Source organism: Erinaceus europaeus, chromosome 7 (assembly GCF_950295315.1).
Source record: "Erinaceus europaeus chromosome 7, mEriEur2.1, whole genome shotgun sequence".
Classification (NCBI taxonomy): domain Eukaryota; kingdom Metazoa; phylum Chordata; class Mammalia; order Eulipotyphla; family Erinaceidae; genus Erinaceus; species Erinaceus europaeus.
The window spans coordinates 89,292,486-89,869,201 of record NC_080168.1 but is presented as its reverse complement, the minus strand read 5'-3'; the positions used below and the strand labels follow the sequence as shown (position 1 = coordinate 89,869,201).

The window sequence follows — 576,716 nt, the reverse complement described above, 5'->3', positions numbered from 1 at the left end:
AGACAGAGAGAAGGAGAGAAAGATAAACACCTACAGACCTGCTTCACTGCTTGTAAAGCGATCTCCCTGCAGGTGATGAACTGGGGGCTCAAACAGGGATACTTATGCCAGTCCTTGCACTTGGCGCCATGTACGCTTAACTGGCTGAGCTATTGCTGGCCCCCTACTTTATATATTTTATATGAGACAGAGTCTCGTGAGATAAAGGGACTGGGTGAGAACCAAAATAGCACTGTGGTATGTTATGCTTTGGGAATCCAACATGAAATTTCAGGCATGCAAGACCCAGTTGAACTATTTTCTTGACCACTGATAAAAACTTCAATGCAATTCATTCTATTAGTAGATATGATTTGGCTATAATGAGCAAATCAAGTAAATGTCAATATAAACAATATTTAATGAACTAAATAATACAACTTTTACTGTCTCATATATATCCCCCTTTCAATGTGTTAAAAGGAAAATACCCAAAAAGCAGCTTACCACTAAAAGCTTAACCATATATGTATTCAAATATTCAAGCCATATCATTAGTTTCAAAAGCAAAACAAAATTTACCAGTTTTATTTCTTTGATTACTGTGGCAATATATGTTATCAGAGTCATAACTGAATTGGGAATTTTGCTTCTGTCCCTTCTGTCGCATAAAAATGTTCAACTTTCAATGTTTGATTATTTAATTGCCATAAAATTTCACTCACTTTAAGCAAGTATAATAAATTAAAATTAACATTTTTTACCTAAAGTAGATGGACAAAATCAGAAGTTAAAAGGGGCCCTTCAGTCATTAAACCCAATATTTCCCTAAATATGCTTATCATCAGAATTTCTTGGAAGAAAGGATTAATTAACAAAACCATAGGGTAGGAAGGTTACAACTCCACACAATTCCCACCACCCAATCTCCATATCCCACCCCCTCCCCTGATAGCTTTCCCATTCTCTGGGAGCATGGACCCAGGGTCATTGAGGGTTGCAGAATTCAATTAACTTTTTAAAAAAGGAGTTCCAGGTAGTAGGTACAGAGAAAGATAAATCAAGTATGTAAAATAGATAAGTAGAATAACTCCCCTCCCCCTCCCCTCCCCTCCTCCTCCCCCTCCCCTCCCCCTCCCCTCCCCCTCCTCCTCCTCCTCCCCCTCCCCTCCCCCTCCCCCTCCTCCTCCTCCTCTTTCTTCTCCTTTCTTCTTCAGCATTTTGCACCAGAAACTTTTTGGTTTTTTTGTTTTGCTCTAGAAACTATTTGGAATTGTGGAACAAAAATAAAATTAGTTCCAAGAGTTTCAGGTATTTTGAAACTTAAATCACATTTGTAAAACATCAGTGTTGTGCAACATGATAGAAATACTAGGAATTATCAGTGCTGTATATGTTGTAGGTTTCCAGGTATTTCAGAATTGGCCTGGAAGTCGGGCAATGGCGCAGTGGGTTAAGTGCAGGTGGCGCAAAGCAAAAGGGCGGCTTAAGGATCCCGGTTCGAGCCCCCGGAGTCGCTTCACAGATAGTTAAGCGGGTCTGCAGGTGTCTGTCTTTCTCTCTCCCTCTTTGTCTTCCCCTCCTCTCTCCATTTCTCTCTGTCCTATCCAACAACATCAATAACCACAACAATGTTAAACAACAAGGACAACAAAAAAGGGAAAATAAATAAATAAATATTTTAAAAAGTAAAACATTAAAAAAAATTGGCCTTAGATTGTTTTATTTGTTGTTTTACTTGAGGAGCTCATGAGAGAAAGAACACTTTAAAAATACCTGGACTGGGGAGATAGCATAATGATTATGCAAAAATACTTTTATGCCTGAGGCTTTAAGTTCTCATTCAATCCCTACCACACTGAACCAGAGCTAAGCAGGGTTCTGGTCTCTCTCTCTCTCTCTTTCTTTCTCTCTAAAACTACTATTAAAAGGAGAAAGGAAATGGCTAGATAACCTTTGAGTTCCCAGGGTTATATGGAAAATATTTAGACTAGCTTGGTAAATAATCACAGATACATCCTTGTGAGTATACATACAACCCTAAGACTGAGTGGACTGTGTCTGTTGCTAGTAGTGCTTGGTTTCTGCTCTGTTTTTATTCACAAGGGTAGATCTTCAAATCTTAAAATACAAATACATTCCTGAAGTGCACCACAAGTATCTTAATGGATCAGAGAAGCAGAGCATAAGATATAGATGCTTATTACTATGTGGCAATTATATGTTATTTAATTAGTTGAAATAGTTATTAATTTAAATAACAATTCAATGATATTTAGTTAACCACTTGTGAAGCTTTCCCCCAGCAGGTAGAGACTGGGGACTTGAACCTGGGCCCTTGTGCATTGTAATGTGTGCCCTCAACCAGATGCACCACCACCTGCCCTCTCCCCAAAGAATCATTTTTATTTATTTTATTTATTTTTTAAAGTAGTTTTATTTATTTATTATTGGACAGAGATAGAAAGAAATTGATAGGGGAAGGGGAGATAGGAAAAGAGATGGAGAGAGACACCTGCAGCCCTGCTTCACCACTCACGAAGCTTTCCCCTTGCAGGTGGGGACCAGAGGCTTGAACCTGGGTCCTTGTGCACTGTAATGTATGCACTTAACCAGGTGCACCACCACCTGGTCCCGAAGAATCCTTTTTAAAATTATCTTTACTTATTGAATAGAGATAGCCAGAAACTGAGCAGGGAGGGGGAGGTAGAGGAGCAAGACAGATACCTGCATCACTGCTTCCCCACTTACAAACCTTTCCTTCTGCAGGTGGGGACTGGTGGCTCCAACCTGGGTCCTTGCATAGTGTAATATGTGCACTCAACCAGGTGCACCACCACCTGGTCCCCTGAATCAATAAATATTTACAGTTCTAGAGCAGAAAACTGTCATGAATTCCAAGAGATGGTTCTCAATTTCTCTCTTTCCTATCAAATAAAACAAAATGACCACCAGGGGCAGTGGATTTGTTGTGCAGACACCAAGACCTATGGATAACTCTGGTGGCAAGAAAGAGAAATAGAGGGATAAGAAATAGGAGGGGGGAAGAAAGAAAGGGAGAGAAGGAAGGAAGGAAGGAAGGAAGGAAGGAAGGAAGGAAGGAAGGAAGGAAGGGAGGGAGGGAGGGAGGGAGGGAGGAAGGAAGGAAGGAAGGAAGGGTGAAAAATACACTGAACACTGGACTTGCTACAATGTAAGCTCCAAGTGAGAAAAATCTCATATTTATAGCAGTGATAGTTGTAGACGAAGTTACAAAACATTCCCCAATTCTCACCATGATGTTGGACATTATATAAAGGAGAAGAAAACTGGAGTTGCAAACAAAAAGCTGTTTCAATTTCTTATATTTAATTCTAATAAAATTATACAGTTGATCTTGTTTTATTAGTGGTCGGTGTTTAAAACTGCTTCCCAGTAGATGAGATTAATTTATACATTTGTTATTACATTAGTTTGAGCCAATCAATACTCATATATTTCACTTCTCAGCTCTAATGCACCTTTAGTTAACTCAGATAATGACTTGCTTAAAAGATCATTTGGCTCCAAGATTATGTGAGGATGGAGTCATTTAATCAAAAGCATGTTTCTGTCAAAATTAGCTAAGTTATATAAGTAAATTAAGCACATTTAAAGTGTATACTATATTAAGCTGAAATGAAGATTTATTTTTGTGCATGGCCACACATTTTTACTTTCTGTAATAAAAAAAGGAAACTGGTGATTTTTTTTATTAAGGTACTATGGAGATTCAAGGTTTCACTGTGTTTGCACAGTTATATAATTTGAAATAAGTTTAGAATCAAAATGATTTTGACTCAAGAATTCCAATTAACTTTTTTTTCTTTTTTTTTTTATTTAAGAAAGGATTAATTAACAAAACCATAGGGTAGGAAGGTTACAACTCCACACAATTCCCACCACCCAATCTCCATATCCCACCCCCTCCCCTGATAGCTTTCCCATTCTCTGGGAGCATGGACCCAGGGTCATTGAGGGTTGCAGAATCCAATTAACTTTTTAAAAAAGGAGTTCCAGGTAGTAGGTACAGAGAAAGATAAATCAAGTATGTAAAATAGATAAGTAGAATTTTTCCTAGAGGAAAATTAATGATAATAGCATATAAAGGATATATGGAGAACATTATTTTTAATAGAATATCAAATATTGAAAATATTCAGCTTGTATGACATAGTAGCTGTAATTATTTCATTGATTAATAAAAATAGTAAAAATGAAAATATTGAAATAAAATTAAAGCTAATTTCTTTTAAGTTATGTTTTTGAAGATTGACGGCTAATATTTTAGGCTTTATGTTACAATTAATTAGAAAAAAAGTCAACAAAATATTAAGAGTATTTAGAAAACATTAACCCATGACTATGGAGAGAGAGGAGAAAGCATAAGTAAGCAGGGTATTTTTGAACATAAAACAAAAATTAGAATATTATATGGGAAAATTAATCAAACATCCTCCTTACCTAGCTAACATAAGTGAACATTATTTAACCAATGACAACTTAAACTCAGAATTTTCCTCCCAGCTCCTAGGAAAATATCTTTAAATTTCTCCTATATGCTAAGAGAACTCACAGTAGAACTAAACAGATTCTAAACATCTGAAAAGATGTAATGTCCCTGTAACAGGTGGAGAGGATGCTAAAGTTTTTTTTAACTCTAAGAATGCTCAGAGACCAGAGGGAAAACATTTGGAGGGGGGACCCTATAAGTTTGAGCCTCTTGGGAAGAATCTTTCAGGTAGGAGACTAGAAAGATCCTCAGACATTCAAATAAGTTTGCTAGACATGCATGCAAGTGTAAATTCCCACTGAAATTTGGCCGGAGAAGTGGTTCCATGGATAAATCTTTTGATGCTCTAAGGTCCTGAGTTCAATCCCCAGCATCGCATATGCCAGGGAGATGTTCTGGTTCTCTGTCTATTTTAAATAAATCAAGAAATCTGTGGTGTGGGGAGGTGGTAATTCTATCTCTGTGTCTTCCACAGCACACAAGTTAGTAACTGACTTTTTCATTATTTGACTGAGGGAATGTGAATATATAGGATAGTTGCCATCACAAGAGTACGTTTCTGCTTTTTTCCAAGCAGGTGCATCTACCAAACTGTTACACTGCTCCACCATAGGTATGTAGCATCATCATAAAATAGAACTAAGCAGTGTTTTTGTAAAAAAAAAAAAAAAAAAAAAAAAAGAAAGAAAAGAAAAAGAAATCTTTACACAAAATTTGAGAAGCTGAGATGAAGCCTGGTGAAGTTTTCCACTGAAAGGCCTGAAATTGTCCCTTAAGCCCTCTCTCAAAGGTGACTTTTCTCCCAGTACATACCTGATGGGGATTCTCTTCCAAAGGTTCTACAGGTCACTCATTGCCCACAGAAGTTCTGATTTTAGGGCCAGGTGATGGCACACTTGGTTGAGTGCACATATTACACAACACAAGGACTCAGTTTAAAGCCCCCAGTCCTCACTTGCAGGGGGAAAGCTTCACGAGTGGTGAAGTAGTGTTGCAGGTCTCTCTCTCTCTCTCTCTTTCACTTTATATCACCCCCTCCCCTCTCAATTTCTATCTGTCTCTATTTGATAAATAAATAAATAAATAAATAAAAGTAATAGATAATTAATTAAAAAAATTGCAATGGACCAGCTAGATGCTAAAAAATAGATACTTGAGGATAGAACAGTAAACAGGATAGACCCTTTACTCAGAAAAATAAGCCACAAGTTATAATATAATGTAATGCTTGTTATGATAAGAAAGTCATTACACATTTTCTTTTTTATATTTATTTTATTTATTTATAAAAAAGAAATATTGGCAAAACCATAGGATAAGAGTGGTACAACTCCACACAATTCCCACCACCAGAACTCCATATTCCATCCCCTTCTCTGATAGCTTTCCTATTCTTTAACCCTCTGGGAGTATGCACCCAAGGTCATTGTGGGATGCAGAAGGTGGAAGGTCTAGCTTCTGTAATTGCTTCCCCGTTGAACATGGGCGTTGACAGGTCCATCCATACTCATAGCTTGCCTCTCTCTTTTCCTAGTAGGAAGGGCTCTGGGGAAGCAGAGCTCCAGGACACATTGGTGGAATTGTCTGTCCAGGGAAGTCTGGTCAGCATCCTGCTATCATCTGGAGCTTGGTGGCTGAAAAGAAAGTTAACATACAAGAACAAACAAATTGTTGCTCAATCATGAAATTAAAGGCTGGAATAGTGCAGATGAAGAGTTGGGGGGTCCTCCATTTTGTAGATAGCTACTGGGAATATTTTAGTTATATTCCAAAGGGCCTGTGGCTATACTAGTTTTTTTTTCCCCTGAAAATCTGATATACAGGTGGATCCAAGTTATTGTCATTACACTTTTTCAATCTTGAGAAGGACAAGGGACTCTCAGTCCCTTTTGCCTCAGAAGAGAAAGAAAGCATTAGGTGAAGTGGAGGTATTTTTTGAAGGTACAGTGATAAACATTTCCTATCTCCTGGTTCTAATTTCTCTTGTAAAGTTGCTGTCCGGTCCTTGTTTTGAGTGGGTGTGGTGGATTGCGTTGTATTTGTTGAAAGTCACGAAAGTTACAACACTTCTGAACAGAAAGAGAATATTGATTTAAAAAAAAAAAAGAGTGATGGTGGCACATCTGGGAAAGCATATATGTTACTGTGCTCAAGGACCCAGGTTCAAGCCCCTGGTCCCCACTTGTAACAGGGAAGCTTCACAAGCAGTAAAGCAATGCCATAGATACCTCTCTCTCCCTCTCTATCTTCCCCATGCTTCTCAATTTCTCTCTCTTCCTATCAAAAACAAAGTAAATCAAAACAAAGGTTGCCTGGAGAGGTGGATTCATCTTGCAGGCACCACTGTTGGCAATAAAAAAAAAAGCAAAATGAAAGTTTTGTGAATAAAGCTTTTACTATTTTATTCACTTAGATGCCCCACATGCCGGTATTGTGCCCAATATATTAGGAATCTTACCTAAAAAAATACATGTAGAATCATTAACAAGTAATGAATAAAGCATTTGCAGGTGGTTTTTCATCTTATAATCAATTGTACTTCATGGGTTTGTGGTGGTATCAAGATAGTCCAATATTTTATATATTTATTTATTAGAAAGATAAAGAGAGAATTTGAACTCAGGACCTCATACTTGTATGTTCTGTACTCTACCACCAAACCACTTCCTGGGGCACTACTTAATTTAGTAGGGGTCAGCCACTTGTTAGAAAGCACACATAGGGACTCCTATGTCAATATGGTCGCTGTAGTAAAATAGAAAACAGAACAGGACTAAAATAACAGCTGACTGTCTGGGCTTAGTGTTTTCTTTTCAGAATGATTTGTTCTCTACCTTGCAGATGGAAATTTCTTTAAAAATTACTTGTTCCAGCTAATAGAGTACAGATGAAGGAACTGCAATGCACATAAGAGTAGAAAAAGGGATACACATCTCTTTGGTTCTCAAGCCAAATGATTTTTCCTCAGACCAGACAGAACAAGTTCTCTGAGCAAGCTAGGTAGTGACTACTATGAATTCAGAAGAAACCTACCATATTATAAAGCCTCGCCGTGGTGTATCATGTTGATTCAGTCTCTGTCAGATCTACTCAGGACCTGACCAAATATGGGAGGGAGAGGAGGATATGACCAAACGTGGAAGGAAAAATGGTAATCATATATGGCAGGAGATATGCCCATGTCAGCTTTACATAAGCCATCCTACTTCTCCATCCAAACTCACTTCACATAAATATTCCCCCTTCCCATCTTTTAGGGGTGTATGTGCTATAACTGAAATCCCCTCTCTACTGTGATCAGAAGTAACTATCTGGTGTCTGCTTTCTTTAACTCAGTTCTGATTAGACAAGAACTTGAAGGGTCCCTTTGACTTAGCTGGCAACAAGTTGATGCTGAGAACAGTGGGTAAGTTATTTCTTATTTCACCTTGACCTGCATAGCAGACATATATTAAAGAGACCTATAATTTCCTCCATTCTTGTATCTATTCTGTCTACACTGACTATTTTTAAATTTAATTTAATTTAATTTAACTAAATTTTAATTAAATGTTCATCAAGGGAGGTATTCTTGATATTTTTCAGCAACTGAATATTCTATTACAGACTAAACACTGGGCAAGGAGCTAGCATAATGGTTATGTAAAAGACTTATTCCTGAGGCGCTGAAGTCCCACCCCTCCACACCTCCATACAAACAAATCACCACCATAAACACAAGCTGAATAGTGCTCTGTAACAAAAAAAAACAAACAAGCAAAAAAGTCTAAGGACTATGGTTAGAAATCACTTCATAGATGTTTTTGATATTTTACCTTGTAGTTTCACTCAAGGACTACCCCTGCACTAAAAAACTTAGGTTAGATTTTGCTTGTTAGTATCCTGCAAATCAGTCAGGTTTGTGAAACATGTAAAGAAGTAGTTATATTTAGTCATATTTGTTCATAAAGAATGCATGCACAGGGAACCAGGCTGTGCACACCTGGTTAAGCACACGCATTCAGTGTGCAAGGACCCAGGTTCAAGCATCTGGTCCCCACCTGCAAGGGAAAAAGCTTCTCAAGTGTTGACGTACAGCTGCAGGTATGTCTCTCTCTCCCTTACCTCTCAATTTGTCTCTGTCTCTATCCAATAATAAATAAATAAAATATTTTTTATATTTATTTAATTTATTTATTCCCTTTTGTTGCCCTTGTTGTTTTATTGTTGTAGTTATTATTGTTGTTGTCGTTGTTGGATAGGACAGAGAGAAATGGAGAGAGGGAGGGGAAGACAGAGAGGAGGAGAGAAAGACAGACACCTGCAGACCTGCTTCACCGCCTGTGAAGTGACTCCCCTGCAGGTGGGCAGCCGGGGTTCGAACCGGGATCCTTATGCTGGTCCTTGTGCTTTGCGCCACCTGTGCTTAGCCCGCTGCACTACAGCCCGACTCCCAATAAATAAAATATTTTTTAAAAAAAGAATGCATGCACAACGGGTTTGAGTAGATGACTCAGTGGTAAACTCCTAACCTTACATATGTGAGACCCTGGTTTTGATCCCAGGTTTAGTATAAAATGGTAGAGCTGGCTAAGGAGATAGCATGATGGTTATGTACAAGACTTTCATGCCTGAGAGTCTGAGCTCCCAGGTTTAATCTAAGCAGCACTCCAATTTCTTTCTATCTCTTTATCTTTCTCTATATATCTCTTACTAAAAATAAATACAATGTTTTTAAAAGAGCTCTGTTCTTCAAAAATTAAAAAAAAATACAAATATACAAAATAAAATGGCAAAATGAGGGTTGGGGAGATAGCATAATAGATATGTAAATAAATTTCATGCCTGAGGCTCTGAGTTCCCAGGTTCAATCCTAGCCCTACCAAAAGCCAAAGTTGAGCAGTGCTCTAGAAAAGAGAGAGACAGAGAAGAAAAGAGTGGCGCTCTGTCCTCTTGCTGTCAATATGGAGAAAAAATATTTTACAGGAGAAATTTGATAATTATTTTGAAAAGACTTACAGACTAAATCATCTTCATATTGAATCATTTTAAACTGGGATATATTTTTATCTCAGTGTTTTCCAATCAATAAACATAGAAAGTCACTGTGAGGATATCTATCAAAACTCCAAAGATTTATTGGGTTGTGTTGGCTCCCTATCCATAGCCTTTTATTACTGATAGGTACTCATCAATTTAATTATAACCACTGATTTAATTCACGTTTTAATATTTTATTTTATTGTTTATTTATTTTCAATGAGAGAAAGATAAGACCACTCCTCAGCTCTGGCCTTTGGTGTTACATAGCCATTATGCTATCTCCAGAGCACTGTAACCACTCAATTTAAAATCACTTTAACCACTCAATTTAAAATCTCTTTGTCTGCTATATTTTCTTTAAGTGAATCCTATTAATTTCAGAGAGGATAATAATTTGTTTCTAGAGTGACTGTAAGACAAAGAGGCATTGGAAGATCCTATATTCAACCACCTCATAAAGGTGAATTGGTCTAGACTTTTGAGAGAGTCCACATATCAAATATACAGCCTATATATTAAAAAGATTCAGTTTGTGTTTTGAAAAACTTTGAGACATACAATTGATTTTCCCCCTCTCAAATTAATTAACTAGTGATTTATATGTCTACATTTTGCTAGGAGTGTACATAAACACCATTCCCACCACCAAAAGACTGTGACCCATCCCTCCCACCCACTCCCACCCCCCACTGGCCCAGGAAGCTGCATGTCTACCCCTCACCACAGGGTTTTTACTTTGATGCCCTACTTACAATTTGGTCAGGTCCTGCTTTTAGTTTGCCTTTCAGATCTTCTTCCTCAACTTCTGTTGATGAGTGGGATCATCCCATACTCATCTTTATCTTTCTGACTTAGCTCACTTAACATAATTCCTTCTAGCTCTGTCCAAGATGGGTCAGAGAGGGTGGGTTTATTGTTCTTGATAGCGGCATAGTATTCCATTGTGTATATATACCACAGCTTTCTCAGCCACTCCTCTGTTGTTGGGCACCTGGGTTGCTTCCAGGTTTTAGCTATTATGAATTGTGCTGCTATGAACATAGGAGTACACACCTCTTTTTGGTTGGGTGTTATGGAGTCCTTGGGGTATAACCCCAGGAGAGGAATTACTGGATCATATGGAAGGTCCATGTCTAGCCTTCTGAGAGTTTTCCAGAGAAGCATCCAATAGCACAGCTATATACAAGATACTGGGTACTGTACAGCAAACCCTAACAAAAGGACTTTTCAAAGTTAACCCAATTACCAAATAATGTGATGATAACATTAACTATCGATTGACTTTTTGAACCCTAAGACAGCAGGAACCTCACATCTCCACTATAGAGCCCCTACTTCCCCCAGTCCTGGAACCCTTGGACAGGGCCCACTTTCCAGTATGCCTCTCCCAATCCATATCAAATAATATTGCATCCACCAATCACAACCTAATGAATGCAACGATTGCCACCTCAACATGCTTCACTTCAGACTGTGTCCAGAGACTTCACATGTGAAATGACAACCCTTCAGCTTCATTACTCGGGTGAGTCCTTTCCTTTCATAGTATACTCTAATTTCATCTCAGGTGGTTCACTTTGTAACAAAGTCCCAAAACCTAGATATACACCAGTTTCTGTGAGAGAGAGCATATGTTCACACGTATCTATAAACTAGTGCAAAATATATACCTGAAAGCAGAAGTACACTAGAGTTTGCAGTGAGTACCTCCCTAACACTTCCTCTCCACTAGCTTTGGGTCCATGATTGCTCAACAATTTGTTTGGCTTCGTATGTTAACTCTCTTTTCAGTCACCAGGTTCCAGATGCCATCAGGATGCTGGCCAGGCTTCCCTGGATTGAAGACCCCACCAATGTGTCCTGAGCACAGCTTCCCCAGAGACACACCCTACTAGGCAAAGAGAGAGGCAGACTGGGAGTATGGACCGACCAGTCAACGCCCATGTTCAGCGGGGAAGCAATTACAGAAGCCAGACCTTCTACCTTCTGCAACCCACAATGACCCTAGGTCCATGCTCCCAGAGGGATGGGAAAGCTATCAGGGGAGGGGGTAGGATATGGAGATTGGGTGGTGGAAATTGTGTGGAGTTGTACCCCTCCTACCCTATGGTTTTGTTAATTAATCCTTTCTTAAATAAAAAATAAATAAATAAATAAAAGGTGAATTGGTTTTGGAGTGAGTGAGGAAAGTGTAATAGGAAGTAGGTGAGGAGGGTATTTAAGTCTAAGTAGACACTATTTCATTATGCACTTTATACTGACTCACTGCAGACTGTTGTGTACTATTGATTTCAGATATATATTTTGCCCTAACTTATGGATACATGTGAACATATGCTCTGTGTCATGGTAACTGGTCTATATCTAGGTTTTGGGACTTTGTTAGGAAGTGAACCGTCTGAAATGGAATTAGAGAATCCTATGAAAGGAAAGGTCTCACCCAAGTAATAAGGTTGAAGGGTAAATATTACACTTCCCTCACTCACTCCAAAGATAATCTTATCAAAACAAGGACTGCAAAAGCTGAATATGAGCAAGAGACTGACGTACTTTAACAATGACTCTTTAGTCACTATCAGGCCACCCCATCAGCTGGGGCCATAGTCAGGGAGTCCTGAGATTCCCAGACAGACATGATGGGCCTAGACCTCGAATAAATCCCTCTCTCCATTGTTACTAGTCAACTTTATCATTAACAACACAATAGACCCCTTTGTGGACCCTCATAGGACCTTGCCCTCAACTTGGAGCAACAACAGTAGATAATGTTCCATCCTCCAAAGGGAGGCTGGACAACATACTCTATCTTCCACCTGAGGAAAATGGGTCCTGAAATTGGGGCAGCTTGGAATATTCCTACTCGTGACCATAGAATGTGAGGTCAGAGCAGTGCTCACATAGGCTCCAAAGCTGAATATGGGCCTGAGATCAGAACAAATCAATGGGGTTTACAGTCAAGAATATTTATACACCTTTCCCATATTTTGGAGCTACTCTCTTTTCTGATTCAGCTTTCTGGTCCTTTTTTCCAGTCATGACATCATCTCTTCAGACAATATGGATACACCTGCATATCAGATTTCATGATCAGGAAAAAAAAAAAACAAACAAACAACAACAACAAAAAAAGCCCTTTGGAATATAACTAAAATTTGCCTACTAGCTATCTACGAAACAGAACCCCACCACCCAACTCTTCATTTGCACTATTCCAGCCTTTAGGTTCATGATTACTCAACAATTTGTTTGGCTTTATATAACTCTCTTTTCAGCCACCAGGCTACAGATGTTACCATGATGCCAACGAGACTTCCCTGGACAGACAGTTCCATCAATGTGTCCTGGAGTTCCAATTCCCCAAAACCCCACCCCACTATGGAAAGAGAGAGGCAGGCTGGGAGTATGGATTGACCTGCCAAAGCCCATGTTCAGCAATTACAGAAGCCAGACCTTTAACCTTCTGCATCCCACAATGACCTTGGGTCCATATTCCCAGAGGGTTAAAGAATAGAAAAGATATCATGGGAGGGGATGGGATACAGAGTTCTAGTGGTGGGAATTGTGTGAAATTGTACCCCTCTTGTCCTATGGTTTTGTCAGTGTTTCCTTTTTATAAATAAAATAAATTTTTAAAAATGGTGAATTCGTTACAACAGTTGCACAAGTGAAGTAAATTCTGTCCTTAGGGAGAATAAAGAACCCAAAATTATTTAGTAGATCAAAAAACAAGTATGAAGGGGATCAGGAGATGGCACACGAGTCTCAAACTTGGATCGTGTACATGGCAGACCATGCACATTATTCAAATTTCCTGACCCTTTTTATTTATTTTGTTATAGAAATAAACTATTTATAAAGTATTTCTGTTGAATATCCTTGATTTCTTCTTTCTCTCCCTCTCTCTTTCTTTTATTGCCACCAGATTTCTCTGGGTCTTGGTACCAGCACTACAAATCCACCACTACCAGTAGTTATTTTTTCCTTTTATTTGTTTTCCCTTTCTATGTTATTGTATAGGACATAAAGAATTTGAGAAAGGGTGGGGTGAAATAGGGAGAGAGAAAGACAACTACAGACCTGTTTCACCACTCTTGAAGCATCCCCCTCTGAAGGTGGAGAGTAGGGGCTCGAACCAGGAATCTTGTGTGTGGTACTATGTCCACTTAACTGAGTACACCACCACCCAGCCCTGGCCTTTGATTTCTTAATGCATATTACTTGATGTTGTAGAGCCCTGAATTATAATGCCTGTTACTTATTGGCTTGAGCTTCTTTTCTGCTGTACTAGTACTGAGAGCTATACATAGGACAAAGGAATGCTGGCCACCTTTAATCATGAATGTTCCCTTCTGGCTATAATTCCTGCTCACTAATGGGCCCCTGATGAATTACACAACAGCTGGACCAACAGACCCTCTGAGGCATAAAAGGCCTACAGCTGCATACTATAACAAACACTGCTTTGTCTCATAGACTATGGAATGCATAGGGCATAAGTATTTACTGCATAGCCAGAGGGCTATGCGAGTGTACTTTGGTGGTCTATCATTAACCATCATAATTTGTGTACTTCTGTAGAATTGCTTTTGATGTTTCTCATTCCATGCTCTGATGTAAAGCAGACTTTTGTTTAAAAATATCATTAGAGATATCTGTTCAGGGTCATAGTCAGTAATCATCATATTGGTGTATCCATACTCTAGATCACTCTTACAGTTTAGAGTAAGTCTCTCCAATCCTGGACACTTTGGAAATCCAGATCCCACTAGACACCATAATTTTTTATAAAGAATCTAAGTGTAGTTGTGATATCAAGATACCTGAATTTTTATAGCCATCAGGAACTAAAATACAGGCTATGCTAACTATGTCAAATTTACAAACTCACCAACATATCTGATGCTTATCCCCCAAACATAGGCTAATTCAATCTACATAACATTTGAAACACTTTTGTTTAATAACTTCTAGTCCGCTGTGCTCCAACAATTCTACCCATGTGGAATGCTTAACGTGTTTTGTGTTATTTTTTAAACTGTTTATGTTTTTTAAGTTTTGCAAGTACATAGTGTGGTTATTGTGTAAATTGATAATGTAAAACATCTTATAGCTACAAAGGCTTTTCTATGAAATTTAATTGCATTTCTTTGGAAACGCTTGACAAAGATGCATTACAACCTTACAATTAGAGTGTGAAACTACAAAAGATGGGAGATATTTGTTAAAAAAAAAAAAAAAAAAGAAAGGAAGTAGAAAATTCTTGACTAGGTATGCCTCACAAAGGTTTCTAAGTTATTGCTCCAATGCAAAATAAATAAATAAACAAATAAATAAATAAAACTAGAAACGACATATTATATATTATTTTTAGTTCATGAAAAAAAATCATAATAAGCTCCAATTAGCAGGCATGTGTTTGTAGAAAAAGCCTTAATGCTCCATGTAAAAAATATGGAGACTGAGGGGAGTCGGTCTGTAGCACGGCAGGTTAAGCGCAGGTGGTGCAAAGCTCAAGGACCAACATAAGGATCCCCACGTGCAGGGGAGTCACTTCACAGGCAGTGAAGCAGGTCTGCAGGTGTCTCTGAGTCTCTTTTCTTCTCTATCTCCCCCTTCTCGTTCAATTTCTCTCTGTCTCTACCCAATAACAAAAAAATATTTTTAAATGATTTAAAAAGAAGATATGCAGAATAATAACACAATTATAGCAGTAAAATCCCAATATTTAGATTAAGTATATATTCATTGCTTTAACCAGTTTTAACTGATGATCTTCAGTGTTTGAAATAAATCTACCATCCTAGTTTCTACATCCCTGTGGCAACAAATGGTCAGTTACTTTTGCTTCAGCTTCTTTAACCATCTATGTCACTCCGACCTGTATTTAGAGTGAGCTGAACATACTTGGTGCAAGTGAAAAATAATTGAATGAAAAAATCACATTTAATCTTTAATCAGTTGTGTAGGCTTTTGATTACCTTTTTATTGTAATTGAATATTTAGAAAACCATTTTTTAAAATTCTTTAAAGTTTTTTTAAATTTATTTTCCCTTTTGTTGCCCTTTGTTATTGTTGTTGTTGTTATTACTGTTATTATTATTGATGTCGTCATTGTTAGGACAGAGAGAAATGGAGAGAGGTGGGAAAGACAGAGAAGGGGTGAGAAAGATATACAGCTGCAGACCTGCTTCACCTGTGAAGTGACTCTCCTGCAGGTGGAGAACCAGGGGCTCAACCGGGACCCTTACTCTAGTCCTTGCGCTTTGTGGCACATGCACTTAACCCGCTGCGCTACCACTCGACTCCAAAGTAAAAATTTTTTTAAAAATCTTCTCTAGGATTTATTTATTATTAAGGGAAAACATTTTTCTTCTATAATAAATGCCCAGTTCAGTGTCACAATTACAAAAATCTATGCTCTCACTCACTTCAAAAAATAGTTCTTATCCAGCTCAGAACTGTTTTCTCCAACTAACTTTCTCTCTAGTGTTAGCTACTTAATGCATATTTTCACCCATATATTCTTCAGAACTAAATGTACAGCAAATGACCATTAGACCTTGTTTCTCTCATGATAGGATATACTGATACAATCTTATACTGCAGTTAATTTCTTTATTGAGATAATGTTGGCTTACATGACTGAATTTTGTTCTAGGTGAAGTATTTAAAGATTTGTTTCTTTAAATTGTGTGTAACCATACCATACCCACACATTGTTTCCAGTATTTCACCCATTTTTGGGTTTTTGTGCACACCAGGTACTTAAACAAGGGCCTTAATACAAGTGGAGCATACTACCTGCCACTGAGCTACAGACCTGGTTCCACTATTTTTCAGTTTTTTGCATAGCAGTGTGAAAAATGTTCAAGCATGTATATTTTCTCCATATTTTATGCCTTTAATTTGATTAGCATCCAAGAAGAAGCAGAAGCAAAAGAGGCAGTCATGGGATATGTGTGTTCACATCTCAGTGAGTATTGTCCAAATGTCTAAATAATGATTAATAAATTATACCAAATTTATTGAAATAGAATTTACATGTAACACTATTACTTTCAGGTCTGTAGAATAATCTTTTAACATTTGTACGTCTGGCTAAATAATCACCCCAGTGTGACTAAATTATCACCATAGTCTGCCTAAATAATCAGGTCTAGTTAATATCTATCACTGCAGTTTCACTTCTTGAAAACTTTCAAGATCTACTCTTATGAACACTTGAATATATAAAACAATTAGCTGGAATTACATATATATATATACATATATATATATATATGTAGTTAAATTTGAAGAGAGAAAGAGATACCACCATAGTAAAGCTTCCTTCCATGTGGTAGGTTCCAAGTTAGAAACTGAGTTGTGTACAAGACAAAATAACATGAGCTGTTTCTCTGCTCCCATGTTTTTAACTTAGGTTTTGTTTATTTGTTTGTTTGCTTTTAGATAGAGACAGAAGGTAGAGAGTCAGATAGAGAATGAAAGACGCTGCAGAGAAAGCTTTCTTCAATACGATAGGGGGCCAGACTTGAACTTGTGTTACAAATATTTCAAAGCAACACAGTATCCAAGTTAGCTACTTCACCAGCCCCCACCAACTTTTTTTTTTAAAACCAGAACTTTGCTCAGTTTTTGTTTAGGGTGGTGGTGAGAACTGAACCTGGGATCTGAGAGATTCAGACCTGAGAGTTGTTTTGGCTAATCATTAGGTAATGAAAGAAAGAAAAGGAAAATACAGTGTTCTCTGTTCATTATACTCAAAGTATGATTTTTACTTGTTGGGATATCTTGTTTTTATTTATGATGAGCAAAATGGATTAAGGGACATAGGCATAATTAACATAATGCTGACATTAAAAGCATATGACAGGGAGTCGGGCTGTAGTGCAGAGGGTTAAGCGCAGGTGGTGCAAAGCACAAGGACCGGCATAAGGATCCCGGTTCGAACCCCGGCTCCCCACCTGCAGGGGAGTCGCTTCACAGGCGGTGAAGCAGGTCTGCAGGTGTCTATCTTTCCTCCTCTCTGTCTTCCCCTCCTCTCTCCATTTCTCTCTGTCCTATCCAACAATGACAACAACAATAATAACTACAACAATATAACAACAAGGGCAACAAAGGGGAATAAATAAATAAAATAAAATATTTTTTTAAAAAGCCTATGACAGACACACATAACTCACAAGGAATTGTCGGTATGAGAGACTATTTACACAAGCCTCTGGCTGGAGTGCCCTATTTTTTGGCTTTTCTCCTCTTCGCTTTCTGCTGTGCAGATGTCCCCTCAGACTAGTGCCAGTTCCCGCAAGAGTTAATATGATATTCTCAAAGTACCCTTCCCAACCGTTTTTGCCCTATAAAGCCCTTCTTCATCCACCCCTCTCTCTCTTGCCCGGTTTTCGCCTCAGTGGTTAGATGCAGAAAAGGGTGTTGCACGAGGTGGCCATTTTGGCTAGCTCCACATGGCCTGAACCACTGCGCTCTAACCCAACTCTGAGGTGCGAATAAACAATTGTCTTCCCTTTCTGCTCCAGATCTCTTCTCTCTCTCTCTCCTCCACGTCACAGCATGACAGCTTTCTTCTGTTATTGTTTTGCTGTTGCTATTCCTGTTGATTTTCTCCCCTGACCCAAGGAGAGTCCCTCCCTGCAGGACCTGTATGTGTTGAATTTGAACTCTGGTGAAGTAAGTTTAAAACACTTGGCATATTTCTTTTTCTTTCTTTCTTTTTTACTTTTTTATTAGTGATTTAATAATGATTAACAAGATTATAAGATAACAGGGATACAATTCCATAGAGTTCCCACCACCAGATTTCCATGTCCCAAACCCTCCTCTGGGAGTATGGACCAAAATCATTTTTGGAGTGTAGAAGGTAAAAGGTCTGGCTTCTGTAATTTCTTCTCTGCTGAACCTGAACATTGGCAGGTCGATCCATACCTCCAGCCTCTTTCTATACTTCTCTAGTGGGAGAGAGCTCCAGGGAGGTGAATTTTCAGAACACACTGCTGATGTTTTCTGCCCAAAAATGTCAGGATTGTGTCATGGTAGTGTCTTCAACTTCATGGCTGAAAGGTAGTAAGATATAAAGCAGGACAAACAGTTTAATAAATAAATAGGAACCCAAAAGTAAGAATGGAGCAGGTGTTTTTGTGTGGAAAGAAGCTAGGAAGTTGGGGAGGAGCCCAAACCCAGTGTGATCCCCGGAAAAAAGTAGCTTTCAGCCTGGGAATCTCGGGAGAGGGAAGAATTCCTGATCATCACTGGTAAGGGAGAGCAAGGGGTGGTCAGGGTGACACCAAGAAAGAGTCCTATACCCCACTCTTGGGCTGGCAAACAGAAGCCAAAAGGACAAAGGAAAGGAAAATCCTTGGCTTGACTATTTCTGAGTTCACCCTGTCCCCTAACCCCAAAACAAGCCCCCATGGGGCTGGCCAGCTGCCCTAGCAGCCTTCTTGTATAGCTACATTCTTAGCCAAGATTCCAGAAACTACCAAATACTGAGAGGAAAATATTGGTGGAATACTTTCCCACTAAACCTCAAAGACATCTTTGATGATTCAAACTCAATTGCAAGGAAGACTAAAACAAAAACAAACCAATGGGGCTACATCAAATTGAAAAATTCTGCACAAAGAAACCATCACACAAACAAAGAGACCCCTCACAGAATGGGAGAAGATCTTCACATGCCATACATCAGACAAGAGTCTAATAACCAAAATATATAAGGAGCTCAGCAAATTTAACAACAAAAAAGCAAATGACCCCATTGAAAAATGGGCAGAGGATATAAATAGAACACTCACTACAGAAAAGATCCAAAAGGCTAACAAACATATGAAAAATTGTTCCAGGTCACTGATTATCAGAGAAATGCAAATAAAGACAACACTGAGATACCACCTCACCCCTGTGACAATAGAATACATCAAAAAGGACAGCAGCAACAAATGCTGGAGAGGTTGTGGGGACAAAGGAACCCTTTTGTACTGCTGGTAGGAATGTAAATTGGTCCAACCTCTGTGGAGAGCATGGAGAACTCTTACAAGGCTAGATATGGACCTTCCAAATGACCCAGTAATTCCTCTCCTAGGAATATACTCCCAGGACTCCATAACATGTAACCAAAAAGATATGTGTACACCTATGTTCATAGCAGCAAATTTCGTAATAGCTAAAACCTGGAAGCAACCCAGGTGCCCAACAACAGATGACTGGCTGAAAAAACTGTGGTATACACAATGGAATACTATGCAGCTATTAAGAACAATGAACCCACCTTCTCTGACCCATCTTGGATGGAGATAGAAGGAATTATGTTAAGTGAGCTAAGTCAGAAAGATAAGGATGAGTATGGGAAGATCCCACTCATCAACCTTCTCATGCAACTTCTCATGAGTGAGAAGTTGAGAAAGAAGAACAGAAAGGGAAACTAAAAGCAGGATTTGACTGAATTTGGAATAGGGCACCACAGTGTTTCCTTTTTATAAATAAAAATTATTTTAAAAATATATAAAAAGAAGCTAGGAAGTCTTTTCTAGGTGTTTCATGTGGCCAATGAGTTTATTAATTTTTGCCTGAGCCCAATAGCTAACATACAGGTTGACTAAAAGTACTGTGTGAGATCCTGCCATATTTCTAGCTAGCCTTTTCCTCCTTCTATATGGTTTTTTGTACCTAAATGAATATGTGTTTTCATAAACCCAGGCAAAAGCCTCCAGAATTTCTTTTTTACTATTATTGCTGCGAAAGACTAATATCTATCCAATTATTAAAAGTTTACTATACATCAGACTCAAGTGAGGGCACAAGCATCAATGAATATATAGCATTTCTGGCAATTTTCCCTATTTCATGAAGCTTTCAGGACTTGTTTATTTATGTTGATTTTTTTCAGAAAAAAAAGTTACTTTAATATTTGTTCCACAGATCTATACATACATTTATTTTAATCTAAATGTATATATAGTCCTATAATAGTATAGCTTTGTAGATCAGTCATTTAGATTTCTCTTTAAATGTCTTTTTAACTAATTCCTAATGTGAGTGTCCTTTTAGAAAAGCCTAAACATTTTTATATCGATGAAAATAGACAACAGTAATGAGAAAAATAAATGTTATCACAGCAGTCTCCAAAGACCTATTTTTCTCTCATGTCGAAAAACAAAATCCATACCACTTTTAAAGACTATAGAGAGAATGCAAATCACCACCATGTATTAAAAGCCACTACAATTAATTAACAGGGATCAGTGATGTTGGCCTCCTCCCAAACATCACTATGGATAAGAAAAAAATGCATAGGCTACTGTACTTTCTGCATACATTAAGAGTTTGATATTTATAGCAGTAAATAGAAAAGTTAATAGGAATGAGAGAATTTAGGAAACGCAGAGTGATTATATTGATTATGATCATTTCACAGATATATTTGTATATATACTCCAGTGATATGGCCTAAAATGGCATTCACCTTTGAGGAGGTCTTAATGACCCTCTCTTTAGACATAAAACATGGGTATAAACTGAAGGAACCCACATGAAGTGCTTCTTGACATGTGATTTGTGGTTGAGAAGTAAGAGAAATCTAAAAGGCAACTGGGCATCTGAGAGAAGAAAAGGCAGCTTCTGGACTCTCAAGAGAAGACTCATTCCCTTCCAAGTTATTTTTTCAGCTAATCTCATTCTATCTATTATGCATGAGTTTGTGGTCAGTGAAGTCAGTCATCCATACATTTTGCTCTCCACTAATCAGAGAAAGGAGGTCTCGAAACTTTACATCAGGCTCAACCTGACGCTGTTGACTGGCTACGGAAGAAGGGCAAACGCTAGAAGAAGAAGAAGAGAAAGGAACAAAAGCTGCTGTCAAGATGTATTTGACCTAGCAGCTTGCCAACCAGAAGGACAGCTTTCAGCATCTGACCACACATGGAACCTCAATATTGTAGACCCTTGCTTTCTTGTATTCTTAGTTTATTTTGATTAAGGAATGTACTTTTTACCAGTGGTACCGTATGGCACATAGATTCTTAAATTTCTAGAAAAGCTTGCTAAGTATTGAATAATTGGTTTGCTGTTTGGTATGTCACTACTAGAAAGATTACACTTGATAGGCATTTTAGCTAACGGCAAGGAAAAAGAACGAGAGGGAAAGTCTTGAAAGAGCAGCTGTTAAAATGAAAAGTGCACTTAATTTGTCATGAATAGAAGATTAACAGAAGTCAATTTCTATTCCTAAATTTAATCTCTATATACAATTATTTGGTGCATTTATTATATCTTTTCTATCCCTCTTCCCTAAAGGCAAGGAAAAAGGAAACACTTTTGCAAAGGAAGCTATTTAAATAAAAATGTATTTAATTTGTTATGAATAGGAAATTAATAGAAGTGTTTTCTATCCCTGAATTTCATTGGCAAATAAAACTCCTCAATGCATTTGTGTTATCATTTCTTCTTCTCTTTTAAGATTAATCTTTATTTATCGGGTAGAAACAGAAAAAAATCAAGAGGGAAAGGGAAGATAGAGTGGGAGGGAAACAGAAAGACACCTGTAGCATTGCTTCACCACTTGCAAAGCTTTCCTCATACAGGTGGGGACAGTGGGTTAAAATCTGGATCCTTGCTCATTGTAACATGTGCTCTCAACCAGGTGTGCTACCACCTGGCCTCCACTTGTGTTATCTTTTCCACAGTTTCATAAATGAAAAGATTATATGATTGGTGATTTTTTCCCTTTCTTCTGCCCACTTGATTCACCAGTGCAATATGTGTGTGTGTGTGTGTGTGTGTGTGTGTGTGTATGTGTGTGTGTATGTTTTCTCTAGTTGAGTGGCACTCCATGTGCATCCTTTCTGAAGATGTATAGTGGATGGAAGAGGATGATCATCCCCAACAGAGGAAACTATTTTCAGCCAAGGATACACAATTAGCTATACCGCCCCCCCCCCCCGACACACCAGGACCTCTCAACAAATTAGCTATGTCCAAATAGCATTCCCAAATCTCATTGTCAACATGACTAAACAGAACTCATTATGTTTATATAATATATGCTTATCCTTTGGGAGCAGGGCGGTGGTGCAGCAGGTTTAGCGCACACGGTGTGGTGTGGAGCGCCTAAGAATCCCGGTTCCATCCCCAACTCCCCACCTGTAGGGGGGGACGCTTCACAGGTGGTGAAGCAGGTCTACAGGTGTCTATCTTTCTCTCTCTCTCTGTCTTCCCCTCCTCTCTCCATTTCTCTCTGTCCTATCCAACAATGACGACAGCAATAACAATAATAGCAATAACTATGATAAACAAGGGCAACTAAAGGAAAAAAACAATAAATAAATAAATAAATAAATATGTTTATCCTCTCTTGTGCTGAAGCCCAATGAATGATTCTATCATATAGCAAGTTGTTGGCAACACTGTGAATTCTTCATTCATCCACATCCAGTTAGTTGCTAATTCCTGTCAATTCTTCATAACTACCTTTCTTTCTCTCCCTCTCCCCCTCCCCCTCTCCCTCTCCCTCTCCCTCTCCCCCTCCCCCTCTCCCTCTCCCTCTCCCTCTTCCTCTCCCTCTTCCTCTACCCTCTCCCCCCCTCTCTTTTAACATTTTATGTTTATTTTAGATAGCAATAGAGAGGAATTGAGAGAGAAGGTGAAAATGAAAGTGGGACAAAGAGAGAGAGAATCTACAGCGCTGCTTCACCACTTGGGAAGTTTCCTCTCTTTAAGTTTCCTCTCAAGTAACTTGAACCTGGGCCTTTGCACACTGTTATGTATACACTCAACCAAATGCACCACCACCCCACCAATTATCTCTTGATCCTCCTCTTATTCCCCTAACTCAGACTACCATTATCCATCCTGTTGAATTCTTAGTAGTGCTTACCTTTTTGAGCGCTGTCTCCCACCTTCATCTTTTTCCATTTCAACAGTGAACTCATCTCAGTAGCCACATAAATATTACAAAAATCTCACAATTAAGCCAAAGCATTATTCTAATTAAACCACTGTAAAACTTCTTGTTGTACTTAGGGAATATTATGCATTTTCCAGTAATCCTGTTTTTCTGTCTTGTTTTCACAATGTATGTTATTTATTCTCATATGCTGTTTTTACAATATTTATCTAAATATATATCTAACCAAGCAGAACAAATGTTCAAACTTGAGCAAAAGAAAGTAAAGTTATGGGCAGGTGAAATAGCTCACTTGGATAGTGTGCTGTTCTGCCAAGTTCAAGGCTGGCCTCTACTGCATTGAAAGAGATTTTTTTCTGTGGTCTCATTTTATCTCCTATTCCTTTCTCAGTATCTATTTATAACAAAAGAAACAAACAAACAAACAAGTAGATTTAATTATCATAGTTCTGTTTATTCTACTTTGGTCCTCAACGGATTGGGGGTATACACTATATTGGTGAGAGTGAACTTTGCTACTCATTCTGTCAATTGAAACCTAAACACCTTTTGAGAAACACCATCACAGACACACCAAAAATGACATCTTCTAGCTTTCCAGACATCTCTTACTCCAGTCAAGGTGACACATATAAATCACCATGATGATAAGCAAATGTATTTTCTTGTCTATTAATGCATTTGTATTATTTTTCCTAGTGTCTGGTGACTGAAATTTATAAATACATCATAACTGATTAAATAGAAGGTCTTAAAGTTCTGGTCCACCCCTTCTTTTCATTTATTTTTTTTTCCTGATTTAAAATGCCACTGTTTTTAATAATGTTCTATGTCTTAAGTCTAGAGTATACCATACTTAAGTACGTATACTAGAGTATACTACTATTTAAGTACATATTCATGTGCAACATTCCAAGAAGATATAAAGCATTTTAAATCATTCAATAAAAGAATGATATAACATGTGTGACATTCAAATGGCTATTTTTTCACAATTGTAAGAGAATTTCTGGCAAATTTATTTTCATGGCCATTGTGCAAGAAGATGTTCCCACATGTATGAATATGTGTAAACATAGGCAAGTAAAAAATTATATTACTAAAAATACTAAAAATGATCATTTCTACTTCTTTTCAGTGTCAGAAAACAGAAAAAATTAAATAAGAGAAATTAATAATTCTGACAATACACTCCAAAGTCATCTAATATTATTACAAAATATATTTGTCTGGTACTTCTATGTCACTCATTATGAATAATTTTGACACAATAACCAATGAAAAAATGTCAAGATTTATTTTACATGAAATCAGACATCACTAATATGTTACTAAAACTGTTTTACTTATTTTAAAAAGTACTTACTTGAGATGTGATCAGAAGGCAAAAATCTTTTGCTTATAGTTCAGTCTATTTATTACTCTGAACATGTAGAATGATGTAAATGGCACTGCCAGATGTGACCAATTATCATTAAAACACTTCCATAATTCAGGATCTGGAAAAAATCTATAGCTAGATAATTCTTAGATTTGATAACTCTATTTTACACTGAATACTGTGATCAACAAAAAATAACACAACTGGGAACATTGGGCTCCAAAATCTTAAAGAAGAAAAGCACTTGATGGAGGAAATAAAATATGTTAGTGTCCTATAAGCCAATACTAATTGAAATTCAAATTGGAACTAAGATTAAAAAATTTAGAAGATAAACAATTTTGTTAGTGTTTTAATAATGATTAACAAGATTGTAAGATAACATGGGTGCAATTTCAAAGTTCCCACCACCAGAGTTCTATATCCCATCCCCTCCATTGGAAGCTTCCCTATTCTTTATCCCTCTGGGAGTATGGACCAAAATTCTTTTTGGAGTGCAGAAGGTGGAAGGTCTGGCTTCTATAATTTCTTCTCTGCTGAACATGGACATTGGCAGGTCTATCCATACCCTCAGCCTGTGTCTATATTTCCCTAGTGGGGGAAGGCTCTGGAGAGGTGAGGTTTTAGAACACATTGGAGAGGTTGTCTGCCCAAGAAAGTCAGGTTGGCATCATGGTAGCATCTGAAATTTGGTGACTGAAAGGTGGTAAGATATAAAACAGGACAAATTGTTCAATAAACAAGAGCCCAAAGTTAAGAATAGAGCAGATGTCTTTGTGTAGGAAGAAGCTAGGAAGTCTTTTTTTAGGTATGTTTCATGTGGCCTATGACTTTAGTAAGTTTTGCCTGAGCCCAATAGCTAATAAGCAAGGGGGTTAAAAGTATATGGGACTAAAAGCAAGGGGAAAATAGTGTCAGAGTTGAGAATAGGCCTAGAAAGCTGGGTTAGGACAGAGAATAGCTCCCATATATGAGGAAAGATATAAATACCATTAAGTATAAACCCATCAATCTGACAATAGGGCCTATATCTATTCATATTTACCATAGAAGCCTGTGTTACCTCTGTGTCCACGTCAGCCTGAGCTTGAGACAACGATAGGTCAATAGGAAAAGCTTCAGGATATATATAATTTTACCATATTTACCATTACCAAATCTAAATCAATACTTCTGACTTCAGTCATCGAATATTCAATGAAGACAGTTTTAGACACAAAAATAAGCATTATAAAAGTAATAGTTACGACCCACAGAACTTGTTCTTGGACTTTACCTGTTGTACTCTATGTTGGTTAGTCCTCAGCTCGCTTCTTATCATCTTCTCTTCTCAACTACAAACCTAGAGAACTGTGTTTTCCAAACTACTTGTATAGCCCTATGGGAGACTCTTAACTGAGATTAGAAGAGGAAGGTGTGTGTGTGTGTGTGTGTGTGTGTGTGAGCGCCTTTACGTGTGTGCTCTGAGGAAAGGGGATGGGTCTAATGATGACTCCCTTGGCACTGCTACTGTTGGGAAGCCTAAACTTTACTAGTCTACACTGTAGTTTTAGATGCAGCTGCCTGAGGACAGCTCTTGGGCTACTGTGGAGTCTCTGCTTGTTTCTCAGATGCAACTATGGCAGTTGTAGCAACGGTGCTCCAGTGGAGTTATGGGAGGATATAATCATACTTGTCAGTCCCAAGATCAGAAGCAGCCTTTTGAGTGAGGATCCTATTATTCTTAGAGCTCTTCCAAGATATTTGCAATTCATTGCATTGCTTTTCCTTTCATTTTTGATATCTAGAACGATTTCTAGTTTCTTAATTGGATACAAAATGTGTGTGTGTGTGTGTATGTGTGTGTGTGTATCCATCTAATGTCCACATGAACATCTATAATAGTTATTATATTTGTTATATCTTTTAATATTTTACTGGATAGGACAGAGAGAAATTGAGAGGGAAGAGGGTGATAGAAAAGGCAGAGTGAAAGATAGACATCTGAAGTCTGCTTGAGCATTTATTTTTTTACCAGAGCACTACTCAACTTTAGCTTCTGGTAGTGCAGGTTATTGAACCTAGGACTTTGGAGCCTCAAGCATGAGAGTCTTTTTGCGTAACCATTAAGCTGTGTCCCTGGCCCATCAATCCATCTTTATCAGAACAATATACTGAAAATATGTGTTGTCATATTATGTATTAAATCGCTTTTAAATCACAATCTTGAATCTGTAGAGACAGTTTAGCTAGTTTAATTTGTGGAAAGTTTTCTCCATATAGACTAAAGATAGTTCTCATCATCTGTACTTATCAGCTAAATCATACTGTTTCTCATATGACAGCATTATTATATCAAAGGCCTTAAATACTTGACTTTTTAAACCTCTCCTTTCTTAAAACATGTAATACATTTTTAATATGTTATTTGTAATGAAAGAGAGTTACAGAAGAAAGAGCATATATGTGGGGGGAGGGAGAGAGAGGTGGATCAGAGCACTGCTCAGCTCTGGTTTATAGTGGTGCTGGGGATTAAATTTGGGGCATTTGATGCTTCAGTCATGAAAGCCTTTTGCATAACCATTATGCTACCTTGCCATCCCTTAAAACTCTGATCTTGGGAGCTGGGCGGTAGCACAGCAGGTTAAGCACACATGGCACAAAATGCAAGGACATGCATAAGGATCCCTGTTTGAGCCCCCGGTTCCCCCACCTGCAGGGGAGTTGCTTTACAGGTGGTGAAGCAGGTCTGCAGGTGTCTGTCTTTCTCTCCCCCTCTCTGTCTTCTCCTCTCTCCATTTCTCTCTGTCCTATCCAACAACAACAACATAAATAACAACAGCAATAATAACCACAACAATGATAAAACAAGGACAACAAAATGAAAAAAAAAAATGGCCTCCAGGAGCAGTGGATTTGTAGTGCAGGCACTGAGCCCCAGCAATAACCCTGGAGGCATAAAAAAAAGAAACAATCAAAAAAACTCTGCTCTTTTCCCCTTCCCCACTAGGGAAAGTTAGAAAAGCTCAGGTATGGATTGACATGTCAACACCCATGTCCAGTGGAGAAGCAATTACAGACACCAGACCTTCCATCTTCTGCAATCCATAAAGACCTTTGGTACATACTCCCAGAGGGACAAAGAATAGGGAAACTTGTATGCAACTGTATTTTTCTTATACCATAATCTTGCCAATCATCATTAAATAACTAATAAAAATTATTTTTTAAAAAACTCTGCTGGGAGTTGGCGGTAGCACAGAGGGTTAAGCACAGGTGGCGCGAAGCACAAGGACCTGTGTAAGGATCCTAGTTCGAGCCCTGGACTCCCCACCTGCAGGGGCGTCGATTCACAAGCGGTGAAGTAGGTCTGCAGGTGTCTTTCTCTTCCCCTCTCTGTCTTCCCCTCCTCTCTCCATTTCTCTCTGTCCTATCCAACAATGATGACATCAATAACAACAACAATCATAACTACAATAATAAAACAAGGGCAACAAATGAGAAAATAAATAAATATTAAAAAAATAACTCTGCTATTTCCATATGGCATATGCATTTCTTTTGTCAACAAAACAGGAGCTGATTTTCCTAAATATTTCTTTTTCCTAAATGTTTTTTTAGACAAGATTATTAACCTATGTCAGATACCTATACCAACACTAAATATTACTGAAACACCTATAGGGCAGATATTTGTTTATTCTTGTTGTTCCTGGAGTTTAACAAATAATAGAAAGCAGAAATAAAATCTGCCTCCATTATCTACAGGCCAAAGTCTATTTATACCTTGATGGGCAAGCATGGGGATGCTTCTTCCCAGGCAGTACTCTCTGAGTTGGAGGGAACTCAACCGGTGCGAGCCAGTCTGGGCTGCTACTCACTCAGCGAGGCAGGAGATAGATGACTCAGGAACCAAACATGTGGTGCTAGGTAATGCATCTTTATTGATCAGAGACAATGCTTTTATAGGATAGAACTGAAAGTGGCAAGTTGAAAACGGAGATGGCTAAGAAAGGGGGTGGAGAAAGGCAAAAGTGTGCTGGGAAGGTAGAAACTTCCTTAGCAACTATTGCGAGGGTTTTAACTGGTGGGATTAATGTTACCCTGCAGACAGGGCAGGTCTCGAAGAAGAAAGATCAAATGAATGGAATGGGTGGGTATCCTTCAGGCAAAACAATGATTGTGTAAATAGGCCATACTATCAGCAATGCAGGGTGGAGCAGAAGGAGCTGGCTTAATGTCCAACATTACCTGTTCTTCATGATCTAATTATTTTCTTCAGAATCCTCAGATTGCTCCTATGTCTTTCTCCATCTCTTCACATACACTGTGTATAAACCACCTGATCCTTTTTTAATTTTTTTTATTTATAAAATAGAAATATTGACAAGACTACAGAGTAAGAGGGGCACACTTCCACAAAATGCCCACCCCCAGAGCTCCATATCCACTCCCCTTCCTTGATAGCTTCCTTATTCTTTATCCCTCTGGGAGTATGGGCCCAGGATCATTGTGGGATGCAGAAAGTGGAAGGTCTGGCTTCTGTAATTACTTCTCTGCTGAAAATGGGCATTGGCAGGTCTATTCATACTCCCAGGCTTTCTCTCTCTTTCCCTGGTCGGTCAGGGATATGGAGAGGTAGGGCTCTAAGACACTTGGTGGGGTCCTCTGCCCAAGGAAGCCTGGTTGCCATCATGGTATCATCTGGATCCTCCACCTGATATTTTATAATGCATCATGGCTTTTCATATTTCTAGAAATTGATATGTACTTTACATTACTTGAAGGCTTTTATTTTTCTCTATTTCAACATACTTCATGCATCTAAATAATAACCAACCATTGTTTGAGGTTTTTGAAATCCAATGTCATTACACTTAAAACTTCAAGAGAAAGAAAATTACTTCCTATTCTAATCAAGTTCAGAATACAATTTATTTTTAAAATATTTTACTTATTTACTGAATAGAGAGACAGAAATTGACAGAGAATGGGTAGATAGAGAAGGAGAGAAAGAGAGACACATGCAGCACTGTCCTACCACTCCTAAAGTTTTTGCTCCTGTAGATAGGGACCAGGGGTTTGAACCTGGATTGTTGTGCATTGTAACAGGTATAGTTACAAAGTTCACAACCACCTAGTACCTAGAATAGAATTATAATTCTGAAACATAGAGTAGTTTAATGGGTAAATTTTTTTGTTTTATTACACACAAATGAATCATAAACATTTGTTTTCTACTAACTATATAGAATATTACAGTTTTTGTATTAAGTGATTACTCCTTTTATTTATTTATTTTTGCCTCCAGGATTATTGCTGGGGCTCAGTTCCTACATGATGGATCCACTGCTCCTGGCAGCTATTTTTTTTCCATTGTTGTTGTTGTTGTTGGATAGGGAAGAGAGAAGTTGAGAAGGCAAGGGTGGATAGAGAGAAAAACACCTGTAGACCTGCTTCATGGCTTGTGAAGCCACCACCCTGAAAGTGGGGATCCAGGGCTGGAACTGGGATTCTTGAGCAGGTCCTTATGCTTCACACAGCACACACTATGTGCACTTAACCCAGTGTGCTCCCCACCAGTGCCCTCTATTTTTTAGTTTAGATAGAGACAGAGAGGAAGAGAGTAAGCAGTGAAAGAGACCACAGCACCAAATCTTCCTTCAGTACAGTAGGGGCCAGGATCAGACTTGGTTCATGTGGTTATTCTTTATACTAATGGGGAATTCCTGGTTTCTCAGGGAGTTGCCTTCCAACAAATGCTTTCAAATTCTAACAAACTAACAACAAAAGATCAAGAAAGTAAGAAAATAAAATTCATTGTTGAAATATTAGTGATTTCACTATGTAGATGGTTTCACACTCACTTTTACTTGTCAATTTTAAGAAAAATTTTTTAAACTTCTTTATTGGGGGATTAATGTTTTACAGTTGACAGTAAATGCAATAGTTTATACATGCATAACATTTCCCAATTTTCCACATAACAATACAACCCCCACTAGGTCCTCTGACATCATGTTCCAGGACCTGAATGCTCCCCCTCCCACCCACCCCAGAGTTTTTTACTTTGGTGCAATACATCAATAAGAAACTCTTAATAACATGATGATGTCCTACATATTTTTTTTAGAATGAGTACATTTTGTTTCAAAGTGAGAATAATTACCACATACACAGCAGGAATACAACTGGAAAAAAATCAAGCAGGGAGGGAAATTAGCATAAACACAATGCTCCTTTTTACTTGAGAATTTTATTGATTGAAGGAAAGTGAAATGAAAGAAAAACAGAAGGAAATGACATTGTTGCCTTAGTTACACCTCTCATTTTACATGACTACCTGTCTCGCCTGCCTCCTACATTTAATAACTGAAGGGCAATGAGGAAAGAAGTAACAAAGAGTATAATATTATTAATGCAAACAACCTGCTCCAGAATTTTTTACTTTTACAACTAATTAACTTCATTAAAATGCTAATCTGAGATTTAGTAATAATAGTATATTAGTCTATAACACATTTTTGCTTTAAAATTAATTTTCCAATGTCAGATGAGCACTTGAGAATACCTAGTCATCCCTTATTCACTAATTCAATAATGTGTGCTTGCTTACATTATACCATCTATTTAGCTAGGTTGTAAACATAGCATCAAAAACCATGAATCCTTTACATTGAAAGAAATCAGGGGGGCAGGTGGTAGCTCACCTGGTTGAGTACACACATTACAGTGCACCAGGATCTGGTTTCTGCCCCTAGATCCACTTGCAGGAGGAAAGACTTCATAAGTGGTAAGACAGGGCTGCAGGTCTCTCTCTCTCCCTCTCTCTCTCTCTCTCTTTCTCTCTCTCTGTTTATCTCATTCTCTCTCTCCCTATCTACCCCTTGTTTTCTCTCTATATCATCCCTCTTGTTTTCTCTCTATATCTATCCAGAAATAACTTTTAAAAATTGACATAAAAATGAATCAAAGCCCTGCTTTGCTATTAGGACTTTAAATTGGGAATGTCATAAAGTGGTATACATATATATATATATATATATATATAGAGAGAGAGAGAGAGAGAGAGGGAACTAATTGTAAAAGATCTCATAGGCTAGTTTAGCTATTCCAGCATCTTGATTATTATATCTTATGTTTACACTCACACATATGTCACTTATATCATAATTTATGAACCATGTCATATTTAATCATATGATATAACTTTTCTTTTCCAAAACACCTAATGTCTTGCCACCTACATAGAAAATCACAATTTTTTCTTGATGCCTGCAATTAAGTTTAAGTTTGTGGTCACTTTTCCAAATGGCAATTATTAATTAGATATTATAGTCTAGTTTTGGATATTAATTTTACAAGATTATATCCATTATATTGTGGGACTACATTAAAGCTTGGTAGAACTTAGGGGAGTTCTCCCATCCTTGGATGGAGGTCTGGAAAGACATCCCACTTGTTAGCCTCTCTCCTTATAGAGACAAGCCAAGAGGAAAAAGTCTTCCATGACTCAGTTTCCCATTGTTAGTCTCTCAAGCTCACAGAATGCCTACTGCCTCTCATATTTACTTCATTCTCCTGTTAGCAGACTAAGTGGCTGCTTCCTTCAGGGTTCACTCAAAGTTCACTATAGTCATTCAAAGTTCACACATTCACTATAACTTCACCTTTGATCATATATGAGAGCACACTCTGTCATACACCCCTGCCAGTACCCTGGCAGTGAGACCCCACATTCTATTATTTCCTTGTGCGTTTTGATATCTGTGATTTACATCAAGTTTTGTTTTTCTTCTTCTCTACCTCACCTTACTGGTTTAACCCCTATGCTTTTTTCAAATACCTTTGGATAATTAACTGGCCTACATCATGGAAACTAATTGTCTTGATCTTTATGTATCTCATCAATTCTTATCATACCAACCCCCTACCATGGGGGCAAGCTGACCTTTAAGAAATGTGTAATTTCTGACATATGTGAAAAATGTTCTCTTTTTAACTCAATATAAAATTCTGTACCCATCTCCAAATAAACGGATGTTCGTACCAGAATATCTCCCGATGCCTCTTCCTATATCACACAGTCACTAGAACTGGTGAAGGAGGGTCGAAGGCTTACCCCCCACCCCCCATTGGAGCCACCTCACATGAACATCAGCAATTATATAATCAAAATGTAAATGTAATATTTTCACTTCTCATGAAAAGGTAATTTGTTCATGATTCTTCACAAAGAAAATAGAGGCATTCTCTTTTGGTAGAAATAATTTCTAGGAGTCAGGCGGTAGCACAACAGTTTAAGTGCAGGTGGCTTGAAGATCCCGGTTCAAGTCCCTGGCTCCCCAGCTGTAGGGGAGTCGCTACACAGGTGGTGAAGCAGGTCTGCAAGTGTCTATCTTTCTCTCCCCCTCTCTGTCTTCCCATCCTCTCTCAATTTCTCTTTGTCCGATCCAATAACAGTGACAGCAACAACAATAACAATAGGCCACAAGGGCAACAAAAAGGAAAAAAATATTCTCCAGAAGCTGTGGATTTGTAGTGCAGGCACTGAGCCCCAGCAATAACGGTGGAGGCAAAAAATAAAATAAAAAATAAAGAAAGAAACAATTTCTGTCCTGAAATGAGTTCTTAGCTATGTCCATGGAATGTGAGTTCAAACTCACAGGGATGTAGAGGTTACACAGACTCCTCTGCTAAATATGAATAGACATGGGCCCTAGGTGTGATAGATGGGGTTTACAGTAAATGGTATTTATATACACTTCCCATATTTGAGAACCACTCTCTGCACTAATCCAGCTTTCGAATCCAATTCCCAACTCTGACACCATCTTCCCAGACAATACTTTCAGCCCACCTGAATGTAAGCTATCCGGCTTGGGGAAAAAAAAAAAAGTAAAGCCATGGGAGGCTTGGAATACACCTAAAATAACTTCTTACCTTCCAATATGAAGACCCCAAACTTCATCTGCTATATTCTTGCCTTTAGTTTTTTGATTATTAAACAGTTTGTTATGTTTTCTATCTTAATGTTTTTCAGCCACCAAGTTGCTGATACTACCATGATGCCAACTTGAATTCCCTGGGCAGAAAACCTTACCAACAAGTCCTGGAACCCCACCTCCCCAGAGCCCTACCCTACTAGGGGAAGATAGAGACAGGCTGGAGGTATAGATTGACCTGTGAATGCCATGTCCAGTGGAGTAGCAATTACAGAAGCCAGACCTCCCACATTCTGCACCCCACAAAGATCTTTGGTCCATACTCCTCCCAGAGAAATAAAGAATAGGGAAGCCATCAGTGGAGGGGATCGGATATGGAGTTGTCTGGTGGTTGGAATTGTATGGAATCATAGCCCTCTTATCTCATAATCTTATTGATTATTATTAAATCACATAAAAAAGAAATAATTTCTGCATGGTTTTAGTAAGCAAATATGTAAAAAACCTAAACAGATTTATCTAAAAATGAAAAAAATAGAGCCCTCAAAATAGTTTACAGCTTTGCCATATGAGGGCCCCACCACTTTAGAGTTTCTATCCTTCTTCCTCTCTGTGTGTCTGTCTCTCTTATCTCTATCTGAAGTAAACCCTGAGCAGTGACGTTCCAGAGCAGACAAAAAAACATATAATATTTTCAAATATAAATAAAGTTAAATATTTTAAGCACAGTGCCTTGCTAACTTTCTTAAAATATCATAAGTTTTAAGCAGAATTAAACAGTTTAATGTTGTTTAAATACCAAATTCATATCTTACTTGTAGTTTTTAATCTTTATTTATCCATGGCTATCTAGTTTTGTTTTGTCTTAAGATCTGAGTCTACAGTAACAGTAATAGCTTTCAGAATAGTCATGTTAATTTTTATATTTTTCCTTCTGCCACTTGATAGCTAAAATAGTTTATAGAACTCGTATTACAAGGAACTTTAGAGAAAATTTTTATGACATCATGATGTATAAATTGGGAAACTCTATTTTGAACCTGAAGCTTGAGCTATTCCCACAATGTACCATTACTCTAGATTTCTGTTCATTGCTCAGATATTTTTTCTGAACTCCAAACTTTGCTTTTCACTCAATTTCTTTCCTTGGATGCCTAAGAGACATCTCATCTAGTCCAAATTAATTTCTCCTTCTGTGTCCTGTCTGTCCACATTCTTCCCCAACTCTGCTAGGCACAACTTCATCTCACAGGTTAAAAGTCTTGGAATTAACTAAAGTCCTGTCTCTAAAGTTTTTGGACTAACCCATCACATAATGCTGTTGGCTATCATCTTGAAATCCTTTCATAACCCAACTACTTCTCCATATCTCTATAACACATATTATAGATAATCCCATTCATGTCTTTCTGGGATTACTGGAATAAATATCATAAGTAATATCCTATTTTTCCTGTGCATCCCACCAAATCTATTCTCAATTCCACAATAATCATGTTTAAAAATATGTGTCACCATTCTTTTCTTCAACAGCTTTACAGCGATTCTTCATTTCACTAGAATAAGATCCCATGTTTACAAGTCTAACTCATCTTGTCTGACTTCTCATCCCTTCTCAGTTGTCTCTCTGGCCATTTTACCTGTTACTATCGTCCACCAAGCTTCTCCATTTTTATTCAGGGATGTTCCTAATGACGACTTTTACATTCGTGCTTCCTTTATCTAGAAATCCTACCTCACCAAAATTTATACAACTGCTTCCACTAACGCCTTTGTTCTTCACTAAAAGTAACACCACTCAGGGGTCGGGCAATAGTGCATCAGGTTAAGCGCAGGGCGTGAAGCCCAAGGACCAACAGAAGGATCTCGGTTGGAGCCCCCGGCTCCCCACCTGCAGGGAAGTTGCTTCACAGGCGGTGAAGCAGGTCTGCAGGTGTCTATGTTTCTCTTCCCCCCCCTTTGTCTCCCCGCTTCTCTCCATTTCTCTCTGTCCTATCTAACAATGATGACATCAATAACAACAATAATAATAACTACAACAATAAAACAAGGGCAATAAAAGGGAATAAATAAATATTTTTAAAAAGTAACACGACTAAACAAGGTAGGCCCTGAATAACTCATACAAAATTGCATTTAACTTCCCTCCATCCTCTCAAATCTCACTCTACTTTTTATGTAGCTCATATTGTCTTTTTATAAACATATTTTCCCAAATGAGTTTTTTTTTGTTATTCTGCTTTATTTTATTTGACAGGAAAGAGAAACTGAGGGGCAGGGAGAGATAGAGTGGGAGAGAGACAGAGAGAGACACCTGCAGCCCTGTTTCACCACTCATGAAGCTTACCCCCTGCAGGTGTGATCTGGGGGCTTGAACTTAGGTCCCTGCACAGGGTGACATTTGCACTTATCCAGGTATGCCACTGATCAGTCCCCATTTTATCATTTAATATATTTTATCATTTTCTTGTGATGCTCAGTTTATTTTCTAAAGTATAAGCATCAAAGGAAAAAAAACAACCTTTTGAAACCCCTGATGTAATACAGGCATATTGAACCATACCTTACATATATTTATCATATTTTTATTTTAGTCTATGAAGTTGATAAAAATCAATGTTTTAGCTTTAATAAAAGTATGTTCTTTATGAGACAAGGGGTATTTTAAACATACCATACCAATCACAAGTTTGCTAGTCTGAAATAAAAGTCTAAAATGCTTGTCTTATATTTATTTTTTCCTACTTTAATTCTACTTCTCTATTCACAGTGACAAGTGAGTTTATATCAGCCATATGAGTCAGTTAAGAGACAACATTAATATTTTAGAGGGATGATTTCACCATTACGGTGGAAAAAAATATCTGAGCCAAATTACACAAAGGAGACAAAAATAGAAAAGATCACTCTACCACCAGCAAAGAAAAATGACAAAATAGAAATCCCAGACTGACAGAGTTGAGGAAAAACAAAATCTTCCAGAATTCAGATAGTTACTGTATAGGTTATCAAAAATTTCAGAAATTCACTTATTCAGAAAGATTACATTAAAAATCACTATTTAATATTGATAATAAGAGAACATAGCACACATACTCACGGACAAAAATTAAAAAAAAATAAACTCGTGTGAACTGTTTGACTCAAACTTTGAAATTTCTCCATTACTTACAAATGAGATGCTTTAAACTTTCCATGGAAGCACACATCAGTGAGTACAGTGAAAATCCAGAACCCAGAAGGTCAATTGTTACTGTGTACAGTGTGACCTCAAAAATGAATTGCCTGTTCACTGACAGGGATTAATTAGTCAAATTGTCAGTGTTCCTTAGCAATTTCCATACATATTTCACAGTCCATGTGCGCACAATACAAAGAAATTACACAGCAGTAGAAATTTGACAAGGCAGTAAAACAAGATAAAATTCAATAAACCCTACCTTTTGCTACCAAAAATAGTATAGCTTTGACTCAGGTACATACTCTTGCATCCATTAAATTACTGCATATTGAAAAAGAAACGATGAGAAGGGCAAAGAGAAAAAGGCGACATAGGAGCAAAACTCATGATTAGATGGATGCAGAATGGTATTAACTGCAGAAGGTTGTTGCCTCAAAGCTTGTAAACAATGAAGCAGTAGCAAAGGAATATTAAATCAGTTAAGTGGGGAAACAAAGTTAAGTTGGGAAATAATTGGCTTGTGTTTCTTTTCTATGCCTTGAGACAAGCTCTCCCTTAATAATCCTGCTGTATTTTATTTATATCAACTATTTTTTTTATTGAAGGAATACTAGTTTAAAAGATGACCTAGGTTTCAGGGATACAGCATTCTCATTTGACATCTGTATATATACTATCATGACCACCACCAAATCTAATTTTCATCTTCCTCCATACAATTTATCCATTTTCACTTTTTGTCTTTCCCTTTCCCTTCTGGTAATCACCATTATATTATTATTTAGAGTCTTATTTGTTTTTTTGGTTCATTTTCTTCCACTTAGCAGTGAAATCATATACTAGCTACCTTCCTCCATCTGACTTATTTCACTTAGCATATGCCTTCTAGGTCCGTCAATATTATTCCAGTTCATCCATTTTAATCTTTTTTTTTAGAGGATTTTTTAAAATATTTATTTTATTTATTTATTCCCTTTTGTTGCCCTTATTGTTTTATTGTTGTAGTTATTATTGTTGTTGTCGTTGTTGGATAAGACAGAGAGAAATGGAGAGAGGAGGGGAAGACAGAGAGGAGGAGAGAAAGATAGACACCTGCAGACCTGCTTCACCACCTGTGAAGCGACTCCCCTGCAGGTGGGGAGCCGGGGTTCGAACCGGGATCCTTATGCCGGTCCTTGTGCTTTGCGCCACCTGCGCTTTAACCCGCTGCGCTACAGCCCGACTCCCTTAATCTTTTTTTTTCAATAGCTAAGTCAGTTCATTGTTTTTAAATTTTTTCTCCTATATTTGGAGACCCACTGGTCTAGATCATTCTATATGAAGGGATAACACAATTTCACAATAATGTATGTCTTTATCACTGTTTTTGCTTTCACTTTTTTTTTTTCAAATACCTTTTTTCCTGATTGCTTGCCAATGTTGGCACACTTTTCCATAGGGGAAAGCCCCCATACAGATAAGTTATGGGAAAATATACACCTCAAAGAAAAAGTGCACAGTAGTCAACAGTGACTCAATAAGTGCAGCAAGCAAATAGAAAGACCCAAAAAAAGACACCATAAAGTACTTAATCAAATCATTTCTATGGGTGATAGCGCAGTGGGTTAAGCTCAGGTGGCACAGAGCAAAAGGACCAGGGTAAGGATTCCAGTTTGAGCCGCCGGCTCCCCATCTATAGGGGAGTCACTTCACAGGTGGTGAAGGAGGTCTGCAAGTGTCTATCTTTCTCTCCCCCTCTCTGTCTTCCCTTACTCTTTCCATTTCCCTCTGTCCTATCCAACAGTGAAGACATCGATAACAACAACAATAATAACTAACAATAAACAACAAGGGTAACAAAAGGGAATAAATAAATAAATTAATTAATTAAAAACAAATAATTTCTACTTAGACTTAGATATCTTCCTCATCCATTTCCTAGTTCACTTCCTTCAATAACTCTAAGGCTAACCTTGTTAGGTAAAGGAAGAACTACAAAAGCTGGATAAGGGCAATAGATCAGCATATTTCAATCTTCTTCTTCTTCCGTAGCCAGTCAACAGCGTCAGGTTGAAAGCTGTCAGGAGCTGCTTGTTGCTGGCTTTGAAAGTGACTGGGATCCATGTGGATTCAGTCGGCTAGGAAGGATCTTCAGTTTCCCCAATGAATGGGTACTCACGGGATGCACCACGAGAAGGTTGATCCAATGCATCCCAGCATACTTCAATGATGGCTCTTTTCGTCATTCCGAGGCCACCTCATCTTCCAGGGATCTATTCAGGAACCCTGGGATTCCCACATAAATATGATGGGCCTTGACTTCTAACCGATTCCTCTCTTCACCGTTACTGGTCATCTCTATCAGGAACAGCATCGTGAACCCACTCATGGGCCTCTCCAGGACCCTTGCCCTCAATGTGGAACAACAACAGTATGAATTGCCTCACTCTCTGAAGGAAGACTGGGTCAACATACTCTGCCACTCGAGGAAGATTAGTACTGCAATAAATGCAGCCTAGAATGTTCTTAGCTATGACCACAGAATGTGAGCTCAGACCTATAGGGACGTAGAGATTACACAGACTCTTTTGTTGAATATGGACCCCACATCAGATTGATGGGGTTTACAATTAATGGTATTTACTTACTTCCCCCGTATTTGAGAGCTACTCTCTTCCCTGATTCAGCTTTCTAGACTTACTCCCAGCTTTGTCATCTTCTCCCCAGAAAATACCTTTAGCCCACCTGCATGTTCTTAGTTGGTTTAAGCAAGAATTACTGAAGTTGTGGGCCTCTTGGAATATACCTAAAATAGACTTCTTAACTTTTCCCAAAATGGAGAAAGCGAATCTCGTCGTCATCTATATTTTTACCTTTAGGTTCTTGGTTATTTAACAATTTGTTCTGCTTTGTATCTTAATGCTTTTCAGCCACCAAGCTGCAGTTGCTACCATGCTCTTTTGTCTTACTCGGATCAGTACATTGTATAGCAAATAGAATGCATTGGGGTAAATTTACATCTCTCTGGAAATACAACAACTGTATAAGGAGAGGACACATCATGAAAGACAGTACAAAAATTCTGATAATAACCGTATTACTTTCAAATGGGGTAAATTCAAGTCATTAATACTATTGCTCTTCCATGATTCACACATCTTTTCCAACCTTGGGATAATAAATATTACTGAAAAATGTGCTCAAGTATATCCATTTTAAATCCCTCATGTATGTTATGCTTATGAGCAAATGACATAATGTCTGTGTGGTATTACACTCACCAACTGTCCTGAGTCTACCCTAGATATAGTGGTCTCTTAACCAAGCAATGTCATTCAATTCAATTTAAAATGCATTAACATTTGCAAATGAAAACACCTTTGTGTAATTAAATGATTTATTTGTTAACAGCAGCTGGATCTTCACTCCTTTTCCCGTGGAGCACTTTCACTACATACATTTCTAAAGAAAATTCTAGGGCAGGCAAAATAAATCACCTGGATAATGGATTTACTTTGCATGAGCACCACCCTCCGCACTGAGGGTTACTTTGGAGCTGTGGTGTTTTCCCCCCTTTATCCCTCTGTTTTTGTCTCTGTCTCAGTCTGAAAAAGTCAACCCAGAGCAGTGAGACCTTGGTGATGACCAAAACAAATAAAACATACTGAAAAGATAGTATAGAGTTGTTTCTCTTAATGTGTTGGGAGGAGCAAAAGCCGAGATCATCCCCCACACAGTTCATCACATATGCGCCCAGCAAAGAATTGAGGAGAAAATGTGATTTTCAGGAATTTTAAACTTTATCCAGGAAAATAACTCTCATGATGGAGTACATATGGAGTACATATGAGAACACTCTCATGATGGAGTACATATGGGCAGTGTGAGAGAGAGAGAAAATGGGAGAAACATTTACACACATGTGGAAGACTCAGCCTGTCAGAGAGAGAGAAACTGCACCACTAACAGCTCCTTATAAACTCCCAAGCCCACCTTCTGTTCCTTTCTAAGCCACACTCAAACCTGCTACAACCAGTATTTCCCTGTGCAACATCTATTTCCTTCCCCCAATAGCATGGGAAATATGTGTACCTGGAGAACAAGTGTTCTGGTGTGGTGCAGCACTGTCTGTGTCCCCAGGTTCTTGCTGTTTATTTCTGACCTCAACATTGCCACTTCCTTGATAAACAGAACTAGATATGGCAATCATACAACAGTCTACAGAACAAAAACATTATAAAGTTAGAAAAGGATGGAAGCAGACAAGTTAGAGTCTCTGGGCCAAGAGGCACAGTATAATAGCAGATAATTTGCAGAACTCTATTTAATAGAGGAAAAGTGGCCAGCAACAAAACTTTGACCTAGGTAGTCTTATTTATCCCATTTACTCTAAGATAGACCTGATAGCAACACCAGGAAAGCCCAGTAATCTATACAAGGGGAGCAACAAGGAACCATAAACCTCAGAGTAGAACAAGTTGTAAATGAGGGATCGGGTGGTGATGCACCTGGTTGAGCATACACATTACAGTGTACAAGGATACAGGTTCAAGCCCCTGGTCCCCACCTGCAGGGGGAAAGCATCTTGAGTGGTGAAGCAGCGCTGCAGGTGCCTCTCTGTCTCTCTCCTTCTATCCCACCCCTCTCAATTTCTCTCTGTCCTACCCAATAATGAATAAACAAATAAATACAAATATATGTTAAAATTTGTAAATAAATATAACCTATCAACTTGCAGCTTGGTTGTTCATATTTATAAGGAACTTGTTATATTCTTCCTTTTCTCATTTATTTCATTTTGCTAAATATGTTTTATAAGTTGCTTTGAAGACAAATCCATTGTTAGAAATAAAATAAATAAAAATAAGCATAATAAATTATATCATTTTATTTAGATTAATTTTTTTCTGATAAACATAAAACTAATCTGTGTGCTGTTTATTAGTCTTTCCTCCCAAGATAGTACTTGACTTTTGTAACCTGAAATATCATATAGTTGAGAAAATTTTTCCTTTGAGGTCAACTATACTAAAATGTTGGGCAATTAGGCACCAGTCTTTTACATCAAAAACCCCAAATGAGCTTAAGACAGCTAATACCTGGTAAGGACAAGACCAGCTGAATTTAAAAACAAAAGTTCAGAGTCAGGATGCATGGTTCGTTTTCACTCTCTTTCATTACCCCACCAGTGTTAAGAAAGTTCACAAAATACGTTTGAAATTCAAATTGTTTGGGCCTCTGGGTTAGAATCCTTTTGTTCTTCTCCCCATAGTACACTGAAACCATTTTCCACTTGTAAATTTAAGTCTTCAACTCTGAAACTTTTTTTCATTATCATACTGGTTTTTTAAAAAAAATTATTTATTTATGCCCTTTTGTTGTCCTTGTTGTTTTACTGTTGCAGTTATTATTGTCGTCATTGTTGCATAGGACAGAGAGACATAGAGAGAGGAGGATAAGACAGAGAGGGGGAGAGAAAGACACCTGCAGATCTGCTTCACCACTTGTGAAGTGACCCTCCCCTGCAAGTGGGGAGCCAGGGGCCAGAACCCGGATGCTTACGCTGGTCCTTGAGCTTTGCACCACCGGCGCTTAACCCGCTGTGCTACCGCCAGACTCCCCACAGTGGTCTTATATAATCAGAGGTTGGGAAGACAGACTACTGGTTCTACAAAAGACATTCATGCCTGAGGCTCTGAGATTCCAGGCTCTATCACAACCAACCCTTAGTTAGGATGCAGACTCATTTAATGAGAGCGAGATAGAGGGAAACCAAATCACTATTTATTCAATATCAGGGTAAAAATAATTTGGATATGTCCAAATTTGTAAAGTTTATAAAGTTCCTAGATTTCAGTTCTGAGTATATACTCCTTTTGTCTAAATACTTAATGTTTCAAATTTATAAACTGATTGAATTCTGACACTGGGCATTTCTAAAAATACCTTTTTTTTTCCCAAATACTATGTTACCCACAACCTTAGACCAGATAGATCAGAATAGCTGTACCATACTAGAACACGTCCCCTGGGGGAAATGGGATTGGTTAACCCCACTTCTCTGTTATTTTCAAGTTAGCCACACCTACCTTGATAGGGAAAGAATGCTTTGGATTTATGAAACTCTCTATTGAGGTGCATTCTGCTGAATTTCCACAAGGTGGCAACAAAACACCACACAACAGGCTATTTCCAGGTATTTTGTGGAAGATTTGAGAATGCAGGTTTTGTAGTGGGTTATTACTTGCAGATCACATAAACCGATCAAGAAAAGGTTTGTTTTCTTATGGTTTACTGAAAGAATTGACGTTGACAATTGTTATTATTTATTTACTTAGCCATTACTGTGTCTCTGGAATTAAGTGCCAACAGAAACCTCTAATACCATTGACTCCTATTTCTTTTTAATTAGGTAGAAGCTGTGGTTCATAGAAAGATGAGCAGTCTGAGCTAGTTAGATAGATCCAAAGAAGTGAGAAAGAAATAGAGACAGGGATCCCACAGCATTGTCCCACTCCATTTTGAAACTTTCTCTGGATAGGTGTTTTCCTTTTGACCTGGTGCTGAATGGTATCTGGTGCTCACACAGGGTTATGCAAGTGCTTTACAAGTTGATCTCTCTTCTGTCACCATGATTATAGGAATCTGTAAGACGTCCTTTCTTTATGAGCCAGAGAGCAGAAACAGCTGCGTTGAATTTGCAGCCTGAAGGGCTGGAATGTCCTGAGGCTCCACAGGTGCTGCACTGAAGTCTCTGGTTCCAATTTCCTTATGTAACCATCTTAAATGCAAAGACAGAGGAGAGAGCAAAGTGTAGAAAAGTGCCTGGGGCTGTGCTTGGGTCCAAACTGGGAAGCCTTGTTGCAAAGACCAGAGCTCTCCCTTCCTCAGAGCAGCCCCTGCATCTGATTCAGTTTCAAAAAAGACAACAGTGATTGGCTGGCTGAGCTTTGCCCTGAGGAAGAGAGCACACACCTGTTCTGAGTAATTTGCCTCCTAGACCCATTCCCAGCCTTGGTAGCATCTTTTGTCTTTTCTCAATAAATTTTGAATTTCGAGTTAATTTTCCAAAACAAGAAACAGATGCTAGCCTGAGACATCTGAGTGGCAGTGCAAGAGAACTTGCTTTCTGGAAGCCAAGAAGTAAGTCTACCCCCCAAAAAAATCCCATAGAAATTGGAGTGGTACTGACTCATAAAATGCTTCAGGAGGCTGGGAAGGAGCACATTTGGTTGAGCACAGCCATTACCATGTAGAAGGACCTCGGTTCAAGCCCCTAATCTCCACCTATAGGGGAGCTGAAACCTAGGACCTTGGACATAAAAGATTTGATCTCAACTGCTGAGTCTGCTCCTCAGTTACTCTATTATGTTTTTAAAAATCTGCTACAGGTGTGGTTATTAACATTTACCCAACGCAAAGGGGGCATCCCAAATTTCTTTCTTTAGATGTATTCTGCTATGTGTCCACAAGGCGGCAGTAAAACACCATTATCCTATGGTTTATAGCTAACTTCGAAGTTTGAAGCAGAAGTATACAGTGGATGTCAATGAGTGGAATGGAAAAAATAATTCAAGGGACGGTTCTTCTTTAGTGGTGTATTTTGAGAACTGACTTTAAGAATTTGTATTGCGTTTATTTAGTCATCACTGCACTATAGAATTAGGTCCATGCAGGACTCCACAAAGGTTCTCATTTAGATTCAGGGTGTGAGTCAGAAAGGGAGGGATTTGGAGACCAAGATGAGGTAGAAGGATAGAGAAAGATAGGATGAATGCGAAAGAAAGAGAAAAGGGACAGAAAGAGAGAGAGAGACCCCAACAGTGCTCTCTTTTGTGATGTTTCCCTGTGTAGGTGCTCTCAATGGTGACTAAATTCTCAAATCTGGGACCTCAGACATTTATTAGCTGTCCTCTACCACTGAGCCACGTCTCGCGTCCCTCTACAGTTTTTTTTTTTAATTAGTTACATTACAACTGTTAATATGTAGAGAGAATACCTTGGGATTTCGTGAATCTCTCTATTCAGTTGCATTCTGCAGCATGTCCACAAGGCGGAAGCAAAACACCACATTCCCTGCAGAGTCTAAGCACAGGTTTTGTATACATGGCGAGTGAGCAAGTAAGTCACACAAGTGAATCAAGTAAAATCTCCCCATTTCTTCTAATGAGCAAATAGATTTTAAGAATCATTTATTTATCTAACCATTACATCTGAGTAATAACTTACTGCAAAATTCCACTGACCATGACTCTTTCCTGTCTTCTTCCCCCCCCACCCCAGTGTTTTCGCTGGGGTGGGGCTGGGGGTCTATGACTGCACTAGGAATCCGCTGCTCCTGCGGCTCTTTTTTTTTTTAATAGGACAGAAAGAAATTGAGAGAGAAGGCGGATAGAGAAAGAAAGAGAAACACTTGCAGACTATTTCACCGCTTGTGAAGCGATCCTCCTGCAGGTGGGAAGCCAGGAAGCCAGGGGCTCGAACCAGAATCCTTGTGCCCAACACTCCCCACCCCCGCTGCCCTGTTTCCTTTTAATTTAGATAGCTTGAAATTCACAGAGGACGAAAACAAATGGAGTTATAAAAATGGAGGGAGGGAAGGAGAGAGAGAGAGAGACAGAGAGAAGGAACTCCACAGCACTGGTAGTGAAACTTCAGTTTTGCAGTTATTTCCCTTTTGACCAGGTGCTGGAACTTGGTTCACACAGAGGGTTAAATGCTTTGCGATTGATCTATATTCCAGCACCATGACTTTAGATCGTTTAATAATTTCTTTATTTTTAATTGTTTTTAGTGATTTATATTGATTTATGAAATTATGAGACAGCAAGGGTATAATTCCACACCTTTCCCACCATCAGAGTTCTGTGTCCCCATTTCCTCTATTGGAATCTGTAGTAGTTCTCCCAAGGTCACAGATATGGGTTGACTACTATATATATATATCCATTTTTCCCTGTGGTCCTGCCTTCTCTCTTTTGTAAGTCACACCTACTACTACTTTTGAAAGGCCTTCCTTTTTTCTTCTTCTCTCACTGGGTTCTCATGGAATTGGAGTTCAATGCCTTCTATTCATCTTCCCCTATCATTTCTCCCCTTCTGGGAGTTTAAAATCAAAATTCTTGCAGAATGTAGGTCTGGCTTCTATAATTGTGTCTCTACAGGGACACGTAAGTTGACAGGTGGATCCATACACCGCCCCAGCCAGTTTCTATCTTTCCCTAGTAGGGGAGGGCTCTGGAGAGGTGAGGCTTCCTGACAGACACATTGGTGAGGTCCTCTGCCCAGGGAAGTCAAAATGGAATCATATAACAGCAGCTGTAACTTGATGGCTTAGGTTTTTTTTTTGTTTTGTTTTCTTTTGTTTTGTTTTCCTGAGTTAGAAACAGTGGGGGACAGTGTTGGGCTTGCAGATGCAGGGTTGGGATTCCTGAGGCTCCACAGGTGCTGGTCTGAATCTCTAGCTCTTCTGGTCTGCAAGCATTTCTGAAATACATAGACAGAGAAGAGTAAAGTGGAGGAAAGTGCATGGAAGCTACCTGGAAACAGACTGGGAACAAACTTTGCCCCAAGGGTGAGAACTCGCTCAGAACAGGGAAACATTGGGGATTCAAAGTTAAAAATAAACAAAAAAAAAAAAAAAAAAAACAATAGTGAGCTGGCTGGGCTTTGTCCAAATCATAGCTGGCCTATATAAAGTCTCTTTCAGCTGGTTTTCTTGGGTTTGTCAAACAGCTATGCAACTTGATAGCTTTTTCTCTTCTCTTAGGAATTCTGAATTTGAGCTAACTTTGCAAAACTAGAAACTGACACTATTGTGTAAACTGCTGGGTCCTAGAGCATGGGACTTCCTTTCCTGAGGCCAAAGTATGCTCCTCTGCAGAGCTACAGCCTTGGGTGGCTTTCTACTGTTTCTCTCGGTCTGGATCATTCAATCAATGATTGCATAATCTATTTCAACAGTATCATGAATAATACCTTGAAGCCACCAGTTAGCGAAGCAACATGAAATGAATAGTCATTTGTAAAAATTAAACATGACCTATGCTAGAGACAGAAAGCACAAACCGAATTCCAGGGCAGCATTCAGAGCAGTGGGAAGCTGTCCCTCCTGTTTGCTAGACACAGCAGGTGACAGATCTCTGAGAAGCAGACAAAGAGTTCTCCAGAGACAGCAAATTATGGACTACTGATAAGGTACCCCGGGCCTCTGAGCCCTGTTTTAAATGTTCTTTAAGGCAATGAGCAAAGTAGTAAGATACTTTTCATAATAATTGAGGTCATCGGCTTGATATTGAAGTAAAACCACATAGGCTCCTTGCTGTGTATGGGTTTCAGATGTAGTCCTTGAAATGGCATTGAAGGTTCTCCCCCAGGAAGTAGGAATGCTGCCTGTTTCCTGGAAATTCAGCTTTCCACATGTCCATGATGTCAGAATCATTCTCATTTCCTGACCAGTCAATCTATGCTGTCTTTATAGGGCAAATATCCATTCATTCAAAATACCACAGACTATGTGTCTTTTGAATGGTGGGAGAGTGGGCTCAGAGTAACACAAGGTGGGCTGGGTTGTGACCTGGGACCTCTGGCCTTCAAGATCTGCTCTCCACTATTAAGCCACAGCCCTGATTGTTCTGTTGACATCAGGAATGCATACAGAGAACCTGGCAGAGCACAGACACTTCCATGCAGCACGTTCACACACAGTGGACATGGGGGTTGGGGCACAAACACATGGAAAGTAGCAAGTGGGGACTTGAGCACACGAGATGCACGTTGTGGAAGGAGTTTTGGAAAGGTAATCACACCTGGAGTTTCCAGCAGGCCAACAGGAAGTTGGCGCAGGTGTGAATGAAGAAGTGACAAGTGTGAAGTTTAAGAAGAAAGGGATTTCACATAGAAAAGCCTTTTGGAGTCCTTCCAGGGACCTCGAGGACTCTTATTCCCTGAGTGTTTTTCTTCACTCTAACTTCACTTCTGTACAATGTCTACCTCGTAACTTAATAAAAAATAGTTTGGGAACTGCACAGCCATCATTAGTGCTAACTTGCAATTCTTTCAAGAGGTAATGCAAGGAACCCACAGGGGAGAGAGTTGGGAAAAGTCCCAGTCTCACATCCCCTCAACAGTTCTATGATTCTTTAAATGAAGTTACATGAATCATTATTAGTATCTGAAAATGCAATTTCTCTCTAATTAGGTGCATTCTGTGGCATCTCCCCAAAGTGGCCGCAAAGCATGCTGATCCCAGCTCATCCTAAGCATTTTGGGGAGACAGATCTTCAAAATTGTACATGGCAGATTAGAATATGTGCATTTGGGGGCCAGGTAGTGGCGCACCCTGTTAAATGCACATAGTACCAAGTGTAAGGACCAGGATTTGAGCCCCCCATTCCCTGCCTGCTGGGGGTTCGCTTCAGGAGCTGTGAAGCAGGTCTGCAAGTATCTTTCTCCATTCTCTCCCTCTCTCTGACTCCATCATCCTCTCTTAATTCCTCTCTGGCCTATCTAATAAATGGAAGTGGGGGTAAAGAACATTGAGTTTCACCATTTTTTTTTTTCTTATGAGGTATAGTGATATTTGTTTTTAAGTCACTTATTTATTTAGATTTTAATGTGTCTCTGGAATAGGTGTCTGCAATTTCCCACAGATAAGGTTTGGTTTCCTTTTACTTTAGATAAAAGGTGGAAAACAGAGAGAGATCGTGTGGGATAAAGGTAGATAGAGTATAAGGGCAGAAAAACAGTGATCAGAGGAGAGACACCACAGCACTGCTCCATTCCTGTGGCGTTTCCCCCCTTGTGGCTGTGTGCTAGAACCTGGGAACTCAGACATTCGAGAGCTAATCTCTGTCAATGAGCCACATCCCCAGTTACTCTACTTTTTTTTTTAAAAAAAAATTCCATATATCTACAGAGTACATTCAGGTTTTCACCAATTTTCTCTATTCATCTGCATTCTGTGTCTTGTCCACAAGGTGGCAGAAAAATGCCTTGGTCCAGTCTGATTTATGATGATGCTGGGGATTGAGCCCTGGGACTCAGAGCCTTAGGCATGAAACTTGTTTGTGCAGTCATCATGTTGTCTCCCCAGCTTGAGTTTTGCATGATTTATTTTTAATTTTTGATGAATTTCCAGGGATCAAACTGTGAATTTCACACATTGATAATGTACTTTACTGCTGAATGAACTCCCTAGCCCACTTTTTAGTTTTGCTTTCTCTAAGACTCCCTGTCTATGGAGTTTTACTTCTTGATTTACTGCTGCTTTTTCATATAGGGATGGTGCCCAGCCTCAGGTATGTAAGGTATTCTTCTCATTTTAACTCCTCGTCGCAGGCATAACCCCGGAAACCCAATCAATGACTTATCTGTAAGTGAGAGGCTAAGTGTTGCTAGAAAATTAGATCTGGGACTCAGGTGGTAGGTAGCACAGCGGGTTAAGCACATGTGGCGCAAACCACAAGGACTGGTGTAAGGATCACAGTTCAAGCCCCTGGCTCCCCACCTCCCCGCTTTACAAGAGGTGAAGCAGGTCTGCAGGTGTCTATCTTTCTCTCCCCCTCTCTGTCTTCCTCTCCTCTCTCCATTTCTCTCTGTCCTATCTAATAATGACAACAACAATAACTACAACAATAAAAAACAACAAAGGCAACAAAAGGGAATACACATAAGAAATGAAAAAGAAAAAGTAAAGTTAGATCTCTCTCTCTATATACCTCCTTCCCTCTCTCCCCCTCTCCTTCTTCCTCTCTCCTTCCCTCTTTCTCTCACTCACAAAATGCACATTCATGGGCATAGCTAATGTTCATTATCATTCACAATAAATGACCTTTTAACATTATAGACTGCCAAGCAAAATATTTTTCAACTTGCAATGTATTATGAAAATTTATGTAAGCTAATAAGTTAAGTATACAGATCTATGCAGCAACATAAAATAGTGAACGCACAGCAGCAGCAACAACAATGGAAAAAAAAAAAAAGAGTTCTGTATCCATCCCCTCCACTGGAATTTTCCCTATTCTTCATCCCATGGGAGTATGAACCAAAACTCTTTATAGGGTGAGAGGTCTGGCTTTTGTAACTGCTCCTCTGCTGGACATGAGTATTGACAGGTCAGTCTATACCCCACCCTGTTTCTGTCTTTCCCTAGGGCACTAGTGCTCTGGAGAGGTGAAGTTCCAGGACACATTGGTGAGGTCTTCTGCCCAGGAAAGTCAGGTAGAACTAAGATATAAAGCAGAATAAATTGTTTGATAATCAGGAGCTTTAGGGTAAGAATATAGCAGATGAGATTTGAGGCTTTCATAGTGGAAGAAGGTAGGAAGTCTATTTTAGCTATATTCCAAGGGGCCCATGATTTTACTAATTTTTGCCTTACCCCAATGGTTAGCATGCAGGTGGGCTAAAACCATTGTCTGGAAAGATGATGTCACAGTTGGGAATAGGACTAGAAAGCTGAATTAGGCAGCGAGTAGCTCCCAAATATGGGGAGAAAAATATATAATAATATGTAAATATTATTATCTGTAAACCCCATCAATCTGCCCCAGGGCCACGTCTATTCATATTTAGCAGAGGCGCTAATTAGGTGTAACCTCTGTATCCCTGTCAGTCTAGGCTCACATTCCATGCTCACAGCTGGGAACATTCTAGGCTGCACTCATTTCAGGACCAGTCTTCCTTGAGTGGCAGAGTACGTCGGCCCAGCCTCCCTTAGGAAAGTGGGGTAGTTTCTACCATTGCTGTTCTACATTGAGGGCAAGGTCCTATAGAGGCCCACAAGAGGGTTTATGATGTTGTTCCTGATGGAGATGACCAGTGATGGTGGAAAGAGGGATCTGTTAGATGTGTAGGCCCCTCATATCTGTGTGGGAATCTCAGGATTCCCTAACTAGGAGGCTGCCAGATTTCTATGACACAGCCAGGTAATTGCAAACACCATGAGAAAGATGATGCAGTCTAACATTTTTTTTTTACAAAAGTTCTTTTACCATCTTTATTATTGTATAGAGACAGAGAGAAATGGAGAGGGAAGGGGGTGATAGAGAGGGAGGAAGAGAGAGACACCTGCAGCACTGCTTTACCACTCGCAAAGCTTTCCCCCTGCAGGTGGGGACTGGGGGCTTGAACACCCTTTCTTTGTGCACTGTAACATATAACCAGATGTGCATATAACCAGATGCACCACCACCTGGCCCCAAGATGATGTATTTATTCTATAGTAGAGTTCTGAAAGGAACACACAGCAGAGTTCTGACATAGGAACCCAAATTAATGAGCTCCAATCAAATTAAGTAAAGAGCAAGGCTCCAGCACTACTTCATGTTCAGGCTGTCTATTCTCAAACAGGGAGGGTGTAGAAGGGAAACAGAAAGAAGAAAAAAGCAGTAGGACAGAGCTGGAGCACCGTCTTCTCTAAGTACATGTCTTGTTGGGGAGCAGTTTAGAACAGAATTTTCAAACGTAGAGTTTAAACTGGAAGGGACAATTTTAAAAGCAGAAAGTACTGTGAATTTATGTAATCTGCCCAGCTGGAAGGAAGAAGTGGATTTAACCTATTTTAGTTCAGGGAACTAACTGTGAGAAATAAAATTTTTTCCCTCACATTCAGACTTCCTTTTAATTGACATCACTCCCCCAAACAGGTGGTTTCCTTGTTCAAAAACCACAGGTATAAAAAGAACATGGCCGGGGCTAGGAAATGGCTTATCTCAAAAGAGAGTACATTTATCACACTTGAGGACAAGGGTCTGGATCCCTGACTCCTACATAGTAGGATCTACATAAGGGAAACTTCCTGAGCAGTAGAGTGATGTTGCCTTATCTCTCCTTCTCTCTGTCTCACTCTTCCTCTCTCTCACCCTCTATCTTAAAAAAAAAAAAAGTCTGCTAAGAGCAAGGGAATTTTGTGGGTAGGGAGCTCCAGAAATAACTATGAAGAGGGAAGAAAAAAGGATAGCAGAGAGTTTGGAATGACTAGGTATCAGAGAGTATGCTGGAGAAATGCTGAGCGTTGTAGCTAAAAAAAAACTAGAGGCGGGGGCTGGGGAGTTATGAGTTTTGTGAGAGGTAGACATTCAATTCTTGGACTTTTTCTCTTTGCATAGATAAAAGTGAGGTAGTTGGGCAAAGCTTTGAATTCTACTTTAAAATTTTAATGAATTAATTAGCTAATTAATTAAGTCCCCAGGGTTACTGCTGAGGCTCAGTGCCTGCAATACAAATCCACTTCTGCTGGAGGTCATTTTTCCATTGAGTTGCCCTTGTTGATGTTGTTATTGTTGCAAGTGAAGTTGTTGTTGTTGTTGTTGTTGGATAAGACAGAGAGAAATGGAGAGAGGAGGGGAAGACAGAGAGGGAGAGAGAAAGACATCTGCAAACCTGTTTCATTGCTTGTGAAGCGACCCCCTTGCAGGTAGGGTGCCAGGGGCTCAAACTGGTATCCTTAATCCGGTCCTTGTGCTTCTCACCATGTGTGCTTAACCCACTGCACTGCCACCCTGTCCAACATTTTAATTATTTTATAAAGAAGACTCTCCTGAGAGGTTTTAGGCATGGAAGTGGTGTGATCAGCTTTCCATTTTGAAAATACCATATACCCAACAATTTGAGTTTAACTGGCCAGCAGCTAGAATTCACCTTAAATTTTAATAGATGTATTATGATAGATATAATCCCACAAGTACAAACAGGGAAAATGAAGAGGTTACTGTCCAAAATAGTTCCTTTTTGTTACTGAAGATGAAGATAAAGAAATATGCTAAAGAAACTGGTGTAAACCAGATATGCCCCCACCCTAGGTGCCGAATGTAAGGTCTCCTAAAGTTAGGAAACAAGTGAAGATTATGAAAGAATGACAATAAAGAATCATGGGAGGGAGCACTACCCTACTCAGGAAAGATAGAAACAGGCTGTGGGTATGGACTGACCTGCCAATGCCCATGTCCAGTGGAGAAGCAATTACAGAAGCCAGACCTTCCACCATCTGCATCCCAAAAAGAATTTTAGTCCATACTTCTGAAAGGAAATAAATCAAAGGGTCTGATACCCTCATTCCACCGGGACCCAAAATGTTTGTCATCAGGAATCTTGTTTTTATTTATTTATTTTTACAGTCTACAGTATATACAATAGTTATGTTCCAGGACCTGAACCTTCCGCCGCTCCCCCCCCTCCAACCCCAGAGTCTTTTACTTTAGTGAAAACAGTAAACAACACCAACTCCAGTGCAAGTCCTGCTTAGTGTTTTCTTTTCTGGTCTTGTTTTCAACTTCTCCCTATGAGTGAGATCATCCCATATGCATCCTTATGTTTCTGACTCATCTCACTTAACATGAGGAATCTTGTTTCTATACCATAGTGAAAGATAAGTGATTCTGGAAAACACCAGAGGGAACCAAGCAAAATTTTTCATATCTGAGAGAGAAGATGAAAAAAGAAAAGACACTTGGAAATAGTAAGTGTGAGGATGAACTAGAAAGGAAATGAAGGCAGGACCATTGAAAAAATAGGGATATATGTGTGTGTGTGTGTGCGTGCGTGTGCGTGTGTGTGTTCAGCCCATATCAGTGACCTTGGGAGAACTACTGCTGTTTCTTTTTTTAATTTTTAAAATTTATTTATAAAAATAAAAAAATAGAAATTATCAACAAAAATCATAGGATAAGGGGGCTAAAATTCCACACATTTCCCACCACCAGGGTTCTGTTTCCCATCCCCTCCACTGGAAGCCTTCCTATTTTTTTTTAATTTTTATTTATAAAATAGAAATATGAAGATGGGACACAGAACTCTGGTGGTTGGAACTATATGGAATTCCACCCATATTATCTGACAAGTGTGTAAATCAATATTAAATTACTAATAAAAAAATCACTGGAGGACAGTTGGTTTTGTCCTTCAAGCTACTGTGAAGCATTGAAGAGTTTTCTGTCAAATTGTACTTCATTAACATCAACGGAACTTAAGTGTACAAGAAAATCAGGTAGGTCTTGTCCATTGTATGGCAGTAGTACAAGGCACCATGTACAATGAGATATGGCATGCAAGGGTCTATGTCAATTAGAGGTTAAGAAGAATGTTATGTTATGTTATGTTATGTTATGTTATGTTATGTTATGTTATGTTATGTTATGTTATGTTATGTTATGTTATGTTATGTTATGTTATACCCAGAAGTTATGCCCAGAAGTTCGAGTCCCGAACTCACACAAAGAAGACCAGAATCACATGCAATAGCAAGAGCCTTTATTGGGAAGCTTAAGCTTAGGCCGCCAACAACCTTCCAAGAAAGGGGAGAGTCTGTAAGTCTGTGACCCCAATCATTTCTTTTTTTTTTGTCAATTTTCTTTTTTTTTAATTTATTTTTTATTTAAGAAAGGATAAATTAACAAAACCATAGGGTAGGAGGGGTACAACTCCACACAATTCCTACCACCCAATCTCCATATCCCACCCCTTCCCCTGATAGCTTTCCCACTCTCTATCCCTCTGGGAGCATGGACCCAGGGTCATTGTGGGTTGCAGAAGGTGGAAGGTCTGGCTTCTGTAAGTGCTTCCCCGCTGAACATGGATGTTGACTGGTCAGTCCATACTCCCAGTCTGCCTCTCTCTTTCCCTACTAGGGTGGGTCTCTGGGGAAGCAGAGCTCCAGGACATATTGGTGGGGTCTTCAGTCCAGGGAAGCCTGGTCGGCATCCTGATGGCATCTGGAACCTGGTGGCTGAAAAGAGAGTTAACATAAAAAGCCAAACAAATTGTTGAGCAATCATGGACCCAAAGCTTGGAATAGTGGAGAGGAAGTGTTAGGGGGGTACTCACTGCAAACTCTAGTGTACTTCTGCTTCCAAGTATATATTTTGCAGTAGTTTATAGATACGTGTGAACATATGCTCTCTCTCACAGAAACTGGTGTATATCTAGGTTTTGGGACTTTGTTAGAAAGTGAACCACCGGAGATGGAATTAGAGAATACTATGAAAGGAAAGGTTTCAATCATTTCTTATCCCACTGTTTTATAGTTATCACAGGGTGGGTACAGGTGGAAATATTTACACAGAACAAAGAACAGTTGGTTTCGGGTTAATGGCTGTTCTCAATATTCAGGGCTTTTCTTTAACCTCACATCCCCTCTTGTCTTTTTGCAACTTCTAGGGCCCAATTTAGGGGCCAATCCCTGCTTCTGACTACTGTCCCGGTATCAATGGGGCATGAAGAGCAGTAGCAGTAGGAACGAAGATTAGGGTCACCAGGAGAGAAAGAGTCTACAGAGTCACGAGCAGACCAACCAGAGCTTGAGCGGGTGTTTGGGAACAGACTTGATTTGCCATCTGGTCTTGAACTCTTCCGTCTCTGCTGCAAGGATGTGGGAGTTGCAACAACCATAAAGAAGACAAACAAAAGAAACGGGTAGACTATTCTGTGTGACTATTCAGCTGTGAGTGGATTTAAATAAAACTTTTAAATTGGCATAGTTTACACAAAAAAAAAATTTTCATTGGATGTGAACATAAAAAATTAGATGGGCTTGACTGCTTTATTAGTGCAGGGTTATTTAATACTAAGTCTTTTGGAATATCTGACTTAAATAACATGGAGTTTCCTTTTTTCTTCTTTTCTTTCCCTTGAGTCACAAGGCTTTTTAAAAGTCTTTACTCACTAATGAACATTGTGAATCACTAATGTGGAAAATTATGCTCTGTGAGGCACAAATAAGGAGAATGACAATTCCAAAGTAACAAATTAGTTTGTGCCAAAGGAGAATGAATTCTCAGGTCTACTGTTTTATCAGTTTGTTAGCTTTGTTTGTCTCTACACAGTTGAAGTGACAGAAGAGAGAACATCAAGGAAAGAGTGTTGGAAAGGTAGAAAAGATTAGCATCTGGATGGGTCTTTAGGAATAGTACACATACACAGAGAATGAAAGCAATGGCCCAACACAAGGATCAATAAAATCTAAGCAATGTTTCAAGGAGAGTTGTTCAGAAAGCAGGTTGTAGCTCACTTGGTTGAACACACATGTTACAGTGCACAATTTCCCAGTCCCCACCTGCAGGGAGAAAGCTTTGCAAGTGGTGAAGCAGGGCTGCAGGTGTTTCTCTGTCTCTCTTCCTCTCTATCTCCACCTTCTTTCTCTTTGCATAACCATTATGCTATCTACCCTCTGCCCTCCACCTTCCTTCTCTATTCGTGACTGTTTCCATCCAATAAATAAAAATGATGATGATGATAATAATGGAGGATTGTGCTTGTTCATCCAGACTACCTTGAACTGGATGGCTTATAACAAAAGGGATTTCTTTTTCTTTTATAAATATTTGTTTGTTTATTTATTCCCTCTTGTTGCCCTTTTTTATTGCCGTAGGTATTACTGTTGTTTTTGATGTCATCCTTGTTGGATAGGACAGAGGGAAATGGAGAAAGAAGGGGAAGATAGAGAGGGGGAGAGAAAGATAGACACCTGCAGACTCTCTTCACCACTTGTGAAGCGACCCCCCCACCCCCGCAGGTGGGGAGCCTGGGGCTCAAACCAGGATCCTTAAGCCGGTACTTGTCCTTTTTGCCATGTTAGCTTAACCTGCTGCACTACAGGGATTGATTTTTCATGGTATCAGAGCCTAGGTCAGGGTGCCAGCACAGTTAAGTTTGCTGAAGGCTGTGTTCTAGGTTTCTAACTGCCAGCTTCTCAACAAAGACACTCATGGTGGAAGAGCTGAGAGGTTTTTTTTTTTAATATTTTATTTTTTTATTCCCTTTTGTTGCCCTTGTTGTTTTATTGTTGTAGTTATTATTGTTGTTGTCATCGTTGTTGGATAGGACAGAGAGAAATGGAGAGAGGAGGGGAAGACAGAGAGGAGGAGAGAAAGATAGACACCTGCAGACCTGCTTCTCCCCTGCAGGTGGGGAGCCGGGGTTCGAACCGGGATCCTTATGACGGTCCTTGTGCTTTGTGCCACCTGCGCTTAACCCGCTGCGCTACAGCCCAACTCCCGAGCTGAGAGGTTTTGAAACCTCTATTATACTGGCATTAATTCCATTTCTGAGAGTTATGCCATCATGTGCTTATCAACATCCAAAGGCTCTATTTCTTTTTCCCCCTTTTGTTGCCCTTGTAATTTATTGTTGTTGTTATTAGTATTGTTGTTATTGTTTTCATTGTTGTTGGATAGGAAAGAGACAAATGAAGAGACGAGGGAAAGACAGAGCAGGGGAAAGAAAGATAGACACCTGCAGACCTGCTTCGCCATTTGTGAAGCAACCCCCCTGCAGGTGGGGAGCCAGGAGCTCCAAGAGGGTTTCATTCTTAGGCCGCTCCTTGCGCTTGGTGTCATGTGCGCTTAACCCGCGTTACCGCCGGCCCCCCAAAGGCTCTACTTCTAATACCTTAGACTGAGTGTTAAGGTTTCAAGGTAGAAATTTTGGAAGGATATAACTATTCGCATGTAAAATATTTTAGAAAACTAACATAGAAGGAAAACATGAAATGCTATAAGATATAGTATTAGGAAAATTGTATAGTCTCTTTAGGGGAATGGATAGCATGGCAAAGAAATAGTTCAGCAAAAGATGGAGAAATGTTCAAACCTCACACTCCAATGAGGTCATAAACAGTAACATTGAATACCATAATTAGGGTACAATAAGTTACCCAATGACTCTAGGAGGGATGATGAAGCAAAAACATTGGAAAATTATGTCTATGTAACTCAAATACATGTCTAGAAAAACATTTTTATTTATTTATTTATTTTCCCTTTTTGCTGCCCTTGTTGTTTAACATTGTTGTGGTTATTGATGTCGTTGTTGTTGGATAGGACAGAGAGAAATGGAGAGAGGTGGGGAAGACAGATGGGGAGTGAAAAGTAGACACCTGCAGACCTGTGAAGCGACTCCCCTGCAGGTGGGGAGCCAGGGCTCGAACCTTGTGCTGGTCCTTGCACTTTGTACCACATGCACTTAACCTGTTGCACCACCGCCCGGCTCCCTAGAAAAACGTTCTTATTTAATCTCCTGTCAGATATCTATGGCATAATATCAGATAAGGAATGTGGTAATTTCATCATTATCCTTCTTTTTAAAAAATATTTTAAAACTGTATTTATTTGACAAGATAGAGCGAAACGGAGAAGGAAGGGGGATTAAAAAAAAAAAAAGGACAGAGAAAAAGAGAAGTCTGTAGTGCTTCATTGTTTTTGAAGCTTTCCTGTGTTGGTAAGGTCCAGTACTTGAAGCCAGTTCCTTGCACTTGATAATAAGTACACTTAACCAAGTGTGCCACTATCCAACTTTATCATTTCATACTTCCTATAGTGTTAATGATCATGTATATAAGGTAATTTATCTATGCCTGTATAAAGAGATACTTTCTTTTTAGGGATGTGTAGAATAAGAGGTATTATGTTTATATATGCAGGCAAAGGTAAGAGGGAGGAATAGAGATGCAAGCATGAGGAGTTAATTGTCAGTGTGAAAGCAAAGGGGAATTGAGTCAAGAACATAGGAAATGTTAACAAAGAAAGTATGGAGTCTAGCAGGGGATAATGAGTAAGACTACGAAGAGAAGAACACAATGACTGATGCAAATTTAATAGCAGAACGTAGAAAATTGATCATTAAAAGTCTTGTTGTTATTGTTGTCATTGTTGTTGGCTAGGACAGAGAGAAATGGAAAGATGAGAGGAAGACAGAGCAAACCCTTGTGAAGCCTTCTCTCTGCAGGTGGAGATCTGAGCTTAAAGCTGGTCCTTAAATAGACTTCCTAGCTTTTCTACACCCTAAAATTTGTATTATCATCTCTATTCCTACTTCTGAGGTTCCTGTTTATTAAGCATTTTGTCCTATTTTATCTTATCAACTTTCAGTCACCAAGTTACAGATGTTACTATGATTCTATCCTGATTTCTCTGGGCAGATGACCTTCATACCATGTTCCAGAGTCTCATCTCTCCAGAGCCCTACCTCACTAGGGAAAGATAGAAACAGGCTGGGTGTGTGGACTCACCTGCTAAAGCCCATGTCAAGTGGAGAAGCAATTACAAAAGCCAGAACTTTCACCTTCTGCACCCCATAAAGAATTTTGGTCCGTACTCCCAAGGGGGTAAATAATAGGGAAAGGTAACCAAAGGGCTCTGTAACCCAATTTCACTAGGACCTGACATTTTCAGAGCAATGCCATATGCTCTCCAATGTACCTTGTGACCAGGATTGTGATGTATCAAGCTGTGAATAATGTGCTTGCCTCTGCATCATGGTCCCTAATCCACCCTCCCTAATAGAAACATTTTCAGTGAATTACTTCCCCTAATACTTCTCCCTCTCTGGGAGTATGGACCAAAATTCTTTTTTAGGTTTGAATGGGATTATGAATACAGACTGTAATTATTCCAGTTGTTCTCCAACTTGACGACTGTGACTCTTAGAAATTCCCATCCCTTAGAGAATGGGAAAGCTACCATGGGAGGGAGTGGGTTATGGGGATTGGGTGATGGGAATTGTGTGGAGTTGTACCCCCCCCCCACCTTATGCTTTTGTTCACTAATCCTTTCTTAAATAAAAAATTAAAAAAGAAAAAAAAAAGAAATTCCCATCCCTTGGGAGTCCGGGGGTAGCACAGTGGGTAAAGCGCACATGGCACGAAGTGCAAGGACCAGTGTAAAGATCCCGGTTCGAGCCCCCGGCTCCCCACCTGCAGGGGAATAACTTCACAGTCGGTGAAGCAGGTCTGCAGGTGTCTATCTTTCTCTCCCCCTCTCTGTCTTCCCCTCCTCTTTCCATTTTTCTCTGTCCTATCCAACAACAACGACATCAATAATAACTACAACAATAAAACAACAAGGGCAACAAAAGGGAATAAATAAATAAAAATTTTTAAAAAAGAAATTCCCATCGCAGCCTAGACCTCAAATAAATCCCTCTCTCCATTGTTACAGCTCATCTCTATCAGGAACAACAAAAAATACCCCTTTGTGGAGCCCCCATAGGACCTTGCACTCAACTTGGATCAACCTTCCACCTTTTGCATCCCACAATGACCTTGGGTCCATACTCCCAGAGGGTTAAAGAATAGAAAAACTATCAAGGGAGGGGATGGGATACGGAGAGCTGGTAGTGGGAATTGTGTGGAGTTGTACCCCTTTTATCCTATGGTTTTGTTAGTGTCTCCCTTTTTAAATAAATAAATAATAAAATAAAATGCAAAAATAAAAAAATGAAATCCCCATCCCATGCTCCATAGCACATAAGCCAGTTTCTTATCAATATCAGTCCTTATAAATGCACACAGACACACACACACAGAGAGAGAGAGAGAGAGAGAGAGATCTATTTCTCTGGGACACCTACACTAATGAAATTTTTGGTTCAATGAAAAGTTGGTTCTAAAAGAACAACATTGGGATATTTTATTTTATTTTAGTTTATTTTCTGAATTTGTTCTGGCATTTCAGGAAATGGTTCTCTAATTCAACCAGATTTAAAGATGCAATGACTCTTTTCAGTAGCAAAGAGAGGACTGAGAGTCTGTGGGCCTGAACTGAAACTAGAGAATCATGAAGTATCTTCGGTGAACATTCCTAATCAATCACTTACAAGAAGCAAGGAGCTAGGTGACTTGTGTATAACACAAATTTAGACATTTAGAGGAAACATAACACACATGGTGAATCAATGGGTTGTTAGTAATGTTCCTGGGCAAAGTTGTAAACAAAAAGTATGAGTTTAGGGATTGCAATTCCCAGTTTATTGTGTGCTTTCAAAGAAAGACCCATATCTCCTGTAGCCACTGAGTTGAAATTGCTGAAAATAAAGCACAGGATCTCACTTCCACCACTGGTTGAATTACAATGCAAGTTATATCTCCTGCCTTGCAAGGTGTCTGCTGTTAAACTGGGGACATTGATTGGGAGAAAATGTAATCCTAGGAATAGAAAAAAAAATTTGTGAGATGACACTGATGAAGCTTGAGACACTGAACCTCTAAGCTGATGTTTCTTCTTTACCAACAGCAAAGATCTCTATCCCAGCGGTTGTTGTTACTCTGCCTCCAAGGTCTGTCTACCTGGCTTGATGAGATTATCTCTGCATTGCCTGAGGAGTTTGTAATGCCCTTTCCAGAGGAAATTGTCCTGCAAAGCATTCCTTGATTCTAGGCTAATATACCTAGAGTTAAGTCCCAGCAAACCTCTTGTAGGTAGGGTAAAATATATATCATGAGAATTTGTTATACTTCAAATAACTACTTGATTATTCTAACTCATCTGGAGAACATGCAAGTAAATGGAAACTAACAGTGGATGGTTTGGGTAACAACAGACAGATGGATCAGACAGAATTTATTGACATAGGAACACTAAGCAGCGATTCTGTACTTAATGTTGCTGCTCAGGAAGTTAGAAAGGGCTGTCATGGTTTGTTGTTTATCTGATTTTTCTTTCATTCCAATCGTGTCATTTAAGGTCTGCTAATCTAGGTGAAGACATACCAAGAAGCATATCTCTTACCATTACTATAAGAAATAAATCTGTGAAGGGATTTCTAGCTCCTGGAAGAGTTTTATGACTTTTTTTTTTAAGTAGGCCAGAACTTAACAGTGGAAAATGCAGTCACTAAAGGGACAAACTGAAATTCATGAAGATTAGTTGGATTTTAGGAGGCAATAGCTAAACTATGTATTCAACTGCCAAAGGTAAGGTGAACTTGACTACCTTAATGAACAACACCTACTCAAAGTGGCGATCAAAACGTCTGATTCAGGACCTCCAGAGGAGTGGCTTTAGAGTAGCAGCTGCTGCTCTCTGCCTGATCAACTAGGAATAGCAAAGAGGATCACCTGAGAACACAACAGGGCGTGACTAGGATTACTGTGGGAACTCTCCAAGCCAGGACCACCAAGTTGCAAATGCTACCATGACGCCATCCTGACCTTCCCGAGCAGATGGCCTCACATCAATGCATCCTCTCCAGAGCTCTACTTCACTAGGGAAAGATTGAAACAGGCTGGGGGTATGAATCAGCCTGCCAACATCCATGTTCACTGGAGAAGCAATTACAGAAGCCAGACCTTCCACCTTCTGCACCCCATAAAGAATTTTGGTCCATACTCCCAGAGGGATAAAGAATAGGGATACTTCCAGTGGAGGGGAGAGAACACGGAACTCTGATGGTGGGAAACTTATGGAATTATACCCACGTTTTCATATACTCTTGTTAATCATTATTAAATCACTAATAAAACAAAAAACTAGAACTAAGGTATTGGCTAGTTTTCCTAGTACTATCAATAGAATAGATAGGACATCTATACTTCTTATCTGACTTGCATAAGCAGAATAGTTCTAGGTCAAATGAACCAATTCACAGATTTAAAATCCCTTGACTAAAAAGAGAGTGTTGCTTCCCTTGTGAATGAAACTGCCTAACTTGCCAAACATTTAAACAGTGGATATTTATCCCAGTCTTTCTCAAAAGAAATTAAGCATGAGCCTTTGCCAGGGTAAATGCACCAAGGAAATAATCATAACCATTGGGAACAATAATACTAGCTCTGAATTAGCACTAGTTCCAAGAGACCCCAAATGTCACCAGAGTCCACAGATCAGAAGAGGTTTATGGTCAAGGGAATTCAAGTTCAAATTTATCTCACAGTGCAGTAAATGCATCTCTGAATCCAATTGTTATGTTCCCAATTTCAGAGTATATAACAGCAAAAGTTATATTCATTAATATTATGTTCTCAGTTATATTTATTATTTGGTAGAATCCCTACATCAGACCTTTGACTTCCAGAGTTAAAGACTTTTATGGAGAAAGTCACATGGGAGACACTAGAGTTGCATCTGCTTAGGGAAACTGCAAACCAAAACCAAAAGCAAATCCCTTAAGGGATTTCAGTCATTAGTGCAACCAGCAGGGATCTGAATGATACAGTGATGGTTCCTACCATGCGTCATTCAAATTTCCTACTTGGCCTGCTCAGAAGACAGTTGGATCTTGGAGAATGACAGGGCATTATCATAAATCTAAGCAGGTGGTAACTATAATTGCAGTGGTGATATCATTGTTTGAGCAAATAAACATATCCCCTGGTACCTGGGTGTGTGTCAAACTGATTAAGAAATGACTTCTCTCTCTCTCTCTCTCTCTCTCTCTCTCTCTCTCTCTCTCTCTCTCTCTTTCTCTGTAAGGAAGACCCAGAAACAGTTTGTTTTTGGTCAACAAGGCCAGCAATACATTTTGTTCACTTTTTTATGCAGTAATATGTACACCTTCCAGCCTTAAATGAGACATTAGTTCAAATATATCTCTATCACCTTTCTCTTGGACAACTTATAGACTGTTGTATTCATTATATTGGTAGTGAATCTGATAAGGTAAAAAGTACCAACTACTCTAGCCTAGTTGGTAAAACATTTGCTGCCAGAGAGTATAAAATAAATCTGACCAAAAAACAGGGACATTTTATTTCATTACAGTTACTAGGTGTCCAGTGAATGGGGTATTTCAAGAAATGCCTTCCAAGATAAATGATTAATTATTAGGCATCTGGACCATTTTTATTTTTTTATTTATTTAAAAATGGAGACATTCTCAGTAGTTAATTAATATGAGAGGGGGAAATCAATTGTATGTCTCAAAGTTTCTCAAAAGACAAACTGAATCTTTTTAATATATAGGCTATGTATTTGATATGCGGACTCTCTCAAAAGCCTAGACCAAGTAGATTAGAAGCATCCAATAGCACAGCTATATACAAGTTACTGGGTACTGTACAGCAAACCATAACAAAGGGACTTTTCAAAGTTAACCCAATTAACAAATAATGTGATGATAATATTAACTATCAATTGTCTTTTTGAACCCTAAGACAGCAGGAACCTCACATCTTCACTAGAGAGCCCCTACTTCCCCCAGTCCTGGAACCCTTGGATAGGGCCCACTTTCCCGTATGCATCTCCCAATCCAAACCAAATAATATTGCATCCGCCGATCACAACCTAACCAAAGCAACTATTGCCACCTCAACATGCTTCACCTCAGACTGTATCCAGAGACTTCACGTGTGGAATGACAACCCTTCAACTTCATTACTCGGGTGAGACTTTTCCTTTTATAGTACACTCTAATTTCATCTCAGGTAGTTCACTTTCTAACAAAGTCCCATAATCTAGATATACACCAGTTTCTGTGAGAGAGAGCTTATGTGCACACGTATCCATAAACTACTGCAAAATATATACCTGAAAGCAGAAGTACACTAGAGTTTGCAGTGAGTACCTCCCTAACACTTCCTCTCCACTATTCCAAGCTTGGGATCCATGATTGCTCAACAAATTGTTTGGCTTCATATGTTAACTCTCTTTTCAATCACCAGGTTCCAGATGCCACCAGGATGCTGGCTAGGCTTCCCTGGATTGAAGACCCCACCAATGTGTCCTGGAGCTCAGCTTCCCCAGAGACACAACCTACTAGGGAAAGAGAGAGGCAGACTGGGAGTATGGACCGACCAGTCAACGCCTATGTTCAGCGGGGAAGCAACTACAGAAGCCAGACCTTCTACCTTCTGCAACCCTCAACGACCCTGGGTCCATGCTCCCAGAGGGCTAGAGAATGGGAAAGCTACCATGGGAGGGGGTGGGTTATGGGGATTGGGTGGTGGGAATTGTGTGGAGTTGTACCCCTCCTACCTTATGTTTTTGTTCACTAATCCTTTCTTAAATAAAAAATTAAAAAAAAAATGGAGACATTCACAAAACCATAGGATAAGAGGGGTACAACTCCATAAAATTCCCACCACCAGAACTCCGTATCCTATCCCCTCCCCTGATAGCTTTCCTTTTCTTTTTTTTTTATCTTCACCCTCCCACCTACTAAAGATACACACTATAGTTCTTGCAATTCTTTTAATTTTTAATATTTATTTATTTATTCCCTTTTGTTGCCCTTGTTTTATTGTTGCAGTTATTATTGTTGTTCTTGATGTCATCATTGTTGGATAGGACAGAGAGAAATGGAGAGAGGAGGGGAAGACAGAGAGGGAGAGAGAAAGAGAGACACCTGCAGACCTGTTTCACCGCCTGTGAAGTGACTCCCCTACAGGTGGGGAGCCGAGGGCTCGAACCGGTCCTTGTGCTTGGTGCCACCTGCGCCAAAAAAAAAAAAGTAAAGAGATAAAAGACAAATACTAGATACACATGTACTTAAAAATAAAAGCAAACAAACAAAAACCAGAAGCAAGCAAACTGTAAGAATTGCGAGAACTAGGAGTCAGGTGGTAGCGCAGCGGATTAAGTTTTCCTTTTCTTTATCACTCTAGGAGTAAGGACCTGAGGTCCTTGTGGGACACAGAAGGTGGAAGGTCTGACTTCTGTAATTGCTTCCCCACAGAACATTGGCGTTGACTGGTCGGTCGATACTCCCAGCCTGCCTCTCTCTTTCCCTAGTAGGGTGGGGCTCTAGGGAAGCAGAGTACCAGGACTCATTGGTGGTGGTGTCTGTCCAGGGAAGTCTGGTCGGCATCATGCTAGTATCTGGAACCTGGTGGCTGAAAAGAGAGTTAACATACAAAGCCATACAAATTGTTGAACAATCATGGACCTAAAGGCTGGAATAGTGCAGATGAAGAGTTTGAGGGGTCCTCCATTTTGTAGATAGCTAGTAGGCATATTTTAGTTATGTTTCAAAGGGCCTGTAGCTATACTAGTTTTTTTTTTTTCCTCTGAGCCTGAAATCTGATATGCAGGTGGATCCCATTAGGTGCTTTATACTGACTCACTGCAGACTATTGTGCACTTTTGTGTTCAGGTATATATTTTGCCCTAATTTATGGATAGATGTAAACATATGTTTTATCTCAGGGGACCTGGTCTATATCTAGGTTTTGGGACTGTTAGGAAGTAAACTGCCTGGAATGGAATTAGAGAATACTATGAAAGGAAAGGTCTCACCCAAGGAATGAAACTGAAGGATTGTCTTTGCACACCTGAAGTCTCTGGACACAGTCTGAAGTGAAGCATGCTGAGGTGGTACTCCTTGCTTTGATTAGGTTGGGATCAGTGGATGCAATATTATTCGGTATGAATTGAGAGATGCATGCAGGAAAATATGTCCCACCCTAAGTTTCCAGGACTCGGGGAAATATAGGCTCTATAGTGGAAATGTGAGGTTCCTGCTGTCTTAGGGTTCAGGAAGACAATAGTTTTTGTTATAGTCACATTATTTGGTAATTGGGTTAACTTTGAAAAACACCTCTGTTAGGATTTGCTGTATCATAGCCAAAATCACCATAATTTATGTCCTTTTACATTTTTTGTATATAGCTATGCTACTGGTTTACTTCTGTTCTCCCTGGTCTAGGCTTTTGAGAGAGTCAACATATCAAAGACTCAGCCTATGTCTTAAAAAGATTCAATCTGTGCTTTAAAAATATTTAGACATACAATCAATTTTACCCCTCTCATATTAATTAAATAGTGATTTATATGAATACAAATTAATAGGAGTGTACATAAACACCATTCCCACCACCAAAAGACTGTGTCCCATCCCACCCCCCAAGCCCCTCACCCCACACCCCGCAGCCCCAGGAAGCTGAATATCTACCCTCACCTTCACCCTGGGTTTTTACTTTGGTGCCCTACTCCAGATTTAGTCAAATCCTGCTTTTAGTTCCCTTTCATTATTCTTTCTCAACTTCTGTTGATGAGTGGGATCATCCCATACTCATCTTTATCTTTCTGACTTAGCTCACTTAACATAATTCCTTCTAGCTCCATCCAAGATGGGTCAGAGAAGGTTTGTTCATTGTTCTTAATAACTGCACGGTATTCAATTCTGTATATATATAAAGCTTTCTCAGCCACTCATCTGCTGTTGGGCACCTGGGTTGCTTCCAGATTTTAGCTATTACAATCTGTGCTGCTATGAACTTAGGTGTACAAATATCTTTTTGGTTGGGTGTTATGGAGTCCTTCGTGTATAGCCCCAAGAGAGGAATTACTGGGTCATATGGAAGGTCATGTCTAGCCTTTTGAGAGTTCTCCAGACTGCTCTCCACAGAGGTTGGACCAATTTACATTCCCACCAGCAGTAAAGAAGGGTTCCTCTGTCCCAACAGCCTCTCCAACATTTGTTGCTGCTGTCCTTTTTGATGTATGCCATTCTCACAGGGGTGAGGTGGTATCTCAATGTTGTCTTTATTTGCATTTCTCCGACAATCGGTGACCTGGAACAATTTTTCATGAGTTTGTCAGTCTTTTGGATCTCTTCTGTAGTGAATTTTCTGTTCATATCCTATGCCCATTTTTGGATGGGGTCATTTGCTTTTTTGTTGCTATGTTTGCTGAGCTCTTTGTATATTTTGGTGATTAGTCTCTTGTCTGATGTATGGCATGTGAATATAATCTCCCATTCTGTGAGGGGTCTCTGTTTCTGTGATAATTTCTTTGGCTGTGCAGAAACTTTCCAATTTGATTTAGTCCCATTGATTCGTCTCTGCTTTAGTCTTCCTTGCAATTGGGTTTGTTTTATCAAAGATGTCCTTGAGATTTAGGTGGGAAAGTATTCCCCCAATGTTTTCCTCTAAGTATTTGATAGTTTCTGGTCTAACATCCATGTCCTTGAACCATTTGGAATTGATTTTTGTTTCTGGTGAGATAAGGTGGTTCAGTTTCATTCTTCTGCATGCTTCAACCCATTTTTCCCAGCACCATTTATTGAAGAGAGCCTTCTACCTCCATTTAATACTTTGGACCCCCTTATCAAAGATTAGATGTGCATAGATGTGGGGGTTTAGTTCTGGGCTTTCAATTCTGTTCCACTGGTCTGTGTGCCTATTTTTGTTCCTGTACTAGATTGTTTTGATGATAATTGGCCCCTTTTTCATTCAAATAAAAGATCTCTCCTTTGGGCTTTGGTTATAACATTTTTTGCATTTGGGTGTATGACAAAAGTATATTCATTGAGCTGAAGTTTATTTTTCAGTGGAGCTTCGAACAAGAACAAGTTCTGCTGTTGGTCCAATCTACTGTGTAATCTGCTGAGACTTGGACCCTGTGACTTACTATATCCCTGGTGTTTGAAATGTTAGTCGTAGATGGATTTATTTGTAAGCTCTGGCAGGCCATTATAGGTATTGATGAATTGCAGTTATAAGGCTAGGGTTTTAGAGTAAAGCTTTGCCATACACTACAGGTAAATAGTCTCCTCTTTAAAAATAGCTTTTGGCCTGCTACTGGACTAGCAGAGACTGAACCACAGATTAGCAAGCAGCCCTGTGATCTCAGCTTCCCATTGTGATCTGAGTATTATCTGACCACTGCAACCTAATGTTGGGCAGACACCATAATCAAATTGAAATGATATATATTTCTTTTTCTGGGCCCAAATGAATTTTGAAGACATAAGTGAATTAATTAAAAGTGGTCCAAACGCCTACAGGCCCCACTCATTCTCTATTGCCTTCCATCTCCCAGCCTGAAGTTCTGTGATATATGAAAGTAGATGTATGCAAAATATATGCAAAGTATATTATATGTGCTTAACCCAGGCAGTAATGCACTGGGTTAAGCACATATAATATGAAGCACAAGGACCAGTTCAAGGATTCTGGTTTGAGGCCCTGGCTCCTCACCTGTGAGGGATTGGGGTTGGAGCTAGAGTAATGGGATTGGAGCTAGAGTAAAAGTCATAGCAACAAATAATTGTCCATATGGTTTTGTCTAAAACTGTAATATTCTTACCCTATTTTTACTCTGATTTGTGCAGATTAGGTAAGACATGTACTCTAATCTGAGCCACCTCCACAGCCTCTTATTATTTAATAAATGTTTAACTTAATATCATCCCTTTCAGATTTTTTTTTATTTATGTTGCTAGAATAAGTAAATGGTATATAGTAAGGAAAACAACTGTTTGTTAATTTATTTATTTATTTTTTAATTTTTTTTAATTTAATTATTTATTTATTTATTCCCTTTTGTTGCCCTTGTTGTTTTTATTGTTGTAGTTATTATTGTTGTTGTCGTTGTTGGATAAGACAGAGAGAAATGGAGAGAGGAGGGGAAGACAGAGAGGGGGAGAGAAAGACAGACACCTGCAGACCTGCTTCACCGCCTGTGAAGCGACTCCCCTGCAGGTGGGGAGCCGGGGTTCAAACCGAGATCCTTATGTTGGTCCTTGTGCTTTGCGCCACCTGCGCTTAACCCGCTGCGCTACAGCCCGACTCCCCAACTGTTTGTTAATTTAAAACAAATTCCTATTATTATAAAAGCTTAATTTTTTTTCATGATAAGGACATGAACCTCTGCCATATATTTATATGTTGCAATATTTCTTCCCAGCTGCTCACTTTATATTTTGACTTGGATTATCATTTTTTTAATTCAAAATTTGTTTCTCCTACTACCTGAATGTAGAGACTATCTACAAACACATTCAAAAGCCAAAATGGCATGAAGAAGGAATTCCCACTGTTTTTTTAATATTTATTTTATTTATTCCCTTTTGTTGCCCTTGTTGTTGTTATTGTTATTGGATAGGACAGAGAGAAATGGAGAGAGGAGGGGAAGACAGAGGGGAAGAGAAAGATAGACACCTGCAGACCTGCTTTACCACCTGTGAAGTGACTCCCCTGCAGGTGGGGAGCCAGGGGCTGGAACCGGTATCCTTACGCCAGTCCTTGTGCTTCACGCCACCTGTGTTTAACCCACTGCACTACCGCCCGACTCCCAGGAATTCCCACTCTCAAATATGGAATTAAAAAAAAAATCCCAACGCACAAAAAATAACCTACAAAATCATAACAGCTAACCTACAAAACCTAAAATATAATTCACTCTATAGTAAAGGCAGGACTGACATGATAAATGTGCCATCTCCATAACGTAGAACTAGTGCATATCCAGTGTAGTTTTACTTACCAGAAACACGAAGACAGTGAATGAAAGACTGAGAGGTAGTGAAACAGCTGTATTAAGTTGAGGCCTTTGAGGTAGGGGTATAGGGAGGAACTGAAGATCAGGGTGTAGGCAGGAGAGGAAAAAGGTCATTAATATCTCATCATCCTTTGAATCTGTCAGAATAAATAGGTTAGTATAGACTAAACCTTCTTCTCTGTCTACATTATTCAATGTCAATGAGTAAATGCTTCTTCCAACATGAAGACCGACTTCTTTTCTTCTTCTTCATCATCATCATCATCATCATCATATTATTATTATTATTATTATTATTATTATACTTAGCTCTGGCTTATGGTGGTGTGGGGGATTGAAGCTGGAACTTTGGAGGCTCAGGCATGAGAGTCACTTTGCATAACTATTAAGCTATACCCCCGCTGAAGACCCCAAATTATATCTGCTGTATTCTTACCTTTAGGTTCTTGATTCTTAAACAATTTGTTCTGTTTTATATCTTAATGCTCTTCAGCCACCAAGTTACAGATGCTAGTATGATGCCAGCCTGATTTCCTGGGCAGACAACCTCACCAATGTGTTCTGGAACCTCACCTCCCCAGAGAAAGACAGAAACAGGCTGGCGGCATGGATCAACCTGCCAACATGCATGTTCAGCGGAGAAGCCAGAGCTCCCATATCCTGCACCCCAGAAAGTTCTTTGGTCCATACTTCCAGAGGGATAAAGAATAGGGAAAACTTCCAATGGAGAGGATGGGATACAAAAATTTGGTGCCAGAAATTGTATGGAATTGTACCCCTCTCATCCCACAATCTTGTCAATTATTATTAAATAAATAATATAAACAAACAAATAAAAATATTGTTCTCTGCTGTGGTTAAAGTGGGAGCTTCTTCATACCAGAAGACTTTAATTTTATCTGCTCTGTTCCTACCTTTGGGTTCCTGTTCACTAAACAATTTGTCCTGCTTTATATTTTACCACCTTTTAGCCACCAAATTGCAGACACTACTATGATTGCATCCTGTCTTCTCTGGACCTTATCAATGTGTCTCAAAGACTCACCTCTCCAGAGCCCTACCCCATTAGGGAAAGAGAAAGGCCAGGAGTATGAATTGACCTGCAATATGCATGTCCAGCAGAGAATCAGTTAAAGAAGGCAGAACTCCATGTTCTGCACTCTACATAAAGAATGTTTGTCCATAATCACAGAGGAATAAAGAATAGGGGAGATCCCAGTAGGGGTTCAGACATAGAACTCTGGTCATGGGAACTGTATGGAATTATACCCTTGTTATTTTACAATCTTGTAAATCATTATTAAACTTCTAGTAAAAATTTAAGAGTACATATATCTGATTGCCTACCCTCACACATTTTTCTAGCATGTAATTCTTCCTAGGCACTCAAAACATTCTGCAAACTGCCCTTTCAAAATTAAAGTCATATTTTTTGCTGAAATCACTGCAGAGTTATTAATCATAGTGAAAACCTCACACAGGTGTTTCATCTTCAATTCCTAGATATTTTCACTTTTGAACTTACATTATTGCATTTGATTTTGATTTATATCCATTCCTCCTGTAATTTCATCAGCTCTTTATCTGTTCAGTTCTGTTCTTGAGAAGCCAACATTGCTTCTATGTCATCTTCAACTTCTTGGTGCTTAAATGGTGACTATTTTAAGGAAGTGGCTTGGAGTGTCACTCTTACTACTCAGTATGCCTCCTGTCTCTGTATTATCTGCTGCAGAAACAACATGCTGAATGCTATTTTTACCTTTCATCTTCTATCTTAAAAGTGAAAATCTGGGCCTAGGTGGTAGCACACCTGGTTGACAGCACATGTTACAGTGCACAAGGACCCAGGTTCGAGCCCCAGGACCCAACCTACACAGGGAAAACTTTGTATAAGTGGTAAAGCAGGACTGAAGGAGTCTCTCTGTCTCTCTTCCTCTCTATCCCCCCTTCCCTCTCAATTTCTGACTGTCTCTATCCAATAAATAAATAAAGATAAAAACAATAAAAATAAAATATAAATTATTTTTTTAAAGTGAAAATCTAGGGTCCAGGTGATGGCACACCTTGGTTAGGCACACACATTACAGTGTGCAAGGACCCAGTTCAAGTCCCTGGTCCCCACCTGTAGGGGGAAAGCTTCACAAATGAAACAGGACTGCAGGTGTCTCTCTGTCTCTTTCCGTCTCTGTCTCCCCCTCCTCTCTTGATTTCTCTGGTCTATCCAACAACAAATGCAGTAATAATAACAGCAGGACAACAAAATGGAGAAAATGGCCTCTAGGAGTAGTGGATTCATAGTACAGGAACAGAGCCCCAGCTATAAGCCTGAAGTCAAAAAAGAAAAAGAAAAAGAAAAAAGAAAAAGAAAATGAAAAGAAAGAAAGAAGGAAAAAGAGAAAAAAGAAAATCCCCTTCAGATCTCTTTACACAAAGTAGCTAAAGCAAACTTTCAAAATCAAGGGATACCCGTAGGTATAAACATGTATTGAGGATATACTGCAGGCCTGACAATTGTTCTCATGATTAACATCACTCAGACTCAAGCAAATTGTTTATACAGATATGAAAACAAAAAGGCACAATATCCAAATCCCATGAAGGTTATAGGTCAGTCACTGCTGTCAAGATTTGAGCAGAAGTCCTTATGTATATAAAAAGTACACGAGGGTGTCGGGTGATAGTGCAGTGGGTTAAGCACACTTGGCGCGAAACGCGCAAGGATCAGCATAAGGATCCCAGATAGAACCCCTGGCTGGCTCCCCACCTGCAGGAGAGTCACTTCACAGGCAGTGAAGTAGGTCTGCAGATGTCTTTATCTCCCTCTCTCTGTCTTCCCTTCCTCTGCCCATTTCTCTCTGTCCTATCTAACAACGATGACATCAATAACAACAACAATAATAACTACAACAACAATAAAAAACAAAAGGGAGAATAAATAAATATAACAAAATTTTAAAATTAAAAAAGATAAAAGACACATGAATAAACATATAAAACATTCTAAATGACATGAATGAAATATTTTCTTATACAGCAAAATACTGCTAATATCTATGAACTTTCTATTGCAATTTGTGAAGTGATTTATTTTATGAAGAAACTTAGACATCTGTAGCCTTTTATCCTTGTTAACTGTTGGGTGTTTAGTCACACTTCGTCCTTGAGTGAAATCAACTGAGCCTACTTACATACGTCTAAAGAAAATGAACTTTTCTTTAAAAAAAAATTAAAATATTTACTTATTTATTCTCTTTTGTTGTCCTTGTAGTTTTATTGTTGTAGTTATTACTGTTGTCGTCGTTATCATTGTTGGATAGGACAGAGAGAATTGGAGATAGGAAGGGAAGACAGAGAGAGGAAGAGTAAGATAGAAATTTGCAGACCTACTTCACCGCCTGTGAAGCGATTCCCCTGCAGGTGAAGAGCCAGGAGCTCAAACACTGGTCCTTGTGCTTTGTGCCATCTGCACTTAACCTGTTGTGCTACCGCCCAACTCCCCCATTCTTTTTTTAAGCAACTGGTCAAAACATTTAAATACCTATAAAGTATAAGAATCTGGAAAAATCTGGTCTTCAAGCTGACCTTGGTTCATACTATGAGCAAGATGAGATCCCAGGATGAAGATTTGTTTATAGCCTTTGCCTCTAAGTTTTCATTTTTAAATTCACATCTCAGCTTCCTTAAGAGGCTGCAACAAAAATCAAGAGGTATGGGGAAAATGGTTTTGAAATGTTTTGACAAATCTCTCCCCTGACTGCACTGTTGCAACTTGCACTTATAATTAATGACTGTTATTTAGCTCCTTTTAAAATATTTAAAGATTTTTTGAGTCATTATGTGACAATGCTATTAAAACACTTTCTACATAGTATGGCAGGGAACTTGGTAAAAAATTAATGAGCTGGTTGAATAGACCACAGAGACAAACTTGAGCAAAAATCTCACTTTACTGATGTTTTAACTGGGCAAGTTTGCAATCTTTTTGAAATTACGTTCTTCATATTGAAAGCCCCAATATGCTTAAAACATGTGAACCGAGTAAAGTAATAATTCGTACTCTTAAACTCAAGTGGGGCTTGGGCAGTAGTGCAGCGGTTTAAGCGCAGGTGGCGCAAAGTACAAGGACCAGTGTAAGAATGCGGGTTCAAGTCCCAGGCTCCCCACCTGCGGGGGAGTCGCTTCACAGGCGGTGAAGCAGGTCTGCAGGTGTTTATCATTCTCTCTCCCTCTATGTCTTCTCCTCCTCTCTCCATTTCTCTCTGTCCTATCCAAAAATGACGACATTAACAACAACAATAATAATAACTACTACAACAAAACAAGGGCAATAAAAGGGAAAATAAATAATTTTTGAAAAAAATTTTAAAAGGATAAACTCAAGTTCTAGCTATGTTCAATTTTAAATTGGCTATAGCTCTTGAAATCTAGACCTTAACTTTATGGTATTCTGAAAATGCTTAGGAGAGGAGAACAAGAGGCGTAAGGGACCAGACCGACCGCTACAAACAAATCGGAAACTAAATAAACTACAAAGGCAAAGAAGAAGAGAATAAAGAAGATACAAATTACAAGAACATTCAGAATCCATATAGAAAAATGACAATGAATTTTTGCCCATTATGTCACTGTCAAAGGCCTGACAATACAGTGCATGAAACTTCAATTGACTATAGTCTATTATCTCTTTATAGTTTTAAAATTAAAAAAATATATATATTTTAAAAAGGCACTAGGGATAATAGTGGAGTGTTTTCAGAGGAAAGCTATATATATTAACTGAGATATAATTTGTAAGATATGTACACTTGCTTTTGGTTCATAATCAACATTCAGCTATTTACTATTAGTATATTTGTCTCAATTATTTACTATATGATTTCTCTGATTCATTATATATATATATATATATTGGATGGGTTCTTAATTTTAAGTCAGTAAATCATTTTTAATTATCTTATTATCTTTACACCACTTAAAACCTTACAGTTAAATCTACACAAGTCAGTCTAGTTTAGATATTTTGGGGGGAATAGATATATTATAAAAATTTAAAACTTAAAGTTTCTTACAAAGCATCATTCAGTAATAAGGAAACCCATTTATGGTATACATAATATACTTTCATATAATAACTACACTATTTTAACATTAATCTTTTAAAAAATTTTATTTATAAAATGCAAATATTGACAATATCATGGGTTAAGAGGGGTACAATTCTACACAAGTCTCACCACCACAACTCTGTATCCCACCCCCTCCCTTGAAACTTTCCTATTTTTTATCCCTCTGTGAGCATGGACCCAGGGTCATTATGGGGTGTAGAAGGTGGAAGGCCTGGCTTCTATAATTGCTTCCCTGCTGAATATGGGCCTTGGCAGGTTGATCCATCCTCCCAGCCTGTATCTATATTTCCCTAGTGGGGCAAATTATCAAGCAATATATTCAGGTTTCAGGGTAAATAATTATTAATAGTGGGTAGGTAACATTATTTTGCTATGTTTCTATTTGTGAATAGAGTTCCCTTTTGACTGGTAAAATAACATTAGTGTAAGTTAGGGTAATGAATTACAAAAACTGGGTATGCTTTCTTGTTGATATTACAAACCTTTTTCTTCTTAAAACTTTATAGCAGGTAAAGCATTTACTAAAATGATCTCTGAAATTTTTAATTACCAAAAAATATTAAATCTTCTCAACTCGTAATTTTGTGGATGAGCACAAGAACATTGCATAGATAAAAATGATAACAGCAGATTCACAGAGACTGTTGTGTAGAATATTGGCCATTAGTGCATTCATTTATAACAAAACAGGGATCATTACTGATAACATAACACAAATAACTTTCCCATTTTTCATATTTCTTTGAATTAGATACCCCTTTCCTTAAACTTCATTTTTAATGATAGCTTTTGAACTGGGGCCATCTGTAAGTTGCACTGAATTGCTATTACATGGCTCTGCAGACACTTTTAATATTTTTTTGTAGGGCACCGAGTATGAAATTTCTATTTGTTCCTCTGGAAACAAAATGACTCATTTGTTGCTATGCTCTAAATTATTTTTTCTGTTTACATTATTATTTTTGCTCAAATAGTTATAGCACATTGTGTTGAAAATATATTTTCAGTGAATGAACATATATATTCACATCATTCATAATAGCAACTTATTTTTTTTATTTAAAAAAGGGGACATTAACAAAACCATAGGATTAGAGGGGTACAACTCCACATAGTTCCCACAACCAGCTCTCCATATCCCATCCCCTCCCCTGATAGCTTTCCTTTTCTTTATCCCTCTGGGAGTATGGACCCAACGTTATTGTGGGATGCAGAAGGTGGAAGGTCTGGCTTCTGTAATTGCTTCCCTGCTGAACATGGGCTTTGGCAGGTCGATCCATACTCCCAGCCTGCCTCTCTCTTTCCCTAGTATGGTGGGGCTTACCCAGGGTAAGTGGAGCTCCAGGACACATTGGTGGGGTCCTCTGTCCAGGGAAGTCAGCATCATGCTAGTATCTGGAACCTGGTGGCTGAAAAGAGAGTTAACATACAAAGCCATACAAATTGTTGAACAATCATGGACCTAAAGGCTGGAATAGTGCAGATGAAGAGTTTTGGGGGGTCCTCCATTTTGTAGATAGCTAGTAGGCATATTTTAGTTATATTTCAAAGGGCCTGTAGCTATACTAGGGTTTTTTATTTGTTTGTTTCCTCTGAGGCTGAAATATGATATGCAGGTGGATCTAAATTACTGTCTGGGGAGGTGAAGTCATGGCTGGAAAAGGGACAGAAAGCTGGATCAGGGAAGAGAGTAGCTCCCTAATATGGGGGAAGGGTATAAATATTGTTGACTGTTAACCCCATTGATTTGATTTAGTCTGGGGCCCATATTCAGCTTAGTAACCTATGTGACCTCTGTATCCCTGTAGATCTGAGCTCACATTCTGTGGTCATGTGTAGGAACATTCCAAGCTGCCCCAATATCTACCCATCTTCCTCAGGTATAGCATAGAGTATGTTGTCCAGCCTCCTTTCGGAGGATGGAACCTTCTCTACTGTTGTTGATCCAAGATGAGGGCAAGGTCCTATGTGGGGCCCACAAAGGGATCTATTTTGTTGTTCCTGATAGAGATGACCTGTAACAATGGAGAGATGGGTTTATTTGAGGTCTGGGCCCATCATGTCTGTTTGGGAATCTCAGGACTCACCAAATAGGGCCTCAGCTGATGGGGTGTCCTGATAATGACTATAGAGTCATCATTAAAGTATGCCAGTCTCTTGCTCTTACTCAGCTTTTTTAAAAATTATTATTCTCTTTTGTTGCCTTTGCTGTTTTATCATTGTTGTGGTTATCATTGTCATCGTTGTTGGATAGGACAGAGAGAAATGAAGAGAGGAGAGGAAGACAGAGATGGAGAGAGAAAGATAGACACCTGCTGACCTGCTGACCTGCCTGTGAAGGGACTCCCCTGCAGGTGGGGAGCCCGGGGCTGGAACCAGGATCCTTTAGCTGGTCCTTACGCTTTGTGCTATGTGCGCTTAACTGGCTGTGCTACTACAGGACTCCCCTTATTCAACTTTTTTTTTTTTTGCCTGGGATTGAACTCAGGACCTCATACTTGAGAGTCCAAAGTCCTTTTTTAAATTTTTTATTTATAAAAAGGAAACATTGACAAAACCATAGGATAAGAGGGGTACATTTTGCACAGTTCCCACCACCAGACCTCCATATACCAACCTCTCCCCTGATAGCTTTCCTACTTTTTAATCCTCTGGGAGTATGGACTCAAGATCATTGTGGGATCCAGAAGGTTGACCATTCAGTGACCATTCAGCTTTTTAATAATAGCAACTTCTTACTATCACCATAAAGTAAAAAGATAGGTGAGTTTCTTCTTTTCTACATCAAAATTAATTCTTCGGTGTATTTTATAAATTCTACTGGGAAATATGAGTGAGATATAAATTACTATTTTCAAATTTAAGAATTGTCAGAGTTTTCAAATGACTATGCCTGCATTTTGCTTGATTGCTTTTTCAATAAAATACAATAGCAGTCAGGATGGAATAATGAAATGCCACTTAGTTTCAATACTGTCTTCTACAACTTCTGTTTCCTCATTCCACTAATCATAATAGACTATGAGAAAATTCCTGATGGTAACCATTCATGTATAATTACCATGTATATAATAACTACTAAGTTTATTTTTCCAAAGTGGGATCTCTCTCTCTCTCTCACTCTTTCTCTCTCTCTCTCTCCTTGCCTCCTTTCCTCCTCTTCTTTATTGCTTCCTTTTCTTTTCTTTTCTTTCTTTATTGTCCTTGCTAGATTTTTTTTTTCTCACTCATGCAGGCCAACTTTATCAGACAGGAAGAGAGAGCCACACAGACAGGGAAGACTTACCTCACACCTCAGCCTGTTCCATTGCAGTAGGGAATTATACATAAATGTGGATCATGGGTATGACAAAGTAAGTACATTATCCAGGTAAGATATTTTGCCTTTTTTTTTTTGTCAGTAATGGTAAGTCTAGCAAATAAAAATGATTTTTTCAGTTATTATATTTTTAGTTTCTAGAGTTTCTATGTATGTAGTTCTCTACCCTTTTAATCATACACTTGTTTGCTTATCAATTGATGTGCATTTTGAACCATGGCTTTTTGAAATTTTTGTGTACTGGTGATATCCCTACGCCATTCCTAAAGCTACTTTTATTACTGAGTCTTCACCTGATTACGTGCCACGTGCTGCTACTTCATGACAAGTGTAGTGGTTTTTCATTGAATACTACACATTGTACATATACTTTTGAATGCTTGGGATTATCATATTTCAGTGAGCATTGATGCTTATTTTAGACAAATTATTTCATTTCTTAAAGTTAAATGATGACTTAAGAAACACAGAAATGGGGAGTCAGGCAATAGCACAGCGGGCTAAGTGCAGGCAGTGCAAAGCGCAAGGACTAGTGCAAGGTCATGGTTCGAGCCCCGCGCTCCCCATCTGCAGGGGGGTTTGCTTCACAGGCAGTGAAGCAGGTCTGCAGGTGTCTATCCTTCTCTCCCTCTCTCTGTCTTCCCCTCCTCTCTCCATTTCTCTCTGTCCTATCCAACAACGACATTAATAACTACAACAATAAAACACACGGGCAACAGAAGAGAATAAATAATTAAAAAAAAAAAACAGGAGGCGGGCTGTAGCGCAGCTGGTTAAGTTAAGCGCTGCAGGCGGCACTAAGCGCTAGGAACAGCATAAGGATCCTGGTTTGAGACACCGGCACCTGGACTCCCCTCCAGGTGCCGGTGTCTCAAACCAGGATCCTTATGATGTTCCCGTCTGTCTTCCCCTTCTCTCTCCATTTCTCTCTGTCCTATCCAACAACGATGACATCAACAATAATAATAACTATAATAATAAAACAACAAGGGCAACAAAAGGGAATAAATAAATATTTTTAAAAAGAAAAAAGAAAAAAACACTATTAAAAATAAAAGAAACAGAAATAGCTCACCTGGTAGGGCACCTGGTATGCATGAAAGTAATTGAGATTTGAACCCCAGCATTCACATAGGAATGCCACAGCCCTGGGGAAGACTCCACTACTGGAGTGTCTCTTGCTCTCTCTCTCTCTCATACTCTCTTTGCCTTTGAGCATGATAGTGTGTATATCTAACAAGAGTACCACCACCAAGCCCCATGATCCCATGCAATGTTAAACTTCTTACAGAGCTTAAACACACTCATGTCAAAGTAGATCTATGCAAACAAAAATATGTGATGATATACACTGTTCAGGTAGTATTTCATTAGACTTTGATCACTATTCTTTTTAAATCAAAACAATCATTGATGACTAAAGAATGGTCCATGAGTACAAGCCAGATTCAGGCCAATGGGGCATGGGAAAGTTCAGTGTAGTGATGGATTTTTTTTACATTTTTCACCATGTTATCCAAATAATTTATTTTAAAGTATTTATTTATTTATGAGCAACTAGAACATCTCTTATTTCTGCTATGTAGTGCTAAGTATTGAACTCAGGTCACAGGCATGCAAGTCTTGTGTTCTACAACTGAAATATGGCCCCTAGATACTTTAACCTCAAGATTTCTTGCCCACTTGTAATAGAATGAACCATTTGCGGAAAGGATGAGAAAAGTAACAGTGAACACTCATGTAAACACTAATTAAAATACAGGACGGAAGGAAGTGAGTGCATTGATAAAAACATAAGTAATCTGGAGATGTCAGAGAATGTATAGTCAATTGAAGTAGAGAGATTGGGGATTTCAGGGTAACAAAGCTTTAGTAAGACAGTATTTAAGAGTGCAGATAACATTATTTTTACCATATGTATATGCATATGTATATATTAATCACTGTTACACTTAAATGGTTTGATAGGACAAAATTAAACATCAATAAAAATGTTTGAGATAGCATAAAAAGAGAGCTAAAGTAAAAACAATAAAGAGGCTATAATATTGCTAGAAGAGAATGTAACATTTTTAGAAAGCAAGTTAAAAAGATAGCACTTACTCTGAGTAATGTCAAATTAAGAACATTACAGATGAATGAAAATAAATACTCCAAATGAGAATTATTATGTACTGCTACTCATTTTAATTGATCAGCATAAAATATGCAGAGATTGAGGTTAGCCCAATAGCAGTGAAGACAAGAACTTAAAACCATAGTGAAGTCAATTGTTGACACTGTAAAAAATATTTATTTTATTTATTTCATGTGATGGGGGAGGAAAGAAACGAAGAGAGATAGAAATATTTAGATAGGGGAGCTGGGCAGTAGTATAGCGGGCTAAGCCCACATGGAGCCAAGCACAAAGGCCATAAGGATCCAGGTTCAAGCCCCCAGTTCCACACCTGCAGGGGGGGTCGCTTCACAGGAAGTGAAGCAGGTCTGCAGGTGTCTATCCTTCTCTCCCCCCTCTGTCTTCCCCTCCATTCTCCATTGCTTTCTGTCCTATCCAACAATGATGACATCAATAACAACAACAAAAAACAATAAGGGCAACACAAGGGAAAATAAATAAATATAAAAAAATTTGGCAGGGGTAGAGAGCTTAATGGTTATGCAAAGAGACTCTCAAGCCTGAGGATCCAAGGTCCCAGGTTCAATCCCCTGCACCACTATAAGCCAGAGTTGAACAGTGCTCTGGTAAAAAATAAAAAATATAAAAAAATTTAAAAAATTAAGAAATATTTAGACAGATAGGTGATGATAGATAGACAGATAGAAACAGAGCAGAACAGCAATTTGTCATATACAGTGCTATGGATCAAACTCAGGATCTCAAGCTTACAGGTCCAAAGCTCTACCACTGTGAAACCTCTCACATACGCATAGTGAATGCATAGTGCTCACTTTTTTTTTTAGTTATTTAAGAAAGGATAAATTAACAAAACCATAGGGTAGGAGGGGTACAACTCCACACAATTCCCACCACCCAATCTCCATAACCCACCCCCTCCCCTGATAGCTTTCCCATTCTCTATCCCTCTGAGAGCATGAACCCAGGGTTGTTGAGGGTTGCAGAAGGTAGAAGGTCTGGCTTCTGTAATTGCTTTCCCGCTGAACATGGGCGTTGACTGGTCGGTCCATACTCCCAGTCTGCTTCTCTCTTTCCCTAGTAGGGTGGGTATCTGGGACCCACCCCACTACGGAAAGCAGAGCTCCAGGCCACATTGGTGGGGTCTTCAATCCAGGGAAGCCTGGCCGGCATCCTGATGACATCTGGCACCTGGTGACTGAAAAGAGAGTTAACATATAAAGCCAAACAAATTGTTAATCAATCATGAACTCAAAGCTTGGAATAGTGGAGAGGAAGTGTTAGGGGGATACTCACTAAAAACTCTAGTGTACTTCTGCTTTCAGGTATATATTTTGCAGTAGTTTATGGATATGTGTGAACATATGCTCTCTCTCACAGAAACTGGTGTATATCTAGGTTTTGGTACTTTGTTAGAAAGTGAACCACCTGAGATGGAATTAGAGTATACTATGAAAGGAAAGGTCTCATTTGAGTAATGAAGCTGAAGGGTTGTCATACCACACTTGAAGTCTCTGGACACAGTCTGAAGTGAAGCATGTTGAGGTGGCCATTAGGTTGTGATTGGCAGATGCAGTACTATTTGATATGGATTGGGAGAGGCATACAGGAAAGTGGGCCCTATCCAAGGGTTCCAGGACTGAGGGAAGTAGAGGCTCTATAGTGGGGATGTGAGGTTCCTGCTGTCTTAGGGTTCAAAAAGACAATCGACAGTTAATGTTATCATCACATTATTTGGTAATTGGGTTAACTTTGAAAAGTCCTTGTGTTAGGGTTTGCCGTACAGTACCCAGTATCTTGTATATAGCTGTGCCATTGGTTGCTTCTGATCTACTTGGTCTAGGCTTTTGAGAGAGTCTGCCTATCAAATAAACAGCATATATATTAAAAAGATTCAGTCTGTGTTTTAAAAAACTTCGAGACAAACAATTAATTTCCCCCCTCTCATATTAATTAGTGATTTATATGACTACATTTTACTAGTAGTGTACATAAACACCATTCCCACCACCAAAAGACTGTGACCCACCCCTCCCACCCACTCCCACCCCTCACTGGCCCAGGAAGCTGCATGTCTACCCCTCACCACAGGGCTTTTACTTTGGTGCCCTACTTACAATTTGGTCAGGTCCTCCTTTTAGTTTCCCTTTCAGATCTTCTTACTCAACTTCTGTTGATGAGTGGGATCATCCCATACTCATCTTTATCTTTCTGACTTAGCTCACTTAACATAATTCCTTCTAGCTCTGACCAAGATGGATCAGAGAAGGTGGGTTCATTGTTCTTGATAGCTGCATAGTATTCCATTGTGTATATATACCACAGCTTTCTCAGCCACTCATCTGTTGTTGGGCACCTGGGTTGCTTCCAGGTTTTAGCTATTATGAATTGTGCTGCTATGAACATAGGAGTACACACCTCTTTTTGGTTGGGTGTTATGGAGTCCTTGGGGTATAACCCCAGGAGAGGAATTACTGGGTCATATGGAAGGTCCATGTCTAGCCTTGTGAGAGTTTTCCAGACTGCTCTCCACAGAGGCTGTACCAATTTACATTCCCACTAACAATGTAAAAGGGTTCCTCTGTCCCCACATCCTCTCCAGCATTTGTTGCTGCTGTCCTTTTTCATGTATGCCATTCTTACAGGAGTGAGGTGGTATCTTAGTGTTGTCTTCATTTGCATTTTTCTGACAATCAGTGACGTAGAGCAGTTTTTCATATGTTTGTTAGCCTTTTGGATCTCCTCTGTAGTGAATGTTTTGTTCATATCCTCTGCCCATTTTTGGATGGGGTCATTTACTTTTTTGGTGCTAAGTTTGCTGAGCTTTTTATATATTTTTGTGATTAGTTTCTTGTCTGATGTATGGCATGTGAAGATCTTCTCCCATTCTGTGAGAGGTCTCTTTGTTTGTTTAATAGTTTCTTTGGATGTGCAGAAGCTTTTCAATTTGATGTAGTCCCATTGGTTTGTTTCTGCTTTAGTCTTCCTTGCAGTTGGGTTTGATTCATCAAAGATGTCCTTGAGGTGTAGGTAGGAAACTGTTTTACCAATGTTTTCCTCTAAGTATTTGATTGTTTCTGGTCTGACATCTAGGTTTTTGATCCATTTGGAGTTGATTTTTGTTTCTGGTGAGATAAAGTGGTTCAATTTCATTCTTCTGCATGTTACAACCCAGTTTTCCCAGCACCATTCATTGAAGAGAGCCTCCTTTTTCCATTTAATCCTTTGGGCCCCCTTATCAAAGATTAGATGTTCATATGTGTGGGGATTTATTTCTGGGCTTTCAATTCTGTTCCACTGGTCTGTGTGCCTATTTTTGTTCCAGTACCATGCTGTTTTGATGATGATGGCTTTATAATATAGTTTAAGGTCTGGGAGGGTGATGCCTCCATTTCTGTTTCTTTTCCTCAAGATGGTTTTGGCAATTCTAGGTGTTTTCAGATTCCAGATAAATGATTGTAGTGTTTGTTCTATTCTCTTAAAGAAGCTTAGTGGAACTTTGATGGGTATTGCATTAAATTTGTATATGGCTCTGGGGAGAATATTCATTTTGATGATATTTATTCTTCCAATCCATGAGCATGGGATATCTTTCCATTTCTTGGTATCAGTCTCTATTTCCTTGAGTAGTGACTCATAGTTTTCAGTATATAAGTCTTTCACTTCTTTGGTCAACTTTATTCCTAGGTATTTGATTGATTTTGCTGAAACAGTAAAGGGGAGTGATTTCTGGATATCTTCTTCTTCAGATTTAGTGTTTGCATAAAGAAATGCCACTGATTTTTGTACACTGATTTTGTAGCCTGATACCTTGCTATATTGCCTAATAACTTCCAGTAGTTTTCTGCTGGACTCTTTAGGTTTTTCTATGTATACTGTCATATCATCTGCAAATAGGAGAGCTTGACTTTTTCCCTTCCAATCTGTATTCCTTTGATTTCTTTCTCTTGCCTGAGTGTATGGCAAGAACTTCCAATACTATGTTGAAGAGTAACTAATGGTGACAGTGGACAGCCCTGTCTAGTCCCCGATTTGAGGGGGAATGCTTTCAGCTTCTGTCCATTGAGTATGATGTTGGCTGTAGGTTTGCTATATATACACTCCACTATCTTGAGGAATTTCCCATCTATTCCCATTTTTTTGTAGAGTTTTGAGCATGAATGGGTGTTGGATTTTTGTCGAAGGCTTTCTCTGCATCTATTAAGATAATCATGTGGTTTTGGCTTTGCTTTTATTGATGTGGTGAATGACATTGATTGACTTACAGATGTTGAACCAGCCTTGCATTCCTGGGATGAATCCCACTTGGTCGTGATGAACAATCTTTTTGATATGTTGCTGTATCCGGTTGGCCAAGATCTTGTTTAATATTTTGGCATCTATGTTCATCAGAGATATTGATCTGTAGTTTTCCTTTTTTGTTCTTTCCCTATCAGCTTTTGGTATCAGGATGATGTTAGCTTCATAGAAGGTGGAAGGGAGTATTCCTGTTTCTTCAGCCTTATGGAAAGGCTTAAGAAGGATGGGTACTAACTGTTTCCTGAAAGTTTTGTAGAATTTGTTTGTGAAGCCATCTGGTCCAGGACTTTTGTTGTTGGGGAGATTCTTTTTTAAATTTTTTTTTTATTTAAGAAAGGATTAATTAACAAAACCATAAGGTAGGAGGGGTACAACTCCACACAATTCCCACCACCCAATCTCCATAACCCACCCCCTCCCCTGATAGCTTTCCCATTCTCTATCCCTCTGGGAGCATGGACCCAGGGTCATTGAGGGTTACAGAAGGTAGAAGGTCTGGCTTCTGTAGTTGCTTCCCCGCTGAACATGGGCATTGAGTGGTCAGTCCATACTCCCAGTCTGCCTCTCTCTTTCCCTAGTAGGTTGTGTCTCTGGGGAAGCTGAGCTCCAGGACACTTTGGTGGGGTCTTCAATCCAGGGAAGCCTGGCCAGCATCCTGATGGCATCTGGAACCTGGTGATTGAAAAGTGAATTAACATACAAAGCCAAACAAATTGTTGAGCAATCATGGGCCCAAAGCTTGGAATAGTGGAGAGGAAGTGTTAGGGGGATACTCACTGCAAACTCTAGTCTTCTTTCAGGTATATATTTTGCAGTAGTTTATAGATACGTGTGAACATATGCTCTCTCTCACAGAAACCGGTGTATATCTAGGTTATGGGACTTTGTTAGAAAGTGAACCACCTGAGATGAAATTAGAGTGTACTGTAAAAGGAAAGGTCTCACCCGAGTAATGAAGCTGAAGGGTTGTCATTGCACTCATGAAGTCTTGGACACAGTCTGAGGTGAAGTATGTTGAGGTGGCAATCGTTGCGTTGGTTAGGTTGTGACCGGCGGATGCAATATTATTTGGTATGGATTGGGAGAGGCATACAGGAAAGTGGGCCCTATCCAAGGGTTCCAGGACTGGGGGAAGTATGGGGCTCTATAGTGGAGATGTGAGTTTCCTGCTGTCTTAGAGTTCAAAAAGATAATCGATAGTTAATTTTATCATCACATTATTTGGTAATTGGGTTAACTTTGAAAAGTCCTTTTGTTATGGTTTGCTGTACAGTACCCAGTATCTTGTATATAGCTGTGCTATTGGATGCTTCTGATCTACTTGGTCTAGGCTTTTGAGAGAGTCCACATATCAAATGCACAGCCTATATATTAAAAAGATTCAGTTTGTGTTTTGAAAAACTTTGAGACATACAATTGATTTCCCCCTCTCATATTAATCAACTACTGATTTATATGTCTACATTTTGCTAGGGGAGATTCTTAATAACAGTTTCAATTTCTTTGTCTGTGATTGGTGCATTTAGATTTTGTACTTCTTCTTGGTTCAGTTTTGGAAGGGCATATGCTTCTAGGAATTGTTCCATTTCTTCCAGATTCTCTAGCTTGGTGGCGTATAGTTCTTTATAGAAATTTCGCAGGATTCTCTGGATTTCTGTGGTGTAGTGCTCACTTTTTAAACACAAAAGTCTATGCTTTGTTATCTTTGCTCATCATATAATGAATAAAATATTTATGAGACTTTATTAAGCATATATGCTGCAGGGATATGTGAATTAATAAAGCCAAATTAATCTAAATAATAAGTGATGGCAGGTTTTACCAATTTGAAATATGAAATGAGTATTTATTACCAGAATAACTGGTATCATTAATGTATAATATCTCTAAACTAGAAAGATAGAGGAAAAGCTAATCATCATTTAGTTCAAAAGGAAAAAAAAACCACTAATTAATCCCCTGAGAATCACTAACTGTCAAATCAGGGTAAGTATGGGTTATTTATGTAGTTGTTATCTCCAAAAAAAAAAAAGAGAGAGAGAAAAAGTGAAATCTTGACAATTTCCTCAATAAACATATAAAATAATACTGTTTTTTCTTGATAAGGTTTTATTACTAGTGATATCACCATACTAATGTAGGGATATGCAAGACCATTGATTCAAATCACTTTATTGAGGGAATGTTGATTTATATGTATGTTGTCACACGGGGTACAGTTACAGTCTCCCCAAGATTGGTATCACCACCATGAACATAGGCTTAAAGAAAACATCTTGCAAATGACTGTTATAAATGTTACTGCTCATTTGATGTCAAGCTTACTTGAATCTGAGCCATTTTATCTTGCTAACCACAAATTGTGGCAATTTTCCAAGTTGTTATTTGTTTCTATCGTTTTTAATTAGTTTATTTCATTGTTGGTAACTGCTTAATCCAGCTGTGAAAAGAATAATGGGTGCTGCTACAGTTCCTATGTACCTTCTATCTATGGGAGGCTTTGTAGTTATGATCAAAGGAGTACTAAATGGCTCCCTGATGGCTACTGGTTGATTCCCAGTCAGTTTACAGTCAGATGCAATGGAAAGACTTGAGAATTTCCAACATTGAAGGGACATGAATTTCTGAGTCATCACATGGAATCAGTTTGCCAACATTGAGTTTTACAGACATATAAAAAAGGAATAGATCTTTCAAACTGAAGGCATAAAGATTTTGGAGTTATCTTGGAAGTGCAACACTATGAAAAGAGCTCTAATATTTTTCATGATTTTAGATTTTACATATGATGAATGCTTGTGAAAATATAGCAAAGGAGCATTTAATGTAAAAATTCAACTTTAGGGAGTTGGGCAGTAGAACAGCGGGTTAAGCGCATGTGGCGAAAAGCGCAAGAACCAGCCTAAGGATCCCAGTTCAAGTCCTCAGCTCCCCATCTACAGAGGAGTCATTTCACATGCGGTGAAGCAAGTCTGCAAGTGTCTATCTTTCTCTCCCCCTCTCTGTCTTCCCCTCCTCTCTCCATTTCTCTCTGTCCTATCCAACAATGACAACAACAATAATAACTACAAATAAAACAACTAGGGCAACAAAAGGGAATAAATAAATAAATATTTTTTAAAATTCAACTTTCATCAGTTAATGATTATTTTATAAGATGCCTAAAATCCTAGAGTATGGAAAAGACAGTATCAATAAAGAATGAAATAAAATAAATTTTTAAAGAAAATTCAGAATAGTGGGATGATTACATTTACTAAAAGATAATTTTGTATCATCAGACATTATTACAGTGGCCTAGGCAGTGGCATAGTGGATAGAGCATTGAACATACATGTGTGAGTTCCTAAGTTCACAGCACCGCATATGTCAACACAGTGATTCTCTCTCCTTCATTAATATATGAATAAATATTTATAAAAGGAGAATATTTTAGACAAAGCACCAGGATCATCAATCTACATGAAAACAATTAAAATTAGTAGAGTCTATAAAAAGGACAAATTATTTAGCACAACAGATATAATAAAATATTTTTCCAGCTAAGGAACTAACAGTCTATGATTTAGCCAAAATATAACACATGTAGAAATTCAAAAATATTATACAAAAATATTATACATGTAGAAATTCAGAATTAAGTCAGGAAATATTACACCCTACACTTTGAACAATGTTGAGAAGTGGGGAATCTAAACTGTGATTTAAGAGCTAGAAATAAAATGTTCAGAGTATGCGTATAGTATATATATATATATATATGAATGAGGAAAATAGGAGAAAAGTCAACACAAACAGTAGATGCCTGGATACATTATGTATAACAAGTAAAATTAATGAACTAGAAAAGATCTAAGAAAGTTCAAAGTTGGTGCATGACAGATACTAAGATAAAATTGATCAATCTATGTTGATGTTTAGTAAGTGAGTAGGGGATATAATAAACTTTATATTAAGAAACCTGAAATATAAAATAGAGAAAAAACCTTTAGAAGATCTAAATTATATACTGACAAAAGAACTGTAAATTATAGTGACCCTATAATTGATCTAAATGAATGGTCAATGATTTTTGAAGGAACTTCTTAAAAAAAAAGATTGTATTTATTTACTTATTTATTTTATTTTATTTTATTTATGAAAAGGAAACACTGACAAAACCATAGGATAAGAGGGGTACCACTCCACACAATTCCCACCACCAGAACTCCGTATCCCATCCCCTCCCCTGATAGCTTTCCTATTCTTTTTAACCCTCTGGGAGTATGGACCCAGGGTCATTGCAGGATGCAGAAGGTGGAAGGTCTGGGTTCTATAAGTGCTTCCCCTCTGAACATGGGCGTTGACAAGTCTATCCATACTCCCATCCTGCCTCTCTCCCTAGTGGGGCAGGGTTCTGGGGAATCGGATCTCCAGGACACATTGATGGGGTTTTCTATCCAGGGAAGTCTGGTGGAACCTGGTGGCTGAAAAGAGAGTTAACAAACAAATTGTTGACTAGTCATGGACCTAAAGGCTGGAGTAGTGCAGATGAAAACTTGGAGAGGCGTCTCCCTTTTGTAGATAACTAACTAGTAAGCATATTTTACTTATATTCCAAAGGGCTTGTGGCTGTACTAGTTTTTTGTTTGTTTGTTTGTTTGTTTGTTTCCCCCTGAGCTTCAAATCTGATATGCAGGTGGATCCACGTTATTGTCTGGGGAGATGATACCATGGCTGGAAAAAGGACCAGAAAGCTGGATCAGGGAAGAGAGTATTATTAATGTAAGAAATAGGTAGAAAGAAAGAGAAGTTAAGCACCACTGGCACATGTACTGATGGTGACTGAACTCTGGACCTCATGGTTGAGAGTACAATGTTTTATCCACTGTAACACTTCCTGGATCACTGAAGAAACTTCTTATTCTACATGACACCAGTATTAACTTTTAATTTCCTAAGGACATATGATTTTAATCCTACACTAACTGCAACAAATAAGAAGGAAGGAACATATGGGCATTAATTGTATTTATAAGATAAGCATATTCTTGATGTAAACAAAAAAGGGCCACATGTGAAAATAAATGTACACACAATTTTCACCCTTGAATACAGATGCAAAATTATAAGCACAAATGTTAGCAAATAAAACTCAACAATGTATATTATCTGTTTATTCCATTGAGTAAACAGATAATATACATCTTTTCAAGTTTTCTTCAGGAATTTACAGTAAGTTGATAAATAAAGATACCATGTTAAAATGAACAAAATAAAACATAAGATAAAATATAGAACACAATTATTATCTATTTTCCTTGTACATGACTTTGGGTGCATTGTGTTTGCTGTTGGTACTCAACATTGGAATTTCTGGATCATGCAGTAAAAATGACATCCACTGTAGGAGATGCAATTGAATTGCAATAAATATGCATATATCCCAGTCAGGACACCATCTTAAGAATACTGTTTGTGGGAGCTGGGCTGTAGGGCAGCAAGTTAAGCGCACATAGCACGAAGTGCAAGGACCTGTGCAAGGACCTGCATAAGGATCCCGGTTCGAGCCCCCAGCTCTTCACCTGCAGGGGAGTCACTTTACAAGTGGTGAAGCAGGTCTGTTGGTGTTTATCTTTCTCTCCCCTTCTCTGCCTTTCCCTTCTCTCTCTATTTCTCTCTGTCCTATCCAAAAACAATAATAACTACAAAAATAAAACAACAAGGGCAACAAAAGGGAATAAATAAGTAAAAGTTTTAAAAATAATATTGTTTGTAAAAATATCAATTTGGGGAGTTGGGCAGTAGCGCAGCAGGTTAAGCACATGTGGTGCAAAGCACAAGGACCTGCATAAGGATCCTGGTTTGAGCCCCCGGCTCCCCACCTGCAGGGGAGTCCCTTCACAGGCGGTGAAGTAGGTCTGCAGGTGTCTATCTTTCTCTCCCCCTCTCTGTCTTCCCTTCCTCTCTCCATTTCTCTCTGTCCTATCCAACAATGACGACATCAATAATAACTACAACAATTTAAAAAAAAACCTAGGACAACAGAAGGTAATAAATAAATATTTTTTAAAAAAACATCTATTTAAAAATATCTATGCACACATATGTGTTCATAGCAGCACAGTTTGTAATAATCCAAAGCTGGAAGAAATTCAATAGCTCAATGACAGATGAATAGCTAAGGAAGTTATGGTACATAGACACTATGCAGCTGTTAACAATGATGAAGTAAGGGGAGTGGGACAGCTGTTAAAAATGATGAAGGGGATCTGGGCAGCTGGTAAAAATGATGAAGTAAGGGGAGTAGCGCAGTGAGTTAAGCGCAGGTGACACTAAGCACATGGACGAACTAAGGATCCCATTCAAGCCCCCGGCTCGGCTCCCCACCTGCAGGGGAGTCACTTCACAGGCGGTGAAGCAGGTCTGCAGGTGTCTGTCTTTCTCTCCCCTTTCTGTCTTCCCCTCCTCTCTCCATTTCTCTCTGTCCTATACAACAATGACAACATCCATAACAACAACAATAATAAAAAACAACAAGGGCAACAAAAGGGAAAATAAATAAATAAATAAATATAAAAAAGAAAAATGAAGTCGTCTCTTTTGCAATATCATGGTCAGAACTCAAAGACATCATATTGAATGAGATAGCCAGAATGAGAAAGATCTCACTTATAGGTGGAACTTAACAAAGAATAGTAAGGGAAAACATAAGATAAAACTTGGACTGGGTGTAGCACAGTGCACCAAAGCAAAGGATTCAGGGGATCGAGGGGAAGGGACAGGATAAAGGGACATTGGGATCCTGTTGTGTTTCTTAGACCCCAATCAAGGTTGTGCCTATGTGTTGAGACTATGCTATAAACCATTAACCCCCCAATAAAAAATTTTAAAAATTATCAAAAAAGCATTTGAATCTAGATAAAAATATAATTTTATTAAAATAGTTCTGTAATTTTCTGGGCCGGTGAAATAGCTCACTTGGATGGTATGCTGATTTGCCATATGTGTGACCCAGGTTCAAACCCAACCCCTACAGCGTTGAAGGAAGCTTTGTTGCTGTAGTCTCTCTCTCTGCCTCTCTGTTTTGACCTATAAAATAGCATTGCAACTTTCAGATTCAGTATAATTTCCATGAATGATTCAGAATTTTTCCTAAATGTAATTAATCAATTAAAAATATAATGTCCTATAGTAGGAAAAAGTAGTATTTTCTGAGAAACAAAAGTAATTCTAATGTAAGATAAATTTATCAATATTCTTTGTGACTACTTTATTTCCTACATTTTTTTTTCTTTCTTCTCCCCTTCCTCCAACACTTCTTCCTCTCTGTTTTTTTGTGTGGCAAAACATATTAATTGCTCTTACAAAATGACTTAAGGAAAATATATATTTTAAACTTCATTTCAAACATCTTCAGATTTCTCATTATCATCAATTCACTGGATTCCACAACACTAGCTAACTTTTTAGTTTACTCCATTATATGTGGAGTTAGAATATTTTCTTTGTACTTAAAATATTTCCCACTTTTTGATAATTAATTTCCACACCAATTCTTCAGGACTACTTTTTCAACAAATCCAGTCTTATTTCAATCTATTTTCTTTGTGCTGTTGTATATTATTTGTAGTGAATTATTGCTTACACTTTTACCAGGCATTATTATGTATTTAGTCACCCTGACTGTACTTATACTTTCCTTACTATAAACACACACACACACCACATAGTATTCTTGGAAACCTCACAACAGTAATAATAGTAATATTATGAAGTAAAGCATGAATCTGTCTGTTATGCCTGACCCCTCAGTGTGATAACAAGATTTCTACATATTCAAGGTAAAATTGTGTTTTGAAATATTGTACAATATGGAGAAACAAACATTCCCTCCTACCCTGTCTTACACCTTGTATTTAAAATTTTCCCATGAGGGGGTCTGGAGGTAGCACAGTGGATTAAGCGCACATGACAGGAAGCATAATGACAGGCCCAAGGAACCCAATTCAAGCCTCAGGCTCCCCACCTGCAGAGGGGTTGCTTCACAAGCAGGTCTGCAGGTGTCTTTCTCTACCCTTCTCTATCTTCCCTTCCTCTCCAGATTTCTCTCTGTCCTATCCAACAATAATGACAGAAATAACAACAACAACAACAACAACAATAATAACAACAAGGGTAACAAAAGGGAAAGTAACCTCCAGGAGCAGGCACTGATAACCCCAGGGATAACCCTTGTTTTTTTTTTGTTTTGTTTTGTTTTTCCTGTGAAAGATAAAGACAGGCTGAGTGGGGGAGGGGGTATGGATTAAGCTTCCAAAATCATGTTTACTGGAGAAGAAATTACAGAAGTCAGAACTCTTTCCTTCTACACCCTAAAAATATGTTTGAACCATACTCTCAGAGAAGGAAGTGTTTGGGGAAGATGACCAGAGGACTCTGAACTCCAGTTCTAGGACCCAGAACTTTTGTGACAAGGAAACTTCATTTCTGTAACATGTCTGAGAGGGAAAATATACTGGAGACTATCTGTGGAAATCAGGCACTGTTTTGCCCATCTGAAAGGGAAGAGGAAAAGTGCTAGGACAACAACTATAGGATGATTTCACTCATAAATGGAATATAGAGAATTGAACCACATGAACTTGAAAAAATATAGTCAACTCATCACTATGAATTTCTGAGAACTATGGTGATTACCACTAGGCAAAAGGGCAGACACAGAACTTTGGTGATGGGTGTAACAATCTTAGAAATCACTATGAAATCACTAGTAAAAATAAAATAAAATAAAATAAAATAAAATAAAATAAAAATTCTGATATTCACCAGACTCTACTCCTATACAACTCCATCATCACAAAGGCTTTCATTCAAGAACCTTTATGAACATTTGTAGGAGTTTTTCCCCAAAGTTATCTACTCAGGAATAAAAGTTCTGCACCATGGGATATGCTTTTATTTATTTTGATGAATCACAGGCATTCGAGAATGATTTGACTCTATGGTACTCAAGGTTCATTTATAAGGGCCTGGGAGGTGGTTTACGTGGTTTAACAAACATGTTACAATGTGTAAGGACTGGGGTTTAAGCTTTCAGTTCCCACAGGCAGGCAGAAAGCTTTATGAATGGTGATGTGCTGCTTGTCCCCCCTCCAATAAATAATAATTTCACTTATATAAATATTCACATCAGAAAAGCTCTTTTCAACTTTCAGGTCTTACTCCTTTGATTACTGAGGCATTTGGAGATTATATATCTATTAGCATTTTAGTTTTTTTTTCCTTTCTGGAAATTGTTTCATCTTACCCTTGGTATGGTTTATAATAATTGAAAAGGGAAAACAACCTTTATAAGTTTCCTGGGCTACTGAAGTCAAGGACCACAAACTAGGTGGTTTAAAATAACATTACTTTGCTCTCTGTTCCTGAGTCTGGAAGTTGGTATCTGCTGGATGATGTTCTCTCTCTAAAGCAATAATTATTTGCATATACTAATTTCTGGTATTTTTTTTCTTCTGTGCACTCATTGGCTTAAAAATCTAGTATCTACCTCCATCTTCACATAACCTTGCCATTTATTTTATTTTATTTTTTTTATATTTATTTTATTTATTTATTCCCTTTTGTTGCCCTTGTTGTTTTATTGTTGTAGTTATTATTGTTGTTGTTGTTGTTGGATAGGACAGAGAGAAATGGAGAGAGGAGGGGAAGACAGAGAGGAGGAGAGAAAGATAGACACTTGCAGACCTGCTTCACCGCCTGTGAAGCGACTCCCCTGCAGGTGGGGAGCCAGGGTTCGAACCGGGATCCTTATGCAGGTCCTTGTGCTTTGCGCCACTTGCGCTTAACCCACTGCGCTACAGCCCGACTCCCAACCTTGCCATTTTTTTTGTGTGTGTCTGAGTACCTTTTCTTCTTACAAAAACACCAGTCTGGATTTAAGTTCTATTTGAATCTAGTATAACCTCATCTTAATTGATTTTAACTGTAAAGAACCTATTTCAAATTTTTAAAAAATGAATTTCTGGCTGGAAGTCAATTTGGGCTTATATCTACTAAACCGCTGTAACTTTTAACAACTGATGGAAGTCAATGGCAAAATACTTTATAATTATGAAATAAACCCCATGTTTAAGAATGTCTAGAATAGATAACTGTAGATAGAAAAATAGTTTTTGTTAATTAATCCTTTCTTAAATAAAAAAAAATTAAAAAAAAAGAAAAATAGATTATCAGTTGCTTAGAACTAATGGGGGACAGATGGAGTTACTGCTAATGTTATGAGATTCTTGTTGGGGTGATAAAAATTTCTAAAATTAGATTATGATGACAGCTACAGAACTCTGTAATTTTCCTAAAAGCAAATGAGCTGAATGTACACTTCATTTTATATTTTATGATCTGTGAATCCTATACCAGTGAAATTGTTAAATTAAATATTATATCTGGATTTGTGTATAGGGTTATTCCAAAGTCATAGAATACATTTTGAAACTGGGTTTCCATCTTTCTGTTGTGGATTTAAAATCATTAGTGAAATCACTCTCTGTATATACCTTTACATATGTGCTTGAATCTGTTTTTGCATATACAATCTGTCATGGATTAATTTGAAAACTACAAGTTTTGTCAGATAAACTTAATTTTTGCATAGATAATTTCATTGATAGTTTTCTAAGTATGCTTTTGAATTTTTTAAATTCTTATTTTTAAGATTGACAAGATCATGGGATAAGAGGGGTACAATTCGACACAGTCCCCATCACCAGAAATCAGTATCCAATATCCTCCTTTGAAAACTTTCCTATTCTTTATCCCTCTGGAAGTATGGACACAGGGTCATTATGAGGTGCAGAAGGTGAATGGTCTGGCTTCTGTAATTTCTTCCCCCGCTGAATATGCGGATTGGCAGGTCAATCCATACTCCCAGCATCTCTCTCTCTTTCCCTAGTGTGGCAGGGGTCTTGAGAGGTGGTGCTCCAAGACACATTAATGGGAGTGTCTACTCAAGGAAGTCAGGCTGGCATCATGGTATTATCTGGAAGCTGGTGGTTGAAAAAGAGCTAAGATATAAAGCAGAACAAATTTTTGAATAATCATGAACCTAAAGGCAAGAATATTGCAGATGAAGACTTGGGGTCTCCAATTTGAAAAAAAAAAAAAAAAAAAAAAGGTCTATTACGTCTATTTTCGGTATATCCCAAGAGGCCCATGACTTTACTAGTTTTTGCCTTCGCCTGACATCTAATATGCAGATGGACCCAAGTTGTTGTCTGTGGAGATGGTGTCATAGTTAGCAAAAGAACTAGCAAGCTGGATCAGGGAAGAGAGTAGCTCCCAAATAGGGTAAAAGTATATAAATATTGTTAACTGTAAACCCCAAAATTTGATCTGGGGCCCATATTCAGCATAGGAGCCTATGTAACCTCTGCTACAAAGCTGGAGGGAATGTAAATTGGCTCAACCTCTGTGGAGAGCAATCTGGAGAATCCTCACAAGACCTCACATACGAACCAGAAATTCCTCTCCTAAGGATACAGCCTAAGGACTCCATAACACCCAACCAAAAATATATGTGTATACGTATGTTCATAGCAGCACAATCCATAATAGCTAAAACCTGGAAGCAAACCAGGTGCCCAACAACAGATGAATGGGTGAGAAAGCTATGGTATATTTACACAATGGAATACTATGCAGCTTTTAAGAACAATGAACCCACCTTCTCTGACCCATCTTCGATGGAGCTAGAAGATATTATGTTGAGTCAGATAAATCAGAAAGACAAAGATGAGTATGGCATGATCCCAATCACAAACAGAAATTAAGAAAGAATAACAGAAAGGGAAACTCAAAGCAGAATCTGACTGAGTATGGCACCAAAGTAAAAATCTCTAGGTGGAGGGTAAGTGTAGAGGTTCAGCTTCATTGGGGGTGGGGTGAGATGGGGGTGGGGCAGGACACACACCTTTGGTAGTGGGAATGAAATATACACTCCTATTAACTTATAGTCTCACAAATTACTATTTAATACATCTGAGAGGGGGAAATAGATCGAATGCCTCAAATTTTTGATTCATAGACCATAGCTCCGAGTATATGTTTCTTCAATCTAAGCACTTAAGACTTCAAAATTGGTAATCAGATTGAATTTTAACAGTGAGATCAAATTGTTAATATATTTCTAATAATGACAGGCTTTTTGAAACATTAAATCTCCTATAAGCTTAGACCAGCAAGACAGAAGCAACTGGTGGCATTACTTTATAAGATACAGCTATATGTAAATAGCATAAGAGGACATAAATTATGGTGAGGTATTGGATGATACAGTTAGTCCTAGCAATGGGATTTCAAAATTAACCCAATTGCCAAATAATTTGGTTATAGCAATAACATCTCTTTCTTAAACCCTAAGACAGCAGGAGCTTTCCCCTTTCATTATGAAGTCCATATTTCTCCCAGTCCTGGAACCTCTAGGGTGGGGCTCACTTTCCTGCATGCTTCTGTCAATTCATATCAACTGATACTGTGTCTGCTGATCCCAACTTAAGCAATGCAACCAGTAGCACCGCATCATGTTTCACTTCTGACGGTGTCCAGAGACATCAGGCATGGAATGTCAACCCTTCAGCTTCATGACTCTGGAGAGACTATTCCTAGCTCATAGGACTCCTTAATTCCTTTTCAGTGGTGCACTTCTTATCAAAGTCCCAAAACCTAGATATAGACCAGGGTCCATGAGATAGGGCATATGTACATGTATCCATAATTTAGGGGAAGACATATACCTTAAAGCCACAGTGCACAATAATAGTTCAGTGAGCCAATAAATGCAGCAAACAAGTAGACCTAAAGAGACACCATAAAGTGTCTAGTGAAGTAATTTCTACTTAGACATAGGTACCCTCCTCACCTACCTCCTATTACAAGTTCCTCAGTCACTCTAAAGCTTTTGAATTTTTAATGTTCTTTTTAGACATTATTGGTAAATTCCTCTGTTTTTATTCATACAACTACTTTATTCATTATATTTCTATATCTATGTCTTAAACTTGCCCATTCTATTTCTATATCTATGTCTTAAACTTTGGGGGAAAGGAAAGGGCTACAGGAAGACCATGACTTTCCAGAAAATGGCCAGAGCACTGAGGAATTATGGAAATACTGGGGAAATCACCAAAATTCACAAAAAACTTACCAATTCAGTGAGTCCATTATCCAAAGACTGTCTACATCTTGTTTCTTGGACATTCTGCTCACAGTATGCTCAACTCAATCAATACTATCTCAGTTTAAATAATTGGAATGCAAATTAAAATTGTGCAGCTGTCAGTTACCATGAGTCAGTTTGTCCCCATTGCTAAATATTTGCATACCTGTTAGGATTTCCTGATATCAGAAATCCCTAAAAATTCCAAGATATTTCTCTTAAGGCAAATACTGAACAACAAAAACAAAGCAAAACTAACTCCATTATTGCTAATTTTTATTGAATAGCATAAATTCTACCAGTGAACAAAAAAAAAAGTCTATGCAACATTTTCTTCTAGATTAACAATGCTTGCTGAGGTAATTATATGTAGATATATAGATATAAACATTATTTTCCATCATAGGCAAAAAAATGACTCTAACATGTATCTTATTTTAGTGAAGACAAAAAAAGACCAAGTGCAAGATGTGCATTCTAAAAGGCAGTCATAGTTTAAAAACCTTCTCTGGCTACGTATGTTTTTCAGTACTTAGGACCTCATAGTCTATAAACTTGTGGCACCACAGAAACAATATTAGAAGGAAAATGCTTACATTTCTCTCTTTCCTAAGGTACATGCAGGAGCTAACGTTTCTTGTTAACCTGCCATAGGCTATGGGGTAGTAGTTTTGCCCTGCTAACTTGCTTACCCAATTTTGGAATAGTCTTCCTACCTTGAACTAGCCAACTGAGACTAGGCTTGCAGAGTTGGAGGGCAAAATACAAAGCAAACAATATATCCAAAGAGAACCAGGATTTAGGAAATCCTAATTGAAAGCTTCACATTTTACAAAGACTCCTGAGAGTCCTTGTTTTTCACTGCTTAGAAGGATACACACATATGCCATCTTTATTATGATGTAGGGAAATTTCTTAGACTGATAGAACCATCTTAACTCCTGGCCAGCAGACCAAGAGCTTCCTGGTAGGTGCCATATTGTATTGATTGCATTCACATTGTGACCTGTGAGTGCTTTTCCTTCTTCAGGGTCTTTAGGAAGGAAATTAGACCCAGAGTAACTGAATGAAGGCAAACCTGACATTCGCTCTTTCGACAGTAGTTGGATTTCAGTTAAGACTGAATGTTGTTGAAGCCTAATCCCCAGTGTACTAGGAGGTGAGGTTTTAGGAAAGCAATAGAACTACAGAGACTTTTCTCACCTCAATGCATGGAAGGTCATCTCTGTTGTTTGATTTACTGAAATTTGAATCCTGTAGGGCCAGACCAAATGATTTTTTTTTTTTTTTAACCAGAACACTGCTTAGCTCTGATTTATGGTGGGAATTTATGGTTGAACCTGGGAATTCATAGCCCCAAGCATGAGAATCTCTTTGCATAACCATTATGCTATCTAACCCCACCCCAGAAGGTCTTCTCTGAACCAGAGAGCAGACACCAAAATTGCTTGTACTTTGATCTTAAACTTCCTAACCTCAGAACTCTGAGAAATTCTTTTTTTTTTTTTGCCTCCAGGGTTACTGCTGGGGCTTTCTTCTTCTTCTAGCATTTGCCCTTCTTCCGTAGCCAGTCAACAGCGTCAGGTTGAGCCTGATGTAAAGTTTCGAGACCTCCTTTGAATCTGGAGAGGTGGCAGTTGTTGACTATGTGGGTCATAGTCTGTCTGGAGCCGCAGGGGCAGTTCGGGTCGTCTCTGGCTCCCCAGCGATGGAACATAGCGGCGCACCGGCCATGGCCTGTTCGATAGCGATAGCGATTGAGGAGGGCCCAATCATAACGTGCTAGGTCAAAGCCGGGTTGACGCTTGCAGGGGTCTGTGATGAGGTGTTTGTTCTTTACCTCAGCTGACTGCCAACTCTGTTTCCAAGAGTCTGGAACAGAGAAGTTCAGTGTAGGCGTAGGGGACCAGATTGGGTGACGAGACGTCAAGCATTGGACAGGGTGGGCGAAGATATCCGCGTATATTGGCAGGTCCGGTCGAGTGTAGACGTGGGAAATGAACTTAGATGATGCCGCATCCCGACGAATATCTGGCTATCTGGCGGGGCGATGTTGCTAAGAACTGGCAGCCATGGAACCGGGGTGGAACGGATGGTTCCAGAAATTATCCTCATGGAGGAATATAATTTGGAATCGACCAAGTGGACATGGGGGCTACGGAACCATACTGGGGCACAGTATTCTGCAGTGGAATAGCATAATGCCAGAGATGATGATCATAGTGTGGAAGCGCTCACACCCCATGAGGAGCTGGCCAGTCTTGCAATGTTGTTATTCCTCGCGCCCACCTTTGCTGCAAAAATCTCTCCCTTTACACTGTCTGAACTGGAAGACGCTTTGAAGAGGGTTAAACCGGGAACAGCTGCTGGCTATGATGACATCACCCCAGAACTCATTCTTAACCTGGGTCCCGCGGCAAAGAAGTGGCTCGCTTCATTCCTGTCCCACATCTTGGAATCTGAGTCTATGCCCAAAGTTTGGCGTCGTGCGAAGATTATAGCGGTTTTGAAACCAAAGAAAGACCCAACACTGGCCACCAGCTATAGACCAATTTCTCTCCTCTCCATGTGTTACAAACTCCTTGAGAGGCTGCTTCTGTCACGTATTTCTCCTCTTACAGAGAAATTCCTATCACCCGCCCAGGCTGGTTTCCGCCCAGGAAGATCTACCTGCGAACAAGCCCTGGCCCTCTCAACTTACATTGAAAATGGATTCCAGAAGAATTTAAAGACGGGTGCTGTCTTTGTTGATCTCATAGCAGCCTATGACACGGTCTGGCACCGTGGTCTCCTGGTTAAGATCTCAAGATGCCTGCCTCCATGGGTGGCCAACACTATATCGTTTCTTCTCCAAAACAGAAGATTCCAGGTACATCTGGGTGACAAGTCTAGCAGATGGAGACTTGTCTCAAGTGGCCTCCCCCAGGGCTCTGTTCTGGCTCCTACGCTATTTAATATTTACATCAATGACCTCCAGAAACTTCTTCAAGGAAGTTCATCTACGCCGATGACATCTGCTGTGCAACTCGGGCATCCAAGTTTGACATCCTCGAGGAAACACTCACGAAAGACATGTCTCTGATATCTGATTACTGTAAAAAATGGCGACTAATCCCTAGCACTGCAAAAACAGTATCATCTGTTTTCCATCTACACCAGGCCTCGGCCTCGCGTGAGCTTACTGTGCAGCTTGACAATACGAGAATCCGGCATGAAGCCCAGCCAGTCTATCTTCGCATTACTCTCGATCGCACTCTGTCATTTCACAAACATCTCATAAAAACTGCTGGGGCTCAGTGCCTGCACCATGAATCCACTGCTCCTGGAGGCCATTTTCCACCCCTTTTGTTGCCCTTGTTGTTGTAGCCTCGTTGTAGGTTGTGGTTATTATTGTTATTATTGTTGATGTTGTTCGTTGTTGGATAGGACAGAGAGAAATGGAGAGAGGAGGGGGAGACAGAGAGAGGGAGAGATAGATACATGCAAACCTGCTTTACCGCCTGTGAAGTGACTCCCCTACAGGTGGGGAGCCTGGGGCTTGAACCGGAATCCTTACACAGGTCCTTGTGCTTCGCACCACGTGCGCTTAACCGGCTCTGCTACTGCCAAGCTCCCGAGAAATTCGTTATGAGCCAATCAGTTTATGGTATGGAAATATCTCATTCTATTATGCTTTGTTTTATTTGCATTTTGCAAATAACACACTTACAGGGTTGCAGGATCCCTACTGAGTAAATCAGCTGGAGAAATTTTTTTGACAGCTATAATGATGGTTAGCATTATTTTTTTTTTGTAATAATTTTTTTTCATTATGCCACTACTGAATGACTCACCCCACCCCTGGGGCCATTTTTAAAATTCTTTTCTTTTATAGAAAATAGGGACTATCACAACATTGCTCCACCATCTATAGTCTCTCCAAGTGCTGTCCATGATGCTCCCATGTGTGTTGGGAGTTGTTTGGAAGTCTTCATCCAGGCATGACAGTCTTCTCTCAAGAGCCTTTCTTGCTTTTCCTTTGCACCTAGCACCTTTATCAGACCTTATCAGACATACATGTCACTGGTGAAAATATACCTTCCTAATCATTATAACTAAGTAGAAAGAACACACAAAAACTCAAAGTAAAGGCCATGGAGAAAGTCATTAGGACAAAGTAGGGTGGAGGGTAGATAGCATAATGGTTATGCAAACAGACTCATGCCTGAGGCTCCAAAGTCTCAGGTTCAATCCCCCACACCACCATAAGACAGAGCTGAACAGTGCTCTGGTTAAAAAATAAAAAATTAAAAAAAAAAAAAGGTTAAGTCACCATTAGGACAAAGTAGATAGTTGAGCAAATCCAAAGTGAAGGCTGTGGAGAAAGTTGCTGTATAAAATTAAAATGTAGCCTTCCTATCTATTACAGATGTGCCATAATATCCAGCTACTTCACTTCTGGCTATTTATGTGGAATATATGAAGACACTGATCAAAAAGATATCCACTCCTGTGTCCTTTGCAGCCTTCTTTACAATAGGCAAAATATGGAAACAATCTAAGTGTTCATGAATGATTAATAACATTTAGTCAATGATGGACTTCACATATTATGGTATATCCCATAGGCTACAAGACACAGCACAGGTGTGTAGTTCATACCAGTTAGGTTTGTGTAATTACATTGTGACAATTGCACAACTATGAAATTGCCTAACAATGCATTTCACAGGCAGGAATCCTCATTATTGTATAGCTGTATACACACAATAGAATAGAATCTTTTAAATTCACACAACAGATTGGTGGTTATCAGTGGAGGTAGGTTTTGCTGAAGTCTGAAGATTCCTACAGGCGCTTCCGCCAAGCCATCTTCAAAGCAGCTTCCCAAGCCACTCCTCGTGGGAGACGTGCTAACTATACGCCTTGTCTTGATGCTGAATGCGAGCAACTACTAAAGCAGTATGATGAGTCGGGCGACCCAGATGTGGCTGACCATCTCATTGCCTCCCTGGATGCAGCACGCCAAGCCCGCTGGCAACAACTCACGGAAAGTGTGAACTTCACCCACTCAAGTAGGAAGGCCTGGAAGCTTCTTCACAGACTGGGTGCTGGTAGCCAACCCCCTCCCATCTCCCATCCTCCCGTATCTCCAAACTCAGTGGCCAGTCACCTAACTCAAGTTGGACGTGCTAAGATTGACCCAGTCTGGAAAAGAGAAATTTCCCATGAGTGGTCATTCCACTTCTGGTTATCTTGTCCATCTCCAAAACTCTCTCCCTTTACACTGTCTGAACTAAAGACGCTTTGAAGAGGGTTAAACCGGGAACAGCTGCTGGCTATGATGACATCACCCCAGAACTCATTCTTAACCTGGGTCCCGTGGCAAAGAAGTGGCTCGCTTCATTCCTGTCCCACATCTTGGAATCTGAGTCTATGCCCAAAGTTTGGCGTCGTGCGAAGATTATAGCGGTTTTGAAACCAAAGAAAGACCCAACACTGGCTGCCAGCTATAGACCAATTTCTCTCCTCTCCGTGTGTTACAAACTCCTTGAGAGGCTGCTTCTGTCACGTATTTCTCCTCTTACAGAGAAATTCCTATCACCCGCCCAAGCTGGCCCTCTCAACTTACATTGAAAATGGATTCCAGAAGAATTTAAAGACGGGTGCTGTCTTTGTTGATCTCACAGCAGCCTATGACACGGTCTGGCACCGTGGTCTCCTAGTCAAGATCTCAAGATGCCTGCCTCCATGGGTGGCCAACACTATATCGTTTCTTCTCCAAAACAGAAGATTCCGGGTGCATCTGGGTGACAAGTCTAGCAGATGGAGACTTGTCTCAAGTGGCCTCCCCCAGGGCTCTGTTCTGGCTCCTACGCTATTTAATATTTACATCAATGACCTCCCAGAAACTTCTTCAAGGAAGTTCATTTACGCCGAAGACATGTCTCTGATATCTGATTACTGTAAAAAATGACAACTAATCCCTAGCACTGCAAAAACAGTATCATCTGTTTTCCATCTACACCATGCCTCGGCCTCGCATGAGCTTAATGTGCAGCTTGGCTGGCAATACAAGAATCCGGCATGAAGCCCAGCCAGTCTATCTTGGCATTACTCTCGATCGCACTCTGTCATTTCACGAACATCTCATAAAAACTGCAGCAAAGGTGGGCGCGAGGAATAAAATCATTGCAAGACTGGCCAGCTCCTCATGGGGCGCGAGCGCTTCCACACTACGATCATCATCTCTGCTATTCCACTGCAGAATACTGTGCCCCAGTATGGTTCCGTAGCCCCCATGTCCACTTGGTCAATTCCAAATTATATTCCTCCATGAGGATAATTTCTGGAACCATCCGTTCCACCCCGGTTCCATGGCTGCCAGTTCTTAGCAACATCGCCCCGCCAGATAGCCAGATATTCGTCGGGATGCGGCATCATCTAAGTTCATTTCCCACGTCTACACTCGACCGGACCTGCCAATATACGCGGATATCTTCGCCCACCCTGTCCAATGCTTGATGTCTCGTCACCCAATCTGGTCCCCTACGCCTACACTGAACTTCTCTGTTCCAGTCTCTTGGAAACAGAGTTGGCAGTCAGCTGAGGTAAAGAACAAACACCTCATCACAGACCCCTGCAAGCGTCAACCCGGCTTTGACCTAGCACGTTATGATTGGGCCCTCCTCAATCGCTATCGCTATCGAACAGGCCATGGCCGGTGCGCCGCTATGTTCCATCGCTGGGGAGCCAGAGACGACCCGAACTGCCCCTGCGGCTCCAGACAGACTATGACCCACATAGTCAACAACTGCCACCTCTCCAGATTCAAAGGAGGTCTCGAAACTTTACATCAGGCTCAACCTGATGCTGTTGACTGGCTAAGGAAGAAGGGCAAACGCTAGAAGAAGAAGTGGAGGTAGGTTTTGTTGAAGTCAGTGAAAGATAATGGGGGTCAGTTATATGGTGGTGGATGGAAACTAGACTTCGGTAATGGTTATAATGTATAATATATTTATATAGAGAGATGTTGAAATATATTGCTGTATACATAAAACATATCATGTTACAAATCAATGTTAATCCAATGAAAAATGTTTAAATTTTTTTTAAAAGAAAAGGGCATGTAAAGAACAAGGATGATGTACATACCTTACATTTCTTCTAAAGGAACAAGCCATATCTCAAATTGATATTTTTAAATAAAATTTTTGACTTAATGTAGAAATATCCAACTTAGTATGCTCTTGTTTTTGAGTTATTACTCCATTGTATCAACATGATCATTTTCATTACAACCCGAGCATTGCTGATTTTGAGAGTGAAGATTAAAATTAAATATTATAAGAAATATCTGCTTTTAATGTGGAGATTTAAAGTCTTACTGCACTAATAAAACTTTCAGGATAGTCCAACAGTGATTGCTTATTAAACATTGTTTGCAGGTGCAAAATATTAAAAAATTTCATAAAATTGTAAACACACCATATGATACCTGTACTTTATAAAAAGAGTAAGATTTTAATAGATTCACAATTTAATTATTTTTAATAATTTAAATAGTCAAAATTGTAATTTTAATTATTTGAATAATAAATGAAATACTATACTTTTATTTCTTTTTTTTTTTTTCCGCTTAACTTGGTGTTCTACCTACCGCCCAGCCCCTTAGATGTGCTAGTAAATGTGATAGTGGACAGTAAATGTGGACAGTAAATGTGATAGTGTGTACATGCATACTATTTCTTAATTTTTCACATGACAATACAACCCCTACTAGGTCCTCTACCATCCTGTTCCAAGACCTGAACTCTTCCTACCCCCAACCCCACCCAAAGTCTTTTACTTTGGTGCATTACACCAACTCCAGCCCAAGTTCTGCTTACTGTATTTCTAAAACATTTAGGTTTTCCTTGAATTGTTTCTTGTCTAGCCTTACCTCCTTCTACATCAAGAGCCTAGTATTACATTAGCACCTGTACTTTTATCAAATACCATTTACTCTGTTTATAATTTGTTCACCCACTTTTTCCTAATGAAGCTATTTTTTTTAGAGTTGTATGAGTACCAACAATGACCAAGATGGCCAGAACATAAGGAGACAACTGAGTTTCATGATATTCCACACATTGAGTTTACAGAAAAAACTAGAGAGATATGCAAAAATTCTTCTGAGTTCTGTGCAGACTATGAAATTGTGAGTTTTTTGCATTTAGAAAAGAGGATGGTGGTTTTTCTGGCCTTTCACTTTAAGCCTATTTTTATTAGATAAAACTCCTGCAGAATGAATATAGTTATGTTTTCTGACCCTGACCCATATTGCTACTGGCTACTTAAATGACATGTTATATATTTCCCCCATTCAAGTGTTACAGTTTCTAAATGAGAAAACTGGAAATCAGCATCAACACCTGTATGAGGTTCCAATCCCTGACCATGGAAACCCAACTTCAAACCCAGCCTGTCTGTGTTTCATCAACATATTCCAACTGCAGCAAGAAATTCAAGACTAGGTACAGATAAATTCTTAGGGGTGAAATCATTATATGCATAAATACTGCATGATCATATTTCATTATTTCTGTGACATCTATCCACTAGTTGTATTATTTAGTCACTACATATTGGTGGATGTATATTGTATGAACTTGCAAATACAAACATAAAATTTTCTAGATTTCATGTAATCAGTTTAAAATTAAAACGTATGGTTTCATTAAGAAACAGTAGGTGTCTTGGGAGATGACACAGTGGATAAAGTGTTGGACTTTCAAGCATAAGGTTTTAAGCTTGATCTCCAGCAGCACATATGCTAGAGTGGTTTGTGTATTCTCTCTCTCTCTCCTCATTTAAAGGAAAATAACAAAACCAAAATACTAGTTTATCAAAGTAGTAGGTCAAGCCATGTGCTTGAATTCTTGGTTTCCAGAGGAAAATTTGTTTGTAATAAGCTACTGTAAAAGGTTGCCTGGCAGGAGGAAGACATTTCATTATTAAATTATATTCATACTTGGGAGTGAGGCAGTAGTGCAGCGGGTTAAGCACACATGGCGCAAAGCGCAAGGGCTAGTGTAAGGATCCTGGTAGGAGCTCTGGCTCCCCACCTGCAGGAGGTTGCTTCGCAAGCGGTGAAGCAGGTCTGCAGGTGTCTATCTTTTTCTTCTCCTCTCTGTATTCCCTTCTCTCTCTAATTCTCTCTGTCCTATCCAACAACAACAACAGCTATGACAACAATAACAACTACAACAAGTACAACAACAAGGGCAGCAAAATGGGGAAAATAGCCTCCAGGAGCAGTGGATTCTTAGTGCAGGCATCGAGCCCCAGCAATAGCCCTGGAGGCAAAAAAAATTTATCTTCATACTTTGTGTGGGTGTTTTTGTAGTGTAACAACAAATTGGGAAAGGATTTTTAAGTTCATGTTATTATAAGCTAGGCGATTATAATTGGAAAAAATGCAGTACTTTTCTAACATTTCCTAATATGTATTTGGATAGAAAATTAATATCAGGTCCTATACATATAAGGTTGTTATCTAGACTCAAGATATAAAACTAAGTGAAGAATGGAGAATGGGTTGATCAACTGTTGAACTGCAAGAAAGCCCATGGGAGTGGAGGGGAGTCAACAAAATAGCTCACCTGAATAGTGTGTACTCTTATGCCATGTGTACAACACAGATTCAAGCATGGACTCCACTTTACTGAAGGAAGTTTTAGTGCTGTGGTATCTTTCATTCTCTCTCTTTGCCTTCCTATGTACCTCTCTTTTAAAAAAATGCTATTATTTTAAGATATAAAGACATCTCAATCATAAGATAATAACATTAAAATAAGAGAATTAGTGATGTACTTCTATTCTTGGTATGTGAAATAATTTTACTAAAATGACATCTTCATGAACTCAATAGCCCTCTGGTGTCCTTTTTTACTTCTCAAACCTAATTTTCTCCCTTGAAGAGAGAAGCAATATTTTCTTTCCCACTCACTTCACAGAGTTCTTATGAGGATTAAATAAGGTAATGATGTGAAAATTCTTTTTAAAAAGTGTAAACTTTGAACATGCTTATCAGGATTTTATTTGCAGTGAGTCATAAATCACTTTTGAAATTCATGCACTGGAGATCCGGGCTCTACTCCCTACTTATTTACTCGTTAAATAATTGAAAAGAGTTTGGTGAATATTTAAATTATTAAAATTGGACTAAGAAAATAATTAGATTTTGGTGTAATGCTGAGACCACATAATTGTAACAAGTCTTCACTTTGATTATCCTGAGAGAAAGAATTCACTGAAGCAAGAACTTGTTCCACATTGGCTGGGACAAGGCAAGAAAGAGCTAATATAGTTCCCATGTCTCTGTCTGCAGATCTGGGGTTACTTGTTGGGCAGCTGTTTGGGGGCACACCACACGATCCTCTGTACTGGAGGAAACAGGAACTTTGGTGGTGGGTAGGTGGGCTAGTACCTATTTTGAAAAATATAAACTTATATCCCTGAAAAAACACACACTCAATAAAAATCACCTGGGTCATATGGAAGGTCCATGTCTAGCCTTGTGAGAGTTCTCCAGACTGCTCTCCAGAGAGGCTGGACCAATTTACATTCCCACCAGCAGTGCAGAAGGATTCCTCTGTCTCCACAGCCTCTCCAGCATTTGTTACTGCTGTCCTTTTTGATGTATGCCATTCTCACAGGGGTGAGGTGGTATCTCAATGTTGTCTTTATTTGCATTTCTCTGACAATCAGTGACCTGGAGCAGTTTTTCATGTGTTTGGTAGCCTTTTGGATCTCTTCTGTAGTGAATGTTCTGTTCATATCTTCTGCCCATTTTTGGATGGGGTCATTTGCTTGTTTGTTGCTAAGTTTGCTGAGCTCTTTGTATATTTTGGTGATTAGTCTCTTGTCTGATGTATGGCATATGAAGATCTTCTCCCATTCTGTAAGGGGTCTCTTTGTTTGTGTAACGATTTCTTTGGCTGTGCAGAAGCTTTTCAATGAAATACAACTAAAATATGCTTACTAGCTACCTAAAAAACAAAGAACACCCAACTCTTCATCTGCACTTCTCCAGCCTTTAGGTTCATGATTAGTCAACAACTTGTTCAGCTTTATATGTTAACTCTCTTTTCAGCCACCAGGTTCCAGATTCTACCATGATGCATGACAGACTTCCCTGGACAGACAACCCCAACAATGTGTTCTGGAGCTCTGATTCCCCAGAACCCCACCCCACTAGGGAAAGAGAGAGGCAGGCTGGGAGTATGGATTGATCAGTCAACAACCATGTTCAGCAGATAAGCACTTACAGAAGCCAGACCTTCCACCTTCTGCATCCCACAATGACCTTGAGTCTATACTCCCAGAGGGTTAAAGAATAGGAAAGTTATCAGGGGAGCAATGGGATAAGTAGTTCTGGTGGTGGGTATTGTGTGGAGTTGTATCCCTCTTATCCTATGGTTTTTGTCAGTGTTTCATTTTTAATAAATAAAATAAAATAAAAAGAAATCACCTGAAAATTAGAGAATGTAAAATAATTGAAGTTTCACCTACATTTGCTTCTGGTGCTGCCACGTGGTCCCAAAGAGCAAATCCAGGGTCATTCATGGAAAGCGAGTGTTCTTCATGCTGACTCATCTCCCTCATCCAGACCATGTTTTAACCCAACTAAAGAAGCATATTTATCTAGTCCTAAATTCTGTGTTTCAAAGTAGAAAGGAAGGGCTATACATTTTACCATGTCTGTGGACCCAGGTTCAAGTCCCTGAACGCCTGCAGGGAAGAAGTTTGTAGAGTTGTGGAGAGGTCCTGTGGTATCTGTTCCTGCTCTGTCTCTCTTTCCTCTTCTCTATTTCTCTAGAAAAATGGCAGCTGGGAGCCATGGAGTTGGTCTAACACTGCGTTTGCAAAAGCCCTTGTGGCGAAAAAAAAAAAGTAGGAAGAGTATATTCTTTAAAAATATTTTTGGGTTGATCGATGTGACCCTGTCACCTTGAATTCTAGTACTTGGAAGAGATCTGAGATTTGAGTACTTGGAAGGGATGCATTGGATCGACCTTCTCGTGCATCCCGTGAGTACCCATTCATTGGGGAAACTGACGATCCTTCCTAGCCGACTGAATCCACATGGATCCCAGTCACTTTCAAAGCCAGCAACAAGCAGCTCCTGACAGCTTTCAACCTGACGCTGTTGACTGGCTACGGAAGAAGGGCAAATGCTAGAAGAAGAAGAAGAAGAAGAAGAAGAAGAAGAAGAAGAAGAAGAAGAAGAAGAAGAAGAAGAAGAAGAAGAAGAAGAAGAAGAAGAAGAAGAAGAAGAAGAAGAAGAAGAACTTGGAAGAGATAAATTATGGGACCAGACAGAGGTGCACCTGGTTAAGTGCACACACTACAGTGTGCAAGAGCCCAGGTTCAAGCCCCTGGTCCCCTCCTGCCAGGGGAAAGCTTCAGGAGTGGTGAGGTAGGGCTGCAGATCTCTCTCTCTCTCTCTCTCTCTCTCTCTCTCCATCTCTACCTCCCGTTCCCCTCTCATTTTCTCTCTTATCCAATAATGAATAAAATTAAATTAAAAAAATAAATTAGTAAAAATACATTCTGATAAATATAAATTTAAGAACAGCAGGTCATTCAGCTTCTTGGGGAAGAAATCAGTATAAGAAAGTCTCTAAGTTCAATTGTTATTTTTGAGGAGATTATAGAGTAACTATATAGTATATCACATAGATAAGGAAATTTCAGGGCATAAAAAAGCATATTCAGAGTTGTGCTGTGGAACTCCTGCTTGAGCACACATGTTACAGTGTACAGGAAGCTGGGTCAATCCCCCAACCCCCACCTGTAGGGGAGGAAGTTTCAGGAGTGATGAAGTGGTGCTGCAGGTTATCACTTCCTCTCTCTGCCTCACTCCTCCCTCTCACTTCTGTCTATACCCATCCTAAATATACAAATTAATTAAATAAATTATTAAAAAGGAGGAATTTTCAGTAAGTTATGCTATTATCTCCAACCTAAACTTAGGGTGTCCATGAATAACTAATGCATATTGTCACTTTCAGAAAGGAAATTTTACAGTGAGTCTTAGAAGAACTTAAAAAAAAATCTCCCTGTAATTACACTGTCTAGTTGCCACAGGGTGCCTGAAGAGCATTGCATGAACATGAGGGTGATATTGAGACTCAAATTATCCAACACCCTTCACATTTTTTTTGCTATAAAAATTAAAATTCTATACCTAGGACTGTGAACAGAGCAGGTGGGTCTTGTGAACACTTCACTGATCCAGAATATAAGCACCTGGGCTCCAGGTGATATAAAAGCCAATTGGGCAGTCTCACCAGCAGAAGATGAGCCATGGAGCCAGATGGGCAACTTGACAATTAGAATCCATAAAGTAAACTGGTAAGGGCCTCTATCACAGGTCCTTGAGAGGGGTCCAATATCCTTCAGAAACTGGAGCATCTTTTCACCTGCATGAACTGCTGAGGTGGCATTTAATTTGCCTTAACTCTTATGTCAGATTGTGATAGCTATTAACAAAACTGTTTTTTTGTTTTGCATTTTAATTCTTTTTCATCCTACTCTATTTTTATTATTTATTTTATTAGTGATTAAATAATTATGGACAAGACTGTGGGATAATAGGGGTACAATCCCAAACAATTTCCACCAACAGAGTTCTGTATGCCATCCCTTCCATTGGAAGCTTCCCTACTCTTTATCCCCCTGAGAGTATAGACCAAAGATCTTTATGGGGTGCAGAAAGTGGGAGGTCTGCCTTTTGTAATTGCTTCTCCACTGGACATGGGCATTGGCAGGTTGATCCATAGCCCCAACCTGTCTCTATCTTTCCCTAGTGGTTCAGGGCTCTGGGGAGGTAGTGTTCCAGGTCACACTGTTCATGTCATCTTCCAAGGGAAGTCAAGTTCGCATCATGGTAGCATCTGCAGTTTGGTGGCTGAAAAACATAAAGCTATAAAGCAAAAAAAAATTATATATATATATATATCAGAACAAATTGTTTGATAATCAGGAACCTAAAGGTAAGAGACAGAAGATGAGATTTGGAGTCTTAATATTGGAAAAAGCTAGGAAGTCTATTTTAGGTATACTCCAAGGGTCCTTCCTAATTCTTGTCAGATGTCTTTTGGTCTGCTATGTGGTACACCTGCCATAGCAGGTTTCAGAGTGGAGCAACTGATTCTGAAAAGTATACCATTTCATTTTATCTGCATGATTTGTCTGCCAAAAGCTTACACAGCATAGATTCAGGGGTGAATTCCCTCTGGATGAAGATTCTAGAATTTGTCTCAGTTATTTCCAGTCCTAGTGACTGAAAAGTAGAGCCTAGAGTCGAGGGAACGAGGAAGAAATCTATCTGACAAAACTGATATTCTCAGTGCAGCTGCTGCTTCAATTTCAGTGAAGATGATTTGAATTTGCTTAGCCAAAGTATAAGTTCTGCATCTTAAATGTCACTCTGTGCCCATAATCTCAAATCTCTTCCAAGTACTAGAATTCAAGGTGACAGGGTCACATGATATAAATAGTTCTACTCATTCATGTATATTCATGAAACTTTGATACAATTGCAAAAATGCAGATATAAAATTCCTTTACCCCTATTAGCAATGCACAATCATTTTACTTCATCTAAATTAATTTGAACAAAGACACCATAAAAATGTATTACTCTGTTCTGGTAAACCTATTAATGAAAAAGGCGTAAAATGTTAAAGGGGGGCAGTGAGAGCAAAATACATTTAAAAAATGTGGCTCTGTCTCTAAAACACTTACTATGTGTGGGACCTGTGAGAGATCTCTGATGTAAAGTTTTTTTCTTTTTTAATCCTTAACATAAACACAAAGGGCAAGGGATGTGGTTCAGATTTGTAAAGTACCTGTCTTGAATACATAAAACGTTCCATTTATCCCTGGAATCACATAAAATGACTGAATGATGTCCTGGTCTTTTCCTCACATCAAACACTGCACCATATATACACATTGGGATACTACTCAGCTATTAAGAATAATGAACTCACCTTCACCAACCCATTTTCAATGAGCTAGAAGGAAGTACGGCAAGTGAGATAAGCCAGAAAGAGTAAGATGGGTATGGGATGATCCCACCCATAAACAGAAGTTGAGAACAGAAAGGGAAACAGAAAACAGAAAAAGCAGAATTTGACTGAGTTAGTAGTATTGTACCAAAGTGAGAACTCTGATGAGAGGGGAAGATGGATTTTCAACTTTACTATAGGGAAGTGGGGGGAGGGACAGATCTTTGGTGATGGGAATGGTGTTTATACTCCTATTAACTTATAACCTCAATTTTTTTGATACATAGACTTAGGTTCTAAGTATATATACCTTCAATGTAAGCGCTTCATGTAAACTGATTGAATTTCAACACTGGGCTTAAGTTGTTAATTCATTTCTAATAAAAGGGTTTTTTTTAAGTTTATTTCTTTATTGGGGAATTAATGTTTTACATTCAACAGTAAATACAATAGTTTGTACATGCATAACATTCCCCAGTTTACCATTTAACAATAAACCCCCCACTATGTCATTTATCATCCTTCATGGACCTGTATTCTCCCCACCCACCCACCCCAGAGTCTTTTACTTTGGTGCAATACACCAATTCCATTTCAGGTTCTACTTGTGTTTTCTTTTCTAATCTTGTTTTTCAACTTCTGCCTGAGAGTGAGATCATCCCATATTCATCCTTCTGTTTCTGACTTATTTTCACTCAACATGATTTTTTCAAGGTCCATCAAAGATCGGCTGAAAACGGTGAAGTCACCATTTTTTACAGCTGAGTAGTATTCCATTGTGTATCTAGACCACAACTTGCTCAGCCACTCATCTGTTGTTGGACACCTGGGTTGCTTCCAGGTTTTGGATATTACAAATTGTGCTGCCAAAAACATATGTGTACACAGATCTTTTTGGATGGATGTGTTGGGTTCCTTAGGATATATCCCCAGGAGAGTAATTGCAGGGTCATAGGTTAGGTCCATTTCTAGCCTTCTGAGAGTTCTCCAGACTGTTCTCCACAGAGGTTGGACCAATTTACATTCCCACCAGCAGTGCAGGAGGGTTCCTTTGACCCCACACTCTCTCCAGCATTTGCTGCTGTTCCCTTTTCTGATGTATGACATTCTCACAGGAGTGAAGTGATATCTCATTGTTGTCTTTATTTGCATTTCTCTGACAATCAGAGACTTGGAGCATTTTTTCATGTGTTTCTTGGCCTTTTGGATCTCATCTGTGGTGAATATTCTGTCCAAGTCCTCCCCCCATGTTTGGATGGGTTATTTGTTGTCTTGTTGTTGAGTCTGGCAATCTCTTTATATATGTTGCTTATTAAACTCTTATCTGATGTATGGCATGTAAAGATCTTCTCCCATTCTTTGAGGGGTCTCTTGGTTTGGGTAGTGGTTTCTTTTGCTGTGAAGAAGCTTTTTAATTTGATGTGGTCCCATAGGTTTATACTTGCCTTAGTCTTCTTTGTTATTGGATTCGTTTCGTTGAAAATGTCTTTAAAATTTATGCAGAAAAGAGTTCTACAAATATTTTCCTCTAAGTATTTGATAGTTTGTAGTCTAACATCCAAGTCCTTGATCCACTTGGAATTTACTTTTGTATTTGGTGAAATACATTGATTCAGTTTCATTCTTCTGCATGTTTCAACCCATTGTTTCCAACACCATTTGTTGAAGAGCCTCTGCTTTCCCCATGTAATAGTCTGGATCCCTTTGTCAAAGATTAGATGTCCATAGGTGTGGGGACTCATTTCTGGACTCTCAATTCTATTCCACTGGTCAGTGTGTCTATTCATGTTCCAGTACCAAGCAGTTTTGATGACAGTGGCCCTATAATACAGTTTGAGATCTGGGAGTGTGATGCCTCCAGTTCTGTTCTTTTTTCTCAAGATTGTTTTGGCAATTCTAGGTCTTTTCTGGTTCCAGATAAACATTTGTAGCATTTTTTCTATTCTCCTAAAAAATGTGCTTGGGATCTTGATGGGGATAGCATTAAATTTGTAGATGGCTCTGGGTAATATATTCATTTTGATGATGTTAATTCTTCCAACCCATGAACATGGAATATCTTTCCACTTCTTGGTGTCTTTTTCAATTTCTTTGAGTAGTGACTCATAATTTGCAGTATACAAGTCTTTCACTTCTTCGGTTAGGTTTACTCCTAGATATTTTATTGTTTTTGTTGCTATAGTAAAAGGAATTGATTTCTGGATTTCAATTTCTTCTAACTTAGTGTTTGCATAGAGGAATGCCACTGACTTTTGAATGTTAATTTTGTAGCCTGACACCTTACTGTACTGCCTGATGATTTCCAAAAGCTTCTTGCTGGATTCCTTAGGTTTTTCCATGTATACTATCATGTCATCTGCAATTAGGGAGAGTCTGATTTCTTTTCTTCCAATCTGTATCCCTTTCATTCCTTGCTCCTGCCTGATTGCTATGGCAAGAACTTCCAACACTATGTTGAATAGTAATGGTGATAGTGGGCAGCCCTGTCTAGTACCTGATCTGAGTGGAAATGCTTCCAGTTTTTCACCATTGAGTATGATGCTGGCTGTAGGTTTGCTATATATAGACTCCACTATCTTCAGGAATTTTCCATCTATTCCCATTTTTTGTAGTGTTTTGATCATAAAGGGATGTTGTATTTTGTCAAAGGCTTTCTCTGCATCTGTTGATATGACCATGTGGTTTTTGGTCTTGCTTTTGTTGATGTAGTGGATTACATTGATTGATTTACGTATATTAAACCAACCTTGCAAGCCTGGGATAAACCCCACTTGGTCATGATGAACAATCTTTTTGATATACTGCTGTATCCGGTTGGCTAGAATTTTGTTCAATATTTTTGAATCTATGTTCATCAGAGATATTGGTCTGTAGTTCTCTTTTTTGGTTGTGTCCCTGTCTGCTTTTGGTATCAGGGTGATGTTGGCTTCATAGAAGCTGGCAGGGAGTATTCCAGTGTCTTCAATCTTCTGGAAGACTTTTAAAAGTCGAGGTATTAGTTCTTCTTTGAAGGTTTTATAGAATTCATTTGTAAAACCATCTGGTCCAGGACTTTTATTTTTGGGGAGATTTTTGATAACTGTTTCAATTTCATTATCTGATGGGCCTGCTCATGTTATCCACTTCCTCTTTACTTAGTTTTGGAAGTTGGTAGGTATCTAGGAAATCGTCCATTTCTTCCAGGTTCTCTAGCTTGGTGGCATATAGTTGTTCATAGAAGCCTCGCATGATATGTTGAATTTCTGCAGTGTCTGTTGTGATATCTCCTCTTTCATTTACTATCTGATTTATTTGGGTCTTCTCCCCCCTTTTTTTTTTTTTTTTTTGTGAATCTGGCTAAAGGTTTGTCAATTTTGCTTACCTTTTCAAAGAACCAACATTTACTTTCATTGATCTTTTGTATTTTTTTCCTATTCTCAATGTTATTTATTTCTGCCCTAACTTTAGTGATTTCTGTCCTTCTGGTTGTTTTAGGGTTCCTTTGTTCTTCTTCTTCTAGGTCTTTAAGATGTGTAATCAGGCTGTTTATTTGTGCTTTTTCTTGTTTCCTAATGTGTGCTTGTATAGCTATGAACTTCCCTCTTAGGACTGCTTTAGCTGTGTCCCAAATATTTTGATAGCTTGTGTCTTCATTTTTATTGAAGTCTCGAAACATTTTTGATTTCATCCTTGATTTCCTCTTTGACCCAGAAGTTGTTAAGAAGTGTACTGTAGGGAGTCGGGCTGTAGCACAGCGGGTTAAGCACAGGTGGCACAAAGTACAAGGACCGGCATAAGGATCCCGGTTCGAACCCCAGCTCCCCACCTGCAGGGGAGTGAGTCGCTTCACAAGCGGTGAAGCAGGTCTGCAGGTGTCTATCTTTTTCTCCTCCTCTCTGTCTTCCCCTCCTCTCTCCATTTCTCTCTGTCCTATTCAACAACGACAACAACAATAATAACTACAACAATAAAATAACAAGGGCAACAAAAAGGGAATAAATAAATAAAATTAAAATTTAAAAAAATAAGAAGTGTACTATTGAGCTTCCACATTTTGGTACTGTTACTAATCTTTTGTTGATTATTAAGTGTTAGTTTAATTCCACTGTGGTCTGAGAAGATGCTTGGGATGATTTCAATGCTCTTGAATTGGCTGATGCTGTCTTTGTGGCCTAACATATGGTCTATCCTTGAGAATGACCCATGTGGATTTGAGTAAAATGTGTTTGAGTAAAATCCAGTTTCTTGGGATGAACGACTCTGAAAATGCCCAATAGTTCTAGTTTATCTATCTCTTCATTTAGCTCCCTTATGTATTTATTGATTTTCTGCCTGGATGATCTGTCAAGTTGACAGAGTGGGGTGTTGAAGTCCCCTACTATGATTGTGTTACTGTTAATATATTGCTGTAGCTCTTTCAGTAGAAGTTTGATGTATTTAGATGGTTTCTCATTGGGTGCATAGATGTTAATAATTGTTATGTCCTCTTGATTGACTGATCCTCTGAGCATTAAGTAGTGTCCATTCCTATCTTTTTAAATCTTATCTATTTTAAAGTCTATCATGTCAGATATGAGAATAGCTGTTCCTGCCCTTTTTTGTGGGCCATTGGCTTGTATGATAGTTTTCCATCCTTTCACTTTAAGTCAGTGTTTGTCTTGTTGAGTTAGGTGGGTTTCCTGTAGACAGCATATTGTTGGGTTGTGTTTTCTGATCCATCTTCCTACTCTGTGTCTTTTAATAGGTGAATTCAGGGCCATTGACATTTATTGATATCAAAGATTGAAGATATTTTAATGCCATTCTTGTAGAGTTTTCGAGTGTCTTGATATATATATATCTATGTACTATTTGTGGTGGTCTGGTTGTTTATAGGAGACCTTTCAGAACTTCTTTCAGGGCATGCTTGGTGATGGTTGATTCCTTCAACTGTTGCTTGTCTGAGAAGGTTTTGATGCCTCCATCTAGTCTGAATGACAGTCTAGCAGGATATAGTATTCTTGGCTGAAAGCCTTTCTCATTGAGCACTCGATAGATATTTTGCCATTCTCTTCTGGCCTATAGTGTTTGTATGGAGAAGTCTGCTGCTAATCTTATGGGTTTTCTTTTGTAGGTGACTCTTTGTTTTTCTCTTGCAGCCTTCAGGATCCTTTCTTTATCCTTATTCCTTTCCATTCTAAGTATGATATGTCTTGGTGTCTTTAGGTCTGGGTTAATTCTGTTTGGGACCCTCTGGGCTTCTTGAATCTTTCTGTCTTTGATGTTGTCTAGACTAGAGAAGTTTTCAGCTATTATGGCCTGGAGAATGCTTTCTTCCTCTCCTTCTCTTTCTTCCTCTGGTATGCCAATAATGCGTATATTGTTTCTTTTGAAGTCATCCCATAGGACTCTGTTGTTGTTTACAGCATCTCTTAATCTCTTTTTGAGATCTCTTACTTCTTTTTTAGTTGTCTCTAATTCATCCTCAATCTTGCTAATTCTGTCTTCAGCCTCATAGATTCTATTCTCTCTGCCCTCTACAGTTTTCTGGAGTTCATCTATTTTGTTGCCCTGCTCTGATACTGTTTGAGCTTGTTCAGCTAGTTGCATTCTTAGCTCAGCGATTTCAGCTTTCAGCTCTCTAATAACCATGAGATAATTAGTATTTTCTTCCATATTCTCATTTGTTGTTCCTGCATTTCTGATTACAATTTTTTCAAATTCTTTACTCACTCCTGTTATTATTTCCTTAGCTAATGTTTGGATGTTATTTCCTTAGCTAATGTTTGGAGGACTTTTAGCTGGACTCTTGTCCTATTCGATTCTCCAATATTTTTCTTGTTGTTTTAACCATTTTATATATTATGTTATGAGTTCCCTTTATCAGTACCTTTCAAATTATTGATCACTATTGCCTGGATTGACTTGTGTCTAAGTAAGTTAATTAAAGGGTTCACAGTGGTAGAAGTTAACAGTTGTTTCAATCCCTGAGTTGGAGCTCAGTGGTTTAAAAGCCTTTTTTTTTCTTCCCTGTAGGCTATGGGAGCCTGAGGCCTTTTAAACTATCAATAGGCTTCTTAGCTTAATCACTGACTCCTGACCAAGATATAAAGCAGGGTGTGGCAGAGATAATCCAGTAGTTATGCAAAGAGACTTTCACAGCCCCTCAGCTATGCCACCGAGGTATAGGTCTTCTCCTGAGTTTCCCTGTTAGATCTCTGTCCCCTGGTGTCCCTCTGTTGCTGCTCCAGATTCTGAGGGTAGTAGCAATAGAGACTCAGAGTTGCACTTGGTGAGTCTCTGGGGAGTCCTCTCCTCCCTTAAGCTGTCCCCTTGTTGGTGGAGCCAACTGGAGGTGATGTCTCAACTGATAAACTGCTGAAATGTTAGCAGTCACTTAATCTCTCCTTAGGCTGCTCTCTCCTCTCTGTCACCAGCCACACATGTTTGTACTCACCGGTGATTTACTGGGTTTCTGTGGTTATTCTAGTCCTGTCTTGTTTTGGTCCCGGGTGGTCTCCTTTGGTATTCCTAGTTGATCCAGGAGAGGAGAGGAGAGGAGAGAAAGCGATCTGCTGCTCATAGCTCCGCCTCCGGAAGTCGAATCCCTAAAAGGGTTTTTTTAAAAAAAATATTAAATCACCTATAATCTTAGATCAGGGAGACCAGAAGTAACTGGGCTTGTAAGTATATAAAATATGGTTATTTGTAAATATTATTAAGTGTCATAAATCGTAGTAAAGTTTTTATATTTATTTTTATTTATTTATTCCCTTTTGTTGCCCTTGTCTCTTATTGTAGATATTATTGTTGTTATTGATGTCATTGTTGTTGGGTAGGACAGAGAGAAATGGAGAGAGGAGGAGAAGACAGAGAGGGGGAAAGAAAGATAGACACCTGCAGACCTGCTTCACCACCTGTGAAGCGACTCCCCTGCAGGTGGGGAGCGGGGAGCTAGAATCGGGATCTTTGCACTGGTCCTTGTGCTTTGTGCCACGTGAGCTTAACCTGCTGCACTACTTCCCATTTCCCCATGGTAAGGTTTTGTATGGAACCTCAGGGGCTTTGCTCATTTTGCTCCATGTTCCTTTTGATCCATACCATTTGATATTACATCCGATGATCTCAAACAAATCAATGCGACCAGTGCCATTTCAACATTTTTCACTTTGGACTATGTCCAAAGACTCCAGTCCTTCGATGTCAACCCTCCAGCTTTAATACTCGAGTGAGACCTTTCCTCACTCATAGGACTACTTAATTCCATTTCAGTGGCACACCTCCTAACAAAATTTTACAATCTAGGGCCCATTAAATAGGTTACATGTGCACATGTACCCATGTTAGAAAATATATATCTTAAAGTTAAAGGGTGCAAGAGTCTACAGTGACTCAATATGTACAGCAAGCAAGTAGAAAGACCTAAAAAAGGGCAACATAAAGTACTTAATAACTATTCTCTACTTAGACCTAGATACCCTCCTCACTTCCTTCTTATTTCACTTCTTTCAATCACTTTAAGGCTAACCTTGTCAGATAAAGTAAAGACTACAAAATCTGGATCAGAGCAAGAGACTGGCATACTCTAATGATGGACCTTTTGATCACTACCAGACCACCCCATCATCTGGGGCCCCAGCCAGGGAATTCTGGAACTCCCACACAGACATGATGGGCCTAGACCTCTAACAGATTCCTCTATACACAATCATTGGTCATATCCAACAGGAACATCTTAAACCCTCTTGTGGGTCTCTACAGGACCTTGCTCTCAATGTAGAACAACAGTGGTAGAATTTGCCACACTCTCTGTAGTGAAGCTGGGACAACATACTCTGCCACTGGAAGAAGACTGGTCCTGAAATGGCTGCAACTTAGAAAGCTCCTACATATGATTATGGAATGTGAGCTCAGATCAACAGGGATGCAGAGGTTTCACAGGTTTCTGTGCCAATACTAGTGGACATCAGCTGGAAATCGTATTTATATTTTAAATTGGAATTATACCAATCTTATCCCACAGTCTTTTTGATCATTATTGAATCACTGATAGAATAAATTAAAAAAAAAAACCTGCACCATGGAGGCAGAAAATAACTTACCTGGCAGGGCACAATGCCAAGCAATCCAAGTGGCCCAGATATGAGCCATAATATCACATAGGGGTGCCATGGCACTAGAGTAACTGGGTGCTGAGAATACCTGAACACACACACACACACACACACACACACACACACAATAACATAATCATAGCCTATTCATTTTTTAAACTTTCTCCTTACACTAATTCTTTTGTTGATTACACATTCATAAATCCATTATGTCATAACTTTAGAAATTATTATAGTGTTTGTGCTCAGGTGATGATGACTCAGTAGAGCTTGGGACTTCTATGGCAACTCTTATTAAAATACCACATTTCTGGTCTTACCTAATATGCTAATATTAAATACAATAAAGGTTTTTAAATATAGTTTCTGAATTTCTCATTAGATACCTAAACAAATAGCTTCTTTAGTCCTGATAATTTCTGTAAACTGTACATAGGATAAATTTCATCCTTGCTGCTATTGTTACTCTTTAATATTGATGCATATTAGAATCCTTGATTGCTTCATTTCACTTTTTTTTAATGCTAAATATTAAATTGGCTTGGTCATGTAGGAAATGAACTTGCATCATTTCAAGCTCTACTTCACTGATATTTTCACAGCAAACAAGCTAATAAAACTCTCAAAATAGTAATCACAGAACAAAGTGCCCTAAAATCCAGTTTTGTAGGGAATGAAGCAAAGGTCAAATAAAAAATTTAAAAAAGGAGGGGAAGGGACTAAGCCATCTAATCAAGTTGCTGGATCCAAGATCTCTAGCCCTTTTTTTCTAGATACTTCTCATTGGAATTTAGCTACAAATCCGAGATTCCTTGCAATTCTGAAGAACAGTCATAAATTTCAGTGTTATACTTTGTGAAAGTTCAGTGCCAGTCACAATCTCATTTTAAAAGCAATTATAATCCTGGTTGCAATATTGAAAGGTTATGGTCCTCCGGGCCTCTGAATGAGTATCTGTTGAGATGACATCTAAAACATATCTTTAGCTATTGCTTTATTCTCAGTCCTTGAAATAGCTTAGCAGGTCAAAAGAAAAAAAAATCTATTGATCATTCTAAAGTGAAAGGACCCCAGTGTTATAACTCCTATTGTGCAAGACTAAAATCAAAGTACTTATTCACAACCTCTAGAAATCTTACCACCTGGGAGCAAAGTATATATGTTGAGAAATAATTGTGGTAATCATAACACTCTATCTTGTGTAAGTGTCAATGTTTTACACAATTTCCCAAGAAAGAATTCAATTAAAAATGCAGTATTTAATCTGTGATATTAAAGTACAATTATTAGACATTTTCCCTTTGCTAATGTGCAAGTTGCAATGAGCTAGTAATTATCAAACTCCAGTAGCTTATACTGATAAAATGCTAGATCCTGACATTCCTATTATTCACACTATCATCAATTGACTAGTCTGAGGCACTTTTTCTTGTATTTCAGAGTAAATAGTTTAACATATACATTTCTGATTCTTTCTATAATTTTAGGGCACTGCTTTGTACCTGAAAAGAAATTGAAATTATTCAACAACATAAGGATTTATAAAAATAAATTATTGTAGGTGACTGTAATCACTTAAATCAGAACACTTACTGAGTAAGTGGATAGCTCAACCCCAACTTAGTCCCCAGAACCCTACAATATCTGCTGAAATCTTGGTTATAAATACATCAGAGGCTGTGAGGCACTATCCCTGGCTAAAACTCCCTCCATTTTTGTTCCACGGAATCTTCAAAGTAGTGCAATTTTGATTGTTCTAAGGTTCCTTAATTAGTATAACTTAATACATTTATCAGAGATAATACCATTATATCATTTAATAGATTTACACAATGCAATAGGTAATTGTGATTATGCAAATTAGCACATTATGACTAAAATTCCTATACAGCTAACTCTTGGGCAGTGTGGAAGTTAGGAGCCACTACCCTTATTTTACTGAAAATCTCTGCTTAACTACAGCCTGCCTTTTAAATAGGAAAATTCCACATCTATGGATTCAAACTAGTCAACCTCTACATTTGGTTCACTATGAGAAAAAAATTTTTTTGGAAAGAAGACCCTTAAGGAGCTAATTAACAATAAATGGGATTATAAAGTTAGGTCCCCAAGCCAATACATGTACTTGTAGGGAGAAAAGATATTATCTTTTGTCCAGTCTCTCTCTCTCTTAGTAATTCCTTCTCTCACTCATGCACAGAGAAAAGACCATGTCATGGCCGATGATTTTGAACTTCAAACCTCCACTGTTATGAGAAAATAAATGGTTTATTTATATTATGTAACAGAGAGACTAGAGTAGTAGGTACCTGTGTAAATGCACATTTACTGAGCTCCCTTGTTTAAGTATCCTAGACTATGGCATCTTGCTACTGAAATCCAAGAAAAAAACTATTAAAGCAGTTTAACATTTAAGTTTTGAGTAATTTGTAACTAAGTCCAGTGACATATTAGTCTCAGATGCCAATAGAACTGACACTTGTAAATTATAAGGGTTCTTGACATTCTCTTCCACCATATACAATTTTTCCATATTTCTACCTAGATGTTATGCCTGATAAAATGTCAATCTTATATATAGAGATAGAAGGAAGAAAATAAATTTGCCTTAGTCTTGAGCAAGTATTGAGATCCATTCTTCTTTCTTTTATTTTATTTCTTTTTGTCTGTTTTTCCTTATATTCCTCTACCCTAACCCTACCACTACTGGAGCACTGCTCAGCTCTGGCTTATGGTGGTAATAATAATATGGCGGCACTCATAATTTGAATTTTCAGAAGTCAATTGTAAATTCAATTAATCCATCCATTTGCTTTCTCAATATACCACAGAGAGTGAAACTACAAGTGCTAGTAAGGATGAGGAGATTAAGGAATTCTTCTACATTGTTGATGGAAATGCAAACTGGAGGGAAGTTGCTTCATAGGCAGTGAAGCAGGTCTGCAGGTATCTTTCTCTCCCCCTCTCTGTCTTCCCCTCCTCTCTCCATTTCTCTCTGTCCTATCCAACGACGACACCAACAACAACTACAACAATAAACAACAAGGGCAACAAAAGGGAAAATAAATAAATATTTTTTAAAAATTTTAAAAAGAGTAGTAAAGAAATAAGAAATTATATACAGGTAGCAATAACAAATCAATAAAACTATATTTTCCACAATTAACTTACTAAATTTATAAAATATTGAATGTCTATTTCAAAGATGTATGTTTCATTTTGCATTTATTATGCACTTAGTATATGTAAAACATTTATTCAATTAATTAGGAATTTGATGAAAGTGTTTTAAGAGAAACAGAAATAGAATTTTGATTAGCTGTGGGAGCACTGATCTTATGAGGTAAGTCATGCAGTACCATCATCATCCTATTAAGAATAATTCATCAGATTATCATTATACTTGCAATGATTTATAAACTCCTCAGTCTGGTTTATATATGCCCATGTGACCTAACCCCTGTCTCTCTTGCTTGGATTTTTTTTCAAACCACTCTCATCATGATCTTTAAAATGTCTTATCAGCTTTTTTCATTCCCTCTGTTAAGTCATGCTGCATCCTGAATTTATGTGTCCTCATCATCTTTCTTCTTCTGTCATTTAGTTCTAAGACTAAATGTCATCTCTTAAATATCTACAGAGTATAATTTCATAGAATCCTCACCCCCTTCACACAATCCCACTGCCTCTACCATTAATAATTCATATTTTTATCAAGTGTTTTCTCCATTTGTTTACTGCTCATCTTTCCCTACTGAAATGACAGACTCAGATCAGCAGGACATTTAAATGTTGTACTGAAAACAGTATCTCTAGGAAAGAGCAATAGACCCCACAGTTACTGCTCAATAATTACTTGTCTAATAAATGAATAAATACAAAAATGAACTTATGGCTGGATGATAAGGAACAGACCAAATTCAGTGATGATGCCTACATTATTTTCCTTGGGTTAATAGATGGGAACATGTTATTATTTAGGGATACTGCAGAATAAAAGAGAAAAAAAAAGGGGATGGGTTTTTAAGAAATCAAGAATTTGCTAAACTCATATTAAAGTTTTACATTGGTAATACATTGATTGACATATCAACTTGTCAGATAGTGACCATATCTGAACTTCATTAGTAAGCTTATGAAATCATAGAAACAAAGTTTAGTCTTTTTAAAATTTTTTTCCGTTTTGTTGCCCCCCCTTTTTAATTTTTTTTATTTATAAAAAGGAAACTTTGACTAAACCATAGGATAATAGGGGTACAACCCCACACAATTCCACCACCAGAACTCCGTATCCCATCTCCTCCCCTGATAGCTTTCCTATTCTTTAACCCTCTAGGACTATGGACCCAAGGTCAGTGTGGGTTGCAGAAGGTGGAAGGTCTGCTTCTGTAATTGCTTCCCTGCTGAACATAGGCAAGCGTTGACAGGTTGATCCATACTCCCAGCCTGCCTCTCTCTTTCCCTAGTGGGGCAGCGTTCTGGGGAATTGGAGCTCCAGGACACATTGATGAGGTTGTCTGTCCAGAGAAGTCTGTTGGCATTATGTTAGCATCTGGAACCTAGTGGCTGAAAAGAGAGTTACCATACAAAGCAAAATACATTGTTGACCAATCATGGATCTAAAGGCAGGAATAGTGCAGATGAAGAGTAGGAGGGGTCTTCCATTTTATAGATAGCTAGTAGGCATATTTTAGTTATATTTCAAAGGGCCTGTGGCTATACTAGTTTTTTTTTTTTCAGCTGTATATCAAATTTAAGGCTCAGGCAAAAAAAAAAAAACTAGTATAGCCCTTGTTTTTTATAATTATTTTTTTAATTGTTGTTGTAGTTATTATTGAGCTTAACTCGCTGCACTACTGCCCGACTCTCCAGTGTTCAGTGTCTACATGGGCTATTATACTAATAACAGTCACAACTAACATATGTAGCATGTATGTATATATGACTAAGATAATATGTAGTATATGTATGCTTTAGTGACCCAGCCACTCTTTCATTACTTTAGATGGATATATATATATATGGATATATATACACATATACACATATGTATGTGTGTATGTATATTCCTTATAATTTTAATTTAAAACATACATTTTCCTCTCTCATTTTATAATTTAAGGAGCCAAACCACCAAGAAGGAGGAAGGTGCATAGGACTATTGTGACTACTGTACTCATTACAAATAGCATGTATGGGTGTGATGCCATATAATTTTGTGAAACACTGTTAAATCCCTAACATATTTTAAAAGAAATTGAAGAAGCAACATGATACATAAAATGCATAAAGCATATTACACAATATTTGGTGAAGCTGGCAATGGAATTCTAAGTCTGCTTTCATAACCTACATTTTAACATGAAAGTGAATAAAGAGAAGTGAGGTTAAGAGAATCTGGAGGTATTCCATTCTTAGAGTATAATGGTAGAAAAAATATAAAGAAAGAGCTAAGAGCTGAGAGGAAAAAATAGGCAAAACAAAACCAGAAAATATATTACCTCAGAAACTCAGAGACATTCTTCAGAAGGAAGAACTTATTTGTGTTAGATGTTTCTGAGAGCTATAAGAAAGAGTAGAATAAGGAAATCCCCACTAAATTTTCAAATAGAAATAAGTGAGCTGTGGATCCCTTAAAAGCAAGGCTATCAGGGGAGGGGATGGGATATGGAGATCGGGTTATGGGAATTGTACCCCTCTTATTCTTTGGTTTTGTTAATGTCTCCTTTCTTAAGTAACAAAAATAAATAAATAAAAATATATATAAAAGCAATACTCTGGCACAGAGTACATGAAAATCAGAAAGAGAGCATTAAGAAAGAGAGAAGAGTGGTCCGGGAGGTGGTGCAGTAGATAAAGTATTGGATTCTCAACAACGAGGTTCTGAGTTCAATCCCAGGCAGCACATGTACCAGAGTGATGTCTGGTTCTTTCTCTTCCTCTCTCTCTCTGGATGTCTTTCTCATGAATAAATAAATACATTCCAAAAAAAGAGAAAGAGAAAATGGAGAAGGTGAGAGCAAGTCTCCCCACCACTGCACCATTGCCCAAGGTTTTATCCTATTTCCAGTGTAGTTTGTGGAATAAAAATAAGTGAGTCAGGGGACTTTAAAAATAAGAAATGTAGTAGAACTTCCACCTTCTGGACACAATAAATAATTTTGGTCCATAATCCCAGAGATGGGGAAAGAACAGGGAAGCTACCAATAGAGGAAATGGGACACAGAACTCTGATGTTGTCACTGTGTGGAATTATACCTGTGTTATCTTACAATCTTGTTAATCATTATTAAATCACTACTAAAAAATTTAAAAAATAAGAAATGTATTGCTTTTTCAGTCTAAAAAAATTATACTGTTGAAGTCATAATACCTGAAATCCTGCGAGATCAACCTACAAACGGAATATCAGAATACTAATACGGCTTTATTTATTTATATTTTTCATTTTTTGAGAAACCACAGAAACCAAGAATGAAACCCATGTCCTCACACGTGCAAGGCATAAGCCTCCTCAGTCCTTGCAAGCTCAACTTGATTATGCTGCCCTTTGCTATCCACACCCCAGTAGATAAAAAAAGGTTTGTTTGTTTATTCTTTTTTTCCCTGTTTGAAAGGTCAGATAGAAATTGAGAGGGGAAAGGAAGAGAGGGAAAGAGAGGGAAACACCTGCAGTGCTGCTTCATTGCTGCTGAAGCTTTCTTCCTGCAGGTGGGACAGGGTCTTTGAGTCTGGTTTCTAGCACATGATAATATGTGCACTCAACCAGGTACACCAACACTAGACCCCAAAATGTGAGATATTTAATGAAGAAAAATCCATAACCAAAGTCCAAGGAAAATACTGTACCAGTAAAACTACTGAAAGCAAACAGGACATATTAAAAATTTAATGTTACCCCTTTATCCTGTGGTCTTATCGATATTTTTTATTTTATAAATAAATAAATCAAAAAGTTAATGTTTTTAAATTTAAAAAGTTTTCTGAATTTAGATTCAGTGAACGGATGAATGCATGAATGAGTGAATGAATGCAATTTTCAAAAGCAGGATGAGGAAAGAGAAATAATCTGAAATAAAGGAAAAAGTATTCAACCCCACTGAGGATTTAAAATGTAAACTAAGTCAGGAGTTGGGTGGTAGTGCAGTGGGTTAAGCACACATGGCACAAAGTGCAAGGACTGGTATAAGAATCCCAGTACAAGCCCCCGGCTCGGCTCCCCACCTGCATGGGGTTCACTTCACAGGTGGTGAAGCAGGTCTGCAAGTGTCTATCTTTCTCTCCCCCTCTGTCTTCCCCTCCTCTCTCCATCTCTCTCTGTCCTATATAATAACGATGACATCAGTAACAACAATAATAACTATGATAACAATAAAAAACAACAACAAGGGCAACAAAAGGGAAAATAAATAAATATAAAAAATTTCAAAAGTAAACCAAATCAACAAAAAATTCTCATTATGTAGAACAAGCAAACACTAAAAATTACTTGGGCAGTGCGACCAGCTGATAGGTAGTACAAAATCTTTTACTTTTCTTTTTACATGTTTCTATACAACTTCTTTCTTCTCTGTGGCTGAATTCTTATTTCAATGAAATGAATGAAAAAGTTAAAAGCTAGTACTATTGTATAGTAATGGAAGGTAGTGAGTGGTGTGGCACACAGGCTAGAGTTTTATATTCAGAAAGCAAAAGACATGTCAAAAAAATCTTCCTGGCGTAATTATTTATACAAAAACAGGACCTTTTATCCATGTGATTTGACATCTCCAAGTGGCTTTTTCATTCAGATAGAGAAACAGAAAGATAAGGAGAGATACCACAGCTTCTTTGGGTGCCATAGAACCTCCCATTTGTTGTTGGGCCTCCAACCCGGGCTGCACACAACACAAGACATATATGTGTCTGGTGAGCTACGTCCTACCCAGTCTTTTACTTGACCTACATGATGGAACTTATCCTAGATAATCTGGGTAGATCTGATTTCATTGATTTCAAGGGCTTAAAAGAAGGACTGAGAATTTCCTGAAGAAGAGATTCTGTCAGTGGATGACTTAATTCCAATACACACACGCACACACACACAGACACACACATGTATAACAACTACAAAAAGAATAATAACTGCTATTGATCTTATTCCATTTTTTGATTTGACTGCAGCAAGTTGTAGTGGTTAAATACTAACAATGATAGTACAAAAATGAAAGTGAGAGTCATATTTTCACCAAGGGTTCCACAGAAAATTAAAGATCTACTTCTCAAGCTAGAGATTATTTATTTCTTTTCTAGTGTAAATTTATATAGTGATTTGACTTAGCAAAATTGCCAAAGAGGATAGTATTGCAATTATGAAGAAGAAGAGACTCTACTCCCTTTAGCATTTGTTAGTGTTAAAATCCTAAATCCCTGGGGCCAGGTGGTGGCACACCTGGTTAAGTGAGCACATTACATTTGCACAAGGACTGTTCAAGTGTTCAAGCCCCTGGCCCCCACCTGTAGGGGGAAAGTTTCATGAATGTTGAAGCAATGCTGCAAGTGTATCTCTGCCTCTCTCCCTCTTTCTCCCCTCCCCTCTCAATTTTTCTCTGTCTCTATCCAGTAACAAATAAATAAAAATTAAAAGAAAAATACTGAATCCTTTGAAAATCTAAGAATGAGACCTGTTTTTTTTTTTTTTTTTTTTCGTTTCAAACAATATCAAGCTATTGGAAAAAGGCTTTTGGTGGATAGGAGAAGGTGTGGTAAATTATAAGGTGTCTTCTGACAGTGTCAAAACATTCTTCCCCCAAATCTCAGATTATCTGGCACTTGAAAGTAGTAAGCTGTTTACTATATTCCTTGCAGAAAACCTGAAATACATGCCAGAAAATGCATTTTAAATATATTTTCTTATTGGTATCCATGTACAAAGTTTTATGTAGAAAAAAATGCTTTGTCTACATAGTCATGAGTACATTAGAAGGTACTTTTCTGACTCAAAGAGTCTGGTGTATCAGGCATCATATAGAAAACAGTCTGAAATAGTAGGGTACTCATGATGCATTATTATATATCTTAATGCAGCCTACCAAATCTGAAACAGGTAGTTAAAAATAAAAACTAGTTGGGGCTGAGTGATGGTGCAGCTGGTTGAGCACATTTGTTACAATCATCAAGGATCTGAGTTCAAGCACCCAGTCCCCACCAGAAAGGGGAAAGCTATGTGAGCTTTTCTTTCTCCCTCTTTATCCCCACTTCCCTCTCAATTGTTGGCTGTTTTTATCCAATACATAAATAAATAAAGATAATAAATAAATAAATACTACTTTTTCTCTTTTTCTTTTTCTTTTTTTCTTTATTTAAGAAAGGATAAATTAACAAAACCATTGGGTTGGAGGGGTACAACTCCACACAATTCCCACCACCCAATCTCCATATCCCACCCCCTCCCCTGATAGCTTTCCCACTCTCTATCCCTCTGGGAGCATGAACCCAGGGTCATTGTGGGTTGTAGAAGGTGGAAGGTCTGGCTTCTGTAATTGTTTTCCCGCTGAACATGGGCATTGACTGGTCAGTCCATACTCCCAGTCTGCCTCTCTCTTTCCCTAGCAGGGTGTGTCTCTGGGGAAGCGGAGCTCCAGGACACATTGGTAGGGTCTTCAGTCCAGGGAAGCCTGGCCGGCATCCTGATGACATCTGGAACCTGGTGACTGAAAAGAGAGTTAACATACAAAGCCAAACAAATTGTTGAGAAATCATGGGCCCAAAGCTTGGAATAGTGGAGAGGAAGTGTTAGGGGGGTACTCACTGCAAACTCTAGTGTACTTCTGCTTTCAGGTATATATTTTGTAGTAGTTTATGGATACGTGTGAACATATGCTCTCTCTCACAGAAACTGGTGTATATCTAGGTTTTGGGACTTTGTTAGAAAGTGAACCACCTGAGATGGAATTAGAGTATACTATGAAAGGAAAGATCTCACCTGAGTAATGAAGCTGAAGGGTTGTCATTCTACACGTGAAGTCTCTGGACACAGTCTGAAGTGAAGCATGTTGAGGTGGCAATCGTTGTGTTGATTAGGTTGTGATCGGCAGATGCAATATTATTTGATATGGATTGGGACAGGCATACGGGAATGTGGGCCCTATCCAAAGGTTCCAGGACTGGGGGAAGCAGAGGCTCTATAGTGGAGATGTGAGGTTCCTGCTGTCTTAGGGTTCAAAAAGATAATCAATAGTCAAAGTTATCATCACATTATTTGGTAATTGGGTTAACTTTGAAAAGTCCTTTTGTTAGGGTTTGCTGTACAGTACCCTGTATCTTGTATATAGCTGTGCTATTGGTTGCTTCTGAACTACTTGGTCTAGGCTTTTGAGAGAGTCTGCATATCAAATACACAGCCTATATATTAAAAAGATTCAGTCTGTGTTTTAAAAAAACTTCGAGACATACAATTAATTTTCCCCCTCATATTAATTAGCTAGTGATTTATATGACTACATTTTACTAGAAGTGTACATAAATACCATTCCCACCACCAAAAGACTGTGACCCATCCCTCCCACCCACTCCCACCCCCCACTGGCCCAGGAAGCTGCATGTCTACCCCTCACCACAGGGTTTTTACTTTGGTGCCCTACTTACAATTTTGTCAGGTCCTGCTTTTAGTCTCCCTTTCAGATCTTCTTTCTCAACTTCTGTTGATGAGTGGGATCATCCCATACTCATCTTTATCTTTCTGACTTAGCTTACTTAACATAATTCCTTCTAGCTCTGTCCAAGATGGGTCAGAGAAGGTGGGTTCATTGTTCTTGATAGCTGCATAGTATTCCATTGTGTATATGCACCACAGCTTTCTCAGCCACTCATCTATTGTTGGGCAGCTGGGTTGCTTCCAGGTTTTAGCTATTATGAATTGTGCTGCTACGAACATAGGAGTACACACCTTTTTTTGGTTGGGTGTTATGGAGTCCTTGGGGTATAATCTCAGGAGAGGAATTACTGGATCATATGGAAGGTCCATGTCTAGCCTTGTGAGAGTTTTCCAGACTGCTCTCCACAGAGGCTATACCAATTTACATTCCCACCAGCAATGCAAAAGTGTTCTTCTGTCCCCACAACCTCTCCAGCATTTGTTGCTGCTGACCTTTTTGATGTATGCCATTCTTACAGGAGTGAGGTGGTATCTTAGTGTTGTCTTAATTTGCATTTCTCTGACAATCTTCTTAAGACACACCAAGAACAGTAATGTAGATAGCCTTAGTTGTAGTCCAATGGCAAGATGATGGCAAATTCTGTTGCCAGTACTTAATCTGACTGTATTGATGTCATTGCCACCTGCATATGTCCATTTAGGTCACTGTGCTCATGTGCCCACGTGTCTGTCCTGTGCTTTTTGGAACAAATTTCTCAATTTCCTGAAGCAACCATTACACAGCAAATGATTCTTGATTCTTCAATATATCACGAAGGCCCAAAGAAATAACATGCATTGGAATAACTGAGAGAAGTGTAATAGGAGACACTTGAAAAAAAAAAAAAAGAAGTGTAATAGGAAGTGAGGAGAGTATCTAAGTCTAAGTAGAAACTATTTCATTGGGCACTTTATGGTCTTTCTACTTGCTTGCTACATATATTGACTCACTGCAGACTGTTATGCATATTTGCTTTCAGGTATATATTTGGCTCTAATTTATGGATACATGTGAACATATTCCGTATCTCATGGGACCTGGTCTATATTTAGGTTTGGGGACCTTATTAGGAAGTGAACCAGCTGAAATGGAATTAGAGAATCCGATGAGAAAGGAAAATGCTCACCCAAGTAATGAGGCTGAAGGGTTGATATTCCATGACTGACATCTCTGGACACAGTCATAAGTCAAGAATGTCAGGGTGGTACTCCTTGCATTGATTAGGTTGGGATCAGCAGATGCAGTATCATTTCGTATGAACTGAGAGAAGCATTCAGGAAAGTGAGCCCCACCCTAGAGGTTCCAGGACTGGGGGAAATATAGGCTTTATAGAGGAAGCAGGAAGTTCCTGCTGTTTTAGGATTTAAGAAGGCAATGGTACAGAATGTTCTGTCCTCCGAAGGAAGGCTGGACAACATACTCTATCTTCCACCTGAGGAAAATGGGTCCTGAAATTGAGGCAGCTTGGAATGTTCCTACTCATGATCACAGAATGTGAGCTCAGATCTACAGGATGCAGAGGTCCCATAGGCTCCTAAGCTGAATATGGGCCCTAGATCAGAACAAATCTATAAGGTTTACAGTCAAGAATATTTGTATGCTTTTCCCATATTTGGGAGCTACTCTCTTCCTTGATCCAGCTTTCTGGTCCTTTTTCCAGCTATGACATCATCTCCCCAGACAATAACTTGGACCCACCTGCATATCAGATGTCAGGATCAGGAAAAAAAAAAACTAGTATAGTCATGGGCTCTTTGAAATATAACTAAAATAGGCCTACTATCTAGCTACAAAATGGAGACCCATTTAACTCTTCATCTGAACTATTCCAGCTTTTAGATTCATGATTAGTAAACAATTTGTTTGGCTCTATATTTTAACTCTTTTTTCAGCCACCAGGTTCCAGATGCTAACATTATGCCAACCAGACTTCCCTGGACAGAGGACCCCACCAATGTGATCTGAAGCCCTGCTTCCTCAGAACCCCATCCCACTAGACAGGCTGGGAGTATGGTTAGGGTTAGGGTTACCCTGCCAATGCCCATGTTAGGTGGGGAAACAATTGCAGAGGCCAGACCTTTCGCCTTCTGCACCCCATAATGACCCTGGGTTCATACTCTCAGAGGGATAAAGAATAGGAAAGCTATCAGGGGACGAGATGGGATACGCTGCTGGTGGGAACTGTGTGGAGTTGTACCCCTCTTATACTATGGTTTTTGTGTTTCCTTTTTATAAATAAAAATTTAAAAAAGAAAAGTAAGATTAATAACAATGAAGAAAAATGTACAGAGAAGGCAATAGATATTGCTATAATCAAATTATTTGGCAATTGGATTAACTTTGAAAATCCTATAGTTAGGATTTGCTGTTTCATAGATGACATCACCATAATTTATGTCCTTTGACATTATTTATATATAGCTGTGTCTTACAAAGTTAAGCCACCAGTTGCTTCTGATATTTTTGGTCTAAACTTTTAGAAAAGTCAACATTTAAAAGAACAAGTCATTATTAGAAATGCATAAAGAATTTGAGACCACTGTTAAAACTCATTCTGATTACACATTTGATATCTCAAGTGCTTAGATTCAAAGTAAGGACTGTAAAAGCTGAATAAGAGCAAGAGACTGGCATATTTTATTTTATTTTAAATATTTATTTCCTTTATTGTTGCCCTTGTTTCCATCGTTGTTGTAGTTATTATTGTTGTTGATGTCATCATTGTTGGATAGGACAGAGAGAAATGGAGAGGGGAGGGGAAGACAGAGAGGGGGAGAGAAAGATAGACACCTGCAGAACTGCTTAACTGCCCGTGAAGTTACTACCCTATAGGTGGGGAGCCAGGGGCTCGAACCCGGATCCTTATGCAGATCCTTCCGCTTTGCGCCACATTTACTTAACCCACTGAGCTACCACTTGAGCTACTGTCACACTTTAATGATGATTCTTTAGTCACTATCAGGCCACCCCATCAGCTGAGGTCCTAGTTGAGGAGTCCTGAGATTCTCAAACAGACATAATGGGCCTAGACCTCAAAGAAATAAATCCCTCTCTCCATTATTATGGGCCATCTCTATCAGGGACAACACAATAGACACCTTGTGGGACCCCATTGGACCTTGCCCTCAACATGGATCAACAGTGGTAAAGAATGTTCCATCCTCTGAAGGGATGCTGGACAACATACTCTATATTCCACCTGAGGAAGATGCGTCCTGAAATTGGGGCAGCTTGCAATTTTCCTACTCATGACCACAGAATGTAAGCTCAGATCTACAGGGATGCAGAGATCACATAGGCTCCTAAGCTGAATATGGGCCCCAGATCAGATCAAATCGATGGGTTTATAGTTAACAATATTTATACACCTTTCCCATATTTGGGAGCTACTCTCCTCTCTGACCCAGATTTCTTTTTCCAGCCATGATGTCATCTCCCCAGACAATAACTTGGACCCACCTGCATATCAGATATCAGGCTCAGAAAAAAACTAGTATAGTCATGGGTCCTTTGGAATATAACGAAAATAGGCCTACTATCTATCTACAAAATGGAGACCCCCAAATCTTCATCTGTAATATTCTAACCTTTAGGTTCATGATTAGTCAACAATTTGGCCTATATGTTAAATCATTTTTCAGCCACCAGGTTCCAGATGCTACCGTAATGCCAACCAGACTTCTATGAGCAGACGACCCCACCAAAGTGTCCTGGAGCCCACTTCCCCACAGCCCTGCCCTAAGGAAAGAGAGAGAGAGGCTGGAGTAGGGATCGAACTGCCAGTGCCCATGTTCAGCAGGGAAGCAATTACAGAAGCCAGACCTTCCACCTTCTGCACCTCATAATGACCCCAAAGGGATAAAGAATAGGGAAGCTATCAGGGGAGAGGATGGAATACAGAGTTCTGGTGGTGGGAATTGTGTGGAGTTGTACCCCTCTTATTCTATGGTTGTTGTCAGTGTTTCCTTTTTATAAATAAAAATTTTTTAAAAAGAAATAACATACATACATCATAAAGCCATGTAGTATTCCACATGCTGCTTGTTATTTATGTTTGTAGTTATTTAATCTATGGAAGCTTATTTTGTTTTATTTTTAATTATCTTTTTAAATTTTTAAACATTTATTTATTTATTCCCTTTTGTTGACCTTGTTGTTTTATTGTTGTAGTTATTATTGTTGTTGTTATCGATGTCCTTGTTGGATAGAACATAGAGAAATGGAGAGAGGAGGGGAAGACAGAGAAACACCTGCAGACCTACTTCACCACCTGTGATGAGACTCCCCTGCAGGTGAGGAGCCGAGGCTCAAACTGGGATCCTTATACTGGTTCTTGAGCTTTGTGCCCCCTGAGCTTAACCCGCTGTGCTACCACCCGACTCACATTTTTAATTATCTTTATTTATTTGTTAGATAGAGACAGAAATCAAGAGGGGAGGGGGAAACAGAGAGGGAGAGAGAGAGAGAGAGTGTGTGTATGTCACCTGCAGCACTGCTTCACCACATGCAAAGCTTTCTCCCTGCAGGTGGGAACTAGGGGCTTAAACCTGGGTCCAGGTGAACCACTACCCGGCCCATTAACCATGGACATTCATAAGCTGATCAGGCAAAAAAAAAAAGCAATGCTAAGGTTGAGGATTAAATTTTATTAAATTGTTATGGATTATTCATTAATTGGTTAAAAACCACACAATTTTTGAAGTTATGCCTTAATCATCATTTCATGTATTGTGCACTGATCGATAGACATTGATTATAAGACATACGTAAGAGATAATATTTTCATATAAAGCACCAAGTCTGAATGGTGCTCAAGATAAATGCAAAAGAAAAATCACTATTTACTGAGGGTTTAGATGCCATACTAAGAAAAGTAATATTACTTTGTTTAACCTTCAAAGTAGTAATTGGAAGAGGACTTTATTATGACCCTCATTTTTTAAAGATGATAATTAGTGGGTTTGAGTAATTTATCAAAAAAAGTAGCAATTATTACAGAAAATAATAGTGAGTAAAATATGTGCTACTAACCATTAGAATCAAGCATGGGCTCTCCTCACTAAAGTTTCTTGGACAAGACAGAGAGTTAAAATTTATTAGTAGGGATCATGTGGGGTTTTTGTTTGGTTTCATTTTTATTTTTAAGGAGAAGGGAAGCAAGTGAGAACACATATTTTGGTAACTCACTCACCACTGATAAATATTCTATTCAATTTTTAGTGATACTATCCATGTATCTTAGATTTGTCTTTATTGTTTCTTGGAAGGAAAGGCCCAGAAAGATAAGGAAACCACAAAGAAAATAAATAGGGCAGACTCTATCAGAGAGAAGAGGGAAAAAAAAGCAGGGCACTCAGAAGTAGTAATAGGTGCAAGTGTGACATACAAAGGAGGGGAAGGCAGGAACATAGACAAAAGTAAATACAGAAAAAATTAGATACAGATAGTTATATATTCAATCCATATCTGTGACCTTGGGAGAACTACTGCAATTTCCAATGGAGAGGGTGAGGACATAAAACTCTGCTAGTGGAACATTATGGAATTTTACTGTTATTACCTTATAAGTCTATAAATCAATATTAAATCACCAAAATAGAGAGTTAACAAAGAAAGGTATGTGAGACATTGAAATGCAATACTTTAATGTATATTTTAAACAATTCTTAGACCCTAAAACTACTGCAACAAGAGATATAGTTCTGTATTATTACTTCAGATATGACTAAGGACAACAATCAATAAAGTTCACATCCAGAGGTCTGATCAAGGAGAGTATGGGGGAGTTCTTCCCACATTGCTAACTTACATTCTAGTTCAATAACTTCTCCAGCCCAGAAAAGGGGCATGGTATAGTCTGACCTGCAGAATTTTAAATTACGACACTGATATTTTTGTGTTGCTCTTTTACTTCCTAAATATGAATGTTTCGTGCTTGTTTTCTTTTTGTTTTACCACTGAATATCTAAATAGTTGCTGGGAGAAGGATGTGAAAAACAAAGTCTTTTTTTTTTTACAATAAGTTTCCAGACTGGAAGGAAAAGAAGGAATATTACACAAATATTTTAAATTTTGAACTGGGTGCTATGGCCATTGGAATTTTTTTAATTTACAGATTTGGGAAAGACCGAATATATTCTATATAGAAGGTACAATGGAAGATATTGCCAAGAAGAAGAAAATGGCTGTAAATCAATCCTGTTAACCTGTGCAGGGACACACATTAAGACGTACTAGCTCCAAAATGAGGACCCCAAACCCTCACCTGCAATATTCATACCTTAGGCTCATGATTAGTCAACAATTTTTTTCTGCTTTATATCTTAACTATTTTTCAGCCACCAGCTTCCAGAATATAACATAATGCCAATTTGACTTCTCTGGGAAGACAACCCCACCAATGTATCCAGGAGCCTCCTTTCCCCAGAGCTCTGCCCCACTAAGGAAAGAGAGAGGCAGGCTGGGAGGATGGATCAACCTGTCAAAGCCCATGTTCAGCTGTGAAGCAATTGGAGAAGCCAGACTTTCCACCTCTGCACCCAGTGATGATCCTGGGTTCATGCTCCCAGTGAGATCAAGACTAGGAAAGCTTTCGCGTTGGTGGTATAGTGGTAATCATAGCTGCATTCCAAGATAGGAAAGCTTTCAAGGGAGGGGATTCGATATGGAGCTCTGGTGGTAGAACTTGTCGGGAATTGTACCCCTCTTATCCTATGGCCTTGTCAATATTTTCATCTTATCAATATTTTTTTTTTAAAAAAAACATACGCTTAGGAGTCAGGCGGTAGCAGCGTGTTAAGCGCAGGTGGTACAAAGCACAAGGGCCAGCGTAAGGATCCCTGTTAGAGTCCCCAGCTCCCCACCTGCAGGGGAGTCACTTCCAAGCAGTGAAACAGGTCTGCAGGTGTCTGTCTTTCTCTCCCCCTCTGTCTTCCCCTCCTCTCTCCATTTCTCTCTGTCTTATCCAACAACGGCATCAATAACAACAACAATAATAACTACAACAATAGAAAACAACAAGGACAATAAAAGGGAATAAATATTTTTTTAAAAGATATACGCCAATCTTATTTACAGTGAGGTTGTAACTTTATGATTATATTTGACCGGTAAAATAAGTAAGGACTCCTACTTCCAATAATAAGCACTAAATTTTCAGTTTCTTCTTACATCCTCTTTATTTCATCATTGTCTCTTTCCACCCACTTCCGTAGTCAGAAGAGTGAAGCCACAATATAGAACCCCAGACCCACCCACAAGTAATTCTTCAAAAAGATGCTCCTACTACAACAGTAAAACAAGGGCAACAAAAGAGAAAACAAATACATATTAAAAAAAAAAAAAGACGCTCCTAGCTGACCCATACTACTCACAACGTACTATGGCGTGAAGAAAAATATTTAATAAAATACTTGAATACTTGTATTTGAGGGAGGTTTGTTATGGTAGCTTGTTGTATCACCCTACCTAATATATGACTCATATACATTATATATCTTTCCCAAATCTTGCTTATTTGTCCATATTTGCTGAACAATTCAAACTTCTATATGTTTCACAGGGGAAGATTTTCCAACCTGTACTAAGCAGGTGGCAGGTAAAATCAAGTTACCTCCTCCTAGAATCAGCAGTAACAGGATACTGGCATTTTCATTCGTGTGCTAGAAAATTCTTACGAATTAAATCTATTCTCTCTTCTCTCTTGTCATACACACACACACACACACACACACACACACACACACACACACACACACCATGTATATACAGAGAGGCAGGGTTAGCTATTCATTTTCCTAGGTTTTCTCCTTTAAGGGAGTAGAATGCCACTATTTCTGCTTGACAAGTTGCTCACACAGCAAAACCATATCTCACAAATTCACCCACCCAGAAATTACAAAATTATCACACCTTTATTTAGTAGTAAAAAACAGCCGAGAAAAAAAAAAGACCAGTAAGTTGTCTATTTTATATGAATATAAAAATTTTGAGCCATAAAGCAATGCACTTCCCTGAGTGAGCTGGAGGCACTGGGGCTGAGCCCTGATAAGAGTCTAATGATGACTCAATGGCCAAGCTATTTATAACAGAGTCAGTCTCAGCAAGAGATAGGAGCCTGTGTAAAGGTTCATTAAAACTGGCATTTCTGCTGGTTGCTACCATACAAAAAAAAAAAAAAACACTTGTGATATCATCAGCTCAGTAGACCTCTGTAATAAACCAACATTTTTTCACATTCTTCCAGAGTCAGCCTATAGTATGAGAAGCATAAACGGTAACATAAACTTCTAATTTTGAAAACTACCAAGGGCAAGGATTATCAAAGATTATTGATTGGCTTTGGTTAAAAATGAATACAATAAACAGATCTGTTAAGGAAATGCAAGAAAACAGACTCCTTTAATATAACACAATGTAAATGTGAAATTAACTAGATACATCAACATAACATTTTAAGTGCAAGTACCTCATAAGAAATATACTAATAAAGAATATTTAATGCTCACTGTAGACTGTTATAGTCACACTGCAAAAAAAATATTGATAATTTGAAAACTATATATTTTTAGGATTGGGTAAATTGATTTTCACAAACCTTTTATGGTCTTTAATCACAATATAAACAATAGACCTTAATTTTGCATATACAGAAAGGTTAATACCTTTTTTTAAAAACAATTTCTTTACAGTAGAAAACTACAGAGATGTCTTAGACTAGTCTCCATGTGATGATGCGGGGTGTAGTCTGAATCAGAATCACTGTGTGTTGAGGGTTTTTAGAGTCTTCATCATTACAACGCTGCATTTTAGTTTGCTTTTTTTCTTTTCTTTTTTTGTCACCAACGTTTTATTGGGGCCTTATGCCAGCATGATCCCACTATTCTTGGAGGACTCTTTTACCCTCCTTTTGTCAGATAGCAGGTGAAGAAGAAGTGAAGGAGCAGAGACTCTAAAGCATCATTCTACCATTTGGGCAACTTCCCCTTTGTGTGCGACTTCCACTGGGTAGCCAGGAGCTCAAACCTGGTAAAATTTGGGAATATAGCAATTTACACTCCACCAGGTAAGCTATTTCTTGTTCCATTACACAGTGTTTTAAAGGTACTAAAATTAATTAATAAACTACTACAAGATCACTTATTTTCTAAAACAGGAGTTCTCAAATTTCAGGATGCAAAAAGAGTGCTTGATAAACCCACTGCTGGACTTGATCTTTAGAGTTTCTTATTCCATTCATTTAGGGTAAGTTTTGAAAAATTTCATTTCTAGCAATTTCCCTGGATGCTAATACTTTTGGTTCATAGATCACATTCTGAGAATATTCCACTGCCTGAAAATATTGAATTAGGAATGAGAACATGTGACATCACAACTAGTTTTTTTTTTTTTTCTAATAACTCAGTTTTCTTGTCTAAAGATAATGGGGGCAAGTTCCTTTGTATGTAGATATATTAGAAACCTTTCACAAATTATAAAATTATAAAGTAGGGAGTCGGGCGGTAGAGCAGCGGGTTGAGCGCACGTGGCGTGAAGCCAAGGACCAGCATCAGGATCCTGGGTCGAGCCCCCGGCTCCCAACCTGCAGAGGAGTCACTTCACAGACCTGTGAAGCAGGTCTGCAGGTGTCTTTCTCTCCCCCTCTCTGTCTTCCTCTCCTCTCTCCATTTCTCTCTGTCCTATCTAACAATGACACAAATAACAACAATAATAATAACTGCAACAATAAAACAAGGGCAATAAAAGGGAAAATAAATAAATAAAATATAAAGTGTTTTAAAAATTACAAAGTGGATATCACAGAGGGTTTATTTGGCACAGAAAGTTTTTAGCCTCACATACAACTGGTATATATTAGATTTAAAAAATGTTGGGGCCAGGAGATGACACATCTGGTTGAGCACACAAGTGACAATGCACAAGGACCTGAGTTCAAGCCTTCAGTCCCACCTGCATGGAGAAGCATCACAAGTGGTGAAGCAGTGCTGCAGGTGTCTCTCTTATCTCTCCATTTCTATCTCTCCTCCCCTCACAATTTCTGTTTTGTCAACTATGTAAATAAAATTAAAATATGTTTAGATGACATGGAAAATAAACAGTTATACACATGCAATATTAACTCAGTCACACTAAACTATCTCATTCATGTTACGTCAACACAGTTCTGCAGATGGGGAACAGGTGCTAACATTCTTTTAAATAATAAGTGAAAGAGGGAGTCAGGCAGTAGTGCAGCGGGTTAAGCACATGTGGTGCAAAGTGCAAGGGCCAGAGTAAAAAACCCGGTTCGAGTTCACCTGCAGGGGAGTTGCTTTACAAGCGGTGAAGCAGCTCTGCAGGTGTCTCTCTTTCTCTTCCCCTCTCTGTCTTCCCCTCCTCTCTCCATTTCTCTCTGTCCTATCCAACAACAATGACATCAACAATGATAATAACTACAACAAGGGCAACAAAAAGGGAATAAATAATAAATATTAATTTTTGAAAAAATACTGTAAAAAATAATAATAAGTGAAGAAGACACTTCCTTCCCCCACTCAAACCCCCAGAAAGTAAGTCATTTTAATAATAGTTTCATGCCTCCCTTATTCTTCATCATCTTGATAAAATGTGGAGTATAGAAAATTTTACAACTCGGGACAGGGTGGTGGTGCATTTAGTCGATCATGTATGTTATGATTTGCAAAGACCTGTGTTGGAGCTCCCAGTCTCCACCTGCAGGACCAAAGCTTTATGAGTGGTGAAGCTGTGTTTCAGGTGTTTCTCTGTCTCTATTTCTCTCTATCACCCCCTTTCCTCTTGATATCTGGCTGTCTCTACCCAATAAATAAATAAAGATTAAAAATTAAGAAAATGTACAACTCTCAAAGGGCCTATCTTTCTTTAACAAGGTCTGTGTCTCTAGCTTGAAAAACTCATAATTTATATTTATGGCATCCCTATGTTTCCTTAGTCAGCTATCAAGTATTTTAAAGATGAACCTCAGTGTTCTCAAATAAACAAAGATACTGAAAGTGTGCATAAGATATAGATATTTTTGCCTTATAATTTCTCCTGTAATCTTTTGAGAGACGATTGTCTCTCAAAGAGAATTAGACGATCTTGTCTTTCAGCTGCTGACAAAGACACATAATTAGTGATCAACTCCTGTGCATGCTCACTCCTCCTATAACATATTTTAAAACAAAAATGTTAATTAAAATGAAGGATGCTTTTCTAAAGATGTTTATAGTATGTCATCAGTTTTTTAAATGACTATTTTAAATCTTTTTTGTTTAGCTTCCAGATGGAATAAAAAATTAATGGGTACATTGATAAAGCTAGGAGATGAACAATAAAGAGCATGAAAGATTTTGATTTTAAAAAATGTCTTTATGCCAAGAAAAAGCTGAGCTAGGAAAAGTAACAGATGGCTGCAATACTGGCCTTCCTAAACATAATTTGCAAATCCAGTTACAGAACTTGAATGAGGTGGATGACTTCACCACAGGGTTTACCAAAACAAGAATACAACCATTGAAGGGAACACAGTTCAGTAAAAGCATTTCTGGAAAGCATTTTTTTTGTCACTATTGAGAATTAAAAAGTGCACCTGGTCTCTGACTGCTGAGATATATATTTTGTATCATTATGAGAAGCTTTTTAAGATTAAAGGAAATCATCTAAGGTTTTATCTGTAGGAAGGTAGAGGAGGAAGTAGGGCACAAAGAAGTATAGCAAGTGAGCAAAAATAGTAACACTGAATAAAACCAGATGAAATCAGAAGTATGAAAATATTACTTATTCATTTGAAAGTCTCTGGAATCAAACAAGAATTACATGTTCTGAATACATCAAGTATTAGAATTTGCTAGGGGTTGCAAAAAGAAAAATGAAGGAAAGCAGAAGCAATGATTATTTCCTAAAGTAAAATGTAAGGAATCCAGTTATTCTTGTCTTTGTGGACACAATTAATTATTCTCATTAACATCTTCCAAATTCTACTCCCTCAATTTTTTTTGTAAGAAATCTCATGTATTTCAGTGACTAGCATTGGTCTTTAGGTAACCCAGGAAATAGTATTAATTTTCTCAAAGCAATGATGACTTTACATAGATCAACTTTTTTTTAAGGCCTTACCAGTTTTTGAGATGGTTGTAGATTGCCCCTCATTAATTTTTTCAGATATAGAAATGCAAGTTAACCAGGTGCTAGAGCAGAAATTTGAATTCTTTAAAAAATATTTATTTATTTATTCCCTTTTGTTGCCCTTGTTGTTTTATTGTTGTAGTTATTATTGATGCTGTCATTGTTGGATAGGACAGAGAGAAATGGAGAGAGGAGGGGGAAGACAGAGAGGGGGAGAGAAAGAAACCTGCAGATCTGCTTCACTGCCTGTGAAGAAAATCCCCTGCAGGTGAGAGCCAGAGGCTCCAACCTGGATCATTAAGCCTGTCCTTGCACCAGTCCTTGCACTTTGCTCCACCTGTGCTTAACCCGCTGCGCTACCACAGGACTCCCCGAAATTTGAATTCTTGAATCAAGAACACATGCTGACAATGGTGAGCTAAACAGCAAGATTATGAAGATTTCAAGAAGTAAAACAGGGAGAGTTGGGTGGTAGTGCAGCGGGTTAAGCGCACGTGGCGCAAAGCTCAAGGGCTGGCTTAAGGATCCCGGTTGGAGACCCGGCTCCCCACCTGCAGGGGAGTCACTTCACAAGAGGTGAAGCAAGTCTGCAGGTGTCTTTCTCTTTCCCTCTCTGTCTTCCCCTCCTCTCTCCATTTCTCTCTGCCCTATCCAGCAACAACGATATCAATAACCACAACAATGTTGGGCAACAAAGAGGAAAATAAATAAATGTAAAAAATTAAAAAAAAATAAGTAAAATAGGGATGGTAGCCACAAAGTTAGCTAAACTAAGAACTAGATGGATTTTTGACATTTACGTTAATTTCTAGATTGTGTTATAGAAGATGTGGAAAGTAAAGAGAAGATATGAGATTTGATGTGACAATATATATCTCCATCTTAAACTGAAAAAAAATAAAGAAATAATATATTCTGCTCTTATCAGAAAGAGGAAACACAAAGTAGAACTTGGACTGGATTTGATGTATTGCACCAAAGAACTGGGGAGTGGGTGGGAGAGTGGGGAGGGCACCTAGTGCATATGTGGTAGAGGAAGACCTAGTCGGGGGTGAGAGTATGTTTTCAGAAAACTGAGAAATGTTACACATGTAACATCAACTCAATTTACTGCAAACCATTACTTCCCCCTCATACAATTTTAAAAAATAATAATAAAATTAAATTTAAATACTTATATACTCTTCTATTTTGTTGTTAAAATTCGGAGGCTCTTGCCGGGCTGGCTTGCTTCACGGCGGGTAACAGAGACGCGGAGACAACGGCTGGGCAGGGAAGCTGTATTTCTTTATTCAGGAACAACGATTCACAAACTAAGACAAACTAATCACCAAACAGAACTCTGCTATCTCTTTGTGGTGGCACAAGCACTCTCTCTCTTACTCTGGAACTCAGGAACCCTCCAACTCTGGCACTCTGAAACTCTTTCACTGTGGAACTCTCTCTTACTCTGTAACCCTGAAACTCTCGAACTCAGGAACTCTGACTCAGGAACCCTCTCTCGGTTTCCTTGGGGCGGGGCCAAGCAGGCCCGCGAAATTAACAGGACTGATCCAATTCCTTGGCAGGGGAGGGCTAGAACAAACCAATGTAAAGCATACGACAATTCCCCCTTTTCTTTTTAACTAAATGGCTACAGTATCAAGGGTGTGGGGTGAACAGAAACCTATATCATACAGGCATTTTTTAAAAAAGAAACTGGCACAAACTAAACTTTATCAGCTTAAAAAAAACATTTCTTGCCTCTGGGGGGCGTACTTTCTTCGACGGGCATTTGCATGGGGGCGGGGAACGGCCTAGAGTCCCACAGGCAGCTGGCTGCAACTTACTTACTATGAAACAAAACTTGTTATTAGCATATCTACAGCACGATCCAACGTTTCTAATAGAGAAGGAATTTGAGACTTTTACATATCAACAACGTCTTTTAACCTTTTGTTACACCCATTTAAGATGGAGACACACACTAGGTGTGGGCCGGAGAGGAAACCTCAGGCATGAGAATAATTAGCATAGCCATTGTGTGATCTACCATTTCTAATAGAGAAGGTAATGGAGAGTTTTACATATCAACAAGTCTATTTAACCTTTTGTTTAGACTAACTTAGTTAAAATATATTGATTGTTAACTAATTTTTACCTTAGACTTTAAATGTAAGTTAATTTTATCTTTATGAGAATTACATTGAAAACCTTTTTCATTTAACTTTGACTAGTAAGAATTTAGCCTTAAAGCTACTGTTTACCAAACTTTAAACATACACATAAACATGGTCATTAATACACAAGGAGAGAAACCTTTGTTATGAAGACATGTCATTTTAAACACGAATTTAAATCTGTTCTGTCTTAGTGGTTGGGGGGGGTCACCATTCGGAGGTGGCTTCCCGCGCAGCTTCACTTTTAGGAATTGCAGGTTGCGATCTCTGCACAAATCTCTGCGTACTCCAGCTTGTCTGCCTTCAGACCGGACCGGCGGCTGGAGATCTCATGTGCCCAGTTTCGGCAGGGAGCCCGGGGGTCCGGGAGGCCTGGGAGGCCCGGGATGGTTCCAGAATTCATAGAAAGAGGGCAGGCAGGCCAGTTTTGTAGAAGGCGTGGGCCTAGGTGCCCAGGGGTGGCGGCAATGATAGGCCGCCGCGGCCCTGCCCTATGGCCCTGCCATGTCTGCTGCCCTGTTTGCAGTGGCTGAGCAGTGTGGAGGGATCACGCGTCCAGTGCCCTGCGCCACGCGGTGGAGAGCCGGCTCCTGTGGGCTGGCCTCGGGCTCTTGCGTGTTGGACTCGGGCTCTTGCGTGTTGGCCCTGGGCTCCAGGAGCTCTTGTGTGCTGGTGTAGGCCTCCTGTGGGCTGCGGGGCTGCGGGGCTGCGGGCGCGGTGCATGGGGTTGTCTGGGCGCAGCCAGCTGGCTGGCTGTTTAACCAGGTGGAAATGGCAGCTCCGTGCCTTGCCTCCCGCCCGCTGGCTCTTCCTGCTGGCTGTTCTGAGTTCGCCAGAGCAAGTGGAAACCACAGAGTGGTCCAGAGATAAATGTTCCAGAAACAGCAAAACAGTCTAGTGAAGAAAGAGCAGAGGCCTTTGGAGATCTCTTCACAAGCAGAAGAGAAGGCCATAGTGCATAGGTAGCCAAATTGTCTTTACTTATCTGAGAGATGCGCAGGTCAGGTCCACGTGGGCGCCATTTGTTGTTAAAATTCGGAGGCTCTGGCCGGCCGGTTTAGCTTCACGGGCGGGTAACAGAGACACGGAGACAACGGTCTCGAACTCTGGAACTCTCGTACTGGGGAACCCTCTGAAACTCTGGCACTCTCGAACTCTCAAACTCTCGACCTCAGGAACTCAGGAACCCTCCAACTCTGGAACTCCAGAACTCTTTCACTGTGGAACTCTCTCTTACTCTGTAACCCTGAAACTCTCGAACTCAGGAACTCTGACTCAGGAACCCTCTCTCGGGGTTCCTTGGGGCGGGGCCAAGCAGGCCCGCGAAATTAACAGGACTGATCCAATTCTCTTGGCGGGGGAGGGCTAGAACAAACCAATGTAAAGCATACGACACTATTTCACATGTCCACATGCTTCAAATAAGGCGACAGTTAAGTGAGCCCACTTCCTCAGCTCAAAGGGAGACTATGACAGAGATATCTTGTGTGAATACATACTGTCCTTTGGAAATAGTTCAGGAACAAGGACATGAATCAGGATGGAGCTATTGGGCTATTTTAGGGAACTACTGGGAGAAAAAGGGATAGGCTTTCTCATTCACTAAAGACTCAAACTGAAAAGACTGTGCAGTCTTAAAGGAGTTAGCTGAGGAGACTTGTTTGAAGTCAATTGAAGAGAAAGAAAAATTATGAGAAAAACAGAGAAAGGACTGAAATAAAGTGATGATACCTTTGAACCTGTGAACTTCTGAATCCTGAACTCAGTTGTGTTTGGCCATTTGGGGGAATAAACAATTACAGGAACAACCTATTGGGTTAATTAACATAACTTCCAGACAAAATTGTCTTGATTACAACAGAGCCCTTTATTTTCTGAACAGAAAAGTAGTGATTCTTATTTATTTATTTATTTTTAAAAAGCAACATTACCTAAGGGGTATGAGAAAATTCCGTTTATTAAGTCAGAAATGTTTTTACCATAAAACTGGCACTATGTCTTAGCATTGGTTAGAGCATTTAAAAATAAAGAGAATTTTATTCTCATGATTGTGTTGTCATAGTCCTCATTTACAGATTAATTTAAACCTGAGAATCCCACCCTAACAACCTTTCTAGATCTTATTATATTCATAGACCTTACCTTTTAATACCACCAAACAGGACTTGAAGAAAATGGAATTTTTAGAAGGCATAGAAACACCAATTCTAATTTTCTTTTATTATTATTATTATTATATTTATTTGATAGAGACAGCCAGAAATTGAGAGGGAAGAGGGAGAAAGACAGAGAGACACCTGCAGCACTGCTTCACCACTTGTGAAGCTTCCCCCATGCAGGTGGGGACTGGGGGCATGAACCCCGGCCCTTGCTCATTGTAACATGTGTGCCCAACCAGGTGTGCCACCGCCCAGCCCCCTCTAGTTTTCTATGGTAGCACAGGTGATGAAATGCCTTTGCATCAGCATGGATTTCATGTTCCTAAACTTTTTCATTATATGGGCAACATACTATTCATATTCCATGTTCTAGCATTAATGGTAAACTCTTAAGTGAAATGCATAGTGAATATCTACAAACAGAAACAAAAGGATGAATTCCAGCCATATCCATATTCCAGCCAAATAATCTATTTGTTTTAACTTAATGTAATTTCTATTAGATTTGATAAGACATAGAGAAATTGAGATAGGAGGGGGAGACAGCTCGGAGAAAGACAGACACTTGCAGACCTGCTCCACTGTTCTTGAAGCATCCCCACCCCCAGCCCTGCAGTCACTTGATTTTTTTTTAATTTTTAAAAATTGTTGGTTGTTTGTTTAATGGGAATACAAATAATAATAGCACCAAGACTCTAGCATGATTCATGGTTAATGCTTTGTGATTGACAATGTAACAGTGCATTGGAAGAGGCACAGATTGGAAACCTTTCATTCCTCATCTATGATTACAGGGGTGCAGGGTCTGGAACCCATCTCTTTGCACATTGTAATGTGTGTTTTCAACTGGATGTGCTACCGCCAGGCCCCTATAGAATAATTTTTTTAAATAAGCAGAATGTAAAGTAAAATTTAAAAAAATCTAGAGTCTACTAAATCAGTTCCAATAATTGCAGACAGAAACTGTCCTATTTGCAAATACACATCTGATACAAATGGGCCAATCAGAACTGCCTCAAATTTAGGCCAGTTGTTGCATGTACTATAAGTATGCACTATATTAAGCCATAAAACAAGAGATACTTAAGGGACTTTCCACTCTAGAACTTTAAAAATAATTCATGAGAAAAACCATTACATATTTAATGAGAACTAGCTCTGGTTTTAAAAGTGGAAAACTATGGCCATGCATTGGATAATTCAGAGGAAGATATTTTGTTGTAGTCTTAATGCAAATTAAAGTTAAAATCAAGGTGATGATGATGAACTATATATATTAAAGAAAATAAAAGCAAACATTGGTTGATATCTCCAACAATAAATTCTTCATAAACTTTTAGCAGATTTCTCTCTGTGTTGGGTATTGTTTTAACTCTCCTGAAAAAATCATAAAATGTCTATCGGTACTATAAAACACGCCTGCAAACAGTAAATATTGATCTTCATTTTCCAAGTGTTTTATTGTCATTTTTATTAAAGAAAGTATCAAAATATTTGGTAATATTAAATGATAACTATGTCATAAAAATCACAGAATCTACAAAAAAACACTGAAATTTTAGCTCAGGGAAGTATGTCTCTTTCAACTGACAAAATGTGATTTATATTTATGATACATATAAAAGCAGGAACTTTGATTTTTCTCAATCTAAATTACAGAAAGATTCCATGGGAATCTGTAAGTATATAAGAACTTTACAGAATGGCTTTCACAGTGATGGTAAAGTGAAGACTAAAGTTTGTTCCATAGTCTCTAATCAGTAGTCTCATTATGACTGGTAAGATATATGGAAAGTAGGCTATATTATGAGATCAGTTTATATACATAAATATATATGTATTTTAAGAAATATGATTATATTTGAATCTAATAACTAAACAAAGTGCCAACAGGCATAGAGACAGATATCTATTAGGTACATGGAAATCCTGTGCCATAGCAATCATCATGGCCATCAGAGTCACTTGTTTTTTTTTAATTTTTGAAAATTTTTGGTTGTTTGTTTAATGGGAATACAAATAATAGTAGCACCAAGTCTCTAGCATGATTCATGGTTAATGCTTTATGATTGACAATGCAACAGTGCCCTGGAAGAGGCACAGACTGGAAACCTTTCATTCATCATATATGATTACAGTAAAGTAATTTTTTTTCCAGTTTCATCAACTATAAAAAAGTTCTTTTTACTAGATATCCTTCTTGTTTATGAGGTAAAAAGCTATAGTTCAAACTAGCTCTATAACCTGGAAAACACTAGCTTTAATGTGAAGAGTTCCAGAAAGTAAAAACATTGTTTCAAGTCTCTTTAGCTAACCCTATTTGCTTCCCTGAGTGTTTTTTTCCCTTTTTTAAAAAATATTTATTTTATTTATTTATTCCCTTTTGTTGCCCTTGTTGTTTTATTGTTGTAGTTATTATTGTTGTTGTCGTTGTTGGATAGGACAGAGAGAAATGGAGAGAGGAGGGGAAGACAGAGAGGAGGAGAGAAAGATAGACACCTGCAGACCTGCTTCACCGCCTGTGAAGTGACTCTCCTGCAGGTGGGGAGCCGGGGTTCGAACCGGGATCCTTATACCGGTCCTTGTACTTTGCGCCACCTGCGCTTAACCCGCTGCGCTACAGCCTGACTCCCTTCCCTGGATGTTTGTATCATTATGCAGCATATCCTTTCTGTGCCTACTAACAGCTCTAAGTTTAACCAGCAGAGGAAGATAAATGTCTGTCTTGAAGTCTCAACAGCAAATATTAACTAAAGCTCTGAAATGCCCATTCCTGAATCAAACACCAGAGAAAGGATATGTGTGTGTGTGTGTGTGTGTGTGTGTGTGTGTGTGTGTGTGTGTGTGTTAGTGATTCAATAGTAATTTAGAAGGTTACAAGATATTATGGATATCACCACTCCCACTGCCAAAGTTTTACCCACTCTGCCAATTATAATCATGTCTCCTAAAGTCTTAAAGTCAATTTGACTACTTTTTCTTTTTCCAGAGAAGGTTATTATAGGTAATGGAAAATATGCCTACCTGTAAGAACCATTCATACTACCACTGTTTCAAATGGAGACTGTTCATAAAAATTCATCGTTCATGGCAAATAAGAATAATTTTGAATGCCAAGTTATGGATTCCAATTTGTATTTCCTTTAACTATATGTCCCAGTCATATTTGTGAAATATTTCAAAAATGAATCAAGAGAGATGATAAAATACTAAGTTTAAATAATAATTCAAAGTGTTAAAGTACAGATTACTGATAGAAAATGAAAATCATGATCCCCAATTAAGATTTAATAAAGAAATTTTTATTATATGGATGTTGTTTTCACACAAGCTTGGGAATGAATGACAAAGAGATAAAGAAAAAGATTATGAAGCTAATAGGAAGAACAATATGGTAAAAAATAAATAAACATGAAAGCTGAGCAGTAGTACACCTGGTTAAGTGCACACATAAAATTGTGCAGAGATGTGGATTCAAGCCCCTGGCCTCTAGCTTCAGGGGTGGGGGAGTGCTGAAGGTGTCTCATTTCTCTCCATCTACTACCCCTTTAAATTTCTTTCTGTCTAATAAATAATAAATATTAAAATAAATTACTATGACTTTGTCAGTCTAAATAAAAAAAATTATGAGAAACTAAGTTTGTTAGTAGTAGAGGAATTACAACTTGGAATACATGCTGCATCAAGTCACAGAGATGAGTCTGTTGGATTGAACTGAATTGGGTTCAATAAAAAAGTGGAAAGTCAGGCCAGAATCCTAGCAGTAAGGAAATTCCTTAGCTCGAAGATAGGAAGAGATTTTTGGCTGGCAAATCCCCAGTTGAAATAATTCTTGATCTTCCGCAAATTAGGAATTAATAGGAGAGTTCTTCTCACAGATTTTGCTGTGCTACTATATCATCATTGTGTCAAAGTCATGTTTGACTAAAATTATTAGATACTTTCAAAGTTAGCACAGAGATAAGTCAGTCAGTATAACCTGCAGAGATGAGAGCAGTCAGCACCATGACTATGTAGAAGTGAAGAGAGGAAACCACCAGCACCAGAGGAATAAAGAGTACCTTACTGATGTGATGAAAATATTATCGGAACTTGGAAACCCCAGTAAGAGAAAGGACAGACATGGAGGTGGGTTAATAATATGATTCTAATAAGAAAGTGTAGAAAACTGAGTTTGGAGGTTGAAAAATCTCTAAACCAGAATCTGCTATCAATTAGTTGTACTGTATCTATATCTGTAGTTTTTTTTTTTTTCCATAGTTGGGTCACATTGGGAAATGCATATGACACTTTTATTAAAGAAATATGTCAGATATATCAGATACATGATTTATAGAAATATATTTTTATCTGTATAGCTATAGTTTTATCTGGGGATGTAAAAATGTACCTTGTTTATAAAGTTGGTCTATAAAAGGCATTACTCTCTTTTTAGCTAAGCTTTTGTCTATATATCTATGATAAAACTTAATGGTTGTCCAGTATTGTTCATGAAGCAAAATAATTTCAAAACGCTCCAGGACTAAGGGCTTCATAATTTGTTTATAATTCATCAGTAGAATCATTAATAAGGGAATTATTAGACACCAATGATTATCAGTATTAAATAAATAAAATTAAGAGAGATTGGGGATTCCAGAAGATGGCAGACTGAGAAGCTACTAGTGGTTTGAGCTCTGACAACATCTACTGGAAATGGTAGGATTTTTTTTGCCTTTAGCAGGACAGTCAATAAGGGGTCCTAGCGGTGACAACAAGAAGGTGACTATAACTCAATTTGAGTTAGAAAATAGAGTAAAAAGAAAGGAAAAAAAAATTTTTGATTATTAATCCCGAAGCTCACCCGTGATCCCCTCCCCCCATAACCAGTCCATGGAGGCAAGAGATCTGCTCCTAGCAGGCTCCCCTGCTGAGCTTCTTTCTTTACCAAGATCTCTTTCCCACCAGGGGGTGTCATTCCAAATCTATTCCTTTCTGAAACCCTTGGCCTTTCTTTCTAAGTGGCCAATTCCAGCTACAAATGTTCCACCAAGCAGAGACTTACTCAGACAGGGAAGGACTGCCAAAGGTTTTTTTTGTTTTTTTTTTTCTTTATTTTCTCAACAATCAGTTGCATCTGCTCAGGGGGCCTGAGGCAATCTGGAGCCATCCAAGCTGAAGACAGGATAGGTTTTTAACTCTGTTCTATTTTATTACCAATACTAGATAAACATGTATTCCTTTCCCCCTCTCCTTCAGATTGACAAGAATTAACTCTTAGTGTATTTTCCATTGATAGGGGACTGGATGTCTTATCCACTGATAAAGTAACTTGTTTCACTCTTCCTATCTCCCATACTCACTCTCCCACCCCCCCCCCACCTAGCTAAATAAATAAATAAATAAATAAATAATTCTTTCCTTTCACTTCTCTTTTATTACTGTTCTATTTCTAATCTTTTTAATTTTTCTCTCTCTTTTTTTTTCTTTTTCTCATTCTTGTCATTCTTCCTTCCTCCTTTGGCTTTCTGAATTCACTGATACACGTTTGGGAATTATTTTGGGGAAGAAATCTGACTCAGAGTGGACTCTCTCTGCATGTATCTCTGCTCTACTTACCTTTCTCTCTAGCTACCACTAGAATATACAGTGGATAGTAGATTTGCATAACTGTCTATTCTTGCTATTCTTGTCTATTCTTGAGGTATTTTATTATTTTTTTTCCATTTTTTTTGTTTGTTTTATTTTCTTAATAATAAGCTGCCTCTGCTCAAGAGGCTTGAGGAAATCTGGAACAGTTTTTTTACCCTGCTCTATTTTATTATTAATATTGTATAAAGGTGTATCTCTTATCCCCCCCTCCTTTAGGTTGACCAGAATTAACTCTTAGGGTATCTTCCATTGCTAGGGGATTGGGCGTCTTATCCATTGTGAGAGGAACTTGTCTTACTACTCCTACCTCCTCTACCCATTCTCCCCTTCTCCCTCCTCCTAGCTAATTAAAAAAATAAAATAAAATAAAAAATAAATTAATCAATTAAAAAACTTTCCTTTGACTGCTCTTTTATTACAGATCTTTTTCTTATCTTTTTTCTTTTCTCTCTCTTGTTTCTCTTTCTTTATATCTTGTCTTCCTTCCTTCCTTCTTATTTGGCTTTTTGAATTCACTGATATTCATTTGTGAATTATCTTGGGGAAGAAATCTGACTCAGAGTGGACTCTCTATGTGTGTATCTCTGCTCTACTTCCCTTTCTCCTCTTGCTACCCCTAGAATATACAGTGGATAGTAGATTTGCGTAATTGTCTATTCTTGCTATCCCTTTTTTCCTTTTTCTTTCTTCTTCATTTGGACTTGGTTGCTATTTTTTCAGACTGGAGACATTGTTTGGCTAACTGGTAGTGATTAAACTGCTTCAATCCTTGCTTCAGTTCCTATTGTAATTTCTGAGGTTGGTGATTGCATTTGTCATAAATGTATTTAGTACAGTGTTGCTTGTACTCAAAACACAACAACTGAGGAACAACAGAACATAAAAAAAAAAGAAACACATAAATCAAAAAAATGGGTAGATCAAAAGCAAATAAAACTGCTACTACAATGAATGAAGACAAGAGCCCAGAAGAAACTACAAATCAGCCAGGAGTAGCCATAGATAAGAAAAGTATGCAAGCAATAATAAACTTATTAATCACAAAAATGAAAATAACTTTGGAGGAAAGTAATGGCGGTATTAGAGAAACAACAGTTGAGACCCCCAAGGAAAATATTGATTATCTTGAGGCAATTAGAGAACTGAAAGCTGAAATAGCTGAACTGAGGAAAGAAGCTGAGGGAAGGGAAAGCAGACTAACAGAAGCAGAAAACAGAATTAGTCAGACAGAGAGTGAGTTAAAGAAAACTAAGAAAGAGGTGAAAGAGCTCAAAAAGAGATTGAGAGACACTGAAAACAACAACAGAGACATATGGGATGATCTCAAAAGAAGTAACATTCGTATAATTGGCCTTCCAGAAGAAGAAAGAGAGGAAGGGAAAGGAAACATTCTAGAGGAAATTATGGGAGAAAACATCCCATACCTGAATAACAGAAAGGACATTAAGATTCAAGAGGCCCAGAGAGTCCCAAACAGAATCACCCCAGACCTGAAGAGAAAAACAAAAAGTCACATACAAGGGAAAACCCATAAGACTATCAGCAGACTTCTCCACTCAAACTCTCAAAGCCAGAAGAGAATGGCAAGATATCTACAGAGCCCTGAATGAAAAAGGGTTTCAACCAAGGATAATAGATCCTGCTAGACTTTCATTCAAACTAGGTGGAGGGATCAAAACCTTCTTAGACAAACAACAGTTAAAGGAGGCAACCATCACCAAACCGGCCCTGAAAGAGGTTCTAAAAGACCTCTTATAAACAAGACCATCACTATAATACTTTCAATATATCAGAGCAAATAAAAATTTGTTGAACAATGGCACTACAACACATTAAATCCATAATATCAATAAATGTCAATGGCTTAAACTCATCCCTCAAATAGCACAGAGTGGGGGGATGAATCAGAAAACATAACCCAACCATATGCTGCTTGCAAGAATCCCATCTGACATAACAAGATAAACACAGACTTAAAGTGAAAGGATGGAAAACTATCATACAGGCTAACACACCACAAAAAAGGGCAGGAACAGCCATTCTCATCTCAGACACAATAAATTTTAAATTAAATAAAGTAATAAAATTAAAAGTGACCAGTGGTATCTCAACTGTGGAGTGGATTACATGTTTTCACACACATGTACTCAAGTTCAAATCCCAGTCACTAAGATTGTCTTCAGAGGGGAAGCTTCATAAGTGGTGTATCAGAACTCCAATGTGTCTTATCTTTCTGTCTCTCTCCCTCTCTTTCTCTGAATCCCCTTCTATAAAAATGGAAAACAAAACTCATCACCAGGAGTGGTGGAATTATGCAGGCACTGTGCCCCAGTATGGTTCCGTAGCCCTCATGTCCACTTGGTCGATTCCAAATTATATTCCTCCATGAGGATAATTTCTGGAACCATCCGTTCCACCCCGGTTCCATGGCTGCCAGTTCTTAGCAACATCGCCCCGCCAGATATTTGTTGGGATGCAGCATCATCTAAGTTCATTTCCCACGTCTACGCTCGACCGGACCTGCCAATATACGCGGATATCTTCGCCCACCCTGTCCAACGCTTGACGTCTCGTCACCCACTCTGGTCCCCTATGCCTACACTGAACTTCTCTGCTCCAGTCTCTTGGAAACAGAGTTGGCAGTCAGCTGAGGTAAAGAACAAACACCTCATCACGGACCCCTGCAAGCATCAACCCAGCTTTGACCTAGCACGTTATGATTGGGCCCTCCTCAATCGCTATCGCTATCGAACAGGCCATGGCCGGTGCGCCGCTATGTTCCATCGCTGGGGAGCCAGAGACGACCCGAACTGCCCCTGCGGCTCCAGACAGACTATGACCCACATAGTCAACGACTGCCACCTCTCCAGATTAAAAGGAGGTCTCGAAACTTTACATCAGGCTCAACCTGACGCTGTTGACTGGCTACGGAAGAAGGGCAAACGCTAAAAGAAGAAGAAGAAGCAGGCACTGAACCAAGCAGTAACTTTGGCAGTAAATACAAAAATAAGTAAGTTGAACAAAAACTATAATTGGAAAAGTAGAGCATTTAAAATCATATTAAAATTATAAGAATTTTAAGTAAGAATCTGACATTGGACATTACTTAGATACACAGGATGCACAGATGTTGTAATGTAGTGGGCTATATGTTGTGTTTCCAAAAACTTCTAATTTTGAACTCTTAGTCCCCTGAAATAAGATATTATTTGAAGATGGAGTTTCTGTAAAGTAACTAAGTGATGATGAAAATAATGCACAGATTAGTGCCTTCATAAAAGAGACCTTAGAGAGGGGATTCAACCCCTCTCAGTCATGAGAGGGCATAGTGAAAAAGTGACAATCTACAAACTCAAGGCTGCTACTCTGCTTTCACCATGTTTTGAAATTTCTCAGCCTCCAAAACCAAGAAATAAATGTCTGCTGTTTACAAATCTATGTATTTGGTCATAACAACCTAATGAAATAAGACTAGAGAAATTAGGAGTCAGAAGGTAGTGCAGCAGGTTTAGCGCATGTGGCAGGAAGCGCAAGGACTGGCATAAGTATCCTAGTTCGAGACCCAGGCTCCCACCTGCAGGGGAGTCGCTTCACAAGCAGTGAGGCAGGTCTGCAGTTGTCTGTTGTTTTTCTCTCCCCCTCTCTGTCTTCCTCTCCTCTCTCCATTTCTCTCTGTCCTACATAACAATGACATCAATAACAACAATAATAATAACTACAACAATAAAAACAAGGGCAACAAAGAGAAGATAAATAATATAATTTTAAAATTTTTTTAAAGAGTAGAGAAATTGAATATTAACATAACCTCAGAATTATATTTATTTTGTTTCAAAAAAGTTATCTATGTGTTTGTGTGTGTGTGTGTGTCTGTGTATGTGTGTGTGTGTGTAATGTTGTCAATGCTATGGACTCGTTATCTTCCATTCACGCCATTTCTGATAAGTAATGCTGTATATTCAGTGAAAGAGCTGACAGTGCTGCATAGTGGCTTCAAATTTTCAGTGCACCACAGTGTAAAGCTTTAAAGTTAAGCTCTGTTTCCACAGCAACTACAATTTAGATTCTCAAGCATAGTTAGATTTGTGTGTGTTTGTGTGTGTGTGTGTGTGTGTGTGTGTGTGTGTGTGTGGTCTTAACCTACACGTTAATCTTTGATGTAACATAAGTTTCATTGGTTACGTAAGCTTATGAATGGTTTATTTTTTGCATTTGAAAATTCAGTGACTATTTTCCATAGGGATAATTTTTGAAGAACTGATTAGGAAAAAATGAAAGCATAATTGTGAGCAATTGGCTATTCATCTATACTTTATATAAAACTGATGACTGATTCTTTCAATAAAAATGTGGGTTTGACAATTCATTTATGAAAATAACACCTGACCCAAGTTTTGAGAGCCCTTTTCTTCACACACAAATCCATAGACGTACCTTGGAGTAATTAAGCTTTCTTCTAAATCTCTGATGCTCTACTGTCATTGGCTGATTCCAGTTATTGCTGTCTCATGAATCTACAAGACTAAATGGTTTGTGTATAAGGCATATCACACTGTTTTAATGATTCTTCTCTCACCATCTAAATCTCCTTGCTTCCTAGGAGCTGAATCAACATGTGTCTTTCCAAGTAAGTATTCTGTATAGGTCCACTTTATTCTCTGTAGAAAACATGCCCAAACTTTCCAACACTCACTCAGACAGACACACACACACACACACACACACACACACACATACACACACGTTTCACACTCATAATAAACATAAACAGGAATAAAAAATACAACTGAATCAATCTTTGACAAAGATTTACACAAATATGGAAACACAAGGGAACAAAAAGAAAAAAATGACTCAAATTTTTTGGAAAAAAATCCATAAACTTAAGAAATAAACATTATATTTCTACCAAAAAAAATCTCACTAGTTGTTTACTGTATTTTGATACAGTGTTAAGATCTTAAAGACACAGTCTTCATTAAAATTATGATCTGTGTGGTGGTGCAACCAGTTAAACACACATATTATTATGAGCAAGGACCCAGGTTCCAGACCCTGCTCTCCACCTGCAGCAGGACAACGTCTTGAGCAGTGAAGCAGGTCTGCAGGTGGCATTCTCTCTCTTTTTCTCCTATTCCACTCTTAATTTCACTGTCATAACAAAGAAAATATAAAGGAAATACTTAAAAATGCCACTGGGGTGATAGATTTGCAGAGCTGGCACTAAATTCCAGTGATAACTCTGGTGGCAAAAAAGGAAAAAAAGTATGTTCATTGCAGGATTTCAGTACTCAATACTTCATGTTCAGGACTTTTAATTTCATCATTATATCAGTTATAGTTAGATCAAAAAATTTCCTCTCGGGGATTGGGTGGTAGCACAGAGGGCTGAGCGCACGTGGTGCAAAGCACAAGAACTGGCATAAGGATCCTAGTTTGAGCCCCACCCCTGCTCCCCAACTGCAAGGAAGTCCCTTCACAGGCAGTGAGGCAGGTCTGCAGGTGTCTGTTGTCTTTCTCTCCCCCTCTCTGTCTTCCCCTCCTCTCTCTATTTCTCTCTGTCCTATTCAACAACGAAAGACACCAGCAATTACAATAATAACCACAACATGGGTACAACAAGGGCAACAAAAAGGGGGAAAACATGACCTCCAGGAGCAGTGAATTCATGGTGCAGGAACTGAGCCCCAGCAATAACCCTGAAGGCAAAAAAAAAAATTCCTCTGAATGAGTTATATTGTCTCCCATGGTTATAGATACTACTCAATATTTGGACTTTGTGTTTTGTATATCAGCATATATATACATTCATGCACATAATGAAGCTTCCCCAAACTATCCAAAGTAATGGTAAAATGAGTATTTTTCAACCAACATTTGACCCATATATTATTTTCTCTGTGTCCTTTTATTTATTTATTTATTTAAATTTATTTCTTTATTGGGGAATTAATGTTTTACATTCAACAGTAAATACAATAGTTTGTACATGCATAACATTCCCCAGTTTACCATTTAACAATAAAACCCCCATTATGTCATTTATCATTCTTCATGGACCTGTATTCTCCCCACCAGTTAGTCCAGCACTGCAGAATGCAAACTGACAGAGTTCTTTTAAAATTGTAAATCTTATTCTTTTAAATAATGCTCTGAGTAAGGGTAGATAGAATAATGGCTATGCAAAGAGATCCTCATATCTGAGGTTCCAAAGTAACAGGTTCAATCCTCTGCACCACAATAAGACAGAGCTGACCAGTGCTCTGATAATAAATAAATAAATAAAGTTCCAGACTTTCTTTGATACAACCAGAATGTTGAAATATTCTGTGATCCAAAGTTGAGTCATTGGCCTGCATGAACTTCACACTAAAAAAGAAAAATTTGCCGAGTTACATAACTACAAATGATTGTGGTCTTTCCAGGAAGACAGAAAACAGAACAGAAAAAGAAAGCCTGTAAATAAACCCACGCATACACAGTCAACTTATCTTTGACAAGCATGCTAGGTATCCATAGTGGGACAAGGATTGTCTCCTAAACAAATGTAAACAAAAATAAATGAGTAGGATTAATTCAACCAAAATGCTTTTATATTGATATAACAAGAAAGTAACTTTGGTGAGATACGCCAATTCCATTACAGGTTCTACTTGTGTTTTCTTTTCTGATCTTGTTTTTCAACTTCTGCCTGAGAGTGAGATCATCCCATATTCATCCTTCTGTTTCTGACTTATTTCACTCAACATGATTTTTTTCAAGGTCCATCCAAGATCGGCTGAAAACGGTGAAGCCACCATTTCTTACAGCTGAGTAGTATTCCATTGTGTATATATACCACAACTTGCTCAGCCACTCATCTGTTGTTGGACACCTGGGTTGCTTCCAGGTTTTGGCTATTACAAATTGTGCTGCCAAAAACATATGTGTACACAGATCTTTTTGGATGGATGTGTTGAGTTCCTTAGGATATATCCCCAGGAGAGTAATTGCAGGGTCATAGGTTAGGTCCATTTCTAGCCTTCTGAGAGTTCTCCAGACTGTTCTCCACAGAGGTTGGACCAATTTACATTCCCACCAGCAGTGTAGGAGGGTTCCTTTGACCCCACACCTTTTGTGTCACCCCCCACTTTAGTTATTTTTCTAGGAAAAGAAAAAAAATACTACTGTTTTAGGCTTGGTTTTAAACTTCTTTTTTCAGTAAATGAGTAATATGGTCAGTGAGAGTATTTTAATTAGTTGAAAGTCACATTAAATTTAACCTTTTCCTTTTGTTATTTAACATTGTTTTACAAAATTTTCAGATGTCAGAGTATTTTCAAATCTATATATGAATTCTGTGCCATTCAACTTGCCTCTAAAGCCCTCACCCCCGTATTTGGAAAGCAATATGGTAAAAAAAAAAAAATAGTAACCAAACTCTTTTTGACCAATTGAGAACTATGAGGGTTGTCAAGGTTTGGAGAACAACTTTGGTGGAAGGTATGGTGACTTACATTATGTGTGGGTGTGAAATGCCCCTTTCCCAGCCATGATATCATCTCCCCAAATAATAACTTGGGCCCACCTGCATATCAGATATCAGACTCAGGAAAAAACTAGTAAAGCCATGGGCCCCTTGGAATATACCTAAAATAGACCTACTAGCTATCTACAAAAAGGAATCACCCCACCCAACTCTTCATCTGCACTATTCCAGCCTTTAGGTCCATGATTGGTCAACAATTTGTTTGGCTTTGTATGTTAACTCTCTTTTCAGCCACCAGGTGCCAGATGCTAGCATGATTCCGACCAGACTTCCCTGGACAGACAACCCCACCAATATGTCCTGGATCTCTGCTTCCCCAGAGCCCCACCCTACTAGGGAAAGAGAGAGGCAGGCTGGGAGTATGGATCCAGCAGTCAAAGCCCATGATCAACAGGGAAGCAATTACAGAAGACACACCTTCCACCTTCTGCACCCTATAATGATCCTGAGTCCATACTCCCAGAGGGATAAAGAATAGGAAAGCTATCAGGGGAGGGGTGGAGATACGGAGTTCTGATGGTGGGAATTGTGTGGAAGTGTATCCCTCTTATCCAATGGTCTTTTCAGTGTTTCCATTTTATAAATAAAATAAAAAAAAATACATCACAGATGTCTAATAACTTTGTGAAAGACTCAAGCCATTGGGTGGGGGTAGATAACATAATGGTTATGCAAACAGACTCTCAAGCCTGAGGCTCAGTCAAATCCCAGATTTAATCCCCCACCACTATAAACCAGAGTTGAGCAGTGCTCTGGTTAAAAAAAAAAAAAAAAAAAAAAAGACTCGAGTCCCTAATGACAAAGAAAAAAATCCTTAGCCCCTTTCAGATGAGAAGATAACTTATTATTATGTTTTAAATGTTTTTCTTTTTTTCTATTTATTTATTCCCTTTTGCTACCCTTGTTTTATTGTTGTAGTTCTTACTGTTGTCATTGATTTCGTTGTTGTTGCACAGGACAGAGAGAAATGTAGAGAGGAGGGGAAATGTAGAGAAATGTAGAGAGGAGGGGAAGACAGAGAGGGGGAGAGAAAGACACCTACAGATCTGCTTCACCGCCTGTGAAGTGACTCCCCTGCAGGTGGGATGCCTGGGGCTCAAACCAGGATCCTTACATAGGTCCTTGCGCTTTGTGTCATCTGCTCTTAACCCGCTGTGCTACCATCCAACTCCTTGAGAAGATAATTTAAACCAGTGATAGATAAACAATCTTTTTTTTTTAAGAAATGAACTGGAAATTTATTTTTGTCAAGACCTACAACTCTCACAATTTAACAAATCTTTAAGTTCATATTTATGAAAGATAAATAAAAATGTGTTATTCTTAGTTATAAAGTCTTTTTTTTTCTTTTAAAAATTACGTATTTTACTAATGTCATGAGACAGAGATAGAAAAACCAGAGGATCATTCTGGTATATACAGTGCGGTGTATTGAACTCAGGACCTCAAGCTTTTTTTAAAAAATATTTTATTTATTATTGGATAGAGACAGAGAAATTGAGAGGGTAGGGGGAGATAGAGAAACAGACAACTGTGGACCTATTTCAGAGCTTGCAAAGCTCCCCCCTCTGGAGGTGGAGACCAGACACTTGAACCTGGGTCCTTGCTCACTGTAATGTGAGTACTTAACCAGGTGTGCCACCGCCTGGCGGCAACCTTCAGACTTTTAAGTTCAGAAGTCTACAGCAATGCTTCCTCCTGGGCCATGTTTTTTTTTTTTTTTTTTAATAAAGATATTTAAAGGTAGCAGATAAATTCAAACATATTTCTTTCTCCAGGTTTAGTCCAATTCATTAATATCTATTTGAAAAATATGAAATTACTTTGACTCTTTTCCAGTTCTACTAACCTTCTGATCTGTGAAATTTAAAATGTTTTAGGATGTATTTTATTTTGTGGCTTTGCACCAATTATTGTATCATTTCTGACCACCCAGGTCAAGTTTTCTGAGTGTTTTGCTAGTGAATGTCTTCTAGCACTTTACAGTCACATTTAGTTTGGCACAAAAACATAATATTATACAGTGCTATAAATGAAGAATAAATAGAATTGATGATCCTGGCCTAGCCTAATTAACCTGAAAATGAATCCACTAGCCATCATAACTAGAGGCAAACTGATACATTCAATGAAGTTAGAGAATAAAAAAATAGAAAATCATTTATAAAGTATTGGCACTAATTTCTTTTTTAAATATTATTTATTTTCTCTTTTGTTGCCCTTGTTGTTGTATTGTTGTAGTTATTATTGTTGTCGTCCTTGTTGGACAGGACATAGAGAAATGGAGAGAGGAAGGGAAGACAGAGTGGGGGAGAGAAAGATAGACACCTGCAGACCTGCTTCACTGCTTGTGAAGCGACTCCCATGCAGGTGGGGAGCCGGGGGCTCGAACCTGGATCCTTACACCTGTCCTTGTGCTTTGCGTCACCTGCGCTTAACCCGCTGTGCTACCGCCTGACTCCCCAGCACTGATATCTTTACCTCTTTTCTTCTCTGCAATGAATCCATTTGGAGAATGAATGAGAATCTGTGAAATTAAATGAAAATGTAAACTGAAAGAAATTGGGATAAAATTCAAGATGTATTTGGTAGAGGGGAACAAATGATGCAAAGTTCACCAATGGAATAAGAAGGATAATAAAACAATATGCATGAGAATTTTGGATAAAAATTGATAAAAGAAAACACAACATAGTGATTGGAATAATTACAAGAAAGGAGAAATTTGACAAGAAACCAGTATTTTGCAAAGTTCTTTCTTCATTTTTCATCTCTTTTATTAACTTAAAACAAAATGAGCAAAGTCAGTGTCTACAGTTTCCATTCCAAGAAAAGTTTACTCTCATTTATTTGCCTAAATGACCCATACATATTCATGTTTCTGAGAAATCATGGAGGTGTTTTCTAAGTTATATATCCACCTACTTGTTACTTCACATACTGCAGCTATTTGACATTGTAAAAATTCTTGAATTTTTACTATATCTATTTAAAAAAAATTGAACTTAAGAGTAATATACTATATGCAAGAGACCTTGAATTCATTCATTGACTCTGGTCCTTTTATGTTTTGTTTTCCTCCTCCACCTCCTCATCTTCCTCTTCCTTCTCCTTTCACCTTTCTTTCTTTCCTCCTTTCTTTATTCCTTCTTTTTCTGTCTTTCAGTCTTTCTTTCTTTCTATTGGTTTTCTTTTCTCTGGTTATTAATGGTGCCTGGGACTGAACCTGATACCCTAGAGCCTGGAACATTAAAGTATTTTGCAAATGATTGTGTTATCTCCCAACTTCTAGCTATGCATTTTTTTTTAATTTTTTATTTAAGAAAGGATTAGTGAACAAAAACATAAGGTAGAAGGGATACAACTCCACACAATTCCCACCACCCAATCCCCATAATCCCCCCCCCCCCATGGTAGCTTTCCCATTCTCTAGCCCTCTGGGAGCATGGACCCAGGGTCATTGAGGGTTGCTGAAGGTAGAAGGTCTGGCTTCTGTAATTGCTTCCCCGCTGAACATGGGCGTTGACTGGTCGGTCCATACCCCCAGTCTGCCTCTCTCTTTCCCTAGTAGGGTGTGTCTCTGGGGAAGCTGAGCTCCAGGACACATTGGTGGGGTCTTCAATCCAGGGAAGCCTCATATGTTAGGCTATGCATTTTTTTAATGTAGAGGAGGGTATAGAAGGTAAAGTTAACAAGGTTTTTCTTTTTCCTTTCAGTTCTTTTGTTCTGTGTGTGTCCAAGGATTCTTACTGCTATAGTTTATATCAGTTACCAACTGACCTGCATTTCCCTGAAAAACAACCAGATGCTTCCACTCATAAATGCAGTAAAAAACCTGAAACTCGTGAAACTGTGAAGGAGGAGGAGGAGGAGGAGGAGAAGGAGGAGGAGAAGGAAGAGGAAGAGGAGGAGAAGGAGAGGAAGGGGAAGAAAAGAAGGAGGAGGAAAAGAAGGAGGAGTAGAAAGAGATGGAGAAGAAGAGAAGGAGAAAGAGAAGAAGAAGAGAAGATGAAGAAGAAGAAGGAGGAGAAGGAGTTGTTAAACTGCCTTTAAGACTTGGCAAGAGATGCACTGGTTATTCTTGGGAGGAAGGTCTAGAACTGTAGTAGTGAGTATAGTGTAGAAATATATATATATATTACCAGAGCACTGCTCAGCTCTAGCTTATGGCGGTGCAGGGGATTGAACCTGGGACTTGACAGAGCCTCCAGCATGAGAGTCTGTTTGAATAACCATTGTGCTATCTACCCCTTCCCTGCCCATAAAATCTTATGATGTTGTAAACCACCATTAAATAACTAATAAAGGGCTGGGGAGACATCATAATGATTCTGCAAAATGATTTTCACACTTGAGGCTCCAACACCCGAGGTTCAGTCCTCACCACCATAAGACAGAGTTGAGTAATGTTCGGGTGTCTGATTTTGAGTCTTTCTCGATGCATCTCTCTGATTAAAATAAAATTCCTATGAAATCTTCTGTCTGAAAGGTTTTGCAGGTAACACACCAAGGCCAATGATACTCCCTATATATATAATCAAGTAATTTTGGAGTCGATCTTAGATTTTGACTTAATGATTGTGTACGATAGCTACTGTTGTATTATAATGAACAAGACTCAGTGACTTAAAACAAAAATTCATTATCTGTATTCCTAATTCACAACTAAAGTGTCATTCTGTGCTACAATAACCTAAAGGTTTGAATGGGAATGAATACTCTTCCAAGATCATATGCATAGACCCTGACAGAATTCATGCACTTGTGGGCCAAAGAGAAAGAGGTCTATGTTCTTGACTGGTTAGCAACTAGATAGCACCCTTACTATTTTGTCATTCAGCTTTTTCCAAAGGGAAAATCACAACATCAGAGCTCACTTAATCAAAATTTACAAATAAAAGGCAAACAATTATAAACTCAAAGTATGAGTTCCTTTTAAAGGCTAATAATAGAAAGTAGCATTCAATTTATCATATTTTTAAAACTTTATTGTATTTAATAGAGACATCAAGAGGGAAAAGGAGATAATGCAGATTAAAGTGGGAGAGAGAGAGACAGAGAGAGACCTGTAGCACTGAATCACCACTCATGAAGCTTCCCCCGGCAAGTGTGAACAAGGGGCTTGAATCTGGGTAATTGTGTATGATAGTATGTGCACTTAACCAGGTGTGTCACCACCCAGCCCCTCAACTATATATTTTTTGAGGTTTATTTATTATTGGATAGAGACAGAAAGAAACTGATAGGGGAGGGGAGATAAAGACAGAAACAAATACCTGTATCTGCTTCACCACTCATGAAGCTTTCCCTCTGCACATGAGGACCACGAGCTTGCATCTGGGTTCTTGTACACTGTAATGTGTGCACTGAACCATGTGTGTCAGTGTCTCCCCACCCCTGTCGTCCAACTGCCTGACACCTACTACGAACTTTAGTAACTAGTAATTAACTGAATTGATCTCCTAAAATTACGTTGAGAGGGGTGCTGGGAGGTAGCATGTCCAGTTGAGTGCAAATGTTCAAGTCCCAGATATTATATTTTGCCATGTTCTATTTTTTAGAGGAATGTCATCTGATTCAGTCCAGACAAGAGTTGGAATACAAGAATGTAGCAGTGTGGGCTAGGTGGTAAAACATTCAGCTAAGTGCAAAAGTTATCATGAAAGCCATCACACAAAAGGAACAGTGTTCAAGCCCCTACTCCCTACCTACAGGAAGGAAGCAATGAGTAGTAAAGCAATGCTTCAGGTGACTCTCTTTCTCTCTCCCTCCCTATGCTCACTCACCTCTCAATTTCTATCTTCTAAATTAAAAAAAATAAATAAAGCACATTTTTAAAAGAAGGTAGCAGCCATTGGAAGCTATTTTAAAATATCCATATAATAATAAGTACTAGTATCTTGATGTGATTATGATTTTTTAAGCTTTTTACTCCTACTGGGGCTATTTCTGTGGCTTGGTGCCTACACAATTAACCCACCTCTCCTTGTCAAATAAAAAAAATTTCTCAGGAAATTTTTTTTATTTGACAAGACAAGACATGTAAAATTGAGGTGGACATACAGAGGGAGAGGGGAAAGAGAGACACCTGCAGGACTGCTTCACCACTTGTGAAACTTCCCCTCTGCAGAGGGGACCTGAGACGTGAACATTTGCACTCAACTGGGTATGCCACCTCCCAATACCCTTCTTAATGTAATTTTAGGAGGTCAATTCATTTGGGTACTAGTTACTAAAGTTCATAGTAAGTGTCAGGCAGTTGGACTGAATAAAATGATCAATAATGCATTGTCTTTTAAAAGCTAAGGGTGTCTGATTCTTTTGTACACAAATCTTATGGGGAAATAAAGATATTCTTTTTTTATTTATTTTTATTTTTTTATTTAAGAAAGGATTAATTAACAAAACCATAGGGTAGGAGGGGAACAACTCCACACAATTCCCACCACCCAATCTCCATATCCCCTCCCCTCCCCTGATAGCTTTCCCATTTTCCATCCCTCTGGGAGCATGGACCCAGGGTCATTGTGGGTTGCAGAAGGTAGAAGATCTGGCTTCTGTAATTGCTTCCCCACTGAATATGGGCTTGACTGGTTGGTCCATACTCCCAGTCTGCCTCTCTCTTTCCCTAGCAGGGTGTGTCTCTGGGGAAGCTGAGCTCCAGGACACATTGGTGGGGTCTTCAATCCAGGGAAGCCTGGCCAGCATCCTGATGGCATCTGGAACCTGGTGATTGAAAAGAGAGTTAACATACGAAGCCAAAAAAAAAAAAAAAACATACGAAGCCAAACAAATTGTTGAGCAATCATGGACCCAAAGCTTGGACTAGTGGAGAGGAAGTGTTAGGGAGGTAATCACTGCAAACTCTAGTGTACTTCTGCTTTCAGGTATGTATTTTGCAGTAGTTTATAGATACCTGTGAAGATATGCTCTCTTTCACAGAAACTGGTGTATATCTAGGTTTTGGAACTTTGTTAGAAAGTGAACCACCTGAGATGAAATTAGAGTATACTATGAAAGGAAAGGTCTCACCCGAGTAATGAAGCTGAAGGGTTGTCATTCCACATGTGAAGTCTCTGGACACAGTCTGAAGTGAAGCATGTTGAGGTGGCAATCGTTGCATTGGTTAGGTAGTGATTGGCAGATGCAATATTATTTGATATGGATTGGGAGAGGCATACGGGAAAGTGGGCCCTATCCAAGGGTTCCAGGACTGGGGGAAGTAGAGGCTCTATAGTGAAGATGTGAGGTTCCTGCTGTCTTAGGGTTCAAAAAGACAATGGATAGTTAATGTTATCATCACATTATTTGGTAATTGGGTTAACTTTGAAAAGTCCTCTTGTTATGGTTTGCTGTACAGTACCCAGTATCTTGTATATAGCTGTGCTATTGGATGCTTCTGATCTACTTGGTCTAGGCTTTTGAGAGAGTCCGCATATCAAATACACAGCCTATATATTAAAAAGATTCAGTTTGTGTTTTGAGAAACTTTGAGATAATAAAGATATTATAAACCCATTCTATGATCAGAAAAAGTCTCCCAGTGGGGAAAAATTGTTTTAACTTCTGACATATGAAAGACAGGAAGGAAAGAATATGTCAAGCTGAGAACCATGATTATGCAGAGGTAACAGAGCATAGCACAGCACAGTACATCACATTGCATGTGCATATGATAAGGTCCATGCAGAGTCCTTTACAATATGACATATATGGCAGTAAAACAGTATAGTGTATTATTAATTCTGTTCTGCTCAGTCTCCCTGGGCTCATTCTGATCTTGTCTGCTCTTTAAGAGGCATTTCTAGCAGGTTATTCTGGAGAAACGTTGCTCAAAACTGACTGACAATATCCAAATGCATACCCAAACTCAGTCTACAAGGAGAATCGACAAATAGTTATACATTACCTCCCTGCAAAACCCCCAAAGTATTTGCAGAGATGAAATGTGACTGGCATTCCTAACACTGCTGCTTAATTTCACTAGCAAATATCCAAATTAAAATATAATCATGTTAGACAATTTTCCTACAAATAATTTTTTTAATTTGTAGAATTTCAAAATCTGCCAATGGTACAAAAATTTTTAATGAAAGAAAAATATAGCGATTAAAAAATCACAAAATAATAGTATTAAATCAAGTGGGTGATTTTAAGTCTTTTCTTTATTTCCAAGAAATATAAAAAGCCATTGCTTATCTCTCCATAAAACATTATCTTTCCTTGATTATAATGTCATGATTCTGATTGATGTCTTTAATTTTAATTTATTTATGTGCATATAGTTCCAGGTCATTTATAAATCAATAACTGCTAGTACCAGATATCACATGTTCATCTAATATTTGAACATAAAACGTAAATTCAGGTTATATTTGACTCACTACAGTGGGAAAAGGAGACTCCTGCTTCCTCAGAAACCAGGGTTTTCATCATGTATGTGACTATTTCCTGTCCACAAAACTTCTACTATAGAAAGCTTTATTTATTTTGTATATGCTAATTCTAACTTGTGTATAGTTCAAGAATTCCACTGTATACGTTATTTCTGTAAGCCACCCTAGACACCTAGACAGGACAGTTGCAGCTATGAACATAAACAAAAATTTAGAGCTAGCAGAAAACCATGTATTTTTATATCTACAAATTCTGAGCCATTACTGTGTGCCTTCTATTTGTAAAGATGACAGATTTCTATGAGCGTACTTCAGGTTATTATATGTCCTGAATGACAAAGTAGAACACAGTCTAGAGGGAACAATCTTATCATTAACCAGTTAGAAATTTGTTGATAGTTATTTTATCTGTCACAACAATAAAGCAGACCAATTACATGGCCCCTTCAATTGTCAAGAATTATGTCAAAAAGTTTTAAAATTATTAGTTTTCTGAACACAAAGTAACAGCAAAAAAAAAAAACTTATGCCAACAAACAGACAAATAAAGTCATATGATTATATTTGGGACAAGTGACATTCAGGAATGAAGACAGCAATGTGAATGTCCCCATTCACATCCAGATCCACAGTTTGGCTGCAGCTTTCAGAAAAATAACTACCCACACTGGTTTCTCAGAAGCCTTTTCTGCAAAGCAAGGAAAATAACAACAACAGTGACAAAGAATTTTGTGTAATCAAAGGAGCTAATATTTGAAATAAAGAAGAATGAAAGAGCAGCTACCACACAGTGGTATATGTACGAAAGTTTAAAAATATAATAAAATATCCCGTTAGCAGATCATGATCAGCATTTTTTCAGAGTAAAGGTAATTGTTAAAAATGACTTAGCAAAAGCAATTTTGACTAAGATTTGAGAGTCCTCTAGAGGATGGTGATTATGCTCTTGACTGCAATCATTTCTTTACTAAGGATTTATCTGTCAGCAGTTGCAGTTGAAGTGGGCAATTATCCACTTTAATTCTTCTACCAATGTTTATCATTATTGTTGTGCTAAAACTGGGTTGTGAAAGTCATTTGACTAAATATAATTCTACATGACCACTAAGCCAGAAAATCTATATGTATATCAGTAGTTTTATACTACTTTATAGGTTGTTCTTAAAGTCTTAACATATTTACTTATTCCCAACTCTAATAGTACTGATTTATAGGATCTTTCTGTTGTCACAAGAGTACATTTTCACATTTTCCCAAGATAGTTATCCATATATTTCACCCTCAACCAAACCATCATCTTTTTCTATGTTAGGTCCCTAATTATCTCAGTACTCCCCCCTTTCCCCTTATGAGTCCCCAAATCTTCTCTCTTTCTTTCTTCCTCCTTTCTTTCTTTCTTTCTTTCTTTCTTTCTTTCTTTCTTTCTTTCTTTCTTTCTTTCTTTCTTTCTTTAAAAAGGAGATGTTAACAAAACCATAGGATAGGAGGGGTACAACTCCACACAATTCCCACCACCACCCAAATCTGCTTTGATAGGTTATAGTCCACTGAGGATTCAACCTGTATTGTCCTTAGCTTTGCTGCTTAGAGCTCAGGGAGGTGACCCAGCAGGTAGAATGTAGAATTCGCATTCCTTGTGCCATCTGTTTAATCCTTTGCACCATAGGTATTGGTATGGTGCTCTGGCACACTTTCAATTAAATAAATAAATATTATTATAAACTTGGAAGATGAGTGTATTAGGATTAGTGGAAATAACCACCTCTGAATAGTGTTATCAAAGATAAGTTTATCAACAGTTGAAATGCTGTGATTAAAATGTTAGATCTTCCTTTTTTTTTAAATGGGGTAGCAATAATCAATAGTACAATGGAAACAATATACTAACAGTTACAGAGAGAAGAGATAATGTTTGCAATGACATATGTTTACAAAATAGAACCCTAGTCAGCAAAATAAGTCAAATTCGTGGCTGGGTGTTGGCTCAGTGGGTTAGATGCGTCAGCTTAAGCACTTAATAAGGATCAGATTAAGAATCCCAGTTTGACTGGGTTGAAACATGCAGAAGAATGAAACTGAACCACTTTATCTCACCAGAAAAAAAATCAACTCCAAATGGACCTGGATCTGTTAGGATCTGGATGTTAGACTGGAAACAATTAAATACTTAAAGAAAAACATTGGGGAAACACTTTCACACCTAAACCTCAAGGACATCGTTGATGATACAAACCCAATTGCAAGGAAGACAAATAAAGCAGAAACAAATCAATGGGACTACATCAAATTGAAAAGCTTCTGCACAGCAAAAGAAACTATCAAACAAACAAGGACACCTCTAAAAGAATGGGAGATCTTCACATGCCATACATTAGACAAGAGACTATAATATACATCAAAATATACAAAGAGCTCAGCAAACTTAGCAACAACAAAGCAAATGACCTCATCCAAAAATGGGCAGAGAATATGAACAGAACATTCACTAAAGAGGAGATCCAAAAGGCTAACAAACACATGAAAAATTGCTCCAGGTCGCTGATTGTCAGAGAAATGCAAATAAAGATGACACTGAGATACCACCTCACCCCTGTGAGAATGGCATACATCAAAAAGGACAGCAGCAACAAATGTTGGAGAGGCTGTGGGGACAGAGGAATCTTTCCACACTGCTGGTGGGAATGTGAAATGATCCAGTCTCTATGGAGAGCAGTCTAGAGAACTCTCACAAGGCTAGACATGGACCTTCCATATGACCCAGTAATTCCTCTCCTGGGGATATACCCCAAGGACTCCATAACACCCAACCAAAAAGATATGTGTACACCTATGTTCATAGCAGCACAATTCATAATAGTAAAAACCTGGAAGCAACCCAGGTGCCCAACAACAGATGAGTGGCTGAGAAAGTTGTGGTATATGTACACAATGGAATACTATGCAGCTATTAAGAACAATGAACCCACCTTCTCTGACCCATCTTGGACAGAGCTAGAAGGAATTATGTTAAGTGAGCTAAGCCAGAAAGATAAAGATGAGTATGGGATGATCCCACTCATCAACAGAAGTTGAGAAAGAAGAACAGAAAGGGAAACTAAAAGTAGGATTTGACTAAATCTGAAGTAGGGCACCAAAGTTAAAAAAATGGGGTTAAGGGTGGGAATTCAGCTTCCTGGGGCAGCAGGGGGTGGGGTGGGGTGGGATGGGACACAGTCCTTTGGTGGTGGGAATGGTGTTTATGTACACTCTCATTATTCTGTAGTCATATAAATCACTATTTAATTAATATGAGAGGCGAAAAATTGGTTGTATATCTCAAACTTTTTAAAGCACAGACTGAGTCTTTTTAATACATAGGCTGAGTCTTCGATATGTTGACTCTCAAAAGCCTAGACCAGGGAGAACAGAATCAACCAGTGTTACAGCTATATATAAAAAAAAATGTCAAAGTACATAAATTATGGTGATGTATGACACAGCAAATCCTAACAAAGGTATTTTTCAAAGTTAACCCAATTATCAAATAATGTAATTATAACAATAACTATCTATTGTCTTCCTGAACCCCAAGACAGCAGGAACCTTACATTTCCCCTACAGAACCTATATTTCCCCCAGTGCTAGAGCCTCTAGGGTGGGGTGCACTTTCCTGCATGCTTCTCTCAATTCATACCAAATAATATTGCATCTGCTGATCCCAACCTAATCAGTGCAACAAGTACCACCTCAGCATGCTTCACTTCAGACTGTGTCCACAGACTGAAAGGTGAGACCTTTCCTTTCCTAGTATTCTCTAATTCCATTCCAGGCGGTTCACTTCCTAACAAAGTCCCAAAACCTAGATATAGACCAGGTCCCATTAGATAGAGCATATGCTCAAATGTATCCATAAACTAGGACAAAATATATACCTGAAAGCAAAAATACACAGTAGTCTGCAGTGAGTCAGTATAAAGTTCCTAATGAAATAGTATCTAATTAGACTTGCTCTTCTCACCTATTTCCTATTACAGTTCTCTCACTCACTCCAAAGTTAACCTCATCAAAGCAAGGACTGCAAAAGCTGAATAAAGGCAAGAGATTGGCATACTTTAATGATGACTCTTTAGTCACTATCAGGCCACCCAATCAGCTAGGGCCCTATTCGGGGAGACCTGAGATTTCCAAACATACATGATGGGCCTAGACCTCAAATAAATCCCCCTCTCTGCTGTTACGGGTCATCTTTCTCAGGAACAACAAAATAGATCCCTTTGTGGGCCCCCCATAGGTCCTTGCCCACATCTTGGATCAACAACAGTAGAGAATGTTCCATCCTCCCAATAGGAGGATGGACAACATACTCTATGCTACACCTGAGGAAGATGGGTTGATATTGGAAAGCTTGGAATGTTCCTACTCATGACCACAGAATGTAAGCTCAGATCTACAGGGATGCAGAGGTCACATAGGTTCTAAGCTGAATATGTACCCCAGACCAAGTCAAATCAATGGGGTTTATAGTCAATAATATTTATACACCTTTCCCATATTTGGGAGCTACTCTCTTCCCTCATCCAGCTTTCTGTCCCTTTTCCAGCCATGACAACATCTCACTGGACAATAACTTGAATCCACCTGAATATCAGATTTCAGACTCAGAAAAAAAACCTAGTATAACCACAGGTCCATTGGAATATAACTAAAATAGGCCTACTAGCTATCTACAAAATGGAGGACCCCCTCCCAAACTCTTCATCTGCACTATTCCAGTCTTTAGGTCCATGATTGGTCAACAATTTGTTTGGCTTTGTATGTTAACTCTCTCTTCAGCCACCAGGTTCCAGATGCTAGCATGATGTCGACCAGACTTCCCTGGACAGAGGACCCCACCAATGAGTCCTAGAGCTCCGATTCCCCAGAGCCCCACCCTACTAGGGAAAGAGAGAGGCAGATTGGGAGTATGGCTCTACCTGTCAACACCCATGTTTAGCAAGGAAGCAATTACAGAAGCCAGACCTTCCACCTTCTGCATCCCACAATGACCTTGTGTCCATACTCCCAGAGGGTTAAAGAATAAGAAAGCTATCAGAGGAGGGGATGAGATATGGAGAGCTGGTGTTGGAAATTGTGTGAAGTTGTACCCATTGTATCCTATGGTTTTGTTAATGTCTCCTTTTATAAATAAATAAAAAAGGAAGGATGGGATATGGAGAGCTGGTGGTGAGAATTGTGTAGAGTTGTACCCCTCTTATCCTATGCTTTTGTCAATGTCTCCTTTGAAAAAAAAAAAAGAAAATACCAAAAAAAAAATAAATAAAACCAGTGGGACTATACCAAACTGAAAAGCTTTTGCATAGCAAAGAAAGTCATCACCAAAACAGAAAAATACCCTACAGAATGCGAGATCTTTATGTGTCATATTTCAAAGTAAAGTCCTAGTTAGTAAAATATATAATTAGCTCACTAAACTCAGCAGCAAAAAGCAAATACTGAATCACATGTCTCTGGAAGAGAAGAGAATGGAAGAGAATGATAGGAACACTGGGGTCCTGGTGCATGGTAGTGGGAAATGACCTACATTGGGGGTGAAAGTGATTTGCAGACACATATCACAGGGGGACAAGAGATCATACCCATGTATCAATGACTGCATAGTCATTGTATGTATCAATGACTGCATAAATCTAATGATTAACCTCCTCCCAATAAAATTGTTTGAAAAAAAAATCCCAGTTCGATCCCCTGGCTCCCCACCTGCAGGTGCTCTCTTCACAAGCAGTAAAGCATGTCTGCAGGTGTCTTTGTCTCCCCATCTCGGTCTGCCCCTTTTCTCTCAATTTCTTTCTATCCTATCTAACAACAACAGCAATAAAAACAACAACAAAATGGAAAAAAAATGACAGCCAGGAGCAGTGAATTCATAGTGCCAGCACCAAACTCCAGTGATAATCCTGTAGGCAAAAAAAAAAAAAAAATCAAACTTATTACTCATTATTTTCATTTGATGACATGTGAGTTATGAGTGGTATTACTTTCCTTGCCCTTTAGGTGAAACATTCAGCTGGTCAATGTGGAACAAGAGACATTTATTTTAATTGGGTAACAATAATTTTTACTTCTTCTTGTATAGTTTAATTCCCCTAAGAAGTAAGATGTAGGGAGTGGGGTGGTAGGGCAACAGGATAAGCACACATGGTGCAAAGCGCAAGGACTGGCATAAGGATCCCGGTTCCAGTCCCTGGCTCCCCACCTACGGGGAAGTCGCTTTACAGACCATGAAGCAGGTCTACAGGTGTCTATCTTTCTCTCCCCCTCTCTTTCTTTCCCTTCTCTCTCCATTTCTCTCTGTCCTATCTGACAACTACGACAACATCAATAACAACAACATTAATAACTACAACAACAATAAAAAAACAAGGGCAACAAAATGGAAAATAAATAAATATTAAAAATATAAAAAAAGAAGTCAGACATGTTATCTTTACACCTGGTACTTGAATTATTCAAAGTGAGAAACCACCTTGCATTGTCAAAATACTTTTTGATTTACTCAAAAGAGAAGATAAAATGCATTAAAAAACCATGTACTTAGCAGACATTTACTGAAGAATAAATTGATTAAACTGGCTTGCAGCAAAATTTGAGAATTTGATTTTCTGCCTGTGAAGTAATGAGAAGAGGGGCCGAGCAGTGGTGACCCTGGTTAAGAGTACATAGTACTATGTGCAAGGACTCAAGGAAGAACCTGGGTTTAAGATCCTGCTCCCAACCTGTAACTGGGGGGGAGGGGGTGCTGCAGGAGCAGTGAAGCAGGTCTGCAGCTGTCTTTCTCTCTACCTTTCTTTCTTTCTTTCTTGTCCCTTTTGTTGCCCTTATTGTGTTTTTTTTTTAAAATTGTTGTAGTTATTGATGTCATCGTTGATAGGACAGAGAGAAATGGAGAGAGGAGGGGAAGACAGAGAGGGGGAGAGAAAGACAGACACCTGCAGACCTGCTTCACCGCCTGTGAAGCGACGCCCCTGCAGGTGGGGAGCCAGGGGCTCGAACCAGGGTCCTTCCGCCAGTCCTTGTGCTTTGCGCCACCTGCACTCAACCCACTGCGCTACGCCTGACTCTCTCTTTCTACCTTTCTGTCTCCCTCAGCTCTCTCAGCTTCTCTCCGTCCTATCCAATAAAATAAAATTTAAAAGTGTGGGGCTTTAGGGAGAGGTGGGTTCTTAGTGCTGGCACCAAGCCCTAGATATAAGCATGAAGGAAAAAACAATGAGTGTGAAGAAAAATAATTAGCAATAAAGCAGAAAAGAGAAACTAGACAAGCTGTAGGTTATAATAAATGTAAATAAATTCCAAAGTAATATGGAAAAAAAACTTTCTCTTGAGCCTAGGTACATATAAGATAAAATTTTGATTTCATTGTGTTTAATTAGACCTTCTTCACATTAAAAAAAAACCCCAAATTTAAATATGTATTTGTGTATATGTGCTTGTCTATTTTTGAAATTTAGACATAGGCAAGATTCTTGTCCAGGTAGATACAGTGCGTGACAGACATATCAAGGATGAGAATAGTAATTACTACTAATTAACATCAACTAAACTATAAAGGTTAAGCCAAGGAAATTAGTATTTATCTGGGAATATATGCATGGTAACTGTTAAAATTTTCACATTCAGTCTCCATAGATGCGTACAACCAAGAAAAGTAAAATATTCTAGTATAATATGAATAATATCATATATATGATTATATGAATTTTCTTTTTCCCTATATAAATACGTATGAAATAGTTTAGAAAAAGTAAAAACAAAGTACCTAGATATATTAAAGAATTGCACATACCATGTCATCATATAGATATGTGCATGAATTGGAATTATAATTTCAAATGACTTGAGACATGATGAAAGGGTAATTCAGAGCCATTTTATATGACTGTCTAAAAGTAGGTAGAGAAAACTAGACAATTGAAGATATGATAAACTGCATTCAAAGAATGAATATTATTGCATAGTCGGAGGTAAAATTTTAATATAATTTCTTGTATAAATTTTGATAAGATGATTAAAGGCATGCCAGTATGCCAAAAGGCATGCCAGAATGCCAAAATTCATTAGTGCATATACTGAATACAAAGCCTACTTGTTTCGTATGAAAAAACATTTGTATTTTTTTATTTAATAATGACTGACAAGACCATAGGATAAGAGGGGGTACAATTCCACACAATTCCCAGGCTCCATATCCCATCCCCTCTATTGGAAGTTTTTCTGTTCTTTATCCCTCTGGAAGCATGGACACAGGACCATTGTAGGGTGCAGAAGGTGGGAGGTCTGGCTTCTGTAATTGCTTATCCACTGGATATGGGCATTGGCATGTCAATCCAAACTACCAGCTTGCTTCTATATTTATCTAGTGGGGCAGATATCTGGAGAGGTGGGGTTTCAAGGTACACTGGTAAGGTCATCTGCCTAGGGAAGTCAGGTTGGCATCATGGTAGCATTTACAACTTGGTGACTGAAAAAGCATTAAGATATAAAGAAGTACAACAACTAGGGCAACAAAAAAAAAGGGGGGGGGAATGGCCTCTAGGAGCGGTGGATTCATGGTGCAGGAACTGAGCCCAGCAATAACCCTGGAGGAAAAAAAAAAGATATAAAGCAGAAAAAAATTGTTTAATAACCAGGAACATAAAGGTAAGAATGTAGCAGGTGAGATCTGAGGGTCTACATTTTGGGAAAAGCTGGTAGGTCTATTTTAGGTATATTCCAAGGAGCCCATGACTTTACTAATTTACCCAACATGCAGGTGGGCTAAAGGTATTATCTGGGAAGATGGTGTCAGAATTGGAAATAAGGCTAGAAAACTGTATCAGGGAAGAGAGTAACCCCCAACTATAGGAAAAATATATAATTATTGTTAACTCTAAGCACCATCAATTTGATCTGGGGCCCATAGTAAGCACAGGAGCCTATGTAACCTCTGCATCTCAGTAAGTCTGAGTTCACATTCTTTGTTCATAGCTAGGAATATTCTAGTATACATTCATTGCAGGACCCATCTTCATTGAGTGACAGAATATGTTTACCCAACCTCCCTTGGGAGAATGGGGGCAGTTCCTATCATTGTTGACCCACATTGAGGGCAAGGTTCTGTAGAGGCCCACAAGAGGGCCCACCATGTTGTTCCTGATAGAGATGACCAGTGAAAATAGAGAGAGGGATCTGTTAGAGGTCTAGGCCCATCATATTTCACATGAGAAAGCATAATTTTTTATTTTTATTTTTTTATTGCCACCAGGGTTATCACTGGGGCTTGGTGCTGGCACTATGAATCCACTGTTCCTGGCAGACATTTTTTCCTTTATTTCATTTATTTATTTATTTATTAGATAGGACAGACAGAAATTGAGAGAAGAGGGTGAGATAGGGAGAGAAAGATAGATACGATACGTGCAGACCTGTTTCACCACTGATGAAGCATCCCCCCTGTAAGGGGTGAGTGTGGGTTCCAACCTGGGTCCTTGTACTTGGTAATAAGTGGGCTTAACCGGGTGCACCACTGGCCGGCTCCCAATACATTAGTATTGTCTTTTACATTTTTATTATGATTTTAGTTATTCATTTTTATTATGATTTTAGTTATTCATAAATCATGTTATTTTATTCAAATTGCCTGACACTCTAATTAGTAGGATTGATGAGAAATCATATCAATTTAATAGCAAAGTTAAGTGACCTGAATAGGCACCAGTAGGAGATCAACCTATCAGTTTGGATTCCCAGGAAGCAGATTTTGAGACTTTAGCATTCAGAATGTTTATTAGGAAGACTTTTCAGATCAAGAACTATGAAAAAAGTAAAGGAAGCAGAGTTGGTCAAATGGAAAAACGACTGGAACACAGTCTCAACAACTCTGGTAGATGCTAAATTGGACAAGTCAGAAAAGGTTGTTCATCTAGGTCAAAATGGTCAAGTCTTTTTATCCTATCTTGATTAGTCATCAGATGTTAATCATCCCCCCAAAAGGTTTGACTATGGCAAGGTGGCTCTTTATCTGCTACTGAGGGTGCCAATGCCCATGAACTGACAGCTAAACATTGTCCCTTAAAGACATTCCCAACCTCTGAGGTAACTACATCTTCTCCTGCATCACATGCGTGACAAGACAGCTACTCTAACCAGGTGAGCTAACTTGAGGGCCCAGATCATTAAAAAGAAAAAACAACCCTACTTAAAATATTACATTGGAGAGATTTATATATGTTTTTAGATGTTAAACTTATCGTTAAATACATTATTTTAAAGAATTATCTCCCATTCTGTATGCTGTCCTTTCACTCTTGATCTTTTCCTTGGCTGTAATGAGTGTGTCATTTTTTTGTTTGTTTGTTTGATGTGATCCCACTTGTATATTTGCTTTCTATTGTTTGTGTTATCGTGTTAAATCTAAGAAACTGTGCCAAAGATAATGTTATGAACTCTTTTTCGTGTGTTTTCTTATAGGAATTTTATAATTTCAGGTCTTACATTTAAATATTTCCTCAATTTTAAGTTGATTTTCTGTGTGGCACAAGGATACAGTTTTATAATTTTGCATACGCATAAGCAGTTTTTATAGCACCATAGTAGGCTGTTTCTTGATTTCACACTCCTCCTCAAATACTCTGCATAATAGTATTAATTATTACTGCATCAATATGGACTTCAGATTTTAATATCATTTATTTGAAGAATTTTCTCAGTATAAAAGACATCTGCTTTTCTTTTAGTTTGGGCAGACTTTTACAATTAGCCATAAACTTTTATGAATATTCAATATCCTCTAATCTGTTTCTTAGATCTGATAAAGGAATGCTTATAATTTTTCTAGAAACCACTCAAACTGCATTCTCTTAATGATTTCTAGACACCTTGCATTGAAATTCAGAAAAATGAACATTATTTCAAAATATTTTAAAAGTTCTACCTATAGCATGAACCTTCATTTCTGGAAAGGATCATATGTTTTTACTATTTTCATCAGTTTATTGACTTCTTCTTATGATTAACCTATGATTTTTTTAATGTATTTATATAAATATTAGTGAAAAAAGGACAGTAGGGAAAAAACACCACTCTGGCTTTATGCTCGAGGGTCCACCTCCTGGGCCACCCTGAATTTAATAATGTGGAAAACATATAATCTCCAAATTAAACCTGAGGTCAGTCTATCACAGAATTTATTGGTATTTTTCTATCTGGTTATAGAAATATAGTCAAAGTAGGTGAAATATAGGAATTCTTTTTTGTTTTTTAATGTGGGGATCCATATTTTATAAAAAATAATAAATACAGTTGTTGGTACATGCACAAAATTTCTCAGTTTTCTGTAAAACACTCTAACTCCCTCACCTCATACAATATCATGCAACAAAATGTAAGCCCTACCCCTCTTCCCCAGAACCCTTTACTTTGGTGCAATACAACAAACCCATTCTAAGTTATGTATTATGTTTCCCCTTCCTGTTCTTATTTCTTAAATTCTTATAATGAGTGAGATCATCTCACATTCATCCTTATCTTTCTGATTATTTCACTTATCATGATTTCTTTGAGCTCCACCCAAGAAGAGGTAAAGAAGGTGAGTTCATCATTTTTAATAGCTGAGTACTATTCCATTGTGTATATATAGTAACCACAGTTTACACTGTTATTCATCTGTTGTTGGACACCTGGACTGCTTTCATATTTTGGCTACTACAAATTGTGCTGATATGAACATAGATATACCCACATTTTTGGATGGGTGTGTTTGATTTCTTAGGCTATAACCCTAAGAGAGGAATTGCAGGGTCATAGGGTAGGTCCATTTCCAGCCTTCTGAGAGTTCTCAGACTGCTCTCCACAGGGGTTGGACCAATTGCATTCACAACAGCAGTGCAGGAGGGTTCCTTTGTCCCCACATCCTCTCCAGCATTTTTTGCTGCTATCACTTCTTATATATTACATTCTCATAGGACTGGAGTGGTATCTCATTGCTGTCTATTTGCATTACTCTGGCAATCATGACTTAACAGCATTTTTCCATATTTATTTGCCTTTTGGATATCTTCTTTGGTGAATATTCTGTTCATATACTCTCTCTATTTGTGTCTGAGGTCATTTGTTTTCTTGTTGCTCTTTATATATTTTAGTTATTAGCCTTTTGTCTTATGTATGGCATAGAAAGATCTCAAATTCTGTAAGGAATCTCTTTAAGTGGTGCTTTCTTGCTGTGTAGAACCTTTTTAATTTTATGTAGTCCCACTGGATTATTTTTGTTTTAGTCCTGCTTGCAACTGGATTTATATCACTGAAGACTCCTATAAAATTTAGAAAGAAAAGAGTGCTACCATGGCTGGGTGGTGGCATAACTGGTTGAGTGCATGTGTTACAATGAACAGGACCAAGATTTGAGCCCCAGGTCCTGACTTGCAGATGGAAAGCTTTGCAAGTGGTGAAGCAGTGCTGCGGTGTCTCTCTTCCTTTCTATCACCCCCTTCCCTCAGGATTTCTGGCTTTCTCTATCCAATTAATAAATTAATTAATATAATTAAATTTTAAGAAAAACAAAGAAAAGAGAAAAGAGTGTTTCCAATGTTTTCATCTAAGTATTTGATAGTTTTTTAAAAATGAAATCTAAGTCCTTGATCCATTTGGATTTACTTTTGTGCTTGATGTAATGCAGGGTTCAATTAGATTCTTCTGCATGTTTCAACCCAATTTTTCCAACTTTTTTTTTAAAGACTCTCTCCAGACATTTTTTCAGAGTTCTCTACCCCTAGAAACTTGATAACACATTCTTTAAATTTATTTATTTATTTATCTATTTATTTAGTATTGGAGAGAAACAGAGAGAAATTTAGAGGGGTGGGGTGAGATGGGAAGAGGCAAAGAGAACACTCACAGCCTTGCTTTACCACTTGGTAAGTTTTCCCCCTACATGTGGGGCTCAAGGGCTTGAACCTGGGTCCGTGAGCACTGTGATGTGTGTGCTTAATCAGGTGTGTCACTACTTGGCTCCTGGGACACATATTCTTTTCAGATACACGCAGGACATTCTCAAGAATAAACCATATGTTAAGATACAAAGACAGTGTCAGAAATTTCAAGAACACTGACACCATCCCAAGCAGTTAATATCTATACTTTTTAAGAAGCTCTTGCAAAGCATTGAAAATATAGGTATGCCCCCTTACACCTTCTATGAAGCCAGCACCACCCTGTTACAGAAAGGAGATAGGGGCACAATGACAACAAGAAAGAAGAAGGAGGAGGAGGAGAAGGAAAGGAGAGGGAGACTATAGTTCAATCTCTGATAAATATAGATGCTAAACTATTGAACAGAATTCTAGGCAACTGGATATTAAAAATACTGTACATTATGACCAAGTGAGATTTATCCTAGCGGTGTAAGACTGGTTCAATTTGTAAATCAACCAATGTGATCTACCATACCAATAAAAAAAAAAAAAAACATGATTATCTCCATAGATGCAGAAAAAAAACTTTGACAAAATTCAACATACTTGCATGATAAAAACACTATAAAAAATGGGAATAGATGGAAAGTTCTTTTTTCTAGCAGAGTCCAGACAGCAGACCTACAGCCAACATCAATAGTGAGAAAACGAAAACATTTCCACTTAGATCAGGTACTAGATAGGGCTGCCTACTATCACCATTACTATTCAATATGGTGTTAGAAGTTTTCTCCAAGAAATTAGGCAAGAGCAAGTAATTAAAGATATACAGATTAGAAGAGAAGAAGTCAAGAATTCAAACTGCCACCATTTGCAGATGACATAATAGTATACAAAAAAACCCTAGATAATCTAGTAATTAATCTAGAAATAATCAGACAATATAGTAAGTTATCAGGCTGTAAAACTAAAATACAAAAGTTGGTGGCATTTCTTTATGCAAACACTAAGTGAGAAGAAGTAATCCAGAAATTATTCTCATTCACTATAGCATCAAAAACAATAAAATAGCTAGTAATAAACTTAACAAAATAAGTGAAAGATTTGTATGCTAAAACATAGGATTCACTATTCAAGGAAATAGGAAAAGATACAAAGAAGTGAAAAGATAGTCTATGTTCATAAATTGGAAGAATTAACACCATCAAAATGAATATTCTAACCAGAACCATATACAAATTTTATTTAATGCAATCCCTACCAAGGCCCTATCAATTTTTCAGAGAATAGAATAAAGCTACAGAAGTGTATCTGGAACCAGAAAATACCTAGAATTGCCAAGTTGCTCTTGAGGAAAGAAAAAGAAAAGAAAAGAAAAGAAAACGGGAGGCATTACACATCCAGATCTCAAACTATATTACAGGACCATTGTAATCAAAACTGCCTGGTAGTTCAACAAAAATAGACACACCAACCAGTGGACTAGAATAGAGAGCCCAGAAATAAGCCTTCACACATATGGTAATCTAGGACTTCTCTTGTATTAAACATAAAGATGTAGGCAAAGAACAGAATGAACTCAGAATGGTTTTCATTTGAATTAAGTATAATATAACTGGGGCAGTCTCAAAACACCAGTTTAAGACAGTTCACATTAGGCACTAAAACTATTCATATTCATGCATGCTTGCAACACAAGAGTTCTATAGCTTTTAATGAGAAACTTAACAGTTACAATTATGAAACTATAATCCAGTGTTTTCTGTATGCCAGGTACTTCCCCATGTAATTTTGCATTTCCACTCATTTATGATACCGACTTTATGAACTTCATTTAACACAAGAAGCCAACATTAGTAGATACTGAATCAGCAATGGGACATTTTTGTCCCTCTCCAAAGTACATTTTACTTCCACTAATTGAGGTTATCTGACCAGGAAGGTGCTGTCTCAAGGAACAAGGTACCTATGTCCTTTATTTTTGGCCACAGAGACATGCACTTACACAAACCATAGTTGTCTCCTGTCTTATGATTGCATAATTATGTGTTTGATATTTTCCTATCCTTTAAGTTGAAATTCTACTTCTTAGCACGGGTTCTTCATGTTCTCTGCATTACAGAGTGCTGCACTGTATCTGACATGACTAAACGTGTCTATGAAAGGCCTGGTGTTTTATTTAGCATTAAAATTCAGTTTAACAGAAACAAGACAAATGAGTGTGTGCATAAGTAGTTAATGTTCAAATAAACTGAGATAAGGATTTATATGACTTGAGTTTACATGACATACATTTCACCAAATATTTTAGCAAAAAGGAGCTGCATATTGAGCAGTCATCTACTTTTTTATATTTATTTACTTATTTATTCCCTTTTGTTGCCCTTGTTTTATTGTTGTAGTTATTATTGTTGTCATCATTCGTCAATGTTGGATAGGACAGAGAGATATGGATAGAGATGGGGAAGACAGAGAGAGGGATAGAAAGATAGACACCTGCAGACCCACTTCACCACCTGTGAAGAGACTCCCCTGCAGATGGGGAACCTGGGGCTCCAACCTGTATCTTTTCTATGATCCTTGCACTTTGTGCCATGGGTGTTAACCTGCTGCACTACAGTCCGACTCACAGTCATCTACTTTTGTAAGAATAAAATTTTATTTGTAAAAAGGAAACTGACAAAACCATAGGATAAGAGAGGTACAACTTTGCACAATTGCCACAACCAGACCTCCACATCCCAACCCCTCCCCTGATAGCTTTTCTTTATCCTTCTGGGAGTATGGACCCAAGATCACTATGGGATGCAGAGGGTTGAAGGTCTGGCTTCTGTAATTACTTCCCCACTGAACATGGGTATCTACTTTTTATATCTCCTTTTACACTAAAGTCTTTTACTGTCTCCCAGTAGATTGTTTATCAGTTATTATGGTTCAGAGAGTCAGCCATAATAGAGATATCCCTTAGTCTTTGAATAGCCTTATAGATACATAGTATTGCAGTAATGCCAACCTACTCTCTCCTTAGCACCAGAGGTTATAGTTACTTGAAAAAAAAAACAATAAAAAACAAATGACTTTCTTCAGAACCTTTGGGAAGTGGCCAAATCTTCCCAAAGCAACTGTTTCTAGAGAAACTCTTTGAGGACAATGAGCTTTTTGGGGAAAAATAATTTAATATAGTTTCTTTTTATAAAATCTCTCCATCAGGTAGAGATGATTCCTGCCACCAACAAACTCAACCCGGGGTCAGAAAATAGTGGAGTTTGGTAACAGACCCTGTCACAGCTGTATACATATCATCCTTGCATTCTTATGATCAGACTGTTTTTATATAATGAGCATATTCCAAATGTAAACAAAGAAAACTTAAGCAGAAAGCTGCTAATGTTAAGTTCAGAGTTTGCAGAAAATATCAGCTCATGAGGCACAGCTGCCAGAATAAGACAATTCTACTCACAGAGATGATTTTTCTTACAAAATTTGAAAGAAATTGTAATGATGAATCATAAGCCCTGCTATAAATAAATTATGACTGCAAATTGCCAGATACAGAAATATTCTCATTAAAGTCTATTGTCTTTGAAAACAAAATTGCCTCATTTATTATTTCAGTAGACTCAAACCAATTTGGAGCAATTAAAGCCTGTATTATCAAGCATGTTGGATATGCACTGAAAATACATTAAAAGTGTAACAGGTGCTGTTCAAATCTAGTAGGATCAATCAGAGATTACTATGAGAAGAATGCTAGTTTACTGGAACTACAGTACCTCACTAGATGGGCACCAATTTCCAGTCAGTTTAGGGGGATATCCTATGTCAACAAGTTCATCCATCTATCCATCCATCCATCCATCCATCCATTCATTCACTCAATCTTTCATTTCCATTGCATCCATTATATTAAACTACTACAGGCAATCCAGATAAGATTTTTAAAAGTGTCACTGTCATATATATCATCTAGGAGAACAGAACTTGTATGCATTCAAAGATGGTTTAAGATCGAAAATGGATTTTAAAAGGAGTGTCTAAGTGTTAAAAGGAAGGAAATCATATGTTCTAGATGGGAGAGATCCTAAAAACTTTTCAGAAGTTTATATTACATAAATAAGAAATTGAAGACTATGTGATTACTTCTTTTAAATTACTAAATATGAGTATTTAAAGTGAAGTGAAGAAAGAGATAGTAATAGTGCATTTAGTTTGAGTGAAAATTGTGGTAAAGATTAAGCAAGCCAAAACTTGAGCAAAAGTTTAAAAAATCAAGCTAGTGGCTCTATATTTATTTTGTAAAGAATAAGACACAATTAAGTGTATGAGTAGATAAAAAATATCATCAGGGTCTAGCAAGAAAGATTACTAGGCAGAGTGTCTGCCTTCTATGTACATAGAGCCAGTTCAAATCCCTGCTCTTCTTCATGGGAGAACAAGAGTAGGGGAAGTCTCAGTGCTACGACTTTTCTCCTTCTAGGTATAAATCTGAAAAACATGAGCCAGAGTAGTAAAATCATGCATGAATCACTCCTCATCAGCATTGTGATGCTGGCCACTGTTTAACAAAGAGTGTGAAGCACTAGTCACTTGGTCACACAGGATAACATAGGACAGACTGTGCAAAAAAACACCGTGCTCCAAAGTGCAAAGATGACACCAAAAGCTATCATGTGGAAGTAGTAAGATGTTCAGCAGTAGAGCACTGCAGTTACTTGCCTACAACCTATATTCAGTACAAAACACTGCATAAATCAGAGCTGATGGGTGTTCTAGAGTCTGTCTCTATCTCACAAAAATTAATACATAATAATTCTAATTAAATTAAACAGAAATGTGATCGGAAGGAGCAGTTGATTATTGGAAAAGTTATGTATGTTGTAATCACTGGGGTAGCATTTTAAAGAATAAAACAGTAAATACCTTCTAAGTTATGTTGTTTAAAAGTGAGCTAGGATTATAATAGCAACTAGTATGAAAACACAAAGGAGCCCTGATCTAGCTTTCTGTTCCTTTTCCAGCCATGACATCCTCTCCCCAGACAATAACTTGGATCCACCTGCATATCAGATTTCAGGCTCAGGGAAAAAAAAAAAAAAACAACTAGTATAGCCATAGGTCCTTTGGAATATAACTAAAATATGCCTACTATCTACAAAATGGAGGATCCCACAAACTTTTCATCTGCACTATTCCAGTCGTTAGGTCCATGATTGTTCAACGGTTTGTTTGGCTTTGTATGTTAACTCTCTTGTCAACCACCAGGTTCCAGATGCTACCATGATGCCCACCAGACTTCCCTAGACAGACAACCCCAGAGTCCCCAGAGTCCCACACTACCAGAGAAAGAGAGAGACAGACTAGGAGTATAGATCGACCAACCAGGCAACACCCATGTTCAGCAGGGAAGCAATTATAGAAGCCAGACCTTCCACCTTCTGCATCCCACAATGACTTTGGGAACATACTCCCAGAGGGCTAAATAAAAGGAAAGCTATCAGGGGAGGGGATAGGATATGGAGTTCTAGTGGTGGGAATTTTGTGGAGTTGTACCCCTCTTATCCTATGGTTTTGTCAATGTTTCCTTTTCATAAATAAAAATAAAGAAAGAAAACACAAAGGATAAAAATTTTTAATTCAATGATTTCAATTGAATGGCTATAAAAATATATAATAAGACTGAGGGAAAAATAAAACATACCTGCATGTGTATGTCAGGGGAAAATTAATTGAAAACTAAAATGACTTAGAAAACTGGCAAGTAGACCTGGAGAACATTGTAGGAAGCAACCATAGTGGTAACAAACAGGAATATACAGAAAATAAACAATGACTTCAGTCAATAAAAATTATATTTGGAGATGTGTAATTAAGACATGAGTGAGCAGTCACATGTGACAGGAGATTCAAATAAGCAAAATCAAAAGAGTAAAAGGAAACATCACTAGAGGAATTCCAAATACTAAACAAGCTAATCAAAAGGCATTATGAACAATTCAATACTAAACATTAAGTATGTGATTGCATGCATAAAACAAAAATATCATTATCAAAACTGACACAAAGAAATCTGGGATCATTTTAAGTGTAGCCCATGTAATAAAACAAATGGGCAAAATTCTTTACAACTATATCTTTTAACCAGATGGATTATTTAAGTTTCACTAAATAGTTAAGAAAGACTGTACATAATATGTAAAAATATGTCAAAGTATGAGCAGTCCATAATGCCTAATGTAAGAAGTTTGTTCTTGAAACAAAATTTGTCAAGGAAAAATATAAAAAATCACAAATCAGTATTTTCCATAAACCCTATATACAATAGAAGCAAAGCAAATGGAGTGTCAAAGAAAAATAATGTCACATTAATTTCACTTGTGTTTGTCACAGGAATTGAATTGTGTGTGTGTGTGTGTGTGTGTGTGTGTAGGGGATGTTGCATGTGTACAGACTTACTTGAAGAGTTTATAAATTTTTAGTAAATGTTTCAAAGGCAACAATAGTTTAGATGACCTTAACTAATTTCTCTTAAAATTAGTTTAAAAATATTTGTGATAATTATTTTGTTCGCATTTCAGAGAATAAAATAAGAAAACAGCTATTTGAAGCAAGGAAAACAAAAAGGAAACAAATAGAATGCACTGTGAAGCTGGCCACTGTCTGACAAAGAATGTGAAGTACCAGTCATTTGGCCACACAGGGCAACTAAAGATAGACTGGGCAAAATCACTATGCTCCAAAGTACTATCAGGAAAGAAATAGAGAAGGAATTTCATAGCTGGGCAGTGGCTCAACCAGTTAAGAGCACATATTCCCTAAGCTCAAGGACCAGTGCAAGGATCTGGGTTCAAGCCCCAGCTCTCCATTTGTGGGGGGGAGGGGGGAGGTGGCAGGGGATTCAGAGACTCAGGTGTCTGTCTTTCTCCCTAACTATTCTCACCTCCTCTCTCAATTTATCTCTTTCCTATCCAATAACACCAACAACAATAACAAATAAAAGGAAGTTTCATCATAGCCCTCTCAGCTCTTATTTATGATGGGTCAAAATTGATGAGATGGGGGATAGCTGGCAGCTTGTGGGAAAGCCTGTTTCACATTCTGCCACATCTTATATAAAACTATACAGTACTGAGCAAGACAGAAATTATAGATATCAGGCTCAGTTATAAGTTTAGGCACACTTCAGTCAACTGAGATGATCAGGTTGGAATGTGTTTGAGAACATCAAAAGATGGATGCAAATGATAAAATACAAGGTAGCATATTACAACAAACTAAGTGTGATAAAGTGGCCAGTGTTTTTACCAGGTGTTAAGACTTCTATTTTTATTAGTATTATTTATTTATAAAAAGGAGACACTGACTAAAACAGAGGATAAGAGGGGTACAAATCCACACAATTCCCACCACCAGAACTCCATATCCTATCCCCTCCCTTGTTAGCTTTCCAAATCTTTATCCCTCTGGGAGTCTGAACCCAAGATCTTTGTGGGATGCAGAAGGTAGAAGGTCTGGCTTCTATAATTGCTTCTCTGCTGAACATGGGCATTGACAGGTCGATCCATACTCTCGGCCTGTCTCTCTCTTTCCCTAATGGGGCAGGATTAATTCCCCAATAAAGAAATTTTAAAAAAGAAAAGAAAAAAGCCACAGTCTCTTGACGTACAAGAATATGTATTTTAAGAAAACATCATGTGGTGGGGGGGGGTGTTGGGCGGACAGTGGGTTAAGCGCACAAGGGACAAAGTGCAAGGACCAGCATAAGGATCCCTGTTCGACACCCCCCCCCTCCCCACGTGCAGAGGGGTCGGTTCACAAGCGGTGAAGCAGGTCTACAGGTGCCTGTCTTTCTCTCCCTCTATCTTTCACTCTTCTCAGTATTTCTCTCCGTCCTATCCAACAACGACAGCAATAACAATAATAATAATAACCACAACGACGATAAACAACAAAGGCAACAAAAGGGGAAAAATAGCCCCTAGGAACAGTGGATTAGTAGTGCAGGCACTGAATAACCCTGGAGGCAAAAAAAAAAAAATGGTAGGGATCGACAGTGGCACACCTGGTAAAGTGCACACCTTACCATACACAAGAACCCAGATCAAACCTCCAGATGCCACCTGCAGAGGAAGGGGGGCATCTTTCTCTTTCCCTCTGTATCCCACCCTTCTCTCTCAATTCTTCTCTGTTTCAAAAACAAAGCTGCCAAATACAGTAAATTCCATCATGCAGGCACTAAACCCCAGAGAGAACCATGGTGGCAATAAAAAGAGAAAAGAAAAACAAAGTAAACATGGTTGTCTCTGTGAAGACAATCATGTAAATATCAAAGCTTAGATTTTATGGCATAATGTATATGAAATATCACTCATCAATGTTACCTGTTTTGTCCTTTCTGAAGTCAGGTTATTTACTTCATAGGATCTCCATTTGTAATTGGGAATATTTAACAACTAGATACATAACTACTGATGTTTGTATCCTTCACCTGATAACCTAAGAATTTTGATATTTTCTTCATAGAACCTAAGTATGTATACATGAAAACATCAACACAGCTTTTCAGGGAAGTAGCTGGCATTCAGACAAATGCCTCTGCCATTTCTCATGTCTCATTGAGAAATGAGCTTCGTTAAACCCCACTGACTTTGCCTGCTGAAAATTTCCATCTTGTTCACCTCCTCCCACATCCTGTGAGAAACAACTAAACTGCATATCCACTTTTGAAAACTCTTGTTTCAAACCAAAAATGGTAGTTCTAAGACTTCTGTAGTTCTCATTTTGATTTAGCAATGGCGTTTTTTTTTTCATATAAATTGCTTTTCACCAAAGAACACAGAAATTCCCTGTATTTACATGACATTATTAAGCATAATGAAAAAGAAAAAAATTAGGGGGGATTAAATGATTCTGTACCCCATAATGACCCTGGGACCATGTTTCCAGAAGGTTAAAGAATAGGAAAGCTATCATGGGAGGGAATAGGACATGGAGTTCTGGTGGTGGGAATTGTGTGGAATTATACTCCTCTTATCCTATGTTCTTGTCAGTGTTTCCATTTTATAAATAAAAAAATGAAAAAACGATTCTGTGAGGTATAGAACAATATTGGAAAGAGGTCATGATACATTACTGAGTGGAGAAAATGAGCAGATTGTAAAGCAGTATGTGACTCAGTTGCTTAGTACACACCTAAATGTGTCATTGAGTGTGAGAAAAGTCAACTAAATTCTTACATTTTATTATTAGGTAGTGTGACAGGACTTGGGGATTTTGACAATTACATTTTGCATCTGTTTTTAGGATGTTTATAGTTCGTATAATTTTGTGTTTTTATGAGCCAGAACCTCATGCAATTTCACAGTTTCAGGACTGCTTTTCCATTAATATAAATAGACAGACAGAAGAAAAGATACCACAGAGCTTACCCTGCTGCTGTAGCACTCTCATGTGATGCTACAATTTGAACTTGGGCCACATGTATAGTAAGGCAGGCATCCTAGCCAGTGAGCAACTCCTCTGCACACTCCTATATATGATCTATATAAAGAATATAGCAAAAACATTCAACTAGTAAAAATATGAAAATATTTTTTAAAATAGTTTCACTACTAGATGAAAAGCAAAATGGTCTCATCCAAAGTGCACTGAACAGTTGCATGACTATTTTTTTATTAATAAGCATGCCAGGCTTAAATTCTTTATTATTATGGGGATTAATGGCTTACAATAGATGCAGTTGTTGGCACACGTGTAAAATTTCTCAGTTTTTCTGCAAAATACTCTTACCCACTACCAAGGTCTTCCTCCATCATTATGCACCAGGGACCTGAATGTCCCCCCCATTCCCACCTCGATGTCCTTTACTTTGGTAAAACAAAACAAATACAGTCCAAGTTCTACTTTGTGTTTTCTCTTCCTGTTCTTATTCATCAACTTCTTTTTTAAATTATTTTATTTATTTATAAAATAGAAACACTGACAAGACCATAGGATGAGAGGGGTACAATTCCCACTACTAGAACTCTATATCCTATCCCCTCCCCTGATAGCTTTCCTATTCTTTAACCCTCTGGGAGTATGGACCCAGGGTCACCATAGAGTGCAGAAGGTGGAAGGTCTGGCTTCTATAATTGCTTCCCTGCTGAACATGGGCATTGACAGGTCAATCCATACTCTCAGCCTGTCTCTCTCTTTCCCTACTGGGGCAGAATTTATCAACTTCTGTCTATGAGTGAGATCATCCCATATTTACCCTTCTCTTTCTGGTTTATCTCAGTTAACATGATGCCTTCAAGCTTCATCCAAGATGAGGTGAAGGTGACTTCATCATTCATAATAGCCAAATAATATTGCACTGTGTCTATGTACCACAGCTTTCTTAGCCACTTATCTGTTGTTGGACACCTGTTGCTTACAAGTTTTGGCTATTACAAATTACGTTGTTATGAACATAGGTGTACATACATATTTAGGATAGATGTTTTTAATTCTTCAGAATACATTACCAGGAGAAAATTTTCTGGGTTATAGGGCAAATTCATTTCTAGCCTTCTGAGAGTTCTCCAGACTGCTCTCCACAGGGCCTGTACTAACCCAAAAGCAGTGCAGGAGTGTCCTTTAACTCCTGCAGTCTCTCCAGTATTTATTGTTGCTATGGCTTCTGGTGTATTTTCCTCAGGAGGAAAGTGGTATCTCATTGTTGTCTTTTTGTTTTGTTTTGTTTTGCTTTGCCTCCAGGGTTATCGCTGGGGCTTGGTGCCTGCCCTACGAATCCACTGCTCCTGAAGGCTATTTTTTCCCTTTTGTTGCCCTTGTTGTTTATCATTGTGGTTGTTATTACTACTGTTGTTATTGTTTTTGTATAGGATAGAGAGAAATTGAGAGAGGAGGGAAAGACAGGGGGGGAGAGAATGTCTTCATTCTTCATTGACCTGCTTCACCGCTTGTGAAGCCAGGGGAGCTGAGGGCTACAACAGACATCCTTATGCCGGTCCTTGTGCTTTGGGCCATGTGCACTTAACCCGCTATGCCACTGCCCAGCGCCCTCATTTTTGTCTTTATTTGCTTTTCTCTGACAGTTAATGACTTGGAGCACTTTTTCATTACCTGTTGGTCTTTTGGATCTCTTCTTCGATGATCTGACACCAGTTCTTACTATGTAACAAGGTAGTCAGCCTCCCTGAACTTTAGCTTTCTCATTTGCAAATGGAAAGGAAAACATCATGTGGGGTTTCTGAAATTTTGCAGTGACTTTATGTATGCAAAGATATTTTGAAATGCCAAACATAATTGTAAAAAATGTAGACTTTGGGGGCTGTTAATAGCTTTAATTTTCTTAGATTGATACTTTATTACTTATTTGCTCATTTATTTTAAAGTTTATTAATAGGTCAGAGAGAAACTAAGAGGGTAGGAGGAGAGAGAGAGGGAAATAGAGGGGCACTTGCAGCCCTGCTTCACTACTTATGAAGCTTCCCTCCTGCAGGGAGAGACTGAGAACTTGAACCAGCTCTTTGTAACATTTTCCCTCAACCAACTGTACCACCGTCTGGCCTAAGATGGAGATTTTAAAAGTATGCGTTAGGAGATAGCTCACCCAGTGGAGTGCATATTTACCATGTGCAAGGACGTGAGTTGAAGCACCAGCACCACACAGGAGCGTAATACACAGCATAAGAAACAGCTTCATGAATGGTGGAGGGGTGCAGTAATAGCTTTCCTTTTTATTGTTTAATTTCTATCTGTCTCTCACCTACTATATTAAAAATATAATTCACAGTAAATAGTGGAGTCATGTAGGTGTGAAGCCCCAGCAGTAACCCTAGTGGCAAAACACAAAATAATAAATAAAAATGCAATGAAATAGAAAGTATTTCAAAAAAGATTTTAAACTTAACTACTGGCTGGTTTGCATAGTCACAGAGAAAGTTTTGTTAAGCTTTTTTAAAGTCTTTATTAAAAGCTTTATTAAAATAGGGAAAACATTGCAAAAATTATTTTTAAAAGTGTTTAGTTATTAAAGGAATATATTTTTCTCCTTATAAGGTTTAACGGTATTGAATTTTATTCTATATTTCCAAAATACCTTTCTTAGCATTTATATATCTTATACTAAACATGTGAACAAATAAATTTTCCAGAGCCAAACTGTTTTAAAACAAATGTGAGTCAGTTTAATTTAATCATTGTGTTATAAGTCAAATTACCCTGGAAAAAATGAGTACACTCCCAAATTTATGTGTTTGCCTCCAGTACTTCATGTATGGGAAATTCCACACCCCCCAGAAGGGTCTTTATTTTTTCTTTTAATTTCACATAGGCAGACAGACAGAGAGAGAGAACATGGAAAGTCATCACTACACCATTTCACCATGCATGAAGCTTCCCAGTGCTGTGAGTAGTACTCTTGAACTTGAGCTCTTATATATGGTGCACTTTACAAGCCATCTTCCAACTTCTAAGATTCTTCAAATGTATATTCTAAAAGTTAGTAGGCACACCCTTCTACAACCATGTTGTTTGGTACTACTAGTAGAGACTGGATGCCAGTGTCATTTGCTTTTGTGCTTATTCCAGTTGACATAGGCATATTTATTACACAATGAAACATCAGTTTGTAAATGGAACTTGTTTTCAAAGTCTTGCCTTCAGCGTAAAAAACGTTTTAACTCAGATTGATATTTCTGGGTGTACTCATGTGTCTCAAATGTTATGCCTATTCCAACTTTTAATATTCTAGATCTATTACAAATTTCATGCACTTTGATTTTATGTTTTCTGTTTCCCCAGTAAACACCATGTACTTGCATTCATAGGAGCAAGAGTACTTTACTAAGTGTGATGAAAAAAAAGAACAGAATGTGAGGTGACTGCCATTAACAAGGCACAGATTTATAAAAGTCAGATTTCCCTATCTAGTTAAGGACAAAACATTCTGAAGATTTTCTTTTATTTTTTCCTGGTCATCTACTGATATTGTTTTAGGGCTTCATAAAGTTTCAGAATATCCCATTATTCACCTTTCTACAGAGTGTATATATAGCCCCTGGCCGAGTTAGGCCTAATTCCAATTTTATATTTACTGGTCTGGGACTAAATCTAAGTCCCTTCTACAGAGGAGAGCCAGGTCAAACAAAGATATTTGAATATGCTAGAGCCCTGAAGATGTTATTTGTATAGTTCTTAAGTCATGTTTGCCCGAGGCACTTCTCAGTAGTGTTCTCACCAATACCAATAGACAAAGATTGAGATCTGTGCTATCATGTTTCTTGATATTAATACAAAATCAATTCTGTAACCTAAATCAGCATTCTTTTCACTTTGTAAAGAGTTCTCTCTGATTAAAATCACATTCTTGATATAAAGGAAACATGAATGATGCTCTATTCCTTTAGTGGAATATGGTAAAAGACCATCCACCCCCCAGACATGTGCATCTTTCAGTATGTAATAAGATCTTTATGATGCCAAGTAGCTTTCACACTATCCTAAAATCTTTCACCTGTACTCATCTGAGCCATTTGATAATGTGCCATTTGTTTCTCTGTCATGCTTAACATAGAATTGCAATGAAAAGGAACAAACATGGTTATAGTTAATGATCTATTTTTTGGGCATTTGAGCATAAAGATACTTCATGACTTAAGGGAATACAGAAAAGAATAAATAAAAAACCTTTTAATCACAATATAACTTCACTTGTTCAGAAATATTTTGTTGTTACAGAAAATATTTTGAATATCACATTATTGTTTGTTTGAAAATTAAGACTTTTTATTCTTCTCAGACATAGCTCATATTCTATTTGGATTTCTAAGTATCTATCCTTCTTCAGATTGGAATGCAGGACCACAAGAGCCTGAGAAACAACATATGTAAGAGTCCTTAGAGGCCTATGAAATGAGAGGTATAAATATTCACAGAATTAGTCCTTGTGCCTAGAAAAGTGCCTGCAACTGAATAAATAAATTAAATAAATAAAGACATCACCATCCATACAAGTTAAAAAACCGCAATGCTAATGTTCCATTAGAGAAAGAGAACATAGATGCAACATGAATATATATATATATATATATATATATATATATATATATATATATATATATATATTTGCCTCCAGGGTTATCGCTGGGGCTCAGTGCCCACATTACAAATAAACTGCTCCTGGAAGCTATTTTCCCTTTTGTTGCCCTTGTTGTGTATTGTTGTTGTTATTATTATTATTGCTGTCATTGTTGGACAGGACAGAGAGAAATCAGGAAAGGACGGGAAGGCAGAGGGAGGAGAGAAAGACACCTGTAGACCTGCTTCACAACCCATGAAGCGAGCCCCCTGCACGTGGGGAGCCAGGGACTTAAACCAGGATCCTTACACGTGTCTTTGCACTTTAAGCCATGTGCACTTAACCTGCTGCACTATGCCTGCCCCCCCCAACAACATGAGTATTTTTTAAAAGCTATACACTGGTCATCTCCATCAGACATCATAAACTTTCTTGTGGGTTTCTACAGGACCTTATCCTCAATGTAGAACAATAATAGAAACTACCCCACTGTCTGAAAGGAACCTGGGTCAACATACTTTGCTACTTCAGGAAGACTGGTCCTGAAATGAGTGCAGTCTGGAATGTTGCTAAATGTGGCCATGGAATGCGAGTTGAAACAGACAGGGATGTAGAGGTTATATGTTGGTATGCATGAGACCCCTTCTGTTTCATTTGGTTTAAATCCCCCCTGCTTAACACTATTCTATTTACATAACCACTTCATTCTATTTACATAACCACTGTTAACAAGTTCCACCCTCCCTCCAGGGCATTTGTGGTTCAGTGATAGGATTCTCGCCTAATCTGCCCCCTTTTTGTCACACTCTGATTTTCACCAGTCACTTTTCTCTCCACCCTCTCTATGTCACATCCTGTTTCCACCTTACTTGGCAAGTATATATAAAGACAGCATTGTGAGTTTTACAGTACCGTACCTTGAGTTTAGCTTAGCTCGTCTTAGATTGTTCTGGGTCCTGCATGAATAAAGAGATACTGCCTACAGCTCAACCATGAGTCCCTGGTCGTCTGTTACCCACCCGTGAAGCCAGCCCGGCGAAAACAACATAACCCGTCAAAAACAAGTTATACAGGCTCCTGTGCTAAATATGAATAGACATGGGCCACAGGTCAGATCTATGATTTGCAGATAACATTATTTCTATACTATTCCATATTTGGGGACTACTCTCTTCCCTAACCCAGCTTTTCAGTCCTATTTTCCACTCTGACACCATATTCCCAGACAATATTTTCAGCCCACCTGCATGTTAGCTATTGGGCTTAGGCAAAAATCAGGAAAGTCATGGGCCCCTTGGAATATACCTATAAAAGACTTCATACCTCCTTCCAACATGAAGACCCAAAATTTCATCTGCTTTACTTTTACCTTTAGGTTCCTGATTACTAAACAATTTGTTCTTCTTTGTATCTTAATGTTTTTCAGACATCAAGTTGCAGCTGATACCATGAGCCAACCTGAATTCCCTGGGTAGATGACCTCACCAATGTGTCCTGGAAACCCACCTCTCCAGATCCCTTCCCATTAGGGAAAAATAGAAACAGGCTGGGGGTATGGATCGACCTGCCAATGCCCATGTTCAGCAGAGAAGCAATTACAGAAGCCAGACCTTCCACCTTCTGCATCTCATAGAGATCTTTGGTCCATACTCCCAGAGGGATAAAGAGGGAACCTTCCAGTGGAGGGGATGGGATATGGCACTCTGGTGGTGGGAACTATATAGAATTGTACTCCTAGAGAGTCTGGCGGTAGCGCAGCAGGTTAAGCGCACATGGCGCAAAGCGCAAGGACCTGCATAAGGATCCTGGTTCTAACCCCTGGCTCCCCACCTGCAGAAGTCTCTTCACAAGAAGTAAAGCAGGTCTACAGGTGTCTGTCTCTCTCTCCTCTTCTCTGTCTTCCCCTCCTCTCTCCATTTCTCTCTGTCCTATCCAACAACAACAACATTAATAACCACAGCAATGTTAAACAACAAGGGCAACAAAAGGGAAAATAAATAAATATAAAAAAATTGGAAAAAAAAGAATTGTACTCCTCTTATCCCATAATCTAGTAAATCATTATTAAATCACTAAAAAAATGAAAAATGAAAGTAGGTAAAATATATATTGTGTTCTTCAGCTCTCTGAAATATTTTAGCCAGTATTTTCAATTTTGTATCAATTTAGCTCTCTCCAAATTGTTTTATGTGATGTATGAAATAGAAAACACGTAGATTCTTAAGAAAGTTGTTTGAAATATGACTAACTAACAGAGGAGTCCCATGTGTTCTGATTTTCAAAACTTCTTAGGCTATGCAGGATAACCTGTTTCAGGAGGAACTGTCTTCTTTGACCCTCTGAATTACAACTCTAATAGATGTATCCTTAAACATTTGGTTAACAATATATAGTATTTATCTTTCACCACTGATATGAGCAAGCCATATTATGAAATAAAAACCATATTGCATATTACTACTATGGAATGCTATCTTTCCTTAAGTGGGAAGTTAGGGGGCATATATAATATTCATTTCACTAGAAATAAATTCAATGTCAAGAAAATACTAATAAATCCAGAGGAGGAAAAGGATGAATATAATAAAAATACATTCTGGAGTCATCTGAGCTTAGTGACAAATAATGTATTGGGCAATGATTAATGGACATTTGTGGGTAGTCATGACATGAGAATCTGAGGCTTAGAGGAGAAAACTAGTGCAAATAAAATCACAGAGGTGAGAAAGAATCAGTAACCACATCCTGAAATCTAACAAGTCATCCAAGATAAAGGAAACAGAATACTAGCAAAGATGAAAAATGAAGTAACTAACTCCAAAAATGTACAGGCTTTCTATAAAGAAAAAAACAAAAAATAACTGGGTATCATATACAAATATCTAAATAGGAAAAAGTCTACACATTAGTGTAGAAAATGTGTGGAAAAGAAAGAAAAAGGCTAGTCTACATCTGAAATAGGTCATCTGATTACACAGTTGCTGGAAAAACCTTGATTCATAAGCCATTCTGGAAACATTTCATTCTGTTCTAAGCAAAGGAGAAGATGCAACAAAGGAGACTGAAAGGTCTGAAAATAGCCTGGTATTTTGCCAGAGAGTGAAGCAATGCATGTAAATGTAGAAAGAGGAGAAAAAGGGAGGAATGGATATTCTAGATCTTCTGAATTCACTCTGCACACACTTGGTCACTTAGTACAATCAGAACCACAGAAAAGACTGATTACAAATAAAAAGTCATTACAAAGAACATTATAAAAGAATTTTCTGTGTGCCCCCTTGCATACATACATTTTGTCAATCTCAAACATTGGTTTTCTCACAAATTATTTAAATAATCCAACAATCATCTAGTTAAAGACATAGGTGTTGTTTGTTTTACCAGGGCACTAATCAGCTTTATTAGCTTATAGTGGTGGCAGGGATTGAACCTGGGACCTCTGCTGACTCAGGCATGTGAATATTTAGCATAAAGAAAATTTTCTTATCATCCAGAAATAGAGAGCATAATAACATTGCAATGTATACATTTGTTATTGACAAAATTTCATCTATAGTTCTCAACTAACAAATTAACATGAGATGCAAACCCTGAAGTCTTTTTAAAGATTTAATCCTTCCTTCCTTCCCTCCTTCCTTCCTTCCTTCCTCCCTCCCTCCCTCCCTCCTTCCTTCCTTCCTTCCTTCCTTCCTTCCTTCCTTCCTCCCTCCCTCCCTCCCTCCCTTCCTTCCTTCCTTCTTTCCTTCCTGCCTCCAGGGTTATTTCTGGGGCTCTGTGCCTGTACCATGAGTCCATTGCTGCTAGAGGCTATTTTTTTCCCTTTCGTTGCCCTTGTTGTTGTTTTTTATCATTGTTGTGGTTATTAATATTATTATTATTATTATTATTGATGTCATTGTTGTTGGATAGGACAGAGAAAAATCGAGAGAGGAAGGGAAGACAGAGAGGAGGAGAGAAAGATAGATACCTGTAGACCTACTGTACCCCCTGTGAAGTGACCACCCTGCAAGTGAGGAACTAGGATCCTTAAGCCTGTCCCTGCGCTTCAAGCCACGTACACTTAACCCGCTGCACTACAGACCGACTCCCTATTTCTTTATTTGTAAGAGGCAGAAAATGTAAGGGAAACAGAGACACACACATAGTAATTGGTGTACTATCAGATCTGGTCTATCATGGAATATGGAAGTTTGAACCAGGGTCCTCTGAAGCATCAAGCATGATCTGTGCTCTAATATTGAACCTTCTCTCTGATCCCAAAGTTTTTAGTGGATGGACAATATGCACTTTTCAGGGCAAAATGGAATCAAGATAAAAAATTATACATACTAAATACACATACCAGTAATGTATTCATAATAATGCTTCCTGATTGCTAGGTCTTTAAATTAATTACTTTCTACAGTTTATGGTGTAAGTAAGGGTTGGAAAAGAGTATTCTCATACTGTTTCCACTTAAATTCATGTTAACCTGATATGCCATGAAAATTTAATCCATGGAAAAATGAATTAAATATTGCACTGTGTAAACATGAATTTCTTTTTCTACAAATATAGAGCTGCTGATTTGAATTTACTGAAAATTATTTTTAAAAAATCTTTATAAACATAGACATGTTGTGGTCTGGGAGGTGTTACCTCTCAACCATGAGGTCCTGAGTTCAATCCCCGGCAGCACATGTACCAAGAGTGACGTCTGTTTCTTTCTCTCCTATCTTTCCCATGAATAAATGAATAAATTCTTTAAAAAACTAAAATAAACATAGACATGTTCAGCTGAAGTACTTAATTATCAAGTTATGCTTACAATGGAAATAGTAAAAATATCATTAATACAATAAATTGACTACTAAGGAAAAGAGGAGAAATCAAATACTACAATGAGAATAAGCTAATCCAAATTGTATGTGAATTTTAGAAGAAATATAAATATTTTAGGTATAATGCTATAAATGATCATAACAGCATATGGCCTGGGAGGTGGCCCAGTGAGTGAATTATTATGCCAATGTAAATTAATAATAGAATTAATTAGTAGTATGTTAGGCATTTTTCAATATTTATCTTGAGATATTTTATGGTAAATTTATATTGTAGGAACTTGCAAATGTTCTTTTTTAAAATATTTTGCTTTTAGTTTTTAATGAATTTTAAGATTTCAGGGCTTCAATGAAACACTAATATCTGTGTTTAGACAGATGACTACATCCACAATAACACCAAAGTCCTTGCGCCACCCACCTGTGCCACCCACTGTTCCTCCTGATATCTATCATAGTTTTCACAAAGTCTAGGAGAAAGGTGCTTTTTTTTTTTTTTTAAGTTCATTTGCCATAGCTATCTTTATTCCATATAGGAGTGAAGCACCATCTGGAAGTTCTGTTTCAGACATTTCTTGGAATGTATTTCATTTATTACTTAGAAGTATGTATCTTTGAGAAACCATTATAGATATAGTAATATACTTCTACATTGCTTGATACTGATGTTGCTATCAGTTAAATATGAAAAGGTACAGGTGGTAGTTGTACTCAATATATATATTTTAATTTTTTTTTTCAAATAATTTATGGAAATGGTTCACAGTTCATTTATTTAAACATGGGGACAATATCTCTCCTCTCTACGGTAGTTGTCTGCAAACCATTCTAACTTCAAACTTAGATCCTTTTCTACCAAAATACTCCAAGTTCCCATCATCCTCCTCACATATTCTCATCCCCCACTCTCTCTCCAGAGTCCTTTGCTTTGGTTAAATCCCTTGTTTGGAACAAGTTCTCCAGTAGTAAAATTAAATTTAGAAATTTGGAATAATATACTAGTTCATGAAGAGAATGTAAATCATACAAGCTACTACATCTCAATAAGAATTTCAGATAGCAGGTATCTGCAGAAAAGTTTTGCATCAGAGGTTCTGAGATATTATCCAGGTCTTTTTGTCCTTAACCTGTATATATAATGGAATTTGCTAAAAGAACACATTTCTTATCAATTGTCTCAGGTAAAATGAACATTCTGAAGTTAAGTCACCTGGGTTTAAATTTATAGCTGTATAACCTTAGCCACAATGCTCTGACAAAACCTACTAGAATGTAGAATGCCAGACAAAAGATGTGTCTCTATATAGGCCTATCTATATAGTCTCCTGTATTGTCAACCAAGTAGATTTTTCAAAAAGTATCTCCTTAAAGTTCTATATGTACTAGGAATATGACTCAAATAATTAACCTCAGAGCAAAGATTAAGTTTATACTGATTATAGTGGTGTATTGCACCAAAGTAAAAGACTGGAGTGGGGGGATGATTCAGGTCCTTGGAATATGATGGCAGAGAAGGACATACAGGAGGCTGAATGGTTATGTGGAAAACTGGGAGATGTTATGTATATACAAACTATTGTATTTTACTGTTGACTGTAAACCATTAATCCCCCAATAAAGACATTTTTTAAAAAAAGATTAGATGGATTATAAAGACATTTTCAGCATGCCTTTATCAGATCTAAGAAACAGATTAGAGGATATTGAATATTCATAAAAGTTTATGGCTAATTGTAAAAGTCTGCCCAAGCTAAAAGAAAAGCAGATGTCTTTTATACTGAGAAAATTCTTCAAATAAATGATATTAAAATCTGAAGTCCATATTGATGCAGTAATAATTAATACTATTATGCAGAGTATTTGAGGAGGAGTGTGAAATCAAGAAACAGCCTACTAAAAGAAAACTATCAAAGTCTGGGGAATCTTCTGTGTTCTGGTTACCTCTTGCTGACCCATAGCAATCCCACTCAGTAAAGTTAGTAGACTTTGCCTCCATAGAGTAATTATAATTCAGTCCCTCCACTTTGGGGGAAACTGACTCTCTGTATTTATGACATGATTGTCGGTATGCAAGGAACACTTAGTGTAATGTTACTATAATGTTATTTTCCAACAGGAAAATATATTATTCTTTAAAATTTATACAGAAATAAAAATGTCATTTGATGTTTTATGACAGATTCTTTTTCTTTATTTTTCTTTGAATAGCAAATTTCCTTTTCATGAATACTTTAATCCGGTTGAACATTTCAGCCATTGCAAGCAGTTCCTATAAATGGTGATACTTGAGTAAGTGAAGCAACAAATATCTGCCTTTGGCACCAGAAGAAACTTCTGTGTTCACAAATACTTCCAGTGCATTTTGGGTTTTCATATCAAGAACACTAGACAGTTTTAAAGAAAGAACTGTCATGTTTTGCCTCTATACTTGCTATTATGCCAGGCTGAATTTTATATTATCTGGCTCTTCTCTCAGTAATTAGTTCATTTAAATATATGAGAAATGTAAATGAGGATTCTGCTGATTCTAAAAGAATGAACTAACCTTGCGAATGACTGAATAAATGAATGATCCATTGACAGAAATAGTACAAAATGTCTGACATGTTTTCTTATACTTGACACCTCCAGTTAATCTCCCATAGCAATAAAACTTGCTCAGTGAGAAAGACAATTTTTGACTGGTAAAAATAAAATTAGCCTGAAATGTCACTGGAGCAATTTTGAACTGGGAAAAATATGCCAGCTTGGAGAAAGTTTTTCTTTTTCTTTTTTTTCCTGTCAAGTCTTTCATTGGGAGAAATGATAGAGTCAGCTAATAATGAAAAGTGTCACATTTTTCCCCCTACTTCATTCATTCATTCATTTTATTATTATCTTATTTGTTGGATAGATACAGTTACAAAGAGATAGAGAAGGGGAGATGAAGTGAGACACCGAAAGCACTGCTTTACCACTCACAGAGCTTTCCCTCTGCAGGTAGAGACAGAGATCAAACTTGGTCCTTGTGCATTGTAATATGTGTGCTCAACCAGGTTCACAATTTTCTTTAAAATGTAATGACTTGGGAGTCGGGCGGTAGCACAGCAGGTCAAATGCAGGTGGCACAAAGCACAAGGATTGTGGTTCGAGCCCCTGGCTCCCAACCTGCAAGGGAGTCGCTTCACAGGCGGTGAAGCAGGTCTGTAGGTGTCTTTTTCTCCCCCCTCTGTCTTCCCCTCCTCTCTCCATTTTTCTCTGTCCTATCCAACAGTAGTAACTACAACAATAAAAACAAGGGCAACAAAAGGCAGTATATGTGTGTGTGCAAGTACCTAGGTTCAAGTCCCTGGTCAACAACTGCTGAGAGGAAGCTTCAGAAGTGGGAAGCAGTGTTGCAGTTGTCTTTCTCACTTTCTATCTTTCCCTTCCCTTTTGATTTCTCTCTACCTATACCCAATAATTTAATTAATTATTTTAAAAAGAATTAGAATGAATTTGTGTAATATATAAAAGTGTACAGGGGGACCAGGTGGTGGCACACCAGATTAGGCACATGTGACACCATGCTAAAGGACCTGGGTTCATACCTCTATTCCCCACCTGCAGGGAGGATGCTTCACAAGCAGTGAAGTGGGTCTGCTGGTATGTCTGTCTGTCTGTCGGTGTCTCTCTCTCTCTCTCTCTGTCTGTCTCCTTCCCTCACTCCCTCCCTCCTCTCAATTTCTCTTTCTCCTACCCAATAAAAGTTAAAAGAAAAGAAAAAATGGCTGCTAGGAATGGTGGGTTCATATGCTGACAAGAATCCCCAGGGGGAAAAAAAAGCAGCAGGAAAAAAATGTACAGGAAAGTGGTACGTAAAGTCAATTACCTTCAAATAATCACTGCAAAACAAGTTAATTACATTAGAGCCAGTCAGTATAGATAATAAAGGCCATGTGTCCTGGGTAGCATCTAGTAGTAGTCCTATAGCATGCTAAGTTTTCAAAATATTAAATTATATAACAAATGGATCCAAATTCCTAAACAACTACTTCATGGATACTACTAAGAAAGTATGCCTTATTCTCTATACTAAATCACCCATTCAAAACACACTCATGCACACACACACACACACACACACACACACACACATACACACACATATACGCTGCTTTCTATATGGCAGACATATAATGGGGAGTTACAGTCTTTCTTCTCAGTTACTTTATAGTACTAAGTAGATGATACCAAGGCAATTACAAAGCTGCCTGATGTGCTATGACAGGTGCTAGAAAAATTCAACGAATGAGAGGATAAGGAAAAGTGTCTTGGTGAACATGGTTCCTAAAGAAAATGAGAAGTTCACTGTAGTCATGGTTAATATGTAGATAAGAAAACTCCTGAAAAATCTCAAATTGTGCTAAGCATGCCAATCATAATTCCTGTTAAAACTACAAGTTGGTTCTTTTTTTTTTTTTTTAAAGAGAAATTGCTCTAGTTTATTCTCTCCAACATCCATCTCATAGGCCAAGTGCAGTTATTTCTTAAAGTCTGACTTGCCCTTTCAAATTACTGGAAAAGAAGTAGGGGAAGTAAATCATCTTAGTGCTTTAAGATAAGATACAATAGTATTGGGCCAAGGACATGTCTCAGCCTGTCAGAGCAAAGAACTCATATACATACCTCAGTCCCAATGGCAGCAGGTTCAATTTCTAGGGTTGCCTTATGCCAGCACTGAACTGTGTTTCTCTCCTCCCCTCTTTCTCACTCTCCCTCATAATAAAAATTTTAAAATGAATAATAATAGTAAAGCATAATTTAAACTAAATTGAACGGATAAGTAGAGAAAGACTAAGAGACAGAAAATACACATAAGTGAAATTAAGAGAAAAAGAAAATAGTTGGTAAAATCTGTGTACTTACTGAATTGAGGATAAGACAGCCAATAGTACATAGATGGATAGGAAAAACAGCATTAGAAAGAGTAATGTCTAGGGGGAGCCGGGCAGTAGCGCAGCCAGTTAAGTACACATGGCACAAAGTGCAAGGACTGTCATAAGGATCCCAGTTCAAGCCCCCAGCTCCCCTCCTGCAGGGGTGTCGCTTCAGAAGTGGTAAAGCAGGTCTGCAGGTGCCTATCTTTCTCTCCCCTTCTCTGTCTTCCCGTCCTTTCTCAATTCCTCTCTGTCCTATACAACAAGAACAATAATAATAAGAATAAACAACAAGGGCAACAAAAGGGGGAAAATAAGAAACAATTTTTTTAAAAAAGACTAATTTCTAGGTAAAAGCACAGATAAAGAAAGCAGCCCCGAGTTCAGAGATTCAGATTTAGGTATAATCTAAGTCTCCACAGGACCTTCACTGTGAGTCACCTTTGCATCTGCTTCACTCCCTTACCTCCCCTGATCACTGAAATAATTTCCCAGTGTCTAACTGTAACTGAAACCATCAGTTTCCATTATAGTCAGAACCTTAAATCTTTCAAATAACCTTAGTGAGAATACTTCAGAAGAGGAAAAAATTAAATTTAAAACCACAAATATGCAAGACAAGATCATGTAACTTAGACTAAGTGCATGTTTTGCAAATGGAAAGAAGCATATCACTTGCTAATCTCTTGAAAGCAATACACACAGATCTCTAAGTGGGTGTAGAAAAGTCATATGTCTACATTAATTTTCTGATCAGCCATCAAAACTGCTGGATATCAACTCAAAAAAAAAAAAAAGGCTGACAAACCTCATAACAGTATAACAGTATCAGTTATCAAGGTCAAATGACACAGAACATATCTCTCCTCCCCCTCTCCTCCCAAATATTTAATATCCTTATCATTGTCTTCACTTAAGCAGACAGAATCATGTCTACTCTGGATGCTTATGGTATATGTTGGGTCCGTTGTTTAAGCCATGTTATCAAAACCTAATAGTATCTGAGGTTATACTTTTGTTAGAGATGAAGAGACAATCACCTGCAACTGGACTGGTCCACAGAACACGTCATTGGTACTTTATGTCCTATTCCAAATCATCCTCATCATGGTGCCTCCCAAGTTTTTGAGCAGGTTATCTGTTTTATTTCCTTTGCATAAAGAGAAGGGGGCAGGGAGGGGGAAAGAATAGCCTCATCCACTTTTATTATTTTACTTCAACAATGTCCTTAAAGGTGGTTCTTCATTATATATACATGGGTGGTGGTGAGGAGGAGATATAATCTCGACCAAGTATTTGCTTTCAGACTCTATGTTCTGGCACTGCAGGACAAGAATTTGGGCAGAAGACAGTAAGAATATTTTCTCTTTGTTTTGTAATGTCTAGGTTGCACAAATCTCAAGATAGTACTGAGCTAGTCATGCAGATTAGATTTCAGTTCTTTTACACATGATGCATTTTGGATCTAGAATACCCCTCACTTCTTCTTCTTCTTCTAGCATTTGCCCTTCTTCCATAGCCAGTTAACATCAGGAGCTGCTTGTTGCTGGCTTTGAAAGTGACTGGGATCCATGTGGATTCAGTCGGCTAGGAAGGATCGTCAGTTTCCCCAATGAATAGGTACTCACGGGATGCACCACGGGAAGGTCGATCCAATGCCCACTAATAAGTGATATCAGGATTTGAACAGCAGAGCAACAGCAGCTGACCAATCTTTTCCTTTTTCTTCCTTCCTTCCTTCCTTCCTTCCTTCCTTTCTTTCTTCCTTTCTTTTTCTTTCTTTCTTTTCTTTCTTTCTTTCTATTTCTTCTTTCCTTCCTTTTTTTCTTTCTTTTGTTGTTGTTGTTCCTTATTTTCCTCACATAACTGTTTTGAATTTAATGATCAAAATATAGATCTCACGGTAGTTAGACTTCTTAAAAAGAGTATCTCAAAGGTCATGAAGTAAATCCTACCAGATTTTTAAGACCTGACTAAGTTCAAAATGTGATGAGACTGATCTTCTCTAGTACACTAGAGAAGCTTCATGATAAAAAAAAAATAATGAAACTCATTAAAATCCAAAGGGAGATGACATAGACACATTGACTATACCTTACTGGGAGAATGTTAGAAAAAAAAAAAGTGCTTCTATTTTCAATCTATCATTCCTCATCTCCTGTAGTTTTTCTCTATTCTGCTGATTTCATTATACTGGTCTCATTTGGTGAACACATATAATTCTCTTTGAAAATAAGAACTATATACACCATTCACTAATATGTAAAAATATAACATACACAATTATGGTTCTATCCATTAAAATGTAATTATCTGTGCAACAAATCTAAGAAATTCCCTTCCCTGATCCAATTTTGTCATCTGTAATAAGTAGATCTCACTAGAATGTTTTGACAACTAAGTGATAAGACAAGTGTCTTATTTAACACAAAACCTGGAACATATTAGACTGTGAACAGTCAACAGTTCTTTCACTAAATTTGACCTAATTATGGCTCATGTGAATATTATGAGTATATATGTGATCTGAGAATGGAGAAAAGGGAAATTAAAACTCACTTTGTCCACACCAGTGTCAAAACAAAAATAGAATCCTTTAACCTCCATTCCTATCATTGTAATATAGTAGTGGCTGAATTGGTTGGGGGGACACACTGAGAACCAAGAAGGCTACCATCACTTAATAAACAAGAAATAAGGAAGTTCTCAAAACACTGAAATACTAATAATCACTGGGGTCTAACAATTAAGTTGGCTTTGACATAGTTCTGCCCCCTTCTTTTTGCATATTTAGAGGTATAATGTAGCATAAATACTTAATCATTTGCCCACAGTTATAATAGAGATCCTAGAAAAAGACTATGTGTTTCAACTTTTAGTTATTACTCCTATGATTTTGTTAATGCCTCCTTTCTTAAATAAAAAATTTTAAAAAGTAATTAATCCATCCAACCCCCCAACACATTTTATATTTTGGTAAATGGCAATACAATATAAATCAAATTGAATTACATACTGTAAAATGTTACAGAAATAGGTACATTTCTGTATAATAAGCTGTATAGTTTTATATACACAACTTAGTATCCTACATTTTACACTGGATTGGGTATTTCAAAAGGGCAATATTCTTGACCCAGCATGAATTCATTATTGTAAGCAGACAGTTTGATCAAGTATAAAAAAGTCTCAACTGCTGTCTTCATTTTTTTACTCTCAAACTTAATAGTGCAAATGTCCATTGGTGTGCGTTATTTGTCATGAAAGAGGTCTACCTCAAATTAATGTAAGTTTCCAAAGAAATTCTAGTTAATCTTATAAATTTAAAATACATGATCTGTATCATAATTCTTGAAAATTTCTTATTAGTTGCTGAAAATTCAATTATAAAACGTAGATTTTAGGAATGATTTATATCATTTATTTCTAGTCTATGAGTCATTAAAATAATCTAATTTTTATATTTCGAGAATATTTTACCCTGTGTATACAGCTTTTCATAAATACAAAAAATATATGGCTGCAACAGAAAAACTTTAGATAAAGCAAAGTGTACTAAAACAAAATTTAAGGGATTCAGGTTGTAGCGTACTTAGTTAAACGCACACATTACAATGTGTAAGGACCTAAATTCAATCCCCTCTCCCCACTTGCAGAGAGACAGACAGCTTCATGACTGGTGAAGCAGGGCTGTAGGTCTCTCTCTCTCTCTCTCTCTTTTACTTTCTATCTTACCCTCCTCTCTCAACTACTATGCAATAATAAATAAATAAATATGAATAATTTAAAAATAATAGATCATAGAAGTAGATTTAATAAAAATGAAATATATATTTATTGCCAAATATTTTTTAAATACTTTATTTATTTTAATGAGAGAGAGAGAGAGAGAGAGAAAGAGTACTGCTCAACTATGGCTATAAATGGTGCTGGGGATTGAATGGGAGACCTCAGAGCCTCAGGAATGCGAATCTTTTAACATAACTATTATGCTATCTCCTCAGACCACCAAATATTTTTTCACATAAGTAGGCTGATTCAATTTAATATATTTGGGGGGTTGATCCTGTATTAAATATTTGGAAATGAGCTAATATGTTTTTTATAGAATAACTATATTAAAGTACTTATTAATATTAATAACATCTTTAGTCCTTTCAGTATATATTCCTATACAAATTTAAATATTTTAAATCTTAGGTTATGTAGTAAAGTTTTTACTTAATTAAAAAAGAAATTTGGTTATTTTTATGGAGGTCAACTATCATATTAGAAATATTATTATGGGGGTTCCTGGAAGATGGTGGACTGAGAAGCTGCTAGTGGCTTGAGCTCTGACCACATCTACTGAAAATGGTAGGATTTTCTGCCTTTAGTAGGCCAGTCAATAAGGGGTCCTAGCGGTAACACCAAGGAGGTGACTATAACTTAATTTGGGTTAAGAAATAGAGTAGAAAAAAAGGGAAAATTTTTTTTTCTTTTAAATTATTAAGCACGACTCCTCCCCCCCCATACCCAGTCCCTGGGGACCAACTCCTAGCAGGCTCCCCTGCTGAGCCTCTTTGTTTACCAAGATTCCTGTCCCACCAGGGAGTATCATTCATTCTAAGTCTATACCCTTCTGAAACCTCTGGCCTTTTTTTTCTTTCTAAGTAGCCAACCCCCCCCACCTCACCCCGCATAGCTAATTAAATAATTAAAAATAAATAAATAACTCTTTCTTTTCACCGCTCTTTTATGACTGTTCTTTTTCTTATCTTTTTCTTTTTTCTCTCTCTCTTTCTTTTTTTTTCTTTTTCTCATTCTTGTCATCCTTTCTTCCTTAATCCTACAGCTTCCAAAGCCACAAGCCCCATCCCCCACACCACCAAACAGTGTGCTTTTTTGAATTCACTGATACACATTTGAGAATAATTTTGGGGAAGAATTCGGACTCAGAGTGGACTCTCACTGAGAGTATCTCTGCTCAACTTCCCTTCCTCCTTTAGCTACCCCTAGAATATATAGTAGATAGTAGATTTGCATAACTGTCTATTTCAGCTATCCTTGTCTAGTCCTGAGGTGTTTTTTTTTTTTTTTTAATTTTCTTTTTTTTTTTCTCTATTTTTTTTTTTCCTCCTCCAGGGTTATTGCTGGGCTCGGTGCCTGCACCATGAATCCACCGCTCCTGGAGGCCATTTTTCCCCCCTTTTGTTGCCCTTGTTGTAGCTTTGTTGTGTTTATTATTATTGACCTTGTTGACACAATTCGTTGTTGGATAGGACAGAGAGAAATGGAGAGAGGAGGGGAAGACAGAGAAGGGAGAGAAAGATAGACACCTGCAGACCTGCTTCACCACCAGTGAAGCGACTCCCCTGCAGGTAGGGAGCCGGGGGCTCGAACCAGGATCCTTACGCCGGTCCCTGTGCTTTGCGCCACATGTGCTTAACCCACTGCGCCACCACCCGATCCCCTTCTCTCTCTTTCTTAACAATAAGCTGCCTCTGATCACAAGGTTTCCAGTAATCTGGGACAGGATTTTATTTTTTACCCAGCTCTTTTATTATTAATATTATATAAAGGCATATATCTTCCCCCCCTTTAGGGTGATCAGAATTAACTCTTAGGGTATCATTCATTGCTAGGGTAGTGGGCATCTTATCTATTGTGGGAGGAACTTGTCTCGTTACTTCTACCTCCTCTACAGACTCTCCCCTCCCTCCTCCTCCTAGTTAATTAAAAAATTAAATTAAATTAAAAATAAAATAATCAAAAAAACTTTCCTTTCACTGCTCTTTAATCACAGCTCTTTTTCTTATCTTTTCTCTTTTCTCTCTCTTGTTTCTTTTTTCTTTTTTTCTTTTTATCTTGTCATACACTTCTTCCTTCCTTCTTCTTTGCCTTTCCGAATTTGTGAATTATTTTGTGGAAGAAATCTGACTCAGAGTAGACTCTCTATGTGTATATCTCTGCTCTACTTCCCTTTCACCTCTTGTTACCCCTAGAATATAAAGTGGATAGTAGATTTGCATAACTGTCTATTCTTCCTACCCCTTCTTTCTTTTCTCTTTCTTCTTCACTGGGATTTGGTTACTATTTTTTCACGGACTGGAGAAATTGTTTGGCTAACTGGTAGTGATTAAACTGCTTCAATAATTGCTTCAGTTGCTATTGTAATACCTGAGGTTGGTGAGTGCAATTGTCATAAAGGTATTTAGTACAGTGTTGCTTGTACTCAAAATACAACAACTGAGGAACAAAAGAGCATAAAAAAAGAAACACATAAATCAAGAAAATGGGTAGATCAAAAACAAATAAAACTGCTACTCCAATGAATGAAGACAAGAGCCCAGAAGAAACTACAAATCAGCCAGAAGTAACCATAGATAAGAAAAGTATGCAAGCAATAATAAATTTATTAATCACAGAAATGAAAACAACATTGGAGGAAAGGAATGGAAGTATTAGAGAAACAACAGTTGAGACCCCCAAGGAAAATACTGATTATCTTGAGGCAATTAGAGAACTGAAAGCTGAAATAGTTGTAATGAAGAAAGAAGCTGAGGCAAGGAAAACCAGACTAACAGAAGCAGAAAACAGAATTAGTCAGACAGAGGATGAGTTAGAGAAAACAAAGAAAGAGGTGAAAGAGCTTAAAAAGAGATTGAGAGACACTGAAAACAACAACAGAGACATATGGGATGATCTCAAAAGAAGTAACATTCGCATAATTGGCCTGCCAGAGGAATACAGAGAGGAAGGGGAAGCAAACATTCTAGAGGAAATAATAGAAAAAAACTTCCCAGACCTGAATAACAGAAAGGACATCAAGATTCAAAAGGCCCAGAGAGTACCAAACAGAATCAACCCAGACCTGAAGACACCAAGACACATCATAGTCACAATGAGAAGTAAGGATAAAGAAAGGATTCTAAAGACTGCAAGAGAGAAACAAAAAGTCACATACAAGGGAAAACCCATAAGATTATCTGCAGATTTCTCCACTCAAACTCTAAAAGCTAGAAGAGAATGGTAAGATATCTATGGAGCCCTGAATGAAAAAGGGTTTCAACCAAGGATAATAGATCCTGCTAGACTTTCATTCAAACTAGATGGAGGGATCAAAACCTTCTTAGACAAACAGCAGTTAAAGGAGGCAACCATCACCAAACCAGCCCTGAAAGAGGTTCTAAAAGACCTCTTATAAACAAGAACATCACTATAATACTTGCAATATATCAAAGCAAATAAAAATTTTTTTGAACAATGGCACTACAATACATTAAATCCATAATATCAATGAATGTCAATGGCTTAAACTCACCCATCAAAAGGCACAAAGTGAGGGTATGGATCAGAAAACATAACCCAACCATATGCTGCTTGTAAGAATCCCATCTGTCACAAGAAGATAAACACAGACTTAAAGTGAAAGGATGGAAAACTATTATACAGGCTAACGGACCACAAAAAAGGGCAGGAACAGCCATTCTCATCTCAGACATGATAGATTTTAAATTAAATAAAGTAATAAAAGATAGGCAAGGACATTACATAATGATTAGAGGATCAATCAGCCAAGAAGACTTAACAATCATTAACATCTATGTAAGTAGGGCACCAAAGTAAAAACCCTGTGGTGAGGGGTAGCACGCAGCTTCCTGGGCCAGTGGGGGGTGGGAGTGGGTGGGAGGGATGGGTCACAGTCTTTTGGTGGTAGGAATGGTGTTTATGTACAGTCCTAGTAAAATGTAGTCATATAAATCACTAGATAATTAATATGAGAGGGGAAAATTAATTGTATGTCTCGAAGTTTTTCAAAACACAAACTGAATCTTTCTAATATATAGGCTGTGTGTTTGATAGGCGGACTCTCTCAAAAGCCTAGACCAAGTAGATCAGAAGCAACCAATAGCACAGCTATATACAAGATACTGGGTACTGTACAGCAAACCCTAACAAAAGAACTTTTCAAAGTTAACCCAATTACCAAATAATGTGACAATAACATTAACTATTGATTGTCTTTTGGAACCCTAAGACAGCAGGAACCTCACATCTCCACTATAGAGCCTCTACTTCCCCCAGTCCTGGAACCCTTGGATAGGGCGCACTTTCCCGTATGCCTCTCCCAATCCATATCAAATAATATTGCATCCGCCGATCACAACCTAACCAACACAATGATTGCCACCTCAACATGATTCACTTCAGACTGCGTCCAGAGACTTCACGTGTGGAATGACAACCCTTCAGTTTCATTACTCAGATGAGACCTTTCCTTTCATAGTATACTCTAATTCCATCTCAGGTGGTTCACTTTCTAACAAAGTCCCAAAACCTAGATATACACCAGTTTCTGTGAGAGAGAGCATATGTTCACACGTATCTGTAAACTACTGCAAAATATATACCTGAAAGCAGAAGTACACTAGAATTTGCATGAGTACCCCCCTAACACTTCCTCTCCACTATTCCAAGCTTTGGGACCATGATTGCTCAACAATTTGTTTGGCTTTGTCTGTTAACTCTCTTTTCAGTCACCAGGTGCCAGATGTCATCAGGATGCCGGCCAGACTTCCCTGGACTGAAGACCCCACCAATGTATCCTGGAGCTCTGCTTCCCCAGAGGCCCACCCTACTAGGGAAAGAGAGAGGCAGACTGGGAGTATGGACCGACCAGTCAACGCCCATGTTCAGCGGGGAAGCAATTACAGAAGCCAGACCTTCCACCTTCTACAACCCACAATGACCCTGGGTCCATGTTCCCAGAAGGACAGAGAATGGGAAAGCTATCAGGGGAGGGGGTGGGATATGGAGATTGGGTGGTGGGAATTGTGTGGAGTTGTACCCCTCCTACCCTATGGTTTTGTTAATTAATCCTTTCTTAAATTAAAAAAAAAAGAAATACTATTATGGAATCCTATCTGCTACTAGACTTTTGTTCCCTCTAATTCTGTGAACTATTCATGTTTGTGTGTGTGTGTGTGTGTGTGTGTGTGTGTGTGCGCGCGTGCGCGCGCATGTGCGAGCTGGTGATCATATGCACAACTAGGAGGCACATAAAGTGCCTGTCTTAACCCTGGGGAAGGCCCCAATTCAAGCTCTGACTACACTTGAGAGAACCAGAGAATCAGGGGAAAATCTATAGATGGTAGAGCAGTATGTCCTGTTTCTGTTTCTCTTTTTGTTCTCTGAAATAAAGTGGAATAAAAGAATAACCCTGGAGCGATGGAATAATGCATGTGTGAAATTTTGGTACCTGCAGAAAACGTGTATATCTCCTGTCAGCATGTATCTAGAATAGTTTATAGAAAGAAAAAAAAACACCATTCTATTTAATTAAAACCCAGTTGGTATGTCAGAAATAAGATGACTAATGGTATAAGGAATTGCAAAAATCCATGATAACTGTGTTACAGTTATAGAACTGTGGTTATTACGTAAAACACAAATAGAATTGCACATAGTCAAAGTGTTTTCTATTTAAGTCTGAACATTTGGGAACCAGGTCAACTGTACCTAGTACCTTTACTGTAGAGTCCAAAGGGACTTGTTTAGCTCAGTCTGTCATTATTCATTTATAAAAATAAAGTATGGGCTTTTACCAGTATTCTCTATCATTCTGTTCCCTTACTTTTAGAGAAACTTCAAATACTGCCATAGCTAAACTGAGAATTTAAATATAGAAATATATATGTAATCCAGCAATAAATTCATTCACACATTTCCCATGGCTTCTTAAGGGATACTAAATATAAAATGTGCACATATTTAATATACATATTTTGATTAATTTGGAAATATTCATATATATACATATATATACTTGCTATGCTGTCACCAATATCTAGATAGTAAATAAACCCTTACCTTCAACATGTTAACAACACAAAGTCAGTAGTCCTGGCGCCTTAAGTTTTAGGGTGTATAACATCATATTGTAATCTTGACACTATTCTGTACAGCATATATCTAGAATATATTAATGCTATGTAGCTATAACTTCATACCCATTGAAAAATGAATGTTTTGCTCTCCCTTATTGCCTGAAAACTATTCTATTCTCAATTTATATGAGTCTATTTTTCCTGCTTCATTTAAGCAAAATAAAGCAATATTGTCTTTCTATGACTGAACATTTAGCATGCAGTCTTCCAATTCCAGAAATAGTGAAATTTCCTCCTTTGTTAAAACTGAATTCCACTACACACACACACACAGTTTTTTTTTCTTTATCCATTGATAGACACTTAACTTGGTACATAGTCACAGTTGCTAAAGTAGATCATAGTTATAACTTAAATGTTCATGTATAGGAGTATGAATCAACATGCCAACACCCATTCAGCAGAGAAGCAATTTCAGAAGCCAGACTGTCTACCTTCTGCATCCCATAATGATTCTGGGTCCACACACCCAGAGGGATAAAGAGTAGTACAGCTATCAAGGGAGAGGATGGGATATGGAGTTCTGGTGGTGGGAATTGTGTGGAAATGTACTCCTTTTATCCTATGGTCTTGTCAATATTTCCACTTTTTATAATTATATTTTTATAAATAAAAACTATATAAATAAAAAAGGAGGAAACTAATGTGGTACAACATGACTTTTCCAGACTGAAGAGCCTTGATTCTCAACCTAAAAGCATGAATAGGGTCTTAGGGGAAAAAAACAAATTATTTTGAATATATATAATACTTTCATTTTCTCATCAATCAAGTAGAAATAACAGTTTCATAAATACGTGAAGGTTAAAGATGAAAACATGTACATATGTTTGCATAACCATTATACTATCTACTCCCACCTTCTTGTAATTTTTTCCAGATATATTTTCAAGGTTTCCAAAATGTATCTTGTCTAAGAAAAATATGATGTGATATAAAATGTCCAAATATAACAATACACTCTCAAATATAATAACTATGAAATTTATTCAAAAATTTAATTACTAATTATATTTAATATGTGTCCATAATGTAAAAAGGAGATACTAAGCATTTGTATTTAATGCAAGGAAAATAACATAGGATTTTGGTTTTATATCTTATCCATTTCAAAGAGCTATATCAAGTTCCCAAATAGGACATGATTTTAGTTATAATTCAAGAATATCACATAAAAAATAGTCACTAAGTAGATCAGGCAGTGGGGCATCCAGTAGACTGCACGTACAACCATTAAGATGTATTTATCCTGCTCCCCACCTGTAGGAGAAAGGCTTCGTAAGTATTGAAGTAGTGCTGCAGGTGTTTCTTCTCCCCCTCCCCTCAATTTCTATCAAAAAAATGAAGGAAGGAAAATAGGAAGGAAGGAAGGAAGGAAGGAAGGAAGGAAGGAAGGAAGGAAGGAAGGAAGGAAGAAAGAAGGGGAGGGAGGTAGGGAGGGAGGGGGAAGGAGGAGGAGAAAGAGAAGGGTGAGTGGAAGAGGAAGGGAAAAGGAAGGGAATAGGAAGAGGAGGGAAGGATGACCACTAAGCACCCAGAATTTCCCTGCAAGCACTGAGTACTGGTGGCATGCAAAATAAATAAATAAAGTCACTGAGAATATGTCTAAGGTGGTTTATCATATTCAGAAACTTCAGTTCTGAGATAAGACTTAATTCAGTTTTGTTATTCTATATACAAAAAGGAGTTTGTGAGTGGCTGAGAAATTCATGGCATATATATATATATATATATATATATGCCATGAATATATATATATATATATATATCATCTATGAAAATGATGAATTCACTTTCTTCATCTCATCTTGGATAGAGCTTGCAGAAATAATGTTCAATAAGATAAGCTAGAAGGAGAAGGATGAATATAGGTTGATCTTACTCATAGACAGAAGTTTAGAAACAATAACAGAAGGGGAAACACAAAACAGAACTTGGACTGGGTTTGGTGTATTTCACCAAAGTAAAGAGTTGTAGGCAAAGGAAGGAGGCTTTCAGATTTGGGTGCACAATGGTGGAGGAAGGCAGGGATGATAGAAAGTTTCACAGAAACCTGAAGTTTTAACACATGTACCAACAACTGCATTTACTGTTGACTGTACATTCTTAATTCTCTCAATTAAAAAAAAAAGGAAGTAAAGAATGAATTAAAAAGAGTTTTCTAGTAAAATCCTATTTTATTTTATTATGGTCAAGTGATTCAAAACAACAAACTATGGAAAAAATCTTCCTTGAAAGATTGATCTATAAGCTAGAGAAATAGCTTTCCAGATAGAACATGTATCTGGTTATGTGCTCCGCCCCATGTTGGGGGTGCTATGGCATTGGGGCAGCTCTGAAGATGTGGTGTCTCTTTGTCTAGATGCAAAAATGTCCTGCAGTAGTGAAACCAAATATGTGTGAAGGTTCATTTAAAAACATGATATGTATATTCACAAAAGCAAGAAAAAAAATTGAGACCAGAGCTCATAGGCTTAGGCATTGCCCAGAGTCAAACCCAAGACCTCATGCATACAAGTCCAGTGGTTTCCCCACTGAGTTACCACAGAAAATATCATAAGCAACATTTTTGTTCATATCTTGGAAAATATACTAAAAATAAGTAAGGTAAGTTTCAATGGGTCTATGGACTTTTTCTTTACAGAGCCAAGTGATTAAGTATATAAGGATATGTAGTCTAAGTCCAAATAACATATGTGGGTATAGCAATGTCACAATAAAATTTTATTTACAAAGGCAAGTAGTGATATTGATGGATTAGTCCCAAAGGTCTTAGTTCACAGGTACTAGGTAAACTGATAAGCATGCCTCATACACAAAATAATGGATCCTCACATTCAGCTTTTCAACTGATGTTTGCAAAACTCCCGAAGTTTAACTTGGGAATTAATGTGTTCCCTGCAGATATGTGGACCCTAACATCTCAAAGGCTTTTCTGACATAAGCTAAGATTTCAGTTTTAGAAGGAATGTATGATTAAATCTACAGAAACCTCATTGGAATCTTGACTCTCACAGTTAGAAAACATGGAGGCAGAAAAACACAGCTGCATAGGATACTGTGGACTGGTAATCAGTGGAATTGCTGGTTATTTTCTCTGAAGACAATAGAGCCTAATTTAGTCCTGCCTTCGTTTTCTATCTTCATACTACATACTCATCTTTAGCCTGCCATGACGTATGGTAAATATACCACTTCCAACTTATTAGATTGTTAGAATCCCATGATATGTGTGTTATATATTTGAAGTCCATTCAGTTACTGTATTTTAAATGTCTCACGGTACAAAATTCACTTTAAAACTCTCTAATCTTAGATTCTTTGTTTTGAAATCTATATCTTTCTGTACCTCCTAACACAGAACCACAGGCTAGCAAGAGCTTAAAAAAAAGCTTTTCCATGGTGGAAAGACGGGATTTTATATCTTAAGTAAAAATAAGGTTGCATTGAATAGGACATATTTAATTGTAGGAAGAACAGTGTCTCACTTCTGGACAAGATAAAAATCTTCATATATAAATTTCAATCATTTGAAATGTTTTGTAATACCATCTTGAAAATAAGTATACTAGTTCCTGCCCCTTTCTTACCACTTTCTTTTCATAAATGTCTCATTGTTTTCTCATACAATAAAGATAAAATTTCAGCTTCTGATGTTGATCTATAAGATCTTACTTCATTTGGTCAATTTATACGTTTCAGAATTCACACTTCTTCATTTACCACATGGCTTATCAAGCCTTGATGTTTCTGTTCCTTACCCCTACACAGGACATCACATTTCTATATGACAGTCTTTGGTGATTGCCTTTCCCCTCAGGTTAAAATATACTGTAGTGGTGGTATTTTTTAAATTTTTCCCCTTTTGTTGTCCTTGTTGTTTATCACTGTTGTTGTTATTGTTATTACTATTGTTGTTGTTATTGATGTCACTATTGTTGGATAGGACAGAGAGAAATTGAGAGAAGGAGAGAGAAAGATAGACACCTGTAGACCTGCTTCAATGCTTGTGAAGCGACCCCCCCTGCATGTGGGGAGCCAGGGGGCTCAAACTGGAATCCTTATGCTGGTTCTTGCATTTTTGTGCCATGTGAGCTTAACCCACTGTGCTACCTCCTGGCCCAGGTGCTGGTATTTTTACATGACTATATGAAGTTTCAGTTTAAATTCTGCCTCATCAAACCCTTTGAAATAAAGTAGCCTTCTCCTGACTCATCACTTTTATCCTCATGGTGAAAACAGTCATAGTTCCCAGTATCAAAAACATTTAACCTTTTCTTTGTGTATAATCTATGTATGAAAGGCCACTAAAGCATTTGCCACAGCAGGGTGCTGGAATTACAAATCAAGTAAGAAATGATCTTTATCCTCAAGAAGCTTAACCATTTAGTATCTCATAGAATGCATGAGGCAAAATGTATTTTCCAAAGGTGTATACAGAGTAACTATAGCTAGTTATATGTAAATTCATAAACTATTAACCACTCTATTTACGCTGAGGTCAAAGTCATCACTTCGAATATTTTAAGAATTTCACTGAAAAAAAAAAAGATGTTTGCTAAGTATTTCAGATTTCTAGGCTGAATTCTCAGTTGGATATAGTAAACTAAGGCCAAGCAAGTATGAAACATTTATGAAATGTCTTAAGCAAAAGACCTGCATTTAATGGTAATTCTTCTGCATCATCTCCATCAGGAACAACATAGTGGATCATCTTGTGGGTCTCTATAGGACTTTGTCCTCAATGTGGGTCAACATTGATAAGGACTGTCCCATTCTCCGATGAGAGGCTGGGTCAACAAACTCTGTCACTTGAGGAAGAGGGGTCCTGCAATGAGTGCAGCCTAGAATGTTGCTAGCTATGACCACAGAATGCAAACTCAGACCTACCCAGATGCAGAGGTTACACAGGCTCCTGTGCTTACTATGGACCTCTGATCAAATTGATGGGGTTTACAATTAATAATATTTATATACTTTCACCATATTTGAGAGCTACTCTCTGCCCTGATCCATTTTTCTAGTTCTATTCCCAGCTCTGACACCATCTCCCCATACAACACCTTTAGCCCACCTGCATGTTAGCTATTGGACTCAAGCAAAAATCAGTAAAGCCTGGAGTCGGGCGGTGACAAAGCGGGTTAAGCGTACGTGGTGCAAAGCGCAAGGACCAGTGTAAGGATCCCGGTTTGAGCCCCGGCTCCCCAACTGGGGGAGTCACTTCACAAGTGGTGAAGCAGGTCTGCAGATGTCTGTCTTTCTCTCCCCCTCTTTGTCTTCCCCTCCTCTCTCCACTTCTCTTTGTTCTATCCAACAACAAGGACATCAATAACCACAACAATGTTAATCAACAAGAGCAACAAAAGGGAAAATAAATAAATTTAGAAAAACTTTAAGAAAAATTAGTAAAGCCCCGGGCACCTTGCAGTATACCTAAAATATCTAAAATAGACCTACTAGCTTTATGCAAAATAGAGACTCCAAATCTCATGTGCTACATTCTTGCCTTTAGATTCCTGATCACTAGACAATTTGTCATGTTTTATATCTTAATGTTTTTTCAGCCACCAAGCTGCAGATGCTACCATAATGCCAACCTGACTCCCCCGGGCAGATGACATTACCAATGTACTCTGGAACCCCACTAGACAAAGATAAAATCTGGCTGGGAGTTTGGATTAACATGCCAATGTCCATATCTAGTGGAGAAGATACTACAGAAGCCAGACCTCCCACCTTCTGCACCCCATAATGATCTTGCATCCCTACTCCCACAGGGTTAAAGAACAGGAAAATTTCCAATAGAGGGAATGGGATAGGGAATTCTGGTGGTGGAAATTGTGTGGAACTGTACCCCTCTTATCCTAGGGTCTTGTCAATCATTATTAAATCGATTAAAAAAAACTGCACTTGGAACAAATTGCAGGTTCCTCTGTCCTTTGCTGCCCTCTATAAAACAAATGCCTCTTTATATTGCGTGAAGTGTGGTTTGGCTGCTATTCAGAGTAAACTGAGTAAGGTTGTTTGCTTAAAATGTATGTTGGATGTGCCAGTACGAGTCAGGTTTTGTCATACACTCTTTTTATGACAGATCCAGGCCATAGCCATGAAACTTGGCAGTGCCTTATAAATTAGAGCTGTGCTGAAGGCTACAGCAATGGTTTTCCATTCAGGCCTACCTTTCAAATATCCTCACAAAAATAAAGATGCAGTTATTTAACACAGAATTGCAAAAACAATTCATCCAAAAACTAAGTGCCATGCATCCAGTAAAAGTCCTAGATCCTTTTTTTTAAAAAATCAATCTGTTTTCTTTTCTTTTCCCAAAACCTAAAACTGTCACTATGAATAGAACTATGTTATATAATGAAATACCTTTCTTTAAAGTTTAACCAGCCTAATTCCAAAGTCCTGGCACAGTTTTCATTCAGGAAAAAATTTACCCCAAATATATGTGACATTGATGTCACTCTTTCATACTGAGTATTGATTTGGTAAACTTTAAGGTCTAAAGGGAAATATTTTACATGATCTATATTACATTTTGCACCAGGACAGAATGGAAAAGGCGATCAATGTTTGGAAGAATAATCTGCTTCTCTTCACTAATTATAAATATATTGAATGTTTAAGACAATGATGAGAAACTTTTTAGATGTTTCGCTACTAAGCCAATGAAGATACAAACAAAACGTTACCTGGAAGGAGCCCACTCTGTCATGCACACAACCCAGACTGGAGCCAGTTCCCCACCATACTAGAGGAAACTTCAGTACTTTAGTGTGCTTCTCTATCTGTCTCTGTATCTCTTTTTCTATCTAGAAAAAAGTGAGCTCTGAGCAGTGAGGTCTAAGGAATGAGGAGACCACAGAATTTTTTTTCAAGGTTGTGAGTTACTCACTGCCCTAATCCAACTTTCTAGCCCTTTTCTCTACTCTGACACCATTTTCTCAGACAATATTTTTATCCACCTTCATGCTAACCTATCAAACTCAAGCAAAACTACCATAATTGTATGCCTCCAGAAACATACCTAAGATGGACTTTCTAGCTTTCTTCTACCCTAAGGTCCCTAATCTCATCTGCTCTATTCCTACTTTTTTGTTCCTGTTCATTAACCATTTTGTTTCAATGCCACCTTCTAGACACCACGTTGCAGCTGCTACCATGATTCCCTTCTGACTTCTCTGAGCAGATGACCTCACCAGTGTGTCCTAGAACCTTGCCTCTCCAGAACTCTGGCCCACTGGGGAAGGATAGAAACAGGCTGGAGGTATGGATCAATCCGTCAATGCCAATGTCCAATTGAGTAGCAATTACAGAAGTCAGATCTCCTACCTTCTGCATCCCCAAAACAATCTTGATCCATACCCTTTAAAGGGCAGAAGTGATAGGAGTAAGAACATAAGACGGCTCTAAACTCCATCTCCATTAGCATCCAGCGAGAGAGGAGGATAAGGAGAGCGACATACGGAGGTAACGTTGGTGTCATGAGTTGCTTGGAGGAGAGGGGATTGGATCAGGAAGAAAAAAGGTGGCCATTATGTATAAATGTAGACTGATAGTTGTAGAGATGATGATTGGCCCATGTCTACAACCTTAGGGGAATTGTGGTGGCTTTCAGTGGGGTGAAACCAATATTAAATCACTAATAAAAATTTTTAAAAGGGAGAGAATCAATGAACAAGTCTAAGCTTTACCATATGTAGTCTGACACAAGAACGTATGTATTTAAACAGGAGGTTATATATTTCTTCCATTAGATCAAGTTTATATAAACTTACTCAAGCATTACTGGTATTGGGCAGGGTGTGCTTATATGTACCCTTGAGACAACAGCAGTATTGTAAAATAATAATCCTTAGGTGCAGATGATACTATAGGAGGCCAGGCCATGGCACATTTAGTTAAATGAACAATTATATTATTATTAATTAATCCTTTTTACTTTTGTGTAAAAACAGTATATGTTCTGATTGACTTTTATAATGCTTTTTTCCCCCAGGAAATATATACTAATAAATGATTCGTCTCAAGTTACCATGAAAAATATACCTCTCTCCCTTATAAAATGTACTATAATTTTTAAAATTTTACTTATAAGAGAGAGAGAAAGAGACAGAGAGAGAGAAAACAAACCAGAGCATCACTTTTGCACATAGAATACTGCTAACCGATCTCTGAACATCATATTTCAAGGTCTAGCACCTTACTTGATGTGCTACCTCCCAGGGCCTATAAAACTGATTTTATGGGAGTGGGGCAGTAGCGCAGCGGGTTAAGCGCAGGCGGCACAAAGCACAAAAACTGGTGTAAGCATCCTGGTTCGAGCCCGCGGCTCCCCACCTGCAGGGGAGTCACTTCACAGACGATGAAGCAGGTCTGCAGGTGTCTATCTTTTTCTCCCCTTCTCTGTCTTTCCCTCCTCTCTCCATTTCTCTCTTGTTGGGACTATGTGTAAGCCTGATAGAGCTTAGGGAGAACCACCCCCATCTTTGGATGGAGGTCTGAGAAGATAACCTCTTGGTGAGTCTCTCTCAACCAAGGTGAGCAAAAGGGGGGAAACTCAGACTTAGTTCTTTCCTTCTTGACTCTCAGGCCCACAGAAACCCCAATACTTCCCTCCATTAACTGCAGGCCACATGGCCGCAGATTCACTTATTCAAAGTCACTTTCTGATCACAGAAGAACACACCTTATCACACACTTCATCACACACCTCAGACCCCAGACAAGTGAAATTCCAAACTATATGACCTTTTGATATCCATCTTCTCTCTGTCTCACCCTATGGGTTTAACCCCTATGCTTCTCTCAAATACCTTTGGACAATTAAGTTGCTTGCGTCATGGAAAATAAATGTCTTGTATCTCATCAATTCCTGTCATACCAGCCCCCTACCTTAGGGGCATGCCGACGGTTAAGAAACCTGTAATTTCTGACATATTTCAGTAATAATTCCCTTTGTTTGTTTTTCTATTTAACTCATGTCCACCTTGCTAATAAACGAGTTCTGAGTTCTGAGTTCTGGGTACGTTAAGAGCTCCCTGGTGTCTTTTACTTCGTGTCACCCTTGTCGTGAGCAAGAAAGAACCAGTCCGTTACCTTTCCCCTGGAGATCAGCCCGCCAGAGACCCCAACACTCTCTGTCCTATATAACAACGACGACATCAATAACAACAACAATAATAACTACAACAATAAAACAAGGGCAACAAATAGGAATAAATAAATATTAAAAATTGAATTTTATAAGCATATTTGAATAATTTTGTAATCATTCAATTCAGAGCTTCTTAGTAAGGCAGATTATTGATATGGTCACATAAATAACTTTGAAAATCTAGTACTTAGTGTACATCCATTTAGTATATACAGCAGGCACAAATGAGCAACAACAGAAATAGTTCTAATTTCCCAGTTCTGTTCACCCAGCATTATTTACCTCTTAGTTACAGGGTATGGTTTTTCTATATAGGTTGTTTCCTCATGAATTAAATAAGTCTGATGTTCACTATAACTACTTGGGGAAGGGACAATTTTAATAGGTACAACAACTTCATTAATAATAGGGTTAAAAAGAAGAAATTTTATCCTATGGTTTTGTAGATGTTTCCTTTTTATAAATAAAAAAAATTTTTAAAGAAATTATGACCTGTTTATGGAACATTTTATGCCAACCAAAATAGCATAAACAAATAGGTCTCATTTGCTTAAAAAATGAAGACATTTCCAGAAAGAGTTCCACAAAGATTTACCTTTTTCATTCAACAACACAGATGGAGAAACTGATGTGGGAAAATTTTTAATTAAAAAAAAAAAAGTTGCCATTCTGACCATTATAAGAAAACTATGCTCATCCCATAAACCATTAGGAAACAACAAATATATGAAGGAAACTTTTACCACACATTGGACAGAATGCAATTCAGGACTCTAATGCCAAGATTAGGGTAACAAGTGAAATAACCATTTTGGTCATTATGCCCTTCTATCTGGAGTCATGTTAAAAGCCCTGTCAAGTTGGAGGGGAAGTCAAGCAGCTTTGTTATCATATAGTGGGTGTGGTTTGCATCATACAATCTGAAGAGTGGCAGCATTGTACAGCCAAAGCATATACAATGTCATAAACCAAATTACCGAGAGACAGAGACAGAGAGAGAGACAGACAGAGAGGAAACATTAAGTTGGGAACCTCAGCCAACTATTGCATGGCTCAAATAATGGGGAAGGACCAAATAATACACCATAAGTTTGAGAAATTTAAAGAGTTTCCAGGTTCATTCCTCAACCACTGTTTGTCAGAACTGAGAAGTGTTCTATTTCTCTCATGAAAACAAATGAATAAAAATTCAAAGATAAAGAGTGCAATAATTTGGTATTGAAAACACATCAACTACAAAAAAATGATCATCTTGCAGGAATAAAAATCACAATTGATCTGTATTTTTTTTTGTGTTAAGGGGTATCACTAGAATAAACCAAGCACTGAGCTGTTGATGCAAACTGCCAATCAATCTTATGAATGTCTAAACAAGGGAATAATTTTAAATAGTTCAAATTTCATTAATGTATGTTTTAATTATACACAGTTAAAATACATATATATGCATACTTGTATATATAATACCTATATATATATATATATATATATATATATCATAAGAATCACAATATGATGATAAAACTTTTTTTTTGCCTCTGGGGTTATTGCTGGGGCTCACTATGAATCCACTGCTCCTGGAGTCCATTTTTCCCATTTTGTTGCACTTGTTATTGTTATTGGTCTTGGATAGCACAGAGAGAAATCGAGAGAGGAGGGGAAGACAGAGAGGGGGAAAGAAAGACTCCTGCAGACCTGCTTCACTGCTTGTGAAGCGACCCCCCTGCAGGTGGGTAGCTGGAGGCTCTGGGACTTGAACTGGGATCCTTAACACCAGTCCTTGTGCTTCATGCTATGTGCGCTTAACCCAATGCACTACTGCCTGACCCTCTATTTTTTGTATTTTTAAAATTACTTTCTTTTACCTATTTATATTTTGAGTAGAGACAGAGAAATTGAGAGGGGAGAAGGGAGATAAAACAGGGAAAGAGACACCCGCAGCATTACTTCACAGCTTGTGAAGCTAACCATCCTACAGTGGGGACCTGGAGCTTAAATCCAGGTACTTGCACAATTTAATCTGTGTACACTCCTGGATGTGACAATCCCTAATTTTACTTTTTTATATCAAATTCAGAGAATTAATTTACTGTTAAGTAATCAATTTATTGTTGATTGATTGATTGATTGATTAGGCCCATGTAGGGCATATGCCTTACCATGTTCAGCTGAGGTACAAATCCTACATGAGAGTTGCTATTGCACTTGTGGAAGCTCTAGTGCTGTGGTGTTTTTCCTTTTCTCTTTTTTTTTTATTTCATTTATTTACTAATTTTTGGAAAGAGACAGCCAGAAATTGAGAGGGAAGGAGGTGATCAAGAGAGAAAGAAACAGAATGACACCTGCAGTACTGCTTCATCACTCACAGAGCTTTCCTCCTGCAGATGGGGACCAGGACTGGAACCCAGGCCTTTGTGCACTGTAATGTGTGTGCTTAATTAGATGCGTCACCCCACCGCCCCCCTATTTTTCTCTTCTCTATCTTTGTCTAGATGAATAAAAATGTAGTTAAGGGCAATAAGTTCATTCATGTGCAAGGGCCCACAGATCCATTAAAAAAATAAAATCAGGGAGTCTGGCAGTAGCACAGGGGGTTAAGTCCAGGTGGCGCAAAGCACAAGGACCAGTGTGAGGATCCTGGTTCCAGCTCCTGGCTCCCCACCTGTAGGGCAGTCGCTTCACAAGCAGTTAAGCAGGTCTGCAGGTGCCTATATTACTCTCCTCCTCTCTGTCTTCCCCTCCTCTCTCCATTTCTCTCTGTCCTATCCAACAACGATGACAACAATAACTACAACAATAAAACAATAAGGGCAACAAAAGGGAATAAATAAGTTTTAATGTATTCATTATAACAGAAGTGTCTAGAACATTTTTGTGCTATAATTAAAAAAAATACTGATTAGCCTTAATGAGTTACCTTGATATTTCAGATAAATAAATAAAGATATCACCTCTGCCTGGTTTTTTAGACACACAGTTTTGAGGAATCTGCAAAAGTTATTAAATTCACATGTATTAGTTTTATATTTATGGTTTGTATGAAAAAATATATATATATACTAATAATAATATTTTATATACCTTGGTCTTGTGGTAATACAATATAATATATCAGGCATTTGGTCTACATATAGATAAATAAATATATAGGTATGTATGTGTATGTGGCATAGTCAAATAAAGTTACATATTACAAATTTTGCAGTTGGCCAAGTGTTACTAGCTTACATTTTGGTCACCTTAAGTCACAGATTACAATGTGACTGATAGCAGTGCTTTTTAAAGATGATGTGATAAATGTTGAACCAAATCATTTAAATATTTAAAAGTTGTATATATATGATAAAAATAAGCATTCAAATCTACCTCTAGTCTAAAACCCAAGACATTAACTGTTTCTCCAATATGAGATTTCAGAATATTGAGCTATTTTTTAAATGAATTTCTAAGGGACTCTTTTCAATATACAATCTAAAATGGTTCACAATAGTAACAATTAAAATTTAAAACAATAATTATATTCAATAATTACCAGCAATTATTGTGGTAATAATCTGTGGAAAACAACTTTAAGCAGTTAATAGCAAAGGAAAAATTATAGGAATTGAATAATGGTAGCAATCAAATAAACAATTTCTCTACTGAAAATGGTTGGTTCATGGCAACCTGATTAATTAATATTATCTGTTACAAATCGATTCAAAACAAATAACCATAGTAACCACTATAAATGAGCAGAACATCATTTGGAGTAATTGAGAAAAACATTCTTAGGCTAGCCGGATTGCTAAATATTTGTGGAAACACCCCTCAATCAGGTAAATGAGTATGAGACACAGATATAATGGTTAACTATGAATTATAATTGACATGGTTTATACCATCTCATAAATATCCCCTAATATTTAAATTCTGTGAGATCAGTGACTGTCACAGATCTGTTGCTTGCAGCTTGTAGATGTTAAACATTTGATGAATGCAAAAACTGGAAGATTAAGAAGTTATTTTGAAAATACCTTTTACAATGGAATGAGACATATTACTTCCTTTTTTATTTGATTTATTTATTCCCTTTTGTTGCCCTTGTTATTTTATTGTTGTAGTTATTATTGCTGTTTTTGATGTAGTCACTGTTGGATAGGACAGAGAGAAATGGAGAGAGGAGGGGAAGACAGAGAGGGGAGAGAAAGATAGATATCTGCAGACCTGCTTTGCTGCCTGTGAAGCGACTTCCCTGCAGGTAGGGAGTCAGGGGCTTGAACCGGTATCCTTATGCTGGTCCTTGCACTTTGGGCCACATGCTCTTAACCCACTGCGCTACCGCCCAACTCCCTACTATATTACTTCTTTACTATAAGTGTGTACTTAATTTTTCTTTTCCTCTGTGCTTGTTCTGACTTTATGTGTTATCTGGACTTTTTCTGACATGAAGGGACAAAAATGTCACTAAATGGCTAATAAGATCTCCAGCAGATTTCTTTTCACTTTTTTTTTTTAAACAACATGTGGCCCAGAGGGAACTGAAAAGCCTAACATATGGCTTAGGATGTTCCTGTTGAAATTTTACTGTAGCACTGCACAGTAAAGTTTTATGAGTTCCAAGAAAACAAATAAAAACAGTATTCAGATTCTATCTCTCTAACCTTAATTTTTGGTTTCGCTATGGACTAGCCATCTTGCAAATTCATATTACAAAATTTTAGAGCCTGAATCAACAGAGCACTTCAAGCAGCAAAGCTATTTAACCCATCAAAGATTTTATGTTGCCGAGGACAGCAGAAGGGCAGGAGCTTCTTCCAATTCACAGGCTCCATCTGGCCTCATATATGCTTTGCTATAGAATCCTACAGAATTAATAGATAAAATCAGGTCATCCATCCTTAACCCAACCCACATATATCCAAGATTTTTATTAAAAAAAACTCATTGTCAATTTTACCAGATCCTTGAATATGATAAATAAGGGATAGTTGAGTCCAGTCCATGATTATGAAATAAACTATTTTTCTAAAAAAATATGGAGAGGATTTTAGAAAAAATGATCTGCAGATCTCCAAAATAAAAAACCCAAATTACCATAAGTGGATAATGATATTTCATTATCAGACAAGAGACATTCACAGATAAAACAATATAAATGATGATTGTAGATGCAGTAGGAGAGGCTGAGTAAAATAAAAATAACAAGAGTAACTTTTGGACTTAGTATCTTCCAAGTAACTAGATGCAGCTAGTATTTTGAACTGGTTCCAAAGCCAATTTCCTTATTCACTGAATTACTCATGAAGTACGACAAATGGCACAATGTCAGTTGGATAAACAAATAGTAAACATTATTCAGAAGATACATGAGATTCCTTGGTATTGTGTCTAATAACTTTTCTAGGTAATATGAAATAAAATTCCTGGGTAGATTTCACTTGACCCTCTGGCTTTCTTTTGATTCCTGGATTGGAAATGTCAAAGCTAAGCTTTATGCTAAAAACTCTGTCTGCTTCTCAGTATGAATAAGGGGATACTACAAATAGCACAGGTTTCCTGAAGTTAATTGAAATGTAGGGGGATTCCTCTCCTGGGGTTATACCCCAAGGACTCCATAACACCCAACCAAAAAGAGGTGTGTACTACTATGTTCATAGCAGCACAATTCATAATAGCTAAAACCTGGAAGCAACCCAGCTGCCCAACAACAGATGAGTGGCTGAGAAAGCTGTGGTATATATACACAATGGAATACTATGCAGCTATCAAGAACAATGAACCCACCTTCTCTGACCCATCTTGGACAGAGCTAGAAGGAATTATGTTAAGTGAGCTAAGTCAGAAAGATAAAGATGAGTATGGGATGATCCCACTCATCAAAAGAAGTTGAGTAAGAAGATCTGAAAGGGAAACTAAAAGCAGGACCTGACCAAATTGTAAGTAGGGCACCAAAGTAAAAACCCTGTGGTGAGGGGTAGACATGCAGCTTCTTGGGCCAGTGGGGGGTGAGAGTGGGTGGGAGGGATGGGTCACAGTCTTTTGGTGGTGGGAATGGTGTTTATGTACACTCCTAGTAAAATGTAGTCATATAAATCATTAGTAATTAATATGAGGGGGGAAAATTAATTGTATGTCTCGAAGTTTTTCAAAACACAAACTGAATCTTTTTTAATATATAGGCTGTGTAATTGATATGCAGACTCTCTCAAAAGCCTAGACCAAGTAGATCAGAAGCAACCAATAGCACAGCTATATACAAGATACTGGGTACTGTACAGCAAACCCTAACAAAAGAACTTTTCAAAGTTAACCCAATTACCAAATAATGTGATGATAACATTAACTATCCATTGTCTTTTGGAACCCTAAAACAGCAGGAACCTCACATCTCCACTATAAAGCCTCTACTTCCCCCAGTCCTGGAACCCTTGGATAGGGCCCACTTTCCCGTATGCCTCTCCCAATCCATATCAAATAATATTGCATCTGCCAATCACAACCTAATCAACGCAGCGATTGCACCTCAACGTGCTTCACTTCAGACAGTGTCCAGAGACTTCACGTGTGGAATGACAACCCTTCAGCTTCATTACTCAGGTGAGACCTTTCCTTTCATAGTATACTCTAATTCCATCTCAGGTGGTTCACTTTGTAACAAAGTCCCAAAATCTAGATATACACCAATTTCTGTGAGAGAGAGCATATGTTCACACGTATCCGTAAACTACTGCAAAATACATACCTGAAAGCAGAAGTACACTAGAGTTTGCCGTGAGTACCCCCCTAACACTTCCTCTCCACTATTCCAAGCTTTGGGTCCATGATTGCTCAACAATTTGTTTGGCTTTGTCTGTTAACTCTCTTTTCAGTCACCAGGTGCCAGATGTCATCAGGATGCCGTCCAGGCTTCCCTGGACTGAAAACCCCACCATGTGTCCTGGAGCTCCGCTTCCCTAGAGACCCACCCTACTAGGGAAAGAGAGAGGCAGACTGGGAGTATGGACCAACCAGTCAACGCCCATGTTCAGCGGGGAAGCAATTACAGAAGCCAGACCTTCTACCTTCTACAACCCTCAAGACCCTGTGTCCATGCTCCCAGAGGGCTAGAGAATGGGAAAGCTATCATGGGAGGGGGTGGGAATTATGTGGAGTTGTACCCCTCCTACCCTATGGTTTTGTTTATTAATCCTTTCTTAAAGAAAAAAGAAAAAAAAGAAATGTAGGGGAATAAAGAAAATAAATCAAACAAGTTGTTGACTAATCATGAACCTAAATGCTGGAGTAGTGCAGGTGGAGAGTTGGGGTTGGGGGTCTCCATTCTGTAGATAGCTACTAGGCATATTTTAGTTATATTCAAAGGTCCTGTGACTATACTAGTTTTTTGGTGTTTTTTTTTTCCCCTGGAGCCTGAAATCTGATATTCAGGTGGATCCCATTTATAGTCTGGGGATATGATGTCATGACTGGAAAAAGGACCAGAAAGCTGGATCTGGGAAGAGAGTAGCTCCTACATATGGGAAAGGTGTATAAAAGTTGTTGACTGTAAGCCCCATTGAATTGATCTGATCTGGGGCCCATATTCAGCTTAGGAGCTTATGTGACCTCTGCATCCCTGTAGATCTGAGCTCACATTCTGTGGTCATCAATAGAAAAATACCATGCTGCCCCAATATCAGGACCCATCTTCCTCAGGTGTAGTATAGAGTATGTTGTCCAGCCTCCCTTCAGAGGACAGAACATTCTCTACTGTTGTTTGGGCAAGGTCCTATGGTGGTTCACAAAGGGGCCTGTTTTGTTGTTCCTGAGATATATGTCTGTTTTGTTGTTCCTGATATATGTATATATATGGCCCCAGCTGATGGGGTGGTCTGATAGTGACTAAAGAGTCATTATTAAAGTGTGCCAATCTCTTGCCTGTATTCAGCTTTTGCAGTCCTTGGTTTGATAAGGATAGCTTGGGAGTGAGTGAGGGAAGTATAATAGGAAATAGGTGAGGGTAGCTAAGTCTACGTAGACACTATTTCATTATGAACTTCATACTGACTCTCTGTAGATTATTGTGTACTTTTGCTTTCAGGTATATGTTTTGCCCTAATTTATGGATACATTATATGTTAACTCTCTTTTCAGCCACCAGGTTCCAGATGCTAGCATGATGCCAACCAAACTTCCCTGGACAGAAGACCCCCACCAATGTGTCCTGGAGCTCTGATTCTCCAGAACCCCGCCCCACTAGAGAAAGAGAGAGGCAGGCTGGGAGTATGGATTGACGAGTCAAAGGCCATGTTCATTGAGGAAGCAATTACAGAAGCCAGATCTTCCCCTTCTGTGTCCCACAATGTCCTTGGGTATACTCCCAGAGGGTTAAAAAATAGGAAAGCTATCAGGGGAGGGGATGGGATACGAAATTCTGGTGGTGGGAATTGTATGGAGTTGAACTCCTCTTATCATATGGTTTTTGTCAGTGTTTCCTTTTTATAAATAAATTAAAAGAAAAGGCAGGCAAAATAGCACATTTGGATAGTGTGCTACTCTGACATGCTCCTGACTCTGGTTTGAGCTCAGCCCCACCACATTTAAACTTTGGTTTGGTTTTATGGTCTCTCTCATTCTCTCTCTCTCTCCCTGTGTGTGTGTGTGTGTGTGTGTGTGTGTGTGTGTGTGTGTGTGTGTGAAGAAAGCAAACTAAGAGAGAACAGTCCAGTTTCCTCAGATCTAGCCAGAGAATAGCAAGCCACAAAGGCAGTATTTCCAGTTACAGAAAATATGCCAAAGCCTCAAGGTTGAGTCAGACTGGGTCATGTCAGTCTCATACAAAGTATAATCTTTCCTTCAGTCATAAAGCTTTCTTGCTATATATTTTGATCTACTTGAGACATATAGTCTCAGGTGTCAAGATCTAGTTAGAACAGTCATAGAGTCTTCAAGTTTTGAAGTCACTGACAAGTTAAAATTGTCTGAGAGGCTGGAAGGAGATAGTTCAACAAGTAGGACACATACCTTGCCATCATGCTTTGGGTTAGGTTTGAACCCAGGCACCACATGTGAGATTCTATGACTCCAAAGGAAGATCCAGTGCTTATAGTCCCTCTCCCTTTTTCTTAATCTCTGAAAAGTTGCCTGGGAGCAATGAAATTGTGCATGTGTGAGACACTAGTGACAGCAAAAGTTTATTTTATCCCACTATTGATGGTTGGTGTACCCTAGATTCAGGACAAAAAAATAAGTCCCCTGAGTCACCTGAAATCACTGAGCATAAAAATCTCTGTCTCTTAAGTTCAATTGCAGCAAGACAAGGAAAGGGACATTTTCTTAGACTTTCTAAGCTCGACATGAGTTTTCAGCTCTGTAAAGAAAGGATCCAGGCTTTGAAATATCTAAGAATCAGGATAATTAATAAGATAGCAGAAAACATGGATTCTTTTTACAATTATTTATTTATTGGATAGAGACATCCAGAAATTGAGAGGAGAGAGGTAGAGAGAAAGGAAGAGAAGTAGAGAGATACCTGCAACACTGCTTCACCACCCTAGAAGTTTTACCTCTGCAGGTGGGGACCAGCAGCTTAAACCCGGGTTGGTCCTTGTGCACTGTAGTGTGTGTGCTTACCCAGATGCGCCACCACCTGACCCCTAAGGATTCTTTTTAAATAAATAATATTTGAAGAGCATAGATTAATCTTAGATATCTCTGAATTTTCCCAAAAGATACTTTTTGTAGTTATATATGTAAATGACTAGAATGAGACTGGCATGTTTGAGTTCCCAGGTTTGATCCTCAGTTTGTTTAATGCCAGAGTTGAATGGCACTTTGACCTATTCTCTCATACATAAAAATAATTAAATAAATCAATCCAGGCACCACAGGGGAGGTTCTATGACACCAAAAGAAGATCCAGTGCTATAGTCCCTCTCCCATTTTCTTACTCTCTGAAAAATTGCCTGGGAGCAATGAAAGTGTGCATGGGTAAAACACTAGTAACAACAAAAGGAAATTTGTTTTACTTTTTTACAGAGGACTTAGTGTGGGGTAGTATTGTTATGTGGAAAACTGAGAAATGTTGTGCACAAACTTTTATACTTACTGCCTTTAGGTTCAAATATTTGTTAGTCAACAATTTGTTTGGCTTTGCATGTTAACTCTCTTTTCAGCCACCAGGTTCCAGATGCTAGCAGGATGCCAACCAGACTTCCCTGGACAGAAAACCCCACCAATGTGTCCTGGAGCTCCGATTCCCCAGAACCCCACCCCACTAGGTAAAGAGAGAGGCAGGCTGGGAGTACGGATTGATCTTTCAACGCCCATGTTCATCGAGGAAGCAAGTACAGAAGCCAGACCTTCCACCTTCTGCATCCCACAATGACCTTGGGTCCATACTCGCAGAGGGTTAAAAAATAGAAAAGCTATCAGGGGAGGGGATGGGATACAGAGTTCTGGTGGTGGGAATTGTGTGAAGTTGTACCCCTCTTATCCTATGGTTTTTGTGTTTCCTTTTTATAAATAAAATAAAAAATAAAATAAAAAAGAATTATAGTCCTGTTATCTTACAATTTTGTAAATCAATATTAAATCACTATTTAAAGATTAGAAGTTTTGGCAATGCTTGAAAATTATGCTTGGGGTTTAGATATTATCACTTCCTTTAGACAAGGCAAACACTCTCCAATGTACCATAGTTCCCATAACTCCTAAATGATCAAACTCTTTGGTTTTTGGCATGACTCCTTGGTGTTAGCAATGGTACTGGTAGGATGCATTCAGATCATACTGGCTCACGAGTATTAGTGTACGAATCCCTTGCTGGTTTCATTTAGTGCCATCATGCTTACAGCTTGAATTGGACCATGGTGGGAATATTCACACAAAGTAAATTTCAAGTATTACTATCAAGTTTTCTGCCCAATCTTATATATCCCAGAAAAGAACATATTTGAACCTTGTTGAATTGTAGTAAAAGCAGGTGAGGTTCACAATGCCAATCTGTCACATATGATCAAGAAAAATTCAGGGGTCAAAAATTTATGGTACCTGGTAAAGTGCACACATTATGGTACACAAGGACCCAGGTTCAAGTCCCTGGTCCCCAGTTGAAGAGGGAAAGCTTCAGGAGTGGTGAAGCAGGGCTGTAGGTGTCTTTCTCTCTATCTCCTTTTCCCTTCTTAATTTCTCTCTACCTCTATCTATCCAATAATAAATAGTTTGGAAAGTAAATAAACAAAACTGAAAAAAATAATAACTCAGTCAAGTAAATTTAGAGATTGACTTTATTAGATGGTTCAAGATTCCATTACAAAGCTCTTCAAAGAGTTACACACAATGCAAGGTTGTTTAGTCATAAAGAGGGTGGCAAAAGGCCTGTGTACAACAAGTATGCAAAAGGACATTCATGCCAGAGGCTCTAAGGACCCAGGTTCAGTCCTTAGTACCACCATAAATCAGTGTAGAGCAGTGTCCGGGGAGAAAAAAACTCCCAAGCGTGAAACATCAAAGATAAATTATGGTGAGTGAGGTAGGGATAGCAAAGTGTATGCCCTAACAAAAATGGTGTATGCCCTAACAAAAAGATTCTAGGTAACTAACAAAAATCAGTATTCTAATACAAAGCCAATTATGACAAATCCAACCATTTTTCTACTGGAATCCAAATATTTCCATATAGGTTATTTTATTTATTTATTTAAGTGCAACCCAGGTTATTACTGGGGCTCAGTGCCTACAATATGAATCCACTGCCCCATGGCCATTTTTTTATTTTTATTTTTTATTTATTTGTTTTTATTTTGGATAGGACAGAGAGAAATTGAGAGGGAAGGGGAAGATAGGGAAAGAGTAAAATACCTACAGACCTGCTTCACCGCTTGCAGGTCGGGAGCTGGGGCTCGAACCTGGGTCCTTGTGCTTTGTACTATGTGCTTTTAACCTTATTTGCCACTGCCCACCCCATAGGTTACTCTTATTACTCCAGTTTTATTTGCTAAACACAGAATAGTCCAGCCCCCGTATTATTTATTTTCTTCTTAAAGGTACCATAACTCAGTAAATACCCTAGCTACCTTAACTATAATTCACACTTTAATAAGGAGTACATTTATACATTTCCTAGAGTTCCTCAGAGATTTCCACTCTCATAATCTTATTGAGATTTATCAGTATCATTTCATTTACCAACTGCCCTTTTAATTTTATATAAGACAAATGTTCAATCTGGCATCTTCCCCAGGTGCAATCAGTGTGCATCTCCTTGATTGGGTTCAAAACATTTCTCTGTCTACATGTAGGAAGGCAGTTTAAGGTTTCTGCTGGAGTATCTCAAGCAATGCTGCTTAATTCACTTGTAATTCTTAAGATCTTGGTTGTTTTATAGTGATGTAAACAGAAATAGAATCCCTGATTCTATAAACCAAAAAGTTATCTCAAGTAAAATGGGTTAAAACAGTAATGATCCAATATGGATACTAGGCATCACTTGCATTCTGAGTATTAAAATGAATACATTAAAGAAAACCTTAGGTACTTTGGCCATCAGAGGGTAGATAATTCCTGCAAGTTGACAAGGCTGCAGTTACAGTTGTTGCTTTCCTATTTATTTTTTAAACTACTAATAACAAGAAAAGATCATTTTCTTGACATTTTTTATATATACTCTTATAATCTATAAGAAAGGTCATCACAGGGGCTGGGTTGTGGCGTACTCAGTTGAGTGCACCTAACACTATGCACAAGGAACTGGTTTCAAGCCCCCACTCATTTTGCGAGTGGTGAAGCAGGTCTTCAGGTGTCTACCTTTCCCTCTCCTTCCACTCTGTCCTATCAAACAAAATAGAAAAAAGGAAGGAAAGAAGGGAGAGAGGGAAAGAGGTAGGGAGGGAAGGAGGGAAGACAGAAGTGAAGGATGGATGGAAAGAAGGAATATCATCACTCAAAGAATGCTTTCAGAATGTCTTACATATTTTCATGTGCTAAATTAAAACATACTGCTGTAGTTAAGTTGAATAACATAAATGCCATTGATATAAAATCTTTATCATCTTCTCAAATCGTGTTTTCAAATGTTTTTTTCTATATAACAAAATATGCAGTATGCTTTGTTGAACTATTTCCCTTTTTATTATATATGAATTCTTATACATTTGACATTTCATCTTTCACTTAGTACCCACTGATCATGTCCATACATAACAATGAAAAAGTTTTTCACATTACTCATTGAATTAGGTCCTGCTCTAACTATTCCTCTTTTCTGATATTTGAGACAATCAAGACAAGGGCAACTAGAAAATTTAGTTGTAGTTTATGAGTTCTAAAAGTGAAGTGACTTTTAAAGAACCTTTTTTAAAGTCATAATAGAACACACATCATAAGAGAAAATGTTGAAAATACCTCTTGCAATAAAGCTATGCTCTCTTGATTCCTTTTTATAAATTCCTACTTTAGGTAGGTTAAAGCAGCATGATATTTGAAAAATCTGATAGACTGAACTTAAAATGGCTTATGCTATCCTATTTAAAATATTTTAGAGAATATTTAGCATTATTTGTACCATGCAATGTACCGGACATATCAGGAATGTGGAATGAGGTGTTTCTCAATGTGACAGTTATAAGTGAGTAAGACAGAGAGAGATGAATCACATGGTCATCTTATTGATCTAAATTCTTGGAGGACATAGATCATAAATTTGAAGGAGGAAGGCAATGCATTTCTGTAAATGGGTGGTTTCTTAAGTCCCTAAAATTCTTCTTGAAATAAATGGGGCAAAAAAGAGCTTGTATTAACCCAAAATAATCTTACCTGAATTATTTTTTAACCTCAAATCTTTTGTATTTCTTCAAAACTGTTGATTCCACTCTTAGATTCTATGTGTTTCTTCAAGGCTAGGCTATGAGGATATTCACTAGACTTAAGATAATAGGAAAATAAACCTTTCTTACTACCAGTTTATTGTCCTAAAGTAACTCATGCTAAGTAGTAAGAAATCACTGAAAGTCTTAACTTTGCTATCTGTGTAATAGTTGTTGAAGAAAACTCTTCGATTCTGGGGGTATGGATCGACCTGCCAACACTCATGTCCAGCAGACATGAACTCCTTCCTTCTGCACGCTCCCCAAATTTTTGGTCTATACCCCCAGAGGGAAGAAAAATAGAGGAAGATGACTAGAGGGTTCTGAATGTCAATTCCACCAGGATTCATAGAGTTTGTGGCCTTGAATCTTTATTATTTATTTATAAAATGGAAATATTGACAAGACTATAGGATAAGAGGGGCATATTTCCACATAATGCAATGCCCACCCCCAGAGCTCCATATTCAATCCCCCCCGATAGTTTACCTATTCTTTCTTTCTCTGGAAGTATGATCATTGTGGGGTGCAGACGATGGAAGGTCTGGCTTCTGTAATTACTCTCCACTGAACATGGGCGTTAGCAGGTTGATCCATACTCTCAGCCTGTCCATCTCCTTCCCTAGTGATCCCCCAATCACTCCAAAGCTAACCATGTCAAACAAAGGACTACAAAAGCTGAATAAGGGCAAGAGACTGGCATACTTTAATGATAACTCTTTGGTCACTACCAGGCCATCCCATCACCAGGGACCCTAAGTCAGGGAGCCCTGAATATTTTATACCATAACTGAGGAAGCCAGGCACTGAGGCCAAGAGTCTTCCTTCATAGATAAGTATTCTGAATGCCTTTGGAAGTAAATACTGTTTTGAGAAATTGTATGGAAATGTGGAGACCATTACCTTAATAGCCTCATCTAGCACAGGCTTGTTTAGTCCGTTGCCCTCTGAGCTTCCAGGTAATTCCCAGGTGACTACGGTACATTACTTCAAATGTGCAAGATTTTAATACTATCATATTTAGGTAGGCAAGTTATCCTTCATGACTTTATTCTAGGTAAGACTGATAAACCTAGATTTGTTTCTCTTTTATGTTCTTTAGTGATTCTCTGCATGTTGTTCACACAGTTCTCAAAATGGACTTCCAAGAAGGGGAAAAAAACAACAACAACATAAACCTTTAAAAATTACTGTCATCCACCAAATTATTTTTTTTCTTGAATTATCTTTTAATGTATAAATCTCAAGACCTAAGCAGAAAGCAAAGATTATTGTTGACTGTGCATTTGACTTTAAATCAGAAGGTCTAAATTGAGGGCCAGCAAAATAGCTCAGTTGCACAGTCAACAATAACCTTTTATTTTTCTCTTTTGCATGCTGACCACCCAGATTCAAGCCCAGCCCCCACCATAATGATTAGAGTAGCCAAGTTCCGTCTATGACAAAGAAACAAAAAACAGATTATCAAAGTAATAAAAATATATACTGTCCCTGAATTTTTAAGAGGCTTTATCACAATCAACCTTTGGGGAGGGGGGTGTTCTCAGTTTTGAATTTCAGTGTCATATATTTGTATATTGTAGGTAGTTGTCTTGAATATTTCACATTCCAGATGTCACCCATGCCTCCCACTATTACAAGAAGTAACCAAAATACAGCACAGAGAAGTATCCAGTTTGACAGTTTTAATGCTTAGGAATCAGTGAAGACAGTCACAAGATATTTCCTAGTCGCCTCTTGAAGAGAGAGAGGAAATGTAACTAAGATGTTGAATAATTTAATGGCGTACACTCTCCAGAGCATATCTACTTTTACTGCCATTGCTATTTCTAGATCCTGCTTTCAAGCCAGTGACTTGAGATATTCACTTGAAACCTTAATCATCCTCAGAAATCCAGCTGTAAAATCGAAACAAGGGCTTTTCCCTCCACCTGAAACTCACTTGAAAGGACAAGAGCTGCTGTGTCAACTGCTTTCTAGAACTATGGAAGGCAAGCAAATTAAAAAAAAAATGCTGTAGATATTTTGAGGCACTGGTTACCCAGACTTTCCTAGTGAAACTTCCAATACTGAATTTGGATGATTCCAATTAAAATGTAAGAGTCATTAGTCAGCACTATGTTTTCATAAAAAATAAACTATTTAGAGAGGCTGGGAGGTGGTGTGCCAAGTTGTGTGCACATGTGACTATGCACAAGGACCTGTGTTCAAGGCCTGGTGCCCACCTGCAGGGGGTTTAGCTTCAAGAGTGATGAAGCAAGCGCTGCAGGTGTCTGTCTCTTGCCCTATTTCCCCTTTTGAATTTCTATCCTATCATGTGAAAAGAAAAGCAAAAGGAAGGGGCTAGGTGGTGGCACACTTGGTTGAGCGCACACGTCACAATGCATAAGGACCCAGGTTTAAACTCCTGGTCCCCACCTTCAGGGGGAAAGCTTCATGAGTGGTGAAGCAGGGATTCAGGTCTCTCTCTCTTTCTCTGTCTCTGTTTCTGTCTCTCTCTCTATCTCCCTCTACCCTCTTGATTTCTGACTGTCACTATCCAATAAATAAAGATAATAAAAAAGCCAAAAAATAGAAAAGAAAGAAAAGAAAAAGGAAGGGAAGGGAAGGGAAGGAAAAAGGAAAGGAAAGGAAGGCAAGGGAAGGGAACAGAAGGGAAGGGGGAAAAAAGGAAAGACAAGGAAAGGAAGGGAAGGGAAGGGAAGGGAAGGGAAAGAAAGGAAAAGAAAGGAAAGGAAAGGAAAGGAAAGGAGAGGAGAGGAGAGGAGAGGAGAGGAGAGGAGAGGAGAGGAGAGGAGAGGAAAAAAGAGAAAAAGAAAAAAGGGTCAATGCAAGCAGTCGAATAGTTGTGTAGGTACTGAGTCCCAGCAATAGCCCTGGTAGTAATAAAAAATAATGATGAAAAAATATATATAGTGGTCCGGGAGATGGTGCAGTGATAAAGCTTTGGACTCTCAAGTTGAGGTTCTGAGTTCGATCACCTACAGCACATGTGCCAGAGTGATGTCTGGTTCTTTCTCTCTCTTCCTATCTTTCTTATTAATAAATAAAATATTTTTTAAAATAATGATGATGATGATGATAGTTGTGATAAAAATAATAAATAAAATGAACCATTAGGAATGTCTGAAATAACATTCCAGTCTACAAAATAAGAAGGATGTAGAAATTTCATTACCAGGGGACCAGGTGGTAGTGCAGCGGGTTAAGCGCACATGGCTAGAAGCGCAAGGACTGGTGTAAGGATTCCGGTTCAAGCCCCTGGCTCCCCACCTGCAGGAGGGTTCACTTCACAAGTGGTGAAGCAGGTCTGCAGGTATCTGTCTTTCTCTTCCCCTCTGCGTCTTCCCCTCCTCTCTCAATTTATCTCTGTTCTATCCAGCAACAACAGCAACTATAACAACAATAGCAACAAAAGCAACAAAAATGGGGAGGAATGGCCTCCAGAAGCAGTGGACTAGTAGTGCAGACACCTAGCCCCAGCAATAACCATGGAGACAAAAAAAAATCCATTACCAAAACCAATTTTTTAGGGCTTATTAACTTTCTTTTAAAAATATTTATTATGGGCATGAGGAGATAGCAAAATGATTCTGCAAAAGATTTTCATCTGTAAGGACTTAGAGGTCCCAGGTTCAATCCTTAGTAACACTATAAGCCAGAGCTGAACAGTGCTCTAGGAAAAAAAAAAGTAAGTAAAATATTTATTTTTATGGGAACACACAGAGCACTTCTCAGCTCTTACATATGACAATACTGCAGATTAAACCTGGGGCCTTTGAGACAACATAATGCAAATTGTGTTATCTAACACTGAGTCATCTCCTTAGCCCATCTGACTATAGTGTTAGTATTCAATGAATACATTTAGCAAATCTCATCATTTTCACCCACGATTATTTTCTTTGTCTCTGGCTGTAAAACACACTTCTCATTCAATGTGTCTGCATTTTCAGCTTTTGTCTTTTGTCTACTCAATGTTGCGAACCTGTTTTTACTTCCTGATATTCTTCAATTTTCTCAATGATTTCCTTCTCCAATTTTACAACTCTGGATTTCATTCCACCATGGATTTCTAACCTGTGGCAGGTGAAATAACACCCACCCACAAGATATCATTGTGATAATTCCAGGAATTTATCAATTTGTTATGTTACCTGACAATGGGGAACTAAGTTTCAAAATGAATTATGTTGCTAATTAGATGACCTTAAAAAGGAGAAGGTGATCTGGATTATTCCAGTAAAATAAATAGCAAAATTCATCAAAAGTTGAAAAGGCAAAGAGTAGAGAGGTCAGGGTCAGAGATGTTATATGGTGCTATACTGCTTGCTTGGAGGATGGAGAAAGGGACTTTGAGTTAAGAAATTCCAGCAGATTCTAGAATCCAAAAAAGAAAACAGATTCCCTTCTGGACCCTCTAAAAGAAATACACTCCTTCTAACACTTTGAATTTAACCTCACTAGGCCCCCTTTAAACTTCTAACTTCCAGAATTATTTTCAAAAAGACTCATTTTTGTTTGCTTGCTTATTTGATTTTACCTTTTTATTAATGATTTAATATTGATTTACACAATTATAAAACAATATATCTGTTGGGCTAGCTTTGTGGACAGGAGACAGATGACCAGGGACTCATGGCTGAGCTGGGCAGCAGTATCTCTTTATTCATGCAGAACGCAGCACAATCTAAGCCAAGCTAAGCTAAACTAAAACTAAACTCTAATCACAATCCTGTCCTTAAGTATATACTTGCCAAGTAGGGTGTAAACAGGATGTGACATAGAGAGGGTGGAGCAAAAAGAGATTGGTGAAAATCAGGGAGTGACAAGGAGAGGGGGCGGAGCAGGCGAGAATTCTACCACTGAACCACCAATGCCCTGGAGGGAGGGTGGTGCTTAGTTAACAGTGGTTTATGTAAATAGACTGCAGCTTTGAGTGGGATCAAACCAATGCCATGCAGGCATGCCGGTGCTTAGTTAAGCAGGATTAGAGACAGAAGCTTAAACCAGGGGAGCTGGCATACTACCCAACATATATCCATAAAGTTCCCACCATCAGAGTTCTGTGTCTTCCTTTCCTCCATTGGAAACTGCAATAGTTCTCCCAAGGTCACAGATATAGGTTGACTTTATAACTATAACTATGTATCTAATCTATATTTATATTTTTTCCAGCTATTCCTATAATACTGACTTCACTTTCTTTCTAGTCAGTAATACCTATTACTACTTTCTAGTAGTAATACCTATTACTACTTCGGAAAATCCTTCCTAATTTTCTATCTCATATAAGAGAAACATTGTCTGGCTTCCTCTGGTGTTTTCCAGATTCTCTTTCCTTTCATACTGGTATAAAACAACTTTCCTGGTGACAAATACTTCAAGTCCTGGTGGAACTGAGATTCAAATACCTGTGCATTCTTCCCTTAACATTTACCCCTCTGGGAGTGTGGACCAAAGTTCTTTTTTGGAGGTGTAAGAAGGTGGGAGTTCTGCCTTCTGTAAGTTCATAGCTTCCAGAAATATGAGCATGGTTATGGGTACATGGCGTGAAGAACAAGGACCAGCATAAGGATCCCAGTTCGAGCCCTCAGCGCCCCACCTGCAGGGGCGTCATCACTTCACAGTGAAGCAGGTCTGCAGGTTTCTTTCTCTCACCATCTTTGTCTTCCTGTGCTCTCTCCATTTCTCTCTGTCCTATCCAACAACAGCACCAATAACAACAATAATAATAGCCACAACAATGATAAAACAACAAGGGTAATAAAAGGAAAAAAAAGTAGCCTCCAGGAGCAGTGGTTTCATGGTGCAGGCACCAAGCTCCAGCGATAACCCTGGAGGCAAAAAAAAAAAAATCCACTAAAAGTGGTGGATTTGTAGTGCCGGCACCAAGCCCCAGTGATAATTCTGGTGGCAGTAACAAAAAAAAAAGGAGGCTAGACAACATACTCTATGCTATACCTGAGGAAGATTGGTCCTGATATTGGGGCAACTTAGGAAGTTCCTACTTGCCAGGCTAGCATGGGAGGTGCCTCTTCCCAGCTGCGTACTCTCTGGGTTGGAGAGAACTCTACTGGAGCCATCTAGGGCTGCTCAGCAACTCGAGGGAGATGCCTCAGGAACAGACTCGTGGTGGTGAGGCAATGCAATATATTTATTGATCCAAGAGCCAACGCTTTTAAAGGGCAGATCCAGAAGTAGCAAGTTGGAAATGGAAATGACTAGGTAAGGGGCAGAGAAAAACAAAAGGAAGCTGGAAAGGTAGGAGATTCCTTAGCAACTGTTGTGAGGGTTTTAACTGGTAGAATTAATACTACTACCCTGCAGGCAGGGAGGGTCTTGAGGATAGAAAGAAGATAGATCAAAGGAATGGAATGGGTGGGGATCTTTCAGGCAAAACAATGATTATGTAGATAGGTCATAGTATCAGGAATGCTGCATGGAGCAGAGGGAGCTGGCTTAATATTTTAAGGAATTCCAGGATCCTGGAGGTAGAAAAATGCAGGGTGCTTTGTGAGGCTCCTCACAATTTCCCAACATCTCTCCCTTTCTTTTTATCTAATGGCCATAGTTTCAGGAATTCAGGGTGCTTTGTGAGACAGGGAGTCTTATAAGATGGGGCACACCTTTGGAGTTACTCCTGTCCTTCCTTGCTCAGCCTCTCAGTAGAGAGAAAGACTGACAGGTAGATGCACTCTTCAGGTCAAACCCTGCCAGGGTCTACCACATCCTCACAATTTCCCAACACTACTCATGACCATAGTATGTGAGGGATACAGAGGACACATATGCTCCTAAGTTGAATATGGGCCACAGATCACATAAAATGAATGGGGTTTACAGTCAACAATATTTATAAACTACTACCCTATTTGAGAGCTACCTTCTTCCCTGACCCAGCTTTCTGGTCCTTTTTCCAGCCATGACATCATATCCCCAGACAATAACTAGGATTCACCTGCATATCAGATTTCAGGCTCTGGGGGGAAAAAGAGAAGAAAAAAAAAAACTAGTATAGCCACAGGCCCTTTGGAATATAACTAAAATATGCCTACTAGCTATGTACAAAATGGAGAACCCCAACTCTTCATCTGCATTATTCCAGCTTTAGGTTCATGATTAGTCAACAATTTGTTTGATTGACTTTATATGTTAACTCTCTTTTCAGCCACCAGGTTCCAGATGCTAGCAGGATAGCAACCAGACTTCCCTGGACAGAAAACCCCACCAATGTGTCCTGGAGCTCCGATTCCCCAGAACCACACCCCACTAGGGAAAGAGAGAGGCAGGCTGGGAGTGTGAATTGACCTTCCAATGCCCTTGTTCATCAGGGAAGCAATTACAGAATTCAGACCTTCCACCTTCTGCATCCCACAATGACCTTGGGTCCATACTCCCAGAGGGTTAAAGAATAGGAAAGCTATTAAAGGAGTGGATGGGATACGGAGTTATGGTGGTGGGAATTATGCAGAGTTGTGCCCCTCTTATCCTATGTTTTTTTCAGTGTTCCCTTTTTGTAAATAAAATAAATAAATAAACAATAATTAAAATATTTTACATAATTTGCAAGACATATAAGGATTGGAGAAATAAACATGAAATAATACGTGTTCATGCTATAATAGGGATGGAAGTTCAAGAATTTCCTGAGTAAAATTTTGTTGCGGTGTGCATCGCAGGAGAGAGAAGAGACCAGGAACTCGTGGCGGCGTGGTAATACAATTCTTTATTAATGGGGACGTTCCAGAGTCAGGTGTGAGCACAGCAGGTTTAGGTCACATGGAGCTAGCAAAATGGCCACCTCCCACTATGCATGCCAGCCCTTCTCCAGGTCGGGACTCCAAAGACAAAGTGAGAGAGCAGAAACAGGAGTGACTTTCATAGGAGAATTCTGGAAGTGGCAAGTCAGGAACGGGACTGGCTAGAAAAGGGGGTGGAGAAAACAAGCACTCTGGGAAGGTAAACAGCTTCTGTAGCAATGGTTGCTAGGGTTTTAGCTAGTGCAGGAATGGGCGATACACTGAGGGGGTAATGTGGTGGCAGAGGAGTCATTTTTAAAACAAGGCACAAGATTGATATGTAAATAATAATACTCACATGGAAATATGGTGGTTTGTGGATCCTGCCTAATTCAACCACATCTGTACAATATCCCAACAAAATTTGAAACCCACCTCCAGGTATAGAGGGAAGAAAGGGAAAGGACATTCCAGATTGGAAGGTAACAGTTTTATTAAGCAAGAAAGCTTAACAAAACATGATTACAAAGTTTTCCCTGTGCTAACAAACGTAAGAAATCAGAAATATATATATAATCTCAAGTTTACCTCCTGGGATATCTTCAAGTACAGGAACATCAGACAAAATTCACATTCAAAAGAACTTCCAACTCCAAGCATCCATTTCTTGGATCAACTTACAGCCAAGTCCCCTTAGAAACTTCCTCCAACAAATGAAACTTTCTTTGATGTTGAATCAGATAAGATTTTTTTCTTGACATTCTTTTTGTAACATCACAGTATTTTATGGAATATTTCTCTCTGGGAGTGGTAACCTTTGAAATAATCTATCTGGGAAATTCAACACTTTTTTCATTACCATATTTGTGAAAAACAACTATCCATTTATAGTAGTCATTGAAAAGTATTAAGAAACATGGTGTGGTTTTTAATTATTTTTAAGCTGATATTGTGCTATTTTACTAACAGCCTTAGCATTGTGATCAGATATGAAAGAGAGAGTGAGAAGGGGGCATGGAAAGGGAGAGGGGGAGGGAAAGAGAGAAAGAGGGAGGTGGAGGTTGGGGCGGCGGCACACTGAAAGCACACAGTATGAAGTGCAAGGATCTGAGTTCCAGTCCCGGACTCCCCACTTGCAAGGGGTCACTTCACAGGAAATGAAGTAGGCCTGAAGGTATCTATTTTCTTCTCCCCTCTCAATTTCTCTCTGTCCTATATCCAATAAAAATAAATGGACACCAGGAGCAGTGAATTTGTAGTATGGGTACTGGAACCAGCAATTAACCCTGAGGCAGAAAGAGAGAGAGGGAGAAGAAGAAGGAGAGGGAGAGGGACAGGAACGACAGGGACAGGGACGGGGACGGGGACGGGGAGGGGGAGGGGGAGGGAGAGGGAGAGGGAGAGGGAGAGGGAGAGGGAGAGGGACAGACAGACAGACAGACACCAGACACAAGACACAAGAGAGCAGTAACTTAGTGAATGTGGGCTGTAGTAAAGTTTATGATTTAAATAAAAATGCCCCAAACACAGCTCTTAAACTGAAATATTAGATTACCTAATCTAAACTGCCACATAAAATAATGTTTATATTCAATTTCTAAAAATGGAAATCATGTAAAGTTTACCATTTTGTCATTTTGAGTCATTAAACAATCTACATCCCTTGGGATAAAGAGATTTTAGAAAAATAGGCACTTTGTCCTCATATCATGTTATTTTAGTAGTCAGAATTTCTTATATTTTCTCATGGATCTTCTTATATGCCATACAAAGTAAGTGACACCTAATTATCATTCAAAGCTTCTTACTACAATTTAGACTGCTCAGAAAAAAAGTTATCGATATTTCCCCTAAAAACAAATGCAACATCTTGTATTTTCATTTATAGAACTGAATGGCCCTCTGAAATTCTTTAAGTTTAACTAATTTCAACTACTAGAATAAAATTTTACTCTTAACAATATTTTTGAAGAAATAAATGACTAATGTCACCCGCAGGATTGTAAAACAAATTCAACTCAGGATTACATGTTCAACTACAAATTCGGGTAAATTTCCTACATAACTATTCTCATACATTTTTGTAGGCGCCAAACCAGGGAGGAATTTATGGAATAATAGAAAAATACTGTTATGAAAATTTGGATCTAAAATTTCATCAGCAACTCATTCAACTAGGCTCCGACAATTTAAACCTATTTAAAGAGTATAATGTTTAAATAAAATGCCACTTAGGAATTTCATATTAACTCCAAGATACATTATTTGCCTCAGTATTTTGCAGTATTAGCTGTACTTTTTAATACTGTAATATAAACATCAATATGCGAGACCTAAGAGACAAATGAAGGGGAGGAAGGGTGGGCTGTAGCATAGCGGGTTAAGCACACATAGTGTGAAGCTTAGGGACCAGAGTAAGGATTCTGGTTTGAGCCCCCAGCTCCCCACCTGGAGAGGGGCCGCTTCACAAGCAGTGAAGCAGGTCTGCAGATGTCTATCTTCCCCTCCTCTATAAATTTTTCTCTGTCCTAACCAACAACAACAGCAGCAACAACAATGGAAAACATGGCCGCTAAGAGAAGTGGATTTGTAGTGCAGGCACTGAGCCCCACTGATAATTCTGGAGAAACAAAAGAAAGGAAGAAAGGAAGAAAGAGAGACAGAAAAATAAAGAAAGAAAAAAAAAGAAAGGAAAAAAGAAAATAAGTAGAAGGAGAGGAAGGAAGGGATGAAACAGGACTGCGGACCTATCTCAGCAGATTAGAGGTTGATTAGTGAGAGGCTAAAGGGGTTGAGGTGCGGCCAGGGATTTAGTCCTCTATGGTGGAAGAAGGTAACAGTTTGGTAGAGAGTGAGATATGCTAATGCCTATGATGGGGCATGTAGGGCTAGCTGTATTTCTGCAGCAACAGCAATCCTGTAAATCAAAATTTCCTTAATAAACTGATAAAAATAATCAATATTTTGAGAGTCAAAGAGATAATGATTGTTGGGCCCCCATACAACCTTGCCCTCAATGTGGATCAACAAAGGCAGAGAACGTTCCATCCTCAGAAGGGAGGCTGGATAACATAATCTATGTTCCACCTGAAGAAGATGGGTTCTGAAATTGGGGAAGCTTGGAACATTACTACTTATGACCATAGAATGTGAGCTCAGATCTACAGGGATGCAGAGGTCACATAGATTCCTAAGCTGAATATGGGCTCCAGATCAGATCAAATCGATGGAGTTTATAGTTAACAATATTTATACACCTTTCCAATATTTGGGAGCTACTCTCTTCCCTGATCCAGCTTTCTGGTCCTTTTTCCAGCCATGACATCATCTCCCCAGACAATAACTTGGATCCACCTGCATATTAAATGTCAGGCTCAGAAAAAAAAAAAAAAAACTAGTATAGTCATTGGCCCTTTGGAATATAACTAAAATAGGCCTACTAGCTATCTACAAAATGGAGACTCCCCCCCAATTCATCATCTGCACTATTCCAGCCTTTAGGTCTATGATTAGTCAACAATTTGTTTGGCTTTACATGCTAACCCTTTTTTCAGCCACCAGGATTCATATGCTAGCATGATGCCAACCAGACTTCTCTGGACAGAGGACCCCACCAATGTGTCTTGGAATCCTGCTTCCTCGGGAAGAGAGACACAGGCTGGGAGTATATTATCGACCTGTCAACACCCATGTTCAGCGGGGAAGCAATTAGAGAAGCCAGACCTTCCACCTTTTGCACCCCATAATAACCCTGGGTCCATACTCCCAAAGGGATAAAGAATAGGAAAGCTATCAGGGAAGGGGATTGGATACGGAGTTCTGGTGGTGGGAATTGTGTGGAGTTGTACCCTCTTATCTTGTGTTTTTTGTCGGTGTTTCCTTTTTTATAAATAAAAGTTAAAAAATAAAGAAAAAAGAAAAGAAACATTGAAAAAAACCAGACTTAATTTGATTTGAAAATTTATTTTAAAGTTGGAAAATGAGAAGTCTGATTCTTCAGAATGTGTTGCAATTTCAAATAAAATTATATCCAATAAAAGACTTCTTATTTCCTCATGATTTCAAAAAAGTATTAGGACTTAAGGGTAAATTTTAACTTGAAAATTATATTGGTCCTTTGAAAAATATACAGATTACTAAAACAGAAACTCAATATAGTACCACTTTGTAATCCTGGCTTGCTAATATTTAAAATCCCAGTGCCAAGGCAAAGCCATAGAGTGGGTGTGTGTCTCACTGTTATTATGGTAAATACAGAAAGAAATTCCAAAATTAATTTTTGCTTCCCTAAGAATATTCCACTACTCCATTATCAACAAGATATTTCTAATAGTACAAGTATTTTTCCAAGTTGAAAAAATAATTAAAAAATCCATTACATGTAAATTTATTAAACCAGAATGCTGTAGAATGTCCACTTGTCTAGTATGTGTTTTCTACATGGGATTTAAGCATTACTCACATCTGTTAATCAAATCTATAATGTGTTGTTTTCACGGGGCTGGCTTGACGGGCGGAAGACATAGATGACCAGAAACTCATGGCTGAGCAGTTTAATCTTTATTCACGAGCGGGCAAGCAGTCTAACAACCTAATCACAACACAATGGGCTCCTCCATCTCTCTTCTCCCCGCAGTGTCCAGAACCAAGGAAGTATATCGGATAGGAGGCAGGGAGAAGGAAGAAGCGCCAACTAGTAGGGACTAAACCAAAATCTTCCAGAGACAGGGGGAGTGAGACCAACCAATGTAACAGAATGACCATGTAAATAGACCACAAAGTCAAGCAATGTAACAGAAGGGATCCCAGAAGCAGAACTAGAAGCACACCAACAATATTGTTCATGAAATACAGATTATCTCTGACAGCTAATTTTTTTTTATTAGCAATTTAATATTGATTTACAAAATTACATGTCAACAGGGATATAATTCCACACTATTCCCACCACCAGAGTTCTGGATACCCCAACCCCTCCATTGCAAACCACCACAATTCTCCCAAGGTTGCAGACTTGGGTTAACAATCATCTTTTCAACTATCTGTCTAGATTTGTACATTGATTGTCCCCTTTTTCTTCCAGGTCCAGTCCTCTCCTCTCCTCCAAGACACTCATTACCATACTACTACATCCAAATGTTCCTCCCTTTTCCCTCCTTTCTCTCTGCAGGTCTTGATGGAGCTGGAGTTCAGAGCCTTCTTATCCTCTTTCTCCTATCACTTCTCCCCCACTGGGGGTATTTTTAAGCTCTAGGATAATTTTAGTATATTATTTTGAATTTTTTTTCCTATTCCACTGTTGGTATGCTTCTGATCATCATGTTAGGTTCACCTGCATTGCTTAAAGCTGTGGTTTATTTACATAATCACTGTTTTGTTTGAGACCTGCACTGGATAATCCCCACTGGTTCACGCTCTTTTTCCACTCCACCCCCTCTCCTAGTCACATCCTGTTTTCCACCATTTAATCCCCACTGGTTCGAGTGCTTTTTCCTTCTCCCCACCCCCATCCTACGTATCCTCTTCCAACCTGACACTTCCACCTCAGGAGATATAGAGGACAGGATTTTCTAATGAAGAGAGATTAGATTGATTGCACTGCATTCTCACTCATCAATAAAGATTGAACTGCGATTTTCCCTCTTTAATTTTGACAAAGATTGAGAAATGGGGTGTGGGAGGAAGAGAGTAATGAGATAGAGAAAAGGACAGATACCTGCTGCACTGTTCCACCACTGGTGAACTTTCCCTCACAAGTGGATACCAGAGCACTCGAACCCAAGTCCTCAGCCATGGTCCTTCCTTGATTTTGACGCCATCCCTACATGTTCCAATCTTCCCACCATTAAATAGTTATATCACTAGTATATTTTCAAATAATAACCCCAGATAAAAAGCTAACAGACAATATATCTGAATAGCAGAAATTGTTCATAATTTATATACCTCAAGATCACTGAAAAATAAATCCTGTCTTCCAACAACAACGACATCAATAATAACTACAACAATAAAACAACAAGGGCAACAAAAGGGAATAAATAAATAAAATAAAATAAATTTTAAAAAACCCTGTCTTGCTAATTCAAAAATTTAACTTCATCAATTCATCGCTCCTTAGAGAAGTCATTTTAGTTTGTTATTTTGAAAATAAGCACTCTCAGAGCTCATTGTTCCTGTTGGCCCTGTAGATGAAAAGAATTGATTTAATCATTCTCAACAGTTCATAGTTTTTATTTCACTTTATTTTGTAAATGTGTCAGCATCTCCTCACCCCATTATCTGTCTCTCTTGGAGACATTCATTCTTAAATATTTAATTTGCAACCTGACAAAATAAATCATGTACAAGGAAGATACATAATATGGTTTTCATATGTTTAAGTAGTGTTACAGATGGCATTCCTTTTTAAAATATTTATTTATTTGTGATTGGGTACTGAACACACAAGTACAGTGCATAAGGACCCACGTTCAAGTCCCTGGTCCTTACTGCAGGGAGGAAAGCTTTGGGAGTGGTGAAGCAGTGTTGCAGATGTCTTTCTTCTCTCTTTCTCTGCCGTCCCTTTCTATCTCTCTCTGTCACTATCAAATAAATAAACAAGGAGCTCCAGTGGCACAATCTTTTAGTGAGTGGTACCTATACAAATAAATGAAAATATTTAAAGATTTATGTATGTATGAACATAACAGAGAGAACTAGAGATAGAGAGAGAGAGAGAGAAAGAGAGAGAGAGAGGAAGAGAGAGAAATAAAGCAGCACAGAAGATCCAAGTTCAGCCCTTATTATCATCTATATAGACATCATTCTTTTCCTGCAAAACTGACTTGTTGTTGTATTGTTATTGTTTATGACTCATTCTTGGCATTGTTTAATTTGATGTTCACTGCTTTAACTTTTTTAATGTTTTTATATTTATTTTCCCTTTTTTTTGCCCTTGTTTTGTTTTTTTATTGTCATTGTAGTTATTATTGTTGTTGTTATTGTCATCGTTATTAGATAAGACACAGAGAGATAGAGAAAGGAGGGTAAGGCAGAGAGAAGGAGAGAAAGATAGACACCTGCAGACCTGCTTCATCCCTCATGAAGCGACTCCTCTGCAGGTGGGGAGCTGGGGGCTCTAACCGTGATCCTCAGCTGGTCCTTGTGCTTTGTAATATGTGTGCTTAACCAGCTGTGCTACTGCCCAATTCCCTGATTTAACTGCTTTATAGTCATCTGTATTTTACTTTTCCACTGCCTTAGAAATACACGTCTAGGGAGACATCCTGTTTTCTGCCACCATAATTAGTATAAGAGTGAAAATCTTCATATTGTCCTTTTGCTCTACCAGTGCAAAATATTCTTTGGAGTCTTAATAGGGTTGATTACAAAGTACACAGGAACTCATTTTTCCCTAAGTGGGACACAGTTATTATATAGAACAGCTCTTTTCATTTACTTTTTATGTTTTTTTTTTTCTTATTTGGGTTTAGTGGCTTACAGTATAGTCTTTAACACATAAGCACAGCTTATGTGTCACCTCCCCTAGATATGCATCTAGGAGACACAACAGGATCCCAATGTCCCCTCATCCTGTCTGCTTACCTCCTTCCCCAGAGTCCTTTGTTTTAATGTAATATGCCTCACCCAGTCAGTCCAAGTTATACCTGTTCATTTTCCCTAACTATTCTTTGTTTGTAAAGTCCACCTATAAGTGAGGTCATTTGGTATTGGTCTTTCTCTTTTTGACTTATCTCATTCAACATGATTCCTTCAAGTTCTGACTACAATACTGAAAAGGAGATGACCCCATAATTTTAATGGTAGCACAGTATTCTATTTTGTGTATGTACCATTTTCATAGCTATTCATCTGTCATTGGAAATCTGGTTTGCTTCCAAGTTTGGAATACTACAAATTGTGCTGCTATGAACACTGTTGTGTACAGGTATTTTCAGATAGATGTTTTTGTTTTCCCTGGGTAGATTCCCTAGGAAAGGGATTGTTGGGCCATAAGGTAGATACATTTCTAAAGTTCTGATGAACCAAACTGCTTTACATAGGAATTAGATCAAGATACATTTCCACTAGCAATATAGGAGAGTTCCTTCCCTCCACACCCAGTCTCTCCAACAGTTTAAATTTCTAATGTGTGGGAGAGAATCTTTATGTGTCGTAGATGAGACACAGGATTGATAGCCAAAATACTCAGTGAACTCACCAAAGTCAACAACAGAAAAAAAAAAAAATCTCAAAGTCACTGATGATCAGGGAAATGCAAACTAAAACTGCAATGAGATATCACTTTACACCTGGAAAAATGTTCCACATTACAGCCATTTACTTTCTTACTAAAAGCACATGCTTTCCACACATTGCCAAATACTTAGAAATAACCTGGCTTGCTAAATTTACTATCTAATCAGTAATAAGATGCACTATCAATTTATTTTGTACTTTCTGATAAAATAACTGTATCTTCCTGTTTACCATGTTTCTGTTCTGTAAATTGTTTTTTGCCTGTTTTTCAATTAAATCTGAATGTGTCTATGTATATATACTTGCATATTTGTTGGATTTAAGTTTTAGTAGTTAAAAATAACAACTCATGAAATGATCCCTTTGTTAGATTTTAGGTATGGTGTCCCTTCTTTGCCTAGATCCTTATTGTCAATGTACGGCATCATCTATCATATATTTGTATTTTGATTATCAGTTGCAATTTGCTTTTATTACTTCAGAATCATCCTTAGTATTTATTAATACTCAGGTACAGAAGCCAAAGTGCATTTTTAGTTTACTTGGAATTCAACAATGGTACAAGTATTTTTCCATATGATAAATAAGTTTATGAGTCAGTTATTATTATTATCATTATTACATTATTGGGGGTTAATGGTTTACAGTTCAGTTATTGTTATATAGATACAACTACTCATCTCCCCATGACAGATGTCTATAAGATACCCTCTCCCCTAACCTAGGTCTTCTTCCATCATCATGCCCCAGGACAACAGATTATCTCACTCATAGGTGAAGATTAAGCAAAAAAAAAAAAAAAAGCAGTAAGATAAAAAACATAAGAGAAAACTTGGACATGGTATTGTGTGATACACCAAAGTAAAGGACTAGAGAGTGGATTATTATTATTTTTTTTTTATTCTCAATGTTATTTATTTCTGCCCTAACTTTAGTGATTTCTGTCCTTCTGGTTGCTTTAGGATTCCTTTGTTGTTGTTCTTCTAGGTCTTTAAGATGTGCAATTAGGCTGTTTATTTGTGCCTTTTCTTGTTTCCTAATGTGTGCTTGTATAGTTATGAACTTCCCTCTTAGGACTGCTTTAGCTGTGTCCCAAATATTTTGATAGCTTGTGTCTTCATTTTCTTTTTTTTTTTTTTTTTTTATTTAAGAAAGGATTAATTAACAAAACCACACGGTAGGAGGGGTACAACTCCACACAATTCCCACCGCCCAATCTCCATATCCCACCCCCTCCCCCGATAGCTTTCCCATTCTCTATCCCTCTGGGAGCATGGACCCAGGGTCATTGAGGGTTGCAGAAGGTAGAAGGTCTGGCTTCTGTAATTGCTTCCTCGCTGAACATGGGCGTTGACTGGTCAGTCCATACTCCCAGTCTACCTGAGAGTGGATTATTTTTAATGTGTTGTGCTATTAAACTGTCCATCTGTCCTGTATACATAAAATAGACATCCTGTATATAGCATCGTTCTACTGCTTTATGTCTTCATAAATATACATATTTATTTTTGTATGGTGAACTCTCTTCTTTCAAAGGGATTATCTTTCCTAATCAACATAATTATTCAAGGTTATATTATGCCTCTATGCATGTTTTTGCATATACTCATTAATTTATTCAAAAATTCTGTTGGGCATAGATTTATTAATTAATTTGTAACTTATTAGGAGTTACTGTTTTTAGTAAACCATTTCATCTTTGATGAACATGGAGATATCTACATATTTGCAGGTTCTGTTTTTCTTATTTATCTTCATTTATTTATTGAATAAGACAGCCAGAAATTGAAAGGGAAAGGAGTGCTATAGAGGGAGTGAAAAAGAGAGACACCTGCAACACTGCTTCACCACTCCTATAGTTTTCCCCATGCAGGTGGGGAACAGAGGCTCTAACCCCAGTCTTTGCACATTGTAGCAGGTGCACTCGATCAGGTGTGTCCCCATACCACTCAGCTACACAGGTGATATTTAATATCTTTTAAGTAGTTTTAATTTGTCCACAAATATTTTATACATATTTTCTTGAATTAATTACTAAATTATTTTTAACATTTGTTATTTGTGAGTACACTTTTTAGGATAATATCTAGTTTGTTGTAGTATAAATACACATCATTGGTTTTTGAGTTTCCATTCCATATTTTACACTTGTCCTATGCCAATTTGTGTTGTGGGTGTGTGTGTGTGAGAGAGAGAGGGGGGAGTTGGGTGAGGGAGAGAGAGGGGGAGAGAGAGAGGTGGTGGGGAGGCATAGGACAAGTCTCAATACAATGGAGTTTAGTCTCCTCCCTGAGAGTCATTCTGTACTTCATGAGAAGTTTTGTTTCCTCCAATAGGAAATTATAATTATCATCTAGATTTTAGTGTAGATGGAGATTTGGAGGAAGGAAGAAGGATAGCATTCAGGGGCTTTCTTTCTATGTTCTTTGTGTATTTCAGACCTCACATATGCATAATTTCACCACTTCCAGGTTGGTATTTTTTTTTTATTACTATTCATTCAGAGAGAGAGACCACAGCACCAAAACTTCCTTCAATGTCACAGTACTTACCATATGGCACTGGGTCTCAAACCTGATACCTAGGGAAAGGATGTGTCTACCTTATCAGCTGTTTCTTTGGCCCTGCTTATATTTCTTCTAGTCTTTGAATACTCCCATCAGACTTGACCTCCATCTTGCCCTCCCCTTATCACAAACCAATGACAATTGTCACTGGTAGCTTCTGCTTCTCTGTGCTATGAAACAGGCACAGACCTTCCCAATGAAGAAAAAGCACACAGTGAAAACTTTCTTATCATCAAATCTTTCATCTGTGGCCTAATTGTTTTCCAACTTCTCCTCCTATCAACAGTCAAATAGTTTTTGTCTTCATAGTAGTTTCCAATCATCTGGATTAACTATAAGACCTAATGATACTTCTCTGCTTCTGTAACATCTCTGTTGTTAGGTTTGGGAAAAGGCTAACACCAATTATCAGGCAGGATTCTACAATCTCCTTTAAAGTCAGAGCTAGAATTCTGAGTCTTTTTTTCTTCTCTCTCTCTTAGATTACTTTTATCAATTCTCCTCAGAGAAAGTAAGAGAAATATAGAGTTCCAATTCTTTCTTTTTTTGACAAATAGATGTATAATTTTGAGATAGCTGTTATTCTGAGAAGGGTGGATATTTTATATTTATTACCTAATATGATATATTTTTTATGGAAGTACTATACCATGTTACTGCTTAGGGAAAGAGAGAGGCAGACTGGGAGTATGGATCAACCAGTCAATACCCATGTTCAGCGGGAAAGTAATTACAGAAGCCAGACCTTCCACCTTCTGCAACAAACAGTGACCCTGGGTCCATACTCCCAGAGGGATAGAGAACGGGAAAGCTATCATTGGAGGGGATGGGATATGGAGATCGGGTGGTGGGAATTGTGCGGAGTTGTACCTCTCCTATCCTAAGGTTTTGTTAATGTTTCCTTTCTTAAATAAACAAATTTTTTTAAAAAGTGTTTTCAGATACATTGTCCTGTAGGATTCTTCAGCCTTACAAAAGATGAAATAACTTGCCAAATAGCCCAGCTCTTGTGAATCTCAGACCTTAGTACTTTTACCCTGTGGCAATTTCCAGCTACTGTTGGCAGAACTAGTGGGGAAAACATTTTGGATCATGGACTGTGGGAGTAGCAAGACTTGGGACTTGATATGAGTTGAATCACCATATGTAGGCAGCTCTGCCTACACTACCTACACAATAGGCTAACTTTCCCTCTGAGCATTCAACCTAAAGTTTCAATTTAGAGAGGCTCAAGACTCATTTTAATAACTAAGAAGTTGGGTCAGCAAGTAGAGCACAGAACTTGCTGTGTGAGACCCTGGGTTTAGTGCTCAGCACTAGATATGCTGGAGAATGCTCATTCACGTACTCCACTCACTCAATAATCGTTTAAAATGGCAACTTTATAAAGTGAAGATTATAAACACTTTCAGGAACACTGAAAATCGTGTATGTGTGCAAATGTATAACTTACACATTTGTTATTTATAAGGCATATTACTAAAGAAATGAATTTTATCCTGGGAGTTTTGATTAATATGCTAATGTGTTTTGCTCTATATTGAATATTCATCATGCTAAAAGAATTGATACCTAATCAGATCAGCTTTCATTTATCTAAAAGACAGGTTCATACAGGTTCATCCACCTGCTTGAAATATTGGCTTGGGTGTTCATTTTATTACCTTTACTTTTTTTTTTTTTTTTTTTAACCAAAGCACTGCTCAGCTCTGGTTTATGATGGAGCAGGGATTGAATCTGGTCCTTTGGAGCCTCAGGCATGAGAGTTTCTTTGAATAGCCATTATGCTATCTACCCCCACCCTCAACTTGGGTGTTCGATGGAATTATAGAGAGAATTTAAGGAGTTATCTTTTTTTTTCATTTTCTTAAGAATTTAGAAGCTAGGTGGATGAGACTTGCATAACAAAGGTTTTGCAAAAAGCCTTTTAAGCCTGAGACACCAAAGGTGCCAGGTTCTATTCCTAGCACCATCATATAAACTAGAGCTGAACAGTGCTCTGGTAGAAAAAGGAGAAAGTATGTAAGAACAAAAGGAAGCAGAAGAGAAAGATAGATGAAAGAAAGAGAAAGATGAAAGGAAGAGGGGGGGAGAGAGAGAGGGAGAGAGAGAGCTAAGAGAATGTAGACACTAGGGAGGTGACTCAATGCACAGAGTATAGGATTTGTATGACTAAGGCCACAAGTTCTATCTCAAGCACCTGATATGCTGGAGCAGTTCTCCAGTCTCAGTCTCTTTCTCTCATAAAATAAACAAGTGAATTTAAGATTTTAACTTTTAAGAAAGAATTCGGTGCTGGGAAATTGTGCAGATGTTGTCCCCTCAGGGTATAGTCCATTCCTGCCAGAGCTGTAATTCTAATCCCGGAGTGCCTTGTTCCACCATGTTATCCCCTCAGGGCATTGTCAATTCCTGTGAGAGTTGAAATGATATTCCTAGAGTGCCTTGTTCCACCATGTTGTCCCCTCAGGGTATTGTCAATTCTCGTGAGAGTTGAAATGATATTCCCGGAGTGCCTTTCCCAACCAATCCTGTCCTGACTTGTAACTTCCGGTTTTTGCCCTATAAAGTCCTCCTGCTTCTGTCTCTCTCTCTTGCCCAACTTTTCACCTAGGTGACTGGACGCAGGGAAGGGTGCTTTGCATAGTGGGTGGCCATTTTGCTGGCTCCACGTGGCCTGAACTGCTGCGCTCTCACCCAACTCTGAGGTGCCCACTTGAATAAAGATTTGTGTTCCCTCTCCGCTCTGGATCTCCTCTCTCCCCTCCACATTGCAGCCTGAGAATTCGGGATAAATGGTTTAAAAATGCATTCACTAAGAATGAAATCCACAAATTCTATATCTACTTTTTGAACCTAACCATCTTATTTAATAATTGAACCTTTCACAGAATAGTATGCAGACAATAGATATAAAGTTGCAGGATTTTTAGATGTAAATATTTTTGGCAGAGCTGGAGCAAGTATGATTTCACTACCACATGCACTTTTTTTTTTCATGCAGGCAGTGAAATACAGAGAAACAAAAAGAGACAGAGACATAAAATAACACCACAGTATAAAAAAAAACTCTCCTCAATAGCCTGCATGTAGTGCCAGAGTTTGCACTAGGCTACTTGCATGGCAAGGCATGTGCTTTACTTTGATGCATAATATCTCCAATAGTTATTCATTCATTCATTCATTCATTCATTCATTCATTCGAGAGACAGAGTGAAAGAGAACAGAGCACTGCTCAACTTTGGCTTGTAGTGGTATCAGGGATGGAATCTGGGACTTCATACATGTTAATTTTATACTCTGCTGCTCTACTCTCTCCTTGGCTTCTATCATTTTTCTTTCAGTGAAGAACAGTCATGAATTCTTATGTCGTTGCTATTGTTAACATTGATCGCTGTTTTCCAGCTTCTTAAACTGAATGAAGATGAGTTTTCCTTTTTTATAAGTGTGAGAAATAGCTGAGTAAACAACCATTTGACCAGAGCAATTACTTTACCCAGTTCAGAATAAGATAGCTTCCTAATGTAGAAAAACAGACAACATAAATTTGTGAATTTTCTAAAGCATCCTTAATAAACTTGTAATATAGCAACAGCATCTCAAAGACTATGCTTACTTAGTCTTTGTAAGCTTTGACTGACCTTTATGACCCTGTAGTAGTCAGCCTCTCTAAAGAAAATGTTTCACAGCTGTACATTCCTCAGCTATCATGCTGATTTTTCAATGCCTAAATTGCTACTTCCTACTTATTATTACAAAATATAAATGCCATAAACTCTAGACATTTAGCCAGTAAACACTAAGAAAATCATCTGAATGTATTTTCATGTTGATGGTGAGATGAATCAGAAAGGAAGATTTCACTAGCTTTAGAAACTGTTGAAAATCATTTTAGAAACAGTTGCCAGAGTTTTGCTCAGAAACAAGTTTCACAAAAAAAAAATCAATACTAGAAAAAAGTACAAGTTGCTAAACTATAAAAATCTGTTGTGAAAATATCAATAATAACAATCATAATTATACTCCTAATTTTTACAATTACTGAGCAGTATACACAGCTTAGTGCTTAGTATGGGACATCTATTTTTTCACTTAGAATCATGACAAAAATTAAGATGGAAGTATAATATTCTTAGCAACTATAGGTTTCTATAGGATTTGGACTTCAAATTATTTACTATAAGTCATGCAGGTAGAAAACAGAAGTTTCCTTTGCAGTAGTGAAGTCTACATATCTACAGATGTAATAGGACCTTGTTACTTAAACTAATAGGAGGGAAGGGGGGACCAAGAGGTTATTTAAAATAATTTTCTCTTTCTGGGATCTAACTTGGCATTGTTATTGATATATGTATATTAAAGCAAAAGTGGTTTATAATATAGTAACTACAGAGTTTATTGGCAATTTTTAATTAAGGTGGTTGTGTCTGGAATGGTACAGATAATGACCGAAACAAAACTGCAAGGGGATCCAGAGTTACTGATAAACACTGTTTCCTCTATCCAGACACTTTGTGAGGTCATGAGATAGTACACAAAGGAAACCACTGAAAGAAAAAAATAGTTGATCTACGAGGAGAAAAAAAGTGTACAAATGGTGTAAAAAAAAAAGATTTTAATGACAATAAAAGTTACTTGGCATTGATATATGAATAGCTAAGGGAGAACATGGTGAAAAAAAAAGAAAATAGGAAAAAATGATCCAAGTAACAATTAAACTTAAATATGTGTTAGTTATTCTGTGAGTTTAGTAGTATGATGGGCAGGGGAGATGACATGAGAAAAGTCTGCTGAGGGATTTTATTTTGTTTTACTAAGAGAGAAAGAGAGAGGCAGGGAGAGTTAAAGAGACTGCAGCACCATAAATTCCTACAATTCTGTAAGGGCTTGAACCTGAGTTACACACATGGTGAAGGAGCACAATATCTAACTGACCTATTCTGCCAATCCCTACTCAAGAGATTCAAAGGGACAGTGTACAGAAAAATAGAAAAGAAATTCACCTTATTCCTTGGCAATAAAATTAGATAAATAAAAATATTTTGACAGCTTGACTTGCCTATCAACTTAGTCATCTAATGAAGAATAAACTTAAGTCTTCCTCTCTCCAAAAAAAAAGCAACTAATCTTAAATTTTTTGGTATTTACAATATCATCAGACCTAAAGGCTTATTTCAAAACGAATGTAATTTATAATGCTTGAGATACTTCCCCACACTGTAAATCCTTAAAGTTGTGTTTCACAATTTATAATTACCAAACAAATTGCAATGGACCAGTTAATTAGTCAAATGTTTTATTAACAATTACTCCAATAGGGTCAAAATCATTGGAATGGAAGAGAAAGGCTGAACTCAACTCACTGAGTTGTCAAAATCAGATTTTTTTTTTTTTTTTGCTTCCAGGGTTTTTGCTGGGGCTCAGTGCCTACATTATAAATCCACTGCTCCTGGTAGCCACCATTTATCCATTGTTGTTGTTGTTGTTGTCATTGTTGCTGCTGTTGTTGGATAAGACATAGAGAAATTGAGAGAGGAGGGGAAGATAGGGGGAGAGAAATATAGACACTTGCAGACCTACTTCACCACTTGTGAAGCCACCCCTTTGCAGGTGGGAGAGCTGGGGGCTCAAACCAGGATACTTGCACAGGTCCTTCACTTCACACTATATGTGCTTAACCCAGTGGGTTACCACCTGTCTTGCAAAATCAAGAGCTTTTTCAAGTGCATAGAGGGAGTAGTGGAAATGCACTAAAGTACACTAAGACGGATGTGGATCAAAGTAATTAGGTCACCTGTGATTACCAGTACACAGAAACTTGGAAATGTGGCATTATCTTTGTTATTCATGTCAAAGAATGGCTCCCAGAACCTATAGAAAGACATTCCTAGGATATAAAATTAGCAAGACAGAGGAAAAGACAGCGAAAACATAAATACCTAACATACACAAAGAGTCAAACTTTATAGTACTGTTTCTTACATAAATGTTTTTTTTATTTATCCCCTTTTGTTGCCCTTGTTGTTTATTGTTGTAGTTGTTATTGATTTTGTCATTGTTGGATAGGACAGAGAGAAATGGAGAGAGGAGGAGAAGACAGAGAGGGGGAGAGGAAGATAGACACCTGCAGACCTGCTTCACCATCTGTGAAGCGACTCCCCTGCAGGTGGGGAGCCGGCGGCTAGAACCCGGCTCCTTAAACTGGTCCTTGCGCTTTGCACCACATGCGCTCAACCTGCTGCGCTACCACCCAACACCCCATAAATGTTTTAAGAGAAGTCAGAGTCTATCAACAGATAACCTATCTGTAGGTTAGCTGAACTGAAAGAAATAGAAAAGCAATTAAGTCATAGGTACCAATTGGTAATTAGTGTTATTTTTAGATACCAATGATGATGAAAAAAATCTTATATAATTATTTACTATATGGTTCAGTTAAACAAAGGGATATTTGATTATACAGTGCTACAGAAATTTCTGTCTGTAGTTCTCTAGTGGAGAACATTTGTATGATAATGCCTTATGCTGTTGTCTTTGTTTTGGTAATTGTAGTGAGCCATCACTGCTCCATGTCAATATTTTCAGACAGAAAGAGACCACAGCATCAAAGATTCCACTAGCACCTTGGGTGTGAGAGGCTTAATAAGGTGCATCACACAACAAGCACCTTCCTATGTGAACTAACTGGTTAAGAATGCCTTTCTTGGGGGTCGGGCGGTGGCACATTGGGTTAAGCGCATGTGGCGCAAAGCGCAGGGACCGGCGTTAAAGATCTCGGTTCAAGCCCCCGGCTCCCCACCTGCAGGGGAATCGCTTCGCAGGCGGTGAAGCAGGTCTGCAGGTGTCTATCTTTCTCTCCCCTTCTCTGTCTTCCCCTCCTCTCTCCGTTTCTCTCTGTCCTATCCAACAAAGAATTGCGTCAACAAGGGCAATAATAATAACCACAACGAAGCTACAACAAGGGCAACAAAAGGGGGAAAAAAATGGCCTCCAGGAGCGGTGGATTCATGGTGCAGGCACCGAGCCCAGCAATAACCCTGGAGGAGGAAAAGAAGAAGAAAAAAAAGAATGCCTTTCTTTGTTTAAAATGTATTCATTTATTATCAGAGGCAGAGAAAGATGAGAACACTAATCAGCTCTGGTAAATGGCGGTGTTAGGGACTGAATCTGTGACCTCTGGAACCTCAAGCATGCACGTTGGTGTTCTGCCAGGTTATTTCCCCAGTCCGATAAGGCCTTATTTTCACTTAAAAAAAGATATATTTATTCACTTATCTTGGATAGAGGCAGAGAACAACTGAGAGGTATGGCAAACACAGGGAAAGAGAAAGATACAGGTAGCACTCCTTTGCCACTTGTGAAGCCTCTCCCCTGCAGGTGGGGACTGGGAGATTGAACCCAGGAACTTGCTACTGGGTGTGCCACCACTCAGCTCCCAAGAATGCCTTCTTAAGCAGTAATTCTGTGTGCCTACATGATTCACAAACCACACAGATGTTTGGTGCAAAGTTGCTCTTAATAAATCTTTTTCAACTTTAATATTTCAGTAATTCGTGGTTGTTGTGTATAGAGTTATCTGTTTTTTTTTTTTAATTAAGTCAGTCTAAACCTTAAGTAACTTTATTTTGAAAAATAAGCTTCATACTGATATACACTCTAGAAATCTCAGTTGTGACATTGAGTTTCATATTAAAAGACAATATGATCCCTTACCTAACAAGGGGCCAAATATTTGTCCAAGTAAGTTTTATGAAAATCAATACAAAAAACAGTAATATATTTTTTTATTTTTTAATATTTATTTATTTATTTATTTATTTATTCCATTTGTCACCCTTGTTGTTTTATTGTAGTTATTGTTGTTGTTGATGTTGTCATTGCTGGATAGGATAGAGAGAAATGGAGAGAGGAGGGGAAGACAGAGAGGGGGAGAGAAGCATAGACACCTGCAGACCTGCTTCACTGCCTGTGAAGCGACTCTGCTGCAGGGGGTGGGGGGGAGCCAGGGGCTCGAACCAGGATCCTTATGCAGGTCCTTGCGCTTTGTGCCACTTGCGCTTAACCTACTGTGCTACTGCCCGATTCCCAAAAACCAGTAATATTTTATGTTTAAATGAGCTAAAATACTTGGGTACAACAAATGATGCTCAATGCTTTAACAATGGGGAGAAAGCCTAATCCTGTCAGGTAGAGAAGAGACAAAAACTGGAAGAGGGCAAGAGACCAACTCACTTAATGATGATCTTCTTGGTGACTGCAAGCCACCACATCATCTGGGGTCCTAGTCAGGTAATCTTTCGGTCCCTTATAGATTCAATGTGCCTAGACCTCTACCATCTCTCCACCATCCCTGGTCACTTCCATGAGGAACATCATTATAAGCTCTCTTGTGGGCTTCTTCAAGACCATACCCTCACTATAAACTATCAATGGTAAAGACTGTCCCATTCTCTGAAGAAAGGATGGGTCATCCTTCTGTGCTACTCAAAGAGAACTGGTCCGGAAATGAGTGCAACCTAGAAAGTTCCAGCTATGACCATGGACTGCGAACACACACTGAAAGGGACTTGGAGGTTATATAGGCTCCTGTGCTAAATATGAATAGATATGGGCCCCAGATAAAATCAATGTGGGAAATAGTTAATTATATTTATATATTTTCTTCAAGTTTGGGAGCTACTCTCTGGCCTTATCCAGCTTGCTAGTCCTATTCTCAACTCTGACATCAACCTCCTATACAGTATTTTTAGTCTACCTGCAGGTTAGCTATCAAGCTCCAGCAAAAATTACCACAGACAAGGGCCCTTAGGAATATATCTAAAATAGATTTCTTAGCTTTGACTGATATATCCTAAAATCCCTATTTCCATCAGCTTTATTCCTGCCTGTGGTTCCTGTTTATTAAAAAATTTGCCCTGCTTTATATTTTACTGCTACTTCAACTACCAAGTTACGGATGCTACTATGATTTCATACTAAAATCCCTGGTCAGATGACCTCACACCAATGTGTTCCAGAACCTCAACTCTCCAGAGCTCTACCCAACTAGGGAAAGCAGAGACAGGCTGTGGATATGGGTTGACCTGTCAATGCCCATGTTCATATGAGAAACAATTACAGAAGCCAGACCTTCCACCTTCTGCACCCCATGAGTTTACCCATAGGGTAAATGTTAACTAATATGACCAGAGACCTCTGAACTCCAATTCCATCAGGACCTGAAGAGTAAAGAAAAAAAAATAAGTGGAAGGACACTCCAAAGTAATAGGTGTGAGTTAGAAAAAAGAAGTCAGGGCCATAGAATAAAATGGGCATATATATATAAATATAGATAGTTACAGAAATAATAGTCAACCCATAAATGTGATCTTGGGAGAACTACTGCAGTTCCCAATGGAGGGAATGAGGACACAGAACTCTAGTGGTTCAAAAGGTGTGAAATTATACCCCTGTTATATCATACTTTTGTGAATCAAAATTAAATCACTAATTAAAGTAAGTTTCATCCTGTGAATAAATTATGAGAATTCTCCCTACCAAACAACAATATGAAAATACATATATACAAAAGTGCCATATTTTTATCATAAAATATTAAATAAAAATCAGAACTAAACTAACATAATTATAATAACAACAGGAAAAAGGCAAATAAAATGATAACATCTAATTCATATAGCCAAAAATTATGGAATAATAGTTAACTGTTAATGGATTTTTATAATAATTTACTACTATTTTTAAAATTTTTTCAGAGGACAAACTTTTTGATGGGTAATCAAGAGACATACTTATCTCCTACAGTGAAATAATAGTTATATTAATAATCTATATATTGTGCACGTTTGAAAGCTGAAATACAAGTACAAAAGTTTTCCTGTGTAAGAGTACCAATCTTAAAATCTGAGCTAGACTAGCGTACCAGCAACTGTGCATGTTGGCACTCATTACAAAAATTAACTAAAAATGTAAGTTTGCACAAAAACCTGCACACTGATGCTAACTCAAGCTTTATAGTTGGAAAAAAATGAAAGTAATCCAGATGACCTGCAGTAATTGAATAAATATATCATAGTGCATTCAGAAAACAGAATAATTTTTAGCACTAAAAATTGAGATCAAGAACAAAACTTTAAATGCATATAAAGAAGTGATATAAATTAATCTGAGATGGTTACATACTATATGACTCCAATGATATGACATCCTGAAAAAGACAGTCCAATGATATGACATCCTGAAAAAAGACAAAACTATGGAAGTATAAAATTACTGATGGGGGGGCATGAAGTGGTGCACCTGGTTAAGTATTACCATGTGCCTGAACACCGGTTCAAGCCCTGTTCCCCACCTGAAGGGGGGAAGCTTCATGAGTAATGAAACAGGCCTGCAGGTGTCTTTTTCTCCCACTCTCTATCAACCCTTCCCTGTCAATTTCTCCTTCTCCTATCAAGTATAAGAGGATAAAATGACTGCCAGGAATGGTGGATTCATGGATCGACCTTCTCGTGGTGCATCCCGTGAGTACCCATTTATTGGGGAAACTGACGGTCCTTCCTAGCCGACTGAATCCACATGGATCCCAGTCACTTTCAAAGCCAGCAACAAGCAGACATAAGGCCCAACCTGACGCTGTTGACTGGCTACGGAAGAAGGGCAAACGCTAGAAGAAGAAGTGCTGACACTGGGTCCAAACTATAACTCTGGTGATCATAAAATACATAACCAAATAAAATGAAATTTTAAAAATGTGTGATAGTTGCTATGGTTAAGAGAAAAAGATGAAGAAGTGGTGAATAAGTAGGATACAGAGGATATTTAGTGTTCTGAAACCATCTGTACGATGTTACAATGGTGGATACATATTATTATGCATATCAAAATTCACAGAATGTATAAGAACAAGAGTAAACCCAATGTGGCTTATATACTCTGAGTAACAATGGTGTGTTCACATGAGTTTATCAGTTGTGACAACTGTACCACTGTAGCGTGGAGAGCAAATACTGAAAGAGGTCTTGTGAAAGATCAGATAGTAAACAGAAACCCATACTTTCCAAGTAAGTTTTGTTGTAAAGTTGGCCTAAAAATAATTTACTTTTTGGGGAGTCGGGCTGTAGCACAGCGGGTTAAGCGCAGGTGGCACAAAGCACAAGGACTGGCATAAGGATCCCGGTTCAAGCGCCCGGCTCCCCACCTGCAGGGGAGTCGCTTCACAGGCGGTGAAGCAGGTCTACAGGTGTCTATCTTTCTCTCCTCCTTTCTGTCTTCCCCTCCTCTCTCCATTTCTCTCTGTCCTATCCAACAACGACAACAACAATAATAACTACAACAATAAAACAACAAGGGCAACAAAAGGGAATAAATAAATAAAATAAATATTTAAAAAAATAATAATTTACTTTTTTTTAAAAAAAGGGGGTAGTTGGTTAACTGGGGGTTCTCAATACAAGTTACAATAGACCTTGAAAAATTATACTGTTCAAATGCACAACTAGTGGTACTTTGACATCTCAGTGTGATACATTTTATATTTATTTTTAAAACATTTTATTTTTCTACTTTTAATTTTTAATGACAGAGACATAAAGAGAAAGATATGTAGGGAGAGATCAGAACACTGCTCAGCTCTGGTTTATGATGGTGCTGGGGACTGAACCTAGGACCTCAAAGCCTCAAGCATGTAAGTCTCCTACATAACCAAGCTTGATAAGTTTTTAAAAAGGAATTGTGTAAAATTAGTTCAAATGAATTATTTAATATTTAGAAAATAGAACTATCATATCCTTGAAATAGACTTAGTATGGCAAGAAGAAGAAATTATAAATTAAGAAAAATATAATGCTGCTTAACCTATGTTAGAGGAAAAAAAATATATATATATTAATGTTTAAGCAATCAAACAATTAATTGAATTCTGGCAGAGGAAATTGGAAGTAAGGGCGATAATTTTTTTCAGTAAGGAAAAAACTTTAACTGTGTATTTCAATCATCATAAACTGCTAGTGGTTTCAAAATTTTAATAATTCATTTAGCACTAAATGTCTCCTACTGTGTTATAAATCCTCCCAAATCTCAGCTTTGTAATATAGCTTTTTAACATATTCATTGTCTCCTTCTAAGTTCACTACTGCTTTCCCATTAGTCTGACCTGTGATTTATTTCAAAGGCACAATAGCTACCTTCACTTTTTTTTTATCACTATTTAATATTAATTTTGTAAATCAAAATTTCATGGCAATTATCATGCAATAAAATGCACTTTCCCGGGAGTTGGGCGGTGGCGCAGTGGCTTAAGCGCACGTGGCGCAAAGCGCAGGACCGGCGTAAGGATCCCGGTTCGAGCCCCCAGCTCCCCACCTGCAGGGGAGTCGCTTCACGGGCGGTGAAGCAGGTCTGCAGGTGTCTATCTTTCTCTCCCCTCTCTCTCTGTCTTCCCCTCCTCTCTCCATTTCTCTCTGTTCTATCCAACAACAAAGCAACGTCAACAATGGCAATAATAACCGCGAGGCTGCAACAACTAGGGCAACAAAAAGGGGGAAAAATGGCCTCCAGGAGCAGTGGATTCATGGTGCAGGCACCAAGCCCAGCAATAACCCTGGAGGAAAAAAAAATGCACTTTCCCTTTCCTACCTATTTTCTCTATTTAAAAAAAAGCCCTACATTATGACACAATCACTGAAAACATTTTGTCAGAAATTATATTTGGACGTATTCTCTTTCCTTAGCTCAGACTCTTAACAATCTCTTTCTAACCAACACTGAACATTTTCAGAGACAGAAAATATTATATTGATACATCATGGGAAAATATCAGATTCGCCAAACTTATTTCTCCTTTTAATTTTACCCTTTTTTTTTGAATTATGATAGTTTACAGAATCTTTTCTAACAAAGCCCCAAAACCTAGATATACACCAATTTCTGTGAGAGAGAGCATATGTTCACACATATCCATAAACTACTGCAAAATATATACCTGAAAGCAGAAGTACACTAGAGTTTGTAGTGAGTATCCCCCTAACACTTCCTCTCCACTGTTCCAAGCTTTGGGTCCATGATTGCTCGACAATTTGTTTGGCTTTGTATGTTAACTCTCTTTTCAGTCACCAGGTTCCAGATGTCATGATGCCAGCCAGGCTTCCCTGGACTGAAGACTCCACCAATGTGTCCTGGAGCTCGCTTCCCCAGAGACCCACTCTACTAGGGAAAGAGAGAGGCAGACTGGGAATATGGACCGACCAGTCAAAGTCCATGTTCAGCGGGGAAGCAACTACAGAAGCCAGACCTTCCACCTTCTGCAACCCACAATGACCCTGGGTCCATGCTCCCAGAGGGATAGAGAATGGGAAAGCTATCAGGGGAGGGGGTGGGATATGGAGATTGGGTGGTGGGAATTGTGTGGAGTTGTACCCCTACTACCCAATGGTTTTGTTAATTTATCCTTTCTTAAATAAAAAAAAAAGAATCTTTTAGGGTAAATTTATACCTATCCACCCCCATAATATAAATGAAATGTCCCTATGACCTGTGTAGTAGTAAGTATAAGGTCATCACCCAGATATGAAACAGAAACCAACTTTAGAAGATAAGACATTTACAAGAGGATCAGTAGTCATTGAATCCATAAGATCTATGGTCAGGAAAAGTATTTGTGGCAAAAATAAGTGAAAGGTTTTGGCTTTCTGATCTTTAAATTTGCTAGTAATGAAGTGGGGGGGGCATGGCCTCCAGAAATGCTATGATGATTAATTTGCAAAGTGTACGTGATTACAGTAACAGTCATAACATGTCACGTAAACACTGGGTATTTTAATAATTAATATTTTGTCATCTCACCTTAGAATATTAATCTGCAAAATCATAAAAAGGAAGAAAACACTGGTTACATGTCTAAGTGAAATTGAGAGCTATGTATGTTTATAAGTTCTTCATCACACATTCTTTATTGCACATGAGTGTCTACTACGGTAGCATAATGCAAACAAATAGTAAAACCTCTTGAAAACTTCAAAACAAAGAAAAGAGTCAAGAAGAGAATATGAATAATTTAATCAGCTAGAACTGAAGTTCACCCCCAGCTCATTTGCCATTTATTCTTCATCTCATTTAGCTACATTTTTATAAGTTATCACCAAGGTTAGACATGCACCTTGAAATGTTCACAAAAAGTCCACAACACAGGGCTCATAACTAAGTTATACATGATATTCAGAATCTCAAGGGAACTAATAATTGTGGAAATACCAAGTAGCAAGGTGAAGAATTCTTAACAGTTTCAACTACAACAGACAAGTACAAGCTTCATTTTGCCATGAAATACACAAACATGTAATTGATTGAAGAATATCTTTTTATGTAAAATATACACTTTAGGATATAATTTTATTAATACTCTGCTATATACTGACATGGCTCATTGATCATTTAATAAAAAAATACTCTCATAGCCAGAATTTTCCTTTTTTTGTATTATTTATAAGTGAGGTAACAATGACAAAAGGCTTAAGCAATTACTAATATTGGTATTTTTATCACGATTTTTCATTTCTAAACCAGTATGTGACAAAAAAATAGTCAATCTAGTCTTGATAATAGGCACTGAAAATTTCACAGCATAGTATGACAAACCAATAATATAAATGGTTAGAAGAAAATGATACAATCAATATTTGTAGATCTAACCGACAAAGGAGAAATAGGCAAATGGAGACAGACCTATACTACACCAGTATCACTGCCTTGTATGATTCACAGCACACTCTACTGCAGGCCCTAGGTGTGTAAGTCACAAAGGTATGGACCTTATTTGAAGCTCCAGAGATGTTGGTCATGAATTTGGCTTCCTTGGATGTGAGGTGGCCAAAGTTGTTGACCCATGCAACCATGATAGTATTTACATTGTCCTTCAGACACTGGCCAGTCCATAAGCAGACTATGTATATGGGGAGCACCAAATGAGTTCCAGTCACAATCCTTTAATAAACTTTAAAAATCTCTGATGGTGCGAGGATCTCTTCTAAGTAAGTGCAACCTGGTCACATCAGGGCAAGTTCAGCAGCAGAAGTCTGTTTCCAGTACAGTCCTTGGTATGGCTAAATTCCACTGTCCCTTTTTCAGCAGTCAAAAATCCATGATACATTCTGTATAACACTGCAGTTAATAATAGCAGCACCAGACAGTATATTAATTTCTTTACAATAAGTCTGCATGCAATCAAAACTTTCTATGTGCATTGTTAGCAAGAAATCACTGAATCTTTAGACAGCACTTATACAAGTCTGGGCAAAACACATTGCTTTACTAGATCTTTGACAGAAAGATTTTGTTCTGGGACTCAGAAGTATCAAGTAATATATGTTATGTGGTTGATAGTAAAAGTGGCCACTGTTTAACAAAGAGTAAACATAAGGAATAGGAATTAATAATCTCAAAGACCCTGAATCTCTTGGAAATTGTCTTTATCCTTCTATTTGTATTCATGTTTTTCTTCCCTCACATACCCAACACAACGAATCCACTATTGCTAATGCATTCATAAAGATGTGTAAACAGAATGTCTTCCATTTGGACTTGAATTAGACTCTCTATGGTGCTTTGTGGGTGCTTAGTGATGAATACAGTCTGCTAGGTGGTAAAAACTGAATGTAGCAGGCAACCAAATGCAGTGGTGATACTGCTGCTTAAATTCTGCTCACTGAAAAGGTTCGTCAATTAACTTAGGTAGTGGACAGAATGTTATTAATTAACACACACACACACACACACACACACACACACACACACACACACACACACACACGCAGAGAGGCTGGTCCAAACAGCGAAGAAGGCAGGAAGTGGGGCAGAACACTCAGTACTAAAATCATGAACACATTGTCACACTATTTCTTTGCTTCATGGAGACAGATGGTATATACAGGAAAGACAGGGAGCTAAGACAGACAGACAGAATAACATACAGGACAAAGCACCCGGTTAAACACTGCCTGAAAAATCTGATTAATCCTGTGAGTCAGAAATTTAAGGCTGGTCAAGAAAGCCTGTTGTGAACAGCAATGCTCTTTAATGTTTGCACAAAAGATAAGAAATAAAATTAAAAAGGGAGTAAAATAAAAGACACGAGAGATTTAGGTGATATTTGGCACTCTGCTGCTAAAAATGACACATTCTGGGATTGAAAAAAATTTATAGATATATGACTCTAATTAATACCAAGCAGCAATTCCTGACTAAACAATGCACGCCTGGCTGGCAGTTACCTTTCTCTTATGTTTTGTGCAATCCCCAAGCCATTAAGTAAGAGCTCTGGCCTCAGCTTGCGTGTAGCCAGTAATGACAACCTCTTTGCAGTTATCTGTGTGCAAACAACCAAAGACATTCAGAACTCCAAAACAACATTTTAGAAATAAAATTAAATCAATCAAGAAATGAACCTATTTCAAATATATATTTAAAGAATAAAGAGAAAATATCAAAGAGAACTCTGCCCTCCCTGCCCCCCAATTCAACATGAGAAACAGTGTACCGATACTTTCATAAGTCAGCAGGATGGTTTGATGTAAGTGCACATATCCATGGTCCCGGAATCTGAGACATTGCTTTCAGGTGATAGAGACAAGATGGCCCATGCAAATGAGCTGACCAAAGTCATGTTGTGTGCAATCAAGATAAATATCCAAACATCTTCAGAATGGTTTAGAGTCTCAAGAAATGAAAAGTCCAATGAAGTGGTTGGCATTTGGAAGCACACTGTTTTAAATATATCTCCCTGAAGATATGTTTATGTATTTGTATACTGGCCATATCTGACACAGTCTGTCATTTTATTGCAATAGGAGATTGAGCCAATTAATATAGAGAAATAGTAGTACTACTTGAGATAAAACTTTAAAGTTAGCTACCCAACTGGCATTTCTGATTTCAGATAGAAGTTTCATGCAGGATTTATACTGTATTAGTGGACCCTGGAGTCACTCTACATTTAATTATTTCCATTATGGGGTGAACAGTACTTGAATTTATACAATTTAGTTCACTGATGCAATTTGGTTTATAAGATAGATGGGATGGGAGATCGAGAGCGCCTCAGAGGACAAGGAGAGTTGTAGGGTGATGTTACTGGAGAGAGCCTCAGAGTACTGCCTGCCAAGCCCGCTATGTTGTTTAAGCTTCTGGATTTTTCATATCCTTTTATAAGAAAATGCAGACATCAGTTGAATTCAACCAAAAAATAGACACAGACAAACAATACCATGCAGGATGACTGAAAGTGATACTTTTGAAATCAAAGAAGTTTTTTTTTTTACAAATAAGTTAATACTGAGACAATTTTAACTCTAAAAACATGAATCTTACTGTAGCTGTAATTATCAAAAGACTAAACCAGCTACCCCAAATTGCAGTAGCAAAACTTCACAATCTTCTCTGTCCTAGATTATAGTCTCTATTGATATGATTTTTGATAAACACTAAACCATAATTCTAAAGAACAAGGCAAAGCAACTTAAGTAAGATATAAACTTGGAAAATATTTTCAAATTCAGAATGTGCTCCTTTAAGAATATATGTGGGCAATTGCTGTCCTTTCATTTTTTTCCCATTATTTACCTAGCTAAGAAAATATACTTAACTATAAGTGGAAAAAAATTTTTTCAGTAAATTTATCTTCTAGTTTTATGAAACTAAAAGAATGGATCTTAAATAATGGCACTTAATTGCCATTATCTGAATCATGTAGAATGAATGCCTATTTCTAATTTCTAGGATGAAAAAAGCAAAGCCGAGTAAGGGGCCAGGAGATGGTGCACTCAGTAGACTTCACACATTACCAGGCACAAGGACCTAGCTCAAGCCTCCACTCTCCACTTATAGGAGGCAAGCCCGCCTCTCCCCTCATCTCCTTCTCCTCTATCAATGTCTCTCTGTCCTATCAAATATAAAAAAATAAATAATTTTAAAATCTTTTTAAAAGTATGAAGGAAACACATATTATATTTTTAGTGAACAGTCTTAATTTGGTTGTATGACTCCTCTTTCCAGGAATTAAGAAATAAATTGGTCTTAATATCACTTTTTACTTTTGATTAGTTCACACTCTTGTAACAGTTATAGATTTATATGATAAAGGATTCTTTTTACAAGCTCCAATCAAGTGGCTTTCCTAAACTATACCAGAAATACTCCAACTGAAGCTATCTTTGAAAGAGCTGGTGTATTATAATATTTATTTTAAAAAAAGACTAGAGGCATTTAACTTAGCTAACAGTTAAACTTAGAAGTGCACTGTCTTAGAAACAGTGAAACTATTAATTAAAAAATAGTCATATAGCTTAGAAATGAATGTTATGATTACTCCAGTGAAAAAGTGCTGTGAGCAGGAGAAATAAATGAAAGTCTGTGTTTGAGAACTAAAGTTGGATGAACAGATACAATTCCAAGCTATTCTTTAGATTTAGGACATGTACCTTGGGCTGTGATTAGTTCTCCATGTGCTTCATGACTACTTATGAAAGAAACAGGTATTTTGTGTTCCTTCCTGTTCCTGCTCACTACTTCACTTTTTAATTGTATATTTTAATGGGGGTTTAGGGAAGAATCCATTGCTATTTCTCCTCTGGAAGAGAAGTGATTCATGTGCCTTAGTGATTATTTGATTTATGAGCCTCCTGGACAGATTACAATGACAGGTCTATTGCAAGGCAAAGCTTGATGAAAGTTCTCCCAGAATAAACATCAATATATTTTCAGTTGACTATATGTCTTTTTTTTTTTTTTAGATTTTGTATATGGATATTTCTGATATTCATTATCTATGGTAAGATTCTCTAGGACATCATTTCTGCTTTTGAAAGAATTATCTCTGAGATTTTTCAGTACTCTGTTCATGTACACGACATATATTTCATTCTCCTGATATGTAATGGAATACTTAATGAGAAAATGTCATAAATAATTTAAGGAGAATTTCATGGGATTCATCGTTATGTAGGGATTCTCATATACCCTCAGGACTAGTTAGTTACTACTGCTATGTTGAGAATTATCTAAAGAATAACTTATCCTAGTTGACAGTGTAACATTAAAATGCAAACTAGTCTATAAACATTGATTAGTTTGATTCAAACCAACTAGTTAAAAAGCATACATTAAAGTACATGCTGCTTATATAAGCTTTTCTTATATAAAAATGTACAGACTCTCCCCACAATCTTCAAGCTCTGTAAAGGAGTTCCAAAAATGTAAAAAAAAAAAAAATTGAGTTTTTCATTAATTACACTAACCACATGTAAATATTTTTGTTATTTTACATGTCCAGTTATTCTCCTACAATGGTTTTGACCGAAATTTTTTCAATTATTTATATGAGCTTTTTATTTTAATAACTTGAATTCCAATGTCTATCTGAAAAGTCTTCTTTTTAGTAACTATTACTTTTATATTATTACATGTTAACTCATACTAATTATTTTTTATTTATTCTTTAGGATTACTTCTCATTATAAAATTTGATAAACATTTGGCCTAATTGACTGCTATTGAGTCATACCTAAAAAATACAATTCATGAAAAGGAACAATTTTGAACCTATGCTGAACTGATTTCTAGATATGTGGAATACTTATATAGTTGTTAGGGGTATGTGCTTACTTAAAGCAATTTTTTAAACTATCTATCCATATAGTAGTAATAGGTATCTTTTCTTTATGCCTTGTGTCTTTCTAACCATTTTTGGATAAATAAAAATGCTAGCTTTAAATAGTAGGAGTTTATTCTTTAAGGGCATATACAAATATGTTTACTGTATGACAAACTACCAATGTAGTAAAATGATATAATTCTATCATATAGTAAGTATAAAAATGAAATATGGTAATTTAATTACCATATTCAATGAAATATGGTAATTTAATGCCCTCTAAGAATGAATTTTCAGAAGAACCCTATAATCCAATTATTAGAGAGACAGATTTGAAAGATCTAAGGGATTGCCTCTGAAATACATGTCTCAGTAAGCCGGAATAGGAGAAATTCATATCTACACAAAACAAAACAGAAGTAATGAATGAATTCCTATTAGACATGACAAGATAACACAGTAAGGAAATGAAGTGAATTTAGGTAGAAATGGTACTAGGCCTAGGCAAAATAGCACAAAATTATTTTTTTTTAAAAGTAATAATGAAGAATTAGTTGATTATGGTGAGAAATGAGAGAGGATAAAAAGCTAGTAAGTATATTTTCAAATATGTTATGGGCAATGTAAATTCATATTTGTGAAATAATAGCATACTTATAGCCTTTCCATACAAACTAAATATCTTATTGATTTGCATATTAAACTGCCATTTTACAAGGGGAAAACTGTATTTACACAATGCTTAGTGATCTCTTAGACAATTTATTCAAAGTTTTTTCTAACATAGAAGAAACAATTCTAGCTAAACCCTTAACCATGTAATCTCAGTATAAACATTACATGTGTTATTTTGTTGAGCTATGCTCAAAAGTCATGCAAACACAGCTGTATATTCTTATTAAAACATGTTTACATATATATGCATGTATAAGTTATGCTGTCTTTTAATCCAAAATAGACTATTCAAGTACTATGATAGAATATTATCTAACTCTATAAAAGATTTTAAATCGTTCTAACCTAATATTTAAACACATGATAGTAAACAAGCTATTCACAGATATATATTTTTTAAAGAACAGATAAAAAGAATACAGTTGGAATGAAAAAGTATATAACATATTACACATGAAACAAACACATCTTTTCTTTTTGAAACAAGCAGGCATGAAGAACAAAGAACAACACAAAGTATTCAGAAGAAATGAAAGAAAAATTTGACGTGACTAATGAAATATTTGAAAGAAAGAGGGCATCATTAAAAAGTTTTTTTTAATTTAAGGTGATAAAGTATCCAATAAAGAAAAGTTACAATGAACAGCAAAATCAAAACAGCATTTTAAAAAAATGCAATAGCACGACAATGAAAGTTGAGGAGTCACTTTTTGTTTAAAAAATACTTGATCGCCGAAGTCGGGCAGTAGCGCAGCGGGTTAAGCGCACGTGGCGCAAAGCTCAAGGACCTGCATAAGGATCCCGGTTCAAGCTCCTGGCTCCCCAAGTGCAGGGGAGTCCCTTCACAGGCAGTGAAGCAGGTCTTTAGGTGTCTTTCTCTCCTCCTCTCTGTCTTCCCCTCCTCTCCATTTCTCTCTGTCCTATCTAACAACAACATCAATAACAACAACAATAACTACAGCAACAATAATAAAGGGTAACAAAAGAGAAAATAAATTAAAAAATTTTTTTAAAAATATGTGATCCCATGAAATTATAGTTCTTTCAACAAGGCATGACCCAGATTACATCCCAGCCCCTATCACATTGAGGGAAGCTTGTGTGCTGTGGTATCTTCCTCTCTCTGTCTCTGTCTTTCTATCTTAAAAAAAAACGAAAGGGTCACCTACAGTGGTGAAATACCTGTGATGTCAAAAGAAAATAAAGTAGTAGTCAAATACAGATTTTATTATTACTTGAAAATTTCTGTGTAAATACATTTTCAAGTAACTAGATATACTGTTCTGCATGACTGAGACACTGTACCTTTGTAGTATTCAGACATTCAGATAAGTTATGCCTAATACTGTATAAGAGGCTAAATTAGAACATGTTTAATGTTTTACTTTTTAAAAAAAAAAGTCTTGTTTAGTTATCAAATATATGCATAGTATCAATTAGTGAGTTTTATTATTGGTAAGAGAAAATAATTTTTGAGGAATTTATATTAAAATTAGATAAATGACAGCTTTTAAATACTCCATTAAAATTCTGCCCATAGAAAAATGGCAAGTCAGACAAAGAGATACAGAATAATGAAATGTTTTTCAGATTGACAAGCAAGTGGGCTGCTATAACATGTATTTTTGAATGTTTGTAGTGAATGATGGAATGAAGAGAAGAGAGTTGCATGCAGTCTTTCTTAGAAAATGATGAGAGAGCATTTCATTGTCACTTTATCTTTGTAAAATATAATTGCTAACCCACTTGTTAGGATCCAATTAAATACACGCCTACCTTTCCTGATCCCTCCATCAGAAGTACACGTGTAATCACCTGTTGTCAGTAGGAAACATGTTTCCCCTCTTCTGTTTTTGTCTCTGGTGCTAGAGCGTCTGATGGGGAGCCTCTCTGGGGGTGATAATGGCGGCTCACTTCCTGTACTGTCGTCACCTGATAAAACTGGTCACAGCACCACGCCCATTGACAGACATTGATGGATGAGGAAATGAGACAGTACCAAGAGTTTACACCAACTGTCCATAGTACAGTCACTTAATATACAAGACATAATAGTCACATCATGATAAGGAAAGGAACTTTTTATCACTTGTTACAAATATTTACACAGAGCCAAATGAGAAATGTTTTGAAAAGAAGAAAAATATTTCTTGAGGAATTTTTAATTCCGTTTTAAATTTTACTTAATGGGAAACTGACTTCCATAAAACTAATATGAATTCAAAGTAAGTGTGGTAATGAGGCAGCTTATGTAGTAATATCTCAGAACACTTGATATGCTATCTAGTTGCTGTTTATAGAGGACATTAAGAGTGGAGTCAACTTAAGAAAAATATTCTAATGAAGTATTTCTCTCTGAAGTTCTTTAAGCCATTTGTATCTATTCTTTCCTGTAATTATTTTTTCCCAAAAATCTTGAATGGAACAAGATCACCTTCTTCAAATGCCCTTGAAAGAATTATCTATTTAGCCCTTCTAAAGCTTGCCAAATAATTTCACATCCTATCAGCCTAGATACCAGCCAGTTATAACAATGTTTACTCAGAATGCAAGTGTGTCCTCTTTTTCAATGCCCTTCATCAGAGCTCTGTTCAGGCACTCTGAGAAACGGTCTGATGACAGCAAAACTTCAGTTAAACTTATCCATCACTCCTAAAGACAAAGCTGGCCTGTTTCCACGTATACAATTGACAGAATTTTCAGGACACTCTACTCAGTGAATGGACAGAATTTGAATAATCTTCTAAAAGCAGTTCAGCTTAAGCTATACTTTTTTTTTACCCCATAAAAACTTATAGACTTTAAAGAGATATGCCATAAAAAGACTACCTGCCATTTTTGTTTGGCTTCTTGCCTGCTTTGTTTAATTGGTATGATTTGTAGATAATGCAAAAATCATTTACATGGGATCATCATAAGTCACTTCTCTATAAGAAATAAATATATAAAAGAGACAGGCAGTGGTGGACCTAGTTAAATGCACACACTACAGTGTACAAGGACCAGGGTTCAAGTCCCTGGTCCTGGCATGCAGGGGGAAAGCTCTAGGAGTGTTGCATCAGTGTTGCAGGTGTCTCTCTGTCTTTGTTCCCCTTTTATTTCCTGCTCTCTTCTCAATTTCTCTCTATCCAATAATAGATAAATAAAATTAAACATAAATAAATTCATATAAATTATAGGGAATGAGGAAATCTTAAATTTTCATGGGAGGTTAAGATCCAATTAATTGGACAGGAAAGATAGCATAATGGTTATGCAAAGTGATTCTTATGCCTGAGGCTCCAAACTCCCATGATCAATTCCTTTACCAACATAAGCCAGAGTTGATTCATGCTCTGATTAAAAAATAATAATAATAATTAACTTATTTGACTTAGAAACATTTACCTGTGTTAATCTTATTAGATTAAAGACAGCACTGATAACTATCACTTATGAAAACTGAATAATAATTTACAGTCAATGTACTTTGGGTTTTTTGTTGCAATGAACAAGAATAGGGATTTAACTAATTAAAAACACTAAGTAATCCAAAATCCATCCTTGTGACAAAATAGAGCTCAATGGATAGGGGAAAATTAAAATAAGTAGAAAAACAAAAGAATTCAGCAAAAATTCAAAGTTTGCATTGATTAGCCAAAATTATCATCTGTTCTATGAATAATGGTTGGCAGGTTATAGTACATAACACCTTAGCCAATATTCTGACCTAATTAAATACCCAACCTAATTAATAATAAAGAAAATGCAATCAATACTCCAGAATGTTATTATGGGGAACCTTGGTTATCAAAAGGACTATCTTCTATATCACCTTTTTGGTATTTAAGCCTTTCAAGTGTAAACAGCCATTCTTCTTAAATAACTGCTTCTTGTGAATTAGGTTGAGATGCATGACCCCAAGTGGTAAAGATAAAACTAAGACAAACACACCAAGCCAGATAATATGGAGGTTAACATTTTGAAGATGAAGAATGGAAGATGGTTAATATTATACCATGACATCGTGCAGGGAAACAAAGAAACATTGGCACAAAAGCAACAAAGAGGCAAAAGAAAATATTGGCACCATCAGCAAAAGGCATTCCACTGAAGCAGAAAAATTTTTACAGACCAGCTATGCAGACTTATACTAGGAATTCATTGAGAAAAATGTCTAGTATCTGTGGACCAACACAAATGTGATTTGAGAAAGAGGTAAATTAAAGAAAGTTCGCAAACATCTGCAGAAAATAGGAATGACTGCCTTCTACCTAAGGGACATATTGGTCTATAAAGTATTTAATGTTATGCATTTAAAAAATAGTGTCTTACCTGATCTGTTATATTCCAGAAGTCGATTGTCTTTTCCCAGACATGTGTCCCCCTGTGTGCTATTACAGGCCATATTTAATTCTGTCTTGCAAAAAGTAGGTGAGTTTGCTTGAGGGGCAGGAGGGATATGCTTCTTTCTTTTTCTTGGAAGTTTCTGCTTCGCCATTGCCAAGGAGTAGTACATTCCAAAATTGTTGACAATGACAGGCACCGGCATGGCTATTGTCAGCACTCCAGCCAGTGCACATAAGGCTCCAACTAGCATCCCTGACCATGTTTGGGGGTACATATCCCCATAACCCAAAGTAGTCATGGTCACCACAGCCCACCAGAACCCAATAGGAATGTTTTTGAATTGCGTATGCTCACTTGCTGAAGGATCATTAGGTTGAGCTCCTACTCTCTCAGCATAGTAGATCATGGTGGCAAATATCAATACTCCTAGAGCCAGGAAGATTATCAGCAGCAAAAACTCATTCGTGCTTGCTCGAAGAGTGTGTCCAAGCACCCTCAAGCCTACAAAATGGCGGGTGAGTTTGAAAATCCTCAGGATTCTCACAAACCTTACCACCCTGAGGAAGCCAAGGACATCTTTAGCAGCTTTGGATGAGAGCCCACTGAGTGCCACCTCTAAGTAGAAGGGTAGGATGGCCACAAAGTCAATGATATTCAAGAGATTTTTGATGAATTCACGTTTATTGGGGGAAAAAACAATGCGGACTAAAAATTCAAAAGTAAACCATACCACACACACTCCTTCTACATACGTCAGGGCAGGATCTGTTTCGATTTCATATTGTAGAACAACACGTGTGCCATTGATAACTGGTTCTGTCTTGTTTTTAACAATATTGAAAGCTTCGTGTGTCTCCAGACAAAAAGTTGTGATTGAAACCAGGATGAAGAATAAAGAAGCAAAAGCAATAAACTGTAGGAAAAGAGAAAGAAAGAAACACAATGACCTGAGCCATACAGTCCTTTATCTAAATCTACAAACATTGCTCCCTGTAGAAGAAAAGCAGATTTAGAGGTTTCATTTGAGATGATACTCAAATGAAAAAAAAAATGTGCATGTAACATTAGAGTTGCACATGTAATATGTTTGAGGTTCTGTTTTCAATTTATGTAAGTAAGAAGTTACTTTTCTTTATATTAGAAAGTAACTTTTAGACTCTTTTATATAAAGATATACCTGTAGAGATTAAAATCATTCTAAAAGAATTTTAAAAGGCAAAACATTGCAGACAATAATAAATGCAGACAGTTTATGATCCTAGAAATATCCATGTGTTAAATCAAGTTTTATATACACAAATACAAGATAGGCCATATACTAATGGAAATTTATAAACTGCCCACTCATAACTGTAGGTTTCTATCTATAGATAAAATACTGTGAGGCATGAAGAAAAAAATCTTTTAACTATGCTACCATTTAAATTATGTCAACCTATCTCAGAGACTTCTCCAACACAGCAAATCTGGGTATGAAGAACAGTCAGTAAGTCTAAAGAGAGAGAAAGTTAATGAGCAAGTTAAAAAACAATTTTTCCTCCTCTCCTAGAAAAGAATTCCAATTGGGAGTGTAGGAAGTTACAGTCATAGGTATTTTTTCAACTGCTTTATTCCTTCACTTACACACCAACTAATATAAAATAATAATAATAATAATAATACACTCATTAATATACTTCTTACTAATACCAAACATTCTTGAAAGTAATTGGCATAATAAATTCACATTAATCCTCATAAAAGCACACCTCATTCCATAATTCCAGCATAGTAAGTACAGAGTTGTCCAGGACTAAGAACAATAAGTATGATCTATTGATAGAATGAGTTGGCTGTAAGAGAGAACCATAGTACACTTAATAATAGCATGTTATGAAATTGGAAGTTGCTCTCTATGATTTTGAGAATAAGGAATTTGCAAGAGAGCCAAATTCTGAGAAGAATGAAATGGCAAAGGTCTCTTAAGAAGAAGAAGTAAAGGCTCACATATTAAGTTCAAGAAAATCAGAAATCCCTCCCAAGAATATAAAAATAATTTTGCTTTATTTTTGAAGGTTATTAAGTTTATTTTCATTTTTGACTAATTATAAGTTAAAATATTGCAAGATCATGGTGTATAGTTCCACACCACAGAAGATCTGTGTCCCAACTCTCCCACCCCCGAAAGATAACCATCATAGCAGAGAATGTTAAATTTAAAGGTGATTGTTATATCTTTAGAAAAAAGTGGGTTGTACAAAACACTTAAGTGTTGATGGTGCTTAGTAATAAGGACTTGGACCCTGAAAAAATGAAAAGAGTTAACTATGGAAAGTGAGATACCCAAGGAGGTTCCAAAATGTGGGAGAATAATGAGAGTTATCAAGACAAAAGAAAAGGGAAACCCTAACACCACTCCAAATACAATGCTTTGAAAACACAACTTTTTCCAAAATCCATTAGTAATTTTTTTTAAACTTTATCTGACCTAAAATATGTGTTAGATGTTTCTCTTCTCCACCCCACCCCCCTTTTTCTTTCTTAACAGAGCACTGCTCTGCTCTGACTTATGTACGGTGGTATGAAAGATTGAGCCTGAAACTTTGGAGATTCAAGCATGAGTCTTTTTTAGCATGTGGTCTGGTACATGCACTGGACTCTAAAGCATGAGGTCCTGAATTCAGTCCCAGGCAGCACATATACTGATGATGTCTGGTTCTCTCTCTCTCCCTCCCTATCCCTCTTTTTCATGAATAAGTAAATAAATAAAATATTAAAAAACATTTTTGTTTGTTTTTTACGTAAGCATTATGTTATTTTCCCTGCCCAAGATTTACTTTTTATGAGGGAGAGAGATAACAGAGCACCATTTGGACATATGTAGCACCAGGAACTAAACCTAGGGCTTCAAGCTTGCAATGCATGAGTACTATGTGCTGACTTCCCAGTTATAGTTTCTAGCTTTTTAAGCTGAGTTTAAGAGGGTAAGTATTAAGAAATTTAAATTTAAAAAGAAATTAGGAGAAAATGGCTTTATTTGTCTTCTCCCCTGGACTGAAAATTCTTTTTTAAATTTTTTTTTACTATCTTTATTTACTGGATAAAGACAGCCAGAAATCGAGAGGGAAGGGATGATAGAAGAGTAGAGACAAAGAGACACCTGTAACACTGCTTCACCATTTGCAAAGCATTCCCCCTGCAGGTGGGGATGAGGGGCTCAAACCTGGGTCCTTTTGCACTGTAACATGTGTGCTCAACTAGATGTGCCACCACCTGGCCCTATGAAAATTCTTTAATAAAGTCATATTATTTTATTGCTCCTACTCCTGTCACAATAGCCTTCAGTATGACTGAACCAAAATGATGGGGGGAAAGAATGCATAGATTAACAAAATTAAAACAGTATATTGTATTCTAGCAGGATGAAAAATGACATAAAATAAGAAAATAACAGAAATATGACAGTAAAGTATAAATACTTAAGCATAAATAAAAGCTTAATTGGTAGCAGAAGCAAACTATACTGGTTAGTCTAAAAGCTGCCAAGGGTCCAGACAACCCCACCAATGTGTCCTAGAGCCCTGCTTTCCTAGAATCCTGCCCCACTAGGGAAAAAGAGAGACAGGTTGGGAGTATGGATAGACCTGCCAATGCCCATGCTCAGCAGGGAAGCAATTACAGAAGCCAGACCCTCCACCTTCTGCATCCCATAATGACCCTGGGTCCATACTCCCAGAGGGATAAAGAATAGAAAAGCTATCAGGGGAGGGGATGGGATACGGAGTTCTGATGGTGGGAATTGTGTAGAGTTGTGTACCTCTCTTACCCTATTGTTTTTGTAAGAGTTTTTTTTTTTATAAATAAAATTTAAAAAAATAAATAAATATCGGATTGAGTAAAGGGGGAAAAAAGTTGCCAAGGGTCATTCCTTACTAATTCTGTTAATGGAATTTGCATTTGGGCAGGTATTTTCATCTTGCAGGTTCTTAGCAGTTATCTAGCTACACAGACTGCCTAAATGCTCTCCACCCACCCCATTAGTAGTATCATGTAAAGGAAGTTTTCACAGCCTAGATTCTACATCAAATGCACAAGGTCAATCTACCTCAATGAGAAAATCCCAGTATATCATAGGTTGTTGGGAAAATCCTGATGTATGTATGATTTCTATGCAAAAATATGGCATTTTTTTTTTTACCAGCAACCCACTATATTGAGGCAAAGAGAAAGGAGAAGGGGATGGTGGTGCATACTTTGCATTTTCTTTATTTTCTAGCATATATATAACTGAAGTCAGCTGTTAACTTAAAAGAACCAGAGATTTCAAAATGCAGTGAGAACAGACTGATGAAATGACCCTTCTCTATGCTCTTTTGATGTGTACTGCAAACCTTAAAGGGGGCAAAATTTAAGGGCAAAATTTAAGGAAAAATTATGCTCAACTTGTTTTACAGAAAGTCAACAAGACAGTTTAATATCTGTGAACTAGCAATACAGGAAGAGTTTTTAAGATTAGTTATCTTATTTTTAAGATTAGTTAATATAGGCAAATTAATTTCTATTTTTACAATTTCATGTGACTTTTTTTTCAGTCCATGTTCCAAAGTTGTTAGTATATATTGTGGAAGAGAAAGATTCTTCCTTATTATGACCATTCTATGTACTAAGTAAGGAAACAAAAAAGAGTAATGGGGTACTATACTGAAGTATTATAATTTCCACTTCGAAATATTTTTCTAGTGAAGCATTTAAACAAAAAATACAATGATAAATATGGAAGGTCATTCAAGGAAGCATTCTTGTACAAAAATATAGAAAAAAATGAATCTGGTTACATTTCTTTCTTTGTGCCAATTAATGTATGCAAGGAAAGTATGTACTGCTAATAGTACTAATAGTAGTAGCTATATCTGAATTTGAGTGTGATTGGCACCAGGAGAGTGTGTTGCAAGTAAGGAATTCTAACAGTACTTCTAAAATCTATACAGAGACTAGTATTTTTACAAAAAAATATTAGTTATGTCTTGTTTGTTTGAAATACAGGTCAAAGGACAGAATGACAGAGAGGATTAAACCGGGATCTTCATTATCAATGATGTTTAGTATAAATTTTACTAGCTATTTAATAATGGTCTACAAGGTTATAATATTGCAGGGGTAGAGTTCCACCCTGAACTCTAGCCTGCTTACCCTCTTGATTCTATGCATCCTATTCTTCAACTAGTTCATAAGAAATACATTGGCACTATGTATATTTTTTACAATATCTTAAAGGTAGCAGATGTTTTAAATGTTTATGCATTCAAGTCCCATAAGCTAGTTTGCCATAATTAACAAGAGTGTAGTTGATCAGAGAACTGTGATCCCTGGGGAGAGAAAACAGCTGTTGCATAGTTAGCTGATCCTCAGGGGCTAAGGCATTCAGTAACAAAGACCAGCATTCTAGTTCCAAGTAGAGCTAACAATTACTTCAACTTCTACAGAGACTGGCCAGTCAAGTTTTTCCTCATTCAGGTGTTACCACATTAAAGCAGATCCAGAAAGTTTACTGCATTTGTGGTTGGAACTTGACTGAAGAAAGTTGATCTCTCTTTCCTGGGGACACTATCTCTGACTACTACATTCAGAAATAAGTGAAAAGGAGAAGAAGGTTAAGCTTCAGGTAACCATACATAATCATGTGCATATTTATAACAATCTATGTCATATGTTTCAAATCTAAATCTACCAAGAAAAAGTGTTCACATGTATAGATTACAACTTTTATGTGAGTATAGATTATACGTTGCCATCATTGTATAAAGATGCATAAAAATACATACAAAACACAACATTTAGACTTCTAACAGCCAGAATTTTGCAATTGGCCACTGAAAATTACATGATCGCTAACAAATAGCTTTCATTATGTTTTTGACATATTTATTCACTACAAATATACATGATTCACTATAATTTTTTTCTAGGCTTTTATGTGACTTCTCAAAAGTTTTAATTATTTTCTTACAGTTAAGTGGTAAGCTCCCTGTCACCTCCTGCATGGGGAAGCTTCATAACCAATGAAGCCATGCTACATATAATTAATTACATAATTACATGTAAGTGTAATTATCTAGGATACAGGTGATGATGCCTGTAGATAACATTATCACAGCAAAATTATGGTAAGCAAGCTTTGATAACTGGAATTAAATTAAGATATGAAGACATTGTGTTATTTTAATTATTTAAAATATTTATTTATTTATTTATTCCCTTTTTGTTGCCCTTGTTGTTTTATTGTTGTAGTTATTATTGTTGTTATTGGTGTCAGTATTGGATAGGACAGAGAGAAATGGAGAGAGGAGAGGAAGACAGAGAGGGGGGAGAGAAAGATAGACACTTGTAGACCTGCTTCACTGCTTGGGAAGCAACTCCCCTGCAGGTGGGGAGCCAAGGGCTTGAACCGGGATCCTTATGCCATTCCTTGCGCTTAGTGCTAACGCCCGACTCCCTTATTTTAATTTTCTAAGTCTCACCATAAAATATAAAAACCTTTGTGTAATTAGCATTTTATAAAGATAATATTGTTTCACAAGACTGAATAAATTCTGTTGCCTTTTTATTGGGGAGTCAGTGATTTACACTGCAATTGTTGACACATGGAAACAATCTCGCATCTTCCCGTGAAAGTTCTCTATAGAATACTCTTTATCCACAATTTAGGTCTTTTTCACCCCTTCCATCTTCTTACTTTCCCAGAAACTTTGCTTTCCTGCAACATATCATACCTCATCTAAGTTTCACTCTGTGTTCTCTCTCCTTCTCTATCTTTAAATGTATTTGTTTATTGAAATAGAGACAGAGATATCAAAAGGGAAGGGGGAGATACAGAGGAAGCCAGAAAGAATGACACTGGAAATACTGTTTAACCACTTGAGAAGCTTCACCCCCCACACACACATCCTGCAAATACGGAAAAGGGATTCGTACACTAGTCCTTGCACACTGTAGCATGTACACTTTAGTTGGTACACTGCCAGTCAACCCCACTTTCTTCTTAAAATATTTTATTTTTATTGGAGAAAGCAGAGAGAAATTAAGAGGGAAGAGGGGGAGAGAGAAAAAAAAACAGAGAGGGAGAGAGAGAGACCTGGTGACACCTGAAGCATGGCTTCATTGCTTATGAAGCTTCCCTATGTAGGAGGTGACAGGGAGCTTGAACTCAGATACTTGAATATAGTAATGTACACTTAAACAGGTTCACCCTCATTGGGCCCACCTAGACTCCACTGTCTTTATATCTTAAGTTCTAACTATAAATGAGATCATTTCAGTATTTGTCCTTCTATTTTTGGTTTATCTCTTATCATTCTTTGGGAAATGATAGAACCCTTGCTACCATGATCAGAATTATTTGAAGTTCTGTGATCTTCAAGCAGTAAGACCTTTCTTTGGGTCTATAAATTCAGATTTTGCTTTTTGGTGACATTGTAATATTTTTATTTTTATTGTGCTGGTTTACAGGAAAATTTTCTAGAGACTACATGCCATGTGATATACAACAAATTGAATGCACAGGAATATAAAGGGACTTGTTCACCTCAATTAAGCCAAACACGACATGAAAAATATTTGAAAAAAAATGTAAAACAACATCACTCTTTTTCACTGTATAGTTTCTATTTTTTTTTCATTTTTACTTTTTTATTTCTTTATTGGGGAATTAATGTTTTACATTCAACAGTAAATACAATAGTTTGTACATGCATAACATTTGCCAGTTTTCCATATAACAATACAACCTCCACAAGGTCCCCTGTCATCTTTTTTGAACCTATACTCTCCCCCCACACACACACTCACACTTACTTTGGTGCAGTACACCAATTTCAATTCAGGTTCTACTTGAGTTTTCTCTTCTGATTTTGTTTTTCAAATTCTGCCTGAGAGTGAGATCATCCATTATCCATCCTTCTATTTCTGACTTATTTCACTTAACATGAATTTTTCAAGGTACATCCAAGATCAGCTGAAAACAGTGAAGTCACTGTTTTTTTATAGCTGAGTAGTATATTGTGTATATATGCTACAACTTGCTCAGCCATTCATCTATTGTTGGACATCTGGGTTGCTTCCAGTTTTTGGCTATTACAAATTTTGCTGCTAATAGCATATGTGTACATAGATCTTTTTGGATGAGTGTGTTGGGTTCCTTAGGATATATCCCCAGGAGAGAAATTGCAGTATCATAGGGTAGGTACGTTTCTAGCCTTTTGAGAGATTTCCAGACTGCTCTCCACAGGAGTTGGACAAATCCACATTCCCAGCAGCAGTACAGAGGGTTTCCTTGACCCCACAACCTGTCCAGCATTTGTTGCTGCTACCTTTTCTGATATATGACATTCTCACAGGAGTGAAGTGGTATCTCATTGTTATCTTTATTTGCATTTCTATGACAATCAAATACTTGGAGCATTTTTTCATGTGTTTCTCGGCCTTCTAGATTCCTTATGTGGTGAATATTCTGTACATGTCATCTCCTCATTTTTGGATGGGGTTATATGTTTTCTTGTTGAGTTTGGCAAGTTCTTTATATATTTTGGTTATTAAACTCTTGTCTGATGTATAGCATGTAAAGATCTTCTCCCACTCTGTGGGGGGTCTTGGTTTGGGTAGTGGTTTATTTTGCTGTGCAGAAGCGTTTTAATTTGATGTAGCCTCATAGGTTTATGCTTGCCCTAGTCTTCTTTGTAATTTGAATTGTTTTATTGAAGATGTCTTTAAAATTTATGTGAAAAAGATTTCAGACAATATTTTCCTCTAAGTATCTGATAGTTTCTGGTCTAACATCCAAGTCCTTAATCCACTTGGAATTTACTTCTGTATTGGGTGAAATATAGTGGTTCAGTTTCATTCTTCTGCATGTTTCAACCCATTTTTTCCAACACCATTTGTTGAAAAGACTCTGCTTACCCCATTTAACAGTGTGGGTATCTTTGTCAAATGTCCATAGGTGTGGGGGCTTACTTCTGAGCTCTCAGTTCTATTCCACTGGTCAGTGCATCTATTCATGTTCCAGTACCAAGCAGTTTTGATGACAATGGCTCTATAATACAATTTGAGATCTGGGAGTGTGATGCCTCCAGTTTTCTCCTCAAGATTGTTTTGGCAATTCGAGGTCTTTTCTGGTTCCAGATAAACATTTGTAGCATTTTTTCTATTCTCCTAAAAATTGTGCTTGGGATCTTGATGGGGATAGCATTAAATTTGTAGATGGATCTGGGTAATATATTCATTTTGATGATGTTAATTCTTCCAACCCATGAGCATGGAATATCCTTCCACTTCTTGTGTCTTTTCCAATTTCCTTGAGTAATAATTCATAGTTTTTGGTATACAAGTCTTTATCTTCTTTGGTTAGGTTTACTTCTAGATATTTTATTGTTTTTGTTGCTTAGTAAAAGGAATTGATTTCTGGATTTCAGTTTCTTCTAACTTACTGTTTGCATAGAAGAATGCCACTGAATTTTGAATGTTAATTTTGTAGCCTGACACTTTACTGTATTGCCTGCTGATTTCCAAAAGATTCTTGCTGGATTCCTTAGGTTTTTCTATGTATACTATCATGTCATCTGCAAATAGGGAGAGTTTGACTTCTTCTCTTTCAATCTGTATCCCTTTAATTCCTTGTTCCTGCCTGATTGCTATGGCAAGATCTTCCAACACTATGTTGAATAATAATGGTGATAGTGGCCAGCCCTGTCTAGTACCCGATCTGAGTGGAAATGCTTCCAGTTTTTCACCATTGAGTATGATGTTGGCTATAGGTTTGATATATATAGACTTCACTATCTCCAGGAATTTCCCATCTATTCCCATTTTTATAGAGTTTTGATTATAGAGGGATGCTGTATTTGTCAAATTCTGCTAATTCTGCTAATTCTGTCATCAGCCCCATTTATTCTATTCTCTCTCACCTCTGCTGTTTTCTGGAGTTCATCTGTTTTGTTATCCTGTTCTGATACTGTTTTAGCTTGTTCAACTAGTTGTGTTCTTAGCTCAGTTATTTCAGCTTTCAGCTCTCTAATAACCTTGAGATAGTGTTTTCTTCCAGGGTCTCATTTGTTTTTTTGTTTTTTTTTTAATATTTATTTATTTTTATTTATTCCCTTTTTTTGCCCTTGTTGTTTTATTGTTATAGCTATTATTGTTGTTGTCGTTGTTGGATAGGACAGAGAGAAATGGAGAGAGGAGGGGAAGACAGAGAGGAGGAGAGAAAGATAGACACCTGCAGACCTGCTTCACCGCCTGTGAAGCGACTCCCCTGCAGGTGGGGAGCCGAGGTTTGAACCGGATCCTTATGCCGGTCCTTGTGCTTTGCGCCACCTGCGCTTAACCCGCTGCGCTACAGCCCGACTCCCAGGGTCTCATTTGTTGTTTCTGCATTTCTGATGATAATTCTTTCAAACTCTTTACTCACTCTTGTGATTATTTCCTTAACTAGTTTTTGGATATTGACCTCATTATTTTGTGCTTCAACCTTCGGGGGGCTTTTAGCTGGACTCTTGTCCTGGTTCATTTCTCCAATATTTCTTCTTGTTGGTTTAACCATTTAGTATAATATGTTATGAGGTCCCTCTCTCTTTTCAAATTACTGATCACTCTTGCCTGGATTGACTTGTGTCTAAGTAAGGTAATTAAAGGGTTCACAGTTGTAGAAATTAACAGTTGTTTCAATGTTATTTTAATTCCTGAGTTGGAGCACTGTGGTTTAAAGGCCTCTTTTATTCTTCTTCCCTGTAAGCTATGGGAGCCTGAGGGCTTTTAAACTATATTTAGGCTTCTTAGCTTAATCACTGACTCCTAACCAAGAGCTAAATCAGGGTGGGGCAGAGATAATCTAGTAGTTATGCAAAGAGACTCTCACAGCCCTGCTGCTAGGTCAGCCCCACTGCTAGGTCACCAAGGTATAGATCTTCTCCTGAGTTTCCTGATTAGTTCTCTGTCCCCTGGTGTCAGCACAGGGCCTCCCCCTGCTGCTCCAGAGGGCAGCAGCAATGGAGACTCCCGGTTGCATTTGGTGAGTCTCAGGGGAGTCCTCTCCTCCCTTTTTGTTAGTGAAACAGACTGGAGGTGATGTCTCAACTGGTAAATTGCCCAACTGTTACCAGCCATTTAATCTCTCCCTAGGCTTCTCTCTGTCTGCAAGTCACATGGTCTGCACTCACTGGTGATTTGGTGAGTTCCTGAAGTCATTCTATTCCTGCCTTGTTGTGGTCCCAGGTGATCTCCTTTGGTATTCCTAGCTGACCTGGGAGAGGAGAGGAGAGAAACACAGCTGCTAGCCCCACCCCTAGAAGTCTGTATATTTTCTATTTTCATGAAATCAATTTTCATTAAAATTCAGTTTACTCACACAACTGAGTTACATCCAGGAGTATAGGTGTCTCTTAGGGTATTTCTATTGGTTAATAGAAATAATTTTGTATAATGTCACAGGATCTTTAAAATGACCTTTAGTACAACTAGCTGTTTTACCAGATCACAAATTAATTTTTTAAAAATCATTACTTTGAGGGTTGGGTATTGGTACACAGAAGTTACCATTCTCAAGGACCCAGGTTTGAGCTCTTGCTTCCCACCAACAAGGGAGATGCTACATGAGCAGTGAAGCAGGTCTATAGATATCTTTCTCTCTCCTCTCTTTTTGATTTTCTCTCTGTCCTTTTGAACAAAATATAAAGAAAGAAAAAAGTTGCCCATCAGAAACAATAACCATTGGTGGCAAAATCACCAATAACCTTGGTGGTAAAATCATTCATTTATCATCTAAATTATATTTAAACTGCCATGAACAAAGTTAAAACCTCAATAATTTTCAGTATCCATGGAAATTTGAAATAATATTAAATATAGTTTCCTTTATAAATACTGGAAACTTTTGAAATCTAATAACCATGTCTACTCCCATGATTCCAATTTTCATCACTGCATCAATAACTTCAGTGTCATTCTCAAGATAATACTATTTTTGTAGCTCATAAAATGATTTCCCAAATAAAGTTCTTTAGTCTCAGCTAAAACGATATATTCTCCAAAGAACAGTACCAATAAGACATATATTTAAATACATAAAAAAGAGATTTACTAGGAGGAATTGGCTTGTGCAGTTTTGGAGGTTAAGAAGTCCCACATCTGGGCAGGGGTAGATAGCATAATGGTTATGCAAAGAGACTCTCATGCCTGAGGCTCTAAAGTCCCAGGTTCAATCCCCTGCACTACAATAAGCCAGAGCTGAGCAGTGCTCTGGTAAAAAATAAATAAATAAATAAATTTAAAAAAAAAAGAAGTCCCACATCTGTCATCTGTCATCTGTCAGCTGGAGACTCAATAAAGCCTATAATGTACATACAGTTCTGAAAATGTAGGAGACCCAAGTAGATAGATTCAAGTTTGATATTGAATCCCCATGAACCAGAAGTACCAATCAATCAGTTTGGGAAGGTAAAAGGAGATGGATGCTTCAGCTGAAGCAGAGAGAATTGATCTTCTTTCTACCTTTGGACTCTATTCAGACCTTCAATGAACTACCCTCTCACCCCTGATGCACATTGAGAATGTTCTCTACTCAGGCTAAAGCAACAATTGCTAATCCTTTTCAGAAACACTGTCTCTCTCACACACATACAAAGGGAGTGGAGAGAATTATTAGTTATTAGGGCATTATCAGGATGCATTGGATCGACCTTCCCGTGGTGCATCCCGTGAGTACCCATTCATTGGGGAAACTGACGATTCTTCCTAGCTGACTGAATTCACATGGATCCCAGTCACTTTCAAAGCCAGCAACAAGCTCCTGACAGCTTTCAAGCTGCTGGTCCTGCTCTTCGAGTCCACCCTGTTCAACGCTTGACGTCTCGTCATCCAATCTGGTCTCCTACACCTACACTAATCTTCTCTGTTCCAGACTCTTGGAATCAGAGTTGGCAGTCAGCTGAGGTAAAGAACAAACACCTCATCACAGACCCCTGCAAGCGTCAACCCGGCTTTGACCTAGCACGTTATGATTGGGCCCTCCTCAATCGCTATCAAACAGGCCATGGCCGGTGCGCTGCTATGTTCCATTGCTGGGGAGCCAGAGATGACCCGAACTGCCCCTGCAGCTCCAGACAGACTATGACCCACATAGTCAACGACTGCCACCTCTCCAGATTCAAAGGAGGTCTCGAAACTTTACATCAGGCTCAACCTGATGCTGTTGACTGGCTACGGAAGAAGGGCAAACGCTAGAAGAAGAAGGGCATTATTTAGTCCAGCCAAACTGACCCATACATTAACCATTCAAATGACTATTATGCATTTTATTATTGACAGACCTCCAAACTCTGCTTGCTTAATATATTGCTCAAAGCTGATGTCCCCTTTTCATTTACATTGTTTCTTTTCCATTTCTGAAAAATAACATCAATTTATCAACCTAATATCTAGACTGCACTTATGTATCCAGTACCATCTGCTGAACTGCTGAATATTATAGATTCTCAGACTTGAACTATATCTAGCATTCTCCCTTATCTCTATTCTCAATGCCAGTGGCTTAAATTTTAATTGCATTCAATTAGCTTTATCTATGTTACTAGGAATAAGCAGCATTCTTTTACAGAAGCAACTGTGATTATGCCCCTCATTTGCTTAAAATAGTTTAATGGTTCTCAATTACAGAATAATATTCATTGTTATTAATATATCATTCAATAAATGTCTTTATGTGAACCTTAAATACCATTCTACTATGAATATTACCATTTTTGTGATGAACCAGACACTCTAATCTCCATGCCTCTGCACACGTAATTCTTGTCTGAAATATACCCCACAACATTACTTGCAAAGAACTATTTAGTATGCAAGGCACATTTCAAAAATCACTTGCTCTTTGAAAAAAAAAATCTGAAATATGAGACAAAATTAAGCACTTTCTTCTTAGTTTCCTATTCACATTTCTACTGGACCATTTGCAAAATTGCTATAGTGTTTTATTTTAAGTTCTTTTGATAAAACATAAACTTGTGACAGCAAGAAATTTTATTTGCATTTATGTCAAAGTTATTGTGTAGGTGCTTGATACATATTGACAAAAAATTCAAAGACTGTGGCTATATTAAATATAAAGTTTAGCTCAATGTTGGTTAATATATTTACATTAAACTATGGACTTTTAATAGGCCTACTAAAATAACAAGTATGATAGGCAGGCAGAAAAGCATAATCTAAGACTATTTAAATAAAAGATTGCCAGTTTGAGCAACAAAATCAGGACAGCGTCAGAGATGAAAAGGAAAGAAAAAAAGGAATGCTTCAAGGAGGAGAAATTAACAATGGCAATTTCTGCAGAGTTCAAAGAAGATGTAGATGAAGACCTATTGGATGAAATAATTAGGCCATCATTAGTTTCCCAGGATGAAGAAATATTAAGAAATATAGAAGATTTATATTTCAAGGGATTAACAATCTAGAGGATTATTGAGAAATATGAGTGGAGAGTAAATGTTTATATACACATTGTGTATTCACACATTACTGCATTTACAAATATTTGAAGTATTTTTCCATAATAAAGGTAGGAGAAGGCACCCTTGTCTTACTGATCTCAGAGGAAAAGTTTTCAGGTTTTCACCATTGAGCATTATGGTTCCTTTGAGTTTGTCATAAATATCGATTGAGAGTTTTTATTGTAAGTGGTTGTTGGATTTTGTAAAAGCATTCCCTGCTTTACTAACATGATCAACTCATTTTTGTTGATGTAATGTTACATTAACTTATCTGTATATGTTATACCATCTTTACGAAAAGACTATTGCATATTTTAAATTGGGGGACTTTCTGTAAAAATAAACTAAGTGAAAATTAAAAATGGGGGCCAGGTAGTGGTGCACTTGCACACATTACAGTGTGCAAGGACCAAGGTTCAAGCCCTTGGTTCCCACCTGCAGGGGAAAGCTTTAGAAGTGGGAAGGCAGGGATGCAGGTGTTTGCCTCTTTCCTTGTCTGTATCCTCCCCCCCAATTTCTCTCTGTCTCTATCCAATCATATAAATGTAAATAAATAAAATACTTAAAAAATGAAATTAAAAAAATGCTATTTAACAAATATGGTACCAGCTTAGTAATGAACAGCCATACCAAATTTTCCTAAATGTATTAACAAAATTTTCTAAACTATAGAGTTTTTCTATCCAAAACAATCCATAGTAAATATTTGGACACCTTTGTATTATGCTTTTAAAGAATTTTTAAATTTTCTTTATTTTGTTTTTATAGGAATGCAGAGAGAAGAGGAATAAAGAAGAAGAGAGATACAGAGACACCTGAAACACTGCTTCACCACTTGTGAAGCTTCCCTCCTGCAGGTGGAGACTAGGGGCTTGAAACTGGATCTCGTTACATGATAACATATGTGCTTTACCAGGTGCACCACTGTCCAAATCCTATTTAATGCATCATAGCTTTTAAAAAGTAACTCCATCTCCAAGATCTATCTTTTTTTCTTAAATGTCTGGATAAAAAAGTAACAAATTCAAAACTATGCCATAGATATATGGCTAATAACTGACAGTAGAATAACTAACAATAGCTTTAAGATTTTAAAAACAATACTGCCTTGCAAGTCTTAAAAAAAGGGGTGAATAATATCCAATAAGCAATTCTGTCATTTGGTCTCACCCTGCTAAGGCAACTTCAGGAAGGACTTGAAATTCATTATGCACTCATTTTTAAGTTGATAATTTTGTATGGACTACAAAAGACATCATAAATATCTGAATGTCCCTTGGCAAAAAGAAGAATGCCCACCTCTAATCTGAAAATTGGTGACTGTAAGAAATATTATGTACGGTCTTTCTTTAAGCATATGTTCACATGTATCCATAAACTAGGGCAAAATATATACCTGAAAGCAAAAGTACACAATAGTCTGCAGTGAGTACCCCCCAACACTTCATCTGCACTATTCCAGCCTTTGGGTCCATGATTGCTCAACAATTTGTTTGGCTTTGTATGTTAACTCTTTTCAGCCACCAGGTATCTGATTACTGTTAAAAAAAAAAAATGGCGACTAATACCTAGCACTGCAAAAACAGTATCATCTGTTTTCCATCTACACCATGCCTCGACCTCGCGTGAGCTTAATGTGCAGCTTGACGATACGAGAATCCGGCATGAAGCCCAGCCAGTCTATCTTGGCGTTACTCTCGATCGCACCCTGTCATTTCACGAACATCTCATAAAAACTGCAGCAAAGGTGGGCGTGAGGAATAACATCATTGCAAGACTGGCCAGCTCCTCATGGGGCGCGAGCACTTCCACACTACGATCATCATCTCTGGCATTATGCTATTCCACTGCAGAATACTGTGCCCCAGTATGGTTCCGTAGCCCCCATGTCCACTTGGTCGATTCCAAATTATATTCCTCCATGAGGATAATTTCTGGAACCATCCGTTCCACCCCGGTTCCATGGCTGCCAGTTCTTAGCAACATCTCCCCGCCAGATATTCGTCGGGATGCGGCATCATCTAAGTTCATTTCCCATGTCTATGCTCGACAGGACCTGCCAATATACGCGGATATCTTCGCCCACCCTGTCCAACGCTTGACGTCTCGTCACCCAATCTGGTCCCCTACGCCTACACTGAACTTCTCTGTTCCAGACTCTTGGAAACAGAGTTGGCAGTCAGCTGAGGTAAAGAACAAACACCTCATCACAGACCCCTGCAAGCGTCAACCTGGCTTTGACCTAGCACGTTATGATTGGGCCCTCCTCAATCGCTATCAAACAGGCCATGGCCAGTGCGCCGCTATGTTCCATTGCTGGGGAGCCAGAGACGACCCGAACTGCCCCTGCAGCTCCAGACAGACTATGACCCACATAGTCAACGACTGCCACCTCTCCAGATTCAAAGGAGGTCTCGAAACTTTACATCAGGCTCAACCTGACGCTGTTGACTGGCTACGGAAGAAGGGCAAACGCTAGAAGAAGCCACCAGGTTCCAGATGCTAGCATGATGCCAACCAGACTTCTCTGGATAGATGACCTCACCAATGTGTCCTGGACCTCTACTTCTGCAGAGCCCCAACCTACTAGGGAAAGAGAGAGACAGGCTAGGAGTATGGATCAACCAGTCAATGCCCATATTCAGCGGGGAAGCAATTACAGAAGCCAGACCTTCCACCTTCTGCATCCCACAATGCCCTTGGGTTTATACACCCATGGGATAAAGAATAGGAAAGCTATCAGGGAAGGGGATGGTTTATGGAGATCTGGTGGCAGGAATTGTGTACAGTTGTACCCCTCTTATCCTAAGGTTTTGTTAATGTCTCCTACAGTTTTGTTAATGTTGCCTTTTTAAAATAAATTTTAAAAAATTAAAAAAAAACTAAAAAGTAGCAATAATAACACTAATGGGTAATATTCAATTGTGCACATCTGTCCTAAACATTTCGTTTAATAGTGCAAACATATTGCACAGTTGATTCATTTACTCTGATTACAGAGAAGCACACTTAGACATAAGGACTGAGACCAAAATTCTATTTTGTTAGATGTACTGCTTCTGTGATTTTATTTTATAAGGATCCTCAAGTTCTACTGAACACGAAATTTAGAAAGTATATATTAGAATACTTCAAAAGCATTGTTTTCCAACTCCAGTATCAGTTTATTGAAGAAGTGTTGATTTTACAGGGTTATTGCTGTCAAAAGGTTACAGTCCCACACTTCTTAAAGGTAGGTGTCAGTACATTTCACCTTCCATCAAACCATCATATGATTCCACCATAGGAACCTAGAACCTTAACCTCGCCAAAGCAGTTTTCCCTACTTCTAAGTCCCCAAATCTGTTCCAATATACTCCAGTCCAATGAAGATTAAGAAACAGTGTTTCATACATATATATCCACACACATTACACACAAACACACACACACACACTAAATTTCAGTCAACAATAGTGCAAAGCAATACAGTCAGGAAAATAAATAGCCTAGGTTTTATTCCTGACATGTCTTGTGAATTTCTACATTTGGTAATTTTCTTTTTTTTTTTTCTTTTTTACATCCAGGGTTATTGATGGGGCTCGGTGCCTACACCACGGATCCACGGCTTCTGGAGGCTATTTTTTCCCTTTTGTTGCCCTTGTTGTTTTATCATTGTTGTGGTTATTATTATTGTTGTTATTGATGTCATTGTTGTTGGATAGGACAGAGAGAAATGGAGAGATGAGGGGAAGACAGAAAGGGGGAAAGAAAGATAAACACCTGCAGACCTACTTCACTGCTTGTAAAGTGACCCCCTGCAGGTGGGGAGCCAGGAGCTCAAACCAGGATCCTTATGCTGGTCCTGGTACTTCGAGCCGAGCCATGTGTGCTTAACCCGTTGTGCTACCACCTGACCCCCCCCCCCGCATTTGGTAATTTTCAAGGTCTTTACAAAATAAAAAGAATAATCAAATGCAAATTCTACTGAAATTTGACTAAGAAAATGAGTATCAGGCTAACTAGCAATTTTGTATATTTTTCTGAAAAAGTAAATGTACATACTGTGCTTACATATCTAAACACTATGAAAGCGGCGTGAATGAACAAACCTGCATAGTATTTTCCATCCTCTCTATCCTTCTTTTATAATCTCTATTTTCTAGTTAGAGAAAGAAGTGGTTGTATTCATAGATTATTTAGCTCATTTCAAGAGCTTTCAGAGCAAGGTTTAGAGGACTTGCCCTTGATATAGAGACAACAGAAGGAAAGCTTCTGAATATTTAATAGAGCTAGAAAATACTACACTTAATATTCTCTTGAGCTTCCACAGTGCTGACTTAGAAAGAAACCGAGTGTCTTTTTTTCACATGTAACATCTTGAAATTGAAGCTAGTGAAGGAGTCTCTAAAATGATATCCAGAACATAAATGACAAAAAAAAAACTTTATTAAGATAGCATTGGGTTATAACATCACTTAGGTTTCTGGTGTGTATCATTATAAATCAAGGTCTGTATATAACGCATCACATTCAACAATAAAATTACAACCCATTAGAGGTTAAAACATTTCCTTAAATAGGTGCAGACAACTTGTGGTTAATTATAAATGGCAACTATGAACTGTGTTTTAGGAATTCATTCATTTCTGTGTTTTAGGGTTTAATCACATTTCTTCTTTTGAAACTTAACCAATTTGGTAAGAGTCAGAAATCCACCTATGTAATTTTTGTTTCGTTTAAGTTTAAGAAATACAAGGCAAATTAAACTTTGAGAATACTTAAGGAGTGGTCTGGGAGGTGTTAATAGTGGATAAAACAGTGGACAAACTGCACTCTCAAGCATGAGGTCCTGAGTTCAATCCCTGGCAGCACACATACCATAGTGATGTCTGGTTTTTCTCTCTCTCCTCCTATCTTTCTCATCAATCAATAAATAAAATCTTTGTTTTAAATAATACTTAAATAAATCTAAGGGTTTTTTTAATAGTTATTATGTAGGATAGAAGAAATAGGGTAATGTTTATTAAAAAACACATTCATGCCGAAGCGTCAAAGTCCCAAATTCAACCCCCATACTATTATAAACCAAAGCTGAATAAAATAATAAAAACAGATTAAGTTAGTGTGCAACCTATATTCTTTACTAATGTCATTTACATAAATGTGGTAGTTTTTCTAAACATGATACTTTTAAAGATTTTGTTTTTAATTATCTTTATTTGTTGGATAAAGACAGCCAGAAATTAAGAGGGTTGGGGAGATAGAGAGGGAGAAAGAGAGATACCTGCAGCACTGCTTCACCACTTGTAAAGCTTTCCCCTAGCAAGTGGGGTCCAGGGACTCAAACCCAAGTCCTTAAGCACTGTAACATATGCACTCAACCAGGTGTGCCACCACCTGACCCCTGATTTTTCAAAGAACTAGAACTAGAAAAGGAACCTCCAAACTTAAAAGTTATTCTCAAATAATTACATTTCCCCACCAAATCTTTTAAAAATCCCCCACCTATGTTTTTGTTGCTTTTCTCTCCTATAACTTTTTATTGGTTATACAATTCAATAGTACAATTCATAAATATAACTTGACCATCTATTAAGTTGAGGGTTTTCTGCATGAGGACTTCAGACTAGCTGACTTTGGAGTGTGGTGACTTTGGAGAAACATGTCCCCATGTACAGAAACATAAAATCTATTTTGAGGGGCACACTATGAAGAAATGAATGACCCAGCATATGTGCCACCCATTTAATAAAACACAAAATGTTTAAAGGCCAGGTATCAACCCCCCTCTGTTTAATTTCTGATTGTGTTTCTCCAATTAGATCAGAGAGTTCATGGTAAGTCACTAGCTGCGAGACTGCTGCTGCCAATTCCAGTGCATATATTTATACTTACAATCTGAAAATCAATAAATGATATGCATCATCTCACTGAATGACTTCCAGGATCCTGGAGTCCTTTTGATTTACTTCCTACTTGCCTTGATAATACTTTTCAGTGTCCCTAAATCCTCTCCTCCTGATGGTCAAATGTTGAGTTATACAGTACATGGTCCAAGTCCTTTTGTGTGTTTAAGTGACCTGAAGTAGTTCCTCTGTCAGAACAGATCTACCTACTTGTGCTTGCAGATGTACACCTCCAGCCCCTATGCTCTAGGCCTTTTTCACTATATTAATTTAATAGATTTGCCATACTTTTTAAAATATTTTATTTATTTATTTATTTATTCCCTTTGTTGCCCTTGTTGTTTTATTGTTGTAGTTATTATTGTTGTTGTCATTGTTGGATAGGACAGAGAGAAATGGAGAGAGGAGGGGAAGACAGAGAGGAGGAGAGAAAGATAGATACCTGCAGACCTGCTTCACTGCCTGTGAAGCGACTCCCCTGCAGGTGGGGAGCCGGGGCTCGAACTGGGATCCTTATGCCAGTCCTTGTGCTTTGCGCCACCTGCGCTTAACCCGCTGTGCTACAGCCCGACTCCCTGCCATACTTTTAAAAACTTCTCCTCTCCAAAACTTGTCCTTCTTTTCACCCTTTTTACTTGAGCAAGTGGAACACTACCACTCAGCTCAAAATGAATAGATCATCTTAATACTTTCCTTTTCCTCCAAAATTCAGTGCCTAATTTACTAACTCCTAGGAGTCCATGTGACAGTTATCTCTTCGAGCAATAGCTACGGTTTCTAATTAACTTCCTGCTGCCATATTTGGGGCACTGTAATAGCTATCTAGTACTGTGCAAACAGCAGCCCAAAACTTCATAGCTTTGAGCAATAAATATTTCTTATTCCAATTTAACACTGATCAGGATACACTAAGCGTTATCTAACTCAAGAGCTTTTATGAGACTGTATTCGAGATTTTGATTAGGAACTGTGGTCAGATGAATGGTTAAGTGGGGCTGGCAAAACTGGTTCCAGGGTAATTCGCTCTAAGGCTGCTGGCCTTGCTATTTATTCAGAAATACCTCTGCTTTGGGCCACGTGGACCTCTTGATATGTCTCCTTGAGTGTCTTCACAATAGCACAGCATGCCAGTTATCCTCCCCAGACTAAGGGATTTCAGTAACAGAAAATAAGAAAGAAAGTGTGGTGTCATCCTATGTCCTTGTCTTAAAAGTTATATTAAGCATCATCACTTTCTCTGTTTGTTAAAAATAAATCATTATGCCCAGCCTACATTCATTGGGACAGAATGTAACAATCTCCTTAAGAGAAGAATTTTAGAAATTAAGGAAGCATTTTAAAACCATAATATCTTCCCAGAGTATCTTTTTCCCAATTTTCAATGCTTCATAAAATTGTTTATAAAAAGTGAAAAATTGTGGTCCCAGAGGTGATGCAGTGGATAAAGCATTGGACTATTAAGCATGAGGTCCTTAGTTCAATCACCGATGCACATGTACCACAATGATGTCTGGTTCTTTCTCTTTCTCCTCTTAGCTTTCTTATTAATAAGTAAATAAAATCTTTTTTTTAAAAAAAGAAGAGTTTGAAAATGCTTTTTAAAAGGTGAAAAATTTGTTACAATTGATTATGCACTGACAGGTATAACATTGAACCCAAAGAACAGTATCACTTCATTTTTTTATTATTGAGTGGAGTTTAAGTACAGTTGTTTAAGTGAGAAAGTTCTCAAACAGAAATATCTGGTTTCTTGGAAACCATTCAAAAGGTATCCCCAAAAGTGAGGAATTTTAGTACTGACTGATTTTGAGAATGTGAACATAAACATAACTATTCAAGTGGTGCTAGGCTTATTAATGATCCCAACTAAATCTAGCTGCTCTAATTGTTCAGAGATATGAAACAGAAATCAGATTGACTTGTAAGCAGTTTGCCCTAGGCTTGATTTGTCATATGAACTTGGCAGCAGGGAGGAAAGTAAGAATGAACTTCTTTTCAAGTTAAAAAAACAAACAAACAACTATAATTGAAAGCAATCTTAGGAAAAGCTAGATTTCACTTAGGCAAGAAGATGAAAAATGATAGGAAATGATAAGAAAACGAACTATCTCCTGAGTGCATTGGCCTGCTGGAGCTGCCATAACAGAATACCATGGAATGGGAATGTTGGTCTGAACAGGATAACAGAAATCTATTCTCAAATGCCTGGAGATTAGTAGTCCAAAATTAAGCTCCCAACAGGGTTGCTATCTGGTCAGTCTATTCTTGGTTTACATGTCTGTATCCTCACATGGCTTTTCTTCACTGTATACTTATTCCTGGTTGGTCTGTCTCAATCTCTCTCTCAATATCTCTCTATCTCTCAATCTCTCTGTCTCTCTTTCTCTGTGTGTGTGTCTCTCCATGTCTCTATCTCTCTCACAGACACACACACAGGCTCTCTTTCTTAATAGACACCTATCCTATTGGATTAGGGACCCACCCTTATGATTTCATTTGACTTTAATTGCCTATTTAAAGGCACTATCTCAATATTAACTCACACTAGCAGGACTCTAACATATAAATCAGGAAAAATGTTAGAGATGCAGTGCAGTTGGGAACCAAATAGTGGGCACCTGATTAAGCACATATTACAGTGTGCAAGGAATTGGGTTCAAGTCCCCAGTCCCCACCTGCAGGGAGAAAGCTTCTTGAGTGGTGAAGCAGGTCTGCAGGTGTCTCTCTTTCTATCACCCCCTTCCCTCTCAACTCCTGGTTGTCTCTATCCAATAAAGAAAGATAATAATTAAAAATACATAAAAATAAGAGAGATGCAATGCAGTTCATAATACAGAATAGGAGTTCATAGTTAAAAAATAATTTGTGGGTCTCACTGAACCAGGTGGAAGAAGAGAAGAGAATCATGGTCCACTTCGTTATAGGCAAGAACATGATTTAGAATAAATAGTAAGAGGAGGGGAGCATAAAACTCGGGAGGGGATTGGAAAAGACAAGTACAAAATCCTATTCAGGAAGAGAATAGCAGAGTAAGTTGGTGTTCATCTACCAGAAAAAAAACTTGAGGCAGTGAAGCATAATAAAGAAGTATCATGGTCGGGGAGGTGGCTGACTGTATAAAGCATTGGATTCTCAACCATGAGGTCCCAAGTTCTATCCCCAGCAGCACATGAACCAGAGTGATGTCTGGTTCCTTCTCTCCTATCTCGCTCATGAATAAATAAATAAATAAATAAATAAATAAAATTCTTTAAAAGAAAAAAAAAGAAGAAACCTCTATGTTGACTACTGAAAAATACTGAAAATCTGAAGTCATTAAATTTACTACTCTCACTTTGAACAGAGGCCAAAATTCTAGTCTTCTGCAAAGAACCAGACCTTCCTTATCAGGTCCTAAAAGGCAACTGTTTTGCAAAAGAAAGTGACTTTCAATACCAAAAGTGAGCAAAAGAGTGATAGCTCTGTGTTAAGCAGCAAGCTGAGAGGAGCAGGGATCAGAGAAAAGATAAAAAGGCAGCTGATTGTCATTTCATGAACCACTTCAAATCCTTACTTAAATAAATCATCATCAACAGTGTTGGTGGAAAATGCACTATGTTTGAAATTCTTAAATTCCTCATGGCTGCAGAATATACATGTAAATCAGATGTAACATACATTCTCTCATTATTTAATATAAACAAACAGGTTAGGACAGATAGAAGCTGAGGAGGAAAAAAATGCAAAGGCAAGACTAGTCAAGTATGTCTATACTTACCAATGTGTTAATTTTAACAACCAATTATGATTTGTCTAAACAGTGACATATTTATTTACAGCAAAAATTACATAATTTTCACTTTCTTGGTGTTACAAGAATGATTCATAACTGTAAAGTAACTGAATTTAGAATATAATAATTAAAAAACGGCCCTTTGGGTTTGAAATTTTGGTTGTTTCTAAAACTAGAATAATTCCCACATAGAAAAATATTGAGAAATGAAAAAAATGGTGCACATTCTGGTTAATATTTGTTAAGTTCTATTTGAAGCATCTTTCATTAGCTATTTATTTGCTTATTCTGCTATTAAGGTGATATAAAATGGCTTAATCCCACTGGTTTGCACTCTCTTTTTGCACTCTCTTTTTGCTCAGCCCCCTCTCATAGTCACACCCTACCACTTCCTTCTTGGGATGTATAAATGAATCTTCTTTTCTGATTAAACACACATTGGATTGCCTTCAGGCTCCGCGAGTCCCAGAGTCCCTCTCCTGCGATGCTATCCAGACACTAGTTCCTGATCCCTCTCCCACACAGCAGCCTAGGTTGGCTCCAGTAAAGTTCTCTCCAACCCAGAGAGCATGTGTTCCGGAAGAAGCACCCTCAGGCTATCCGGGCACCTTGCCACTCACACTTTTTATCTCTTATGATGTGACTGTTTCATCTGACTTTTAATAAGATGACCAAATCTTTCTTTTAACCTTTCACTTACAAAAAAAAGGGGAGGGTGAGTACACTAAGTCTGCTAAGAAGTAAATTAGGTGGTTTATATAACTTTAGTAGTAAAAATGAGTAAACATTTTTCTAAATCACAGGTATTAAACAGAATATACAGAATAATAACAATTTGTTATTGTTACTCAAAGTTTTAACAACTGAGAGAAAAATCTAAGCTTGTCAGATAAAGGACTACAAAAGCTGGATAAGGGTAAGAGATTGGTTCACTTAATGATGGCCTTCTTGGTCAATAGCAGACCACCCCATCATCTCAGGCTCTAGTGACAGAATGCTTGGATTCCCACACACATATGATGGACCTAGACCTCTAGTAGATCCCTTTCTCCACCATCACTGGTCATTTCCATCAGGAAAGTCATCATAAGATCTCTCATGGATTACTCCAAGAACTTGTCCTCCCTATAAAGTAGTAACGGTAGGGACTACTCCACTTTCTGAAGGGTGGCTGGGTCATCCTACTCTGCCACTTGATGAAGACTGGTCCAGAAATGAGTGCAGCCTAGAATAATTCCAGCTGTGACCATGGATTATTTGCAAGTTCAGACCAAAAGGGACTTAGAGGTTACACAGGCTCCTGTGCTAAATATTTATATAGGTCCAGTATCAGGTGGGTAGTCAATTAATTTTATTCATAGATTTTCTTCAAATTTGGGAGATACTCTCTGCCCCAATCCAAGTTTTTAGTCCTATTCTCAAGTTTGACCCCATTTTCTCAGACAAAATTTTTTTCCATCTCCATGTTAGGTACCAAACTCAAGCAAAAACTATTAAAGTCATGGGCCTTTAAGAGCATACATAAAATAGATGCTCTTGTTTATTTCCACCCTGGGACCCCTATTCCCATATGTTCTATTCCTTTTTTTATGGTTCCTATTCATTAATCATTTTGCCATACTTTATACCTTACTACCTTCTAGTCACTAAGTTGCAGATGTCATTATGGTTTCATCCTGATTTCCCTGGGCAGACAACCTCACCAATGTGTTACAGAACTTCACCTCTCTAGAACCCTACCGCATTAGTGAAATATAGAAACAGGCTGGGGAAATAGAACAACCTTCCAAACCCCTTGTCCAGCACAGAAGCAATTAATGAAGCCAGAGCTTCCACCTTTTGCATCCCCCAAAATAATTTTGCTTCATACTCCAAGAGAGGGAAAATGTTAGGGCAAGATGACTTGACAGTTCTGAACTCCAACTCCATAAGGACCTGGACAGAGAACAGAAGATGAGAAAGGACACTGAGAAGGAATAATAGGTGCAGAATAGGTATGAAGAAAGGGCAGGACCATAGCAAAAAATAGGTGTATATATATATATATATAATCATATAATAGTCAACTCATATCTGCAACCTTGGGAGAACTACTATAGTTTCTAATGGAGGAAATGGGGACACAGAACTCTGGTGGTGGGAACGGTGCAGAATTATACTGCTGTGATCTTATAATTTTGTAAATCAATATTAAGTCACTAAGACACTTTTTAAAATTATGTTTGTATGCTCAAGAACCTGGGTTGACACCCTCCTCTCCCCTCTGCACTAGGAAAGCTTTACTAGATGTTGTCTCTTTACTCTTCATTGCAGGTGTCTTTCTTTCTCTCTCCTCTGCCTTGTCCCTCCTTCATGATTTCTGTATATATCCAATAAATTATATTCATAATGTCATTTCTATGTTTATTTCTTGTGATAGACTATTGCTTTTTAACTTACTTTGAATTAGCAGAAAATTTCATCTTTTATAAAACTCATATTTGAATGTTGTGGTTTAATTCTCCACTTAAGTATGCCATTTACAACTTTTAACTCCAGACAAGTCTTTTTGTATGCATTACTTGAAACTTTAGATTCTGAATGCCTAACATCTGCAATATATACATATGTGTGGCATGACACAACAAATATAAATATTATATAAAATTTTATATAACTTATAACACTGAATATGTCTCCCCAAATACACAGATAGGTATAAAAGAAATTGATATTAATGAGGTATTTTACTTGGGCATCTATTACTTTGATTTTTTGTATCATGTAGCATTTATTATAGTTTCTTTTTTTACTATTGATTTTATTTTATTAGTAATTTAATAACGATTGACAAGATTGTGAGATAAGAATGGTACAATTTCATACAATTTCCACCACCAGAGTTCCATGTCCCTTTCCCTCCATTGTAAGGTTCCCTATTCTTTATCTCTCTGGGAGTATGGACCAAAGATCTTTAGGGGAAGCAACATGTGGAAGGCATGGCTTCTGTAATTGCTTCTCTGATGGACATGGACTGGTAGATCCTATCCTTTTTCTGTCTTTCCCTAGTGTAGGGCTCTATAAAGGTGAGACTTCGGGATTTAACAATGATTGATAAGATTGTAGGATAAGAGAGAGAGAATCCCATACCCTCCAACTGGAAGGTTCCCTATTCTTTGGCCCTCTGGGAGTATGTACCAAAAATCTTTATGGGGTGCAGAAGGTGGGAGGTCCGGCTTCTGTTAATTGCTTTTCCACCGGACATGCGTGTTAGCAGGTCTATCCATAACCCCCAGCCTGTTTCTATTTTTCCATAGTGGGGTTGGATTCTGGGAGGTGGGTTTCCATACTGACAGGGTTGCAGAGGTTACACAGGCCCTTGTGCTAAATATGAACAGACATGGACCATAGATCAGATCAATGGTGTTTATAGTTAATGTTATTTATATTCTTTTCCCATATTTGGGAGCTACTCTCTGCCCTGATCCAGCTTTCTAGTCCTATTCTGCACTCCAACACCATCTTCCCAGACAATACTTTCAGTCCACCTGCATGTTAGTTGTCAGAACCAGGGAAAAATATCAAAGTCATGGGCCCTAGTAATATACCTAAAATATACTTCCTAGGTTCTTCCAATATGAAGACCCCAAAATCTCATCTGCTATACTCTTAAATTTAGGTTCCTTATTATTCAACAAATTGTTCTGCTTTATAGCTTAATGCTTTTCAGCCAACAAGTTGCAGCTGCTACCATGACACCAACCTGATTTTCTGGGCAGATGACTTCACCAATGTGTCCCTAAATCCCACCTCCCCAGAGCAGCATTTATTATTAAAGAAACAAATATGGAAAAGTCGGGGGCAAAGAGGCTGGGTGGTAGCATAGTGGGTTAAGAGCACATGGCATAAAGCTCAAGGACCTGCCTAAGGATCCTGGTTCCAGCCTCTGGCTTCCCACCTTCACGGGGCTGGCTTCACAAGCAGTGAAGCAGGTCCTCAGTGTCTATCTTTCTCTCCCCCCTTGTTTTCCCCTCCACTCTCAATTTCACTCTGTCCTATCCAACAACAATGACAGCAATAACAACAATAATAATAGCAAAGCTAAACAACATGGGCAACAAAATGAAAAAAATACCCTCCAGAAGCAGTGGATTCATTGTGCAGGCACTGAGCCCCATCAAAAACCCTGGAGGTGTAAAAAAAAAAGAAAAAAAAGTTCGGGGCAGGCAGTAGTGCACCCAGTTAAGTGCACATAGTGCAAGGTGCAAGGACTTGAGCAAGGATGCTGGTTGGAACCCCCAGTTCCCCACTTGCAGGGGGGGTCGCTTCACAAGTGGTGAAGCAGGTCTACAGGTGTCTTTCTCTACCACCTCTGTGTCTTCCCCTCCTCTCTTGATTTCACTTTGTCCCACTTAACAACATAGCAGCAGAAGTAACAATAACAATAACAGTAACAACAATAACAATAATGGAAAAAAGGTGTCCTCCAGGAGTGGTAGATTCCTAGTGCAGGCACGGAGCCCCAGCAATAACCCTGGAGGCCAAAAAAAGTAAATATGGTTCCCAAACATTTTTTAAAAAATTGAATAGCAACACAGAACTCAATCTTGTAATGCCTCCACAGTGGTATCCACACAGTTAACAGTCAACAACTGGTGGTGCAATTTAATTTCTTCAAAGCAACACACTAGTAGTGATAATGCAATACTTTACAGTGTCAATGTGCCTGTGAAGTGTGAGTTTCATTTAATTCTTTTGAAATTGATGGAACAGCACTTATTATTATCATTATTATTACTATTGCCACTGGGATTGTTGTTGGGGCTTGGTGCTACCATTTTGTTCTTTTATTTTCCATTTTATTATAATCACATATTCATTTTTCTATTCATCCCATTTGTAGCATTTAATTTTTTTTATTATTTATTTTCCCTTTTGTTGCCCTTGTTGTTGTAGTTAATATTATTGTTGTTGATGTCATTGTTGTTGGATATGACAGAGAAATGGAGAGAGGAGGGGAAGACAAAGAGGGGGAGAGAAAGAAAGATACCTACAGACCTGCTTCACCACTCGTAAAGCGATCCGCCTAAGGTGGGGAGCCAGGGCTCAAACTTGGATCCTTACACCTGTGGTCCTTGCGCTTTACGTCACCTGCGCTTAACCCGCTGCGCTACTGCCCGACTCCCAAAGCAATTTTTTTAAAAAATGAAACACGTTGTCAAAACCTTATTTTGAGAGACACTTGTAGTGACATAAATCTGACAATAACATATGATTCTTCTTCTTTTTTTAACAGAAACACAAGAACAATTTAAGTGGGCCAGGAAGTGCTTCAGTGGGAGAATCCTAAATTCAATCCTGGCACCACATAAGCTCCAGTAATTCTCTTGTTTTCTCCTCACTCTTTCTCATGAAATAAAGTAAATAATTTAAAAGGATAATTCAAGAATGCCTGGCTCTATAATAGTGACATATTTTAGTCTACTTATAGGTCTCAAATTTCTTTATTTTTAAATATTTTATTGCTTGATTAATTGATTGGAAAGAGACAGGGAGAACACAAAACAAAGGGGAGATAGAGACCTCTGCGTCCTGCTTTCTCTCTGCAGGTGGCAACTGCGGGCTTGAACCCAGGTCCTGGCGCATTGTAATATGTGTGCTTAACCAGGTGTGCCACTGCCTGGTCTCTCTCAGATTCCTTTACCACGTATTCATCCCTATTGTTTATGGTTATATAATGGGGTTGCTATAAAATGTTATTGAGAGCATGTTCAAACACAGCACTCTCTCTGTCACTATTTTTTTTTATTAGCTGGCCCTTTTATGACAGCCAATTATATTCTACCAGTCTTTAAGTATCTCTCTCTTCACCCCTGTTCCTGTTCCTTCAGAGTGTGAACGCTGTTGGAACACAACAAATCACGTTATCTGTTTTCACAGTATTATGTGCACAGATGAACCCCTTGTAAAACTTTCATGAACAAAAGTCAACTGAGTTCAATACAATGTTCACGGATATAACTCTTAAGGAAGAAGCTGGGAATAAGATTTACAGAGTCAGGGGTGGGGGGGGGGAAGGTAACAGTATATAGTTATCAGAGGTATTAAAGAACCTAGTAAATATGGGGTAGAATTTGGTAAGCTATGTATATTTGGAAAGGTACACCATAATGGAATGTGGAGGCATGTTCCTTATAGATGAAATGACGGGGGATGAATTGGACCTTAATTGAGAATGACTTAGTGCCATAATAACATGTTTTTTCTGCTTACCACAATTATCCAAGGAATGCCTGAAACATGGTGATAACATAATTAAGACTTATTTTTGTGTGACTTTTACTTAGTTGCAAGGAAGACCTTTTGGTAGTAAAGACTAAATAGAAGTATATACTAGGGGGTTGGGCCGTGGCACAGTGGGTTAAGTGCATGTGGCGCAAAGTGCAGGAACCAGCATAAGGATCCCGGTTCGATGCCCTGGCTCCCCACCTGCAGGGGAGTCGCTTCACAGGCAGTGAGGCAGGTCTGCAGGTGTCTATCTTTCTCTCCCCCTCTCTTTCTTCCCTTCCTCTCTCCATTTCTTTCTGTCCTATCCAACAACGAACAACATCAGCAATGGCAATAATAATGACCACAGCGATGCTACAACAACAAGGGCAACAAAAAGGGGGGGGGAATGGCAGGAGCGGTGGATTCATGGTGTAGGCACTGAGCCCAGCAATAACCCTGGAGGAAAATAAAAAGAAGTATATGCTAATAGAAGAAGTAAAAGAAGAAACTGTGTGTAAACGCATGACAGTAAAACAAAGACAGAAAAAAAAAAACTGGTTCAAAGTGTCCTTCTGAGATACAACATAAAAATTCAATGCATATATTTGTTACCAAAGATTTAATGAGGTTATTAATTTCTAGGAAGTAGAAGTTAGAAATAAGATGAAACTATTTAGGCAAGTTAAGGGCTCATAATTCTAGTGAAGTGGAGTATGGTTAACAGTTATAAAAGGGAAAATCAGAGAGAATTTAAGATGAATCTTTAGATTTGGATAATGGAAAGTAATCAATGACCAGAGTGAACTCCTTTTATGGGAAAGATGAACCCAGAAGTAGTCTGTAACAGAATGGTAATAGATCAAAGTGTACTTACTATTCACAAGTGGTGAAGCAAGGCTGCAGGTGTCTCTCTGTATCTCTCCTTTTTTATCTCCCCCTCCTCTGTCAATTTATCTCTGTCTCTATCCAATAATAAATAAAAAAATTAAAAATATGCCTTCTAGGGATAATGTGGTCTGTGAAGAGGGCAGAGCATCATTACTTGACCCACCAGAACCTTCTGGCTTGGAAGGGATTCTCAGACCGTTCCTTGCGCTTTGTGCCACCTGCATTTAACCCGCTGCGCTATCGCCTGACTCCCTGGCAAAGACATGCTTCAGGGATGACTTTTTTTTTTTTGGCTCCTCTGTGTCATCAAGATCATATAAATCCTTAATTAAACAGAAGATCTAAGAGACCAGGGCGTTCTTTTTTCTTTCCTTTCCTTATTATTTGATTGGAAGATTAATGGTTTATAGTACAGTTGTTAGTATATGAGTGCAATTTCTTATCTCACTGAGATAGGTGTCTTCAAATCACTCTCACCCTCAAATTAGGCCCACTGTGTCTAAGAGGGGATCCTAGATTCCCTGATGTATCCCCAGGTGATGGCAGTGACCAAAGAGGCCACCATTACGTGAGCTAGGAGAGACAAAGTATCTTAAAGATAGTTGGTACCTATAGCTATGCCATATGTCTTTTTTTCTAATCATTCCCCTGGTTTATTCAGTGAAGGCATTCAAAAGTCATCTTTGTATTTTTGGTATTTTATATTATTCATATTTTAAGCATATGAATACTTCATAGTATCCTAAATTTAGGCACATATTTTCTAATTATTCAGATTATTTTAAGCACAGAAATAAACAATATACTGAAAATAAAAGCATCCATACCTATCTGTAATATTGCAACCAATGGAATACTGCAACTACGAAAGTCTTTTTTTTTAAATAGAGATAGGACGTGATTTCATTGCTTTAGTCCATCTGCTGCTATTGTTTAATTCAGTTAGAGAGAAGCTGGACCTGTCTCTGGTGTCATAGAACTTTCTGTGTAGTATAAGAGTTCAGACTTAGACCAGCACATTTCACAAGGTCATACATGGTGAATTCTCTCTACAGGCATAGAAGTAAAGCTTTGCTAAGCATGTTGATGCTCCACCCCTCAACTCTCTCCTACACTGTTTAATTTTGTGAAAAATCTTACCTACCTATAGAAATGACTAAGCACACAGAACTACAAAGAAAATGGGCATCTGATGTTGGTACTGAAATACTGCTTTGACTTTGAATGGTTTTTAAAACATATTTCCTTTTCATTTATTTTTCCTTGTTACCTTTAAACTTCCTGGATAAAGCATTCAGACTGAACCAAATATAACCCTAGAAAATTTTTCTGTATTATACCAGGTTCGTAGTTTACCAACACATCATAATAATCAATGCACTTTCTTTCTTTCTCTCTCTCTTCCTCTCTCTCTCTCCCTTTCTTCCTTCCTTCCTTCCTTCCTTCCTTTCTTCCTTCCTTCCTTTCTTTCTGTCTTCCTTTCTTTCCTTATTTCCAGACCATTATTCAGCTCTGCCTTATTATGGTGCAGGGTGTGGAACCTGAGACCTCAGAGCTTCAGGTATGATAGTCTGTTTGCATAACCATTATGCTATCTCCTACTGAGAAGTTGTGGTCTTCCTTCCTTTGTTTCTTTCTATTTCATAAAACAGACAGAAATTGAGAGGGGAGGGGAAGATAGAATGGAGAGAGAAAGAGGCACACCTCCTCTACCACTCATGAATCTTCCCCCATGTGGGTGGGAAGCAGAGTTTGAACCAGGATCTTTGACTTTTGTAACAATCCAGTGCACTATCGCCCAGCCCCCTAGTCAATCCATTTTCCACGTTTAATTCCTGGATAATTGACATTTTTCTTTACATCGATATCTTTCCATGTAAATAAAGCAGAAATGTAATTTAAGTGTCTATATTGGGATGCATTGGATCGACCTTCTCGTGGTGCATCCCGTGAGTACCCATTCATTGGGGAAACTGAGGATCCTTCCTCCTTCCTAGCTGACTGAATCCACACGGATCCCAGTCACTTTCAAAGCCAGCAACAAGCAGCTCCTGACAGCTTTCAACCTGACGCTGTTGACTGGCTATGGAAGAAGGGCAAACGCTAGAAGAAGTGTCTATATTTATTTTTACAAATTGTCAACATTTTAAAGATTCATGACCTCAGAAGCACCTTTGGCTGAAGACTAGTTTCATAGAGACAATAAAGTACTCCAACAAGACCTAATAGACTTGACCAGCCTCCAAATACCTTTGTTCTACAGATTTACTGCTCTTTCTGAGCATAATAATTGTGCTGCTACGGATATTTGCTAAATATTTTGCCTACAAATAGCCTGCCTATTTTTGTGTAATAAATATTCTCTGATACCCTGGGAAATGCTAACAATAAAAAATTTCCATCTCAGGTAGTGGATTCATGCCTATATAAAAGTTATATTTTAAGAAGAATTACTCATGTCTCAGAGTAGAGAATCATAAATGCTCCAGTGAAAACACACAGAAATTAAAAAAAACATGATGCATAGCTGCTAAGTTGAAAACCAAGCATTAGTAGATACCCTCTAATATAACCAGATGTTACTTAAAAGCAACGTTTGCTTTTTATAAATTTTTTTTTTTAAAAAAAGGTTGTCATTCAGACAATCTTATAAAGACATTTCAGCTAGTTTTTTTTCAAAGCATCTTTAGGTTGGTATTGATATCGAATTAAAGATGATTCCAGTTTCCTAGTAGTGTGCAGTTTTATATAAGCTCTTGAGAATCACTTAATTAGTTTAAGCTTGAACAAGTAGCCTTTCTGCTAAGTATTTTCAGAATGTGCAAACGAGGCACAAGAGTACTTATTTCTCTTACTGTTACCTTGCAAGGATGGTGTGAAGATCAATTAAAGACTGTTTGCTCTCTACTTTGCAAGTGTTAAGTAAACACTAAGCATTGTAATTTGGAGAAACAAGAAGTTACCTTGAGGAAGTTTTGGGTCAAGGAAATTTACAAAAAGCTTTAGACCCACCTGTGTATGGGTGAGATGCTTCAGAAGTGGTGAAGCAGGTCTCTGCATGTGCCTCTCTGTCTCTCTCCTTCTCTATCTCACCCTCCCCTCTCAATTACTGTCGCTAGCCAATAAAATGGGGAAAAATGGCTGCCAGGAGCAATGGATTTGTAGTGCTGGCAATGAGCATCAGTGATAACCCTGGAGGCCAAAAAAAAAAAGAAAAGAAATACATGAGAATCCCATGAAATCACCTGTTAAGATCTCCCTCTTCCCTAACAGTAGCTGTTGCCCTATATGCCCTGTAGGAGAAAGAATATTACTTGGTGTTCAGGTCTATACTGTTCTAGGTGTAGGGATTTTATTAAAATTCAGTTGTGGCACTGTACAAAAGGACAATTTATTTTTTTTAAAAATATATTTTATTAATGGGGCCAGGCAATGGTGCATCTGGTTAAGTGCTCACATTACAGTACACATGGACCCAAGTTCAAGCCCTTGGTCCCCATCTGCAGGTGGAGAAGATTCAGGTGTGATGAAGCAGGGCTACAGGTGTCTCTGTCACTTTCCCAGTCTCCCTTAACCCCCTTCCTCAAGATTTCTGGCTGTCTTTATCCAATCAATAAAGATAATAATTTTTTAACTACAAAATTTTACTTACTGTATAGAGAGACAGAGGGAAGGGTGAGCAATAAATGATAGAGACCGAGAGACACCTGCAGCCCTGCCCCAACACTCATGAAGCTTCACCCCTGAGGTGGGGAAAAAGGACAATTTAAATTGATAGCACAACAATTTACAATAACCCCTTGGTCTACTTTAGCAGATCCTGGTATATGATAAGGGAAAAGTACTGAGGCTGATTGTGAGAATGATCTGCAGACACCTATCATCATGAGATGAGAAAGTTTACCCATGTTCAACAACTGTACTATAAATCATTAAACCTTTCCCCAATTAAAAGAAAAATTAAAAACCTAAAGTTTAGGGAGTCGGGCGGTAGCGCAGCGGGTTAAGTGCAGGTGGCACAAAGCTCAAGGACCAACATAAGGATCCTGGTTCAAGCCCCCGGCTCCCCACCTGCAGGGGAGTCACTTCACAGACAGTAAAGCAGGTCTGCAGGTGGCTTTCTCTCCCCCTCTCTGTCTTCCCCTTCTTTCTCCATTTCTCTCTGTGCTAACAATGACAACAACAATAACTACAACAACAATAAAAACCAACAAGGGCAACAAAAGGGAAAATAAATAAATAAATATAAGAAAATTATTTAAAAAACCTAAAGTTTAGATTAACTAGCAAAAAATCTAATCACAATGTTTGTGATCAAATACATATCTGAAGAAGTGTTAATATGATTCAAGGTTGTTTATTTTTCTGGCCAGAGTATAAATTGGATAAAAATTTCAAGACAAATTTAACTCTAGTTGGTGAGAACAAAAATTTAAGTCCTATTTGACTCAGAGAGTCTTTTTCTCCCTGAAAATTACCAAAAGAAAATAACATCTGTGGGGGGAAAAAAAACAGCTAAATATGGAAGTAACTTCCATACTCAAGTACTAGAGAGTAACTTATTAATAGCTAAGTTCTGTTGTAGTCATATAGTTAACTTTGTTATAATTTAATTAAATGTTATTCTGAAAAATATGTAATGATATGAAAAGAGGATCACAAATTAACTCAAAAAATCAGGTTATAAGAGAATTTTGAGAATAATTCTATCTTTATTAAAAAGAATAGATGTCAATTTTTGCATCCAGAGATAGAATGATGCCCAAAACTAGATAGATATCAAAATAAAAATAGATTGAGAGAACCATAAATGTTTAGATCTTCATAAAGATGTGAATAAGGGAGTTGGGCTATAGTGCAGCGGGTTACGCGCAGGTGGCGCAAAGCACAAGGACCAGCGGAAGGATCCGAGTTCGAGCCCCTGGCTCCCCACCTGCAGGGGAGTTGCTTCCCAGGCAGTGAAGCAGGTCTGCAGGTGTCTATCTTTCTCTCCCCCTCTCTGTCTTCCCCTCCTCTCTCCATTTCTGTCTGTCCTATCTAACAACGACTACAACAATAATAACTACAACAATAAAACAACAAGGGCAACAAAAAGGAATACATAAGTAAAATAAAATAAAAAATATTTGGAGATAAAATAAATAGCAATATGTATACAGAATAATAGAAATATACTACATTTAATAATGATTTAGTGGGGACTGGGCAATGCCGCACCTTAAGCACACATAGTACGAAGCACAAGGACCTGCTCAAGGAATTGCGTTCGAGACCCAGGCTCCCCACCTGAAGGGGAGGATGCTTCAAAAGCTGTGAAGCAACCCTGAAGATGTCTACCTTTCCATCTCCTTCTCTATCTCCTTTCCTCTCTCAATTTCTCTCTATCATATCCAATAAAATGGTAAAAAAAAAAAATGTCACAAGGAACAGGAACAGTGGATGGATCTGTAGTGCAATCACTGAGCCTCAGCAATAACTCTGGAGGCAAAAAAAAGAAATAAATTAAATCCACAAGTATAAAAGATTTAGCTATTTATTATCACTGAGAAAGAAAAAGAGAGGGTATACCAGAGCATCACTCTGGCATATACAATGTCAAGGATTAAATACAGAACTTCATACTTGAAAGCCCAACACTCTATCCACTGTACCACCTCCCAGACTACAGAAATACAGTTTATGTAAGTGACTATATTATGTACCATATATCTATTATCTCATACATAGAAATACTTGTACATATTAATGGAATTACATATAACTTTATATAAATATAATTATAGGTTCACAAAGTTATGCTTATGAGTTTAGAAGTGATTATAGCCAGAATTAGACTTTTCCCCTTGTTTAATCTGTCTAATCTTGTTCAGAATCTTTACAATATAAAGATTTAACACTTAACGAAAAAGCAGTTTAAGAAAAGAACAGCATCATCTTACAAAGAATGGTATCGCCCTTTTAGACTTCTCCAAGCTTATAGCTATATTTTTGGTTGATGGTTTTGTCAATTATATGTCATTATATTTGAACATTTCCAGATTAGGGGGGCAGATGGTATTGTGCTAGATTAAGTTTGTTATAATGACGGAGGACTCAGATTCAGACTCCAGTCCATACCTGCAGAGCAGTAGCTTCACAAATGATGAAGCAGTGCTGCAGGTGCCTCTCTATCTCCCTTTTATCTGTGTCTCTATCCAAGAAATGAATAAATACATGTTTTAATGTCTAGATTAAAAATAATTCTCAGCAACAACCATATATGATGTGCATTTTAACTGGTCAAATTGTGGAGAACTTCATTCATTTATTCATCTGATAAAAATCAATGAAGGTACACATTAAAGTCAAAAGAAAGCAATAAATTAGAAGCTACAAAAGCAAAATCTCCAAATCTTGTTCTGACTTTTGTAAAGCATGATAAAATGGCATGGTTCCCCATGCTTCATTTATAAAATGGGGTTAAATGTAACTCCCTCCTACCAAAACAGAGAGGGATAAATACTGACTTAGAGGATATGTATAAAACATAGGACAGTTGTTAAGAGCATTACAAGCATTATTGTTGAAATGGACAATTTGAGTTAATTATGAGAGTCAGTAGAAAATATTTAAACCTAACTATGTTAAGTCTTTGAAAAGATACTTTATTAAACATGTAGCTTTCTTACCTTTTTTTAAAAGGCTAATTTTTAAAATTTTTAAAAATATTTATTTATTTATTTTCCCTTTTGTGCCCTTGTTGTTTAAGATTGTTGTGGTTATTGATGTTGTTGTTGTTGGATAGGACAGAGAGAAATGGAGACAGGAGGGGAAGACAGAGAGAGGGAGAGAAAGATAGACACCTGCAGATCTGCTTCACTACTTGTGAAGCGACTCCCCTGCAGGTGGGGAGCCAGGGGCTCAAACTGGGATCCTTTCGCTGGTCCTTGCCCTTTGTGCCACCTGCGCTTAACCCGCTGCACCACTGCCCAACTCCCTTACCCTTTTTTTTTTATATAGTCTAGAAATCCACAGTGCTCTAATGAGTAGAAATTCAGAAACATCAAGACACATAAAATAAAATGGCACCTAGTTAAGCTTAGAGAATATTGTCATTTTAATTCCTTTACTATCTTGTGAAATATGTAAATAAATGCAAGTAATGATGTTTTCAAATTGGGTGCATCCTTTCAATAAGAATCCTCTGGTTAATTTTTCATAAGTACTCCACACTTCTTTTGAAGTATTCTAGAATTAAACCATTTCAAGTATGTTCACAAGTAAAAATTAGAAAATGTGCTCTTGTGTTAGCAACTGCCTTGTAAATCACTTACTTAATATGATGATTAAAAAAAAAGGGGGAAATGTGAATGTTGGGCTGGACAGTGCATCTACTTTGTCATGCGTTTGTCCCAAGTTTCAGTCCCACTTCCAACCATAACGGGAACCATAACGTCATGGGATAAATAGCATCATGGTTATACAAAGAGACTCTCGTGCCTGAGACTCCAAAGTCCCAGTTTTAATTCCCCACACCAGCATAAACCAGAGATGGGCAGTGCTCTGGTAAATTAAAAAAAAATCAAAAAGTTCTAGTGTTAAAAAAAAAAAAATGAGTGCCAAAGAAAGTGATTTACTTAAAAATACTGAATCTAGCTGAATATATATACATATATATATATATACACAAATGTTATATAGATTAGCATATAGTACTACACTATACTTTACATGTTATGTCATGCATTTTCATTCTAATTGAGATTCTAACTACATAGCTATGTGTGTGTATATATATATATATATATATATATATATATATATATATATGTTGCTATATATCTCAGTTAAGAATGTGAATTGGCTTAAAAGCTCCCAAATGTCACTGGAACTCACAAAAATAGAGCAGCGTCCCATTCTATTATTTTCAAAATGAATAAGTACCACTTTTAGATTCCTACAACTAGAAGTGGGAATTACGATTTAAATAATGGTCACTTAAATTCGGATTCTATGCTCTTCATACTAGAGAGGGGCTAACATATTTGAAAACTCCATTAACTTTTAGATCACTAATATCTTAGCATGGTTAAGTACCCATTTCTCAAAATAAGTATATGTCTCCAAGGACTTTATTAGCCTGATAAAAAGACTCTCTCCTCAGTCCCTCACAATAGTACTGCCAGATACAGATTCTATTTAACTGATTATGATCACTTATCTAGTTGCTTTTCAAATAAAGACTGATATCTCAAATGTTAACAAGAAAATTAAAGATGAGTTTAGCTAGCTCTGTCAGTATGGCAATGGTTGTAAGAAAAAGTTTCATACTGATATTTAAAAGACCTGCTCTCTCACTCTCTAAACATTTCATGGTGAAATCTCTGCTTACGGGAGTTCTAAATTTTATGATTTTAATATAATTCAGCTCTGTAGATATATTTGCCCCTTTTATCTGGTCTACTAATGTTCTGGTGCAGGAAATATCAATGGTAATTCGAAAGGCTTTCAACCCTCAAAATTAAAAAAGTTATCACTTTGTTCTAAAACCACTTGGTGGTGGGGGGGGGTGGCGGCGGCGGTGGTAGTGGTGGTGGTGGTGGTGGTGGTGGTGGTGGTATGTATGTGTGTGTTTTGGAAAATCTGGACATTAGTAGAAAAGGTTTTGTATCTCATATCTACTGTGTTCGACCACAAATGGTTCCTGTTGGTGAAGTCATCTGTACTTCCTGGCACCTGTTAATTGTGCACTTTCTGTATGCTGGCCGAGTAAGCACAACAAAAAAGCCATGAAAAGAAGTTAATTGGGATGAAGAATAAAATGCTTTTTCTCTACCTTAATTACCTCAGTATATGTCACTGCTCAACTGGTCTTCACTTGACATATGAAAAATGCATATGATTAAGTTATACCTTTCTGATTTGCTCACAATCACGTAGTAGACAAACTCAGTGACACAGCATCAGGCTTCAGGGCTGATTAAAAAATGTATTTTTAGTTTACCTTCAAATAAGTAGACTAGAGTCTCTTAAAACTATGATTCATGGGGCCAGTGGTGGTGCACCTGGTTGAGTGCACATGTTACAATGTGCAAGGACCCAGGTTAGAGACCCTGGTCCCCACCTGCAGGAGGAAAGCTTTGTGAGTGGTGAAGTAGTGCTGCAAGTGTCTCTCTGTCTCTCTCCCTCTCTATCACCCTCTTGATTTCTGGCTGTCTCTAGCCAATAAATAAAGATAATAAAAAAAAACTATGGTTAATTAAAAAAAAGAAATAAAAGCTTAAGAGAAATGATACAGCAGTGGAAGAAAACTGAACATTTCAAGCTATTCCACATTCGACAGGATACTAATATATAAATCACTTACATTCTAAGTGTGTTATTTCTTTAGTAATTCTCTTGATTAGTACATGGGAGTTGAATAACTATTAAAAATATATTTATGGGAGTCCGGAGGTGGTGCAGCAGGTGAAGAGCACATGGCACAAAGCGCAAGGACCTGCGGAAGGATCCTGGTTCAAACCCCTGGTTCGAACCCCCTGCACCCACCTGCAGGGCAGTCGCTTCACAGGCAGTGAAGCAGGTCCGCAGGTGTCTATCTTTCTCTCCCCCTCTCTGTCTTCCCCCTCCTCTCTCCATTTCTCTCTGTCCTATCCAACAACGACATCAGTAACAACAAAAGTAAGAACTACAACAATAAAACAAGCGCAACAAAAGGAAACAAATAAATAATTATTACTATATATATATATATATATTTACAATGATTTTTAGTGGTCAAAAGCACTTTAAGGTTCCTCTAATTTACTCAAGTAGTCATTCAACAAAACTTAAATGAAAACACTTGTTGTGTTCTAAGATCTGTGCTACATACTAGGGATACAAAAATGAATAAAATGGGTTGGGCAGAAGCGCATCGGCTTAAGCACACATGGTACAAAGTGCAAGGATCCTGGCTCCCCACATGTAGGGAGGTTGCTTCACAATAGTGGAATAGGTCTGCAGGTGTTTATCTCCACCCCCCACTCCCTGTCTGTCTTCCCTTCCTCTCTCAATTCTCTCTGTCCTGTCAAATAAAATGGGGGAAAAAATGGCTGTCAAGAACAGTGGATTCACAGCGTAAGCACCAAGCCCCAGCAATATATCTGGAAGTAAATAAATAAATAAAACCTTGTTAATCTTTGTGCTTGGGAAACTAACTTTAGATGGAAAATACATTATATGTTGGCCTCCAATACTTTCACTTTCTTTGCACTTTCAGTCCTAACTACCTCAAGTGAGAGAATCCTAAATTTCATGGTAACAGAAATCTGTTTTGAAAAGAAATGTACCTAATAACTGAGAAATATTTTAGTCATATAAATCTAGGCTTATAACTATATATGATACTTATATTTTATGAGCACTGGAGAGCTACTTTAAAAATGAAGTTGCAATTTTCATTGTTCACAACTATGAGCTGGTAATAAGAATATCCCATACTGCCAGCTTTAAAAAATGTAACAAGGTAATGCCTGTAAATATATAGTTTTAGGGTACTTTCACATTAATGTGCTCAGTAAGTGTGAATGCTTACTATGCTCTACAAGCATTAAATTTATAGCAAAATTCTCTTAACTTCCACTAACTGACAACCCAGCTGAATAAAAAAAAAAAATCTACTTGATGTATAAAACATGAACTGATGTCCAAAGTTCCCAAGCACCATAGTATCACACTCCAGCTAAGAACTCAAAGCATTCAAAAATCTTTGTCCAGACCAGATGAAAGTGACATCCTTTTTTATTCTCAAAAGCATCTAGACTGGAATGATAAGCTACTTGGTCACAAAAGGAGCACTCGCATAGTTTACATCCTCTCCAGAGGATCTATCTGTATGCTTACTGGATACTCTTCTGCATTAGTTCTCAGTGTTTTAATTAATTAGTTAGTTATCTAATTATTTTAGAGAGAACAAGAACATTACACTGGCACATGTGATGTCAGGAATCCAGAACTCCAGTCACTATACCACCTCCCAGCCTACCCAGTGGTGTTTTGAAAGCTTTATTATTAATGATTCTGAACTTTTCCTTACCATTATAATTTGGCAATTTGGTTTAAACTTACATAAAATGAAAGCAAATCTTACGGAATTATGTTGGGACTATGTGATAGTTTGGTAGAGCATAGGAGAGCTCTCCCATCCTTGGATGGAGGTCTGGACAGACGCCCGGCTCGTAAGTCTCTCTCGTCATAGTTGTGAGCCAAGAGGGAAAAAGTCTCCCAGACTAAGCTTGCCTTGTTAGTCTCTCAAGCCCACAGAAACCCCAATACTTCCCTCCATTAACTGCAGGCCATATGGCCGCCTACTTTAAGATTCACTTACTCAAAGTTCACAGAGGAGAACACACCTTATCACACACTCCTAGCAGTGCCCTTTGATGTCCTTAATTTGCTTATCTTCTATCTTGCCTTAACTGGTTCAACCCCTCTCCTCCCCTCAAAAGCCTTTGGGTAATTAAATGCTTGCATCAGGAGACTGGGATGCATTGGATCGTGGTGCATCCCGTGAGTACCCATTCATTGGGGAAACTGACGATCCTTCCTAGCCGACTGAATCCACATGGACCCCAGTCACTTTCAAAGCCAGCAACAAGCAGCTCCTGACAGCTTTCAACCTGACCTGTTGACTGGCTATGGAAGAAGGGCAAACGCTAGAATAAGAAGAATCAGGAGACTAATTATCTTGACCTTTATGTATCTGCATCAATTCTTGTCATACCAGCCCCCTACCATAGGGGCAAGCCAACCTTTAAGGAACCTGTAATTTCTGACAAATTTGAATAATGTTCTTTGTTTGATTTTCTACTTAAACATTGCCCATCAGCTAATAAACGAGACCTGAGACCTGAGACTTGAGATCTGAGGTCTGAGCATGCTGCAGGTCTCCCCGGTGTCTTTTACTTCATGCTGTCCCCTGTTGCAAGTGAGAAAGAACCGGTCCATTACCTTTCCCCTGGAGATCACCCCACCAGAGACCCCAACAGAATTATATCTATCTTTTTTTTTAAAAAAAGAAAAACTTTTATTTTGTTTGATAGGACAGAGAGAAGTTCTAGAGGGAAGAGGATAGAGAGGGAGAGAGTCAGAGACACCTATAGCCCTTCTTCACCACTCATGAAGTTGTCCCCCTGCAGGTGGGAACCAGGGGCTTGAAACTGGGTCCTTGTGCACTGTAGTATATGTGCTCAACCAGGTGTACCACCTGGCCCTGGAATTGGATATATCTTAATTAAAATCTACATAAACTAATGGAAAGTACTTCAGGACAGGACACAATAAGCACTCTAAATGCTTAAGAGATGAGTACTTCCTACTTCAATCTCTTCAGCTTTTGCTGAAATCCATGAAAAGTCAAAGTAAAAACTGTGAGGGATGCAATTAAAATGTGGGATTTGTCAGTAGATGCTTGCTCACAAATACATATTACTATTAAACTGCTTTGAAAGGAAATAATTTGTTCAAGTCCAAAAATCTAATAAATGAATCACCTAAGTATGTCTGAAATACAAGTTTATGCTAAATAGTATCCAAGCTCACAGTCATACTGATGAGGCAGTATGTGAACATCAGAGTAAGCAAGAAAATGTACTGTCAACTTTAAAATGCAAGACCAAAAAGGATTAATTTGCCAAATCTAGAGGATTTATTGCAACTTTTTATAACAAAAGAGCAATCAAAATTAAGGATAAATGTCAGAATCAGCAATATATATATATATATAATATTATATATATATAATATATATATAATAATATAATATATAATATATATACACAAGTATGAATAGGGTCTTTTTATATACATACTCACATGCTCATAACTAAGGAAAAACTGCAAAGCTTTCTGAGGAAAAGTGTGGAAAGATTTGGTGTATCCTGGTAATTTATTTTCTATGTATCCTACTATAAATTAAGTGTCTATAAATTCTGCTGTTAAACAGTGAATATATATATATATATACATACATATTAATCTGAAGTTAATCAATGCATAAACTCATGTTAAATCAGAAATTATTATGGCATTTCAGCAATCACTATGAAATGAGCCTAGATATAAATGGAGACTAGCCTGGAACTCTCTAACAATAAAAATAGAATATAGATGTCAGCTTTCAGTGATTGAGTTGTTTCCTGCTTCACATGATCATCTTAATTACAATAAGAATAATAAAAATGCAAACTTAAAATAATAATAAAAATACAAACAAAATGTAGCTAGTGGATTTTTAAATTTTTAAATATTGAAGACTGCTATATTTGTTTTACTAATGTAGTGGGAGATAAGCAGTTAAAAGGACCTACACTGTTAAGCACTTTTATACGCAATAAAACCCTTTTTTTCCATACTCTACTTCCATATGCTAAAATTTCTGCTTTCTGCTAATACTGTTTTTTTATTTTTTGGTTTTTGTCAGTTTATTTTTAAAATTTTTTTATTATCTTTATTTACTTACTGGATAGAGACAGCCAGAAATCAAGAGGAAAGGGGGGGGGATAGAAAGGAAGAGAGATACTTGCAACACTGCTTCACCACTTGTGAAGCTTTCCCCCTAAAGGTGGGATCAGGGACTTGAACCTAGTTCCCTTGTGCATTGTAACATGTGCACTCAACCAGGTGCACCACCACCCAGCCCCCAATAATATTTTTTTTAGATATTACCACATCAACTAAAATCATGGTTAATTCCATTCTCTATCTCTCTCTAAACATATAATAGAATGCCACCCCACTTCTTCAACCACATTTTTTTCCTTCTCTCTGCCCTCACTTCTTCTCTCACACCACTCCTCTCACTTTAATCCAGCTTTCAATCAGAAGCCATAGCAGCCTTGATAGAACACAAATGACAGATCCACCTACAAAATGGAAGCGCAAACTCTTTCCCATATCATTATGAACATTCAAAAACTCTTAATTATGCCAGAGACACCCCTTACAGTGTCTTAGCAACTACTGTTGTGAAGTTTTTTAAGTCCTTTCTAAATACCTGGGAGAGGTAGTTAATTTTTTTATCTTTCTTGCCATCAAAAAGTGAAATAAATCATTTGTTTCAAATATTCAGAAAATTTCTAATTTAGAATTTTTACTACTTCTACTTGGTAAATATACATATCTACTGACCAAGAGAAAATTAATTAGTATGAAAATTCTTTGATGTCATTATGTTTTCACTTCAACACACTTAGAACAATGCATAAGCTTATCATAGAGCTTTACTAAGTGATCTTTTAATTAATTAATATTTTACCAGAGCACTGCTCAGCCCTGGCTTATGCTGGTGCGGAGGATTAAGCCTAAGATGTCAGACATGAAAGTCTTTTTGCATAACCATTATACTATCTCCCCCCACCCAAGTCTTCTTTTTAAATGTTGGCTATTTTTATGTTTAAAAGATGTCTTGCCTGCCTTTTAGCCTGAAGTTTAGAATATCTGTGCTGCACATTTAGTTACTAAATAATTTGGATGAATACAACATTCTGCTTGCTAAAAGTAAAACATAACTTCTCTTTTAGATTAGACTTTTAATTTTCCAATTTCATAAATGTGAAAACTTTTACAAAGTATATATCTAAAAGAAAAAACAAAATGGTGTCTCCTGCTCCTATAATAAAAATACATAATTCATCATTTACAAATGACTTGTCATAAAACACTGGTTTGCTAAGATAATGCATAGTTGAGAGGGTTTTCTTCCAGTCCCTACCAGCAGGGGGAAATCTTCACAAGTGGTGAAGCAGAACTGCAGGTGTCTCTCTGTCCCTCTCCCCCTCTATTTCCCCTTCCCTCTCAATTTCTGGCTGTCTCTATTCGATAAGTAAAGATAATAAAAGAAATTTTTTTTAAAAAGCAATGATGAGAGGGTTGTCTTTCTCAAACTGAAAAAAGTAATAACTGGGTTAGTTAAAGCCGATGCACCAAAATTATGCTGCCCTTATGCTTTATTAATGGTTAGTTTATGCTTATAAGTATATTCACCTATTCTCATATTGAGAGATGAACCTGAATAGCAAATTTTCCCTCTAGCACCTCAGAAGTATATTCAGTTATATTTTACCTTTTTGTTTGAAGTAACTGGTAAATGTATCCCTCCCTTCACCCATGGAAATATTTGACGTTTAAAGAACCTTTATATATTTAATAGGTAATTTTTAACTTTCTCACAATAAGGTTTCCATGAGGGAAACTCAAGCAGACATTAAGCAGTTTCCAGGATTTTTTAATTAAATCAGAATTCATAAGGATTACTTAGCTACATCTGTTCACATGACCAAGTTGAGATGAGTGCAATAACCAAGCAAAAACACTATCAATAGAACATGACAGTGATAAAGATTGTTACTGTGTCAAATGCAAATCCTCAATACAAAAACATTACTGAAAATGATGTTACAGTAAAATAGAGACTACATAATACAGTGCACTTATAATTAGAGCAATGTAGTCTACACAGATGTAGTTCTTTTTTATGTAAAAATGAGCAAAAACATACATTACTATCTAGAGATCCTTGATAATTTTTTTAAAAAGACTTTAAAAGGAATTATGCTTTCTATAAAGTAGACTATACATTTTTAGCACATTCAAATTGTAAAGAAAGAAAATCTGTGTTCATTCATCTGTGTTACATATATATATATCACTCTTGAATAATGCTCTACTGTGTCATGTGCACCACTCAGGTTCAAAGCCTAACCTGAAGGACACTTTGGTAATGTTCCTGTTCCCCATTGCCCACCTCTTTCTCGGTCTTTCTGTCTCTCTGTCTCTATCTAAAATAAATAAATAATAAATAATGATAGAGAAGTAGTATAAGGGTGAATGTTTACAGAGAATCATTAATATTTAATTAATAATCATTTATTATCTAAAATAAATAAATAACAAATAAGGATAGAAAAGTATAAGGAGGAATGCTTACAGAGAATCATTAATAAAGAAAGTTACACAACCACATTGATTGCTCTCATTTCCAATTTATGATTCCAACACCTAAGTGGGCCTTGAGTGCTGGCAGACAGTGATCCAAAAGTCTCTTAAAAATGGATGGGTGTGGCTGCCCACACTTAAAAGGACTATACTTGGTTTTATCACAGCTGTCACTGTCTTTAATTTTTTAAAAATTTATTAATGAAGCTTTCACATACTGTATTAGTCCCTCAAGTCAAATTCCTATAATGCTCTTCCAAATGACTGTTTCACATCTTGTCTTTTATTAATCCCAGGTCTTTTCCCCTTCTCCTGTACACATTAGTTTACTACAGGGAAAATGAAAAATAATCCAAAGAAACTTTGTACTTCCTACTATAGCCATATTCAATACTCTACTTAAATAAAATAATAAATCCCTCTCTCCACCATCACAGTAATTTCCATCAGGAACATCATCATAAGCCCTCTCATGGGCTACTCCAGGAATTTGTCCTCCCTATAAAAGTAGCAATGGTAGGGATTGCCACACAGTCTGAAGGGAGGCTGGGTCATCTTACCCTACCACTGGAGGAAGATTAGAGTGCAGCCTAGAACATTACCAGCTGTGACCATGAACTTTGAACACAGATGTCAAGGGGTTTGGAGGTTATACAGGCTCTTATGTTAAATATGAATAGATATGAGTCCTTGGTCAGATCAATATGGGAAATAGTTTATTTTATTTATATATTGTCTTCAAGTTTGGGAGCTACTCTCTGCCCTGTTCTAGTCTGATTCTCAATTCTGATACCATCTTCCTATACAATACTTATAATCCACGTGCAGGTTAGCTATCAAGTTCAAGCAAAAATTACCACAGTCATGGGCACCTAACAACATACCTAAAGTAGAGTTCCTAGCTTCTATCTATCCTAAAATCCCTATTCCCATCTGCTTTATTCCTATTTTATGATTCCTATTTATTAAACATTTTGCCCTGATATATATCTTACTGCCTTTTTTTTCTTTATTGGGGGATTAATGTTTTACAGTCAACTTCTGCATGTGAATGAGATCATCCCATATTCATCCTTCTGTTTCTGACTTATTTCACTTAACAGGGTTTATTCAAGCTCCAACCAAAATGGGCTGAAAATGATGAAATCACCATTTTTATTTTTAATCTGAAAATGTCCAATAGTTCTAGTTTATTTCTTCATTTAGCTCCTTTGTTTCTTTATTGAATTTCTGCCTGGATGATCTGTCAAGTGGAGAGAGTGAGGTGTTTAAGTCCCCTACTATTACTGTGCTGCTGTTAATTTTTCGCTGTAGCTCTTTCAGTAGATGTTTGATGTCTTTAGATGGCCTCTCCTTGGGTGCATAGAGGTTGATGATCATTAAGTCTTCTTGATTGATTGATACTCTGAGCTCTAAGTAATGTCTACTCCTATCTTTTTAAATTTTATTCATTTTAAGGTCTATTATGTCAGACAGTGAACACAGCTGTTCCTGTCCTTTTTTGTGGTCCATCAGTTTGTATGATAGTTTTCAATCCTTTCACTCTGAGTCTGTGTTTGTATTGTAGAGTTAGGTCCTTCAGACAACAGATGGCTGGGTTGTATTTTCTGACCCATCTTCCTACTCTATGGCTTTTAGTAGGTGAATTCAGGCCATTGAAATTTATTGATAATATAGATTGAAGATATTTTAATGTGATTATTATAGATTTTTAGAGTGTTCTGATATATGGCATGTTTATGGTGATCTGACTGTTTATAGGAGACCTTTCAGAAATCCTTTCAGGGCAGGCTTGGTGATAGTAGATTCCTTCAACTTTTGCTTGTCTGAGAAGGTTTTTATGCCTCCATCTAGTCTGAATGACAGTCTAGCAGGATACAGTAGTCTTGGTTGAAAGCCTTATTCATTGAGCACTCTATAGATACATGGCCATTTTCTTCTGGCCTATAGTGTTTGTGTGGAGAAGTCTGCTGCTAATCTTATGGGTTTTCCTCTGTAGGTGACTCTTTGTTTTTCTCTTGCAGCCTTCAGGTTCCTTTCTTTATCCTTATTCCTTTTCATTCTAAATATGATGTGTCTTGATTTCTTTAAGTCTGGGTTAATTCTGTTAGGGACCCTCTGGGCTTTTTAAACCTTTATGTCTTTTATGTTGTCTAGATTAGGAAGTTCTCATCTATTATGTCCTGAAGAATGCTTTCTTCCCCCCCCTTTCTTCCCCTGGTATGCCTATAATGGATATATTATTTATTTTTAAGTCATCCCATATGTCTCTATTGTTGTTTTCAGAATATCTTAATCTCTTTTTGAGATCTCTTACTTCTTTCTTAGTTTTCTCTAATTTGTCCTCAATCTTGCTAATTCTGTCTTCAGCCTCATTTTTTTCTATTCTCTCTCCCCTCTGTTGTTTTCTGTTGCTGAGCTATTTTGTTACATTATTCTGATACTGTATTAGTTTGTTCAGCTACTTGTGTTATTGGCTCAACTATTTCAGCTTTCAGCTCTCTAATTACCTCTAGATAGTCCTTTCTTCCAGAGTCTTTCTGTATTTCTGATGACAATTCTTGAAAACTCTTTCCTCACTTCTGTGACTAATTCCTCAGCTAGCATTTGGATGTTGATCTCATTCTTCTGTGTTTCTACCTTTGGGGGGATTTAGCTGGACTTCTGTCCAGGTTCATTTCTCTAGTGTTTCTCCTTGGTTTAACCATTATTATAGTGTGTTATGAGGTCCTTCTCTCAGTACTTTTCCACTGATCACTCTTGCCTGGATTGACTTAAAGGATTCACAGTTGTATAAATTAGCAGTTGTTTCAATGTTATCTCAATCTCTGAGTTGAAGCACAGTGGCTATTAAAGCCTCATTTGTTCTTTTTCTTCCCTGTAGACTATGGTAGCCTGGGGGCTTTTTACCTATAAGTAGGCATTTTAGCTTAATCACTCACTCCAGTTACTTGGTGGTTTCCCAAAGTAGTCCCGGTTTCATCTTGTTGCAGTGATCTTTGATATTCCTTGTTCTTTAGAGAAGTTTCTCAACTGGGTAGAGCTAGAGGTCTAGGTACAGTTGTGGTCTCTGAATGCTCTGGTAATTTGGTCTCTTACTGCTTTTCAATCACTAAGTTGCAGATGTACTATAATTTTATCCTGAACTCTCTGGGCAGATGAGCTCACCAATATGCCATAGAACCTCACCTCTGCAGAGCCCTATGCCACTAGGGAAAGATAGAAATATACTAGGGGTATGGATCAACCTGCTAACACCCATGTTCAATTACAGAAGCTAGACCTTCCACTTTCTACATCTCCATAAAGAATTTTGATCCAAACTCCTAGATGGGTAAAAATGTTAAGACAAGGCTCTGAACTCCAATTTGATCAGAACTTAGAGAGAGAAGATAAAAAAAGAAAAGAAGAAGAATGGAAGGCCACTCAGAGGATTTAGGTTTGACTTAAAAGGAAGAGAAGAAAGGACAATAGAAAGAAATGGAGAAATATATATACGTATATATAGATAGTTACAAAATTAATAGTCAATGCATACCTGTCATCTTGGGAGAAATGCTGAAATTTCCATTAGAGGAAATGAGGACACAGAAATCTGGTTGTGGAAAGGTGTGGAATTATACCTTTTATAATTTTTTAAATCAATATTAAATCAATAATAATATTTTTAGAATTACCTATTTCATAAAACAGTTTATTTCTTCAGAAGAAAGACTGAGTAACAGTAAAAGGCAAGTGAGGAAGCAATGAGAAAAAGAAGGTAAGTAATAAACAACAAAGGCATAGGAATTAATACAAAAAGTGTATCCTCTAAAACTTAAAAAATGAACGTGTCCAATTTAAAAAGAGTTAAAAAAAAAACTTCTGGGGTTTGGGTGGTAGCACAGCGGTTAAGTGCACATGGTGCGAAGTGCAAGGACTAGCATAAGGATCCTGGTTCAAGCCCCCAGCTCCCTACCTGCAGGGGAGTTGCTTCACATGCTGTGAAGCAGGTCTGTAAGTGTCTATCTTTCTCTCCCCCTCTCTATCTTCCCCTCCTCTTTCCATTACTCTCTGTCCCATCCAACAATGATGACATCAATAACAACAATAATAACAACTACAACAGCAATAAAACAAGAAGGACAACAAAGAGGGGGTAAAAGTCCAAAAAAAATTCTATTCACAGATTAAATTTATAGCCAAATATACTAACTGCTTTGTGTGTTAATAATACTCTCATGATACTTTCATGATTTTCAATTCCATAAAATACTTCCATTTTGAAAACATGGGAAACAATTTAAATTATAGAAAACTAATCTTAAAGGAAAACATTCACAGAAAATCATGTGCATAAGTTGCTCCCTTATTGCCAAAATTCAGAAATGATTAGATATGCATTCTTACACAACTAGCTGAAGAAACTGTGGTATTTTCATACAGTGGAATATTAACCATTGATTTAAAAAATGAGCTATCAAGCAACAAAGACATAAAAATGCCATAAACTCATATTGAGAAAAGGCAAAGCTAGAGATGAAAAACATGAGTAAAGAAGCTGAGGGGAAGTACCAAGGATGAAAAGTTGAAGCACAGAAAGCATTTAGCTTAAAGAAGTGATTCTGCACAATTCTGTAATGAATGGCATATACTAGTATGTTGTCACACATCTGTCTAAAACTCATTGTGTGTAAATCACAAAGCACCAACACTAATATGAACTTTAACAGGTCAGAGTTAGAAGAAGAGCTGACCAGAGAAGGTCCAAGTTTGAGTTCCACCACCACAGGGAAGTACCCTGCCAGTAGAAGGAAACTGATACTGAGGTGTCTCTCCCTCTCTCTTGGCCTCTCTGACTAAACAAAAAACAACCAGGGAAACAGAAGAATGTGTGGCACCCAGGCTTTTAAGAAATAAAAAAAAAAAAACATCAATACTGATCTATGAACTGTCACAAATGCATTCAGCTAAAATAAGGTATTAATAGAAAGAAATGGAAGTGAGGGTGTTTATTTGAACTCTAGCCTTTATGCTTAATTTTGTCTATAAAACTAAAACTGCTGTTTTAGAAAACAAGAGCTACTGTCTGGAGATTCATACTAAGGAAACTAATTGTTTACATTATTAGGAACATGCACAATTATGAAATTATCATCTTTAACAGGAAGAGATGGTAAATTTGTAATAAAGAAACTCCAATCTGAAAATCCTAATTAGATACTGTTCTCATCTCCATAAGGACAACTTAAGGACAAGATTATCTTGCAGAATACTTTATGCTAAAACACATTATGAACAGTGACTAGGAAAGAACTTTGTTTCTGTTCTTCCTAATAAGAAACATGAACAGCCCTTTAAGTACTTACATGTTTTATGGAGCATTACATCACTGTGCAATCTGTTATTATTTGTAAAATATTTATTTCACATCACTCTGGTGAGTTGATTTGGGTTTCATTTTCATGGAGAACTGCAGAGAAGCTTTCAGACATTCTAAACTTTCTCTCTGTAGAATTATTAATTGGGACTACTCTGGTAAGAGAAATTATTTCTCAGCAATCATACAGAAAGAATTATAATCTATACAGGGAGTCGGGCGGTAGCGCAGTGGGTTAAGCGCACTTGGCGCAAAGCATAAGGACCAGCATAAGGATCCCAGTTTGAGCCCCCGGCTCCCCACCTGCAAGGGAGTCGCTTCACAGGCGGTGAAGCAGGTCTGCAGGTGTCTCTCTTTCTCTCCCCTTTCTGTCTCCCCCTCCTCTCTCCATTTCTCTCTGTTCTATCCAACAATGACGGCATCAATAACAACAATAACAATAACAACAATAAAAACAACAAGGGCAACAAAAAGGGAAAATGAATAAATAAATATTTTTTAAAATCTTAAAAAAAGAATTATAATCTATAGAAAACCAAAATTTAAGTGTAGCTGGAGATAGGATGAGAGCTACTGAAACACAGTGGGGTTCACAGAACGTGGGCAAGTTCTGTTCCCAATGTCATGCTGATTCACTATTTGACCTTGCTCAAAGATTCTCAGTGTGCACATAGCAACTAAGCAAAAATCCTAAGTATCTTCTTCATGCTCCTATCACAGCCCCTGAATTAATAAAATACAAGCATTTTTAAAAGTACTGTTAAGAAATGCAAAAAAAACCCACTATTATTTATGCAAACTGTGATGGAAAAACAGGAATGTATTAATTCAGAAAAATTTTAAGTAGTGTCTAGAGGGCTGGCACAAATACAAGATGTCATTTGTTCTGAGATAAATTTACTCTCTATTTCTATGCAAATGTGTGGAAGGAATGGAATACTGCACACACAAATCTACAACTACAAAATGCAACCAGAGATTTTGAAGTTGAATTTAGTTCACATTCAAACAAAGATCAGTTTCCACACACTTTTGCTTTGTTTTATCCATGAAAGGCCCAGCTGCTTGCACAGCTGTCTACTCAGTCATTCTCAAACTTAGCTTTATTAGTAGGATTCTGTAATCCTGCTATTTCCTTTGGATCTAAAATGGGAGGCACATATTTCCTTTGTTGGAAGGTCATGCAGAAAAAACTTTTGACTCTATCAATGTGAATGAAGATTACCAAGAAGTCATTACATAAAGATTATTATACAAGCACATGACACTCGTAAAAACTCAACACTGACGGAGTTATTGCAACTTCATTAAATAGTGATAGAATAATCAAGCATTTCAATGACAAATCAGCTTTTGTTAAAATCTGAAGTTTCTATGATTTGGATTTAAATCACAAGTCAGTATGGAAAAACTGTGGACTAAAAAGAAAACACAGTAGCACGGGAAAGAATGCCACTTTCCTAAGACTTGTGCAGGCAATTTCATTCAGATCAATACCAGTGATAGGGAAAGCAAGACATTACAGTACAGCTGCCCCAGTGCTATAGCAATCCCATGTGGTGCTGGGACTTGAACCTATGCTGAAAGACATGTTCTGACCCACTGAGATATTTTTCCTGCCCTCCATGACTTTTCCCATTTGTCAGAATAAGCAGAGTAACTGTGAGTTGTAGAGTAGTGTATTAACAAACTGGAGTCAGAAGACCTATCTCTAACACTGAATGACGGTGTGAGCTTAGGAAAATATCTGGACCTCTGTTAAAATAAAACATGAGGGGAGGGGCTGGTAGTAGTACACCCAGTAGAGTGTACATGTCGCCATATGCAGAGACCCAGGTTCAAGTCCCTGGTTATCCCTACCTATGGGGGATGGGTGGGGTGGACTTTAGTCAACAATATTTATACCCTTTTCCTATATTAGGGAGCTACTCTCTTCCTTAATCCAGCTTTCTGTTCCTTTTCTAGCCATAGGCCCCTTGGAATAGAACTAAAATATGCCTACTAGCTATCTACAAAATGGAGGACTCCCCCCCCCCAACTCTTCATCTGCACTATTCCAATAATTTGTTTGGCTTTGTATGTTAACTCTCTTTTCAGCCATCAGGTTCCAGATACTACCATGATGCCAACCAGACTTCCCTGGACAGACAACCCCACCAATGTGTCCTGGACCTCCACTTCCCCAGAGCCCCACCCTACTAGGGTAAGAGAGAGATAGGCTGGGAGTATGGATCGACCTGCCAACGCCCATGTTCAACAGGGAAGCAATTACAGAAGCCAGACCTTCAACCTTCTGCATCCCACAATGGGGATAAAGAAAAGGAAAACTATCAAGGGAGGGGATGGGACAGAGAGAGCTAGTGGAGGGAATTGTGTGGAGTTTTACCCCTCTTATCCTACTGTTTTGTCAATGTTTCCTTTTTATAAATAAAAAATTAAATTAAAAAAAAAAGAAGTCAGATGGATAGCACTCACCAACCCCTGTCCATTGGAGGCACTCTATTCTTTTGTATTCTTGGAGACTATTATAAGATTTAGTTTGATAAAAATGCTTCTTTTTCTATGTATTATTTATGTACTTTAAATAATTAGTTGGCATATATAGTCTTTTGCAGAACTGAGAGACAGAATAGAAAGAAAATATGATAAATTGAAGATACAACACGGGTAGTCCTTCAAGTAGATCTATATCAGAGGCAACACAGTGGTGGGAAGGATACAGTGCAAAGAGAACTCAAAGAACATCTTACCAATTTTGACTATGTTCAGTCTATATTTCCATCACTGGGGCCTAAGAGTATATAAAACTCAAGTGCAAAAAGACACGAATCTGCCATTAAAATAACAATTGACAGAGAGTCTGGCGGTAGCACATCAGGTTAACCGTACATGGCACAAAGTACAAGGACCAGCATAAGGATCCTGGTTTGAACCCTGGCTCCCCACCTGCAGGGGAGTCTCTTCACAAGTGGTGAAGCAGGTCTGCAGGTGTCTATCTTTCTCTCCCCCTCTCTGTCTTCCCCTCCTCTCTCTGTTTCTCTCTGTCCTATCCAACAACAATGATATCAATAACAACAATAATAACTACAACAATAAAACAACAAGGGCAACAAAAGGGAATAAATATTAAAAAATTTTAAAAAATAATTCACAAATGGAACACTGATTTTTTAAAAAATTCCAATATGTCTTTAACAATGAAAAGGGAACACTCTTAAATGTATTGTCTTTCCAAATTTTTCACATTTTGGTGAAAGTGCAAAATTCTATAACTGTATAATATGGATATCAGATTGACATTGTCTCACAGAGACCGACATATCTGTAACATATTCTAGTGATTCCACTCATAGTTAATTACCCAAGAGGAATAGCAACCTGTACCAACTATTGATTAAAAAATCTAAATTTCTTTATTTATTGTTGCCCAAAACTGGAAACAACCCAGATTTCCATCAACAGATAAATAGATAAATAAATTGTGATATATAAGTAGATAAATTATATGTATGTATCTAACTAATAAAAAACTGAGAAATCACAAAAACATTGTGCCAATTGAAAATAGTCAGCATATAGATAATAATATTATAGTGATTATGATTGATCACAATGTTTTATTTTAATGATCCAAGTAAATTTATCACATTGCCACAGTCTAACCTCACTCATATGAAGATGCTTAGACCCCAGACATCTAGAAATGTCCAACTGCCTGTCCTCACTATTCAGACAAAATCTATAGGTGGCTATAATAACAACCATTATTTTTCTCTGATGATCTAAAATGCCTCAGTAAAATCTGATTACTCACACTTTCTTCGTTGTCTCCTGAGATGGTATTAATTTTAACTAAATAGGACTATTTTCATGATATTGTAATTCCATTTAAATGTATACTTTTTTTTTACTATTTTTATTTTTATTTATTGGACAAGGACAGCCAGAAATCAAGAGGGAAGGGCATGACAGAGAGGGAGACAGACAGAGAGACACCTGCAGCACTGCTTCACCACTCGCAAAGCTTTCCCCCTGCAGGTGGCGGCCGGGGGCTCGCACCCGTGTCCTTGCACAGTGTAATACATGCACTCAGCCAGGTGTGCCACCACCCAGCCCCCAAATGTATACTTTCTATAGCCCCACCCCTGCATTTCTGGCTTTTATTATAAATTATTTATTTTATTTATCAATAAAAGAGAGAACCAGACATGAAGTGACCAGAATTAAACTCCCAACCCCACAGTAACAAGTTCTGTATGCTATTCATTAAGCCACCTCGCTGGCTGCCCTACCTCTGACTTAGCATATCCACTTTGCAAGCAATTAAAGAGCTCACCTTTAATCATAATGACTGTGTATATGTGCAGGCTGCGTTATATTGCTAACTTCCAAAGTTAACTCTCTTAGAAGGCAAGTGATGAACCAAGCTTGAAGCAGAAGTATTCATATCAGAAGGAAAAGACACTTCAAAAAAATAGTGACACAGCCAAACTAAACTACCAGGCATTCCCCCATGACTACTGAAGTTCCCATTACTGCACAAATGTAGGTTGATGTTAACCCCAGATCTGGAGCCTCCTCTCTCTCCTTCTCCTTCTGTCTCTCCCTCCCTTTCTCCTAGCAATCTGAGTATGAGCCAGGTGTGTTATGAAACTCACATCCATAATGATCATTGGTAAGGAACATCTTACAGTCTTGAAACTATGACTAGGAATGACTAGATGTCTTTTCAGCTTACAGTTTATCAGTCTTTATCTACACATTACAAAACTACTAAAATAATCCAGCAAACTCCCAGAATAACATGCTGAAGACCATTTGGCAGCACAAAAGTAATAAGACAAATAATTACAATGAACTTAATTGACTATAAGTGCACAAATAGATCCTCCAGAGCTCAAATCCAAGGCAAACAAAGGAGGGGTAATTGGATCACAAAATTATTGACAATGAGACCAGGGAAAGAAAGATGGACAGATATCAGGAACTCAGCCTGAAGTGCTGCTTATCTTTTAAACCTCATGGAGGGCATTGTATCTTCCCTACCTTTACTCTCAGCTTAACTCTATTCTTACATTGTTTCATTGTGGATCCCCTCCCCAATAAAGTCATATTGTTAAGAAGACTCAGTCTGTGTTTTAAAAACTTTGAGACATACAATTAATTTCCCCCCTCTCATATTAATTAACTAGTGATTTATATGACTACACTTTACTAGGAGTGTACATAAACACCATTCCACAACCAAAAGACTGTGACCCATCCTACCTTCCCACCCCCACCCCCTACTGGCCCAGGAAGCCGCATGTCTAACCCTCACCACAGGGTTTTTACTTTGGTGCCCTACTTCAGATTTAGTCAAATCCTGCTTTTAGTTTCCCTTTCAGATCTTCTTTCTCAACATCTGTTGATAAGTGGGATAATTCCATACTCATCTTTATCTTTCTGACTTAGTTCACTTAACACAATTCCTTCTAGTGCTGTCCAAGATGGGTCAGAGAAGGTAGGTTCATTGTTCTTGATAGCTGTATAGTATTCCATTGTGTATATACACCACAGCTTTCTCAGCCACTCATCTGTTGTTGGGCACCTGGGTTGCTTCCAGGTTTTAGCTATTATGAATTGTGCTACTATAAACATAGGAGTACACACCTCTTTTTGGTTGGGTGTTATGGAGTCCTTGGGGTATAACCCCAGGAGAGGAATTACTGGATCATATGGAAGGTCCATGTCTAGCCTTCTGAGAGTTTTCCAGACTGCTCTCCACAGAGGCTGTACCAATTTATATTCCCAACAGCAATGTAAAAGGGCTCCTCTGTCCCCACATCCTCTCCAGCATTTGTTGCTGCTGTCCTTTTTGATGTATGCCATTCTTACAGGAGTGAGGTGGTATCTCAGTGTTGTCTTAATTTGCATTTCTCTGACAATCAGTGACTTAGAGCAGTTTTTCATATGTTTGTTAGCCTTTTGGATCTCCTGAGGTGAATGTTTTGTTCATATCCTCTGCCCATTTATGGATGGGGTCATTTGCTTTTTTGGTGCTAAGTTTGCTGAGCTCTTTATATATTTTGGTGATTAGTTTCTTGTCTGATGTATGGCATGTGAAGATCTTCTCTCATTTTGTGAGGGGTCTTTTTGTTTGTTTAATAGTTTCTTTGGATGTGCAGAAGCTTTTCAATTTGATGTAGTCCCATTGGTTTGTTTCTGCTTTGGTCTTTCTTGCAATTGGGTTTATTTCATCAAAGATGTCCTGGAGATGTAGGTGGGAAAGTATTCAGAGGCAACCAGTGGCACAGCTATTTACAAGATACTGGGTACTATACAGCAAACCCTAACAAAAGGACTTTTCAAAGTTAACCCAATTACCAAATAATGTGATGATAACATTAACTATCTATTGTCTTTTGGAACCCTAAGACAGCAAGAACCTCACATCTCCACTATAGAGCCTATATTTCCCCCAGTCCTGGAACCTTAGGATAGGGCCCACTTTGCCACATGCCTCTCCCAATCCCTATCAAATAATGTTGTATCAGCTGATCGCAACCTAATCAACGCAACAATTGCCACCTTAACATGCTTCAGCTCAGACTGTGTCCAGAGACTTCAGGTGTGGAATGACAACCCTTCAGCTTCATTACTCAGGTGAGACCTTTCCTTTCATAGCATTCTCTAATTCCATCCCAGGTGGATCACTTTCTAAGTCCCAAAACCTAGATATACACCAGGTTCTGTGATAGAGAGCATATGTTCACACGTATCCATTATCAAGTGCAAAATATATACCTGAAAGCAGAAGTACACTAGAGTTTGCAGTGAGTACCCCCCCCCCCAACACTTCCTCTCCACTATTCCAACCTTTGGGTCCATGATTACTCAACAACTTGTTTGGCTTTGTATGTTAACTCTCTTTTCAGTCACCAGGTTCCAGATGTCATCAGGATGCCAGCCAGGCTTCCCTGGACTGAAGACCCCACCAATGTGTCCTGGAGCTCAGCTTCCCCAGAGACCCACTCTACTAGAGAAAGAGCGAGACAGACTGGGAGTATGGACTGGCCAGTCAAAGTCCATGTTCAGCGGGGAAGCAATTACAGAAGCCAGACCTTCTACCTTCTGCAACCCACAATGACCCTGGGTCCATGCTCCCAGAGGGATAGAGAATGGGAAAGCTATCAGGGGAGGGGGTGGGATATGGAGATTGGGTGGTGGGAATTGTGTGGAGTTGTACCCCTTCTACCCCATGGTTTTGTTAATTTATCCTTTCTTAAAAAAATAAATTAAAAAAATAAATAAATAATAAAGTCATATTGTATTCACATGCTAATGAGTTTAGTCATAAATTAAACCATTACACTCTGGTGGAGATCCAAGTCTCATATTATACAGACACAACGAGTTACAAATTGTATAATCCATTTATTTAGGAAAAAAACCTATCAACAATAACCAGGAACGGATATGGCTATGAAAGAGAAAAGAGAAAACTGACCACAAAAGGTCATCAGTCAAACTGAGGAGTGATGGAAATCTTTATCTAAACTGAGGTATTTTCTCCAGCTGTACTCATCCCACTCCACTTGATAAAGAACGTTTATAAAGTGAAAATTTACTTCAATAAATGTATCTTTCCCTACCAAATCCCCCCCAAAAGATCTATACTATTTGATACTTTAAATGTCTCAGACAGCCCCCTCCATTTATGGATTTTATAACCTTGGGTCTGCTCACAAATTATAATTACATGGAAATATTGTTTAAAAGGAATCACAAGACCTAAATCCTTATCGCCTCTGTGACTTTGATCAAATCAGTTGATCACAGTTACATTCAATTTCTTTTTAAGAAAGCTTTAAATGCTAAAAATCTTTCATTTTTTGAGGTTAAATGAAAAGAGAATGTAGTTTCAAAGACCCATATGTCATGATACTGGACTTAAATTATATAATTAATAAAACCTTAACATTTTAAAGATCTTTCAATTTTCAAAGTGCTTTTACATGCATTACTTCATTTTCAGCCTATTAAAATATATTTTTGATGTTACACATTTGTCAATGTTATTTGTGAAAAACTAATAATTAAATATCCATCTTCTAAAATATATAAGTATATAATGGTTGTTGTATGTCTACATAATTTAGTTATTTTTTAATCTGGAGCCTTGCATATGCACAATTGCACTGCCCTGATCAACTTTTCTTCCTTCCTTCCTTCCTTCCTTCCTTCCTTTCTTTCTTTCTCTCTTTCTCCCTATCTTTCTTTCCTCCTTTCTTCTTTTCCTTCTTTCTTTCTTTTTCTTTCTTTCTTTTCAGATAGTAAAGAGAGAAGGAAAGACAGACAGAGAAAGGGAGATACCACAACGCTATTCCACCATTCTGGGAGCTTCCCGGTGCCATCCATGGTGGTTCCATGTGGTGCTGGGCTCAAACCCAGGCCTTCACAAATGGTAAGGTGTGTGCTCTTTCAGGTAAGTTAACTCCCTGGCCTTCAATGTACTTTATATTAATGAAATTTTCCTAGCTTATAAGTTAGTGCAAAGTAAATTACAAAGATAGCATAATTTATGAAGATTCCATTTTTTGTGTAATCTCTGAAAGAATATTTAGCTATCAGGAGTCGGGCAGTAGCGTAGTGGGTTAAGCGCACGTGGCACAAAACTCAAGGACCAGCAGAAGGATCCCGGTTCCAGCCCCCAGCTTCCCACCTGCAGGGGAGTCGCTTCACAAGCGGTGAAGCAGGTCTGCAGATGTCTTTTTCCCCCTCTCTGTCTTCCCCTCCTCTCTCCATTTCTCTCTGTTCTATCCAACAACAACTACATCAATAACAACAATAACAACAATCACTACAACAATAAAATAACAAGGGCAATAAAAGGAAATAAATATTTTTAAAAATTTTCTTTAAAAAAAGTTTCATGAGTAGTGAAGCAGTGCTGCGGGTATCTCTCTAATGAATAAAAATTTTAAAAAGTTAAAAGGATAAAGTGAAACTATATTTACTTAGATTCACCTACATATGTACCAAACAAATTATCTATGATAGCGGACAGATAATCAGCCCATGAAGTGGGTCTGACTGGGAGACATTTTCAACCACAATCTAACCTATGACAATCTTCTTTTAGAAAATACATTTAAAGAACAGAATGTTTTCTTTTCTCAGTTACATCCATATTGATAATTTTGTATCAGTGTTTCTTCTGTGAATTGTTAATTTGCCACTTTGGACATATGCCTTTTTCAGATACTTTTAGGCCCCAGTGATGAAAATGCAAAATGGAGATATACAAAACCTACAAAAAGTCTTCTTGGCTAAAAAGATTTATAATACATTAAGTCCAATACAGTATGAAGGCGATTTCATTATGTTAGCTGACAAGAATATGACTCTTGCTGTTATTTTTTTTTTTTCTCCTGATGTAAAGAGTTAAATTCCAGGTCACACAGTGTTCGAAGACATGCTAATTTATTCTAGAACGACCTCACAGATTGTAGCTATTCTGAGAAAAGGAAAATATGAAATTTACCAAGAAATTGTGCCTACTTTAGCGCTGACCATTTGGTTCCTTATACCCACAGAGGGTGCAGCTCTCAATTCAATATGGCAACAAAACAACAAAAAGGATTAGCTGACTCAAGGTACAGCATACAGAAACCTTGTTTTCCACCAAAAAAAAAAAACAAAACATATATCCACAAAAGAAAAAACTTCACTAGCCCCTGAGATCACTATTCCTTCCTTAGAGTTAACTAATGTAAGCATGCTTGTCCTTCAAAAATTAAAAGAACTACAGAAAACGTAAGTGTCCCACACTGCCCAAGTTAATACATATTTTCCAACACCTTACATGTGCTACTAGTAATTTCTATTGAGTAATTCCTTATTCTCTGCATCAAGGGAAAAGGATGAATGTAAGGACAGAAATATATATATATATTCCTCTGTGACCAAATTTAACAAGCTTTGAAATTGCCTGAAAATGAGAGTTCATTTAAGAGGACAGCATTTAAAACACCAAATCATCAAGTTCAAACTGCTTATCATAGCAAATACAAACTGACAATGTATGCACACACATAATCAAATGAAAAATACTAACAGTCTATCTCCGTGGACTTCCCAACAGAAGAAAGTCAAGGAGGGCCCAAGGCATATGTCAGGAATGATTTCTTTACATGCATTGCTCCCATATTGTACTCTGTCACAGTGTGATTTCATCAATGGGGAATGTCTAAAAGCTCTTAAGACAACTCTGGATTTTTATCCTCACCCAGCTTTTCTTTACCTGAAAATGGAATCAGGCTATTTATGTGAAATAAACCACCCTTTTCTCAAATAGTGGTGAAAGCTTTTGTCTGAATAGGCATATTACTCTGTATGCATAGAAATTAAGGAAAAAGAGAAGTGAATTATTTCCCAAAAGTGAAGAGAGACCAAAAAAAGAACAAACAAATAAAAAAGATTTGTGTAGTGGGCAGATCTGACACTTTTCCAGAGGAAAATTCCATCACTTGCAGTAGTATCTCAAATATAATTATTATATGTAAATTAGATGACTAAGGTGACATCTGCGCTCATGATACACCTCTAATTTTGGAGAAGTCCAATAGGTGGACAAGAAGCAAATACCCAGTAATCAAAATGGCCTCGGTAAAAGTTACAGCAAAGCAAACATCATCTGGACAGTACCTCAAGGTTTATATTTATAGAACACACTCCACAGAGTGTACTACCTATAATTAAATAAAAACTGGATGCATAATTTTGTATGCATATATATTTCTAATTGCATATATAATAATCATATATGCATGTTTAATATGTCATACATATGTAGCTAAATTATTTCTAAATACAAAGACCAAAAAGTTGCAGATTAGTGAAGCAAACTAAGAGAAAATTACATTCTCACTTAGATGTTAAGGATTCTGACATGTATAAAAAGTATATGGAATCCATCCCCTTCCCTACATAATTATTGATGATAAATCTTTCAACAGAGAATGATGCCCATATAACAAACTGAATGTTTTGATTTTAACTTTCACAACTATATGAACATTTTAACTTTAAAAAGGATATGTTCCAGATGCCAGTATGATGCCGACTAGACTTCCCTGACAGAAGACCCCAACAATGTGTCCTGGACCTCCGCTTCCCCAGAGTCCCAACCTACTAGGGAAAGAGAGAGGCAGACTGGGAGTATGGATCAACCTGTCAACGTCCATGTTCAGCAAGAAAGCAATTACAGAAGCCAGACCTTCCACCTTCTGCATCCCACAATGACCTTGGGTCCATACTCCCAGAGGGATAAAGAATAGGAAAGCTATCAGGGGAGGGGATGGGATACAGAGTTCTGGTGAAGGGAATTGTGTGGAGTTGTACCCCTCTTATCCTATGGTTTTGTTAATATCTTTTTTAAATAAATAAAAAATGAAATATATATACATATATATAAGGCAAAATAAAAATGATCATATTTTTCCATTGGAAAAAAAAGGACACTTTTCAATAGAGTGCATTTCTGGGATGTGTGAGACCCTATGTTTGATCTTCAGTATCACATATAATACAGTAGTATTCTGTTTTCTCTTTCATAAAACAAACAGCAATTACAGAAGCCAGACCTTCCACCTTCTGCACCTCATAATGATTCCGGGTCCATACTCCCAGAGAGATAAAGACTAGGAAAGCTTCCAGTGGAGGGGAAAGGATATGCAACCCTGGTGGTGGGAAATGTGTGGAATTTCACCCCTCTTATCCTATGGTTTTGTCTGCATTTTCTAAAACTTAACTAAGACTTATCATTTTTTCTAACACTTTTCTTAGAGCATGTTTTCCATAGCAGGAAGAATCCTAGGGATATGGGATATCTCGAATCTATAAGTGCATAACAGTGACAGGGCACCAGGCAGCGAAATTGAGATTGTTGGAAGCATTTTTCAGTTTTCTCTAAGAGGGCACTGAATTGCCTGAAAATTAATCCCCAAGGACAAATCTCAAACTTTCTAACTGATGATGATTAAGAGTTACATCAAACTCCTTGGAAAACAAACATGGCAATGAATGCAATTGGAAATTTCCAACCATGAGTCAGACTAAATATATGGGTTCCATAGTACCTATTACAGTTCTCAAATGTGTGTATGTCTATTACTTTCCTTACTTTTGTTAAGCAGAATTATTAATAAAAAAGCCTTTGAATTTTTGGGGTCCGTTGTCTTGAGATATAAAATACGTAACAATTCATAAAATTCTATCAGTAGCTTTCTCTATATGAAAGCCAGGACAACAGTTCTATTTTCTTAGGACTATACCTTTTTTAAAAATTTTTTATTTATTTATAAAAAGGAAACATTGACAAAACCATAGGATAAAAGGGGTACACAATTCCACACAATTCCCACCACCAGATCTCCGTATCCCATGGCCTCCACTGATAGCTCTCCTATTCTTTATCCCTCTGAGAGTATGGACCCAAGGTCATTGTCAGAAGGTCTGACTTCTGTAATTGCTTCCCAGCTGAACATGGGCATTGACAGGTCGATCCATACTCCCAGACTGCCTCTCTATTTCCCTAGTGTGCTGGGGCTTACCTTGCTCATCACTATCTGGGTTACTGAGTCATTGATTACACAATATCAATCATTCTAAAGGGCACCCGTTATCTGTAACCCAGTACACAAATATCCTACTTCACATTAGTAAATTAAAACCACACAATTAGTGGAAGAATTGGGACCTCAATCATGACTCCCAAAATCTATATACTCTTTGATGGTCTGGTATTCATATATAGATATCAGTATAGAGAGAGTTAGGCAGTAGCGCAGCAGGTTAAGTGCAGGTGGCACAAAGCGCAAGGACCCGCATAAGAATCCCTGTTCAAGCCCCTGCTCCCCACCTGCAGGGGAGTTGCTTCACAAGCAGTGAAGCAGGTCTGCAGTGTCTATCTTTCTCTCCCCCCTCTGTCTTCCCTTCCTCTCTCCATTTCTCTCTGTGCTATCCAACAACAATGACATCAATCATAATACAATAAAACAAGGGTAACAAACAGGAATAAGTAATAAGTAAATATTTTTTAAATCTTAAATAAAAAAAAGAAATCAGTATAGAATGTTCCCTACCAAAAGAGGACCTAGGAAAAACAGTACTAATGATTGATTCTAATTAAATTAGTCTAGTAACCACCAATGTGTCAATATATTTTACTTCAGAGAATATTTTTGATACATCTAGTTCACATACAAATTTAAAATGACTTTTTCCTATAACTTACACAGACTGTGTACAAAATGATTTCTAAATATTAATTTTATACCTTGAAAACATCCTTGTGCAGCAGGCATACATAAGGAAATTTACAGACAAGATAGTTACCAAGATCACAAAATTAAATGACAAATACAGGATTCAAACCTGGTGACTATCACAACCCAATAAATATTCTTTGAGAATATAGCTTTATCAGGTGCTTGAGATGAAGCTGAAATGAAAATATGAAAACACCTGTCCTCAAGAAGGTGGTGGAGATGCCACTAAACAGGCATTTATACGCAAGTAAGTTTATAGCATAGGGGAAGAATAGAACAAATATGTGGAATAAGTTAGGTTTATAGGGAGTAAGAGCACAAATTCTTTCATATTATTTGGAATGAATAGAAATAACAACACATGGGGGTCAGGCGGTGGCGCAGTGGGTTAAGCGCATGTGGCGCAAAGCGCAGGGACCAGCGTAAGGATCCGGGTTAGAACCCAGGGCTCCCTTACCTGCAGGGGAGTCGCTTCACAGGCAGTGAAGCAGGTCTGTAGGTGTCTGTCTTTCTCTCCCCCTCTCTGTCTTCCCCTCCTCTCTCCATTTCTCTCTGTCCTATCCAACAACGAACAACATCAACAATGGCAATAATAGTAACCATAACGAGGCTACCAAACAAGGGCAACAAAAAGGGGGAAAAATGGCCTCCAGGAGTGGTGGATTCATGGTGTAGGCACTGAGCCCAGCAATAACCCTGGAGGGGAAAAAAAAAAAAGAAATAACAACACTAATTCTGACTGAATATCAATTGTGTAGCAAGGACAGGGCTGAGGTATGTTAATCATGTGGTTAATACTTTCTAATCATTTTAAAATTACTCCTGCATTTTTATGGAGAAAACTAGTAACAGTAGCAAAACAATGGTTTGTCAGAAAAGTCAGGACTCAGGACTTATTTTTCCAATAACCTAGTAGTTCATACATTCAGCTTTAAGATATTACCTAGTGGTAGCAGCCCAGGAAATGCAACAGTGAATAAAGTGTTGGACCCTCATACAACAGGTCCTGAGTTCAATCTTGAACACTACTTATTCCAACATGTAACTTTGGTTCTCTCTCTTTCTCACAAATAAATCTTTAAAAATTCTAATTCAACACATGCAAATATTAAAGAAACTCAATGTTAATCTCATGTCAGAATGCTATAATAGCTTTTAGAATCAAACTAACTTTCTGTCAGTAAATTTTAAAGTTAATTTTAATTTTCTTTTATGTTGAGAAAATAAAGCAAAATATATATATAATTATATATATATTTTATCATTTTAATTTTCTTTTATGTTGAGAAAATAAAGCAATATATATATATATCATAGGTTATGGACAAAGTTTAAAGAATGAGAAACTGCTCATTATAAAAAAATATTTTGAAGTGTATTAAAAACACACACAAAAAGTAAAATAGTATTTTCTCATCTTTTGAGTATTGACTAAAAAGTTAGTCTACTTTAATAGCCTTTGACAGAAAAATTATTTTTCACCAAGACCAATCTCTAACTAAAGACATGGTCAGTCAATCTTCTGAAATTTTTGCTGGATTTATGAAGAGGAGAAAAACAAGGATGACATCTATTTGAGTAGATTTCTTGCAAATACTAATCTAACAGTCATAATTTTGAAACTTAAAAAAATCAGAAAAGTTAAAGGAGTATGTTGATGACAGTCAACAAGGATTTGAATTTAGTGTGGGTTTTAAGAGCAAATAGAGAAAAATAAGACCCAAGTCATGGTGGTTGTTTTTTTTTTTTTTTTTTTTTTTTTTACCTTTTCTAAAATATTCAGGAAAAGCTTCAAGAGATTGCTTTTACCTGGTGCATATTAAAATATAGAACTCTCCAGACACTTATTTTCTGAAGGAGGAATGCAGAATTCTGCATATAAATCTAATTCACTGGGGGTCAGGCGGTGGCGCAGTGGGTTAAGCGCATGTGGCGCAAAGCGCAGGGACAGGCGTAAGGATTCTGGTTCCAGGCCCTGGCTCCCCACCTGCAGGGGAGTCGCTTCACAGGCATTGAAGCAAGTCTGCAGGTGTCTATCTTTCACTCTGTCTTCCCCTCCTCTCTCCATTTCTCTGTGTCCTATCCAACAATGAACAATATCAACAATGGCAATAATAACCACAAGGAGGCTACAATAGCAAGGGCAACAAAAGGGGGAAAAATGGCCTCCAGGAGCGGTGGATTCATGGTGCAGGCACCGAGCCCGGCAGTAACCCTGGAGGAAAAAAAAAAAAAATCTAATTTACTTTTAAATTCTGTATTCACAACACAAAAGATGAAATTAAAAGGGAAAAAAAAAAAGCAAGGGAAGAGTAAGGAAAACAAATTATGAGCAGGAAAATAACAAATCACCACGTCCTTAGACTTATGACCTCTAGGAGCAGATCCATTATTCTAATCAACAGTAACTGGATATTTGCTAACTAAATAAATAAATAAACTAATGGATTTTGGTATGGTATTTAGATTTATTTTCCACTTGCTCTTTTTAAAAAATGGCCTCTATAAGCACAGTGAATTTATCCAAGAAAGATTAATTAACAGTCTGAATTATGATTTTGAATAAGTAGCATTTTAAACAGCAAGTATGCAACATAATGATGTGGCCATAAGTAAGCTAAATAACCTCTCTGACCTTTAGTTCCCACATCTATTATATAGAAAAAAAAATTTTAATTTCTTATTATAAGGCGACAAGAAATATGGAACATTTGAGAAGCATTTGAATCTGAGTAACTAAAGCTGTCTGGAGACTGCTGAGTGTCTGGTTTCAGACACATCCATGTAAGTTTAAGACTGTCCATGCATTCTGACACATGTGCTTCCAGTAAAACAAAACTGACTGTCAGGGATTCTTCTAGTCATTGCTTAATCTTCACCTGATGTAGATGTTTTTAAATCAATTGAAGATCAACTGATTTCTAGATTAATTTGCAGATTGGGCCACCAATCAAAACATTTTGGACTTTTAATCTGATTTACACAGCTATATAGAGTAAGGAACTTACTTTTTCGCCTTTCTTTCCTTCTTTCTTTTCAATTATTACTTTTTCTATGTGGATATATACACTTAGCCCATCCAGACAACTTCGAACAAAAAAGCCTTCAAGCTCATGAGACTGTATCAAATTTAAATTTTTCTGCACAACAAAGAAACCCTCCCCAAGACAAAAGAGACTCCTTACAGAAAGGGAGATCTTTACATGTAATAAATGAGACCAAAGGCTAATAACAAAAATATATAAAGAATTCACCAAACTCAGCAACAAAAGATCAAATGAACCTATCCAAAAATGGGGAGAGAATATGAACAGAATCACCAAAGAAAATATCAAAAAGGCCAACAGACATATAAAAAATGCAAATAAAAATGAGATACCATTTCACTCCTGTGAGAATGTCATATATTGGAAACTATAGCAACAAAAAGTGCTGGAGAATTTGTGGGAGCAAAGGAACCCTCCTATGATGATGGTGGGAATGTTAATTGGCCCAACCCCTGTGGAGAGCAGCCTAGAGAACTCTCAGAAAGCTAGAAATGTACCTACCCTATGACTTGACAATTCCTCTCCTGGGGATGTATCCTAAGGAAACAAGCACCCGTCCAAAAGATTTGTGTATACCTATGTTCATAGCAGCACATTTAGTAATAGTTAAAACCTGGAAGCAACCCAGGTGCCCAACAACAAATGATTGGCTAAGTAAAATCTTATCTAAAATACACAATGGAATACTATCCAGCTATTAAAAATGATGAATTCACTTTCCTCATCTCATCTTGAATGGAGCTTGAAGAAATCATGTTAAGTGAAAGACTTGGGGGGAGGTGGGTTTTCAGGTCCACCGTATGGGGGGTGGGAATGGGGACATAGACCTTTGGTGGTTGGAAAAGTGTTAAAACATACTTCTATTAACTTGTAATCTTATTATTTAATCAATAAGTGAAGAGAAAATACATTGAATGTTTCAAGTTGTTTAACTACATAGATTTCAGTTCTGAGAATGTATTCCATTAGTCTGAACATTTTAGTGTTTCAATTTTGTAAACTGACTGAATTATGACACTAGGCTTAAATTGTTAAAGTATTTCTAAAAATAACCCCCCCAAATACTAAGATAACTAAAACATTAGACCAGATAGATCAAAATCATCTGGTCCTCTATGTATCTAAGACACAGTTATTAGAAGATATCATTAAATGCCAAAATTTATAGTGAAGTCAAGTGTAGTATGGTTAATCCAAATTATGAGATTTTTCAAAGAAAACCAAACTCCTAAGTACTTGATTACAATAATTATCTATTGCCTTCTTAAATTCTAAGATTGCAAAAAACATTCCTCATTTTCTTTAAAAACCATTATTTCTCCCAGTCCTGGAACCTCTGGGACTTTGTATTTCTTGATGCCTCGCCTCTTGACTTCTTACCCTGTTATACTGCTTCTGCTGATCTCAACTAAATCAATGCAACCAGTGTCACCATGCCATGTTATATACCACGGCCTTTTCCCAAAGACTCCAAGCCAAAGGTGCCAACCTTCCAACTCCAATAATCTGATGAAACCTTTCTTAACAAACTAGTTACACTTCAAATGATGCACTCTCTAACAAAGTTACATTTCTAGATGTAGGCCAGGGCCTAGGGGACATGGGTACATGTATCCATGAGTTAGGAAAAACTAGATACCTTAAAGTAAAAGTGCTTAACAGTCTACTGTGGTTAGCCTTAGACTTAGTAAGTTTGGTAATTAAGTAGGAAGGCCTGAAGAAGGCACCATAAATTGTTTAATCAAATATTTACTACTTTGGTCTAGACACCCTCCTTTTCTACTTCACTTCCCTCCATCACTCTATCTACTACACAAAACTACAAGAAAGATATATCTTCTAATTTCTTCTGACAGCATCAGCATTATTGACACCCCATAATAATCTTCAGAATAAACACTGTATACAGTTGACCAAGATATATATATATATATATATATACATATATATATATATATATATGCAATTACTATCCCTATGATAACCTTTATTAGCATAAGCAATAAGGAAACAAGTAAATTCAATAAAACATAAGGTTAACTTAGGCCCACTAAAATCCTAAGTGTACCCACCCCACTTGAGGACAGACCCTCTAAACTTAATACTGGTTTGGATATAATAAATGACATTTAAAACTTTAACAACTGGGAGAAAGTCTAAGCTTGTCAGATAAAAAAAGAACTAAACAGGCTGGAAAACTGCAAGAGACTGACTCACTTAATGATGGTCTTTTTGGTCAATACCAGGCCACCCCATCATCTGGGACTCTAGTCAAGGAATCTTTGGGCTCCCACACATATATATATGATGGGCCTAGACCTCTAACTGATCCTTCTCTCCACCATCACTGGTCACTCTCACCAAAAACATCATCATAAGAGCTCTTGAGGTCTTCTCCAGGACCTTGCTCTTATTATAAATTAGCAGTGAACTGCTCCACTCTCTGAAGGGAGGCTGAGTCAATGTACTCTGCCACTCAAGGAAGACTGGTCCTGAAATGAGTGCAGTCTAGAATGTTCCCAGCTGTGATTATGAACTATGAGCTCAGATTGACAGGGATTCAGAGGTTACACAGACTCCTGTACTAAGTGTGAATATATATAGGCCTTGAGTCAGATCCATGACGTAAGCAGGTAATGGTATTTATATATTTTCCTCATATTTGGGAGCTACTCTCTGACTTCACCCAGGTTTCTGGCCCTGTTCTCAACTCTGACACTATCTTCCCTCAAAATATTTTTGGTTCACTGTTGGTGGCAACATCACAGCTGCTGTCAGACAAAGTCCGAACAAGCCAGGATTGAACTGAAACTATTCATCCTTTTCGTGTAATGGTGGAGGTGACGTCACATCCGCTGCCAGACAAAGTCTGAACAAAGTGGAACCTACTGTAGGACGGGAAGTTCTAGACTAAACCGAAGCTATTTGTTTTTAATTACATTAATAATTTAAAGACCTATTGGTTATATTGGATATATAGAAATAATACCTAGGGACAATGAAAGGAAATACCGGGGGAATTACACTGTAACAACAATTATGGCAATGAGTATAACAAAGCTAAAAATGTCCTAGGAGCAGAAGCTGCTGTACCCATTGGGAGGCTTTGAGAAAAGGAGCTAATTATCACTACTACAGCTTCTCATTCAGCTGGACTCAAACCAAAAGCCAGAATTATGGGTGGCTTATAGTATGAGTGACAGACTGTGGTCTTCACCTAGTTACAGAAAGGCTCTATTGTTTACCCTCACCCACAAACCTCCTGCTTCCACTTATAGGCATCCATGATGAATATAGAGGATGTTCCCACCTACACCTCAAGGACATCTTTGATGAATCAAACCCAATTGCAAGGAAGACTAAAGCAGAAACAAACCAATGGGACTACATCAAATTGATCCCACTCATCAACAGAAGTTAACTAAGAAGATCTGAAAGGGAAACTAAAAGCAGGACCTGACCAAATTGTAAGTAGGGCACGAAAGTAAAAACCCTGTGGTGAAGAGTAGACATGCAGCTTCCTGGGACAGTGGGGGGTGGGAGTGGGTGGGAGGGATGGGTCACAGTCTTTTGGTGGTGGGAATGGTGTTTATGTACACTCCTAGCAAAATGTAGACATATAAATCACTAGCTAATTAATATGAGAGGGAGAAAATCAATTGTATGTCTCAGAGTTTTTCAAAACACAAACTGAATCTTTTTAATATATAGGCTGTGTATTTGATAGGCGGACTCTCTCAAAAGTCTAGACCAAGTATATCAGAAGCATCCAATAGCACAGCTATATACAAGATACTGGGTACTGTACAGCAAACCATAACAAAAGGACTTTTCAAAGTTAACCCAATTAACAAATAATGTGATGATAACATTAACTATTGATTGTCTTTTGGAACCCTAAGACAGCAGGAACCTCACATCTCCACTATAGAGCCCCTACTTCCCCCAGTCCTGGAACCCTTGGATAGGGCCCACTTTCCCGTATGCATCTCCCAATCCAAACCAAATAATATTGCATCTGCCGATCACAACCTAACCAATGCAACGATTGCCACCTCAACATGCTTCAACTCAGACTGTGTCCAGAGACTTCACGTGTGGAATGATAACCCTTCAGCTTCATTACTCAGGTGAGACCTTTCCTTTTATAGTACACTCTAATTTCATCTCAGGTAGTTCACTTTCTAACAAAGTCCCATAACCTAGATATACACCAGTTTCTGTGAGAGAGAGCTTATGTGCACATGTATCCATAAACTACTGCAAAATATATACCTGAAAGCAGAAGTACACTAGAGTTTGCAGTGAGTACCTCCCTAACACTTCCTCTCCACTATTCCAAGCTTTGGGTCCATGATTGCTCAACAATTTGTTTGGCTTCGTATGTTAACTCTCTTTTCAGTCACCAGGTTCCAGATGCCATCAGGATGCTGGCCAGGCTTCCCTGGATTGAAGACCCCACCAATGTGTCCTGGAGCTCAGCTTCCCCAGAGACCCGCCCTACTAGGGAGAGAGGCAGACTGGGAGTATGGACCGACCAGTCAACGCCCATGTTCAGTGGGGAAGCAATTATAGAAGCCAGACCTTCTACCTTCTGCAGCCCACAATGACCCTGGGTCCATGCTCCCAGAGGGATGGAGAATGGGAAAGCTATCAGGGGAGGGGGTGGGATATGGAGATTGGGTGGTGGGAATTGTGTGGAGTTGTACCCCTCCTACCCTATGGTTTTGTTGATTAATCCTTTCTTAAATAAAAAAAAAAGAATATAGAGGTTGTATAGTTAAATAGCTAATGTTAGGATATATGGGTAGAAAGAAGTTAGTAAACTTTCATACAGCTAAAGGTCAGTGAACTTTCATATAAGCAAATGCTAACCAGAAAAGAGCCCACATGGTGTGTGCTTACTTTACAACAGAAGATTTCTTTAGGTGGACAGTTTGCTAGATGTTAGAAAAGTGTTACTTAGACCCATTCAAGAATGGGTTAAAAAGTAAAGCTATTAGATTTAGCACCAGGGAAAAATGTTTATTCATATAGAAGGTCAGAACAAGGAGATGGTTAAAACACAGATGGTCATTTCAAGGGAAATTTCAAGGGTAGATTTAGGCTACCCCAGACCCAGAAACTTTCTATTTTTTTTAATTTTTTAAAATTTATCTTCCCTTTTGTTGCCCTTGTTTTTTGTTGTTGTTGTTTGTTGTTGTTGTTACTGATGTCATCGTTGTTGGATAGAACAGAGAGAAATGGAGAGATGAGGAGAAGACAGAGAGGGGGAGAGAAAGACAGACACCTGCAGACCTGCTTCACCGCCTGTGAAGCAACTCCCCTTCAGGTGGAGAGCTAGGGGCTCAAACCAGAATCCTAGTGCTTTGCGTCACGTGGGCTTAACCTGCTGCGCTACTGCCCAACTCCCAAGGAAACTTCCATGGGTAGATTCAAGCTACTCCAGACCCAGAAAACTTTCAAGGGAGGATTAGGATTCCCCAGACCTAGGGAATTTTTTTAAATACATACCTACAATAATAATAATAATGGTGTTTAAGGTTATTCCTGATGTTAATGAAAACAATTATACATGATGTCACCTGTATTCTTGATGTTAATGAAAACAGTCTTACATGATGTTAACTACATCCATGCAAAAAGTGTTTAAAATAAAGCTCTGCAGAGAGACAGCAGAGACACTTCTCTCCTGCACCTAAAGTAGTTGATGTGTCACCCATTCATCTCGCTAACTCCCTCTTTCCTTCAGGGACTCTCAGTTACTTTCACCAGGGTTGGCTTCCGGCAGTTCACCTGCATGTTATAAATCAAGATCAAGAAAAAATCACTAAAGTCATGGGACCCTAGGAACATACCTAAAACAGACTTCTTAGATTCTTTCTACTCTAAAGCCACTATTCCCACCTGCTCTATTCCTACTTTATAGTCCCTATTCTTAAACATTTTGTACTGCTTTACATCTTACTGCTTTTCAGCCACCAAGTTGCAGATGCTACCAAAATTTCATCCTGACTTCCCTGGGAAAAAGACTTCACCAATGTGCCCCAGGACCTCATCTCCCCAGAGCTCTATTCAGCTAATGAACTATAGAAACAGGCTGGGGTTATTGATCAACCTGCCAACACCCATGTCCAGATGAGAAGTAACTACAGAAACCAGACATCCCACCTTCTACAACCCATAAGGGATTTTGGTTCATACTCCCAGAGGGGGAGAAATGTTAAGGGAAGACGACCAAAGAGCTCTGAAATCCAACTCCATCAGGACCTGGAGAGAGAAGAGGAAAAAAGGAAGGACATTCAGAAGTAGTAACAGTTGTAGGTATGACTTAGACAGGAAGAGAAGCAAGGCCATAGAAAAAAATAGGCAAATACATATAAATATAGTTATAGAAATTATAGTCAATAATGTCTGTGGCCTTGGGAGAACTACTGCAGTTTCCAGTGGAGGGAAAGGAGATGCAGAACTCTGGTGGTAGGAACGGTGTAGAATTATACCACTGTTATCTCATAATTTTGTAAATCAGTAATAAAAACATCTGGTATTAAAAATAATAATGATTAAAATAAATGATATTTTTGAGAATTGTGCCTCCTAGAGTATAAACTCTCTACAACCTTAAATAAATGAAATAAATGCTTGTATTTTGCATCAACCAGGTTGATGACATTCTGGGATGATAAGTAAACATAATATAAACAAAACTTTTAGAAAAGACTCTGGAACAGTACAAAATGACACATGTTCTCATAGTTGTACCATTACCTGGTCTAGCCTTTCCTAACCTCACATTAATGATGTATTTTTCCTTCTAATTTCATGTTTTGAAATTTGGAAGCATTTGTTTTTATCCTGTGTCAGTGCAGGTCTTCTATTACTTAGTTTCTCATTTTGCCCTGTGACAGTTAGTTTCTGAGAAAACTGTAATTAAAAAATAAAGGGGGCTGGGAGGTAGCACAACGGGTTAAGCACACATGGTACAAAGCACAAGGACTGGCAGAAAGATCCCGGTTTGGTTTGAGCCCCTGGCTCCTCACCTGCAGGGGGGGGGGGGGTCACTTCACAAGCAGTGAAGCAGGTCTGCAGGTGTCTATCTTTCTCTCCCCCTCTGTCTTTCTGTCCTTTCTCCATTTCTCTCTGTCTTATCCAACAACAATAACAACAATAACAATAACCACGATAAACAACAAGGGCAGCAAAAGGAAAAGAAATGGCCTTCAGGAGCAATGGATTCGTAGTGCAGGCACCAAGCTCCAGCAATAACCCTGGACGCAGAAAGAGAGAGAGAGAGAGACAGAGAGACAGAGAGAGAGAGAGAGAGATCAGTGTCTAGCATTTGGTTCTGGTTCCAGTCACAGCTATATAGAGTAGTTACTTATATTAGCATACTTGTGTTTACCATGTTTTTTCCATGCCTACTGAGTTGAAAACTTTTTAGAAATAGTAGCAGGAGACCATACCATCTTCTTTCTTTTAAACTTAAACAGCTTCTTAAGTCTCTAATACAGTTCTTTTTTTTCCCCACCAGCTTTTATTTATTTATTTTTAATCCCTGCAACCTCTCCAGCATTTGTTCCTATCCTTTCTGATGTATGACATTCTCAGAGGAATGAAGTGGTATCTCATTGTTGTCTTTATTTGAATTTCTCTGATAATCAATTACTTAGAGCATTTTTTCATATATCCATTGGGCTTTAGACATCTTCTTTTGTGAATATTCTGTTCATATCCTCTTCCTACTTTGGATTTATCCTTTTTTGTTTTTCTAGTTTGTTGTTGCTGAATTTGGTGAGCTCTTTATATATTTAACTTATTAGCCTTTTACCTGACATATGGTATGAAAACATCTTCTACCATTCTTTAAGTCTCTTTGGGTGGTGGTTTCTTTTCCTGTCCAGAAGCTTTTCAATTTGATGTAGTTTTGTTGTTTTATTTCTCTAATATAGTTCTATAAACATTTACATTAGAAAGAAAGCATTATAGAAAAAAAGTTCAGAATTTGAAACAAGAATAAACCTTTAATTGTCCTTATCCATTCAAAAATAAATGCTCGATTTCATAAACCCAATAATTACAACATGCCTCCCAACGCCTCACAGCTTCTTATACATGGACTCTTAACTTAAATCCGTTTTATAACAAACAAGAAATGATGTTTTGATGAGTCTGATGTGATGATTTCAGGTTGAGATAGTTTGTCTGGCATTAATATTTCAACAATTTTTCTAAGTAGCTCACCTTAAATTCAAGATATTGGATACTGCTGTTTAAGTTTACAGTATGTATTGTTGGGAACCCACAATATTGTATGTGTGCTGGAAAGAGGGACTATTACAGCAGCTGTCAGAATTTCTATGCACTTGTTTTCAAAGTAACTTGTAAAGTATGAGGCTTACTTAAGAGTAAAGTTCAAACAAATCCAAATGAAAATTTTATCCACTTTCTAAAGCAATTCTAGGCAGATTGTTTATTTGTCTTGGTCCAAATTTCCTCATTTAGATTGGGACAGCTATGATATGTCTAAAGAGAATGATGTGGTCATTTTAAAAGTAGATATATATCGCTTATCATATATTAAGTCGCATAAACAGTATCATTATCTTTTAGGTATATCTAAAACATCTTGAGTTAAACCTTAATCTCCCCCACCATGTTCCCTTGGGCACTATGGATCAAGTCTACAGCCACCAAAGACAAACTGGATATTCGCTTTCCTTGATATCCTGATGGAAACCCAGATAACAGTCACTTGGAATGATGAGAAGATTCAGACTTTCTGCACTCTAAGGTATTCTCCTCTTTAAAAAAAAAAATAGAGAGGTGGAGGATGGAGGTGCATGTGGTTAAGTATACTTTACCATGCACAAGGACCCAACTTCAAGCCTTTGTTCCCCACCTGCAAGAAGGATGCTTCATGAGTGGTAAAACAAATACTGCAGTTATCTCTCTGTCTCTCTTCCTCTCTATCTCCCACTCCCCTCTCAATTTATCTCTGTAGTATCAAATAAAGAAAAAAAAAGCCAACAGGGTGGGAAAGGTATACTATAACCCTATTAATTTATAATCTCATGAATCACTATTAATTTAACATGTTAATGCTTCAAGTTCTCTAACTGCCTAGAACATAGCTGCCTATACATATTTTCTCTAGCCTAAGTATTTAATGTTTCAGATTTGTAAGATGATCTGTTCTGACACTGGGCTAAAATTGTTCAAGGAGCTCTAAAAGTATAGCAGTTATACAGTTTTTGAAATATCTAAGTTACCTACAACTTTAGGCCAGACAGATCAAAACCATTTGGCCCTGTTCTTCTTCTTCTAGCATTTGCCCTTCTTCCGTAGCCAGTCAACAGCATCAGGTTGAGCCTGATGTAAAGTTTCGAGACCTCCTTTGAAACTGGAGAGGTGGCAGTCGTTGACTATGTGGGTCATAGTCTGTCTGGAGCCGCAGGGGCAGTTCGGGTCGTCTCTGGCTCCCCAGCGATGGAACATAGCGGTGCACCAGCCATGGCCTGTTCGACAGCGATTGAGGAGGGCCCAATCATAACGTGCTAGGTCAAAGCCGGGTTGACGCTTGCAAGGGTCTGTGATGAGGTGTTTGTTCTTTACCTCAGCTGACTGCCAGCTCTGTTTCCAAGAGACTGGAACAGAGAAGTTCAGTGTAGGCGTAGGGGACCAGATTGGGTGACGAGACGTCAAGCGTTGGACAGGGTGGGCGAAGATATCCGTGTATATTGGCAGGTCCGGTCGAGCGTAGACGTGGGAAATGAACTTAGATGATGCCGCATCCCGACGAATATCTGGCGGGGCGATGTTGCTAAGAACTGGCAGCCATGGAACCGGGGTGGAACGGATTGTTCCAGAAATTATCCTCATGGAGAAATATAATTTGGAATTGACCAAGTGGACATGGGGGCTACGGAACCATACTGGGGCACAGTATTCTGCAGTGGAATAGCATAATGCCAGAGATGATGATCGTAGTGTGGAAGCACTCGCGCCCCATGAGGAGCTGGCCAGTCTTGCAATGATGTTATTCCTCGCGCCCACCTTTGCTGCAGTTTTTATGAGATGTTTGTGAAATGACAGAGTGCCATCGAGAGTAACGCCAAGATAGACTGGCTGGGCTTCATGCCGGATTCTCGTATCGCCAAGCTGCACATTAAGCTCACGTGAGGCCCAGGCATGGTGTAGATGGAAAACAGATGATACCGTTTTTGCAGTGCTAGGTGTTAGTCGCCATTTTTTACAGTAATCAGATATCAGAGACATGTCTTTCGTGAGTGTTTCCTCGAGGATGTCAAACTTGGATGCCTGAGTTGCACAGCAGATGTCATCGGCGTAGATGAACTTCCTTGAAGAAGTTTCTGGGAAGTCATTGATGTAAATATTAAATAGCGTAGGAGCCAGAACAGAGCCCTGGGGGAGGCCACTTGAGACAAGTCTCCATCTGCTAGACTTGTCACCCAGATGTACCCAGAATCTTCTGTTTTGGAGAAGAAACGATATAGTGTTGGCCACCCATGGAGGCAGGCATCTTGAGATCTTGACTAGGAGACCACGGTGCCAGACCGTGTCATAGGCTGCTGTGAGATCAACAAAGACAGCACCTGTCTTTAAATTCTTCTGGAATCCATTTTCAATATAAGTTGAGAGGGCCAGGGCTTGTTCGCAGGTAGATCTTCCTGGGCGGAAACCAGCTTGGGCGGGTGATAGGAATTTCTCTGTAAGATGAGAAATACGTGACAGAAGCAGCCTCTCAAGGAGTTTGTAACACATGGAGAGGAGAGAAATTGGGGGATGCATTGGATCGACCTTCTCGTGGTGCATCCCATGAGTACCCATTCATTGGGGAAACTGAGGATCCTTCCTCCTTCCTAGCCGACTGAATCCACATGGATCCCAGTCACTTTCAAAGCCAGCAACAAGCAGCTCCTGACAGCTTTCAAGCTGTTGGTCCTGCTCTTCAAGTCCTCCAACTTAATGTTGAGGGGCTGTCCTTTGCCAAATGTGTTCTTATTGGCCCTGTCAGTATAATTATCTATTTTAATCTCTCTAAGATTATAAGGAACCCTTCCCATTCTCTTTAAGATCCTTACTTCTCCTATTCCTGGAACCTCTATGACCATGCCCATATTTCTTTATGTTTCCTCTCTCTGATCCTTTACTGTCATACTGCATCTGTGGATGTCAACACTATCTTGCCCACTTCCACATTAGCAATTAAACTCAAGCAAAAACTATGCAAGTCATGAGCCCTTAGAGATATGCCTAAAATAGAGTTTCTTGTTTCTCTCTACTCTAAGATCCCTATTCTTATCTGCTCTTTTCCTAATTTTTGGTTCCTGTTCCTTAATCATTTTGTCATGCTTTATATTTTACTGCTGAGTACCTGTCTCTGAGTTTGTAGTCCATGGTCACAGTTGGGAACATTCTAGGTTGTGCTCATTTCAGGACCGGTCTTCCATGAGTGGCAGAGTAGGATGACCTAGCTTCCCTTCAGAAAGTGGGGCAGTGCCTACCATTTCTACTTTATAGTGAGGGTAAGGTCCTAAAGAGGCTCTTGAAAGGGCTTATGGTGGCATTCCTAATGGAAGTGATAGTAGGGAGAGTATTCTATTAGAGGTCTAAGCCCATTGTATCGACAAGGGAATTCTAGGATTGCCTGATTTGGACTACAGGTGATGAGGTGGCCTGGTCATGACCAAAGAGGCCACCATTTAGTAAGCCAGTCTCTTTTCCAGCTTTTATAGTCCCTTCTTTATCTGATGAACTTGGAATTCTCTTAGCTGTTAAAACATTAAGTGCCATTTGTTGTATCCAAATTAGTCTATAAAGTCTTCCCTCAATTTGAGGAGGAAATAGCTCTTGGATTTTAGTGGGACCTAAGTTAGCCTCAAGTTTTTATTGCATTTACTTGTTTGATGATTCTAATAAAGGTTGTCATAGAGACAATAATTGTCCTTTAGTTGACATATATATATATATATATTTGCCAGTATTATCTCTTGGCCAACTGTATACTTTTTCTTCTTCTATAGATTATCAAGGGGTGACAATAATGCTGATGCTGTCAGAAAAGATTAGGAGTTATATCTTACTTTATGTTGTGTAGTTACTTGACTTGATACTTAAACAAAAATTGTGTGATACATCACCAGAAGTTTTATTGTTCTGCAAGCCAAGAGCAACAAAACTCTAGTAGATTTACATCATCCCCTAGTGGCCAACACTTACAAGAGTTTAGCTGGCATCATGCTGGCATCTGGAACCTGGTGGCTGAAAAGAGAGTTAACATACAAAGCCAAACAAATTATTGAACAACCATGAACCTAAAGGCTGGAATAGTGCAGATGAAGTGTTCAAGGGTACTCACTGCAGACTATTGTGTACTTTTGCTTTCAGGTATATATTTCGCCCTAGTTTATGGATACCTGTGAACAGATGACCCCACCAATATGTCCTGGAGCTCTGCTTCCCCAGAGCCCCACCCTACTAGGGAAAGAGAGAGGCAGACTGGGAGTATGGACCGACCAGTCAATGCCCATGTTCAACGGGGAAGCAGTTACAGAAGCCAGACCTTCCACCTTCTGCATCCCACAATGACCTTGGGTCCATGCTCCCAGAGGGATAAAGAATAGGAAAGCTATCAGGGGAGGGGATGAGATACGGAGATCTGGTGGTAGGAATGGTGTGGAGTTGAACCCCTCTTATCCTATGGTTTTGTTAATATCTCCTTTTTTAAATAAATTTTAAAAAATTTTAAAAGAGAGTTTATAACCTGCCTTGATGACTGCCAAGAAGCAAGGGAACCCAGAAAGCCATGGAAGGAAATTCTAAAACATCTAAAGTCAAAGGCTTGTTTTAAAACAGTTCTGTAAGAAGATATTGATGATATCTTATAACAAAAAAAACATATGATTATATAAGAATGTTTTTGAGGACTTAAAAGCTAATCTGGATATGTTTAAATGAAAGAGAAAATGAAATCATTTAAGAATTTAAGAACTGACAAAGGTTGCAAACTCAGGGGGAAATACAACTTATTAAAAAAAAACAGAATAAAATCAAAAAGCTGAAGGAAAAATACAAGAGGTTTAAGATGCAAATAAAAAGAATTTTGGATGAAGGATGAAGAGCAAAGAACAGATGGAGAAGAAGGAATAATCAAGCCAACAATAGACAAAATGTTTTCTGAACTGAGAAACATTTGAGCTACAGATTGAAAAGATTTACCAAGTCCCAGAAAGGACTAATGAAAAAACATATTTTACATTTTTGCTAAATTAGTCTGAATTCCTAAAGCAAGGTAAACAGTTCTAAAATTCAATTAAAAATTACTTTCAAAATGAAAATAATCATACTAATATTCGAATTTACCCTGAAATCCTAAATAGCAGAAGTCAACATTCAAAACCACAGGAAAAGAAGCTATGCCCAGATGACACACATGCCTTTTAGAAAAATAAAATGTCATATCTCTGAACATGCAAAATTCTAAGAATATGCCACCCAGATAGTTCCATCTGAAAAAAATAATTAAGAAGGTACTGAGGAGAGCATGGAAGATTGCCCTTTATTCTTTCTAAGTTCTTCTAGTTGATATACAATTAAATGGACATCAGACTGGTACTTTACTATCTCCAGTCCTTTCAGGGATGTAGGTTGGCACAAGCCACTTTGGGCTCTCATAGACTCACATGACATCTTTGAGGTTGCTCCTGCACTGGAAACTTCATGTCAGTGTATCTGCCTGTATGTATATGTATATGTATATGTATATGTATATGTATATGTATATGTATATGTATATTATGCTTTTCCATTCATAAAGTACAAAGCCTCAGCTCTACAAAAATAAATCATTACAAGTTAAAATTTAATAAATAAATAAACTGACATCAGACAGACTGCCAAAGAGAAAAAAAGCATCAAAAAGAATCTTAATAGGATGTAAGTAACTTCTGTATCTATGGAAAAAAATCCCATAAACTTGAGTAGCACATCAAAAAGGTAAGTCACAGGGCCAGGCAGTGGCACAGCTGGTTAAGTGCACATACTACAGTGCATAAGGACCTGGGTTCAAAGCCCTGGCCCCCACCTGCAGGGGGAAAGCTTCACAAGTGGTGAAGGAGGGCTGCAGGCATCTTTCTCTCTCCCTCTCTGTCTCCCCACCCCTCTCAATTTCTCTGCATCTAATACAATAACAAATAAATAAATATGAAAGAAAGAACTAAAGGAAGGAAGGAAGGAAGGAAGGAAGGAAGGAAGGAAGGAAGGAAGGAAGGAAAGAAGGAAGGAAAGAAGGAAGGGAAGAAGGAAGGGAGGGAGAAGACTTAATACTAAAGCATCTTGGAAGTGGCACAGTGAGAAGCTTTGGATTTTAAAAAAGATAAGTCATATTAAAAACCTCAGCTAAAGAAAGAGGATATTGGTGAGGGGTGGGGGAGGAGATAGGGAGTGAGATACTCATGGTGGGAAAAAAAAAAGTCACCTCTAGGAACAAAAGTTTTGTTTTTTTTTCCTAATCAGCAGAACCTAACTTTTTATGAATTATTTTTTTATAAATACATTCTCCTTATCCAAAGTAACCTTTAATATACACATTATTTAAGACAGTTTGATCCCATAGATCGTGATTTAAGATAATAGAAAATCTGATTATCCTTGAACTTCACACAACTATTTAAAGTGGAAAAAAGTTTTCAAATACAAAGGAATAATATATAAAGCATTCAAACAAAATAAGAGTTAGTTTTGATATTTTGGCAGAGAGACTGGTTATGATGGAAATATTTTGATAATGGTAATGACAAAACAACAAGAATTCAAATTAAAAGATAAAATTATAAATGGTTGCCAACTTCAACCCCACCATCATTGCATATTCTACAGACTATTCACATACATGTTGAATTCTTAGTCCTCAGTATTTGGCAGGTTATTATTCACTTACTCAATATCTAATTAGTATTTAATAAGTACCAGGCACTCTTATAGCTGTAGGGACTCGATAATGAACAAAATAAACTTAGTCTTGCCTTCTGTGTCTTGTTCTATAAAGTCCTGCTGTTACAATTTATTTTTTTTATCAAGAAAGAATAAATCAAAACAAGGGCATGTTGGAGGAGACTATTTCAGCTAGATCATTATAACCCAAAAATTAACAGCTCAGTCTATTTGTGGAATTGATCCTTCCTTCAGGTATGGTGTTCTTTGTTTGCAGTTACCCAAACTCACTGCTTCCTTTATATATGCCTTTGTTTCTAATGTTTTCTCCCTAAAATTTATTGTTGCCCTTTGGAATCTAATCAATCCTTTGCATGTTTCCAGGCTCCTTTCTCCTAAAATTTCATTCAACCATTACCATGATTTGTATTAATTATCATTGCACTTAAGAGTCTGAAGCAAAGAACCAGGACTTAGAGAACATCAAATATAAGCGAAGACTTCTGTTCTATACATACCATCCCATTTAATACTTATGACACTTCCATAAGGTAGGTATTTATATCCACTTTTACAGATGAGGGAACTGACCTTCTGAGAAATCATGACCACACAGCTAGTAAATGGCCAAGCCAAAATCCATCTCCAAATTCATATCATTTCATATACTTCATTCTGCTTTTTTTATTTTCCTATATCATAATCACAGTTCAACTCCACATCTTGAGTATAATGTTCAGAGCATTTACCTAGAATTCTGTTCTTTTTCTCTACATATAAAACTCCTCAGGGCTCAGTATGCTTTTCCAAATTAGTAAGTCGATACTGGTGTTTTGTCTTTGAACTTCTAGTGCACTTGGAATCAAAACTACACAGATGGCGACCTATTTATTGCTCCATATATTGTATGGTTTTCTTATCTTTTGTTTTTAATGAAATTATTTAAAACTCTAATGGGAGCATTAGATACCCTCCTCAGAAAAATAATGAATATAATTACAATGTTGTACGTACCTAAAACTCATCCATGAACTCCCTGCTTGGAATGCATTTATTTAAGCTACCCAAGAAAATTACATGTTCTTGGAGAACAGCAACTGTTCTTGCATTCCCTGCAATGCCTGGCACAGGGCTGAACAAATACTAAGTGACTAGCCTGTCAGAGAAACGTATGCTCCAGATTATGCAAAGCAGTGATTTTTCAGCTTAAAACCATCTAATTCCAATTTGCTACATAAAAATATTATATGCAGTTTACAGAAGTCAAAGGTTAGGGGGTGATGATTTTTAAAAGGAGAGCATATTATAGTTTAGTCTTCCTGTTTTTGAGATCACTGAACTGTGAATTCTGAAGCTGGTTATAGAATGTGGATTACACATTCAAGAGGAATCATTAATACTCCCCCACTAAAGTGGGGGTCGGGGGAAAGAGGAGTATCCAATGGTATCTGTAGAGAAAGACCACTGGAACTAGCTGGGATTTCATATCCCCTGGCTTGGAAATAATATCAGGAAAATATTCCTTCTGAGTGATATTATAGTAATTGTACATTATAAAAAGAATTATAACAAAACTAAGGAAAATAACATTAGGGGGCTGAGTGGTGGCACACCTGGTTGAGCCCACATATTACAATGCACAAGGACCCAGGTTTGAGCCTTCGGGTCTCCACCTGCAGGGGGAAAGCTTTGCGAGTGGTGAAGCAGTGCTGCAGGTGTCTGTCTCTCTCCCTCTCTATCACCCTCTTCCCTCTTGATTTCTGGTTGTCTCTATCCAATAAATAAAGATAATAAATAATTTTTTTAAAGGAAAGTAACATTAGATTTCCAAAAGCAGACTATAAAAGCAGCTACAAAGATAACTATGATGAACTCTCCCAATTTACACAATGTCACTATCTTATTCAGATTCAATTAAAGTGACATTTTGAAGGTATTGGCTGAAAGAAATATATATATATATATTCCAGTAGATAAAAGCAGACCAACAATTGATAATAGAAGATGGAATAAAAGGAAATAAAAGATAGTTTTTCCTGAAATATAAATAATAGAAAGATACTGAAAAAATACAATAAAATAATAATGCAGGAAGTATAGCAGCAAGATGACCCTATTTCTAATATTCTGTCTTGACTGGCTCAGCTCATACCTTGGATCCCAAGTACTGAAGCAGCACACCCACATACAAATCTCCAGCTCATGGTTGATGCGACTAATTCCCTGTAGACAAACCACTTCCAAAAGAAAATAATCTTGTTGTAATCATCTTTAAAGTTTGGCATCTTGCTGCAGTTATAATTTCCAGTCTGGCTTAAGAAAGCTTCCCTTTATATTTGTTCTTCCCAAAATTCCATTCACTTAGCAACACTTTTTCCTACTGTTTTCAGCACACAGTTACTCCCTGATTCTCATTACCACTGGTAATTGGGCTTTTTCTTCTATTCTTTTTTTTATATAAGAAGAGACAAAGCTAAAGAAATAACTTTCAGATTTAATTACACATTTGTCTCCATACATTGAGAAATTTCTGGGTTTAGAGACTTAATGTTTTCTGTGCTTTCTGATACTCTGAGGAACTTTTCTTTTGAATTCATTTTCCTGCTCCTTTCATCATATACAAAGAGGGAAATCTGGGGAAGCTAAAAACTGCACTGTCAACAGGCTGGCCCTGCTTCCTTGCTTTGCTTTTATTATCTTGACTACAGTCACCAATAGGACACAAGATAATTTATATAAATTACCTATGACAACTCTCCCTCCATATGCTGTGCATGTGGTGGGGTGGGGAGGTGAAGGGTGAAGAGGAGGGCAGTTTGTTGAACTACAGGTCTCCTTAGACAATCCAAATGACTTCAGTTTTCATCATTAGCTCAGGAAATTTTGGGAATTTGAAAAAGAAAGAAATAGTTGGGGAAGCAGATGTCAGTAATACACAGAAACAAACTGCAATTAGAATTCTCAGATCTAAAATGATACGGTAAATAATGCAATAATTAAATCTAAATTCATGAAATATATAATATCATATGTGCAAATATGTAATAACTATATATATATATATATATGCTTTTCCTCACTGTAATGAATTAAAAATATGGTAAATTCTGACATTTTCAGAGTTGCCCAAAACCCCTAGGCATTAAAACCAACATATGAAACTTTGAAAAAATAATTGTTGTTCATTATGCCAGGTCTACTACATTGCTTGATGTTGTGGTCTATTTACAAAATCATTGTTTTGTCTGAGACCCACTCTGCCTGCAGGGCATTGGTTTAATCCCCACTGGCTCGCACTCTTTTTCCACTCTGCCCCCTCTCCTAGTCACTTCCTGTTTTCCACCCTACCACTTCCATCTTAGAAGATATTTAAAGGCAGATTCTTTTCTGATTAAAAAACACATTGGACTGCATTCCCAACCATGAGTTCCTGGTTGTCTCTCTCCCACCCGCGAAGCTAGCCCGGCAAATAATAAATAAATAAATATAAATAAATAAATAATATATAAATAAATAAATAAAATCTCAGAAAGTGTAACTTAATAAATAGTTCAAGTTAAATAATCATCAATCATTCCCTGAGCATCATTACTGAATATTCATGTTGTGTGAGCTCCAAAGATAGAGTCAGGCACACAATACCAACATATCACAATAATGGCAGGAAAAAAAAAAAAAGATTCAGGAGAAAAACATATCACAAACAGAAGGAAATTAAGGATCAAGACAGTAGACCAGCCATCAAAGAGGAAGAATGACTATAATCATCAGTAAGGAGATTCTAGGAAGAAAAAGTTAGATATTACAAGCCACGGTCAAAAAGATAGAATGTACCCTGGTTATATTCAATATCTACTATAAGACATCTTGGAAGCAGTGAGATTTTATTGAAACTTTAGAAAATGTACTCTAACAAATATGTAGGAAATGGGTTAGGAGAAGAGCAGAAAGGTAGGTTAAGAATCCAGCACAAAAATCCAAGCAGATTGTGTTTTTTTTTTTTAATATATCATTTCATAACACTGTCAGAGAGGGACAGAGGACACTTTATTGACCAGAACATAGGACTTTATATAGTATTTCCAAAAATTGCACTTTCATGCTAAAAAGCACAAGAAAGGACAAATGAAAAGGGAATTTACTTACCAACTAATATGGAACCTGCAATTTATTTAAGATCAGTTTCATTTAAGTTAAGTCCACCTAAATTACAGCAAGACAATGAAATTATAAGAAATTTTTAAAATGCACCAGTTATATTCAAACATTACACCGGCTGTGTTTGTTGGATATGCCATCTCATTGTATCTATTTTTTCATTTCCTTTTCACTTCATGACCCTGTTGAATAGATAAATATTAAATGCATAGCTTACTAACTGTAAGACTGGGATCTGAGACTCCTCACAGTTGTTTCCAGGACTATAGCGAACACCCCACGGAGAAACTGCTAAATGAGCCATTTCACATAAAAATTTAAGATTTAAGTTTTCTTAAAAATTAACTTTAGCCTGATTTAATCATAGCAAGGAAGGTGGATATTCTCTAGTAGAGATAGCAATAATAATAATACTATTAACTAATATTATAAACTAGTTATTATATGTAAAGCACTTTCTAAATACAATATTTGATGAGCTCCTCAAGTTAACAATGTGATGTAGGATTACACTCTCCAATCTTATTTACAACATGTGTTTAAGAAAGTTACTAACTTAACTAAGAAAAATTCAGCCAGTAACAGAATAACTGGACCAGAACTTGAAAACAATGCTCTGACATTCAAGGTTAAGGTAATTCTATCACTATATGCTACTTCCATCTAGTGAAAAAGACTTTTGTCCCCGGGAGTCTGGCGGTAACGCAGTGTGTTAAGCACACATGGCATGAAGCACAAGGACCAGCAGAAGGATCCCGGTTCGAGCCCCCAGCTCCCCACCTACAGGGGAGTTGCTTCACAGGTGGTGAAGCAGGTCTTCAGGTGTCTATCCTTCTCTCCCCCTATCTGTCTTCTCCTCCTCTCTCCATTTCTCTCTGTCCCATCCAACAATGATAACATCAATAACAACAGTAATAAATACAACATAAATTTTTTAAAAAGGGCAACAAAAGGAAAAAATAAATAAATAAATATTTTTTAAAAAGTCTTTTGCCCCCACAACCTGCCTTGTGCCAGAGTTAAGAGCTTAAACTTTGAGAACAGACACAGTCCCATTAACCTGTGCATCAACTCTACTAGCTCAGTCTCTCAGTATCTGAATCTTCTCGTTTTCCTTGTTTTCTTATTGCCTCATGTATGAAATGGGAACAATAAACTCCACCTCAAAGGATCAAGATGATGACAGTGAGAATGCAGGATATTTTCTTCAGCAACAATAATGGTTCTATAAGTGATAGGTTGAAGAAACAGATGATCCTCACAACTAAGCAAAGAATGTAACCCAATTGTCTTTAAAATCACACTCTAAAACCAGATGTCCTTACCAAAGAACAAAGGTGGTTCAAATACTAGGTTCTGTGTAAAGCTTTCTAAGAGCATTCTCAGCCCATTCTTTGCATCTCACTTAGTTGAAAACAAGACTGAGAATTGAAATGCAATAAACATAGAATGAATAAAAAACAGTTAACTCACACCTACTAACATCTACTTTTTGACAAGGGGATCCAAAATATTAAATGGAGAAAGGAGAGTCTCTTCAACAAACAGTGTTGGGAAAACTGGGTAGAAACCTGAATTGAAATGAAACTGAACCAGTACACGTTACTATGTACAAAAATAAATGTATCAATGGCATAGATATTAGACCAGATACTATTAAATGCATATAAGAAAACACTCATGAGTTACGCTCTAGAAATGTCTTTAAAGACTCAAGCCCACTAGAAAATAAAGCAAAAATGAAAATAAGGCAAACAGGACTCCATTAAACTGAAAAGTTCTGCAGAGCAAAGGGGAGCATCACCAAAACAAAAAGACACCCAACAGAGTGGGAGATTTTTATAGAACATACTTTAGATAAAGGACTAATAATCAAAATACACAAAGATGCCAGTAAACTTAACACCAAATCAAAAAAAAAAAAAAAAAAAAGAAAATGGGGAGAGGACATAGACATAATCTTCACTAAGTAAGAGATCCAGAGGACCAACACAAACATAAAAGGGGGGCTTCGAGTCACTGATTATCAGAGAAATGAAAATAAAGACAATAAGATACCATGCTGTACCTGTGAGAAATGTCATACATTAGAAAGGACAGAAAACAATCAGTGTTGGAGAGTATGAAGGGGACACTCTTGCATTGCTGGTGGGAATGCAGATTCATTCAACCTTTGTGGAATAAAGTCTGAAGATTTCTCAGGACCCTAGAAATGGGTCCTACCCTATGAAGCTGCAACCACTCTCCTGGGGATTTATCCAAAGGAAACAAAAACACCTATGCAACAAGGAGCATCTCTTTCAAAACATTCCTTTGTACATGGCCATTAGTTATCCTAGCAGGGAGGCAGTTGCTGACCCTCAAAAAGTATCTTTTTTTTTTTTTACTGGGGGGGTGGGTGTTAATAATTTGCAGTGCCACTGTTGGCACCCGGATACAATTAGTCATCTCCCCGAGGATTATGTGGATTATGCAACAGAACCTCAAGTTTCCCTCTACCTCCCTCCTTTCCTCTCCTACCACAGAGTCCATTGCTACAACACACCCAGTACAAGTTTAGCTTTGTGACTTCCCTCACTGTCCTTATCTGAAAGCATTTTTTGAGTAAGAAATATGAGAATTACTTTATAGGGAATCTATTACATGTATTACATGTATAAGAAAGCTTGGCGGTCTGGGCAGTAGCGCAGCGGGTTAAGCTCACAGGGGGTTAAGCTCACGTGGTGTGAAGTGCAAGGATATGCTTAAGCATCCGGGTTCAAGCCCCAGGCTCCCCCACCTTCAGGGGGGTCACTTCAAAGGTCTGCAGGTGTCTGTATTTGTCTCCCCTTTGTCTTTCCCTCCTCTCTTGCTTTTTCTCTTTCCTATCCAACAACAATGACAGCAATAACAACAATAATAATAACAACAAAGATAAACAACAAGGGCAACAAAAGGAATAAAATGGCCTCCAGGCTGGGAGTATGGATTCACCAGTCAACGCCCATGCTCAGCAGGGAATCAATTACAGAAGCCAGACCTTCCACCTTCTGTTTTGTTAATGTCTCCTTTTTTAAATAATTTTTTTTAAAAATGGCCTCCAGGAGCAGTAGAATCCTAGTGCAGGCACGGAGCCCCAACAATAACCCTGGAGGCAAAAAAAAAAAAAAAAAGAAAAGAAAGAAAATGAAAGAGAAAAGAAAGCTTTGCTATTATATTCCCAATCCTTTTCACTTCCTTTTAATCGTTGATATATTTTTCCCTTAAGCACTACCTTTGCCTATGAATGCACAAAAGTTTTATTGTGTTTTTAAGTAAAAGTGACTCTACACCCTTTCTGCAGTCAATATGAGCTAATTTAAGCAATTTTCCACTATGCTTTCTGCATAGTGTCTTCATTCTATCTGCTTTAGTACTCTGTGTGTGCCTCTCTCTGGGACGCAATGCCAAGGTTGGCCTTCAGACCTCCTGGTTTCTTTCCATTCTGGCCCTTCCAATGCTTCCAGTCCTTACTTCACTGTTAGCTTCCAATATTGCAGACCTCCATGCCCAATACTATTTGACTTCTCCATTTAACTCTTTAAGTATGTACCTGATTTCAAATTCATTACACTTGCTTTTTTTTTCCCACAGTTCTCCCTTCTGAGATTTGTAGGAAAGCCGATGTTCAAGTGATTTAAGACAATTTACTCATAATTATCCTTTTCTTCATTTTTTTTTTTTTGCTTCCAGGGTTATTGCTAGGGCTCACTGCCTCTACTACAAATCTACTGCTCCTGGTTGCCACATTTTTTTTTCCCATTGTTGAAGGATAAGAGAGAAGGGGACACAAAGAGAGACACCTGTATACCTGCTTCATCACTTGTGAAGCAACCCCCCTACCTAGGGAGCCGGGGGCTTGAACTGGGACCTTTGAACCAGTCCTTAAGCTTTGCACTATGTATGCTTATCCTGGTGTGCCACCCAGCCCCCAACTCCCCTTTTCAATCAACAGTTACTGAGTACAGAGGCAGGTATGGGATGGCTATTAAGGGCATGGCCGTGAAAAATAACTGTGAGCCCTTCCTTCAGGTAGGAGCAAGTGACTACTCATATAACCAGGAAAATGGAGCGTGTGCTGTGTATTGGGAAAAAATATAAGGGGAGGGAGGCAAAGTCACTGAGGAAGTGATCAATTTTGTCACAGGACCAGAATTATTCTTGTTTGTTTAATTGTTCTTGTTGGTTAACTTTTGGAAGTGGGATGTTGTATTGGTTTAGATAATACTCCACCAGCCATGATATCATCTCCCCAGACAATAACTCAGATCCACTGGCATATGAGATTTCAGGCTCAGGGGTAAAAAGAAAAAGGAAAAAAAAAAAAAAACTAGTATAGCCACAGGCCCTTTGGAATTTAACTAAAATATGCCTACTAGCTATCTACAATATGGAGGAACCCCCAACTCTTCATCTGCATTATTCCAGCCCTTTCGTCCATGATTGGTCAACAATTTGTTTGACTTTGTATGTTAACTCTCTTTCCAACCACCAGGTTCCAGATGCTAGCATGATGCTGACCAGACTTCCCTGCACAGACAACCCCACCAATATGTCCTGGAGCTCTGCTTCCTCAGAGCCCTTCCTCACCAGAGAAAGAGAGAGGCAGGCTGGGAGTATGGATAGACCTGTCAATGCCCATGTTCAGTGGAGAAGCAATTACAGAAGCCAGACCTTCCACCTTCTGCATCCCACAATGACCTAGGGTCCATACTTCCAGAGGGTTAAAGAACAGGAAAGCTATCAGGGGAGGGGATGGGATACAGAGTTCTGGTGGTGAGAATTATGCGAAATTGTATCCTTCTTATCCTATGGTTTAGTCAATGTTTCCTTTTTATATATAAAAAAAATTAAGTAAAACATAAAGAAATTAAAAAAGATAATACTCCAGATGGAGTCAGATACTTTCTGTAACTATAACTGAAAAACTTTGCCCTGTTTCTTTTGTAATTTCCTATTGAAACTGAAGAATTTATTACTCACTGACTATTTGATGGATTAAAATAATTGTAACTCACTTGTCACCTCAGGTGAAATGTCAGAGCAGAATTATCCAACCAGCTGTGGCACTGTGATCCTTAGCTACCCTCATTTTATAAAGAAAAATGAGGCCATTTGCCCTTAATTGATTTTACCATAAGACAATCTAAATGTTGTTGATGGAGAAAAGGTCAAACTCAGAGCACTCGTTCATTAACTTCTTGAATACTGACTCCAAAAGTCTACATACAATAAATGATGAAAATCATCACAAGGAGGCTGTTACAAAAATAACACTGTTCAAAAGGGTACACTGTGCATCCACTCAGCATAAGCACTTTGGAAAATAGTGTGATGAAAGAGGAAAAAAAACATTTAGGGAATCAAAAGTCATATTTGTTTACCACCAAAGCAGAAACATTTCTCCTTTACCAGAAAGGTGCTTTTTCTGCTCTTCTATAGATTCAAAGACAATCGCTTTCATTTGTTAGAGAGAGAAAAAAGAAATATAAGCTGTTTTGTTTAATCATGACCAAGGGGACCCTATAAAAACAATCATCCAATTTTCACAGTACAGAATGCTGTCTTATAGATGCAGAAACTGTTTATAGAGCTATTTCCAGGCTGGAAAAAATAGACCATTTAAAAACCTACATAGGTGAGAATGAATCTAAAGTCACCAAACTTCCCATTACATCTACAAGTGATATAAAAGTAATATATGAGTTAAGAGTAAATTTGTTCGACTCTGTGTAATATGGTCCATTGAATTTCCTAGGGGAGTACCCTACTTTGCATACTGATTTACCAGTGGAAATATAATTTTTACAATGTCTGAAGAGCAGGTAACAGTGCTCTAAAGCTAGATATTACAGTCTTGCCTTTGCTTCTCACTAGATTTACTATCTCTCTGACTTGAAATTGGGCCAAAAACAGTAATTCTTTCTAGTAATTTTTCAAGCACTGTGCTGAATGACACATGTATATTGCTTAATGCAATGTCTGGCACATACACTGCCAATAAAACTCTTTTTATATCCTTATTGGCATGAATGAAATTGTTTCTTGAAACTGTGTTGAGTAATTTTGAATAACTAATCCAAATGAACAGAGATCATGACACATCTTCAATAAAAGCTCATCTCCCTTCTCACAGATCACGCACTCCACCATCACTGGTCATCTCCATCAGAAACATTATAAACCCTCTTGTGGGCCTCTACACGGCACTGCCCTCAATGTAGAAAACAGTGATAGAAATTGCCCTACACTCTGAAGGGAGACTAGGTCAAAATATTCTGCCATTCAGAGAAGACTGATCCTAAAATGAGTACAACCTAGAATGTTCCTAGCTTTGACCATGGAATGCAAGTTCAGAACTACATGGATGCAGAGGTTACACACGCTCCTGTGTTAAATATGAATAGACATGGTCCCAAGGTCAGATCAATGGGGTCTACAGTTAACAGTATTTATATACTTTTCCCATATTTGGGAGCTACTCTCTGCCCTGATCAAGCTTTCGAGCCCTATTTCCAACTCTGACACCATCCTCCCAGACAGTACCTTTAGCCCACCTGCATGTTAGCTGTCATGCTCAGGCAAAAATTAGTTAAGTCATAGGCCCCTTGGAATATACCTAAAACAGACTTCCTAGCTTTTTCCAAAATGGAGACCCCAAATCTCATCTACTATAGTCTTACCTTTAGGTTCCTAATTATTAAACAAATTATTCTACTTTGTATCGTAGTGCTTTTCAGTCACTAAGTTGCAGATGCTACTATGACTCATTGTAACATTTGTAACCTGACTTCCCTGGACAGAGGACCTCACCAATATATCTTGGAGACCCATCTCACTAAAATCCTACCACAATAGGGAAAGATGGAAACAGGCAGGAGGCATGGATCGACCTGTCAACACCCATGTCCAACGGAGAGGCAAATACAGAAGCCAGACCTTCCACCTTCTGCTCCCCATATAGATCTTTGGTCCATACTCCCAGAGGGATAAGGACTAGGGAAACTATCATTGGGGTGGGGGGATATGGAACTCTGGTAGTGGGAATTGTATGGAATTGTACCCTTCTTATCCCACAATATTGTCAATCATTATTAAATAACTAATAAAAAATTATAAAAAAAAGAAAAATCACAACCATTTCATAAGCATTCAGTTTCACAATCCCATTAGTAAATGAGGAGACACAGGGGCCTAGTGCTGATACAACTGGATGAGCGTACATATTACAATGAGAAAGGAACTGGACTCAAGGCCCCAGTCCCCAACTGCAGGGGAGGGAGCCTCACAAGTGGTGAAACAGTGGTGCAGGTGTCTGTCTCTTAATCTCCCCCTCCCCTCTCCTTAGCTCTCTGTCTCTGTCCTTAATTAATTAGTTAATTAATTAATTAAAAATTAGGAAAGGACATGGAGAAAAACCTCATTGAAGAAGAGATTCAGGGGGGCCACATGTGACACAGTGCTCAGAGTCACTAGTTGTTGGGTAGTATGCCAGCTACCCCCGGCTTCTGTCTCTAATCCTGCTTAAGCACCAGTATGCCTGTATGGGATTGGTTTGATCCCACTCAAAGCTGCAGTCTATTTAAATAAATCACTTTTACATTTACATAAAGCACCATCCTCCCTCCAGGGCATTGGTGGCTCAGTGGTAGAATTCTCGCCTGCTCCGCCCCCTCTCCTTGCCACACCCTGATTTTCACCAGTCACTTTTCTCTCCACCCTCTCTACGTCACATCCTGTTCACACCCTACTTGGAAAGTATATATAAGGACAGCATTGTTCGTTTTAGTTAGTTTTTAGTTTTAGTTTAGCTCGACTTAGATTGTGCTGCGTTCTACATGAATAAAGAGATACTGCATACAACCCAGCCATGAGTCCCTGGTCATCTGTCTCTGCCCGCGAAGCCAGCCCGACAACTAGTCATCAGAGAAATGCAAATAAAGATCACAATGAGATACCACTTTACACCTATGAAAAGGTTATACATTAGAAAGGACAATTAGGACAAATGTTGAAGAGGGTGTGGAGAAAAAAGCACCACCGGTGTGAGGGTAAAGTGGTTCACCCTCTGTGGAAAATGTTCTGAAAATTTCTCAGAACACTAGGAATGGACCTACCCTATGATCCAACAGTTTCTCTCTTGGGGATTTACCCAGAGGAATAAAAAGCATCTAACAGAAAATAATCTATGTACATGTATGTTAACAGCACAAGTTGTAGGCAAAATACAGAAGCCATGCAGTTATCCAAGGGTAAATGTGTGGCTAAAATTTGTGGTATATTTACACAGTGGAATATTATTAAATTATTAAAAAATATGAAGTCATCTTCTTTGCATAATCTAGGATGGACCTTGAAGACATCATGACCTCACTTAAAAGGGGGCTTTAAAATAGAGACAAGCAGGGAGAACCCAAAGTGAAAATTGGACTGTGCATAGTCTATTGCATCAAAGTAAAGAACTCTGGTGAAGAAGGAGGGAGGGGCAGAAGAGAAGTTTGAGGTCCTGATGCATAATGAAATTTTACTCATGTCAATGACTACACTATAATGCATTAAGCCCCTAAAAAAAGATTAAAAATTAATTCAGTTTCAAACTTGAGTATAAAAGAAATAGGCATAACAAAACACTCAGTTTTTCAAAACAAACTTTGCTGAATAAATTAAACCTAAATACCAAGTATATTTTAATTGGCTTAGAGTCAATGATATGTAAATCTTAGTAGACTGTTCTCGAAGTGAATTCTATTCTTACAAGTACAAAAATAGATACAATGAGATACTTCTTTTCTAATTAAATGTTTTAAAAATACCCTTAAGAAGAGAGCAAAACAAACAGCTTGGTATCCACCCACCATCCTAAGCAACTACCTTCCCCAAATGCCTTTTTAGGGCTGAATAGGCAATGAGTTTGCAATCCTTATTTCTGCCTCAAGTTCTCTCCCTTAATCATTCATTCCACAAAGAAAACCAGTTTTGAGGGGCTGGGAGGTGGTGCATCTGGTTGAGTTCACATGTTCCAATGTGCAAGGACTGGGGCTTGAACCCCCAGTCCCCACCTCCAAGGGGAAGACTTTGCGAGTGGTGAAGCAGTGTTGCAAGTGTCTCTCTCTCTCCCTCTCTATCACCCCCTTCTCTCTCAATTTTTGGTCACCTATACCAAATTAATAAAGTAATAAAAAATTTTAAAAAAGAAAACAATTTAACAATATCCCACATCATTTTTTTAGATGGTAGCTTTGCAGTTCCCCTAAATGTATCTCACTAAGAGTTAAACCCCCTAATAAAAATGAAAAGTTGCCAGGCTCCCTGACCTGCACTTCAGCTCAGCACAGACTGAGCAGGGTGCCACATCTGGGGCATGTAGCATTCCACTCTCTCCTTTGATTCTTTTTTTCCTCATCCTGGTGGAATTTCTATGGGTCTTTATGCTCTTAGGAACCCTAGAAATAAGTAACTATCTCTCAGAATCACATAAAACCCCAGAGAAACTTCAAAATCAACCTGCCTTGAGCCCACTGGAGTTGAACCTGGAGGTTCAAAAGATTTGTCAAAAAATCAAACCTGAAATTCATGTTTGCAGTACAAGAGAACCAGCCTTCCAGAAACACTATATCCTCTACCTTATATGGTCCCCATTCATCTAGTCAAGGGGGGGGGGAACACCTGAGATTGCTAAAGGAAATTTCATATAAATGTCCATGCTTTTCAAATCCTGTGATGTAAAATTTCATTGTGTTCAGTATACATGGCTTAGTGCAGCAAAAATTTGTTATCTTCATTCACCCAAATCAATTTTCACACAGTATATATCTCCAAAGGTTAAAAAAAAATCTGTCCTTTACTGATCCATTTTCATGCTTAACAAAAAACACAGAGCTGTGATTATTTTCCCTCAAAGAATATTTTAGGGGATATATAACCTCCAAAATATCTTAATGCCAACCATATCTTTGAAATCAATGGTTGCAGATTTATTTAATCATAGTCTTCACATCTCTGATGGTTTATTTCATAGAACATAACCAGCTGTTGTATATATTCAATGCATTCAGAATTAAAGTTTATACTACAGTAAGAGGGATTTGATAAGATATAAATATAAATCATTGGTGGAGGGAAATTTTAAGATGTTCTAACATGTTAAGAAATAGCTGAGTTGGTTTAAATATTTAATCTTAGAGACAAATAAAATGAACTCTGGGGATCCTGTGAACTATGAAATCTGTAGAAATGAACCATGACACAGGTGAGTCTTTGAAGAGAAAATGGTTTTCTACATGTTGAAGAAGGGTTAAAGATGGAGAATATGCATATATTACAGTTTAATCTCTATCCATTGGCAGGCTCATAAAACTTTAAAAACAAAAGTTTTTCTTTCTCATTAGTGTTACAACACTCAGCATAAAAGTTTTTAATACTCTCCATTAAATGTTTAGTCCCTGACATCTTTATTATTATTTCTATTGATTATACTTTGATGAAATGTATCAAGATTATGAGCAAAAATGATTATGAAGTTGGTTAAGAAACTCAAGTAAATTGATGTGACTGGTATATATTCTTTTGTTTGTCTATATGCTTCTGTTTTTCTTTGTAAAATATTTGGTCAGTGTGTAGTGTAAATAGGTAAATTTCATGGCCATTTTACATGTGAAACACACACACACTCATACTCATACACATTCATACACACACTCACACTCCGCACACTCACATACTCATACACACACAGAGACACACACACACATTCATACACATACAATCACACAGACACAAATACATAAACACGCAGCCATACACATACAATCACACAGACACACACACACATAAACACACATAAACACGCAGTCACATACATTTTGTCCTTCACTCTTTAACTTGCAGTCCTATCAGACCTATTCGTGATCAGGCTACTGCTCAGAATTTTAAAAACTAATTCAGCTCCTTCTCTTACTCCTCATCACAATTCTGGCTTTCCTTTTTCTAGACTTCTCCATTGGGGATGCGACTGTTTAAATACACCCCTTTACTTCTTGAATATCATCCTTTGGATTTTATAAAGCATCTTTTTTTTATTAACTTTTTTAATTTTATTTATTTTATTTATTTATTCCCTTTTGTTGCCCTTGGTTTTTTGTTATTGTTGTAGTTATTATTGTTGTTGTCGTTGTTGGATAGGACAGAGAGAAATGGAGAGAGGAGGGGAAGACAGAGAGGAGGAGAGAAAGATAGACACCTGCAGACCTGCTTCACCGCCTGTGAAGCGACTCCCCTGCAGGAGTGCCGGGGTGCGAACCGGGATCCTTATGCCGGTCCTTGTGCTTTGCGCCACCTGCGCTTAACCTGCTGCGCTACAGCCCGACTCCCTATAAAGCATCTTAACATGTATACTATATATGTACACTTTTGTAATTTGTAGTTTCTCTCCTCTCTCTTTCCGTTACCCTTTCCTTTTAAAACAGTAAGAGAATTAAGATTTTCTATTAAATGTGGAGCCAAGATTAAAAGTTCCTCTCAATTTCATGACCTTACTAGTACACAAAATAATAAAGAGCATCAACGTAGACTAGCACAGTGCTACATAAATTAGTTTTAAATGCCTATTTTTTACATTGCAGAAAATAAATTCAATAATGAGTTAATTAATACTAGATTGATAATATTTGCATTTGCAGAGAGTAAATTGGAAAGTTAAGTCTTAAAAGATAATGAATTTCTAGTGTTGAAATATTAAGCATTAATTTATTCAATCACACATTCATTCAATAAACTGTTACTGCTAATGTGCTAAGAATATAGTTTGATAGAGCTATTTTTGGATATCTTAAGGATTTTTCTTTTTTTTTAATTTTTATTTATAAAAAAGAAACATTGACAAAACCATAGGATAAGAGGGATACAACTCCACACAATTCCCACCACCAGAACTCCGCATCCCATCCCATCCCCTGAGAGCTTTCCTATTCTTTATCCCTCTGGGAGTAAGGACCCAAGGTCATTGTAGGATGCAGAAGGTGGAAGGTCTGGCTTCTGGAATTGCTTCCCCACTGAACATGGGCATTGACAGGTCTATCCATACTCCCAGCCTGCCTCTCCCTAGTAAGGGTAGATGATGTCACAGCTGGAAAAGGAACAGAAAGTTAGATCAGGGAAAAGAGTAGCTCCCTAATATGGGAAAGGGGTATAAATATTGTTGACTGTTAACCCCATCAATTTGATTTTTCATTACTTACTTGACAGAGAGAGAGAAAATACTGTAGTACCACTCTACCATCTACGGAGCTCCCCTGGTACCATCCACGCTGTCCTCATGTAGTGTCAGGCCTACAGGAAGCCAGGGTCTTAGACCTTCCAGCCCTCAAATGATTTGATAACAAGGAAAACAGACAAGTAAATGTCTCTGATTACAATTAAGTGACAAATAAGAAGCCTACACAGGGTGCTAGGGAAATTTTCCATGAAGGTCCCATGTGCAATATGACAAACAAGCAAGTTCTAGAATATAAAGTTGGAATAAGGGAGGGAAAATGTTACAGACACTTAGTACTAAGTAAGAAATGTAAGTGTAAAATAGCGTGTGGTGGTGTGGTATGGACATAATCCCATGCTGAAATGTGCAAATTACAAAGATGGTGCTGAACATGAAGGTTCATAGGCTTGTCTTAATATGAATAGTCTAAACTTTTATCTTGAATCTTACAGGAAACCACCAAAAGGTTCTAATCATCAAAGGTTAGCATAAGATTTTTATTTCATAAAGATTTCTATAGCAGTAAGCTAATCAGAAATGGTTTGAGAAAAGCACCAGGGACATACCAAAAAAAAAAAGTCTCTGTATAATATAATAAAATAGCATTTCAAAACCCTTCTGTCTTCTAATGCAGTTATATCAAACATTCCCTACTCTAGTCAATACACTGCGTAGTATTCAAGAGCTTTGCTGTCTAGATTGCCACAGTCAATGTTTTAGGTTTGCACTTACCTCAAAGATTTAAGAATAAGACCTTACTGTGGAAATTAAAGAAGACAGGTTGTAACAATCTCTGTGTTCTGGCAAAAGCCACAATTTAACAAAGTAAGAATTAGTAGCTACATGACAGCCCTAGTTGAAAATGTAGCTCAAATTAAATTCAAGCAGTATTGAAAATTATAGGATCTTTCACTTGCTTTCAAAGAAAAAGGTCAATTCTCCAACTGTTGACAAGAAGAGAAAAGGGAGGTTGATATTTAAGGAAAATTGCCTACAGCTTTACGAAACTATGGAACTGACAATCTCAGGGGTCTTTTGATTTAATTCTAGTAATGGTTTGGAAGCAATAATTCAACATGTCAGTTGGAAATCATAAAGCAAAAGAAGCCAAAGAAACTAGGCCTTTATCAGGTAACTAGAACATGTATACTCTCATCTCCAAACAAGAAAGCTTCAAAAAGGATGATGAAGTAAATAAAACATTTCTCTTGGAAATTAAGATAACAAAGACAAAGTGATAGAGAAATAAAAGGGTGAAAAACAGTACTTCTATAAAAAAAAAGTAGAGAGATCAGTAAAACTGATTGAATTAGACATTGTTATAAAGATGCAGATGACAGAATGTCTGAAATTCATATTAATTAAAAAAGGATAGAAACCACCAAATAAAGTATTCTTCCAAAGGAATATTTCTAACTTAAAACTCAATGTGTGTTTTCAAATATCTCATTAGTTACAGGACTGCTAATATAATATCCCTTTCACATTAAATAAAACTTTTTTTTGCCTTCACTGGGGTTTTGTTACTTCAGATTGACTTTTCTTTTTTCATTATATTTATTTGTTTATCTATCTGTCTATTTATTGGATAGAGACCATCAGAAATTGAGAGGGCAGGGGCAAGAGAGAAAGAGAGAGGGGAGGGGGGATGGAGACCTGCAGCCCTGCTTCACCACAGGCAAAGCTTTCCCCCTGCAGGTAGGGACCAGGGCTTCAAACCTGGGTTCTTGACATTGTAACATGTGTGCTCAACCAGGTACATCACCACCCAGTCCCCAGATTGACTATTGCATTTTCTTCAGGCAGAGAAAGAGAGTGATAAATACCACAGCACAGAATTGTCCTCCAAGGCTGGGGGGTTGGGATATGGCAGACTCAAATCTAAACTGCACAAGTGGAAAAACAGGAACACTGTCCAATTGCACTATTCTGTCATCCCAATATGTAAGGCTGTTAACATTTTCTACCCACAGAGAACCAAACAATATAGTTAGATGTATTCCTCTAACACTACATGGACATGACTTTTCTCCAACTTAAGAAAAAATGTATCAAGCCAAAAGCACTAGTAAAAAGTCTTGGTGATAAATATATCTTAAGCAATAAATGAGAATAGTGATGAAAATAGTGGTTTCTACCAAGAAAAAAAAAAAGAAAAAAAGGGAAAAAAAGGCTACCAGGAGCAGTGGATTCAGCCCCAGCAGTAACACTAATGGCAAAAAATAAATAGATCATTTGTAGTTATTTGTAGTTTTTGTTTTGTTTAGATTTTAGAATTCTTTTCTTTCTTTTCATCTGATATGACAGAAAGAAATTGAAAGGGAAGGGGAAGACAGGGAGTCAGGCAGTAGCGCAGCGGGTTAAGCACAGGTGGCATGAAGCACAAGGACCAGCAGAAGGATCCCAGTTCAAGCCTCCGGCTCCCCACCTGCAGGGGAGTCGCTTCACAAGCAGTGAAGCAGGTCTGTAAGTGCCTTTTTCTCCCTCTCTCTGTGTTCTCCTCCTCTCTCCATTTCTCTCTGTCCTATCCAACAAGGACATCAATAACAACAACAATAATAACTACAACAATAAAACAACAAGGGCAACAAAAGGGAATAAATATTAAAAAATGTTTTCTAAAAAAAGAGAGAGAGGAAAGGGGAAGATGGAGAGGGAAAGAGAAAAAATGTCTGCAGCACTGTTTCACCACTTATGAAACTTCCTCACAAAGGCTTGAACTCAGGTATTTGTGCTCATACATGTGAATCACCACCTGCCCCCCCATTTTTATTTGTACGTATAAGCACCTACTCACTCCATTTAGAGACTCAAATAAAATAAACTGTTTTACCATTAGGAATTCAGACTTTTACACATGTGCGTTTTCAATACCAATCTCCTTTGTTGCTTAGAAGAAAAGAATATCACATCTATCTTTTTTTTTTTTTCTTTCCAAAACTACAACACTGAAACAGATGTCAAAGCCTCAAAGGCTTTCAGTGTCTGGGAGTGCTATTCATAAACAAAATTCTAAATGCACTGATTTCATACAGGAAGCATTAGTAAATTCATACAATGATATAATCACCAGGAGTGAGCCCCCATTACATATAGATTCTTCCTTTATTCCATCTTTTCTCCGGGGAAGATACAACTAAACTCTCATCAGCTAGTCAGTTAGATGTATGGCTTACATGCTTCTCAGCATTTCAATTAGTATTGATTCATGAAAGTAATGTCAGGATGTCACCAAATACACAATTCTTCACTGACTTTCACAAGTCAAATTGTTTTCAGGTAGGAAAAGGAAACAGAATAGCCACTGAGGTTGCCAAGATGGCAACTTGAAATCCTTGTAAACTAATTATACTTGCTCTCTCCCATGCTCATACACTTTACTTCTAATCTCTGGCAAACCTTTGCCTTATAGATATATGCCATTACTCTCTAGGGGAAATGGATAGAAGATGGCATATCAACACAGCATGTGTATCAGCTCAACTGAGTGACCAGAATTCCACATACACACACCCCCAGTCAGTCAGTCTCTAATCTCTTTACAACTTTGCTGTGGTTGGCAGTTAACCCTCAGTAAGTCAAGATCAATACCCAGTGGTATTTTTATGGATAAAGTGGCTTATATTGAGCCTACACTTAGGTTAACAAATATTATGTATTACATATTAGACAGCATTATGCTCTTTGGTGCTAATATATATATATTTTTTATTTTGTTTATATTCTAATTTCCTCAAGGACAAGATTGTTCCCTACCTTTTTGGTTCCCTTTATAGTGCATACTATTATGCTTGCTGCATAAAACTAATGTTTTATATGCACCCTGAAATGAAAAAAGTCGGAAAAGAAATCAGAAAAAGAACTAGGAAGTAGGAAGCAATTGACTTTCTGGAGTATGTAACACAGTATAGAAATAAAGTAGAAAAATGGGCTGTGGTGATGATTAAAGGGTGTAGTCTTGGTAATTGGTATACTAAGAAAATACAGAACATAGTAGGATGCCTGAGAGTTTGTTATACTCTAATACACTTTAGAATGCTGAATGTATGACCAAATGATAATTTGATTCTGCATTTGCTTCAATGGGTTAATAACACATCTAAAGATATATTTACAGAAATCTCATATATTTTTGCCAGTAGCCTTGGTTTTTCAAAGTCTGAGAGTCATCCTAATCAATTCTGAGGCATGTTTTTAAAGCAGGCCCTGAAGAACACTCTGTTATGCCATATATAAATGTATTTATTTACTTCATTTCCCAGAGCTCAGAAGTCTAGCTGCTTGCCACACGCTTTCATTCTTTGTTCATATAACTGTCTGAATGTACAAGCACATACACAAATATTTATATCGTTAAAAATCTTCTGCCTCAGCGAGATCTGACTGATTTATATTCCTTTAATGATTACAATTACAACATTTATTACTGTGACACAGTAATAATGTGTTTTAAGTTGTTTTGAGTGTCTGTTTTGTTTTGTCTACCAGAGCACGGCTCAGCTCTAGTTTATGGTGGTATGGGGGATTGAACCTGGGACTTTTTGGAGCCTAATGCATAAGATTCTCTTTGCATAACCATTATGCTATCTACCCCACCCTTTTTAAATTGTTCTGTTCAGTTAATCTATAAACTCTTTGTACATGTGTTTCTTTGCAAAGAACTGGGAGTGGTGTGTTGAACAAAAGGACTTTGGGGATGGGGGAGTAGAGGGCGTTAGAGAAGGTATTGGGGTTCTGGGTTTTTAATAGCAAAAAAGGACCTAGGTTGGGAGTGAGGTTGTTTTTACAGATGCCTATCACAAGAAGATGAGAAACCTTACTCCTGTGTCAATGCCTGTACTGTAGCATTAAGCCCTTAATAAAAACAGAATCTGACGCCCAAGTGGTAGCACACTCAAGGACTCACTTTAAAGCCCCAGAGCCCACCTGCAGAGGGAATGCTTCACAAGTGCTGTCTATCTTTTGCTCTGCTTCTTTATCCCACCCCCTCTTAATTTCATCCTGCACTAGAAAATAAATTATAGATAGACAGATAGATAGATAGATAGTTAGATAGATAGATAGATAGATAGATAGATAGATAGATAGATAGATAGATAGAGGGGAAGGGTAAGGGAAGGAGGCATCTGGGAGCAGTGGATTCATAGTGCTGACATGAGTCACACAAATAACCCCAGTGGCGATAACAAAAAAAGAAAATCTGTTTCCTATATACCTCTCCAGCCAGGGCCCAACTATGACTCACATAATATAGGCCGATAATAGTCTTCTATAATCAAAATGAATGCTTGCTTTGTGCTAGAGCAAGTAATTGGAAATGTTAGGGTTGTAAAGATGAATTACATGTAAGCCATTCCCTGAATGAGGTTACAGAAATTATTTTTTTAACACAGGAAGCGATAAAGCCATCAACAAGAAATTATTGTAAGGATATGGTTAAGATTCATCTGCTTCAATGTGAATGTTGAAAGGGCATCTTATTCATATTTTTGAGACTTAGAGTAGTTTTATTTAACTTTGGTATCTTCTTTTAAAGAATTTCGACATTTTCACGCCTTGTAAAAGCTCTTAAGTAATAAAATAGTACATGATAAACTTGGTAGAAGTATAGCAGGAAAGTTAGATAGGGAAGTTCACTGGCCAACATCTACCACCAATAGATAAAATCAATCCCATCTGTTGTGCCTTGTAAATTATTGCTGTTTGAATGTGCCAGAGCAATAATCAGTGCAATAATGTGGAGAAAACTGTTCATGACAGAACTAAAATAAACATATGCTGAGCAAAAGTCCAAGACTTTAAATCAACTGTGCTAACTTGTACATGGTCCACCAAAATAAGACTGATTATGAATTTCTAGGCATATGATGGAACAACCCAGCTATAAAGGCAAAAATAAATTCAAATTGACCAGCATAAAGAACGCAATATTGGGGGCTGGGCAGAGGCGTTCCAGGCTAAGCATACATAGTACAAAGCATAATGGCACAAATACCTGCTCAAGGATCCAGGTTTCAGCCCCCACTCCCCACCTACTTGGGGGGAGGGGTCACTTTACAAGTGGTGATGCAGGTGTTTATCTTTCTCTCCCTTGCTCTATCTTCAATCTCTCTTTGTCTTATAAAATCAAAAGTATATATACATGCCACCTGAAATGGTGGATTTGTAGTACTGGCATGGAGCCCCAGATATTAGAGGCAATAAATAAATAATAAATGAATGAATAAATGAAAAAAGAATGAAATATTTCACAAGAAAGATGACAAAGATGACCATATTTTATTGGTAAATCAGATCAAAATACATCTCACTTAAAGAATTTACCTAAAATTCTACTATGAACAATTATTATTATTATTATTATTAATTATCAGAGCACTATTCAGTTCTGGCTTATGATGGTTCCAAGGATCAAACCTAAAACCTCAGAATCTTACACATGACAGTTTTTCACGTAACTACTATGCTATCTCCCCGGTCCATACTTATGGACTTAGTAACAATTTCTTACATAATCTCTTCAAATACAGGTTATATTCTTCATAGTTTACTCTAAGTAAAAAACTATACACTACTTAATTAGATATGGTATGTTGTAGCAAATTCAAGAACACTAAAGTAGGAAGTGGGGCAGGGATGAAAAAGGGAGTGAGGGGATGAAAAAGGGAGTACCCAGTGTCATAAGTTGGAAGAAGAGGGTATGTTGGTGGAGGATGTGGTATGCTAACATTTATCACGGGGAGATGTGAAAATGTACAACTATGCTTATCACAGTCTTGTAAACAAACATTTTCCAAATAAAATAAGCTATGAAAATCAGACTTTAAAAATTACTGAATAAGAAACTTTGTATAAACTCAAAGCAGTCCATATAAATGTGGTGTCTGTAGGCAGAATGCCTTCATCCACTGTTGAAATGTTTTCATAACTGTCCAATATGTTATGTTACATAACAATAAGGACTGTGCACATGTGCTAGACTTCAAAGTAGAGACATTATACTGGATCACCAAGGTTTATAGATACAATAGCATGATCCTTTAAAAGAAGGGACTTTCTGAAGGCAAAATTTAGTATAGCCCTGGGCCCCTTGGAGTATACCTAAAACAGATCTAGCTTTTTCCAAATCTCATCTGCTATATTCTTGCCCTTAGGCTCCTGATTATTAAACAACTTATTCTGCTTTATATCTTAATGCTTTTTCATCCACCAAGTTGCAGATGCCACCATGTTCCAACCTGACTTCCCTGGGTAGCTGACCTCACCTATGTGTCCTGGAGCCCCACCTCTCCAGAGTCCCGCCCCACAAGAGAAAGATAGAAACAGGATGGGGGTATGGATTGACCTGCCAGTGCCCATGTTCAGCTGAGAAACAATTACAGAAGCCAGACCACCCACCTTCTGTACCCCATAATGATCCTGGATCCATGTTCCCAGAGAGATAAGGAATAGGAAAGTTTTCGAAGGAGGGAATGGGATATGGAGCTCTAGTTTTGGGAATTGTGTGGAATTGTAACCCTCTTATCCTATGGTCTTATCAGTATTTCAATTTTATAAATAAATAAATAGAAGAAGAAGGGACTTTAGCAGTAGATAGACAGATGAAGCAGAAGCAGAAGTTAGATTCCAAGAGTCAGAGGAATTCAGCTCATCATTTTTCCAGGGGGCTGCATGGAGAATTGAAAAAAGTCCATCCGTAGGAACAGATATGTTCCCCTTATTGGCAGCCAGTAAAATCAAAGTCCCTCAATTTCACAACTACAAAGGCACTAAACAAACACACTGAATTAATCAAAGTATTCTGAAATGTGGCTGAAGAGATATAACATAAATAACAGTCCCATGCTAAATTGAAGCTACATATTCATCACTGGGTTTTCACTGTTGCTTGGCATAGCTTCATTCATTTTTCATTGCTTACCTCTCACATTGACATCCATATTCTATAGTTGGTTATCTTATATAATGTAACAGGTTGTTTTTAATCTTAGATCAGTATAAATTCTACATTATTAAAAATAATAAAACTACTGCAAAAATTCATCAGCGTATACCACATTTACCATATACCTTCTTCTTATTGAGACAAAAAGTTTATTTTTTTAATTATATACTTGAGATAAAGTATTTCATTGTATTTTCATCAATTACTAGAAACTATAAATATCTCATCATAATACCTATGCCTCAAAGCTAAACTGTACATAAAATGTATATCATTTACAAGTTATATTTCACATAAGTGAAATGCATTAAATGGTAAAATTTACTTTCACATTTTAATAAGGTTGAAGTATTCTTGAAATTTAAAATTATAAAATGCAGATAGAAAGTAACGAATCTAGGTCTTGTGTGCAGATGCAAGTTATACTGAAAATGAAATAGAAACACCTATAAGATTTAATAGACACATAGGTTTTAATAAGTAAATATTAAATACAAAATTCAAACTATGTGGGTCGGGTAGTGGCACACCTAGTTGAACATACATGTTGCATTGTGCAAGGACCTGGGTTCAAGTCCCAAGTCCTTCTAACTCAGAGGGAAAGTTTCACAAGTAGTAAAGCAGTGCTACAGATAGCTCTCTTTCTCTCTCTCTCTTTTAATTTTTCATTATCTTATTTATTTATTTATTTATTGGATAAAGATAGCCAGAAATCAAGAGGGAAGGGGGAGACAGAGAGGAAGAGAGACAGTGAGGCACCTGCAGCTCTGCTTCATCACTCACAAAGCTTTCCCCCTACAGGTGGGGACCAGTGGTTTGAACCCATTTCCTTGCACATGTGCACTCAGCCAGGTGTGCCTCCACTCAGCGTCCCCCTCTCTCTCCCTCTCTATGCCCCCTTCTCTCTCATTTTCTCTCAATCTCTACACAATCAATACTTAAAAAAAAAGAAAAAAAATCAATCTATGTGCTGCATGTTGCTGATGTTCTAAAAGTCAATAAATAAGTAATCAGAGGACCAAGGCTACAAAAGTAAGTAAAAATCAAAGTGCATATCCACTGGCTTAAATTTGCACCTGGTTCTCTTTAATAACCCTCAGATAAATATTTAATAGACCTAGTTTGGGTGTAACCTAGTAATCTAGTGGGGAAAAAAAACTATTTATGCTCCTTTCAAGATGACTGTGAAGAAAACTAATTTAAATTGACATTCTTCTAACCCTCTTATAATAAATTACTTGCTTTCCCAGATGAATCAGGAAAATTGTATTTCTAGTGTCTATATTACATCAATTATGATTGATTAGATTATCTCTAAAATATGCTTTCACACAATCAGTTAAAGTGTACATAAATTATTTGCCCCTAAGGACTGTATATTTCATCTTAATTTAAAAAACACATTGGGAGTCGGGCTGTAGCACAGAGGGTTAAGTGCACGTGGAGTGAAATGCAAGGACCCGTGAAGGATCCAGATTCGAGCCCCGGCTCCCCAACTGCAGGGGAGTCGCTTCACAGGCGGTGAAGCAGATCTGCAGGTGTGTATCTTTCTCTCCCCGTCTTCCCCTCCTCTCTCCATTTATCTCTGTCCTATCCAATGACAACAACAATAATAATAATAACCACAACAATGATAAAAAAAAAAAGGGCAATAAAATGGGAAAAAGTGGTCTCCAAGAGCAGAGGATTCGTGGCACTCTGAGCCCCGGCAATAACCCTGGAGGCAAAGAAAGAAAGAAAGAAAGAAAGAAAGAAAGAAAGAAAGAAAGAAAGAAAGAAAGAAAGAAAGAAAGAAAGAAAGAAAGAAAGAAAGAAAGAAACACATTGATTCTACAAACACCAATTTGATCATTTTGATCATAATGAGCATAAACAATGTAACTACTTAAAGTCACATATAGGTGCTATGAAATTTTTCAAAGTGATACCTAATTACAACTATGTTACACATGTGGAGAGGACTCTCTAAAACCAAGTCAATAATCATTGAAAAAAATAATCTATACAGCCCAGATAAGTAAGCTTTATTCCTGGTTCAGTGACACTAATTATATGAATAGTCAACAGAAAGGGTCAAAGCAGAGCGCCAAGTGTGTTCTGACCCCAGGAATAATTTAGTCAGTAATATGGAAAATAGTTCATATATTAGTAGGTCATTCACATTTTCATACCAGCAATGGATAAGTCAACATTAAGGGAACATACATTTGAGTCTTAATCAATCCCTCTTTATTTTAACTATATAATGTCCTAATTTCTCTCTACCAACCAGAGAATCTGTTGAAAACCATACAGTTGAGTTCTTTTAATGAAGGAGTAAAAGGCTACTAAGTGGAAAAGACAAAGAAATTTATAAGTGATAAATTCTCTTGCACTGGTAAGATCAGAAAGAGGCTACCATCTTCATCTGAAGAAATAAATGAACAGATAGCAAAAGAAGAGTGCAGCTTTGAAAATGGAACCTTGATCAAGAAATACATCCATTGCTAATTTAAAGACCAGTATGGAGGAAGATAAAGTGAGAAGTATATAAAGATACTTCTGGTCTCTTGCAGTGCCTCCAAATGGCTGAACTATGCTGAGATATAGAGGGTAATGAATGTAGCCCACTGAAGATATCTTGAGAACATAAAGTAGAAGGTAGAAAGAGACTCTGGAGAGGCAAATGCAAAATATTCTTATACTTGCTATCATGCAACACCGCAGATTATATTTTAAACAGTAAAACAGAGCAGAATGGACAAAAATATTGAAAGATGACAGTACAAGAACTATCTACTTTTCTCCATCTGTAGCTGGATTCAAATGGCTCAGTCAATGGTGGGGAATGAGCCAATCAGTCCTCTCTGTAGTAATATATATATATGATACACAATTGAAACGGAAAAAAGGAAATGCTCCCCACCTGAATGGAAACCATTTAGGTCTTTAGCACTATGTGTCAAATAGGCTGCAAGATTTTCTTTTGAGATTTATTTTATTAACTAATAAAGGAAAAGAACTAAATATGAGAACAAGAGAAGGAATGAGATAGAAGTTCCCAGCACCACGTTTCACACAAGTTGACACTCAAGGTCAAACCAGAACTTCATACATGCATGTCTACAGTCAGCTGTAGGATTGTCCTATAAACAGTTTAACTAATTAAGAATATTCCCTTTAGTCCGTAACTTAGTAAATGTTTTTGGTTTTGTTTTCCTCAGCTCAGCTCTAGCTTATGGTGGTGTGTGGGAACTCAATCTGGGACTTTGGAGCCTCAGGTATGAGTCTCTTTGCATAACCATTATGCTACCTTCCCCTACCCTTACTAAATATTTTAATAATAAATAATTGCTTCTTTTTGCATCTGTTAGGGAAATTATATTACTTTACTTTCGTAGTTTGTAAATGTAGTGAATTGCATAGATTTTCTTTTTAAATGATGACTCTAGCTTCCATTCCTGAAATAAACCCTGGCTGGTCAGAATATATTTTTCATGAATTGCAAATTTTTTTTGTTAAAAAATAAAACTTTAATTGTAGCAAACATATACACAAAATTTACATCACAATCATTTTAAGAGCACAATTCAGAAATGTCAAGTACATTCATATTACTGTGCAACAGGTCTCTATAATTATTTTATCTTGCAAAACTAAAGTTATATTTATTTATTGTGAGAAAGAGAATGAGAAATGGGGGTGGGGGAGTGAGAAAAAAATAAAGAAAAAGAGAGAGGACCAGAGTACTGCTGAGCTCTGGCATAAGGTAGTCCTAAGGAATAATCCAGTTTCCTGGGGTCTCAGGCATGCAAATTGATGCTCCAATAGCCTGAGCTATTTACCTAGCCCTTATCTGAAATTCTGTACCTATAGAACACTCCTCATTTCCCACTGCCCCTACCCCTGGAAATCACCATTCTATTTTTTTATTTCTATGAATCTAGCTACTTTAAATATTTCATGTAAGTTAAATTATCCTGTGATGACTTAGCAAAATGTGCTCAAGTTTCACCCATGTTTTGGCCTAGGACATAATTTCTTTCATAAAAGAATGGAATAGGTAACATCCCATTGTATTTATATATCATGTATACCATGTTTTGTTTCTTTCTCTCTTTCTTTTCTTTTTTTTTTTCCTGCCACAGCAGTTATTGCTTGGGCTCCATATGTGTACTACAAAGCCATCACTCCCACTGGCCATTTATTACTTTTTAATTTTTTTTCTTTCAATTTTATTTGACAGAACAAAGAGAGACATCTTCAGATTAGCCCCACTGCTTGTGAAGTATCCTCTCTGCAAATGGGGTGTGGGGGCTCAAACCTGGGTCCTTGAGCACGGTAATGTGTGCTTAACTGATTGTACCACCACTTGACTCTATACTAAGTTTTCTTTATCCCTGCATTTGCTACTGAACATCTGAATTGCTTATATCTCATGGCTATTGTGAATAATGCTACCACCAAGTTGTTGAGCAGTTGTATCTTTGAGATCCTGCTTTGAATTCTTTTGGATATTTACACAAAAGTAGGGCTGTTGTATTATATGATGATTCTACTTTTAACTTTCTGAGTAATTTACATACTGTTTTCCATAGTGGTGGTGCCTTTTTACATTCCACCAATAGTGTGCTGTGGAATCCAATGTAAAATTTAATTTACCAGTATTTGATGATTTTTGAGTATACAATCACAGAAGATACTAACCCATACTTATAATTGCAATATATATAGCATTACAATGCAACCATAACCATTATCTAGTTTTAAGGTATTTTTATCATTCAAAAAAGAAATTACATGCATGCTAACAACATTTCCATGTTTTTCTCCCTCCAGTCCATGGAAAGTGCTAACCTACTTTTTTTGTTTTTTTAACCACAGTACTTACTGCTCAGCTCTGGGTATGCAGGTGTCAAAGACTGACCATGAAACCTCAATGCTCTAAGTCTAATGCATGAAAGTCTGACACATAAACCACCGAGTTCTCTCCCTAGTTATGGTAACCTAACTTTTGTCACTATGCATTTGCTTATTCTGGACATTTTGTATAAATAGAAACATAATGTAAGTGGCATTCTGTGTTTGACTTCTTTCATGGAGTATAATGTATTTACAGTTCAGTCAAGTTGTAACATATTTTAGTACTTCATCTTGTGATCAAATCATTACATGTGACCTAATCACTGTTGTATAGATATACCAATATTTTATTTATCCATATGGGCATTTGAGGAGTTTATACTTCTTGGTATATATATTGGGTTTTTTTGTTTTTTTTATTTAAGAAAGGATTAATTAACAAAACCATAGGGTAGGAGGGGTACAATTCCACACAATTCCCACCACCCAATCTCCATTTCCCACCCCCTCCCCTGATAGCTTTCCCATTCTCTATCCCTCTGGGAGCACGGACCCAGGGTCATTGTGGGTTGCAGAAGGTAGAAGGTCTGGCTACTGAATATTTTCAATATATAGGCTGTATAATTGATATGTAGACTCTCTCAAAAGCCTAGACCAAGTAGATCAGAAGCAACCAGTATCACAGCTATATACAAGATACTGGGTACTGTACAGCAAACCCTAACAAAAGGACTTTTCAAAGTTAACCCAATTACCAAATAATGTGATGATAACATTAACTATCGATTGTCTTTTTGAACCCTAAGACAGCAGGAACCTCACATCTCCACTATGGAGCCTCTACTTCCCCCAGTCCTGGAACCATTGGCTAGGGCCCACTTTCCCATATGCCTCTCCCAATCCATTATCAAATAATATTATATATGCCGATCACAACCTAATCAACACAACGACTGCCACCTCAACCTGCTTCACTTCAGACTGTGTCCAGAGACTTCACGTGTGGAATGACAACCCTTCAACTTCATTACTCGGGTGAGACCTTTCCTTTCATAGTATATATTGTTTTTATACAGATGTTCATAGAAAAGATAAAAGTGATGAATAAACACATCAAAAGTAGTCAATTATACCTGTCATTGGGGAAATGCCAATCAAACCACAAGGTGAGATGTCACTCCTCACCTAATAGGGCAGTTATAATACAAACAAAAAATTGGCAAGTGTGTGGATAAACTGGAACTTACATAATTTTTATGAGAATATAAAAATGTAGCCACTTTGGAAAAGAGTTTGATAAGCATTTTACTTTATGTGATTACCTTATATTTACACAGTAGGAAAAATAAGAATTTAGTAAAATAGTGATTCTTCATCAATTATAAGCTTTATCTTAATCTTCCCTGGCTTGTAAAATCTCCTTGTCATAAAAAAAAAAAAATCACCAATTCTAGCCATCCTGTCCTAATTATAGTGTAATTCACTTTTAAATACACCAAAGTTTGCCTTGCACTGTGTACAAAAAAAAAGTGTTCATCACTCATGATTTCATTTGTAAGACTTTGGTAGAAAAGTCAGGATCCCTAAAATGAATGTTAGAGCAGACGAAAATGAAATTTAGCTCTTAAACAGATACTTAGAAGAGGGCTAGGCAATGACAAACCTGGATAGATGCAGATAGTACTATGCCCAAGAACATGTGCAAGAACATACACAAAGACCCAGTTTCCCACCTGCAGTGTGGATGCTTCACAAGCTGTGAAGCAGATCTGTAGGTGTCTATCTTTCTTTCACTATATCTCCCCCTCCTCTCTCTGTCCTATTCAATAAAATAGGGGAAAGAAAGAGAGAAAGAAAGAAAGAGAGAGAGAGATCGAGGAAGGAAGGAAGGAAGGAAGGAAGGAAGAAAGAAAGAAAGAAAAACAATAGCCACCTTGAGCAATGGATTAGTAGTGCCAACACCAAGCCCCAGTGATAAACCTGGAGGCTAAAAATAAATAATTAAACAAACAAACAAGCAGATAAATAAAGAAAAATCCAGAGTACGTTTTACTAAAATCTTCATTCTGACACTGCCAACAGAAAAAATATTTTTTAAAGATATTTTGGACAAGAAAAAGAAACAAAGATTATTGCTAAGGGATAAATAACTCTCCAAACTATGATATTTCCTTTTTCAAATACAATTCACTACAATCCATCAAAATTGCCCTGATATGACTTTATTCCCTTATCAAAGGAAAATCAGTTCAAATTATTGTCAGACTTGAGTGGCTAAATCTTTCCTGATTGCTCAACTAGTAGTATCTGACAGCAAAAACTTTTAGAGATTTCCATTATGTCTATGACCACTGGGAAAATATAGTCACAGATTATGATCTTTTTGCACTTTCAAGAATACTTCATTAAAAATACCCAATAGTGCCTTTTTTTTTTTTTTCCTATTTGATTGGCTCTCATTCTTCCAAGCACTCCTACTAGCTGGAGTAATATGAACGTTTGCTGAAAATTATAAATGACATTCCGACTTCATACATATTGTAAAACAGTTATCTGGATTTTCCTTCAGTAATAAAAATTACTATATTATATATTCAGTTTTAAAAGATGGGCAATATTTAATATCTTTAATTCATACAAACAATATAAGTTTATAGAAATATTACTTTGTCCATTATCTTTCATGCTTTTAAAAATCTTCAAGACTTTACTATGAGTTGTCATGTAAATTGAAAAAATGTGAAATATGTATGAAGCTCTGGTTTGACCTTGAGTGTCACTTGTGTGAAAAATGTTGCTTTGAACTTCTATTTCATTTCTTCTCTTTTTCTCATATTTAGGTCTTTTCTCATATTAATTAATAAAATTAATCTTATAATAAAATCTTACGGGGCCGGGTGGTGGCACACCTGGTTGAGCGCACATGTTACAATGCGCAAGGGCCCAGGTTTGAGTCCCCAGTCCCCACCAGCAAGAGGAAAGCTTCACAAGTGTCTCTCTGTCTCTCTTCCTCTCTATTCCCCCTCCCTCTCGATTTCTGGGTGTCTCTATCCAATAAATAAATAAAGATAATAAAAAAAATTTAAAACAAAATCTTACAGCTTATTTGACACTTAATGGTAAACACCTGAATGATTTTCACTCAGATGGGAACCATTTTCCTTTTTCCACTTCAGTGTTGTATCATTTTTTTACCACCTACAGAGAGGACTGATTGGCTCAGTTCCCAGCACTAGAATGACTGAGCCATTTGAATTCAGCCTCAAAGAAAAGTAGGTAGTTCTTGTACTATCATCCTTTGATATTTTTGTCCATCCTGCTCTGTTTTACCATTTAAATAGGATTAAATGACATAATTCATGGTAAGATCATGTATGGTACAGTAAATTCTAACCATGGTGTTTTCAAGATAAACCAACCTCCCAAATAACAAGATTGCAATTATAATTATCTATTACCTTCTTAATCTCTAAGACAGCAAGGGGCTTTCTTAATTCTCTATAAAAACTCATATTTCTCCCAGTTCTAGAACCTCTGGGGCTTTGTTCATTTTCCTTCATGCTTCTCTTGATCCATACCACTTGATACTGTATCTACTGATCTCAACAAGATCAATGCAACCAGTGCCACATCAACATGTTTCACCTCGGTCTGTGTCCTGAGACACTAGGACTGAGATGTCAACTCTCCAGCTCCAATACTGTGGTGAGACCTTTCCTATCTAATAGGACTCCTTAGTTACACACTTTGGGTGGTGCAAATCCTAATGAAGTTATAGAACCTAGACCCTGGCCCATGAGATAGGGCACATGTGCACATGTATCCATAAGCTGGGGAAAATATATATACCTTAAAAGTGTGCAATAGTCTACTTGACTCAATATGTGCAGCAAGCCAGGTAAGAACGACATAAAAGGGAGTCGGGCTGTAGCGCAGTGGGTTAAGCACAGGTGGCGCAAAGCACAAGGACCGGCATAAGGATCCCGGTTCGAACCCCGCTCCCTACCTGCAGGGGAGTCGCTTCACAGGCAGTGAAGCAGGTCTGCAGGTGTCTATCTTTCTTTCCTCCTCTCTTGTCTTCCCCTCCTCTCTCCATTTCTCTCTGTCCTATCCAACAACAACAACAACAATAATAACTACAACAATAAAACAACAAGGGCAACAAAAGGGAATAAATATTTTTTTTTAAAAAAAGAACAACATAAAAAAGACACCATACAGTATTTAATTAAATAATTTCTACTTAGACTTACCCTCTTCACCTCCTTCCTATTTCAGTTCCCTCAATCATTTTAAGGCTAACCTTATCAGATAAAAGTAAAGACTATAAAAGCTGGATAAGGGCAAGAGACCAGTACACTTCAATGATGGCCCTTTTGATCACAACCAGGCCATCCCATCATCTGGGGCCCTAGTCAGGGAATCTTTGGATTTCCACATAATTATGATGGGCCTAGACTGCCAACAGATCCCTCTTTCCACCATCACTGGTCATCTCCATCAGAAACAACATCATAAACCTTCTTGTGGAGTCCTACAGGACATTGCCCGCAATGTAGAACAACAGTGGTAGAAACTGCCCCACTCTCCGAAGGGAGAATGAGTCAACACACTCTGCCATTCAAGAAAGACTAGTCCTGAAATGAGTGCAACACAAAATGTTCCTAGCTATGACCACAGAATGTGAGCTTAGACCTACAGGGATACAGAGGTTACACAGGCTTCTGTTTTAAATATGAATAGACATGGGCTTGGGATCAGCTCAATAGGGTCTACAGTTAACAGTGTTTATACTTTTCCCATATTTGGGAGCTACTCTCTGCCCTGATCCAGATTTCTAGTTCTTTTTCCAACTATGACACCATCTCCCCAGACAGTATCTTTGGTCCAGCTGCATGTTAGCTGTCAAGCTCATGCAAAAACTAGTAAAGTCATGGGTCCCTTGGAATATACCAAAAATAGACCTATTAGCTTTCTCCAAAATAGAGACCTCAAATCGCATTTGCCATATTCTTGCCTTTAGGATACTGATTATTTAACAATTTGCTCTGCTATTTTCAGCCAACAAGTTCCAGATGCTATCATGATGCCAACCTGACTTCTCTGGGCAGACAACCCCACCATGTGTCCTGAAGCTCCACCTCCCTAGATCCCTGTGTCCCACTAGGGAAAGAGTGGATTGACTTACCAATGCCCATGTTCAGCAGAAAAGCAATTACAGAAGTCAGATCTTCCACCTTCTGAACCCCATAATGATCCTGGGTCCATGCTTCGAGAGGGATAAAGAATAGGAAAGCTTCCAAGGAAGGGGATGGAATATAGAGTTTTGGCAGTGGGAATTGTGTGGAATTGTACCCCTCTCATCCTTCATTCTTGTCAATATTTCCATTTTACAAATAAATTTTTAAAAAATGATAGGGAAAATTCTAATGGGGTAGGGGATATGGAACTTCGGTGGTGGGAATTGAATTGTACGGAACTGTACCACTCTTATCCCACAATCTTGTCAATAATTATTAAATCACTAATAAAAAATTTTAATTTTAATTTTATTTACTAAACATTGTTCATATAGGGAGATTTATATATAAACTAAAATATTTAACAGTATTACATTCCCCACCATTTACTAATAGGAGAGATAAACATTCACTGCATTTAAATTTATTTTTATAAAATGAACATTTATAATAATTCACTAAACAATTCCAAAGTTTACACTAAGATAGTTTCAGAAAAACAACAAAAATAAAATCTTCATGCACTCCTCATACTTCTATTGCTACAAGTGAATCACTTCTCTTAATTTTCTCTCTGTTGAAATGACTAACAGTATTTTTTTTCTGTAGCAATTCTTTATCAATTTAAGCTTAGTCATTAAGCTTCACATATAAATTTAGTTGCCATTGTGGGTACTCTTGATAGGAGGTTAGCCAGGCAGCTGAAACAACTCAGCTGAACTCATGACATAGGCTCCCAGTTCAATCCCTTATGCTGCATATACCATACTAGTGTCGTTGAACTGATTCCCATATAAAATATATAAAATAATTTTTCTCATTACAAAAGAAGATATAAGGAGGAGGAGAAGATGATGATTAAACAGTATGGAGATGGGCCAATGGGGGATGGGAAAATGAGAGCAAGCAAAAAAATGCATCCATCCTCTGCTTCTACATGAGTAAATATTTTTATTTCTACATGTTTCTTTCTTTGATTATGGGTGAATTGCTTAACAACTCACTTTAATCCCAGTGGGAAAGTTTACTTCTTTCAGATAGAGAGATAGAGTGGGGGAAATGGAGCCAGTGATTTGGTGGAGTCCACTGATAATAACTAGAAAAGTAACAGCCAAGACAAATATTATAGGTGTACCTTTTGTCCAGTTTGACCATAATTTTGATTTTGGATTTTTCCAGAAACTGAAAATTACCCAGGCATTGCCTTAGCCTACCCCAACCCCCTGCCCTTTAGGCATTTGTGTAATGATCAATCTTGGTAAAATTTCATATTACAAGTGAGCCACACATGGAACTACCTAGTTCCATTTCAGATGGCATATTTTTCTGACAGTTACAGATACTAGATACAGGGCCTAGAGTATTGGTATTTGTGTACATATATCCATAAGTAAGGGGCAATTATATACCACAAAGTAAAAGTGTGTAATAGCTCTCCATGATTAGACCTAGACCTAGTAAGCCTTAGACCTAGTAAGCCTTAGACCTAGTAAGCCTTAGACCTAGTAAGCCTGACAATCTATTAGAATGGCCTAAAGAAGCCATCATAAATTCTTTAATCATATTACTTAGGCCTAGACATCCTCCTCTCCTACCACCTAATTTACTTCCCTCAATCACTCTATCTCTTTAATTAACTATACAAAAGGAAGTAAGTTAGGTATATTCTTTCATCTTTCTATCTCTTCTGACAGAGCATCAGCATTCTGTTACCCCTTGATAAACATTATGCAATTGGTCATGATATATACTGAAAAATCTATATATCAAGTAAAGGACAAATATTGTCCCTATGACAGCCTTTATTAGAATCATCAAACAATTAAATGCAGAAAAAAATGAGGCTAACCTATTTTTTTAAAACCTTACATCTATCCCTTCCTAACTAGAGGGCAGATCCCATAAACTTAATAATGGTTTGGACACAACAAATGACACTCAATGCTTTAACAACCAGGAGAAAGTCTAAGCTTGTCAGATAAAGAAGTGACTACAAAACCTGGATAAGGGCAAACGAGTAGCTCACTCAGTGATAATCTTTTTAGTCACTATCAGGCCACCCCATTACCTGGGTTCCTACACAGGGAATCCTTGGGTTCACCCATAAATAATATGGGCCTAAACCTCTAATAGATCCCTCTGTCTACAATTACTGGTCACATCCACTGGAATATTATCATAAGCGCTTCCATAGGCTACTTCAGGACCTAACCCTCACTATGACCAATGGTAGGGACCGCCCCACTCTCCAAAGGGAAGCTGGGTCACCCTACTCTGCCATTCAAGGAAGACTGGTTCTGATGTAAGTTCAGCCTAGAATGTTCCCAGCTGTGACCATGGACTATGAGCTCAGTCTTACAGGGACTCAAGAGGTTTTATAAACTCCAGTGCTAAAAATGAATAGAAGTGAGCCATGGGCTAAATCAATGTGGTAAATATTTATATATTTTATTCAAGTCTGCACGCAACTCTGTCCTAATCCTGCTTTTCAGTTCTATTCTCCACTCTGACACCATCTTCCCAGACAATATTTCTAGTCCACCTCCATGTTAGCTATCAAGCTCAAGCAAAAATTACTAAGATATAGGCTTCTAAGAATAAACCTAAATTATACTTCCTAGCTTCTTTCCACCCTACTTTCCCTACTTTCATCTGCTCTATTCATGCTTTATAGTTCTTGTTTATTAAACACTTTGTCCTGCTATCCATCTACTGCCTTTCAGCAACCAAGTTCAGATGCTACTAAAATTCTATCTTGACTTTTCAGGGTAGACAATCTCACCAGTGCTTGCTGGAACCTTACCTTTAAGAGCCCTACCTTACTAGGGAAATATAGAAATAGGTTACAGGTATAGATCAATCTGCTAAAATCCATGTTCAGTGGAGAAACAATTACAGAAGAAAGAACTCTCACTTGATGCACCCCAAAAAGAATTTTGTTCCATATTCCCAGAGGAGTAAATAACAGGATAAGTAAACCAAGGTAGTTTCTATCATCTGAAAGAGAAGAGGAAAAAAGTAAAGATACCTGGAAGTTGTAATAGGTGGTATATTGGGTAACTTCGAGTGGAAATGAAGGGAGGGCAGTTGAAAAAAATGGTATAAAGAATATATATGTGTAATATATATAAGGGTGACCTTGGAAGAACTACTGCAGTTTCTATTGGAGGGGATGGGGACAGAACTCTGTGATGGGAACCATGTGGAATAATTACAGGGAGTACCCCTATAATATTACATTTTTGTAAATCAATATTAAATCACTAATAAAAAATAAGTTTAAAAATACTATTAAAATAGGTGTCTGTGAGTATCACATAGATGCCTATGGTTTGTATCCACAGTCTTTAATTTATGTGACATTTTTGATGAAACTGGTATGTTATTAGTTCTTAACTAACTCCTCATATTTTTTTGAGGAATTAATGGTTTACAATGTAATAGGAGACACATGGGTACAATTACTCATCTCCCTATGTATCATGCAAGAAGATCTCAAGATTCCCTCTGCCCCTTCCCTCCCTTTCATTTCAGAGTCATTGCTTTAGTGAAATACACCACACCCAGTCTAGGTTTTGATTTGTTTTTTCCCTCTCTTTCCTCTTTCTTTCTTTCTTTTTCTTTCCTCCAGGGTTATTGCTGGGGATCGGTACCTACACCACAAATCCACTGCTCCTGGATTTTTTCCTTTATGTTGCCTTTTTTTTTTTTTTAATCTTTGTGGTTATTATTATCACTGTTATTGATGTTGTTGTTGTTGGATAGGACAGAGAGAAATAGAGATGGGGAAGACAGAGAGGGTGAGAGAAAGATAGACACTTGCAGACCTGCTTCACTCCCGAAGGTGGAGAGTTGGGGGCCCGAACAGCTGGTCTTTGCGCTTCGCACCATGTGCACTTAATCCGCTGCACTACCGCCTGACTCCCCTCTTTCCTTATTTCTTAAATTCTACCTATAAGTGATTTCATTCAGTATTTCTCCTTCTCTTTTTGATTTATTTCTCTTAAATATATGATCAGATGCAAGAACAAAGCAATGACTTTTGGTAATAAAAGAATTACTTAAAAATTACTTAATGCTGCACACATTATTTTAATTGGCTCATAATATATAAATAATAATAAGGAATGTGAATTCATTCATCACACAGGCATTATTTATAAAGTATAAGCCCTGGGCTTGACAGTAGAGGCAGAGTGATGAAGCAACAAAACATGATTTTCCCTTAAATAGAATAGTAAGGCTGAATAACTGTAATAAAAATAATAGTTGGGAGTTGGAAGGTAGTACAGCAGGTTAAGCGCACGTGGCGCAAAGTGCAAGGACTGGCAAAAGGATCCGGATTCGAGCCTCGGCTCCCCACCTGCAGGGTAGTCGCTTCACAGGTGGTGAAGCAGGTCTGCAGGTGTCTATCTTTCTCTCCCTCTCTCTGTCTTACCCTCTTCTCTCCATTTCTCTCTGTCCTATCCAACAACGACAACATTAATAACAACAACAATAATAACTACAACAATAAAAAAGACAAGGGTAACAATAAATGGAAAATAAATAAAAATTAAAAAATAATAATAGTTTTAAAAAGACAAAAAGAAGAGGTATCTGAGGTAAAAGTAGAAAGCAGTGGGTTATGATTAATGTTAATCCTATATCATACTTTATTGAGTAGTGGTGTGATATGTAAGAAAGGTTGAAACAAAAAAAGATACTTCTCATATAAATGAAAATCACTGTATTATTATCACTAGAGCTGATTAAAATGTGTCTAGGTATTCGGGCAGTAGCACAGCGGGTTAAGTGCATGTGGCGCAAAGCATAAGGATCCCGGTTTGAGCCCCCAGCTCCCCACCTGCAGGGGAGTCGCTTCACAGATGGTAAAGCAGGTCTCCAGGTGTCTTTCTCTCCCCCTCTCTGTCTTCCCCTCCTCTCTCCATTTCTCTCTGTCCTATCCAACAACGATGATAACAATAACAACAGTAATAACTACAACAACAACAAAAAAAGACAATGGCAACAAAAAGGAAATAAATAAATAAGATAAAATACTTTAAAAAAAATGTGTCTAGGTAATCTTCAGGGTCATCTGATAGGATAGTCGTGATTTAATTAAAATAGTATAGCTAAAATGAAAGTATAATTAATTTCCCATAGTAGACTTTAAGTGATTCCTTTTTGGATAAAATATTGTGATACTCCCAAGATGTAACAATACTGTATTTCTACTCAGACCATGAAAGCACATAATTAATACAAACATGGTCTTTTATAACATCAACATATAAGACATCTGTTCTCTGAAACAAGACTAATACAGTTATATCGAATATAATTTATTCTTACAAATATTATCTTTGTGAAGACTTACAAGTGACATTGTCTGAGATGTAGAAATAGTTCATTTGCACATTGTGCTGCTTTGCCATGTGTGAAACTCAGGTTCAAGATTTACCTCCACCATACTGAAGGAAGATTTGGTGCTGTGGTCTCTTTGACTCTCTCTCTGCCTCACTCTGTCTCTAAGCATTCCCCTCAAAAAATGAAATAATATTTGTGAAGATTTAAAATGATTAATTGGGGTTTAACTGATGAATTACACGTTACCATGTCCTAGGACCCAGACTCGAGCACCGGGTCCTTACCTGCAAGAGAAAAACTTCAAGAGAGATGGTATGGTGCTGCATGCGTCTTTCCTCCTCTCTTGTTTCATTCTCCCTATCTTTCTCACTGTCTATCAAAAAAAAAAGAAAGAAAAAAAAACAGTAGGGGGAGGGAGTCGGGAGGTAGCACAGTGGTTAAGCACAAGGACCAGCGTAAGGACCCTGTTCTAGACACTGGCTCCCCACCTGCAGAGGAGTCGCTTCACAGGCCATGAAGCAGGTCTGCAGTGTCTATCTTTCTCTCCCTCTCTATGTCTTCCTCTCCTCTCTCCGTTTCTCTCTGTCTTATCCAACAACAGCAACATCAACAACAACAATAATAACTACAACAATAAAACAACAAGGGCAACAAAAATAAATAAATAAATAAATATTTTTTTAAAAATTTTAAAAAGTAGGGGATGTAGTAGTGGCTTCTGGGAATGATGAAGTTGTACAAGTACCAGTCACAGTAATAAATATTTTAAAAGTGGTTAAGTCTTAAACTCAATGGTGCAAAAAGTTTGCTTACCATTGCATATATTTACAATAATTTTACCAATCCCATTCTACACACAGACTTACCAAACAAGAAAAGAACTTCAATCTATTTCATCCATAGATCAATCAAATACATAAGGTCAGAAGCAAAAAAAAATTCTTCAAGACACTAGGTGTATAAATCCTTTTAAAGCAGCATCAGACTTTCTAGAATCATCTATTCACAAGTAATGTTGTTGAATTAATCACATTCAATTTATAATAAGGTATCTTAAAGCCTACTTTTAGATACCACTTTCAGTCTAATATTAAATACAATGTGCATTTGCAAGTAATAAAGTTATATACGCTTTAAATAAATGAAAACCCAAACAAGGAGTGTCCCTAGTTAGTCTGATTTGCCAATTTTCATATGATAGTTATACTGAGGGGAGGAGAAGCGAATAGATATTGGTAAACGCTTTCACAAACAAGCGTTATCAGATAGTTTTTCTCTAAATAAATAATATTTTTATTTTGCATTCTCAAAATGCTATATGCCCAAAGAAACCAAGCCAAGATATTTCTGTTTTTTGTGACCTAGGGTTACAAATACCTGCTCTCCTTAGAATTTCTATCCACAGTTAAAGGGAAAATGGGAATAAGTCCAGAACAAAACATATGGATAATAGCTGGGCTCATTAGGCAGAATTCCAGGTATTTGTTTCTGGCAAAAATGTGAAAGAAAAGAAAACCACTGAATCCCTGACCATTATGCACTTACAGTTCTGTGTAAATGTGATAATGACGGCAGATAAATCAATGTGTCCCTCTGCTATAAGTTAGATCTGTATTGTTTCAGTTATACATTTAAACACTTACTGAATGCAAACTCAATAACCAATAAAACAATGGCCTCAAATTCGAGAGAAACTTAGGGATATAAGAAACTATTTACAAACAAATGCTTACACCTAAACTTTAGCACTTGCTCTAAAATACATTTAGGATATGAGGAAATTTGCATACTAGCGTCTGATACTGATGTTGCAGAAATAGTTCTGTAATAACTAAATTTGATGTAAGCTTTTTATTGAAAATTGAGGGAGAGTGGTCCAGGATTAGCACAGTAGCACTGGACTCTTAAGCATGAGGTCCTTAGTTCAGTCCCTGAGAGCACGTGTCCCAGAGTGATGTATGGTTCTTTCTTTCTCTTCTTCTATCTTCTTCATGAATAAATACATAAAATCCTTAAAAAAAAAAAGAAGAAGAAAAGAAGGGAGTCAGGGAGTAGCACAGCAGGTTAAGCGTATGTGGCACAAAGCACAGGGACAGGTGTGAAGATTCTGGTTCCAGCCCCAGGCTCCCTACCTGCAGGGGGGAGTCACTTCACAGTCAGTGAAGCAGGTCTGCTCAATTACCAGGTGAGCTGTCACCTAGTCTCTCATAGATCTTAAAATACCTTTTAATACATATGCATGAGTCAGCAATACACTTTGAAGAGATTTGCAACATAAATATACTTAAGGTCATGATACTATATTTTTAGAGTACCTATTTCAAATCACCTGAAAGTTTGATTTAAAATCAATTAGGGGTCAGATGGCAGTATACACAGCAGTGAACACGTATCACCGTATGCAAGAACCCTGTTTCAATTCCCCAGCTCCCACCTGCAGATAGGAAGCTTCACAACCATTGAATCCTCACTTTCATATCTTTCTCACTCCCTCTCTCAGCTCCCCCTTCCTTTTCAATTGTACTTTGTCTCTATGAACAAATAAAGAGGGGAAAAATGGCTTCAAGGAGCAGTGGATTCTGGCTACAGGCACCAAATTCCAGTAATAAAACTAGTGATAAAAAAGAAAAAGAAGAAGGAGGAGAAGTAGAAGGAGAAACAGTAATTAAAAGAAAGCAAGACAAAACAAAATCCCCATATCTCCCTCTCCGAAAATAATCCATGGAATCAAAATACTCTTGGTGTATCAAGAATCTATATGTAATAAGTTTCCCTAGTTATTCTTACTCACATTAAGTTTAAGAGCAAGAAACAATTGTATTGCTTTTTGGGACTTAAGAACAACAACAATAAAAAAATCAGAATGAGGAATTGAGAGGTAGTGAGACAATCAAAAATATTTTATTAGGTAAGTAGGGAACAAGCTCAATTGTCAGAGTGTTTGAAGTACCTGCCTGAAGTTTCTGGTTCAATCCTCAGTATAGTATCTACTGGAGTGGGGCTCTGACTTCTCTTACTTTCTCAGTCCCCCCCCCCCCTTCATGTGCAATGAACAAAACATATATTTAAAAATAGTTTTTACTTAGGTCCGGAGAGGTGGCTTACCAAGTAGGGCACATGTCTTAGAGTGCATGTACCAAGTATTTGAACCCTAGCACCAGGTGGCAAGTGCTGTGACACCGAAAGAAGCTCCAGAATTATGGTGTAGTTTCCTCTCTTTGTCTTTCTTTCTGAATGAAAAAGTTGTCTAGAATCACTGAAATCATACACATGCAAATCCCCAGCTTGACAAGAAGAAAATGTTAATTTAAAAAAAAACAGGACCCCATTTTAAAAAGGTTTGAGGAGATGCCTGGCAATGCTATTCACCTGAGAAAGTGCCACAGCAATGAAGGCAGTCTAGCATGACATCCTAAAGACCTCTGGGACCTAATAAGTCACATTATTTACTGTGTGCATCTTTAAGTTCAGCTGGACTGCTTTTCCTCTTTTTTGAGTTAAAACAACCAGTTCATTTCACATCATTCTGAAGGCAGTCTAGCATGACATCCTAAAGACCTCCAGGACCTAATAAGTCGCATTATTTACTGTGTGCATCTTTAAGTTCAGCTGGACTGCTTTTCCTCTCTTTTGAGTTAAAACAACCAGTTCATTTCATATCATTCTGCTGAACCAAAAGCAGTTGCTTCAAGCATCCAAGTTGGCCCAGATATAATAAGGCCATGCCTTGGAAAGGAAATGAAAAAGAATAAAACATGAACTCAAAATTTACCTCTTCCTCAAAGGAAGCTGTGAATTATGGTTAGAGGTAAACAGATAAAACTGTAAGTGATGCTCTGCTTTAAAAACAGCAGTGAGTGAAATACAATTTGGCAACTGGAAGGAAGAACACAAAATTCTCTCTAAAAAGAGCCCGAGAGTGAAATTTTCTTATGTGAACAAGAATTTATGTGTAAATTTAGTTCGAATCCAACTGCTATACCACATCCATAAATACTACCCTCATTCAGCCCTTTCTCTCTTTTCCCCTTAACTATATTTTGTGATGGAAGAGAATATAACTATTCTGGCACCAAGGAGAAGTCTCAGCAGAGATAGAGGGAAGTCCTATGTTCAACTGTTAAATAAAATACTATTTGACTTGGCAAATATAATTCATACTTTACCTTAGATTTTTTTAATTTCTGAAGAATCTATAACAACATAATTATCAGACTATTTTTGTTTGCTTGCTTGTATTTGGTTTATTGTCACTGCTAAGTATTCACTGTTTCAACCCAATATATTTAGGTAGAAAGAGAGAGAGAAAAAAAAACGAAGAGAGGGATAGAAACCATAGCACTAGGAGAGTTAGGCCACGTGGCACCGCGGGTTAAGCACACATGGAGCAAAGCTCAAGGACTGGCATGAGGAGGATCCGGGTTCGAGCACCTGACTCCCCACCTGCAGGGGAGTCGCTTCACATGCGGTGAAGCAGGTCTGCAGGTCTTTCTCTCCCCCTCTCTGTCTCCATTTCTCTCTGTCCAATCCAACAATGGCATCAATAACCACAACAATGTTAAACAACAAGGGCAACAAAAGGGGAAAGAAAGAAAGAAAGAAAGAAAGAAAGAAAGAAAGAAAGAAAGAAAGAAAGAAAGAAAGGGAAAAAGGAGAGGAAAGGAGGTTCCCAGAAGATGGCGGACTGAGAAGCTGCTAGTGGCTTGAGCTCTGATCACATCTGAAAACGGTAGGATTTTCTGCCTTTAGTAGGCCAGTCAATAAGAGGTCCTACCGGTGACACCAAGGAGGTGACTATAACTTAATTTGGGTTAAGAATTAGAGTAGAGGTGGCGCGGACTAGCGGGCGGGCTGCTCCAGACTTCCCAGGCTGCGGCAAGCAAGGCGGGTGCGCCAGGCACTGTCCTCGGCCTGGGAAGGCGGCTGGCTCCTCTGCTGGTTGCAGAGCGCTGCTGGGCAGCCGGCAGAGGACCGGGAGGGAGCACTGTAGCTCAGGGGCTTCCTCTTGGGAGTCTCTGGGGACCACCGTGACCTGAGGGCGGATCCGAGGACATCCTTGAGTACAGCTCTCATTGGATCAAAAGGACTTGGAGCTAGTTTTCATCTTTGAGAAATCCTTTAAAAAAGCTTCGGGGGGGGGGGTTTCCCTGAAGATGGCGGACTGAGAAGCTGCTAGTGGCTAAGCTCTGACCACATCTCCTGGAAACAGTAGGATTTTCTGCCTTTAGCAGGTCAGCCAATAAGGGGTCCTAGCGGCGACATCAAGGAGGTGACTGTAACATAATTTGGGTTAAGAATTAGAGTAGGGAAAAAAGGGGGAAAAAAATTTTTTTTCTTCCTTTTAATTTTAAAGCATACCTCCTTCCCGCCCCCACCCATAGCAAGTCCTTTTCTTTACCAAATTACTGTCCCACCAGGGAGTATCATTAATTCTAAGTCTATACCCTTCTGAAACCTCTAGCTTTTTTTCTTTCTAAGTAGCCAACCCCCCCACCTCACCCCGCATAGCTAATTAAATAATTAAAAATAAATATATTTAAAAAAAAAAACCTTTCCTTTCACTGCCCTTTTATGACTGTTCTTTTTCTTATCTTTTTCTTTCTCTCTCTCTCTCTTTTTTTCTTTTTCTCATTCTTGTCATCCCTTCTTCCTTAATCCTACAGCTTGCAAAGTCACAGCCCCCAGGCCCCACACCAACAAACACTGTGCTTTATTGAATTCACTGATACACATTTGGGAATTTCCTTTCACTGCTCTTTAATTAAAGCTCTTTTTCTAATCTTTTCCCTTTTCTCTCTCTTGTCTCTCCCTCTATTTTTTTTTTATCTTCTCATACACTTCTTCCTTCTTCTTTGCCTTTCTGAATTTGTGAATTATTTTGGGGAAGAAATCTGACTCAGAGTGGACTCTTTATGTGTGTATCTCTGCTCTAGTTCCCTTTCCCCTCTTGTTACCCCTAGATTATACAGTGGATAGTAGATTTGCATAACTGTCTATTCTTGCTATCCTTTCTTTCTTTTCTCTTTCTTCACTGGGATTTGGTTACTATTTTTTCACGGATTGGAGAAATTTTTAGCTAACTGGTAACGATTAAACTACTTCAATACTTGCTTCAGTTGCTACTGTAATTACTGAGGTTGGTGAGTGCAATTGTCATAAAGGTATTTAGTACAGTGTTATTTGTACTCAAGACACAACAACTGAGGAACAACAGAGCATAAAAAAAAGAAACACATAAATCAAAAAAATGGGTAGATCAGAAACAAATAAAAATGCTACTCCAATGAATGAAGACAAGAGTCCAGAAGAAATTACAAATCAGCCAGAAGTAACCATAGATAAGAAAAGTATGCAAGCAATAATAAACTTATTAATCACAGAAATGAAAACAACATTGGAGGAAAGGAATGGCAGTATTAGGGAAACAACAGTTGAGACCCCCAAGGAAAATATTGATGATCTTGAGGCAATTAAAGAACTGAAAGCTGAAATAGCTGTAATGAAGAAAGAAGCTGAAGCAATGGAAAGCAGACTAACAGAAGCAGAAAACAGAATTAGTAAGACAGAAGATGAGCTAGAGAAAACGAAGAAAGAAGTGAAAGAGCTTAAAAAGAGATTGAGAGACACTGAAAACAACAACAGAGACATATGGGATGATCTCAAAAGAAGTAACATTCGTATAATTGGCCTGCCAGAGGAAGAAAGAGAGGAAGGGGAAGCAAACATTCTAGAGGAAATAATAGAAGAAAATTTCCCAGACCTGAATAACAGAAAGAACATCAAGATTCAAAAGGCCCAGAGAGTACCAAACGGAATCAACCCAGACCTGAAGACACCAAGACACATCATAGTCACAATGAGAAGAAGTAAGGATAAAGAAATGATCCTAAAGGCTGCAAGAGAGAAACAAAAAGTCACATACAAGGGAAAACCCATAAGATTATCTGCAGACTTCTCCACTCAAACTCTAAAAGCCAGAAGGGAATGGCAAGATATCTATGGAGCCCTGAATGAAAAATGGTTTTAACCAAGGATAATATATCCTGCTAGACTTTCATTCAAACTAGATGGAGGGATCAAAACCTTCTTAGATAAACAACAGTTAAAGGAGGCAACCATCACCAAGCCAGCCCTGAAAGAGGTTCTAAAGACCTCTTTATAAACAAGAACATCACTATAATACTGGCAATATATCAGAGCAAACAAAATTTTTTTTGAACAATGTCACTACAATACATTAAATCCATAATATCAATAAAAGTCAATGGCTTAAACTCACCTATCAAAAGGCACAGGGTGGGGGGATGGATCAGAAAACATAACCCAACCATATGCTGCTTGCAAGAATCCCATCTGTCACAAAAAGAAAAACACAGACTTAAAATGAAAGGATGAAAAACTATCATACAGGCTAACGGACCACAAAAAAGGGCAGGAACAGCCATTCTCATCTCAGACACGATAGATTTTAAATTAAAGTAATAAAAGATAGGCAAGGACATTACATAATGATTAGAGGATCAATCAGCCAAGAAGACTTAACAATTATTAACATCTATGCACCCAACGAGGGACCATCTAAATACATTAAGCACCTACTAAAAGAATTTCAAAAATACATCAATAGTAATACAATAATAGTGGGAGACTTCAATACCCCACTCTCACACTTAGACAGATCAACAAAGCAGAGAACCAATAAAGATACAAGAGAATTGAATGAAGAGATTGACAGACTAGACCTCTTGGACATTTTCAGACTCCTCCACCCCAAAAAACTGGAATACACCTTCTTTTCAAATCCACACAACACATACTCAAGGATAGACCACATGTTAGGCCACAAAGACAGCATCAATAAATTCAAGAGCATTGAAGTCATCCCAAGTATCTTCTCAGACCACAGTGGAGTAAAACTAACATTTAACAACAAACAGAAAATTATTAAAAGTCACAGAATTTGGAAACTAAACAACATACTCCTTAAGAACCACTGGGTCAGAGACTCACTCAAGCAGGAAATTCAAATGTTCCTGGACTAATGAAAATGAAGACACAACCTATCAAAATATTTGGGACACAGCTAAAGCAGTACTGAGAGGGAAACTTATAGCCATACAATCACATATTAAACACGAAGAAGAAGCACAAATGAACGACCTTACTGCACACCTCAAGGACTTAGAGGAAGAGGAACAAAGGAACCCTAAAGCAACCAGAAGGACAGAAATCACTAAAGTTAGAGCAGAAATAAACAACATCGAACATAAAAGAACCATACAAAAGATCAATGAAGCCAAATGTTGGTTCTTTGAAAGATTAAACACAATTGACAAACCCCTAGCCAGACTCACCAAACAAAAAAGAGAGAAGATTCAAATTAATAGAAGATTCGAATTAATAGAATTCAAATTAATAGAATCCGTTCCACCCCGGTTCCATGGCTGCCAGTTCTTAGCAACATCACCCCGCCAGATATTCGTCGGGATGCGGCATCATCTAAGATCATTTCCCACGTCTACGCTCGACCGGACCTGCCAATATACGCGGATATCTTCGCCCACCCTGTCCAACGCTTGATGTCTCGTCACCCAATCTGGTCCCCTACGCATACACTGAACTTCTCTGTTCCAGTCTCTTGGAAACAGAGTTGGCAGTCAGCTGAGGTAAAGAACAAACACTTCATCACAGACCCCTGCAAGCGTCAACCCGGCTTTGACCTAGCACGTTATGATTGGGCCCTCCTCAATCACTATCGAATAGGCCATGGCCAGTGCGCCGCTATGTTCCATCGCTGGGGAGCCAGAGACAACCCGAATTGCCCCTGTGGCTACAGAAAGACTATGACCCACATAGTCAATGACTGCCACCTATCCAGATTCAAAGGAGGTCTCGAAACTTTACATCAGGCTCAACCTGATGCTGTTGACTGGCTACAGAAGAAGGGCAAACGCTAGAAGAAGAATAGAATTGTAAATGATGGAGGAGATATCACAACTGACACCACAGAAATCCAGAGAATTCTGCGAAACTTCTATAAAGAATTATACGCCACCAAGCTAGAGAATCTGGAAGAAATGGAACAATTCCTAGAAACATATGCCCTTCCAAAACTGAACCAAGAAGAACTACAAAATCTAAATGCGCCAATAACAGACAAAGAAATTGAAACCGTTATTAAGAATCTCCCCAACAACAAAAGTCCTGGACCAGATGGCTTCACAAACGAATTCTACAAAACTTTCAGGAAACAGTTAATACCCATACTTCTTAAGCTATTCCATAAGATTGAAGAAACAGGAATACTCCCTTCCACCTTCCACGAAGCCAACATCACCCTGATACCAAAAGCTGATAGGGACAGAACCAAAAAAGAAAACTACAGACCAATATCTCTGATGAACATAGATGCCAAAATATTAAACAAGATCTTGGCCAACCGGATACAGCAACATATCAAAAAGATTGTTTATCACGACCAAGTGAGATTCATCCCAGGAATATAAGGCTGGTTCAACATCCATAAGTCAATCAATGTTATTCACCACATCAATAAAAGCAAAGCCAAAAACCACATGATTATCTCAATAGATGCAGAGAAAGCCTTTGACAAGATCCAACACCCATTCATGCTCAAAACTCTACAAAAAATGGGAATAGGTGGGAAATTCCTCAAGATAGTGGAGTCTATATATAGCAAACCTACAGCCAACATTATACTCAATGGACAGAAGCTGAAAGCATTCCCCCTCAGATCGGTGACTAGACAGGACTGTCCACTGTCACCGTTACTCTTCAACATAGTATTGGAAGTTCTGGCCATAGCAATCAGGCAAGAGAAAGAAATCAAAGGAATACAGATTGGAAGGGAAGAAGTCAAGCTCTCACTATTTGCAGATGATATGATAGTATACATAGAAAGACCTAAAGAATCCAGCAGAAAATTAATGGAAGTTATTAGGCAATATAGCATGGTATCAGGCTACAAAATCAATGTACAAAAATCAGTGGCATTTTTTTATGAAAACACTAAATCTGAAGAAGAAGACATCCAGAAATCACTCCCATTTACTGTTTCAGCTAAATCAATCAAATACCTAGGAATAAAGTTGACCAAAGAAGTGAAAGACTTGTATGCTGAAAACTATGAGTCGCTACTCAAGGAAATAGAAACTGATACCAAGAAATGGAAAGATATCCCATGCTCATGGGTTGGAAGAATAAATATCATCAAAATGAATATTCTCCCCAGAGCCATATACAAATTTAATGCAATACCCATCAAAGTTCCACCAAGCTTCTTTAAGAGAATAGAAAAAACACTACAATCATTTATCTGGAACCTGAAAACACCTAGAATTGCCAAAACCATCTTGAGGAAAAGAAACAGAAATGGAGGCATCACACTCCCAGACCTTAAACTATATTATAAAGCCATCATCATCAAAACAGCATGGTACTGGAACAAAAATAGGCACACATACCAGTGGAACAGAATTGAAAGCCCAGAAATAATCTAATCTTTGATAAGGGGGCCCAAAGGATTAAATGGAAAAAGGAGGCTCTCTTCAATAAATGGTGCTGGGAAAACTGGGTTGTAACATGCAGAAGAATGAAATTGAACCACTTTATCTCACCAGAAACAAAAATCAACTCCAAATGGATCAAAGACCTAGATGTCAGACCAGAAACAATCAAATACTTAGAGGAAAACATTGGTAAAACACTTTCCCACCTACACCTCAAGGACATCTTTGATGAATCAAACCCAATTGCAAGGAAGACTAAAGCAGAAACAAACCAATGGGACTACATCAAATTGAAAAGCTTCTGCACATCCAAAGAAACTATTAAACAAACAGAGAGACCGCTCACAGAATGGGAGAAGATCTTCACATGCCATACATCAGACAAGAAACTAACCACCAAAATATAGAAAGAGCTCAGCAAACTTAGCACCAAAAAAGCAAATGAACCCATCCAAAAATGGGCAGAGGATATGAACAAAACATTCACTACAGAGGAGATCCAAAAGGCTAATAAACATATGAAAAACTGCTCTAGGTCACTGATTGTCAGAGAAATGCAAATTAAGACAACACTAAGATACCACCTCACTCCTGTAAGAATGGCATACATCAAAAAGGACAGCAGCAACAAATGCTGGAGAGGATGTGGGGACAGAGGAACCCTTTTACATTGATGGTGGGAATGTAAATTGGTCCAGCCTCTGTGAAGAGCAGACTGGAAAACTCTCACAAGGCTAGTCATGGACCTTCCATATGATCCAGTAATTCCTCTCCTGGGGTTATACGCCAAGGACTCCATAACACCCAACCAAAAAGAGGTGTGTACTCCTATGTTCATAGCAGCACAATTCATAATAGCTAAAATCTGGAAGCAACCCAGGTGCCCAACAACAGATGAGTGGCTGAGAAAGCTGTGGTATATATACACAATGGAATACTATGCAGCTAACAAGAACAATGAACCATTCTCTGACCCATCTTGGACAGAGCTAGAAGGAATTATGTTAAGTGAGCTAAGTCAGAAAGATAAAGATGAGTATGGGATGATCCCACTCATCAACAGAAGTTAACTAAGAAGATCTGAAAGGGAAACTAAAAGCAGGACCTGACCAAATTGTAAGTAGGGCACCAAAGTAAAAACCCTGTGGTGAGGGGTAGACATGCAGCTTCCTGGGACAGTGGGGGGTGGGAGTGGGTGGGAGGGATGGGTCACAGTCTTTGGTGGTGGGAATGGTGTTTATGTACACTCCTAGCAAAATGTAGACTTATAAATCACTAGTTAATTAATTTGATAGGGGGAAAATCAATTGTATGTCTCGAAGTTTTTCAAAACACAAACTGAATCTTTTTAATATATAGGCTGTGTATTTGATATGCGGACTCTCTCAAAAGTCTAGACCAAGTAGATTAGAAACATCCAATAGCACAGCTATATACAAGATACTGGATACTGTACAGCAAACCCTAACAAAAGGACTTTTCAAAGTTAACCCAATTAACAAATAATGTGATGATAACATTAACTATCAATTGTCTTTTTGAACCCTAAGATAGCAGGAACCTCATATCTCCACTATAGAGCCCCTACTTCCCCCAGTCCTGGAACCCTTGGATAGGGCCCACTTTCCCATATGCGTCTCCCAACCCATACCAAATAATATTGCATCCGCCTATCACAACCTAACCAACGCAACGATTGCCACCTCAACATGCTTCAACTCAGACTGTGTCCAGAGACTTCACATGTGGAATGATAACCCTTCAGCTTCATTACTCAGGTGAGACCTTTCCTTTTATAGTACACTCTAATTTCATCTCAGCTGGTTCACTTTCTAACAAAGTCCCAAAACCTAGATATACACCAGTTTCTGTGAGAGAGAGCTTATGTTCACACGTATCCATAAACTACTGCAAAATATATACCTGAAAGCAGAAGTACACTAGAGTTTGCAGTGAGTACCTCCCTAACACTTCCTCTCCACTATTCCAAGCTTTGAGTCCATGATTGCTCAACAATTTGTTTGGCTTCGTATGTTAACTCTCTTTTCAATCACCAGGTTCCAGATGCCATCAGGATGCTGGCCAGGCTTCCCTGGATTGAAGACCCCACCAATGTGTCCTGGAGCTCAGCTTCCCCAGAGACCCACCCTACTAGGGAAAGAGAGAGGCAGACTGGGAGTATGGACCAACCAGTCAACGCCCATGTTCAGCGGGGAAGCAATTACAGAAGCCAGACCTTCTACCTTCTGCAACCCTCATGACCCTGGGTCCATGCTCCCAGAGAGATAGAGAATGGGAAAGCTATCAGGGGAGGGGGTGGGTTATGGAGACTGGGTGGTGGGAATTGTGTGGAGTTGTACCCCTCCTACCCTATGGTTTTGTTAATTAATCCTTTCTTAAATAAATTAAAAAAAAGGAGAGAAGAATCTACAGAATGGAGAAAATATTTTATTATGTGCTCTTAACCTGGTGTGCCACTGTCTGGCCTCAAGAAAATATTTAATAGTATGTATCTCTAAATTATATGTCATTTATCAATACTAATATCAAAGAACACAATTTTAAAATGATCCTGGGTCCATGTTCCCAGAGAGATAAAGAATAGGAAAGTTTTCAAGGGAGAGGATGTAGCACAGGACTCTGGTGGTGGGAATTGTGTGGAATTTTACCCCTCTTATCCTATGGACTTGTTGATTTTTTTTTTAATTTTGTAAATAAAATATTTTAAAAATGAAAAAAAAAAGAAAGAAATAAAAAAGAGAAAGAAAAGAAACCACAGCACTGAAGTTTCCACCAATATGGTAGGTGCCAAGCATGAACCTAATTGTATGCAGTATATATCAGGAACACTATTCAAGGAAACTATTTTGCCCTAGACTATGTAGTTTTTAACTAACATAGTAAATTTTTAAAAATTTGTAACACTCCCACATTTGAGCTACTCAGAGGTATAAGTAAGGCATTATTTCCCTCACTGAATCTTCCCATAGATGTAAAACAGCAAAATGTATATATTACTCACCTATTGTTACATAAGAAACTCCCCCTCACCCCCTGAGATTTAGGGGTCTAAATAAAAGGTATACATTCACTTAGAATTCTGCTTTGGATTTCATTTGGCTAAGGGGTCTTCTGATGACTCATTAGCATGACTGCCTGGGCTTGACTGGTCCACAATGGTCTCACTGGGATTTTTGTTTTAGGCACTCTGGTCTTCCCCATGTGCCTTCTCGACATATACCAAGAAAGCAAGACACCGTGTAGAAGTCTCTTTCAAGCTTCTTCTTACTGCACATTTACATTAGGAAAGAAACTGGCCAAAGTTAAAAACATAGCCACTGTTGGGCATTACGCCACCCCCCTGTTCAATCTCTGTTACTATGGTCTACTTACATAATCATTGTTTTGCCTGAGACCCGCCCTGCCTGCAGGGTATTGGTTAATCCCACTGGTTAGAACCTTCACAACAGCTGCTATGGAAGCTTTCTACCTTCACCTTCTTTTCTCCACCCCCTCTCCTAGCCATTTCCTTTTCCAACTTGCTACTTCTGGTTTCTAAAATATAAACAGCTTATTCTCTGATCAATAAAGGCATTGCCACATCTAGGGCTGTTGTGAGACATAATGTGCAAAGACACAGATGCCAAAAGTGATTCATCAGGGATCAACTGTTATCATAATCTGCCAAGAATGCATTATAACTGCTTCACACACCACAAAGAGACATATAATCAAAAGAACCATAATAGTTAAATTAAGTTTTAAAAATAAGTAAACATTGTAACAGTAAATATGGACTAATTTTATGATGTCTTCTCATTTACTGACCATGAGTCTTACTTGCAACTCTAAAGGTTGTTGTAGTGGTTCATATTTCATCACCTTTGAAAATGTCCTATGATGTGTTAATAGAGACATATTTGGGGTATATTTCTGCTCAAGGATAAATAAAAGGAAACATATTTGATAATTACTAAATCAAAGAGAAAAAATGGACAAGTGAGTAACCACAGAGAAATATATTTTTAAATTTCTAAATTTCATAATTTTATAACAAAACTATCTACTCTAGAACACCATTTATGCTATCAATAATTTTTAAGAAAACTATGCATTAAAAATCCATTCATTTCTTCTATTAAATCCATTCCACAATCAATAATTATTACTGAGGGGGAGATGATTCTTTTGTCTAACTTATGCTATCCATGTGAAAACTTGTTTTATCTGGATAACCTGCATGAAGACTGGTGAGCTCCTTCAGACAAGCACATAACCCTTCTTCGTACACTTGAGGGATGTTCTGAAGACATCTCTTTTCTTTCTCTTTTTTTCATTTTTGCCTCCAGGGTTATCGCTGGGGCTCAGTGCCTGCACTATGAATCCACTGTTCCTTGAGGCCATTTTTTCCATTTTTGTTGCCCTTTTTTATTATTGTTATTATTGTTGTTAATGTTGTCATTGCTGGATAGTATAGAGAGAGGACAGGAAGACAGAGGGGGGAGGGAGAGAGAAAGACAGACATCTGCAGACCTGCTTCACCACTTATAAAGGGACCTCACTACTGACCCCCTCCAACCACCCACACACACACACATGTGGGAAGCCCGGAGCTCAAACCCAGATCCTTCCATGGTCCTTGTGCTTTGCATCATGTATGCTTAATCCTCTGCGCTACCACCGGGCCCCCTTATTTTTAACTTTTTTTTTTTAATAAACTGAAGTTTTAAAAACTCTTACTCAAAATAGCTTATTTTCAAATCCTTGAACAACTTTCCTGCACTCTCCCAGTTCTCCTCAAAAATGCAACACTGTCTAGGGAGTAAGTCCCTTTCCTCCTAGGTTGCAATTACATATAAACAGTTTACACAGCTGTTAATATATTCAACATCAGATTGCCTTGAGTGCTGGGAAATTGTGCCGATGCAGTCACATCTGCCATGTTGTCCCCTCAGGCTACTGCTAGTTCCCACGAGAGTTGGGACATTCTCAGAGTGCCTGTTCAGCCAAGTTGTGCCCTCAGGGCATTGTCTATATCCCCGCGATCTTTGGAGTGCTTTGGTTACTCCTCCCCCCTCCCATTCTCACGAGAGTTATTATCCTATCCTGGAGTGCTATGGTTACTCCTCCCCCTTCCCATTCTCACAAAAGCTACTCCTATAAAAGCCCTTCTTCTTCAGCACCTCGCTCTCTTGCCAGCACTTCACTCTGGTGTTCAGATGCAGGAAAGGTTACTGTGTGAGGCGGCCATTTTCGCTACCTCCACATGGCCCAACCTGCCTCTCTAGCACTCAACTCTGAGGTGCCAGCGCAAATAAAGATTTGTGTTTCCTCTTCACTCCGGACCCCCTCTCTCTCTTCTCCGCGGCCCACGCACAACAACACTTGAGGATTAAATAAAGTGATAAATTCCTTAGATAAGGTTTTTAACAGTCACTAGTATCAAATAGGGATGGAATAAAAGAGTAATAGTAGTTGCTTGGCATACTAATTGTAAACATTCTTATGCACTGGAATTTTTACTAACAGCATTGACTTATGCATAGCTGTTTAGACACTATGACTACCAGCTCTTCCTTAACCTTATTCAAGTGGAATATGATTCCCTCTTGAGCATTCCATTAAAAAAACAATTCCTTCACCTATCAAAATAATTCAAAATTTGAGTCTGTCTTCTCACTTCCAAGGCAAGTTTCCCATGTTTGGGTAAGGCTTCACCTAATGCAAAGTTATAGTGAATGAATGAGTCATGAGGACCTGGGGAGCTGCAAGAAGGGAACAAGTACTCTTGAGTGGGCATTGCTATACTTTAGATAAAAAATAGATACAGACTGTCAGCTAGTGGCTCATTCAGTCAGGGCTATTATTACTCCTCCATGGACAGTTTGGCTGCCTCGTGTCACAATATCTAGATTCACAAGTAAGCATCTACATAAAGGTTTTATCATCCTTTATCATCTAGCATGGATGGCACATAGTAACACTTTGTTGTAGTTACAAATTACCTACCCATGCAAAGGAAGGGAATGGAAACAACCAGTTCTTTAAGGGAAAAGAGTCAAAGTAATGAACTTTGTCTTCACAATCCTTTTACTTTAAAAGATACAGTGGTCATATTTATTACTTGTAATACATACTACATTTTAGTGTAATGTAGAGTTTATCCATAATACATTTATACTTCAACTGTAAGCCAGAAAAAGTTAACTTTTTCTCTTCCTACTCCTATCTAGTGCAGATATATATATTTTTTTAAATCAAGAGGTAGGCTGGGGAGATAGCTCTAATTTAGATCATAGAACTTGTATACCTGAAGCCTTAAGAGTTCTCAGCTTCAATTCCTAATACTGCCAAATACTAAACTGAGCAGTATTCTGGGATGACTCTCTCACTTTCCCTCTCTTTTTCTCCCTCTCTTTCTCTCTGCTTCTTTCCTTCTCTCCTCAGTGACTAGCAAACAAATAAGTAAATCTTTACAATAAGTAGAGCCATAAGCTGTAAAGATTTTTAAAAGGCTACAGTGGTTTAGCTCCATATCCAATTCTTGAATCAAATCTAACTCTAGAAAAAGAGAAAAGAGGACAAAGCTTTGTTCAAGTATATCAATAACTTCATCAGGAGTCAATTTTGCAAGTCCACAGAAATAATAATGGTGATCAAACAGCACTCAATCTGAAAGTTAGAAGATCTGAGAACAAATTTCAGGAGGTCTGATCAACTTTCTGTGAGTTTGATGTTACTACAGCCTCAATTTCCTCATTTGAGAAATGGAAAAGATAATCAGGATGACCTTCAAGGCATCTGAGATTTATGATCAAAGTACAATCTCAGACAATCAATGAAAATTAACCTCCATAAAAACAAAAGTAAACCAATGTTACTAGATCAAACTGAAAAGCTTCTGCACAGTTTAAGAAACTCCCCAAGTAAAGAGACTCCTTATAGAATGAGAGATCTTTATGTGTCATACATCAAACAAGGCTGATGAACAAAATACATATGGATCTAACCAAACTCAGCAACAACAAAAAAAAGACCCTATCCAAAAATAGGGAGATGATATAAAGATAATACTCACCAAAGAAGACATCCAAAGGCTAACAAACATGAAAAAAAAAATTCTCCAAGTCATTGATTGTCAGAGAAATGCAAATAAAGACAATAATGATATACCACTTCACTCCTATCATAATGTCATATATCAAAAAAGGAAACAACAACAAATGCTGGAGAGGTTGTGGGGACAAAGGAGCCCTTGGCATTGCTGGTCAGAATGAAAATTGGTGTAACCCCTGTAGAGAGCAGTCTGTAGAACACTTAGAAGGCTAGAAACAAGAAGTAAGGATAAAGAAAGGATCCTAAAGGCTGCAAGAGAAAAACAAAAAGTCACATACAGGGGAAAACCCATAAGACTATCAGCAGACTTCTCCACCTAAACTCTAAAAGCCAGAAGAGAATGGCAAGAAATTTATCAATCCCTGAATGAAAAAGGGTTTCAACCAAGGACAATATGTCCTGCTAGAATTTCATTCAAACTAGATTAAGGCATCAAAATCTTCCCAGACACACAACAGTTAAAGGAGGCAACCAAAACCAAGCCTTCCCTGAAAGAGGTTCTAAAAGACCTCTTATAAACAAGAACATCAATAGAATACTTGCAATATATCAGAGCAAATAAAAAATTGTTGAATAATGGCACTAAAATACATTAAATCCATAATATCAATAAATATCAATGGCTTAAACTCACCCATCAAAAGGCACATAGTGGGAGGATGGATCAGAAAACATAACCTAACCATATGCTGCTTGCAAGAATCCCATCTGACTCAACAAGATACAGGCTAATGGACCACAAAAAGAGCAGGAACAGCCATTTTCATCTCTGACACAACAGATTTTTAAATTAAATAAAGTAATAAAATATAGGTAAGGCCATTACATAATGATTAAGGAATCAATCAGCCAAAAAGACTTAACAATTATTAACATCTATGCACCCAGTGAGGGACCATCTAAATATATCAAACACCTACTAAAAGAACTACAAAAATACATCAATAGTAATACAGTAATAGTGGGAGACTTTAACACCCCACTCTCACACTTAGGTCAATTAAACAGAGAATCAACAAAGAAACAAGAGAATTAAACAAAGAGATGGACAGACTAGACCTCCTAGATATTTTCAGAGTTCTTCACCTCAAAAAACTGGAATACATATTCTTTTCAAATCCACACAACACATACTCAAGAATAAACCACGTTAGGCCACAAAGACACCATCAATAAATTCAAGAGCACTGTAATCATCCCAAGTATCTTCTCAGACCACAGTGAAGTAAAGCTAACATTTAACAACAAACAGAAAATTATTAAAAGACACAGAATTTGGAAACTAAGCAACATACTCCTTAAGAACCACTGGGTCAGAGAAACACTCAAGCAAGAAATTCAAATGTTCCTGGAAACAAATGAAAATGAAGATACAACCTATCAAAATATTTGGGACACAGCTGAAGCAGTATTGAGAGGGAAACTCATAGCCATACAATCACATATTAAAGAACAAGAAATAGCTCAAATAAATGACCTTACTGCACACCCTAAGGACTCAGAGGAAGAGGAAAAAAGGAACCCTAAAGCAACCAAAAGGACAGAAATCACTAAAATTAGAGCGAATTAAACAACATTGAAAATAAGAGAACCATACAAAAGGTCAATGAAGCCAAATGTTGGTTCTTTGGAAAATTAAACAAGATTGACAAACCCCTAATCAGACTCACTAAAAAAAGAAGAAGAAGAAGAAGAAGAAGAAGAAGAAGAAGAAGAAGAAGAAGAAGAAGAAGAAGAAGAAGAAGAATCAAATTCACAGAATTGTAAACGATAGAGGAGATATCACAGCTGACACCACAGAAATCCAGAAAATCATGCGAAACTTCTATGAAGAACTATACGCCACACCAAGCTAGAAAATCTGGAAGAAATGGAACAATTCCTAGAAACATATGCCCTTCCAAAACTGAACCAAGAAGAACTACAAAACCTAAATGCACCAATCACAGACAAAGAAATTGAAACCATTATTAAAAATCTCCCCAACAACAAAAGTCCTGGACCAGATGGCTTCACAAATGAATTAAACAAAACCTTCAGGAAACAGTTAATACCCATACTTCTAAAGCTTTTCCACAAGATCGAAGAAACAAGAACACTACTTTCCACCTTCTATGACGCCAACATCACCCTGATACCAAAAGCAGATAGGGACACAAAAAAAAAAAAAAAAAAGAAAGAAAGAAAACTACAGACCGATATCTCTGATGCCAAAGACATAGATGCCAAAACAAGATCTTGGCTAACCGGATACAGCAACATATCAAAAAGATTGTTCTTCACGACCAAGTGGGATTTATCCCAGGAATGCAAGGCTGGTTCAACATCCTTAAGTCAACCAATGTCAATCACCACATCAATAAAAGCAAAGCCAAAACCCACATGATTATCTCAATAGATGCAGAGAAAGCTTTGACAAAATCCAACACCCATTCATGCTCAAAACTCTACAAAAAATGGGAATAGATGGGAAATTCTTCAAGATAGTGGAATCCATATATAGCACACCTACAGCGAACATCATACTCAATGGACAGAAGCTGAAAGCATTCCCCCTCAGATCAGGGACTAGACAGGGCTGTCCACTGTCACTGTTACTCTTCAACATAGTATTGGAAGTTCTTGCCATAGCAATCAGGCAAGAGAAAGAAATCAAAGGAATACACATTGGAAGGGAAGAATTCAAGTTCTCACTATTTGCAGATTATATGATAGTATACATAGAGAAACCTAAAGTATCCAGCAGAAAACTACTGGAAGTTATTAGGCAATATAGCAAGGTGTCAGGATACAAAATCAATGTACAAAAATTAGTGGCATTTCTTTATGCAAACACTAAATCTGAAGAAGACATCCAGAAATCACTCCCATTCACTGTTGCAGAAAAATCAATCAAATACCTAGGAATAAAGCTGACCAACGAATTGAAAGACTTGTATACTGAAAACTATGAGTCACTCTTCAATGAAACAGAAACTGATACCAAGAAATGGAAAAGCATCTCATGCTCATGGATTGGAAGAATAAATATAATCAAAATGAATATTCTCCCCAGAGCCATATACAAATTTAATGTGATACCCATCAAAGTTCCACCATCCTTCTTTAAGAGAATAGAACAAAAACTACAATCATTTATCTGGAACCAGAAAACACTTAGAATTGCCAAAACCATCTAGAGGAAAAGAAACAGAATCGGAGGCATCACACTCCCAATTCTCAAACTATATTATAAGGCCATCATCATCAAAACACCCTGTTACTGGAACAAAAATTGGCACACAGACCAGTGGAACAGAACTGAAAGCCCAGAAATAAATCCCCACACCTATGGACATCTAATCTTTGATAAGGGGGCGCAAAGTATTAAATGGAGGAAGGAGACTCTCTTCAATAAATGGTGCCGGGAAAACTGGGTTGAAACGTGCAGAAGAATGAAATTGAACCACTTTATCTCACCAGAAACAAAAATCAACTTCAAATGCATCAAGGACCTGGATGTTAAGACCAGAAACTATCAAATACTTAGAGGAAAACATTGGTGGAACACTTTGCCACCTAAACGACAAGAGCATCTTTGATGAAACAAACCCAATTGCAAGGAAGATTAAAACAGAAACACCAATGGGACTACATCAAATTGAAAAGCTTCTGCCAGAAGAAACAGCCAGAGAAACTATCACACAAACAAAGAGACACCTCACAGAATGGGAGAAGATCTTTACATACATCAGACAAGAGACTAATCACCAAAATATACAAAGAGCTCAGCAAACTAAGCACCAAAAAACCAAATGACCCCATCCAAAATGGGAAGAGGATATGAAGAAAACATTCACTTCAGAGGAGATCCAAAAGGCTAACAAACATATGAAAATTGCTCCAGGTCGCTGATTGTCAGAGAAATACAAATAAAGTCAACAATGAGATACCACCTCACTCCTGTGAGAATGGCATACGGTGGGGCATTATGCCAGCTCCCCCCATCCCTGCTCCACTGCTTGATGCTGTGGTGTATTTATATAATCATTTTGTCTGAGACCCACCCTGCCTGCAGAGCATTGGTTTAATCCCCACTGGTTAGATGGAAGCTGACTACTTTCGCCCTCTTTCCTTCTCCCCCACCCCCTATCCTACACATTTCTTTTTCCGACTGGCACTTCAGCTCCAGAAGGTATAAAGGCAGTTCTTTTCTGATCAATAAAATCAGCATTGCATTTTGTTCGCACTCAGCCACATGTTCCAAGTCCCTTCTCTTTAGCAGAGCTAGCTTGGCGGCATACATCAAAAAGGACAGCAGCAACAAAAGTTGGAGAGGCTGTGGGGACAGAGGAACCCTTCTGCACTGCTGGTGGAATGTAAATTTGTCCAGCCTCTCTTGAAAGCAGGCTGGAGAACTATCACAAGGCTAGACATGGACCTTCCATATGACCTAGTAATTCGTCTCCTGGGGATATAACCCAAGGATTCCTTAATGCCCGATCAAAAAGATATGTGTACACCTATGTACAATTCATAATAGGTAAAACCTGGAAGCAACCCTGGTGCCCCAAAACACATGAGTGGCTGTGAAAGCTGTGGTATGTATACACAATGGAATACTACACAGCTGTTAAGAACAGTGAACCCACCTTGTCTGACCAATCTTGGATGGAGCTAGAAGGAATTATATTAAATGAGCTAAATCAGAAACATAAAGATGAGTATGGGATAACCCCACTCATCAACAGAATTTGAGAAAGAAGAACAGAAAGGGAAACTAAAAGCAGGATTTGACTAAAATTAGGGCACCAAAGTAAAAACCCTGTGGTGAGGGAAAGGGTGGACATTTGGCTTCCCGGGGTGGTGGGGTGGGTGGATGGGATGGGACACAGTCGTTTGGTGATGGGAATGGTGTTTATGTACACTCCTATTAATTTGTAGTCATATAAATCACTATTTAGTTAATATGAGAGGGGAAAATTTGATTGTATGTCTCGAACTTTTTAAAACACAGACTGAGTCTTTCTAATACATAGGCCAAGTCTTTGATATGTTGACTCTCTCAAAAGCCTAGACCAGGGAGAACAGAAGCAACCGGTGGTGGAGCTATATACAAGATGTTGGGTATTATACAGCAAATCCTAACAAAGGGACTTTTCAAGGTTAACCCAATTACCAAATAATGTGATGATAACAGTAACTATCCAATGTCTTCTTGAACCCTAAGACAGCAGGAACCTCACATTTCCACTATATTTCCTCCAGTCCGGGAACCTTAGGGTGGGGCCCACTTTCCTGCATGCTTCTCTCAATTCATATCAAATAATATTGCATCCGCCGATTACAACCTAATCAACGCAAGGAGTGCCCCCTCAGCATGCTTCACTTCAGACTGTGTCCAGAGACTTCAGGTGTGGAATAACAACCCTTCAGCTTTATTACTCAGGTGAAACCTTTCTTTTCATAGTATTCTCTAATTCCATTCCAATTGGTTCACTTTCTAACAAAGTCCCAAAACCTAGATATAGACCAGGTCCCCTGCGATAGAGCATATGTTCACACGTATCCATAAACTAGGGCAAAATATATACCTGAAAGAAGAAGTACACAATAGTCTACAGTGAGTACCCCCAACACTTCATCTGCACTATTCCAGCCTTTAGGCCCAAAATTGTTCAACAATTTATCTGGTTTTGTATGTTAACTCTCTTTTCAGCCACCAGGTTCCAGATGCCAGCATGATGCCAACCAGACTTCCTTGGACAGACAACCCCACCAATGTGTGCTAGAGCTCCACTTCCCCAGAGACCCACCCTACTAGGGAAAGAGAGAGGCAGACTGGGAGTATGGATTGACCAGTAAATGCCCATGTTCAGTGGGGAAGCAATTACAGAAGCCAGACCTTCCACCTTCTGCATCCCACAATGACCTTGGGTCCATACTCCCAGAGGGATAAAGAATGGGAAAGCTATCAGGAGAGGGGATGGGATATAGAGATCTAGTAGCGGGAATTGTGTGGAGTTGTACCCCTCCTATCATATAGTTTTGTTAATGTCTCCTTTTTAAAATATATGAATAAATAAATAAATAGATACATAAGTATTAAAAAAAGAAGAAGAAGGCTAGAAACAACCTATCCTATGACCTGGCAATTCCTCTCCTGGGGATATATCCTAAGGAATCAAACACACTTATCCAAAAATCTCTCTGTATATCAATGTTCATAGCCAAAACCTGAAAGCAACCTAGGTGTCCAGTAATTGATGAGTAGCTGAGAAAGTTGTGCTACCTATACACAATGAAATACTACTCAGCTATTAAGAATGAAGCCACCTTCTTCACCTCATCTTGGACAGCATGTAGGAGTCATGTTGTGAGATTAAGTCAGAAGTAAAAGAATGAACATGGGATAATCTCACTCATAGAAGTGGAGAAATGAGAAGGTGAAACACAAACTAGAACCTGGACTGGGTTGGGTTTTTGTATCAAAATAAAGGACTCTGGGGCAGGAGCAGAAAGGCAGATACTTTCAAGAGCACAATGATGGAGAAAGACCTAGGTTGGGGATGAGAGCTTTTTTGCAGATAACTGAGAAATTTTACACATGTATTAAAAACTGTATTTACTATAAATAATTATTCCCCCCAATAAAAAAGAGGGGGAGGAAAGCCAGGATGTAAATATGGTCAGTACTTCATCTGCCAAACTCAAAGAACTGTAAAAAGAAAAAAAAATTAGGAATTAATATATAAGTATGAATATATAATTGTATATATAGTTTGACTGCTTGAAGTACTGTAAGTCTTACAAAATGTAATAAATATTAACTGTTGTGTATTGAAAAAATATTAAAGAAAAAAAGCAAAAATCCAGTTCCATGACTAAACAATTGCTACCTACTTCTACAAGTCTCTCAGTGGACAACCTGCCTCCAACAGTAGACATTATTTAGTAACTGATTGTAGGGGCTTCAGCAACCTGTCCAGACTGGAAAAGAGAAATTTCCCATGAGTGGTCATCCCACTTCCAGTTATCTTGTCCATCTCCAAAACTCTCTCCCTTTACACTGTCTGAACTGGAAGACGCTTTGAAGAGGGTTAAACCGGGAACAGCTGCTGGCTATGATAACATCACCCCAGAACTCATTCTTAACCTGGGTCCCGCGTCAAAGAAGTGGCTCACTTCATTCCTGTCCCACATCTTGGAATCTGAGTCTATGCCCAAAGTTTGGCGTCGTGCGAAGATTATAGCGGTTTTGAAACCAAAGAAAGACCCAACACTGGCTGCCAGCTATAGACCAATTTCTCTCCTCTCCGTGTGTTACAAACTCCTTGAGAGGCTGCTTCTGTCACGTATTTCTCATCTTACAGAGGAATTCCTATCACCTGCCCAAGCTGGTTTCCGCCCAGGAAGATCTACCTGCGAACAAGCCCTGGCCCTCTCAACTTACATTGAAAATGGATTCCAGAAGAATTTAAAGATGGGTGCTGTCTTTGTTGATCTCACAGCAGCCTATGACACGGTCTGGCACCTTGCTCTCCTAGTCAAGATCTCAAGATGCCTGCCTCCATGGGTGGCCAAAACTATATCGTTTCTTCTCCAAAACAGAAGATTCTGGGTGCATCTGGGTGACAAGTCTAGCAGATGGAGACTTGTCTCAAGTGGCCTCCCCCAGGGCTCTGTTCTGGCTCCTACGCTATTTAATATTTACATCAATGACCTCCCAGAAACTTCTTCAAGGAAGTTCATCTACGCCGATGACATCTGCTGTGCAACTCAGGCATCCAAGTTCGACATCCTTGAGGAAACTCTCACGAAAGACATGTCTCTGATATCTGATTACTGTAAAAAATGGTGACTAATCCCTAGCACTGCAAAAACAGTATCATCTGTTTTCCATCTACACCATGCCTCGGCCTCGTGTGAGCTTACTGTGCAGCTTGACGATACGAGAATCCAGCATGAAGCCCAGCCAGTCTATCTTGGCATTACTCTCGATCGCACTCTGTCATTTCACGAACATCTCATAAAAACTGCAGCAAAGGTGGGCGCGAGGAATAACATCATTGCAAGACTGGCCAGCTCCTCATGGGGCGCGAGCGCTTCCACACTACAATCATCATCTCTGGCATTATGCTATTCCACTGCAGAATACTGTGCCCCAGTATGGTTCCGTAGCCCCCATGTCCACTTGGTCGATTCCAAATTATATTCCTCCATGAGGATAATTTCTGGAACCATCCGTTCCACCCCGGTTCCATGGCTGCCAGTTCTTAGCAACATCACCCCGCCAGATATTCGTCGGGATGCGGCATCATCTAAGTTCATTTCCCACGTCTACGCTCGACCGGACCTGCCAATATATGTGGATATCTTTGCCCACCCTATCCAACGCTTGACATCTCGTCACCCAATCTGGTCCCCTGCGCCTACACTGAACTTCTCTGCTCCAGACTCTTGGAAACAGAGTTGGCAGTCAGCTGGGGTGAAGAACAAACACCTCATCATAGACCCCTGCAAGCGTCAACCTGGATCTGACCTAGCACGTTATGATTGGGCCCTCCTCAATCGCTATCAAACAGGCCATGGCTGGTGCGCGTTCCATCGCTGGGGAGCCCGAGACGACCCGAACTGCCCCTGCGACTCCAGACAGACTATGACCCACATAGTCAACGACTGCCACCTCTCCAGATTCAAAGGAGGTCTCGAAACTTTACATCAGGCTCAACCTGACGCTGTTGACTGGCTACAGAAGAAGGGCAAATGCTAGAAGAAGAAGAAGAAGTAACCTGTCCTACAGTGCCGGGCTAGCTTCAAGGGTGGGAGAGAGACAATTAGTGACTCATGGCTGAGCTGGGAACACAGTTCAATCTTTATTGATGAGCGGGGATGCAGTTCAACAATCTAATCTCTATTCATTAGGAAATACTGTCCTTTATATCTCCTGAGGCGGAAGTGTCAGGAAGAGGAAGTACTTAGGATAGGGGGTGGGGCGAAAGAAAAAGCAATGGAACCAATGGGGAATAAACCAATGAAAACAATGATTATGTAAATATACCACAGTGTTAAGCAATACAAGGGAACCTAATGTGATGATCAAAACAGAAGGTCTCATAAGCAGAATTCAGAAGCATACCAACACTACAGCAGCCTTGCTTATATGCAGATTAATCTCATTTAGATTTCAACTTGGGGGAGTTGGGTAGTAGCGCAGTGGTTTAAGTGTACATGGAGCAAAGTGCAAAGACCTACGTAAGGACCCATGTTCAAGTCCCAGGCTCCCCACCTGCAGGGGAGTCACTTCACAGGCGGTGAAGCAAGTCTGTGGGTGTCTCTCTTTCTCTCCCCCTCTCTGTCTTCCCCTCCTCTCTCCATTTCTCTCTGTCCTATCCAACAACAACAATAATAACTACAGCAATAAAACAATAAGAGCAACAAAAAGGGAATAAATAAATAAGTAAATAAATAAAAGCCTAGATTTCAACTAGGTAGAATCTACCTATGGACCACACCCTTAATACCTTTCTGTTGGGGAGCCGTGGGGTCCTGGTACATGGTGGTGGAAAAAGACCTAAGTCGAGGGTGAGAGTATATGCAGGCTTCTATCACAGAGAAATAAGAGATTGTACTCATGTACTAATAACTGTTCTATAACCCAGTACCTTCAATAAAGAAAAATAACAGATACCAACTATGACCTCCTCCTTCACTCCCCTTGACATGTGACCAAGAAATCTATGGTTTTCTGGCCTAAATAGTTCTATCACTGCTTTGCCATAGGTTTGTTTCACATCTTTTTCTCTGCATTTGCCTTTAATGAAAGTACCCAGTGAGTTCTTATACATTTTTTACCTTGATTTTTTGCTTCTTTCTATAAAAATAGTAGTAAAATCTTCTGTGTCAGCTTGAAAACTCCTTTTATATATGATATGTTTTGATGGGAATTTTAATTAGACATATAAAACTAATTTAAGTGTCAGTAATATTTTTTCTAATGTGCATGTAGATGTACTCTCCATCTGACAATAAAAATGACACAAAAGCTAGAGAATTATTGTGTGGGAGTAAAAATTGCCTAAGAAGACACTACAGTTCATGGGGAATACCCATTTTTATATGACTAACATTGAATTTCTAATTATAACAGCTTTAGTAGTCACTGAAAGTTGGGAAAAAGCAATATACTAGTTATACAAAATGGATTAATTAAAAGCATTATATGATGAGTATGTTATTATTTATTTATTATTGTCTATTTTTTAATCATTATGCCATAAGTATCCATAAGACATGGTAATACAAGTTAAGGAAAGAAATGAATACAACCCATATATATTCTTTTTTTTGCTTTTTTTTAATTTTAATTTATTTCTTTATTGGGGAATTAATGTTTTACATTCAACAGTAAATACAATAGTTTGTACATGCATAACATTCCCCAGTTTCCCATTTAACAATACAACCCTCACTATGTCATTTATCATCCTTCATGGACCTGTATTCTCCCCACCCACCCACCTCAGAGTCTTTTACTTGGGTGCAATATGCCAATTCCATTTCAGGTTCTACTTGTGTTTTCTTTTCTGATCTTGTTTTTCAACTTCTGCCTGAGAGTGAGATCATCCCATATTCATCCTTCTGTTTCTGACTTATTTCACTCAACATTTTTTCAAGGTCCATCCAAGATCGGCTGAAAACGGTGAAGTCACCATTTTTCACAGCTGAGTAGTATTCCATTGTGTATAAATAACACAACTTGCTCAACTACTCATCTGTTGTTGGACATCTGGGTTGCTTCCAGGTTTTGGCTATTACAAATTGTGCTGCCAAGAACATATGTGTACACAGATCTTTTTGGATGGATGTGTTGAGTTCCTTAGGATATATCCCCAGGAATTGCAGGGTCATAGGGTAGACCCATATATATACTTAAGAGACAGAAAAGATAAAATCAGTAAGTTGGTATTTCCCATTTAATGTTTAAGAATCTTAATGTCTCATTTATTCAATTACTAGACATTCAGTCCTGTACTAAGTTAGAGCTACTAGAACTGCAAAATAAACTTAGAGTCTACATGACAATAAATTTCATAGTTTCCATACTGATTTAATTTGTCATTAGCTATCACTTAGCCTTGCAAAATGTTTATCAACTTCTTTTTTTTAAATATTTATTTATGTATTCCCTTTTGTTGCCCTTGTAGTTATTGTTGTTGTTGTTGATATCGTCATTGCTGGACAGGACAGAGAGAAATGGAGAGAGGAGGGGAAGAAAAAGAGGGGGAGAGAAATATAGACACCTGCAGACCTGATTCACCACCTGCGAAGCGACTCCCTTGCAGATGGGGAGCTGGGGGTTCGAACGAGGATCCTTGCGCCAGTCATTTATCAACTTCTTTAGACTGCTCAAAATTCTAGTTGATATGCAAAGTGTTAATTATCTTTTCCTTTTGAAATATTGTTACTAAGACTCAGAAAGCAGAAAAATCTCTCTGTAGTTTAAATACTCAAGAGTTTCCTGACCAACTCTTAGTCTCATTATGCTTATATTTGGAGTGGGGCAGTAAGTCAAAGTAAAAGATAATATTTACAGTAGTCAGCAACATGATGCTCACAAATCCACCATTTTTAGAGATCCTCTTCTTCTTCTTCTAGCGTTTTCCCAGAGCTCCTCTGATATTCTGTGTTATTTTATTGGAAAAATATGGAATCAGAAAACTTGTCTTATGACAGATGTGTGTGAACTGCAAAGCCATAACCTGTCCATTGCTACTGTTTCATACACAATGTTCAGATATTGGTATGTTTTTTCGTTTTTTTTTTTTTTTCCTCCAGGGTTATTGCTGGAGTTCAGGGCCTGTACTATACTGCTCCTGGAGGCCATTTTCTCCATTTTGTTGTTGTTGTTGTTATAATCGCTACTGTTGTTTTTAGTAAGGAAAGAGAGAAATGGGGGGGGGGCAGAAAGGAGGAGAGAAAGATAGATACCTGCGGACCTGCTTCACTGCCTGTGAAGCAACCCCCTGCAGGTGAGGAGCCTGGGGCTCAAATAGCAATCCTGGAGCCTGTCCTTGCACTTCAGGCTACGTGTACTTAACAGGTTGATCTGTTTTTATATGTATATAATTAATTTAATATGAACTCTAAATACTGTCTTTCTAGCTTTATTTCTATCTTTTTCTGTTTTATTTGCTATAACAGAGAGATATTTAAAGGGGAAGGGAGATATAGAGAGGGAGAGAGAGATACCTACAGACATGCTTTACCACTACTTAAGTTTCCTTCCATGCAGATGGGGCGTGGGGTGGGGTTGTAACCGGGGTCTTTGTACATGGTAACATCTAAACTTAATTGAGTGCACCGTCTGGCTCCTGAGAAATCTTTTAAAAATTATAGTCACTTGCACATAAAAATGGGATTAAAATGTCTTAAATGATTCGTCTGAAAAGTTATGCAAGCAATGAAAGTTACAATCATCCTAGTCAAGAGTGTATATCTAAGGTCATCAGAAAAAAAGTATTCTAATAGATTGAAACTTGGCCTGCAATTTTGAAGAAAATATAGATCGATATGAAAGATTATTCCTTAAGGGTGAAACGGCCTGAATACAGACATATAATCTTGATCTTAAGAAAAAAAAATACTTCAAGAAAAGGGAGGGTAACCAATGAAATGATTCATCAGGTTTAGAGCATTCGTTGCCTTCAAAAGGGCCCAAGTTGAACCACTGAATACAGATATGCCAAAGAGGTGCTCCATTCTGTCTACCACATCCATAAATAAATAAATGAATAAATAAATAAATATTTTTAATGTTAGAAATTCAGGAACAGAACCCTGATTTTAATTCACCAGACCTGCTCATTCTACAGCTAGTATAGAAGATATCTCTACACTAATTTCCAGGCTGCACTTTTCCTAGCCAGGACCACAGAATGCCATCTCAGACTTACATGGATACAGAGGTTACACTGTGCTAAATATGGGACCCAGATCAAAATCGATAGGGTTTACAGTTAACAGTATTTATACACTTTTCCATATTTTGAAGCTACGCTCTTCCCTGACCCAGTTTTCTAGTTCTTTTGCCAACGATGACACCATCTCCTGACAGTAACTTGGGTCCACCTACATATTAGATGTCAGGCAAAAGCAAAAACTAATAAAGTTGTGGGGCCTTTGGAATATACCTAAAATAGACTTGCCAGCTTTTTCCAAAACAGAGACCCCAAATCTTCATCTGCAATATTCTTGCCTTTAGATTTAGCTTAGCTTACAATTTGTTCTGATTTATATCTTAACTCTTTTTTTAGATACCAGGTTCCAGGAACCCCACCTCCCCAGATCCCTGCCCCACTAGGGAAAGAGAGAGAAAGGCTGGGAGTATGAATCGACCTGTCAACGCCCATGTTCAGAGGAGAAGCAATTACAGAGGGCAGACCTGCCACCTTCTACACCCCATAATGATCCTGGGTCCACAATCCCAGAGGACTAAACAATAGGAAAGCTTTCACAGGAGGGGATGAGATAAGGAGTTCTGGTGGTGAGTATTGTGTGGGATTGTACTCCTCATCCTATTGTCAATATTGTCTTGTCAATATTTCCATTTTATAAATATTTTTTTTTAAAAAAAAGAAGGTATCTCTGGAACAAGTGCTCAATAAAATGGATTGGAGAGTTACAATCAATCTAAAAACTATTTCAACCAAACTATAAACTCCCTTAAATATGAGCCAAATTGTATCTATCACATAAAACTTGATCAGCAATATATGGTAGTGAGTTAGTAAGTTATTCTAACTATAAGTCAAAGACAGAGCAATACCCACCAAAGGATACAATCTGTGATTCATTATCACATGCAAACTTATTTTAAAAAAATAAAAGTTTTATTATTAATCACATGCAAGCTTGACAAAGCCTGTCTCATTTTTTATACTGTCCGAAAAAGATCAGACAAGATCATCTCTATCCAAATTCACACAACTGGTTGGCTTTTGCAAGGATGGCAATAACTCACTTAATATGAGTTGTCTAGAGATTGTTTCCACCACAGCTTACTTTTCAGACAATGCATGCCATATCAGAAGGTCTGCCTGACCTTAACTGTACAGAGAATACAAAAGTACTTATGTTTTGTCTGTTTTGTTCTTCTGAATATACCTTCCTACTGTTTAAAAATAATGAAAGGGAGGAATCAACTGAATAAAAAAAAAAAGTCATAGTGGTGATTGCGACTTCATTATTTTTGTTTGGTAGATTAGAAAAAAAGAAAAGAAAATTTCTTGTGTGTGTTTTATGTTGTAGTTTATAGTTAAGATAAAGTTGCATTATTTAATCACTTATCAAAAATATAGTGAAATATTATTGGCAAGCACATATTCTCAACTGTGGTTCAGTTTTTTCAAAATTCTTTTTTTTTCCCTAGTTTTTCATATCTATCTAAGGAATATGAGTGAGTCAGCATTCCTAATTCCTTTTTTTTTTCATGCCTCATTGCAACTCAACAGATTGAGGGCTTCCCCATCTGCCAACACATTCTAAATGGCATGATTTCTTACAGAACTTCTTAAGTCACACTGCATTGCATGATGTACAAATATTTTATAACCTTTCTGATGAACAATGTAAAAAAAAAACTGGAAATTATGTATTTTTTGTCACTGTTATGAGAGGACCCAGTGACAAATGGATAACTCCCAGTAACACAATAAATCAAACATTCAATTTAAGAAAACCTTTATTCCATAATCATAATTATTCCAAAACTTTTCTGTAATGGCAAAGTTGAAGGAAGACTGGGGGTGGGGGGGATGGTAAGTGTGCCTTTTATTTTAAGAACATTCTACTTGCTGTTTTTTCATTACTAATGTTAATTTGCAAAATAAGTGAATTTTATGTCTAATTATTTCCATTCACATGTCAAGACTACATATTATCTATTGTCATTACCTTTTTTTCCTCCTCTGAAGATCATATATTTGCATTTATTGCGAAAGGTTTTCAGTAGCATGGTGAAAGGTAAGAAAATTTATACTACTGCAAATACGAATAAAGCTCCACATTCTGCTGGAACTTCATCTGGAGAAGAAAAGTCCCTTTGTCAATCTTCTAAAAAGTCATCCTCACAAAACCAACAGTTACTAGATGTGCCAGGTCATTCTATAAATGTTCTAGCTCAAATCTCATATTAAGCAACTTATTCTTCACTGGCGCTTCCATTTATAAATTAAATAACCAATATTTGTTTTCATTTACATCTTATCCAACGATCCAAGATTCTAGTAATCATAGAAAGATAATTATCTGATAAGAAAAAATGTCTAGTATAATTACCTAATAACATAAAAAATAAGAAAATAACAAAATACACACACATATATTTGGTAATTAAATTTGGACAGGGAAAAATTCAAATAGCTTCTTACTCAAATATTGAAATCTTAACTAAGAGCTGTAGTAGTGTGTTATGAAACAAGTTCAGTGAAAATTTCTTTTATTCAACAAGAAGATCCAGTACTTTAAAGATATTAAATGTTGGGGTTGGATGGCTACATACCCAGTAGAGTTCACATGTTAGTTACTTTGAGCAATGTCCTCACTTGCAGGCAGGAAAATAACTAGTGGTGAAGTAGTGCTGCAGGTGTCTCTCCTCTCTATACTTTTCTTTGTCCCCAGTATCCCATCAAAAAGAGAGAGAGAGAGAGGAATAAAGAAAAGGAAAAGAGAAAGAAAGAAAAGAGGGAAAAAATGGCTGATAGGAGTGTTAAGAGTTGTGCTGGCAAAGAACTCATTACAACCATGCAACAATAAAATCAAAACAGACAAGAAATATGGGATGTATATTCCATGGAATACTACTCGGCAATCAAAAAAGATGATGTTGTGTTATTGTGACAAAATGGATGGAACTGGAAGTGATTATGCTTAGTGAAGTAAGTAGGTTTCACTCATATGTGGAATTGAAAGAATTGATACCCAGGAACTTAAAGAAAAAAGAAGAAAGAAGGAGAAGGAGAAGAAGAAGAAAACAGTCTGTAAAGACTTGTGAGAACCACTTATGGTGGATATCTTTGAGAGGAGGGAGGCTGGGGATACAAAACTTTGGTGGTGGTCCTGGTATGGAACTATACACTGTAATCTTACAATCTTGTAAAAGACTATCCCTATAATCTTACAGTCTTATAATCTACTATTAATCCCAAACAATTGTTTAAAAGACACTAAATATCTAAATATGAATATCTTTATAGTTATATGAATTTTTCAATTTGTCACGGTGCTCACTACTCCTTGGTACTTACGACTAATCATAGTCTTATAGTTATATCAACATATATTGATTTGCACCTAGTCTAAAGTCTCTGCACCTTTACCCAATCCACCAAACTTCACTTCTTTTAAATAAATCTTTACTCTTATGTAGTCTATGTTACTTATAAAATTTTTAGAAAGCAATTCAGCTTTCAAAATCAAAGTGATTACAAACTAATTTCAATGTTTCAATAAATAAACTAAAACCTCTCTAGCATAGTGCCTGTATGGACATACTGCTTCAGGGTTATATTGTAGTTTTTTTTAATGTTTTATTTATTTATTCCCTTTTGTTGCCCTTGTTGTCTTATTGTTGTAGTTATTATTGTTGTTGTATAGGACAGAGAAATGGGGAGAGAAGGGGAAGACAGAGAAGGGGAGAGAAAGATATCTTCAGACCTGCTTTACTGCCTGTGAGGCGACTCCCCTGCAGGTGGGGAGCCAGGGGCTTGAACAGGGATCCTTACTCCGGTCCTTGCACTTTGCACTACCTGCGCTTAACCCGCTGCGCTACCGCCCGGCTCCCTATATTGTAGTTTTTTCATTGCCCAATTATCCAATTACAAAATTATGAACTCCAGTAGATCTGGGCATCACAAGTTCCTTGGACATCTCTTGGGGCATAGTACTTATTCAATAAGTATTTATCAAAAGATAGAAAAAGTGTTTAATAATAGCCTCTTTAAAAATTCATTTAAAAGATACTGAAGCTAGAGTTTTTAGATGCTAAACCTAACTGGTTGTGTAAACAAGGGTGATTTATTTAGACACTGATCTCAGTTTTCTGATCTGTAAAGTAGGTATTAAAATATCTTCTGGCCTGGGAGATAGCATAATGGTCATGCAAAAGACTTTCATGCCTGAGGATGTGAGATCTCAGGTTCAATCATCAGCACTGCAATAAGCTAGAGCTAAGTAGAGCTCTGTAACATATCTGTCAATGTCTCTGTCTCATTAAAAAATGAATTAAGGTAGTCCAGCGGTAGCACAGCGGGTAAAGCGCACATGGCGTAAAGCGCAAGGACCAGCATAAGAATCCCGGTTCAAGCCCCCATCTCTCCACCTGCAAGGGAGTCACTTCACAGGCGGTGAAGCAGGTCTGCAGGTGTCTATCTTTCTCTCCCCACCTCTGTCTTCTCCCCCTCTCTCCATTTCTCTCTGTCCTATCTAACAATGACGACATCAATAAAAACAACAATAAATAGCAACAAGGGCAACAAAAGGAAAAATAAATAAACATAAAAAAATTTAAAATTAATTAAATATTCTTAAAAGTATCAGGTTGGAGTTGAAAGTATTTTTCAGACACCCATGATGAGTAACTAGGAAACAGAGCCCATGAGTAGACAGCTGTGCTGTAAACCACTAAACTCAGCCTACCTGCATGTTAGTTAGCTGGTGGGTTCAGGCAAAAATTAGTAAAGTCATGGGCCCCTTGGAATATACCTAAAACAGACCTACTACCTTTTTCCAATATGGAGACCCCAAATCTCACCTTTAGATTCCTGATTATTAAGCAATTTGCTCTACTTTATATCTTAATGATTTTATAGCCACCAAGTTTCAGATGCTACCAAGACACCAACCTGACTTCACTGGACAGATGACCTCACCAATATGTCCTGGAATCCTACCTCTCCAGAGCCCTGCCCCACTAAAGAATGATAGAAACAGGATGGGATCATGGATCGAATCTACCTGCTAATTCCTATGTCCAGCAGAAAAGCAATTACAGAAGCCAGACCTTCTACTTTCTGCACCCATAATGACCCTGGGTCCATGCTCCAGACGGATAAAGAACAGAAAAGCTTCCAACAGAGGGGATGGGATACAGAACTCTGATGGTGGGAATTGTGTGGAATTGTACCCCTCTTATCCTATGGTCTTGTTAATCATTAATAAATAAATAAAATTTTTAAATGGGGGTGTGGAGTATATTCCTCAACCTTCTCTGTCACTGGTAGGCATGTACATTGGTCCAAACCTTGTGGAAAACATTTTGGAGATTTCTCTGAACACTAAAAAAGTACCTACTATATGACCTAGTAATTTCTCTCTAGCTGATTTATCCAAATGAAACCAAAACATCTATCCAAAAATCTTTTTTATACATCTATGTTCTTAGCAGTGCAATTCCTAATAGCCCAAACTTGAAAACAACCCAGACATCCAACAACAGAGGAGTGGCTAGGAAAGTTGTGGTTTATGTACACAATGGAATATTACTTACCTATAAAAATTATGAAGTCACTCAATTGTTGTCAAGAACCTGGTTGTTTCCAAGTTTTGACTATTATAAAGCGTGCTGCTATGAACATAGGTGTGCACATATCTTTTTGGATGAGTATGCTTGACTTCTTAGGATATAACCATAGGAGAGGAATTATTGGGTCATAAGGAAAGTCCATTTCTAGCCGTGTGAGGGTTCTCCAGACTGCTCTCCACAGTGGTTGAACAGTTTACATTCCCACCAGCAGTGCAGGAGGGACCCTTTGTCCTCACAACCTCTCCATCATGTAGCTGCTGTTGTTTCTGATGTATGACATTCTCACAGGGGTGATGTGGCATCTCATTTTTGTCCTTATTTGCATCTCTCTGACAGTCAGTGACATGGAGCAATTTTTCATATGTCTTTTGTATCTCTTCTGTAGTGGACATTCTGTTCATATCCTCTCGCCACTTTTTTTGCTTTGCGCCATGTGCACTTAACCCGCTGCGCAACCGCCCGGCTCCCCCTAGTCTTCTTTCTAAAACAGTGATTGATTCAGTCCTCAGTTCCAGGAATCTCAAGAAATTATGATTAGAGGGGCCGGTTAATTGCACATAGTATGAAGCACAAGGATCTGGGCTCAAGCCAACTGCAGAAAGTAGGTCTGCAAATGTCTTTCTCTCTATTTCCACTCCCTCCCCAACTTATCTCCTTCCTATCAAATAAAAAGAGGAAAAAGGAAAAATGGCCACTAAAGCAGTGGATTTATAGTACAAGCACTAAGCCCTGGTACATCACAGTAAAATTTAAATAGTTAATAAAATGAATGAGATGATCTTCATACCAGTCAACAGAAAAACTCAGGAAATGCAGTTATTACAATAATTGCCAGTTTCTAAATGCAAAAGAAGTCAGAAAAGAATGGCTCCCTGGTTTACTGAGAGCACATCATTGTCAACGTGGTTCTATTTCCATTCCAGTATTGTAGATTTCAAGTAATTTTTCCAGTGAGCAATAAATGAGAAAACATATTGCCAAAAGATTTTCCCTAAAGAAATTTTTCATTTATATGTTTCATGCCAAAGGAAAATAATCCCATATGTAAGAGTTGAGAGGTGGTAAAAAAATAGTCTGATAAAATACTGGCAAATATATGAACCAGTCTGAACAAACACTGATTGAATAAATAAGCAACAAATATCACTATCTGCATACATGAGGTGGCCTAGAATTATAATACTAAACAATAATAATATGGAAGCTGTTAACATAATGATTTATGCAAGACATTCTGAACTGTAGTCTAGTCAGAATTAGCACCGGGGCTTCTCAGTTTCACAATTTAATTTATTTAAATGTGTTGTTAAAGTTATGATCAATTTGCTTTAGAGTAGAGTAATGACATGGCCCAATAATTTAGTGTATATAAAGTATACATGTTATATGTGCTAAGGGAATAGTGAGGAAAGCAACAATAAAAACAAGGATGAATTTCAAAATATGTTGAAGTAAAAGAAAAATAAGTATTATGTCATTTGAACTCCATTTGTATTATGAACTCCATCCACAAAAGCTCAACAATAGACCATGTTATTTCTTGGGAATGCATTCAAAGCAACTATAATTTGGACAAGAGATATTGTATGGAAGAAATAATGGATGATTAGAGAAGAGAATACAGAAGGGTCCAAGTGGCAAGTACTGTATTGCTGCTCCCTCAACTCAATGAGGTAGCAATCTTGTTTTTGCCTTGTTCTTCAAATCTCCATATAATGTTATACACTCTTATTTTTGTGGCATTTTACTGTTAAGAATCATTTTTAAAAAGATAACTTACAGTAGATCCATTAAGTAGTTTCATGGTACAACTAACTGAAGGCTGTTCGGGTCCTTCCTGTCCCTTATACTTAATTGTCAAGTAAAACAGGTTACTGCTACACCTGTTGACCTGTTGAAATAACCGTGGAAGACAGAGATGGAATCATTAAAAAAACTGGGGTCCACTCCCAAATAAAGTCCCCAAACCTAGATATAGACCAGGTCCCCTGCAATAGAGCATATGTTCACAAATGTCCATAAACCAGGGAAAAATATATACCTGAAAGCAGAAGTACACAAAAGTCTGCAGAGAGTCCCCCCCAACACTTCATCTGCACTATTCCAGCCTTTACGTCCATGATTGTTGAACAATTTGTTTGATTTTGTATGTTAACTCTCTTTTCAGCCACCAGGTTCCAGATGCCAGCATGATGCCGACCAGACTTCCCTGGTCTGAGGACCTCCCCGTCCTGGAGCTCTGCTTCCCCAGAGTCCCACCCTACTAGGGAAAGAGAGAGGCAGACTGGGAGTATGGGTCGACCAGTCATCGCCCATGTTCAGCGGGGAAGCAATTACAGAAGCCAGACCTTCCACCCTCTGCAAACCGCAACAACCCTGGGTCCATTCTCCCAGAGAGACAGTGGTGTGAACTGTGTGGAGTTGTACCCCTCCTATCCTATGGTTTTGTTAATGTCTCCTTTCTTAAATAAACAAATTAAAAAAAAAAAAAGACTGGGGTCTCAGCATCCACAGAGTTAGTGTATAGGAGCATGAAGCCATAAAGTCCCAAGTTCAATCCCTACCATCTCTCTCTCTGTGTGTCATACACACACCACACACACACACGCGCGCGCGCGCGCGCACGTGCACACACACACACACACATACATTAAAGACTGGCATCTCAAACAAGCCATATTATTTAGACAGAAGAAGCAGTTGAGACCAGGCAAGTGTTAGCTGAGACCTTCTTTTCAAGGATCATCACACATGTCCTCACAATGTCTATATTAGGATTCTGATGCTGATTCTCTCCTAGAGGTTCAGTCTTTCTCACTTGTGAAGCCCTTACACCTTGGAAAATACCAGGTATTCAGGAGTCTTCATCTCATGTATTTGTGGTGTGTGGCATAGAAGCTACAATAAATCTGACTAAATTCCCCCATTCCATCTGCTGCTGCTGCTGCAAAGAGAGAAGCCATGTTATTTAAAAGGAACTCTAACTGGCAACGGTATGTCTTGAGTCATGAAATGTGTGAGTTGTTCACCCAAATAAGTGGGAAAGGAAAAATCACTTAAAGCTTTTATAATTCCAAGCTATTTTCATATGATGTCATTCCAGAAATCATATGGTGCTGGTGCTATAAAAGTAAGCACACAGTATATAAATAGATAATGAAAAAAGTCTATGGCATTCGACAAATTACAACACAGCAACTGCTATAGATTTCCTTCACATTGGAAACATTTTGAAAAACTAACACTTGTCTTTGTCATTTGCTTTTCTTTATTGAATCTAACAAGAAGGATCATTCAAGATTCAACCCCTTCATTGATGCACTATGTTTGCAAACTGCTAAATATGAAGGGGGTTTTATAATTATAATCAGTTTGTAACCAACAGAAATTTAAGGAAGTTAAAAAGCTGCTGGGTTCAATCTTGTCTTTAACTCTCTCTCTACAAAGAAAAAAAAAGTCCCTCTTTATCTTGGCTGTACCAGTCTTTGACTTTCAAATACTGCAGTAACTACAATCATGGCACAAACTAGATCAGGGGCCGATTACATAAACCAAAGGAATGAACTCCTATGGTGCCTATAACAGTTAGGTTCCCTCACATACTTTACTATTTAACAGCTGGTTTTAAGGCAGTAGAATAAAGTAGAAAAGAAGAAAAACCAAAAATAGTGATTGTTCTACACACACACACACGTGAGTCTCTAATCTAGTTTTAAGTAAATGTCAGTGACAAGTCAAAGAAAACTTGTAATTATTCAAGAGAATGAAGTCAGTACAAGCATGATTGAACAAAGATAGAATCCCCACCAGTGAATGTAGATGTCCTACAAAGTCAGAGTTCATGACTGAGAAATTGGGACAAAATGATAATTTGTCTTTGATAAAAGTTTTATATCTAACCTTTATAAGTGAGTTCATATATGGTAAGTACTAACTGATGACAGAAAATGAAAAGGCCTGTCCCAACTTGAAAAGGCACTTAACAAAGCAGAGAATGGGAAAATAATTAATGAATTTGACGTTGCCTAAGCAGCTGAAGAGAACCAGAGCACAAGTTCATAGTGATGGGGTTAAGGACATTCAAGTCACTGGCTAAGTGCTTTAGGAAAAGTTTGTCATTTTCTCTCACAATAGTACTTCAAGGTAGGTACCATTTACATTTAAGAATAATGTAAAATCACAAAGAAATAGGACATGTTTTATCTGAAAAAGGAGAAAAGTGTTACCATCAGGAAACCTAGACAAAAAATATCTATGCTGCAGTACTATTTATATAAAAGAAATGGAGTCAGACTTCAATGTTTAGAGTTTTCCAATGGCCTGATTTCAGATCACCAAGTATGACAGTCATATTTTTCTTCATAAATTTTGAAGGTGTCAAAATTTCAGAGAGTACAGACATCTAGGAAATGACAGATGGATATATCAATTACAGTTGCTAGCTATAATACCAAGGAGAAATGCACAAGAGCCCTGGTCACCAAATATGACTCCCTACTCATTTTTTTGATGAGCCAAATCTAACCCCCTACTCATTTTTTAATAATCCACAAGCTAAGAATGCTTTAAATAATTAAAAAATAATGATTATATTAGGGTTTCACGATACACACAAAATACAGGAACTTCACCTTTTAGTGTCCATATAGCTTTAATAGAACACAGTCAGATCCATTCTTTCTCATTATGTCCATGGCTGCTTTTGTGCCAAACAACAAAGCTAAATATGGTTCTCACAGACTAAATGGTTACCCTTTAAAGATAAAGTTTGTAGACCAGGCGGTGGAGCACTTGGTTAAGCACACGCATTACAGTGTATAATAAGGTCCTAGGTTCAAGTCCCTGGTCCCCATCTGAAGGGGGAAAGCTGAGTAATGAAGCAGAGCTCTAAGTGTCTCTTTCTGTCTCTCTCCCTCTCTATCTCCCCCTCCCCTCTCAATTTCTTTCTATCTCTATCCAATAATAAATAAATAAAAATATTTTTAAAAGTTTGCAAACTCTGCTCTAAAGTCATTGAGTCTTAAATTCAAATGATTTTTACCTAGCTTTATGATCTTAAGAAAATTCACTTAACTTTTCTAAACCTATAACTGCCTTCTTTTGATAACTCTACCATTAATTTGAAATAATATAATAAACTATATAAATCAAACAGCCTAGTATCTTGCACATAATAAAAACAAATGATTATAGCTACCAACCTTCTGTCCAAACAACTCTTAACGCCTTTTCTCTAATGTTAAACTATGCTTTTTTATTTTTTTATTTTGCCTCCAGGGTTATTGCTGGGGCTCAGTGCCTGCTCCACAAATCCACTGCTCTTAGAGGCTTCCTCCCTTTTTGTTGCCCTTGTTGTTGCTTCTATCATTGTTGTGGTTATCATTGCTGTTGTTACTAATATCATTGTTGTTGGATAGGACAGAGAGAAATGGAGAGAGAAGGGGAAGACAGAGAGGGGGAGAGAAAGATAGACACCTGCAGACCTGCTTCACCACCTGTAAAGTGACTCCCCTGCAGGTGGGGAGTTGGAGGCTCAAATCGGAATCCTTATGCTGGTCCTTGTGCTTTGCACCACCTGCGCTTATAAAATCAGTTTTTTCTTAAATCTTTATTTATTTATTTATTTATTTATTTGTTCCATTTTGTTGCCCTCGCTGTCTTATTGTTGTCAAGCAACTCCCCTGCACGTGGGGTGCCAGGGACTTGAATCATTTTTATATCATGGATTCCATAAGCCCCTCTAGAGGCTTTCACTGTTATCATTCAAAATAAGCTTGGCATGTTAGGATTTTCCAGTAAAATGGCTAAAGTGTTTATAAGCCATTAGGAAATGTAGTTAAAAAGAAACTTCTGCAAAGTATCATCTCTACAAATCAACTTACTTCAGGATTGTCTAAGGAGAATCTTAGGTGCTCTTCTGGTTTTACCCTGCGCAGTCCCTGATGGTTGTATTTCAAGTACTCCCTTCTTCCTCACAGTTAGAATTTCAGTTACAGAACAGAAATGGAAACTCAAAGCAGGATTTGACTGAGTTTGGAGTAGGGCACCAAAGTAAAAGTCTCTGGGTTGAGGGTGAAGGTGGATGTTCAGCTTTATTGGGGAAGGGGGGCTGGGGGGGGCTGGGACATAGTCTTTTGGTGGTGGGAATGGTGTTTATGTACACTTCTATTAACTTGTAGTCATATAAATCACTATTTAATTAATATGAGAGGGGAAATAAAAATAATAAATGAAAAAAAAAAAGAATCTCAGTTACATTCGGGCCAGCAATGAGACCAGTTAAATAAATCAAGACAAAATTCTACATTTTTCTACTTTTCTTTGAAAGTAGGGATGGTTTTTGATAATGAGAAGGAATTGGGAGTAAAAAGTGAGAGACAATCCTCTCTGGTTGGATTACTCCTCTCCTTTTTGTTCTCTGACATTGCCCTTTCCCATCCCTGAATTGTGAACACTATGACTAGAACTCCAACCATTTTGTGGTTATGCGATATTAGATCAAAAAATAAAGCTCTGAAAACCTAAGCTTTGTCATCTTTGAATTACTGTACTATCAGTCTGCCACAGAACTTCTAGATTAATCAGAAAAATAAAGCTCTTATCTTTTGCATCCTTTATGTTGTAGAGGTAAAACCAATCTCTAACATAATCTACCCTTGAGAAGTTACTTGATCCATGTATTTCCTTGGATCCAGATGCCCTACTTTTTAATATTTTATTTAATGATAGATCTATACAGAGAGAAGAAGAGTGATTGAGGGAGATAGAAAGAGGGAGAAAAAAGAGAGGGGAAGAGAGAGGGAGAAAGAGACACCAGATCACTGACCAGTTCTGGCTTATAGTGATGCTGGGGATTGAACCTTAGAGTCTCAGACTTAAGAGTCTTTTGCATAAACACTGTGCTCTCTTCACAGCCTTGTTTATCCATTTTAATAAGCTTATTGTCATTTGTGCCTGTTTAACAGTATGCAATCAATGTGCATCAATCATCAAAAGTGTTGACAAAGTCAAAGAAATAAGGCTACTTTTCATTGGAGAAAAGGTATTTGAGATACTGAACTGTGAATGAATATTTCTTGCCACCTTAACTAAACCCACAGTGATAATGCTGACAGCCTCTCTGATTTGGAGCTTGAACTCTGTGCTGTGAATCAGCAGGACTATTACATTACCACTTAAAGACATCTTAAATGAAAACCTCAAGCTTCATAAACCTTTGGTCTGACCACTCTTCTAGCAACGTACTCTTCTGCAAAAATTAGATTAAACAGGAAGGACAGCTTCATTAATGTCAGGTCCATTTTTAAGTCATGATGTGCTTTAGTTAGTCACTGATTCAAGTTACATCTGTAGTTGGTCAATTTTTGTCATTTCTCTCATCCTATGGACCTATGGACTACTTTCCTTACATGATTTACACCTGAAATCAATAGAAATCAGTCACAGCTATTTACGTTTTCTCATGGGACTCAAGAATGGGTGTACAAATTTTACAAGTTTTTAGCTTGTTTTAGCTTTACAAGTTTGTTATCTGATTAAGTTTGTCATCCACCAAAACTCAGTATGTTTGACAAATTAAAAACCTTTTTTTTTAATTTTTATTTATAAAAAGGAAAACACAAAACTATAGGATAAGAGGGGCACAACTCCATACATTTCCCATCTTCTCCCGGTAACTTTGCTATTCTTTTACCCTCTGGGAGTATGGACCCAGGGTCACTATGGGGTACAGAAGGTGGAAGGTCTGGCTTCTGTAATTGCTTCCCTACTTAACATGTTTGTTATGCCCTCCCCCCCATCCAAATGTAGTTTTACTTCTATAAATTAGTGGAATCTAACTTTAATTAGAATGGGTAAAAATTACCTGACCACTTTTAATAAGAATAAAACCACATTATCTATTTGAAATGTATTCACTAAGTCATTGCAGTCTATATTTTTTTATTTTATTTTTATTTTTTTGTTAATATTTATTTTATTTATTTACTCCCTTTTGTTGCCCTTGTTGTTTTATTGTTGTAGTTATTATTGTTGTCATCGTTGTTGGATAGGACAGAGAGAAATGGAGAGAGGAGGGGAAGACAGAGAGGGGGAGAGAAAGATAGACACCTGCAGACCTGCTTCACCGCCTGTGAAGCAACTCCCCTGTAGGTGGGGAGCCGGGGTTCGAACCAGGATCCTTATGCCGGTCCTTGTGCTTTGCGCCACCTGCGCTTAACCCGCTGCGCTACAGCCCGACTCCCGCAGTCTATATTTTTGACATGCTTCAAAGAGAAGAAAGAAAGCAGTAATCACGCGTTTTTGTTCATAGCAAAAGCAAAGTAGCTGCCTGTATCTTCTTATCTTTACATTGGACATACTTTTTTTCCCCTACCAAATGGGACTGGTTCTTGGAAGTCCAAAGCAAGACTTTCTCATGATTATGACATTTCCCATGACATTTACTCAAAAAATCAATCTGGCTTTTAAAGCACCAGAAACAGGCCTTCTGAAATGAGAAAATCATAACAAGGGCCTTAGTCAAAGTTACTTTAATTTTTTTTCCAGGAATCTTCTGAGAAGATTTATCTTAAAATGGATCTAGTAACACTTCAAAGGTAAAGGCCATTGAAGGGGGCTTTTTTTATTAGTAGTAGCAGGATGACAGTCTACCAATTTAATTTTAGTATTCTGAGACTTTGAATATAATTAAATCATAGAGTCAACATTGAGAAAAACTTAATTTGATTTTGCCCAAATCAGACCCAAGGGATGCAACAAGAATGACAAAACTCTGTTTAAAAGATTTGGAGGAAGCAAGTGAAATGTGACCTTATAGGAGCAGAGAGAACATCTAAAGATGTATGCAAGTCACCGGGGAGAGCATACATGTCACAATGTGCATGGGCCCAGGTTTAAGACCCAGCTCCCATCTGCAGGTGTAAGTTTCACAAACATTGAAGCAGTGCTGCTGGTGTCTTTCTTTCTCCTTATCTCCTTTTTTTCTATTTCTGCCTTTCTCCCAAAAATAATCAGATAAATAAAAGACTAAAAGACATATGCAAGAGTCTTGAAAAATAATAAACTCTTAAGGTTCAAAACAATGTGGTACTGTTTTGTTTTTGTTTTTCTCCCACTAGAGCTTCCTTAAGTCCTGGTAAAAACTTAAAAAGCTTCCACAGATACACAAAGGGCCAAATAGTAAATATTTTAGGGTTTATGGGTCTTGTGGTCTTTGTTTCAGCGATCTAATTCTGCCACCAAAGCATGAGTCCAATCATAGGCACAACATAAATAGGAAGACATGGAAACATTCCAATAAAACTTGATTTTCAAAAACAAATAGTATTGGAATTTGCAAACAATTGTTGTAAGAAGCATTATAGTTAACAGTATTTCTTAACTCTCATTTCTATATTTGCAAAAATTCTGTCATGAGTAGTTTTTTTTAAGACACTCCCACAAATGGATATAAGAACATAGCATGCCCTAGAATATCATCCTTTCGATAAATCTCAGTTCCTTATAGTGTTGATGAGAAGAAAATCAATTCAGCCTTCACTGTGGCTGGCTGGATTTCATCTCCCTACCCCCGACATCATAGATGTGCATGTTTGGTTGATTAAGACACCTTACAGGCCAGTGTGGGTGCATGTGAAGGGTTCTAGGACCAGGGCCAGATTCCTCCTTATGCCCCTGAGCTTCTAGGATAGGCTTCCATAAAAGTGAACTATAATGAGCAGTTTGGAAAACGAGTGAATGAAGATAAATTATGACTTAATATTAGAAATACTCAGAAATGTAGTGGTGTTGCCAAGAATCTTTTGGTGAAGTTGAGAATTTCTATACATTTTTAACTAAATTTTCTTATTAAGAAGACAAGGTCCATCCTCCTTTTCGTGGTGGATACCCTGATAGAAGATAGTAGCAAATAGGAAACAACAGGCAGCAGTCAGGCAGTGTAGCACCCAGTAAAATTCACAAATTACCATGCTCAAGCCCATGTTTGAGCCCCTGGTCCCCACCTACAGGGGGGGAAGCTTCACAGGTGGTGAAACAGTGCTAAGATCTCTCTCTCTCCCTCCCTCCCTCCCTGCCTTCCTTCCCTCTCAACTTCTCTCTGTTTCTATCAAAAAGGGGGTGGGGGGAGCTATCATAGGAGCAGTGGATTTATAGTGTTAGCACCAAATGCCAGTGATAACCCTGGTGACAAAAAAAAAAATTGAAGCAGCAGCAGCAACAGGCAGGAAGAATTATGAAAATGTGCTATAGAGGGTGATGCCATCAACAGAACTTCAATCATGCAGGAAATTTAAATTACTTTTTTAAAGTTGTGAATTCTGTGCAAATAGTGTGCCCAAGTCAACCATCTATTCATCAGGTTGAATCAGGCTGGACCCAGCACAGTAAGAGTGCTGTGTAAGGATCTACTGAGGATCATAAAACATCAACATTTCATTCTGCACATTTTAATCCCATTCTTCCCATATCATTTGCTAAAAAGCCTCTCCTTTCTCCATTTGTTTCAGACCCTTTGTCAAAAATTAGCTGTCCATAGGTGTGGAAGCTTATTTTTGGGCTCTCAATTCTATTCGATGGGTCACTGTGTCTATTTTTGTTCTAGTACCAGACAGTTTTCGTTGTAATGGCCCTGTAATAAAGTTTGAAATCTGTAAATGTGATGCCTCCAGTTCTTACTGTTTTTCCTCAAAACTGTTTTGGTGATTCTAGGAATCTTCTGCTTCCAAATAAACTTTTGTTCTATTCTCTTAAAAAAAAAAAATGGTAGGGCCTTGATAATGATTTGTATGTGGTTCTTGGTATTTAACATTAATTATATTAATTCTTCTAGGCCATGAACATGGAATATCTTTCTACTTCTTTGCATCTTTCTCTAGGTCCTCATAGTTTTCAATATACAAGTCTTTCACTTCATTTGTTAGGTTTATTCCCAGATATTGTATTGTTTTGGTTGCTAGAGTGAATGAGACTAATTTCTGGATTTCTTCTTCTTCTTCTGATTTAGTGTTTGAATAAAGGAATATCACCTTCTTTTGTATGTTAATTTTGTAGACTAACACATTATTATATTGCCCAATAATTCCTAAGAGCTTCCTGCTGGATTCATTAGGTTTTTCTATTTCTCTCCTAGGATATACCCTAAGGAATCAAACAAATGCATCCAAAAAGACCCATGTATACCTATGTTCATAACAGCACAATTTACAATAGTCAAAACCTGCAAGCAACCCAGGTGTCCAACAAAAATGTGTGGCTAAGAAAGATATATATATATATATATAATGGAATACTACTCAGCAATTAAAAAGGATTAAATCACCTTCCTCAGCTTATCTTGGATGGAGCTTGAAGCAATCATGTTAAGTGAGATAACCAGAAAGAGAAGGGTGTATAGGGGATGATTTCACTCAGAGATAGAAGTTGAGAAAAAAAAAAAACAGAAGGGCAAACACAAAGCAGAACTTGGGCTTTGTTATATTGCAGCAAAGTAAAAGATTTCAGGGTGGAGGCTGAGGGTTCAGGTCCTGGAACATGACAGTACAAGTGTGCTCAACCAATTGTGTCACCAACAGGCTCCTGGAATCTGATGATTTATAATACCTACTATCTAATGATTCTTTTCCCGTATTTTATAAGGACCCAAATAAAAAGGTATTTTACTCACAAAATTAAAGGAAAATGCTAATTCTTTTTTTAAAATGTCTTATTTATTTATTTTCTCTTTTCTTGCCCTTGTTTTTCATTGTTGTTGTAGTTATTGTTGTTGTTGTTATTGATGTCATCATTGTTAGATAGGACAGACAGAAATCAAGAGGAGAGGGGAAGACAGAGAGGGGTGAGAAAGATAGAAACCTGCAAACCTGCTTCTCTGCTGTAAAGCGACCCCCCCCCCACCCCACAGGTGGGGAGGTGGAGGCTCTAAGCCTGATCCTTCTGCCAGTCCTTGCACTTTGCACAACCTGCACTTAAGCCTCTGCGCTCCCAGAAAATGCTATTCTTAAATCTATTCTTGCTGGGGCCAGGTGGTGGCACACCCAGTAGAGGACACATGTTACCCTGCACAAAGATGCAGGTTCAATCTCCCATCCCCACCTGCAACCAGGAAGCTTCAAGAGCAGTGAAGAGTGCCACAGGTGTCTCTCTTTCTCTCATCCTTCCCTCTCAATTTATCTCTGTCTTTATAAAAATAGATGAAATAATATAAAATTTTAATCTATTCCTTTTAACCCAAGACACTCTATTTTCATGTAATCACAGTCAAATTTATATGTATGCTGTAACTAACAATAGTTATCATGACTGACAAAAATATATGCAGTTCTTCTTCTTCTAGCGTTTGCCCTTCTTCCATAGCCAGTCAACAGCATCAGGTTGAGCCTGATGTAAAATTTCGAGACCTCCTTTGAATCTGGAGAGGTGGCAGTCGTTGACTATGTGGGTCATAGTCTGTCTGTAGCTGCAATATATGCAGTAAGATAAATTAGTAACTTCTATTACTAAATTAATTTAGGTAATAAATTATTAATATTTTTCTACTAAATTTAAATGTGCAAATTTATATTTCAAATATATTAACTCTTATAAGCATGAATTCACTTGGATCCCCAACACAGCACATGTCAAAGTGATGCTTTGATTCTCTCTCACTAGTAAATGAATCTTGAAGAATAAAAATAATCTAGTAGCTTCAAGAAATATATGGTTTAGTCTGAGGCTCAAAGTCCCAAGTTCAAGCCTTTCTTTTGATTTCAAAGAAGAAGAAGAAGGAAAAGGAGTAGGAGGAGAGCAGGAAGAAATATACGGTCACATTTTTTCTCACTAGTCAAAATGTTAACTACAACCCAGGAATTATCAATAAGTATAGGACATGGAACTACAAATAAAATAATCTTAAGATTAACCAAATTATTGATGAAATGAAAAAAAAAGAGAAATTAAGACATGACAGAATTGTTTGAGCATGAAACTTTTTCTTCCACCAGCTGAGTTACAACTGACGCATCATATATATTACTCATTTGTTAATATGAGAGAGACAGAAACAAAACATTGTAGCGTCAGGCTGACACATGGGATGCCAGGAAATGAACTTGGGATCTTACACTTGAGAGTCCTATACTTTATCCAATGTAGCAATTTCAAGTTCCTTGATGGATTGTACTTAAACAGTCTTATGTTTTTGACTTTTGTACTATCACAGAAGTATCACTGAACAAGACTGAGTTATTAAACCATGCATTCTAGTGGATTAGATTTTATTATTTTAAAATCCTTTCTTTTTTATAACTATTACTTGGCAACATAATTTAATAATACTTGTATATATGACAGTATTTTAATATTTTATAACATCCTAATAGTCTTTGATCAATAATGCATGACAAGTTATGTTAAATCCTCATTTCCAATTTTGCTTTAAATTCTGCATTTTATCTTCCATATTTGAATGGCAAGGTTTTGCTAAAAATGAGTATTATGAGATTACCAAAGACAAAACTGAGCTCCACATTCAAGTAATTTGGAATTTTTCTCTCCAAAATCTAATTTTTTCTTGCTGTTCATCATCCACCTTCCTATAACTGACAAAATTGTTACATTTTTTTAGAATGATTGAGCCGAGAAAACTTTAACATCATGGCTATGCAGGGCAAAGCAATCAAGTACTATAGGAAAATTCTATGACTTTTAAATCTCTTTTGAGTACATGCCAACTAATAAGTGTACATATGAGTCTCTAAGAATAAAACAATAAGGGATTATTTATGAAGTACATGTCCATTGGTAGGTACCATGACTAATCCTTTACTAAAGCAAAATAAAAGCAAACGTGTTTCACCAGACGTGTTTTGCAAAACAGCAAACTGAGAAAACCTAATTGAACAAACATCATAAGGAAGCTGGAGATTAGTAGCATCAGGTTGCAAGCCCAAAGAGTTGATCTAATAATTCTAATGAGTTGCTATGTATTCTTCAATTTCACTGCTCCTCTATATATCAATAAATTTTACACAAACTTACTAGGAATGGGATAATTGAATAAAAATTTCACAGCCCTAATTCTTTGGGGAATGAATCAAGTGATATTTTGACACACACACTTTCTATTTCTTTGCACAGTCATAATGTGCTATGGAAACAAACTTGCTCACATATGAAAAATATGCTTTTGAATATAAAGTATAGCCCCAAACAATTCTGAAATAATCAAGGGACTCAAATAATCAATCTAAGAAAGTTGGCTAATAGTTAGAATCTGTCAAATGCATTTAATTCAACCTAAATAAGTATTGAGACGATGTCTCAGTATTTTTGGAAACAAGAGTCTATACAATTTTAACTTAAAGATTCTCTTAATTTGGTTTAACTATACCTATGATTATTTGAAATTTACTCACAAATATATGCCAAATAATAAGATGAACAGCAAGTCTTCCCTTTTTAAAATCGAGTAGATGATGTTTTTAATCGTCAGTCTTCTGTTGGGTTAAGTGCCAAAAAGAATAGAGTAAACATTTGTTATCAAAGTACCCTCTCCAGTAGGCAAGAAATTTGCACATGTAGCCTCCATTTCTAAAGCCCAGAAGCCAAGGCAGTATATATATATATATATATGTTATTGTAAATAATCTCTTGTTTTTGGTTTTGGTTTTTTGCCTCCAGAGGTATTGCTGGGGTTCAGTGCCAGTACTACAAACCCATTGTTCTTGGGGACCATTTTTTCCCTTTTTTTATAGGATAGAACAGAGAGAACTGAGAGAGGAGGGGAAGACACAAAGGGGTAGAGAAAGACACCTTCTTCTTCTAGCGTTTGCCCTTCTTCCGTAGCCAGTCAACAGCATCAGGTTGAGCCTGATGTAAAGTTTCAAGACCTCCTTTGAATCTGGAGAGGTGGCAGTCGTTGACTATGTGGGTCATAGTCTGTCTGTAGCCACAGGGGCAGTTCGGATCGTCTCTGGCTCCCCAGCGATGGAACATAGCGGCGCACGGCCATGGCCTGTTCGATAGCGATTGAGGAGGGCCCAATCATAACGTGCTGGGTCAAAGCCGGGTTGACGCTTGCAGGGGTCTGTGATGAGGTGTTTGTTCTTTACCTCAGCTGTTCTTTACCTCAGCTGACTGCCAACTCAGCTGACTGCTTTTCCATTGTGAGGAGACTACCCTGCAGGTAAGGAGCTGGGGCTCGAACCAGGATCCTTGCGAAGGTTCTGGTGATTAACACTATCTCAGCTTAACCTGGTGTGCCACCACCTGGCTCCCATAAATAAACAACCTCTTTAAATCTAAAATCTTCTTGTAGTGTCCTTCATCTGAGACTGATGGTCTTTTGCAAGGAAATTCTTAACTGAGTGCCAACCACAGTGATTGGCACATAAAGAGCACTGAAAAGTTTTTTCTAAATAAATGGATGTATCATTGACACTGAACAACTATGAAAAACTAGTTGAGTTAGTACTAGTTAATGAAACTGTACAAAGTATTCAAACTGTACAGTGAGATTCTTGACAACATTCTATTACTACTGTTAGAACAATATTACTTAGAATACAAAATAAAAGCTCTCTTAAATTTTACAAAATCAAAAGGACAGAGGAAACGTGTTGTAAAATAAGATTACCAGGATTGGCTAGATATCTCACTGGGTAGGGCACCTGCATTACCATGTGCAAGGCCCAAGTCTGAGCCCTGACACCTGTCAAGAGGTGCGATGGCAACAGAGAAAGCTCCAGTACTGTGTTCGTTCTCTCTCTCTCCCTCTCCCTCTCCCCCCCCTGCGTGTGTGTGTGTGTGTGTGTGTGTGTGTGTGTGTGTGTGTGTGTGTGTGTAAAAAGTAGCACAGAGTTGGGAAATCTCAGCTGAATGAGATCTTTACTATACAAAAAGAGAGAGAGAGAGAGAGAGAAAGAAAGAAAGAAAGAAAGAAAGAAAGAAAGAAAGAAAGAAAATCTCCCATATCCAGAAAATTTCATTCAACTCCCAGGTAAGTAAACAGTAAGGTTATTTATTTATTTTTATTTATTTATTTATTTATTCATGTGTTTATTTTTATTTTAGGGAATATATGTTCTATTTACTTTATTTTAAAAACTAAGACCAGGAGTTGGGCGGTAGCGCAGTGGGTTAAACGTATGTGGCACGAAGCGCAAGGACCGGAATAAGGATCCCAGTTAGAGCCCCTGGCTCCCCACCTGAAGAGGCGTCACTTCACAGGCGGTGAAGCAGGTCTGCAGGTGTCTATCTTTCTCTCTCCCTCTCTGTCTTCCCTTCCTCTTTCCATTTCTCTCTGTCCTATCCAACAACGATGACATCAGTAACAACAGTAATAGCTACTACAACAACAACAACAAAAAGACAACAAGGGCAAATAAGGGAAAATAAATAAATAATAATAAATAAATATTTTAAAAGTTTAAAATTTTTTTTTAAAAAAACCTAAGACCAATTTAAAAATCTATGCCTCAAATAGAATTTTCATAATTACTATGGTTATCTTTCCTTGCTGTTCTCCTTTTCTTTCTTTTATTCTTTTGTTCATGAAGTTAGAAAATGCATGATTAGCGAATGACTTATGAACTACTATTTTCTCTTTCTGTTAAAAGACCTTAAAACATTTTTTTCACAAGTACTCGTGTCACATGGTTATTACCAGTAGCTGTTTGGCCCTGAAGATTATTTAAATCAAGGATCTGGTTCTTTGAGATCATTAGTTAGCCAGCAGTTCCTGAGGGGACCAATCCCCGATTGGTGGTGGATGAAGTCTGCTAATACCCTTCTTGGGGAAATGTGGAATAGAACTGTACTCATGTGACAACAGCAATCCTGAAAAGCCATCTTTCCCCAGTAAGTGATATTGAAAAGACAAAAAGCGTACTGGTAATAAAATGTAAAACTAGACTAAATTGTTTATATTAATCATCTTCTCAAATGTTGCTTTAAGCTACTATGATTAAGTAAAACAAAAACACTTTTACAGACCATTACACATATGATTTGAAGATACACACACAACCAGTAGCTGGGGCCTAGGGGTTAGTATTTTATAGGAATGCAAGAAACAGGATAAAAGGGAGTAACTTGGCTCAAGTTCACATAAGTAACACAAAATGACTCAAGTACAACTCCAAATCCTCAGGGGCTCTTTCAACTGGGCCAAGAGGAAAAAACTGGCCACTGGCCTCTGGCATCAGGAATTTTTGGATGCTCTGAATAACTCCCTTAATCACAGAAACCGCAATTCTGAGCTGAAATTTATTATTATTATTTCTTTATTGGGGGATTAATGTTTTACAGTTGACAGTAAATACAATAGTTTGTACATGCATAACATTTCTCAGTTTTCCACATAACAATACAACCCCCCATTAGGTCCTCTGTCATCCTGTTCCAGGACCTGAACCTTCCCCCACCATGGCCACCCACCCTTTATTTTGGTGCAATACACCAACTCCAGTCCAAGTTCTGCTTAGTGTTTTCTCTTCTGATCTTGTTTTTCAACTTCTGCCTGTGAGTGAACTGAAATCTTATTTAAACCACTAGGTTTAAAGATGAAAATCCCTCTTTGTAGTCAATGTTCTGATGAAATTGACCTTTTTCAACAACTCTCAGATATGAACTTTCCAACTTCAAGCTACCCAGTAAGGGTGGTTCTTAACAGCAGGGAAAGAAACAAATTCAGCTTATAAGAAGTGAGATAGAAGACCATACTTTAATACTTTATTCATTTCCTATGCAAAGGTATAAAACTTACCACAATTTTAGTGGCTTAAAAACAATACCCATTTTTAATCTGGCAGTCGCTGTGGCACAGCTGGGTTTTCTGCTCAGAATCTCACATGGTACATCAAGGTGTTAGCTGGCCTGCATTCTCATTCAGAGCATGGAACACTCTTCCAAACTCATTTGGATTTGTAGCCAGAATTCTGTTTCTCAGTTTTAGTGGCTGAATTCACTGTTATCTTGTTTGTTGTCAGTCAGAAACCTTTTCAGTTCTTGGAAGTCATTTTCAGGTACAAGTCACCTGGCAGCTGGTTTCCCCTCTATCTGAAAACATTTGACTTCTCTGTATCTGAACAATAATGTAAATTTACTTCCCACACCCCCAAAGTACTTCTCAGCATTGGCTTATGGTGTTGCTGGGTGTTGTACCTGGGTCTTTTGGTGTCTCAGGCATGAAAGACTTTTTTGCATAACCATTATGCAAGACCTACTTTGAAGGATTCATCTGATTGAGTCAGGTCACCTTAAGAAAATCTCCCTTTTGGGAGTCAGGCGGTAGTGCAGCAAGTTAAGCACATGTAGCACAAAGCACAAGAATCTGCGTAAGGATACCAGTTCTAGCCCCTGGCTCCCCACCAGCAGGGGAGTCACTTCATAAGCGGTGAAACAGGTCTGCAGGTGTCTTTCTCTCCCCTTCTCTGTCTTCCTCTCCTCTCTCCACTTCTTTCTGTCCTATCCAACGATGACAACATCAATAACTACAACAATAAAACAACAAGGGCAACAAAAGGGAATAAATATTTTTTTTAAATCTCCCGTTTAATGGACATAAGCTCAACCGCAATTATATCTGTAAGCTCCCTTTCTCTTTGCCACATAATGTAGCCTAAATATAGAAGTTCTAGTTCACCAATTAGCAGGCTTCACCTACACTGAAGGAAGAGTGATGACATAGATGGTGTGCACCAGCCATGAAAAACATGAGGCCACTTTCAATTCTGCCCACCACAAGTATATGTCATTAACAAGTCACATGTTTCTTCCTGCTTCCCCCAGTATACTTTATAGAATGTGAAACAGTTATTTTTAAAATGCTCATTACTCATATGTTCTCTGTCACTAAGAATGTAAAATTCTCAAATAAGAAAAAAAAATGAGCATCTCACATGGCACCTTCTCAAGGCTTCTGCACAGCTTCTGTGAGATTTGTGGTGTTTGAGTGTATTTGGTGGTGTGTCCCACAGGAAAAGACAAGGCAAAAAGCACATCAGTCCTTTGTATGTACTTTCATTCTTCTAGTGGCTATCCAACCTTTTGTAAATCAACCCATTACCATGAAGTAAAATGCAAATATGCCAGCATTTCAAGGACCATCAAACTTCTTACACTTAGAGGGAAAGTTCTTACACTTAGAGGGATCAAGCCTTTCTCTGAAGATCCTGATCTCTGAGAACTGGGAAAGGACTCGGCTATTGCTCCATTACAACCTTCCCTTGGAACTTACATGACTGCCTCAGTGAAGTTCAAACTTCTCCCAAGTCCCTACTCAGTCCCATTTCCTGTGTGCCTACCACTTCTTTATAAACCCCAAAGACCAATTCATAGGTTTATAAACCCCTGGTGGGAACCAACCTTGAAAAATGAAATTATGGCAACCACAGGTCTACACAGAACTATGAGAAAAACATACTTTTTAGAGATCACAATTCTAACTTAAAAATAAAGACCACTACACTATCCCTAAAATATGCTTTCACAATAATCACTACCTCTTTGAACTTTGTCACAGTTTTTTTCATATTTACATATGAAATTATTTATTTATCCCATTCCATAAATACTAGTTACACTATCTCCCCTTTACAATATCAAGTTCAAAAAAAAAAAAAGGTCAGAAAATTACCAAGTATTACCTTAGAATATTTTCATTGGTTAAGACCAAGTCTATTCTTCATGCAAAAATTTCTAATTCTGCATTCCTGTCTTATACGAAAGAATTATATCAAAGTAGAGTGGTTCTGAGAGGCAAGTTACAGACATAAATGACATCATATTAAACTTTACATGGAGAATAAAGAGGACCACAAGTGAATCGTGTCTGCTTCCACAGAAATTGTAGTGCATAAAGTTACACTGCCCACATCTACTTATTCTCTCCTTTTTTTTTAGTATTTATTTATTTGTTTATTCCCTTTTGTTGTCCTTGCTGTTTTATTACTGTAGTTATTACCGATGTCATTGTTGTTGGATAGGACAGAGAGAAATGGAGAGAGAGGAGAAGACGGAGAGGGAGGGAGAAAGACAGACACCTGCAGACCTGCTTCACCACCTGTGAAGCAACTCCCCTGCAGGTGGGGAGCCAGGGGCTCGAACTGGGATCCTTATGATGGTCTTTGCACTTTGCTTTGCACCACCTGCACTTAATCCTCTGCACTACTGCCCGACTCCCCTTATTCTCTCCTTCTTATACAAACAAAAGGAGATAGAAACTAACATTTTGTTCAGTAATCTGCTTCCATTTATTATGTCTTCACAAACATAATTTTCTTCACTAGCAAGACCCCATGCCAATGAGTACCATCTTTCTTAATATTTCTTATATAATTACAGTCCCTTTTAGAAACAAAAGCATTTTAGAGTAGGATTTTGGAGGTTAAACTAAGAACTGATATTCAACAGAGCATCCATTATAAAAAAGAATTTTCTTAAGAAGCAAAAATGCGTTTGAAGGTGGGAAAATTTTTAAATAAACCTATTTTTGCAAATTCCCTTACACTGTTACTTATGTTTTTTATTTTGTCTATTTAATGCAGTGTTGTATAACACAGTGATAAATAAAATACTAAATAAAATACATTTTCAAAGCTTTGAAATTCAGAAACATAAACATCTACTCAGTATTTTAATTCTAGAACATATTGTCATATAAAATTTTCTTTTTTTTTTTTTTTGCCTCCAGGGTTATTGCTGGGGCTCAGTGCCTGCAACACGAATCCACTATTCATGGAGGCTATTTTTTCCCCCTTTTATTGTTCTATCGTTGTTGTGGTTATTATTATTGATGTCGTTGTTGTTGGATAAGGCAGAGAGAAATGGGGAGAGGTGGGGAAGACAGAAAGGGAGAGAGGAAGATAGACACCTGCAGATCTACTTCACCACTTGGGAGCCGGGGGCTTGAACCAGAATCATTACTGCACTTTTATTTCTTTAAAAAATGCTATGGAATCGGGAGTTGGGTGGTAGCGCAGTGGGTTAAGCGCACATGGTGGGAAGCACAAGGACCGGCATAAGGATGCCAGTTCAAGCCCCCAGCTCCCCACCTGCAGGGGAGTCGCTTCACAGGCTATGAAGCAGGTCTACAGGTGTATATCTTTCTCTCTCCCTTTCTGTCTTCCCCTCCTCTCTCCATTTCACTCTGTCCTATCTGACAACAATAATAGCTACAATAACAATAAAAACAACAAGGGCATCAAAAGGGAAAATAAATAAATAAAACTAAAAATTATATAAAAAAATAATAATAAATGCTATGGAATCAACTCTGTGTTGGAATCAATGTGCACAATAACACTGAACTGTTTCCCTGATTCAATGTTTTTGTCTTTGGGTGAGAGAATATGAATATATATATATATGCATAAATTTCTTTTAACATATCGGAAGAAAAAGAAAATGGTGTCTACGAGATAGAGAGAGAAAAATGGAAAGAGGAGAGATGCCATAGCACTGTTCCATCATTTGTGAAGCTTCCTCCTTGCTGGTTAGGACAGGGGCCTTGAGACCTGTTTCTTCTTGCACATATGCGCTCTACTGAGTGCACCACCACTAGCAACCCCTTTTATGAAGACAGTGGTACCTGTGAAGGATTTTAAATCATCAATTTGGACAGGTAAAAAAAATAAATGGTGAAGCAAAGAGCCAAAACTCCCAAAGCTATACTTAATAATTTTATCTTGGGGGTCGGGCGGTGGCGCAGTGGGTTAGGCACATGTGGCGCAAAGCACAGGGACCGGCGTAAGGATCCCGGTTCGAGCCCCCGGCTCCCCACCTGCAGGGGATTCACTTCACAGGCGGTGAAGCAGGTCTGCAGGTGTCTTTCTCTCCCCCACTCTGTCTTCCCCTCCTCTCTCCATTTCTCTCTGTCCTATCCAACAACGAACAACATCAACAATGGCAATAATAATAACCACAACGAGGCTATAACAACAAAGACAACAAAAAGGGGGGGAAATGGCCTCCAGGAGCGGTGGATTCATGGTGCAGGCACCGAGCCCAGCAATAACCCTGGAGGGGAAAAAAAATTTTTAAAAATAAAAATTTTATCTTAAGGGGCCAGGTGGTGGTGCTTCACAATGGCCTTCCAGTTTTGTAAACAAAGACACACTGTTTCACCTCTTTTTTTTTTTTTTTTTTGCCTCCAGGGTTATTGCTGGAGCTTGGTGCCTGCACTATGAGTCTACTGCTCCTGGAGGCTAATTTTCCCATTTTGTTGCCCTTGTTGTTGCCCTTGCTGTCATGATATTGTTATTGTTGCCACTGATGTTGTTTTTGTTGGATAAGACAGAGAGAAATTGAGAGAGGAGACAGAGAGGGGGTGAAAAAGATAGACACCTGCAGACCTGCTTCACAGCTTGTGAAGTGAACACCCTGCGGGTGGGGAGCAGGGGGCTCAAACCAGGATCCTTATGCAGTCCTTGCTTTGGGCCACCTGCACTTAACCCCCTGTACTACCGCCAGACACCCATTTCACCTCATTCTTAACCTTCATCTCATTTCTACAAAGGGGATGCCAAGATCACAGTTTCATCAAAATGATGAAGAATAATCCCATGCAAAGACATAGTCCAAAGTGTTTTGTATGTCTTAAGCTTTCTTAAAATTACTGCACCCTCCTTCACTACTAGGGAAATGGCATTATCTCTGTTATTAGATGATGAAACAAAGGTTAAATGGAAGGAAAGGTTCAAATCCAAAGGTATACAGGTGAGTATGAAAGACCCAGAATTCCAACCCAACCAATGTGCCTTTCAGATTCCTTTTCTTTCCACTCAGCATTCCCCATTCTTGTATACTTTAACAAGGTGAAGTGTTTAAATTCTCAATTCCCTATCTGACCCATGGGAGTCACTGAAAGCTTTCCAAGGCTTTCAGTCTCTTACTCGAAGCCCCATGGGCCAGATGTATTTCAGATTTCCCAACTTTTTAGAATTTGAAGGCAACACAGAACCTTTAGTACATGTTATATAACACTTCCAGCAGGGTCTGGGGCAGAACCCCATAATCAAGCACATTAATATTTCTGAAGCAATCAAAACATTCACACGAAGTGGGATAAATAAAGAAGACTATAAATAGCTTCACCTCACTTCAGGACAAGGTTTTCTGCAAATCTACTGCTAAAAATGTTCTGTTTCCTGTGCTTTTAGAATTGCAGAGCTGAGGACAGATTGTGGGCTATCTTGCACTAGGTTCTGTACTGAGCGCTAAGGACAAGATATCCAGTGATGGAGAAAGAGAGGGAAGATGATTACATGATCATCCTGACCTCCTATCCCAAAACAGATTGTTCACTGCTTCTTACTTCTTCCAGACCCTACTGATGAAATACTTAGCAACTGGATCAATAACTCGTAATAGTATTGTGGCCAGGAAGAACTCATTTGGTTATCTCTCTCTGGAAACATATTTTCTATTAAGAGAGATGTTCCAAATGCACAGTACACTAATTGGAATGGCAGACTCCAGGACTAGACATTTTCTAGTATCATAACAGTATGATGCAGTTTGGTGGTCCTCAGTTCATATGTTCTCCACATACTATCCATTGAGATCACCAAGCCTGAATGAACAAATCTTTTGCACTAAAAAAGTACTACTTTCTATATCCAAGATCATTTCTAAAACAAACTCAGTCTATTATAGTATATACCCACTATCACAAAAACATTGTTTACTTTGTCAAATAGAAAAATTTGGGGAAAGCCCTATACCTAATAAACCAAAATTTCCAGTCATCTTCAGTAGTAAAATAGTGAGCTAGCAGGACCTGGAAATGACAAGGCACTAGAGATATAAATAAATAAATAAATAAATAAATAAATAAATAAATAAATAAAACACTAAGCTACATTTGAAATATATGCAGGGTTTTGATGTTTCCTTGGAATGTAATCCACATATGTTAGAAATTTTAGCATTATCTTTGCACTTCTTTTCAAGTTCAATAGACTGTCTCCCTCTTCACGCCATGAAAGGGATGTAAGGATATGAAATGCCAATTCTTTGGAGATAAGTCTATAGCTTTAGTAACAGTTTTACTCTGCAATCTAAAAGTAAAACTGAATATCATTATTTTAATGTTTTAAGTTTCACTTGAGATAGAGAAAAAGAGAGAAACCAGAGCACCACTCCAGTGTATGCAGTACACTGAAGAACCAACCAGTACCACAAGTCTGCAAACCCTATGTTCTATTTGGTGAGATATTCTCCACATCTCCTATTTTACATACCTTATGGTCATAAATGGTATTCTTATCTTAAAACATTTTATTCATCATTATATTTTATTTATTATTATTATTTCATTTATTATACTTTATTAACGATGCTGCTGTATTTTCCAGTTAAGAGTAACATAGGTATATTCCAGTAAAATCTTGATTTTTATAAGAAAATATGTTGTCTGAGTTTTCTATTCACTGTGTATACTCCTATAAAGTTAAAAACTAATCTAAATGCACCAACCACAGACAAAGAAATTGAAACCGTTATTAAGAATCTCCCCAACAACAAAAGTCCTGGACCAGATGGCTTCACAAATGAATTCTACAAAACTTTCAGGAAACAGTTAATACCTATACTTCTTAAGCTATTCCATAAGATTGAAGAAACAGGAATACTCCCTTCCACTTTTTATGAAGCCAACATCACCCTGATACCAAAAGCTGATAGGGACAGAACAAAAAAGGAAAACTACATACCAATATCTCTGATGAACATAGATGCCAAAATATTAAACAAGATCTTGGCCAACCGGATACAGCAACACATCAAAAAGATTGTTCATCATGACCAAGTGGGATTCATTCCAGGAATGCAAGGCTGTTTCAACATCCGTAAGTCAACCAATCTCATTCACCACATCAATAAAAGCAAACCCAAAAACCACATGATTATCTCAATAGATGCAGAGAAAGCCTTTGACAAAATCCAACATCCGTTCATGCTCAAAACTCTACAAAAAATGGGAATAGATGGGAAATTCCTCAAGATAGAGGAGTCTATATATAGCAAACCTACAGCCAACATCATACTCAATGGACAGAAGCTGAAAGCATTCCCCCTCAGATCGGGGACTAGACAGGGCTGTCCACTGGCACCGTTACTCTTCAACATAGTATTGGAAGTTCTTGCCATAGTAATCAGGCAAGAGAAAGAAATCAAAGGAATACAGATTGGAAGGGAAGAAGTCAAGCTCTCACTATTTACAGATGATATGATAGTATACATAGAAAGACCTAAAGAATCCAGCAGAAAATTACTGGAAGTTGTTAGGCAATATAGCAAGGTATCAGGCTACAAAATCAATGTACAAAAATCAGTGGCATTTCTTTATGCAAACACTAAATCTGAAGAAGAAGACATCCAGAAATCACTCCCATTTACTGTTTCAGCAAAATCAATCAAATACCTAGGAATAAAGTTGACCAAAGAAGTGAAAGACTTGTATGCTGAAAACTATGAGTCGCTACTCAAGGAAATAGAAACTGATACCAAGAAATGGAAAGATATCCCATGCTCATGGATTGGAAGAATAAATATCATCAAAATGAATATTCTCCCCAGAGCCATATACAAATTTAATGCAATACCCATCAAAGTTCCACCAAGCTTCTTTAAGAGAATAGAAAAAACACTACAATCATTTATCTGGAACATGAAAACACCTAGAATTGCCAAAACCATCCTAAGGAAAAGAAACAGAAATGGAGGCATCACACTCCCAGACCTTAAACTATATTATAAAGCCATCATTATCAAAACAGCATGGTACTGGAACAAAAATAGGCACACAGACCAGTGGAACAGAATTGAAAGCCCAGAAGTAAATCCCAACACCTATGGGCATCTAATCTTTGATAAGGGGGCCCAAAGGATTAAATGGAAAAAGGAGGCTCTCTTCAATAAATGGTGCTGGGAAAACTGGGCTGAAACATGCAGAAGAATGAAATTGAACCACTTTATCTCACCAGAAACAAAAATCAACTCCAAATGGATCAAAGACCTAGATGTCAGACCAGAAACAATCAAATACTTAGAGGAAAACATTGGTAAAACACTTTCCCACATACACCTCAAGGACATCTTTGATGAATCAAACCCAATTTCAAGGAAGACTAAAGCAGAAACAAACCAATGGGACTACATCAAATTGAAAAGCTTCTGCACATCCAAAGAAACTATTAAACAAACAGAGAGACCCCTCACAGAATGGGAGAAGATCTTCACATGCCATACATCAGACAAGAAACTAATCACCAAAATATAGAAAGAGCTCAGCAAACTTAGCACCAAAAAAGCAAATGACCCCATCCAAAAATGGGCAGAGGATATGAACAAAACATTCACCTCAGAGGAGATCCAAAAGGCTAACAAACATATGAAAAACTGCTTTAGGTCACTGATTGTCAGAGAAATGCAAATTAAGACAACACTAAGATACCACCTCACTCCTGTAAGAATGGCATACATCAAAAAGGACAGCAGCAACAAATGCTGGAGAGGATGTGGGGACAGAGGAACCCTTTTACATTGATGGTGGGAATGTAAATTGGTCCAGCCTCTGTGGAGAGCAGTCTGGAAAACTCTCAGAAGGCTAGACATGGACCTTCCATATGATCCAGTAATTCCTCTCCTGGGGTTATACCCCAAGGACTCCATCACACCCAACCAAAAAGAGATGTATTCATAGCAGCACAATTCATAATAGCTAAAACCTGGAAGCAACCCAGCTGCCCAACAACAGATGAGTGGCTGAGAAAGCTGTGGTATATATACACAATGGAATACTATGCAGCTGTCAAGAACAATGAACCCACCTTCTCTGACCCATCTTGGATAGAGCTAGAAGGAATTATGTTAAGTGAACTAAGTCAGAAAGATAAAGATGAGTATGGGATGATCCCACTCATTAACAGAAGTTGACTAAGAAGATCTGAAAGGGAAACTAAAAGCAGGACCTGATCAAATTATAAGTAGGGCACCAAAGTAAAAACCCAGTGGTGAGGGGTAGACATGCAGCTTCCTGGGCCAGTGGGGGGTGGGAGTGGGTGGGAGGGATGGGTCACAGTCCTTTGGTGGTGGGAATGGTGTTTATGTACACTCCTAGCAAAATGTAGACATATAAATCAGTAGTTGATTAATATGAGAGGGGGAAAATCAATTGTATGTCTCAAAGTTTTTCAAAACACAAACTGAATCTTTTTAATATATAGGCTATGTATTTGATATGCGGACTCTCTCAAAAGACTAGACCAAGTAGATTAGAAACATCCAATAGCACAGCTATATACAAGATACTGGATACTGTACAGCAAACCATAACAAAAGGACTTTTCAAAGTTAACCCAATTACCAAATAATGTGATGATAACATTAACTATTGATTGTCTTTTTGAACCCTAAGACAGCAGGAACCTCACATCTCCACTATAGAGCCCCTACTTCCCCCAGTCCTGGAACCCTTGGATAGGGCCCACTTTCCCGTATGCATCTCCCAATCCAAACCAAATAATATTGCATCTGCCAATCACAACCTAACCAATGCAACGATTGCCACCTCAACATGCTTCAACTCAGACTGTGTCCAGAGACTTCACGTGTGGAATGATAACCCTTCAGCTTCATTACTCAGGTGAGACCTTTCCTTTTATAGTACACTCTAATTTCATCTCAGGTAGTTCACTTTCTAACAAAGTCCCATAACCTAGATATACACCAGTTTCTGTGAGAGAGAGCTTATGTGCACATGTATCCATAAACTACTGCAAAATATATACCTGAAAGCAGAAGTACACTAGAGTTTGCAGTGAGTACCTCCCTAACACTTCCTCTCCACTATTCCAAGCTTGGGATCCATGATTGCTCAACAAATTGTTTGGCTTCGTATGTTAACTCTCTTTTCAATCACCAGGTTCCAGATGCCACCAGGATGCTGGCCAGGTTTCCCTGGATTGAAGACCCCACCAATGTGTTATGAATTCCAAGTACATTGCAATGCCACTAAATAAAGACATACATACCTTCAGTGGAATCACATAGTACAAAAAAGTCTACAAAAAGAAGAAGAATAGGGAAGCTATCAAGGGAAGGGATTGGATAAGGAGTTCTGGTGGTGGGAAATGTGTGTAGTTATACTCCTTCTATCCTATAGTCTTGTTACTATTTCTATTTTATAAATAAAAATAAAACATTTTTTAAAATTGCAAAAAGTCTATAAAATTTATGCTTTTAGAAATTTTCTTTAAGCTTCTTTTACAATACATCTTGTAGTTCTATAACAGTCTACTACACTAAATAAAAAATGATAAATAGGAAGTCAGGCGGTGGCACAGCACATTAAGCACAGGTGACACAAAGTGCAAGGACCAGCATAAGAATAACGGTTCGAGCCCCCAGCTCCCCACCTGTAGGGGAGTCGCTTCCCAGGCCTTAAAGCAGGTCTGCAGATGTCTGTCATTCTCTCCCCCTCTCTGTCTCCCCCTTCTCTCTCCATTTCTCTCTTTCCTATCCAACAACAACGGCATTAACAACAACAATAATAACTACAACAACAATAAAACAACAAGAGCAACAAAAGGTAAAATAAATAATAATAAAAAAATTTAAAATAAATAAATAAATAAAAATTGGGCTAAACTCCTGTGTCTGTGTAGACTACTCCAGCCAGTAGGCCTGACTTAAAGGACATCCTCAAAATGGAAGCATCCCCAGCACTGGTTCCTCTATTGGGAGAACTTTTAGTTTACTCTTAAGTGGTTCACACTGAGTTTTCAATTTAAGACAAATCTCAGGTGTGCCACCTCATGGAAATCTCTCCTGACTCCTAGATCTAGTTAGATGGTGATCCACTGGGGGTGCTTTGTTTGTTTGTTTGTTTTTGTTCTTTTGCCTCTAGGGTTATCGCTGGGGCTTATTGCCTGCACTACAAATCCACTGCTCCTGAAATGCTTCCCATTTTTCTTGCACTTATTGCTGTTATTGTTGGAAAGGCAGAAATAAATTGAGAGAAGAACGAAAGACAGAGGGGGAGAGAAAGATAAACACTTGTAGACTTGCTTCACCATTTGTGAAGGGACCCCATCCCCACCCCCATAGGTCCATTGGTTCTTAAAACACCCTGTGTATGTCCCTCATAATTATCAAACAAATTGTGCAACTATCTTGCACCCACAATCTCTAGATTAGTTGCACAATTTGATACTTCAGGCTAGAGAACATCTCCAGCACCAAAACCACAATGTCGTAATGAAATTCAATAAGCAGCTGATCAACAAACAAACGAAGACTGATTTAAGTACTAAATTTTTCTCTCTGTAGTATACATTAGTGTTTAAACAGTGTAATAAAGAGTTTTTATAAACTGTTGTCTTTAAAGCAGACAACATACGGAATTTCAGCCACTACACAGAAAGTCTTCAGTGCTAGGAGCTTTCTGTACATGCTGCTATAGCTTAGGAACATGGTACTGAATGCTATTTATTGTATTCATTATATATTCACAAGGTAACCCAAATTATATAATAATGTTTTAATAAAATTAATAAGCAGTTTCTGGACAAAACTTATAAATATGCAATTTTAAGATAAAAAATAATTATTTCAAATCTTTATAATTTAAATATAACTGATTACAAGTTTTCAGCATTTAATCTCCATATATTTATCTAAATAATAAATAATTAAAATTTTCAACTTGCTGTGGTATTGTAAGATAATTATTTTTCCATATTGCTAAGATTTTTCTTAACTATTTCACAGCCATGATATGTAGGATTTATCTCTTATTATTATATACACAGCCCAGGGCTAAAGTCTGGCACCACAAGGTCAAAGAAAGCTCCAGTGCTTACTGCTTACTGTCTTCCTCTCTCTGTCTGAGTGAAAGTGCAGATGCCTGGGGCCGGGCAGTAGTGTAGCGGGTTAACTGCACATGGCCCGAAACCCATGACCAGCATAAAGATCCCAGTTTAAGCTCCGGGCTCTACACCTGCGGGGCGGGGGTGGGGGGTACTGGTCTGCAAGTATCTTTCTCTCCACCTCTTTGTTGTTCCCTCCTCTCTAAATTTTTCTGTACTATCCAATAACAATGACAGCAATAACAACAATAATAACAACAACGATAAAACAAGGGCAACAAAAGTGAAAAAACAGCCTCCAGGAGAAGTGTATTCATATTGTAGGCAACAAGTCCCAATGATAACCCTGGCGAAAGAAAGAGAGAGAGAGAGAGAGAGAGAGAGAGAGAGAGAAAGAAAGAAAGTAAGAAAGAAAGAAAGAAAGAAGGAAGAAAAGAGCAAATGCCTTGGCTCTACAAAAAAAAATATATATATATATATATATATATATATACATATATCTTCCATCTCCTTCCTTTTTTGAAGCCCAAGTTATTTCAAAACTGTCACTAATATAAGTGATTTATCCAAAAAACATTATTTGTGCAAAATTAGTCTGAAGAAATAAATACAGTATAATCATGAATTCTTAAAAGTATTGAAAAACAGGGTTACCTATTTTAAAAGCTAGTAGCATTTTGTCAATCTTTATATGACAGAATGAATGTCTTCTATTAACTTGTAGGAATATATCATTTTCATGTTGCTTTAGTTATTGATTCTTTACAGTAATTAAGTCACATGACCAAAAGTCTCCTATGCTATTCTGAATGATAGCCAATTCCAAAGGTTTGCAAAGATGAGCTAAAGTCTCATTTCACAAAACTGGTGTCTTCTCATGCTAGACCTGTAGTCTGGCAAGTGAATCATCAGAAGTATTTCCCTTTCATTAGCCACTCAGACACCTTTCTGGCACTATGTGCCTCTATAGCAACAACTTTACAAATGCACAAATCAAAAACACTGGTATACAATGACAGAGTCTCTTCCTTTTTTAAAGTGGCCTAAGGACACTATTTGACTATATATATATATCCCATAAAACTGGGTGCTTTCAGGGGAAAAAAATAGAAAATAAGTAATTCTCCTTCTTGTTTCAAATGAGATTTCTCAGGTACGTTAGTAAATATATAATGTGCACTGTGAATCAACAAGTGCAGGTAGAGTGACTCATTTCTCAAACAGAATTTGTTTCTTTATGTGGTTATCATCTCAAAAAGACTTGTGCACTAAAGAATATGTGTCTGCTTTGGGAGATTATGCCCTTAATATGACATTGCCATTGTTTAAAACCTTTTTGGAAGTCCTTTATTGGAACTGACTTCAAGACAATTTACCAAACACTAGAGAAAAAAAAATCAGTCTTGCAGAATTACAGTTATAGGATATTCTCTTTTGTTCCAACCTCTTTCTTTGTTCTTATCTTCTCAGCTGCATCCCTTCACCTGCTTGCTTCTCACTTTTCTGAGTCATGGGGAGTTCACAGTGGGAGCGTGCTAGCACTGCTTTTGAGGAGAATTATCTGCAGAAGAGACACAGTGAAGGCTAAGGAGATTGACTTATGGAACCCAGCTGAAGGCAGAAGCAAAGAGCAACCTTGCCGGGAGTATATCATTTAGCAGACGGCACATCAGTTAAATTTAATTGCCTAATGTCTATTGCCTATCTAAAGATATCACAAGACATAAATACAGTCACCTGAGGACTGTAAATAAAAGTTATGAGAAATCAGAAGTGCCAGAAGTTTAAAATGTACATACCCAGATAGTTGAAAGTATCCCTGTAATAAAGACTGATTCCTGCAGCAGTCGTCAGTAGTTTCCCTTAAGCTTCACTGTCTATTGTGCAATTACTCAATAATAAATACCCCCCTTCTTTTTTTGTAAGTCATACTTTCAAGTATATTATTTAGATTCTATCAACTTGAAAACAGAAGTTACCTAAAGGTCTAAAAGAAGGAACAATATTTAGAATCACTTCAAGTAAGTTGGCCCTACAATGTCTAAATATAACAATAATGAATTCTGCCCTTTTTCCAGCTCTGAGAGAACAGTTTTCACCTCTGGCAAAGATCCAGCAGTCTTTGCTGTTATTTTGGCAGCTCCACCACTGGACAGCTGGACAAGCTATCTATCTCTATTTCGGCACTAGCTGTTTCAAAAATTAGAGCTTTAGCAGACACTGTACAGTACTATGACCACAGTGAGTCAGATAATTTGTTTCCAGTCTTGTGTTCAAACAATGAGAAAGTCTGCCAAATGTGAGCATACAAAAAAATATATATCTTTAAAACACAATATACTGTTCCAAGGATGAGTCTGAACTAGTACAATGCTTAGGCTACAGCACTCTGGCTATACTCTTTTTAAAAAAAAATATTTATTTATCTATTTAGGATAGAGACAGAGAAATTTAGAGGAGAGAGAGAGAGAGAGAGAGAGAGATGCCTACAGCACTGTTTCACTACTTTTGAAGCCTCTCCCTTGCTGGTGAGGACTGGAAGCTTGAACCCAGTTCCATGTACACTATAATGTGTGAATGTTCTAGCAGATGAGCCATCACCCAGCCCCTCTGGTTACACTCTCTCCTTTTTCTGTCTCCTGAAATAAATCAAATAAATCTTGATAAAAGAAATAAAACAATTTAGTGTAAGTAGGATCCCTAATTTAGAATACATATTTTTGTTTTATATACTTACTGTCATTTATCTACTAATGAGATATCATACTTTGTAAGCAACTTTTGAGCCATAAAAATATATAGTATATAGGAGTGATAACACTTTAGCTCAGGAAACTGAGGTCATGATAGAGCCCAAGAAAAGTCCATGCCAATTAAAATATGAATGAGAATTGTTAAGAATTGATAGTCACAGGGAGTCGGGCGGTGGCGCAGCGGCTTGAGCGCAGGTGGCGCAAAACGCAGGGACCGGCGTAAGGATCCGGGTTCCAGCCCCCGGTTCCCCACCTGCAGGGGAGTCGCTTCACGGGCGGTGAAGCAGGTCTGCAGGTGTCTATCTTTCTCTCCCTTCCCCCCCTCTGTCTTCTCCTCCTCTCTCCATTTCTCTCTGTCCTATCCAATAACAACCACATCAATAACAACAACAATAATAACTACAACAACAATAAAAAAAAGACAACAAGGGCAACAAAAGGGAAAATAAATAAATAAAATTTTTAAAAAATTATTAAAAAAAAAAGAATTGATAGTCACAGAAACTTGCTCAATTTCAAAAATGAGAAGTCAAGAGGGAATGAATGTGACCAAAATTAGAGAAAATTTCCTTAAGCTTAACATTTGACTGGTACAGGCCTTACCTCTTACTGGGAAACCTACATTAGAATTAATCCACTAATAATCTTCCAAGGAATGGGAACTACTTTTTAAATAGTATGAACTCTGCTTCAGTGTTTTCCTTCTTGATAGTTTGGAAGAAGTGAGTTTCCAGTTTGTCCAGTCATGTTTTCCAGTACCAGAAGGACAGCAATGGTTGGGGTTACTGCTGTATCTTTCTTATCATTAGACCACCATTCCAGGGAACCACAGAACTAAGAGAGAAACCAATCCTCAATTGCTTCACTCAAAGCTGTATTTATAGGCTGAATATTAGAGTCCTTTGGAGTATTGTATGTTGGACAGTATGCCTCTCCACTTACAGAATAGTGGCCAGTCTACCAATAAATACTTCTTTTGTTTATTGTGTCCCAGACTTTCACAGGCATCTGTAATTCATTCCAAAGCATGGTGTCACTTACTCCTGTGACAATTATTTTCTCCCTTCAAGTTACTCAGAGAAGTATGCAGGATATTAAAAGATGTTCACTTGGGTGTCTGGTTAAGCACAGCAGGTTAAGCACATGTGGCGCCAAGCACAAGGACTGGTGTAAGGATCTCGGTTCGAGCCCCCAGTTCCCCACCTGCAGGGGAGTCACTTCACAAGCAGTGAAGCACGTCTGCAGGGGTCTATCTTTATCTCCCCCTCTCTGTCTTGCCCTCCTCTCTCCATTTCTCTTTGTCCTATCCAACAACTAACCACATCAATAACAACAATAATAACCACAACAAGGGCAACAAAAGGGGGGGGGAAATGGCCTCCAGGAGCAGTGGATTCATGGTGCAGACACTGAGACCCAGAAATAGCCCTGGAGGCAAAAAAAAAAAAAAAAAAAGATGTTCACTTATGTGGCCTGAGACATGATACAGTGGATGAAGTGTGTTGGACTCTCAAGCGCATGGTCCTGAGCTTGATTCTGAGTACTGCATGTGCCATAGTGATAATCTAATAATCTCATTCTCTCTCTCTCTCCCTACCCCTTCCTTCCCCTCTCTATATATCATTAACAAATAAATGTTTTAATATTTACTTATTCCTTTTTGTTGCCCTGTTGTTTTTATTGTTGTTGTTATTGATGTCATCATTGTTGGATAGGACAGAGAGAAATCAAGAGAAGAGGGGAAGACAAGAGAGGGGAAGAGAAAGATAGACACCTGTAGACCTGCTTCACTGCCTGTGAAGTGACTCCCCTGCAGGTGGGGGGCCGGGAGCTCAAACCGGGATCCTTATGCCGACCTTGCACTTTGTGCCACATGAGCTTATCCCGCTGCACTACTGCCCAACTTTCTACAAATAAATAAATCTTTTTTTTTAAGTCTTCTTATTTTAGGACTCAGAAATGGTAAGAGAAGAGAAATTACAAAAGCTTGGGGGCTTGAATCCCTGTGGTAGAACAAGATGATTTGGTTGAGGATGAAATATACTGATACCCATCTTGGGTAAACATGGAATTGTACTTTTATGACAACAGCACGCCTATAAATCAACATTTCTTCAATAAAGTCATCCTATAACTAGAAAACAAAACAAAATAAAGCTGGAAAAAAAACAAAGGTGATTTTATCTTAGAGGTTGGAAGGCATCACCTGGAAGAGGACACACTTTATCATGCACGGGGACCAAGACTCAAACTGTCCAGCATATAGCACCAATGAAAGCTCCATTAGTGGTGGAGGAGTGCTGTGTGTCTTGTCTTCTTGGCTCTCCTTTCCTTTTTCTCTACACCACTCCTTCTCTCTATATCTCAAATTAAAAGAAAAAAATTAAAGATTCAAACTTTTGGTGATAGGCATGGCTAAAATAAATAAATTTAAATAAGTAAATAAATAGAAAGAGAGGGCTGGGTGGTGGCACAACTGGTTGAGTGCACATGTTACAATGCGCAAGGATGCTCAAGGAACTAGGTTCAAGCTCCCAGTCCCCACCTGCGGGGGGAAAGCTTCACAAGTAGTGAAGCTGTTTTGCAGGAATCTCTCTCTGTCTCTCACCTTCTCTGTCTTCCTCTTCCCTCTCGATTTCTGTCTCTATCCAATAAATAAATAATAAAGATAATAAATAAAATAACCAAGAAACCAAAAAGATTAAAAATAAATAAAATAGAGAGAAAAAACGTAGAATATACTGATATGTGGAGGAGGGGATCCACAGGGAGCAGTGACATTGTGCATGTGTGAGGTTCTGGCTGAACACAAAAATTTATGTTAGTTCAGTGAAATAGAGGGAACCAGATCACGTTTAATTGGTGGTCAAGACCATGTGAAAAAGTTGCCAGGTATACTTCATAATCTAAAGATAAAAATACAAATAAGTTTCAAAATTTTCTACCACAGTCTTCTGTATTTTCTATGATCCAATGAAAAGGAGTTTCCTGTTCCCAGAGCTAGCTGTATAACAAGAATTGATGAATGTGACTAGTTACTAAAGATTTTACACATCAGCATATCCCTAAGTTTCATGTAATAGTCGCGATTTAATGAATATTTACTTTATATTAGGCATGATTATACACAGGAGATAAACTGTCTCTTTTAGTTCTCATAAAGTTACCCTTACAAAATCCATTTATGAAGAAATTCATTCACAAGTAATGAAACAGAAACTTAAGGTCATGCAGCTAATATGCCATAGGGTCATATCTAAAACAGGTCTATCTGATCCAAGACCTATATATTTTTTTTCTTGCCTCCAGGGTTATCACTGGGGCTCGGTGCCAGCATTATAAATCCATCACTCCTGGAAGCCATTTTTCCCATTTTGTTGCCCTTGTTATTGCTGCTATTGTTATTATTGTTATAGCTGTTGTTGTCGGATAGGACAGAGAGAAATTGAGAGAGGAGGGGAAGACAGAGAGGGGGAGAGAAAGATAAGACATCTGCAGACCTGCTTCATCGCTTTTGAAGCGACCACCCCTGCAGGTGGGAAGCTGGTGGCTCGAACCAGGATCCTTACTCCGGTCCTTGTGCTTTGTGCCATGTATGCTTAACCCGCTGCCCTACCGCCCAGCCTCCTCAAGACCTACACTCTTATTAACCATAATAAAATATTGCCTCTGAAAGGCAGATTATGCTAGAGTACATATGAATTGTGAGAAAGTTCAGAATAACTCTTATTCTTGACTACATTCCAACACTTAGAGATTCAACTCTGTAGATGGCAGCAGGGAAGCTGAGAGGTGAATGCAGGAACAAAAGTCTCCCTCAGATACATGAAATCCCATAGAAATACACCATACATAAGTCATTCACCAAAAACAAATGTTTAAATACTTAGAACATCACAAAGAAGTATTTCCCAATGGCTCAAATATGAGAAAAACTTTGCCAGGAAATCACTGATGGGATCAGTAAATCTGAAAAGTATGATCATAAATATAGTCATAAATTAAATATTAGTAAAATTTAAAAAAGAAATAATATTAACTATAACTGTAAAAAGCTATAAAATATGGTCAGTGGAACTTAGTACACTGCTTTGCTCTACAGATTTGAGCCCAGCCCCACCACAGTGAAGGAAGCTTTGGTACTATAGTGGCTTTCACTCTCCTCTCTCCCCTTCTCTGCCTCTAGCAAAAACAGAGCTAAAAGTGAGTTATCGTTTACTTACTGATACAGTGACAAAAAATGATAAACTAAAATACTATTTTTTTTTTGCCTCCAGGGTTATCGCTGGGGCTGGGTGCCGGCACTACAAATCCACTGCTCCTAGAGGCCATTTTTTCCCCTTTTGTTGCCCTTGTTGTTTATTATTGTTGCTATTGTTGTTGTTATTGCCATCATTGTTGTTAGATAGGACAGAGAGAAATTGAGAGAGGAGGGTAAGACGGGGGGGGGGACAGAAAGACAGACACCTACATAAATGCTTCACTGCTTGTGAAGAACCCCCCTGCAGGTGAGGAACCAGGGGCTTGAACCAGGATCTTTAAGCCGGTCCTTGCACTTGGAGCCATGTGCATTTAACCCACTGCGCTACTGCCTGATCCCCTAAAATACTCTTTCAATCAATAAAGATACATATCATAAGAGAAGTAGCTTATCAAGGTGCCATTAAGAACTAGTCAAAATATCCTCTGCTACCAAAAAAGATGGCATTATGTCCTTTGGACAAAATGGATGGAACCTGACTTGATTATGCTTATCAAAATAACTAAACAGATGGAAGAACAACTACCAGGTAGTTTCATTCATATGTGTAATCTAGAGAATGCTACACATGAACTTGTAAAAAAAAAAAAAAACCAAGGAAACTGTTTCTAAAATTTGTGGAAACAATGGTTGTTATCTTTGGGAGGTGAGACAGTGGCAACACAGAACTTTGGTGGTGAGTGTGGTGTGGAATTATAGCCTGTAATCCTATAAAATAAAAACAATAAAATAAGATAAATAAAAATAACTAATTAAAATGTGATGAAGAGTGGATCCCATTCACAATACCAGCTAAACATAAGACATGTAATATGTGCATTGACTACAGATTTTTTTTCTCTGTAATAAACATATAGAATACATGTGAAGTAAAGTATCAAATTATTTCTCATGAAAAACCCCATTTGGATAAGATGAAATGGCAACTGAGTACAAAGACCAAATGATCAATAATCTAACTCTTGACAGTCTTTCAGGATAAAAGGCGACTATTTTCTTTTACATTATATGTTTCAATTTTCCATAAGAATATTTATCTTTGAGACAGAGCAGTAGCACAGCGGGTTACGCACACACCGCACAAAGCGCAAAAACCAGCATTAAGGATCCCGGTGCGAGCCCCTGGCTCCCCACCTGCAGGGAGATCACTTCACAAGTGGTGAAGCAGGTCTGTAGTGTCTGTCTTTCTCTCCCCCTCTCTGTCTTCCTCTCCTCTCTCGATTTCTCTCTGTCCTATCCAACAACAACAGCAATAACAATAATAACAAGGGCAACAATAATGGCAACAAAATGGAAAAGGATGGCCTCCAGGAGCAGTGGATTCATAGTGCAGGCACTGAGCCCCAATGACAATCCTGAAGGGAAAAAAAAATTTACCTTTATGATTAGACATTTTTATATATAAACTACAATGATGATCCCCATTTAAAAAATTCTAATTTTACTATTTTGAATATTATGATTCACTTTATAATACTTTCATTTTACTTACAATTATTTTTGTCAAAAATCAATACTGACTTGCATTATCTCTATTATGTGTAGAATAAAATTGTATATTTTCCTCACCCTTTTATTTGTATGACCACTATAATGTATATTTCTTTAAATGATTTCTTCAGTCCTATGTGCCACAATTCAGAGAGATTGGCATAATTAGGTTTTTAATTAGGTTGTAATGGTCTTCATTGCTGCATTGGCTTAATAAAGTGTATTATAGATAGCAATAGGGGAAAATCGCCTTTGGATATTCCTATTTTATTAAATTAAAATGAAATAACAATAGTATTATGAACAGAATTTTTATTTCTGCTCTCCTTGCCTAATTTCCTTGCTACTGCACCATCCATTCTTCAGGAGACATGTGACCTCTATGTAATTAGCTGGACAATCAGTGCCACCTATTATTATCAAATGTCTCTCTACAGGATGGGGAATAGTTATTTAGCTCCCCTGACAATGTTTCTGTACAAAAAGTCAAAGTACAATAATATGTAAATATCATTTGAACTTAATACTGTTACTTTACAGGGGACTTTAATACCACAAACATCTGTTAAACAATCAAAGTGTATGTTCCTAAAAATAAATTCTCAGGGGACAGATAGCAAATTAAAATGTCACTTCTCCAAATGATAATTTTCAAAACTTTAATATAATGTTGGTCTAACAAGCCTTTTCCTTATAGAAATAGCAAAAAAAAAATCCACTACACATACAATTTTACTGTCTTTGATGTATTTATATATCTGGAGATCAGAGTAAATAAAAAGTTGAAAATAAAGGTAAGATGAAGCATTGAATTTGTGGAGCAAAGTCACACAGCAATATATCCTCAAAGACAAGAAAACGGGGGTTGGATGGTAGTGTACTGGGTTAAGCACGCATGGCTCAAAGCACAAGGACTGGCATAAGGATCCTGGCTCCCCACCTACAGGGGGGTCACTTCACAAGCAATAAAGCAGGTCTGCAGGTGTCTATTTTTCTCTCCCCCCTCCGTCTTCTCATCCTCCCTCCGTCTTCTCATCCTCTCTCCATTTTTTTCTGTCCTATCCAACAATGACATCAATAACAACAACAATAACCACAACAAGGATAAAATGAGGACAACAAAAGGGAGGGAGCCTCCAGGAGCAGTGGATTCATGGTGCAGGCACCAGGCTCCAGCAATAACCCTGAAGGCAAAAAAAAAAAAAAAAAGACAAGAAAACTCCTGGGATTATTTGAACAGTGATTAAAAAAAAAAAAAAGTATTGAGAAACTTACCAGATACCATTCATAACTCTGGATAAAAACAAGAACACAAATGAAATGATGTTTGATGCATATATCTGTAACAAACATGGGTAAAATTTTATATATATACATATATATATATATTCCTTCAGATTCAAGTTAAAATAGTCAATAATTTTTAACCAAGTCATATTTTAAATGATGAGGAAAGTCATGAGATGCAGAATAGGAAATTTGATATCACTGAACTATAAAAATTAAAATATAAAATATAATACAAAGAAGGAGTGTTCCATTTATTGTGATAGCTTAAGAACATTGTAGCGGATGCAGTGAGTTGTACAAAAAGCATATATACACAGAGGTCTGAACTATACTTCTGAAATTTCCTAACAGTGAAAAAGATGTTGAATCAATAAAAATTTTAATCATCAACTTCAATATATCTAGTTTCATCTGCTACACCCCTCCATACACACATACACCAAAGCTAAGAGGATTGAACTAGTGGAGATACAGGTTGAGAGTATTTCAGGGGATTGGTCATTTCCCCCCAAGGAAAGTTAAAATCCGGAGGAACCTCAAACTCAGGGACAGCATGCACTACTGGGAAGTTTCTGACTGCGGATCATACCTCACATCCTTTAGTGGCTGGCTACTGATTCCTGTTGGTGCCATGGGGGGTGGGGGGTGGCATCTCTGCAAAATCCTTAGTAGCTTCAGTTTTCCTCAAAGTGCACATGGAAGAAAAGTGAAGGGGAAGTCACTCTACAGTGACTGAGATACACTAAAGTCTTATCTTCAAAGGGAGCTTCCTTTCTGAGATCTTGAAAGAATCCTTAATATGTCCACTGCTCCTACTTAGACACCTCAGATAGAATCCTGTTTCTATCTACCTACAGAACATTATATTCACCGTGCCCTCTTTGAAAGGGAAAAATGCTTTGAGTAAAATCAATAGTATAGAAAATAGCAAAGGTAAAGTTATTTAAAAATGCATAGAGACTTTAGTCAATCCCAGAAGTGAAATACAACTTGGAAATCATCCAGTTAGTATTCAGAAAGACTAACAAAGACTCCATGTCCTGAAGATCAGTAATCTATCCACTGCACCATCTTCTGGCCTGTCACAACAGCGTTTAGAAACAGGATCTTTAAGTAGATAATTAAGTTAATGTGGAGTATGTCTTCCTCTCCTCTCTTCATTTCTCTCTGTCCTATCCAACAACAACGACATCAATAACAACAACAATAATAACCACAACGATAGAAAACAAGGGCAACAAAGGGGTAAAAGATAAATATAAATCACTTAGAAAGAAAGAAAGAAAGAAAGAAAGAAAGAAAGAAAGAAAGATCACGATGTAAAGTTAAGAGACTGAGATAACAATACTGTGGTGTCTACAAGCTGAGGAATAAGGATGGCCAGCAACTATTAGAGGCTAGGAAAAAGCCATAGAAAATATTTCCTTTTGGAAACTCGAGGGAAAAAAAAAATCCTTCTGACATCTGGACTTCAGACTTTTGTCCTCCCAAACTACAGACTCCATCATTCCTTATGGCTATTTCTTTTTCTTTGATAGAGGGTGGGGGGAGAGAGAGAGAGAGAGAGAAAGAGAAACACCTGAAGCACTTTACCACCCATGAAGTTTCCCCCCTGCAGAGAAAAGTATTCAGGATGTTAAGAGAGAAAATGGCAACGTATATTTATGCTTCAGAGAGAATTATAATAATTTGCTTTGGGTCTGAAGTCACTGTCTTCTTCCCAGTTTAACTCCTTTGCATCTGTTTTCATTATATCCTTCCTCACTAACTTTACTTCTCTTTAGACCTTTATCTTTTTTATTTATTTAAAAATACTTTTAATATTATTCACTTGGTAGTTTCGCTAAAGACACAGAGAGAAATTGAGAGGTGAGGGGAGACAGAGAGATACCTGCAACAGTACTTCACTACTTGTGAAGCTTCCCATGTGCAAGCAGGGACTAAGAACTTGAACTTGGGTTCTTGTGTATGGTAATGTGTGCACTTAATCAGGTATGCCACCACCCAGCCCCAAGGAAATATTTATTTAAAGCAATATTCTATGGGTGTATATGGCCATAAAATGATTTTATTTTTTTAATTCCCAGTTTACTTTAAACTTCTAGTTTTATAATCTTCAAGGGCTGCTACATTGGATAATCAGTTTCATCTCACAGAAACTATTCAAAAATTAATACTATTTTCCTGTACTTTAAGCCAAGTAATAGGAATGAACAGCTGTCGTTTCTTGTAGAAAAAAAATTCCTACTCCTCATCACCTTTTTATGGTAGTCAATTACTGTAATGAAACATTTTAAAGAGCATGTTTTGCATCTAATTTCACTATCATAGCACCAATAGAATAGCTTCATCTAGTTGGGTGATTAGTAAATATTTTTTAAAAAAATAATAATTAAAAATACAAAATATTATAGTGTTAAACCCCATGAAAGAAATAACTACTGATGAACCAATTTCTCAAATCATACAATTGCTGAAATTTGAATTAGAAAAAAAAATCGTATGTTTTTGTATTGCATTTTGCAAACAGAAACTTGTTGATTCTTTCCTGCTCATCAATCATTGCACCAAATCAATCACAGTTTTATTTTACTATGTCTATTTTACTTCCTTCTGTGGTCACCTGCATAATCCAGTTTACCAATTTGTCTACCCTGATAACTGCACTAGCTTGCTAGCCTGTAGTCCCCCTGACAAACTTAACATTTCCCTTCCCAGCTCAATCCTGTCTTTGGGTAAAAAGGCTTCAGAATGCTAGTCCCAATTACAATTCTGCTTATCGCTGTTTTACTTAAAATTCTTCCAAAGTTCCACATTACCACCAAAGAAAGCCCAGAACTTCTTGGCAAAGTTTGCCTAGTTATTCAATCCAACTGCAGCTTCTTTCTCAGAACACACTGCCCCTCTGTTTACCTGGTGCTGCAGCTGTACTCAAATTGTTTTCAGTATCTTGCACAGATCATGTCTTCTTGCCCTTCTGGTGCTTTGCATATGTGTTTTCACTGTCTTGAAACTGTAAATAGCTCCTCCTCATTCTCTAACACCAACAGAGATATAGCTCACCAAGAAGTTCTTTATTCCCCCATATACCAGTCTTATGTTAAATTTGAAAGTGCCCTGTGCTTATTTTTTAATAAGGATCTCTTGATACTGCACTACATTTTCCCTCCCTCCCACTCTCCATTCTTAGTCAGGTATGCACTATATACCTGATAGGTGGTGTTTTAATTAATCACCATTAAATTAAGAGGAAGAGAATTACTTCCACCATTTCCCAGCTATTCAGTATCCACAGGAAAATTTTCAAGGGCAAACAATGTATTTTTCATGAGCATTTTAAATGCTAAAAAAACTTCCTTGAGGTAGACTATGGTAATCACACCATCCTGCAAATTAATTTTGCCCTAAAGAATGATGATGAGGAAGCAATTACAGAAGCCAGACTTTCAACCTTCTGCATCCCACAATGACCTTGGGTCCATACTCCCAGAGGGTTAAAGAATAGGAAAGCTATCAGGGGAGGGGATGGAATACAGAGTTCTGGTGGTGGGAACTGTGTGAAGTTGTACCCCTCTTATCCTATGGTTTAGTCAATGTTTCCTTTTTATAAATAAAAAAATTTTTTTAAATGATGATGGTATACAACTATTGTTTATAGTTTCAGGCAACATGCTGGCCTCTTAATATATGCAATCTATGGCCCTAACAATCCTGTATATCAGATATTATTATTATTATTTCCTGTTGTGACCCCAAAAGGAATTTGGGATAATTAGCATATGAACGACATCAGCCTGAGACTGAGCATGCTCACAATGGAATGTGGGTGCAGGGACTATATAAGCAAGGACTTGCAGCAGCTAGCTCTCTTGATTGGATTACCTTCATCATCTTCATCATGGCACTCTCCTGTTGGTTTGGCTCTGGATTGATCCTGGTCTCTTCACATAAGAGTCTTAGGTAGCTTAGTTGTGGACTTTGGACTTTCGCCTATTTTCTTAGCTAGATTTCTCCCCTCACATTCACAATGATTTTTAGGAATAAGCCTCTCTTTTGTTTAACTTTAAATGGAGCCATATGTTGTTTACAACAATTTCCCAGTCTAGAGGAGAAAGAGGCTTAAAGAAACAAGTTGGTGAAATCCATACAGCAAGAGGTGGAGTCAGAATTCAAACTTAGCTGGAAGAGTTTAGTCCTTTACACTAAAACACTCACAGGGTAAAACCAACAATCAGACAAGCAGTCAATTTCTTACCCTAAAAAGATATAGTTTAAAAAATAATAATAATAATAAAGGGGTCAGGTGGTGGTGCACCTTCTTGAGTGCGCATGTTAAAAATGCACATGGACTTGGGTTCCAGCCCCTGGTCCCCACCTGCAGGGGAAGCTTTGCAAGTAGTGAAGCAGTGCTGCAGGTATCTCTGTCTCTCTCTCCCTCTCTTATCTCCCTCTCCCCCTCTCAATTTCTGGATGTCTCTATCGAATAAATTCAGATGATTTAAAAATAATAATAAATAAAACCTAGCTAAATTTGGTTTAACTTGCTTTTAAATTAATCTGTCCATGAGAATCTTTTCAGGGGTGACACCTGCTAATATCCTAAAGAATTTCAGATCTATAAAGTATATCTTGGGAAAGTTACACTCAGGATGTTTATTCTTTTCATTCATTGATAGATTGTATTCATTCTTGCAGCATTCTTGTCTTCACAGTACAGGCCAGTAGCCAACTACAAACCCAAAGATACGTAACTATTCTGAATCCTATCTAAATCCTTCCAAATTAGAATCTCTGATGTGAGATCTGGGAAGAGAAAATTGTAGTCATCACTTCATGTTCTTCCTAAGCATATCTACATTTTGAAGCCACTGTTTGGAATAATATGAGATAACTGTATTTACTTTGTCCTGGAATGAACATTTTACGTTTCATAAAGGAAACTCATTTATAAGCTTCACTGCCAATCTCAACCTATCTCTTAAGCTTGTTTCCTGCTTTGTGACCCTTCTATTAGCCCTCATTACATGGCATGATATTCTTTATCAAGCTTCCATGTTTGCACACTGCTCTACTGACCTTCTCCTTGTTTGCTATAAAAGTTATCTTGGCTAGCTAAAATGTCATCTCCTTTGTATACGAAAATTAGTCTTTCCCTAGTCTGTGTGTCCACACTATATCAGTCTCTATATTACAGAATTTAATATGTTACATTACAAATATGGGCATGTCTTTTTTGTTTCTTTTCAACACAAAATGTGTCTTAATGGTAAATGCCACATTTTCACTCTTCTAACATTCTTGGTCCTGGTCCATAGTTGAAATTCAGTATTGTTAGTTTATACAAATGGAAAGATGTGGCTCATCTACATGGTGGGATAGTATCCAACTGCAAAGATTGATTTGATTCTGTCACTGATGACAACATAGATGGACCTAATGGGTATTATGCTAAGTGAAATAAGCAAGAGGGAGAAACAAAAAGACAGTATAATTTCACTCACATATGATGCATACAGAAAACAAACAGCTAAATTAAATAAAGTCGTAATAGACTTTTGGATTGTAAGATCAATCAGTAGTTACCACAAGAGAAGGTGAAAAGCTAAGAATCTGATGTGGAAGCAATAGAGGAAAGGAGTTAATACACAGAGACACACAAAGTAACAACACATTATGTAATAACAAAATGTAATAGGTACATTTCAGTGATGCACACCTGAATCCTTTGTAACGTTAAACTTTTAATACAATACTTAAATTTTAAAAAAATAAATAAATTTTGCCGGCTCAGAGATTCAAAAACATTGTTAAGCCTTCATCTTCCACACTTGGGTCTCACCTAGTTTGTTAGGCTAAGAGAGAAATACACTTGGGCAAGGGGAAAGGAATAGCATAATGGTTATGCAAAGAGACCCTGATAGGCTTCATAGTCTCAGGTTCAATCCCCCACACCCCACAATCCAGATCTGAGCAGATCTCTGCTAAAGAGGGAAAAGAAGAAGGGAAAAAAAGAAACTAAATAACCAGCAACAAGGTACTATTTTACCAACCAACCACAGAAAGACTAGGTAGAGCAAGCACAAAAGTTTGTTGATAAAGAAAACTTTTGCTGAAACACAACCTCACATACTCAGCAACTGTCCTCACTTCTAGAAAAAGAACATTACCAAGAAACCACCCCCCAAAATAGATAAAGATAAATTAAATTAAATCTATGTTTGATACATATATTTTATAATATTTTTAAAACAATAACTAAATTTAAAGATTAACAGGCTGATAACATGCACATGTTACAACTTAAAAATTGATCAGCCAACTCCCAGAAGAATTAAGACAATTAAGAACCATTTTTCATTAGCACTAATCAATGTTAATGTCACTGAAGGCTATTTTTGTTTTAAAATGTTTAATTTAATATTTTGTCTCTACCATTTTATCACTAGCATCCCTCAACCAAAGCACATTATGCATCTGGGAAACAAGTATATAAGCCCACAAATGTTTATCCATCAAAATACAAATGTGATATTTATCAATGATGCACCCACTAGTCATTTAATATGACTGAAAGTCTTAATAAAACTACAGTAGACTTCAAAAAAAAGACTACTTGTTACATTAGATTATTTGCACAAAAAGGAGTCAGTAAAAAAAGAAGGAAGGAAGGAAAGAAGGAAGGAAGGAAGGAAAGAAAGAAAGAAAGACGGGCTACAGAAAAAATGGGCAGACAGATAGATAGATATAGACAGTAACAGAAATAATAGTCAACCCATATCTGTGACTCTGGGAGAACCACTGCAGTTTCCAATGGAGGGAATAGAGAAGTCTGATGGTAGGAACTGTATGGGAACTGTACCTCTGCTATCTTGTAATTTTGTAAAACAATACTTAATCATTAATAAATTAATTAATACCATTAAATTTAAAAGATTAAATATATTTGAAAGATTCTATCCATTTCTGATTCAGTGTATATGAAAAGCAGATTCCATAATTAGGATATTTGTTAAATAAGGAATTTACTGATTTTCATAATTACTCTCTTTTCACTCACCTTAAGAAACAAAAAGAAGGGAGTTGGGCTGTAGCGCAGTGGGTTAAGCGCAGGTGGCGCAAAGCACAAGGACAAGCATAAGGATCCCGGTTCAAACCCCGGCTCCCCACCTGCAGGGGAGTCGCTTCATAGGCGGTGAAGCAGGTCTGCAGGTGTCTATCTTTCTCTCCCCCTCTCTGTCTTCCCCTCCTCTCTCCGTTTCTCTCTGTCCTATCCAACAACGACAACAACAATAATAACTTCAACAATAAAACAAGGGCAACAAAAGGGAATAAATAAATTAAATAAAAAAATATTTTTAAAAAATTTTTAAAAAAAGTAACAAAAAGAAGTTAAATAATGAATAAAACTGTAATAACTGCATCATTCTGTTTTCCTAAATGTCAATTTTATCTAAATTAATATGTCAAAAACCATAAAGAAGCTTACTTTTGCTATGATTACTCTGTCATTGTCCAACACAATTACTAAAAAAGTACTCACTTTCAGTAAGCAATATTTTACCCTAATTCAATAATTATAACTATGAACAACTAATTTTTGACAACAAAAACAAATGATCCCATTAAAATATGGGGCAAAGAAATTAATGATGTCATCTCCTTTGCCTCATTTTGGATGGAACTTGGGAGAAATCAAGTGAAGTGTAACAAGCCAACAAGAGAAAGACAAATACCAGATGATCTCACTTATGGTTAAAACTTAAGAAATAAGGGCAAAGTGTATTGCACCAAAGTAAAAGACTCCGGGGTGGGTGGAGGGCGGAAGAATACAGATCCAAGAAGGATAACAGAGGACCTAGTGGGGGTTGTATTGTTATGTGGAAAACTGAGAAATGTTATGCATGTACAAACTATTATATTTACTGTCGACTGTAAAACATTAATCCCCCAATAAAGAAATGTTTAATAAATAAATAAATTAGAAGAAATAAGGACAGAAAAGGAAATAAAAAGTAAAACTTGGACTGTGGGTGTGATGTCTTACACCAAAACATAAACAGAAGGGAGGGTTTAGAAGAAGCATTTTGTCTTCTGGTACATGAAGATGGAAAGGACCTAAATTGGGGATGAGAGTGTTCTGCAGACATAACAGTTTGCAGAGATGAGAAAGTGTACCCATATGCCAATAACTGTACTGTAAACCACTAACCCCTCCCCAATAAAATGGATAGGGAAAGAACACCAAAGCAATTGAGCCAATATCTAAGTTCTTTGTAATACTTATACAAAAATGGGTACAAATGATACTTCCATTTTGAATAATCTCTGGCACTTTCGATGACTACAGTCTGACAAACTGCTCAACAAGTAATTTTATATGGTCCAAACTGTCTTCGCATAAACGTACTTCATAACCGTGTTGCTTTAAATTTAGAATCACAGTGTCATTTGTATATGTTGGCAATATTTAAAAATCACTTTATAGTATAAAATGTTCATGTATTTTTCCGTTTAGTTTACAATTTTTTAAAACTACTAGAGAGCATGTATAAGTGTCAAGTTTGCAGTCAAAAAATGACATATTTTCATCTCTTCAAAGAAACAACTAAAATGAGAACCCCTTCCATTGCTGAGGTCAGCTTACAGGCCAAGGAAGATTAACATGACCTTTGATCCAAATTTTTTTTTTCCCCTCCAGGGTTATTGCTGGGCTCGGTGCCTGCACCATGAATCCCCCGCTCCTGGAGGCCATTTTTCCCCCTTTTGTTGCCCTTGTTGTTGTAGCCTCCTTATGGTTATTACTATTGCCATTGTTGATGTTGTTCGTTGTTGGACAGGACAGAGAGAAATGGAGAGAGGAGGGGAAGACAGAGAGGGGGAGAGAAAGATAGACACCTGCAGACCTACTTCACCGCTTGTGAAGCGACTCCCCTGCAGGTGGGGTGCCAGGGGCTCGAACCGGAATCCCTACCCCGGTGCCTGTGCTTTGCTCCACATGCGCTTAACCCACTGCGCCACCACCCGACCCCCATTGATCCAACTTTTTTTTTTTTAAATTTTTTTTTTTTTAATTTTTTATTTAAGAAAGGATTAGTGAACAAAGGCATAAGGTAGGAGGGGTACAACTCCACACAATTCCCACCACCCAATCCCCATAACCCACCCTCTCCCATGATAGCCTTCCCATTCTCTAGCCCTCTGGGAGCATGGACCCAGGGTCATTGAGGGTTGCAGAAGGTAGAGGGTCTGGCTTCTGTAATTGCTTCCCCGCTGAACATGGGCGTTGACTGGTCGGTCCATACTCCCAGTCTGCCTCTCTCTTTCCCTAGTAAGGTGTGTCTCTGGGGAATCTGAGCTCCAGTGATCCAACTTTTAAAGAAGTCAACAATGGCACCCGATACATAAAGACCAGAAAGGTCCTAAGATCTGGCAGAAACTCAAACCATAACATGAAGAAGGCACCAGTAAGGTGTCTGTTGTGTATTTTTTAATAACATGGACTCTTGGGAAACTGTCAAGATTACAAAAATGTTCTTATGAAGATCAACTTTCAGAAGCCTTCAGTCAAGTGACAGCATCTGGAAACTTTCTCCCCAATACTAACAGCAACATTTTGTCTTAAGGTCTGTATTTATTTTTCAAAAACATAATGTCTCAAATAATCCCAGTATACAGATGTTGCTTTCTATCCCATCACAGAGCAATTGCTACTATCTTTGGTTCACTATCATTAAAGAAAGTTTCAACAACAGGATTTTCTGCATTTTTATTTTCTGTCATCACAACATACAATCTCATTAAAATATATTTATAATTCCAAATATTTTTAACTCCTCTACTTCGCCAATCATCCCTTTATGACCAATCTGACCATCATAATCTGGTTTATTACATGTAATAAGACACTGTTTTCTCAAACAAATCACTAATAGATTCAACCAAGGTTGCATTAAAGATGTCAAGTAAGTGAAAGGAGTAAAAAAAAAAATAAAACACGGGAGTCGAGCGGTGGTACAGCGGGTTAAGCACACATGGCGCAAAGTGCAAGGACCTGCGTCAGGATTTGGGTTCCAGCCCCCAGACCCCCACTGCAGGGGAGTCACTTCACAGGCGGTGAAGCAGGTCTGCAGGTGTCTATCTTTCTCTTCCCCTCTCTGTCTTCCCCTCCTCTCTCGGTTTCTCTCTGTCCTATCTAACAACGATGACATCAATAACCACAACAATAATAACTACAACAAGGGCAACAAAAGGGAAAATAATAAATATAAAAATAAAATAAAACACACTACAAAAGACACATACAAATGGATCATGTGAATAGATATATAATTTAATTTATATTTTGTCTGAAGTCAATTATATATGGCTTAGTTTGGGAGCAAAGGCTTCTGAAGATATTGAAGTGGAAGGTTGTATCTAAATAGAAGAAAGTCTGTAGGGAGTGAGGCTGTAGCGCACTGGGTTAAGCGCACGTGGAGTGAAGCGCAAAAGGATCCCAGTTCAAGGCCCCTGGCTCCCCACCTGCAGGTGAAGCAGGTCTGCAGGTGTCTGTCTTTCTCTCCTCCTTCTGTCTTCCCCTCCTCTCTCCATTTCTCTCTGTCCTATCTAACACAGATAATAATCTAACAATTATTATTGTTGTTGACGACATCAACAACAATAATAATAACTACAACAACAATAAAACAATAAGGGCAACAAAAAGGAAAATAAATAATAAAAATTAAGTTATATTCCATGTGAGCACTTAACCAGGTATGCCACTGCCTGGCCCCTCATATGAACATTTTTTATAATTTATTTTTCCTGCTTTATGGGGGGGGGGGGCTAATGTTTTACAGCACAATTGTTGGTACATAACTTCTCATCTCCCAAAAATAAGTAGACACTCTCTCCTCCAAGCTATGTCCCTTTCCACCAGTATGCACCAGGACCCCAATGTCCAAAAAGAGAAGGACAATGTAAGCCGGGTGGTAGTGCAGCAGGTTAAGCTTACATGGCACACAGCGCAAGGACCAGCGTTAAGGACCTTGGTTCAAGCCCCGGGCACAAGTGGTCAAATAGCTCTGCAAGTGTCTATCTTTCTCTCCCTCTCCTCTTCCACTTTGCTCTCGATTTCTCTCTGTCCTATCCAATAACAACAACAAAAATGGGAAAAGTGGCCTCCAGGAGCAGTGGATCTATAGTATAGGCACTGAGCCCCAGAAATATTTCTGGAGGCAAAAAGAAAGAGATAGAGAGAAAAGTATAAATGCTGGATGATCTCACTCATAGGTGGAATGCAAGAAACAAATACAGAACGGGAAAACACAAAGCAAAACTTTGACTGGTGTGGTGTACTGCACCAAAACAAAGGAGTCTGGGGAGTAAGGGTAAAGATGATAATTGAAACATACATGTTCCCTGAGAGAGAGAGAGAGAGAGAGAGAGAGAGAGTGTGTGTGTGTGTGTGTGTGTGTATTATAACAGTGAACACATCTTATTCACTTGTGCTTTTCTTGAAATAGAGAAGCTATTTTCTCAATAGAGATCACGCAAAGGGAGCATATATGTATGATAAAGTTTATAGGTTATACACTTTTTATCTGGAAATATTCATTAACTCATTAATAATTTCATTAAAATACAAAGTAGTTATGAAATGTACTATACTGCATACTATTCGAAAAGATTGGATTATGAAAGAGATTAGAATTGAATAATTTGACACTATTTTGTAAACACTTAAATGTGTTAGGCATATCTGTAAATCCTCAAGTGAATAAGGCTTTCTCTTCTGTATAAAATATGAGCAGGGGAAACGGATGGTGTTTTTGACAAGGCACTTTTCAAATAGAAATAAAACTGCGATTATCTAGTCAGCAATCCTTGTGGGTAGATGGATATATACCTGCAATGAATCTTAGACTTAGAAGAAGACAGAGCCAATCATTTTTATGGGTCTCATGACAGAACCACAGCAAAATGATTCCTGAGATCAATATGTGGTTGAGAGAAATCTGTTTTCAATGGAAACAGGAAGCAAGGAGCTAACCTGTTTCTATGGTAACCAGAGCAGCAGCTACCCAACAGCTGTAGAGGATAAAGGGGGCAGAAAGTTAGAAATATAAAAAAAAATTTTAATGCTGTTTTGCCTTATTAATGAAATTTACCTTAATGTTCACTCAAAAAGGATATAAAAATGTTCCTCTCCCAACTCACCCCCAGGAATCTTTATCAATACGTATTCTTGTTTCTCTCCAGACTGCAAAATCTTTGAGCTAGAAAGAAGTTTGGAAACCCTAATGCCATGACATCATTTTCATTTCTTTTAAAAATACATTAAAGGAAATCAAGACTCAGGAAGATAAACTCCTCAAGGTGACATAGCTTGTGGACAAATCAAGATCACTCCAAAGGTGACACTCCAGGCATTTGTCCAATGCTGTTACCATCTATTCTTTACTTATGCTAGGAACACTCCCATTTCATTTTCTGTGAAAATAAGTTACCACCATTCAACTTATAAGTGAAAGTAAACAATCATGTCATTAAAAAAAATAAAATCCTAGGGGTCCTGCAGTGGTGCCCTCAGTAGAGTGCACACATTACCATGTTCAAGGCCCCTGTCTGCACCTGCAGGGGCAAGCTTCATAAGCAGTGAAACAATGCTGTGTCTCTTTCCTTCTCCTTCTCTGTCTCCCCCTTCCCTCCTAATTTTTCTCTGTCTCTATAAAAGAAGAAGAGGGTGGTAGCGCAGTGGGTTAGGCGCACATGGTACAAAAGCGCAAGGGCCAACATAAGGATACCGGTTTGAGCCCCCGGCTCCCCACCTGCAGGTGTGTCCCCCCATCATAAGCAGTGAAGCAGGTCTGTAGTTGTCTGTCTTTCTCTCTCTCTCTCTGTCTTCCCCTCCTCTCTACATTTCTCTCTGTCCTATCCAATAACAATGACATCAATAACAACAATAATAATAAGCAAACAACGATAAAACAATCAGGGCAACAAAAGGGAAAAAATAGCCTCCAGGAGCAATGGATTCGTGGTGCAGGCACCGAGCCCCAACAATAAGCCTGGAGGAAAAAAAAGGGGGGGAGCAAACGGAAAAAAATTGTCACTGGCAGCAGTGGGTTCATCATGTAGACACCATGCCCCATCAATAACCCTGATGGAAATAAACAAACAAACAAACATTAAAAATAATTTGACTGGCTTTCTAAAAGAAAGTGATCAATATTTCAAATAATTGAATTTAGTTTATATGGCAATTGATTGTTATTGTTTAGACTGTGCCAGCACTACATATTTCTTCTAAAAATCTGTATTTATCTTTTACTAGCCCTTTGGTTTACTATATCATTTCATCTAGACATATTTCTTTAATTGTCAAAGTAAGGAAAATATAGAACTCAGAAATGTAAAAGATATGAGATATGAAAACATCATTATTGATAGTTGTAAAGTTATATAGTAATTCATACATTTTCAAATGGGAAAGGCTGACTTGCATTTTTATATATTTACCTATATATACACGGTGCTTTGTTTTCGGTAGCTTTGGAAATGAGCTCCCAAACAGGAAAGAAATATTTCCTGACTCATTTAACTATACAAATGAGCTCTTGCCAAAATATCACAGAAGAAAGTGATAATTAATAAGTCTAACTGCATTTACCACTGGCATGTCTAATAGCCAGCAATGAACTAGATAACTGGTTGGAAACTGACTACCGAAGTTATTGATTCTTTCAGTGTTGTATTGAGTTGCATATTTTCTAATCATTCCAGCACTCTGACTACAGACTGCAAACATGAGTTGAATCTATTTGTGAACTATAAAATCAATGACCTGTAAAAGGTCAAGGTACTAGATGTTTACACAGCAAGTGCAAACAGACCAGATTATTACAGCAGACTCTCTTCAAGGGTCTGAATCTTGAATTTGCATTGGCAGGTGCATATGTATGGCCTTGACTTAATTCATATGGATAGATTTCCTGAACACTACATAGCAACCCAATAATTTGGTTCCCTGGTATAAGAAAAGAATTCATCATATTCACCAATAATATTGCTAAGAGAGGGCATATGAATCATTTCATTCTTCCTTCTTTTTTTTTTTATCCTTTGAACCAAAGCACAGTTCATTTCTGGCTACTGGTGATACCAGGGAACAAACTTGAAACCTCTCACATTCAAATTCTATGAATCACTTCAAAAGCAAAGAAAAAAATAATATAAAAAGTGCCTAACACTTTCATGATGAAATAAAAATTAACAGCACCTTATCCTGCATGTGACAAGTAAAATTTTACATCTTATTTTTGAGAAAACCTATCTATTATTTCTGCAATTTAGAATTATTGCATTTTATTATTTAATAGATAGTATATTTAGTATTTACTTTATTATAAGTAGAATTATAAACTTACTGAGAACGAAGCTCTATAACTTCTCTGTGCAGCATCCTTAGTACTTCCCATACCTTCTGATCTGGAGTGGCAGCATAATTAACTGCCATTAAATAAACAAATATTCTAAAACATGTTTAGTAATTGATAATGACACTTTCTGAGCAAGATATATTTGGTCATCAATTCTTTTGTTAATAATTGGTGGAATGATGGTTTACAGTACAACTGCTGATACATGGGTATAATTTCTCATCCACATGACAAATCTTTGCAAAACATTCCCACCCCAAGCTTTCCCTCCATCTTGCACCAGGACTTGGTGCTCCCTTCACCTCCTCCTATACCTCTTCAACCCCCCTGAGTTCTTTGCTTTGGTGCAAATATACTACACCCAGTCCAAGTTAAATAAGATAAGTCAAAAGAAGAATTGGCAAATACCAAATTGTCTCCCCTATAGGTGGAACTTAAGAAACAAGGAAAGAAACAGAGAACATGGGCTATTAATTCTTTTTTTAATTATACCTTTTTATTAACTATTGACTCCGGACAGAGATAAATCTAAAGGGAAGGTGGAGATAGAATGTAAGAGAGACAGAGAGATTCCTGTGGCATTGCTTCACCACTCATGAGGCTTCCCCTCTGCAGGTGGGAACTAGAGATTAGACCTGAATCCTTGCCCAAGGTAATATGCTTGCTCAGCTAGGTATGCCACTGCCCAGCCTCTCCACTAATTATTTTAACTGGATCAATGTTTACAGAACAAGAACTAACATATTAGTTTCTTTAATATGATTCAAACTGTCCTTACATCATCATAATATTTATTTAAATGCTGCCCTTAATACTTCTTTGTATTTTTTTTCTTTTTTGCTTTATAGTTTAAGAAAGAAGAAAAATTGGCCAATAAAAAGTAAATTGAGGGGGTCGGGTGGTGCTGCACTTGGCTGAGCACACATGTTACAATGCACAAGGTCCCAGGTTCAAGGCCCTGGACCCCACCTGCAGGGGGAAAGCTTCACGAGTGGTGAAGCAGGGCTGCAGGTGTCTCTCTATCTCTCTCCCTTTCTATCTCCCCCTTCCCTCTCAATTTCTGGCTGTCTCTATCCAATAAATAAATATAATAAGAAAAAAATTAAAAAGTAAAAAGTAAGTCGAGTATATATAATTCTGATTTAAATTATAAGTAGTGAAATTTGAATCTTAACAGTTTTAGGAAGTACATTTTGGTAATGCTGTGGGAATAAATAGTATGCCATACTAATAAAGTCATACTTTCAAGATTTAAAAATTATAGATTCACTCTTATTATCCATGTATGATTCAAGATAACTGCACACTATGGTAAATTAGATAAAGATCAGACAAATATGTAAATAAAGTGATCTGGAACCACATAAAAAGGCCTAATGTCTATGGTCTGGGAGGCGGCATAGTGAATAGAGCATTGGGCTCTCAAGCATGGGGTCCTGGGTTCGATCCCCAGCAGTACATGTACCAGAAAGATGTCTGATTCTTTCTCTCTCTCCTCTTATCTTTCTCATTAATAAATAAATAAAATGTGTTTTTTTTAAAAAAAAAAAAAAAAAAAAAGGCCTAATGTGATTTTTTTCCAGTTCTTATGTCTCTATATTTTTAATATAATTTTTACTTATAAAATAGAATTATGATTATGGTAATTTAATAGGTTTCCTTTTTGAAAAAAAATGTTCTTTGAAATGAAAAGGTCTATCCAAATATCAAAGGTGCAAGCATCCAATGAAGAGTCCCATTTTTTTAAAAAAGAACCCCAATTCAATCATTTTCTGTCCTCCCAAATAAATGAAAAGAGGAAGGAGAAATTTGCAAGTCCTCTTAGCTCTTTATCTCTGAGAACAAAGTATATAAATATTTTGACGCCAGTACTTTGTCTTTATAATATCTTTTCTAACTTCTAAAATAAAACAAACTGCAAGTTCTATTAAAGATTTCCTGGCTGGCCACTATTCTTATGATACAGTATCTTCAGAGAAATGCACACAGAAGTTTCAATTTTCTTCCAAAGTGTATACACTTAAATTGAAAATATATAATGCATAATATTTCCACATATAAATATAAATATATAATGCATAGTATTTTCACATATAAATACTTATATGCACCCTTGCTTTTTAACTATTTGTAAATACTGCTCCATGGCATCAACAGGATAATCTCTCCTTTTCTTTCCTGATCTCATTTTCTCCACTACAGGTTTCCATGACAACTAATATTTGAATTTTTATAAATTTCTATTTTTGAAATCCATTCTTAAGGATAAAAAAATTTATAAATATAAAATATAAATTCATGTGTCTTGCTAATGAACATTTTAGATTGCTCTCAAATATGTGTTTACACTGCAAATTAAAAGCAGCAGAGGAAAGGGGATTGCCAACTGAAATAAAAATAAAAAAGAACAGGTAAGAGTCAACTGATTATTCATTTCATATTAATGTTGTTTCACTTTGCCAGTTTATATCATAAAAGTGAGGCATAAAACACTTTTGTTATATAATTGAGATAATTACCTCAATATTGGTAAAGAGTTAATAAAATGATGAAATCAATAAAACAAACTGAAAGAAATTTAGATAGTTAAAGCTGTCTAAAATATATCAAAATATGAACCTGTGCCTGAACAGTGAAGCTGTGAATAAGGCACTGGACTCTCAAACATGAGGTCTTAAATTTGATCTCTAGTATTCATATGCTAGAGTGATAACTCTGGTTCTTTCTCCTCCTTATCCTCTCCCTCCCTCTCTCATAAACAAATACTGAAAAGGAAAAAAGATGAAGTATTTTTTTAAGAGTGTTTATAAGATTTAAATTATTAACTTCTGTTGAGAGTGATTATCATCTGAGGCTGGGAGAAAACATATTAGTAGAGCACAGACTTTGTTCTGTAAGAAATCTAAGGTTTGACCACCCGAACCACATAGGACAACACCCAAGAAGTTCCAAGGATGATAGAGTGGTGCTGTGGTCTCTCTCTCTCTGCCTCTCTTTTCCTATCTACCCCTTTCTTCTCTATCAAAATTTCCCTCTCTCCAACTCCCTCTCAAGAAATAAAGAATAGAAAATCGGACAGGTGAGGTCACTCAGCAGTGCCATACATGGAGATGGCTCTAAGTTCATTTCCAGGCACTGGAGCGAGAGAGAGTAAGATACAAGACAAACAGAGAAAGATAGATTTAAGGTTGCCAAGGGAAGAGTTAGGAAAGAGGCCCATAACATGTTATGCATGTAAAAAAAAAAAAAAAGAAGTAGAAACGCAAAGCAGAAATTGACTGAGTTTGGAGTATGGCACCAAAGTAAGAAAGCAGAAGTACACTAGAGTTTGCAGTGAGTACCTCCCTAATACTTCCTCTCCACTTTTCCAAGCTTTGGGTCCATGATTGCTCAACAATTTGTTTGGCTTTGTATGTTAACTCTCTTTTCAGTCACCAGGTTCCAGGTGTCATCAGGATGCTGGCCAGACTTCCCTGGATTGAAGACCCCACCAATGTGTCCTGGAGCTCAGCTTCCCCAGAGACCCACCCTACTAGGGAAAGAGAGAGGCAGACTGGGAGTATGGACCGACCAGTCAACACCCATGTTCAGCGGGGAAGCAATTACAGAAGCCAGACCTTCTACCTTCTGCAACCCACAATGACCCTGGGTCCATGCTCCCAGAGGGATAGAGAATGGGAAAGCTATCGGGGGAGGGGGTGGGATATGGAGATTGGGCGGTGGGAATTGTGTGGGGTTGTACCCTTCCTACCCTATGGTTTTGTTAATTAATCCTTTCTTAAATAAAAAAGAAAAAAATAATAATAATTAAAAAAAAGAAAGATAGTGTATTGCACCAAAGCAAAGGACTCTAAAGAGGGAGGGGAAAGAAGGAGAGGGAGAAAACTTTGGGGACCTGGTTCATATTGAAATCATATGCATATGTAACGAATCCACTGTAAAGTATTAACCTCAATAAAAAAATAAAGAAAGTTTGTCTTTTGAGAAACTTTGAGACATACAATTGATTTCCCCCTCTCATATTAATTAGCTACTGATTTATATGTCTACATTTTGCTAGGAGTGTACATAAACACCATTCCCACCACCAAAGGACTGTGACCCATCCCTCCCGCCCACTCCCACCCCCCATAGCCTAATATATAGGCTATGTATTTGATATGCGGACTCTCTCAAAAGCCTAGACCAAGTAGATTAGAAGCTTCCAATAGCACAGCTATATACAAGATACTGGGTACTGTCCAGCAAACCATAACAAAGGGACTTTTCAAAGTTAACCCAATTAACAAATAATGTGATGATAATATTGAGTGTCTTTTTGAACCCTAAGACAGCAGGAACCTCACATCTTCACTAGAGAGCCCCTACTTCCCCCAGTCCTGGAACCCTTGGATAGGGCCCACTTTCCCGTATGCATCTCCCAATCCAAACCAAATAACATTGCATCTGCCGATCACAACCTAACCAAAGCAACGATTGCTACCTCAACATGCTTCACCTCAGAATGTATCCAGAGATTTCACTTGTGGAATGACAACCCTTCAGCTTCATTACTCGGGTGAGACCTTTCCTTTAATAGTACACTCTAATTTCATCTCAGGTAGTTCACTTTCTAACAAAGTCCCATAACCTAGATATACACCAGTTTCTGTGAGAGAGAGCTTATGTGCACACGTATCCATAAACTACTGCAAAATATATACCTGAAAGCAGGACTACACTAGAGTTTGCAGTGAGTACCTCCCTAACACTTTCTCTCCACTATTCCAAGCTTGGGATCCATGATTGCTCAACAAATTGTTTGGCTTCATATGTTAACTCTCTTTTCAATCACCAGGTTCCAGATGCCACCAGGATGCTGGCTAGGCTTCCCTGGATTGAAGACCCCACCAATGTGTCCTGGAGCTCAGCTTCCCCAGAGACACACCCTACTAGGGAAAGAGAGAGGCAGACTGGGGGTATGGACCGACCAGTCAACGCCCATGTTCAGCGGGGAAGCAATTACAGAAGCCAGACCTTCTACCTTCTGCATCCCTCAACGACCCTGGGTCCATGCTCCCAGAGGGATAGAGAATGGGAAAGCTATCAGGGGAGGGGGTGGGTTATGGGGATTGGGTGTTGGAAATTGTGTGGAGTTGTACCCCTCCTACCTTATGCTTTTGTTCACTAATCCTTTCTTAAATAAAAAATAAAAAAATTAAAAAAAAAAAAAAAGAAAGAAAGAAAGAAAGAAAGAAAAAAAGGAAAGAGGCCCAGAAGGGCTGGTGGTGGCTCACCTGGTTGAGAGCATATATTGCTATGTCAAATGACCCGGGTTTGAACCCTCAGTCTCCACCTGCAGGAGCAAAGCTTTTCGAGTGGTGAAGCAGTACTGCAGGTGCCTCTCTCCTTACCTCTTTTCCCCCTTGATTTCTGGCTGTCTCTGTTCAATAAATAAATAAATAAAGATAATAAAAAAATAAGTTACTTAAATAAAAGGAAGGAAGGAGGCCCAAAGGAGGGAGGACTGATACTTTTTTGGTGGGTGAGGTGTCTAAGAGGTGAGAAATGTACCCCTAAACATACACAGTTTTGTAAAATAATGCTCCCTCAATAAAAGATAAGCAACATCAACAAAAAGAAACTAAAATGTTGACAATAAGATCACAGCTAAACTATTTGATATCCAGTTTATGCTTCCTAAAATCATGTCCATGCAAAAAAAAAAAAATTCATTCCTTCACCATCAAATGTATTTCTATTTATCAGACCAGTTGAGACGACATTTAAGCCAGGGCATCATCTGAACTATACTAGTTCATATAAATATATTAACCACAGATAAGGGCTGGAGTAAGGATCCCAGTTCGAGCCCCAGGCTCCCCACCTGCAGGGGAGTCACTTCACAAGTGGTGAAGCAGGTCTGCAGGTGTCTATCTTTCTCTCCCCTTCTCTGTCTTCCCCTCCTCTCTCCATTTCTCTCTGTCCTATCCAACAACAATGACATCAATAACAACAACAATAAAACAACAAGGACAACAAAAGAGGAGAAATAAATTTAAAACTATATATATATATATATATATATATATATATATATATATACTACATTTTAATAGAATGGTAATTTCTGATTAGTCTTATTTAAGCAGCAGCCTCTGGTCATCTGAAGGCGAGTTCCACAAATGTCAGCTAAGGTGAAGAAAAGCAAACAGCATACACCAATTAGTCAATATAATGGTAAGTTCAAAGAGGCTTCAGTGTAAGAAGCTAATCTGAATCCCTTGCTTTCAAGATGTTAGGTGCTGCATTGCAAAAATTCTACCAAGGTCCTGGAATACTTGGATTTAAAAAGTCATAGTTGACTTTTCAAAGTTAGAATTCCAGTGAATGCTAAACCAAATCTCAAGAACAACTTGATCTGCAGAGATTTCACAAGCCAGGCAGTCAGTTATAATCAGTGGTGATGGTGGAAAAGGCCTGAAGAATATGTCAGGAGGCTTCCGGCATAATTTGACTTTGCTATTAACTTGACCTTGGCCATCACTGGGCATCTGTGGTCTTTGTTTCACTGATCTTTTATAAAAATAAAGGGTCTTCACGAGATGACACAAAGAAATTTTCAGGTCTACAAGTCTTAGCTGATTCTGCTTCCACTGACTCTTTGACCTTGTATTAATCTCTCATCTGTGCTTTTACCTAAAATTGATGTAGGTCAAATGCTTAATTATTACTATAATGAAAGTTTTCTAAGATTTAAAGGTATATTTATTTTCAACTGAATGGATTAACCTTTGGCCAATAATCAGCAGACTAAATTTTCCTAACAACAAAGTTAATAAACATTTTCTTGAATTTCTGCTATGCAATCTGGCCTACAATGAATGCATTATATTACCATGATAGAAAACACATTTTTGTCTTTTTTATAGCATATGATAATCTGAAAAAGAAAACATTATGTGATAAGTTGTAAACAGATTCTGAGTTATCTTTTTAGTCACCAAGCAGAAAAGGTACTATGGGACTCTGGAACTTAGCTGGAATCCAAAGGGGTAGAAAAAAATCCAAATATGTAATGATCATGAGCCTGTAAATTAATTTAAATATGGTTTCACTTATCTCCTGAATGCCAGCTCTTCTTGAATTTGTGGAATGGACTTAAAAGGAAGATTTTCAGAGCTGGAGTTATTAACTTTATGTGCAAGTATGAGAATAGGGGCATGTTAAAATATATGCACGCACTGAAATACATGATCCAATAAAGTAGCAAAGTGAAACAATTATTTCAAAGTGAAAACAACATATCCTTCAACATAAAAAGTGACATCTGAGGCACATCTAGGAAAGAGACAACTGCACAATATTTCAGAGGTAGACTTCTGGCAAGCAGAGGGAGGCAATAATGAGCGTAGAGCCAAAGTGAAGCTAGAACAGTCCCATTCCGCCCAGGGGGTATCTTTTCTGGGTGTCAGAAAGAAACCAGATACATGTAGTTGCAAAGATTTAACTAAATTAAATACAGTACTCAGTCCCCACATATAATTAAAAAACCATTTACACACTGTATAATTTTTGGTTATTTATATTTCCTTTATTCCCTTTAAGCTGAAGAAAGTACTGGATACTTTTGTAGTCCTTTCAGGGAATTTTGAAGAATTAATTGGGAGCGTCAAGGACTACATTTAAGCTGTCACTCAGGCTAGAAACTAAAAGGAAAAATTGAAGATGGGATCGCAGAGGAAAAATTAAGTGTGCTGTAATCTTGATCACCAAGATTTAAAGAATCCCACTAAACTAGAATCACCAACAGTGACAAATTCATGGTTCAATCTGTAAAAAAAAAAAAAAAAAAAAAATTGAGAGGCAGGGAGAGGCACTTAGGAGGAAAACACCAGGCTTCAAAACAGAGGTTGCTGATGGGCTTTCTGGTCAACTCACTGCAACAAGATTCTTCTCCCTTGGGAAGAGAAAGCCCCAGACCGCATTCAAGATAGCCTCATCACCAAATGAATCTTCTGGCCAGATCTTCACAACCACCACCACCCCACATACATATAACGGTCCATTTTCCCTGTCCTCACATTTGCTCCCTCACTGCAGTCACTACCCTATGGTGAGTCACATGTGAAGGAGTCTCAGGCCCCACTGAAAATATCAAATCGTGATGATCAAGAAAGTCCAGGAAGAGACATCCAAGCTAAAGGAAAAGTTTAAAAAAAAAAAAAAAAAAGTCAGGGGAGAAAAAAATAAACAACCTCAGAAGGAAGAGCTATACCCATTGCAGGATAAGATGATTCCACAGAAAAGTCCATTCGCACCCTTTTAAGTCTCAACTACTAAAGTCAACCTCAGTTTGTGTGAAGGTGGAAAAGTGGGGGGACGGGTGGGGGTGATGAAGGGTACAGAAGATGCTACACAGGGACTCTGATGGATCCTTAATCTCATCCTTGAGTTGTTGTCTCCCTCCATCTCAAAGGCCCTTGGAAAAGAAGAAAAAGTTGAGAAAGGAGTTAAGAGAAGTTGGGGGGAGGTGGAGCGGGTTCGTTCTGGCCTTACCCTGGCAGCTCTGGACGAGTAGGGGTCCTCAAAGAGAGCCCACATGCGGGGCTGCAGCCTCCTCCAGCGCCCAGACTTGCCGTCGGGCCCCCCCAGGCCCGCGGCGTCCTCGATGCCCAACCTTTTGGCCGCCAGGTCCTCATCGTCTCCAGGGTCGCCGCCACCGATGAGGTCGGGGGTCTCGAAGATGTCCAGGGCCTCCTCAGCGTCGCGGTGCTGCCGGTAGGTCATCCAGCAGCAGGGCTCCACGTCTGTCTCGTCGATGCCCCAGAAGGCCAGTTCCTCCTCGAAGAGCGGCCCGCACACGTCGGCGGGGCAGTGCAGCTTGCCGGTGCGGTAGTAGTTGAGCACATAGGCGAAGACGCCTGGGTGCCGGTCGAAGAAGAACTCGCGGCTGCCGCCCAGGGGGTCTCCGCCGGGGGGGCTGCAGTGGCCCGCGCCGCCTTCGAAGCAGCCGCCCAGGGAGCGCGGGGGCGGGCGCAGCGGCGGCGGCGGGGACAGCGGAGGGGGCGGTGGCTGTCGCGGGTCCCCCGCCGCCGTCAGGCAGTCACCCTGGGGCTCGGAGGCAGCGAGCAGGGCCAGGCGCGTCCCGGGCAGGGTCTTGAGGGTGCTGCGGTAGGTCTCGTGCCGGGTGCCCCCGACATTGAGGATCACCCTCTCGTTGTTCTCGATCTTGCCCATTTCTCTAGCTCAGACATGACTGCAGGGGTTGGGAGGGGAGGGGTAGGGTGGGGGGAGAGGTGAACAACAGCTCCAAGTTAGAGATTTTTGCCTTCACAGCCTCATTATGATGCACCCCCCATCTCCCAGCATCCACCCCCTATTCCCACCTCCCACCCATAACACACAAGATCCCAGACTAAGTCCCAACGTGCAAGGCTGCCTGACTGGCAAGGCGCTAATGACCTCCAAGGGGCTGGGGGCAGGGGGGGGGGGTGTCAGAACCTAGTTCTATCCACACCTCAAGTCTCACAACTTCCCCAGCTCTCCAGCCACCTAGGGACACAGCAATTCAAGGCTCCTTTGACCTTCCAAGACACCCTCTCCCCCCTGCCTCGCACCTCTCTCTCCTTTTGCTCTTGTCTCTCCATCTTTTCACCCTCCACCTGCTCCACCTCTGGCCACTTTCTCAAGCCTGACCTGCTGCTTCCCAGCCCCTAGCCCAGGAACTAGTCTTAACCTCAGGCCTCCCCTCCCCTCCTCTTTTCTGGATTCTCTCCTCCTGCTAGAGTTCCTGTCTTCCACCTCCTAGACCCTCACTCCACCTCTCCTGGCCTGGAGGCAAGTCTCTTGGATGGAGTGTTCTCTCCCATGACAACTCCAGACAGGCCCCCTCTCAGCATACCCTCAGTCTACTCTGCCTTGCTCTCTGCTCCCTGGTGCTCTGGGGGTGCCCTTTGCATGACCTGCTCTGGTCACTCTCCACTCTCCCTGTCGACCAGGCGGAAAGACTGAAAGCACAAGTGGGGGGGCAACATGTCCCCCACTGTTGCCTTTCACCAAGGAGACCTCTGACTAATTTTCCTGATTCAATCTCCTCTCCACAGGATTGTTGCTGTTAACATTACTATTACTTAGGAGAGGGAACGACCTACCAGTGTGTGTGTGTGTGTGTGTGTGTGTGTGTGTGTGTGTGTGTGTACACACACACAGAAGAGCTCAGTGCATCCCACCCCATCCCCCTTTCCCAAGAAAAACAACCGCCCTGGGAGTGGAGGGAGCGGGGGTTGCTTTCTAGGAGGGGCGAGGCCCAGGGAAAACCTGTTCAGGCACACCCCCCTGGATCCCAAGCTTGAAATCCCGGTCGAGTGCCCCCATTTCCACCAGCCATCTCTCCCTGGGAGCTTCACCTCTCCATTCCTGTTGCAGAACCCAGAGTGGGTGCTGGGGTGGAAAGGAGGCCCGCCTGCAGGGTCAACACGCCCTACCCGGGAGAGTCACCCGCCACCCCTCCCGCCCCAGGTACCTTAAGGAAACCGGGGGGAAAAAGTGGTTCAGCGGCGGTTTCCGAGCAGGCGAGGTTCTCCCGGCGGCCAGGCGGAGTCCAGACACCCAGCCGACCCGCCTGCCTCGGACGACAAACTACTTGTTGGCGTTTTCCGGGTTCAGGTGGTGGGGCGGCTGCGCGGGGAGCTGGGGTCGCGGAGAGAGCCCCCGCCGGCCGGCCGGCCGCCCGCCGCGCTCCCGCCCTCATGCCGCGAGCTGCGGGCTCGCCCCGCGCCAACCTCCGCGCCTAGAGTCCCCATCGCGCAGGGCTGGGCGGACCATAGAGCTGGGGCGGGTCCAGCCGGCGCCCCGCGACCCTGAGGGGAGCGGCTGATGCAGGGCGGGCGGGAGAAGGAGGGGGCGGGAAGCTCACCCAGTGGAAGGTGGAGGCACCCGGCTCCTCAGATTTCCACCTGCAGTTGTGGCTGCTTCCCACCCAAACAGCAGCTGCTGGAGCTGCCCCTTCGCCACTCGCCGCCAGAGCTCGGAGCTCTGGAAAGGGTGGGTGGGTCTGGGGAAGCTGTGTTGTACCAACCAGGTTCATGGCTTTTTCTTCCATGGAGCTCTATGCCCACCCTCTCTGGTGCTGCCGCCAGCCTTATTTACATCCCAGACCTTTGCTCTACCTGCTGCCCCAGCCCTCCCAACAAGTGAGACAATCTCAGACCCAAGGCATTATCATTATTATTATTATTATTATTATTATTATTATTATTACCACCTACTTAATGGCAGACAGTGCTAGAGGGAGGTCTACTTACATAGAATAAGTAACTCTTGTTTCCAGTGTCTTATATGTGATTCTGGCTTGCTCAGCTCGGTCAAATATAGGTCTCTAGTCACATCATGATTACATAAAAAAAAAAGTTTTAAAAAGTTTATTTCAGGATCATAATGTTCTAACAAGTCCAGAATCAAGCTTCTTTATCAAAAACAGAAATGAGCTTCAAAGAACAAAAATGAGCTACAGATATCCAAGAACCAAAGCAATTACCTAATTAGTCAATTTCTCCCTTTCCCAGATTGTTCTAGTACCTCCCCCTGTATTTCTTTGCTAGAGCTTTTGTAACCAAGTGCAGTAAGCTGCTGTTGACTAAGCAAAAAAAATGTACTATCCGGCGTTTCTGTGAGAGGTTAAAAGTGCACAATAAGTGTCTCTAGAGTTAGTTCCTCCCAAGAGCTGCAGGAATTGCAGCTATCCCAGGCCTTTCTCAAAGTCTTATAGATGGTGGTCTTTTCCCTGCCTCTCTTCACATCCTTCTCCTAGCCATGCTTCTCTGTGTTGAAGTAGACCCTTCAGTTACAGTAAAGTAAGGCTCACCTAAGGACTTTATGTTAACTTGATCACTTCTATATCAACCTTGCCTTCATATTCTGAGGTTCTAGAGGTTAGGACTTCAACATCTCTCTTTTGGGGGAGGTGTGAGGGTAGAAATTCAATCCAAATTAGACCTCCCTATCAAGCTATATTTCTGTATGAATGTACATGATTCCAGAATGAAAGAAAGGCCTCATTCTACATGTATAGTTTAATATATCCACTGAAAAAAAAAAAAGCACCAGGTTGTATGTAGGAGGTGTCTTTGAAAAATGGATAATGAAATTGACATAACTCAGAAAGAACAGACATTACAAATTACTAATAAGAAAGTTTCAGCTATGTACAAGACTTTAAGGTAAGAAGTTAAATATTGGGTTATCAAAAAAGTCATGGCATGTTTTTGCATAGAAACATAGATAAAATAGATCATAACTTTTCTGATAAACCAGTATAAGCAATAAATGCCAACCTGATAAAATAATAAGTAAAGTTAAAATAAAGACCTTCGAATTTTTATAAAATTCTAGGAAACTATTGCAAGAAAATATGGTATGGTGTGCATACATTTCTAGGAAATGTGACTACACTGTAAAGTAAATGGAGTAATAATAACCAAAAGACCTATGGAGTCAGTCTGTGGGAAATATAAAGTTTATTTTTATTTTTTATATTTATTTTCCCTTTTGTTGCCCTTGTTGTTTTTCATTGTTGTCGAAGTTATTGTTGTTGTTGTTGATGTCATCCTCGTTGTTGGATAGGACAGAGAGAAGTGGAGAGAGGAGGGGAAGACAGAGAGGGGGAGAGAAAGATAGACACCTGCAGACATTGTGAAGCGACTCCCCTGCAGGTGGGGAGCCAGGGTCTTGAACCGGGATCCTTGCGCTGGTCCTTGAGCTTTGTGTCACATGTGCTTAACCCTCTGCGCTACAAAGTTTATTTTTTAACACAAAAATATTGTGATTTGGGCTTTTAATTATGATCAATCACTAGGACATTTCTGTAATTAACGGTGGAAGTAAACTTCCATTTACAGAAAATTTCCAAATAAAACATATTTAATTTCAAACACATCATTTCATGTGGTCTAAATGTCTCCTCATATTACTGTTGTGGTCACTTTGATAGGGGAAATTTGTATATGGTTTTCTTTAAAATAAATTGATAAGGTCAATGAAATACTTCACTTGGATAGTGTGCCACTGTGCCATGTTCGCAATCCAGGGTCAAGACTAGCCCTTACCACACTGAAGGAAGTTAAGGTGCTTTGGTTTCTTTCACTCTCTCTGCCTTACCTTGCTATCTCTAACCAAAATAATTAATTAAATCAATAAGCATAAGTGTAGTGACAGAAACATTTGCAGTACATTTACTGATATCTTGCTATATGCAAAATTATATAACTCATCCCTACATGAAGGACAGAGTTATATTAAATGGCAACATATAAGATGATTTTGACAGATGGCAGGGATCAATGATGAAAGACATGAACTTGATGCTATTAAATTTATGATACCAGGGAGAGATAGTATAGCAATAGTTCACCAATTGACATGTCTGACCACCACCACCACCACCCCAGCAGTCAAGAATTCAGTACCTGGCATTGTCATATGACAGAGCCAAGCAGTGTTCTATCTTGCTTCTCTCTCTTGCTCAAAATAAATCTTTAAAAAAACATATTAACTTTTTTTTGCCTCCAGGGTTATTGGTGGGGCTCAGTGCCTGCACCATGAATCCACTGCTCCTGGAGACCATTTTTTTCCACTTTTTTTGCCCTTGTTGTTGTAGCCTTGTTGTGGTTTTTATTGTTGTTGATGTTGTTCATTGTTGGATGGGACAGAGAGAAACTGAGAGAGGAGGGGAAGACAGAGAGGGGAGAAAAAGATAGACACCTACAGACCTGCTTCACCGCCTGTGAAGCGACTCCACTGCAGGTGGGGAGCTAGAGGATGGAATGGGATCCTTACGCCAGTCCTTGAGCTTTGTGCCACGTGCGCTTAACCTGCTGCGCTACCGCCCGACTCCCAACATATTAATTCTGTACTATGAGAGTTTTATAGAGAAACTAAAAGGAAGGAGACAAAGTAAAGATAAAGTCTCATGGGAGAAAAAGCAAGAAAACAAACACCTAATTGACATTTTTCTTGTGATTCAGAAAGGATGAGATGTTAACTTACAAACAATATCTAGTCAATTTAAAACTAGAATCTAGGAAGATAAAAAAGATGAGCTATATCTGTCAATGGAGAATTGACAAAGCAATGAATGAAATATAGTTTCTCTTTTTCTTTCTGGTCAATGTGAGAAGATCCTAAAACACATATTCAGGATTCATTATATAAGACAGGACAGAGCAGAAACCCCTCCAGCTAACATACTCCAGTGATCCTGATTCATAGCAGCCTATCTTTCATAAAACATAAAAGTCCAAAAGAAAGCAGTTTTTTGAAAAATGGCAATAGAAAACTAAGGAGGGAAAAAAAAAAGCCCTGATATACTCTGCTGTTCTGTGTAGAGCAAGGATTTAAAGAACTGTATGGACATTACCACTTGCAGAGAATCATCTGAAATGTTTCTTCCTTCATATCCTTAAGGCAGCATCACAAAAAGCTACAGAAACCAAGCACTGCATTGCCACCACAAACAGAGCTTGATTTCATCAAGCCAGACTATGTGTCCAAATGTCACATTTGCCAACGTTTAACATTTAAAAAATTAACTTCTTTAAGATTCCAGCCCTCACAATACAAAATACACAAATTCCTTCCTTAGTGGAAAAAAAATTAAAAAGCCACAAGGACCCATCCCTCCCTAAAGTATGACCCTTTATAATGTGACTTCACAACTTCAACCAAGTCTGTTTCTCCCATCCTTGAATGTATGCTGGCTTTGGAAGTGAGACTGCACCAATTCAAGGCTTGACTTCCAATGCACAAGTGCTCAACAACAGATAAAGCAAAAAGAAGTGACATATTTGCACAGTAGGCTCCTACTCAGCTATAAGAAAAAAGTGAAGTTTTGTCTTTTGGCTCAACATTGATGGCAACAGAAAGGATCTTGCTCAGGAAAATAAGGTAGAAAGATAAGGTCAGTAACCTAATGTTCTCACTCATATGTGGGATATAAAAAAACAAAGCAGGGAGTCAGCGGTAGCACAGTGGGTTAAAGTGCACGTGGTGTGAAGCACAAGGACCTGCTTAAGGATCTCAGTTTAAACCCCTGGCTCCCCACCTGCAGGGGAGTCACTTCACAGGTGGTGAAGCAGGTCTGCAGGTGTCTATCTTTCTCTCCTCCTTTCTGTCGTCCCCTCCTGTCTCCATTTCTCTCTGTCCTATCTAACAATGGCATCAATAACAACAACAATAACTACAGCAACAAAAAAGGGCAACAGAAGGGAAAATAAATATTTTTTAAAAAATTTTTAAAAGGGGGGTTGGGTGGTGGCACAGTGGGTTAAGCGCATATGGAGCAAAGTGCAGGGACTGGCTTAAGGATCCCGGTTTGAGCCCCCGGCTCCCCACCTGCAGGGAAGTCACTTCACAGGCGGTGAAGCAGGTCTGCAGGTGTCTGTCTTTCTCTCCCCCTCTCTGTCTTCCCCTCCTCTTTCCATTTCTCTCTGTCCTATCCAACAATGAACAACATCGACAATGGCAATAATAATAACCACAATGAGGATACAACAACAAGAGCAACAAAAGGGGGGGGGAATGGCCTCCAGGAGCGGTGGATTCATGGTGCAGGCACCGAGCCCAGCAATAACCCTGGAGGAGAAAAAAAAAATTAAAAAAAGAAACAAAGCAGAGAAACTGACAAAGCCAAACAAAAAAACAAACCCTAAAATTCTAACATAGAACTGAGGTTACCAAAGGAGGTGCAGCTAAGAGCAGGAAGGTGTCCAACAGGGTGGGGTGAGGATGAGAGAGCCATTCCTGGGTGGTAGATGTGGCAAGTAGTAATTTGAAAAAAGGTGAAATTATTACACCTAAAAAACATACAATCTTGTGGATGAAAAACATTTTAATAAAGATAAAAAGTATATAGATAGAAGCCATAATTGAAATAGATCAGCAAAGCAGATAAGGACTGTTTATACCAAAAGACTTCATACCAAAAGAGAAGAATGAAAGTTATATGTCACAAATACTGTTCTGTAAAAGGCTGGACATAATCAGGTTAGTGTCCCCAGGAAATAAAAGTAAGAGTTCAAGGAATGAGGAAGCTGAAAGAGACTGACCATAAAGTGAAAGCAGATATAACCACACCACTTTAGCTTCATTATTTAAAAAGAAATCTAGAGAGGTAGGAAAAAGTCTTCTGAAAAGCCACTGCATGCAGGTTTCAAATGGAATCCAGGGAAGTAAAAATAATGTCAGAGCCAAGGAGAAATTCTAAAGATGAAATAAATGGAGACAAGCATTATTGAAATTATTCTCCAACCAGATCATGGAACTACACTTTTCAACTTATTTTTCATTTAATGTTTAAAGAAATAAAAATAGAGAATAGCACCAACTATCACAACTTTGAAGACAAAAATGAAAAATAGGGGGTCAGGCAGTAGCTCACCAGGTTAAGCGCACATAGTGTGAAGCGCAAAGACTGGAGCAAAGAACCCCATTTGAGCCCCAGGCTCCCCACCTGCAGGGGGGTGGGGTCACTTCACAAGCTGTGAAGCAGGTCTGCAGGTGTCTTCTCTCTCCTCCTCTTTGTCTTTCTCTTCTCTCTTAATTTCTCTCTGTCTTAGCCAACAACAATAGAAGCAATAAAAACAACACTAATGACAACACCAACAACAATGAGAAAAAGATGGGCACCAGGAGCAGTGGTTTTGTAGTGCCAGCAGTGGGCCCCAGCGATAACCCTGGAGGCGGAAGGAAGGGAGGGAGGAAGGGAGGAAGGAAGGGAGGGAGGGAGGGAGGGAGGGAGGAAGGAAGGAAGGAAGGAAGGAAGGAAGGAAGGAAGGAAGGAAGGAAGGAAGACAGTTAAGTACAATATGAATTAGCATGGCACAAAGCACAAGGACCAGCGAAAGGATTCCGGTTCCAGCCCCCAGCTCCCCACCTGCGGGGGGGGGGTCACCTCACAAGCAGTGAAGCAGGTCTGCAGGTGTCTATCTTTCTCTCCCCCTCTCTGTCTTCCCATCCTCTCTCTGTTTCTCTCTCCTATCCAACAATAACACCAATAACAATAACAATAATAATAACCACAACAATAAAACAAATAGGGCAACAACAGGGAAAAAAATGGCCTCCAGGAGCAGTGGATTCATGGTGCAGGCACTGAACCCCAGCAATAACCCTAGTGGCAAAAAAAAAACTGTTCACCATAACAAAGGGACTTTTCAAAGTTAACCCAATTAACAAGTAATGTGATGATAATATTAACTATCGATTGTCTTTTTGAACCCTAAGACAGCAGGAATCTCACATCTTCACTAGAGAGCCCCTACTTCCCCCAGTCCTGGAACCCTTGGATAGGGCCCACTTTCCCGTAAGCATCTCCCAATCCAAACCAAATAACATTGCATCTGCCGATCACAACCTAACCAAAGCAACGATTGCTACCTCAACATGCTTCACCACAGAATGTATCCAGAGACTTCACGTGTGGAATGACAACCCTTCAGCTTCATTACTCGGGTGAGACCTTTCCTTTAATATTACACTCTAATTTCATCTCAGGTAGTTCACTTTCTAACAAAGTCCCATAACCTAGATATACACCAGTTTCTGTGAGAGAGAGCTTATGTGCACACGTATCCATAAACTACTGCAAAATATATACCTGAAAGCAGGACTACACTAGAGTTTGCAGTGAGTACCTCCCTAACACTTCCTCTCCACTATTCCAAGCTTGGGATCCATGATTGCTCAACAAATTGTTTGGCTTCATATGTTAACTCTCTTTTCAATCACCAGGTTCCAGATGCCACCAGGATGCTGGCTAGGCTTCCCTGGATTGAAGACCCCACCAATGTGTCCTGGAGCTCAGCTTCCCCAGAGTCACACCCTACTAGGGAAAGAGAGAGGCAGACTGGGGGTATGGACCGACCAGTCAACGCCCATGTTCAGCGGGGAAGCAATTACAGAAGCCAGACCTTCTACCTTCTGCAACCCTCAACGACCCTGGGTCCATGCTCCCAGAGGGATAGAGAATGGGAAAGCTACCATGGGAGGGGGTGGGTTATGGGGATTTGGTGTTGGGAATTGTTTGGAGTTGTACCCCTCCTACCTTATGCTTTTGTTCACTAATCCTTTCTTAAATAAAAAATTTAAAAAAAAACTGTTCATATTATTGACAGGAAAAAATATAGATTAATAAGCTTTAAAATTCCAATATTCTCTGAATTTCCTTAATATTTCTTTGCTGTGATTAAACTGGGATATTTAGATAAATAAATTTAAGAGCATCTTTGGTTGATTTCATTTGATTGGTGCAATAAGTGGCAATTTGTTTATGAAATAAATGTAAACCAAAAAAAGAAAAATACTCACAAACCCTCCAGTCCCACCTACAGGATGAAAGTTTCAAGGGAAGTGGAGAACTGCTGATCTCTCTCTCTCTCTCTCCCTTCCCTTGACCCCTCTTTGTCTTATAACCTTTGTCAAAATAAAAAGAAAAAGAAAAAAATGGAAAACGGCAGAGAGGTGTAGTATGCAGGTACTGAGTGTACAGGCACTGAGCTCCAGTGATAATCAAGTGGTAGCAAACAAAAACAAAACCTAAAGTTAAAATATTTTCAGCACATATGGAAAAATTTATAGATCAATGTTCTCATTTTTAAATTATCTCTAATAATGCTTAATTAGTACCCTATTGTAATGTTAGTTATCTATATTAAAAAATATCACATACCTCTCCATCTGATTTTTTTGCCTGAAGGTAGAATCCAAGACCTCTCTGTTTATAGATCAATGTTCTCCTCATCTTTAAATTATTTATAATAATGCTTAATTAATATCTTATTGTAATGTTAGTTATCTATATTTAAAAATATCACCTACCTCTCCATCTGATTTTTTGCCTGAAGGTAGAATCCAAGACCTCTCTTCTCTTGATTTTCTTTTGTCTTCATGTGACATACAGAAATAAACCCTTGTGCTTTTTTACATACATAATACCACTTAGCAGTTTTCTAGGTCCAATTTTTATCTCATTATTTTTGAGAGAAGAAAGACACCACAGCACTGCACTATCAACCATGGAACTTCCTCAGTATCAACAGGTGCTCCCATGTGGTGTCAGGGCTTGAGCCTAAGGTCTCATGCACCAAGATGTTGTCATCTGTTTCCATAGTATAGTAGTTATCACGTTCACCTCACACAAATGGCCTACTATATGAGCTATCTTCTGATCACAAAAGACCCTTTTCATTGTTTACTTTATATATTTTTTTAAAAATTTATACTTTGTTTCAAACCAACATGTTATCTTCATGTGTCAAATTTTAATCTAGCCCATTAAACAAGAAAATACATATATACTTTTTTTTTCTCAAAGCTCATCAAGGGGTATGTTTGCTGTGATATCAAAACCCTTAGTGGTATTAAAATACTATAGTTTTAACTAGATATTTCCACAAGGAATGCACTTACATGCTTTAGATCAGCATTATCTAAGTGAAAGTATCTATGAGACACACCAACTTACACCCTTATATGATTTTTTTAAGTATTTCGCTGCCAGGGTTATCACTGGTGCTCTGTGTCTGCGTGATGGACTCCTTTTTTCCCCTTTTAGATGGAGGGTGAGAAATAGAGATGGTGAGAGAGAGAGGAAGAGAGAGAGAGAATACAACATTGCTACACTGCTTATGAATCTTCCCCTGTACAGGTACTCACATGGGTGGCAGTAGGTCATCATACTCAGGTCATCATACATCATAAAGTATGAACTCTGTCCTAATCCAGCTTTCTAGGACTATTCTCAACTGTGACACCATCTTCCCAGACAATACTTTTAGTCCACCTGCATGTTAACTACCAGGCTCAGACAAAAATTACTAAAGTCATGGGCCCCTTGGAACTTACCTAAAATAGACTTTGTAGCTTCTTCCTACATGAAGACCCCTAGTTTCATCTGCTCTATTCCTACCTTTAGGTTCCTGTTTATTAAATGATTTTTCCTGCTTTATATCTTACTGCTTTTCAGCTACCAAATTGTAGACGCCACCATCCTGACTTCCCTGAGCAAACAACCTCACCAGTGTATCCTGGAACCTCATCTTTCCCCATCAAAGTACTCTGATGTGGTGGCTACAAGTTTGAAACTGGGTCCTTAAACATAGTCAATTATGCAATCACACTCTTCCAGGTGAACTATCTCCTGACCCCTTTGTATTTGATGTCTCACTTTGATGTTTGGTTTTGCTAAAAAAAAAAATAAAATAAAAAAATAAATTAAAAAACTAGAACAGCTAATTTTCAATTCCAAGAAATTCTGATTGCTTTAAGCTCTCTAAATTCTAAAAAGTTACTTAGAAGTTTCTTTTTTAATGTATCTCTTTTCACATATTATTAGAAGCAATGAAAGGAAGTTGGCATCACTGTCACATTCTACCTTGCAATATGCCCTGCTAAATTCACAAATGTATTGTCTCCTATTTTTTACTGTAGGCAGGAATACTGTCAAACTTTCTATCACTACATATTTACTATATCTTTTTTTTCTAATTGTCAATAATACTTTATTCATTTTTTCCAAGTCTTCAGCAACAGGTTCCTCAAGGCCTTTTTCAGACCATGAATCTTTGTGACTAAGTCTTCATGAGATCCTTTAAACATTATTCTAACACTAGACCTCAAAGCTTATGGAGAATGCTCTGAATTTTCATTAAAGTGGCCTTGCACTTCCAAAAGCAAACTTCATTCTGATCATAGCTGCACTACAAACTATTCCAAAGCAATAGGGCTTAAAACAAGAGTGATATTATTATTTCTAAAGGTTCTGTGAGTCAGGTCTTGGGTAGAACAAGATACAAAGATGGCCCACCTTTGCTGTAAATACTTGAGGTCTCAAATGGAAAAGACTGAAATGGTGATCTGGAAGAATAAAAGTTGCCTGAAAATTTGCCATCTCCATAGTCTCAAGATATTTTCTATGGTAAAAATCACGTAGTTTCTCCAATATGCCAACTTCAAGAGATTTGAGTGTGTTATAATACATTGCTTCAAAATCAATAGATTCAGAGAAGTAGCTTATGAGTCAAAAGAATACTTTACCGTGTGTGGGGCCCAAGGTTTGATCCCGCTACCACATGGAACCACCATAAGTAACACCAAGGGAACTTTCCATGAAAAGTGAAACAGGACATCTCTTTCTCACTCTTAATAAAGAAAGAGAAAAACATAAATGAAAGAATGGGCTGAGGAGGTGACTTGCATGCCTAAGATTCAAGGTTCATTTCCTGGCATCACATTAAAATAAATAAAAGCACTAGATGCAGTGGAACATGGGGGAATCGTTGAGGATTCCTAATCATATGCTCCAATTCCTGTGCTCATTTCTATTTTCTGCTATGCTAAACTGATTCCTACTTTGAGACCATCTCGTTTACTCTTTCTTTTGCCTGAATTGCTATTCTCATGAATCTTTTCCTAGATTGCCCCTTATGTCACTCAAGTCTCTGCTGAGACAAATCACTGCCTGCTGACAGTCCTGATTGTCACCTCTTGAATCAGTCACCCAGAATCTAGAAATGCAAGTCACTTTTTTTTAATGAGAGGAAGGGCATGCAGTGGTGAAGTCACAAGGAAATTAAAAAGTTAAAAAGAAAATTCTCTCTTGCAGGTGGGGAGATAACTGCATACACTTATCTTTCCTTGGCACTTTTCTCCATAAAATTTTGTGATTTAATGAAGACCAAAGTTACTCCCAATCTAAGTATATTCCTCTTCTACTCTCTTTTTCCCTTGCCAGTAGGTTTGGTTAATGTGTAGTTATAAATAGAAAAAAGTTAGAATCTAGACTAAAAGAAATAAATGGGTACCAGAAAACAGAATTTTCCTAGTCCTAAAACCTCTCAACCTTCTTCTCATTGACTACGTCAATCGCCCCAAACCGCCTTTCCTTTAAGCTTTATCCTCATGCCCTGAACAACAGCAACAATGTATGGCAAATGTCTAGGAAAAGTTTATGTATTTTTCTTTATTACAATCTTTCTTAAACTCTTACTACCTTTCATCAAAACAACTGAACATCAATTACAATGGCAAGTACAGGAATTTACGTTAGGCATGGGGAGAAAGTTCTGGGTTCAACAGCTATAATAGAAGACAAAGAAAGAGAAGGAAAAGGAGAAAAAGGAGGAAGAGGAGGAGGAGAAACTATTGTGTTGTCACAGCAGATACAACAGAAATTGTTAGAAAGCATTGCTTGGATCATCTTGAATGAACTCACCCTCTAGGCAATAGGGTAGACTAGAAATTTAATTATAGTCTTATCCCACTCTTAGAAATGTGTACTCAAAATCCTTAGGGAACATCATTAAACATCAAGTTTCATCACTTCCACCAAGGTTTAGAAGCAAGCTAATTTCACATACATTTTTTTTTCCTAGTAAGGAAAATGTTTCCACAGAATCTCACTCATGGGAATCATACCAGGATATATTATACAGTGAAAGAAAGTCATACTGAAATGCCTCTGTGCCATTGCTAAACTAAAAAATCATAAGGAAGGCTGTTAACTTACACAACTCATTAAGAAAAAGTACCCAAATGCCTCATTCCTAGACTAGCTAAATGAAAGCTTTAGATCTCTTCTGGAGAATAAAATTACTTTATGGATCAAAAAAAAATGTTTCCAGTGAAAACTGAATAAAGAAAGGATGGTCACAAAGGGCAGCTGTAAATATAATTTGCCAAATTATAGGATAACATGTTCACTGTGTATATGCTGCCCCATAAGAGGTGAAACTTTCATAGAGTTGGACATTTTATTTCTAAGGGGAAAAGTAGTTTAAGTTCTTGCTCAACATATTAAAATTAGAATCTAATTTTTTTCTTTTTAAAAAAATTATTTATTTATAATATGGAAACACTGTCAAGACCATAGGATAATAGGGGTACAGTTTCCACCACCACCAGAGCTCCATATCCCATCCCCTCCCCTGACAGCTTTCCTATTCTTTTTTTTTTTTTTCCTCCAGGGTTATTGCCAGGGCTCAGTGCCTGCACCATGAATCCACTGCTCCTGGAGGCCATTTTTTTCCATTTGGTTGTTTTACTACTGTTGTTTGTTTTACTACTGTTGTTTTACAACAACAGTTGTTTTACTACTGTTGTGGCTTTCCTATTCTTTAACCCCATGGGAGTATGGACCCAGGGTCATTATGGGGTGCAGAAGGTGGAAGGTCTGGCTTCTGTAATTGTTTCCCTGCTGAACAAGGGCATTAACAGGTCAATCCATACTCCCAGTCTGTCTCTCTCTTTCCCTAGTGGGGCTGGGCTCTGAGGAAGCTGGGCTCCAGGACACATTGGTGGGGTCATCTGTCCATGGAAGTCTGGTTGGCTTCATGGTAGCATCTGGAACCTGGTGGCCGAACTTCCCAGTTTTGAAGCAGCCTCCTTGGAGAGCTCAGGCCATTAGTTGTCTCTGAGTTGCCATGTTGGCTCTGCCTCCAGAATCATATTTTTAATATGTAATCTGTCTGGAAATTTTTCTAGTTATTCACACATTCATGTTATGTAGCAACTATTTCTTTAGATTTCAATTTGTTATTTTAATATTATAAGAAACCCTATCTAGAATGCTTCACACTATCTGCCTTAGCAAATGGTATGTAAACAATGTAATTTATATTGAGATTTGAGAAAAGTACTCAATTGTTGCTTTAGTACTTTATGTCAATCTGATGGTTAGCTTATTAAATATATATTAAAGGGGCCAGGGTACAACTAGCCCAAAAGTGTGCACATCTTACAAAGCACACAATTCCAGGCTTGAGCCCTGAAGTGTCTCTCCCTCACTTTCTTTTATGTTATTTTAACTTTATTAGTGACTTAATAATGATTTACAAAATTACAAAATAACAGGAGTATAATTCTGCACTGTTCCCACCGCAAGTTCTGCATGCCCATTTCCTCCATTGGAAGGTACAGTAGTTCTTCCCAGGCAGATATGGGTTAATATATATCTATAACTGTCTATATTTTTATATATTTGCCTATTTTTTCCCATAGACTCATCTTCTCTTCCTCTTCAAGTCACACCTACACCTATTACTACTTCTAAATGTCCTTCCTTCTTTCCTCTTTTCTCTCCAGGTCCTGATGGAGTTGGAGTTCAGACCCCTCTGGTTATCTTCCACTTATCACTTATCCCCTGCTGAAATTATGGGAAAAAGTTATTTTGGGGATGCAAAATGTAGGAGTTCTGGCTTCTGTAATTGCTTCTCCACTGGACCTGGGTATTAGTAAGTCAATCCATACCCTTAGCCTGTTTCTATCTTTTCCTCATAAGGTAGGGCTCTAGAGAGGTGAGATTCTGGTATACAGTGGTGAAGTTGTCTGCCAGGGAAGTCATTGACTATGTCATCATGATAGCATCTGCCACTAGGTGGCTGAAAGGTGATAAGATATAAAACAGGACAAAATGATTAATGAACAAGGAACCAAAAGATAGGAATAGGTAGTAATAAAGCAGATGACAATAGGGATCTTAGGGTGGAAAGAGGTGAAAAAGTCTACTTTAGGTATGTTACTAGGGGCTTATGACTTTCATTGCTTGAGTTTGATAGCTAACACAGACTTGAACAAAAATATTGTCTGAGAAGATAGTGTCAGAGTTGGGAATAGGACTAGAAAGTTGGACTAAGGCAGAGAGTAGCTCCCAAACTCGAAGAAAATCTATAAATAAAATTAACTGTTCATCCCATAGGTCTAACCCAGGGCCTATACGTATTTATATTTAGCACAGGAGCCTGTGGAACCTCTAAGTCAGTACCTGTCAGTCTGAGTTCACAGTTCATGGTCACAGCTGGGAACATTCTAGGCTGCATTCATTTCCAGACCAGTCTTTCTCCTATAGCAGAGTAGGATGACTCAGCCTCCCTTCTGAGAGTGAGGCAGTCCCTACTATTGCTACTTTATAGGGAGCACAAGTTTATGGAGTGATCCATGACATTCCTAACAGAAATTACCAGTTATGGTAGAGAGAGGGATCTATTAGAGGTCTAAGCCCATCATATCTGTGTGGGAATTTAAGGATTCCCTAACTACAGCCCTAGATGATTTCTCCTTCTCTTTCTGTCTCTATCTCTCTATCCAAAATAAAAAGAATAACACACACACACATGCACAGCTCAGTAACAGTGGATTAAATATATATATATATATATATATATATATATATGTGTGTATATACAGCTACATTTATATGTATATAGGCATTAGCTATACATATATATATATATTTGGATGTTGTTAATTAATTAAAAATAAATTGTAAATTAGTTGCATTTAATCTCTGAATTTCTTGCTCATGGAGGGTATATGTGCTACCTACACCTTCTGCCATTTACTACTTAAGAGCAAAGTGAAAATTGACATGTTATTAGACGGCTAAGTGAGAATACCTGAAAATATTTCAGAATGTGTTGTTATTTAACTTAAAAAAGAGATTAGGAGTTGGGGGCTGCTTGTGGCACATAAAAGGATTCACAGCGGGAGCTGGGAACTGGTTTAAACAATACAAGGTTTATTAGGGTGAAACCGGTAAAAGACAAATTAAGCACTTATCATCAAGGATTAAGAATATACTAGGTCCATAAAGTCTGAGTATAGTTATCAAAAGTTTAGTCCCATAAGATAAACAATTATCAGCTTTGATAAAGGTTGCTCATGGTTGTAGAGGGGTCTAAAAGTTTACTGGATAGCAGAGTCACAAGTGTTCAGTTCCCAGGAGAAGTAGCAATGCCGGAACCTAGCCCACCTCCGCCCCCAGATGCTTCCAACCAGGAGAAGCAGCAACAGCCAAAAGAGAGCAAGTTCCGGTTGGCTGTACTTTTTTTGCACAGCCTGGATCCACCCACAATCCCTCACGTGCCTGCGCAAACCATTGCATACTGTTGCCAAGGCTGAAGTCAGCACTGGCATATTATGTCACCACAAGAATGTTCCACAAAATGCTTACATTATTACAGAAGAGCTTCTGATGAGGAAAAAATAGGGGTGAAAACAAAAGGATTAAGAGGGACAGGCAGTGGCACACCTAATTGAGCACACCTATTACCTTGTGCAAGGATCCCTGGGAGAAGTTTCACAAGCAGTGAAACAGTATTGCAGGTGTCTCTTTTTCTCCTTATATATCTACCCTTCCATCTCAATTTCTCTCTGTCTCTACCCAAAATTAACAAATAAATAAAATAAAAAGAAACAAGGTTGCTATTTCAGGGGGCGAGCAGTGTTGCACAAAGTACAAAGCCCAAGAACCAGCATAAGGATCCGGTTCTAATCTCTTCCCCCTAGCTCCCCACTTGCTTGGGAAGGGGGGGTCATTTCATGAGCAGTGAACCAGGTCTGCAAGGGGAACACCTCACTAGTGGTGAAGTAGATCTGTAGGTGTTTATCTTTCTCTCTCCCTCTCTGTCTCACCACCCCTCTCATCTTCTCTCTGCCCTATCAAATAAAATAGAAAGAAAATAAAAGGAAAAAATGGTCACTGGAGCAGTGGATGCTAGTGCTGACACTGAGCCCCAACAATAACAAGACCCATTCTTTTAGACTATCTGAATCATCCCAAAAGGGTTAAAAAAAAAAGCTGAAAATGTGTTTAATGTGTTTGTTAAAGGATGAATGATGATAATTAATCATTGAAAAATTCAGGTAAATATATAAACTACCAGAAGAAGCATGGAGTATTTCTCTGGTGGCAGTAAAAATAAATATTTAAAAAAACAACTTAAATAACTTTTTGCTCACTTTTGTAGCAAAAAGACAACCAAAGACCAAGTAGAGAAAAATGTTGATGTATTACAAAAAGAAAACTAAATGCTACTGTTTTGTATTTGATTCTCCTGCAAGGTAAGTGACTATTAAAATAGCAGAGTGAACATAGTCAAAAAAGGAAATCAAAGTCTCCAACATAAGATATTTAAGTAAATTTAGCAAAATATCAAAAATGGAAACCCTTCTTTTCTTTCCTCTTTCTCTCTTTCTCTCTTCTTTCCCCCCCCAACAACTTCACACACACACACACACACACACACACACACACACAAATCTGGAGCTGGAACTTTGAACAAGATCTTACCACTCTTGGGCTGCTTTAGAGATATCAAAAGAAATTAAAGGGAGAGAAAGAGAGAAAGAGAGAGAGACATAGACACATGGCAACAGGACTTTCCCTAGTGTCATGACACCTATGTGGTGTTGGGATTTGGTCCTGGCCCATGTGTATGACAAGGTACATGCCCTACCCAGTGAACTCTCTCTCCAGACAAGACCCATTCTATTAGACTATCTGAATCATCCCAAAAGGGTTAAAAAAAAAAAAAGCTGAAAATGTGTTTAATGCGTTTGTTAAAGGATGAATGATGATAATTAATCATTGAAAATTTCAGGTAAATATATAAACTACCAGAAGAAGCATGGAGTATTTCTCTGGTGTTCAAAAGGGCAGAGAACAAAGTAAGAAATTATGAAGACTGAATTATCTAAAAACACTTCTTAAATAGGTCATAAAGATATAATTTATTAGCCTCATGAAATAAAGCTGTGATTATCAACATATAGTAAGTTACCTAATAAAAATTAATTTAATACTATCACTTTTTCCTTCTCTCCTTACCCTCTATTCCCCAATCACAAAAGATCTACTTTTATGTAAAAGCCTGATATATAATAGAAACTTAATACCCATTTATTTAATGAGTAATTCAAACTCTCAGTTTTCAGTTTCTCTAATGTGATATTTTTCAACATATTTTCACAAACAGATTTTCTGCTCTTGTTCTCTCTGCCTATAAACTTCTCATCTTCTTAATTGCCAGCCCCTTAAAACCTAATCTTTAGGGTAGGAGAGAAAGCATCATGATTATACAAATGGACTCTCATGCTTGAGGCTCTGAAGTCTCAGGTTTCAATCCCCAGCACCACCATAACCCAGAGCTAGGCAGTGGTCTAGTGAAAGGAAGAATGAAGCAAAGAAAAAAAAAAATGGGGGATGGAAGCTTTAACCTAAACCAAGGTACTCTTCATGCCTCAGAAGTAAACTTATTTCATCATGTCATTTTCCTTTGACACCTCCTCCATACAGAAATTCCAATATTGCACAGATCTATCTTCCTGTTATATCCTTAGCCTTTCTCTTATAGCACTTAACATCGTTATCACTGAGTAAGGTTGTGTTGATAATTATTTGTCTAATATTGGTCTTTCTCATTAGACTATAACTTGTATCAGAAGGAAAAGCATATTGTTCATTTCTGTACACCAAGCACCCAGACCAGAGAAATCTACTGGTCATAAATTCTTTATGGGAAAATTCATTTGTGTAAGCAATGTCTCTTATGAAAGTCTCTATGAAAATATAAAGAAAGATGATTTGGTCATGGTTCAGCTAAATTGAATAGCCACCTTGGATTAAAGAACTATATCCAAGGGCAGAAATTAAAAAGAGCATGGAGACAATATATATTATGTGCCCAGTATCACATCACCTGATGAAACAACAATTCATTTCTGTTAGCCTGAGTAAGAATAACCTTTGTATGTACCAAAAAGTTAACTTCAGGCCCCATTTCCTCCTGTTTGGTACTGATCAGAAAGTTTGAGGTTATCTGTAGTCTCCCTATGGGAACCTTTCCAAGAATTATGTGGAGTTCTACAGTCTCTTAACTCTATTAGCACAAGGACACTCTTTATGCTATTGACCTTAGTAAAAATTATTTTGTTCTTCATGATAGCATTCCTAATTTTGAGGGCCATATCAACAGCACAGAATAGACTTAAATATAAAATAAGCTGTTTTATTGTAGGGAGAGGAAGAAAAAAAGACTTCCATTACAATTTTTTAAACAAACAATTTCATTTAAAATAAAAAGAAGGTAAATGAGTTTGCATATATGCACACTCTTAAGTTTCCACTGTTATGTCATACTATACATTAATATGATGCATTTATCACAACTGATGAACCAATGGTAGTCACTATGATCAACTTAAATACATATCTATTCATCAGTTTTTAGTTGTTAATCCAATATCTCTTTGGAAATTATTACAAAGTTCCATTCATGACACTCTACTACATATAGTTGTCATGTGTGCAACAGTTCTTCCTAACTGATGTTTTCAAGGCTTTCCATAATTTTTTGACCTTGCCAGTTTTTGAGAAGCACTGATCAGAAATTTAGTAACATATTCCTCAGATGGAATTTTTTAAGAGACAGGGAGACGAAGGCACAGAGAGTATGTATGTGAGATCACAGCACTGATGCTTCTTCAATCTATCTGGGGATGGGTTCAAAGTTGGGTCACCCACATGGCAAGGTAATACACTATCCCAGGCAGGTATTTCACTGGCATTGCAGATGGATTTTTTTTTATTTTTATTTATAAAATAGAAATATTGACAAAACCATAGGATAAGAGAGGTACAATTCCACACAATTCCTACCACCAAAACTTTGTATCCAATCCCCTCCCCTGATAGCTCTCCCTCTGATGAGGTAGCCTGGTTGTGACCAAAGAGGCCACTATTAATTGAACTATTCTCTGCCCTTTTCCAGATTTTGTAGTCCCTTCTTTATCTGAAGAGGTTAGATTTTCTTCCAGATGTTAAAACATGGAGTTTCTTGTATCCAAAGTGGTCTATATGTCTAGCCTTAAGTTGAGGAAGAAAAACATGTAGAATTTTAGTGGAGTCTAGTTATCCTTGAGGTTTACTATATGCACTTGTTTGATGATTCTAGTAATGGTTCTCATAGGGAAAATAATTGTCCTTTAGTTCATATATATATATTTTCCAGTTTATCTCTTGATTAATTCTATACTATTTTTTTTCTAAAGATCATCAAGGGGTGACAGTAATGTTGATGCTATCAGAAGACATTAGAAGATATATCTCACATTGTTTTGTGAAGTTAATTGAGAAGATAAAGTGACTGAAGAAGGTGAGGTAGGGGGTAGGGGAAGAGGATGTCTAGGCCAAAGTAATAAATATTTGATTAGGAAGCACTACAAAGACACTTGTTTTAATTAGGTGCCATAAAGTACTTAATCAAATAGTTTCTACTTAGACCTAGATACCTTCCTCACTTACTTCCTATTTTTACTTCCCTCAATCACTCTACAGCTAACTTTGTCAGACAAGGTAAAGACTAAAAAAGCTGGATAAGGGCAAGAGACTGGCATACTTTAATGATGGCTTTTTTGGCCACTACCAGGTCACCCCATAATCCAGAGACCTAGTAAGGGAATCCTGGGGTTTCCATAGACATGATGGGCCTAGACCTGTAACAAATCCCTGTCTCTACTGTCACTGGTCATCTCCATCAGGAACAACATAGTGGACCCTCTTGTGGGCCTCTATAGGGTCTCGCCCTGAATGTGGGTCAACATTGGTAAGGACTGCCCCATTCTCCAAAGGAAGGTTGGATCAAAGTACTCTGTCACTCAAAGAAGATGGGTCCTGCAATGAGTACAGCCTAGACTGTTCCTAGCTATAACTACAGAATGTGAGCTCAGACCTACAGGGATGCAGAGGTTACAGAAGTTCCTGTGCTGAATATTGGCTTCAGATCAAATCGTGGTAGTTTACAGTTAACAATATTTATATACTTTTCTGATATTTGGGAGCTATTATCTTCCCTAATCCAGCTTTCTAGTCCTATTCCCAATTCTGACACCATCTCCCCAGAAAATACATTTAGCCCACCTGCATGCTAGCTGTCAGGCTCAGGCAAAAATTAGTAAAGTCATGGGCCCTTTGGAATATACCTAAAATAGACTTACTAGCTTTATCTAAAATGGAGATCCTAAATCTTATCAGCTATAGTCTTACCTTTAGATGCCTAATTAGTAAATAATTTGTTCTGCTTTATATCTTAATGCTTTTTCAGACACCAAATTGCTGATGCTACCATGTCGCCAACCTGACTACACTAGATGGAAGACCTCACCTATGTGACCCAGAACCCCACCTCCCCAGAGCCCTGCCTCACTAGGGAAAAATAGAAACAGGCTGGAAGTATGAATCAATGTGCCAATGCCCTTTCCAGCAGAGATGCAATTCCAGAAGCCAGACCTTCCACCTTCTGCACCTCTGGTAGTCCATGTTCCCAGAAAAAAATAGATAGATAGATAGATAGATAGATAGATAGATAGATAGATAGATAGATAGATAGATAGATATAGATAGATATGGAACTCTGGTGGTGGGAACTGTGTTGAATTATACCCTTCTTATCCCATGGTCTTGTCAATCACTACTAAATCAATAACAAAAAAAGAAAATGTTTGATGGCTTTAGGCCATTCAACTAGATTGCAGAACTTATTATGTCTAAGTCTAAACAGAGGAGTATTAAGCACTTTTACTTTAAGGTATATAGTTGTCTCTAATTTATGGATATGTGCATACATGTATCTAGTCCCCTAGACTCTAGCCTATAGCTAGAATCTGTTATCTTTGTTGGAGAGTGAGTCATTTGAAATGGAACTGGGTCATCCTATGTGTCAGGGAAGGTCTCACCAGATTATTGAAGTTGGAAAGTTAACATTTTAGGATCTCTGGATAGAATCTGAAGCAAAATGAGAATGGCAACATAACCTAGAATGGTGACATTGGTTGTGTTGATTTAGTTGAGGTCAGTAGAGGCAGTCTAACAGGAGAAGTATCAAGAAACACAGGCAAATTCCAGGACCGGAACAAATAAAGATTTTAAAGATAGTGGGGAGGGTTCCTTATGGTCTTTGAGTTTAAAAAGGCAATAGGGAATTATTATTAATAACTAAGTTAGTTAGGCCTTTTATTCTTTGAACAATCCCATGATTATAATTTACTATATTTGTCCTCACCATGCTTTATGTTATTTAATGATGCCAACTAATAATAATATCTTAGATATCGACAGGAGCAAATGATTCTGATCTATCTGGTCTAAGGTTGTAAGTATCTTGTAATTTAGAAAAAAAGATTTCTTTTTAGAAATGTTTTAACAATTTAAGCCAAGTGTAAGAGTTCCATCAGTTTACGAATTTGAAACATTAAATGTTTAGAATAAAATAATAAATACTAAAATCTAGGCAGTTAAAGAACTTGAAATAGTCAATCTATTTTTCTCCTGACATATTAATAGTGGAATATAAGATTATGAGTTAATAGGAGTATAGTTTCATACTGCTCCCTCTTGGTTCCACTTTAAGTGGAATTAGTTTCCTTTTTCTTTTCTTCCAAATAGCTAATTGCTAATATATAGGAATTTAACTGAATTTATGTGTCAGTTTTGTGCCCTGCAACTTTGTTGAATTAACATTAGTTTTCTTATTTTTTGTCAGACTGGAGTTTTTTGTATGTATAAGAGCATGTCATTTGCAAATGGAAATTTTACTTCTTCCTTTCTGATGTGCATATATTTTATTCATTATTCATCTAATTGCTCTGGCTAGAACTCCAGATACTATGCTGAGTAGGTGTAGTAAGAGCAGAAACCCTGTCTTGTTCCTGAATTAACTGGAAAACCTTTAGGCTTTTCTCCACTGAATATAATATTATCAGTGATTTTTACATTTATATTCTATCATTTTAAAATATGTTTCTCTCTCTTTTCTTTAAGATTTTATTTATTTATTTATGAGAAAGATAGGAGAGAGAGAAAGAACCAGACATTGCTCTGGTACATGTGTTGCCAGGGATTGAACTCAGGACCTCATGCTTGAGAATCTAGTACCTTAGCCACTGTGCCACTTCCTGGACTGTGGGACTATGTGAAAGCTTGGAAGAGCTTAGGGGAGCTCTCCCATCCTTGGATGGAGGTCTGGAAAGACACCCCACTTGTTAGCCTCTCTCCTTATAGAGATGAACCAAGAAGAAAAGTCTTCCATGACTCAAGTTTCCCTTGTTAGTCTCTCAAGCTCACAGAAAACCTACAAGCCTCTCACACTTAGCTCTCCCTGCTAGCAGGCCAAATGGCTGCTGCTTGAGGGTCAAAGTTCACTATAGTCATTCAAAGTCACACATTCGCTATAACTTCACCTTTTGATCATGTAGGAGAACACATTCTATCATACACCCCTGCCAATACCCCAGCATCGACCCCATATTCTATTTCCTTGTGCCCTTTGACATCTGTGATTTACATCAAGTTTTTTTTTTCTCCTTCTCTACCTCACCTTACTGGTTAACTCCTATGCTTTTCTCAAATACCTTTGGATAATTAACTTGCCTGCATCATGGAAACTAATTGTCTTGACCTTTATGTAGCTCGTCAATTCTTTTCATACCAACCCGCTACCATAGGGGCAAGCTGACCTTTAAGAAACCTGTAATTTCTGACATATGTGAAAAATGTTCTTTGTTTAACTCAGTATAAAATCCTGTACCCATCTCCAAATAAATGGACGTTCGTACCAGAATATCTCCCCATGCCTCTATTTCACGCAGTCACTAGAACTGGTGAGGGAGGGTCGGAGGCTTGCCACATCTCCCCCCACCCCCCGTTGGAGCCACTTCAAGTGAGCACTGGCACTGGACCATCATGTTTCTCTTATACCCTCTTTGTTAAGCTCTATTGTTGTGAATGGTGTTTAATTTTAAAAGATCTTTATGCATCTTTTGTAATGTTATATGCTTTTTACCCTTCATCTTATTAATGTAATGAATTACTCTCACTGTATTCTGAGCTACTCTTTTAGCTCAGAAATAAATTTCAAAATGGAGTATATGACTTTTTTAATGTTTACTGAACTTAGATTACCAGAATTTTGTTTAGAATTTTTGCATCTTTATTCATCAGAAATAATGGCTTATAGTTTTGTTTTCTTGTAGTGTCCTTATCTGATTTTGGAATCAAGGTAATTTCAAAGACAAATAGAACTAAGAGGAGAGATTAACCATGAATCTAAAGGAAGAATTACATAATCCTGTATTTTAATATCACCTTAATCAGTGAAAATAATAATTAATAAAAGTTAATAAGTATAAGCTAAGTATAAAATTCACTAAAAGATTAAACTAAGGGGGAGTCGGGTTGTAGTACAGCGGGTTAAGCGCAGGTGGCGCAAAGCACAAGGACCGGCATAAGGATGCCTGTTCGAACCCCGGCTCCCCACCTGCAGGGGAGTCGCTTCACAGGTGGTGAAGCAGGTCTGCAGGTGTCTATCTTTCTCTCCTCCTCTCTGTCTTCCCCTCCTCTCTCCATTTCTCTCTGTCCTATCCAAAAACAACAATAATAACTACAACAATAAAACAACAAGGGCAACAAAAGGGAATAAATAAATATTAAAAAAAGAAAGAAAATTAAAAATAAATAAATAAATAAAAGATTAAACTAAGGGTTCTATAAACTATAGTTTATATTTCAAAGTAAAAATAATAAATGGACATGCAAATAATAAATGACATGTACAGTACAACTAAAAATAAATAGCATAACTAAAGGAAACACATGACACAGTAAGAACATGACTAACAGAAGAAAAATAAATTACAAAGAATATTCATAGGCTTAATACATACATATTTTAATTTAATTTGTGCATTGAAAATAATTCATGCATTGCAAATAAAATGAAAATGTGGATCATTTCAGTAATGGCATTTGAGCAAATGGATTTACACATTTAGGAGCATGAGTTCCTAAATTCAGTTAAGAGAAAAACTCAATAGAAGTAGTGGTTAATCAATTGTATGTCTCAAAATTTCTCAAAAGACAAACTGAATCTTTTTAGTATATAGGCTATGTATTTGATATGCGGACTCTCTCAAAAGCCTAGACCAAGTAGATTAGAAGCATCCAATAGCACAGCTATATACAAGATACTGGATACTGTACAGCAAACCATAACAAAGGGACTTTTCAAAGTTAACCCAATTAACAAATAATGTGATGATAATATTAACTATTGATTGTCTTTTTGAACCCTAAGACAGCAGGAACCTCACATCTCCACTATAGAGCCCCTACTTCCCCCAGTCCTGGAACCCTTGGATAGGGCCCACTTTCCCGTATGCATCTCCCAATCCAAACCAAATAATATTGCATCTGCCGATCACAACCTAACCAACGCAACGATTGCCACCTCAACATGCTTCACCTCAGACTGTATCCAGAGACTTCACGTGTGGAATGACAACCCTTCAGCTTCATTACTCGGGTGAGACCTTTCCTTTTATAGTACACTCTAATTTCATCTCAGGTAGTTCACTTTCTAACAAAGTCCCATAACCTAGATATACACCAGTTTCTGTGAGAGAGAGCTTATGTGCACACGTATCCATAAACTACTGCAAAATATATACCTGAAAGCAGAAGTACACTAGAGTTTGCAGTGAGTACCTCCCTAACACTTCCTCTCCACTATTCCAAGCTTGGGATCCATGATTGCTCAACAAATTGTTTGGCTTCATATGTTAACTCTCTTTTCAATCACCAGGTTCCAGATGCCACCAGGATGCTGGCCAGGCTTCCCTGGATTGAAGACCCCACCAATGTGTCCTGGAGCTCAGTTTCCCCAGAGACACACCTTACTAGGGAAAGAGAGAGGCAGACTGGGAGTATGGACTGACCAGTCAACGCCCATGTTCAGCGGGGAAGCAATTACAGAAGCCAGACCTTCTACCTTCTGCAACCCTCAACAACCCTGGGTCCATGCTCCCAGAGGGCTAGAGAATGGGAAAGCTATCAGGGGAGGTGGTGGGTTATGGGGATTGGGTGTTGGGAATTGTGTGGAGTTGTACCCCTCCTACCTTATGTTTTTGTTCATTAATCCTTTCTTAAATAAAAAATTTAAAAAAAAGAAGTAGTGGTTAGAAGATAAGCAGGCAAATCCAAAATAATAATTTCAAATACCTATGTAAATTATAACTATCCCTGTATTAAAAGGAGTTCATGTTGATTAACTATAAATACAGTGCAAATTAAAGGGAATTATTTTTCACAAGTTTGACAAGAATTTCAATGATAATATCAAGTGTTGGCAAGTATACAAGGACTTCTATATGTTCTTAGTGAGAATATAAGTTGAAGCGGTTGCATTAGAAAAGAAGCTGACAGTCTATCAAAATTACAGTGGACACCTCCATTGATTCAGCAGTTCTATTTCTCAGAAACAATTTTAGCAGACTATCCACAGATGAGTACCACCAAAAAAAATGAACATTTTAGAATGGCCTTTCTGTTGTGGCAGTGAAAACTGAAAACCTAGCAACAAATTATTTTATAGTACAATCTATTACATAGCTATTTAAATGAATATGTTACTATCATGTAGTTGTACAAACTCTAACCCCAATTATTTATCAACTGAAGTTTAGGAAGGGAACTGCACACTGTCATATTAAATGATATTTGTAAAAGACAAAGAAGCAAAAAATGAAGACCAAAGTATCACTTTCTTTCTAATAGAAGTCCCAGAAAAAATAAGTAAGGAAATGCAAAGATAAGAATTAAAACATATAAATCACAAATTTCTGTAACAAAACGGTAAATATCCACAGTGAAGACGTCTAGTATAGAAGCTAGGAAAAAATTTTAAAAAGGGACCATATGGTGGTGCACATAGTTGAGTGCACACATAACACTGCACAAAGATCGAGGGTCAAGTCCATGGTCCCCACCTGCAAGGGGAAAGTTTCACAAGTGGTGAAACAAGGCAGTAGGTCTCTCTTTCTCCCTTTCCATCTCCCTCTTCCTTCTCAATTTCTCTCTGTCTCTATCTGAAATACATAAATGTTTCTATTTTTTAAAAGAAAAGCATGCATACATAATATAAAATCATTTCAAGACATAGGACACAAAGAGAAACTATAAACCTTTCTAGAAAGAAAACAGTAATAGAACTACTGTTCTTCCAAAGCAAATTAAAATTATAATTATTTACATTCCAGAATTTACCATCAATAATTTCTTTTATTTCACCATTCATTGCCTCATTCAGGTCAAGCTACTGCCATGTCATCATTAATAAGTCATGAAATTAGTTTGTCTGTACATAATTAGATCACTTTTTCATTGGCAGGGGAAATAGGCTCTACAATTCAATATACGACATTTGAAGAAGGAAGCATTTCTTCAGAAAGCTTCCTAGATGAAAAGAGCTTTTAAATTTCAAAATAACAGAATCATTTCAACAGCAGAGAAAAAGAGCTTCACAAATTACAAGTCTAATCTTTACTTCTGAATCATTTTTAGAAATGTCTCATGAGGAAGAACTTGCTCTAGTGGGGAAAAGATGGAGTATTTACTTGTTTATATTGAGAAAAAAATAAATAAAAATAACCACGCTGGCATTTCATACCATGCTAGAAATAGAACCCAGGACCTCATACAAGCAAGGCATGTACTTTACCACTGAGCCACCTCCCAGGGCTCTGTAATTGTTCAGAAAGGTAAACAGGATTTATGAATATGAATAGACAACCAAAAAAATACAGTATTTGAAGACTTAAAAATTAATTTCTTATTAACTATTAATTTTCAGAGGATCTCTACATTATTTGGTAATTTTTTGTTATGTACTGTGATGAAGTTGAAGAGACAAGTATCGTAGAAACAAAATAAAACAAAAGCAAACTCCTGTTTTAACATCAAAATGGAAAAACTTTATGATCCAGCATTACCACTCCTAGGCATTTACCCAAAGGATATAAAAACACTAATTCATGGAGACATATGTACCCCTATGATGATAGCTACACTATTCACAATAATCTAAGAGTAGAAACAACCTACATGCCCATCAACTGATGACTGAATAAAGAAGTTATGAGGTATATATTCCATGGAATACTACTCTGCAATTAAAAAAAATTATCTTGTGTCTTTTTGGTCAAAAAGGAATGGAAATGGAAGTGATTTTGCTTAGCAAAATAAGTAAAGAAGTAAAAGACAACTACCAGATGATTTCACTCATATATTGAAAAGAAGCAGAGGCAAATAAGCTTTCTCTAAGACTTTGTGATAATCATTGTGGTTATTATTGAAAGGTGAGGAACATAGAACCTTGATGGTGGGTGGGGTGTGGAACTATACCCTGTAATCTTACAACTATGTAAACTACTATTAATCACAAATTTTTAAAAATTGTTTATAAAAAAATCCTATTTTATAGTCTCCATTAGTTGTCATACCTGCCAGAAAATATCTATGCCAGTCAGCTACTCATTATTTTCATTAACTACATGGCACATTTAGGGAATGGTAAAATATACTAAGGATTATGATAAATAAACTTAAACTAACGGTTAATGCCTTAAAATAAAATCTGGAATTATGAGAGTTCCTTATACAAGCTAAAAATTTCTTCACATATAATAATCCTTATAAATTCCTTAAAATGGGCAGGATACAGTACTTCCTGTGATTAAGTTACTTGTACATATCCAAGGATAGAAAATATCTGAGGGAAATCTTCATTCCTATTTTTTTGTATTTTGGACACCTCCAGGGTTTCAGTACTCCAGGATTATTTTTTTCAGAAAAAGACAGAAAAAAGAGAGGGAAAAGATCCACAGCACCAAATATCCCTTCAATATGGTAGGAGCAAAACATATACTATCCAAGTGAGCTATTTTCAGGCCTTCATTCCCATTTCATTTTTTAAAGATTTTCTTTATTATTTATTAATTAATTTTATTGAATAGAGACAGAAAGAAACTGGAGGGAAAATAGAGATGGAGAGAGAAAAATGACATCTGTAGTTCTCCTTCACAGTTTGTGAAACTTTTGCCCAATATGTGGGGAACAAGGGCTTGAACCTGGGTCCTTGGACAGTGTAACAAGTGTTCTCAACCTAGTGATCCACCACCCAACATCACCTATTTTCCTTAATTATTGAAAGTCTAAACATCCTCTACTACCTCCTCTCTTTTCCAAGGCACACATGTCAGACTTCTCTCCCTAGTCTCTGCTGAACAACTCAGCCTCAAATACCTTATCCACTGCTATGTGAGACTCTTTTTTGTTAATAATAAGCAGCTACAGATTTGAAATTGTTCTTTCAGAACTCCTCTGCTTCTCCTTACCTTAGAGATAATTTACAACTTTTTCTAACACAGATGAAAGTGGAAAGTCAGTTTTCTAAGAGACCAGAGGACTAGCCTAAAGTAATTCTGCATAATGTAATTTTTCTCTGACATTTGGTATTTTATCATTAACATATACATAAACCTCTTTTCCTGCTTTAAAATATCTCTGAGTTGGCATTAATCTACAATGTATGAAACTGTTTACCATGCATAGAAATTGATGCTACAGGAAGATAGGTCTTGATTAATTATGGCATTCAGTCCTCCCATAAGCTCATCTACTGGAAGCTATTCTTTCTAATGCAAAGGAAAGTGTGTATACTAAAAGATAATGGAAGTGACATTCTCCTGTTTTACTAATTCTCATGCCAGATCTGCACTCTTCCCTCTGTTTATAAAGCCCATCCTCACTAAAGCTCTCTCCTTTTGTCTGTATCTTATATTATCAGTCATTTCAATTCATTCATCCTCTACTTTCTGATCTGACTCACAGTCTTTTTCTGTCATATCTCTGAAACAATTGTACCCGATTTTTAGTATTCATGAAGACAAAATAGTACATCCTAATCTCCAGATTCCCTAGACTTCTTTCAACTTGACCATTTGGGGGCAGAGCCAACATGCCAACTTGGAGGCAGCTGCTGGTGTGAGCTCCAACAAGCAGCGACCTGTGTGTGACCTAGGATTCTTTGGATAGGGTAGGATACTGGGCCGTCAGCAGGAGGGTGAATAAGGGGTCCTAAGTGTGACACCAAGGAGGGGTCCTATAGCTCACTCTTGGGTTAGAAAACGGGGGAAAAAGAAAGGAAATCTTTTGATTATTTCTGAAGCTCACCCCTCCTCCCCACCCCAGAACCAGACCCCAGGGGCTGGACAGTCACTCCTAGCAGGCTTCCCACTGAGCTTTTTTCTTTAATAAGATTCCTGGCTCACCAGGGGTATCATTCCAATTCTTTTCCTTTTTGATTTCGTTGTTTTATTTTTTTTTCTAAGTGGCTGGAGCTCTATTTGAGTGACAAAATATCTGACTAATCAGAGCCTCACCCCTGCCTGGGAAAGACTACCTGGAGGTTTTTTTTGTTTTTGTTTTTTGGATACTTCTTTTAATTAGCTATCTTTGCTCAGGCTGTTTGAGCCAATCCAGAGCCATCCAAGCTGCAGACTGACTGTTAGGGTTTGTTTTTTTTTACTGTATTCTATTTTATAATTACAACTATGTATATGCATGTCCCTTTAGCCCCCTCCTTTTTCAGGTTGACCAAAATTAACTGTTATGATTTTTTCCATCCCTAGGTCACTGGGTGTCCTAACCATTATGAGAGGAACTTGTTTCACTCTACCTCTTCCCTCCACTCTCTTTTTTATCCCTCCTCCTAGCTAATTAAAAAAAAAAAAACTCTTTCCTTTCACTTCTCTTTTTTTGTTTGTTTGTTTGTCTTCTTTTCTTCCTTCCTCTTTCTTTTGCTTTCTGAATTCACTGATACTCATTTGGGAATTATTTTGGGGAAGAAGTCAGACTCAGAGTGGACTCTGTGTGTCTCTCTCTTCTCTATTTCCCTTTCTCCTCTTGATATCCCTAGAATTTACAGTGGACAGTATATTTGCATAACTGTCTATTCTTGCTATCCCTTTTTTTCATTTCTCTTTCTTTTTCTTTTGAATATCGTTGCTTTTTTTTTTTTTTTTGCCTCCAAGGTTATAGCTGGGAATCAGTGTTTCACCATGAATCCACTGCTCTTGGAAGCCTTTTTTTTTCTTCTACTTTTGTTGCCCTTGTTGTTGTAGCCTTGTTGTGGGTATTATTGTTGTTGTTGATGTCATTTGTTGTTGGATAGGACAGAGAGAAACTGAGAGAGGAGGGGAAGACAGAGGGGGGAGAGAAAGATAGACACTTGCAGACCTGCTTCACCACCGGTGAAGTGACTCCCCTGCAGGTGGGGAGCTGGGGGCTTGAACCGGGATCCTTATGCAGGTCCTTGTGCTTTGTGGCACTTGTACTGCGCTTAACCCACTGTGCTACAGCCCGACCCCCTTGGTTGCTATTTTTTCTTGGACTGGAAGTGTTGTTTGGCTAACTGGTATTGGTTAAACTACATCAATCCTTGTTTCAGTTACTATTGTTGTAATTTCTGAGATTGGTGACTGCATTTGTCGTAAAGGTATTTAGTAGTATAGTGTGGCTTGTACTCAAAATACAACAACTGAAGAACGACAGAACAGAAAAAATAAAAAACACATCAATAAAAAATGGTTAAATCAAGAGCAAGTATAATTGGCCTACCTGAGGAAGAAAGAGAGGAAGGGGAAGGAAACATTCTAGAGGAAATTATAGAAGAAAACTTCCCAGACCTGAACAACAGAAAGGACATTAATATTCAAGAGGCCCAGAGAGTCCCAAACAGAATCAACCCAGACCTGAAGACACCAAGACACATCATGGTTACAATGAAAAGTAGTAAGGATAGGGAGTCGGGCTGTAGTGCAGCGGGTTAAGTGCAGGTGGCGCAAAGCACAAGGACCGGCATAAGGATTCCGGTTCGAACCCCAGCTCACCACCTGCAGGGGAGTCGCTTCACAGGCAGTGAAGCAGGTCTGCAGGTGTCTATCTTTCTCTCCTCCTCTCTGTCTTCCCCTCCTCTCTCCATTTCTCTCTGTCCTATCCAACAACGACAACAACAATAATAACTACAACAATAAAAAAACAACAAGGGCAACAAAAGGGAATAAATAAAATAAATATTAAAAAAAAAGAAAAAGAAAAAAAGCTCAAATAAACAACCTTACTGCACACCTCAAGGACTTAGAGGAAGAGGAACGAAGGAACCCTAAAGCAACCAGAAGGACAGAAATCACTAAAATTAGGGCAGAAATAAACAACATTGAAAATAAGAGAACCATACAAAAGATCAATGAAGCCAAATGTTGGTTCTTTGAAAAAATAAACAAGATTGACAAACCCCTAGCCAGACTCACTAAAAAAAAAGGGAGAAGACTCAAATAAATAGAATTGTGACAGAGAAGTGATCACAACTGACACCATAGAAATCCAGAAAATCATGTGAAACTTCTACAAAGAACTATATGCCACCAAGCTAGAAAATCTGGAAGAAATAGAAGAATTCCTAGAAACATATGCCCTTCCAAAACTGAACCAAGAAGAACTACAAAACCTAAATGCACCAATCACAGACAAAGACATCGAAACAGTTATTAAAATCTTCCCAACAACAAAAGTCCTGGACCAGATGGCTTGACAAACCAATTCTACAAAACCTTCAAGAAACAGCTAATACCTATCCTTCTAAAGCTTTTCCACAAACAGGAACACTTTCCAGAAACAGGAACACTCCCTTCCACCTATTATAATGCCAAAAAAAAAAAAAGGAAAGAAAGAAAAATAAAACATATGGAACTTACACCACTAACCTCAAACTTCATCTTTGTTCAAATTTGAATCTAATTTTCAGCAAATTTCAAGATCACCCACTTTTAATTATAAAAAGAGAGGTTTTCCAAGATGTCCTGGGACCCCAACTCCCCAAGCCTTATATACTCCACTACAGAAAGGTAGAGACAGACATCTATCCATATCAAAGCACTGATAATCTGAAAAAGAGAAGCTGAAAAATAAGAAAACACAAAGCAACAACTTGGACTGGGTTTGGTGTACTGCACCAAAGTAAAAGACTCTCTTTGGGGAAGGTTCAGGTCCTGCAACATCATGGCAGAGGAGGACCTAGAGGGAATTGAATTGCTTTCTGGAAAACAGAAATGTTACACATATACAAACTACTGTCTTTTACTGTTCACTGTAAACAGTTACTCCCCCTAGGAAAGAAAAAAAAAAGTCTTCTCTTTTTTCCACCTTTATATAGTAGATCTATTACCCACATAAACAAATTGTTAAAGACCACTTTTTTTCTAGATAAAAACAAAGTATTAACCTTTAAATTATTTTCAATCACTTGTGAACCCTTAACCAATTTGACAGCTTAGAAAATTTTAAAAAAGAAGAGAGAGGCAGGCTGGGAGTATGGATCGACCAGTCAACGTCCATGTTCAGCAGGGAAGCAATTACAGAAGCAAAACCTTCTACCTTCTACATTCCACAATGACTTTGGGTCCATACTCCCAGAGGGATAGAGAATAGGAAAGCTATCAGGGGAGGTGATGGGATACAGAGAACTGGTGGTAGGAATTGTGTGGAGTTGGACCCCTCTTATCCTATGGTTTTGTTAATGTCTCCTTTTTTAAATAAAAAAATTTAAAAAAGAATATTTTAAAAAAGAAGATGAAAATAGACAATGTTTAGTTTAGTTTAGTTTAGTTTAGTTTATTGGGTGATTGTGGGAAAATAGACTATATTTAATATGAATAGTTATAGACAATAAATGTTCCCATCTATGTAGTCCATAGGTGGAAGTTGAAGGGAAAAAGAACGGACCTGCCCCTCCCCCATTTATTACTTATCAACTATATCACTTTAAATTCTGACAAAATCCAATTATATTTCTAAAAATCACAGAGACTGTGCCACTTGGAAGCTGAAAAATACAGTGCATCTTTGATCATCTTTTGATTGCTGAGACTTCACTTTCTAAAACTCACACTTTCAGAGTTTCTCATATTCACTTTCATCACAACAGTTATTCACAGGTACTGTTGGCAGCTCAGAGGAACTGGGCTTCAGAACTCGAAATAATCCAAACCAACTTTTTGCAACACACGAAGAGAGATACTCAAGTTACTTAAAAACTACAGAGATGAAAAGAAGATATATGTGCAACGCTTTCTATCTACTCCTGAAGCTTCCTTCTCAACCCCTGCAGATGGGGACTGGGAGCTTGAACCTGGGTTCTAGCACATGATAACAATGTGTCCTGTTGTTGAGGCGGTCTGGTGTCAGGCTGCACTGCAGAGAAGAGAGCGGACGTCCAGAGCAAAGGGGTACACAGATCTTTATTATAGGATGGGGGGGGAGGTTTGGTTCAGACCACGTGGAGCCAGCCAGCAATGGCCGACCACAGGGGGAGAGCAGGGAGCGAGACCTCAGAGAGGGAGAGCCGAGAGCCCAGAGAGAGAGAGGGGAGGGGTGAGGGGGCTTTTTATTGGGCGACAACCAGGGGTGACGTGTAGGGCCAGGATTGGTTGAAAGGGGGCACTCGGATTTAGCGGGGCATAGAAAAACCTGGGGGCGGAGACTGCATCAGAATAAGTCCTCAGCAACATCTCCTCCTATCCCTTTATATCTAAATGGACACAGTAAAGAAAAATGGAGCAGGCTTAAATGTTTTAGAGGAATGCCATGCTCGGGTGGGAAGATGTAGGACTTTCTGTGGAGGAGGGAAGGCTTAAATGGCTGCCAACCTTGTGAGATTTATGTGTCCTCCTGTGCTCAACCCCTCTTTAGAGAGAGAGACTTACCTGGAGAGACTCATCTCATAGGTTTAAGCGCAGCCTGCTCAACCATCTCTTCACAATATCTCTACATCTTTTCTATCTTTCTACCTAGTAATAGCATAAGATGTACAAAGTCTATAAAAGACTATCATGGGGCAGAAACCTTTTGGGCATAAGCCTAAATGACATAACAAAATAGAAAGAGATAAGTAGGGGAGAAGTAAAAGCCAGTGTGGTGTGAAGGGAAGGATTGGTGTGTAAAGGAGCATTCCCTGTTTGGGTGGGGAAAGGGGCAAGGGTACATAATGAGGGGGAGGCGGGAGGCATGACCCACCAAACAGAGGGGCTATTTGGCATTGTATAGTCTTCAAGGCAACAGTCTGTAAAGTCTATGAATTACTCAGGATCAGTCTATGAAAAACCAGCAACGTGAAGGGAAGGAAGCTGCTGTAAAATTGTCTAAAGTGTCCAAAGGGTATACCAGCAAGTCCGATAGAAGTCTCAGTCCAAAGTAGGCGACTAGGGGGAGAAATGGCAGGGGATGAAATGCTGCATGAGGAAGGTCAGCCTCTGGAATTCTGCTTTTCTGTAGATTGTGAGCTGGAACCGCCAAAACGTGACAGGTCAAAGCAAAAGCAGGAAAGGCAGACAGGCAGTAAAAAGGTTCTGTCCTTGGAGTCTGCAAATCAGATTCTTCAGATCGCGTTGAGTGACATCTAGGGTTTCGGGGGGTGTGCCACGGTAGTCGTGCCATCTAGTGAGTGACGTCAGGGTGTGCAGGGGTTCAGATGGTTTTTCCGGGATTCCTGTGAAAGAAACACAAACAATCTGCTTCTCGTGGTTAACAGGGCATCTGATTTGAATGCTTTATAGAAGAAGAGGTTTGGTGCCTTGACCAACTGAGTATTGGGGGATGTATCTTTCCTATTCATTTATGATTATATTTTATATTATTTGTCATGGTAGTCAGCCGTTTATCTGGAAGGTCCTGGGTGATTCATGGGGAAAAAGACCTTATCTTTTAACAAAGACTCTAAGGTGTAGGGAAGCGGGAACTATCTTATCCCTTTTTTTTTTGTATCTTGTCTTTTGTTGGATGCAGTCTCCGCCCCCAGGTTTTTCGATGCCCCGCTAAATCCTAGAGTGCCCCCTTTCAACAGGTCAAACAGTGGTTGGAGGCAGCTTGTGGGCAGATAGAGATACTGCCTAAGCCAATTTAAATTTCTTAGAAAACTTTGTAAAGAAGCAAGAGTAAGGTTAGAAGGGAAGGTAACATTAGGTTTTAAGGGACAAATTTGCGTTAGAGAAATCTCTGAACCTAGGAAGGATATTGGAGGGATTAGCTGTATCTTCTCAGGGGCTACATTAAGGCCGCTTTTCTTTAATGCAGGAATGAGAAAATCACGTAAGGCATAGAGATCTGTATCTGATTTTTCCCATATTAAAATATCATCTGTATAATGAAAAATATTAAGGCCCTTATGAATATATGGGACAAGGGCAGATTTAACAGCCTCCTGACAAATCGTAGGACTATTGGCCATACCCTGGGGCAGCACCACCCATTCAAATCTATCAGCGGGGCTGGCATTATTAATAGACGGAACAGAGAAGGCAAAACGTTTACAATCTCGCGGATGCAAGGGGATAGAGAAAAAACAATCTTGTATATCAATAGCTATGATTGGAATTCCCGTGGTAATTGCAGAAGCAAGAGGCAAACCCCTTTGGGGGGAGCCCCAGACCTGCATGGTTTTATTTACTGCACGGAGATCTTGAAGGAGGCGCCATTTTCCCGAGCGCTTTTTAATCACAAAGACAGGAGTATTCCATGGGCTTCGAGAATGACGAATGTGTCCCAAGGACAACTGCTCTCGGACGAGCTCTTTTAAAATTTTTAGCTTATCCCTAGGTAAAGGCCACTGTTCCACCCAGACAGGCTCATTAGAAAGCCAGCTTAAGCAGGGTGTTTGGCTACGAACAGTGGCATTTAGTATTGGGGGTGCTGAATAGACCTGGTATCGCGGGAATGAGTTTTACGCTCTGCAGAGGCGTCTGTGGATATCCTAACATTAAGACATTCCAGAAGATCCCTGCCCAGTAAGTTGGTGCTAATATTAGCTACCAAAGGGCGGAAGTGTCCAGTAGAACCTTCTGGGTCTTCCCACATAAGCGAGTCTCGTGTGTAAAATGCTCTCGTCATCCCTCCTATTCCATGTAAACTGGGTCCAGGGATGAGTTCCCAATCTTGGGGAACCTCTTCTTGCCTTAAAATCGTCTTTGCTGCCCCCGTGTCAATCAAAAATTTAAAAGGAATGTTGCCTATCTTTACTGTCATAGAAGGGTGACCTTGTTCTAAAACAGGAGTGGTCCACAAAATCTCAGGCCCTGAATTTGTACCATTCAGGGGCGAACCATCTTTATGAAATTGGGACCGACAATCTCTCTTCTAATGAAACCCCTTACGACATTTTGGACAAACAGTACGTGGTCTCTGGCTCCCTGACTGAAAGTGGGGTTGCTCTGGCTGGAGGCGTGGTTTCCCTGACTGGAGGCGTGGTTGCAACTTATCAGGACATTGCCAATGTCCTTGGCGACCGCACTGAAAGCAGGCCCCGTTTTGCTTACGTGGGGCAACTGCATAGACCTGCGTCGTAGCGGGTGTCCCATAATTGCCTGATGTAAGTTCCTGTGTTGCTAGAATCCAATTATCTGGGTGTAGGTGTTTAAGATTAAGGCATACCTGACGGAATTGTGGTGTCATGCCTTCCCAGACAATAGAGCGCAGGAGTAGTGTGCGGACGTCAGGATTATAAACCTTTCTCTCTAAGCTTCTCTTCACCCTTGAGATGAAGCTCGCCAATGACTCATCAGAGCCTTGGTGAAAAGAGTTAATGGGAGCTGATGGATCTACATCAGGTGTGGTCACCCTTTCCCATGCTTGTGTTGCACAGATGCGTACCTGTTCAAAATAACCAGTTGGAAACCTGGCTTCTGCCTGCTGAGCTCCAGATTCATAAGCTCCTGCTCCAAACAAAGCATCAAAATTCCATTCTACCTGTTTGTTACTATTTTCTTGCGATTGCCTAGAGCACTCATCGCGGAAACATGCCTGCCACTGAAGATAGAGTGGGTCTGGGAGTGCAGCATGAGCCAGTTCTTTCCAGTCTTGTGGTATATTTAAATGCTGGTAAAAGCTTCTCAAAACGGACTTGGTCCATGGAGAGTGCATACCGTCCTCCCTGACTGCTTGCCTGAGCGTTCTAAGTTCTTTCGAGGAATATGGCTGCCACGGCTGAGGGTTTTGTTTAGAAGGGGCCAACTTTACCAGGAATGTGTGGATTTGGTCCGATGGTGCGGGAGAGGGAGCTACAGAAGTGGAAAGTTCAGTAGAAACTGCTGTAGTGGCTGCAGGGGAGACTAAACGCATATCTACGGGGACGGAGCTCCCGGGGTGGACTGCACATGGTTTAAAATCCTTAAGTGCTGAAAAAATATCCTTTAGCTGTCGTATCTCAGTCACTAGGTCCCTTAATGGTGACGTATCAGCAGGGGGCGGGGTCAGGGACGAGGAAGCCTCAGGTGGAGGTGAAACTGCGGCAGCAGGGGCTGGGGGTGGGGTCAGGAAAACGGAAGCTGCAGGCAGAGCTGAAACCGCAGCGGCAGGGGCTGGGGGCGGAGCTGAAACCGGAACGGCAGGGGGAGGGACTAGAGAACCGGAAGCCACAAGGGAAGCAGGGGGCGGGGCCAGAGAAGCAGAAGAAACTGAACACGTGTCCCCGGAGGCAGTGGTTTGGGGGCTGACTAAAGATTGCTTAGGGTGTTTAAGTCCTAAGCAAATATCCTTTAACTCCTGTATCTCAGCCTCAAGGTCACTTAACCTTTTGGCAGGAGGCCTTGTACATATCCTGAAAATAGTAAATATAGCCATGAGAACCCATGGTGTAGCAAAAATTAAAGCATCTCTGAGATCGAAAGCCTGTCCCAGGAGAGAAGGATAGAATGTCTGGGACACCTCTTCATAAAACGGAAAAAATCCCATGGTGGAGGGAAACGCGGGGCCACAGAAGCGGGCGGATGTCACTTACCTGTATCTGGGCGGTTTCGGAGACCTCAGGCCGGGCGTGGTGTGGGTACGGAACACGATGGGCGCCAGATGTTGTTGAGGCGGTCTGGTGTCAGGCTGCACCGCAGAGAAGAGAGCGGACGTCCAGAGCAAAGGGGTACACAGATCTTTATTATAGGATGGGGGGGGAGGTTTGGTTCAGACCACGTGGAGCCAGCCAGCAATGGCCGACCACAGGGGGAGAGCAGTGAGCGAGACCTCAGAGAGGGAGAGCTGAGAGCCCAGAGAGAGAGAGAGGGGAGGGGTGAGGGGGCTTTTTATTGGGCGACAACCAGGGGTGACGTGTAGGGCCAGGATTGGTTGAAAGGGGGCACTCTAGGATTTAGCGGGGCATAAAAAAACCTGGGGGTGGAGACTGCATCAGAATAAGTCCTCAGCAACAGTGTCCATATAACCAGATGAGTTACCTGTAAACCTCAATATGTGAACACTTTATTGCAACCAAGAGAATTTTCACCCCATTAATGTGTCACATTCCTACCTCCATATTGAGAAGGAACAAATTAATACAATTGCTTTTTTTCTTTTGAAAGCTTAGCGGAAATTTTCAAGCTTTCAGCTGAGTTATAGTTACAAAGGTTCAATATTTCTTTTCTTCCATTCTGATGTATGAAGTATAGTTGTCTTATACAAGCAAAAAAACACATTTAAATAGACTATTTCATTTCATGGTTCTGAATATTTCCCAAAACTATTTTTTTTAATTTTTTTTATTTAAGAAAGGATTAATTAAGAAAACCATAGGGTAGGAGGAGCACAACTCCACACAATTCCCACCACCCAATCTCCATAACCCACCCCCTCCCATGATAGCTTTCCCATTCTCTAGCCCTCTGGGAGCATGGACCCAGGATCATTGAGGTTTGCAGAAGGTAGAAGGCCTGGCTTCTGTAATTGCTTCCCTGCTGAACATGGGCGTTGACTGGTCGGTCTATGCTCCCAGTCTGCCTCTCTCTTTCCCTAGTAGGGTGTGTCTCTGGGGAAGCTGAGCTCCAGGACACATTGGTGGGGTCTTCAATCCAGGGAAGCCTGGCTAGCAACCTGATGGCATCTGGAACCTGGTGATTAAAAAGAGAGTTAACATACAAAGCCAAACAAATTGTTGAGCAATCATGGACCCAAAGCTTGGAATAGTAGAGAGGAAGTGTTAGGGAGGTACTCACTGCAAACTCTAGTGTACTTCTGCTTTCAGGTATATATTTTGCAGTAGTTTATGGATACGTGTGAACATAAGCTCTCTCTCACAGAAACTGGTGTATATCTAGGTTTTGGGACTTTGTTAGAAAGTGAACCACCTGAGATGAAATAAGAGTGTACTATAAAAGGAAAGGTCTCACCCGAGTAATGAAGCTGAAGGGTTGTCATTCCACATGTGAAGTCTGTGGAAACAGTCTGAGGTGAAGCATGTTGAGGTGGCAATCGTTGTGTTGGTTAGGTTGTGATCGGCAGATGCAAAATTATTTGATATGGATTGGGAGAGGAATACGGGAAAGTGGGCCCTATCCAAGGGTTCCAGGACTGGGGGAAGTAGGGGCTCTATAGTGGAGATGTGAGGTTCCTGCTGTCTTAGGGTTCAAAAAGAAAATCGATAGTTAATGTTATCATCACATTATTTGGTAATTGGGTTAACTTTGAAAAGTACTTTTGTTAGGGTTTGCTGCTGTACAGTACCCAGTATCTTATATATAGCTGTGCTATTGGATGCTTCTAATCTACGTGGTCTAGGCTTTTGAGAGGTTCTGCATATCAAATAAACAGCCTATATATTAAAAAGATTCAGTTTGTGTTTTGAAAAACTTTGAGACATACAATTGATTTTCCCCCTCTCATATTAATTAACTAGTGATTTATATGTCTACATTTTAAAAGTAGTGTACACAAACACCATTCCCACCATCAAAAGACTGTGACCCATCCCTCCCACCAATTCCCACCCCCCACTGGCCCAGGAAGCTGCATGTCGAACCCTCACCACAGGGCTTTTACTTTGGTGCCCTACTTACAATTTGGTCAGGTCCTGCTTTTAGTTTCCCTTTCAGATCTTCTTAGTCAACTTCTGTTGATGAGTGGGATCATCCCATACTCATCTTTATCTTTCTGACTTAGCTCACTTAACATAATTCCTTCTAACTCTGTCCAAGATGGGTCAGAGAGGGTGGGTTCATTGTTCTTGATAGCTGCATAGTATTCCATTGTGTATATATACCACAGCTTTCTCAGCCACTCATCTGTTGTTGGGCACCTGGGTTGCTTCCAGGTTTTAGCTATTATGAATTGTGCTCCTATGAACATAGGAGTACACACCTCTTTTTGGTTGGGTATTATGGAGTCCTTGGGGTATAACCCCAGGAGAGGAATTACTGGATCATATGGGAGGTCCATGACTAGCCTTGTGAGAGTTTTCCAGTCTGCTCTTCACAGAGGCTGGACCAATTTACATTCCCATCAGCAATGTAAAAGGGTTCCTCTGTCCCCACATCCTCTCCAGCATTTGTTGCTGCTGTCCTTTTTGATGTATGCCATTCTTACAGGAGTGAGGTGGTATCTTAGTGTTATCTTAATTTGCATTTCTCTGACAATCAGTGACCTAGAGCAGTTTTTCATATGTTTGTTAGGCTTTTGGATCTCCTCTGTAGTGAATGTTTTGTTCATATCTTCTGCCCATTTTTGGATGGGGTCATTTGCTTTTTTGGTGCTAAGTTTGCTGAGCTCTTTCTATATTTTGGTGGTTAGTTTCTTGTCTGATGTATGGCATGTGAAGATCTTCTCCCATTCTGTGAGGGGTCTCTCTGTTTGTTTAATAGTTTCTTTGGATGTGCAGAAGCTTTTCAATTTGATGCAGTCCCATTGGTTTGTTTCTGCTTTAGTCTTCCTTGCAATTGGGTTTGATTCATCAAAGATGTCCTTGAGGTGTAGGTGGGAAAGTGTTTTACCAATGTTTTCCTCTAAGTATTAGATTGTTTCTGGTCTGATATCTAGGTCTTTGATCCATTTGGAGTTGATTTTTGTTTCTGGTGAGATAAAGTGATTCAATTTCATTCTTCTGCATGTTGCAACCCAGTTTTCCCAGTACCATTTATTGAAGAGAGCTTCCTTTTTCCATTTAAGCCTTTGGGCCCCCTTATCAAAGATTAGATTATTTCTGGGCTTTCAATTCTGTTCCACTGGTCTGTGTGCCTATTTTTGTTCCAGTACCATGCTGTTTTGATGATGATGGCTTTATAATATAGTTTAAGGTCTGGGAGTGTTATACTTCAATTTCTGTTTCTTTTCCTCAAGATTGTTTTGGCAATTCTAGGTGTTTTCAGCTTCCAGATAAATGATTGTAGTGTTTGTTCTATTCTCTGAAAGAAGCTTGGTGGAACTTTGATGGGTATTGCATTAAATTTGTATATGGCTCTGGGGAGAATATTCATTTTGATGATATTTATCCTTCCAATCCATGAGCATGGGATATCTTTCCATTTCTTGGTATCAGTTTCTATTTCCTTGAATAGCAACTCATAGTTTACAGCATACAAGTCTTTCACTTCTTTGGTCAACTTTATTCCTAGGTATTTGATTGATTTAGCTGAAACAGTAAATGGGAGTGATTTCTGGATGTCTTCTTCTTCAGATTTAGTGTTTTCATAAAGAAATGCCACTGATTTTTGTACATTGTTTTTGTAGCCTGATACCTTGCTATATTGCCTAATAACTTCCAGTACTTTTCTGCTGGATTCTTTAGGTCTTTCTATGTATACTATCATATCATCTGCAAATAGTGAGAGCTTGACTTCTTCCCTTCCTATCTGTATTCCTTTGATTTCTTTCTCTTGCCTGATTGCTATGGCCAGAACTTCCAATACTATGTTGAAGAGTGACGGTGACAGTGGACAGCCCTGTCTAGTCCCCGATCTGAGGGGGAATGCTTTCAGCTTCTGTCCATTGAGTATGATGTTGGCTGTAGGTTTGCTATATATAGACCCCACTATCTTGAGGAATTTCCCATCTATTCCCATTTTTTATAGAGTTTTGGGCATAAATGGGTATTGGATTTTATCAAAGGCTTTCTCTGCATCTATTGAGATAATCATGTGGTTTTTGGCTTTGCTTTTATTGATGTGGTGAATGACATTGGTTGACTTACGGATGTTGAACCAGCCTTGCATTTGGGATGAATCCCACTTGGTCATGATGAACAATCTTTTTGATATGTTGCTGTATCCGGTTGGCTAAGATCTTGTTTAATATTTTGGCATCTATGTTCATCAGAGATATTGGTCTGTAGTTTTCCTTTTTTGTTCTGTCCCTATCAGCTTTTGGTATCAGGGTGATGTTGGCTTCATAGAAGGTGGAAGGGAGTTATCCTGTTTCTTCAATCTTATGGAAAAGCTTAAGAAGTATGGGTACTGTTTCCTGAAAGTTTTGTAGAATTCGTTTGTGAAGCCATCTGGTCCAGGACTTTGTTGTTGGGGAGAATCTTAATAACGGTTTCAATTTCTTTGTCTGTGATTGGTGCATTTAGATTTTGTAGTTCTTCTTGGTTCAGTTTTGGAAGGGCATAAGCTTCTAGGAATTGTTCCATTTCTTCCAGATTCTCTAGCTTGGTGGCGTATAGTTCTTCATAGATGTTTCGCAGGATTCTCTGGATTTCTGTGGTGTCAGTTGTGATATCTCCTCCATCGTTTACAATTCTATTAATTTGAGTCTTCTCTCTTTTTTGTTTGGTGAGTCTGGCTAGGGGTTTGTCAATTTTGTTTAATCTTTCAAAGAACCAACATTTGGCTTCATTGATCTTTTGTATGGTTCTTTTATTTTCGATGTTGTTTATTTCTGCTCTAACTTTAGTGATTTCTGTCCTTCTGGTTGCTTTAGGGTTCCTTTGTTCCTCTTCCTCTAAGTCCTTGAGGTGTGCAGTGAGGTCGTTCATTTGAGCTTCTTCTTGGTGTTTAATATGTGATTGTATGGCTATAAGTTTCCCTCTCAGTATTGCTTTAGCTGTGTCCCAAATATTATGATAGGTTTTGTCTTCATTTTCATTAGTTTCCAGGAACATTTGAATTTCCTGCTTGAGTGAGTCTCTGACCCAGTGGTTCTTAAGGAGTATGTTGTTTAGTTTCCAAATTGTGACTTTTAATAATTTTCTGTTTGTTGTTAATTGTTAGTTTTACTCCACTGTGGTCTGAGAAGATACTTGGGATGATTTCAATGCTCTTGAATTTATTGATGCTGTCTTTGTGGCCTAACATGTGGTCTATCCTTGAGTATGTGTTATGTGGATTTGAAAAGAAGGTGTATTCTAGTTTTTTGGGGTGAAGGACTCTGAAAATGTCCAAGAGGTCTAGTCTGTCAATCTTTCATTCAATTCTCTTGTATCTTTATTGGTTCTCTGCTTTGTTGATCTGTCTAAGTGTGAGAGTGAGGTATTGAAGTCTCCCAGTATTATTGTATAACTATTGATGTATTTTTGAAATTCTTTCAGTAGATGCTTAATGTATTTAGATGGTCCCTCGTTGGGTGCATAGATGTTAATAATTGTTAAGTCTTCTTGGCTGATTGATCCTCTAATCATTATGTAATGTCCTTGCCTATCTTTTATTGCTTTATTTAATTTAAAATCTATCATGTCTGATATGAGAATGGCTGTTCCTGCCCTTTTTTGTGGTCTGTTAGCCTGTATGATAGTTTTCCATCCTTTCACTTTAAGTCTGTGTTTATCTTGTTGTGACAGATGGGATTCTTGCAAGCAGCATATGGTTGGGTTATGTTTTCTGATCCATCCCCCCACCCTGTGCCTTTTGATGGGTGAGCTTAAGCCATTGACGTTTATTGATATTATTGATTTAATGTATTGTAGTGCCATTGTTCAAAAAAATTTTTTTTGTTTGCTCTGATATATTGCAAGTATTATAGTCATGTTCTTGTTTATAATAGGTCTTTTAGAACCTCTTTCTGGGCCGGCTTGGTGATGGTTGCCTCCTAACTGTTGTTTGTCTAAGAAGGTTTTGATCCCCCATCTAGTTTGAATGAAAGTCTAGCAGGATATATTATCCTTGATTGAAACCCTTTTTCATTCAGGGTTCCATAGATATCTTGCCATTCCCTCTGGCTTTTAGAGTTTGAGTGAAGTCTGCAGATAATCTTATGGGTTTTCCCTTGTATGTGACTTTTTGTTTCTCTCTTGCAGCCTTTAGGATCCTTTCTTTATCCTTACTTCTTCTCATTGTGACTATGATGTGTCTTGGTGTCTTCAGTTCTGGGTTGATTCTGTTTGGTACTCTCTGGGCCTCTTGAATCTTGATGTCTTTTCTGTTATTCAGGTCTGGGAAGTTTTCTTCTATTATTTCCTCTAGAATGTTTGCTTCCCCTTCCTCTCTTTCTTCCTCTGGCAGGCCAATTGTGCGAATGTTACTTTTTTGAGATCATCCCATATGTCTCTGTTGTTGTTTTCAGTGTCTCTCAATCTCTTTTTAAGCTCTTTCACCTCTTTCTTAGTTTTCTCTAACTCATCCTCTGTCTGACTAATTCTGTTTTCTGCTTCTGTTAGTCTGCTTTCCCTTGCCTCAGCTTCTTTCTTCATTACAGCTATTTCAGCTTTCAGTTCTCTAATTGCCTCAAGATAATCAGTATTTTCCTTGGGGGTCTCAACTGTTGTTTCCCTAATACTGCCATTCCTTTCCTCCAATGTTGTTTTCATTTCTGTGATTAATATGTTTATTATTGCTTGCATACCTTTCTTATCTATGGCTACTTCTGGCTGATTTGTAGTTTCTTCTGGGCTCTTGTCTTCATTCATTGTAGTAGCAGTTTTATTTTTTTGATCTACCCATTTTTTTGATTTATGTGTTTCTTTTTTATGCTCTGTTGTTCCTCAGTTGTTGTGTCTTGAGTACAAGTAACACTGTACTAAATACCTTTATGACAATTGCACTCACCAACCTCAGGAATTACAATAGCAACTGAAGCAAGTATTGAAGCAGTTTAATAGTTACCAGTTAGCCAAACAATTTCTCCAGTCCGTGAATAAATAGTAACCAAATCCCAGTGAAGAAGAAAGAGAAAAGAAAGGATAGCAAGAATAGACAGTTATGCAAATCTACTATCCACTGTGTATTCTAGTGGAAACAAGAGGGGAAAGGGAACTAGAGCAGAGATACACACATAGAGAGTCCACTCTGAGTCAGATTTCTTCCCCAAAATAATTCACAAATTCAGAAAGGCAAAGAAGAAGGAAGAAGTGTATGACAAGATAAAAAAAAAAAAGAAAAAAAAAAGAGAGACAAGAGATAGGAAAGGGAAAAGATACGAAAAAGAGCTTTAATTAAAGAGCAGTGAAAGGAAATTCCCAAATGTGTATCAGTGAATTCAATAAAGCACACTGTTTATTGGTGTGGGGGGCTGTGACTTTGGAAGCTGTAAGATTAAGGAAGAAAGGATGACAAGAATGAGAAAAAGAAAAAAAGAAAGAGAGAGAGAAAAAAGAAAAAGATAAGAAAAAGAACAGTCATAAAAGGGCAGTGAAAGGAAAGGGTTTTTTTTTAATTTATTTATTTTTAATTATTTAATTAGCTATGCGGGTGAGGTGGAGGGGTTGACTACTTAGAAAGAAAAATGCCAGAGGTTTCAGAAGGGTGTAGACTTAGAATTAATGATACTCCCTGGTGGGACAGGAATTTGGTAAATAAAAGGAGCTCCTAGCAGGGGATCCTGCTAGGAGCTGGTCACCAGGGACTGGTTATGGGGAGGGTGTGGGGAAGGAAGTATGCTTAAAAATTAAAAGGAAGAAAAAAATTTTTTTCCCCTTTTTCCTACTCTAATTCTTAACCCAAATTAAGTTATAGTCACCTCCTTTGTGTCACCGCTAGGACCCCTTATTGGCTGGCCTACTAAAGGCAGAAAATCCTACCATTTCCAGGAGATGTGGTCAGAGCTCAGCCACTAGCAGCTTCTCAGTCCGCCATCTTCCTGGAACCCCCCCCCAAAAAAAAAACTATTTTGTTATTGTTGGTGGTGGTGGTGGTTTGTTTGTTTGTTTTTGCTTTCAGGGTTATCATTGGGGCTTGGTGTCAGCACTACAAATCCACTGCTCCTGGAAGCTATTTTTCCCATTTTGTTGCCCTTGTTGTGGTTGTTATTGTTATTGTTGTTATAACCGTTGTTGCTGTTGGATACAACAGAGAGAAATTGAGAGTGAGGAGGGGAAGACAGACAGGAGGAGAGAAAGACACCTGCAGACCTGCTTCACCACTTGCAAAGTGACCACCCTGCTGGTGGAGAGGTGGGGCCTCAAACCTGGACCAAAACTATTTTCCTCTTCAAGAATGGCAAAGCAGGCACTTTATCCAAGTGAGCTATTTTTTCAGTACTTTTTATGACATGATAAAATATGTGTATTGAAATTTTCCCAGTATTACTTATTATTGTTACCAACATACATTATATATACATATTATAATGGGATATTATAATAGAATTTTTCTAAAATCTTGTTTTGTGTGGTTTTTTTTTTTTTTTTGCCTCCAGTGTTATCGCTGGTGCTTGGTACCTGCACTATGAATCTACTGCTCCTGGTGGCCATTTTTCCCAGTTTTGTTGTTGTTTATTGTTGCCATTGCTTTTGTTGTTATTGGATAGGACAGAGAGAAATCAAGAGAGGAAGGGAAGACAGAGAGTGGGAAAGAAAGACACCTGAAGGCCTGCCACACTGTTTGCAAAGTGACACACACTCCTCCGCAGGTGGGAAGCCGGGGGCTTGAACCAGGATCCTTATTCCAGTCCTTTGCTCCATGTGTGTTTAACCCTCTGCACTACCACCTGGCCCCCGATATTCTGTCTTCTTTATCTACAATGATTCAAATGTGTAGATTTCATTTTTATTCTCTCTTGTGAAATAAAATTAAAGTTTTTATATGAGGGAGTTGGGTGGTAGCGCAGCAGGTTAAGCGCAGGTGGCACAAAGTGCAAGGACCTGTGTAAGGATCCTGGTTCAAAACCCAGGCTCCCCACCTGCAGGGGAGTTGCTTCACAAGCTGTGAAGCAGGTCTGCAGGTGTCTATCTTTCTCTGCCCCTCTCTGTCTTCCCCTCCTCTCTCCATTTCTCTCTGTCCTATCCAACAATGATAACATCAATAACAACAGTAATAATAACTACAACAATAATAAACAAGGGCAACAAAAGGGAATAAACAAATATTAAAAGGTTTATATGAATACTTAACTATAATTGCAACTAAAATCAACACTATTTGTATTTCTACATCCAACCAATCATATTTTTTTCACAACTTTTCCCCCATAAAATAGTATAGTCAGAGCTTAGTGTTTTTATCTTTTATTTTCAGTGCACAGGACAACATTTTATGGTGAGTAATTAATTTAACATTTTGTCATTTGTATCTGGAAAAAATGACGTGAGGCTTCTTGACAGGAAGCCCTTTTATCTACAAATGTATTCATGTCTCTCCCAATTGGTTTGGAGAGATTCCAGTGCTTTCAACTTGAGAAGTTCTTAAAGAGCAACATTATCAACAGATTAAGAATCATTCGGCCTGGGGATATGGATCAGCTTGTCAACACCCATGTCCAGCACAGAAACAGGTACATAAGTCAGACCTCCCACCTTCTGCACTCCATAAAGATATTTGATTCCACCTGACTTCCCTGGGCAGACGACCCCACCAATGTGTCCTGGAATCCCACCTCCGCAGAGCCCTGCCCCACTAGGGAAAGAGAGAGGCAGGCTGGGAGTATGCATCGACCTGCTAATGCCCATGTTCAGCGGGGAAGCAATAACAGAAGCCAGACCTTCCACCTTCTGCAACCATAATGATCCTGGTTGGATGGGATAGGGAGTTCTGGTGGTGGGAGTTGTGTGGAATTATACCCCTCTTAATCCTATGATCTTGTCAATATCCCCATTTTATAAATTTAAAAAATTTAAAAACAGATCTTTGATGCATACTCCCAAAGGGATAAACAACAGGAAAACTTCCAATGGAGGGGACGGGATACTATGGAACTCTGGTTGTTGTATGGAAGTTCTGGGAATTCTGGGAGTTGTATGGAATTGTGCCCCCTCTTATCCCACAATTTTTCCAATAATTATAAAATCACTAATATAAAAAAATAAATATAAAGTATCATTCAGCCTCAGCAAAAACTCCAAGTTCCTTTATAGAGAAAACAGCAACTTCCCCTATTAATGATTTTGGGCTTTTACTACTCCTTATTGGACTAGTTAAAGTCCAGTATTTTTGAAAGCATATGTACACAGCACAATACCACCATGGCACCTGCAGAACATATACTAAATATATACTATTTCTCATTTCTTTGCATTTGTTCATGTTGTACTTGAATAGAAAGCCTTTCTCCTCTTCATGTCTCCATTTTCACACTTCACATCCACCAACCAATTCTTCATCCCTTGAACTTCTCTGATTCAAATCCTAGATGTAGTTTTCTGTGATTAGCCACCACTATCACATCACATGGGCTTATACTTACTTTATGTTTTATGATTCAGCTTATATTTTTGTAATATAGTTGTTACTCACATTAGACAGTTAATCCCATAAATGTGGTGATGACATGCTTCCTGTTTGTATGCTTTCTGTACCTGGCACAGTACCCACCATATAGCAAGTACTTTGTCTCTACTGAAGGAAATAAGAAACAAGAAGATTCATGGCTTGCTTAAATGTAAAGCAATTAGACTAAATACCTGCAATGAAGATTAGTATTTATCTATAGCTGCAGAATTAGTCAACCATAAGAAAAATCAGTGAGACACTTAATGAGGAAACTAGAATTCAATATTTTAATTAGAATAAAATATTTGAACAGGGACTGTACAAAATAAATTTCCTGTTGCATCTAGGTATACATATATATATATATATATATATATATACATACTTGCATAAAACTCTTTTAAAAATATCAATGCCTTAATATTGACTTACAAAACCATAAGATGGGAATTGGGTGGCAGCGCAGCGAGTTAAGTGCATGTGGCACAAAGCGCAAGGACTGCCTTAAGAATCCCGGTTCAAGCCCCAGGCTCCCCACCTGCAGAAGAGTCACTTCACAGGCAGTAAAGCAGGTCTGTGTCTATCTTTCTCTCCCCCTCTCTGTCTTCCCTCCCCTCTGTATTTCTCTCTGTCCCATCTAACAACAACATCAATAACAACAATAGTAACTACAACAAGGGCAACAAAAGGGAATAAATAAATATTTTTTAAAAAGCCATAAGATAACAGGGGTACAACTCCACTCCCATCACCAGAGTTCCATGTCTCCATTCATCCATTAGAAGCCACAGCAGAAGGAGCCAAGATGAGGACTGGAAAGTAGCTGCACCCGTGTGAGCTCTGACAACTGCTAGAAAGCCTTAGAAATCCTGGCCTTCAGTGGGACGAACAAGGAGGCATCCTAAACCCACCAGGTCCAGGATGCCAGCAAGATGCTGACCATTGTTGATGTTGTTCGTTGTTGGATAGGACAGAGAGAAATGGAGAGAGGAGGGGAAGACAGAGAGGGGAGAGAAAGATAGACACCTGCAGACCTGCTTCACCGCATGTGAAGTGACTCCCTTGCAGGTGGGGAGCCGGGGGCTCGAACTGGGATCCTTAAGCCGGTCCTTGAGATTTGCACCACGTGCGCTTAACCCACTGCACCACCGCTCGACACCCTCTTATTCCATTTTTTAAAGAGTATTTCATTGGGGTTTGAGTGGTAGTACAGCAGATTAAGCGCACATGGCGCGAAGGGAAAAGATATGCATGAAGATCCTGGTTTGAGCCTCTTGCTCCCCACCTGCAGGGTGGTCACTTCACAAGCAGTGAAATGGGTTTGCAGGCGTTTATCTTTCCCTCCCCCTCTCTCTCTTCCCCCGTCCCCTCTCGTTTTCTCTCTATCCTATCCAACAATGACACAATAACAACAATAATAATAACAATGATAAACGAGGGAAACAAAAGGGAAAAAATAGCCCCCAGAAGCAGTGGATTCGTAGTGCAAGCACCGAGCCCCAACAATAACCCTGGACGCAAAAAAAAAAAATTGGGGAAAGGGGCATTAATGGATTACAGTACAGTTGTTGACATATGGGTACAATTTATCTCCCTGTTATAGTATCTCATGCTTTTTTAATGCAACTAATCACCTTTTAACGCTGTGTTATTTATTTAAGTTTATTATCCACAAATACCTTCACCACCAACTTCATTAGAGTGTGATATTTAAACAGCTTTTTTTTTTCATGGATGTACTTACATCACCACCTGAAACACCTTAGGCTCTGAATAAATTTGAGTGATGAACACAATAAGGTAGTATGACAAAAATGTAAAGTGAACAATGCTGAACCCTATAGATGTAAGATTAAATCATTATATTAAATCAAATGGCTTGATTTCACCTGTCAAAATATGTAAAGTATGCCAAATTTAAAACTTTTAAGTAATATAGGTTGAATCTGTGGAAGAAATGTAGGTCCAGATTTAAAATTCTTGTAAAAATTCAAGTGTAAGTTTTCTTCACCAACCCACATCAGTTCCATACTGCAGTACTACATTGCTAAATTTCTCAAAGAAATACCTACAAAGGTAGACATGTTGCCTAGCAAGTGATGCCTATAACCTTTATGAGGAAGGTTAGGTCAGCCAAAAATTATGCAGAAGGAGAATGACTGGGATTTGATAATTATATTCACTTGCTAGGATTTCTGTAACAATGTACCATACACCAGGTGGTTAGAATAACAGAAATGTATTATCTCACAGGCTAGGAGGCTACAAGTCTGAATTCAGTATCTTGGCAAAGTTGGTTTCTTCTAAGAGCCATGTGTTTGGCTAATTGACAGCTATCTTCCATTTATATAGCATTTTGTCAAGTGCGATCATCTTTTTTTCTCTACTTGTGTCCACATTTCTTCATTTTATATGGATCTCAGTTATGTTGATGAGGTCACTCTAATAACTTCCTTTTACTTTGATTAGGTATGTAAAGATCTCACATGCATGTAAGGTTCATATGCAGAAGTCACACGGATTAGGTCTTCCAACACAGAAATTGGAGGAGGGAGGTCATAAGTAAATTTATAACAGTAATTAACACCTTTTTTAAAATTTTATTTTCCCTTTTGTTGCCCTTGTTGTTTTTATTATTGTTGTAGTTATTATTGTTGTTATTGATTATTATTGATGTTGTCCTTATTAGATAGGACAGAGAGAAATGGAGAGAGGAGGGGAAGACAGAGAGGGAGAGAGAAAGATAGACACCTGCAGACCTGCTTCACTGCCTATGAAGCAAATCCCCTGAAGGTAGAGCCAGGGGCTCAAACTGCTTTACACCATGTGCTCTTAACCCACTGTGCTACTGCCCGACTCCCTAATTAATACCTTCTTTGAGCACCTACTATGCTTCAAGAACTTTATACTTTAACTTATCCCTTTAATGTGTTTAAGAAGAAGTATTTGTGGACTGCAGAGATTTAAAGTTTATGACAGTGCCAGATACTGCACTGTAAGATGCTTGATCTCCCTTGGCATTCAGTGGTAGAGAGTTGCCAAAAAAAAAAAAAAATGAATGAATGAATGAATGAATCAATCAATCAATGAAAAGAACATTTCTAATGAACTATCTCAGTTTAAGCTCTCAAATGCTTCTTCCACTCCAGGTATCTTCATTACACTGCACTTAAACACTATCTCTATCACACACACAAGCACAAGCACACATACCACTCAGGATAGGTGAGGTTCTGATTTGGCATTTCTGCTTCTGACCCTGGAACAATGAAAACAAAAGTCTGCCCAATCTTTGGAATGTACCTGGAGGGATCTCTTATTCTTTTTTGGTGTTTCATGTCTGTAAGGAACAAATAAAAACTATCATTTTTACCATTTATCTTCCTATATTTATAGGATTCATTTATGAAACTGAGGGAATGAGGACAAATCTAGCAAGAAAATATGATATATCATTCTCAGATAGTGACAAATAAACTCACTGCTTTCCAAGAGTTAACACAATACAAAGACACTGCTACATTGTGAACTATATGTTCTACAGAGATTTGAGTTTACATTACACTGTGAGTTAGTTTTTCTTTAACAACGCTTGTTGCCTTGGTTGCTGGACATCATGTATTTCATCAGATCACTTTACATGACATAAAGATCATGGAGACCTATTACGTCTATTTGCTCCTTGAACTTTATAAAATAATTTTCCAAACTGTGAGGCATATTAGATTCCCTGAAAAAAAATTTACAAGTTTAACCTATCTGTTTTATTCAATTTCTAATTACTTATGTGTTCTATTTACTGTTTTTTTTTCTATAAATATAAGCCCAAAATCGAGGTAGTAAGATGTTTAATCTGAAATGGCACCTATTTTGGAATATATGTGACCCAAGTTCAAGAACTCGGCTCCCACAGCACTGTGTAGGGCAGGGGTAGTTTTGGTGATGTTCTCTCTCTCCCTCTCTCTCTCTCTCTCTCTCTCTTGTTTGTCTGTTTCTCTCCCTGTTTTAAAAAGTTGGCCTACAAAAATTACCAAAGTCATGGGCCCCTTGAAATATACCTAAAATATACTGCTTAACTTCTTTTTGCCATAAGATGACTAGTTTCTTCCTTTCTTTCTCTTTCTTTCTTTCTCTCTCTCTCTCTTTGTATTTCTGGTTTAATTATTTTTTATTAGTGATTTAATATTGATCTACAAAACTATTAGTCAACAGGGGTATAGTTCCACATTGTTCCCACCACCAGAGTTCTCTGTCCTCATTTCCTCCATTGGAAACTGCAGTAGTTCTCCCAAGGTCACAGATGTGGGTTGACTATACATATCTCCATTTTTCTGTGGTCCTAATTTCTCTCCTTTTTTTTTTTTTTTTTGCCTCCAGGGTTCTTGATGGGACTTGGTGCCTGCACTACCACTATGAATCCACTGCTCCTGGAGGCTATTTTTTTTCTCTTTTGTTGCCCTTGTTGTTTATCATTGTTGTTATTGTTGTCGTTGTTGGATAGGACAAAGAGAAATCAAGAGAGAAGGGGAAGACAGAGGAGGAGAGAGACATATAGACACCTGCATACCTGCTTCACTGGTTGTGAAGAAACCCCCCTGCAGGTGGGATCTGGGGGCTCAAACAGGGATCTTTGTGCCAGTCCTTGCATTGTGCTCCATGTGCACTTAACCTGCTACACTACCACCTAGCCCCTTCTCTTCATTTCTGAGTCATACCTACGCCTATTGCTACTTTAAAATGTCTTTTCTTTTTTCTTCTTCTCTCCTCAAGTCTTGATGTTTTGCTGGAATCAAATGATCTTTCCTAACAATACTCCCCCTCTGGGGGTTATGAACCAGCATCCTTTTTGGGTACAGAAAGTTATAATTCTAGGGTTCTCCGTTGGACCTGGGCATTGGCAGGTTAATCCATACCCCCAGCTTGTGACTATCTTTCCCTAGGAGGCCAAGGCTCTGGAGAGGTGAGGTTCTAGGACATATTGGTGAGGTTGTCTGCTCAAGATAGTCAGGATGAAATCATAGTAGAATCTGCAACTTGGTGGCTGAAAGGCAGCAAGCTATAAAGCAATATAAAGCAGTAAATTTAAGCAACAAACAGTAATAGAACAGATGAGAATAGGAATATTATGGTGGAGAGAAGCTAGGAAGTCTCTTTTAGGTATGTTCCTGGGGGTCCGTGACTTTAGTAATTTTTTGTTTGAGCTTAATAGCTGACATCCAATTGGACTAAAAGTATTGTCTGGGAAGATGGTGTCACAGTAGAGAATAGGGCTAGAGAGCTAGATTGGGGCAGATAGTAGCTCCCAATCTTGAGGAAAGCATATGGATACAATTGATTATTCACCCCATCAATCTGATCCAGGGCCCATATATCACATTGAGCACAGAAGCCTATGTAACCCCCTAGTCCCTTTCAATCTGAGCTCACAGCCCATGGTTAGTTACAGCTGGAAACGTTCTAGGCTGCACTCATTTCAGGACATCTTCCTTAAGTAGCAGAGTAGGATGACCCAGCCTCCCTTTGAGGGCAAGGTACTGGAGAGGCCCACAAGAAGGCTTATGATTATGACCCTGATGGAAGTGGCCAATGATGATAGAGAAAGCGAGATCCCTAATTTCATCTGCTTTGTTCCTACTTTTTGGCTCCAGTTTATTAAACATTTTGTCTTCATTTTTATCTTTCAGCCACTAAGTTGCTGATGCTACTATGATTCCATTCTGACTTCTGTGAGCAGTTGATCTCACCAATGTGTCCTGGAGCCTCACCTCTCCAGAACCCTACCCCACTAAGGAAATTAGTAACAGGCTGGGAATATGTTTTGACGTGCCAAAGTCCATGTCCACTGGAGAAGGAATTACGGAAGTCAGAACTCCCACCTTCTGCATCCCCATAAAGAATTTTATTCCATACTCCCAGAGAGGGAGAAATGTTAGGAGATGACCAGAGGGCTCTTAACTCCAATTCCATCAGGACCCCGAGAGAGAAGAGGGAAAAAGAAAGGACATTTGGAAGTAGCAATAGGTGTAGGTGTGACTTAGAAAAAAAGAGAAGGCAAGGCCATAGGGGAAAAATGGACATATATATGTAGTTACGGAAGTAATAGTTAACCCACATTTGTGACCTTGGGAGAACTAACGCAATTTCCAGCAGAGGAAATGAGGACACAGAACTCTAATGGTGGGCACAATGCAGAATTATACCTATGTTCTCTCATAATTTTGTAAATCAATATTAAATCACTAATAAAGTTGGCCTACAACTTTTTGTCATGAAGCCTAACAATGACAAAATAAGTAAATTCTCCAAACTCAAGCAACCATTTCATTACTGCAAATTTTGGAGTTATTTATATGTCAATAAATCTCAAACTTAATAAAAATAATATGACATGCTCATCAGGATAGTTTTCAGTTGGGTCCTGTCATTTGAATATAGTATATTGCTGACTGAGGCTGCAGTCAAGCCAAAATGACTCACACATGATGGACAATTGCTGATCACTGTCAAAGGATATCTCAGACTGGGCTACTGACCAGAGCACCTACAGGCAGCCTCTATAGTTTGGCATTCCCATTTAGATTCATTCCTTACTTAATGACTCATGTACCCCAACAAACAAAACAAACACTACTTTTTTCTTGCCTAGTCTGTTGCTGGGCTAGCTTCATGGGCGGGAGACAGACCACCAGGGATTCATGGCTGAGCTGGGAAGCAGTGCAATCAGTCTAATCTCTATTCATTAGAAAATCCTGTCCTTTATATCTCCTGAGGTGAAAGTGTTAGGAAGAGGAAGTATGTAGGATAGGGGGTGGGGAGAAGGAAAAAGAGCTCAAACCAGTAGGGATTAAATAGTGGTAAACAGGATGTGACTAGGAGAGGAGGTGGAGTGGAAAAAGAGCGCGAACCAGTGGGGATTAAACCAATGCCCTGTAAGCAGGGAGATCTCAGGTAAAGCAGTGATTATGTAAACAGACCACAGCGTTAAGTAATGCAAGTGAACCTAACGGGATGATCAAAACAGAAGTCTTAGAAGAAGAATTAGAAGCATACCAACAGTCTGTGAAGTAGCATGGCATCAACACAGACATAATCCATTCTGACAAGCAAGTTAACAAGTTACCCACATTCAAGCAGGAAGACAGATATCTCTTGATGTGAAGTCAAGTTCACTGTATAAGAACATTATATGGGATGAGAGATGGTATCAATCTCTCACAGGATTCAAGGCAACTGAAGGCCATCAGAGATATTAGCCACACTGCCTGGAGTCTCTGCAGATGTACAATTAATCTTCCGCATGCATCACTTTCCAATTAATTTCAGTGACAGTAAATTTCGTTACAAATTATTTTTAATCCTGTCACTTTGCTACATGTTTTGAAGGAAAAATTGATAGCCTGAATATGAGATTTTAATTCTCCTTCATGGGTTCTGATGAAGGAAGAGAATCAATAAGAGAAAGAGAGAAACATAGGGTGGGGAGAGAATTACATTAGGTGCAGGAGAAAATAATGGCACACAATTTATTCCAACCTATTAATGTATCTCTCTTGTGGTTGTCTTTTGGAATTAATCAGAGAAAAATTACTACCTTCTTCACTTAATAAAGAACAAGTGCATACTGATTTCACTTATTTGTTGAACAGCACTAAGTTCTGCATGTGGATATATATTGCATCTACATCTCTAAGCATATCCATGTCTAAATCAATTTAAATCTTCATAGAATTTTCCCCTTTAGATAAAGACATAGAAAACTGGGCATAAATACCTTTTTCAAAGTCATAATGCTAATATGGAGCAAAGCACATTTGAAATCAGTAATCCATGACTTCAAAATGTGTGCTCTCTCCACCTCATTTATATCAAAATGTTACTCTAAGTACACACTTGTTCTTCATAAAGTTGTTATCTGAATACTTCCTCAAAATTACTTTTCATTGACAAAATACATTTTGTTAAAAGTTCTTCTATAAGAAGTCTCTTCAACTACAGGATAAGTGTGCAACTTTCATAAGTGACTTATGATTTCTTTGAATTGCAGAGATTTGGTACATATGATGCTTTCTCATCATATGAAAAAAATCAACATGTAGTTCCAAAGGTGAGAATCTTTTTATTTATATCTAAAGTCATTCATACAGGGTTCAGATCTAACCCCATTCTATCTTGAGAAAAAAAAAATACTTAAGACAGAAGTGCCTTGGTTGCTCACCAGATAAACTTGTCATAAACTTGTCACCAGATATGTAATTTTTAATTTTAATTCTAATTTAGCATAACTTTACTTCATTGGGTGTAAAAAATGCAAAATTACGTACCTTATTTTTAATCTGAAAATTTGTACCCATATAAACATTTCTGGAATCTATAATTCAAATTAAAAAAGTAAATACCATTTTTTGCTGTTTTAACTTTTACACAGAACACAACATCATTCTCAATTGTAGTTTAATAAATAATGTTTTCTAGTCTTCTGAGAATTCTCCAGACTGCTCTCCACAGGGATTGGACAATTCACCTTATTACTAACAATGCAGGAGTGTTCCTATACCCCAGAAATCTCTCCAATATTTGTTGTTACTATCCTTTCTGATGTATGACATTCTCACAGGGGTAAAGCAGTAAATCATTGTTGACTTTATTTGCATTCCTCTGATAATCAATGACTTGGAGCATTTTTTCACGTCTGTTGGCCTTTTAGATATCTTCTTTGGTGAATATTCTATTAATATCTTTTCCCCATTTTGGGGTGGGGTCATTTGTTTTTATGTTGCCAAGTTTGATCAGGTCTGTATGTATTTTGGTTATTAATCATTTGTCTGATGTAAAGATCGTCTCCTATTCTGGAAGGTGTCTTTGTTTGGGTGATGGTTCCTCTTGCTGTGCAGAAGCTTTCAGTATAGTTCCACTGGTAATTTTTGGATTTGGTTTTCCTTGTGATTGGACTTGAGTCATTAAAGATGCCACTAAAACTTAGATGGAAAAAGAGTTCTGCCAGTATTTTCCTCTAAATATTTGATGGTTTCTGATCTAATATTTAAGTCTTTGATCCACCTGGAGTTTTCTTACCCTATGACAGGCAATTTCTCACTTGGGAATATATCCTAAGGAAGCAAACATCCCCATACAAAGATATCTATGTATACCTGTATTCATAGAAGAATAGTTTTTAATAAGCAAAAACCAGGAGTCAACCTACGTGTCCAACAACAGATGAGTGGCTAAGAAAGTTGTGGCACATATACACAATGGAATATTACTCAGCTATTAAAAATTATGAATTCTCCTTCTTCACTTCATCTTAGATGGAACTTGAAGGAGTCATGTTATGTGAGATAAGCCAGAAAGAGAAAGATGGATATGGGATCATTTCACTCATGGATAGAAATTGAGAAATAAGAATAGAAAATGGAAACACAAAGTAGAACTAGGATTCGTTATGATGTATTGCAATGAAGCAAAGGACTCTGGGGACGGTGGGAGTGAAGGGGGCTTTCAGGTCCTGATTCATGATTCATGATGGTGGAGGGAGACCTAGGCTGGGGGTGAAAGTGTTTGACATACCTATCATGGTGAAATGAGAAATTTTACATGTGTGTCTACAACTGTACTTACTGTAAGCCATTAACCCTTATTAAAAATATAGATAAATAAAGTCTTCAGGGTAATGGATTTAACTTGTTCCCTGGGATGACACAAATAGGAGTTCCATTCTCCAATGAGCCGAGTTTTTACCTGTGTCAGAGCATTTAAATTTTTAAACTCTATTACTCTAGGCACTGTGCCATACCTTTTTTGGGTCTGTGATGCTCATGGCAGAAACAGAATTTCTCCATAAAATGACAACTAAACTAGAAGAAGTTAATTCAGTTGTACATAAGTAGCAGTTACTTCATGGTGGAGAACTGTGACCTTCCCTCCAACTTTAATAACATTTCTGAGTGACTGAAAATTATCTATTTCTCCTAACATCACTATAATGAAATAAATTCTAACCCACATTCTGTCACACATATAGACATTTGTTAAATAAGCATGCCTTAGCAAGAAGACACAACATAATTACATAAGCTATCTTGTAAACTCAGTGGGATTCTAGCAATTTGTCCTTTGGGGGGATTCCTACAACCACCGTGTATAAATTGCTAACCAGAGGAAGTGGCGACAATATTTCCTGGGCAAGATTTAGCCAACTCAACTCGTTATTACAAGTGGACAACAAAAAGTCATTATCCTAATATACAGGTGACCTCAAAATAACCTAGGGCTCTAACAAGACATTATTTTCATGAGCAAAAGACCTATGTTGTGGACTAGGGAGATAGCACAGGACTCTTATGCCTGAAGGCCCAGGCACTGTCTGGCACTGTCATACAGAAAAGCTCAGTAGTATTCTTATCTCTCTCTCTCTCTCTCTCTCTCTCTCTCTCACACACACACACACACACACACACACATATATATATTTAAATAGATGGATAAAACCTGTCAAGCAATTTAACTAGTCATCAGATGTTGATTAAGTACTGGGGAAATGAAATTAATATAGTAGCCCCTATGTAATGAGGCCTTGCTGATAAAATGCTAAGGGAACCCATGTCTGTGCATTCTTTACTAGGGAAATTTCAGGTCCCTCTACTTGCAGTGAGCACCAGTTAGCACATTCACACTGTTGATACCACAGCATTTTAACCCAAAATACCATTTATATAGTCAATGCTAAAGTACTGTAATGCGAAAGTGTTTGAATGCCAACAATGACCAAAACAACTGTTGCTCAATAAATCACATTTACCAGGTCAACAAATACTGATTTAACACGTACCACAGATCAGACAGTGTAATTAACAGCAGGGTTATAAAGCTACATAAGATGCTTTCTATCTTCAAGGAGCTTACAATCTAGTAGGAAGAATGAGAGCAGAGTAATTATTATAGTATAAAGTGATAAATACTGGATTTAGGGAACCAAGGGGCCAACATAACGCCAAAAAAGGCAACTCACACTCAAAAAATTGTCTTAAAAATTTGTCTTGTTTAAATTTTCCCAAAAAGGTGGTTTTAAGGTAGCATTAGAAACCCAGAACAGTCTATTTTAGGTACATTCCAAGGAGCCCATGACTCTACTAATCTTTTCCTGAGCCTGGCAGGCTAAAGGTATTGTCTGGGGAGATGGTGTCAGAGTTGGAAATAGGACTAGAAAGTTGAATCAGAGAAGAGAGTAGCTCCCATATATGGGAAAAGTACATAAATACCATTAACCGTAAACCCCCTTGGTCTGATCTGGTGCCCACATTCAGCACAGGAATCTGTGCAATCTCTGCATCCCTGTCCTAGCTTTGTCCAAAATGGAGACCTCAGATCTCATCTGCTGTATTCTTACTTTTAGGTACCTGATTATTAAACAATTTGTTCTGCTTTATATCTTAATGCTTTTCAGTTACCAAGTCACAGATGTGCTATCTGGGGCAGATGACCTCATCAGTGTGTCCTAGAATCCCACCTCCCCAGACCCTACCCCACTAGGGAAAGATAGAAAAAGGCTGGGGGTTTGGATCGACTTGTCAATGCCCATATGCAGCAGAGAAGCAACTACAAAAGCCAGGCCTTCCACCTTCTCTACCCCCTGAAGATCTTTGGTCTATAGTCCCAGAGGGATAAAGAATCGAGAAGCTTCCAATGGAAGAGATGAGATATGGAACCCTGGTGGTGGGAGAATTGTGTGGAATTGTACGTCTTATCCTGTGATTTTTGTCAGTCATTATTAAGTCAATAAATAAAAAGAAAAAAAGAAAGAAAGTCAGGAAAAATTAATATCTCTAAATGTACAAGTGGAGCATGAGAGGATAAGGTGGACAGAATAATGTTTATGCAAAGAGACGATGCCTGCGGCTCCAAAATCTCAAGTTCAATTTCTAGACCACCATAAGCCAGAGCTGAACAGTAAGTGGTCTGGTAAAATCAAAACAAAACACAAAAAACTAAGTGAAGCATGAAAAGTGCTGAGAGCTTAAGCAAAGGGATAGCATTGAGAATGAAAACAGTGAAAGGGACAAATACAAAAGTAAGAAACCAAATCTTGATTTTCTGAATCTTGAGCAATTGTGTTAACAGTGCTACACAATAAGAATGAATGACCGACTCAATGATCAATTCAACAGTGACTACAATATAGAGCTTTAATTCTCTATTATATGAAATCATTTCAATAATTAAGCTTTCATTAGAGGTCTGTATAACTATAAAGTAAAAGTAGAAAATTATGCCAGAAATTTCTCATTATCAGTTGTAAATTTATCTCTGTCAACCCACTGAATGAATTCTCACTTCGCTTGCCTGACTTGTGATATAGAATGAAAATTAGTTCCTTTTACTACTTTATCTTTTTACAAAGACTAATCTTTCTTATTTAATGTAAATATTTTATTTTAATGAGAGAGATACAGAAAGATAAACATACAGAAAAAGAGACCAGAGCACTGATTAGCTTTGGCTTATGATGGTGCTGGGGATTGAACCTGGACCTCAGAAGCTCAGGTGTGAAAGTCTTTTGCATAACTATTATGCTATCTTCCCCAAGATCCTTTTATGTCTTTAAACATGATCAATATAAATGTTTGTTCGTGCTGGTCAAACCAAAAATGATTCCAATTTATCATATTACATACAAATTATAATATCACAAATACTTGCATTAGGCATAGTCAGTTGTATGTAATTATTTCCTGAATTTAGCAAAAGACTACATAGACTGACTAAAAATTTAAAGAAATTATAAAATGAGTTTTAAAGTAGTATTAAAATTATTAATTATTCTAAGTGATTCTCACTTCTCACTGTCTAGTCACTCCTAGTTGCCCCATCACGCAAATGTTTATTCATTAATATTAACTAGAAATATAGCTGAAAATTCCTAAATAACCCTCATTTTCTAGTCAAATGTTACTTTTTCCTATAGTCTATCAAAACTTATAATGTAATAGAAAAAGTAAAATCATTATATATATACAGAACTATGTGCATATTGATTTTATAGTATATACTGAATTATACTGCTTATAGTGTAGGTACAAGTACCTCACTACAGCTTGGTACGATATTGATGCTCTCACGCAATCTAATACAGATGTAATTTTCCTAGGAAAGTTAATAACAAACAACCCTCTAAAACAGGGGTGGGGAAGTCATGTCTGTAGACCATATGAGGCCTGAAAAATCATTTGTACTGACTCTGCCAAGGCAACTGAAGCTTTTTTCATAACATTAAATGCTAATTTTTAAGTTGATATTGTAGTATGGCCCATAGATGATGTTCTAAATACGCAAATGGCCCTGTTCAAGGTAAGGAAATATTCAAAAAGATCTTTATAAACTATGACAAAAGAGTACTTATACCTACACCTGAACACATGACCTCTGTCCCACAACTACCCTTCTGAATATCTCTTCAGTTTTATTTTTAGGAAAAACACAGGCTAGAAGAAACTCTAAAAAGTATATTCCAGTGTTTGATTATACTTTATATTCATTTCTCTTTAAAAACTACAGTTTACATTAAATGAATCTTTCCTTTTAAATCATATGCTTCTAATAATGCATTTAAAAAAAAAAACTAAATCCCCCAGGGAATACGTAAGATGTTAACAAAATCTTTATCGTCTACTATCCCTATACTTAGGCCTTCATAGTAATCTTCAAATTCACCATATGACACTTCATCTGACTTGCTGCAGACATCTTTTAATGTTTCTAGAAAGGATGACTGGATTTCTTCCTCTGTTGATTGACCTGTAAAATAGTACTGACTATGAACTAAAGACCAAGAAAATAACAGTGACCAATCAAGTACATAACCAACATAGGAAATCATTCAAACAACTTGAAATCTACATTAAACTACCTTCCAATTTATTTAAACACTATCTTGTATAGAGTTTAATGATGATGGCTTTAATATATATCTAAGGTATTCTTTGAAGCTTCTGACAGGGTCTATCCTATACATACTAGCAAAATAATAGTTTTGTGGATATTCATACATTTCTTAATATATTAGAGAAAGTAGCTTTGTTATCGTTATTTGTGAGAAAGGAAGAAAAGCAAATTTAAGTTTTTGTAGGCTGTTAACAAATGTGTTGAAAGGTATCCCTACACCAGGTATTAGCCTTTTTAATGCCTCAGTTACTTATAACTTAAGCTAGAAAAAAATTACTTGAAGCACAAGATCCAGACCTATGAAAATCTTTGCTGGAAGAACTTTCACTTGATTGAATTATTCTGTTTTTATCTCTGACATTAAGTAGGTTACTTCCACAGGGTTATATTAAATATGATTAATTTTAATCCTATAAGAAGATGCAATATAAAATGTCATACATAAAGGAATGTAATTTTTATTTACTGAGAGAATATTAAATATCTGATTTATTGTTTTAGATTTTCATTGGATTATTTAATCCAGAAACAGAATAATGAGCTATGAAAAATAGCTTTGATTATATTTTGTATGCTTTTCCCCTTTATTTGGGGGTGATTAATGGTTTACAGTCAACACTAAAATGCAGTAGTTGTTACATATGTAACATTTCTCAGTTTTCCACATAACACGCTAGCCACCCCACCTAAGTCTTCCTCCACCATCATGTTCCAGGACTTGAACATTACCCTCCTCCCCCAACCCCAGAGTCCTTTACTTTGGTGCAATGCAACAAATCCAGTCCAAGTTCTACTTTGTGTTTTCCCTTCTACTCTTATTTTTCAACTTCCATAAGTGGGATCATCCCATATTCATCCTTCTTTTTCTGGCTTAAGCTTTGAGTATATTATGACCAGTTAGAGAGAAGATGCTATCCCAGTTAAACATTATTTCCTTAGAAGGATTTCACTTACCATCCCAAAAGCAGGTACTACTCTGCAACAGAACTCATTTCACCATTTTGTCATGAAATCCATCCCCTAGCCTTCTACACTTCTACACTGATCTACTCCCAAAAGATGAATGGAAGTGTCCAAAGATAGTCTGATAATATCCAAATAAACGGGGGGGCGGGCAGGTGGGCCAGTTGAGCACACAAGTGACCATGAGTAGGGACATGGGTTAGAGCCCCTCTCCCCATCTGCAGGGGGGAACTTAACAAGCAATAAAGCCGGTCTATAGGTCTCTCCCTATCTATCTATCTATCTATCTATCTATCTATCTATCTATATCTATCTATCTCCTCTCCTTCCTAAATTCCTCTCCATCCTATCAAATAAAAACTAGAAAGAAAAATAATAGAGAATAAATGGCTACCAGGAGTGGTGGATTTGTAGTGTCAGCATTGAGTCCCAGAGATAACCCTGATGGCAATTAATAAAAAAAAAAAAAATTAAAAAATCCAAATAAACACAGTACTATATATAAAGGCAAAAAAAATAGTCTATGTAACTTTCTATGTCATTTTAAAAGCCATGCTAACTAAAATCCATGACAACAAAGCTATCCCTTGGACGCTGTGCAAACCACAGTGGTGACTATTGCAGAGGACAAGAGCACAAAACTTTGGTGGAGGGTATGGTGACTCACATAACACCACGTGTGGGTGTAAAATTATATCCCAGAAATCTTGTGATTTTATAAAACACTAATAAAAATTGAAAAAAAGTCATACTAACTATATAATGAGTTGTTCTAGTCAAAGTATTAATTAATTAACAACCTATTGTAATTTAAATAGCAAGCTTAAATTGTCTAACTTTAATTGTCAAACAGAGCAGGTAAAATTAGAGTAAGAGTAAAGCATTTTTCAAAAGCTAGAGGTTCTCTAATAGACTTAGTAATTTAGTATAAGGTAGTAATTTAGAAGGGAGTAAGCCTGCTTTGTCATGTGCGTGTCTCAGGTTTGAGTCCCACCACCAACACACGGCAGAAGTTTTGGTGTTGTGGTTTCTTTCTTGTTTTCCCTCTGTCTCTTTGTGTCTCTTTGGAAAAGTTGGCCTGGAGTAGTGAAGTCCACTGTCAACAACAAGAAATAATAATTTCTTATTTAGGTGACAACAACAATCTTGTAAATTATTCTTCCCCTAATAAAGAGCCATAATAAGGGCCTGGGAGATATGCAAAAGGTGTGTGTGTGTGTGTGTGTGTGTGTGTGTGTGTGTGTGTGTGTGTGTGTCCCTCATTAAAATAAAACAAAGAAGATATTTTTAAAAAAGAGACTTAGTAATAATAACAACAGTGGTTTAGAAAGTATTGAGGCAGGTTTAGTGATAGAGCTCCCCCTTGTACGTGGTTCTGGGTTCAATCCTGGAAACCACATGGGAAGAGCCATGACAACTTGACAGCTTCATGAATGATAGACCAGCACTTTCCCCTACTTCTCTCTCCATATCTATATCTATCTCTCTCACTGTATCTCTGGCGTTCATTCCAAAAATAAAAGCTGAGCTGAGAAGTGGCTCAATGTTAATGCACATGTGTGAGACACTGGGTTTGCTCTCCAGCACCACATTAAAACAACGGCTCATGAATGTCACTCCTTAATGGCCTTAGGTCCACACTGTTAAGTCAGTACAGTTAAAAGATGATACTTTTACTAACATTTTAGAATAAGAGTGCATCTTGACTCATTATTACCTGAAATTACATGAGGATGATTCTTTGCACAATAACATCTTCTTATATCTAAAATAGGCACACTGCCAGTTTTATTGAAATCCAGTTTCATAAAGACCTAAGAAGAGAGAGATGTTATTTCCTTCTATGAAGTCATTAGATATGAGAACTACACTTTTCTAATTTGCAGTAGGGGTTATTTCTGAGCATGAAATTATCCTGCTTAAAAGTACTAAGCTAGTATATGAAGGAAGCAGCATGAACAGAGGTAGAAAGAGATTAGAGCAAGTTATTGTGTAACCTATCCTCAAGCATTAATCCTACAAATTCCTAGCACTCTGTCCTTGAGGAATTAAGTTAAACTCTCTATCCCTTTCTCCCTGTCTATAATAAAGAGCAGATAAAAGGCTTCACAGGTAATTTCTAGCCCTAGAATTCACATGTAACTGATAAATCAAAATAAACTATAAGGACTATTTTGATTCAATAAATAAACTTGCAAATATTCAAAGTGAAATCCTTTTAAAGTGAGGTCTTCTATTCTGTATCTCAAAAGTAAACATTATCTTTTGAAATACTAGTTGTTTGTCTAAAGAATACCACCCAGAACATGCCTTATCTATTCTGAAATACTAGTTGCTTTATTGTCTAATTCAATGCAACCCTGACCCCACGATATCATAAAATATTATAAACCATTTTCTTAGAACGAGGAATCTGAACACAAAGACATATGACCTGCCCATCATTCCACATCTGCAAGAAGAGTCAACACTAGAATTTATTTAGCTCACAGAAATATGGTCCATGTTGTGGGCTGAACTAAAAGGTATGTGTTGATATCTCAACTCCCAACACCTCAGAGTCTGACTGTTCTTGTGACAGAGTCTATAAAGAGGACATGAAGTTAAAAACTGAACTGTTACTGTGGATTCTAAGGCAATATGACTGGTGTCTTATAGAAAAAGATGGGACATAGGCAACACAGATTGAGAAATGAATGTGTGAGTAAAAAAGGGAAGATAACCATCATGGATGTGCCAAGGATAGAAGCCTGAGGAGAAGGGTGAAACTTGCCATCACCTTGCCTTTGGACTTCAAGCCTCCAGAGTCGTTAAACAATATATTTCTGCTGTTTAAGTCACCCAGTCTGTCTTCATCTGGTATGACAGTACTAACAAACTAATATTCTCCAGTATTTTATATAATTCAACTTTGCTTTTTTACTTCCAGTAGCAAAGTTTGTGGAAAGAGAAAGCCCTCCATTTTTTATTACTGACATTGAAACCTATCACCAGAAAACATGAAATATAACTAAAAACAAATTCATAAATATTATGTGGTAAAGTTATTTAACTTAAAGTTTATTGTATTTTAAGTCAGTAATGATATTTTGGTATTTTTCAATTTGAAATTCATACCTGATGTGATTGTTCCTGTTTGTTCACGCTGAAAGGTTTCGCTATATTAGCTTCCTATGCATTGTACACCAGGTACATTTACAAAAGAAAATGGGAACTACATTGCTCAAAAGCATGTTCCAAAAACTGTTGCCAGAATCCAAATAATATGTGGTTTACTGTAAAACTCAGGGCTCATGCTTGTAATATTAATTTAGTATAGTCATTATAATGTTCATTTTAATATTTACTATTCTCATTACAAAAAACAGAAATATTTTTAGTCAACACTCTAAGATACAAACACTGAGCCTTCCTTGAAATTTAGACAGTCACATTGCTAAGGACTTCACATATGTTGTCTCATTCAATCTTTATACAAATTCTATGAGTAAGAAACTGGGACTCAATGACATTTGCCCAACTTGGACACCATCTCCCCAGACAATACCTTTAGCCCATCTTCATGCTAGCTGTCAAGCTCAGGCAAAAATTAGTAAAGTCATGGGCCCCTTGGAATATACCAAAAATAGATCTACTAGCTTTTTCCAAAATGGAGACCCTAAATCTCATCGGCTATAGTCTTACCTTTAGATTCCTGATGATTTAAGGGTTTGTAATATCTTATGCTTTATATCTTAATAGATTTTTCAGCCATCAGGTTCCAGATGCTACCAGGATGCCAACCGGACTTCACAGATGATCTCACCAATGTGCCCTGGAGCCCCACCTCCCCAGAGCCCTGCCCCACTAGGGAAAGATAGAGGTAGGCTGAGAGTATGGATTAACCTGCCAACATCCATGTCCAGCAGAGAAGCAATTCCAGAAGCCAGACCTTCCACCTTTTGAACCCCATAATTATCCTGGGTCCATACTCCCAGAGGGGTAAAAATAAGGAAACTTCCAATGGAGGGGATGAGATACGGAACTCTCGTGATGGGAATTGTATGGAGTTAAACCACTCTTGTCCTACAATCTTGTCAATCATTATCAAATAAAAAAAAAAAAAACAGGGCCCATGAGATAGGGCACATGTACACAAGTATCCATAAATCAGGGGGAAATATATACCTTAAAATAAAAATGTGCAATGGTCAACAGTGACTCAATAAGTGCAGCAAGCAAGTAAAAAGGCCTAAAAGGACACCAGAAAGACTTAATCAAATATTTTATACTTAGACCTAGGTACCTTCCTCACCTACTTCCTATCCATCACTCTAACTCTAACCCTACCAGATAAAGTAAGGTCTACAAAAGCTGGATAAGAGCAAGAGACTGCCACACTCTAAAGATGGCCCTTTTGGTCACTATCAGGCCACCCCATCATTGGGAGCCCTAGTAAAGGAATCCTGAGATTCCCACATAGATATGATGACCTCTAACAGATCCCTCTCTTTATCATCACTGGTCAGCTCTATCAGGAACATCATAAACCGTCTTGTGGGCCTCTATAGGAAGGACCTTGCCCTCAATGTAGAGCAATGGTAGAAACTGCACCACTCTCCGAAGGGAAGCTGGGTCAACATACTCTGCCACTCCAGGAAGACTGGTCCTGAAATGAGTGCAGCCTAGAGTGTTCCTAGCTGCCACCATGAAATGCAAGCTCAGACCAACAGGAATGCAGAGGTTACACAACTTTCTATGCTAAATAGGGATAAACATGGTCAGATCAATGGGGTTTACAGTTAACAGTATTTGCATACTTTCCCCATATTTGGGAACTACTCTCTGCCCTGATCTGGCTTTCTACTCCTATTCCCAACTCTGACATCATCTTCCCAGATAATACTTTCAGCCCCCCTGCATGTTATCTGTGAGGCTTATGCAAAAATTAGTAAAGTCATGGAACCCTTGGAATATACCTAAAATAGACTTCCTAACTTTATCTAACATAAAGACCCCAGGTCTTATCTGCTATATTCTTACCTTTAGGTTCCTGATTATTAAACAATTTGTTCTACCTTATATATTAATGCTTTTCAGTCACCATGCTTTTCAGTCATCAGTTGCAGGTGCCACCATGATGCCAACCTGACTTCTCTGGGCAGAAGACCTCACTAATGTGACCCAGAAACCCACTTCCCCAGACCCCTGCTGCACTAGGGAAAGAGAAAAACAGGGTGGGGGAATGGATCAAACTGCCAACACCCATGTCCAGTGGAGAAGCAATTACAGAAGCCAGACCTCCCACCTTCTGCACCCCATAATGATCCTGGGTCCATAATCCCAGAGGGATAAATATTGAATACCCTTCCAATGGAGGGGAGGGTATATGTAACTATGTTGGTGGGAACTGTATGGAATTGTACCCTTCTTATCCCACAATCTTATTGATCATTATTGAATCACTAATAAAAAAAGAAAAAGAAATAATAATGCATGTAATTATGTAGCTATCAATCTGTGGAACCAGCACTCTATTAACCTAGTAATGTATGAACCAACATTCAATTCCAGAGTTTATTTTCCTTTTAAATTTACTTATTTTGCTTTACTGGACATATCTGTATGTGTATATGTCTGTACCTTAGTACACCTAAATACAGGTAAAGCTATTTTAAAATATTTCAAAGGTAATTCACTAAGTTTTTAAACAGTGAACACAAAAACTTATTAAACCATTTGAAAGACTACTTAGCAGAGTTACCTTTCGAACATAAGAGTTCCTGTATTCATTCATTTCACCAATAATGGCACGCTTGAATTCTCCATAATCAACCTTCCCATTGTCATTGTCACTTAGTATTAGCCACAAAGACTCAAAATCCTAGTAGTAATCACACAAAGAAAAGACCACTGTCAACACTTTCAGGTTATATAGGTCCAGAGCAATAATAATATTAATATTTAATTATATCTTTTTTTTTTAACCAGAGTCCACTCAGCTCTGGTTTATGGTGGTGTGGGGGATTGAACCTGGGGCTTTGGAGCTTCAGGCATGAGAGTCTCTTTGCATAACCATTATGCTATCTACCCTCACTTAATTATATCTTTTATAGCCTTAGGCAAAGTAGCAAACTTAGTAAGAAAATTCTAAAGTTGTATATAAATCCAATCAAAGGCACTAAGAAAGCTATTTAAAGAAAATCTGGTAGACATTTCTATA

The 576,716-nt window shown here is 38.0% G+C and overlaps 2 protein-coding genes across 6 annotated transcripts in view; both read right to left on the bottom strand.

Annotated features, from left to right (window-relative positions):
* Positions 1-271,918: 271,918 nt before the first annotated feature.
* KCNC2 (potassium voltage-gated channel subfamily C member 2) lies at positions 271,919-507,522 on the bottom strand. 5 transcript variants are annotated; one of them, XM_060194932.1, is made up of 6 exons: positions 507,042-507,370; positions 505,076-505,775; positions 282,503-283,430; positions 279,965-280,129; positions 274,137-274,231; positions 272,935-273,027 (listed from the first exon to the last, which is right to left on the bottom strand). In XM_060194932.1, the coding sequence occupies exons 2-5, from the start codon at positions 505,754-505,756 to the stop codon at positions 274,170-274,172; spliced, it is 1,836 nt and encodes a 611-aa protein (XP_060050915.1). In that variant the 5' UTR covers positions 505,757-505,775; positions 507,042-507,370; the 3' UTR covers positions 272,935-273,027; positions 274,137-274,169. The 5 variants fall into 5 exon arrangements, with proteins under 5 accessions (XP_060050916.1, XP_060050915.1, XP_060050913.1 ...); XM_060194930.1 differs by lacking the exons at positions 272,935-273,027; positions 507,042-507,370 and adding an exon at positions 507,435-507,522 and having other exon boundaries at positions 273,685-275,064; XM_060194931.1 differs by lacking the exon at positions 272,935-273,027 and having other exon boundaries at positions 273,685-275,064; positions 280,004-280,129; positions 507,042-507,371.
* Positions 507,523-566,389: 58,867 nt separating this feature from the next.
* CAPS2 (calcyphosine 2) overlaps positions 566,390-576,716 on the bottom strand; it is a 55,383-nt gene continuing 45,056 nt past the window's right edge. Inside the window, exons 15-17 of the mRNA XM_060193517.1 lie at positions 576,258-576,377; positions 572,232-572,328; positions 566,390-569,404 (exon numbers count right to left, since the gene is read on the bottom strand). Coding sequence (XP_060049500.1) covers positions 569,229-569,404; positions 572,232-572,328; positions 576,258-576,377 — 393 coding nt within the window. The 3' untranslated portion in view covers positions 566,390-569,228. The remainder of the gene's footprint in view (positions 569,405-572,231; positions 572,329-576,257; positions 576,378-576,716) is intronic.

Excerpts from the sequence above, each read along its gene's own strand:
- KCNC2 (XM_060194930.1), bottom strand. The coding sequence starts at position 505,756 with ATGGGCAAGATCGAGAACAACGAGAGGGTGATCCTCAATGTCGGGGGC. Across the intron at positions 283,431-505,075 it reads ACTCGTCCAGAGCTGCCAGG|TTTATTGCTTTTGCTTCTTT; the intron begins GTAAGGCCAGAA and ends CTTTTCCTACAG. Across the intron at positions 275,065-279,964 it reads TGATGGAGGGATCAGGAAAG|GATATGAAAAATCCAGAAGC; the intron begins GTAGGCGTGTAT and ends TTCTTATAAAAG.